The 576,716-nt window shown below is 44.8% G+C and overlaps 1 protein-coding gene and 1 long non-coding RNA gene across 3 annotated transcripts; one reads left to right on the top strand and one right to left on the bottom strand.

Moving 5' to 3' along the window:
- Positions 1 to 249,465: 249,465 nt before the first annotated feature.
- Positions 249,466 to 494,871, top strand: NMUR1 (neuromedin U receptor 1). 2 transcript variants are annotated; one of them, XM_073589317.1, is made up of 3 exons: positions 249,466 to 249,567; positions 323,634 to 324,572; positions 489,439 to 494,871. In XM_073589317.1, exons 2-3 carry the CDS (start codon positions 323,657 to 323,659, stop codon positions 489,834 to 489,836), a joined length of 1,314 nt encoding a protein of 437 aa, XP_073445418.1. In that variant the 5' UTR covers positions 249,466 to 249,567; positions 323,634 to 323,656; the 3' UTR covers positions 489,837 to 494,871. The 2 variants fall into 2 exon arrangements, with proteins under 2 accessions (XP_073445418.1, XP_073445419.1); XM_073589318.1 differs by lacking the exon at positions 249,466 to 249,567 and adding an exon at positions 319,733 to 319,915.
- Positions 327,296 to 350,675, bottom strand: LOC141100679 (uncharacterized). Its single transcript, XR_012234739.1, has 3 exons — positions 350,512 to 350,675; positions 329,136 to 329,272; positions 327,296 to 327,719 (listed from the first exon to the last, which is right to left on the bottom strand). It is a non-coding gene; the product is annotated as an uncharacterized lncRNA (long non-coding RNA).
- Positions 494,872 to 576,716: the final 81,845 nt, after the last annotated feature.

Raw genomic sequence — 576,716 nt, 5'->3', positions numbered from 1 at the left:
GCTAAAATACAACTATTTATTTCAATTCAATAAAACTTGCAATAAAGCACATGAAGTCGGGTGTATAGCACGTCAGTTAGATCAACGCGTTTCGACTGGGAGTCTTTGTCAAGTTCTAATCCTTTATCACACTATCAAAAAATATATAATGTGTGCTGAAAGAATCATTGGTGAGGCAATTAGCACAATATCCAAATGATTTCAGAACAAAAAAAACCCTATAAACAATTAAAAACAAATCAAAGAAAGAAAATATACAAATACACAGCTTGCAAACACAATATAACCATCAACGATAATATTTGATAAGGTCCTGTCTAGCATTTAAACCCAGGGGGATTCTGGTTTTTAATGAAAAAATCCAGTAGGATTCCCTACTTAACAATTTCCGTTTATGATCCCCACCTCTATAAGGTTTGTAGACTTTTTTAATAGCATTAAATTTAAAGGAATTAGTATTACCTTTATGAATGTTTGCAAAATGATTGGAAGCAACAGAGGGAGAAATCTGTTGGGTCACCGAGGAGGAGAGCAAGCCCAAGCTAAGCCACAGAAAACCAGAGAGATTGGTAACTAAGCCGATTGCAGACCCCTGATCCTATCCACACAACTAGCAGTAGCCGTGGAGCGTACCTACAATGATCCTAGATGCCTCGGCACAGCCAGAGAGCCAACTAAGCCTAAAACAAGAAAAGGGAAATCTAAACTGCCCCAGAGCAGACCCCAAAGGGATAGATAGCCCCCAAACATATATTGTCGGTGAGATAAGATGAAAACACAAACGCAGGCAGAAATATAGACTGAGCAAATGATGGGGCCCACACTGACTAGACAGGACAGGAAAGGAAAGACACTGTCTGCAATCATTCAAAAACCCTGCAAAAAAGTCCAACACGTCTGATGCAAAAAATACTGAAGTCGCATGACTTCGCCCACTATATCAGCACTCTGGTATATTCTGAAAGCAGAGCAAAAAGAGGCCAATCTAATAAGGGACAAAAACAAACTGGCTCAAGCAGTAACATATGGATGGTAATTCAGCACAGCCCCAGCCGAAGCTGGCTGACCACACAAAACTGAGATAGACAAAACCAGATCAAATGTAAACAGAATAGCAAATGAACACTTAGCTGAACATGAAGGGACTGAGCTAGAAACTAAGACCTCAGGAGGCAGGAAGAAAATCACCAGCAGGGATAGAGGGAGTCGGCTGTCTTAAATCCCAATCTGAAACTCCAGATCTCCAATCGTCATCCTCATTATCAAGTGGCAAGCCTCTGTTAATGTACTTTACATGTATTTTATATGGTTCTGACATACTCAAGTGAGTAAATTAAGCTTAGTTCATTTTTTTTTCTCTGAAACACACTAACAGGCTCACCCCTATTTAACCCTATATTATCTACTCAGCAGTTTTGGCATCCAAATGAAAGGCAATATACATCAATGACAAGGTGAATAGTCTCAGGATACGGCTATATATCCACCACCACGTGATTTTTTCATACATCAGCAAGTGAGTACTCAGTTAGGGTAGTTTCACATTTGCATTTAAGGCCGCAGCAACGGCCTGCGCGCGACCGCTGCTAAGCCCCGCCCCCTGCCGCGCCTCCTCCGGTAGCTCCGCCTACAGGCGCATGACGCTGCATGCGTCCTGCGTCCCCTATCTTTAGCACTGGGGATGCAGGCCATGCGCAGGTATGCGTTTGGCGGCGCATGCGTCCTTTTGACACTGCGCCGACCGCACCAAATTGCAACAGGTTGCGTTTGGCGCTAATCGGCGCAGCGTCAAAAGGACGCATGCGCCGCCAAACGAATACCTGCGCACAGCCTGCATCCCCAGTGCTAAAGATAGGGGAGGCATGCAGCATCATGCGCCCGTAGGCGGAGCTACCGGAGGAGGTGCGGCAGGGGTCGGGGCTTAGCGGCGGCCGTGCGCAGGCCGTCGCTGCGGCCTTAAACGCAAATGTGAAACTACCCATATATTATTTTTTCATTTCCCAGTATAGCGCAGTGTATTTCTTTTCTTATTAGCTTTAGCTCTTTTAAACAGGCACCAGCACAGAACCTGTTATTCACCAGCTGCATCTGGGAATAGTGGACCTTCCTTCTCTGTCCAAATGGACTGGCGCCAGTGTGTTAATCTTAAACTAAGGTATTTGTATTTTGATACCTTTGGAGCAGCATCTCTTCGAACCTGAATCTCCTCTCTCATATCTTTATTGAAGCGATCCTTCATCTAATGCCAAGAGACTTTTACTCTCTTCACTGTGAAGGGGGAAAAAAATAAAAATAAATTTTAAAACAATGCACCTACATTTACAGGTTCACTGCTGCGTCAGACCACATTGCAATACTTGCGAAAATCCTTTCTGACTTGTGTGGTGGAATGGTCCCAATTAGCCAAGAGTAGAGTTGAGCGACTTTTGGTTTTTTAGGGTCACGTTTCGTTTCGTGAAACCCGACTTTTCCAAAAGTCGGGTCGAGCAAGATCGTCCGATTATAGGGAAAAGTCGGGGTCGTCCCGAAACACGAAACCCAATGTAAGTCAATGGGGAATAAAAGTCGGCAGTGAGAGGAGGACAGGAAACACACCTACAGTGCCCATTTGAATGCCAAAAGCATCAATTCTTCTTACTTAAGCTTGTCAACATTAATTAACTTCATAATACAAGTTACGCACTGAAAAATGGGGGTTATTTGGCTAAAGTTGTGGGGGGGAGGGCTGGCTGCAGGTTTTCATGTGCCCTGGGCGAAAGAGCGCCCCTTTAACACATACCACAACTCATCAATGATCATGCTCCGATACGGCAGAGAAATAGCGGTATAGTACAATGAAAAATACTTCACTTTTTACATCTCATGACGAGGCCCATCTATTTCTCCATACAGAATCATTGGTCCCATATAATGTTTGAAACAGTATATGATGAGCTCCACATAATGCTACAGTATATGTTGGTCCCCATGGATGAAGCTCCACTGTCTTATGGGCCCAAATAATGCTCCAAACATAATGGGCCCCATTTCTAATGCTCTAGTGTATAATGGGCCCTGTAAATGCTGCTCCAGTGTCTGATGTCCACCTTTGGAATGTTCCAGTGTATGGTGGGCCCCATCTATCATTCTCCAGAGTATAGTGCTCCCCAAAAATTGCTGTCCCAACATTGAAAACAATCAAATAAGTCTCCTCGCTAGGGAATCCCTGTACTAGTCTGGACTCCTCGTCGTCCCCATCTTCCATCTCACTGCACAGTATTTCAACCTTGCAAGCGCTGTGATCCTGAGCAAGCAGGGGGAGCCCACTCGTTGGCGACGGCACTGGCACAGGGCCCCTGATAGTACGGTGGTGTGTCTGATGGCGGGTGGGCCGAACCTGCACTTTCATCTGCAGCTTCCTCTTTGTCACCGTGTAAGATGGAACTGTATATGGGAAGGGTAACCTGAGTTTCATCAGGGTCAGATTCAGGCCGTGTAGCGTGCGAGGGGAATGTAGTGGTCTGGGTCAATGTACCAGCAGATTCATCGAGCAGTGGCTGGGCATCAGTGCACTTGTGTCGCCCCCAGGAGTACGGTCGCCACAGTGGCATTACCTTCCTCCTAGGGAGTGTGATGTCATGCTTGGGAGCAACGAAGGATCTCTCTAGCAGGTTAACTGATTGGGCGGCAATATTCCCACGAGTCATGACCCTCCAAACAGCGTTCATGAAGGCAAAGTGTTTGTTTTACGTGGGCAGTATGGTTGCAAAGCTGAACCTTAAAGGAATGTCCAGAAGGGCACCACCAGGAGTGGAGCCTACGGTTAAATTCGACTCCACCTGGGAAACCTCAACCATGCCAGCTACAGAACAGATGCACACATTGCAAGCTTAATTCCGTTAACGAACGAGACTCCGTCATGCCCCGCGGTCCGAGTCCGGCTTACTAGAGGGACACGTGAGGCTCTGGCACATGAGATTGGCCAATAACTGGTGTGTCATGCCCTTACATGTCCGTGGCTGCATGTGCGCTACACTGAAAAGGCCAGCGTTTGTCGCTTACAGGTGCAGATAACCCGCTGAACAACGTTAGTGATGGGGATCACTGATTACAATTATTACCCGCGAACAATGATTTCCCAGTAAGTGCAGGTCAACTGCAGTTCCGGAATTAGGCCTAACCGTCATTCCTGAAAAAATGAAAAACTTACGTGTGCAAACCACAGGTGCTGTAGCTTGCTTAACAGCTCGCCAGCCGTTCTCACGCCCAGTATGGATTACACGTGATTGCACAAAGGTTAGAAAGGGTACCGTATCCCCAGATAACATGTATGGATAGCGTACACATTCAAAATATATGTCTCAGGAGGCAGGCTCAGACGGTGTTAGGCCCAGTATGGATTGCACGTCATTGCACAAAGGTTAGAAAGGGTACCGTATCCCCGGATAACATGTATGGATAGCGTACACATTCAAAATATATGTCTCAGGAGGCAGGCTCAGACGGTGTTAGGCCCAGTATGGATTGCACGTGATTGCACAAAGGTTAGAAAGGGTACCGTATCCCCGGATAACATGTATGGATAGCGTACACATTCAAAATATATGTCTCAGGAGGCAGGCTCAGACGGTGTTAGGCCCAGTATGGATTGCACGTGATTGCACAAAGGTTAGAAAGGGTACCGTATCCCCGGATAACATGTATGGATAGCGTACACATTCAAAATATATGTCTCAGGAGGCAGGCTCAGACGGTGTTAGGCCCAGTATGGATTGCACGTGATTGCACAAAGGTTAGAAAGGGTACCGTATCCCCGGATAACATGTATGGATAGCGTACACATTCAAAATATATGTCTCAGGAGGCAGGCTCAGACGGTGTTAGGCCCAGTATGGATTGCACGTGATTGCACAAAGGTTAGAAAGGGTACCGTATCCCCGGATAACATGTATGGATAGCGTACACATTCAAAATATATGTCTCAGGAGGCAGGCTCAGACGGTGTTAGGCCCAGTATGGATTGCACGTGATTGCACAAAGGTTAGAAAGGGTACCGTATCCCCGGATAACATGTATGGATAGCGTACACATTCAAAATATATGTCTCAGGAGGCAGGTTCAGACGGTGTTAGGCCCAGTATGGATTGCACGTGATTGCACAAAGGTTAGAAAGGGTACCGTATCCCCGGATAACATGTATGAATAGCGTACACATTCAAAATATATGTCTCAGGAGGCAGGCTCAGACGGTGTTAGGCCCAGTATGGATTGCACGTGATTGCACAAAGGTTAGAAAGGGTACCGTATCCCCAGATAACATGTATGGATAGCGTACACATTCAAAATATATGTCTCAGGAGGCAGGCTCAGACGGTGTTAGGCCCAGTATGGATTGCACGTGATTGCACAAAGGTTAGAAAGGATACCGTATCCCCGGATAACATGTATGGATAGCGTACACATTCAAAATATATGTCTCAGGAGGCAGGCTCAGACGTGTTAGGCCCAGTATGGATTGCACGTGATTGCACAAAGGTTAGAAAGGGTACCGTATCCCCAGATATCATGTATGGATAGCGTACACATTCAAAATATATGTCTCAGGAGGCAGGCTCAGACGGTGTTAGGCCCAGTATGGATTGCACGTGATTGCACAAAGGTTAGAAAGGGTACCGTATCCCCGGATAACATGTATGGATAGCGTACACATTCAAAATATATGTCTCAGGAGGCAGGCTCAGACGGTGTTAGGCCCAGTATGGATTGCACGTGATTGCACAAAGGTTAGAAAGGGTACCGTATCCCCGGATAACATGTATGGATAGCGTACACATTCAAAATATATGTCTCAGGAGGCAGGCTCAGACGGTGTTAGGCCCAGTATGAATTGCACGTGATTGCACAAAGGTTAGAAAGGATACCGTATCACCGGATAACATGTATGGATAGCGTACACATTCAAAATATATGTCTCAGGAGGCAGGCTCAGACTGTGTTAGGCCCAGTATGGATTGCACGTGATTGCACAAAGGTTAGAAAGGGTACCGTATCCCCGGATAACATGTATGGATAGAGTACACATTCAAAATATATGTCTCAGGAGGCAGGCTCAGACGGTGTTAGGCCCAGTATGGATTGCACGTGATTGCACAAAGGTTAGAAAGGGTACCGTATCCCCGGATAACATGTATGGATAGCGTACACATTCAAAATATATGTCTCAGGAGGCAGGCTCAGACGGTGTCAGGCACAGTATGGATTTGACGGCCCAGATTACACAGCGGAGGAGCAGGGAGAGGTAAAGATTGCAAATGCTGGGGCCCTGCCCAAGCAAGGGGGGCCCACTCGTGGGCGTCGGTACTGGCACTGGGCCCCTCATAGTACAGCGGTGTGTCTGACGGCGGGTGTGCACCACCACCGTCAGAGACACTTGATTGCACTATGAGGGACCCTGTGCCAGTGCCCGCGCCCAAGAGTCGGCCTACCCACCTGTCCAGGGCAACGGCACTCGCACGGTGTCGTGCGCTAGGTGGTGACCCCGGCCATGGGGGGGGAGGCAGCACAGTTAGGGAGTTTTAGAAAGTGGCATATGTTGATGTTGGACATTCAGCTGATGCAAAAGGCGAAATAGGTCAAGTCCCAGGAAGAGGTGGACCAAAGCAAGCCATTTTTCTGTCACCCTATGTGTCATCAGGGGAAGGTGGGACAAAATCCTTGGAAACCCATGCATGGTTCATTTTAATGAAGGTTAGATCATCCACATTTTGGGTTGACAGACGGGTCCTTTTTTCTGTCAGGATTGATCCAGCTGCACTGAAGACTCTTTCCGATAGCACACTTGCAGCTGGGCAAGCGAGCTCCTGTAAGGCATATTGTGCCAATTCAGGCCAGGTGTCCAGTTTAGCAGCCCAATAGTCAAAGGAGAATGACCTGTGTGGGAGAACATCGATATGGGAGGAAAAGTAGTTTGTAACCATGGTTGACAACTGCTGTCTCCTGTCACTTTCCATCGATGCAGTATTACCAGTTGTGTGAGCGGTATTTGAAAAATCAGTCCACAACATTGTCATGAAACTCCTGTCTCCAACGCCACTTCTGCTGTGTGCACCACGAACACCTCTGCCAAGCTGCCCCCAGCCCGTACGGCTCGTGTGAGAACCATCACCGCTGCTGTGTGCTGGGAATGCCTCAAGCAACCGATTTACCAGAGTTGCTTGTTTATTAGCCAATATTAGGTCAAGGTTCTCCTGTGGCATGATGTTTTGTAATTTGCCTTTATAGCGTGGATCCAGGATGCTGGCCAACCAGTAGTCGTCATCGTTCATCATTTTGGCAATGCGGGGGTCCCTTTTTAGGATCCGCAAGGCATAATCTGACATATGGGCCAATGTTCCCGGTGTCAATGATGCACTGCGAGTGCTGGTTGGAGGAGCACTTTCTGGCAAATCCACATCCCTCCAGTCACACACAAACCCTGTACCAGACCTTGCCACGCCAACATTTTCACTTGCCCCACGAGATGCATCCTCCTCCCCTAAGTAATCATCCCCATCATCATCCTCCTCCTCCTCTTCTTCCTCCACCTCGTCCAGGAGAGGTCCCTGAGCAGACAATGGCTGAATGTCATCAAGGATTCCCTCCTCCTCTTCCTCCTCATCAACATTGGCTGCAGACGCCTGCTCCTTAAGGTGCGTCAAAGTTTGCATGAGCAGACGCATAAGTGGGATGCTCATGCTTAGGATGGCGTCGTCTGCGCTTACCAGCCGTGTGCATTCCTCAAAACACTGAAGGACTTTACAGAGGTCTTTCAGCTTCGACCACTGCACACCTGTCAACTCCATGTCTGCTCTCAAAGTGCCTGGCCGTGTATCCTCCCACAAATGCATTATGGCCTGCCTCTGCTCGCACAGCCGCTCCACCATGTGCAGGGTGGAGTTCCACCTTGTTGCAATGTCGATAATGAGGCGGTGGTTGGGAAGGTGGAGCAATCGCTGCAGCTTCTGCATACGAACGGAGTGTACAGGCGACCGGCGGATGTGCGCGCACAGTCTTCGCACCTTCTGGAGCAGGGCTGTTAACTCCGGATAATTTTTAAGGAAGCACTGCACCACCAGGTTCAAGGTGTGAGCCAAGCAAGGTATGTGGCTGAGTTTTGAAAGGGCTATGGTTGCCACAAAATTACGGCCGTTATCACTAACTACCTTGCCTGCCTCAAGATGTACACTGCCCAGCCATGACTCAGTTTGTCGCTTCAAGTACTCGGCCAGCACCTCGGCGGTATGTCTGTCGCCCAAACACATCATCTGCAACACAGCCTGCTGACGCTTTCCACTAGCTGCTCGATAGGGGGACACATCGTGTGCAACAGTGGCAGCTGCAGATGGAGTGCTCGTACGACTGCGCTCTGTGGACGAGCTTTCGCTTCTGGAGGAGGAGGAGGAGGAGGAGGAGGGTGGAACGCCTACAGCCAACTGTTTCCTATACCTTGGGCTAGGCAGCACTGTCCCACCACCGCTGTCCCCTGTGGACCCTGCATCCACCACATTAACCCAGTGCGCAGTGATGGACACGTAACGGCCCTGGCCATGCCGACTGGACCATGCATCAGTTGTGAGGTGCACCTTTCCGCTCACTGACTGCTTGAGTGCATGGACAATGCGGTCTTTCACATGATGGTGGAGGGCTGGGATGGCTTTGCGAGAGAAGAAGTGGCGACTGGGTAGGTCATAGCGTGGTACTGCATAGGCCATGAGTTCGCGGAAAGCTGTGCTTTCCACCAACCGAAAGGGCATCATCTCAAACGAGATTAGTTTGGCAATGTGGGCGTTCAAACCCAGTGTACGCGGATGAGAGACTGATTACTTTCTTGACCTACTCATAGTGTCTGGGAGGGTGAGCTGGACTTGAGAGCTGCATATGGTGGAAGTAGCGGTGGACAGGGCGGACTGAGAGAGGGTTGATGATGGTGATGGAGTTGGTGTTCTTTCTGATGGCCTAGAATCAGTCTTTCGTTGATATAACAGTGGGATTACCTGACTGCTGTGGACTTGCAACGACACCTCAACATTTGCTGCTGTGCTAACCGGTGGGCTTACAGTGGGGGAAACAATGTAGCGTTGATGACTACCTTCGTTGTGATCAGTTGCACATGTGGCACTTGAGGTTTGGTGTTGTGTCCACGCTTGCAAGTGCATGCTGGTTAAATGTCTAAGCATGCAACTGGTATTCAAATTTTTCAGATTTTTCCCTCGGCTAAAGGTCTTTGCGCACTTCTTACAGATAACCTTGGCCTGATCATGAGGATTTTGTTCAAAAAAGTGCCACACTGCACTCTTCCTACTTTGGCAGACATTTTGCGGCCTAGCACGCTGTGATCTTTTGACCCTCTGGACAAGCTGTCCAGCAACTCTTTTGATGTTTGGAACCTGTCTTTGGAGTGCTCCGGGCCTGCCAGATAACAGCTGTTGCGATGTCGATGTCTGCTGTGGATGCTCCTCATCTGAGCTATTGGAAGCAGCACCCTCTTCCCCCAATGGATGCCAATCTGGGTCAACAACTGGGTCATCCATCACCTCCTCTTCTATGTCATGTGCACCTTCCTCTGTGTCACTGTGTATGGTGGTATAGTGTGCGGGAAGGGGCACCTGAGTCTCATCAGGGTCAGAATCTGGCTCTGTACACTGCGAGGACAATGTAGTGCTCTGAGTGAATGTACCAGCAGAATCATCCATCAGCGGCTGTGCATCAGTGCACTCCATGTCAGATTCATCTTGGCCTGGGTAATTCACCATTTCACTTGATAATCCAGGCATGGTATGTGAAAACAGCTCCATGGAGTAATCAGTAGTATGGCCTGCGTCATCCTTCAATCTTGGTTGGGGTGAAGGACACAAGGAAAGGTGTGGTTCATGAACATGAGCCTCCAATGACGACTCAGTGCTTTTACTTTTTACAACTGAAGAAGAGGAGGCGATAGAGCTGGAGGCTGAGTCAGCAATGTAAGACAAAACTTTTTCCAGATGCTCTGGCTTTAAAAGCGGTTTGCCAACTCCTAGAAAACTAAGCGTTCGAGGCCTTATGTAGCCAGACGATGACGCAGGCTCAACACCTCCTGCATTCGGTCCTATTTTGCTCTTGCCACTACCATCAGATCCACCACCAACACCATCATTACCAGCTGCCAACCCCCGCCAAATTCCACGGCCTCTTCCACCAGCCTTCCTCATTTTTGGTAGAAATGTAGACAAAATCCAACAAACTATATAGTATGTAAAACAAGGTACAAGGTGTCTATAGGACAGGGGAGATTTTGAATTTCTGCACACACTTTTGGACACTAGACACTTTTGGATTGTGTGAGGCCCACTGATATCTGAGCGCTATGTGACAGGCTCGATGGCACAGCTGTGACCTAAGTGACTAGAGGATAAGTGAGATTTTGAATCTCTGCACACACTTTGGACACTGGACACTTTTGGATTGTGTGAGGCCCACTGATATCTGAGCGCTATGTGACAGGCTTGATGGCACAGCTGTGACCTAAGTGACTAGAGGATAAGTGAGATTTTGAATCTCTGCACACACTTTTGGACACTGGACACTTTTGGATTGTGTGAGGCCCACTGATATCTGAGCGCTATGTGACAGGCTCGATGGCACAGCTGTGACCTAAGTGACTAGAGGATAAGTGAGATTTTGAATCTCTGCACACACTTTTGGACACTGGACACTTTTGGATTGTGTGAGGCCCACTGATATCTGAGCGCTATGTGACAGGCTCGATGGCACAGCTGTGACCTAAGTGACTAGAGGATAAGTGAGATTTTGAATCTCTGCACACACTTTTGGACACTGGACACTTTTGGATTGTGTGAGGCCCACTGATATCTGAGCGCTATGTGACAGGCTCGATGGCACAGCGGTGACCTAAGTGACTAGAGGATAAGTGAGATTTTGAATCTCTGCACACACTTTTGGACACTGGACACTTTTGGATTGTGTGAGGCCCAATGAATATCTGAGCGCTATGTGACAGGCTCGATGGCACAGCTGTGACCTAAGTGACTAGAGGATAAGTGAGATTTTGAATCTCTGCACACACTTTTGGACACTGGACACTTTTGGATTGTGTGAGGCCCACTGATATCTGAGCGCTATGTGACAGGCTCGATGGCACAGCTGTGACCTAAGTGACTAGAGGATAAGTGAGATTTTGAATCTCTGCACACACTTTTGGACACTGGACACTTTTGGATTGTGTGAGGCCCAATGAATATCTGAGCGCTATGTGACAGGCTCGATGGCACAGCTGTGACCTAAGTGACTAGAGGATAAGTGAGATTTTGAATCTCTGCACACACTTTTGGACACTGGACACTTTTGGATTGTGTGAGGCCCAATGAATATCTGAGCGCTATGTGACAGGCTCGATGGCACAGCTGTGACCTAAGTGACTAGAGGATAAGTGAGATTTTGAATCTCTGCACACACTTTTGGACACTGGACACTTTTGGATTATGTGAGGCCCAATGAATATCTGAGCGCTATGTGACAGGCTCGATGGCACAGCTGTGACCTAAGTGACTAGAGGATAAGTGAGATTTTGAATCTCTGCACACACTTTTGGACACTGGACACTTTTGGATTGTGTGAGGACCACTGATATCTGAGCGCTATGTGACAGGCTCGATGGCACAGCTGTGACCTAAGTGACTAGAGGATAAGTGAGATTTTGAATCTCTGCACACACTTTTGGACACTGGACACTTTTGGATTGTGTGAGGCCCACTGATATCTGAGCGCTATGTGACAGGCTCGATGGCACAGCGGTGACCTAAGTGACTAGAGGATAAGTGAGATTTTGAATCTCTGCACACACTTTTGGACACTGGACACTTTTGGATTGTGTGAGGCCCAATGAATATCTGAGCGCTATGTGACAGGCTCGATGGCACAGCTGTGACCTAAGTGACTAGAGGATAAGTGAGATTTTGAATCTCTGCACACACTTTTGGACACTGGACACTTTTGGATTGTGTGAGGCCCACTGATATCTGAGCGCTATGTGACAGGCTCGATGGCACAGCTGTGACCTAAGTGACTAGAGGATAAGTGAGATTTTGAATCTCTGCACACACTTTTGGACACTGGACACTTTTGGATTGTGTGAGGCCCACTGATATCTGAGCGCTATGTGACAGGCTCGATGGCACAGCGGTGACCTAAGTGACTAGAGGATAAGTGAGATTTTGAATCTCTGCACACACTTTTGGACACTGGACACTTTTGGATTGTGTGAGGCCCAATGAATATCTGAGAGCTATGTGACAGGCTCGATGGCACAGCTGTGACCTAAGTGACTAGAGGATAAGTGAGATTTTGAATCTCTGCACACACTTTTGGACACTGGACACTTTTGGATTGTGTGAGGCCCACTGATATCTGAGCGCTATGTGACAGGCTCGATGGCACAGCTGTGACCTAAGTGACTAGAGGATAAGTGAGATTTTGAATCTCTGCACACACTTTTGGACACTGGACACTTTTGGATTGTGTGAGGCCCACTGATATCTGAGCGCTAAGTGACAGGCTTGATGGCACAGCTGTGACCTAGATGACTAGAGGATAAGTGAGATTTTGAATCTCTGCACACACTTTTGGACACTGGACACTTTTGGATTGTGTGAGGCCCAATGAATATCTGAGCGCTATGTGACAGGCTCGATGGCACAGCTGTGACCTAAGTGACTAGAGGATAAGTGAGATTTTGAATCTCTGCACACACTTTTGGACACTGGACACTTTTGGATTGTGTGAGGCCCACTGATATCTGAGCGCTATGTGGCAGGCTTGATGGCACAGCTGTGACCTAAGTGACTAGAGGATAAGTGAGATTTTGAATCTATGCACACACTTTTGGACACTGGACACTTTTGGATTGTGTGAGGCCCACTGATATCTGAGCGCTATGTGACAGGCTCGATGGCACAGCTGTGACCTAAGTGACTAGAGGATAAGTGAGATTTTGAATCTCTGCACACACTTTTGGACACTGGACACTTTTGGATTGTGTGAGGCCCACTGATATCTGAGCGCTATGTGACAGGCTTGATGGCACAGCTGTGACCTAAGTGACTAGAGGATAAGTGAGATTTTGAATCTCTGCACACACTTTTGGACACTGGACACTTTTGGATTGTGTGAGGCCCAATGAATATCTGAGCGCTATGTGACAGGCTTGATGGCACAGCTGTGACCTAAGTGACTAGAGGATAAGTGAGATTTTGAATCTCTGCACACACACTTTTGGACACTGGACACTTTTGGATTGTGTGAGGCCCACTGATATCTGAGCGCTATGTGACAGGCTCGATGGCACAGCTGTGACCTAAGTGACTAGAGGATAAGGGAGATTGGATTGCTTTTAAAAAAGCAGTTTGCGGAGCAGTGGGTAAACAGCAATGCCAGCCTGTCAGGAAGCCTTAAAAGGCAGCCCAACAACCAACACCACTGATACACCACAATATAGCCTCCCCTTGCACTGCACACACAGTGACTGGTGTGTTGTGCAGGCCAAATTGCTATCAGCAGCAGAAGCAGTTTTTTTTTCTTCTCAGCAGGACAAAAAAAAAAATTGGGATTGCTTTTAAAAAAGCAGTTTGAGGCCCAATGAATATCTGAGCGCTATGTGACAGGCTCGATGGCACAGCTGTGACCAAAGTGACTAGAGGATAAGGGAGATTGGATTGCTTTTAAAAAAGCAGTTTGCGGAGCAGTGGGTAAACAGCAATGCCAGCCTGTCAGGAAGCCTTAGAAGGCAGCCCAACAACCAACACCACTGATACACCACTATATAGCCTCCCCTTGCACTGCACACACAGTGACTGGTGTGTTTTGCAGGCCAAATCGCTAGCAGCAGAAGCAGTTTTTTGGTCTTCTTCCCTGCCTAACGCTCTCCCTACAGAATCAGCAGCAACCTCTCCCTATACTGAGATCGGCAGAAGTAAGATGGCGGTCGGCGTGCACGCCCTTTTATACCCCCTGTGACGCCCACCAAAGCAAGCCAATCACTTGCATGCCCTTCTGAAAGATGGTGGTGACCCGTGCCTATGTCATCACGTTGCCCACAGTGTCCGTGGATCCTGATTGGCTGAAAAAGAGCGCAAAACAAACTTTTGAAACGCGACTTTGGCGCGTAAGTCGCCGACCTCGTGGCCGACCTCATCCTAGGGTCGGGTTTCGTTTCATGAAACCCGACTTTGCAAAAAGTCGGCGACTTTTGAATTTTTTCGACCCGTTTCGCTCAACTCTACTGCTAACTTATTCTTCTTCTTATTATTATTATTAAGTTGATTTCCGCAATTAATACAGCCCGAACCGCTACACGCACAGACTCCGTTGAGGTGTCGTTTCGAAGCCAGCGTCAATGAGAGGTGTGCTAAGTATTTTTCGTGTCGATTGGATTTGTAGTTTTTGCGCAATTTGCGTTTGAAAATTTTTTTTCCCGTCATTGGAATGCACTGTCTCCAATGCATTTGAATGGGGAAATGGCAAAACGTGCCCTGAGGCGATTGAAATGGCAGTTGAGCTCATTGATATGCGCAGGCAGACCCAGTTACTATGCCAACGCCTACGAACGTCACATGACCTCTCCAAGACAGAGCTTCTGCCTCATAATATCAGCTCTTAAAGCAAAACCCACAGCACAAAGGCAAATCTAGCTTCATCACATGACGTATGCCCCTGAGAGAGAATGTGCGCCAAAGTGGATTTAGAAGCCCAGTGAGCCACCCTGGCTCTTAAAGGGCCGACGCGCCAAAGTGATTCTTAAAGAGCCGGCGCACCAAAATGAGTCTTAAAGGGCCGGCGCGCCAAATCGAAAGCTGAGTGACCCAAGGCTCCAAATCGGAGGCTGATAGACCCTGGCCTACAAAAAGGAGGCTGAGCCACCCTGGCATCCAAATTGGACCCAGAGTGGCCCCGCCCACCAAATCGGACCCAGAGTGGCCCCACCCACCAAATCAGACCCAGAGTGGCCCCACCCACCAAATTGGACCCTGATGGCCCCACCCACAAAATCGGACCTTAAGGGGCCCCACCCACAAAATCTGACCCTGAGGGGATCCGGCCACAAAATCAGACCCTGAGGGGCCCCACCCACAACATCGGACCCTGAGGGGCCCCACTCACAAAATCGGACCCTGAGGGGCCCCACCCACAAAATCGGACCCTAACGGGCCCGAACCACAAAATCGGACTCTGAGGGGCCCCGGCCACAAAATCGGACCCAGAGTGGCCCCGCCCACCAAATCGGACCCTGAGGGGCCCCGCTCACCAAATCTGACCCTGAGGGGCCCTGCTCACAAAATTGAACTCTGAGGGGCCCTGCTCACCAAATCGGGCCCTGAGCGGCCCCGCCCACCAAATCGGATTCTGAAAGGCCCCAACCACAAAATCGGACCTTGAGGCGCCCCGGACACAAAATCGGACCCTGAGGGGCCCAGCCCACCAAATCGGACCCTGAGTGGCCCCACCCACAAAATCGGATTCAGAAAGGCCCCACCCACAAAATCGGATTCTGAAAGGCCCCACCCACAAAATCGGACCCTGAGGGGCCCCGCCCACCAAATCGGACCCTGAGGGGCCCCGCCCACCAAATCGGATTCTGAAAGGCCCCGCCCACCATATCGGACCCTGAGGGCCCCGCCCACCATATCGGACCCTGAGGGGCCCTGCTCACCAAATCGGACCCTGAGGGGCCCCACACACCAAATTGGACCCTGAGGGGCCCCGCGCACCAAATTGGACCCTGAGGGGCCCCGCCCACCAAATTGGACCCTGAGGGGCCCCGCCCACCAAATCAGACCCTGAAGGGGCCCGCCCACCAAATCGGACCCTGAGGGATCCCGGCCACCAATTCAAGCCCTGAGGAGCCCAGGCCACCGAATCGGATCCTGAGGCCAAAGTGGCCCCTGAGAGGCACCCACACTTAAAATGGATCCTGAGTTCAAAGTCTTGCAGGGGCAGCAGATAAGTCTCTCTTAAAGGGGCAGCCCGGGCACCATTTCAAACCACTATCTGTACTTCCTTCAGGAAATACACATCTAGTTATAGTGGTTTGAAAAAACCACTATATTGTAATCCGAACGCTGCTAACTTCTTCTTCTTCTTCTTCTTCTTATTATTAAGTTGATTTCCGCAATTAATGCGGCCCGAACCGCTACACGCACAGACTCCGTTGAGGTGTTGTTTCGAAGCCAGCGTCCATGAGAGGTGTGCTAAGTATTTTTCGTGTCGATCGGATTTGTAGTTTTTGCGCAATTTGCGTTTGAAAATTTTTTTTCCCGTCATTGGAATGCACTGTGTCAATGCTTTTCAATGGGAAGCTTGAAACGTGCCCTGAGGCGATTGAAATGGCAGTTGAGCTCATTGATATGCGCAGGCAGACCCAGTTACTATGCCAACGCCTACGAACGTCACATGACATCTCCAGAACAGAGCTTTTGCCACTTAATATCAGCTCTTAAAGCTAAACCCACGGCACAAATGCAAATCTAGCTTCATCACATGACGCATGCCCCTGAGAGAGAATGTGTGCGCCAAAGTGGATTTAGAAGCCCAGTGAGCCACCCTGGCTCTTAAAGGGCCGACGCGCCAAAGTGATTCTTAAAGAGCCGGCGCACCAAAATGAGTCTTAAAGGGCCGGCGTGCCAAATCGAAAGCTGAGTGACCCAAGGCTCCAAATCGGAGGCTGATAGACCCTGGCCTACAAAAAGGAGGCTGAGCAACCCTGGCATCCAAATCGGACCCAGAGTGGCCCCGCCCACGAAATCGGACCCAGAGTGGCCTCGCCCACCAAATCAGACCCAGAGTGGCCCCGCCCACCAAATTGGACCCTGAGGAGCCCCACCCACAAAATCGGACCGTGAAGGCCCCACCCACAAAATCGGACCCTGAGGGGCCCCACCCACAAAATCGGACCCTGAGGGGCCCCGGCCACAAAATCGGACCCTGAGAGACCCCGGCCACAAAATCGAACCCAGAGGGGCCCCACCCACAAAATTGGACCCTGAGCGCCCCCAACCACAAAATCGGACCCTGAGGGGCCCCAACCCCAAAATCGGACCCTGAGGGGCCCCGGCCACAAAATCGGACCCTCAGGGGCCCCGCCCTCAAAATCGGACCCTGAGCTGCCCCTCCCTCAAAAATCGGACCCTGAGAGGCCCCGCCCACCAAATCAGACCCTGAGGGGCTCCGCCAACCAAATCGGACTCTAAAGGGCCCCACCCACAAAATCAGACCCTGAGGGCCCCCAACTACAAAATAGGACCCTAAGGGGCCCCACCCTCAAAATCGGACCCTGAGTAGACCCGGCCACAAAATCGGACACTGAGGGGCCCCACCCACAAAATCGGACCCTGAGGGGTCCCAACCACAAAATCAAATCCTGAGGGGCCCCACCCTCAAAATCGGATCCTGAGGAGCCCAACCAACAAAATCGGACCCTGAGGGGCCCCGGCCACAAAATTGGAACCTGAGGGGCCCCAACCACAAAATCGGACCCTGAGAGACCCCGGCCACAAAATCGGACCCTGAGGGGCCCCGGCCACAAAATCGGACCTTGAGAGGCCCCGGCCACAAAATCGGACCCTGAGGGGCCCCGGCCACAAAATCGGACCCTGCGGGGTGCCGGCCACAAAATCAGACCCTGAGGGGTCCCAACCACAAAATCAGACCCTGAGGGGCCCCAGTCACAAAATCAGACCCTGAGCGACCCCAACCACAAAATCGGACCCTGAGGGGCCCCGGCCACAAAATCGGACACTGAGGGGCCCCAACCACAAAATCGGACCCTGAGGGGCCCCAGCCACGAAATCAGACCCTGAGGGGCGCCGGCCACAAAATCGGACCCTGAGGGCCCCCAACCACAAAATCAGACCCTGAGGGGCCCCGCCACAAAATCGGACCCTGAGGGCCCCCAACCACAAAACTGGACTCTGAGGGGCCCCAACCACAAAATCGGACCCTGAGGGGCCCCAACCACAAAATCGGACCCTGAGGGGCCCCGGCCACAATATCGGACCCTGAGAGACCCCGGCCACAAAATCGAACCCAGAGGGGCCCCACCCACAAAATTGGACCCTGAGTGGCCCCGCCCACCAAATCGGACCCTGAGGGGCACCGGCCACGAAATCAGACCCTGAGGGGCGCCGGCCACAAAATCGGACCCTGAGGGGCCCCAACCACAAAATCGGACCCTGAGGGGCCCCGGCCTCAAAATCGGACCATGAGGGGCCCCACCCTCAAAATCGGATCCTGAGGGGCCCAACCAACAAAATCGGACCCTGAGGGGCCCCAGCCACAAAATCGGACCCTGAGGGGCCCCACCCACAAAATCGGACCCTGAGGGGCACCGGCCACGAAATCGGACCCTGAGGGGCGCCGGCCACAAAATCGGACCCTGAGGGGCCCCAACCACAAAATCGGACCCTGAGGGGCCCCAACCACAAAATCGGACCCTGAGGGCCCCAACCACAAAATCGGACCCTGAGGGGCCCCAACCACAAAATCGGACCCTGAGGGGCCCCAACCACAAAATCGGACCCTGAGGGCCCCAACCACAAAATCGGACCCTGAGGGACCCCAACCACAAAATCGGACCCTGAGGGGCCCCAACCACAAAATCGGACCCTGAGGGGCCCCGCCCACAAAATCGGACCCTGAGGGGCCCCGCCCTCAAAATCGGACCCTGAGTAGACCCGGCCACAAAATCAGACCCTGAGGGGCCCCAACCGCAAAATCGGACCCTGAGTAGACCCGGCCACAAAATTAGACCCTGAGGGGCCCCAACCACAAAATCGGACCCTGTGGGGCCCCGGCCACAAAATCAGACCATGAGGGGCCCCGCCCTCAAAATCGGATCCTGAGGGGCCCAACCAACAAAATCGGACCCTGAGGGGTCCCGGCCACAAAATCGGACCCTGAGGGGCCCCGGCCACGAAATCGGACCCTGAGGGGCCCCGCCCTCAAAATCGGACCCTGAGAGGCCCCGCCCACCAAACTGGACCCTGAGGGGCCCCAACCACAAAATCGGACCCTGAGGGCCCCGCCCACCAAATCGGACCCTGAGGGGCCCCGCCCACAAAATCAGACCCTGAGGGGCCCCGCCCTCAAAATCGGACCCTGAGTAGACCCAGCCACAAAATCAGACCCTGAGGGGCCCCAACCGTAAAATCGGACCCTGAGGGGCCCCGGCCACAAAATCGGACCCTGAGGGGTCCCGGCCACAAAATCGGACCCTGAGGGGCCCCACCCACAAAATCAGACCCTGAGGGGTCCCGGCCATAAAATCAGACCCTGAGGGGCCCCGGCCACAAAATCGGACCCTGAGGGGCCCCGGCCACAAAATCGGACCCTGAGGGGCCCCACCCACAAAAACAGACCCTGAGGGGCCCCACCCATAAAATCGGACCCTGATGGGACCCACCCACAAAATCGGACCCTGAGGGGCCACACCCACAAAATCGGACGCTGAGAGGCCACACCCACAAAATCGTACCCTGAGGGGCCCCACCCACAAAATCGTACCCTGAGGGGCCCCACCCACAAAATCGTACCCTGAGGGGCCCCACCCATAAAATCGGACCCTGAGGGGACCCACCCACAAAATCGGACCCCGAGGGGCCACACCCACAAAATCGGACCCTGAGAGGCCACACCCACAAAATCAGACCCTGAGGGGCCCCACCCACAAAATTGGACCCTGAGGAATCCCGGCCACTAATTCAAATTTTGAGGAGCCCAGGCCACCGAATCGGATCCTGAGGGGCCCCACCCACCAAATCAGACCCTGAGGCCAAAGTGGCCCCTGAGAGGCACCCACATTTAAAACGGATCCTGAGTTGAAAGTCTTGCAGCAGCCAAGTCTCTCTTAAAGGGGCAGCCCAGGCACTATTTCAAACCACTATCTGTACTTCCTTCAGGAAATACACATCTAGTATTATTATTACTATTCAGTTGATTTCTGCAATTAATGCGGCACGAACCGCTACACGCACAGACTCCGTTGAGGTATCGTTTCGAAGCCAGCGTCCATGAGAGGTGTGCTAAGTATTTTTCGTGTCGATCGGATTTGTAGTTTTTGCACAATTTGCATTTGAAAAAACATTTTCCTGTCATTGGAATGCATTGTCTCAATGCATTTTAATGGGAAAATGTTGCCATAGGGAAAACATGGGGCAGTCGTGAGGTGGCAGTTATGCTTATTGATATGCGTAGGCCAGGGCCGGCGTCAGCACCCGGGCAATTGCCGGGGCCCTGGCGAGATGGGAGGGCCCACTCACGCTGTCTGGGATACCCGCCGGCCGCCGCCACGCCCCCCATATACTGACCCCATCCTGCGCCCTCCGCGAGGGACCCACGCAGTGATTCAGCCCCTTAGGCTGAGTGCAGACGACTTTTTAGCCCTGCGGATTTCTTCCATTTTTCCTGCGGTTTTATTGCGGTTTTTGTGCGGTTTTCCCCCTGCGGATTTTGCGAAAGGGGAGATGGAAAACCGCACAAAAGAAGTAACACGCTGCGGATTTTGTACCGCAGGAAAACCGCACGGAAAAATCCGCAGCGTCTGCACAGCGTTTTTTTTTCCCATTGATTTTAAGGCTACTGTACTTCACAATGTGGATATGCAACGTCTCTGCAAGGGGAAATCTGCTGCGGATCCGCTGCAAATCTGCATCGTGTGCACACAGCCTTAGGGCCAGCAATGATCATCGCTTCCTTCGGCTGTAATCTTGTGTGCGGTGCCGGCACAGGACCTGTGATGAGGTCACAGGAGGGGAGGAGTCAGGGGTCACACGATCAGGGTGGCTGCAGGACTCTGCTGTGCTGGTCGCTTGTCATTATGGTGCTAGTCTGGATGGATGAGGTAACGTTTATGTGTGGGACAGTGGGGTCAGGGAGGTGTTTTACAAGGTGGATGTAGCAGAGCCGTGTGTGTACTTGTGTGGGGTCAGGGAGGTGTTTTACAAGGTGGATGTAGCAGGACGTGTGTGTACTTTGTGTGGGGTTAGGAGGGGTTTACAAGGTGGATGTAGCAGAGCCGCGTGTGTACTTGTGTGGGGTCAGGGAGGTGTTTTACAAGGTGAATGTAGCAGAGCCGTGTGTGTACTTGTGTGGGGTCAGGGAGGTGTTTTACAAGGTGGATGTAGCAGAGCCGTGTGTACTTGTGTGGGGTCAGGAGGGGTTTTACAAGGTGGATGTAGCAGAGCCGTGTGTGTACTTGCGTGGGGTCAGGAGGGGTTTTACTGGGTGGATGTAGCAGAGCTGTGTATGTACTTGTGTGGGGTCAGGAGGGGTTTTACAAGGTGAATGTAGCAGAGCCGTGTGTGTACTTGTGTGGGGTCAGGAGGGGTTTACAAGGTGGATGTAGCAGAGCCGTGTGTGTACTTGTGTGGGGTCAGGAGGGGTTTACAAGGTGGATGTAGCAGAGCCGTGTGTGTACTTGTGTGGGTTCAGGAGGGGTTTACAAGGTGGATGTAGCAGAGCCGTGTGTGTACTTGTGTGGGGTCAGGAGGGGTTTAGAAGGTGGATGTAGCAGAGCCATGTGTGTACTTGTGTGGGGTCAGGAGGGGTTTACAAGGTGGATGAAGCAGAGCCGTGTGTGTACTTGTGTGGGGTCAGGAGGGGTTTTACAAGGTGGATGTAGCAGAGCCTTGTGTGTACTTGTGTGGGTCAGGAGGTGTTTTACAAGGTGGATGTAGCAGAGCCAAGTGTGTACTTGTGTGGGGTCAGGAGGGGTTTAACAAGGTGGATGTAGCAGAGCCGTGTGTGTACTTGTGTGGGGTCAGGAGGGGTTTTACAAGGTGGATGTAGCAGAGCCGTGTGTGTTCTTGGGTGGGGTCAGGAGGGGTTTACAAGGTGGATGTAGCAGAGCCGTGTGTGTACTTGTGTGGAGTCAGGAGGGGTTTTACAAGGTGGATGTAGCAGAGCCGTGTGTGTTCTTGGGTGGGGTCAGGAGGGGTTTACAAGGTGTACGGTGCAGAGCCGTGTGTGTACGAGGTGTACAGAGCGGAGCCGTGTGTTTATGGAGCAGAGCTGTGTGTTTATGGAGCAGAGCAGAGCCGGGGGTGTACGGAGTGAAGCTGCATGTGTACGAGGCATACAAAGCGGAGCTGTGTGTGTACGAGGTGTATGGTGGGGAGCATTTATAACTCCCGAGTTCCAACCGTCCCGGATCCAGCGAGACAGTCCCGATTTTGAGAGAGAGACTGCCCCAGCCGGGAGCATACTTTCCCCGCGGGACACAGGAGTACACAGCGGAGCACCAAGGAGCAATTTAATACTTGCACGTAACGTTCTGCCGGAAGTGATGTGCTGGAAGCTGACCAGAAATTAGGTAATTTCAGTAGGAGATTGTGACGGAACCATGGAGGCACTTCAGGGAATGCTTCAGATCCATCACCGTGTCCTCCTCCAACAGCACGGATAGCAGGATCGCCTTCTAATCGGGGATGTCGGCCATGTGAGCGGATCATGATATGTCCTGTACCAGGAGGCTCAGGTGGGCACTACAATGGGAGCTGGGGTGCTATAGTATCTTTATAGAATCTTTCTGTCTCTGTTCTTTCTCTCTCTCTCTCTCGCCCCGCCCACCAAATCGGCCCCCGAGTGGCCCCCACAGTTAAAGTTGATCCAGAGTTGAAAGTCTTGCAGGGGCAGCAGGCAAGTCTCTCTTAAAGGGGCAGCCCGGGCACCATTTCAAACCACTATCTGTACTTCCTTCAGGAAATACACATCTAGTTATTATTATTGATTTCCGCAATTAATACAGCACGAACCGCTGCACGCACAGACTCCGTTGAGGTGTCGTTTCGAAGCCAGCGTCCACGAGAGGTGTGCTAAGTATTTTTCGTGTCGATCGGATTTGTAGTTTTTGCGCAATTTGCGTTTGAAAATTTTTTTTCCCGTCATTGGAATGCACTGTCTCCAATGCTTTTCAATGGGAAATGGCAAAACGTGCCCTGAGGCGATTGAAATAGCAGTTAAGCTCATTGATATGCGCAGGCAGACCCAGTTACTATGCCAACGCCTACAAATGTCACATGACGCCCAAAGGACAGAGCTTCTGCCACATAATATCAGCTCTTAAAGCGAAACCCACAGCACTAATGCAAATCTAGCTTCATCACATGACGCATGCCCCTGAGAGAGAATGTCCGCTAAAGTTGATTTAGAAGAAGCCCAGCGAGCCAAACTAGCTCTTAAAGGGCCGACGCACCAAAGTGATTGTTAAAGGGCCGGCGCACCGAAATGAGTCTTAAAGGGCCGACACGCCAAATCGAAAGCTGAGTGACCCCGGCCAGAAAATCGGACCCTGAGGGGACCCGCCCACCAAATCGGACCCTGAGGGGACCCGCCCGCCAAATCGGACCCTGAGGGGCCCCTCCCACCAAATCAGACCCTGAGGGGCCCCGGCCAGAAAATCGGACCCTGAGGGGACCCGCCCACCAAATCGGACCCTGAGGGGACCCGCCCGCCAAATCGGACCCTGAGGGGCCCCTCCCACCAAATCGGACCCTGAGTAGCCCCACCCAACAAAACAGACTCAGAGTGGCCCCAACCACAAAATCAGACGCTGGGGGCCCCGGACACAAAATCAGACCCTGAGGGGCCCCGGCCAGAAAATCGGACCCTGAGGGGCCCAACCCACAAAATCGGACCCTGAGGGGCCCCGGCCAGAACATCGGACCCTGAGGGGCCCCGCCCACCAAATTGGACCCTGTGGGGCCCTGCCCACCAAATTGGACCCTGAGGGGCCCCGCCCACCAAATCGGACCCTGAGGGGACCCGCCTGTCAAATCGGACCCTGAGGGGCCCCGCCCACCAAATCGGACCCTGAATAGCCCCGCCCAAAAAACGGACCCAGAGTGGCTCCACCCACCAAATCGGACTCTGAGTGGCCCCACCCACAAAATCGGACCCTGAGGGGCCCCGGCCACAAAATCAGACCCTGTGGGGCCCCAGCCACAAAATCGGACCCTGAGGGGCCACACCCACACCAAAAAACGGACCCAGAGTGGCTCCACCCACCAAATCAGACCCTGAGAGGTCCCAACCACAAAATCGGACCCTGAGGGGCCCCGGACACAAAATCGGACCCTGTGGGGCCCCAGCCACAAAATCGGACCCTCAGGGGCCCAACCCACAAAATTGGACCCTGAGGGGCCCAACCCACAAAAACGGACCCTGAGTGGCCCCAACCACAAAATCGGACCCTGAGGGGCCCCACTCACAATATCGGACCCTGAGGGGCCACACCCACAATATGTGACCCTGAGGGGCCACACCCACAAAATCGGACCCTGGGGGGCCACACCCACAAAATAGGAGCCTGAGGGATCCCGGCCAACAATTCAAGCCCTGAGGAGCCCAGGCCAAGGAATCAGATCCTGAGGAGCCCCACCCACCAAATCAGACCCTGAGGCCAAAGTGGCCCCTGAGAGGCACTCACAGTTAAAACGGATCCTGAATTGAAAGTCTTGCAGGGGCAGCAGGCAAGTCTCTCTTAAAGGGGCAGCCGGGTACGATTTCAAACCACTATGTGTACTTCCTTCAGGAAATACACATCAAGTTCTTCTTATTATTCAGTTGATTTCCGCAATTAATGCGGCCCGAACCACTACACGCACAGACTCCGTTGAGGTGTCGTTTCGAAGCCAGCGTCCACGAGAGGTGTGCTAAGTATTTTTCGTGTCGATCGGATTTGTAGTTTTTGCGCAATTTGCGTGTGAAAATTTTTTTTCCCGTCATTGGAATGCACTGTCTCCAATGCTTTTCAATGGGAAATGGCAAAACGTGCCCTGAGGCGATTGAAATGGCAGTTGAGCTCATTGATATGCGCAGGCACACCCAGTTACTATGCCAACGCCTACGAACGTCACATGACGCCCCCAAGACAGAGCTTCTGCCACATAATATCAGCTCTTAAAGCGAAACCCACAGAACAAATGCAAATCTAGCTTCATCACATGATGCATGCCCCTGAGAGAGAATGTCCGCCAAAGTGGATTTAGAAGAAGCCCAGTGAGCCAAACTAGCTCTTAAAGGGCCGACGCGCCAAAGTGATTGTTAAAGGGCCGGCGCACCGAAATGAGTCTTAAAGGACTGACACGCCAAATCGAAAGCTGAGTGACCCCAGGCTCCAAATAGGAGGCTGAGCCACCCCGCGCTCCAAATCGGAGGCTGATCGACCCCGGCCTCCAAATCGGAGGCTGAGCCACCCCGGCCTCCAGATCGGAGGCTGATAGACCCCTGCCACAAAATCAGACCCTGAGGGGCCCCAACAAAATCGGACCCTGAGGGGCCTCGGCCACAAAATCGGACCCTGATGGGCCCCAGCCACAAAATCGGACCCTGAGGGGCCCCGGCCACAAAATCGGACCCTGAGGGGCCCCAACCACAAAATCGGACCCTGAGGGGCCCCAACCACAAAATCAGACCCTGAGGGGTCCCAACCACAAAATCGGACCCTGAGGGGCCCCGGCCAGAAAATCGGACCCTGAGGGGCCCAACCCACAAAATCGGACCCTGAGGGGCCCCGGCCAGAACATTGGACCCTGAGGGGCCCCGCCCACCAAATTGGACCCTGAGGGGGCCCCGCCCACCAAATCAGACCCTGAGTAGCCCTGCCCAAAAAACGGACCCAGAGTGGCTCCACCCACCAAATCGGACCCTGAGTGGCCCCACCCACAAAATCGGACCCTGATGGGCCCCAGTCACAAAATGGGACCCTGATGGGCCCCGGCCACAAAATCAGACCCTGAGAGGTCCCAACCACAAAATCGGACCCTGAGGGGCCCCGGACACAAAATCGGACCCTGTGGGGCCCCGGTCACAAAATCGGACCCTGATGGGCCCAACCCACAAAATCGGACCCTGAGGGGCCCAACCCACAAAAACAGACCCTGAGGGGCCCCAACCACAATATCGGACCCTGAGGGGCCCCACTCACAAAATCGGACACTGAGGGGCCCCACCCACAAAATCGGACCCTGAGGGGCCACACCCACAAAATCTGACCCTGAGGGGCCACACCCACAAAATCAGACCCTGAGGGGCCACACCCACAAAATAGGAGCCTGAGGGATCCCGGCCAACAATTCAAGCCCTGAGGAGCCCAGGCCAAGGAATCAGATCCTGAGGAGCCCCACCCACCAAATCAGATCCTGAGGCCAAAGTGGCCCCTGAGAGGCACTCACAGTTAAAACGGATTCTGAGTTGAAAGTCTTGCAGGGGCAGCAGGCAAGTCTCTCTTAAAGGGGCAGCCGGGTACGATTTCAAACCACTATCTGTACTTCCTTCAGGAAATACACATCTAGTTCTTCTTATTATTCAGTTGATTTCCGCAATTAATGCGGCCCGAACCGCTACACGCACAGACTCCGTTGAGGTGTCGTTTCGAAGCCAGCGTCCACGAGAGGTGTGCTAAGTATTTTTCGTGTCGATCGGATTTGTAGTTTTTGCGCAATTTGCGTTTGAAAATTTTTTTTCCCGTCATTGGAATGCACTGTCTCCAATGCTTTTCAATGGGAAATGGCAAAACATGCCCTGAGGCGATTGAAATGGCAGTTGAGCTCATTGATATGCGCAGGCACACCCAGTTACTATGCCAACACCTACGAACGTCACATGACGCCCCCAAGACAGAGCTTCTGCCACATAATATCAGCTCTTAAAGCGAAACCCACAGAACAAATGCAAATCTAGCTTCATCACATGACGCATGCCCCTGAGAGAGAATGTCCGCCAAAGTGGATTTAGAAGAAGCCCAGTGAGCCAAACTAGCTCTTAAAGGGCCGACGCGCCAAAGTGATTGTTAAAGGGCCGGCGCACCGAAATGAGTCTTAAAGGACTGACACGCCAAATCGAAAGCTGAGTGACCCCAGGCTCCAAATAGGAGGCTGAGCCACCCCGCGCTCCAAATCGGAGGCTGATCGACCCCGGCCTCCAAATCGGAGGCTGAGCCACCCCGGCCTCCAGATCGGAGGCTGATAGACCCCTGCCACAAAATCAGACCCTGAGGGGCCCCAACAAAATCGGACCCTGAGGGGCCTCGGCCACAAAATCGGACCCTGATGGGCCCCAGCCACAAAATCGGACCCTGAGGGGCCCCGGCCACAAAATCGGACCCTGAGGGGCCCCAACCACAAAATCGGACCCTGAGGGGCCCCAACCACAAAATCAGACCCTGAGGGGTCCCAACCACAAAATCGGACCCTGAGGGGCCCCGGCCAGAACATTGGACCCTGAGGGGCCCCGCCCACCAAATTGGACCCTGAGGGGTCCCGCCCACCAAATTGGACCCTGAGGGGCCCCGCCCACCAAATCGGACCCTGAGTAGCCCTGCCCAAAAAATGGACCCAGAGTGGCTCCACCCACCAAATCGGACCCTGAGTGGCCCCACCCACAAAATCGGACCCTGATGGGCCCCAGTCACAAAATCGGACCCTGATGGGCCCCGGCCACAAAATCAGACCCTGAGAGGTCCCAACCACAAAATCGGACCCTGAGGGGCCCCGGACACAAAATCGGACCCTGTGGGGCCCCGGCCACAAAATCGGACCCTGATGGGCCCAACCCACAAAATCGGACCCTGAGGGGCCCAACCCACAAAAACAGACCCTGAGGGGCCCCAACCACAAAATCGGACCCTGAGGGGCCCCACTCACAATATCGGACCCTGAGGGGCCCCACTCACAAAATCAGACACTGAGGGGCCCCACCCACAAAATCGGACCCTGAGGGGCCACACCCACAAAATCTGACCCTGAGGGGCCACACCCACAAAATCAGACCCTGAGGGGCCACACCCACAAAATAGGAGTCTGAGGGATCCCGGCCAACAATTCAAGCCCTGAGGAGCCCAGGCCAAGGAATCAGATCCTGAGGAGCCCCACCCACCAAATCAGACCCTGAGGCCAAAGTGGCCCCTGAGAGGCACTCACAGTTAAAACGGATCCTGAATTGAAAGTCTTGCAGGGGCAGCAGGCAAGTCTCTCTTAAAGGGGCAGCTGGGTACGATTTCAAACCACTATCTGTACTTCCTTCAGGAAATACACATCTAGTTATTAATTGATGTTAATGCTGATCTATCTATACAGATTTCAGATTCTGGTACATTATAATGTGCCCTGTGTTCTCCCCCCGCAGCACGAGTTTAGGGGAACACAGTCCCCACTACAGAAAACTAAACCCGGCTGTGCCACTCGCAGCAACCTCGGGTGTAAATGTAACTATGAGGGACATTTACATTGATCAACTGTGACATGTCTAAATATTGATGAGACGAACAGGAGTTTTATAACTGATCTTGAGATCATTACTATTGCTCAAAAATTAAGAAATCATGAGAAGTTTGTTTAGTTGTTTAGTGTTAATGTACTTTTTGCAGAGATATCCTTAGGCCTTGTGCCTAGCACAGCCTGAGCTGTAAATATGGCCTTGAATGGGGCAGAGACCAAGCATGTACACCTCTGCTCCATTCAACCCTGTTCTCGGGGTTCTAAAGCCCCTATCTCCAGGTCAGTGAGGGTCTCAACAGTAGGTCTCTCAGCCATCAGTGTTTTTTATGGAGAACCCTTAATTTCTACTTTTTCCCATAAAGAGTTAACGTTAACTTTATCATGTAGATCAGTACGATTATGGCAAAACTAAACTGACATAGTTTTATATATTTTATATCAATCCAAGGAAAGAAAGAAACATCCGGCACTGTCCCTGGATAAGAAATACCCGCAAGGCTGCTTGTAACTGCTATCAGTGTGACTCCTATAACCCTTATTGAACGGGTGCTCTATCCATATGAGAAAAACATGAAATATCATAGTAGAAAGAGACAGCAGGATGGCACTCACCGTTCTCTTGAAATGATTCACTTTATTTCATATTGACAAAGCATAGGCATCGGCACGGGAGAGATGTAAAAAGACGGACAACAGCCGTTTCGTGCACAATGCACAGATAGGACCTGTTGAAGTGCATTGTGCACGAAACGGCTGTTTTCCGTCTTTTTACATCTCTCCCATGCCGATGCCTATGCTTTGTCAATATGAAATAAAGTGAATCATTTCAAGAGAACGGTGAGTGCCATCCTGCTGTCTTTTTCTACTTTTATATATTTTAATTACTTTGTGTAATAAATATACTGTCATAAATTATGCCATAAGTTCAATATTTTTCCTTTACAGAACAGTATATATTTTCCATACCAAGATGTGCTGTAGTTTTCCTTGATGCCAATTTGGGGTACATTTTGACATTTTAGATTACTTTTTTTACACTTTTTGGAAGGTGGACTGAACAAGAAAACAGTAATTATGGTATATATTTTTTTAAAATTTTGAAGAACTATTCACCATTTAGTATAATTGTCATACTAATGTTTTTGAACCGGTTGATATAATAATGGCAGCATAAAATTTATTTAGTCTTTTGTATTTTTTACTTCCTTTAAAAAAAGAAAATTTCAGGGGGAGTTCCTATTTTATTTGCTAAATAATGAAGGAGAACAGCCTCTCATCCGGGTGAAAAACATGTAGACATTTATTATGCCATGACAAAATGCAACGTTTCGACCATCACATGGTCTTTTTCAAGCATCGAACTGGGTCTTTGGACTTTGAACGTGCCTCCCCTGGATCCAGGAGTTGCTGGCTGCCATTTTCTTCTTTTATGCTTGCCTATTTTATTTGCTGTCATTATTTTCTGAAACTTTTTATTCTTCAGTAGACAGGGTTATGTGAGAAATTAGTTTGTGCAAACATGTTGAAGTTTTTACGTGTGCTATTTTTGGGTGCGATTGACTTTTTGATCATTTTTATTCCATGGTTTGGTAAGACTGATGACTAAAAAAAACAATTCTGGCACAGTTTTATGATTGTAGTGATTTCCAATTAATCACTTTCATTTTTTCTACTTTTGCACAAGAAAATTAATTTATAGAAAGAATATTATTTATTGATTATCATATTTTGAGAGCCATAACTTTGTTTTCTTGTTGGCTGAGTTGTGTTTTTTTTTTTGTGTAACTAACTTTCGTTTTTATTAGTATCATTTTGGGATGCAATTTACAATTTTTTGCTAATTCTTTTTTCATTTTTTTGTGAGATGAGATGAACAGAAATGACAATTCTGCAAATTTTTTTAGACTTTTTTTGTTGTATTTACTGTGCAAGAAAATACATATATAGTTTTATAGTAAAGGGATGTTAACAATGCAGCGATACCAGATATGTGTTGTGAGGGGTTGACAGGTTTAGGTGCTCCTCGAGGTAGACTCAGGCACACAGATGGTTAAAGTCTCTCGTGGTTTATTGCCTCATAAACTGAAAAAACAAAATGGTAACAAAAAAAACAGCATGTCCAGCTCAAATGAAAATAAACAGTTCATTCACGGTCCTGCCCAGGTCTTCTGGGACAACAAAAAAGGCAGCTCTCACAGGAGCTAGCTATCCAGAGGCTTGCTTTCCTCGACACACATCAACAGAGAAAAAAACTGGCTGGACATTTAACTCCCCTCCAGTCACACCCTGGAGGTGGAGATGTGGTGGGTAGGTGTCCCGTTCATCTTTGACCTACCCACCATGAAAGCCATGCCCATAAAGCAACTGGATTGCTCTCAGCACATACCATGCTTGAGAAAACTCTTATGGCTTTCACATCACACAGGAAAGCAATCTTTGTGACACATATCTCCGCTCATGTACAATACCAGTGAGCCTGTCACAGTGTCTTTTGGATATTTGTTTTTATCACATTTAGGCTAGGGTCACACGAGAGTATATTCTGTCCTCTGAGAGAATCATATCGATTATGGTAATGAGACCCTGATCACACTCTAATCTCAGTTTGATCAGAGTGTAAGCTTAGTGTGATCCAATTCTCTCACATGAGAGAATTGTAGCCCAGGTGAGGAAAAGATGGAAAACATTTCTCAATCTTCTCCATTATGTGAGTTCACAGACATTGGACTGCACTAGGATGTTGTAAAAATGTAATATATTGCCTTCAGCATGGGTTCGTGAAAGACAAGTTGTGTTTAACCAGCATGCTGGGTTTCTATATGCAAATCTGGATGTTGATCATGTGGACAATGTGATTTATCTGGACTTTGCAAAAGCATAGTAACATAGTAACATAGTTTTGAAGGCTGAAGGAAGACCTTATGTCCATCTAGTTCAGCCTATTTTTAGTGCAGCTGTTCTGCATTGTTGATCCTGGGGAAGTCAAAACACCCACAGAGTAGAAGCCAATTTTCTCCATAGGGAAAAAAATTCCTTCCCCTAAGCTGGGTCAACCATCTACCTATAATATTCTGTTATTCGTAACCTTCCATACTGTTACTCATAAGAAAAGCATCCATTCCTTTCTTAAATTCATTCAGTGAGTTGGCCATCATCACTTCCTCAGGAAGAGAATTCCAGAGCCTCACTGCTCTTACCGTGAAGAACCCTCTTCTATGCTGGTGCAGAAATTGTCTTTCCTCCAAACGAAGAGAATGCCCCCTTGCTCTTGTCACAGTCCTTGGTAAAAACAGTTCATTGGAGAGATCTCTGTATTGCCCTCTGATATACTTGTACATATATATTAAGTCTCCCCTAAGTCTTCTCTTTTCTAGAGTAAATAGACATAATTTTGATAACCTTTCTGGGTATTGTAGTGAACCAACTCCATTTATCATTTTAGTAGCCCGCCTTTGAACCCTTTCAAGTTCAGTAATGTCTTTCTTGAGGCCCTGATGAAGTGGCTGGTTTAAGCCACGAAATGCGTAGGCTCATTAAAGGATTTTTTCTGTTACCTCTGCTGAGGAAGGTGTGTTTCTGGTCAGCGCGGTTTTAAGAAGTCCGGCTTTTTTTTTTTTTCCATTCCTTTGGATTTTTTCATTTATTGCCAGCTGGACACCAGCGACGACCGGATAACTAGGAGTGATTCCCAGTTTGTTGTGACTCACACAGCTATAGCAGGTGAGTCTAAGGCCGGAGTCACACTGGCGAGGAATACGGGAGAGTGAGAGGCGCAAAAAGCACGCATTAGACACGGACAAATGATTTTCTATGGGGTCACTCGCACCAGGCGTATATTTCTCCTCAGTATCCTACGCTCCGTGCCACTCGCAGCATGCTGCGATTGTCAGCGTACTACGCCCGTAGTACGCCAATGCAAGTCTATGGGTGCGCAAAAAATACGGATTACACACGGACCACACATGTGAGTTGTGAGAAATACGCACCAGGTGTCTTTTAGAAACCCTGTCATAGGGCTCCATTATATGTCCATTTTGCAAGCCTGCGAGAAAATCTCGCCATACGGATGCCATACGGATTACATACGGATGCTGACATGCGCAAAATACGCGACCACACCTTGATTACGGATGACATATGGAGCACTATTTAGGGGTCTGTCATCCGTATTACGCATGTAAAATACTGACCGTATTTTGCGTCGGTTAGTGTGACTCCAGCCTAACTGATTGGGGATTTCATTGCGGTTTCTTAATAGACAATACACCCTTTGTGCGCTTCCTATTTTTGTTTTTTCTTGAGCACCGGCATCCAAAATTGCACACAATACTCCAAGTGTGGTCTGACGAGTGATTTGTACAGAGGGATAATTATGTTTTCATCTCGTGTCCCCAGACCTCTTCTAATGCATGCCATGACCCTATTTGCTTTGGTGGCAGCTGCCTGACACTGGGCACTCCAATTTAGCTTCTTATTGACTAAGATGCCTAAGTCTTTTTCCATGTCTGATTTCCACAGCAGTTTCCCATTTAGTAAGTAATTATAGCATCTGTTTCTCCTTCCCATGTGCATAACCTTACACTTATCTGTGTTAAACCTTATTTGCCATTTTTCAGCCCAATTCTCCAATTTCCTCAAATCTGTCTGTAGTTGCAAACTGTCCTCCTTTATGTTAACTACCTTACATATTTTTGTATCATCTGAAAATACTGATATTTTACTGTGTAAGCCATCCACTAGATCATTAATAAATATACTAAATAGTAGGGGGCCCAATACAGAACCCTGTGGTACCCCACTAGTAACCCTGGCCCAATCTGAGTATGCCCCATTAATAACCACTCTTTGTTTTCTATCACTAAGCCAGTTACCCATCTACACACATTTTCCCCTAGCCCAAGCTTTCTCATCTTACTTACCAATCTTTTATGTGGGACAGTGTCAAATGCTTTAGAGAAGTCGAGATAAATGACATCCAATGATTCTCCTTGGTCCATTTGAGAGTTTACATCCTCATAGAAGCTGATCAGGTTAGTTTGACAGGAGTGATCCTTCATAAATCCATGTTGATATGGAGTTAAACATTTATTAACATTGAGATATTCCATAATGGTATCCTTTAGAAACCTTTCAAAAATTTTACCCACAACAGATGTTAAGCTTACCGGCCTATAGTTTCCAGGTTCCCTTTTACACCCCTTTTTGAATATTGGTACCACATTTGCTTGCCGCCAATCTTAAGGAACAGACCCTGTTTCTATAGAGTCTTTAAATATAAGGAATAGAGGCCTATCTATCACATTACTTAACTCCCTTAATACCCGAGGGTGAATGCCATCAGGGCCTGGTGATTTGTCAATTTTAATCTTACTAAGGCGGTTCAGCACTTCTTCCTGTGTTAGGCAGGTAATACTTAATGGGGAGTTTACATTATCACTCTGCATTTCCCCTCTGCATTTCCCCTGGCAAATCCTTTTCCTGTGTGAACACTGTTGAGAAAAAAGTATTTAAAACATTTGCTTTTCCCACATCGCTCTCTATGATTTCACCCTCATTGTTCTTTAAAGGGCCGACATCATCAATTTTAATCTTTTTACTGTTTATATAATTAAAGAATAGTTTGGGGTTTGTTTTACTTTCCTTAGCAATGAGTCTCTCAGTTTCCACTTTTGCTAAATGTATTTGATTTTTACACATTTTATTTTTTTCTCTATAACTTTTTAATGCTTCTTCATTGCCTTCTTGTTTTAGCTTCCTAAATGCCTTGTTCTTGTTATTTATTGCCCTTTTTACATCCTTATTTAGCCACATTGGTGTTCTCCTGTTCCTTGCCCTTTTATTTCTGTACGGTATGGCTAGCTCGCAGTGGGTGTGTAAAACTGATTTAAATATTTCCCATTTATTTTCTGTGCTCCTATTTTTGAGGACATTGTCCCAATCAATTTGGCGAAGGTCCTCTCTAAGCTGATCAAACTTTGCTTTCCTGAAATTCAGCGTTTTCGTAACCCCCTTCCAGGGCATTTGATACTGTACCACATAACAACCTTATACTGAAGCTCCAGAAGCAAGGACTGGGGGAAACTATATGCAGAAGGGTAAGGAATTGGCTAACAGACAGAAAACAAAGAATCATTGTAAATAGTGCATTCTCTAAATGGGATAAAGTCAGCAGCAGGGGCTACAAGGATCAGTTTCAGGACCAATTATTTTTATTCTCTTTATTAGTGACCTCTTGTTGATGGAATTGAGAGTGTAAAGTGTCAGTCTTTGCTGACAGCACCAAACTTTGTAGTATAAAAAAAACCTAACAGAGCAGTGTCCTGTGTCCTCATCTGTGGAAAGCAGCACCATCACTGCACTCCACAACACATCCACAGTGGTTATAGAGCTTCACATGTCCCCACATCACATCCACAGTGGTGATAGAGCTTTGTATGTCCCCACAACACATCCACAGTTGTGATAGACCTTTACATGTACCCACACCATATACACAGTGGTGATAGAGCTTCACATGTCTGCACGTCACAGCCAGAGTGGTGACAGAGCTTTACATGTCCCCACATCAAATCCACAGTGGTTAAAGAGTTTCACATGTCTCCACACATCCACAATGGTGACAGAGCTTCAAACTGTATGTCTCCACACCACATCCACAGCGATGATGTAGCTTCACATGTCCCCACATCACATCCAGAGTGGTGATAGAGCATCACATGTCTCCACATCACATCCACAGTGGTAATAGAGCGTCACATCTCCCCACAATATGTCTGATAAGGACTGTGAGGTGAAAAGTATATCTACATATATACCACATAATACACTTCAGCTGCTGCATAACCTCAGTCTATAGTGATGTGTTATGAGTTCATTTTCCCCTTCACCATTGAGGTCTGATGAACTCCCTCTTCTGGTGAAGGAAGGTAGTGAGGCTGATTACCAAGCACCTGAGCTGGGAGAGGATGACTGGGCGACGGGGATCTCTGACTGGATATAAGGCAGCCGACGCCCTTCCTCCTCGCTGGTGATTTCTCTGTGGAATTCTAGGAGACCAGTCTGATTCCTGCTCCTCAAAAGCTAAGTTTTCTGCTTTGCCTTTTTGCATTTGTGTTTTGGTTTTAGTTTGCCTTGCTTTTCTAGATTCTGCCATTCCCTGCTGGGGTGAGCTGAATTCCTTTTTTGCCGGTTGCTCTGTCTTCAGAAAATACCTGAGTACTGACATAGTCTTTTTGAAGCCTAGCGTCTTCAGGGCCTTTTTCCCTGTCAGTCTGTTGGCTCTTATTTTCATAGGGTTTTTCGCGGATTGCAGACAGCAGCTTTCCTATCCTGTCCTGTCTAGTTAGCTTGGGCCCCATCATTTGCTCAGTCTATCTTTCTATCTGTGTTAGTGTTTTTTCTTCTTGCTTCACCGTCATTATATGTTGGGGGCTGCCTATTGCTTTGGGGTATGCTCTGGGGCAGTTTAGATTTCCCTTTCTGTCTTTAGGCTAGGCAGTTCTCCGGCTGTGATCGAGGGGTCTAGGGCATCGTAGGAACCCCCCACGGCTACTGCTAGTTGTTGTTGATAGGTTCAGGGGTCTGCAATCCGATAGCTGCCAACTTCTCTGGTTTTCTGGACTTAGCTAGCATTTCTGTTTTTGCCTCCTATGGTGACTCATTCATAACAGTGATGTGTGTATGGATGGATGAAGGAGGAAGGGAGGGATGGATGGCTGAGGAAGGGAGGGATGGATGGATGTATGGATGAGGCAGGGATGGATGCACACAGTACATTATACTCACCTATGTACTCACCTGTGTACTGCATGGTGAGGCTGGAGCCATGGTGAGGCTGGCAGGTTATGACCAGTCTCTGCCATACAGGAAAACTGTAGTCTAGGAGTGAGCAGCTCCTCCAGAATCAGGAGTGAGCTACTCACATGACTAGGTGTGCTATCTAGGACACCATGCAGAATGCTGACAAGGAATATATTATAAACTGTCTGCATTCTAGGTTCACACAGAAAGTATACAGAAAGCCCAGACAACACTTTTAAGTTTTTATTTAGCCTATATAACTATCCAGTGGGAAGGGGTTAAATAACATTTTATTCTGAAAAACATGATTTATGATTTCTTTTACATTTTTAAAAATTTATAAACATTTGTTGGAGTGGCAGAGGGAGTGATCTCTATCAAACTTCTTACATGCTTTTACTATAACCTATGTGCCTTGTACGATGTTAACAGTGTAGCAGCACACACTCAAACTACTCATTCTGTATTCCTGTGTCTGTGCAAGCAGCAGGGAGTAAGAAGCACCAGAGAGCAGAAGCCAAAGATGCACTCCTTTTTGTGTCCTAATTGGGATGTTTTATAAGGACATGAAAAGTCAGTACTATTAGATGAATTGGTTAAGACTGGATTAGGATTCATTTTTAATAAATTAGTCTTTTTATGAAGTCAGCAGTGCTTTTTGTAATCTTTGCTATAGTACAAGGTGATTCACTGTCTACTTTACCCTGAAAAATTGTTGTAACTTCTAAAATAGTCGATCAATCGTACTGAATAGTGTTGAGCATTCCAATACTGCAAATATCGGGTATCAGCCGATATTCGCGGTATCGGAATTCCGATACTGAGGTCTGATACTTTTTGCATATCGAATACCGGAATCGGAGGTTCCCATAATGCAATGAGCCAGTTTGATTTTATTCAGCCAATGAGGAATCCTAAGAAGTGTGGGCACATCCTGTTATACATGTTAGGCATGTTAACTAATGGCATGGCTGTGATTGGCTGCGAGCAGACCACCCAGCTGCTCCTCTCCAAGACACACGCTGAACAGTGATCTATGGAAAGTGAAACTAGTGAGGGAGTAGGAAACGACCAGTTCTCATTTCAATGCCAGAACACTCCCCCCCGGACGTTTATCTTAGAAGCAAGAGATGATATCTTAGAAACCGTGCAGATTAGCCACAGAAGGTAAATTACTTATTGTCAGCATTCTGCAGCCTAGATAAGCACTGAGATTATGTGAAAAGCCTGGACAACCTGTTCTGCTATGTATTTCCGCCAAGTTGGATCGCCCGCCAGGGCTGGTGGGGTACTCGGCCTGTTGGTTTCAATGGGAGATGTCATGGTAGCTGTGACCCGGTCCGTGGCCCTGGGCGTCCATTGTAAAAGGGAAACGTTGAACATGTGGATGATGATTAAAGTATATGAGTGAATGATTCGTGACGCCACCTGTGGTGTTCGGCAATGAAGATGTTAAGCCGACGCTACAGACAGATCCTCTGGGACAGATGGTGTGGTGCAGCTTTGATGTTGTGGCCCTCCACAGGTAGGGCTGTAGTCCCAGGACAGTGTAGATGGAGAGGTAGTGAAGAGACGTATATGGTGCAGTGCCAGGCACAGAAATGTAGCAGTGCTGAGTGTGTTGGCGCAGGAATAACTGGAGGACACCAGGGCATGTAGTTCCAAAGCTTTACTCACAGTCTGTTGTGCATACAGGTGCCCGCATCCGTGTCGTGTCCCCCGGGTCAGGGGCTCAGTCAACCTCCAAGCTAGATGAAGCACTCCGTTCCAACACTCCGCCAACATGTGCCTTTTCTGAACGTCTCCCTCTATTGCTACAGAACCCCTTTAACATAGTCAATATCTTTGTAACTCCGAACGTCTTAAAAAAAAAAATAATTCCTGCTATTCCATTTGATTTGCCTAAACCTCTATGCCTTTAATGTCTCCTCCACCTCCCCCAATACATTCTACATTATTCTTAGTTGTTTTCCTTCATGTAGAATTAACCTACAAGGAAAGTAAGGGTTTATTTTCATTCCGATATTTGTGTCCCATTGACTTGCATTGGTTTCCGGTATCGGAATCGGCGATATCCGATATTTTTGGGGTATCGGTCCGATCCAATCCGATCCGATATTTCACAATATCGGAAGGTATCGCTCAACACTAGTACTGAAATTTGGGCAGTACATACCTTGGTTCATGAGAAACTGATGTTTTAAAGCATAAAAATATCTGGTTGTGCTAAATCAGGCGATCTTGGTGGCCACAGTCCTTTGTAGAGTACTAGATTACTCTGTCATCAAAGAAGGCTTCAATACTCAGTTTGGATGGCAAAATTTGACCTCCAAACTTCTTTGGCACCTCTTTAAGGACTCAGCTTTCAATAAGTTTTCAGAATGAAAACACACTACTCCAAGCTATATCTGCATTGTTAATAAACGAAGAAGGAATTCAGCAAGAGTGAAATGCAAGCACCACACTTAAACTGCCAATGCACAGAAAGGCGTGCATCAAGTCTATCTCATATTCGAGACAACCGGCGGGGATGAAAGGTTGGTTAGACCACTTCACACAAGCATGTTTCTCGTTGCTGAGGCTTACTGTACTCCAACTTCTTATGAAGTATTTATGTGACACTGAGTCCACTAATAAGCTATCCACGATAGGTCCCCTCCCCGACATTACCATCTTAGCCACCATGGACGTCGAATCCTTATATTCCAACATCCCACACGAAGATGGACTAACCGCCTGCTGAATGTTTCTTGAGGCCAATGGGATCCCCTCCGAGTCTGTAATAATACTTACCAGATTCATCCTCACACACAACTTCTTCTCTTTCGGTGAGGAGCTATACCTACAATGCATCGGCACCGCTATGAGAAGTAAAATGGCACCCCAGTACGCTAGCCTCTTCATGGCTAAACTGGAAAATGACTTTTTAACATCCTGCTCCATCAAACCCTTTGCCTATTTCCGTTACATCGATGACATCTTAATAATCTGGACTGAGCCTGAACAAGAACTTCTAAATTACCATGACAAATTCAACAAATTTCATCCAACCATAAACATGACATTGGACCACTCAAAAACAAAAATTAACTTCCTAGACACCACCAGAAAAATCCAAAATGGTTCATTCCAAACATCAGTGTATCGGAAACCAATTGACTGTCCCACATACCTCAAATGGGACAGCTTCCATCCTAAACACATTAAAAAGTCCTTTGTCTACAGTCAGGCCCTCAGATATAACCGTATCTGTTCCAATCCTAAGGACAGGGATGAACACCTAACCCAGCTTAAAATGTCATTTTTAAATCAAGGCTACCATCCCACCTTCATTGATGATCAGATCTTTAGGGCCACAAGGATCCCTAGAAGTCAAGTACTTCAATACAGAAAAAAAGAGGAAAATCATCGTGTACTTCTGGTAGTGACCTACAACCCACATCTTGAAATGCTGAGAAAAATGGCTAAAAAACTTTACCAGATCCTACACAAGGATCACCGGTTAAAAATACTTTTCAAAGACCCCCCTGGCTATGTTACAGGCAACCTCCCAATCTAAGAAGCATCATTATCCGAAGTTCAATGCCCTCAGATTCACCAAGAGGAACATATCCTTACAATGGGAGAAGGTGCAAAACCTACATTCATATAGAGACCAAAGACAAAATCTAAATCCCCAACACACAGCAGGACTATAAGATCCCTGGGACATTCACATGTTCCTCTTCCAATGTGGTGAATTTAATTCTATGCAATATATGTCCTGTGGGTGGCCTCTATGTTGGAGAAACAGGACAGAGATTGAGAGCAAGGATGAGGTCTCATCGTCATACAATTACAGACAAAAAACCCATTTACCTATGGCCAAACATTTCTGTGGTCCAGGACACAACATAGACAATATGAGAGTTGTCATCTTAAAAGGCAATTTTAAATCACAGAAACATCGCAGGGTGTGGGAACACAAATTCATTACATTCTTTGATTCTATTCACACAGGACTCAGGAGGTTTTATGTCCCATTACCATATCTGAGCTATTTCCTCCAAATAACTCTTTGATCTCACAGAACTTTCACACCACTTACATAATCTTACCTAATTAAGGATTCTCTCTTCAAGCTCAGTGTTTGTTTATTGAAATGTCCATGTATCACACCATGCATGTGCTCTCCAATGTATATAAATAAGGTTTCTTCAAATATTTTGTTAAATCAGCCTGATGAAGAGACGTAAGTTGCCTCAAAAGATTGCTTTGTAACATCATTCACTATTATTTGTTAGCCATTAGAAGGTATCATACCCACAAGATTCCTATTTTGTTTCTTTCAGTGAGAGCACTTTATATATTTGTTTCTACTGGCTAACACGGTACCAAACCACTTTTTTCGTTTTACTGAGTCACTACTCATGGACAAGCCTTGAGACAGGGTAGTCAGGAAGTCTGAGGTCAGATATCAGATGGGCTTGTGGTACAGAAGGGCAAAACAAAGAGCAGAAGGGTTAATATACTCGAGCCGTCACTCACATTGCCCCTACGACACAATAAAGATGAAGCCGTGACAGTACCCCATCTTCTAGGGGGGCCAACTGAACCCCATGCTTCCCAGAAAATCTCGAATGAAAGACACTGACCAGTCGATCACTGATTGGGCTCCCCCAGGATCTCTCCTTTATTCCATATCCCTTCCAATGGATGAGGTACTGGCGCAAATTATAGATCCTCCATGTATCCACATCTCTCAGTAACTCATAATCAAGACTGTTATCGACAGCAACCAGAGGAGGTGGGGACGAGGGCGACATCACGAGGGGATGAACTCCTTCAACAGGGATTTATGGAAGATGTTAGGTATGCGGAGAGATGGACGAAGCTTCAACTTCAGCTTCAGTACCTGTAGTTTAATGTTTCTTAACTTACAGCCAAATTCTATCATCCACTTTTAAAGTCTTTCGTTTTTGGTGAACTTGAGCCTCCCCAATATTCTTTTGAACCTCCTTCCAAACATCTCTAAGCTTTTGTATGGCGAATTTCATCCCAGGACACTCAGAACTTAGTCTGGAAAACTCATCAAAATTGGGATGAAAAGGATGAAACCCATAATTACAGAAAAATGGCAACGTTACAGTGGATTGATTGGCCGAATATTAAAAGCGAGCTTGGCTAGAGGTAGGAATGTGGAACATTCCTCCTGCTGAGAAGCAACAAAACACCTCACGTGAGCCACCCCAATATTCTTTTGAACCTCGTTAAAACATCTCTAAGCTTCTGTATGTCAAATTTCACCCCAGGACACTCAGAACTTATTCTGTAAAACTCACCAAAATTGGGATGAAAACCATAATTACAGAAAAATGGCAAAGTTCCAGTGTATTGATTGGCCCAAATATTAAAAGCGAGCTCGGCTAGAGGTAAAAAGGAGGACCAGTCCTCCTGCTGAGCCGCAACAAAGCACCTCAAAATTTGCACCAAAGATTGATTTGTCCTTTCTTTCTGACTGTTGCTTTCAGGGTGGTAGGCAGAGGAGAAAAACAAGTCAATCCCCAGTTTCTTACAGAAAACTCTCCAAATCTTGAAGACAAATTGTACTCCCCTATCAGACACAATGTTAAGAAAAATACCACGCAACCTCACCACATGACAAATAAACAACCTGGAGAGTGTTTCAGCATTAGATTACCTTGACAAAGGGACAAAATTACCGTATATACACGTGTATTAGCCGACCCAAGTATAAGCCGAGGCACCTAATTTTGCCACGAAAAACGTATTGACTCGAATATAAGTTGGGTATGCATTGTCCCCTCATTCCTATCCTGGTATGCATGGTTCCTCATCCTTATCCTTGTATGCATGGCCCCCTCATTCCTATCCTTGTATGCATGGTTCCTCATCCCCATCCTTGTGTGCTTGGCCCCCTCATCCCCATCCTTATGTGCATGGCCCCTTCATCCCCATCCTTGTATGCATGGCCCCCTTATCCCCATCCTTGTATCCATGGCCCCTTCATCCCCATCCTTGTATGCATGGCCCCCTTATCCCCATCCTTGTATGCATGGCCCCTTAATTCCCATCCTGTTATGCATGGCCATCTCATCTCCATCCTGGTATGCATGGCCATCTCATCTCCATCCTGGTATGCATGGCCAGCTCATCTCCATCCTGGTATGCATGGCCAGCTCATCTCCATCCTTGTATGCATGGCTATCTCATCCCCTTCCTGGTATGCATGGCCATCTCTTCTCCATCCTGGTATGCATGGTTCCTCATGCCTATCATTGTATGCATGGCCCCCATGTGAAAAGCATAAAAAAAATCACACTTATTGTCCCTGCACGCCCTCGCAACATCTTGTTCCAGTGAAAGCAATGGCTGGGCAATCACGCGTCCTCGCTGATCCAAGGAATGAATATTCACTTCACTCCACACCTATGGGAGTGGAGAGAGGTGAATATTCATGACTTGTAACTAGCATGCACCTGTGATCACCCGACCTCTGCTGGAAGCCTGCAGCTCCAGCTGACACAGTGTGCACTATAAGAGAAATGAATATTCATTGCCAGTGAAGCAAATATTCATTTCTCTTTAACAGTGGGCACAGGACTTAGCCGCAGCCACAGGCTCCTGCCTCAAGTGACCCGCTGCTCCGCCGCTCCCCCTCCCCCGCTATCTTCTGGGAAAATGACTTGAGTATATGAAGAGGGGGGGTGTTTTCAGCACAAAAAAATGTGCTGAAGAACTCTGCTTATACTGGAGTATAAACAGTAGCTTGTTTACTGAATTGGTCTACCATGTCAGTAGCTTGGAGGATTCCCATTCAAAATAAAACATAACCTTTAATAATTCATTAAAACCTGAGACATCACATAAACAACACATAAACAGACATAATAGTGCTCGTGCGTATCAGTGCTCATTTAAAAAATGGTTCGGTCTCACCATTACTCATGGACATAGACGCCCCGGCGTATTTTTCAGAGGTCCCCTGCCGGGTATTCGGGTCCATATAGCAGCACAAGATAACGTGTGGAAAAGGAAGTTAAAGGGTTACAGGTGTGCAGTTTTCCCTATCCTTCCTGTATTGCCCAGGTATTACTCCTGCCCTTACAAGGACAGGCCCCAAATGGACCCTATAGTGTCACCCCCAGTTGTCAGAAGGGGTATTTGCTACCTACGCGTTTCCTCCCCAGTAACGGGGATTCATCAGGGGAGTTATACAAATAGATATAAGGGGGTTTAAATCTATTTGTCCATAAAGAAAAAAGAAGGCCCTGCAATGGCTGGGTGCCTCAACTAGCAGAGTGACTGTCCATATCACTGCCAAAAAGTAAGTCCCATGGATAGATGGTGTGGTTTCCTTAAATAGACCATCCTACACACAAGTCCCACCCCCGGCGTTTAGCCTCACCCTAGGTAGTCAGATCAATGCCCGTAGGGAAAGTATATGCAAGAAGCCCATTCATTGGTATAATGATGAGAGGTCAGTGAACCCGCCCCTATGTTCTCTTATATTTACTAAGAATCCGCCCAAGCTCAAAAATTGACCAACACGGCAATCACTTTCAATTCAAAACATAAATTATCATGCCTCGATATATTTCTCAGAATAGGGCACCATTGTATAAGGCCAAAGTTATAAATTAATCCTGATATACAGATATGATGTCCCTCACAACGGGGTATTTGTGTCAGATTAATCCCCTGGGGCATAGACGCCACTTGCATGGCAGTATATTCACACAGTAAGATTTCCAGGGTGAAGGTGATCGCGGATACCGCGATATATCATCTCTATGAAGTAAGCGCCACCGCAGTCGCGTTAAACCAGCTTAGTAAAGTCACTCAGCAGTGGTCACACCAAGCTCACATGGTGAGGACTCCAAACGGAAGACAATCACTGATACTGCAAAGTGTCACTGTTCAGAGGTGAACGCCACTAAAATCGCGGCAAGTTCACACAGTGAGATCTCCAGCTGGAGGGTGATTGCAAAATACCGCGATATCTCATATCCGGGTAAATTAAGCATCTCCGCTGTGACCGCACTGTGGGGCAGACCAAGCATAATTAGGACGCCACAGTAGTGCCACGATTAAAAAGATATATAGCTTACAATTAGGTCATATGCCTTTTCTTTTTTTCTTCCTCTTTTCCTTTCCCTCCACCCAGTGGGGTAGATCAGGCCAAATCTAGTGATAAGTCACTTCGAATTAAGCCCTGTACCTCTGTTTGTCACCCTATGGGGCGGATCTAAAATGATCATGTAAATATAGCCACAGCCCACTTCCAGTCATATAGTGAGCTCATAGTACACAGCGCATGGGACAAAAGAAGGGGGGACATATATGATCAAAGAAAAATACAAGAGACTACGTATATTGCAATCTATATGCTCAGTACAGAAACAATCAATCCATTTGGCACTAGTGGTCCTGTAGCCGGCTCGGTCCCGTGTGGCCACTGCCTTGCCTGCCGGAATGAGTCGCGATGCTCTACATTTTAAAATTCTAATAGGTCTAGAGAATTTCGGATTACCGAACGTATATCATGTGGTAGCAGTAATGTTGTGTATTACGCTGTTTGTGGATGTCCCTTGATATACGTGGGTCTAACCTCAAGAGAACTCCGTGTGAGGGTTCGTGAGCATGTGCGCGACATCCTGGCGGCCAAGACAGTGACTGATCTCTCCACCTTAAAGACGATCCCTTGTCATTTTAAATTGGTGCACAATTGTGACCCACAGACGTTTATGGTGAGAGGGATAGACTTTGTTCATTTAGGGATCAGAGCCAGAAACTACAAGAAAATCTTGGCACAAAGAGAGACCAAGTGGATTGTTATGTTAGATACGGTCACCCCTAAAGGCCTCAACAAGTCTCTGAGCTTTGCCTCTTTCTTATAATTACTATTTTCTTTATTTCCACCACATCCACCACTACTTATAATCCCCCCTGGCTGTGGTTTTTATTTGTTTTTAATTGTCCTATGTTTTTCTTTTTTCCTTATGTTTAATTCTAGCTCTATGCTTGCTTTCCTGGACGTATGGATCCGTCACTGCCCCTCCTTTGGTTCCAGCTATGTAGCAGACATAGAAATCGGATTTATGAAGATTTGATTCTGTCTTTGGACTCATTGATGTGATTTATAATAATTCTTCCCTTCTTTCCCCTCCCTTATTTTTATTTATATTTATGAGATGGGTTGATAATCAGTATGGGGTACGAGGGGATTTTGAGTCTGAGTTATCCAAATGTATGATTTTCTTCATCTGTGTAACTACACTGCATGGGACACTGGGGGGATGCTTGCGTCTGATCTGTTTTTACATTTTTAATATTTGTACTTGTATTTACATGCACATAAACACCATGATCTCTATTTACATCTGCGTCTTCACACTGCAGCTGTGCGCATGCGGTATGTGCTCTCCATGTTCCTCCCCCTGGGGATCAGCGCCCTCTATACCTGTGACGCAGGTGCTGTGGTTTTCCATCCCTGCGCATGCGCTCAGGGTTGGGCGCTTGCTCTCATGTTAGAGGACTGGGTGGTGGCACGGCGCATGCGCAACTATGGCCGCTATGGATTGGTCTATTTATGTCACATGGGCGGACATGTTACCGTTACTATAGATATAAAAGGTCCTGTGCCAGTATAAGCTGTATCTCCTTGAGAAAGTGCTCTTGGTAAGCGCGAAACGCGCGTCGGAGATTTTTCCACAGCCTGGGGCATTTGTGCAATAGTAGGTAAGCTTTCCCACTGCCTGACCATTTGGCCATTATGGCATGATTATGCATTTGTGGGTTGTTTTTACCGCTACTATCCTCCGCTACCATCTCCCACTATGTGCAGTCTGCTGTGTATGCCTTCTGCCATTTTATACCTATTTTGGTTGTAATTGTATTTTGTATGTAATTGTATTTTATATAGGCAGTAGTAGTCTGTTTACAGACTACCAGAGCTTTTTTGCAGCGGAGAGGCGTAGTTTTGGGTGCACTTGGCTATTCCCATTTTCTCCTTTCAGTTTGGGTGTCATGTACTTATGTGCAACTTTGCTATGAATATTGTATGTTCATGTGTACATTTGTGATAATAAAGTTTGATATAAAAAACTTTTTTCATTTTTTGGTTTCAATCACTATGTTCCTCTGGTAATATATACATGCTTATGGAGTGGAACCACTCACTATTATGGCGGGCCATGATTTCAGGTTACCGCCACTTGTGTAAAGTTTTGGGCTCCTTTGTATTACTCTGTACATATAATAAATTCCTGTCAGTGATTGAATAGGTAATCTCATGCATAAAGGAGATCTTTTAACCAATTAATGCTCTGTATATATCCAATGTTCCCCTTCATGGCATAGGTCTTAAATAGTGTTAGTAATCCCACAGATGTAACACATTCATCCTACCTCGTAAGGAAAGAATAAAAAAAACTACAACCCATATTGCTGATTCCTCATAGGTATCAATGGTGCATATCATATACATTGCATGGAGAAAGTGGTGATCTCCAGATAAATGGTAGGATCAAATCAGGGGACAGACAGGAATGAATACCAGCATTGTTGAAGATAAGTAGGGGTCAGAAAACCATCAACGGACATTTAGGCACCGCATTTAATTAAAGGTACAGGTATATTCATAGTCATTCCTAGTTATTGCCTCCATTTCCACAAGGCTCGGAACGTTAATCATAGACACAGAATATACATAAGGGATGATATACATCCCATCTAAGGTCTCATTATAGATAAAGAGAATCCTGTTTTGTGGCTGGTCCCAAGGGTAAGGGTACCGGAAAAAATTCTTGAGGTCTAGGGGCTATTTCATACTATATTTATATTAAATTAATGTCAGTGAAGGTACACATAGCTGAAAGAAGGTACTCTTAAAATAGGCTGGATGTTATAACAAATAATCGAGTTTGAATATCGGAGGGTAAAGGGAGAGGTGGGAGGCAGGAGGGGGGGATTATAGAAAACAACCAAAATTGAGCTGCTCATTTAGTCCCCGAGGATGGCATGTGTCCAGGGAGAAGATCCACCTCGCTTCTCTCTGCAGTAGGATCCTATCAAAGTCTCCCCCTCGGTGAGGTACTTTTAATTTGTCAATACCCATAAAACGGATTACTCCCGTATTTCCCCCAAGTAGTCCATTGACGTGTCTCGATATTGGGGTATCCCTCCCATTACAGATATCTCCCAGATGCTCCCCAACCCGTCTCCTGAATTCTCTGATTGTTTTTCCAATGTAGGTCATCCCACAGTCACAGCGGGCCCTGCAAATGATACCCTTTGTTTTACAATTGATGAAGTCTTTTATCTGGTAGGTCTTCGGTGTATTACTGTTGTAAAACTCCTTACCCACCTCAATAGACTCACATGCAACAGTTCCCACATCTGTAGCAACCTGTCGGTTTAGTCGATAGCCATGTTTTAACCTTGGGTTGGACAAAATGACTATGCACTAGACGATCATTAAGGGTTCTGCACTTCCTGTATGTGATTTGGGGATTTACCCCGATCACATCATTTAAATCCTCATCCATTTTTAACACATCCCAGTGCCTCTTAATGAAATCTCTGATATATGAGGCCCCATTATCAAAGGAACAAATCAATCTCATGGGTTGACGTGTCTCTGTATCTCTCTCACGGGGTGTTAGTAATGTTGCTCTTTGTTGCTGACTAGCATGTTTGTAAGCCTCCCTTAGGACCTGGTCCGGGTATCCCCTGGATATAATCCTCTGTCTCAAATCATCTGCCTTTGTTTTATAATCAGCCTCATCCGAACAGTTCTGTCTTAATCTAAGGTATTGACCCTTAGGAATGCCCTTTTTGAGGGGGTAAGGATGGTGACTTTCCCACCTCAAAAGCGAGTTGGTAGTGGTTGGTTTTCTGTAGACCGTGGTCTCAAGGCCACCACCCTTTTGTGACTTCGTAATTAACACATCCAAAAATGACAATTGATTCTCATGTATTTCAGAGGTAAATTTTAATCCTACATTGTTATGGTTAAGAGACTAAATGAATTCATGGAAGGTTTCCACTGTACCACTCCACAAAATAAATACATCATCTATGAATCTTGAACATAGATCTATGTGGGTGGTGTATTCCTCATGGGCTTCCGTAAATACCAAATTATCCTCCCACCAGCCCAGGAACAGATTAGCATAACTGGGCGCACAAGGGCTGCCCATAGCGGTGCCCCTGAGCTGGTGGAAGATCTGCCCATATAAACAAAAATAGTTATTCTGAAGCACGAAGTCTAGGAGTGTCACTACCAACTCTTGGGCTTGGAACTGTCAGCCCCTAGTGCCGAGGAAGTGTTTAACCCCTCTCTTACCATATTCATGTGGAATGGAAGAATAGAGGGCTTCTACATCAATACTTGCCAACAAGACATGAGGCTCCAAGGTGATACCCTCTAGTCTCCTTAGCAGATCCATCGTGTCTCTGATGTAAGATGGAAGGGAGATAACAAAGGGCCTCAGTATTTTGTCAATATAGATCCCTATTTTCTGACAAAACCTCCCAATTCCAGACACAATGGGTCTGCCTTTCAGAGGATCCACCCCCTTATGGATCTTAGGTAGGGAGTAGAATGTTGACATTACCGGGTGCTGAGGGGAAAGAAAAGAGTACTCATCTTCACCTATTAGCCCATCATTTCTGGCTTTAGACAATATCGCCTTTAAATTAGTCATACATGTTACTGTTGGATTGGTGGCAACCCATGCATATGTAGCTCCATCATTGAGAAGAGAGACACATGTTTTTATATTTCTGAACATCCATCACAACCACGTTACCCCCCTTATCAGATGGTTTAATTACTATGGTTTCGTCCTTTTCAAGGTCACGGAGTACAGAAATTTGTTCCCTGGTGAGATTATGTCTACAGATGCCCTGTGTTGCTTGATGTCCTGGGTACTTAAATTTAGGAAGACCTCTATCGCTGATAAATCCCCACCAACCGGGGCCATTTTCTAACTTGGATTTTTTAATTGGGTGAATAGACCCATACCCCTATCTGTTGTAGGAACACTATCCAGGTCAGCCAAAGTTTGTACATCTGACAACATCTCTGGAGGAATCTCATGTTCAAGACATGTTTTCTTATCTCTTTGTTTAAAAAACTTATGCCATCGGAGTTTTCTGATAAAGAAATTTAGATCTTTGATTGCATCAAATACAGAGAAATCAGAAGTGGGTATAAAGGAGAGCCCCTTCGAGAGCACCGACATCTCAGTTGTATTCAGTTGCCTCCCTGACAGGTTGATGGGTCGCCCTCCCAGGGCTGTGGGGTACTCGGTACCGGGCCGTTGTCAGCGGAATGTGTCACAGCGGCGGTGACCCGGTCCGTGGCCCTGGGCGCCCAAGTAATGGGGGAATGGAAATGGTGGAATGTAATTGATTGAATGAATAGTTCATGACGCCACCTGTGGTGTTCGGCAAGTGAGATGTTAAGCCAACGCTGCATGCAGATCCTCTGGGACTGGTGGTGTGTTGCAGCCAAGATGGTGAAGCTCCCCACAGGTGGAGCTGTAGTCCCAGGGCAGTGTAGATGTAGGGGTAGAGGAGAGGCGCAGGCAGTGTAGAAGCTGGTACCCAGATGTAGCGGTACAGGGTGTGTTGGCGCAAGAATAAATGGAGGACACCAGGGCTTGTAGTTCCAAAGCTTTACTCAAAGTCTGTAGTACACACAGCTGCCTGCCTCCGTGCTGTGTCCTCCGGGTCAGGGACTCAGTCAACCTCCATGTCAGATGGAATGCTCCCTTCCAACACTCCGCCAACATGTGCTTTTCTGAACGTCTTCTCTTATAGTGCCTTTGGTGTGAAGTACTCCTAGTACTGAGTTACACTGGAGTTCCTCCTGACAGATGTTCCCATAAACCTTCCTTGTACGGCAGACAGCTGTAGCCTGCTTCGGGGACTCCTTGCTCCTGAGTCCCGGCTCACTCGCAATCTTGCTGTTGTGCTCCCAAGTCTTAGAGGGGAGTAGTGCATTTACAGCCCACTACTCCACCGGTGTCTGCTGTAGGACCCTTAGTATCCATACAACTTCGGGGACCGGGCCCTAGCCTTGCACTTAGAACTTCTAGGCAGGGTTCTCTTCTAACCCACGTCCTCTGTTCCCTTTTACTCCTACGTTCCGTACTAGTCTTTCCTTCCCATGGAAGATCAGGTCTCTGTTCAATGTCTTACTCTTTCTTTTCTTTCCTGTGCCAGCAGACCCAGGTCACTGAGATCTGCTGCAGCACCTCCTTCCTCCATCCCTCTCTCAGGGATCTTTACTCCTCACTCTCTCCACTCAACTGAACTCTACTTCTAAACCTTCCCTCTCTTTTATGTATTCTAACTCCACCCGCCTCCGAGCACGTTTCGTGTTCCAAGCAGGGAACCACCAAAGGTGCTCTGCTACACTCCAAGCAGTGAGCCGCAACTTGGCTTTGCTGAACTACCGTGTTGTGTGGTATGCAAGTGTTGGAGCGTGGTCAGGAGCCTCCAACTTACCTGGATGGTGGGGCACCACAACTCAGGAGGAGGTGCAGTACCTCTGTGGCGACTGAACCCTCAGGGGCGCCACATTGACAATTTGCGAATCTAATCCCTGTTGAAGGGATTCCGGTTTCTGAGTTGGTAAGGCCGGTCTAAAAATCCAGGCCTATTAGATGAGGGTTGATACCTCTCTCTATAATAGCCCCTACCCCTTCCTCGTTGTCGGCCCCTAGAGGTACTGCTTCTATTGTCTGTGTCAGACAGATCTGTTTCAGTTGATGACAGTTCCGTATCTCTCTCCGTTACCTCTTTCCTGTCTTTCCACCACTATCTGATATATTTTGTTATCCTTGAAGTCCTGCAGATCTCTGAGGTACTGTTTGTGTTTCCTTTCCTTTAAGTTGTACTGAAATTTTTCAATAGAGTTTTGTAATTGACTCTCTTTTCCAGTGAAGTCTCTTTCACTCTTGAACTTTTTTGTTATTTCAATCTGCTCATTGAGCTTTTCATTCAGTCTTTTCAAGTTCTCTTTCTCATCATTTACTAAGATCTACATGAACTTCAAGGAACTAGATGTGGCTTCTTTTTCCCACAAACTCATCAGTTGTGGAGATCTGCAGCATGCTGCCGGAAGCAGTGAAATCCGCAGACCCCTAGGTACAATCCCATTTTTTACATAATTCTCAAGGTTCTGTAACTCCCACCAGGAGACAATCTGTTATTTGTATACTCTATTTAAATCCTTAAAGGCTGCCACATAAGTAGGGGTATATTTTTTCTGGGAAAAGGCTTTTTCAGAAAAAATATCTTTAGCCTCAGTAAGCCACAAATTTGTATCCGAACCTGCCGCCAAAAAACAAGCCATTCCAGGATGTGAAAATTTAGACAGTATCAGCTGTGACAAAGAATGCTTAATACCACATGTACAACCCTCAGGGGTTAAATGTCAGTAGCTTGGAGGATTCCCATTCAAAATAAAACATAACCTTTAATAATTCATTAAAACCTGAGACATCACATAAACAACACATAAACAGACATAATAATGCTTGTGCGTATCAGTGTTCATTTAAAAAATGGTTCAGTCTCACCATTACTCATGGACATAGATGCCCCGGCGTATTTTTCAGAGGTCCCCTGCCGGGTATTCGGGTCCATATAGCAGCACAAGACAGAGTGTGGAAAAGGAGGTTAAAGGGTTACAGGTGTGCAGTTTTCCCTATCCTCCCTGTCGTGCCCAGGTATTACTCCTGCCCTTACAAGGACAGGCCCCAAATGGACCCTATAGTGTCACCCCCAGTCCTCAGAAGGGGTATTTGCTCCCTACGCGTTTCCTCCCCAATAACGGGGATTCATCAGGGGAGTTATACAAATAGATATAAGGGGGTTTAAATATATTTGTCCATAAAGAAAAAGAGAAGGCCCTGCAACGGCTGGATGCCTCAACTAGCAAAGTGACTGTCCATATCACTGCCGTCTCTGCATATTCACCCGGCCATCGCTCCCACGCCGCAGCCCCTCGCCGCCCAACAGCCACAGTGGTCACTTCTGACAGGCGCGCGGCCGACGGCGTCTTTGCATGCAATGCACATGCGCCATAGGCCACGGCCGCACCTCCCTTCTGCTTCTTGTGCTCCGGCTATGCCCTAACCTGGAAGCACCCCCTGACCAATGGCAGACCAGACAGGGGCATATCAGGCCGCTTCCCCCTGAGGGAGGCGCCTGATCGTTGTGTTTCCTAGCACACTGGGCCTCGCTTCTTCGCGTGCTCTCTGCAGTCTCACAGTCCCGTTCTCTTGTGCGCCCTGCAGCAGCCTCACAGTCCGGCTATCCGTGTCTCCTGGGGGTAACACTATAGGGTCCATTTGGGGCCTGTCCTTGTAAGGGCAGGAGTAATACCTGGGCACGACAGGGAGGATAGGGAAAACTGCACACCTGTATCCCTTTAACCTCCTTTTCCACACGCTGTCTTGTGCTGCTATATGGACCCGAATACCAGGCAGGGGACTTCTGAAAAATACGCCGGGGCGTTTATGTCCATGAGTAATGGTAAGACCGAACCATTTTTTAAATGAGCACTGATACGCACAAACACTATTATGTCTGTTTATGTGTTGTTTATGTGATGTCTCAGGTTTTAATGAATTATTAAAGGTTATGTTTTATTTTGAATGGGAATCCTCCAAGCTACTGACATTTAACCCCTGAGGGTTGTACATGTGGTATTAAGCATTCTTTGCCACAGCTGATCTTGTCTGAATTGGTCTACCACCATCCAAATAACAGTTTTCCCATCAGACAGTGGCAAATCTGAGATGAAATCCATGGACAGATGAGTCCATAGTCTTTCCAGAATTGGTAGTGGAACCAATTCCCCAGCAAGCCGGTTATGACAACCTTTAGTGCTTACGCAGACATCACAGGCGGATACAAAATCTTTAATATTACTACTCATAGATGTGACCAAAATACTAATACTCTGGAAATAGCTTTCTGCATAGCTATGACCCCAGAATGACCACTCAGGACGGAATCATGAAACTCCTGTAACATTTGCAATCTTAAATACTGGAGTGGCAACGACTGAGTTTTACGGATGTTCCCTTCCAACTCCGAGGATACCAAAGAAGCAATAATGCCCTTAGGAAGAATGGAGAATGGATTTTCTGGAGGCGAAACTGAATCAAGACTGCATGACAATGCGCCAGCCTTCACATTTTTAGACCGTAGCCTGAATGTGATAGAAAACTTGAATCTTTTCAGACTAACTCTCCCTAATCCTAATTTCTGAACTAGTCTGGAGTCAGTAAAGTTAGCTGCAGACCCACAGTCAATGAAAGCCAATGCTGGCAAAACCTGGTTCTTGAAAGACAAAACCATTTTAAAACAGTACTTTATCTGAGGAGAAAACGGGTTCCTGTAAGTCTGGGTGACCTCCTCGTCTATCACCAAAACTTAGATGTTCTACTGACGGCTTGCTTGCTTGAGAGTGAGTAGTGCAGTCTTTATAAAAATGTCCTGCGAGACCACAATAGAATTAGAGTTCAAGATCCTTTCTACATTTCTTCTTCATAGCACAAAAACTAGCAGCTCCAACGCCCATTGGCTCTACTGCTGGAAAACTGGCTTGCTTTAGGGAAGTATATAAGGCATCTTACTGTCCACCTTGACACTTATGAATTCTGTGGTCCATCCATATGGCATGAGTTATGGGCTCTGCCAAAGAATAAGGGGGATACAGGGATTCAGACAGGCTTCTATGACATTGGCACCTGAGTGTTTCATCATTACCCTGAACTTCAGTGGACCACTGTCAGAATTCAGTACAGCAATGCTGCTCTCCTGTGTCAAATTCATGATCCTAGCCTGAGCAACCTGGATTCTGTTGGGTTTGTCATAGATATCTAGTCGTCAAAATAGACATCAACTGAAGACCGTTCTGGGGATTGTGGTGACAAAGAAAGAGCCCAAATCTGAGGACCCCCTCACAACAGGGACATGACTAGTCTAAGGTAAAGCATAGACAACAGCTCCCCCTGAACAGCCTAAACTGGTTTCTCTCCCCCAAAAATTTATCAGGGATGGCAACTACTGGTTCCGAGGGACACCTAATCAATGTCATAAGGTGCAGACATCACTGTCTCTGCTAGCAGCAAAGTGCTCTGAGGAGTTTTCCTAAAGTTAGCCACCTGGTAATGCTACTGGGGATGAGAAGATTCAAGAATATGGTGTTTTTCAGCCAGATTTGAATCACAAGAGACAGAGAGACCGGTTCGCCACATGATCACCAAGTGTGTGAATGGAACGATGTTGGTGGAAAAAAAGGAAATGGTCAGCTGTAATATGATGCTGAGTCACTACTGAAGGATATGCTGAGAGAAAGGGTAGTCAGTTGCTCCTAGGTCAGATACCAGGAGGGTTTGTGGCACAAAGATGCCAAACAAAGGTGTAGTCAAGTAACAGTCTGGGGTCAAATACTAGGAGGTAGGCTAAGAAAAGGAGTAAGAAAAACATAAAGTCACAGAGTTTCAAGAGCAGAAGGGTTAATCTACATGAATGGTCACTAAAAAAACCTTGCTCTGGCAACAAGATCAAAGAATGACACAATCAGACACAGAGCTAAGCAAACACCAAAGGAAGGCTACAGCTGACACTTAACTGCTTACAGCTTGTCAGTTAAATAGCTAGCACATCACCAAGGAATGGAGACACCTGGGGAAATGCCCACAGACTAGAACAGATTGAACAGCAACATGTCAAAATGCTGACAGCCCAGCAACAGATTAGATGACTGGACTGTCACTCACAACACTTGTAAGGGGAAATCCCGGACAAGGCCTACCTACTCCGTGATGGATCCGGAACTGTCGGGGCTGTCACCCAGGTTTCATGGGGGAAAGCTTAGGGCTTTCCCTCCTTCAACTCCTCTGCACCTGGGAGTAGGGGGCATGGCTAAGATAAAAGGGTGACAGCGTGCAGAAAATCAGTTGGTTGCCACGGGAACTTGCAGCGCGCAGGAAGGCAGTGTCAGGGCTTCTGCGAATAAACCAACTGCCAGAGCAGCCCTAAACCAGCAGAGGCTAAAAGCTGCTAACAGAGACTGCTGACAACGACGTACCTGGTCCCCGCTGACATCGCTGACCATGAGTGACAGGATGCCAAGTCAGGACATCAGCGCGCGCATGCACGGACGGGAGAATTAGGACACCCGCTGTGAGGGGTTTCCCTTTGTACCTGAATCGAGTCGCTCATTGTCCCTGTACACTGACAGGTGGAAAGACTGTGCTCTGTCCAGCTCATTGTTTCCTGACACACCGATCACCAACCGGACCACGAGGAATCACTGTCGCCGCCAAGAGCCAAGACGTCATCTTTTCCAGAACTACACTGGCCATGAGGAATCACCACCACCAGGATCCAGGACGCTATCTTTTCCAGGAGCATGCCAGACCCCTTACGCGCCACTGCTTTGGCGCCAATGTCCACATACTGAACTAACCGCATTCTGACTGATAAGTTTGCTAATCTTGAACTTCCTTCCCTATTCTTCACACCCATTTCCCCTGAGTTACATACCCTGTATCCCTTTATACTGTTTTCCCTGTTATCTCCCTGCGAGGAGTATATATGTTAAATTAAATCCCACGTTAATGTGGCACCCCTGAGGCTCAGTTGCCACAGAGGTACTGCACCTTCTCCTAAGGTGTAGTGCCCCACCAACTAGGTAAGTTGGGAACTCCTTTCCACACTCCAACACCTGCATCCCACACACAGGATAGTTCAGTAGGTCCGCCTAGCAGCTTCAGGCTGGGGGTAGCAGAGCACCCTTTGTGGAACCCTGCTTCATAACACGAGATGTGCTGGGAGGTGGGTGGAGTTAGTATGAAAGAGGGGGAAAGTATAGAATTGTAGGTCAGTCTGACAGAAGGTCAGTCTGGGGTGAGTCCCAGAGAAGTTCAGGTCTGTAGTTAGTTTTGAGTTCAGTTTGAGTTCAGTTTAGAAAGAGTGCTGCAGCTGCCTCAGTGATCTGAGCCAGCTGGCATGGGAAAGAGAAGAGAAGGAGGACGTAGACCTGCAACCTCAGCTTCCATAAGAGAGAGAAGGAACAGCGTGGAATGAAGGAGTAGGACAACAGAGAGGAGTTGTGGGTTTGAAGAGGAACTCTGCCTATAGGTTCTCAGCGCAAGGCCGGGGCCCGGTCTCCGAGGTTGTATGGACACTTATGGTTCTGCTACAGACACCGGTGGAATAGTTGACTGTAAATGCACTACTCCCATCAAAGACTTAGGACACAACAGCAACTGGATAGAGAGCCAGGACTTCTGAGAAGGAAGTCCCCAATAGAGGCTACAGCTGTCTGTCATACAAGTAAGGTTCTAGGAACATCTGACAGGAGGAATTCCAGAGAACTATGGTACTAGAGTTCTTCACACTAAAAGGCGCAATAGAGGAGTCGTTCAGGAAAGGCACATATTGGCGGAGTGTTGGAGAGGAGAACCCTGACTTGCCCGGGAGGTTGATTGAGTCTCTACTCCAGAGGACATGGCATGGAGGCAGGCACCAGTGGGTACCACGAACTGTGAGTAAAGCTTTGAAACTGCAAGCCCTGGTTTCCTCCATTCATTCGCCATTAACACCTGCAGCACCGCTACATCTGGGTACCAGCATCTATACCATTCTGCGCCTCTCCTCATCCATTGTACTTACACTGCCCTGGGACTACAGCTCCACCTGTGGGGAGCTATACCATCTTTGCTGCACCACACCATCAGTCCCAGCGGATCTGTATGCAGCGTTGGCTTACCATCTCCCTTGCCAAACACCACGGGTGACGTCACGACCTATTCATATAAACTTTAACACCATTAACATCACCACCATTGATATTGGGCGCCCAGGGCCACGGACCGGGTCACTGCTGCTGTGACACATTGCCCCCTGACACCGGCCCGGTACCGGGTACCCCGCTGCCCTGGGTGTGAGGGCGACCCATTAACCCTTGCTCTGCCTCCGACCCGTTACTGCATCTTAGTACCTGTTCACACACTGATAGTCCAGCGCACTACAGATCCCATAGGGCGGTTAAGCTGTCACTCAGTGTCCCTAGACTACAGAAAGATGAAACTGAGGCAATGCACAGTCCAAATTTCAATTCGGTCAACAGTCTCTTTTAGAAATTACAGCACTTTTTCCTATAAAGTAACAAGAGAATCACACTGTACTTGAAAAAATGTCACAAAAATGAATGCTACTAATGCTTTTCAGTTGAAACTCGTTGATCCAATTGATGTGCTATATACCCAGCTGCATGTGCTCTTTTCCATGTTTTATTTTGACTGAAATAAAAGTTTTATTTTAACTGCCCCCTGAGGAAGGAGCCACGGCTCCGAAACGCGCGTTGGGGACTGGATCCACCACACCGCCTCCACTAGACCCGGGTAATGACGTCTTACAGCACTTATACTGTTATGTGTATTTTCAACACCCGCCGTATAGGGGTTTGTCCTCTAGGCATTTATGCAACTGATGTTGCTTTCACACTGATGATGCTGTCAGGGCGCTTCTTTTGAGCAGTTGCTCTGTAGATTTCTGTATTTTGCCCCGATGGGAATTTTGGGCAGCAGTGAGGGTTGAGCTATTTGCCTATATACTGATGTGTGTATGATAAATTGTTTAAACCCCTATTGGGGATAGGTATTAATTATTCATCAGTGTGCCCATGATAAACTGCCTCTGACTTCTCTATTGGGGATAGATATTGACTATCCTGGGATTGTGGACACAGTGTGTTGTGATCCTTTGCACCACTGTGCACGTTTGGATATTTCTCTTCCCCATTCCATGTACTGTTGTGTCCTTTTTATATGTGATTTCAATAAAATTGTGAATTTTATGTTTTTTTCGACTGCTTTCTTTTTGGTGCTATAGAAGGAGAACGTATATTTCTTCTTCCAGAAACCACTGGAGCCATAGGCGGAGGAGGACATGACTTGGGGATGGGTGGACCTTTACTCCTGCAGCTTTTTTGCTATAGTGGTATAGATTTTAAGCAAGAGTGATGTTGCTTTCAGAGTAAGAAGCACAGTATGTATGTGCCTGGGGGTTACTGTGAGGAGGGTGGGGCTTATATAGAGCAGGAAATCTGTGTCTCTCTCTCCCTCTTTCTTGCACAGGATGAACAGGAGGAAGCATGTCTGCAGTGTCAGGGAGTATAATACTGGGGTTATCACCTCACATTACAGATGATAGGAGCACATTCACCTCAGACATCATGTACCAGTGTAGTATCAGCTCCTACATTATGTATGGGATCAATATTACCTCAGAAATTCATGTAGCTGCCATGTCCCTCGTGTGCATGCTACATTTTCCTCACAGTCTGTGAGACAACTTCTGTGTGACCTCCCTGCAGACAAGTTTGATATACTACTCTGCATTCACCTCAGACATTGGGTAGTGTGTACTAGTGTACTATCAGCTCCTACATCATATCTGGGATCAAGATTACCTCAGAAATTCATGTAGCGGCCATGTTCCCTCACTTATTGCAGAGGCAGCTTTTGTGTGACCTCCCTGCAGACATTTCTGATATACCACATTACTGCTGTATTATACAGAGTCTTCATGAGTTCTGGGTATATGTATGATAGGACAGAGCAGGGACACATACAGTGTCTGCCATTACTATGGTGGAGCTGGGCAGTCCCATGTATTAGAGACACTGGTGAGAGAGGAGCAGTCGGGGGATGGTATATGTATGATGATGAGAGGCTGCACTTCATGTCAGTGCACTGTATACTGATCCTGCTGTGTGCGGATTATCCCCCCTTCCCAGTTATGGAGTCTGATGATCTGTATGTGACCTCCTCTCTGTTACATACTGTGAGGCTGGGTGTACAGATCCAGTGTAACCAGGTTACTCACTATATGTGTAAAGGCTCTATTCCTGTGCTGTATACTTAACCTGTACCACATGTCTGTATACATGATATCACTCCTCACTCTGCTATATACGGATCATGCTGGGTATAGACATCCTGTGTCTCCAGGTCATTTTCCTGGCTGTACATATAATCTGGACATGACTTCCAGCTTAGTGCTTAATTTCTGTAGCTATGGCTGTCTTTAGTCCTCTTATGTTACTTGCTGTCCTGCTGGATATATCCATCATGTCTCTGTATATTGTCCCCATCATGTGTTTGCAGGTTCAGTGTATACCCACCGGGAGCTTGTTTTATATTACCTAAGATGGTGGATAGTACAGGCCTGAATGGATTATGTTTTTATCATGTGGAAAATAAATAATCGGGGAGTAACTCGGCACATTTGAGTGTGCACTAATAACTCAGCACATGGCGGGCAGTGAGTGGGCACTCCTAGTGTGATGCTGCACATTGCTCTGGAAAACACATCATGGGCCCAGTTTTCAGCCCTGTCTCTCGTCTATTGTAATTGTATGTAGTAGAGTGACTGACTGGGATACCGAACTTGCAGTTTTCTGCTCACACACCTATGGCTGCAGGCAGCTTATATTAGGTCTACATATTTCTTATCATTTATGTGCAGCTGGTGATTAGAGTCTGTCTGTTTCTGTAGAGGAGCAGGCGGCTTCTCATTTATTGTTACAGCATATAACACAGCATTGCCCATCTCTATCTATTTCTGGACCTTACGATGGGATATTTTCCAATATTAACCTGTTGTATACCTTGGTTGTAAACCTGCATGGTTTTCACCCTCACTTATCCCACATCTTGTGCGGTTGGAGGGGTCCTTGAAGTTGGTTAAATATGGTCTTGGGGATCCAATGGGATATGGTTTCCTCCTTTTGGAATTTAATATGGTTCTGGATCTGGTGAAAGGTGGAGGGGAGTTTCGGCAAGAGTTTGTCAGATCCCCAGGAAATTCAAGTGAACATTGGAACCCTTGTGGCTATGGTGCTCCCGAGCTAGTGGGGAACAGCTCGGAGTAATTGTTGGTACATTTTATGTTTGGTAATCACCAGATTTGGGTGCTTCAAGGACTCCCCCCAGCGTGTTAATGTTATTTATGCTTTGATGTTTATTTTATGTTTATTTTAATAAGAACATGAATTGAAAATTTAAAAAACAAAAAACGAAAACAAAAAAAACAACAACAAAGTTATTTATTTTCTTTTTAGTGGGTCCTTGAAGTTATTTATAAATTGGTCAGAAGGGGTAACCATATTAAGTATGGACCTTTGGTTTGGGGGGGGTGTTCTTCACAGTATGACTGACCCCACTGGGTTTGGAAGGGTAACCATTTCAGGTATGGCACCCTGGTTTTGAGGGGTAATCATCTTAGGTATGACCCCCTGGTGTGGAGGGTAACCATCTCGGGTATGGCCCCCTGGTATGGAGGGGTGACCATCACGGTATGGCCCCCTGGTCTCCAGAAGCATTTGTATTTTATAGGACCCTGTTAGGGTAAAGCCCCTGGGGTCATGGCAATCATGTTTTGCATGCCTACAGAATAAATTGGCTCCTCTGAGCTAGGAACAGCGGCTGGAGGGGAGAAAAGAATAAGGTTGGCATGCTTTTCAGTACAATCTATAGCTTCAAGAACCCTCTCTCTTTTTTCATGTGACTTGAGAATGCCGAGGCACGGTTTTTGACTGTTTATATTGACCAAACCATGTTTCTTTCCATGTTTCTTTCAAGGTTGTCGTCTGGACAAGCAGTTATTTAGTGCATGAAACTGAAGAGCAATGTACCTAATCTGTGTGCCCTTGAGTCAGTGGGAGTGACTAAGGGTAAAGTAATCAGGTGCATTAACATGAAGGGCATTATGCCTGTTCCCGATGCCCTTGAGCTGGTGGGAGCGGCTAAGGTTATAATCTAGTGCATTAACACAAAGGGCAGTATGCCTATTCCTGATGCCCTTGAGCCAATGGGAGCGGCGAAGGGTATAACCAAGTGCATTAACACAAAGGGCAGTATGCCTACTCCTGGTGCCCTTGAGCCATTGGGAGCGGCTAAGGGTAAAGTAATCAAGTGCGTTAACATGAAGGGCAATATGCCTGTTCCCAGTGCCTTTGACCCAGTTGGAGAGGTCAACAGTAAATGTTATCAAGTGCATGAAAAACAATTAACAATGACTTGGCAGTGTTATTAATAATGCCTTTGTAGACTTTTTCTGCTTTAGGTTCATTTAAATTACTACTTCCAGATATTCTGAACGTTATTTTATGGTTGGTTATAATGTTGATGTTATATTGTGTATAGTTTTTAATTACTCCCTATTTATAATATCTTTCTATTGATATGTTCATCACTTTTCGGGTAGTGATAGTAAGTGGGTTTAAGAAATTTTACTGCACAGCTACTGTAAATAATGGTGGTTTCTAGAACTAAAATCTGTGAATTGGTGAATTATTAGAGCTGGCTACAATACATGCGGTATAATAGTTTTTGAGGCATGACAGATGTCATTATACAGGTATTCAGATTGTAGCTACGACCTTAATTATGGTTTACTTTCCACATTCCCCATTATGGGATCCTCATTGCAGGATGTTTAGCAACTGTTATTTTGCTGTAGTTACCGTACTATCGATCATAACTTGGTAGCATGGCATTGATAAAATTAATCTGTCGGAGCTCTGGAATTTTATTTTTTATTACTTGTGTGCACAGTCTTTCTTTTAGCATGTAGAAATGGTTGATGGCTTTATTAGGCATGGGTGATGGAGGTCGAGTCCATTTAAGGTGTCAAATGGCCTCTCTGGTGGCGGTTTAGGAGTCAGGTGGAAGTTGCAGACAAGTTAAGGTGGACTCATTTTAACTAATAGAGGATGTAAAACCTCATGGTGGTGAACAGGCACGGCTTTGGTGGCCAGCCTCAAGGACCTCAAGGACGTTGTAATGGTAACATCAATCAGGGGCGGGCACAGTGGTTAAGCACAGGAGTGAGGATAATAGGGTCATTGGTGCCCTGAAAGTTTACTGGCTCTGCTTGAATGGCAAGCCAGTGCATGCCGCCCCTTTATGGCTGTCTGTCCTGGTTCTGTATGTCAGACAGCTGGGGATATCACAGTACTTGTGAATCCCAATGTACTAGCAATTCACCTGACTCCTACTGTGATTGTTTTAATCCTGTGATTTAAATAAAGCTGTGGCCATTTTGACAACCAAAATAATGTGTTGTGTATTTATTCTAGTGCCTAGGTTTACTTTTAAGAAATGCCATGGGTGTAATCCTCGGGGTTTAAGGGTTAAGGCCATTGACCAAGTTGATTTGGGTACTAGAGGTGGTGATTTATTTCGGTCACTTTCACAGTTGGAATGTCGGTGGATCTACCGTTTAGGGGCACTCAATCCTCATGGATTAAATGAAAACATGGGTTATTCTGCTTTTCTGTGAATAGGCATCTGTCTTATGGGTTGGGGTTGGTGGTTTTTATACATGTTATCACTATAGTATTCTGATAATTTTATTTTTCTTGATTTTAATTTTTCTCTTTTCATTTTAGTATAATAGGGTCGTTTATTCCGTGGTTTGAGATCCATTCATTCGGAATCCTTTATCTGTTTTGAGGAGCCAGGAGAGATTATGTCTTCATTCCTGATTCTCATCTTCTTATCATTCATTCGGAATCCTTTATTTGTTTTGAGGAGCCAGGAGAGATTATGTCTTCATTCCTGATTCCCATCATTTTATTATTCATTATTTTCTTCATTTATTCTTTATTTTTTGTCTTTTTTGTATGCACTGTCAATTTAATTGAATTAGTGCAATAAATGGTTTAGAGTCTGGGCACGGCTATAATTAAGCACTGTCACTTTATTTAATACAATATTACTAAGAATGTACTCTTAGATATAGTATTATTATATTTTTTATTGATGTATAACCTTTAATATATGGTCACTTTATATATTGTCACTATAATACAATTTGCATCCGTAATTATTATTTCTATAATAATGTGCACAAATACGGTGTTCTGTATTAAACTTTTGATTGAGGCATTTATGTGGATAATAGTTAGGATATTGTCGCTTGTTTATTTGAGATACATACATTTATGCAGATATAAATTGGATTCCTTATTTATTCTTTTTTTCTATCGGACCATGTGGTAAGTGCGCGTGCGCTGTTCTCCCTGACTCCCGTCGCTTCCGATAGCCCTCACACACTGACACGCACGGCTTAGCTTGCGTGTCATTGAGGGTTGTGAGGAAGTACGACATAGGGGGCGGGTGTAAAGCGTCACGCGCCGATGTTTGCCAATTGGCTCCCACGGAGATCAGCGCCTTTTTTGATCTGTATAAAAACCTGGCCGCCTCTCACCCTGGACACACCCCCGGAAGAAGCAGGCGGCGAAACGCGCGTCGGGGTGAGAGGATGCTGTAAGCACGAGTCTCCATTCAGCGGTAATACTTTTTTTCATTTGCACATTTGCTATTATGGGCCTTATTGTGGAATTATAATGGGAATTAATCCATTTGAAACCTTGTAGTGTTATTATGCACGGGAGTTATGGTAGCTATTGTGTTACATCTCTTGGGGCCGTATCATAATAATATTTAGTGTTATGTTTACCGTGTTTTGAGTTATATATTTTGACTCTACATACTATTTTGGCTTTATTATATGTAATTTTTAAGCCATTGTTTATATTTTGTGCTCCAGCGTCCTTATACGGCATTTTGCTTTTTTACCTGTATGTTTTTTATTGCATAATTGAATAAAAACTGTGATTTTATTTTATGGGATCTCTTCATTTTTTCCATGTAGCTGAACTTGGGAAATTTGTGTTGTAATGTTGAGTGAAGTGCCCAGTTGCACTTAATAGGACCTTGTTGATTCTTTGCCTAGGTTTACTGTAGTTATGGTGGTTTTAAGATGGAGTAGGGGTCCGTCCCATATCCCTAAGTCATGCTGTATCCCCTTGTGGTTTTACCCTAAATAAGCACTTCCACTAACTTTTTTATTGAATAAATGTGTCTCTGTGCATGTAATGTAATGAGAGTGTGACGAGCGTCAGCTTACGCTGAGTCGTTTCTTCTTTGAATGAGTGGACCCTCTGGGCCGTGGCACCCACCCACCTAGGGCGAGCTAACCTAGTAAGAACCACCCCCTATACAGGGAGTGTCGGGGGCAAGACCAAGGGGGTGAGCCACCACGGCAGCTGGATCAGACGGCCGGCTCAGGGAAACAAGACGAGGCGAGACAAGACGTTAGTTCAAACAAACTTAATTTAAGGAAGGCTTCAGGGATAACATCAGGTACAAACATAACCAGAACAGGGACAACATAGCAAAGTGCGTGCAAGGGCACGCCAAAGTCCAAGCATGGTACGTGCAGATGGTAGGCGGAGGCACGATGACATCAGACTCCGGACAGCAAGCGAAGATCAACCGGGACATCAGGTTCTGAAGCTCTGTAGGCAATCATCAGGATCCGAACATCCAAAAGTCAGCCAGGGTTCCATGCAAGGAAACAAGACAGGGTTAACGACATGATGCGTGTCAACGGACACGCCAGGTTCGGGTTCACAGGACGGAGGCCTGCGCATGCCAAGGGGCATGCCAGGGACGGGAACAAGGACGGAGACCTGCGCATGCGAGGGCACGCCAGGGACGGGTTTAATGGCATCGGAATCTGGGGTGCTGGCATCGACCGACAGGGTCCAGGAAGCAGGCTACGGACATCAGCTCCGGACATCAGGCTGCAGTCATCTACGTCCGGACCTCTGGCAGCGGTCGGCAGGTTACGGAATCCGGCAGGAAAACTAGGGTTCAGAGCAGAGCAAAGAGAGCAAGAGACTTTATGCAAGAGTAGCACGAAAAGGCACAGTGCGAGAACCAGCGTGCGTGCAAGGGAGCACGGAGAGCACAGCTGGGGGCACCGGCAGGTGGTACCGACGATGGCATAAGCAGGCGGGCACGACTAGAGGTGGCACCGCTGCGGCCACACAGCCGATAACCACTATAGCACTGGACGGGGGCATGGCTGAGGCACACAGGCGAGCACGGCTAGAGGCGGCACGGGTGAGGCACACCAGGCAGGCACAGGCGACCAGGCACGTGCACGGAGGCACGGAGCCACAAGGCAGGGCTAGGCAAAGATACAGGACAGAGACGCATACAGACAGCACGGCAAAGCTTAGTACGAAAAGTGCAAGAGCGCACGAAGTATCAGAGACAAGGCATAGAGTAGTAGACAGGACCCTGCGCATGAAAAGGACATGCCAGGGGCAAGGTACAAGGTGAGGCCTGCGCGTACCAAGGGGCACACCAGGGACACAGCACAGAACGGAGGCCTGCACGTGTAGACAGACACATCAGGGACAGAGTCTAGCAGCGGAGCGTAGGCCGAAGCCCAGAGCCGGGCCAAGGGAGAACCTTGGGACTAGACAGGGTACAGAGCAGAGACCTGCACGTGTAGACAGACACACCAGGAACGGGGACAGAACGGAGGCCTGCACGTGTAGACAGACACGTCAGGGACAGGGACAGAGCAAACATAACAAGAAGACATAGCAAGGACAAACAGAGCACGGAGGACAACACTGCTCCAGGGGTTCTTGAGGTAAAACAGACATGGCGAGCATGACAGAGTGTGTTAGTATACTCACCTACTGCTCCTCTCTTCCGTGTCCAGCGACGGTCTTCTGCTCTTCTAAATGACATCACCGCTCTGCAGACTCCTCGATGTGATGCTGCGCTCTGTGTGATCCAGAAGTGACTTTAATAATGTAAGCCTATAAAGCAGTCTAACAAGGCTTCATAGGCTTTGTGAGTGAAATACACTCTTTTTTTGCCTTTTTAACTCCAAATGAATAAGATTTGCTTTACAAGCACTCAGAAAATCAATACAGCACAGCCATGTATGGTGTACTCTGGACTACTGCTTTATTAACACATATAGGACACATTTGAGACAGACAACAATAAGCTGGAAGTTGTAAAGGACTTCGGCATGCACAGATCACTGATCACTCAAGATGCAGCAACGACACTGGGAGTCAATAGAATACCTAAGAGCAATTCAACAAAGAAGTCACTGGAAAAGGTTTTCAAATCTAGGCACATTTCACTGGTGACAAATAACAAGTACATAGTCTGTTTTTTTCTGTAGTAAAACAAGAAGAATCGATGGCTTTGAAATGTGGTGCTAGAAAACAGTTGTAAGGTGTGCATGGTGGTTGTCATGGGTGAGGGGCTGATGTGTTCACACACCCTGGCACCCCACAAGGCACCCTGTGCGGCGTCGCTACTGTGGACGCCCACAGATGCTGCTGATTGCAGCGCGGCGACTGACTCAGCTGCTATACAACTGTGCCCAGAGGAGGCGCACTGTTGGACGCTAGTTAGGTGAAGATATGCACTGTGGCCTGTATCATGCCACTGACTGGTGCTGACTCGAATACTAAGTCTCTATCCACACACGTAATATCAGAGGGAGGGGAGTCTTAATGAGTCATTCGCAGGCACATGCGTCTGTCATCATTCACACAGGTAGCAAGTGGAGTCTATACTAGCGCATGGCCGAGCGGCCATGCAGGTCTTTTATAGCCGTGCACTTCCGGGACCTTCCAGATCTCTGAGATGGACCAATCAGATCAGGAGAAGGACCTGAGCACGTGACTCCCGATCTCCAGTGGGAGATCGTCTCGTGACCATGCCCAGTAGTGCGGTGAGAGGACTTAGCCTCTGGAGTGGCTTGCTGCAGAGCAGGCTGCACTACTATTGCTGGTCCAGAGGTGGCAGCAACAACCAGACCCAGAGAACTGGTCTGAACAGGGCATCTGGATCGCTGAGATTGCTGTGCAAGTCCCTGAGAGGTCGGAGGGGAGTGGGAAACCGCTGGCTGCATGGCTCTGGATTCCTGCTGTGCAGCTGAAGGAACCTGATGCCTAATATTACCCCCCCTCCTAGGGCTCCCCCTCTGAGCCTCGCTGCGATCAGGAGCGGAGCGTGGATGTTCTCCACTGGCTCCCAGGTCCGGGCCTCTGGACCATGACCCTTCCAGTCCACCAAATAAAATTTTTTGCCACTCATAATCCTGTGTCCCACAATGGCGTTAACCTCAAACTCATCCGAAGACAAGTCTGATGAGCCGGCAGATGACTCAGAGAAACGGGCCATGTGAACAGGTTTGAGAAGGGACACTTGGAAGACGTCAGAAATGGGCAAATGTGGTGGAAGAGCCAGGTGGTAGACCACCGAGCTGATTCGCTCGAGAACCTTAAAAGGTCCGATGTATCACGGCGCGAACTTGGTAGACTCGGCCCGCAGCTTGATATTTCGAGCAGAGAGCCACACCAAGTCGCCGGGGGAAAATGTTGGAGTGCGACGCCGATGTGTGTCGGCAGATGCCCTCATTCTTTCTTTAGAGGCTCGAATAGCATCCTGGGTGCGATCCCAAATGTCGCGAACCTCCACTGCCCAGTCTGCCACCCTGGAATCAGTGGAGGACACTGGCATCGGGACAGGGACGCGTGGATGCTGGCTGTAATTAAGAAGGAACGGCGTCTGACCAGTGGAATCAGCCACTGCATTATTCAGGGCAAATTCAGCCCATGGTAGCAAGGATGCCCAGTCATCCTGCCTGGCAGAGACAAAATGCTGCAGGTACGTGACCAAGGTTTGGTTGGCTCTCTCAACCAACCCGTTTGTCTTGGGGTGATAAGCGGAGGACAGGTTTAGCTCAATGCTGAGTAGGCTGCAGAGCTCCCTCCAAAACCAGGACGCAAATTGGTGACCTCGGTCACTGTCAATTTTGTCTGGCATGCCATGCAATTGGAATACATGTTTTAAGAACAGTGTGGCAAGACCACGAACGGAAGGCAACCGCGCGAGTGGCACCAGATGCAACATTTTAGAAAAATGGTCGGTGACTACCCAGATGACCATACTGCCACCAGACTTGGGCAGGCCAACCACAAAATCCATGCCAACCATCTCCCAAGGTCTGTCTACCACCGGCAGAGGATGCAATAACCCAGCCGGCCTCTGTCTAGAGGACCTGTTCCGCGCACACGAGACGCATGCCTGTATGTATTCCTTCGTATCTCGAGCCATGTGCGGCCAAAAATAAGACCTTGCCAGGAGTTTTGTGGTCCACTTATTGCCAAAGTGACCACCCACCCTGGACGCGTATGCATAGAACCTCAGGCCGTAGCTGAGGAAGGACAAAGGTCTTGCCCGGCGGCACTGACTCGAGAGCAACTGGAGAGCAACTGGAGCCACGGTCCTAAAACTCTCAGTAGGGAGAATTAGCAGAGGCTCAGCCTCCTCTTCCTCCGCTAAAACCACCGAGCGCGAGAGAGCATCCGCACGGATGTTCTTCTCTCCAGAGAGATAGTGCACGGTGAAGCGGAAGCGAGAAAAGAAGAGCGGCCACCTAGCTTGATGAGAGTTCAAGTGCTGGGCCGTTTGTAAATAGACCAGATTTTTATGGTCCGTATACACCTGGAAGGGAATCCGGGCTCCCTCCAGGAGATGTCTCCACTCGGAAAAGGCCAACGTCATTGCCAGCAGCTCCCTGTCCCCGATGGAGTAGTTCTTCTCCACCGGTAAGAAGGTCTTTGAGAAGAAAAAGCAGGGATGCTTCCGACCTCGAGCATCCTTCTGAAAAAGGACTTCTCCTGCACCGACGGAAGAAGCATCTACCTCTAGGATAAAAGGTTTATCCACATCGGGACGGTGTAAGATGGGAGCGCCAGCAAAATGGGATTTTAGAGACTAGAAGGCCTTGGAGACTTGTTCAGACCAAGCCTTAGGATTAGCTCCTTTCTTTGTGAGAGCAACCAGAGGAGCTACCAGTGTGGAGAAGTGGGGGATGAACTGGCGATAATAGTTGACGAACCCCAAAAAGCACTGCACCGCTTTGAGTGAATGTGGTTCCTGCCAGTCCATTACTGCTTGCAGTTTGGCCGGATCCATAGCCAACCCCTGGGCCGAGATGATGTAGCCCAGGAACGGCAAGGACTCCTGCTCAAACTGGCACTTCTCCAGCTTGGCGAAAAGAGTTTGTCCGCAGACGGTCGAAGACCCTGCAGACATCTCTCCGGTGGGAGGTCAAATCTGGTGAAAAGATGAGGATGTCATAGAGATAGACCACCACCGAGGTAGTGAGCATATCGTGGAAGACGTCGTTAACAAAATCCTGGAAGACAGCAGGCGCATTACAGAGGCGGACGGGCATGACCAGATATTCATAATGGCCGTCCCTGGTGTTAAATGCTGTCTTCCACTTGTCTCCTTCGTGAATGCGGATCAGGTTGTACGCCCCCCGTAGATCTAATTTTGTAAAGATCCGGGCCCCTCGCAACCTATCAAATAACTCAGAGATCAACGGAAGAGGGTACTTATTTTTAACCGTTATGGCGTTGAGACCTCTGTAGTCAATGCAGGGACGTAACTCTGTGCTCTTCTTCTGCACGAAGAAGAACCCTGCACCAGCCGACAACACCGACTTTCTGATAAAACCTCTTGCCAGGTTCTCCCGGATATATTGAGACATAGCCTCCGTCTCGGGGAGTGATAGTGGATACATGCAGCCTCTAGGAGGTTCCGTGCCTGGCAATAGGTCTATCGGACAATCGTAAGGACGGTGCGGCGGAAGCATCTCCGCAGATTTTTTAGATAAGACGTCCGCGTACTGATGGTACGGTTTGGGAAGCGCAGAGAGATCCGCGGGTACTTCAGTGGAAGCTACCTGAACACTGCCCCTCAAGCACCTTCCCTCACAGTCCTTGCTCCAACCCAGTTTATTCCCCGAAGCCCAATCAATATGAGGGGAATGGCAACGGAGCAAGGGAACTCCGAGAAGCACCTGCTCGATGCCATCAGGCAAAATGAACAAGGACAAAATCTCACGGTGGGACGGTGAGATTGAGAGACCGAGTGGTGCTGTCTGGTGGGTCACCTGAGATGGTAAAGGTGCACCGTTAACCACCCTGATGGTCAGGGGTTGGGGCAGTAACACCAGAGGAATAGCGTGCTTTAGGGCGAAGGTCGAGGACATAAAGTTCCCTTCTGCCCCAGAATCCACCGTGAACTCTACCTCCCAGGTGGAAGCCCCGCTATCTAACGTCCCTCAGAATGCTGATTTGGGAGAAAAGGGTTTCATATTAGTTAGACCACCACCTATGACCACTGGTCGTAATCGTTTTTTCGACCGCAGAGGACACGTGGTAACCGAGTGACCAAACTGCCGGCACTGGTAGCAACGTGCGGAGCTTCGCACCGGACGTGGCTTGGGGCCGGCACGAGACACCTCCATAGGTTCAGAAGGTGTAAGCTCCTGAGCGGGAAATCTTAGCGACTTGGAGAAGGTGGGAGCCAAGTTAACCCTTCGTCTGGATTGCGCACTTTCCAGCCCGCGCTCCTTAAACCGGAGATCAATGCGAGTGGAGATGGCAATCAATTCCTCCAGACTTGTGGGGACCTCTCTGGTTGCTAGAGCATCTTTGACATGCACCGCAAACCTCCAAAACACAGGGACGAGTGCTTTATCAGGCCACTCCAGTTCGGAAGTCAATGTCAGAAATCGGATGGCATAATGGCTGACTGAGAGAGACCCGTGTGTTAGGGCCAATAATTGGAGAGAGGTGTCGTGCGTGATCTGTGGTCCCAAAAAGACCTGCTACAGGGCCGTGAGGAACTGAGCAGCGCCCTAAACCACGGGGTCATCACACTCCCACAATGGCGTAGCCCACTCTAACGCCCTGCCTGATAGGAGAGAAACAATAAACCCCACCTTAGCCCGCTGTGTAGGAAATCGCGTGGCCAGTAACTCAAGCTGGATAGAGCACTGACTCACGAAACCCCTGCAGGCGGTGCTGTCACCGGAAAACTTATTGGGCAACGGGAGGCGGGTTATTGTCGGCATCGGCGTGGGTGTGGATACGCGTGACACAGCCTCTGCGACTGCCTGAGCAGCGGCCACTGTAGCATTCACAGCTGAGGTGGAGCTCTCAATAGCCGCCAATCTGCAATCCAGCTGCCGAATGTACCGCTGTAGCTGCTGCAGGTCCGCCATTACTAGCCAGACCCTGGCTTTAGCATAATGTTAGGGACGGCGGAACGCACTAATAAATAAATAAGTGCGTTCGCCGCCCGGGGTCCACCGTGCAGTAAGTGTTACACCGCTGCTAGATAATGGCAGGCGTACAATATGGCGGTATATCGGACACGGGTTGAACGTCACCGGGTGTGCACAGGGCGTACTCTGTTAACTCCATCGTTACGCTTGAAACATAAACGTAAGTACTGAGCCTGTTGGACTCATAGGTCTCAGAGAACTGCACGCATGGTATATGGTCACAGGAGCTGAACCCAAAGCAGAGGGTCAGGGTCCGTCTAGACCTACCGTGTGTGCGGCGTCACTACCGCAGACGCCCACAGATGCTGTTGATTGAAGCGCGGCGACTGACTCAGCCGCTATATGACTGTGCCCAGAGGAGGCGCACTGTCGGACGCTAGTTAGGTGAAGATATGCACTGCGGCCTGTATCATGCCACTGACTGGCGCTGACTCTAATACTAAGTCCCTATCCACACACGTAATATCAGAGGGAGGGGAGTCTTAATGAGTCATTCGCAGGCACATGCATCCGTCATCATACACACAGGTAGCAAGTAGAGTCTATACTAGCGCATGGCCGAGCTGCCATGCGGGCCTTTTATAGCCGTGCGCTTCCGGGACCTTCCCGATCTCTGAGATGGACCAATCAGATCAGGAGAAGGACCTGAGCATGTGACTCCCGATCTCCACTGGGAGATCGTCTCGTGAGCATGCCCAGTAGCGCGGCGAGAGAACTTAGCCTCTGGAGTGGCTTGCTGCAGAGCAGGCTGCGCTACTATTGCTGGTCAACAGGGGGCAGCAACAACCAGACCCAGAGAACTGGTCTGAGCAGGGCGTCTGGATCACCGAGATTGCTGTGCAGGTCCCTGAGAGGTCGGAGGGGAGTGGGAGACCGCTGGCTGCATGGCTCTGGATTCCTGCTGTGCAGCTGCAGGAACCTGACGCCCAACACTATCTAATACAGTAGCTACATCTTAAGCTATATACTAATCATTTCCCTATATATAATATATTTATTAGGACACATTGAGCCATCTACATATTATAGCAATACATTAACTGTGTACTTTGGTGCCTATAAGGTTCAATCTAATATATAAAGCTCAAAGTGTGTATGTATGTGTGTGTATGTATGTGTGTGTGTGTATGTCCGGGATAGGCATCCGCACCGTCGCAGCTACAGCCACAAAATTTGGCACAGTCACACGTCTGGACCCCGAGAGTGTCCTAAGCTATGTTGTGAGGCGAAATTTTAACCCTGCGCGTTTCAATTCACCAAACAATTTTGCCCCTATACATACTGGGGGAAAAGTGTGTGCGTGTCAAGCCCCGCCCCTCATTGTGATGTCATAATGCCCCTATTTGCATACTGGGGAAGCAGTGTGTGCGTATCAAGCCCTGCCCCTGATTATGATGTCACAACGGTTGCCATGGCGACGCTGATGTCATCATAGGTCGCAAGCCCCGCCGCCGCTCATTATGATGTCATAATGGTTGATTATGGGATGGAGGATGTGTGATGGGTATATGGGCACTGGACTATGGGATGGAGGATATGTATGACGGGTATATGGGCACGGGACTATGGGATGGCGGATATGTATATGGGCACGGGACTATGGGATGGAGGATGTGTGATGGGTATATTGGCACTTGACTATGGGATGGAGGATATGTTTGATGGGTATATGGGCAAGGGACTATGGGATGGCGGATATGTATATGGGCACGGGACTATGGGATGGAGGATGTGTGATGGGTATATGGGCATTGGACTATGGGATGGAGGATATGTATGACGGGTATATGGACACGGGACTATGAGATGGAGGATATGTATGATGGGTATATGGGCATGGGACTATGAGATGAAGGATGTGTGATGGGTATATGGGCACTCGACTATGGGATGGCAAATATGTATGATGGGTATATGGGCATGGGACTATGGGATGGCAGATATGTATGATGGGTATATGGGCATGGGAATATGGGATGGAGAATATGTATGATGGGTATATGGGCATGGGACTATGGGATGGAGGATGTGTGATGGGTAGTGTTGAGCATTCCGATACCGCAAGTATCGGGTATCGGCCGATACTTGCTGTATCGGAATTCCGATACCGACTTCCGATATTTTTTCAATATCGGAAGTCGGCATCGGAATCGGAAGTTCAAAGTTGATTGACAGCCTGACGTCATCATGATGCGCGGTGTGTGCGCATCATGATGCGCCGTCATTTTGGGCCTTCCGGGGGTCTCTGCCGGCCTGCCGGGGGGCTGTGCCGGCCTGCCGGGGGGCTGTGTGGACTGCCCGGGGTCTGTACCGGCCTGCCGGGGGGCTGTGCCGGCCTGCCGGTGGTCTGTGCACCCTGTGGGGGTCTGTACCGGCCTGCCGGGGGGCTGTGCCGGCCTGCCGGTGGTCTGTGCACCCTGTGGGGGTCTGTACCGGCCTGCCGGGGGGCTGTGCCGGCCTGCCGGGGGGCTGTGCTGATGTCCGGGGGTCTGTGCAAGCATCGTCCGATGGGACTACAAGTCCCATCGGGCGATGCCTGCTACCATGACAGTGATTGACACATTAGCCAATGATGGGACAGTAGTAGTCCCATCATCCGGCTAATGTGTTAAATGTTAAAAAAAAAAAAAAATACTACATACATACTACATACATACTACATACATACTACATACATACTACATGCTACATACATACTACATATATACTACATGCATGCTACATACATACTACATGCTACATACATACTACATATATACTACATGCATGCTACATACATACTACATGCATGCTACATACATACTACATGCTACATACATACCACATATATACTACATACATACTACATGCTACATACATACTACATATATACTACATGCATGCTACATACATACTGCATGCTACATACATACTACATGCTACATACATACTACATATATGCTACATACATACCACATATATACTACATACATACTACATGCTACATACATACTACATATATACTACATGCATGCTACATACATACTGCATGCTACATACATACTACATGCTACATACATACCACATATATACTACATACATACTACATGCATGCTACATGCTACATACATACCACATACATACTACATACATACTACATGCTACATACATACTACATATATACTACATGCATGCTACATACATACTACATGCTACATACATACTACATATATACTACATGCATGCTACATACATACTACATGCATGCTACATACATACTACATGCTACATACATACCACATATATACTACATACATACTACATGCTACATACATACTACATATATACTACATGCATGCTACATACATACTGCATGCTACATGCATGCTACATACATACTACATACATACTACATGCTACATACATACCACATATATACTACATACATACTACATACAATACATTCATGCAATACATACATAGACATACAGTACATATAACATAGAGTAACATACTTACCAATACTTGTCACATTGTTCCCCGAAGCCATTGTCTTTTACGGAATAAATATTAACATAACAAACCACAAAAATACTCACCCACGATCCGAAGCAGTCCACGAGTGTGTCCCACGACGATCTTGGGTAGAGAACTGCAGCATCAGCTGTTGCTGCCGTTCTCTACGGGCTGCAGGAATCCAATGACGGAAGGTAGGTATCCTTCCGCACTGTATTCCTCCGCCACTTAAAAAAAAAAAAGTCCCTAGTCTCACTTTATGCCATTGCTGCGTGGGAATTTCCCACACAGCAATGGCATAAAGTGAGACTAGGGACTTTTTTTTTTTAAGTGGCGGAGGAATACAGTGCGGAAGGATACCTACCTTCCGTCATTGGATTCCTGCAGCCCGTAGAGAACGGCAGCAACAGCTGATGCTGCAGTTCTCTACCCAAGATCGTCGTGGGACACACTCGTGGACTGCTTCGGATCGTGGGTGAGTATTTTTGTGGTTTGTTATGTTAATATTTATTCCGTAAAAGACAATGGCTTCGGGGAACAATGTGACAAGTATTGGTAAGTATGTTACTCTATGTTATATGTACTGTATGTCTATGTATGTATTGTATGAATGTATTGTATGTTGTATGTATGTAGTATATATGTGGTATGTATGTAGCATGTAGTATGTATGTAGTATGTATGTAGCATGCATGTAGCATGCAGTATGTATGTAGCATGCATGTAGTATATATGTAGTATGTATGTAGCATATATGTAGTATGTATGTAGCATGTAGTATGTATGTAGCATGCAGTATGTATGTAGCATGCATGTAGTATATATGTAGTATGTATGTAGCATATATGTAGTATGTATGTAGCATATAGTATATATGTAGTATGCATGTTGCATGCATGTAGTATATATGTAGTATGTATGTTGCATGTAGTATATATGTAGTATGTATGTAGCAGGTAGTATGTATGTAGTATGTATGTAGTATGTATGTAGTATGTATGTGGTATGTATGTAGCATGTAGCATGTATGTAGCATGCAGTATGTATGTAGCATGCATGTAGTATATATGTAGTATGTATGTAGCATATACACTCACTGGCCACTTTATTAGGTACACCTGTCCAACTGTGTGTTAAGACTTAATTTCTAATCAGCCAATCACATGGCGGCAACTCAGTGCATTTAGGCATGTAGACATGGTCAAGACAATCTCCTGCAGTTCAAACCGAGCATCAGTATGGGGAAGAAAGGTGATTTGAGTGCCTTTGAACGTGGCATGATTGTTGGTGCCAGAAGGGCTGGTCTGAGAATTTCAGAAACTACTGATCTACTGGGATTTTCACGCACAACCATCTCTAGGGTTTACAGAGAATGGTCCGAAAAAGTAAAAAAATCCAGTGAGCGGCAGTTCTGTGGCCGGAAATGCCATGTTGATGCCAGAGGTCAGAGGAGAATGGGCAGACTGGTTCGAGCTGATAGAAAGGCAACAGTGACTCAAATTGCCACCCGTTACAACCAAGGTAGGCAGAAGAGCATCTCTGAACGCACAGTGCGTCGAACTTTGAGGCAGATGGGCTACAGCAGCAGAAGACCACACTGGGTACCACTCCTCTCAGCTAAGAACAGGAAACTGAGGCTACAATTTGCACAAGCTCATCGAAATTGGACAGTAGAAGATTGGAAAAACGTTGCCTGGTCTGATGAGTCTCGATTTCTGCTGCGACATTCGGATGGTAGGGTCAGAATTTGGCGTAAACAACATGAAAGCATGGATCCATCCTGCCTTTTATCAACGGTTCAGGCTGGTGGTGGTGGTGTCATGGTGTGGGGAATTTTTTCTGGGCACTCTTTGGGCCCCTTGGTACCAATTGAGCATCGTTGCAACGCCACAGCCTACCTGAGTATTGTTGCTGACCATGTCCATCCCTTTATGACCACAATGTACCCAACATCTGATGGCTACTTTCAGCAGGATAATGCGCCATGTCATAAAGCTCGAATCATCTCAGATTGGTTTCTTGAACATGACAATGAGTTTACTGTACTCAAATGGCCTCCTCAGTCACCAGATCTCAATCCAATAGAGCATCTTTGGGATGTGGTGGAACGGGAGATTCGCATCAGGGATGTGCAGCCGACAAATCTGCGCCAACTGTGTGATGCCATCATGTCAATATGGTCCAAAATCTCTGAGGAATGCTTCCAGCACCTTGTTGAATCTCTGCCACGAAGAATTGAGGCAGTTCTGAAGGCAAAAGGGGGTCCAACCCCTTACTAGCATGGTGTACCTAATAAAGTGGCCAGTGAGTGTATGTAGTATGTATGTAGCATATATGTAGTATGTATGTAGCATATATGTAGTATGTATGTAGTATGTATGTAGCATGCATGTAGTATATATGTAGTATGTATGTAGCATGTAGTATATATGTAGTATGCATGTTGCATGCATGTAGTATATATGTAGTATGTATGTTGCATGTAGTATATATGTAGTATGTATGTAGCATGTAGTATGTATGTAGTATGTATGTAGTATGTATGTAGTATGTATGTGGTATGTATGTAGCATGTAGCATGTATGTAGCATGCAGTATGTATGTAGCATGCATGTAGTATATATGTATTATGTATGTAGCATATATGTAGTATGTATGTAGCATATATGTAGTATGTATGTAGTATGTATGTAGCATGCATGTAGTATATATGTAGTATGTATGTAGCATGTAGTATATATGTAGTATGCATGTTGCATGTAGTATATATGTAGTATGAATGTAGCATGTATGTAGTATATATGTAGTATGTATGTAGCATGTAGTATATATGTAGTATGTATGTTGCATGTAGTATATATGTAGTATGAATGTAGCATGTATGTAGTATGTAGTATGAATGTAGCATGTATGTAGTATGCATGTTGTATGTATGTAGTATGTATGTAGCATATATGTAGTATGTATGTAGCATATATGTAGTATGTATGTAGCATATATGTAGTATGTATGTAGTATGTATGTAGCATGCATGTAGTATATATGTAGTATGTATGTAGCATGTAGTATATATGTAGTATGCATGTTGCATGCATGTAGTATATATGTAGTATGTATGTTGCATGTAGTATATATGTAGTATGTATGTAGCATGTATGTAGTATGTATGTAGTATGTATGTGGTATGTATGTAGCATGTAGCATGTATGTAGCATGCAGTATGTATGTAGCATGCATGTAGTATATATGTAGTATGTATGTAGCATATATGTAGTATGTATGTAGCATATATGTAGTATGTATGTAGTATGTATGTAGCATGCATGTAGTATATATGTAGTATGTATGTAGCATGTAGTATATATGTAGTATGCATGTTGCATGTAGTATATATGTAGTATGAATGTAGCATGTATGTAGTATATATGTAGTATGTATGTAGCATGTAGTATATATGTAGTATGTATGTTGCATGTAGTATATATGTAGTATGAATGTAGCATGTATGTAGTATGTAGTATGAATGTAGCATGTATGTAGTATGCATGTTGTATGTATGTAGCATGTAATTTTTTTTTTTTTTTTTTTTACATTCAACACATTAGCCGGATGATGGGACTACTACTGTCCCATCATTGGCTAATGTGTCAATCACTGTCATGGTAGCAGGCATCGCCCGATGGGACTTGTAGTCCCATCGGACGATGCCTGCACAGACCCCCGAAGCCTGCACAGCCCCCCGGCAGGCCGGCACAGCCCCCTGGAGCCTGCACAGCCCCCCGGCAGGCCGGCACAGCCCACCGGAGCCTGCACAGCCCCCCGGCAGGCCGGCACAGCCCCCCGGCAGGCCGGCACAGCCCACCGGAGCCTGCACAGCCCCCCGGCAGGCCGGCACAGACCACCGGAGCCTGCACAGACCCCCTGGCAGGCCGGCACAGCCCCCCGAAAGGCCCGTACAGACCCCAGAGAGGCTGTACAAGGGAAAAACAGGATTTTTCTTATTCCGATACCGGAAGTCCCATAGACTTGAATGAGACTTCCGGTATCGGAATCGGCGATACCGATACTTTTTTTTAAGATCGGCCGATCCATTCCGATCCGATACTTTGAAGTATCGGACGGTATCGCTCAACTCTAGTGATGGGTATATGGGCATGGGACTCTGGGATGGAGGATAATTATAATTTGCTACAACTAGCCACAGTTAGTTACTATGCCCGGGCAGTGCCGGGCTCTTCAGCTAGTGCAATATAAAACACTTCATGGTGTACATCAGTTATGACTATTTTTCTAATCAAGGGAAAAGCACATGACTGTCTTTGTTACTTTTGTACATTGTAGAAAGATGTTTTCAATTCCGTGGATGGCAAAAAGAACAAACAAATCAATTTTGAAACAAACCAAGTCAGACATGTCACTGGAAGCAAAAATCAACTCGCTACAATTTGCTGCTTACTTCGGACACATCATGCGAAGAGAGCAATAAGTGGAGAAGGACATCATGGTAGGAAGACTAGAGGGAACAAGACGAAGAGGAAGACCAGCAACCCAATGCCTTGATACAATCAAGATAACATCCAAGAAGACCCTGATGGATCTACCTAGTCTTGCAAAAGATCGATGCTGCTACAGGTCATTCAACCATCAAGTCATCATGGCTTGAGACAGAGCTGAAGGCCATTAAGTAATAAATAATAATAAGGCACTTTAAAGAGCATCATGGACAAAGGAAAAATTTCAGCCAAACTATAAGCTAATAGGAACTTTAGGGGTGTGAATAGCGTGAATAGCAATAAGAAACTTCTCTGCACATCAGTGTTACTTGATCACCATTACATAGGGGTTATAAAACAAGGTGGGGATCACAGAAACAAAATGTAATCTGTTCTCTCACAGCTTTCATTCTAAAATAGACTTCTGGTTCCCACAGAGTGTAAAATTATAGTCTCGATTGTGGTAACGTCACTCAGAAGAGCAGAAGAACGGCACTGGACTCCGGAGAAAACTGCGCTAGGTGAGTATATCAACACACACTACATTACATGTACATATACACACATTTAATACATAAAAAGTTATTGGGAATGCTTCTTTAAATTTGCATCAATAATTGTACCACAAACTGCATATTTATTACCAGTTATAAGGAGACTTAGTCTGAGTTCAGACACATGTTTTCAGTCAGCGCAGATCAGTTTTGCCCAATAGTACAATTCAGATGTCCATTTTTTTACACATAGTAAAATAAATCTCACCATAAACTAGTTAAATCCTATTTGTGGGTGAGACCCTGCCATTAAACTAAATAGGTGACTTTACAGTCAGTATGACATCCATTTTTAATGGATCCATTAAAAAAAAGTAAGCAAGAAACTGAATTTTATTGGGAACATAAACAATACATGGCATACAGATGTAAAAAATAAAAAATGCACACCATGTAGAAATGTGATTTTAGCACATACATAACACCGTATAAGTGAAAACTCATTCTTTTTTCAGGATGATTTTCACGCTTATTTGAATTCAATTTGTCTACTTTTCACGTGGACATTTTCTTTACCTTTTGCTTTGATTCTATAATGAGAAGCCCTATTTTAATAGGTCTGTTAATGAGGCATCTTGCAATCACAACCCAACTGTGTGCTGATGATGTCCAACACACTGAACCAAATCTACCCACAGATGGGTACTTCTGGATAGCTAATATCAAAATCACAGTGCAGTTACTGAGGTGTCACTTGAAATATGGCTTCCCTTCTTTCCAGGGAGGACTTTTTCCATAACATTCCGAAAAATCTATTGTGCTTTTTCCCATCAAAACTTAGAGTTTTGCATTTTAACATTTCGCATTAAACATTTTCTGTTGCTATTTACCATGACACCAGCTTTTCTTACAATATGATTTATAGTTTTATTAATAATAAAGGTTAACATTTTACTTGCAAAACAGATTTTTTTTTTACCCAGATGAATCAATGATTTAATCAATGTGATTTAACACCTTTGATAATGTAACTTGCATTTTACAGATGTCCTTAAGCCACAACTGTGCATGTTTGTGCCAACTCCCTGAAATCAATTGAGATTAATTATATATACAGAGTTGGATGTATGCAACTATGTCAAATTTATGACAGTTTTTTTTTTAAACCTGAAAAATAACTTTTGAATAAAATTATTGTTCTTGAGAAAAATGTCTAGGTTACAAATGTACGTATATAAATATCAAACAATAGCAAATGCATAATATAAAAAGCCCTATAATATAACAAGTTGTAAGGGGTTATGCAGCTTGATGAAGATCCTTTCTTACCTTTAATCTAGCAAGCACATGCATTTTATTACACAGTCATCCGAAGGAGAAAGGACAAAATGGGGCACTCACCACAAGTTAAAATAAGCGGGGTTTTTTTCGGTTCCGAGTAGAGATTGTGGAGACAATGTGGCTGACAGTCTCTTCGCGTGTAAGTCACTCTTCTTCTGAGTGTGACTCATAGGAAGTGTGACTTACACGCGAAGAGACTGTGAGCCAAAATGTCTCCACAATCTGCTTAGAACCGAAAATAAAGCTTATTTTAACTTGCAGAGTTGAGTGTTCCATTTATTTGCTACATTACATGCATTTTATTATTGCACTTTGATTACCCCTAGTGTTCAGTTTCCCTAATCATCCAGAAATCACATGACAGCACTATTTGGATACTTTAGCATTCCCACTGATGTCTTGTTTGGATGCCATATGCATTGCTGTTGCATTTGTGGCGCCCCTGAGGCTTCAGTCGCCACAGAGGTACTGCACCTTCTCCTAAGGTGTGGTACCCCACCATCCAGGTAAGCTGGGAACTTCCTTCCACATTCCAGCACCTGCACCCCACACACAGGATAGTTCAGCAGGGACCCATCCATGCTTTATGCTGGAAAGGTCATAGGGTGCCTTTTGTGGTCCCTGGCTTCGAAACACGAGAGGTGCTGGGGAGGCGGGTGGAGTTAGATATAAAAGAGAGGGAAGGTGTAAGATTTCAGGTCAGTCCGCAGAAGAAGGCAGGCGGAGTAAGAGAGGACAGCCACTCGGTGAGGAGTGGGGATCCCTGGAAGAAGGGATGGAGGAAGGAGTGCTGCAGCTGCCCCAGTGAACTGGGTCAGCTGGCACGGGAAGGAAGAGAAGGAGACGTAGACCGGAGACTACAGATTCCATAAGAGAGATAGAACAGATCGGAACGAAGAAGAATAGAAGGACGGTGGGAAGCAGGTTGAGAAAGAGAGAGAACCCTTCCAGTCCAGAGCGCAAAGGCTGGGGCCCAGTCCCCGAGGTTGATTGGATCTTTATGTCCGGTAACAGACACTGGAGGAGTAGTGAGCCACTATCGCCTTACTCCCATCATAGACTTGGGACACAACAGCACTTGGATAGTGACCCGGGATGCAGAGAGGAGTCCCCGAAGCAGGCTACAGCTGTCTGTCATACAAGTAGAGACTAGGAACATCTAGAGAGAGGCATTCCAGGGTAACTAAGTACTGGAGTGCTTCACACCTAAAGGCGCATTGGAGGAGTCGTTCAGTAAGGTACATATTGGCGTAGTGTGGAGGGGAGAATCCTATCCTGCCTGGAGGTTGACTGGGGCCCTGATCTGAAGAACACAGTGCGGAGGCAGGCAGATGTATGAACTGCAAACAGTGAGTAAAGCTTTGGAACCGCATACTCTGGTGTCCTCCAGTTATTTCAGCACCGCTACACCTGGGTACCTGTACCTCCATCATCTATGCCTCCCCGCCATTACTTCATCTACACTGCCCTGGGACTACAGCTCCGCCTGTGGGGAGCTTTACCATCTAAGCTGCGCATACCATCAGTCCCAGAGGATCTGCCAGCAGCGTCGGCCTAACATCACACTTGCCGAGCACCACAGGTGGCGTCACGAACTTTCCATATAAACTATATTACAAACATCACCGCCATTGATATTGGGTGCCCAGGGCCACGGACCGGGTCACCACTGCTGTGACACATTCATCCCCCTGGCACCGGCCCGGTTCCGAGTACCCCGCTGCCCTGGGTGTGAGGGACGACCCACATTTGAAAGCAAGGACCAAAATATTGCTTGCTGTGTAGGCGGGGTCTGACTGGAGTGTCTGGGGCCCACAGGAGGAATTTATCAGTGGGGCCCACCCACCCTACAGCTATTTGAAAATAGCTGTTAGACGTGATCTCCGTTATAGTGGAGCATCGATTGTGAAACACAAGTGACTCCTGGACATCTACTGTGCATACACTATAATAGGAATGTACAATTATGGTGCTTAATGGTACATTAAAGTGCTTCTTTGGTTAAAATAATAACACCACTAACAAGGGAGAAATACCGCCACACCATGATTGGACTACATATTCCATCACATAGTGACCGAATACTACCACATACAGGGACAAATACTGCCTCACCATGACAAGTCTACATATTACTACAACATAGTGACTGAATAATACTACATACAAGGGAAAAATACCACCACACCGTGGCTAGACCACATGTTACCACCACATAGTGACCGAATTCTACAGTACTGATCATGAATAAACACCAAAATACTAACAACACTGTTATCACCACTGGTGGCATTATACACAGGAGTGTACACTGTACAGTATAGCATGTAATGTCAGTGTACAGGTAAAACAGTAATCAGTGACATTATAAACAGGAGCTCTATATATAGTGTCAGTGTACAGGGATCACCAATGAAATTATACGCAGGAGTTCTGTATATAGTGTCAGTGTACAGGTAATACAGGGATCACCAGTGACATCATACACAAGAGCTCTGTATATAGTGTGTAGCGTAAACGTAATAAGTTAACCACTAGTGGCAATATACACAAGAGCTTCTTTATATAGCCAATGTACAGGTAATGCAGTGATCACCAGTGACATTATACACAAGCGTTCTGTATATAATGTCAGTGTACAGGTAATACAGTGATCATCAGTGACATTATACACAGTAGCTCTGTATATACTATGTAGTGTATAGTGTCAGTATATAGATAATGCAGTGATCACCAGTGACATTATGCACAGGAGCTCTGTACATAGCATAAAGTGTGTGTAAATGTGATACACTGACTCACCTGTGACATCTCTAGGTGAAGTCCTTCATCTCTACTTTTCGTCTTCATCTTTTCACAGACCACCATCACTTCTAGCTAGGACTCGCTTCTGCAGAAAGGAAGACACAGTTATCTATAACGTATCTCTTCTAGAGAACATTCTTCACTTATTCACCGACTTCTACACTTTGCCAGATGAACAAAAACAGCAACATACTGCTGCCCTAAACAATAACAGGACCCCCTTTATCCCCCCCATGGATAATAGCTTCCTAAAAAGTAAATATTACAGCAGTAATAATGTCCCCCACTTGCCACCATAACCTAATAATGTTTGTTTTGGTTGCTATACAGTAATTAAGGGTAACCTGTCAGGTCCCCCATGCCCTTAACCCAGCAGCATTCACTTATTTACGAGTAAATTCCCTGCTTAAGGCCTCTTTCACACATCAGTTTTTTGCCGTCAGGCGCGATCCGGCTTTTTTTTGTAAAACCGGATCCGGCAAAATGCAATGCCGGATCCAGTTTTTCCCCATTGACTTGCATTAGCGCCGGATCGCACCGGATGGCATTGCGTTTCATCCGTTTTTTGCCGGATCCGGCTACTTGTCTTATTCCGGCGTCTGGAAAAAACGGCTACTGTAACGTTTTTTGTCTCCGGCAAAAAAGCCGGAAGCGCCGAATCCGGCGCTTCCAGCTTTTTGCTACAATGAAAGTCTATGGGCGCCGGAATGCGCCGGATCCAGAAAAAGACGGATCCAGCCACTGGATCCGTTTTTTTAAGTCTGCGCATGCTCAGATCCAATTGGCCAGCCCCCAGAAACAGATATAACCTGCTAGACGGATCCAGCAAAAAAACGGATCCGTTTCTACAGTTCTCCAAAATTTATGCCGGATCCGTTTTTTCTAAAAATAGCCGGATCCTGCCTGACGGCAAAAAACTGATGTGTGAAAGTAGCCTAACTATCCCTGTATAAAGTTTGCCTGTAAAAATGAGGTCTAAAAGAAGCATTTATGTTGTCTCCATTTCCTATGCTAATGAGGGCCTTGACTAGTTAATGGGGCGTTATTTACCCCTTATTAGTCAGCCCTCTTTCGATGTTACCAAGCCCCTGTGGGCATGATAACATAATTTGCAGGGGCTGCCATCACCGCCAGCCCCTGCAAATCTCATGCACACTCGCTGCACATTTTGGCAGCCATGCACATGCCGGGAGCCATCTTCTGAATTTCCGATCATACACAGTGCGCCTCTGAACCCCATGATAACATGGAAAGAGCTGACTGGTAAGGGGCAACTAACGCCCCATCGACTAGTCAAAGCCCTCATTAGCATAGGAAACAGGGAAAATATAAATGCTTTTTTAAACCTTATTTTTACAGACAAACGTTATACAGCACTGTTTAGGCATCAACTTACTCATAAACAAGTGAATCCTGCTGGGTTGGGGGGCATGTGGGAACTGGCAGGTTCCATTTAAGTCTGCCATTCTGGCCTCCTTTATTTAATATTTAATAATGTGCCCCATCCTGGCTTCCTAGATCCCTTGGCCCTGGCTGTATCACCTAGGTCCCTTGGCCCTATCTGTACCCCCTAAGTCCCCTATGACAGTGGGCACAGCCATGGCAGGGTCAAGGGACATAGGGGGCACAGCCGGGGAAAAGGAGCACAGTCAGGCCAAGGAACCTAAGGGGGAAATCCAGGACCAAGGGACCACAGCCAGGGCCAAGGGACCTAGGAGGCACAGCCAGGACCAACGGATCTTGGGGGGAACAGAAAGTGTCAAGGGACCTAGAGGCCACAGACAGGACCAAGGGCCCTAGGGGGCTCAGCCAGGACCAAGAGGGCTCAGCCATGGCCATGTAAACCTAGGTGACAAAGTCATGGCCAAGACCACTTCCAGGACAAAGTAACCTAGCGGGCACAACCAGGGGCAAAGGATCACAGCCAGGGACAAGAGACCACAGCCAATGACAAGGGACCTAGGGGACACAGCCAGGGCCAAGGAACCTATGGGGCACAGGCATGGCCAAAGGAACTAGATGGCACAGCCATAGTCAAAGGGCCTAGGGGCACAGCTATGGTCAAGAGAACTAGGGGATACAGCCATGACCAAGAGACATAGAGGCCCTATTTCCCTTGGCCATGGCTGTGCCCACTAGGTCCCTTGGCCCTGGCTGTGGCCATCATCTTGCCGCATCCACAATGACAGAAAGGGGGAGAAAAAAAGATCCCTCTTACCTGACTGCGCTCCCGGCGGCATCTTCTTATAGATCCGATGCGTTCATGTTAAAGTGGCCACCGACTTAGCAGAGGCCGTTGGCTGACGTGAGTGTGCCCATCACAGGCGCCACATGACAGTGACGTCATATGCCGGTTGATGTCACTGTCACGTGTTGCCTGCACACAGTCCCATCCATGTCAGCGGCCAGTCTCTGCTAGGACGGCAGCCTATTGCGATGGCAACTGAGCAATACACTTCAGTTGAAACAAGCGGGATCCCTCTATGTCCAGGTCAGGGGCCTGAATTTTCCAGTGTCCCAGGGGGCTAATCTACCCTGTGTGCAGGTTGGACCTTATTTTTAACAAATTGCCTAAAGCAAACAATCCTTAAATAAAGACCATGAAATATAACTTTTAATCATACTGCTAAAGGAAAAGCTTTAAAATCCGCTTATTATCATAACTGACTAACGCAGCCCATTATCATGACTGTCTAATGCAACTAACTATTTTATTTTCTTAAGTTAGGGATTATTTGCCTTAGGCAATTTGTTAAAAATAATATATTTACCCTACCTGACTATCGTGAACAGCATTAGTTGTAAATTATTGGAGTTGACAATTAACTCCATCTAGCCTGTTCTTATTAGTATGGCAGGTTTCCTCTCACAAAAACAAAATTTAGAGGGATTGTTATTGGATGCCACATAGGATTTTTCAGCTATGAGCACATCATTGACACAGAGTGATATTAATTTATAGTAGTTTATTAACCCCTTTCTGACATCTGACGTTTTATCCCATCCACAGGACCCGGGCCCCAGAATAATACGTCATCGCAATCAGCGGCGCCCCCGGGGCCCGGGGATTATCACAGCTGACACCCGGCACTATGTGTCAGGGGCAGTCCCGGACCGCCTCCGGTACGTTAACCCCTGGCACACTGCGATCAAACATGATCGCAGTGTACCAGGGGTTTAGAGAAGCATTGGCGGGGGGGCTTCCTCCGTGCTTCGCTGAGACCCACGTCGTGCTGCGCTGCTCTGGGGGCCTCCTTCCCTGCAGGCCTCCGGATCCAAGATGGAGGCGGGGCCTTCAGGGGCCTGCAGGGAGGCGGCTTCCTCAGTGCCTGCAGAGCACAGGCATGAGGAAGCCTGCTGCAGCACCTGTCAGATCGCTGATCTGACACAGCGCTGTGTGAAGTGTTACAGTGATGTCCCCCTCTGGGACAAAGTAATAAAGTAAAAAGAGAAAAAAATGTACAAATAATTTATAAAAAATCACTAAATAAAGTAAAAAAAAATAATCCCTTATAAATTCATTTTTTGGAAATAGAAAAAAACACTGAAAGTACACATATTTAGTATCGCCGCGTCCTTAATGACCGCCCTATAAAACTGTCCCACTAGTTAATCCCTTTAGTGAACCCTTTAAAAAATAAAGAGCAAAGCAAAAAATAATGCTTTATAATCATACCACTGAACAAAAAGTGCAATAACGCGCTATCAAAAAGACATATATAAATAACCATGGTACCGCTGAAAACGTCATCTTGTTCCGCAAAAAACGAGCATCATCAGCGAAAAAATAAAAAGCTATAGCTCGCAGAATAAAGCGATGAAAAATAATTATTTTTATATAAAATAGTTATCATTGCATAAAAGCGCCAAAACATAAAAAGGCATTGTTGTAATCATACTGAACCGAAGAATAAAACCGCTTTATCAATTTTACCACACGCAGAACAGTGTAAACGCCCCCCCCCCAAAGAAATTAATGAAATGCTGGTTTTTGTTCATTCTGAGTCCCAAAAATCGGAATAAAAAGCGATCAAACTGTCCTTACCCATAATAAGAGGAAGAGGAAGTGATCATTAGTAGTCGCACGAATAGTACGGTATTTGGGCTATTCGTTACTCGGCGACTAATTAGGCATTCGCCTCGGTATATCCGAGTGACCCGCCCAGCATGTTTGGCACTTTTTTTGCATTTAATGAACATGCTGGGCTGGCTTTCCAATCACAGTAATGCCTGCGTCATTTTTGGTGTGGCCTTACTGTGACTGGCTGGCCTTCCTGCGTCATAGGGGATATTTAAATGCTGCTGGCGCCATCTTGCACACATTGCAGCCAGAAACAGCATAGGAAGAGCGTAGTTTGAGCATATGGAGAGTGAAAGGAGCATAAGGATAGTGAAATATGCTTATAGTAAGCGTTATTCATTCCAAAAAGCTCTTTTAAGAGCTGAAGATTGTCAAGATTAGTTGCTTGTTAGATAGTGATTTACTTTAGTAGGGAGAGATATAATAGCACAGAAAGAGAAAGGCAGGCACCTGGGTGTTCTTATCATTGCTATTTTCCACTGAGTTGTATAGTAGTTAGTATTAGGAACAAACTGTGGGATTAGGGTGAAATAGGGAGGGTTTCATCCACTACCAAAATATAAAAATCACCTATCTATAGAGGAAAATAATATTAGGTAGTAACAGCATATACAAAACCATTGTCACTGGGTTACCGCAATGGAACGGAGCCAGAAGACCGCAGCGTTTGGTTGCTCATACTATGCTGAGAAGAAGCACTTCTCCAGTGTATTAATCATGTTTATTTCTTCCAGCAGAACAGGGGTTAATCGGCCATATTGAAAAACTCCTGCTTTCAGCTGTACTCATTTAACCACTCCTTTTCCCTAAAAAATATTGGGTTGATTACCATGTCCTCATCAGAGTTAGCACTTGCTGCATGACATTGGAGTTGAGAAGTTGGTTTTGAGAAGGAGAGTTGGAGGAGCTTACTAACTACTGTTGTCTGGTTTGTACGATTGGAAATTCCTTATTCTTCTATGTTTTGCTTTCTTCCCCTCCCTACACACCCTGGTGAATTCCTCTGTTATATATGAGCGTATATTTTGTGTGTGGAGTTTTCAGTTTACCCTTGTCTTTGTTACCCTGTCTGCCTGGGTGGGGGAAGGGGACAGACGAATGGCTGTTCTAGGAGATAAGGCAAGAGCGGAGGCCCCAGCATCTTTGCCATCTGAAATATCCCAGGGAACAGGGTGAACTAGGGCGCCCCCTAGTGTTAGGCCCACAAAAGGTGCCCCTGGTCCCAGGTCACTTGCCAGTCGAATCGTGACATTAACTCTGACTGCAATCAGTTTTTCTGATCCGTGATGGATCCTATCTCAACTCTGACAGGGCAGTTGCAGCAGCTCAGTATGGAGGTGGTGGACTTGCACACAGTGGTTTCACAGCACCCTATTACATCTGATGTGGGGATCTCGCCCTCCAGGCAAACCATTGTGAAGCCCAAGGTCGCATTACCGGACATGTTCTCTGGGGGGCATGACAAGTTTGTGGTGTACCATGAGGCTTGCAAACTTTATTTCAGGTTGTGTCCAGTATCTTCATGTACAGAGGGTGGGGATTATAATCTCGCTCCTACAGTGGGATCCACAAGCATGGGCTTTTTCTCTCCTGTCTGACTCACAGCCACTCTTGATGGTAGAGGGATTTTTTCAGGCTCTGGTCCTTGTGTATGATGACCCCCGATCACGTCTCCCTGGCTTAGTCCTCTCTATGTCAACTCCAGCAAGGGGGCCACCTGGTGGAGGAATATTGCTCTGAATTCAAGAGGTGGGCCACGGACGCTAGGTTGAATGACCAGCCCTCCGTAGTCAGTTTTGTGAGGGTCTCAGTGAGAGTAAGAGATGCTTTAGCACTCTATGAGATTCCTAACTCCCTTGAGGCAGCCATGTCTCTGGCAATCTGGATTGATTGCCGTCTTTGCCAGAGATATAGGGAGTCACCATTGGGGGTGGGGCATCCAGGGTTGAGAGTGGCCAGTGCTGAGCCAACTGTGGAACACATGCAGGTGGGTGTGACGTCTCAACCTGGCAAATTGACAGTTGTTTGGCGTAAGGGAGTTGATTTTTTCTACTGCGGCAAACCGCCAGAAAACTAATGGGCTGAGGTTGGCAACCTGGGTGTACTTATTACCTCCGTGGATAAGACTCATTCTTTTTACCAGCTACTTTACACATGGGTGGAAATAAGGTGGACGTTTCTTTCTTCCTGGACAAGTTGGGCGGGGATTAATTTTGTCGACGCTAAGTTCGTCCGGGACCAAGGCCTCATCCCACATACATTGTCCAGATTTATAACAATTATTGCTATAGACGCTGACCCCCTAAAACAGGGGCACTTTACATAGGTGGTCCGTGACTTGCAGCTACAGGGGGAGGCCATACACTCTGAGGTGTTAAACTGTTACGTGCCTAAGGGCTTTCCCTCACCTGTGGTACTGTGACTTCCTTGGCTCACTCTGTGCAATCCGGTAATTGATTGGCAGACACAGGAAGTGGCTAAGTAGAGTACTTACTGTCAAGGACACTCATTGGGTACCCAGATGGCAGAGGTGGATACCCAATCCGTACCCAATTACCTGTCAGACTTTTGGGATGTGTTTTCTGAGCAGGGGAGCAAAGAACTTCTCCCCCATCATCCTTATGATTGTGCCATCAATCTGGTTCCTGGTGCCAATCTGCCCAAGAGCAGACTCTATAACATCTCTGGTCCAGAGAGGCAGGCCATGAAAGACTATATTACATAAAGTCTGATTAAGAGTCATATCAGACCATACTCATCTCCCATTGCTGCAGGGTTCTTTTTCTTCAAGAAAAAAGATGGGGGGTTACGGCCTTGCCTGGATTTCCGGGAACTCAATGCAATCACTGTCCGTGATCCGAATCCACTTCCCCTGATCCCTGACATCTTTAATCAAATTGTTGGGGCAAAATGGTTCTCTAAGATGGACCTCAGGGGGCGTATAACTACATCTGCATTAAAGAGGGGGATGAGTGGAAGACTGCGTTCAATACGTCTGAAGGGCACTATGAGAATCTGGTGATGCCTTTTGTGCTGAAAAATGAGCCCACCGTCTTTTAGCACTTTATTAATAACATCTTTAGTCACATGGTAGGCAGGTTCATTGTGATCTACCTGGACAATATTCTTATCTATTAACCGGACATTGAGTCACAACAGGGACATGTTAGGCAGGTCTTTCACATACTACGCGCCAATAAATTGTATGTTAAACCTGTGAAGTGTATGTTCTCGGTTGAGGAGATCCCTTTCCATGGATATGTATTGTCTGTCACCAGTTTTTGCAGGGATCCAGCGAAAGTCTGGGTGGTATTGGAGTGGGATCATCCAGAGGATTTGAAGGCGATTCAAAGATTCTTGGGCTTCGCCAGCTACCACCATAAATTCATAAAGAACTTTTCGGTAGTAAACAAACCTCTCACAGATATGGCCGAGAAGAGGATGGACTTCTCCAAGTGGTCCAGTCCTGCCAGGGAGGCATTTGACACACTGAAAAGGTGTTATGCTTCTGTGCTGAATCTTGTTCAGCCTGACGTCTCTCAGACTTTCATTGTGGAGGTCGATGCGTCTGAGGTGGGAGTGGGGGCTGTATTATGTGTCTCCTGGTAAATGGCAACCGTGTGCTTATTTTTCCAAGAAACTGTCTCCAGCTGAGAGAAATTATGGTATTGGCAATAGCGAATGCATAGCTATCAAATGGGTATTTGAGGAGTGGCGTAATTTCTTTGAGGGAGTAGTTCACCCAGTGATGGTTATCACGGATCACAAAAATCTGGTATACTTGGAATCAGCTAAACATATTACACAACGACAGGCAAGATGGGCATTATTTTTTACCAGGTTTATCTTTTTTGCTACTTTTAGGCTGGGGAGCAAAAACGTTAAGGTAGATGCCTTGTCCTGTTGCTTTCCTGGGGGACGAGATAAGTGCAAACCAGTTCCTATTCTCCAAAAGGAGATAGTGATGGCATCGATATGCTCAAATTTTGAAAGAGAGGTTGCTGACACTCAGGGGACGCCCCTGCTACCTGTCCACTTGGCAAACTGTTCGTTATAATCAATCTCCGTGGTAAGGACCTCAGTGAACATCATGATATGGTGTTAGCTCGACATACTGGAAATAAGGCCACCGTGTATCTACTTACTCGGCATTTTTGGTGGCCAGGTGCTCATAAGGATGTTCGGGAGCATGTGGCCGCCTGCAATATCTAAGACCTCTCATACTCGTCCGTCGGGGCTCTCCAACCACTGAAGATTCTCAGCAGCCCTTGGACTAATTTGTAGGTCGATTTTATTACGGACCTACCTGTCTCTTCAGGGAACACTGTAATCCTGGTGGTGGTGGACAGATTCAGTAAGATGTCTCATTTTAGAACCATCTCAAGGAGAATCACAAGAAAATGGAAAGCATGTGACTTAAATATGAGTGTCTGAGCAAAGGGTCTGAATACTTATGTCTAGAGTTCAGCGAAACAGGTCGGTCATGAAATGAAACCCGACCATAGCGTGAGGTAGGCCACGAGGTCGGTGAACAGAGCGCCAAAGTCGTGTTTCAAATGATGCTTCCAGCGCCCTTTTTGAGCCAATGATGGAGGACGCACACAGTGGGCAACGCGATGACATGGGCATCAGTCACCACACTCTTTGAGAATGGCATGCAAGTGATTGGCTGGCTTTGTGTGGCGTCACAGGGGCTATAAAAAGGGCGTGCACGCTGACCGCCATCTTACTTCTGCCGATCTTAGCATTAGGGAGAGGTTGCTGCTGCTGATTCAGAATAAAGGAGAGCGTTAGGCAGGGAAGAAGAACCAAAAAACTGCTTCTGCTGTTGGCGATTTCCACTTACAACACAACAGTTTGTGTGCAGTGACAGGGGAGGCTATATTTTTGTGCATCAGCTCTGTTGGTTATTAGGCTGCCTTATAAGGCTCCCTGATAGCTGCATTGCTGTTTGCACACTGCTGTGCAAACTGCTTTTTTAAAAGCAAAAATACTTTTCTTCCTCTTTTCTGCACAGTTACCAAGCGTTCATTTTTCCACCCTTTTGTGTGCAGCAGTACTGCTTAATAGGCTGCCTGCGTCCATACTTGGACTGAGAGCATAGTTGTAGCCTCCTAAAATCTCTAGTGAGATCCAAATTCTCACCAATACTATATACACCCTCCACCGTGTCATACACCATCCAATTTCAGCCTGTACATTGAGGTGTAATCTCTACTGGGCCGGAGACAGTAGTTCAGCCTCCTAAAATCTCTACTGAGATTCAAATTCTCATCAATACTATATACACCCTCCACCTTGTCATACACCATCCAATTTCAGCCTGTTACATTGAGGTGTAATCGCTACTAGCCCTGAGATATTAGTTCAGCATCCTCAAATCTCTAGTGAGATTCAAATTATCACCAATACTATATACACCCTCCACCTTGTCATACATCATCCAATTTCAGCCTGTTACATTGAGGTGTAATCTCTACTGGCCATGAGATGCTAGTTCAGCGTCCTCAAATCTCTAGTGAGATTCAAATTCTCAACAGTACTATATACACCCTCCACCTTGTCATACACCATCCAATTTCAGCCTGTTACATTGAGGTGTAATCTCTACTGGCCCTGAGATACTAGTTCAGCGTCCTCAAATCTCTAGTGAGATTCAAATTCTCACCAATACTATATACACCCTCCACCTTGTCATACACCATCCAATTTCAGCCTGTTACATTGAGGTGTAATCTCTACTGGCCCTGAGATACTAGTTCAGCATCCTCAAATCTCTAGTGAGATTCAAATTCTCACCAATACTATATACACCCTCCAACTTGTCATACACCATCCAATTTCAGCCTGTTACATTGAGGTGTAATCTCTACTGGCCCTGAGATACTAGTTCAGCATCCTCAAATCTCTAGTGAGATTCTAATTCTCCACAATACTATATGCACCCTCCACCTTGTCATACACCATCCAATTTCAGCCTGTTACATTGAGGTGTAATCTCTACTGGCCCTGAGATACTAGTTCAGCGTCCTCAAATCTCTAGTGAGATTCAAATTCTCTCCAATACTATATACACCTTCTACCTTGTTTTACAGTACCATATAGCTGGTGGTATTTTGGGTACATTTTCACAAAAATGAGGAAGTATGGTGGAAGAGGCCGTGGAAGTGGGCGGGGGTTGCCAGCTGGTCCTGATGGTGGTGGTGTTGGTGGTGCATCTGTTGATAGTGGCAAAAGCACAATAGCACCTAAGGCAGGAGGTGTTGAGCCTGCATCATCGTCTGGCTCCACAAGGCCTCGAAGGCTCCCTTTTCTGGGAGTAGGTAGACCGCTTTTAAAGCCGGAGCTTCAGGAACAAGTTTTGGCTTACATTGCTGACACAGCCTCCAGCTCTCTCGCCTCCTCTTCTGAAGTTTCAAAAAAATAAAAGCACTGAGTCGTCAGTGGAGGCTCCTGGTCAGGAACAACACCTTTCCTTGTGTCCTTCACCCCCACCAAAAGTGAAGGATGCGGCAAGCCACACTACAGATTACTCCATGGAGCTCTTTTCACATACCATGCCTGGGTTATCAAGTCAAATCGTGAATTCTCCAGTCCAAGATGAATCTGACATGGAGTGCACTGATGCACAGCCACTGCTAGATTTTTCTGCTGGTATATTCACTCAGAGCACTACATTGTCCTCGCAGTGTACTGAGCCAGAATCTGACCCTGATGAAACTCAGGTGCCCCTTCCCGCATACTATACCACCTTACACGGTGACACAAAGGAGGGTGCACATGAAATTGAAGAGGAGGTGATGGATGACCCAGTTGTTGACCCAGATTGGCATCCATTGGGGGAAGAGGGTGCCGCTGCCAATAGCTCAGAAGAGGAGGAGGAGGATCCGCAGCAGGCATCGACATCACAACAGCTGTTATCTGACAGGCCTGTAGCAGTCGAAAAACGGTTTACAAAAACCCAGAGTTGCACAGGACAGCTTGGCCAGACGGTCAAATTAGCACAGCGTGCAAGGCCTCAAAATGTCTTCCATAGTAGGAAGAGTGCGGTGTGGCACTATTTTGAACAAAATCCTAATGATCAGGCAAAGGTTATCTGTAAGAAGTGCGCAAAGACCTTTAGCCGAGGGAAAAATCTGAGAAATTTGAATGCCAGTTGCGTGCTTAGACATTTAACCACCATGAACTTGCAAGCGTGGATGGACTACCAAACCTCACGTACCACATGTGCACCTGCTCCGAATGAAGGCAGTCAGCAACGCTACATCGCTTCCCCCACTGTAAGCCCACCGGTTAGCACACCACCAGCAGAAAATGTTGAGGTGTTGTCGCAAGGCCAAAGCAGTCAGGGAATCACAATGTTATTGCTACGAAAGACTGAATCTAGGCCATCAGCAAGACCACCAACACCATCACCATCACCAACCCTCTCTCAGTCCGCATTGTCCAACGCTAGTTCCACCATATGCAGCTCTCAAGTCCAGCTCACCCTTCCAGAGACTCTCAGTAGGACAAGAAAGTACTCATCCTCTCATCCTCGTACACAGTGTTTGAACGCCCACATTGCCAAACTAATCTCGTTAGAGATGATGCCCTACCGGTTGGTTGAAAGCGAAGGCTATCTGCAAGCTCATGGCCTATGCAGTGCCATGCTATGACCTACCCAGTCGGCACTTTTCTCGACAAGCCATCCCAGCCCTCCACCTGCATGTGAAAGACCGCATTGTCCATGCACTCAAGCAATCAGTGAGTGGAAAGGTGCACCTCACAACAGATGCATGGTCCAGTAGGCATGGCCAGGGCCGTTACGTGTCCATCACTGCGCACTGGGTTAATGTGGTGGATGCAGACTCCACAGGGGACAGCGGCGGTGGGACAGTGCTGCCTAGCCCACGGCATTGGAAACAGTTGGCTGTAGGCGTTCGACCCTCCTCCTCCTCCTCCAGAAGCAAAAGCTCTTCCACAGAGCACAGTCGCCCGAGCACTCCATCCGCATCTGCCAGTGTTGCACACGAGGTGTCCCACTATCGAAGAGCTAGTGGTAAGCATCAGCAGGCTGTGTTGAAGATGATGTGTTTGGGCGACAACAGACACATCGCGGAGGTACTGGCCGACTATTTGCAGTGACAAACTGAGTCATGTCTGGGCAGTCTGCATCTTGAGGCAGGCAAGGTAGTTAGTGATAACGGCCGGAATTTTGTGGCAGCCATAGCCCTTTCAAAACTCAGACACATACCTTCCCTGGCTCACACCTTGAACCTGGTGGTGCAGTGCTTCCTCAATAATTATCCAGAGTTAACAGCCCTGCTCCATAAGGTGTGAAAACTGTGCTCGCACATCCACCGGTCGCCCGTACACTCCAGTCGTATGCAGAAGCTGTAGTGATTGCTCCACCTTCCCAAGCACCGCCTAATTATCGACGATGCAACAAGGTGGAACTCCACCCTGCTCATGGTTCAGAGGTTGTGCGAACAGAGGCAGGCTGTAATGCATTTGTGGGAGGATACATGGGCAGGCAGTTTCAAGGCAGACATGGAGTTGTCTGGTGTGCAGTGGTCAAAGCAGAAAGACCTCTGTAAAGTCCTTCAGTGTTTTTAAGGAATGCACACGGCTGGTAAGCGCAGATGACGCCATCATAAGCATGAGCATCCCACTTATGCGTCTGCTCATGCAAACTTTGACGCACATTAAGGATCAGGCGTCTGCAGCTGAGGAGGAAGAGGAGGAGGGAAGTCTTGATGACAGCCATTGTCTGCTCAGGGAACTCTCCTGGATGAGGTGGAGGAAGAAGCGGAAGAGGAGGAGGATGATGGGGATGATTATTTAGGGGAGGAGGATGCTTCTCAGGGGGCAAGAGAAAATGTTGGCGTGGCAAGGTCAGGTACAGGGTTTGTGCGTGACTGGAGGGATGTTGATTTGCCAGAAAGTGCTCCTCCACTCAGCACTTGCAGTGCATCATTGACACCTGGAACATTGGCCCACATGTGTGATTATGCCTTGCAGATCCTAAAAAGGGACCCCCGCATTACCAAAATGATGAATGATGACGACTACTGGTTGGCCAGCATCCTGGATCCACGCTATAAAGGCAAATTCCAAAACATCATGCCACAGGAGAACCTAGAGCTAATATTGGCTAACAAACAAGTAACTCTGGTAAACTGTTTGTTTGAGGCATTCCCATCACACAGCGGCGGTGATAGTTCTCCCACGAGCCGAAGGGCGCAACATGGAAGAGGTGTATGTGGTGCACACAGCCGAAGTGGCTTTGGACACAGGGGTTTCATGACCATGTTGTGGACTGATCTTTCAAGTACCGCTCACACGACTGGTTATAATACTGCATCGATTGAAAGTGACAGGAGACAGCAGTTGTCAACTATGGTTACAAACTACTTCTCCTCCCATATCGATGTTCTCCCTCACAGGTCATTCCCCTTTGACTATTGGGCCTGTAAACTGGACACCTGGCCTGAATTGGCACAATGTGCCTTACAGGAGCTCGTTTGCCCTGCTGCTAGTGTGCTATCCGAAAGAGTCTTCAGTGCTGCTGGATCAATCCTGGCAGAAAAAAGGACCCGTCTGTCGACCCAAAATGTTGATGATCTAACCTTCATTAAAATGAACCATGTATGGGTTTCAAAGGATTTTGTCCCACCTTCCCCTGCTGATACATAGGTTGCCTGAAAAATAGATCGCTTTTGTCCTCCTCTTCCTCGGACTTTTCTAATTCCTCCATTTTCAGCTGCTGAATGTCCAACATCAACATATGCCATTTTTTTAACCTCCCTAACTGGGCTGCCTCCCCCCCCAGGGCCGGGGTCACCACCTGGCGCACGCACCCGTGCGAGTGCCATTGCCCTGGACCGGTGGGTGGGCCCACTCTTGGGCAACGGCACTGGCACAGGGTCCCTCATAGTACAATCAAGTGTCTGTGATGGTGGGGGTGCACACCCAAACTGTCAGACACACCGGCGTACTATGAGGGACCCTGTGCCAGTACCACCGCCCACGAGTGGGCCCCCCCTGCTTGCTCAGGGCACCAGAACTTGCAAAACTTACCTCTCCCTGCTCCACCGCTGTGTAGTCTGGGCTGTTAAATCCTTCAATGGGACTGCCAATACAAATTTGGTGAACTGATAGATGATGGTTAAGACGTAGCTATGCCCTGTCCTGCTGGGCTCTATCTTCAGATGATCAATAGCTTCCATTTGTTATGGACGTCAACTCACAATGAGATGCAGTGGTGGTTTATCATCAGCTTTCACGGTTTTCCGACTCACAGACGTGTGACATTCCTATCCACATTTTTAAATGTGTCCTCTCATGCCAATCCAATAGAATCACCTACGGCCTGTGGCTTGTGTCTTTTGCACTCCAAAGTTACCTGACAGATCATGATAGGCAGTGAGGACATTGTCTACACCTCTCCCTGTGATCACAATTTGATGGAGATGAGTAACGGTGATGGGGTCCACGGTACTGCGATACAGCAAACCTTTCTTCACAAGAACTGTTTTCGCTGTCTCCACAGACAAAGTAATTGAGGGTCAGCATCGCCTCTGAGAATTCTCCTGGGAGTTTTTCCTGTTGTGAGCTCATTTTCGGGTTTGCCTCTGGCTTCTGGTGAGGGTTATGGAGCTGGCTGTGCAGTCATACAGTTCCTTTACCTGTACTTGGTAAGTGCCGTACAGGACCCAGAATACAGATGGAGAAGGAGTTGGTCAGCCTGGAAGCAAATTAGGAATTCTCTCTCTGCAGATAGGTAGTGTGGCCTCCATTCTAGCTCTTATCTGAGGTACTCGCAGTACTGAGTTCACTGACGTTCCCCCCTGTTGACTCTCTTTTGAAACTTTTTTGTATGGCAGGCAGCCGTAGCCTTTTCCTTCTGGCTCACACAAGTCGCTGCTGGGGCCTCCGAGCCTGAGTTGGGAACAGAGCATTTACAGCTGCTACTTCCTCCGGTTTCTGCTGCAGGAGCGTCAGTGTCCCTACAAACTCGGAGACCGGAATCCGGACCATGCGCTCCAGCTAGTAGTGAGCCTTAACTCTGCTCATCCTCCAGCTCCCCTTCTCACATCTACACACTTTCCCTTCCCTTCACAGACTGCCCTAACTTCCCTCCTCCCGACCACAGAGAGCAGCTCCTCAGCAGTCAGGTTCAGAGCTATCCCTGTTGGCCTGTAGTGGTAACTGTGTTGTGTGTTGGTTTAACTGCTAGAGAGATCCTTCGTTGCTCCCAAGCATGACATCACACTCCCTAGGAGGAAGGTAATGCCACTGTGACGACTGTAATCCTGGGGGCGCCACAAGTGCACTGATGCCCAGCCACTGCTAGATGATTCTGCTGGTACATTGACCCAGACCACTACATTCACCTCGCACTCTACATAGCCAGAATCTGACCCTGATCAAACTCAGGTTCCCCTTCCCGCATACTATACCACCTTACATGGTGACAAAGAGGAAGATGCAGATGAAAGTGCAGGTTCCTTGAGCAGGTGGGGGGGCATACTCATGGGGGATGGCACTGGCACAGGGCCCCTCATAGTATGCAAAAGTGTCTCTGCCGGTGTGTCTCTGCCACCCACTGTCAGACACACCGCCGTACTATGAGGGGCCCTGTGCCAGTGCCATCGCCAACAAGTGGGCCCCCCTACTTGCTCAGGATCACAGCACTTGCAAAGTTGAAATAATTACGTCTCCCTGCTCCACCACCGTGACGTCTTCCGCGTTTCCTGACAGTGACATTCTGGTCAGAGAGCGCGATGACATCACGTCTGTACGCCCTCTGCCTAAACAGTCCAAGTGCAGAGAGATGGAAGATGGGGATGACGAGGAGTCCAGACTAGTACAGGGATTCCCTAGCGAGGAGACTTATTTAATTGTTTTAAAGGTTGGGAGCAATTTTTGGGGAGCACTATACTCTGGAGAATGATATATGGGGCCCAACATACACTGGAGCATTCCAAAGGTGGACATCAGACAATGGAGCAGCATTTACAGGGCCCATTATACACTGGAGCATTAGAAATGGGGCCCATTATATATGGAGCATTATATGGGCCCATAAGACAGTAAAGCTTCATCCATGGAGACCAACATATACTGTAGCATTATGTGGAGCTCATCATATACTGTATGGAACATTATATGGGACCAATGATTCTGTATGGAGAAATGTATGGGCCTCATTACTCTGTATAGCGCACTATGAGGTGGCCATAATACTGTATGGAGTAATATACTGTCCGTTTTTGGAGCTATTGGAGAATTTAAAATGGGTATCAGTCATGTGATGTAAGAAGTGAAGTATTTTTCATTGTACTACACCGCTATTTCTCTGCCATATCAGAGGATCATGAATTGTGGCATGTGTTAAAGGAGCCCATTGACACTCTTTGGCCCTGGGCCCACGAAAATCTGGAGCCAGCCCTACCCCCCCCCCCACAACTTTAGCCAAATAACCCCCAGTTTTCAATGCCTAACTAATATTATAAAGTAAATTAAGGTTGACAAGCTTAAGTAATAAGAATTGATGTTTTTGGCATTAAAATGGGCCCTGTAGGTGTGTTTCCTGTCCTCCACTCACTGCCGACTTTTCTTCCCCATTGACTTGCATTGGGTTTCGTGTTTCAGTCGGCCGTCGACTTTTCATGATAATCAGCCGATTTCGTTTGACCCGACTTTTGCGAAAATCGGGTTTTATGAAACCCGACTCCACCCGAAAAAAGGCAAAGTCACTCATCTCTATTCAGCTGCTTCTTTGGAAACACAATTTTTACAGTTATTAGATTATTCACATTATTATTTGGATATGCACCCCCTGTCATCCTGTTGTATTACTCTTGCACATCTATTGTTTGGTTAATAAAGTTTAGATATTCAATAACACGATCTGTATTTGTCCTTTACTTTGTTGTTTTTTTTTCTTGTAGTCTCTGCAGAATGAAAAGCACAATAAACAGACTGGTTAAAAAATAAAAAAACATACACTTATATCGCCAATCTCCTGTCTCTGCCCGGTCCTCCACTGGCTCGCTTACTCCCTTTCTCCCACCTGAATTCTCTACTCGCAGCCTCCTCACTAACAGCCCAGCACCTTGTAATTCAAGTGGCACAAACCTGAGAACACCAGAATTGGTCGGTCCTACGTTCTCTGCACAGATGAGAGCATGTTCACACTGAGCAAGTGACAGATGTGATAGTCTGGAGACGCCGTGGTGAATGTTATGCAGTCTGCACCATCACCTGGTAGGACGGGTACTATGTGATAGCCAATGTCTCCTGATGGCTATTAGGTACCAGGATGAAATTCTCAGAGCCATTGTCAGACCTTACCGTGGTGCAGTGGACCCTGGGCTCCTCCTAGTGCAGGACATTACTCGACCTCATGTGACCAGACTGGGTACGCAGTTACTGGATGATAAAGGTATTGATAAGTCCACAGGGCCGGTTTTAGGCAAAGTTTAAAATGGGGCCCTAAATGCAAACATATTGCACATCACAGAAGCATTTCGATTGTATTTACTGTACATGCGCTGAGTTCAGGCCGGTAATTGAGATCGACAAAATTGAAGAAGTCGTTCAACACTTGTTTCCCGGCCTCTTTCCACCATCTGAGAAAGAATGATGGGGACAGAACAATCACTAATGGATCACTAAGGGTGTGTGCACACGTTGCGGTTTTTGCTGCAGATCCGCAGCGGATTTGGTCCTGCGGATCCGCAGCAGTTTCCATGCGGTTTACAGTACCATGTAATCCTATGGAAAACCAAATCCACCGTGCACATGCTGCGGAAAATTCCGCGCAGATTTGCTGCGGTTTATTTTCCGCAGCATGTTACTTCTTTTTTGCGGAACCTCAGCTGCAGTGTATGTTCTGGGACATACAAATCAATCAATCTCTCTCTCTCATCCGCACTGCCAAAACGGAACTAGAACCTGCATCAAATCCGCTGTACACGTGCTAGGAATCCACAGGAAAAATGCATGTGTTTAACCCTGCGTTTTCTGCCAAGAGATATGGATTCTCTGCAGAAAAAGCCACAGACTAATCCGCAACGTGTTCACACACCCTAACGGATCACCATACAGTATCATGTTATCAGCAGCACATCTACAGTTTACACCCCATAGTCCTCCAAATAATATAATCTGCCCCATAGTCCTCCATATAGTATAATACACTCCTCAGTCCTCCATATAGTATAATGCACCACCATAGTCACCCATGAAATACAATTCACTTCCCATAGCATAATGCACCCCATAGTTCTTCATATAATGTATTCCCCATAGTCCTTGATACAGTATAATGCAGCCCACATATAGTATAATGCAGCCACCCCATAGAGCATAATGCAGCCACCCCACAGAGTATAATGCAGCCCTGCCATACAATATAATGTAACCCCCATAGAATATAATGCAGCCCCACTCTTATAGTATAATGCAGTCACCCCTTAGAGAATAATGCAGCTACCCCAAAGTATAATGCAACACTCCACAGAATATAATGTAACCCCCTCATAGAATATAATGCAGCCCCTTATATAGTATAATGCAGCCCCCATCGAATATAATAAATATAATACAGCCCCCCATAGAATATAATGTAGCCCCAAATAGAATATTATACAGCCCACCTCCCCATATTATATAACACAGCCTCCCCCTATAGAATATAATGTAAAATGTACCCCCCATGGTATATAACACAGCCGCATAGCATATAGCCCAGCACCACATGGTATATACCCCAGCACCACATGGTATACACCCCAGCCCACCATGGTATACAGCCCAGCCCACCAGGGTATACATGACATCATGGTATATAGCCCACCATGGTATAATACAGCCCACCATGGTATAATACAGCCAACCATGGTATAATACAGCCCACCATGGTATACAGGCTGTATACCATACTGGGCTGTATATGAAGGTGTGCTGTATAATACAGCCCAGCATGGTATAATACAGCCCACCATGGTATAATACAGCCCAGCATGGTATAATACAGCCCAGCATCGCATATAGCCCCCCCAGAATTGTATAATACAGCCCAGCATGGTTTAATACAGCCCAGCATTGTATATAGCCCCCTCAGAATGGTATAATACAGTCCATCATGGTATATAGCCCCCCAGAATGGTATAATACAGCCAAGCATGGTATATAGCCCCCAGAATGGTATAATACAGCCCAGCATGGTGTAATACAGCCCAGCATGGTATATAGCCCCCCCAGAATGTTATAATACAGCCCAGCATGGTATAATACAGCCCAGCATGTTATATAGCCCCAAAGAATGGAATAATACAGCCCAGCATGTTACACAGCCCCCCAGCATGGTATAATACAGCCCAGCATGGTATATAGCCCCCCAGAATGGTGTAATACAGCCCAGCATGGTATAATACAGCCCAGCATGGTATATAGCCCCCACAGAATGGTATAATACAGTCCAGCATGGTATAATACAGCCCAGCATGGTATAATACAGCCCAGCATGTTATATAGCCCCCCCAGAATGGTATAATACAGCCAAGCACGGTATAATACAGCCCAGCGTGGTATATGGCCCCCCCAGAAAGGTATAATACAGCCCAGCACGGAATAATACAGCCCAGCATGGTATATAGCCCCCCAGAAAGGTATAATACAGCCCAGCATGGTATAATACAGCCCAGCATGGTATATAGCCTCCCCTGAGAATGGTATAATACAGCCCAGCATGGTATATAGCCCCCCCTGAGAATGGTATAACACAGCCCAGCATGGTATATAGCCCCCCCAGAATGGTGTAATACAGCCCAGCATGGTATATAGCCCCCCAGCATGGTATAATACAACTCAGCATGGTATATAGCCCCCCAGAATGGTATAATATGGCCTAGCATGGTATATAGCCCCCCCAGCATGGTATAATGCAGCCCAGCATGATATATAGTCCCCCCAGAATGGCATAATTCAGCCCTGAATGGTATATAACCCCCCAGCATGGTATATAGTCCCCCCAGAGTGGCCCCACAGTCCAGTATTCACACTGATTTAAAAACAAAAAAATAAAATAAAACACTCCTCACCTCCTCGTGCCTGCGCTGCTGGCTGCTCCTGTCTCCTCCTGCTCTGTCTGGCACACAGGGAGAGTGTGATAATGTCATCGCGCCCCTGCTGTGTCTGAGGCAGAGCGGGGAATGATGGGAGAGGGAGCGTCAGCTGACACTCTCTCTTCCATCACTGCCTCCTTCAATGCGGCTTGAGTCGGCACTGGGGGCAGGCGGGCCACCCTGGCTCACAGGGGCCCCATAGCGGCTGTGTGATGTGCCGCTGGCTGGGGGCCCCTGGAGTAGTGGGAGCCCTAGGCACTTACCTGGTCTGCCTGCCCATAACGTCGGCCCTGTGAGTCCATGATCCCCAGACCCAGGCGCAGACCTGGTGCAACTTGTACAGCCACACAGGGGTCCAAGAGGTTAGGGGGCCAATACCACCTCCAAAACAGGCCCAGACCTGAATCCAGTTGGGAACCTCTAAAACATTATGTATCAATGCATCTAATACCGGCGTCTGGGAGGCTGTGGTTGGTGTTGCTCAAAAAGCTGATTGCAACAGAGTCGATGGATGAGCGGCTTATGTCTATTAAAGAACAGAAGGGCAGCTATATTGGGCACTGATATATATTTTTTAAATGTCAGAAATGTATTTTTTAACTTTTTGAGTTCCTTGATTATTATTCTCACTGTAAGAGGAAAATAAACACATGAGATGAGAAAATGTATGTTTTTCAATTAGTTGCATAATAATTCTGCACAATAATAGTTACTCAATACTTCTGCGCACAGAGATATTCTCCTAAGAAAGAAAAAACTTTATTTTTAATTTCCTAAATATTCAGGTTTCAGATTTATTTACATTTTGAATCAATCAGCAGCACAGTAGTTGTTCAATAATAAAATGAATCAAAAATACAAATTGTGCACACAGGGTATATATGTACATGCAAACATCTGCAAAAATTTGGTTCATCTTCCTTTAAATTTCTTTTCTATCTATTATCTATCTAGCTATCTGTCTATCTATCTCTATCGTCTCTCTTATGGTGACATCACAATAAAACCAATGTCACAAGTGATGTGATGACATCATCACATTCTATATTCCATTGTTGCGGCCTAAGGGAAATCACTGCCTTACAGACTCCCTAGGGTGAGGCAACCCCTTTTGTTTTTCATGACGAGCGAAGCAAAAATTGGGGATCAGGAACAGCAGAGACTGGGTTGTCCAATGTAGAAGACGTCTCATCTATGCTAAACCCATTATAAATGGGAATGGTGCATCACGGATGTCCAGGACATCAGCTGAAAACATCTCCATCCCAGAGAACAAACAGCTGAGTGATTCTCCACCACACACCTCACCGGATAAAGAGGAATCAGGTAAGATGGACACTGCTCAGTATAATACGACTGGGGTGAGTGGGATTATACTCCTAATATTATGTACTGGCCACAATTATCGAAAGTGCAGAAAAACTGTCCTTGTTGTCCATAGCAACCAATCACAATGCGCTTTCATTGTTCTATAGAATGTTAAGAAATAGAATCTGTGCTGTGATTCATTGCTATGGGCAACAGGAACTTTTGCTAATGGACAGTTTAGATGAATGGGAGCCCAAATATTAGACATTTTCTGCTCATTCGCATAATGCTGTATAAAATTGTAATATGTCTTCTGGAGCTATATGTTAACCCCTTCTTGAGCTGGTAACTGTCTGTTTTTTTTTCTTACTCCTTATAAAACCAATAACTATTTTTAATTTTTCTGCCAAAGTAGCCGTGTGTGGACTTTAGTTTTTTTAGTGGACCGAGCTGTAGTTTTGAACATTATATATTTTACCATTCAATGTTCTGGAAAATAAGGAAAAAGATTTAAAGTGTGGGTAAAAAAAAGTGGTAAAAATGACCTCACAAAATATTTCTCCACGTCAGTGGCAACTATGATAATGCTGAATATACATAGGGGTTTTCATTTTACTTGATGTTGAAAGAATATTGTGAATTTAAAAAAAAAAAATTTGGTTTGTATCCCCATATTTTGAGACATTGTATCTTTTTGATTTTGATAACTTGATGGAACTGTGTGAGGACCTATTTCTTGCATGTCGAGTTGTAGCTTTTATTGATACCTGTCTTGGGTAGACCGGACATTGTGATATCTCTTCATTACAATTGTTTAGGTGGATACGGCACTCTCAAAAAATCAATTTTCATTTTTTTTCTCATTTCAGTGTTTACGGTTTGCGTTAATAATAATAAATATTGCATTTTTGTGTATCGGACCAATATAGATGTGGTGATAATAGAGATGCAAATTATTATTATCATTATTATTGCTATTATTAATGGGAAAGTTTAAGTTTTTAGATTTATTTTCTGTTTTCTTCTGTAACAATTTTTTCAGTTACTTCTTTTCTTTAGTCTCCTTAGGGGACTTGAACCTGTGATTTTCTGATCGCTTGTACTATATACTGTGATAGAACTGTATATAGTTAAATTAATGTTCTCATATGAAATTAAGCCAGGTTGGTCTTCACAGGAGAAGGAAAGTGAGAGACAGGGGCTTTCAGCAGGCCCAGGTAGTCATTTCAAACAATCAACCCCCAGCAATTATGTCCTGCAATTGTGTGGACACAAATTGGAAGTCACTTAGTTTAAATACAATTGTCAGCATTGAAATGGATAAACTACAGTAATCGGAGAACGCTCTGGTCGCTGAAGTTATAGGCAGGTGGCAGCTATGTAATACAACAGGCATTGGTACGATGCATGCTCAGCTTCTGAGCCCATCCATACATTTACTACACAACCTGACAAACATTTCCATCATGTGTTCGCTAAGGGGCTAATCTTGTATCATCTCTTGTAGATGGAATGGATAAGATGTCCATCGACGGAGTGGAAATGATGTCCATCGACACATCATACATGCCGGCACGACGCCTTGGTGATGCCAGTGTACAGATTTCTCCACACAGAGGACTGGTCCACACAGACCAACCTATGGACCTTTACAGTCTTGAGTTCCTGAAAGATCTTGGAAAAGGAAGCTATGGAAAAGTAAGTGTCAATTTATATTTGTCCGTGACCCTCAATGTATCCTGCACAGATACACAGGAGGGATGGACTTATTCATTACAGGATGTTCATATATAATGATACTTGGAATAAACCAGTGACATATTACAGAGTAATATTTGGGAGTTTGGTCTGATCTGCTGTGATTTTTCTCCAGGTCAGCTTGGCATCAGATCCGGTCAGTGAAGGACTGCTGGCCATTAAGATCATGGACAAGAGATCTTGTGAGCACATAATCTCTACAGAGGTAGAAGTCCTGAGACTGGCTGCCGGGTGCCCCTACCTAATGTCTATGAGGGTGTTTATGGAGTCACCTACGGAGTATGCAATAGCCATGGACTATATGGCCAGAGGAGACCTGTCTCACCACATGAAAGATTCAATGATGTTTAACACAAAGACAACAAGGTAAATGTCTTATACTGAATCTTAGTAATCCACTGCCCGCACATTGTAGTCCTGGAGCAATGGAAAATGACAACAAGAGCAAATAATGAGGTGAAAAGGACACACGTGTGTGATCTCCTCATGTTCTCCGTATGATTGTGTATGTACCACTGATCCATCTTTTACTTTCTACTCCACAGACTCTTTGCAGCAGAGATGGTGTGTGGACTACAATTCCTGCATGAACACGGCGTCATACATAGGTAATCATTTCACCTCCATAAATCTGTCACCTGTGACTCTCTGTTCTCTCCTTACATATCTATTGTAGAAAGTTATTTTCATGAATAATCCTCACAATCAGTGTCTGTTCCTTCTCCCTGCAGTGACCTGAAGCCAGAGAACATCCTCCTTCAAGACACCGGACATATCAAAATCTCCGACTTTGGCTTATCAGTCATGAATGTGTCTGAGGGTGACATAGTGAGATACTTTGTTGGCACTAAGGGTTACGTAGCACCTGAGGTAAGGAACATCTCTGTGTGACTGGTGCCGATAGCAGGATTGAGGGATAATCTGATCCCAATGTATCCTGCTCACATCTAATCACAGACCGGTACTCATATTCTCTGTGTGTCATTCTTCCCGTTATATTCAGCTTCTCTCCAATCTCATGTTCCCACAGATAATGAATGAGGAAAGTTACAACCATCTGGCAGACTCCTTTTCCTTTGGAGTCATCCTATATATGATGAGCGTAGGGGACTGGCCATTTTACAGCAAAGGTTCACTGGACGAATACCACCAGTCTCTGCGTGAGCAAATCCCTTATTTTCCACCAGGGATATGCACTAATACCGTTGACATCATAAAAGGGGTGAGTAGTTTCAGATGGATAAAGATGACTGTGGACTACAAGAATAGATAGAATATAAGATGTGCACAGTACATAGACATTGTGTAATAACTTATCAGTAATAATACATAATCTTATGACTAATGGTCTCATTCATTTTCTAGCTTCTCTGCAAAACTCCATCTACCCGATTTGCCATAACAACATCCATCAGGTCCCACCCGTTCTTCCACTCCATAGACTGGAGCGATGTGGAGTGCGGCAGATCCGACCCACCATTCCCATATTGCTATGTAAGTATAACACATACGGACATCCAGAATGTTATCACTACCCAGTAACGCAATTACCCACTATAACCCTTATTGTTATATCCCCCAGTAAACTGTATATACTGAATGTGAGGAGCTCATTCTCAGACGTGTATATTTCTCTTCTTACAGCAAGACTATTAAGCTGATAACAATCAGCCCCATTCCAGTAACATCCAGGAATGAAGATTTACATTAATCGGATGAGACAACAAAACTGGATTTTCTCATTAATCAGACTGTGACAAACCTACCGAGCTTCCACCACATAACACCCACGTAGATTTGAGCACCAAACATCCAGGGATTTATTCCGATCGCCATATTTGGGATCAGGAAGGAATTTTTTTCCCTTGATAGGACAATCCATCAACGAGTCCTCAGGATTATTTTTCGCCTTCCTCTGGAGCAACATAGCAAGTAATTAAAGGCTGAAATTGAAGGACTTCTTTCAGCAATACTTGCTATGTCACCATTTGGACGACTCATCTACAATGTGGTGGCAAGGATAAGACTACCGAATATGGACAGACAGAAGGCAGCAGCTGCTCCTTCACCTACCGGATATTTACAGAAAGAAGGCAGTGGCTGCTCCTTCACCTACCGGATATTACAGAAAGAAGGAAGCGGCTGCTCCTTCTCCTACTTGGCCATGTACATACAGAAGGAAGTGGCTGCTCCTTCACCTAAAAGGCCATGGACAGATGGAAGGAAGCGGCTGCTCCTTCACCTTACTGCCCATGGTCAGACAGAAGGCCATATGGTTGATCGCAATGCTCTAGGAATCCAGGAAAACTTCAACTACACAGATCACATGTCACACATTCCAGCTCTTCTCATCTCTGTCATGTGTGATCTAGACCTGGATGCCCAAAATCAGCACAAGTGCAAACCAAGGCCCGAGGAGCGGAATCGTCATCATCTGCTCCTTTATAGAGAAAGTCACTGTATCTGCACACTTTCTTTTTCATATTTGCATAATATTAACAACTTTTATGCACAAATATATATATATATAACATCTATGTTGCTTTTGGTTAGATTCTTCTCATACACAGACCTGCTTTTTGGTATCTTTAGTAATATGATCAGGGTCAGGAAAAGGTATTTTGAAGCCTTAGGCAGATGAAGCCAATGCATCCTTCCAAGCAAAGAAATGGGTCAGACACTATGCTAGCAGGACTCCTTACGCAGCACCTCCACCCTCCGAACCGTCAGGAAATACGCTTTGATGACCACTTCCACTATAATTGTTTCCTTTTTCACCAAAAATACCAGCAAAAGTGAAAAAAGTGGCGTACTTTTAGGGGTGAGGCTTAACAGGGAGCACATTTTCAAAGTTTTATGTAGAACCAATCATTGTAGATCATTTACGCAATACAAAGGTCAAATAATAATATTCATCCCTGACATCTCATATTTTAGATGTCAAACCCAATAATGGTCATGGGAACTATCATAGCTTAACTATAATGAGGGCTGTTTGGTTTCAATTAATGTCATGCTGTAAGGGTTTGGACTGTATTGCATGTAGTGTGTCATGCATTATATTTATAATGTAAACGGAAATGTGTCCTTGTGACTGAAGACTTGACGGCTGCGCAGTGTGAAGTCAGGAGCAGCGCATGTGCACACTGCACTGCAGCACCATTTTATTGAAGAGTGCCTTCGATAAAATGACGCCGTAGTGCGGACGCCGCCGACGCCAGCCCCTTCATCAGCTGAACATGGGTAATCGGACGCACATCCGGCTGAAGTGTATTGCAGCTCAGGAACATGCCGGTCCATGCTCCGCAATATAAGTTGCCGGCCAATCAGAGGTCAGCAGCTGATGTCGGTGTGCACGTGACTGGGCGCATGGCAGCGATGTCATGCGGCTCCGTGACTTGGACACTGAAGCCAGGAACTGGCTTCAGAAGACAACGCTTTGCAAGGGAAAAATTAGTAGGAGTGCAGGCAGTGTGAGGGAACATATGTAGAAATCACAGGTACGTGGGATGCAGTGACAAGCAGAAGGCAGAGCAAGAGTTAAAGGGTTTATTACAGGGGTTACTCCACGCACGGAGAGAAAGAGTTATGAGGAGGACTAAACTGAGTAATATATCAGGGTAAGAACGAATGTTTATGAAATGGGTAAACTTATCAGTCTGATGGTTTCCAGGCAGGGGAAGCATGAAATCCCACGGTAGCACTGCAAGTAATGCATGAAGCCTCTCACCTGATCCTGAAGAAAGTAGATCCACTGTCTCCTGACAGAAGCGCATATCCTGGCTCTTCTAGGCGAGGTCCTACATTCCCAGAGCAACGAACGTGGTGTGACATAGTCTGTGGCACTGCCGGAATGTCACTCAGTTCAGTGGCGGAGACTGGGGGTGAAGCAACCCGGCTCTGTATGATTAACCTGGTCAGAATTAGGACACACGCCCGCGGCAGTCAGCGGAGCGGAGCGGGACTGATTCTCAATCACTGGAGTCAACGGACACACACGAATAAGTTGCTCACAGTCAGCGTGTGTATGGGCTGGGGAGCTGTAGGTCGGGCCTGAATTATCGAGTAGCTCCACGATGAGGGAATCAACCTTCTCCTGCTGTGCACTCTGACTTCCCTCCAAGTGTCTAGCTTTCTCGAGCACCATCTCTTTTATTTCTGTCACGACCCCTACAGTCGGATGCAAAGGTCTGTCCAGGTCAGAAAGCTTCCCATCCAGCAACAATGGTGACAGTCCCAATGATTTCGTAGCCGACGCGAGAGAGGTACCACCGGCCCGATCCATCTTCCTACACTCCCCCTCCTCTCCTTTTGCTCGCCATTTTACGGGCGAGTGTTCTTGTAAAATGCTTTGGCAGTCTTCTTTTCCATGGACAGTTTGCTGTCAAATAAATTGGTCCTGATTGTATTGATTGGTGGTATTCTGGCTGTTGTTCATTCGGAGCGCCGTAAGTCAGAAGGAGTAATAGTCTGTTGTGAATTCTCTTTCTGGGATCCCTCTGGTGGTTACTGAAGGTAGTGGAGCTGGTCAGATTGACAGAGGTGTTGCGAGTTCTCTTTCTGGGCTCCCTCTGGTGGTTACTGGAGGTAGTGGAGCTGGTCAGATTGACAGAGGCTTGCCACCTGATAATGATGATGACTAGAGTTGAGCGAAACGGGTCGGTCATATTCAAAAGTCAGCGACTTTCGCTGAAGTCGGGTTTCATGAAACGAAACCCGACCATAGCGTGAGGTCGGCCACGAGGTCAGCGACCAGAGCGCCAAAGTCGCGTTTCAAAAGATGCTTCCAGCGCCATTTTTCAGCCAATGATGGAGGACACACACTGTGGGCAACGCGATGACATAGGCATCGGTCACCAAAATCTTTGAGAAGGGCATGCAAGTGATTGGCTGGCTTTGTGTGGCGTCAGAGGGGCTATAAAAGGGTTGAACGCCGACCACCATCTTTCTTATGCCGATCTTAGCATAGGGAGAGCTGCTGCTGCTGAGCGTTAGGCAGGGAAGAAGAACAAAAAAACTGCTTCTGCTGTTAGCGATTTCCACTTACAACACAACACTTTGTGTGCAGTGAAAGGGGAGGCTCTATTTTTGTGAATCAGCTCTGTTGGTTATTAGGCTGCCTTATAAGGCTCCCTGATAGCTGCATTGGTGTTTGCACACTGCTGAGCAAACTGCTTTGTTAAAAGCAAAAATACTTTTCTTCCTCTTTTCTGCACAGTTACCAAGCGTTCATTTTTCCATCCTTTTGTGTGTGCAGCAGTCCTGCTTATTAGGCTGCCTGCATCCATACTCGGACTGAGAGCATCATTGTCAGCATCCTCAAATCTCTAGTGAGATCCAAATTCTCACCAATCCTATAGACACCCTCCACTTTGTCAAATGGGTCGCCCTCCCAGGGCTGTGTGGTACTCGGTACCGGGCCGGTCTCTCATAGGGGATTGTTACAGCTGCGGTGACCTGGTCCGTGGCCCTGGGCGCCCATGTAAAAGGGGTTGAGTTGGGAATAAAGTTTATAAGTGATTCGTGACGCCACTTGTGGTGTTCGGCAAGGGAGGTGTTAAGCCGACGCTGCAGACAGATCCTCTGGGACAGATGGTGTAGTGCAGCAATGATGTTGTTGCCCTCCACAGGTAGGGCTGTTGGTCCCAGGGCAGTGTAGCAGAATGTTTAGGAATAGGGTGCAGTGTTTGGCACATAGATGTAGCAGTGCTGAGGATGTTGCAGGAAGGAGGCAAGGACAAAACAGGGTGCAGTTTCTTTACCTTTACTTGGCAAAAGCAGTCCAGGGTCCTGGTTACAGATGGCACAGGAGCAGGCTAGCCTTGAAGCAACTCAGGGATCTCTCTATCAGATGGGTTGTGAGGTCTCCTTCCTAGCGCTGGCTTGAGGTACATGCAGTACAGTGTTACACTGAAGTTCCTCCTTCTTATCTTTTCTTAGAACTACCTCATATGGCAGACAGCTGTAGCCCTCTATCTCTCTTGGCTCACATGTCGCTGTTGTGCCTCCGAGTCTTAGTTGGGAATAGAGCATTTACAGCTTCCTATTCTTCAGGTTTCTGTTGCAGGACCTTCAGTATCCATACAACCGTGGAGACCAGGCTCCAGATCATGCGCTATCACTGGGAGGGAGCTCTCTATCCTCAGCTCAACCTCCAGCTTCTCTCCACATGTCTACACTCATTACCCTCCTCACACTCACTCCTCATTTCCCCTCCTGGCGCTTAGAGAGCACTCCCCCCAATTCTGGTTCAGAGCTCCCTCTGCTGGCCTGGAGTGGGAACTGTGCTGCATGACTTGACATTGCCTCCAAGCCTGACATCACCCTCCCTGGAGGAAGGCAATGCCACTGTGGCAACCATACTCCAGGGGGCGCCACATTCCCCCCTAGTGCAAGTCAGTACTCCTGGACTGATAAAAGAAAAACATGAAAAGCATATAAACATGTAAACAATATGAAGGTTACAAGATTTAAGAAAAATGAAAAATTTACAAAAACCAAAGGCTCCAAAAATAGTCCTATGATGATAAGTTCAAGCATCAATGTCCATGGTCCATTCCTGCGCAAATGGTGAACTATGTACAAGTTGGTTTTGACCACACAAGTCCTGTGGTCCAATGTCCATCAAAACATGAAACAAGAACTTCAAAGAACTTCAAGAACTTCTTACAGATTATCTGTAGGCACAAAACTTGAGAACAGTTACATATATACTCAATTTCAACATTCACATAAACGTATCTATTTTCCAAGAGAAAAAGGTCGCACTCTGCGGGATAATGATGAATGTTTATTGACAATGAATTACATGTCACGTCGGAGATGTGAAGGAGAGTGTGTCAAATGGCCATTCGACACACTCTCCTTCACATCTCCGACGTGACATGTAATTCAGTGTCAATAAACATTCATCATTATCCCGCAGAGTGTGACCTTTTTCTCTTGGAAACTACATTCGTCTTGCTACGAGGTCAAGCACCCGGGAGTCCTGGATGTGAGCTCTCCGCCTGCTGCCAGCCACGGACCTTAGTACGGTAACAGCGGTGCCGTCCGCTTTCTTGCATTGACTTCATAAACTTATCTATACACAATATCTGATGGGCGGTATACCTTGTGTAGTACGGGTAGAACTGCTTAAATCTGGTGTGCATTCCTCAAAACACTGAAGGACTTTACAGAGGTCTTTCAGCTTCGACCACTGCACACCTGTCAACTCCATGTCTGTCCTCAAAGTGCATGCCCGTGTATTCTCCCACAAATGTATTACGGCCTGCCTTTGTTCGCACAGCCGCTCAACCATGTGCAGGGTGGAGTTCCACCTTGTTGCATCGTTGATAATTAGGCAGTGCTTGGGAAGGTGGAGCAATCACTGCAGCTTCTGCATACGACTGGAGTGTACCGGCGACCGGTGGATGTGCGAGCACAGTCTTCGAACCTTAAGGAGCAGGCCTGTTAAATCCGGATAATTAGTGAGGAAGCACTGCACCACCAGGTTCAAGGTGTGAGCCAAGCAAGGTATGTGTCTGAGTTTTGAAAGGGCTATGGCTGCCACAAAATTCCGGCCGTTATCACTAACTACCTTGCCTGCCTCAAGATGTAGACTGCCCAGCCATGACTCAGTTTGTCGCTGAAAATAGTCGGCCAATACCTCTGCGGTGTGTCTGTCGCCCAAACACATCATCTGCAACACAGCCTGCTGACGCTTTCCACTAGCTGATCGATAGGGGGAACACCTCGTTTGCAACACTGTCAACTGTGGATGCAGTGCTCGTGCGACTGCGCTCTGTGGACCAGCTTTCGCTTCTGGAGGAGGAGGAGGAGGGTCGAATGCCTACAGCCAACTGTTTCCTATACCGTGGGCTAGGCAGCACTGTGCCACCACCGCTGTCCCCTGTGGACCCTGCATCCACCACATGAACCCAGTGCGCAGTGATGGACACGTAACGACCCTTGCCATGCCTACTGGACCATGCATCAGTTGTGAGGTGCACCTTTCCACTCACTGACAGCTTGAGTGCATGGACAATGCGGCCTTTCACATGAAGGTGGAGGGCTGGGATGGCTTTGCGAGAAAAGAAGTGGCGACTGGGTAGTTCATAGCGTGGAACTGCATAGGCCATTAGTTCGCGGAAAGCTGCACTTTCAACCAACCGATAGGGCATCATCTCTAACGAGATTAGTTTGGCAATGTGGGTGTTCAAAGCCAGTGTATACGGATGAGAGGATGACTACTTTTTTGTCTTACTCATAGTCTCTGGTAGGGTGAGCTGGACTTGAGAGCTGGATATGGTGGAAGTAGCGGTGGAAATGGCGGACTGAGAGAGGGTTGATGATGGTGATGGAGTTGATGTTCTTTCTGATGGCCTAGATTCAGTCTTTCGTTGCAATAGCAGTGTGATTCCCTGAGTGATTTGCCCTTGCGACGACAACTCAACATTTGCTGCTGGTGGTGTGCTAACCGGTGGACTTACAGTGGGGGAAACAATGTTGCGTTGCTGACTACCTTCTTTGGGAGCAGTAGCACATGTGGTACGTGAGTTTTGGTAATCCATCCACGCTTGCAAGTGCATGGTGGTTAAATGTCTTGGCATGCAACTGGTATTCAAATTTCTCAGATTTTTCCCTCGGCTAAAGGTCTTTGCGCACTTCTTACAGATTACCTTTGCCTGATCATTAGGATTTTGTTCAAAAAAGTGCCACACTGCACTCTTCCTACTAGGGAAGACAGTTTGAGGCCTTGCATGCTGTGCTTTTTTGACCATCTGGCCAAGCTGTCCTGCAATTTTTTGGGTTTTTGTAACCCGTTTTTGGACTGCTCCGGGCCTGCCAGATAGCAACTGTTGTGATGTCGATGCCCGCTGCGGATGCTCCTCCTCCTCTTCTGAGCTATTGGCAGCGGCACACTCTACCCCCAATGGATGCCAATCTGGGTCAACAACTGGGTCATCCATCACCTCCTCTTCAATGTCATGTGCACCTTCCTCTGTGTCACCGTGTATGGTGGTATAGTATGCGGGAGGGGGCAACTGAGTTTCATCAGGGTCACATTCTGGCTCAGTACACTGCGAGGACAATGTAGTGCTCTGAGTGAATTTACCAGCAGATAAATCTAGCAGTGGCTGTGCATCAGTGCACTCCATGTCACATTCATCTTGGCCTGGGTAATTCACGATTTGACTTGATAACCCAGGCATGGTATGTGAAAACAGCTCCATGGAGTAATCTGTAGTGTGGCCTACCGCATCCTTCAATTTTGGTAGGGGTGAAGGACACAAGGAAAGGTGTGGTTCATGACCATGAGCCTCCAATGACGACTCAGTGCTTTTGTTTTTTAAAACTTCAGAAGTGGAGGCAATAGAGCTGGAGGCTGAGTCAGCAGTGTAAGCCAAAACTTGTTCTTGAAGCTCCGGCTTTAGAAGCAGTTTACCTACTCCCAGAAAAGGGAGCCTTTGAGGCCTTGTGGAGCCAGTGTCACGCGGGGCTTAGTTCAACTAAGGCTGAAATACCCGGGGCCCCTGTGATGTCCCTTTAACTAGGGGAAACCCTGTCTGACCCTCAACCCAGGGTTTTTGCTGATGGTGCAAATGCCTGAGCCTCCAACCTTTCCTTATCTCCTGCTCAGCCCTGCACTTAACCCTCCACCCTCCACCCAGTGAGGAGACACACCACCAAAGCCCCCACACAAATTATGACAGACAGGGAGAACTTAAACTGCACTGCGCCGCACGCACACAGGAATATACAGTAATGTGAACAGGGCACAACTAAACACAAATATGGGAAGGAGAAAGGATAACAACGGATCATACGCCACCAGATACAAATCTCTCTCTCTTCAACACCTCCACTCCAGACCGGAACCACTTGGTATGAAACACAAGCTATAATCGGCGATGCCCATAGGCCAGCATGACTATTTAAAGACCGTGGGTGTGACTAAACATCCAACCTGGTCTCCAGCAAGATTAACCCCCGAGAGCCTGAAGATCAAGCCGGCGCCACTGAGGCTATAGTGGACGGAGGTGGAATTACCTCTGCCTGCCGGACGCTGTGGTGTGAACAGCGTCCGACATGACAGCCAGACGATGACGCAGCCTCAACACCTCCAGTATTAGGTGCTATTTTGCTTTTGCCACTACCAGCAGATCCACCACCAACACCATCATTACCAGCTGCCAACCCCCACCCACTTCCATGGACTCTTCCACCACACTTCCTCATATTGTGGAAAAATTTACCCAAATTTACACCAACTCTCTGGTACTGTAAAACAAGGTGCAAGGTGTAAGGCTGAGTTCACACGTTGCATTTTTTTCGCGTTTCCGCGGCGGTTTTAACCGTGCGATTTTGCCGCGAAAACGCGAAAAATAAGCATCCCATGCATTCCTATGGGATTCCGCAATGCTGTGCTAATGCTGCGGTTTTTACCGCGGCGGAATCGCTTCGCGGTAAAAACCGCAGCATGCTCATTAATTTGCGGAATCGCGGCGATCCCGCACCCATAGGAATGCATTGTTCCGCTTACTTCCCGCATGTGGCTGTGCACACCATGCGGAAAGTAAGCAGAACAATTGCGGATGGTACCCACGGTCCGGAGGAGAGGAGACTGTCCTCCGGGCTTTGGGTAACATATCCCTGTAAAAAATAGAATTTAAAATAAAAAATATTGTTATTCTCACCCTCCGACGTCCCGCGCAGTCTTCCCGCTTCTCTTCACGCTCCGTCCCAGTAGTCCTTTGCGAAAATGCTCGAGATGACGTCCGTTCTCGCGGGATCGCGAAGTCTCGCGGTCATTCGCGTGACGTCATCGCGAATAACCGCGAGACGTCGTGATCCCGCGAGAACTGACGTCATCGCGGGCATTTTCGCAAAGGATTACTGGGAACGGATGCGCGGGACGTCGGAGGGTGAGAATAACACCGTTTTTTATTTTTTTTTTAACATTCTATATTTTACTACTGATGCTGCATAGGCGGCCTCAGTAGTAAAAAGTTGGTCACACTCGTCAAACACTATGTTTGACGAGTGTGACCAACCTGTCAATCAGTTCTCCAAGCGATGCTACAGATCGCTTGGAAAACGCTAGCATTTTGCAAGCTAATTACGCTTGCAAAATGCTAGTTTTTCCGCGGGAAAATTGCGGGAATTTAAAATGCGATTTTCCCGCGGACTGGAATTCCAGAATTCTCGCTGTAATTTCCGTGAGAGTTCCGGTACGTGTGCACTTAGCCTAAATAGTAGTGGGGAGAATTGGAATGTCTCTACACTTCAGGACACTGTGGGATTCAGTCAGGCCCTGTATATTTAACACCACAATATGACAGGCAGATTCTCTATGCTGTTAGAAGGGTGTATAGCGGACTGTGTAGAATTGGATTGTCTCTACACTTTAGTACACTGTGGGATTCAGTCAGGCCCTGTTTATTTAACACCGCAATATGACAGGCAGATTCTCTAAGCTGTTAGAAGGGTGTATAGAGGACTGTGGAGAATTGGAATGTCTCTACACTTCACGACACTGTGGGATTCAGTCAGGCCCTGTTTATTTAACACCGCAATGTGACAGGCAGATTCTTTATGCTGTTAGAAGGGTGTATAAAGGACTGTGTAGAATTGGAATGTCTCTACACTTCAGGACACTGTGGGATTCAGTCAGGCCCTGTTTATTTAACACCGCAATATGACAGATAGATTCTCTATGCTGTTTGAAGGGTGTATAGAAGACTGTGGAGAATTGGAATGTCTCTACACTTCAGGAGACTGTGGGATTCAGTCAGGCCCTGTTTATTTAACACCGCAATGTGACAGGCAGATTCTCTATGCTGTTAGATGGGTGTATAGAGGACTGTGTAGAATTGGAATGTCTCTACACTTCAGGACACTGTGGGATTCAGTCAAGCCCCGTTTATTTAACACCACAATATGACAGGCAGAGTCTCTATGCTGTTAGAAGGTTGTATATAGAGGACTGTGGAGAATTGGAATGTCTCTACACTTCAGGACACTGTGGGATTCAGTCAGGCCCTGTTTATTTAACACCGCAATAAGACAGGCAGATTCTCTATGCTGTTAGAAGGGTGTGTTGAGGACTGTGGAGAATTGTAATGTCTCTACACTTCAGGACACTGTGGGATTCAGTCAGGCCCTGTTTATTTAACACCGCAATATGACAGGCAGATTCTCTATGCTGTTAGAAGGGTGTGTTGAGGACTGTGGAGAATTGTAATGTCTCTACACTTCAGGACACTGTGGGATTCAGTCAAGCCCTGCTTATTTAACACCGCAATATGACAGGCAGATTCTCTATGCTGTTAGAAGGGTGTATAGAGGACTGTGGAGAATTGGAATGTCTCTACACTTCAGGACACTGTGGGATTCAGTCCGGCCCTGTTTATTTAACACCGCAATATGACAGGCAGATTCTCTAAGCTGTTAGAAGAGTGTAAAGAGGACTGTGGAGAATTGGAATGTCTCTACACTTCACGACACTGTGGGATTCAGTCAGGCCCTGTTTATTTAACACCGCAATATGACAGGCAGATTCTCTATGCTGTTAGAAGGGTGTATAGAGGACTGCATAGAATTGGAATGTCTCTACACTTCAGGACACTGTGGGATTCAGTCAGGCCCTGTATATTTAACACCACAATATGACAGGCAGATTCTCTATGCTGTTAGATGGGTGTATAGAGGACTGTGGAGAATTGGAATGTCTCTAAACTTCACAACACTGTGGGATTCAGTCAGGCCCTGTTTATTTAACACCGCAATATGACAGGCAGATTCTCTATGCTGTTAGAAGGGTGTGTTGAGGACTGTGTAGAATTGGAATGTCTCTACACTTCAGGACACTGTGGGATTCAGTCAGGCCCTGTATATTTAACACCGCAATATGACAGGCAGATTCTCTATGCTGTTAGATGGGTGTATAGAGGACTGTGGAGGATTGGAATGTCTCTACACTTCACAACACTGTGGGATTCAGTCAGGCCCTGTTTATTTAACACCGCAATATGACAGGCAGATTCTCTATGCTGTTAGAAGGGTGTATAGAGGACTGTGTAGAATTGGAATGTCTCTACACTTCAGGACACTGTGGGATTCAGTCAAGCCCTGCTTATTTAACACCGCAATATGACAGGCAGATTCTCTATGCTGTTACAAGGGTGTATAGAGGACTGTGGAGAATTGGAATGTCTCTACACTTCAGGACACTGTGGGATTCAGTCCGGCCCTGTTTATTTAACACCGCAATATGACAGGCAGATTCTCTATGCTGTTAGAAGGGTGTAAAGAGGACTGTGGAGAATTGGAATGTCTCTACACTTCTCGACACTGTGGGATTCAGTCAGGACCTGTTTATTTAACACCGCAATATGACAGGCAGATTCTCTATGCTGTTAGAAGGGTGTATAGAGGACTGCGTAGAATTGGAATGTCTCTACACTTCAGGACACTGTGGGATTCAGTCAGGCCCTGCATATTTAACACCGCAATATGACAGGCAGATTCTCTATGCTGTTAGATGGGTGTATAGAGGACTGTGGAGAATTGGAATGTCTCTACACTTCACAACACTGTGGGATTCAGTCAGGCCCTGTTTATTTAACACCGCAATATGACAGGCAGATTGTCTATGCTGTTAGAAGGGTGTGTTGAGGACTGTGTAGAATTGGAATGTCTCTACACTTCAGGACACTGTGGGATTCAGTCAGGCCCTGTATATTTAACACCGCAATATGACAGGCAGATTCTCTATGCTGTTAGAAGGGTGTATAGAGGACTGCGTAGAATTGGAATGTCTCTACACTTCAGGACACTGTGGGATTCAGTCAGGCCCTGTATATTTAACACCGCAATATGACAGGCAGATTCTCTATGCTGTTAGATGGGTGTATAGAGGACTGTGGAGAATTGGAATGTCTCTACACTTCACAACACTGTGGGATTCAGTCAGGCCCTGTTTATTTAACACCGCAATATGACAGGCAGATTGTCTATGCTGTTAGAAGGGTGTGTTGAGGACTGTGTAGAATTGGAATGTCTCTACACTTCAGGACACTGTGGGATTCAGTCAGGCCCTGTATATTTAACACCGCAATATGACAGGCAGATTCTCTATGCTGTTAGATGGGTGTATAGAGGACTGTGGAGAATTGGAATGTCTCTACACTTCACAACACTGTGGGATTCAGTCAGGCCCTGTTTATTTAACACCGCAATATGACAGGCAGATTGTCTATGCTGTTAGAAGGGTGTGTTGAGGACTGTGTAGAATTGGAATGTCTCTACACTTCAGGACACTGTGGGATTCAGTCAAGCCCTGTTTATTTAACACTGCAATATGACAGGCAGATTCTCTATGCTGTTAGAAGGGTGTATAGAGGACTGTGTAGAATTGGAATGTCTCTACACTTCAGGACACTGTGGGATTCAGTCAAGCCCTGCTTATTTAACACCGCAATATGACAGGCAGATTCTCTATGCTGTTAGAAGGTTGTATATAGAGGACTGTGGAGAATTGGAATGTCTCTACACTTCAGGACACTGTGGGATTCAGTCAGGCCCTGTTTATTTAACACCGCAATAAGACAGGCAGATTCTCTATGCTGTTAGAAGGGTGTATAGAGGACTGAGGAGAATTGGAATGTCTCTACACTTCAGGACACTGTGGGATTCAGTCAGGCCCTGTTTATTTAACACCGCAATATGACAGGCAGATTCTCTAAGCTGTTAGAAGGGTGTAAAGAGGACTGTGGAGAATTGGAATGTATCTACACTTCACGACACTGTGGGATTCAGTCAGGCCCTGTTTATTTAACACCGCAATATGACAGGCAGATTCTCTATGCTGTTAGAAGGGTGTATAGAGGACTGCGTAGAATTGGAATGTCTCTACACTTCAGGACACTGTGGGATTCAGTCAGGCCCTGTATATTTAACACCGCAATATGACAGGCAGATTCTCTATGCTGTTAGAAGGGTGTATAGAGGACTGTGTAGAATTGGAATGTCTCTACACTTCACAACACTGTGGGATTCAGTCAGGCCCTGTTTATTTAACACCGCAATATGACAGGCAGATTCTCTATGCCGTTAGAAGGGTGTATAGAGGACTGTGTAGATTTGAAATGTCTCTACACTTCAGGACACTGTGGGATTCAGTCATGCCCTGTTTTTTTAGCACCGCAATATTACAGGCAGATTCTCTATGCTGTTATAAGGGTGTATATAGAGTACTGTGGAGCATTGGAATGTCTGTATACTTCAGGAGACTGTGGGATTCCGTCAGGCCCTGTTTATTTGACACCGCAAAATGACAGGCAGATTCTCTATGCTGTTAGAAGGGTGTATAGAGGACTGCGTAGAATTGGAATGTCTCTACACTTCAGGACACTGTGGGATTCAGTCAGGTCCTGTTTATTTAACACCGCAATATGACAGGCAGATTCTCTATGCTGTTACAAGGGTGTATAGAGGACTGTGGAGAATTGGAATGTCTCTACACTTCACGACACTGGGATTCAGTCAGGCTCTGTTTATTTAACACCGCAATATGACAGGCAGATTCTTTATGCTGTTAGAAGGGTGTATAGAGGACTGTGTAGATTTGGAATGTTTCTACACTTCAGGACACTGTGGGATTCAGTCAGGCCCTGTTTATTTAGCACCGCAATATTACAGGCAGATTCTCTATGCTGTTAGAAGGGTGTATAGAGGACTGTGGAGAATTGGAATGTCTCTATACTTGAGGACACTGTGGGATTCAGTCAGGCCCTGTTTATTTAACACCGCAATGTGACCGGCAGAAATTGCCTAGTGTATGACAAACTACAAGGTGTATATAGAATTGGGCAGAACTGGAATCTCCCTACAGTGTAGGTCTGTAAGAACGGAACAACTTCTCGACTTATCCTTACAGAGTCACACACAGATAGCTTCACTGTGGCCGTGATAACAGCCGTTACACGGCACTGAGAGAGGAGCATGCACATTCACCACTGTCCAGTGTATGTAAAATTGTCAAGCTCCGTGTTTTAGCATATGGACTGACACATGCTGTCTCTCTATAGTTTTGAATGTAATCAAACAGCAAATATACTAAACTGTTTGAAAGCCAGACAAAACTATAAGGTGGAGGTCTATAAGAACGGAACAACTCCTCGACTTATCCTTACAGAGTCACACACAGATAGCTTCACTGTGGCCGTGATAACAGCTGTTGCACGGTACTGAGAGAGGAGCGTGCACGTACACCGCTGTCCAGTGTATGTAAAATTGTCAAGCTCCGTGTTTTAGTATACTGACTGACACACTCTGTCTCTCTATAGTTTTGAATGTAATCAAACAGCAAATATACTAAACTGTTTGAAAACCAGACAAAACTATAAGGCGGAGGTCTGTAAGAACAGAACAACTCCTCGACTTATCCTTACAGAGTCACACACAGATAGCTTCACTGTGGCCGTGATAACAGCCGTTACACGGTACTGAGAGAGGAGTGTACACCGCTGTACGGTGTGTGAAAAATGAATGCTCAGTAACTCACAAGGACAAAACAATAAAATCTGGATTGCTTTGAAAAAAGCAGTTTGCTCAGCAGTGGGCACACAGCAATGCAGCTACCAGGTAGCCTTAAAAGGCAGCCTAATAACCAACAGAGCTGATGCACCAAAATATAGCCTCCCCTTGCACTGCACAGTGACTGGTGTGTTGTACAGGCAAAATCGCTAGCAGCAGAATCAGTTTTTGGTATCTTCTTCCCTGCCTAACACTCTCCCTACAGAATCAGCAGCAGCTCTCCCTATTCTGAGATCAGCATGAGTAACATGGCGGTCGGCGTCCCTGCCCTTTTATACCCCCTGTGACGCCCCACAAAGCAAGCCAATCACTTGAATGCCCTTCTCCAAGATGGTGGTGACCGCTGCCTATGTCATCACGTTGCCCAGTGTCCATTCTTCCTGATTGGCTGCAAAAAGGGCGCTTAAGCATCTTTTGAAACGCGACTTTGGCGCTAAAGTCGCCGACCTCATGGCCGACCTCACGCTAAGGTTGGGTTTCGTTTCATGAAACCCGACTTTGGCGAAAGTCGGCCACTTTTCAATTTTTTCGACCCGTTTCACTCAACTGTAGTGAATACATCATAACACACTGCGGGGCGGGATCTGGGGCCTCCAAAATGCGCAGGCGCAATAGCCTGATGTCAGTTCTCGGGCAGCGCGCACTGCATATGTCCGAGAACACTTGTTACAGCGCAGGCGCCGGGATTCAAATCAAGAGGAGGCAGCAACGCATGGGGGCATCATGATGGAAAGATGGTGGGCGACGCCGAGGCCTCAGACAGGCATGATTGATGGAAGGTAGGCGGCTAATAGAGGGGGACACAACATACCTGTGGGACACATTACAGGTATGAGGAGCTAATTATAAAAGTCAATATTTTGGCATTACTGGGGATCAGAAAAAGAAGAGCCACCTTCACAGAATGCAGCCTTAGTGCTGCTGAAGGTGGCTATTTAACTGAAAAACACCCTGGGGGGTGACAGGTTCCCTTTAAGCACTGTTCCCGTCGTTTTCTGCGATTTCTAGTCCCTCTAAAGACCGGGGGGGCGGTAAAGATGGTCTAGTTTGCCATAGACTTACATTGGGCTCTTTGCTCGGGTCAAGCACCTGAGCATTCCAATATGCTCGACCTGAGCAACGAGCACCCGAGCTTTTTAGTGCTCACCCATCACTAGTCCTTACAAAAAAATGATGGTGGGGTATTGGCCAGTTTCTGTACATTTTAAGCACGGGTTAATACGCTCCACAGACCAATTTAGACCGCAGCCTTACACATGTTGGAACATGGTCATTGGAGCATGATCATTGCCTCACTAAGGTCTTTACCTGAGCTCTGTAGCACTGCCTGTCACCTGAGTAATGCACTCCACAGACCTCAACACTCTCTGTGGCATCGAATGAAGAGTGAATCCAGCTCTTGGTTCCTTAGAAATTCATCTTTTATTGGAGTAAAATAATTTTTTAAAATCCAACTTCATAATTACAGCATTGTGTCACCAACATCCGCAGAAGTTATGATTGGGTCACAGAGGAGGAGAGCAAGACCAAGCCCAGCCACAGGAAACCAGAGAGGTTGGTAACTAAGTGGATTGCAGACCCCTGATCCTATCCACACAACTAGCAGTAGCCATGGAGCGTACCTACGATGATCCTAGATGCCTCGACACAGCCGGAGAGCTAACTAAGCCTAAAGTAAGAAAGGGGAAATCTAAACTGCCCCAGAGCAGACCCCAAAGGAATAGATAGCCCCCAAACATATATTGTCGGTGAGACAAGATGAAAACACAAACGCAGGTAGGAAAATAGACTGAGCAAACGATGGGGCCCACACTAACTAGACAGGACAGGAAAGGAAAGACACTGTCTGCAATCATGCAAAAAACCCTGCAAAAAATGTCCAACACGTCTGATAGAAAAATACTGAAGTCGCACGACTTCGCCCACTATAACAGCACTCTGGTATATTCTGAAAGCAGAGCAAAAAGAGGCCACTCTAATAAGGGACAAAAACAAACTGGCACAAGCAGTAACATATGGATGGAGATTCAGCACAGCCCCAGCCGGAGCTGGCTGACCACACAAAACTGAAATAGACAAAACCAGATCAAATGTGAACAATAGCAAAAGAACACTTAGCTGAGCATGCAGGGACTGAGCTGGAAACTAAGACCTCAGGAGGCAGGAAAAAATCACCAGCAGGGATAGAGGGAGTCAGCTATCTTAAATCCAGTCAGAAACTCCAGATCTCCAATCATCCTCCTCATTATCAGGTGGCAAGCCTCTGTTAATCAGATCAGCTCCATTACCTCCAGTAACCACTAGAGGGAGCCCAGAAAGAGAACTCGCGACCCCTCTGTCAATATAGCCAGCTCCACTATCTTCACTAGTAACCAGAGGTAGGCCAGAATGCGAATTCACAACAGTACCCCCCTTGAGGAGGGGTCACTGAACCCTCATCCACGCCACCAGGCCGATCAGGATGGGCCCGGTGAAAAGCACGAACCAATCTATTGGTATGAATGTCAGAAGCAGAGATCCAAGAATTATCCTCCTGGCCATAACCCTTCCATTTGACCAAGTACTGGAGTCTCCGTCTAGCCAAACGAGAATCCAATATTTTCTCTACCTCATATTCCACATTGCCTTTAACCAATAAAGGGTCAGGAGGCGCCGCCATAGGAACTACTGGCTCCACAAACCTCTTCAACAGAGATTTATGAGACACGTTATGGATCTTAAACGTAACTGGAAGAGCCAATCGAAAAGAAACAGGATTAAGAATCTCCAAAATCTTATAAGGTCCAATGAATCTTGGCTTGAACTTTGGAGACGCAACCTTCATAGGAATATTCTTTGATGAGAACCAAACCATATCACCCACTTTAAACCGGGGACCAATGGTCCTATGCCGGTTGGAAAACCGTTGAGCTTTTTCCTGAAAGTGGGACAACTTATCCACCACTTGGTCCCAAATCTGCTGCATTCTCTCTACCACAGTGTCCACACTTGGGCAGGTCGAAGATTCCACTTGCCCTGAAGAAAATTGAGGATGAAACCCAAAGTTACAGAAAAAGGGCGACATCAAAGTGGCAGAACTAGCTGTATTGTTTAGTGGGAATTCGGCCAAGGGCAAAAATGAGACCCAGTCATCCTGATCAGCAGATATAAAACATGTCAAATAGGACTCCAAAGTCTGGTTTGTTCTCTCAGTCTGCCCATTGGTCTGAGGATGAAATCCAGAGGAGAAAGATAACTGAATTCACAGTTTGGAACAAAAAGCTCTCCAAAATCTGGAAACAAACTGGACTACTCTGTCCAACACAATTTTCTCAGGAATCCCATGCAACCGAACCACCTCTTGTAAAAACAAGGGCACCAACTCTGAAGAAGATGGCAACTTTGGGAGTGGTACAAGATGGATCATCTTAGAAAATCTATCACAAATCACCCAGATAACAGTCATTCTCTGAGAGACAGGAAGATCGGAAATAAAATCCATTGAGATATGGGTCCATGGCCTCTTGGGCACCGGCAGGGGCATCAACAACCCACTAGAATGAGAACAGGGATTGGACCGAGAACAAGTCCCACAGGACTGCACAAAATTCCTGACATTACGAGATAAGACAGGCCACCAAAAAGACTGACTCACCAAATCTCTGGTACAAAAATACCTGGATGACCAGCCAACACTTAGCAATGAATTTCAGACATTACGCTCTTCCTCCACTGGTCAGGGACATACAATTTTTCCATAGGGCAACGTTCAGGTTTGTCCTCCTGAAATTCCTCCAGGGCATGTCTCAAATCGGGTGAGATGGCGGAAAGAACTACCCCCTCATTTAGAATGGGAGTAGGCTCGGTCACAATAAGAGAATCCGCAAAGAAACTCCTAGAAAGGGTGTCCGCCTTAACATTCTTAGTGCCCGGAAGAAAAGAGACCACAAAATTAAAATGCGTGAAAAACAAGGCCCACCTAGTCTGTCTAGGATTCAAGCATTTGGCTGATTCAAGATAAATCAAATTCTTGTGGTCGGTGAGGACCACAACTTGATGTCTAGCTCCCTCCAACCAATGTCTCCACTCTTCAAATGCCCATTTCGTGGCCAACAATTCCGGATTCCCCACATCATAGTTATGTTCAGATGGGGAGAATTTTCGAGAAAAGAAGGCACAGGAATTCATTTTAGAAGTCACCGGATCTTTTTGGGACAAAACGGATCCTGCACCAATCTCAGAAGCATTTACCTCCAGCTGAAATGGGAGTGAGTCATCAGGTTGCTGTAGAACCGGAGCAGAAGTGAATCTTCGCTTAAGCTCCTGAAATGCCGAGACTGCCTCTGGAGACCAATTCACCACATCAGCGCCCTTTTTGGTCAGATCAGTCAGTGGTTTGACAATACCAGAAAAATTACTTATAAAATTACGATAGAAATTAGCAAAACCCAAAAACTTCTGGAGAGCCTTCAAATAAGTGGGCTGAACCCAATCATAAATGGCCTGTACCTTGGCCGGGTCCATTTCAATAGCCAACGGGGACTAAATGAATCCCAAAAATGAAATCCTCTGTACACCAAAGAGGCACTTCGATCCCTTAACATACAGGGAATTTTCCCTCAGAATCCGGAACACAGTTCGGACATGTTCCACATGAGAATACCAATCACTGGAAAAGATCAAAATATCATCCAGATAAATTATCAAAAATTTATCCACAAAGTCCCGGAAAATATAATTCATAAAAGATTGGAAGACAGAAGGGGCATTAGTGAGCCCAAAAGGCATCACCAGGTACTCAAAATGTCCCTCCGGAGTATTAAACGCCGTCTTCCATTCATCCCCGTGCTTGATGTGAATAAGATTATACGCCCCCCTGAGGTCAAGCTTGGTAAACCAGCAGGCACTTTTAACACTGGAAAATAAATCAGAAATCAGGGGTAATGGGTACTGATATTTAACAGTGATTTTGTTAAGGGAACGATAGTCAATACAAGGCCTTAATGAACAATCTTTCTTCGCCACAAAAAAAAACCAAGCACCTAAAGGTGAAGAGGATGGTCTAATATGACCCTTCTCCAACGACTCCTTGATATAAGATCGCATAGCATCATGTTCGGGTACCGATAAGTTGAAAATCCTACCCTTGGGAAATTTACACCCGGGCATTAACTCAATTGCACAGTCATAACTCCTATGAGGAGGCAAAGATGCAGACTTACTCTCACTAAATACATCAGAAAAATCAGCCAAATAATCAGGAATATCATGAGACTGGGGAGAGGTGGAGAAAACAGGAGTGTAACTAAGAACACACTGACAATCCCAACTCATCACAGACACAGATTTCCAATCCAAAACAGGATTATGAGTTTGCAACCAGGGAAAACCCAGAACAATAGTATCATGCAAATTGTGCAACACCAAAATTTTACAATTTTCTTGGTGGTCCGGGGCGACCCGCATTATCACCTGGGTCCAAAACTGGGGTTTATTCTCCATCAAAGGAGTAGCATCAATACCCCTCAAAGGGATAGGAGTCCGCAGGGGTATCAAGGGAAAACCACAACGTTTAGCAAAGTCTAAATCCATCAAATTCAAAGCTGCTTCTGAATCTACAAAAGCCTTAGCGAAAAATGTAGACAAGGAGCAGATCAGGGTAATTGCCAAAAGGAACTTTGGCTGTACACTGCCCACGGCAAATGTGTGTGCAAAACATTTTTCTCGTTTAGGGCAGACAGAAATAGTATGAAAGGCGTCTCCACAGAAAAAGCACAGCTTATTACGCCTTCTAAACTCTTGACGTTGCTCCCTAGACAAAACCCTATCACATTGCATGGGTTCAGACGTTCGTTCAAAAGGTGGCAACGCCTCTTGTGTAGTTTTACGTTAACGTAAACGCTGATCAACTTGAATGGCTAATGACATAGAATCGTCAAGACCAGAGGGAACAGGAAATCCTACCATAACATCCTTTATGGTTTCTGCCAAAACCTTCCGAAAGAGAGCTGCTAGGGCATCGTCACTCCATTTAGTATGGACCGCCCACTTTCAGAATTTTTGACAGTATAACTCTGCGGAATCCTGACCCTGGTTCAATGCCAATAAGGTTTTCTCAGCTTGATCAATAACATTAGGTTTAGGTTGAGCAAACGATGGGGCCCACATTAACTAGACAGGACAGGAAAGGAAAGACACTGTCTGCAATCACGCAAAAAACCCTGCAAAAAATGTCCAACACGTCTGATAGAAAAATACTGAAGTCGCACGACTTCGCCCACTATTTCAGCACTTTGGTATATTCTGAAAGAAGAGCAAAAAGAAGCCAATCTAATAAGAGACAAAAACAAACTGGCACAAGCAGTAACATATGGATGGAGATTCAGCACAACCCCAGCTGGAGCTGGCTGACCACACAAAACTGAAATAGACAAAACTAGATCAAATGTGAACAATAGCAAAAGAACACTTAGCTGAGCATGCAGGGACTGAGCTGGAAACTAAGACCTCAGGAGGCAGGAAAAAATCACCAGCAGGGATAGAGGGAGTCGGCTATCTTATATCCAATCAGAAACTCCAGATCTCCAATCGTCCTCGTCATTATCAGGTGGCAAGCCTCTATTAATCAGATCAGCTCCATCACCTCCAGTAACCACCAGAGGGAGCCCAGAAAGGGAACTTGCGACCCCTCTGTCAATATAACCAACTCCACTACCTTCACTAGTAACCAGAGGTAGGCCAGAAAGCGAATTCACAACACCCAGGGGTACATAAGCAAACAAAGTTGGATTTTAAAAAATTATTTTACTTCAATAAAAGATGAATTTCTAATGAACCTAGAGCTGGATTCACTCTTCTTTCGATAACTAATCCTGTTGCACTGCTGATCTTCCATGCTCGGGCTCCTGGATGTCTGAGGGGTGAGCTGACCTTTTTTCTTTATTAGTCTCTGTGGCATATAGTGTAAGTTCTCCATTGTTGCTCAAAACCATGCAAAAGATACATTCTGCCTGGTTGGGTAGTTTCCAGAAGAAGTGGGTAGCCTTGTGCAGATTGGTCAATGGCACTCCTGTCTCTTTCCCTTGAGGAGGCTGCTTTCAACTAAAATGAAGCTTGTATATGTTACTGACATGGGTTTCAGGCCTGAAAGACTGACCACAATACAGGCCCTCGCTTGTATACACTGTATTCAGAATTTCAGAATTTAATTCTAATGCTTTTGGTGTCTGGTAGAATCCAATTTACTGACACTGAGCATACAGCTCCCCCAACTCATGTATTATATTCACCTTACAGCAGCTTCACCCGTTATGACAGTGGCTCCATTAGAATACGGTGGCGAAAATGAACTGTGGAGCTTACAAAAAGCAGGTTTCACAGCACCTGCTGGCCCTCTGAAAATTTGAATCAAGGGCTGCATAATGACATGCCGGTGGACATGGTGGTGGTGGCAGGAGAAGCCCAAAATTCAAATGGGCATGTTTCAAATGGCATTGTAAAGGGATGGGGAATATGTATTTCACTACCTTGCTATCTATTTGTCATGAGGAAGGGACCTCCCAAATGTAGGAGTGAGAGCCCACACAAATGTTAAAGGAAAAACTAAAGCCAAAACGTTCTGTGTGAACATATGTTAAAGGGGCAGTATAATTTTTTTATTTTTTAAACTTTTATTTAGAGATATGTAATACGTGTAATTATGAAGGAAAAATGTTTCTTAGCATTTTTCCCTTTAAAAAAATGTTGATTTGGGTTGGTAGGTCTTTTTAAAAATCCGTAAACCTGCCGCAATAGTCTGACAACATTATTCCCACATACCATATGTGAGTCAGAAAAACATGCAGACATCTCCATTCTGTTTCCCATTTAGTTTTAGCTCTTTTTCATCCTTTTCAGCTTTTTTATCAGGCCTCGAGACATGTTTGTTGGGTCCAAAATATTCAGCTTTCCCATTGACTTGCATATTTCACTATTCGATCTTCACTAATCATTAGGGTACTGAATATACTGTATATAGGACTCTAGTGAAACAGACAGTATAATTGTGTCCAAAAGACATTACTAGTAGAAAGAACACCGTGAGCACAGCTCAAGATGGTGCCAAGGCTAGGTTCCCAAACCGTTAAAGCAACAAATATAAACCTAGCACTCAACTTAAAAGTATTTGCAAGGCGGTTTATTGTAGTACACAAAAAAAGACGCTTCGGTCAATGTGACCTTCTTCAGTTACCGGTGGCCGGTGGACATCGCATCTGGAGGCACGTTTGCCCCTCTCCTATATACTGACAAGTTCATTACCTTTGAGAGATTATTCTCCTCAACGCTTAAAGTAATAATAATAATCTTTATTTTTATATAGCGCTAACATATTCTGCAGCGCTTTACAGTTTTGCACATATTTTCATCACTGTCCCTGATGTGGCTCACAGTCTAAATTCCCTATCAGTATGTTTTTTGGAGTGTGGGAGGAAACCGGCGTGCCTGATGTGGCTCACAGTCTAAATTCCCTATCAGTATGTTTTTTGGAGTGTGGGAGGAAACCGGCGTGCCCAGAGGAAACCCACGCAAACACGGGGAGAACATACAAACTCCTTGCAGATGTTGTCCTTGGTGGGATTCGAACCCATGACTCCAGCGCTGCAAGGCTGCAGCACTAACCACTGAGCCACTGTGCTGCCCTTTCTATCAGAAAGTACCATTGTCCTTTCTTATAGATGATATAAGCTCTACACAATCTATATACCACACGTAACTGAAGAAGGTCACATTGACCGAAACGTCTTTTTTCGTGTACTACAATAAACCGCCTTGCAAATACCTTTAAGTTGAGTGCTAGGTTTATATTTGTGGCAAAAGACATTACTGACTCATGCTGATTTGAAAGTTTTTCATTTAATAGTATAATTAAAAGTTATATTTTATGGTCTTTAGTTAGGGATTATTTGCCTTAGGCAATTTGTTAATAATAATATATTTAGCCTACGCTGACTATCATGAACAGCAGTAGTTGTAAATTCATTTGGACCTTTGCTCCAATTGAGAATGCATTCAGAAAGTTGCATGCTCAGTTGGTCAGGAGAGCAGACATTAATGCAATCTTAAAAGGATCATGACAGCTGATACGTGTTGCCTGATCCACTAGCAGCATGTATGAGGCTGGTTTCACATTAGCGCATTTTCAGCGCGCGCACGGCCGGGGGTAGCTCCGCCCCCGATCCGGCTCTCTGCCCGGCGTGCCCGCCCCTTCCTTGTAGCGCCGCCTCCTAGCGGACAGCGGCGCCTGCGATCGGCGCACCCTATCTTTAGCATAGGGTGCGCCGATCGTGCGCAGGCCGTGCGCTAGTTGCGCTTTGACCTGCGCTGCGCACTTTTGACGGTGCGCCGTGCGCGCCAAAATCCGAAAAGTTTGATTTTGGCGCGCACGGCGCACCGTCAAAAGTGCGCAGCGCAGGTCAAAGCGCAACTAGCGCACGGCCTGCGCACGATCGGCGCACCCTATGCTAAAGATAGGGTGCGCCGATCGCAGGCGCCGCTGTCCGCTAGGAGGCGGCGCTACAAGGAAGGGGCGGGCACGCCGGGCAGAGAGCCGGATCGGGGGCGGAGCTACCCCCGGCCGTGCGCGCGCAGAAAATGCGCTAATGTGAAACCGGCCTTAGACACTGGTAGTGTGATTGCAGCCATACAGTGGGGAAAATAAGTATTTGATATGCTGCCCACTTTGCAAGTTTTGCTACCAACAACGAATGGAGGTCTGTGATATTTTTATCATCAGCACACTTCAACTGTGAGAGACAGAATCTTAAAAAAAAATCCAGAAAATCGCATTGCCTGGTTTCCACAGAATTAATTTGCATTTTATTGCATGAAATGAGTATTTGATACAATAGAAAAATAGAACTTCATATTTGGTACAGATTGTTTGCAATTACAGAGGTCAGACATTTCCTGTAGTTCTTGACCAAGTTTGCACACACTGCAGCAAGGACTTTGGACCACTCCTCCATAAAGATATTCTAAAGAATTTTCAGGTTTCGGGGCTGACGCTGAGCAACATTGCGCTTCAGTTCCCTAAAGATTTTCTATTGGTTTCAGCTCTGGAGACTGGCTGGGCCACTCCATGACCTTGAAATGCTTCTTAAGGAGCCACTCCTTAGTTGCCCTGGCTGTATATTTCTGGTCTTTGTCATGCTGGAAGGCCCAGCCCCGACCCATCTTCAATTATAAAATGAGAGAAGGAGGTTGGTAACCAAAATCTCACGATACATGACCCCATCCATCCTCCCTTCAATATGGTGCAGTCGTCCTGTTCCCTTAGCAGAAAAGCATCCTCAAAGTATGATATTTCCCCCACCATGCTTTACAATTGGAATAGCGTTCTTGAGGTTGTACTCATCCTTCTTCTTCCTCCAAACACAGAGAGTGGAGTTGAAACCAAAAAGTTCTATTTTGGTCTCATCTGACCACATGACTTTCTCCCATGCCTCCTCTGGATCATGCAGATGGTCATTGGTGAACTTCAAAATGGCCTGCACATATGCTGGTGTGAGCAGGGGGACCTTGTATCTCCTGCAGGATTTGAATCCATGATGGCATAGTGTGTAACTAATGTTAATGCTTGAGACTGTGGTCCCAGCTCTCTTCAGGTCATTAACTATGTCCTTCAATGCAGTTCTGGGCTCACTACTGACCTTTCTCAGAATCATCCTTACCTCACGAGGCAAGATCTTGCGTGGAGCACCAGACTGATCAAGATTGACAGACATCTTGTGTTTCTTCCATTTTCTAATAATTGTGCCAACAGTTGTTACCTTCTCACCAAGCTGCTTGCCAATTGTCCTGTAGTCCATCTCAGCCTTGTGCAGGTCTACAATTTTGTCCCTGGTGTCTTTAGATAGCTATTTGGTCTTTGTCATAGCGGAGAGGTTGGAGTGTGATTTATTGAGTGTGTGGACAGGTGTCTTTTATACAGGTAATGAGTTCAAACAAGGACAGTTAATTCAGGTAATGAGTGCAGAGTAAGAGGGCCTCTTAAACACTGAGATCTCATCTCCTGAGATCTTGGCACCAAGATCTCCATCTGCGAATGCACCGTCCCCTGGCGGCCATTTTCCCGGTATCCACCACACAGGAAACCACGGAACTGCAGGGTCTGTAGCCTTTCACAAAATGTTGGCAGAGCCCCCTGCAGCACCGCCGGGCACAGTGCAGCAACAGCAGCACCGGACACAGCGCAGCACCTGGATTGGGCACCATGTATCAGCTGTCAGGCTCCCTTTAAGACTCCCATATATTTTAGAATAATGCTGACTGTAGTCGACAATAACAATCAGTCGACACCCTAATTTGTATGGGGGCATTGACCAGCTAATTGTGATGGAATATGTTGAACGTGCATGTCTTTTATCAGACTGCCAATCGCTTTGTCCTCCCAGTGATGATCTGCCACCAGATATGTCCGTTGCCGGGCTGAAAGAGTCTTCCAGTGTATTGGACTTCCTAAGCATCACTTGGTCGACAGCAATGTAATGTTTATTGGGTCCTTTAGTGTTCGGATTCTCCAAAATCTTATCTGACATCCAAAAGTGATGTCACTGGAAGTATCAAAGTATCCAAATTATTCTGTCCTCACTGAATAAGGCAGACTTTATTTGCAGCTAAACAGTGAGCTAAACTGCTATATTGGGGTCCAATAAGGAGACTGTAGGTTGAGTCTGTGCTTTTATTGAACTTGATATATTGATGTGATGAAACTACAAGTAAAACATAATATATTCAATCAGTCAGTACAGGGTACATCAGGAATACATATTATACATAAATAGCTGACCAAGGGCGGACTAATTAACCAGGGTAATATAGGACAGGAATTAGATACAGAAAGCATGAATGCATACCAGCGATGCAATCTCAAGGGGAGAAGAAAAGATGACATGCTTCCTGAATGCAGGCTGAAGGAAAATGGAGGGAAGTGAGGGAGATGGAGGCTGAACTAATCACAATGCTTTGCAAAGGCTACCAGAATGCACTGCAAAGCTTACTATAATGCATTGCAAAAGGAGGGAAAAGATTCAGACATAAGGAAATGAAAAACAATATAAGACTGCGAATATGACACTGGTCACTAGAGGGAGCCAAAAACACTGAAAACTAGAGTTGAGCGACTTTTGTTTTTTTAGGGTCGCGTTTCGTTTCGTGAAACCCGACTTTTCCAAAAGTCGGGTCGAGCAAGATCGTTCGATTATAGGGAAAAGTCGGGGTCGTCCCGAAACATGAAACCCAATGTAAGTCAATGGGGAATAAAAGTCGGCAGTGAGAGGAGGACAGGAAACACACCTACAGTGCCCATTTGAATGCCAAAAGCATCAATTCTTCTTACTTAAGCTTGTCAACCTTAATTAACTTCATAATACAAGTTACGCACTGAAAAATGGGGGTTATTTGGCTAAAGTTGTGGGGGGGAGGGCTGGCTGCAGGTTTTCATGTGCCCTGGGCGAAAGAGCGCCCCTTTAACACATACCACAACTCATCATGCTCCGATACGGCAGAGAAATAGCGGTATAGTACAATGAAAAATACCTCACTTTTTACATCTCATGACGAGGCCCATCTATTTCTCCATACAGAATCATTGGTCCCATATAATGTTTGAAACAGTATATGATGAGCTCCACATAATGCTACAGTATATGTTGGTCCCCATGGATGAAGCTCCACTGTCTTATGGGCCCAAATAATGCTCCAAACATAATGGGCCCCATTTCTAATGCTCTAGTGTATAATGGGCCCTGTAAATGCTGCTCCAGTGTCTGATGTCCACCTTTGGAATGTTCCAGTGTATGGTGGGCCCCATCTATCATTCTCCAGAGTATAGTGCTCCGGAAAAATTGCTGTCCCAACATTGAAAACAATCAAATAAGTCTCCTCGCTAGGGAATCCCTGTACTTCTCTGGATTCCTCGTCGTCCCCATCTTCCATCTCACTGCACAGTATTTCAACTTTGCAAGTGCTGTGATCCTGGGCAAGCAGGGGGGCCCACTCGTTGGCGACGGCACTGGCACAGGGCCCATGATAGTACGGTGGTGTGTCTGATGGCGGGTGGGCCGAACCTGCACTTTCATCTGCAGCTTCCTCTTTGTCACCGTGTAAGATGGAACTGTATATGGGAAGGGTAACCTGAGTTTCATCAGGGTCAGATTCAGGTCGTGTAGCGTGCGAGGGGAATGTAGTGGTCTGGGTCAATGTACCAGCAGATTCATCGAGCAGTGGTTGGGCATCAGTGCACTTGTGTCGCCCCCAGGAGTACGGTCGCCACAGTGGCATTACCTTCTTCCTAGGGAGTGTGATGTCATGCTTGGGAGCAACGAAGGATCTCTCTAGCAGGTTAACTGATTGGGCGGCGTTATTCCCACGAGTCATGACCCTCCAAACAGCGTTCATGTAGGCAAAGTGTTTGTTTTACGTGGGCAGTATGGTTGCAAAGCTGAACCTTAAAGGAATGTCCAGAAGGGCACCACCAGGAGTGGAGCCTACGGTTAAATTCGACTCCACCTGGGAAACCTCAACCATGCCAGCTACAGAACAGATGCACACATTGCAAGCTTAATTCCGTTAACGAACGAGACTCCGTCATGCCCCGCGGTCCGAGTCCGGCTTACTAGAGGGACACGTGAGGCTCTGGCACATGAGATTGGCCAATAACTGGTGTGTCATGCCATTACATGTTCGTGGCTGCATGTGCGCTACACTGAAAAGGCCAGCGTTTGTCGCTTACGGGTGCAGATAACCCGCTGAACAACGTTAGTGATGGGGATCACTGATTACAATAATAACCCGCGAACGATGATTTCCCAGTAAGTGCAGGTCAACCGCAGTTCCGGAATTAGGCCTAACCGTCATTCCTGAAAAAATTAAAAACTTACGTGTGCAAACCACAGGTGCTGTAGCTTGCTTAACAGCTCGCCAGCCGTTCTCACGCCCAGTATGGATTGCACGTGATTGCACAAAGGTGAGAAAGGGTACCGTATCCCCAGATAACATGTATGGATAGCGTACACATTCAAAATATATGTCTATACATCAGGAGGCAGGCTCAGACGGTGTTAGGCCCAGTATGGATTGCACGTGATTGCACAAAGGTTAGAAAGGGTACCGTATCCCCGGATAACATGTATGGATAGCGTACACATTCAAAATATATGTCTCAGGAGGCAGGCTCAGACGGTGTTAGGCCCAGTATGGATTGCACGTGATTGCACAAAGGTTAGAAAGGGTACCGTATCCCCAGATAACATGTATGGATAGCGTACACATTCAAAATATATGTCTATACATCAGGAGGCAGGCTCAGACGGTGTCAGGCCCAGTATGGATTGCACGTGATTGCACAAAGGTTAGAAAGGGTACCGTATCCCCAGATAACATGTATGGATAGCGTACACATTCAAAATATATGTCTCAGGAGGCAGGCTCAGACGGTGTTAGGCCCAGTATGGATTGCACGTGATTGCACAAAGGTTAGAAAGGGTACCGTATCCCCAGATAACATGTATGGATAGCGTACACATTCAAAATATATGTCTCAGGAGGCAGGCTCAGACGGTGTTAGGCCCAGTATGGATTGCACGTGATTGCACAAAGGTTAGAAAGGGTACCGTATCCCCAGATAACATGTATGGATAGCGTACACATTCAAAATATATGTCTATACATCAGGAGGCAGGCTCAGACGGTGTCAGGCCCAGTATGGATTGCACGTGATTGCACAAAGGTTAGAAAGGGTACCGTATCCCCGGATAACATGTATGGATAGCGTACACATTCAAAATATATGTCTCAGGAGGCAGGCTCAGACGGTGTTAGGCCCAGTATGGATTGCACGTGATTGCACAAAGGTTAGAAAGGGTACCGTATCCCCAGATAACATGTATGGATAGCGTACACATTCAAAATATATGTCTCAGGAGGCAGGCTCAGACGGTGTTAGGCCCAGTATGGATTGCACTTGATTGCACAAAGGTTAGAAAGGGTACCGTATCCCCAGATAACATGTATGGATAGCGTACACATTCAAAATATATGTCTCAGGAGGCAGGCTCAGACGGTGTTAGGCCCAGTATGGATTGCACGTGATTGCACAAAGGTTAGAAAGGGTACTGTATCCCCAGATAACATGTATTGATAGCGTACACATTCAAAATATATGTCTCAGGAGGCAGGCTCAGACGGTGTTAGGCCCAGTATGGATTGCACGTGATTGCACAAAGGTTAGAAAGGGTACCGTATCCCCAGATAACATGTATGGATAGCGTACACATTCAAAATATATGTCTATACATCAGGAGGCAGGCTCAGACGGTGTCAGGCCCAGTATGGATTGCACGTGATTGCACAAAGGTTAGAAAGGGTACCGTATCCCCGGATAACATGTATGGATAGCGTACACATTCAAAATATATGTCTCAGGAGGCAGGCTCAGACAGTGTTAGGCCCAGTATGGATTGCACGTGATTGCACAAAGGTTAGAAAGGGTACCGTATCCCCAGATAACATGTATGGATAGCGTACACATTCAAAATATATGTCTCAGGAGGCAGGCTCAGACGGTGTCAGGCCCAGTATGGATTGCACGTGATTGCACAAAGGTTAGAAAGGGTACCGTATCCCCAGATAACATGTATGGATAGCGTATACATTCAAAATATATGTCTATACATCAGGAGGCAGGCTCAGATGGTGTCAGGCCCAGTGTGGATTTCACCTGATTGCACAAAGGTTAGAAAGGGTACCGTATCCCCAGATAACATGTATGGATAGCGTACACATTCAAAATATATGTCTATACATCAGGAGGCAGGCTCAGACGGTGTCAGGCCCAGTATGGATTGCACGTGATTGCACAAAGGTTAGAAAGGGTACCGTATCCCCAGATAACATGTATGGATAGCGTACACATTCAAAATATATGTCTCAGGAGGCAGGCTCAGACGGTGTTAGGCCCAGTATGGATTGCACGTGATTGCACAAAGGTTAGAAAGGGTACCGTATCCCCAGATAACATGTATGGATAAGCGTACACATTCAAAATATATGTCTATACATCAGGAGGCAGGCTCAGACGGTGTTAGGCCCAGTATGGATTGCACGTGATTGCACAAAGGTTAGAAAGGGTACCGTATCCCGGGATAACATGTATGGATAGCGTACACATTCAAAATATATGTCTCAGGAGGCAGGCTCAGACGGTGTTAGGCCCAGTATGGATTGCACGTGATTGCACAAAGGTTAGAAAGGGTACCGTATCCCCAGATAACATGTATGGATAGCGTACACATTCAAAATATATGTCTCAGGAGGCAGGCTCAGACGGTGTCAGGCCCAGTATGGATTGCACGTGATTGCACAAAGGTTAGAAAGGGTACCGTATCCCCGGATAACATGTATGGATAGCGTACACATTCAAAATATATGTCTCAGGAGGCAGGCACAGACGGTGTTAGGCCCAGTATGGATTGCACGTGATTGCACAAAGGTTAGAAAGGGTACCGTATCCCCAGATAACATGTATGGATAGCGTACACATTCAAAATATATGTCTATACATCAGGAGGCAGGCTCAGACGGTGTCAGGCACAGTATGGATTGAACGTGATTGCACATAGAATCATAGAATCGTAGAGTTGGAAGGGACCTCCTGGGCCATCTGGTCCAACCCCCTGCTCAAAGCAGGATTCGCTAAATCATCCCAGTCAGATGTCTGTCCAGCCTCTGTTTGAAGACTTCCATTGAAGGAGAACTCACCACTTCTCGTGGCAGCCTGTTCCACTCATTGATCACTCTAACTGTCAAAAAGTTTTTTCTAATATCTAGTCTGTGTCTCTTCCCATTCAGTTTCATCCCATTGCTTCTAGTCTTTCCTTTTGCAAATGAGAATAAAGTTGATCCTTCTACAAAGTGACAGCCCTTTAGATATTTGTAGACAGCTATTAAGTCTCCTCTCAGTCTTCTCTTTTGCAAACTAAACATTCCCAAATCCTGCAACCTTTCCTCATAAGACAGGGTTTGCAGACCGGTCACCATTCTGGTCGCTCTTTTCTGAACTTGCTCCAGTTTGTTGATGTCTTTTTTAAAATGTGGTGCCCAAAACTGGACACAATATTCCAGATGAGGTCTGACCAAAGAGGAGTAGAGGGAAATAATGACTTCACGTGATCTAGACTGTATGCTTCTGTTAATACATCCTAGAATTGCATTTGCCTTTTTTGCTGCTGCATCACACTGTTGACTCATATTCAGTCTGTGATCTATTAGTATACCCAAGTCTTTTTCACATGTGCTGTCACTTAGCCCTATTCCTCCCATTCTATATATGTGTTTTCATTTTTATTGCCCAGATGTAGTACTTTGCATTTCTCCCTGTTAAAAACCATTCTGTTAGTTGCTGCCCACTTCTCCAGTTTATTTAAATCTTTTTGAATCCTCTCTCTCTCTTCTCTAGTATTAGCTATCCCTCCTAGCTTTGTGTCATCAGCAAATTTAATCAGTTTACCCTCAATTCCTTCATCTAAATCGTTGATAAAGATGTTGAACAATACAGGGCCCAGGACAGAGCCCTGTGGTACCCCACTTGAGACATTCTTCCAACTGGATGTGCAGCCATTTACGACCACTCTTTGGGTCCGATCACTAAGCCAGTTATGAATCCACCTAACAGTTGCCTTGTCCATTCCATACTTAGTCATTTTTTCAATAAGGATTGTATGAGAGACTTTGTCAAATGCTTTGCTGAAGTCAAGATATACTATATCTACAGCATTTCCTTGATCCACCCAATCAGTGATACCGTCATAGAAGGAAATTAAGTTAGTCTGACATGACTTATTAGTTAGAAACCCATGCTGACTCTGTTTAATCACTTCATTCTTATCCAGGTATTGACATACATGTTGTTTAATAATTTGTTCAAAGATCTTTCCTGGTATAGAAGTCAGACTCACCGGCCTATAGTTGCCTGGGTCCACCTTCTTCCCCTTTTTGAAGATAGGAACAACATTTGCTCTTCTCCAGTCTTCTGGCACTTCTCCTGTTCTCCAAGAATTTTCAAAGATTATGGAGAGGGGTTCAAAAATTTCTTCTGCTATCTCCTTCAGTACTCTGGGGTGTAATTCATCTGGACCTGGAGACTTGAATTCATTTAGGTTAGCTAAGTGTTTCCTCACTATCTTTCTGTTTATAGATATCCTGGATTCTTCTATTCCCTTAATAGGACAGTGAATAACAGTTGATGTTGCATTTCCTTTCTGAGAGAAAACAGATGCAAAATAGGAATTTAAAAGTTCAGCCTTCTCAACATCCTGTCTTACCATTTCATCATTTTCATCCTGTAAAAATCCTATAGCATCTTTGACTTTTCTTTTACTTTTGACATATCCCCAAAATCCTTTATTATTGCTTTTGACATCTCTTGCAAGCCTCAGTTCATTTTCAGCTTTAGATAATCTGATTTGTGCCCTGCAGGTTCTGCAGACAGCATTATATTCTTCTTTAGATATGCCTCCCTCTTTCCATTTTATAAACATTTTTTTCTTCCTTTTTAGCATGTGCTTAAGTTCTGTGTTCATCCATCCTGGTTTCCTTAAATGCTTCCTATTCTTCCCTCTTTTCGGAATTGTTAACAACTGTGCTTTGAGAATTTCATTTTTCAAGATTTCCCATCCTTCCTGGACATTTTTGTCTTTAAGGATATCCAGCCATTGGATCCCTCCAATTCTCTTTCTGAATCCCTTAAAATCTGCCTTTCTGAAATCTAACCTTGACGTCTGAGTCTTCACAGGTCTTCCACCTCTAGTTATCCAAAATTCTAAAATAGCATGGTCGCTACCTCCTAGGGTCCCAGCCACTTTTACCTCCTCAACCATTTCCTCCCTGTTTATAAGGATTAGATCCAAGGTAGCAGTTCCCCTTGTTTTCTCCCTTACCTTTTGGAAGATAAAGTTGTCAGCAAGAGAGGATAAGAATTTCCTTGACCTGTTAGTTTTGCCTGAGAGAGATTCCCAACAAATGTCTGGATAGTTGAAATCTCCCATGACAACTATGTCATATTTTTTGGAGAACTTGGCCATCTGATGCATAAAGAGTTCATCTATATCTTCGGCTGGCACAGGCGGCCTGTAGTAAATGCCTACAATGGTGTCCTTTCCATTGTTCTGTCCTTGTATTCTTACCCAAACAGTTTCCACAGAACTCCCAGTCTCTAACAAAGGTTAGAAAGGGTACCGTATCCCCGGATAACATGTATGGATAGCGTACACATTCAAAATATATGTCTCAGGAGGCAGGCTCAGACGGTGTCAGGCACAGTATGGATTTGACGGCCCAGATTACACAGCGGAGGAGCAGGGAGAGGTAAAGATTGCAAATGCTGGGGCCCTGCCCAAGCAAGGGGGGCCCACTCGTGGGCGTCGGTACTGGCACTGGGCCCCTCATAGTACAGCGGTGTGTCTGACGGCGGGTGTGCACCACCACCGTCAGAGACACTTGATTGCACTATGAGGGACCCTGTGCCAGTGCCCGCGCCCAAGAGTCGGCCTACCCACCTGTCCAGGGCAACGGCACTCGCACGGTGTCGTGCGCTAGGTGGTGACCCCGGCCATGGGGGGGGAGGCAGCACAGTTATGGAGTTTTAGAAAGTGGCATATGTTGATGTTGGACATTCAGCTGATGCAAAAGGCGAAATAGGTCAAGTCCCAGGAAGAGGTGGACCAAAGCAAGCCATTTTTCTGTCACCCTATGTGTCATCAGGGGAAGGTGGGACAAAATCCTTGGAAACCCATGCATGGTTCATTTTAATGAAGGTTAGATCATCCACATTTTGGGTTGACAGACGGGTCCTTTTTTCTGTCAGGATTGATCCAGCTGCACTGAAGACTCTTTCCGATAGCACACTTGCAGCTGGGCAAGCGAGCTCCTGTAAGGCATATTGGGCCAATTCAGGCCAGGTGTCCAGTTTAGCGGCCCAATAGTCAAAGGGGAATGACCTGTGTGGGAGAACATCGATATGGGAGGAAAAGTAGTTTGTAACCATAGTTGACAACTGCTGTCTCCTGTCACTTTCCATCGATGCAGTATTACCAGTTGTGTGAGCGGTATTTGAAAAATCAGTCCACAACATTGTCATGAAACCCCTGTCTCCAACGCCACTTCTGCTGTGTGCACCACGAACACCTCTGCCAAGCTGCCCCCGGCCCGTACGGCTCGTGTGAGAACTATCACCGCTGCTGTGTGCTGGGAATGCCTCAAGCAACCGATTTACCAGAGTTGCTTGTTTATTAGCCAATATTAGGTCAAGGTTCTCCTGTGGCATGATGTTTTGTAATTTGCCTTTATAGCGTGGATCCAGGATGCTGGCCAACCAGTAGTCGTCATCGTTCATCATTTTGGCAATGCGGGGGTCCCTTTTTAGGATCTGCAAGGCATAATCTGCCATGTGGGCCAATGTTCCAGGTGTCAATGATGCACTGCGAGTGCTGGGTGGAGGAGCACTTTCTGGCAAATCCACATCCCTCCAGTCACGCACAAACCCTGTACCAGACCTTGCCACGCCAACATTTTCACTTGCCCCACGAGATGCATCCTCCTCCCCTAAGTAATCATCCCCATCATCATCCTCCTCCTCCTCTTCTTCCTCCACCTCGTCCAGGAGAGGTCCCTGAGCAGACAATGGCTGAATGTCATCAAGGATTCCCTCCTCCTCTTCCTCCTCATCAACATTGGCTGCAGACGCCTGCTCCTTAAGGTGCGTCAAAGTTTGCATGAGCAGACGCATAAGTGGGATGCTCATGCTTAGGATGGCGTCGTCTGCGCTTACCAGCCGTGTGCATTCCTCAAAACACTGAAGGACTTTACAGAGGTCTTTCAGCTTCGACCACTGCACGCCTGTCAACTCCATGTCTGCTCTCAAAGTGCCTGGCCGTGTATCCTCCCACAAATGCATTATGACCTGCCTCTGCTCGCACAGCCGCTCCACCATGTGCAGGGTCGAGTTCCACCTTGTTGCAATGTCGATAATGAGGCGGTGGTTGGGAAGGTGGAGCAATCGCTGCAGCTTCTGCATACGAACGGAGTGTACAGGCGACCGGAGGATGTGCGCGCACAGTCTTCGCACCTTCTGGAGCAGGGCTGTTAACTCCGGATAATTTTTGAGGAAGCACTGCACCACCAGGTTCAAGGTGTGAGCCAAGCAAGGTATGTGGCTGAGTTTTGAAAGGGCTATGGCTGCCACAAAATTACGGCCGTTATCACTAACTACCTTGCCTGCCTCAAGATGTACACTGCCCAGCCATGACTCAGTTTGTCGCTTCAAGTACTCGGCCAGCACCTCGGCGGTGTGTCTGTTGCCCAAACACATCATCTGCAACACAGCCTGCTGATGCTTTCCACTAGCTGCTCGATAGGGGGACACATCGTGTGCAACAGTGGCAGCTGCAGATGGAGTGCTCGTACGACTGCGCTCTGTGGACGAGCTTTCGCTTCTGGAGGAGGAGGAGGGTCGAACGCCTACAGCCAACTGTTTCCTATACCGTGGGCTAGGCAGCACTGTCCCACCACCGCTGTCCCCTGTGGACCCTGCATCCACCACATTAACCCAGTGCGCAGTGATGGACACGTAACGGCCCTGGCCATGCCGACTGGACCATGCATCAGTTGTGAGGTGCACCTTTCCGCTCACTGACTGCTTGTGTGCATGGACAATGCGGTCTTTCACATGATGGTGGAGGGCTGGGATGGCTTTGCGAGAGAAGAAGTGGTGACTGGGTAGGTCATAGCGTGGTACTGCATAGGCCATGAGTTCGCGGAAAGCTGTGCTTTCCACCAACCGAAAGGGCATCATCTCAAACGAGATTAGTTTGGCAATGTGGGCGTTCAAACCCAGTGTACGCGGATGAGAGACTGAGTACTTTCTTGACCTACTCATAGTGTCTGGGAGGGTGAGCTGGACTTGAGAGCTGCATATGGTGGAAGTAGCGGTGGACAGGGCGGACTGAGAGAGGGTTGATGATGGTGATGGAGTTGGTGTTCTTTCTGATGGCCTAGAATCAGTCTTTCGTTGATATAACAGTGGGATTCCCTGACTGCTGTGGCCTTGCAACGACACCTCAACATTTGCTGCTGTGATAACCGGTGGGCTTACAGTGGGGGCAACAATGTAGCGTTGCTGACTACCTTCGTTGTGATCAGTTGCACATGTGGCACTTGAGGTTTGGTGTTGTGTCCACGCTTGCAAGAGCATGCTGGTTAAATGTCTAAGCATGCATCTGGTATTCAAATTTTTCAGATTTTTCCCTCGGCTAAAGGTCTTTGCACACTTCTTACAGATAACCTTGGCCTGATCATGAGGATTTTGTTCAAAAAAGTGCCACACTGCACTCTTCTTACTTTGGCAGACATTTTGCGGCCTAGCACGCTGTGATCTTTTGACCCTCTGGACAAGCTGTCCAGCAACTCTTTTGATGTTTGGAACCTGTCTTTGGAGTGCTACGGGCCTGCCAGATAACAGCTGTTGCGATGTCGATGTCTGCTGTGGATGCTTCTCATCTGAGCTATTGGAAGCAGCACCCTCTTCCCCCAATGGATGCCAATCTGGGTCAACAACTGGGTCATCCATCACCTCCTCTTCTATGTCATGTGCACCTTCCTCTGTGTCACCGTGTATGGTGGTATAGTGTGCGGGAAGGGGCACCTGAGTCTCATCAGGGTCAGAATCTGGCTCTGTACACTGCGAGGACAATGTAGTGCTCTGAGTGAATGTACCAGCAGAATCATCCATCAGCGGCTGTGCATCAGTGCACTCCATGTCAGATTCACCTTGGCCTGGGTAATTCACCATTTGACTTGATAATCCAGGCATGGTATGTGAAAACAGCTCCATGGAGTAATCAGTAGTATGGCCTGCGTCATCCTACAATCTTGGTTGGGGTGAAGGACACAAGGAAAGGTGTGGTTCATGAACATGAGCCTCCAGTGACGACTCAGTGCTTTTACTTTTTACAACTGAAGAAGAGGAGGCGATAGAGCTGGAGGCTGAGTCAGCAATGTAAGACAAAACTTTTTCCTGATGCTCTGGCTTTAAAAGCGGTTTGCCAACTCCTAGAAAACTAAGCGTTCGAGGCCTTATGTAGCCAGACAATGACGCGGGCTCAACACCTCCTGCATTCGGTCATATTTTGCTCTTGCCACTACCATCAGATCCACCACCAACACCATCATTACCAGCTGCCAACCCCCGCCCAATTCCATGGCCTCTTCCACCAGCCTTCCTCATTTTTGGTAGAAATGTAGACAAAATCCAACAAACTATATAGTAATGTAAAACAAGGTACAAGGTGTCTATAGGACAGGGGAGATTTTGAATTTCTGCAGACACTTGTGGACACTGGACACTTTTGGATTGTGTGAGGCCCAATGAATATCTGAGCGCTATGTGACAGGTTCGATGGCACAGCTGTGACCAAAGTGACGAGAGGATAAGGGAGATTTTGAATCTCTGCACACACTTTTGGACACTGGACACTTGTGGATTGTGTGAGGCCCAATGAATATCTGAGCGCTATGTGACAGGCTCGATGGCACAGCTGTGACCAAAGTGACGAGAGGATAAGGGAGATTTTGAATCTCTGCACACACTTTTGGACACTGGACACTTTTGGATTGTGTGAGGCCCAATGAATATCTGAGCGCTATGTGACAGGCTCGATGGCACAGCTGTGACCAAAGTGACAACAGGATAAGGGAGATTTTGAATCTCTGCACACACTTTTGGACACTGGACACTTGTGGATTGTGTGAGGCCCAATGAATATCTGAGCGCTATGTGACAGGCTCAATGGCACAGCTGTGACCAAACTGACTACAGGATAAGGGAGATTTTGAATCTCTGCACACACTTTTGGACACTGGACACTTGTGGATTGTGTGAGGCCCAATGAATATCTGAGCGCTAAGTGACAGGCTCGATGGCACAGCTGTGACCAAAGTGACGAGAGGATAAGGGAGATTTTGAATCTCTGCACACACTTTTGGACACTGGACACTTGTGGATTGTGTGAGGCCCAATGAATATCTGAGTGCTATGTGACAGGCTCGATGGCACAGCTGTGACCAAAGTGACTACAGGATAAGGGAGATTTTGAATCTCTGCACACACTTTTGGACACTGGACACTTTTGGATTGTGTGAGGCCCAATGAATATCTGAGCGCTATGTGACAGGCTCGATGGCACAGCTGTGACCAAAGTGACGAGAGGATAAGGGAGATTTTGAATCTCTGCACACACTTTTGGACACTGGACACTTGTGGATTGTGTGAGGCCCAATGAATATCTGAGCGCTATGTGACAGGCTCGATGGCACAGCTGTGACCAAAGTGACTACAGGATAAGGGAGATTTTGAATCTCTGCACACACTTTTGGACACTTGTGGATTGTGTGAGGCCCAATGAATATCTGAGCGCTATGTGACAGGCTCGATGGCACAGCTGTGACCAAAGTGACGAGAGGATAAGGGAGATTTTGAATCTCTGCACACACTTTTGGACATTGGACACTTGTGGATTGTGTGAGGCCCAATGAATATCTGAGCGCTATGTGACAGGCTCGATGGCACAGCTGTGACCAAAGTGACTAGAGGATAAGGGAGATTTTGAATCTCTGCACACACTTTTGGACAATGGACACTTGTGGATTGTGTGAGGCCCAATGAATATCTGAGCGCTATGTGACAGGCTCGATGGCACAGCTGTGACCAAAGTGACGAGAGGATAAGGGAGATTTTGAATCTCTGCACACACTTTTGGACACTGGACACTTGTGGATTGTGTGAGGCCCAATGAATATCTGAGCGCTATGTGACAGGCTCGATGGCACAGCTGTGACCAAAGTGACTACAGGATAAGGGAGATTTTGAATCTCTGCACACACTTTTGGACACTGGACACTTTTGGATTGTGTGAGGCCCAATGAATATCTGAGCGCTATGTGACAGGCTCGATGGCACAGCTGTGACCAAAGTGACGAGAGGATAAGGGAGATTTTGAATCTCTGCACACACTTTTGGACACTGGACACTTGTGGATTGTGTGAGGCCCAATGAATATCTGAGCGCTATGTGAAAGGCTCGATGGCACAGCTGTGACCAAAGTGACTACAGGATAAGGGAGATTTTGAATCTCTGCACACACTTTTGGACACTGGACACTTGTGGATTGTGTGAGGCCCAATGAATATCTGAGCGCTATGTGACAGGCTCGATGGCACAGCTGTGACCAAAGTGACTACAGGATAAGGGAGATTTTGAATCTCTGCACACACTTTTGGACACTGGACACTTGTGGATTGTGTGAGGCCCAATGAATATCTGAGCGCTATGTGACAGGCTCGATGGCACAGCTGTGACCAAAGTGACGAGAGGATAAGGGAGATTTTGAATCTCTGCACACACTTTTGGACACTGGACACTTTTGGATTGTGTGAGGCCCAATGAATATCTGAGCGCTATGTGACAGGCTCGATGGCACAGCTGTGACCAAAGTGACGAGAGGATAAGAGAGATTTTGAATCTCTGCACACATTTTTGGACACTGGACACTTGTGGATTGTGTGAAGCCCAATGAATATCTGAGCGCTATGTGACAGGCTCGATGGCACAGCTGTGACCAAACTGACTACAGGATAAGGGAGATTTTGAATCTCTGCACACACTTTTGGACACTGGACACTTGTGGATTGTGTGAGGCCCAATGAATATCTGAGCGCTAAGTGACAGGCTCGATGGCACAGCTGTGACCAAAGTGACGAGAGGATAAGGGAGATTTTGAATCTCTGCACACACTTTTGGACACTGGACACTTGTGGATTGTGTGAGGCCCAATGAATATCTGAGCGCTATGTGACAGGCTCGATGGCACAGCTGTGACCAAAGTGACTACAGGATAAGGGAGATTTTGAATCTCTGCACACACTTTTGGACACTGGACACTTTTGGATTGTGTGAGGCCCAATGAATATCTGAGCGCTATGTGACAGGCTCGATGGCACAGCTGTGACCAAAGTGACGAGAGGATAAGGGAGATTTTGAATCTCTGCACACACTTTTGGACACTGGACACTTGTGGATTGTGTGAGGCCCAATGAATATCTGAGCGCTATGTGACAGGCTCGATGGCACAGCTGTGACCAAAGTGACGAGAGGATAAGGGAGATTTTGAATCTCTGCACACACTTTTGGACACTGGACACTTGTGGATTGTGTGAGGCCCAATGAATATCTGAGCGCTATGTGACAGGCTCGATGGCACAGCTGTGACCAAAGTGACGAGAGGATAAGAGAGATTTTGAATCTCTGCACACACTTTTGGACACTGGACACTTGTGGATTGTGTGAGGCCCAATGAATATCTGAGCGCTATGTGACAGGCTCGATGGCACAGCTGTGACCAAAGTGACTACAGGATAAGGGAGATTTTGAATCTCTGCACACACTTTTGGACACTGGACACTTTTGGATTGTGTGAGGCCCAATGAATATCTGAGCGCTATGTGACAGGCTCGATGGCACAGCTGTGACCAAAGTGACGAGAGGATAAGGGAGATTTTGAATCTCTGCACACACTTTTGGACACTGGACACTTGTGGATTGTGTGAGGCCCAATGAATATCTGAGCGCTATGTGACAGGCTCGATGGCACAGCTGTGACCAAAGTGACTACAGGATAAGGGAGATTTTGAATCTCTGCACACACTTTTGGACACTGGACACTTTTGGATTGTGTGAGGCCCAATGAATATCTGAGCGCTATGTGACAGGCTCGATGGCACAGCTGTGACCAAAGTGACGAGAGGATAAGGGAGATTTTGAATCTCTGCACACACTTTTGGACACTGGACACTTGTGGATTGTGTGAGGCCCAATGAATATCTGAGCGCTATGTGACAGGCTCGATGGCACAGCTGTGACCAAAGTGACGAGAGGATAAGGGAGATTTTGAAACTCTGCACACACTTTTGGACACTGGACACTTTTGGATTGTGTGAGGCCCAATGAATATCTGAGCGCTATGTGACAGGCTCGATGGCACAGCTGTGACCAAAGTGACTACAGGATAAGGGAGATTTTGAATCTCTGCACACACTTTTGGACACTGGACACTTGTGGATTGTGTGAGGCCCAATGAATATCTGAGCGCTATGTGACAGGCTCGATGGCACAGCTGTGACCAAAGTGACGAGAGGATAAGGGAGATTTTGAATCTCTGCACACACTTTTGGACACTGGACACTTGTGGATTGTGTGAGGCCCAATGAATATCTGAGCGCTATGTGACAGGCTCGATGGCACAGCTGTGACCAAAGTGACTACAGGATAAGGGAGATTTTGAATCTCTGCACACACTTTTGGACACTGGACACTTGTGGATTGTGTGAGGCCCAATGAATATCTGAGCGCTATGTGACAGGCTCGATGGCACAGCTGTGACCAAAGTGACGAGAGGATAAGGGAGATTTTGAATCTCTGCACACACTTTTGGACACTGGACACTTGTGGATTGTGTGAGGCCCAATGAATGTCTGAGCGCTATGTGACAGGCTCCATGGCACAGCTGTGACCAAAGTGACTACAGGATAAGGGAGATTTTGAATCTCTGCACACACTTTTGGACACTGGACACTTGTGGATTGTGTGAGGCCCAATGAATATCTGAGCGCTATGTGACAGGCTCGATGGCACAGCTGTGACCAAAGTGACGACAGGATAAGGGAGATTTTGAATCTCTGCACACACTTTTGGACACTGGACACTTGTGGATTGTGTGAGGCCCAATGAATATCTGAGCGCTATGTGACAGGCTCGATGGCACAGCTGTGACCAAAGTGACGAGAGGATAAGGGAGATTTTGAATCTCTGCACACACTTTTGGACACTGGACACTTGTGGATTGTGTGAGGCCCAATGAATGTCTGAGCGCTATGTGACAGGCTCCATGGCACAGCTGTGACCAAAGTGACTACAGGATAAGGGAGATTTTGAATCTCTGCACACACTTTTGGACACTGGACACTTGTGGATTGTGTGAGGCCCAATGAATATCTGAGCGCTATGTGACAGGCTCGATGGCACAGCTGTGACCAAAGTGACGACAGGATAAGGGAGATTTTGAATCTCTGCACACACTTTTGGACACTGGACACTTGTGGATTGTGTGAGGCCCAATGAATATTTGAGCGCTATGTGACAGGCTCCATGGCACAGCTGTGACCAAAGTGACTACAGGATAAGGGAGATTTTGAATCTCTGCACACACTTTTGGACACTGGACACTTTTGGATTGTGTGAGGCCCAATGAATATCTGAGCGCTATGTGACAGGCTCGATGGCACAGCTGTGACCAAAGTGACTACAGGATAAGGGAGATTTTGAATCTCTGCACACACTTTTGGACACTGGACACTTGTGGATTGTGTGAGGCCCAATGAATATCTGAGCGCTATGTGACAGGCTCGATGGCACAGCTGTGACCAAAGTGACGAGAGGATAAGGGAGATTTTGAATCTCTGCACACACTTTTGGACACTGGACACTTGTGGATTGTGTGAGGCCCAATGAATATCTGAGCGCTATGTGACAGGCTCGATGGCACAGCTGTGACCAAAGTGACGAGAGGATAAGGGAGATTTTGAATCTCTGCACACACTTTTGGACACTGGACACTTGTGGATTGTGTGAGGCCCAATGAATATCTGAGCGCTATGTGACAGGCTCGATGGCACAGCTGTGACCAAAGTGACTACAGGATAAGGGAGATTTTGAATCTCTGCACACACTTTTGGACACTGGACACTTGTGGATTGTGTGAGGCCCAATGAATATCTGAGCGCTATGTGACAGGCTCGATGGCACAGCTGTGACCAAAGTGACGAGAGGATAAGGGAGATTTTGAATCTCTGCACACACTTTTGGACACTGGACACTTGTGGATTGTGTGAGGCCCAATGAATATCTGAGCACTATGTGACAGGCTCGATGTCACAGCTGTGACCAAAGTGACGAGAGGATAAGGGAGATTTTGAATCTCTGCACACACTTTTGGACACTGGACACTTGTGGATTGTGTGAGGCCCAATGAATATCTGAGCGCTATGTGACAGGCTCGATGGCACAGCTGTGACCAAAGTGACGAGAGGATAAGGGAGATTTTGAATCTCTGCACACACTTTTGGACACTGGACACTTTTGGATTGTGTGAGGCCCAATGAATATCTGAGCGCTATGTGACAGGCTCGATGGCACAGCTGTGACCAAAGTGTCGAGAGGATAAGGGAGATTTTGAATCTCTGCACACACTTTTGGACACTGGACACTTGTGGATTGTGTGAGGCCCAATGAATATCTGAGCGCTATGTGACAGGCTCGATGGCACAGCTGTGACCAAAGTGACGAGAGGATAAGGGAGATTTTGAATCTCTGCACACACTTTTGGACACTGGACACTTGTGGATTGTGTGAGGCCCAATGAATATCTGAGCGCTATGTGACAGGCTCGATGGCACAGCTGTGACCAAAGTGACTACAGGATAAGGGAGATTTTGAATCTCTGCACACACTTTTGGACACTGGACACTTGTGGATTGTGTGAGGCCCAATGAATATCTGAGCGCTATGTGACAGGCTCGATGGCACAGCTGTGACCAAAGTGACGAGAGGATAAGGGAGATTTTGAATCTCTGCACACACTTTTGGACACTGGACACTTGTGGATTGTGTGAGGCCCAATGAATATCTGAGCGCTATGTGACAGGCTCCATGGCACAGCTGTGACCAAAGTGACTACAGGATAAGGGAGATTTTGAATCTCTGCACACACTTTTGGACACTGGACACTTGTGGATTGTGTGAGGCCCAATGAATATCTGAGCGCTATGTGACAGGCTCGATGGCACAGCTGTGACCAAAGTGACTACAGGATAAGGGAGATTTTGAATCTCTGCACACACTTTTGGACACTGGACACTTGTGGATTGTGTGAGGCCCAATGAATATCTGAGCGCTATGTGACAGGCTCGATGGCACAGCTGTGACCAAAGTGACGAGAGGATAAGGGAGATTTTGAATCTCTGCACACACTTTTGGACACTGGACACTTGTGGATTGTGTGAGGCCCAATGAATATCTGAGTGCTATGTGACAGGCTCGATGGCACAGCTGTGACCAAAGTGACGAGAGGATAAGGGAGATTTTGAATCTCTGCACACACTTTTGGACACTGGACACTTGTGGATTGTGTGAGGCCCAATGAATATCTGAGCGCTATGTGACTGGCTCGATGGCACAGCTGTGACCAAAGTGACGAGAGGATAAGGGAGATTTTGAATCTCTGCACACACTTTTGGACACTGGACACTTGTGGATTGTGTGAGGCCCAATGAATATCTTATCTGAGCGCTATGTGACAGGCTCGATGGCACAGCTGTGACCAAAGTGACGAGAGGATGAGGGAGATTTTGAATCTCTGCACACACTTTTGGACACTGGACACTTGTGGATTGTGTGAGACCCAATGAATATCTGAGCGCTATGTGACAGGCTCCATGGCACAGCTGTGACCAAAGTGACTACAGGATAAGGGAGATTTTGAATCTCTGCACACACTTTTGGACACTGGACACTTTTGGATTGTGTGAGGCCCAATGAATATCTGAGCGCTATGTGACAGGCTCGATGGCACAGCTGTGACCAAAGTGACGAGAGGATAAGGGAGATTTTGAATCTCTGCACACACTTTTGGACACTGGACACTTGTGGATTGTGTGAGGCCCAATGAATATCTGAGCGCTATGTGACAGGCTCGATGGCACAGCTGTGACCAAAGTGACTACAGGATAAGGGAGATTTTGAATCTCTGCACACACTTTTGGACACTGGACACTTGTGGATTGTGTGAGGCCCAATGAATATCTGAGCGCTATGTGACAGGCTCGATGGCACAGCTGTGACCAAAGTGACGAGAGGATAAGGGAGATTTTGAATCTCTGCACACACTTTTGGACACTGGACACTTGTGGATTGTGTGAGGCCCAATGAATATCTGAGTACTATGTGACAGGCTCGATGTCACAGCTGTGACCAAAGTGACTACAGGATAAGGGAGATTTTGAATCTCTGCACACACTTTTGGACACTGGACACTTGTGGATTGTGTGAGGCCCAATGAATATCTGAGCGCTATGTGACAGGCTCGATGGCACAGCTGTGACCAAAGTGACGAGAGGATAAGGGAGATTTTGAATCTCTGCACACACTTTTGGACACTGGACACTTTTGGATTGTGTGAGGCCCAATGAATATCTGAGCGCTATGTGACAGGCTCGATGGCACAGCTGTGACCAAAGTGTCGAGAGGATAAGGGAGATTTTGAATCTCTGCACACACTTTTGGACACTGGACACTTGTGGATTGTGTGAGGCCCAATGAATATCTGAGCGCTATGTGACAGGCTCGATGGCACAGCTGTGACCAAAGTGACTACAGGATAAGGGAGATTTTGAATCTCTGCACACACTTTTGGACACTGGACACTTGTGGATTGTGTGAGGCCCAATGAATATCTGAGCGCTATATGACAGGCTCGATGGCACAGCTGTGACCAAAGTGACGAGAGGATAAGGGAGATTTTGAATCTCTGCACACACTTTTGGACACTGGACACTTGTGGATTGTGTGAGGCCCAATGAATATCTGAGCGCTATGTGACAGGCTCGATGGCACAGCTGTGACCAAAGTGACTACAGGATAAGGGAGATTTTGAATCTCTGCACACACTTTTGGACACTGGACACTTGTGGATTGTGTGAGGCCCAATGAATATCTGAGCGCTATGTGACAGGCTCGATGGCACAGCTGTGACCAAAGTGACGAGAGGATAAGGGAGATTTTGAATCTCTGCACACACTTTTGGACACTGGACACTTGTGGATTGTGTGAGGCCCAATGAATATCTGAGCGCTATGTGACAGGCTCGATGGCACAGCTGTGACCAAAGTGACTACAGGATAAGGGAGATTTTGAATCTCTGCACACACTTTTGGACACTGGACACTTGTGGATTGTGTGAGGCCCAATGAATATCTGAGCGCTATGTGACAGGCTCGATGGCACAGCTGTGACCAAAGTGACGAGAGGATAAGGGAGATTTTGAATCTCTGCACACACTTTTGGACACTGGACACTTTTGGATTGTGTGAGGCCCAATGAATATCTGAGCGCTATGTGACAGGCTCCATGGCACAGCTGTGACCAAAGTGACTACAGGATAAGGGAGATTTTGAATCTCTGCACACACTTTTGGACACTGGACACTTTTGGATTGTGTGAGGCCCAATGAATATCTGAGCGCTATGTGACAGGCTCGATGGCACAGCTGTGACCAAAGTGACTACAGGATAAGGGAGATTTTGAATCTCTGCACACACTTTTGGACACTGGACACTTGTGGATTGTGTGAGGCCCAATGAATATCTGAGCGCTATGTGACAGGCTCGATGGCACAGCTGTGACCAAAGTGACGAGAGGATAAGGGAGATTTTGAATCTCTGCACACACTTTTGGACACTGGACACTTGTGGATTGTGTGAGGCCCAATGAATATCTGAGCGCTATGTGACAGGCTCGATGGCACAGCTGTGACCAAAGTGACGAGAGGATAAGGGAGATTTTGAATCTCTGCACACACTTTTGGACACTGGACACTTGTGGATTGTGTGAGGCCCAATGAATATCTGAGCGCTATGTGACAGGCTCGATGGCACAGCTGTGACCAAAGTGACGAGAGGATAAGGGAGATTTTGAATCTCTGCACACACTTTTGGACACTGGACACTTGTGGATTGTGTGAGGCCCAATGAATATCTGAGCGCTATGTGACAGGCTCGATGGCACAGCTGTGACCAAAGTGACGAGAGGATGAGGGAGATTTTGAATCTCTGCACACACTTTTGGACACTGGACACTTGTGGATTGTGTGAGACCCAATGAATATCTGAGCGCTATGTGACAGGCTCCATGGCACAGCTGTGACCAAAGTGACTACAGGATAAGGGAGATTTTGAATCTCTGCACACACTTTTGGACACTGGACACTTTTGGATTGTGTGAGGCCCAATGAATATCTGAGCGCTATGTGACAGGCTCGATGGCACAGCTGTGACCAAAGTGACGAGAGGATAAGGGAGATTTTGAATCTCTGCACACACTTTTGGACACTGGACACTTGTGGATTGTGTGAGGCCCAATGAATATCTGAGCGCTATGTGACAGGCTCGATGGCACAGCTGTGACCAAAGTGACTACAGGATAAGGGAGATTTTGAATCTCTGCACACACTTTTGGACACTGGACACTTGTGGATTGTGTGAGGCCCAATGAATATCTGAGCGCTATGTGACAGGCTCGATGGCACAGCTGTGACCAAAGTGACGAGAGGATAAGGGAGATTTTGAATCTCTGCACACACTTTTGGACACTGGACACTTGTGGATTGTGTGAGGCCCAATGAATATCTGAGTACTATGTGACAGGCTCGATGTCACAGCTGTGACCAAAGTGACGAGAGGATAAGGGAGATTTTGAATCTCTGCACACACTTTTGGACACTGGACACTTGTGGATTGTGTGAGGCCCAATGAATATCTGAGCGCTATGTGACAGGCTCGATGGCACAGCTGTGACCAAAGTGACGAGAGGATAAGGGAGATTTTGAATCTCTGCACACACTTTTGGACACTGGACACTTTTGGATTGTGTGAGGCCCAATGAATATCTGAGCGCTATGTGACAGGCTCGATGGCACAGCTGTGCCCAAAGTGTCGAGAGGATAAGGGAGATTTTGAATCTCTGCACACACTTTTGGACACTGGACACTTGTGGATTGTGTGAGGCCCAATGAATATCTGAGCGCTATGTGACAGGCTCGATGGCACAGCTGTGACCAAAGTGACTACAGGATAAGGGAGATTTTGAATCTCTGCACACACTTTTGGACACTGGACACTTGTGGATTGTGTGAGGCCCAATGAATATCTGAGCGCTATATGACAGGCTCGATGGCACAGCTGTGACCAAAGTGACGAGAGGATAAGGGAGATTTTGAATCTCTGCACACACTTTTGGACACTGGACACTTGTGGATTGTGTGAGGCCCAATGAATATCTGAGCGCTATGTGACAGGCTCGATGGCACAGCTGTGACCAAAGTGACTACAGGATAAGGGAGATTTTGAATCTCTGCACACACTTTTGGACACTGGACACTTGTGGATTGTGTGAGGCCCAATGAATATCTGAGCGCTATGTGACAGGCTCGATGGCACAGCTGTGACCAAAGTGACGAGAGGATAAGGGAGATTTTGAATCTCTGCACACACTTTTGGACACTGGACACTTGTGGATTGTGTGAGGCCCAATGAATATCTGAGCGCTATGTGACAGGCTCGATGGCACAGCTGTGACCAAAGTGACTACAGGATAAGGGAGATTTTGAATCTCTGCACACACTTTTGGACACTGGACACTTGTGGATTGTGTGAGGCCCAATGAATATCTGAGCGCTATGTGACAGGCTCGATGGCACAGCTGTGACCAAAGTGACGAGAGGATAAGGGAGATTTTGAATCTCTGCACACACTTTTGGACACTGGACACTTGTGGATTGTGTGAGGCCCAATGAATATCTGAGCGCTATGTGACAGGCTCCATGGCACAGCTGTGACCAAAGTGACTACAGGATAAGGGAGATTTTGAATCTCTGCACACACTTTTGGACACTGGACACTTTTGGATTGTGTGAGGCCCAATGAATATCTGAGCGCTATGTGACAGGCTCGATGGCACAGCTGTGACCAAAGTGACTACAGGATAAGGGAGATTTTGAATCTCTGCACACACTTTTGGACACTGGACACTTGTGGATTGTGTGAGGCCCAATGAATATCTGAGCGCTATGTGACAGGCTCGATGGCACAGCTGTGACCAAAGTGACGAGAGGATAAGGGAGATTTTGATTCTCTGCACACACTTTTGGACACTGGACACTTGTGGATTGTGTGAGGCCCAATGAATATCTGAGCGCTATGTGACAGGCTCGATGGCACAGCTGTGACCAAAGTGACGAGAGGATAAGGGAGATTTTGAATCTCTGCACACACTTTTGGACACTGGACACTTGTGGATTGTGTGAGGCCCAATGAATATCTGAGCGCTATGTGACAGGCTCGATGGCACAGCTGTGACCAAAGTGACGAGAGGATAAGGGAGATTTTGAATCTCTGCACACACTTTTGGACACTGGACACTTGTGGATTGTGTGAGGCCCAATGAATATCTGAGCGCTATGTGACAGGCTCGATGGCACAGCTGTGACCAAAGTGACTAGATGATAAGGGAGATTTTGAATCTCTGCACACACTTTTGGACACTGGACACTTTTGGATTGTGTGAGGCCCAATGAATATCTGAGCGCTATGTGACAGGCTCGATGGCACAGCTGTGACCAAAGTGACGAGAGGATAAGGGAGATTTTGAATCTGCACACACTTTTGGACACTGGACAGTTGTGGATTGTGTGAGGCCCAATGAATATCTGAGCGCTATGTGACAGGCTCGATGGCACAGCTGTGACCAAAGTGACTAGAGGATAAGGGAGATTTTGAATCTCTGCACACACTTTTGGACACTGGACACTTTTGGATTGTGTGAGGCCCAATGAATATCTGAGCGCTATGTGACAGGCTCGATGGCACAGCTGTGACCAAAGTGACGAGAGGATAAGGGAGATTTTGAATCTCTGCACACACTTTTGGACACTGGACACTTGTGGATTGTGTGAGGCCCAATGAATATCTGAGCGCTATGTGACAGGCTCGATGGCACAGCTGTGACCAAAGTGACTACAGGATAAGGGAGATTGGATTGCTTTTAAAAAAGCAGTTTGCGGAGCAGTGGGTAAACAGCAATGCCAGCCTGTCAGGAAGCCTTAAAAGGCAGCCCAACAACCAACACCACTGATACACCACAATATAGCCTCCCCTTGCTCTGCACACACAGTGACTTGTGTGTTGTGCAGGCCAAATTGCTAGCAGCAGAAGCAGTTTTTTTTTCTTCTCAGCAGGACAAAAAAAAAATTGGGATTGCTTTTAAAAAAGTAGTTTGCGGAGCAGTGGGTAAACAGCAATGCCAGCCTGTCAGGAAGCCTTAAAAGGCAGCCCAACAACCAACACCACTGATACACCACAATATAGCCTCCCCTTGCACTGCACACACAGTGACTGGTGTGTTGTGCAGGCCAAATCGCTAGCAGCAGAAGCAGTTTTTTTGTCTTCTTCCCTGCCTAACGCTCTCCCTACAGAATCAGCAGCAACCTCTCCCTATACTGAGATCGGCAGAAGTAAGATGGCGGTCGGCGTGCACGCCCTTTTATACCCCCTGTGACGCCCACCAAAGCAAGCCAATCACTTGCAAGCCCTTCTGAAAGATGGTGGTGACCCCTGCCTATGTCATCACGTTGCCCACAGTGTCCGTGGATCCTGATTGGCTGTAAAAGAGCGCAAAACAAACTTTTGAAACGTGACTTTGGCGCGTAAGTTGCCGACCTCGTGGCCGACCTCATCCTAGGGTCGGGTTTCGTTTCATGAAACCCGACTTTGACAAAAGTCGGCGACTTGAAATTTTTCGACCCGTTTCGCTCAACTCTACTGAAAACATTACAGTCTATGTACATTAATATTTGTCCATATTCTCACCAGTAAATTATTGGAAATATAACCAAACAGATAATCAAAGATTATAAATTAGATGTCGGAGACAGAACACTCCCTGTCTGGCATTAACGGATGTCACTATCCTTTTTCTCGGAAGACAATAATAGGACCAGTTCAGTTACCGGTCTGAATAATGTCTTAAGTTCATTCCCTTTAGCCATCCTCAGTTCAACTTTGCGGACATTGCCATCCTTACTCGGGAATGTTGCGGTCACTAGACCAAGTGGCCACTGGTTTCGGTGGACTTGACAGTCTTTCAGAAGGACAAGGTCATCAATGCCCAGATTAGGCCTAGTAGATTGCCACTTTGTCCATGGCTGCAGGGTAGACAAATATTGTTTGCGCCACCTATCCCAGAAAGTATTTGCAAAACTTTGTACCTGTCTCCATTGGTGCTTGTAGAGGTCCTTAGCGTCGGATCCTCCTGGAGGGGCACTGGTTAGTCCTGTTTTCTGGTTGAGGAGAGTAGCTGGAGTCAATAACAAGGGCTCCTCGGAGTCATTAGAGACTGGAACCAAGGGTCTTGTATTGATTATAGCTGCGGCTTCTGCCATGAAGGTGGTTAGGCTTTCGTGGGTAAGTCTCACTGCTCCTACTTGAAGAAGAGTGGAGTCAAGAATTCTCCATACTAGACCAATCATTTGTTCCCAAGATCCACCCATGTGAGAAGAGTAAGGCGGATTGAATGACCATGTGCAACTTTGGTCACTGAGAAACCTCTCAAGAGTCTTATAGTCTATGTTTGAACGTATTCCCAATTCTTTTGCTACACCAATGAAGTTGGTACCTCCATCTGAACGTATATGTTTAATAGGACCACGGATAGCAATAAAACGTCTCAAAGCATTGATGAAGCTTGAAGTGTCAAGTGACTCAATGAGCTCTATGTGGACAGCTTTGATTGACAGACAGGTAAACATGACAGCCCAACATTTACTATTGGCTTGTCCACCTCTTGTATGACGTGTAACAACTGACCAAGGCCCAAACACATCCAGACCAATGCTGATAAAAGGAGGGTCTGGACTGAGTCTATCTGCTGGTAGGTCAGCCATCTTTTGGGTTTGAGTCGAACCACGAAGCTTACAGCAGGTAATGCATTTGTAGATAACACTACTGATGAGTTTCTTTTCACCGCCAGTCCACAGGCCAACAGTTCTGATGGCTCCTTCTGTAAATAGTCTTCCTTGGTGTTTGACCAGATTGTGGTAGTGTTGTATGATTAAGTAGGCAACATGACTTTTCTGGGAATGATAAGAGGGAATTTCTCCTCAAACTCCATTTTAGCTTCAAGTTGGCCTCCTACTCTCAGCAGGCCGTTGTTATCGATGAATGGGTCGAGTTTTCTCAATGCACTGCTTGCTGGTATTGGAGCTTTGTTGATAAGGCATTGGATTTCCACAGAGAAGGTTTCTCGTTGAACAGTGAAGATGATGTGGCTTCTGTAAAATTCTAAGTCGGAGATAACATAGGTATTTTTGCAGAGATGCCAACCTTTACATTTTTCTGTGTCACAAGCTCTGGTGGTCTTGAATGAGCGAGCTATATGAGTCAGGCAGGTAATGGCTCGAATGAGTGACTTCCAACTTGAAAATTTGTCAAATCTGTGAGATACAAGCTGGATAGCAGTAGTCACTAGAGATGAGCGACTTTGCCTTTTTTCGGGTCGAGTCGGGTTTCATGAAACCTGACTTTCTCAAAAGTCGGATCGAACGAAATCGGCCGATTATCGTGAAAAGTCGAAGGCCGACTGAAACACGAAACCCAATACAAGTCAATGGGGAAGAAAAGTCGGCAGTGAGTGGAGGACAGGAAACACACCTACAGTGCCCATTTTAATGCCCAAAACATCAATTCTTATTACTTAAGCTTGTCAACCTTAATTTACTTTATAATAATAGTTAGGCATTGAAAACTGGGGGTTATTTGGCTAAAGTTGTGGGGGGGGGTAGGGCTGGCTCCAGATTTTCATGGGCCCTGGGCCAAAGAGTGTCACTGGGCTCTTTTAACACATGCCACAATTCATGATCCTCTGATACAGCAGAGAAATAGCGGTATAGTACAATGAAAAATACTTCACTTCTTACATCTCATGACTGATATCCATTTTCAATTCTCCAATAGCTCCAAAAATGGACAGTATATTACTCCATACAGTATTATGGCCACCGCATAGTGCGCTATACAGAGTAATGAGGCCCATATATTTCTCCATACAGAATCATTGGTCCTATACAGTGGGGAAAAAAAGTATTTAGTCAGTCAGCAATAGTGCAAGTTCCACCACTTAAAAAGATGAGAGGCGTCTGTAATTTACATCATAGGTAGACCTCAACTATGGGAGACAAACTGAGAAAAAAAAATCCAGAAAATCACATTGTCTGTTTTTTTTCATTTTATTTGCATATTATGGTGGAAAATAAGTATTTGGTCAGAAACAAAATTTCATCTCAATACTTTGTGATATATCCTTTGTTGGCAATGACAGAGGTCAAACGTTTTCTGTAAGTCTTCACAAGGTTGCCACACACTGTTGTTGGTATGTTGGCCCATTCCTCCATGCAGATCTCCTCTAGAGCAGTGATGTTTTTGGCTTTTCGCTTGGCAACACGGACTTTCAACTCCCTCCAAAGGTTTTCTATAGGGTTGAGATCTGGAGACTGGCTAGGCCACTCCAGGACCTTGAAATGCTTCTTACGAAGCCACTCCTTCGTTGCCCTGGCGGTGTGCTTTGGATCATTGTCATGTTGAAAGACCCAGCCACGTTTCATCATCAATGCCCTTGCTGATGGAAGGAGGTTTGCACTCAAAATCTCACGATACATGGCCCCATTCATTCTTTCATGTACCCGGATCAGTCGTCCTGGCCCCTTTGCAGAGAAACAGCCCCAAAGCATGATGTTTCCACCACCATGCTTTACAGTAGGTATGGTGTTTGATGGATGCAACTCAGTATTCTTTTTCCTCCAAACACGACAAGTTGTGTTTCTACCAAACAGTTCCAGTTTGCTTTCATCAGACCATAGGACATTCTCCCAAAACTCCTCTGGATCATCAAAATGCTCTCTAGCAAACTTCAGACGGGCCCGGACATGTACAGGCTTAAGCAGTGGGACACATCTGGCACTGCAGAATCTGAGTCCATGGTGGCGTAGTGTGTTACTTATGGTAGGCCTTGTTACATTGGTCCCAGCTCTCTGCAGTTCATTCACTAGGTCCCCCCGCGTGGTTCTGGGATTTTTGCTCACCGTTCTTGTGATCATTCTGACCCCACGCGGTGGGATTTTGCGTGGAGCACCAGATCGAGGGAGATTATCAGTGGTCTTGTATGTCTTCCATTTTCTAATTATTGCTCCCACAGTTGATTTCTTCACTCCAAGCTGGTTGGCTATTGCAGATTCAGTCTTCACAGCCTGGTGCAGGGCTACAATGTTGTTTCTGGTGTCCTTTGACAGCTCTTTGGTCTTCACCATAGTGGAGTTTGGAGTCAGACTGTTTGAGGGTGTGCACAGGTGTCTTTTTATACTGATAACAAGTTTAAACAGGTGCCATTACTACAGGTAATGAGTGGAGGAAAGAGGAGACTCTTAAAGAAAAAGTTACAGGTCTGTGAGAGCCAGAAATCTTGATTGCTTGTTTCTGACCAAATACTTATTTTCCACCATAATATGCAAATAAAATGAAAAAAAAACAGACAATGTGATTTTCTGGATTTTTTTTTCTCAGTTTGTCTCCCATAGTTGAGGTCTACCTATGATGTAAATTACAGACGCCTCTCATCTTTTTAAGTGGTGGAACTTGCACTATTGCTGACTGACTAAATACTTTTTTGCCCCACTGTATAATGTTTGAAACAGTATATGATGAGCTCCACATAATGCTACAGTATATGTTGGTCCATGTGGATGAAGCTCCACTGTGTTATGGGCCCAAATAATGCTCCATATATAATGGACCCCATTTCTAATGCTCCAGTGCATAATGGGCCCTGTAAATGCTGCTTCAGTGTCTGATGTCCACCTTTGGAATGCTCCAGTGTATGGTGGGCCTCATATATCATTCTCCAGAGTATAGTGCTCCTCAAAAATAGCTGTCCCAACATTGAAAACAATTAATTAAGCCTCCTCGCTAGGGAATCCCTGTACTAGTCTGGACTTCTCGTCCCCATCTTCCATCTCACTGCACTTGGACTGTTTAGGGAGAGGGCGTACAGACGTGATGTAATCACGCTCTCTGACCAGAATGTCACTGTCAGGAAACGCGGAAGACGTCACGGCGGTGGAGCAAGGAGAGGTAAGTAATTCCACTTTGCAAGTGCTGTGATCCTGAGCAAGCGGGGGGGCACTCATCGGCGACGTCACTGGCACAGGGCCCCTCATAGTACGGCAGTGTGTCTGACATCAAGTGGGCCTCCCACCGGCAGAGACACTTTTGTGTACTATGAGGGGCCCTGTGACAGTGCCGTCGCCCATGAGTATACCCTCCCACCTGCTCAAGGAACCTGCACTTTCATCTGCACCTTCCTCTTTGTCACCATGTAAGGTGGTATAGTATGCGGGAAGGGGAACCTGAGTTTCATCAGGATCAGATTCTGGCTGTGTAGAGTGCGAGGGGAATGTAGTGGTCTGGGTCAATGTACCAGCAGAATCATCTAGCAGTGGCTGGGCATCAGTGCACTTGTGGAGCCCCCAGGAGTAAGGTCACCACAGTGGCATTACCTTCCTCCTAGGGAGTGTGATGTCATGCTTGGGAGCAACAAAGGATCTCTCTAGCAGTTAAACCAACACACAACACAGTTCCCACTCCAGGCCAGCAGGGAGACCTCTGAACCTGACTGCTGAGGAGCTGCTCTCTGTCGTTGGGAGGAGGTAAGTTAGGGCAGTCTGTGAAGGGAAGGGGAAGTGTGTGGACGTGAGAAGGGGAGCTGGAGGATGAGCAGAGTTAAGGCTCACTCCTAGCTGGAGCGCATGGTCGGGATTCCGGTCTCCGAGTTTGTAGGGACACTGACGGTCCTGCAGCAGAAACCAGAGGAAGTAGCAGCTGTAAATGCTCTGTTCCCAACTAAGGCTCGGAGGCCCCAGCAGTGATGTGTGTGAGCCAGAAGGAAAAGGCTATGGCTGCCTGCCATACGAGAAAGTTCCAAAAGACAGTCAACAGTGGGAACTTCAGTGAACTCAGTACTGCGAATACCTCAGATAAGCGCTAGAACTGAGGCCACACTACCTATCTGCAGAGAGAGAATTCCTAATTTGCTTCCAGGCTGACCAACTCCTTCTCCATCTGTACTCTGGGTCCTGGACGGCACTTACCGAGTACAGGTAAAGGAACTGCACGACTGTGGCTGACATCTTTCTCCTGCGCCTGGTGCACGGCTCTGCTACATCCTGCACTGCACACCATCTACCAACTCTTTCATCTGCCCTGCGACTACGGCCCTACCTGTGCAGGGCTTCTACATCTTAGCTGCACTACAACATCTGCCCCAGAGAAGCGACACTGCACCACAGGTGGCGTCACGTATCATTCACCTGTAAACGTTATTCACCTATGGACACCCAGGGTCACGGAACGGGTCATCACCACCAACGTGACACATCCCTCTGAGACACCGGCCCGGTACCGATTAACCCCACTGCCCTGGCTGGCCACCCACACTCCATGTCAGATTCATCTTGGACTGGGGAATTCACGATTTGACTTGATAACCAAGGCATGGTATGATAGAAAGAGCTATATGGATTAATGTGAAGTGTGGCCTGCAGCATCATTCACCTTTGGTGGGGGTGAAGGACACAAGAAAAGGGGTTCTTCCTGACCAGGAGCCAGCACTTGACAACTCAGTGCTTGCATTTTTTAAAACTTCAGATGAGGAGGGCATATTTGCTGGAGTCTGTTTCGGCAATGTAAGCCAAAACCAGTTCCTGATGCTACGGCTTTAAAAGCGGTTAACCTACTCCCAGAGAAGGTAGCCTTCCAGGCGTTCCAGAGCCAGACCATGATGCAGGTGTGGGGATGGTGACTTGACGGACAGAGGTGACTGGTAGAAGGAGGGTACGGTTTGTGCACTAGTGACAGAGATTGACAGGTTAGAAAGGTAACAGCAGGGAAAGACAGAAAAGGGAGTGCAGTACTGTGAAATGACCACAAGATGGCAGGGGAGAGTAGTACAGGACTTAACATCAGCTTAGGGCTTAGGAATCTGCTTAGTCATGGGGGGCGGGGAGATAGGAGCCCGGGTGGGAAATTCCCCTGTGAGAGAGGGGATAAATAGAAGAAGGCGGGGCTCCAGGAGAGTTTTAGTCCCGGGAGGAGCTCAGAAGAAGATTAGAAAGTGAGAAGAGCTCTGCCAGGGGGACGGACCAAGGAGAGACAGTCAGGGGGTGGTCCTGACCCGACGGACTGCAGGACAGGCAAGGAGAAGAGGCAGCCAGGGGGGAGACCCTGACTCGACGTACCGCAAGACAGACGAGGCCCCGGGGGTACCGATTGGAAGACGATCTCGGGCAGGTGAAGCGCTGGGGGTAGATTGGTCTAGGACAGCCCCCAGTGAAAGATCCGCGAAGTGCGTTACTGTGACTGGAGCTGAAGAATAGGTACCCGGGCCTGGCGAAACAGTGGTGTAAAGAAGCTGCGGTGCGTGTTTGGTGGTCATCAGGAGGACGACAAATAAATCCGGAACTGTTACAAGTGGAAGCTGTCTCCGTCTCATCTTTGCCTCGTCTGGTAAGCAGTGGTCCGCCCCCCTAGCCCGGCCCCCAACCACACAGGCTCAACACCTCCTGCCTTAGCTGCTATTGTGCTTTTGCCACTACCAGCTGATGCACCACCATCAGCACCAGCTGGCCCCCCCACGCCCACGTCCGTGGCCTCTTCCACCAAACTTCAAAATGTTGCAGAAAATGAACCCAAAATAACAACAGATATATGGTACTGTATCAGAAGCGTACAGCTCTATACAGTCAAAGGATGATTGTCAATCTCCCTATATATACCATCAGTCACACAGAGACGCTCACAGGCTCAGTATGGATTAGACAAGAATATAAAAAGTGGCAAAAAGTGTACAGTATCATCAGATAGCAGGTATATATAGAATAGTTTAAACATTCTAAATCTCTATAGATATTTCAGGAGGCAGACACGGACGCTCTCAGGCTCAGTATGGATTACAACACAATATATAAAGCTGTAAAACGGTAATGGATCTGAAGAGTACAGCTGTACACAGTGTAGGGGTCATTGTTGTCAATCTCAGTATTTACTTCCAGTCAGAAAATAACTTTCACTTGGTCAGTTTGGATTAGACCAGAATATAAAAAGCAGTAAATGGGTAATGTATCACAAGCGTAGAGCTGTATACACTAGTGTTGGGGTAATTTTTAAATGTACATCTAAATTGCAGGAGTAACCCACAGACTGTCACATGCTCAGGATGGATCACACCACAATATAAAAAGAAGATCCGCAAGAAATAATCACACATGTGGGACAATATTCCAGGTGTCAATGATACACTTAGAGTGGTGGGTGGAGGAGGACTTCCTGGCAGAAAGGGTACAGTATCACCAGATACCAGGTATATATAGCATAGTTTAAACATTAAAAATGTATGTCTATATATTCAGGAGTAGTGTTGAGCCACCCCGCTAGTGTTCCAGTTCGCTTTGGTACGTCGAACACGAGGCAAGTTCGTTGAATGTTTGTCGAACGTTCGACGAACAACGTCGAACACCATTGAAAACAATGGCAGGCAAACACAAACACATACAAATACATAGAAAACAATTACAAAACACCTTAAAACGTGTCCCAAAGCAGACAAAATGCTCAGAATACAAAAATAATATATGGAAAAGGGCAACTACATATAGAAAAGAGGTGGAGGAGTAAAAGGAGGAGGAGGAGACACAGATATAGGCATGTCATGCCCTTATGAAGTCAAGAAAGGCTGGAATAAAAATGTAAAATACCAAAAGCCCCGAAGCTGCTGAGACTCCAGGGGAGGGTACTCCTGGTGAACGGGCAGAGGCGCTGTATCTGCGATCAGAAGTCCGGACACAGGACCTGTGGGAGAGGAGGAGCAATGGAGAGACGCTCAGTGCCCGCAGGACCTTCCACCATGTGACTGCGTGTCAGAGGCGGGGGCGGGGCTTAGTCCCCGGGACGCAGCGGTGATAGTCAGGGGACTAAGCCACACAGGAGCTGAGAAGAGGCGATAGTCAAACAAAGCAGAGGTTCATACACAGATCTAGCAACGCTGTACAGAATCAGAATGATAGAGAGCAGTCAGGGGAAGCAGAGGGTCATACACGGGTTGAGCAGAAATGCACAGAATGTGGTACCACAGATCATAACACTGATCTACACCCTGGCCCAGCTCAATGGAGTGCACAAAACACGCCAGCTGACAGTGAGTATGACGGGGAGGAAAAGAACACTGATGAAGCTATGCCAGAGATCACTTCACAATGTAGCGAAGTCTGTAAAGGAACAATAGACAGTAGGCCCTGTTCAAAAATATGCCTCGTCAGAGTGTACCCAAAGGGTCATAGAGACAAAGCTGTAAAGCTGTAAAGCTGTGTAGATGGGTAGGTAGTTGGCTTAGTGATATAAAACAAAGAGTGGTTATTAATGGTGTATACTCAGATTGGGCCAGGGTTACTAGTGGGGTACCACAGGGTTCTGTATTGGGCCCCCTACTATTTAATATATTTATTAATGATTTAGTGGATGGCTTACACAGTAAAATATCAGTATTTGCAGATGATACAAAACTATGTAAGGTAGTTAACACAAAGGAGGACAGTTTGCAACTACAGACAGATTTGAGTAAATTGGAGAATTTGGCTGAAAAATGGCAAATGAGGTTTACTACAGATAAGTGTAAGGTTATGCACATGGGAAGGAGAAACAGATGCTACAATTACTTACTAAATGGGTAACTGCTGGGGAAATCAGGCATGGAAAAAGACTTAGGCATCTTAGTCAATAAGAAGCTAAATTGGAGTGCCCAGTGTCAGGCAGCTGCCACCAAAGCAAATAGGGTCAAGGGATGCATTAGAAGAGGTCTGGGGACACGAGATGAAAACATAATTCTCCCTCTGTACAAATCACTCGTCAGACCACACTTGGAGTATTGTGTGCAATTTTGGACGCCGGTGCTCAAGAAAGACATTACTGAACTTGAAAGGGTTCAAAGGCGGGCTACTAAAATGATAAATGGAGTTGGTTCACTACAATACCCAGAAAGGTTATCAAAATTAGGTCTATTTACTCTAGAAAAGAGAAGACTTAGGGGAGACCTAATATATATGTACAAGTATATCAGAGGGCAATACAGAGATCTCTCCAATGAACTGTTTGTACCAAGGACTGTGACAAGAACAAGGGGGTATTCTCTTCGTTTGGAGGAATGACAATTTCTCCACCAGCATAGAAGAGGGTTCTTCACGGTAAGAGCAGTGAGGCTCTGGAATTCTCTTCCTGAGGAAGTGGTGATGGCCAACTCACTGAATGAATTTAAGAAAGGAATGGATGCTTTTCTTGTGAGTAACAGTATAGAAGGTTACGAATAACATAATATTATAGGTAGATGATTGATCCAGCTTAGGGGAAGGAATTTTTTTCCCTATTGAGAAAATTGGCTTCTACTCTGTGGGTTTTTTGCCTTCCCCAGGATCAACAATGCAGAACAGCTGCACTAAAAATAGGCTGAACTAGATGGACATAAGGTCTTCCTTCAGCCTTCAAAACTATGTTACTATGTTACTTGCTTCACTGGAGATGTCGTGTTCTTGGTTATAGTTTGGATCAGGAAGCTCATTAACATACTGAGAAGTGCATTGTGGCGAGTCTTGCAGTAGAAACTTCAGACTTGATATACTCCTTTGGCTATGCAACTCAGTGTTTTGCGCAGCTTCTAGCGATTCTGCTTCAGCTAGGGCTGTGGCAGCTTCTCTTTTTGCTGCTAGGCTCTCTAAGGTGGCATACACACGTGCTTTCTCTATCTGCATCTTTCTCTCTTGCTCATCTCTTTCTAAGCATAACCTTCTCTCTTGGTCATCACTTTCTAAGCGTAACCTTCTCTCTTGATCTTCTCTCTCTATGCGTGACCTTCTCTCTTCATCTTCTAAGTGTGCTTTCTCTAATTTAAGTTCCATCTCTTCTACAGCAAAGCTTGCTCGCATTTTGGCAGCTTCAGCATTTGCGCGAATAATGGCGACTGCGCTGCTAATGGACACAGTCTTTGAGGAGACGGAAGTAACAGATTTTGTCCTGTGTGATTTGTGAGACATGGTGTCTTGGGGGGGATGCTTGGCTGTGCAGAGATTGCTGTAGATGTATTAAGTCTCTGTGCAGCCGGGGACTTGAATCTCACTAGGTGGATGGCTGCAGTTTCACTAGTTCCTGCAAGATGGAAGGCTGTCTTTTCCCTGAATTCCCACTAGCTGCATGGCTGCTGTTTCACTATTCTGTCCTCACTGAATAAGGCAGACTTTATTTGCAGCTAAACAATCAGCTAAACCGCTATACCGGGGTCCAGTAAGGAGACTGTAGGTTGAGTCTTTGCTTTTATTGAATTTGAAATATTGATGCAGTGAAACTGCAAGCAAAACATAATATATACAATCAGTCAGTACAGGGTACATCAGGAATACATATTACACATTAATAGCTGACCTGGGGCTGACTAAATAACCAGGCTAATATAGGACAGGAATTATATACAGAAAGCATGAATACATACCAGCGATGCAATTGCAAGGGGAGAAGAAAAGATGAGATGCTTCCTGAATGCAGGCTGAAGGAAAATGGAGGAAAGTGAGGGAGATGGAGGCTGAACTAACCACAATGCTTTGCAAAGTCTACCAGAATGCACTGCAAAGCTTACCATAATGCATTGCAAAAGGAGGGTAAAGATTCAGGCATAAGGAAATGAAAAACAATATAAGACTGCAAATATGACACTTGACACTAAAGGGAGCCAAAAACTATGAAAACAATACAGTCTATGCACATTTAGAATTGTCCATATTCTCACCAGTAAAGTATTGGAAACATAAACAAACAGATGATCAAAGATTATGAATTAGATGTCGGAGACAGAACACAAATAGTGCAGTCACATGTGGCTAATATAGATAAACAGGGGTAATCAAAGTTTTTTAGTAAGATACACATGCAGTATATTAACAGTTAAAAAGGCTCTTCATAGTGCTGGACAACCCCTTAATGCAATAAGTTATAAATACTGAACACATCAATTGCAGAACATTCAGCTACAGCATATGAATCTTTGTAATTTGTTATTAAAAAAAATCAGGCACTGGAGACTTGCAGAAAGAGAATTTATTTATTCAGAATACTTCCAGTAAATGAAACCTAATTTATATAGACAATGTTTCATTTTATTTCTGTGACGTGAGAGAACTCTTAAGCTGCTTTCTAAAGATGCACCAACTTGTTATTTGGCATAGCCAATAATAAGCCTAGTAACAAGTTATATGCATTATGAGTCAGGTGTTAACTCTCTGTCGAGAAACAATCAGCACGGGATCCTTTTTTCCATTAATCTTCTGACTACAATTCATTTCAATATACAGTATATTCACAGGATGGATATCAACACAATGATCAATGTACTGAGGGGTTGGAACACAGTGGGAATTGAAATGGGAGGAGAGGACAGTTATTAATGGAGAGGGAGAGAACAGTAATGAATTAAGAGAGGGAGGGATGCACAATGGGTAATGAATTGGAAGAGTGACCTATTAATATTTTCATTGAGGGGGCAAACTCGCTAATGAAGTTATAATTCTATTTGGTGGGGGAAAGAGATTAATTTATAGGCTCACAGTAATGGCTAAGTCATTCATATTTTCAATCGGAGAGTGGCTAATAATATTATTAACTGGGTGGTGCATATTTGTATTAAATCAGGGATCACACTGTTCTGACTGTATGTAGTGTGTGTCTGAGGTGCAACTGCTGAGCTACTGCTTCCTAAATGTCAGAGCAGCTTTTTGCGGCATCACTAATAGTTAATTGCTTGTTGTTAATGGCCTTACGACTTTGCAGAAACTGTGGAAATGTTAGGGACGGCGGAACGCACTAAATAATAAATATTAGTAAGTGCGTTCGCTGCCCGGAGCCACCGTGCAGAGATGTTACGTTGCTGCTACATAATGGCAGACGCTCAATATGGCGGTATAACGCACGCGGGTTGAACGTCACCCGGTGTGCACTGGGCGGACTCTGTTACTTCACAGAGGCGCCGAAGCGTTAAAAACAAATGCCGAGCCTGTTGAACTCACAGGTCTCAGCGGAATGCACGCACAGTATATGGTTACAGGACTCGGGCCCAAGACACAGGGTCAGTGTCCTTCTAGACTTACCGTGCATGCGGCATCGCAACCACGGACTCCAATAAGTACTGCTGACTGCAGCGCGGCGACAGACACTGCCGCTGTACGACAATGCCGGTAGCAGGCACACTGTTGGACGCTAGTACCGTAGATGATATGCACTGTGGCCTGTGGCTTGCCACTGACTGGCACTGACTCTATCACTAGTTCCCTATCCACACACGTAATATCAGAGTGAGGGGAATCTTAATGAGTCATTTGCAAGTCCATGCATCCATCATCATTCACACAGGTAGCAACTAGAGTCTATACTAGCGCATGCCCGAGCGGCCATGCGAACCTTTTATAGCCAGGACCATCCGGAAGCTTCCAGATCTCTGAGATGGACCAATCAGATCTGGAGAAGGACCTGTGCATGTGACTCCTGATCTCCAATGGGAGATCGTCTCGTGAGCATGCTCAGTGGAGCGACGGAAGGAAGTAGCCTCTGGAGTGACTTGCTGCTGAGCAGCCTGCATTGCTATTGCTGGCCCAGAGGTGGCTGCAACAGCCAGACCCACAGAGCTGGTCTGAGCAGAGCATCGGGAATGACGGGGCTTCTGAGCAAGCTCCTCTGCTGTCGATGGAGAATGGGAGACCACTGAATGCAAGGCTCTGGATTCCTGCTGTGCCGCTGCAGGAACCCGATGCCTAACAGTACCCCCCTCCTTGGGCCCCCTCCCCTCTGAGCCTCGCTATGCTCAAATGCCGCGATAAGGAGCGGGGCGTGGAAGTTCTCCACTGGTTCCCAGGTCCGGACCTCTGGACCATGACCCTTCCAATCCACCAAATGGCGTTAACCTCAAACTCATCCGAAGACAAGTCTGATGTCCCGGCAGAAAATCTGGACATGTGAACAGGTTTGAGAAGGGATACGTGGAAGGCGTCAGAGATGGCCAAGTGTGGTGGAAGAGCCAGACGACAGACCACCGAGCTGATCCGCTCGAGGATTTTGAAGGGACCAATGTATCGCAGCGCAAACTTGGTGGACTCGACCCGCAGCCTGATATTTCGGGCAGAGAGCCACACTAAGTCGCCAGGGGCATAAGTTGGAGCGGGGCGCCGATGTGTGTTGGCGGATGCAACCATTCTCTTCTTAGAGGCTAGAATGGCATGCTGGGTGCGATCCCAAATGTCGCGAACCTCCACTGCCTGGTCTGCCACCGGAAAGGGATACAGTAACCCAGCTGGCCTCTGCCTAGAGGACCTGTTCTGAGCACAAGAGGCGCATGCCTGAATGTATTCTTTCGTGTCCCGAGCCCTGTGCGGCCACCAGTAAGACCATGCCAGGAGTTCTGTGGTCCGCTTGTAGCCAAAGTGACCACCCACCCTGGATGCGTATGCCCACTCGAGAACCTTTGGCCGCAGGTGAGGAGGGACAAAGGTCTTGCCCGGCGGCACTGACTCGAGGGCAACCGGATCCACGGTCCTCAGATTCTCAGTGGGGGGCGCGGAAAGATCCGCGGGCACCTCCGCAGAGGCTACTTGGACGCTGCCCCCCATGCACCTTCCCTTACAGTCCTTTCTCCATCCCAGTATTCTCCCCGAGGACCACTCTTTATGAGGGGAATGGCAACGGAGCCAGGGAACTCCGAGGAGCACCTGGTCGATGCCCTCTGGCATAATGAGCAGGGACAGCGTCTCATGGTGAGATGGTGGGATTGAGAGCCTAAGGGGTGCTGTCTGGTGGGTAATCTGGGATGGTAAGGTCGAACCTTTGACCACCCTGATGGGCATGGGGTGAGGAAGTGGCACTAACGGAATTGCGTGCTGTTGGGCGAAGGCCAAGGACATAAAGTTCCCTTCTGCCCCGGAGTCCACGTGACCTCTACCTTCCAGGAGGAAGCACCGCTATCTAACGTCCCTTGGAATGCCGATTTGGGGGAGAAAATCTCCATATCAATTAGACCCCCACCAACTACCACTGGACGTGACCGGTCGATGAGAATGGGAGACCGCTGAATGCAAGGCTCTGGGTTCCTGCTGTGCCGCTGCAGGAACCCGAAGCCTAACAGGAAATTAACAATGAGCAATCCATTATTAATGGAATCAGGGTCATCGTTAGTGCCAAAGGTCTGGGATTTGAACTTCAGACATCTTGCTCAGTGCTTTGGATCTCCAGCGAGTGCAATTTGAACTTCATTGAATTTAATTTGGTACTGATACAGTTTGAACCTATGGCAGAGCGTGTAACCGCAGGCTTCCTGCCCTATTACTCTCTGTTTTCTAGACCACAGGCTACTCTGGGCCTGTGACCTACAAGATGTAAGTATGAAGAAGACTCAGTGACTGAGGATGTTATGGGGATCAGATTAGGAGAAGATAAGCGCTATTTTTTTGCAAATCATAGAGAATTATTAATGAAGGGGGCACTAATGGGGCATTATTACTTCCCTTGGAAATCAGGAAGCATCGTTACTGGAGGGGACAGTCAGATGCATTATTAGTAGAGGGGACACTCCAGAAGCATTATTGCTAGAAGGGCACTCTGGGGGAATTATTACTTGAAGGGGCACTCAAGGGACATTATTACGTGTTCACAGAATCATTTTTAATGGCAAGATGGAGAGTTCCTGTAGGTTTTGAAGAGAATGTGATGCTGCAGAAAATGTGGCAAATAAAGTGTATCTATCTTACAAACTCTTTGAAAAAGTATAAATGAAATGGTCAGAGCAGTCTGGGCTAAATTATTATTATTATTTATTTATATAGCACCATTGATTCCATGGTGCTGTACATGAGAAGGGGTTACATACAAAATACAGATATCACTTACAGTAAATAAACTAACAATCACAGACTGATACAGGGGGGAGAAGACCCTGCCCTTGCAGGCTTATATTCTACAGGATAGTGGGGAATGAGACAGTAGGTTGGGGGGTTGCAGCAGTTCCGGCATTGGTTGAGGCGATATCTCCGATAGTGGTGAGGAGGTAGCGGGGTCATTGCAATTAGAAAAAGTGACAACTCTAAATCACTATATATAAATGTACTGTAATCAATTATAAAGCATGCATAATAATAATAATAATTTGCATTTCTATTGCACCAATATATTCTGCAACAGTTTATAATTCAGAGAGAATTCATATAAAAAAAGATAAGACATTACAAAGTAAAGCTATTGTCACATGTCCAGTAATCATCCATAAGAATAGATCCAACAGCAATCCATTGAGAAAAAAGTTGTGAAGACACAACTATTTTGTCCGGCTAAAAATGACATCTGTGTGACATCCGTGTAACAAGTACCAGGATGAAATGTTCCGGCGCCTGCGAAAAGCAGTAAAGTTTGTGCTAGTTAGTTACTGCTTTTCCCAGTTGCTGGGTGCTGACTACAGCTTTCATCATCCTCACCTGGTCTACGATCAGTGAAAACAGGCGACGCTGATGACAGTTGTAGTCAGCACCCGGCGCCTGGCAAAAACAGTAGCTTTTGTGTTATTCCCTGGTGCCGGGTGCTGACTACATCTGTCATCAGCATTGTCTGGTCTCGCAGAGCGCAAGGAGACCAAGTGACGCTGGTGACAGCTGTAGTAAGCACCCGATGCCAAGGAATAGCACAAATTTTACTGCTTTTCCAAGGTGCTGACTACAGTGGTCATCAGCGTCGCCTGGTCTTGCTGATTGGATAAGATTCATTGATGACGTGCTGTTCATCTGGGAGGGACCAATTGAAAACTTGGAGACTACCATGAGATGTCTTAATGACAACTGCTATAACATTCATCTCACGTATAAGTTTGGACGTTCAATTGATTTTTTGGACCTTTCTATTGCAGCTTCCAAGGAGGGGGTTTTGTCCACTACTGTATTTCGCAAGGAAACAGCCACGAATTCTCTACTCCATGCCAATTCTTTTCATCCCAAGTCATTGATTCAAGGCATCCCAATTGGGCAATTATTGCGGGTCAAACGCATATGTTCCAATAACCAACAATTTGAGATACAATCTGAGGACTTGGTTCAGCGTTTTGAGGCCCGTGGCTAGAGTCAAAGAAGTATCCGCAAAGGCTACAACAGAGCCAAGAAGACTCCAAGGGATACATTATTATGCCAGACATGGAAGGGGCACTTGGGTGATAATAAGGTGAGGTTCATAACCCCATTTCATGATCAATGGAATGAATTTAGAGATGTTTTGAAAAAACATTGGAGCGTGTTACTCACTGACCCAATTTTGGGCAAATTACTTGATCCTTTTCCCTCCATGGTGGCTAAACGGGTACGCAATCTACGTGACCATTTGGTTCACAGCCATTTTGAGTCAGACAGAAGAGGACCCAGGGATGTTAATTTGGGCTTTTTTCCATGCGGGCTATGTAAGGCCTGTGCCAATTTGGTAAGGAGCAATAGCTTTGTAAATCACGATGGCTCACGGGTATTTGAAATTCGAAAATGCCTCACCTGCTCCTCAAGAAGGTGTACATTGGGCTGACTTCCCGTGAACTGAAGGTTCGTACAAGGGAGCATTGCCTGGACATTGAAAAGGCTAAGTTTGCGATTGATGATACTACGTCAAAAACGCTCCCAAGGCACTTTAAACAATTCCATGATTGCAAACCATATGGGTTGAAAATTAAGGGGATTGATATGATTTCTCTCAATTCAAGGGGTGGAGACATTGGCAAGCAATTGGGTAAACTTGAATGCAAATAGATCTATAGGCTGGGTATGCTCAGCCCTTCAGGTCTAAACGAAAATGCTGGCTTTGGTGCTTTTCTGCGAGGATTGATTTCTGCATTAATCTATTGGTGTTTTATTACACTCTTGTTGACTTTTTAGGTGTACATATTTGTAGTTTTATTCATTGTTTTTTTTGGTGGTACATTGTTCACTTATTGCTTGTTTTCTTTTACATATTCCTGGCATGGGTTTGGTGGAGTCTTTGGTCCCATTCAGATGTTTCCGGAAAAAAGCCCGGTCATATAGTCAACATGGAGGAAAGACGGCATTGGCAGTTCATGGTGCTGAATAATCCTGGATTGGAAGAAATAAAGCCACAATTTAATGGAGCTGCTTTTAACGTGGAACCGTCTTGTTCCATTGGATAGAGTAATGGACTTTAACCCCTTGGGATAATGTTTTGGGTATTGGTTGTCCAAGGGTGGGCTAGTCCACTGAGTCTAACATATTAGGGGCATAATCTTTGGGACCATAGTATTTTATCCCTCCATCTGTCTCATTTGTTGTTTTTTGTTTATTATTTTTGACATGTTTTAGTGTATTCGGGATATTTACATCTTATTATAATTATGTGGGGGTACTTTTTCATGTGCTTTAAGGCATTTTGCTAGTGATCCCTTTTATTTGATATCTTGGATTGTTTACAATGTTGGCACATTTCTGGGAGGATTTGAGAATCCCGTTTTATGTGGTTTGTGGCATAATGCACTTTATTCAACTTTGCCTACTAAGGTATTATTGTAGGAGGTCGGTGCTAGGCACCTTTGATTAGGGTGATTCTAGTGATAGCACTAAGTAGGTATGGATTAGCATGCTAATTAACCCCCCTGGTGGCGTATTACGTAGATGCAGGGTTTATCCAGGCCACCGTTTACTCAAGCCGGTTTGCTATTACAAAGCTAGCACCGCGCACGCGCGAATTCTCACGCAATTTTCCCGTTATACACATACATAAGCTATGGGGGACGCAGTGCGCATGCACAGACTTATGCGCGCCCGGGGCATCCAGGCAATGGCAGTACAAGGCGACTCCACTCCCCATCACTGCGTCATAGTTTGTGGGTGGGTGTGGCTTAGTCGTCATGTACGTGCCTTGATGGCCTTTTTTGACAGGAGCAAAGCTCCATCGGCGCATGCGCCAGTGACGTCCACGCAGGTGATGGTTACTGTCTTTGATTGTGACACTTCTACCTATTGGCTGGGGGCACATATTTAAGGTGAACACATGTAGAGTTTAGTCACGCCCCCCGAGGAAGCAGGGCGAAACGTGCGCGTCGGGGCTGGGTGACACTCATTCCTCTTCACTGTTTCTCATGCTGCACGGATCCAGGTAATGTGTATATGACGCTTTCTTTGTTGACTGGAATGTTTAGGGCAATTTGAATCAGGATGCACATTTCCCCCTCATATATTTGGAGAGCAGCTAACACTTTGGTAGGGAAGTTTATGATAGGGGTAGCAATGTGCAGTGACTCCTGGGTTTTTGAATTTCTGCTGTGGTATCCCTAAGAGGTCTCATTGGGCTGATGTTATTACACAGCAATGGGCTGTGGGGATTCCGTTTTCACAGGCAGGGTTATATTTTGCGCATAAACAAAAATATAAGCATTTCAGCGCCATGTCATGTGCTAGGCGGCAATATTAATTTATTTTGAGGAATCATTTGGGTCACCAATCTTTGTTCTTGTATTCTTTATTGTAATTATGCGAATAGTTTTGTTACTAATAAAATTTTGATATTTTTTGAATTGGTTGTTATGCTCATGTTTCGCTGTGGGCTCTCTGTTGGGCCACAGGTTGGTGGATATTGATTGCAGAGAGACCAGACGAGGATGACGACAGTTGTAGTCAGCACCAGGCGCCTGGGAATAGCGTGCATTAAAGAAATAATTACATTTAAAAAACAGTTTGAGGTTCCCCCTATATTTTAAAACCAGCACAGATAAAGAAGACTGTCTGACTCATGAGGTTTTACTATGAGGCTGAGAACTGTCCATGTTTATTGGCCCATCCCAGCATGAAAAGAGAAGCCCGCAGCCACCCTAGAATTGGTGCATCACATTAGATGTACCAATTCGGGCACTTTACCCAGTTCATCCCGATTGCCCTGGTACGCTAGCAATTGAGACAATGGTTTTGGGGTTGATATCCGCTGGGTAAAGTCCACTAACATCAAATCCAGTGGTTAGTAATGGAGAGGTGTCTATCAGACACCCCCATTACTAATCCTGTAGTCAAAAGAAATAAACACACACATAAAAAGTCCATTATTTGTAAAAAGCACTCCCCAACTATTGCCTTCTTTTACCCATTTATTATCAAAACAAAAATATTCCACTGGGTCTGTCGTAGTTCATATTATGGCGGTCCCACGATGATCCCCAACTCTGCTACATCCAGAAACTATGATGAGTGATGACATCAGTAATGTTACCTCTTACTACAGCCACTGGAACACACTGAGAGTAGCGTGAAAACCAGCAGCAGTCACGATATACTAATATATACTATGGTTAACATATACTAATGTGCCACAAACAGGAAGTTGATATCACCAACCATTCTCATTTTATTTAGGTGTATCCATATAAATGGCCCACCCTGTACTTCATGATAGTGGTAAAATTTCATCAATATGACTTGCATCTATTTATGAAAAAATATGGAAATTTGGCAAACATTTTGAAAATTTTGCAATTTTCAAACTTTTAATTTTTGTGCCCTTAAATCTGAGAGTCATATCACACAAAATACTTAATAAGTAACATTTCCCACATGTCTACTTTACATCAGCACAATTTTGGAAACGTTTTTTTTGTTAGGATGTTATAAGGGTTAAAAGTTGACCAGCGATTTCTAATTTTTCCAACAAGAATTACAAAACCATTTCTTTAGGGACCGCTTCACATTGGAAGTGAGTTTGGGGAGTCAATATAACAGAAAATGCCAAAAGTGACACCATTCTAAAAACTGCACCCCTCAATGTGCACAAAACCACATTCAAAGGTTTATTAACCCTTCAGGTGCTTCATGAGAACTAAAGCAATGTGGAAGGAAAAAATGAACATTTTACTTTTTTCACAAAAAAATTACTGTGGAACCAAACTTTATTTTCTCAAGGCTATCAGGAGAAAATGGGCCAAAAAATTTGCTGGGCAATTTCTCCTGAGTACGCCAATACCCCGTATGTGGGGGAAGGCCACTGTTTGGGTGCATGGCAGGGCTTAGAAGGGAGGGAGCACCATTAGACTTTTTGACCCCAAAATTGGCTGGAATCAATGAATGGCGCAATGTCATATTTGGAGACTCCCTGATGCACCGAAACAGTAGAAACCCCCCATTTCTAACTTCAACCCTAGTACAACCCTAACCCCATCCCTAACCCCATCACCTCCCTAACCCTAATCCCAACCCTAACTATAACCCTAACCCCAGCACCACTCTAACCCCAACACCACAACCCTAACCCCAACACAACTCTAACCCCAACACAACCCTAATCCTAGCCCCAACCATAACCCTAGTCCCAGTTCTAACCCTTGCCCAAGCCTAACCCTAGCTATAACCCCAACTATATCCTCAACTATAACTCTAACAATAGCCCGATCTTAACCCTAGCTATAACCCCAACACCACCTAAACCCCAAGACAACAAACCCTAAACCCAACAGATCCCTAGCCCAACACAACCCTAATCCTAGCACCAATCCCTAACCCTAGTCCCAACCCTAACTCTAACCCAACCCTAACCCTAGCTATAACCTCAACTATAACCCCAACCATAACCATAACCCTAGCCCAACCCTAACCCTAACTATAACCCAAAATATAAGCCCAACCATAACCCTAACCCTAATGGAAAAATGGAAATAAATATATATTTTTTTATTTTATTATTTTTATCTAACTAATGGGGTGATAAAGGGGTGGTTTGAGTTACTTTTTTTATTTTAATCACTGTGATAGGGTCACAATGATCAAAATGAACCAATAAGAGAAATCTCCTATTGTTGTCGGGTGCCAGCTGGTAGACCCCAGTGAGCGCACTGAACAAGACGCCGCCAGCCGGGGGACATTACGGGAGGTACCGGGGGGTTATCGGGAGACCTCATTTCTCTCTTCTGTAATGTGCGATCACATCAGAAGAGAGAGAAATTAAATGGGAAATCAGACTTTTTTGGGGGGGTCGCTGTTACTCCGTGAATAACGGTGATTGCAACACTGGGGTCGGTAAAAACCGACTCGAATCATGTTCTCCGGGGTCTCAGCTACGCCGGAGAATTTCCGATAATGGGGACGCTATACATTTATTTCTCAGCACCTTTAAAAAGCGGCCCTGAGGAATAAGTACCCTTAACTGCAGCCGTTAAAAGGCGTATCGGTGATTGTTAATGGGTTAAGGTTACCACGGGTCACAACTGGCAGTTCTCATGGTAACCTGTGTGTAAGCTGCAGAGGACAGTGTGTGAGCTGGCCAGCTGTGAAGTGCGGTAACCTTACTGACATCACCGCTATCTATCTAGACAAAAAAGAGCACAGCAGCACTGTACATGAATCTAGACCATGTGAAAACACAGAAAAGCATTAAAAACATTCAATTTAGATTATACTCCTCAAAAATAATTTTTTCAAAAAATTTTTTTTAACTTACAGTAATAGATGAAAATGAAGGTTCATAGCGCACAAATTGGCCAATTCATGTATGCCCATAATCCACGACAAGGTGACCTCCCTCTGATGGATCCCTGCTGTATATGCCTCTCTTGGGCTACCAGCCTATAATTATGGACACTCATGTCACTCCCAGGCTAAACCTACAATTTTTGGGCAGGTAGAGCTGATAACATATAAATTGTAAGCTCAGCCTGGGAGTGACATGAGTGTCCATAATTGTAGGCTGGTAGCCCAAGCGAGGCATATACAGTAGAGCAGGGACCCATCAGAGGGAGGTCACCTTGCCGTGGTTGATGGCAAGGTATGTTGTACTGTTTACCTTTCCTGGTCTGTGGACAAGAAAATTACAAATTGACACCTTCTGGTGTCTCTTAGCAATATCCTTATTGTCTTTGTGGCATACCAGTGCAGTGACACCTACTGGTTGCTGTTTTTTATGCACTTATATTGCACTGTATCTTTGAATACTGTTTCAATGCACTTTGTTTATTATTTTTTTTTTTAAATTTTCATGATTTGCACTTGCATATGACACATTATTTGCACATTTCACAGCATTGTATTTTTTGCCATTTAAGTAACAACATACTGTATATATTTTTAGCACTATTGTTCAGCACTATTGGCTGTACTGGTATGCCCCTATAAATTGGATAGTAAGTCCCTTTTTTCATATCAGCATATACAAATGGATTTTATGTATATACATTGATGTTTTACTTCATTATTTTTATTCCTGTCATATTAATAAAAATCATATTTAATCTTGGGATTTTTTGGTCAAGGTGTTTTCGGTTTTGAGGTTTAGTAAAGAGAGGAATCACAACCAGTTCAGTTTTTTTGACAGAGGGGGGACATAATGTTACAGACAGTAGACAATCATTAGTTTTTTGTAGTAATGTGGGAGTGATGTCAGGAGAAGAATTGCATAGTTTGGTGTTATTAACATAGTGATGGTACAGAAAATCAAATCTGCTCATAGTTTGTCCAATAGGGGCAGCATCTACTACTATATGGTCACAATATGTTGGTAATTTTTTTTTCTATTTAGTAATAGTTTGATGGTTCAATTCAGTCACTCTGTAGTGGTATATTTTATATAGAAGTGTAAAATGGTATTTTTCGCAATAATGGTCTTTTTGTAGTGTTTTTGTTCTGTGGAATTATTAGTTATTCACTATGCAGCAGTAAAGGTGGTGAGCATGGTGTTGGGTGTGTAGGGAAGGTGACCTGTCGGACGGACTTGTCAGCAAGTAGGAAAGAGGGTTTGCACATTTTAGACAGATAACAGTTATGACAGTGGGGAAACAGCTAGGAAAGTGTAGTTGACGTGCAGTACCTTGGGTTGACCATTAGATGGCAGGGAGGAGTGTAAGTTCAGGACTCAACAGCAGCTTAGGGCTTTAGAAACCGTTGGTCATGGGGGGCGGAGTTACAGGGAACCGGGAAAGTATAAATTTGACAGGAGGGTTCCAGAAAGTTCCAGTCCCCGGGAGGTGCTCAAGAGACAAGGAGTCTGTGACAGTGTGTGTGCTGTGAGGAGAGCCAAACCAGGGGACTGAGGAGAGAAAGTCAGGGGGGTGGTCCTGACATGAATTACCGCAGTACAGACGAGGCCCTGGGGAAAAGCATACCGTATTGAAAACGAAAACTGACCAGTAAAAGTGCTGATGGTGTACGGGCCTAACGCGGCCACAGTGACTGTGCTGACAGGATCGTCGCTCAGTGAACCAGGGACGGTACGTGTGTTTACGTCTGTGGTGGAAAAGTACGGTGTGGGTAGCGAGGCCTGGAAACGGAGGCCCGAGAAGGTATTACATGTACTGCTGACGCCGTCAGTCGGACGGTAAGAAATAAACTTGGACCTGTTGTACCCGAAACCTGCCTCCATCTTTTGTCTGTGTCGTCTCTGCGCGGTATATAGAGGGACCACCCCCCAGCCCGGCCCACGACCCTACAGGTGTATTATTTAAGTCTAGTAAATTGTCTTCCATCGGTTCCCCAAAACATAATTGGTATGTTACCATAGCTCCAAAATTGATCGCTGATGGGTTACTATTGCAGCTGGGGTCAGTGGCCATTTCTGTACTCCTCCATAGGAGTCCATGATTTTTCCTGCAATACTGTGATATTGCAGTATATAGAAAATGCAATCAAAGGATGACAGGATCAAGTTTCCTAAACGGAATAAGACATATAGTAAAAGATAAGAAAGGTTTTTAAAGTATAAAAAAAATCCAAAAATGTGAGTCACCTCCTCTTTCCATCCATAAGAAAAAAATAAATGTCCAGTTTATAAAAATTGAAAATTAAATAATTGTTGCAATAAACACTGCAAAGAGAGAATTAATCAAAACGCCAGAATTGTGTTTTTTTTTATCACGGCACCCGCCCCAAAAATACTGCAAAAAGCAATTAACAAGTCATATATAGCCCAAAAAGGTATTAATGAAAACGTCTTCTCACCATACGAAAAAACAAGACTTCAAACAGCTACATCAACAGAAAAGTAAAAATGTCTTGGAAAATTTGTGACACAACCAACATTTTTTTTTTGCAAATTTCTGAATTTGTACTGAGAGGAAACCTAATACAAACTGATGCATGCTGCCTGATCTAGTGGAAATACATGTCAGGCACTGGCTGTACGATTTCATTCAGGTATGCTTAAGGCCTCTTTCACACATCAGGTTTTCGCCGTCAGGCGCGATCCGGCACTTTTGACAGAAACCGGATCCGGCGAAATGCAATGCCGGATCCGGTTTCACCCCCATTGACTTGCATTTGCGCCGGATCGCGCCGGATGGCCATGCGTTTCATCCGGTTTTCGCCGGATCCGGCAATGTGTCGCAATGTGTCGCGATCCGGCGTCTGGAAAAAACGTCTACTGTAACGTTTTTTGTCTCCGGCGAAAAAGCCGGACACGCCGGATCCGGCGCGTCCGGCTTTTTCACACAATGAAAGCCTATGAGCGCCGCAATGCGCCGGATCCGGCGAAAGCCGGATCCGGTTTTTTGGTCTGAGCATGCTCAGTAGCTCTGCCCACAAGACATATATAAAAGCAAGACAGTGGGACCCACAGCCACACCCAACATGCCACCCAAGAAAGCAACCAAGCGAAGCAGGAGAAGGCAGGAGACCACTGCAGCACCATCAGCACCACCACCACCCCAAATGGAGCAGCAAATAGAACATGCTGAGGAGGGGAGGCCAGCAGCAGATGAGAGACGGTAATTAACAAATCCCCCATTCCTCCAAACTAGGGCCATGGAATATCAAGATATTCATTGGCCCTTTGTTTCTCTTTATTCAACAGCCGCCAAAGAGATGCAGCAGCAGCACCATCAGCACCACCCCAAATGGAGCAGCATGCTGAACGGGAGGGGAGTCCAGAAGCAGATGAGAGACGGTAATTATCAAATCCCCCATTCCTCCAAACTAGGGCCATGGAATATCAAGATATTCATTGGGCCTTTGTTTCTCTTTATTCAACAGCCGCCAAAGAGATGCAGCAGCAGCAGCAGCAGCAGAAATGGCATCACTGGCAGCAGCAATACCCACAGCCATGGAGTCTGGCCATCAACAGGACAGCACATCTTCTTCTGGGAGCCCTCCCTCGCATCGTCAGCGTTTGACGGTAAGTTTTTATTTCCAAAATCCATCATCTCTGTAATATATGTCTATTCATTGCCTTTTATTTCAAAACAGGAATCACAAGATGAAGAGGAGCTCCCAGAAGAAGAAGGAAGGGGTGGACAGACGCTTGGAGTGGGCTCACAATTCGTAAGTTTTTTGCATCAAACGCAGAAACACAACATCACACTACACACAACACATAGAAAACAATGTTCTGCAGACCACACACAGCAAACAAATGCCTACATCCAAACTCATAACATTTTTTGTTTTCTTCTCTAGTCTTCCCAATCTGGTGCTCGGCCAAGAGGTCCTCGCAGTGCCTCCCAGGGTCGTCGGCGACAGCAACGCGGCGGTCACCAGCGTGTAAGTATAAATATTTTTGCTTTGTTTTTTTGCACTTTTTATTTCATTTCTTTTGTGGAGGCTAATTATGTTATTTTTGTCTTTTTCTTTAACAGCCTTCACAGCGTGCTCCCGACTCTGACGGTGAGGATGGAGGGATTGATGTGGACCGCCTCATCGATCTCGTCAGAGAAAGGGAGCCGCTCTGGAATATGGCTGACCGCCGCCACGCTGACCTGATCATTACCCGACGACTCTGGGAGGAAATCTGTTCTCTCCTTGTGGGCCGCTGGGAGGACCTCGAAGCTCGGGACCAGATTAAAGAGGGTAAGTATATACAGTAACGGTTGCTTGATGTAAACCAGTGTTTCCCGAACTCCAGTCCTCGTGGTCCCCACGGATCATGTGTTCAGGATTTCTATTTACTATTGAAATCCTGAAAACATGACCCCTGGGGACCATGAGGACTGGAGTTTGTGAAACACTGATGTTGTATACTAACCACTCCTTTCTCGTTTCAGGGAACAGAATTGTGAATCGGTGGCGGTCTGTGAGGGATTGTTTCAAGAAGGAGTTCAATAAAGAGATGCGGGCCCCGAGTGGATCTGGAGGACGCAGGAGCAAGTACAAGTATGCACAAGCCCTGTCGTTCCTCCGGGAAACAATGCTCACCAAAAGGTAAATATTACACACCACATGTGAAAAAAATGTTAGATGTAACTTTTTTTTTTCAGCCAGGGCCATACCATGTCAGTATTTTAATTGTTTTTTTTTCTCTTTATTCCACAGCACGGTGAGCAGCACTCGGGAGCCTGCACGATTGGACCCTTCTGAGGCGATCCCTGAGGAGACCGGCACCGAGGGACACTTCGACCGCCCCGGTACATCTGCATCTTCCCTGCCTTCCCACACATTCGACCCATCTGTCCCATCCACCAGCACAGGAGCATCGTGGCCGCCTACATTACATGAAGCTGCTGGTGAGGAGATCGCTTTCCCTTTACCCCACCCTTCTGCCCCTGCCGCCTCTAGTACACCTGCGGGTACTGGGCGACAGCGGCAGAGGGGTCAGGAAAAGAGTTATGCGCAAGAGTTATTGCATCTGAATGCATCTTTCCAGAACTGTCTCAAAGTCTTGTCAGAGCAAATCTCCGCAGGCTTTCAGCAGATCAACTCCAGCATTCTGGAGGTGAAGACACTTCTGCAAACCATGCATTCAGAAGCAAGATCTTCGCCAAACCACACCTTTTTCTGGTCTGTTGTGGAGCGCATGGAAACGCTCTCTCCTGCCCAGCAGATGCATGTAATGCATTCGTGCCACGGTGCTCTACAGCAGGTTACCTCCCAACCTCCACCTCCCACCACTGTAGTTCCTCCACCTGCACCCCCTCCAGCCACTTTCCATCCTCCCCCTCCTATTACATCTGCACCCCCTCCAGCCACTTTTCATCCTCCCCCTCCTACTACATACCAGCAACCTCCCCAGTACCAGCAACCTCCCCAGTACTAGTCATCTCCCCACTTCCAGCAACCTGCCCCGTACCAAACTCCTTCCCTGTACCAAACTCCTTCCCCGTACCAAACTCCTTCCCCATACAACTTTCCATCAACATCATCTGCTCCTACAGTCCCTGCCCAACCCTCCACTCCACCACCCACCACCTCTTCTGCTTCCCACATGTCCACCCATTCTGTAGTTTTTTCCACACCTTCACCTCTAACTGTTCCTTCCCCACCAAGATCCCAGTCCTCTCTCCACACACCCAGTGTCGAAGTGTCCCGCAGCCCCTCCAGCAGTATTTCCACCCCACAGTACACAGAATTGTAATGTGTGTTTTTTGTAATAAAAATGCCCATTGGGTTTAAAACCTTTCTAAAAAAGTTTTTTTGCACTTTAAAAACATTTTACAAAAAAAAAAAAAATTTAAATAAAAGTTAAATTATCGTTTCACAATGGTTGTCTGTCATTTCTTTCTGCGGCGAACTATGTTTTAAAAAAAGGTTAAATACAGGGTATTTCAAAGGTAAAAAGGTATTCAAAACCAGGTATAACTGTGGGTAAATTTTAGCTTTTTGCCACAGTTGTGTTCCTGGTTGTGTTTGAAGCAAAGTATTTCACTTAAAAAGTTGTGTTTATTGTTGGTGATTTCCTACCAATGTACACAACTTTTGTTAAAAGGTGAAATACTTTGCATAAAACACAACCAGGTACACACCTGTGGCCTAAAGGTAAAAATAGTAAGACCATGACAAGATAGCCAACTTTGGTTGGCAAAGGTATATACTGTTGGTCCAGAAGGTACACAAGTTTAGGGCAAAAATCTCTCACACTCTGTCATCACAGTGTACTCTGCCTTGAGGTGACATAAAGTATAGTGGAAAATTGTCCCTGAAACCGTCACAGAACTTCTAGTGGTAATATTTCCAATGACAACATCCATCTTCGCCAGTAACTTGCTCTTCTCTCCAACCTGCACTTTCTTCTCTACAACCTGTCAAAGAAGGGCTGTAGGAACATGCTATATCTAGTTTTCCAGTAGCCAATCCCGTTCGGAAGGCCACAAGGGTCAATTTTAAAAACCGGATCCGGCGTAATCCGTCGAAAAACGGATAGAAAAACGGATGAACCGGATGAGACGGATCCGGTTTTGTCTGTCAAGAAAAAGACGGATCCGGCAGAAAACCGGATCCGTCACATCCGGTTTTACTAAACATTTGCCGGATCCGGCGTTCCGGCACGACGCCGGATCGCGCCTGACGCCGAAAGCCTGATGTGTGAAAGTAGCCTGACTCTGAAAAGCTGTGGTGTTTCAGAGGAACGTATACTCTAAAAGTGGACTGGGATAGAGCCACAAGGGTGACTAGTAGGACAGGTGCATCCCTGGTGGCTTCTCCTTGCTAATTCCCCTTGACTGACAGGTCTCTCCCTGTTTGTGTATATAGGGAGAGACCTGCCATTCCATGGGGGAGCAAGTAGGGAGAAGCTGCTCGGGACATGCCTGTCCGGCTAGTCTCCCGTGTAGCTTGGTCCAATGCAGTTTTCAAACTATGTTTTTCTCTTAAATGCTGTGGTGTTACAGGGTCACACATACATGGCTGAGACCATAGCACCCGTGCCTGTTACATGCCGCCCGCATGTATCAGCTCTCAGGTTCAATTTAAATACAAAAAATGCAAATTTTTTTTTCACCATTTCATCTCAATTTGATTATTTTTCTATTTTTCATTACATTTTTTGGCATTATGAACTTTTCCCGTAAAACAGCAAGCCCTTATATGGCTAAGCTGATGGAAAAATGAAAAAGTGATGACCCTAGGAAAAAGGTGAGGAAAAAGCAAAAGCTGAAAAATAAAAAATCACTCAGTCCTAAAGGGGTTCAAAGCATACCCTGCCTAAGCTGGAACATTTATTTACACTTCATTTAATATGTATTGTCTCCCAATTTTACTGCTTATATTGTAGACAACAAACACATTTTGCTGTTTATTTCACAGCAACAGTTTAGTTTACGTTAGTCAGCAGGGCTGCATGCAAATTCAGGTCACGAGTTATTATAGAACTGTAAACGTTATGCTCATGATATTTATAATTGGGATTAATAGATATCCTGCTCTACCAATATAAAATAATGGCGGCTGCATGGACAAGCACTGTTGAGTGATCGAGCTGTCAGCTCGCAGGTGGTTGCCAATTAAAGCAAAGTACCATGCTTCCTTCCTTCCCTCCATTCTCAGACATGTTTTGGCCTGCTAATAACTTCCTAATTATACAGAGCTTAACAGAAGTTATTCTATGGTGCTGCTGCCATCATGCGTTTTTTATCGGATCTGTTCCTCGGACCGAGACAATCGCAGCATGCCGCGATTGTCACCGATTTTCGGATCGGACTCGACAATGCAAGTTTATGGATGCAATTAAAAATCGCATTGAAAACGCACCACACGTGTGACTTGCGATTAAATCGCAAGACTTCTCCTGGTCAACAGGAAAGAGCATCAGGCATTGGATGTCAGTTTGATGCTTAGATGCGAATAAAATCGGTTCATCGCCGGAAAATCGGATGACAGACGGATCCCTGGACAAGAATTCTTTGTGCGATTTCGTACCGTTAAAATGGGACCGATTTTTTATTCGTTGTGTGTGACTCCAGCCTAAAGCAGGGTTCCCCAACTCCAGTCCTCAAGGCCCACCAACAGATCATGTTTTCAGGATTTCCTTTGTATTGCACAGTTGAAGCAATTATCACCTGAGGAATACTAAGGAAATCCTGAAAACATGATCTGTTGGTGGGCCTTGAGGACTGGAGTTGGGGAACCCTGCTTTAAAGGAAAACAAGAAAGAACAAAGAAAGGCAACGTAAAGAACTTTTGGAACCATCCATGTTGATCTGCTACTTGTTTGGTATTGCAGCTCCATTCTGTTCACGATAGTGAGACAAATACAAGTTACAGCCACTACTACAATTTTGAACGGGACATGACACTGGCCGGGGGACAATGGTCTCTTCAAACAGAGACTTCAGTTGCAGTAATATTGATGACCTTTAACGCACACTAATTACAAGTTACTATATTTTCGCAATATCTACATTAAAATATACACTAACAAGTTACATTTTTCCATTTTAATTTGACTGTCAGGTGGTAAGGTTTTTTGCTTGATGGTAGTTTTTACAATAACCATGTTTTTTTATATAAACAAATTTGCAAAAAAATGTACTACATTTGCTATTTCTTCTAAAACAGTTTTTTCCCCAAAACACTTTCAAAATCCACAAGTATTTGTGTTAAGGTGAACATCTCTGTTGTATTTATATAAAATTTGCCGGTTTAATTTTTAAAGGAGTGTTTAACATGAACTATATTCTACATTACAATGTTTGCTATATGCATAGCGAATGTGAGGAAGAGCGCTTTACTGCTGTTACGTTCAGCTGCACACTGTAAGACTATTTTATCTTTAAGGTACTAGTGAAGAATAACAGCAATTTTATTGCATGTTTGCAGAATGTTTTATGGATCACAAAATCTATGTATAGGTAAGTTAACAGGTGTGGATTTAACTGTATATTGCCATACGTGAGATGCAGAAAGAGTATTTAACAAATGTCATTTCTCTTGATCTACTGTATATCACATCTGTATGGCCACCGGACTGGTGCATTTATCGCTACTAGCTCCAAATTACACCTCTGGATGGTGTAAAAGTAATGATGACCATTTTGAAAATCGTATCAGACAGGAAAAGTTGGTGAAAGTTATTTGGTATAAAATTTAGCTGCAAAGTAACAAAGGGCGTGAATGTGGAGACCACAAAAATACGACAAAAAGATCCTTTATCATCATATTTATATTTCTTTATTAGAAAGGACACAAAAAGGACAAGAAGGGGACATGTGCAAATAGCAGACTAAAGTGCAGCAGTGCCTAAAGACACACTGGACCACCACCAGCCACAGAGGGGAGGTAGAAAAATATACAAATCTATTATTCAAGAGGCACTTAGTATATTGATGGAAAACAGAGGCCAAAGTCAGGGGTATATGACAGAGCTACACCAAAGAAGCCTATATCACCTCAAAAAGAGGTGCCAGATGCAAATAAATGTCTATAATTATACATATAGAAAGAGCCACCATGCCCTCATGTACTACCTATAACATATGGTGTGCTAAATAGAACTAGTACCAACTGTTGCCATAAGCCCACATAATGATTAACAGGGAAAGAAATCCTTCCCACCAGGGGGCTTAACTGTCACCCATCCAAAAGGGGTTAAAAACCCCAAACCAACATTACCTCAGCAAGATCCTCAAATGACCAGGTGGTCCAGGTGTCACCCCAACGCGCGTTTCGGAGCCGTATGCTCCTTCCTCAGGGGGCATGAGTGTAAAGCACTTATTGCCCGTATTTATATGCGCCTACCGGAAGTGGTGCGGGCGCGTCACTCGCATATCCCGTGGTGAGCGGAGCCACCCATCCATGACGCGTCCGGATCTACGCGGGCCCACGTGATCCGGCACCCGACATGGGCGGAGCCCCAACCCACACGGAGACAGCGAGCGCGCCTGCGCAACCAGGTGATCATGCGGCGGCCATTTTTATACAGGGCAAAACCAAGGGCAAACGTGCACAATATTATAAAAACAATAAAGAGCCAGGCATCGGACTAACGCTATACAGCATATAGCATACCTCTTTATACCTAACTACTCAAGGTGGTGTAACAAAGAGGGGGAGAAAATTAAGAAAGGCCAAAATAATAATTTAACCCATAACCATCATCATTTCTCGTGCTAATTTATATACTAGGAGAACAACCAATCCCACTTGCATTATGCTGTATCAAAACTCCAAAAAGAACTTTTTCATATATTCCCACTAAGGGGAGACAGGTAGAAGAGATATGTCACATCATAGAGAGTCAGGCCAAAATAATAATTTGACCCGTAACCATCATCATTTCTCGTGCCAATTTATATACTAAGAGAACAACCAATCCCACTTGCATTATGCTGTATCAAAACACCAAAAAGAACTTTTTCATATATTCCCACTAAGGGGAGACAGGTAGAAGAGATATATCACATCATAGAGAGTCAGCACAGCATCCAAAGATGACAGCTCCAAAATATCCATGTCCCTGATGGGATACAAAGGAGTATCCCTCCCGGGACAAATGTCAAGATATCCATCCACTATGCATTCCAAAAATAATCCCATTAAACTGGTAAACACCCGACACGCAGATATACATAATTGACTCCCCCCTATACAGCATCAATATATGGGGCAATATTACAGACTGGAATAGATCCATATCTCCAAATATCTGTAAATATATGCATATATCAGTAGCAAAAAACAAAAAATCCCATATATATATGGGTAGTCATAATATATCATGCCCAAAGGCAAAAAGTTCCATAAATACTGTATGCATTAGAGTCCAAATAACCGTTGTCTGTATCAGGTTCATTATATTGTTTCGAGGTGAAAACACCTCCATCGTCCAGGATATACGGCCTTCCTCATTTGGATACGCCCGACTCCACATCGCTCATCTTCCCAGACTCTCCCACAGATGATCCAAGATGACTTAACAACTTCAGTCACGTCACCGAGTGTAGTGTATATGAAAATCTGAAAATGGCTCCAAAGTGAAAACTAAAAAACAAACAATTGATTAAAAATTAAAATAAACAAGTAAAAATTAAAAACAACCACCGCTGCACCTCCATATGCATTGGCACCGTCCCAAAACGGGCAACCACCTCACAGGAATGGAATATAGGATAAACTCTCGTTCAATCCATTCGGATGTACCGTATTAAGGGTCCATATCCAACGTGTTTCTTTTTGGGCTAGCCTTTGGGATATTTTTCCTCCCCGAATCCCCACATCCACCATGTCAATACCTTTAAATCTCAGGCCACTACTATCGCAATTATGATATATTTTGAAATGCTTTGGTAGTGTTTTGAGCAGGTGGATATCTTCTTCGCTTGCCGCGGCTTGTATGCCCAGGACATGCTCCCTGATCCTAACTTTCAATTGTCGGGTGGTAAGCCCTATGTAGATCAGGGAGCAAGGGCATGTAGCATAATAGATGACATTCCGGGACAGACAATTAATATTTTTAACAATCTTATATTGTTTCTGTCCCGAAGAGTCTATAAAAATGTCATCTTTATTCATATTAACACATGCCACACAACGGCCACATGCCACACTACCCCCCTTCCGAGACCGACTAAACTCATCCAGAAACGTCCTGGGGGGATCCCCTATATAATTAATTCGGAACTAAGTGATCCCGTAAATTTTTAGACCACCTGAATGTAATTTGGGGTTTCTCGGGAATAATCCTAGCTAAAATCGGGTCTGTCTTCAAGATATTCCAGGATTTATCTATAATCCCCCTTACCTGTTCCGATCGTGCATTATAGTCAGTAATGAATCTCACTACCTCTGAATTTTTTGGCTCAACATTCATTTTATACAAAAGAGAGTTTCTATTACTATGTTTAGCCCGTAAATAGGCTCTTTTAATAGATCTATTACTATACCCTCTCTCTGCAAAGCGACCCTTCAAATCTCTTGCCTGATTTTCAAACTCTACCTCAGTTGAGCACAAGCGTCGAAGACGCAAAAACTGGCCGACTGGTACAGACCGCACCATATGTGTCGGATGTGAGGAGGACGCATGCAGAAGCATGTTAGTGGCAGTGGGCTTCCTATAGATGGTGCTTTGTATTGTCCCCTCTACTCCTCTACTCAATACAACATCCAAAAACTCGACCCTGTCCCTATTAAATATGGCAGTAAGATGAATATTGAGACTATTTCCATTTAGTTCCGAAATGAAACTCTCAAGCGATGTCGCATCCCCCTGCCAGATCACCAGGATGTCATCTATGTAGGGAGTCCACAAAGGGACGCGCTCCATAGATGACAGCCGATCTGACATCAGGAGGTCCCTCTCCCACAGCCCCAGGAACAGATTGGCATAGGACGGCGCAAATGCCGCCCCCATGGCTGTCCCCTGGAGCTGCAGGAAGAAGGACCCCCTAAACGTGAAAAAATTATGCGTGAGGGAAAACTCTAAGACCTCCAGAACCAAGGCCCTCAAGTCAGGGGAGAGATTGGATGTTGATAAAAAGAATTTAGTCGCTCGTAGCCCATCACTATGGCGAATATTAGTATATAACGATTCAACGTCCATAGTGGCTAGAAGCGTATCGTCATCCAAAGTGAGGCCATCCATTTTACGCAACAACTGGTTCGTGTCCTTAAGATATGAGGGTAACTCCTCAACCAGCCGGGGGGACAGCCATGGGGGCGGCATTTGCGCCGTCCTATGCCAATCTGTTCCTGGGGCTGTGGGAGAGGGACCTCCTGGTGATCTGGCAGGGGGATGCGACATCGCTTGAGAGTTTCATTTCGGAACTAAATGGAAATAGTCTCAATATTCATCTTACTGCCATATTTAATAGGGACAGGGTCGAGTTTTTGAATGTTGTATTGAGTAGAGGAGTAGAGGGGACAATACAAAGCACCATCTATAGGAAGCCCACTGCCACTAACATGCTTCTGCATGCGTCCTCCTCACATCCGACACATATGGTGCGGTCTGTACCAGTCGGCCAGTTTTTGCGTCTTCGACGCTTGTGCTCAACTGAGGTAGAGTTTGAAAATCAGGCAAGAGATTTGAAGGGTCGCTTTGCAGAGAGAGGGTATAGTAATAGATCTATTAAAAGAGCCTATTTACGGGCTAAACATAGTAATAGAAACTCTCTTTTGTATAAAACGAATGTTGAGCCAAAAAATTCAGAGGTAGTGAGATTCATTACTGACTATAATACACGATCGGAACAGGTAAGGGGGATTATAGATAAATCCTGGAATATCTTGAAGACAGACCCGATTTTAGCTAGGATTATTCCCGAGAAACCCCAAATTACATTCAGGCGGTCTAAAAATTTACGGGATCACTTAGTTTGGAGTCATTATATAGGGGATCCCCCCAGGACGTTTCTGGATGAGTTTAGTCGGTCTCGGAAGGGGGGTAGTGTGGCATGTGGCCGTTGTGTGGCATGTGTTAATATGATTAAAGATGACATTTTTATAGACTCTTCGGGACAGAAACAATATAAGATTGTTAAAAATATTAATTGTCTGTCCCGGAATGTCATCTATTATGCTACATGCCCTTGCTCCCTGATCTACATAGGGCTTACCACCCAACAATTGAAAGTTAGGATCAGGGAGCATGTCCTGGGCATACAAGCCGCGGCAAGCAAAGAAGATATCCACCTGCTCAAAACACTACCAAAGCATTTCAAAATATATCATAATTGCGATAGTAGTGGCCTGAGATTTAAAGGTATTGACATGGTGGATGTGGGGATTCGGGGAGGAAAAATATCCCAAAGGCTAGCCCAAAAAGAAACACGTTGGATATGGACCCTTAATACGGTACATCCGAATGGATTGAACGAGAGTTTATCCTATATTCCATTCCTGTGAGGTGGTTGCCCGTTTTGGGACGGTGCCAATGCATATGGAGGTGCAGCGGTGGTTGTTTTTAATTTTTACTTGTTTATTTTAATTTTTAATCAATTGTTTGTTTTTTAGTTTTCACTTTGGAGCCATTTTCGGATTTTCATATACACTACACTTGGTGACGTGACTGAAGTTGTTAAGTCATCTTGGATCATCTGTGGGAGAGTCTGGGAAGATGAGCGATGTGGAGTCGGGCGTATCCAAATGAGGAAGGCCGTATATCCTGGACGATGGAGGTGTTTTCACCTCGAAACAATATAATGAACCTGATACAGACAACGGTTATTTGGACTCTAATGCATACAGTATTTATGGAACTTTTTGCCTTTGGGCATGATATATTATGACTACCCATATATATATGGGATTTTTTGTTTTTTGCTACTGATATATGCATATATTTACAGATATTTGGAGATATGGATCTATTCCAGTCTTAATATTGCCCCATATATTGATGCTGTATAGGGGGGAGTCAATTATGTATATCTGCGTGTCGGGTGTTTACCAGTTTAATGGGATTATTTTTGGAATGCATAGTGGATGGATATCTTGACATTTGTCCCGGGTGGGATACTCCTTTGTATCCCATCAGGGACATGGATATTTTGGAGCTGTCATCTTTGGATGCTGTGCTGACTCTCTATGATGTGATATATCTCTTCTACCTGTCTCCCCTTAGTGGGAATATATGAAAAAGTTCTTTTTGGTCTGTTTGGTGTTTTGATACAGCATAATGCAAGTGGGATTGGTTGTTCTCTTAGTATATAAATTGGCACGAGAAATGATGATGGTTACGGGTTAAATTATTATTTTGGCCTGACTCTCTATGATGTGACATATCTCTTCTACCTGTCTCCCCTTAGTGGGAATATATGAAAAAGTTCTTTTTGGAGTTTTGATACAGCATAATGCAAGTGGGATTGGTTGTTCTCCTAGTATATAAATTAGCACGAGAAATGATGATGGTTATGGGTTAAATTATTATTTTGGCCTTTCTTAATTTTCTCCCCCTCTTTGTTACACCACCTTGAGTAGTTAGGTATAAAGAGGTATGCTATATGCTGTATAGCGTTAGTCCGATGCCTGGCTCTTTATTGTTTTTATAATATTGTGCACGTTTGCCCTTGGTTTTGCCCTGTATAAAAATGGCCGCCGCATGATCACCTGGTTGCGCAGGCGCGCTCGCTGTCTCCGTGTGGGTTGGGGCTCCGCCCATGTCGGGTGCCGGATCACGTGGGCCCGCGTAGATCCGGACGCGTCATGGATGGGTGGCTCCGCTCACCACGGGATATGCGAGTGACGCGCCCGCACCACTTCCGGTAGGCGCATATAAATACGGGCAATAAGTGCTTTACACTCATGCCCCCTGAGGAAGGAGCATACGGCTCCGAAACGCGCGTTGGGGTGACACCTGGACCACCTGGTCATTTGAGGATCTTGCTGAGGTAATGTTGGTTTGGGGTTTTTAACCCCTTTTGGATGGGTGACAGTTAAGCCCCCTGGTGGGAAGGATTTCTTTCCCTGTTAATCATTATGTGGGCTTATGGCAACAGTTGGTACTAGTTCTATTTAGCACACCATATGTTATAGGTAGTACATGAGGGCATGGTGGCTCTTTCTATATGTATAATTATAGACATTTATTTGCATCTGGCACCTCTTTTTGAGGTGATATAGGCTTCTTTGGTGTAGCTCTGTCATATACCCCTGACTTTGGCCTCTGTTTTCCATCAATATACTACGTGCCTCTTGAATAATAGATTTGTATATTTTTCTACCTCCCCTCTGTGGCTGGTGGTGGTCCAGTGTGTCTTTAGGCACTGCTGCACTTTAGTCTGCTATTTGCACATGTCCCCTTCTTGTCCTTTTTGTGTCCTTTCTAATAAAGAAATATAAATATGATGATAAAGGATCTTTTTGTCGTATTTTTGTGGTCTCCACATTCACGTCTAATGTATAGCAGCGACTGATCCATGATTGTTCTATACTTGAGCACCAGTGTGTTATGATTTTACAGATAAGATGCTCATATATACCTTGGTTATTGTATAAAGTAACAAAGGGGCAGCACACTGGCTCCTGGGGTCCTGGGTGAAAATTTCACCAAGGGCAACATCTCCAAGGACTTTGTATGCTCTCCATGCCTTTCCTACATACTCCAAAGATAAACTGCTAGATAATATAAATTGTGAGCCCCAAGGAGGACAGTCATGATGATGTCTGTAAAGCGCTGGTAAATATGATGGTGCCATATAAGTGAGTAAAATAAATAATGCAAGGTCCTAAAAACTACAGTGACTTATGAAAGTATTCACCCCCTTGGCATTTTTTGTGTGTTTTGCTACTTCACAAACCTGGAATTTCAGTTTTTTTATGAGGCTTTGCATCATTTCATGTAAAGAACATGCCTACAACTATCTCTGCAAGATAAATAGACATGCTGCAGTCTGCAAAGACACACCGCATATCCGGATACACAGGACCACCGGATGAGGCCCTGCACGCATAGTGGAGATGGGATTTCATAAAATCCCCTCCACTATGCTGTAACTTCTGGACGCTACGGATTGGACGCTGTGGCTGTACGCAGCGTCCAATCCGCAGCAAATCCTGATGTAATCCAGACAGTGGAAACATACCCTTACAACTGACGTCGGAAAGGGGTTAAACAACTTGAGTGTTACTTTACCCATCCTTGACTTGTATGTATCAACGACTTTGTCCCTGACATGTTTGGAGATCTTGTTGGTCTTCATGATGATGTTTGGTTAGTGGTACCTTTTGCTTAATGGTGTTGCAGCCTCTGTGGCCTTTCAGAAAAGGTAAAGTGTATATACTGACAGATGATGTGACACTTAGACCTATCCCTTGTTTCACAATTTTCATCCCCTTCTTCTCTTTTCTAACTTGCAATCATTTCCCCAGATTGCTGTTACAATAAACATTCCCTTTCTGACTCCTATTCAGTGGCTCGTCTTAAGTTCAAATCCTGTTTCTCCTGCACTACAAACGCCAATCATTTTACTCCTTTCTCTTTAACACTTTTTATCCTTTTCCACTCATTTATATGAATAGTTCCCTTTTTATGTATCACCTTTTCCTCATCTACCTAGGTGGCTCCTGTGTTTAATGGCCTCTCTCTGGTTCTCATCTAGGTTTCTAATCCCATTTCTCTAGCACTCTTATTATACTTTCTTTTCAACACTATTCATCTAATTATATTTAATTAGTCATATGTTTAGCTCCCTTTTCTGTATTACCTTTCCCTCGTCTACCAAGGTGGCTCTTATGTTAAATGTTTCCATTCTGACTTTATTCACTGGCCTATCCCAGGTTCTAATCCCATTTCTCCTACACTCCAATCAATTGTCCTCATCAATTTGTCCTTTTTTATGTGCTATCATTTATATGTTTAGTTCCCTTCTTTCCTTTGTCCCCTTTCCCTCATCTGCCTGGGTGGCTCCTCTGACTCTTGTTCACTGGCGCATCCTGGGTCCTTATTCCACTTCTACATTCCAATCATTTGTCCTCTATGCACCTGTTTACATTTAGTCAACAATAAGTATGATCTGTTTGTTTCCCTCTACCTTTAATGCAATTTGACATTCCCAGTTGAACTTCCCTCCCCTTCCTAATTTCCCTATTGGTTTGTGCTCCCGTGGGTGTTCCCTATGTAGTTGGCATCCATTTAGGGCCTTTAAAAAATCAACTGTCATATTTTCCACATTTGTTTTTTCACTTGAAAAAGATGCCGGTGCCGCGTTAAAACGCTTTATGAATAAAAAGACTTTTCCCTCATAATTTCTGAAGAATTGATTTACTCTAGCAGCACAGGCCACCTACTTGCTCATACAACTGGATCCAAAGTGTATATACTGACAGACCATGTGTCACTTACATTGCTCACAGGTGGACTTCCTGTAACTTACGAAGGGAATTGCTTGCACTAGAAATTTTCAGGGGCTTAAAAGCAAAAGGGGTGATTACATATGAACATACAAATGTTTAGTGTTTTGATCTCCCATACATTTAAGTTATGCCTCTTATTTTTCTCACTATATTTAAACACAAGTTTTAATGTAACAAAATAGGTAAAAAGCCAATTGAGGTGAATAGTTTTGCAAGCCACTGTAAATAATCAAAATTATTTGGATACCTCACCATCTTGTTTATATGAACATGATTGACATCCTACAATATTACAAAATCAGATTAAGACAAATGATTTTGTAATACTGTCTAATACTCCAGATGAGCAAAAATATCCGAGGTATCAAGTTCCAACATCTGGTCCAGTCCTCTATTGCAGCTGGACTTCACATTTGTGAATGGGATTTCTTTAGCACCTATGTTGACTGAATCATTTGGCATTACGCAACGTCATAACGCAAGTCATGACATCATCACATTGTGGGGCCAAGGAAGCAACAAAAGTGCTCAGGAGATGCTGGGCTGAGGATGTCAGCTGCCAAGGTGAATTCCAGCTGCCTAAGAGGGGCAGACTAGAATCATGAACTTTGAATCACATTCTTTTTGCTCATTTTTTGGAAAGCCTTTCTAGAAGAGTGTAGTCTAGAGTCTACACACTTCTAGAAAGGCTTTCCATAAGATTTTGGAATGTGCCTATAGTGTTGTAATTTATACAAAAGATGTCTGAGATAGAGGTCAGGGCTAGTGTTGAGCATTCCGATACAGCAAATATCGGGTATCGGCCGATATTCGCTGTATCGGAATTCCGATACCGAGTACCGATATTTTTACAATATTGAATACCGGAATCAGAAGTTCCCATAATGCAATGAGCCAGTGTTGCGGCTGTGATTGGCTGCTGAAAAGATGTCATCATGATGCGCGGTCTGTGCGCATCATGATGCGCGGTCTGTGCGGGCCTGCCGGGGGTCTGTGTGGGCCTGCCGGGGGTCTGTGTGGGCTGCTGGGGGTCTGTACGGGCCTGCCGGGGGTCTGTGCAGGCTGCCGGGGGTCTGTGCGGGCCTGCCGGGGGTCTGTGCGGGCCTGCCAGGGGTCAGTGTGGGCCTGCCGGGGGTCATTCATACAACATACATACATACTACATACATACTTCATATATACTACATTCATACAACATACATACATACTACATACATACTACATATATACTACATTCATACAACATACATACATACTACATATATACGACATATATACTACATTCATACAACATACATACATACTACATATATACTACATTCATACAACATACATACATACTACATACATACTACATATATACTACATTCATACAACATACATGCATACTACATACATACTACATATATACTACATTCATACAACATGCATACATACATACTACATACATACTATATATATACTACATTCATACAACATACATACTACATACTACATACATACTACATATATACTACATTCATACAACATACATACATACTACATACTACATACATTCTACATATATACTACATTCATACAACATACATACATACTACATACATACTACATATATACTACATACATACAACATGCATACTACATATAATACATTCATACATTCATACAATACATACATATAGACATACAGTACATATAACATAGAGTACATACTCACCATCACTTGTCACTTTGATCCCCGAAGCCAGTGTCATCTCACTGTAAAAAATATTAAAATAACAAACAACCGATATACTCCCTGATCTGCAGAAATCCACGAGTGTCCCACAATGATCTCCTGCAGTGCATCACTGAGAGGTTACTATACTTCACTGGTCTCACTTTATGGCAAAAGCTGTGTGGGAACTTTCTCACACAGCAATGCCAAAAGTGAGACTAGGGACTATTTTTTTTACAGTGGCGGAGGAATACAGTGCGGAAGGATACCTACCTCCCATCATTGTATTCCTGGGGCCCCTAGAGAGCAGTGGCATCAGCTGATGCTGCTGTTCTCCAAGGGAGATCGTCGTGGGACACTCGTGGATTTCTGCTGATCAGGGAGTATATCGGTTGTTTGTTATTTTAATATTTTTCACAGATGACACTGGCTTCGGGGATCAAAGTGTCAAGTGATGGTGAGTATGTACGCTATGTTATATGTACTGTATGTCTATATGTATGTATTGTATGAATGTATTGTATGTAGTATGTAGTATGTATGTAGTATGTATGTTGTATGTCTGTAGCATGTTTTATGTATGTTGTATGTATGGAGTACGTATGTAGTATGTACTATGTATGTATGTATGTTGTATGTCTGTAGCATGTTTTATGTATGTTGTATGTATGTAGTATATATGTAGTATGTATGTAGTATGTATGTTGTATGTCTGTAGCATGTTTTATGTATGTTGTATGTATGTAGTATGTATGTAGTATGTACTATGTACGTATGTATGTTGTATGAATGTAGTATATAAGTAGTATGTATGTTGTATGTCTGTAGCATGTTTTATGTATGTTGTATGTATGTAGTATATATGTAGTATGTACTATGTATGTATGTATGTTGTATGAATGTAGTATATATGTAGTATGTATGTAGTATGTATGTTGTATGTCTGTAGCATGTTTTATGCATGTTGTATGTAGTATGTATGTAGTATGTACTATGTATGTATGTTGTATGAATGTACTATATATGTAGTATGTATGTAGTATGTACTATGTATGAATGTAGTATATATGTAGTATGTATGTAGTATATATGTATGTATGTTGTATGCATGTAGTATATATGAAGTATGTATGTAGTATGTATGTATGTTGTATGAATGTAGTATATAAGAAGTATGTATGTAGTATGTATGTATGTTGTATGAATGTAGTATATATGTAGTATGCATGTTGTATGAATGTAGTATATATGAAGTATGTATGTAGTATGTATGTTGTATGAATGTAGTATATATGAAGTATGTATGTAGTATGTAGTATGTATGTATGTTGTATGAATGTAGTATATATGAAGCATGTATGTAGTATGTATGTATGTTGTATGAATGTAGTATATATGTAGCATGTATGTAGTATGTATGGTTTTTCTTTTTTTTGTACACTCAACCCATTAGCCGAATGATGGGACTACTACTGTCCCATCATTGGCTAATGTGTCAATCACTGTCATTGTAGCAGGCATAGCCCGATGGGACTTGTAGTCCCATCGGACGATGCCTGCACACACACACAACCCCCGGCAGGCCCACACAGACCCCTGATAGCCCGCACAGACCCCCGGCAGGCCCGCACAGACCCCCAGCAGGCCCGCACAGACCCCCGGCAGCCTGCACAGACCCCCGGCAGGCCCGCACAGACCCCCGGCAGGCCCGCACAGACCCCTGGCAGGCCCGCACAGACCCCCGAGAGGCCCGTACAGACCCTGCCCGCACACACAGACTCGCACAGTGTCCGCCCACACACCGCCCACACTCTTTCCCCCTCCCGAACTGGATGTGCAAGTAAAGAAAATTTTTTTTTTTAAATTCCGATATTTCTGTCCCATTAACTTGCATGGGTTTCCGGTATCAGAATCGGCGATGCCCGATACTTTTTGGGTATCGGTCCGATCCAATCCGATCCGATATTTCCCAATATCGGAAAATATCGCTCAACACTAGTCAGGGCCCTAATTTAACAGATTGACTGAGCTCTTCCACACCATACTCAAGATGAACCTTGTCTTGTTTTATGTACCGGGAAATTGTCATGCTGTAACGAGAAAGGGTCTTCTCCAAAAAGTTGGAATTATCCATTTGTTTCAAATCTTTTTGTATGCTGTATGCATTTCACTGTATATAAAAAGCCTACCTACACCATAAAAAACAAACCCACATCACTATACCAAATTTTACAGTAACACTATGCATTCCAATAGGTAGGCATTAATGAATGTGCTTGGATAACATCTTATCCAAACACATTCGGGTGTTATCCGAGCTTCTGGGAGTGCTCTTATATTATGTTCGAGTCTCTGTGGCTGCATGATTTGTGGCTGTTAGCCAGAACACGTGGAGATTCCTTAATAAACAGGCAATCCCCGCATGTGTTGCGGCTATCAAACAGCTGCAAATTATGCAGCCGCGGAGACTTGAACATATTATACGAGCATGCCCAAATAACACCCAAGTGTGCTCAATAAGATGTTATCTGAGCTTGTGCGCTCACTAGTAGGCATCCTACAAACCTAGATTTGTCAATTAAACTGTCATATTAAGAACTTGAGAACAAGTTTCCAGTGACAATGTGATTTAAACATGGTCATGCTTGGCATATCTCCAGATGCAGAGCTATTTTGCAGAAGATGCTTATAGAGCCAGTTTGTTACAGGATATGTGCTTTTTTTAAGTTCCACACCTCTGTTTTGGGCAATGTTACTTCTACTTTTTGACTGCATTGATGTTACTGTTGTTACTTTTGGATGCTTCCACTTCACAATAAAAACACTTAAGGCCCTGTCACACACAGCGAGATCGCTGATTTTGTGACGCATCAGCGATCTCTCCAGCGATATCGCTGTGTGACATGCATCAGCGACCGGCCCCCCCGCCAGGTATCGCTGATCATGCAGGATCGTCCTGGACAATTTTTTGATTGTTGATCTCCCGCTGGCCAGCACGCATTGCTGCATGTGGCAGCAGGAGACCATTGATTAGCGACACTGGGAGCTGGTATCTAGGGTAAACAGCGGGTATCCAAGAGCTGCGCGGCTCTTGGATTTCCGCTGTTTGCCCTAGATACCAGCTTGCTCGCTGGTCCTGATCGTTGGTGACTCTGTCTATGGGACAGGTCACCAGCGGTCAGCCTAATTATGTCTCAGCGATCCCATTCATGTTGGATTGTTGGTGGGATCGCAGGGACATCGTTATGTGTAATGGGCCCTTAAGGCTATTTTGACACATTGCGATTTTTATGCTAATTAAAGCTGCTTTCACACTACGAGCAAAAGCTATGAGACTCCAGAGATCTCATAAACATGCTTGTTTGTTTCTGACTGAATTGGAAAACTGCTGTTTTTTAAAAATCTGCAGCATATCAATTCTTTCAGCATTTTTTTCACCCATAGAAAGCAATGAGAAAGTGAAAAAAAGAAGCAAAAAAGCAGCAAAAAAAGTTGGTGTCAGTTTTTTGCAGAGCAACGTGTTAATATAGCTTAATTGGCCAAGGCAAATTTAAAACTGGTTTGCTATGAACTGGCTTGCTGCTTCATTATATATAGATAGAAAAATAGATACTGTATATATCTCTCCATTTTTAATTTATGCACAGATTCTTATTTTAGCATTTGGAATGGATGTCACAAAGAATGCATTCTACATGCAATGTGCATAATACTTTTATCTATGATGGCTTCAGCATGTGCACTCTCAGCAGATGTCATCTTTGATAAGTAAGTGTGGCACTGGAGTTCTGTACAAGTAGCCAAAAATAAACTAACTGATAAAGATAACAAGCATTCAGCTCCCACTCTTCAAGTCTTTCCTGTGATACTATTGTCACTTTAATCTCTACAAGCTTCTACCATCCTTTAATAATCTAAACTTTCCTCTACTTCTTCCTCCCAGAGTGACACATGCTATCACTACACCTGTTGTTAGACTAACGGCACTTACGCATTATGTGGACAAATGCTCGACCATGAGCATACATCAATATCTAGAATACAGCATTGTGCATCCACCAACAGTAATGTTCCTGCACATACCACATCTGCCTGTCTTTTGTATGTACGTATCAGTTTTTAAAGGGCTATTTAAATTATGAAAAAATAAAAAAGCACAAACCCCCACACACGACAAAATAAAACCAATAAACAATAAAAAAAAACACATTAGTGATAGTGGCAGTACGGATATTAGTGAAATATGGACAGTGGCTCAATTGTTACTGACTTGAAACATTAGGCCGGGATCACACACAGTGAGATACGGCCGAGTCTCGCAGGTTAAAACCAGGCTCTGGCGCCGGCACTCCGGAGCGGAGCGCGCAGCCGCACAGCAATACATGGAGCTGCACGTTGCGCTCCGGAGTGCCGGTGCCAGAGCTTGGTTTTAACCTGCGAGACTCGGCCGTATCTCGCTGTGTGTGATCCCGGCCTTAGAGACAACTTCTGCATGGATTTTAGTCCTGCCTAGTTTTCCATGAGATTCTTCTTGACACCCTTGTTTCCTCACTGAGTTCTAAAACCATTGTTATGTTATTTTCACAGAGGGGGTACACTCTGTAGCAGCCTGGAAAAATTGTGAAAATGAAAATCTGCATTTCTACGTAAAAACGACTTGCTGTATAAGTGTTCAGTCTTTTGAGCTTCTCTTAACCACTTAAGGTTTCTAATGACATGAAGTGGTAAAAAGAAGCGACCTGACCACTCTTCAGGTGGATTCCGCTTGGAAATCGCTCACTGTTTTATGCATGCTTGAAAAAAAAAATTCTAGCTGCTAAGTCGCCGCAAAACAAGTCTTAAAAAAATGCCAAAAAAGCCGCTTTAGAAGGAGCACCACTGGCATTTCCCCGAAGCGTCTTCTGCTTGAAAAACTAGAGAAAGTAGAAAAAAACAGGTCCATCTCCACTAGGTAGCACCATGTTTGGTTGAGCATAGACTGAAGTCATGGGGCTGACCCAAATGGGAACACTTTTCTAGCCTACCTCCTCTCCATTAGGGCTTGCTGACATAAGAGTATAACTTGGACAAATACAATCCGATAAAAAAGGGATTCCACTCCGATCAATGTTATTTAATGAGGCAGTGCAGATCAGTGTTTTTTTCCTCAGCTGTATTCGGCTTGAGAAAAAAATCATTGCAGCATGCTACGATTTCACTCCAAAATTGGATGGGTGGGAGAAAAAAAATTGGATGCAATACGGACCATCAAAGTGTCATCCGATTTTTACATACAGTATATACCACAGTTCTGTAGGATGGGAAACTCTAAATGGTCCTGTAAAAGATTAGCAGCTGCTGAGTAAAAAAAACGGATTGCACACTGACAGCACATGGAAGACAGATGAGAAAAAAATCATTAGTTTCTGGATGTTAATTGGATTGATTTTTTTTGGGGGGAGGGGTTTACGCTTGTGTGACCTCAGCATTAAAGAAAGCAATGGTGAATATTTCTTCGGGATCAAGCTGACAATCAGCAAGAGACAAAGCTGCCTGAAAGCACTAGCACTACATTGGGAGAGGAAAAGTAGAATATTTTTGGAAATCCTGTAAATGACTTTTTTCTTAATTTTTAATTTTGATACTAGACTGAAGTGATATTCGAGGAAACTGAGGAATGTTTGGCTAGCATGTAAATGTGTTTCCTGTTGCATTTGAAGGCACTTCTGTCTAACTTAACACCATCTGTTAGCTGGCTAACTCTCTGCCAGTAATTTTCTATATCATCCTTTCTTGTCAAAAGAGAAGAAATAGTTTCTAAAACACCAAATAAATGTGGTGCACAGGACGTATGACAGTTCCTTGATGCATACTAATGCATAATTATGTCTTATTTTATATTCAAAGGCACTGGTCACTACTTTTCAACCCCTTTTGAATCCCTGCAACTGCGCCGGCACCAGAAATTAATAAAGGTGTTTATTATTTTACTGAGAGGAAACGCAGAGATTCAGAAGGAGTTGTCTGAGTAGTGGACGACCCCTTTAAATCTATCGCATAAGAGAGGAAAGAAATAGGGCCGGGGTCACACTTGAGAGTGCAATGCGAGAAACTCGCGCGAGTCTCTCGCCTCATTACCCGGTCAAGCGTGTCACAACAAAGCTTCTTTATTAAGGAACAAACAGGAACAATATATGATAAGTTTAATAGATCAGGAATAAATTATTTGTATGTATCTGTGCAGCATCTACAGCAGGCTGCTTCTCTCATACACAGACACAGTAAAACAGGAAATACAGTCACATGCTCTCCCTGTGTGAACCTCTGGGAGTTTTTTTTTTACTTTAGAAACAGTATACAAATCTAAAATATATAATATACCAATGGCGCTAGTGTGCAGGGTCGATTCAGCAGCGAGTAAAAAAAACCCTACACCACCAGGGGTGAAAATAAACAATTTAAACAGAATGATACTCGCGCTGTGAATCAATAGGGAATAAAAATATATAAATATATATATATATATATAGTTACCTGTAGGGTTACGACAATAAACTCATAAGCATTAAATGCTGGAAGAAACTGAATAATGATGGATCAAACTGCAAAAAAAAAAAAAAAGAGAGAAAACACAACATAGGTTTTAAATCTAAAAATGCAAATGTGATTTATTTGGCTTTTTATCTACTGATTGAGAGACTTCCTAAACGATTAGCAACTATACGCCGCTGGCTTCTACTGCTTAAAAGTCCGCTTACAGCGGTGAATCTACTGCATAAAAGTCTTTTCACATTAGTGAACCACCTGGCGCTTTAAACTGCACTCCTATTCAGAGGTAATAGTCACAGTGGGGGTATGTGCAAGTTACATTTAGAGCACTTTATGCTTCCCCCAGTTTGTTTTTATTTATGTCTGCATAGTTATATGGTAGGTGTTTTTAATTAACTTTTAGAACATTGCACCGACCATGTTCTTATTCACTAGAGCCTAACCTGGACACTTGGCTTTGCATTTTTAGATTTAAAACCTATGTTGTGTTTTCTCTCTTTTTTTTTTTTTTTTTTGTAGTTTGATCCATCATTATTCAGTTTCTTCCAGCATTTAATGCTTATGAGTTTATTGTCTTAATCCTACAGGTAACTATCTATATATATATATATATATATATATATATATATATATATATATTTATATATTTTTATTCTCTATTGATTCACAGCGCGAGTATCATTTTGTTTAAATAGTATACAAATCTAGCAACTAAAAACCTATAGACAGGAATGCAGTTGTTGCACCAAACATATTCCAACACCCCAACTCAACAACTACTTATCCTGTTAGTCCCATTGCGGTTCTGAAGTCCACAGACTTGGCTATTGATAATGGCTTTGTCATACCATCAGCTATCATCTTGTCAGACTCGCAATAAACAAACTCGAGTACACCACGTTCCACTAAGTCACGTAAGTGGTGATGTTTTACATCATTATGCTTAGTCCCTTTACTAATCTCACTGCTGGCAAGTTTAATGCATAATTGGTTGTCTTCATAGATAACTGTTGGTTGAGCTGGTGGCTTGCTGAAATCTTCCAAAAGTTGTTTCATCCAAATTACTTCTTTACTTGCATAAACAGCAGACTTATATTCGGCTTCTGTAGAGGATAATGCGACTGACACTTGTTTTCTGCTGGACCAAGAAATTGAATTTTCTCCTATCTTGAACAAGTAACCACTTGTTGATTTTTGTTCACTTGAATCTCCAACCCAATCTGCATCCACATAACCTCTGAGAGTGAGATCTCCTGCTTCAGATATCTTAAGAGTTAGCCTTTGAGTTTCTTTAAGATATTGAATAATTCTCTTAAATGCATTCCGGTCCCTTTGGCGTGGCTTGCTTGCACGTCGGCAGAGAATTCCGACTGTGGCTGTGATATCTGGATGAGTTGTGGTAGCTATGTACAGAAGCACCTCCACTGCTTTTCTATAACTCTCATTGCTGGGTTGCTTTTTCTCCGTCCAACTTTAAGTAGGATGGATTCATTGGTGTTGACACACCTTTGGCTTCTAACATTCCAAACTGGTTTAGGATTGCTGAAATTTTAGAACTTTGGTTGAGAAGAAAACTCCCATCTTCTTCTCTCTGGATTTGGATTCCCAAATAATATGTCACATTTCCAAGGTCATTAGTCTCAAAGTGCTGGTTGAGAATTTCACTTTGCTTTGCAATTTCCTTTTCATCTTGATGACACATGAAGACATCGTCTACACATAGAACCTACATCCACTCCTTCGCTACATTTTTCGAATACAAATATGGATCAGCTTGAGATCTTCTAAATCCTTCATTCATCAAAACTTTGCTCATTTTTGAGTTCCATGCTCTTGCTGACTTCTTAAGTCCATAGAGAGATTTTTGCATTTTTCAAACAAGGTGCTCTTCACCCTTTTTAATATATCCCTCGGGTTGGCTCATGTACATGTCTTCTTGAATGTCACCATGTAGGAAGGCTGTTTTGATGTAAAAATATTTCACTGTCATCTGTTAAACTGCAGCTATAGACATTAAAGTTCTGAATGAGGTTTGCTTCGCAACTGGAGAAAATGTAACATCATAATCTTCACCATACTTTTGAGAGTACCCTTTTGCGACCAATCTTGCCTTAGACTGGTGAACTTTACATTCTGAGTCATATTTGTTTTTGAAGACCTACTTACATCCGGCAGCTCTTTTTCCTTGTGGTAGCTCAGTAAGCTCCCATGTCTGGAGTTGGTGAAACGACTCTATCTCCTCATTTATCCACTTCTGCTTCTCATGGACAGGCAGTTTTTTGCATCTATTGCCATGACTGTGGCTCTGGTTCAGGAAGTGTTCTGACCATGTAAGAAAGGCATCTAGCTGGGATACCTTTGTTTGGTCTTTCTGATCTTCTGACTGGAAATTGACTTGGTTCTTCTGGTGGCTTCAAAGCTTATCCACACTTTAGTGTTTTCTTTTCGGCATCTGGGTTTGGTGATTGAGATTCTTGTTCTTGTTTCTTAGGTTGAATAACTGGTGTTACATCATGGAATTTGAGTGATACAGAGTTTTCATCAATCACTACATCTCTGCTGATTGTTACTGTGTTGGTCTCTGGGTGCAGGATTCTGTATCCCTTTTGAGTTTGGCTATAGCCCACAAGGACTCTTTGCTTTGCATGTAATTCCCACTTGGAACGTTTTTCTTTGAGGACATACATAAACGTTTGCTTCCAAATATCCTGAGGTGCTCCAAAGTCTTGTCCATGTTGTAGAGGTTAGAGTCTGACTGAGTCTGTGGACAGGAGTCTTTTATGAAGGTGACTATGTAAGATAGCTGTCTTTAGTGCAGATAGCGAGTTGATTAGGAGCGTCTACTCTTAATGGTTGGTAGGAGATCAAATACTTATTTCTCTCTGCAAAATGCAAATAAATTTATACAATGTGATTTTCTGGATTTTATTTTTGATATTCTATCTCTCAATGTTAAAATTAACCTACCCTTAAAATTATAGACTGTTCATGTCTTTGTCAGTGGGCAAACTTACAAAATCAGCAAGGGATCAAATACTTATTTTCCCCACTGTACTTACTTTTACTTATTTCTGTGACATTCAGGAACTGTGATAGCATCTGAATCCATTTGGCTGAAATTATTTCATGTCCATGTTTGTAAATTGCAATTAAAAAACTCCTTGTACCCTCACATGACAAAGGGCATTGGCGAGTCATGCGTAATCCACCCTTTACATATCCTGCCTCCTCCTTCCATCCCAATCCCCTTTAATAACCAAACTACAGACCAGGATGGATTTTATTGGCCAAGGAAGCCTTTATTATAACAAACAATTATAACAGACTAAACTTGGAGGATGGTCCTCGAAGCCCCTGATCTGTGACAGGCAGTATGTACATAACCAACTGCTCAGGCTGAATATTTTACCTCTAGCCATTTAACATCAGCTCAGAGGCAGCTGTTAACCAACCTGGCATTATAAACTTAGTCCACCACTAATGAGCACTTCCACCCCCTTAACACAGGGGTTCCACTACCTGTCGCCACTTAATAGATTCCACTTGGAGGTCCAGAACCTTGTGCGTCCACCCTGGAACCGATCCGCCACTAACCACATCCACCAACTTTTGCCACACTACTGCACCATAATAAAATTACGAAATAAAAATTAAAAAGGAAACAAACCACAATACAATGCATTATTAATAAAATTGTAAGATTTTGCTAACCCCTTAGTCCCCTTTTCTGACTCTTGTAACTTCATATCAAAATATAACACTAAAGGGAGGGTAGGTGAGAGATTCCTAACTTGATCCAGTATGTGCCTAAGATAAACCGGATTATGGTGAGCACTCTCCCGCCCACTCTATGAGTGCTCATGTAGGGTCCTAGCAGGTTCGCAGGATGCAGTGACGAGACACGAGACTGAGAGTGGTTTGTGGAATAAACTTTTATAAAACTGTAGCCGCGGGGCTATATTGAGCTTACAACAAATGTAAACAACAATCAGTCCACGCAGGGACTCAACAACCCTAACAACACTTTTCTTATGGTGCATGAGACTAACCCGGTTTGCCCCATTGCTATAGGCCACGTATGACCAAACTGGGGGGTCCTTATCTCATATAGTACACTTATCTTTCCAGGGGTCTGTCCGGATCACAGGCGTGGGCACGTAGAGATCGCTGATGCGGCTGCCTTGACGCCTCGATATTCCGGGGTGAAACTGGGCTCGACAGACCCTTGAAAAAGCAATGCCGGTGGGGCACAACAGGCCCTGAAGAAACAATGAAGGTGGGGTGCAACGGGCCCTGAAGAAATGAGGGCGGTGGGGCGCAACAGGCCCTGAAGAAAACGATGACGGTGGGGCGCAGCAGGCCCTGAAGAAAACGATGACGGTGGGGTGCAACAGGCCCTGAAGAAACGATGACTGTGGGGCGCAACAGGCCCTGAAGAAAACGATGACGGTGGGGCACAACAGGCCCTGAAGAAAACGATGATGGTGGGGCGCAACAGACCCTGAAGAAACGATGACAGTGGGGCACAACAGGCCCTGAAGAAAACGATGACGGTGGGGCGCAACATGCCCTGAAGAAACAATGACGGTGGGGCGCAACAGGCCCTGAAGAAACTGTGCTGACGGGCGCAACAGGCGTCCCCTTGCGACTCTCGTCTCACAGCAGTGTCATGACGCAGTCTCTAAATATAACCGTTCACCAACCTCTGCTCAGGGTCCCTTAGCAAACCGGACGGGGGCCCCTACTGCCGCCTGTAGTGATGTGGCACCCCCTGGGCCGGTGATGACAGGGCCGCAGCTGTGGGAGAAGGCAGGGGGGCAGTGTCCTGAATGCTGTAAAGGAATGGTCTCTAGTCGCAGCGGTCAGTGGAGGTCGTGGACTTGTCACAGCAGGGTGGGAAACAAGGGGGGCGGCTGTATGCGTTTGTCTGAGGGGAGCGGCCGCCGGTGCAAGGCTCTCACGTGTCACTAGTCAGTAAGTCCGCAGCTTTCCTTTCACAGGGCCCTGTCGGTCTCTCCACAACACACCGTTCGCTCTCTCGGTCCTCTCTGTCTCACCCGACTTCTTGTCTGTTGTCTGGCTCTCTCTCAACTGCCACTTCAGCGTGCCCCCTGCTCCTGTTAAACTTGCCCCGCCCCCTGTTTCCCTGACAACTTCAGTCAAGTCTTTTCTTTTACTGTCCTCGCAGCATCGTTACCTCAGGAACCCTGATGGCGGTTCCCTGGGCACCTGCCCCTTCACTGTCTGGGAGTCCTCCTCCCCACACTCCCCCACCCTGTAAGCTCACCAGTCCTCGGGCAAGGGCTTTAGTCTATTGAGTTCGGTCTGTAGGGGTTTCAATGTTCGTTGTCATATGAATTGATCTTGCTCATATCGTTCAGGGGGTTTGCCGGCTGTTGACCGCTCGGAGCGTCTAAGTTCAACTGGGGTAGAGTCATCTGGGGTGGTGGACATCGGTGGGTTGGTTGGTGCAGGTGGGCTAATTGTGTCAGATGATTCATTACTGAGTGGAGGGCCTCCGAGTCCTGGGAGACAATCTTCATCGTCGTCCGGGTCCCAACATATGGAAGACAGTTCAGATGTCGGAGGGATAGACTCCGGTTGCTTCGGGTCAGAGGAAGTACATGGACGTAACATATTACGATGCACAACACGAGTGGGCAGTGTTTCATCCTCATCAGGTCGTATTTCGCACACCGGTCCGTCAGGATGGATACGGCGTAAGACCCGATAAGGACTTTCTTCCCAACGCGGCTCCAGTTTGTTCTGGGGGCGTTGATCTAGTACAAGCACCCGGTCCCTGCTTTGGAGGTGAGGAGGCGGGGTTGCATTCTTCCCTGGGTGCTCCCAGTCTTGGAGCTTGGTGTGTACAATCCGGTGAAGAGTTTGCAGCCGAAGGCGATGATTTCGGACCCAAGACAACACTCCAGTCCAGGGCTGAGGCTCTTCGGGGTCTAACTCCACCTCCGTGATCCCTTTACCTTCTCGCCCAAACAACAGGGAATAGGGGGTATAGCCAGTCACTCGATGTACCCTATTGTTATAGACCCAAACTAATTCGGAAACATATTCGGGCCAACGGGCCTTCTTGTCACTTTCCAGAGTGCGTAACATCTGAATCAATGTCCGATTAAATCGTTCACAAGCCCCATTCCCTTGCGGGTGATACGGTGTGGTCCGGGACTTGTCAGTTCCATAGAGGTGATGTAATTCTTCCATGACTTTTCCCAAAAAACATGCTCCCTGATCAGAATGTATTCGTTGAGGACAGCCGTATACTTGTATAAAGTTTCTACAAATTGCGGAGGCAGCTGACTCTGCGGTCTGATCCCGAGTGGGGGTGACCACAGCGAACTTGGTGAAATGATCCACCATGACGAGGCAGTGTTCGTATCCCTGGAATGCGGGACCAATGGTCATCCACCGTCAGGAGATCAAGGGGCGCTGAGGTCACAATAGTCTGTGTTGCAGCTCGCTGAGCGGGTGGTTTGGCTAGTTCACACAAGCGGCAGGTCCGGCAAATTTCATCCAAGTCTTTTCTTTTACTGTCCTCCCAGCATCGTTCCCTCAGGAACCCTGATGGCGGTCCCCTGGGCACCTGCCCCTTCACTGTCTGGGAGTCCTCCTCCCCACGCTCACATAAAACAAGCCCATGTATGCAGGTTACTTTAACCATCCCAACACTTAGTGTGTTGGAGGAAAAATATCATGGTTTCATACCACTGACGCCAACATGCGCAGTAACACATATCTCCCCTCGTACACTGTGCCAGTGACCCTGTCACAAAGGAAACAAGCCACAATACAATACATTATTAATAAAATTGTAAACTTTCGATAATCCCTTAGTCCCCTTTTCTGACTCTTGTAACTTCATACCAAAATATAAAATTAAAGGGAGAGTGGGTGAGAGATTCCTAACTTGATCCAATATGTGACTAAGATGGCTGCTTTCCTCCCGGACATCCCATTATATACCCCTTTTTCCTGCATTTCCCTCCCCTACAGTCCCTCATCCCACATTGGTGTTCATAATAGCCTCCTCTACTAGATTAACCCCTTCCGCACCTGTCAACCACCTTCTTACTCAGATTCCCTTTACTTCTCTGCAGTACACTATAATTATCATAGTTTAGCTAAGAAGACTCATAATTGATCCCTCAAACAAAATGAGCCAATATCTCCATGACATTGATAAAAAGGTTGAGGTTATCAGAATGAGCTAAAAAAAAAAAACACAGGACAGAGGGTACACATGTATACAGTTGTGCTAAGTATACTACTTGTATAATTCATACCCATGTGCAGCCATATGGAATCAATGAATAATGATGACAAAGATGGCAGACACAGACTGAACCTATAGTGAAAAATATGGTATCTTACCCATGTCCCACAATGTACACCCCCATGCCCCAGTGCACGTTTCGTAAAAAACCTTAGGAGGAGCAAAATAAATGGTCTAAGTCTGTTCATTGCTGCAAATGTACATGTGGATAACCTGAAACAGCATGAAGTCAGTGTTTAAAATACCAAGTAACCACTGTGAAAATTGAAAGATTTCAAGTTTTTATTTTTAATAAATATTGTAATATGGGGAAAAAAGCATAAAAAAAAAGAAAATTTAAAAACATTAAAGTAATGTGCATGTCTGGAAGAAAATCAGGTGAAGAAAACTAGTTGTAAGCGTCCTTTGTTAAGTATTGAGCAAAGTGTTCAGATCTGTGTTTCTAAAATTCCCCAAATTTCCAAAGAAGTAGCCTCTGTAGCCTGGTATTATTTTCTTGCTAGCCTCATTAGTCTGTCTTTTTTAAATAAAAGTAATTGAATGACACAATACATTGAGAATGAAGGAATTTAGCAAGTATGAAAAGAAAAATTCCACAGTGATCACTCAGTGCATTTTGACTTCATCTTTTATATTGGAAGAATGTAATATTTGGATCCCTATCAGTGTGAAACATCACTGATCTGTTAAATGGGAAGATTTAAAATTCATTTGAATTCCAGACACTTTTACCTTGAGAGCTATACCAGACAGTCTAGGCTGTTTATTACATTGACAGTGTTTTAGGCGTCAGGTTACAGCAGCACAATATACTTAGCTCCCTGCCTAAAAGAGTGGACCTAGGAGAGCTATTTGTCCTAGAGAAATCGGCTTGTTTATTTTGATTAAGGGTAATATATTGGCTACTATAATTATTTATTTTACTTTGACTTTATATTTTACTGTAGTGTACGATGTTGTACTTCCATATTTCATATTACATTTGTTTTACCATCAAAAGGAAATTTTGTATATACTGTATATATATATATATATATACAGTGTATATATACTGTATATATATATATATATATATATATACACAGTATACATATATTTGCACTTAATATTGAAATATTATCATCTACAGACACAACCAGGTGTTTAAAACAGGTAGTCTTGTAAATTTTGTTTTCTACTTACAGAATATCCTTTCCCATGTAGTTTTTCCCCTCCCCAGTGATTACCCTGTCCCAGTAAGGAAGGTGCCAATTCACGTTAGATAAAGTTTGGCCAAACTGAAAGAGTTGTGTCAAACCAGCCAACCACATAATGTGTGTGGGGATAGATATAAAAGAAAAAAATATTAATGCGCCAGATTATTTTGTTTCTACAAGAAATGAGCTACTGTCGGAACCATCTGCATATTGAAAATTCATTGACTAAGGTAAGACAGCCATTCCGCATCATCTTAAAAATTTTTGGTTAGAGATGAGCCAACTAATTCTCAATTTCTAGGGGATTGACATATTTCCTTTTTGGACACCGCAGACCCTTACACACTGCGCTTCCACACAGGTCTCCTCAATTCAGATGACTGATGAAGGTCAGGTATTGACTGAATTGTCTCTTATTTTTCTGGAATTTCTACCTTCAATGAATAAATTCTTGAATACACTCATATGCGTGCCAAGTATTTCTACACGAAAATATTGTAGCACCATACTGCAGAAAAGTAAAGGGAATCTGAGTAAGAAGGTGGTTAACAGGTAAGGAATGGGTTAATCTAGTAGGGGAGGCTGAATGCCAATGTAGGAGGAGGGACTGTAGGGGAGGGGATAGCAGGGAGAAGGGGTATATAATGGGATGTCCGGGAAGAAAGCAGCTTTTCTCTTCACCACAACAGCACCCAATGAGAGAGGGGATCCACCCCTAGGAACAGGAAACCTACAGTGATAAAAGGGGCGGTCCCCCTCGCTCCCTAAGTTGGCTTCCTGTTCCTAAGGGAACCTGTAGAGAAAAAGGTGAAGAAGATACCTAAAAGGTGAAGAGGATACCTAGGCTGTGATGCTGCCTGTGCGGTCTCTGCGGGAACGGCAGGGGCTCCAGTGCCAGATACAATGTCGGAGGAGGCCTGTTTGTCAGCACCCCCCTCATCTGGTAAGGACAGCGTGAGTCCAGGGTCCGGGTATGGCCACCCTGGCTCATGTGGGGAGCGCAAAGCGGCTGGCCAGGCCATAACTTGTCCGGGGGTGCAAGGTGCGGGCATTGACCACCCTGCTTCCCCTGTAGGCGTCATATGGTGGTGCGCAGCCGGTGGGAAGGAAATCTGGCATGCACGTTTGCAGGAGGCCTAAGGAGTGCTCTCGCCCAGAGGTGCTAGGATTTACTTCCGGGGATGCAGGGGCGGCGGTATCAGCGCAGGGAGAGCAGCTAGGGAGCCTTGCATGCGCCGAAGAGGTAGGACATCGGACTCGGAAGTGATGGCAGCACAAAAAAAAGCGCTGCATAAAAGCACCGGCTGGAGGCTCAGCAGCAATGTCATCCCCAAATGACCCCGCAGTGCACCCACATGAACAGGTGGAGGTGCTACAGCACAGCAGCAGAAGGAGTGGCAGTGGACGCTCCAGGGAAAGTGGTTTCATGGATAGAAGTAGTAAAGACAGGAAATAGTCAGACAACGTCTCAGGCTGTGCTTCCTCCTCCGCAACCGGTACCATGTTGACAAGCTTCACTGGCTGCGAGGATCTCATGTAAGAGTTCTATCGGACAACACCACCTCCATCGCATATTTAAATCATCAAGGACACACCGTCACGGGGAGGAGCGGTGCACATGCCGAAGATCTAGGCTTACCCTGCTCCCTGGAAGTGAAGCTCATCATAGCTGGACCCTCAGCATGCAGCTGGCAGCTACAGCATCCGACAGGTGTCCGTGAAGCAGCATGCAGGAGTTCACTCACTCTCCCTCCTGCTCTCTGAGGCTCCTCAGGCTGAACCAGCCCAAGCTGTATGCAGTGGGTAGTGCAGGGCGTGCGGACGATGGGGAAGCAGCGCAGCCTTCTCTGGGATTCAGCAGCACGCTGGTAGTAGTCCTTGGGGCACATGCGCAGTCTCATGTGCTGAGGTGTGCTTTTACAAGATACGCTGCTAGGCCTTGGGCCTCTAGGCTATAGTAAGGCCATATGTACAGGCTACATCTTTTCATTTGACTTCAGTTAGTTGCATGTCTTGTCTGCACAGAGCCTTATGAGGGGGTTTCAGAGTGACTTTGTGAAGCATGTGTTTCAATTTTAGGGTTCAGTAAGCAGGTGTTTACTTTTCTTTGCAACTTATCTACTCCACCCATAGAGGACACAGGTTGTTAGTCCAGCACACTGCCTCCATGAAAATTGCCCTCCAGTTGCGGCTCATTAATTGGCTCCTTCAGGTGGGACAATTGAAATGTACTATTCAGAGTGGAGGTTTATCTGGAACTCTGAGAGAAGCTCTCTTGTAACTGTGGGCCTGGTCTCTTGTTTGGCAACTTCAAGCATGGGCATAAGTCTGTCTGTGCCTCATGGGGCCTATGTACATCATATGGTATCATAGTGCCTGTATGCATCATATTACATCATAGTGCCTCTATGCAGCATATGTTATCATAGTACTTCTGTGCATCATATTGCTTCATAGTACTTCATATTGCATCATAGTGCATCATAGTACTTCATATTGCATCAAATTGCTTCATAGTACTTCATATTGCTTCATAGTACTTCATATTGCATCATATTGCTTAATAGTACTTCATAGTGCTTCATATTGCATCATAGTACTTCATAGTACTTCATATTGCATCATATTGCTTCATGGTACTTCACAGTGCTTCATATTGCATCATAGTACTTCATATTGCATCATATTGCTTCATGGTACTTTATAGTATTTCATAGTGCTTCATATTGCATCATAATACTTCATGTTACTTCATTGTACTTTATTGTACTTCATAGTACAAGGAGAAACATGGTCAAGAACTCTGATGTCTACCGCGGAGAGAATCTTACAGATGGCCGAAACACACCTGTTGTCCCTATCGGCCCTCCACATCAGGGGAATAGACAACTTCAGAGCAGACTTCCTCAGTCCCCATACCCTGCGTCAGGGGGAGTGAATGCTCAGCAACCGCATCTTCAAGAAAATAACAGCCTTATGGGGTCTTCCGGAAATAGACCTGGTTGCTACAAGGGCCAACAGACAGGTCAAAAAGTTCGCTTCGCTACACAGAGCGGACCGACCGGATACACTCGACCCTCTTCAATCCCCGTGGCCTTTCCGTCTGGCGTATGCCTTTCCCCCAATGATAATTCTCCCATTGGTAATCAGAAAGATAAGGGAGGAGAGGGCGAGAGTAATCCTGATTGCTCCACTTTGGCTCGAGAGGCCTTGGTTTTCATGGCTCAGAGCCATGTCCTTTTCCGAACCCTGGATCCTCCCGTGGGATTGGTATCTGCTCTCTCAGGGACCCTTCCTTCATCCTCGGGTGAAGGGTTTACACCTGACGGCGTGGAACTTGAGAGTTTCTGAGACTAAGGTGATTCTCAGAGAATTTTATTAATACTCTTCTGCACAGTAGAAAGCAGGCCACGACCAAGATATACACCAAGGTGTGGAGGAAATTTCTTAGCTTTTATACAGGGGTCTTCTCTAGTGAGGTACCTATCCCTGCTATCTTGGAATTCCTGCAGAGGGGTCGAGAATTGGGGTTGTCAGTAAATACCTTGAAGGTTCAGATATCGAGCTTAGGTGCCCTGTATAGCTACAATATCGCTGGGGACAGATGGGTAGCTCGGTTTATTTCAGCTTGTCAGCGAGCAGATCCAGTACACATTGCTCTTGTACCACCCTGGGATCTGAACCTAGTTCTCGATGCGTTGACAGGGGCCCCGTTTGAACTCTTACACTTAGCTTCAATAAAGTGTGTCTTATTAAAGACAGCTGTGTTAGTGGCCTTGGTATCAGCGAGAAGAGTGACTGATAACCAAACTCTGTCAGTTGATCCCCCTTCCTGTTAATATTCCAGGATAGGATAGTGTTAAAACCAGACCCTTCCTACCTCCCTAAAGTTGCTACCAAATTCCATAGATCCCAGGAGATTTTTCTGCCATCCTTTTATGATAACCCTACAACACCTGAAGAGGAAAAATTTCACACCTTAGATGTGAGGAAAGCTGTCCTAAACTATATAGACAGAACTCATTCCTGGAGGCAGAGCAGGTCTCTTTTTGTCCTTTCAGGTCCACAGGAAGGGGATGCAATTGGTCTGGCCTACTTGGCAAAAAGTGAAAGCCCTCCGGATGGAATTAAAGCACATTCCGCATGGGCTATGGCATCCTCCTGTGCTGAAAAGATGGACATTCCTATTGACCTCATATGTAAGGCCGCAACTTGGACCTCAACCATCTACCTTCTACAGTCACTACAGGCTTGACTTGTCTTCTTCCTCTGACTTAGTCTTCGGTAGACCGGTTCTTAGCACGGTGGCCCTCCCAGGTGATCGTCTCTGAAAATCTCTCAGTGGGTGCTGTCGTGGCGAAGAGAAAAAGGTGGATTACTTACCGGTAATGCTCTTTTATAGAGTCCACGATGGCACCCACTCACTTCCCTCCCTTAGGTTATGGTTGCACGTGGTTCACTCCAAGTGGTGACGGGTTAACTTATTTATGAAGATATAATAGGTTGAGATGTAAATATGAAAATAAGTTAAACGGCTTGCAGAGCAATTAACTAAAGCTTGTTTGGCAGTTCCTCTCATTCTCTGTAATCCAACTGAGGGAGCAAGGGGGACCACCCTTTTATCTCTTTAGGTTTCATGTTCCTAGGGGCGGATCACCTCTCTCAGTGGGTGCTGTCGTGGACTCTATAAAAGAGCATTATCGGTAAGTAATCCGGTTTATCTTAGGCACATGCTGGATAAAATTAGGAATCTCTCACCTACCCTCCCTTTAGTTTTAGATTTTGATATGAAGTTACAAGAGTCATAAAAGGGGACTAAGGGGTTATCGAAAGTTTACAATTTTATTAATAATGTATTGTTTTGTGGCTTATTTCCTTTGTGACAGGGTCACTGGCACAGTGTACGAGGGAAGATATGTGTCACTGCGCATGTTGGCCTCAGTGGTATGAAACCATGATATTTTTCCTCCAACACACTAAGTGTTGGGATGGTTAAAGTAAGCTGCATACATGGGCTTGTTTTATGTGAGCACTCATAGAGTGGGCGGGAGAGTGCTCACCATATCTCTTCCTGTAGCTGACATTGGCAGGTGTACTAGCAGGACCTGCGATGATGTCACAATCATGTGATCATCACATGGTCCTGGTTATTTACCTGGACATGTGAGACACTGGATGTGGTGTCTTGGGAGAAGAAATACTCCCACGTAGCTCCAAGGAGGAGCGGAAGACATTGCCTGGTGCTGGCAGGTTGAGACCTGCAGAGGAAAGGACTCTGTTACCCTTTATTTGTTTTGGTGTTTTTTTTCCCTTAAGCCAGAAAGGCTCTGTTTTGTGAATCTTGCCTTGGTATGCTGACTGCAATAAGCCAGCAGGTGTTTCAACACCAAAGTGTTCCATGTATACCTGAAGAAGCAGCTAAATGTGTCACCCCCTCACACCTTTTACATTTTTATATGGTAATTTTATTATGTCGCAGCAGTGTGGCATAAGGCAGGGAGGATCCTCGAAGTTTGTGGATGTGGTTAGTGGTGGATCGGTGTGGGGTGGACCCACAAGGTTCTGAACCCCCAAGTGAAATCTATTTAGGAGATAATAGTGTAGGAGCTTCCACGGGATCCAGAATGAAACCACATAGGTTTGAGCCAAATCAGCAGAGCAGGTGGGTGCACACAAAGGCTGGAAAGCACAGCATTGCATAGGAGCAAAAAAGAGGATGTAGCACACCAAAATTAAGACAAAAAAAAACTTTATTCGGCACTCAAGCCATAATTAAAAACCATGCTTAGGTTTTTGCATGGTTTTTAATTATGGCTTGAGTGCCGAATAAAGTTTTTTTTATCTTCATTTTGGTGTGCCAGATCCTCCTTTTTGCTCCTATGAAATCTATTTAGTGGCAGCAGGTTGTGGAACCCCTGTGTTAAGGGGGTGGAAGGGTGTGCTGGTGGTGGAAGAATTTTATAATGCCAGGTTGGTTAACAGCTGCCTCTGAGCTGATGTTTAATGGCTAGTAGTGTTGAGCATTCCGATACCGCAAGTATCGGGTATCGGCCGATATTAGCTGTATCGGAATTCCAATACTTAGTTCCGATACTTTTTTCATATCGAATACCGGAATCGGAAGTTCCCATAATGCTAGGAGCCCGCTCGATTTGATTCAGCCAATGGGGATCCTCAGAAGTGTGGGCACATCCTGTTAGGCATGTAGGCATGTTAACTACTGGCATGGCTGTGATTGGCTGCTGAAATGATGTCATGATGCACTATAAAAACCGCAGCAGCCGCCATTTCGGGTTCACTCTGCTGTGAATTCAGTTAGGGACAGGCTGCTGTTGAAGACTCTGAGGGACAGTTAGAAATAGCGATCATCAAACATATCTATTGCTCTACCCAGGCTACATAATCCACCACTGTAGCATTTTTGTAGCCCAGCAGCGCTGTTTTAATAGCTGTCTGCAAGGCCTGTGTGAGTGCAGACCCACGCTGTGTAGTGTGTCCTGCAGGCACGTCTGCTTGTAGGCCGCCCAGCGTGTGTCTCTGCCTCATACACATTTTTCTTTTATTGCTGCTTTTTTTTTCTCCTGTATAGTGTGCTTCCATACGTAGCCATATACGTTGGTTGCAAACACTAAAGGAGTGGACAGTGGAGCCTTTCAGCAGCCTTTCAGTGCTATAGCCCATTTCTCTGCACTGTTTTTGGCTGTCTGATAGGTCTCTCTGTGTGTGAGTGCAGCTCACGTTGCAGTGTGTTCTACAGCCACCGCTGGTTGTAGTCCGCTCAGCGTGCGTCACTGCCTCATACATAGTCCTTTTTTTGCAGCAAATTTATCCAGATCTTTGCTCCTATATTAGTGTGCTTCCATCCACATCCATTGTCATTGGTTGGTTGCAAACACTATATAGGATTAGATAGAGGAGCCTTTTTGCTGGCTTGTGCCCTTCAGGGCCAGCCAGACTAGTATCACCCTATTTTTTGGAGCCTCATCAATTGCATTGTAGGTTAGCTTCCTGCATTGTAATCGCGCCAAAAAGTTTGTGATACTATAGCTTTCAAACTTTGGTCACATCCTTTTCTTTTTCCCCCCCCAAAAAAAAAAGGAAATAAAGTTCACCAAACACTCCACTTTACAGTTGTGTAGGCCACATTAGATCATATTAAAGTGTAGTACACACACTCTTAGCCAAACTAGTGTTTCTTATACTGGTTAGCAGGTGTTCAGGAATAAGAACACTAAGCCACCCCTTTTTTACTTTTCTGCCTATCTTTATCAGTCTACCAAGATGAAGAAGGCAGGGAGTAAGGCACGTGGTTGTGGCCGTGGAGTTTCAGCAGGGAGAGGACGGGGGGATTCAGCAGGGAGAGGACATGGGGATTCGGTGTCTGCTGCGGCCACCAGTGACCCGGCATCCCCCACTTTTACCAGGCAACAGTCCTTCATGCGCAGCTTTGTAGGACCTCGCCGTACCCCACTGCTGTGTGACGAACAAATTGAAGCCGTTGTCGGATGGATGGCAGCTAACGCATCCACTTCAATGACTTTCGCATCCTCCCAGGGCCAGAGCACTGAAGAGCAACCACCTGTCTCTTCACCACCTGCCAAATTGCCAGGGCAGTCTGAGAGCCCTGGACAGGAGCCATCTCAATCTTTACTTCTGTTCTCAGAATCTGTTGGCTTGGAAAGAGGTGGCCAGACAAGCAGCATTCTAGAGCGTGAAGAAGAGGGAGTATGCAGTGATGCGCAACTGCTTTGTCCCTCTGAATCTGAAGAGGCGGGTGGGCCAGTGCCTATTGTCAGCACACCTCAGTGCTCATCTGATGATGATGAGACTCAGTTGCCAATTTCTGGTGCGTACGGTGCTGGCGAGACAACCCAGGACCAGCCGGTGCTTGAAGAGGGGAGTGGAGATGATGAGGTCCTTGACCCATCATGGTGTCAGCCACAGGAAGGTGGTGGGAGCAGCTCTGAGGAAGAGATTTCCCGAATGGCCAAAAGATGAGGGAGAGGGCGGGGGCAGACTTGGTTGCCTGTAGCCTCCACTTTGGCACCCGTGACGAGCAATCCTCTTCCAAAACAGAAAACGGGGGCTCCCAGGACTTGCAGTGCGTGGTCTTTTTTTGACACAGTTGCAGATGACATTTGCTTTGTCAAATGCAAGCTGTGTCATCAGAAAGATAAACGAGGGAAAAATGTGAGCAACCTCAATACCACAAATATGTGGAAACATGTGCGTACCAAGCATGAGGTGGAGTTACACAGGCACACTGAAGATGTAGGCCAACCTTCAGCAGCACCTACCACCTCTTCAGCTCGTGTTAGGGCCTCTTCCTCCAGCTCACACACAGCTGGTTCGGCTTCCTCACTGGAATGCCATGGAAGAACCACTGCCACTGTTGTCCAGAGACCCAGTGAAATTCCACTCACTGAACCACGTTCTCAGTCATCAGCACACTCCCAGGCCACTCACCAGCAATCGGTAGCACAGGCATGGGAGAAAAAGCGGCCATACTCGGCAAACCATCCCCGAGCACTGGCTCTGAATGCCGGCATTGCCAAACTACTGGCCCTTGAGATGCTGTCATTCAGGCTGGTGGAGACTGACACCTTCCGGAACTTGATGTCATTGGCAGTTCCACAATACAATGTGCCCAGCCGCTTTTATTTCAGCAGGCAAGCCGTCCCTGCCCTGCAAAAGCATGTGGAGGGAAAAATTAAAAATGTGCTACTAAACGCCGTCAGTAGTAAGGTCCACTTGACCACCGATGCGTGGACCAGTAGCCATGGACAGGGACGATACCTTTCCCTCACTGCCCATTGGGTCAATGTTGTGGAGCCGGGTACAGATCTGGAGATTGGCTCTGTACGTATTCGGCCAACTCCAAGGATTGCAGGAATGCAGTCTGTACATATTGAGTCCTCCTCCTACTCTAGTTCCTCGGAATCAGCACTGCGTGAGCCTGTTAGGCCAGATATGAGCACAGGTGTGGCCAAACGTCAACAGGCCGTCCTTAAATTAATTTCTTTGGGGAATCGGAGCCACACAGCACAGGAGCTCTGGAATGCCATCAAGCAGGAGAGCGATGTGTGGTTTGTGCCAGCGAATCTCCAGCCAGGTTTGGTAGTGAGTGACAATGGCCGAAATCTAGTGGCAGCTCTGGGCCTAGGCAACCTCACTCACATACCATGTCTGGCACACGTGCTCAATTTGGTCGTGCAGAGCTTTCTGAGGGACTATCCGGATCTTGATGCACTGCTGCACAAGGTTCGCCTAGAGTGTGCTCACTTGCGGCGTTCCAGCATGGCAAGATCGCGCATTGCATCTCTGCAACGCCGATTCCGCCTGCCAGAACATCGCATCATATGTGACCTCCCCACCAGGTGGAATTCAACGTTACATATGTTGGAGCGGTTGTGTGAGCAGCAGGCAGCAGTAATGGAGTACCAGCTGCATCAGGCGCAAACAAGTCGCACTGTGCGCTGGACACACTTCACCACCACTGAGTGGGCCACTATGAGGGACATCTGCCAAGTTTTGCGTGCCTTCGATGACTCCACGCGGATGGCCAGTGCAGATGATGCACTAGTCAGCATGACTGTCCCCCTTATCTGTCTGCTTCAAAAAACCTTACAAGCACTAAGTGAGGAGGTTTTTGAAGAGGTCGAGGATGAGGAGTCAGAAATGCCATCTGCTTCTGGCAAGTCTGCGCAACGTGCTTCCACACAAAGGCCCAGGCAGGGGACACTTAGTGAGGAGGATGACGAGGAGTCAATGGAGGAGGAGGAACACATCTCTCCAGAGGAGGGAGGTACACAAGGCTCTAGTAGTCAGTGTGTACAGCGAGGGTGGGGTGATGCTGAGATTCTGCCTCAAGCTGGGGACAGCGTTTTCGGTCCAGTTGGCAGTCTGCAGCACATGGTTGATTTCATGCTGCAGTGCTTGTTAAATGACCGCCGCATCGCCAACATTCTCCACACGGCTGATTATTGGGTGTACACCCTCCTAGATCCTCGCTACCGGGACAACTTACAAAGCCTCATACCACAGTTGAACCGGGAGCGAAAAATGCGGGAGTACCAAGAAACACTTGTGCAGGCCATCATGTTCTCCATTCCCCCCGCAAGTGTTGCTGGTAGTGCTTTTCAAAGCAGCCATGTGGGTAGAGGCAGTGGAGGAAGCTCTGCACAAAGAGGTAGCAGAGGCAGTGCCGCAGGACAAGGCAAGGCCAGTGTGGCCCAAATGTGGAAAAGTTTTGTGGGACCGCCACAAACGGCTACACCATCACAGACAGCTCCAGTCAGCAGGAGGCAACGTTTCCGTCAGATGGTGACAGACTACTTGTCTTGCCCTGTTAGTGTACTCCCAGACGGCTCTTCCCCGTTCAAGTATTGGGTCTCTAAGCTGGATACATGGCCAGAGCTTATCCAGTATGCATTGGAGGTGCTGGCTTGCCCTGCTGCCAGTGTATTATCGGAACGTGTCTTTAGTGCTGCAGGTGGTGTGGTAACAGACCGTCGCACGCGACTATCCGCCGATAATGTTGACCAGCTTACTTTTCTGAAAATGAACAAGGCCTGGATCTCACCTGAATTTGCCAGTCCTCTTCCAGAATAAATAATTGGCTGGCAACAGGATCCAGGTCTCCTGTTGTGTTCATGTTTCTATGACTTGAACTTTATTTCCTGGGCTACAGCAACGCCCGTTGTTGCTCAGAAGTGCTGTCCACACAGACAAAACACTTGCTCATGTGTAAGTGGGGTTCGGTAACGTCAGCTGATCCCCTGCTGTGTGTATGGCAAAGTGTCCTACTCCCTCCACAGTCAAACAATCTCAGATTTACACCTGGCTCCAAGTAGGCCTCGGCCTACTACCTGATTTTCCCTGGGCTCCGACACCACCAGTTGTTGCTCAGAAGTGCTGTCCGCACAGACAAAACACTCGCTCATGTGTAAGTGGGGTTCGGTAACATCAGCTGATCCCCTGCTGTGTGTACGGCAAACTCTCCTGCTGCCTACAGCTTCTGACTACCTCTGATTTAATATGTTCTCTGATTTGCCCTCTGTCTCCACTCTGTTTTGAGTATTTCCTCCTGCCTACAACACCGCCTGTTTCTGCTCTCAAGTGCCGTCTGCACAATCCACACTTGTTCCTGTGTTACCTGGGTCCTGTAACATCTGCTCATCTCCAGAGGTGAGTCCGGCAATGTCTCCTGCTTTGTCTACATTCCCACTACTTGTAGTGGAAAAGTGGACAGAGCAGGAGACATTGCCTGACTCACCTCTAGGGAGAAGCTGCTGTTACAGAACCCCAGTAACACAGTAACAAGTGTGGGTTGTGCAGACGGCATTTCAGAGCAGCAACTGGCGTGGTTGGAAGCCAGAGGAAATACTCGAAACAAAGTGAAGACAGAGGACTAATTGGAGTACGTTGACAGTTAGTAGTAGTCTAGAAACAATCAAAAACTGCCACCAAGTAGGCCTACTACCTGATTTTCCCTGGGCTCCGACACCGCCAGTTGGTGCTCAGAAGTGCTGTCCGCACAGACAAAACACTCGCTCATGTGTAAGTGGGGTTCGGTAACGTCAGCTCATCCCCTGCTGTGTGTATGGCAAAGTGTCCTGCTCCCTCCACAGTCAAACAACCTCAAATTTACACCTGGCTCCAAGTAGGCCTCAGCCTGCACCATGATTGTCCCTGGGCTCTGACACCGCCAGTTGGTGCTCGGAAGTGCTGTCCACACAGAAAAAAACACTCGTTCATGTGAAAGTGGGGTTCGGTAATGTCAGCTGATCCCCTGCTGTGTGGAGGGCAAACTGCTGCTGCCTCCAAATTGTAACTACTTCAGATTTAAACATTCTCTGATTTGGCCTCTGTCTCCACTCTGTCTCTAGTATTTCCCCTGACCTCCAACACCGCCAGTTCCTGCTCACAGTTGCCGTCCATGCATTCCAGACTTGTTCCTGTGTTCCTGGTGGTGGAAATGTGGACAGAGCAGGAGACAGTTGCAGACACACATCAGGGGATCTGCTGACATTACAGAACCCCAGTAACACAGGAACACGTGTGGATTGGGCAGACGGCTACTGTACGCATAAACTGGCGGTGTTGGTGGTCACGTGAAATCCTGGAAACAGAGTGGAGACAGATGCCTAATTGGAGCACGTTGACAGTCTGTTGTAGCCTACAAACAATCTAAAACTACCACCAAGTGGGCCTCGGCCTTCACCATGATTGTCCCTGGGTTCCAACAACGCCAGTTGGTGCTCGGCAGTGTCTTTGGCACGGGTACTCCCTGTTGCCCAGCCTGGTTCCAGCACGCCAGCTGTTTCCGGGTAGTGTCAAGGTCACTATGCCACCAATCCGTTGTCCAGTCGTCTTGCGGCCGGGTTAGCCGACTCTAGGGTGCCTGCGGTTTAGGTGACTCCTATGTGGGCTGCGGGAACTGGCACTGAAGGCTGGATCCGTAGTGCCAATGGGACATGGACCCCCGTAGGACTGTGGGTTTCGGTAACTGCGGCCGGCTTGCGGCCTGGCTACTTTGCTTTGGATGGGTACCTTCTGCTACCCACCCGGGTTCCAGCACTGTCAGCTGGTTCTCGCCAGAGCCTTTGGCCTAGGTGCCTCCATCTCGGTATCCGAAGGTCCAGCACCGTCAGCTGGTCCTTGGTAGTGCTTTCTAGCACAGGTACCTCCTGCCTAGTAACCGTGGTCCAGCAACGTCAGCTGTTCCTCGGTAGTGCCATTGGCTCTTGTAGCTTTTGCTACTCATCTGGGTTCCAGCACTGTCAGCTGGTTCTCGGCAGTGTCTTTGGCATGGGTACTCCCTGTTGCCCAGCCTGGTTCCAGCACACCAGCTGTTTCCGAGTAGTGTCAAGGTCACTATGCCACCAATCCGTTGTCCTGTCTTCTTGCGGCCGGGTTAGCCGACTCTAGGGTGCCTGCAGTTTAGGTGACTCCTATGTGGGCTGCGGGGACTGGCACTGAAGGCTGGATCCATAGTGCCAATGGGACATGGACCCCCTGTAGGACTGTGGGTTTCGGTAACTGCGGCCGGCTTGCGGCCTGGCTACTTTGCTTTGGATGGGTACCTTCTGCTACCCACCCGGGTTCCAGCACTGTCAGCTGGTTCTCGCCAGAGCCTTTGGCCTAGGTGCCTCCATCTTGGTATCCGAGGTCCAGCACCGTCAGCTGGTCCTTGGTAGTGCTTTTTAGCACAGGTACCTTCTGCTTAGTAACTGTGGTCCAGCACCGTCAGTTGGTCCTTGGTAGTGCCATTGGCTCTTGTTCCTTCTGCTACCCATACGGGTTCCAGCACTGTCTGCTGGTTCTCGCCAGAGTCTTTGGCCTAGGTGCCTCCATCTCGGTATCCGAGGTCCAGCAACGTCAGCTGGTCCTTGGTAGTGGTTTCTAGCACAGGTACCTCCTGCATAGTAACCGGGGTCCAGCACCGTCAGCTGTTCCTCAGTAGTGCCATTGGCTATTGTTCATTCTGCTGCCACTACGGGTTCCAGTACTGTCAGCTGGTTCTCGCCAGTTTCTCAGCCTTCTTGTACCTTCTGCTACATTTTACATTTTTGAAATTGTCTTTGGTAATCCTTATTGATCTCCATGACGACAACCCTGATGACGACGACCCTGAAGACCACACCAAAGAAGACCAGAAATATGCCCCTAAATAATAAGACCAAGAGGACAAAGAACATGAAGACAACCACCAAGATACAGAACAAAAGACAGAAGAAGAAGAAGCAGAAGAAGCAAAAGCAGAAGAACAGAAAGCAGAAGAACATTAAGCATAAGACTAAAAATCAGCATAGAAGAAATCAAAATTATAAGCAGAAGAAGACTAAGCAGTAAATGGTCATGAGTCCATTCCTCCTCGTGGTGCCCCTGGAAAATGCCTGCTGCTGCAGGCCAAACTGAACGCGGACAAATCCTGTTGTAAATCTTTTGTGACAGGCAGAACGTAAGGTGTAATCTTATAACTTTTATAGATAAGTACTACAGGAATGCCTGTCACCATAAGAAAATGAAGAAAAAGAAGAATAGGAAGAAGATGAAGAAATAGCATATGAAAATTAATAATAGCTGAATAAGAAGAATATGAAGAATGGAAAAAAAAAATTAATGGGAAGAAGGTGAAGAAGATGAATAAGGTGAAGAAAAAGTTGATGAAAAAAATGCTACTGCTGCGGATCATGAAGGAGAAAGTGTGAGAGAAGTACAAAAGAAGGTGAAGCACATGGAAGTTTTGAAACATACATACGGTATCTGACAAAATATAAAAAAGTTAACATAGTCAATATCTTTTTAACTCCTAAAGTCTTGAAAAAAAAAATTGGAATTAATGCTATGCCATGTGATTTGAATAAACCACTATGCCTTTAATGTCTCCTCCACCTCCCACAATACATTCTACATGACTCTTATTTGTTTTCAATTACGTAGAATTAGCCAAGAAGGAAATAAAGGGCTTTTTTTAAATTCCGATACCGGAAGTCCCATTGACTTGAATGGAACTTCCGGTATCGGAATCGGCGATACACAATATTTTTTCGTATCAGGCGATACCATCAGATACGATATTTTTGGGTATCGAACGGTATCGCTCAACACTAATGGCTAGAAGTAAAATATTCAGCCTGAGCAGTTGGTTATGTACATACTGCCTGTCACAGATCAGGGGCTTCGAGGACCATTCTCCAAGTTTAATCTGTTATAATTGTTTGTTATAATAAATTGTTGTAATAAAGGCTTCGGTGGCCATTAAAATCCATCCTGGTCTGTAGTTTGGTTATTTAATGAGATTGCGATGGTAGGAGGGGGCAGGATATGTAAAGGGCGGATCAAGCATGACTTGCCAATACCTTTTGTCACGTAAGGGTACAAGAAGTTTTTTTTTAGCAATGTGCAAACATGGACATGAAATAATTTCAGCCAAATGGATTCAGATGCTATCACAGTTCCTGAATGTCACAGAAATAAGTAAAAGTAAGTATAATTAAAAATTCTGTGGAAGATTGAAAATGATGTGGATGGAAATGACGCAAGAAACACAATATTTCTATATTTGATGGTGTGTTATTCAAGAAAAGGAATCATTGAGTTTCTTAAAGAGAATGTGTCATCAGAAAATGACATACTGATTACCGTAATTAGGAGTTTATGTTAAAAATATGCTTTAAATATTTTTGGGGTTTTTTTTTCATTTTTTATTTTTCATATGACTATCTGTATTAAAAAAAAAAGAAATCTTTCAATTTTTACAATGACCACGGGGGCTATTGGGTCGCACTCCCAGGGCTGTGGGGTACTCGGTACCGGGCCGGTGTCTGGGGGATGTGTCACAGCAGCAGTGACCCGGTCCGTGGCCCTGGGCGCCCAAGTAATGGGGGAATGTAGTTAATGGAATAGTTCGTGACGCCACCTGTGGTGCTTGGCAAGTAAGATGGTAAGCCAACGCTGCATGCAGATCCACTGGGACTGGTGGTAGGGTGCAGCAAAGATGGTGTAGCTCCCCACAGGTGGAGCTGTAGTCCCAGGGCAGTGTAGATGTGGGATTAGCGGAGAGGCATGGGCAGTGTGGATGCTGATGCCCAGATGTAGTGGTGCGGAAGATGTTTGTGTGCAAATGAATGGAGGACACCAGGGCTTGCAGTTTCAAAGCTTTACTCACAGTTTGTAGTGCACACAGGTGCCTACCTCAGTACTATGTCCTCCGGGGCAGAGACTCAGCCAACCCCCAGGCAAGTTAGGACTCTCCCTGCCAACACTCTGCCAACATGTGCCTTTCTGAACGACTCCGCCAATGCGCCTTTAATGGTGAAGCACCATGGTACTCTGGAGTTCCTCCTGTCAAATGTTCCTAACAACTCTACTTGCACGGCAGACAGCTGTAGCCTGCTTTGGGGATGCCTCACTCCCGGCTCTCTATCCGTTTTGCTGTTGTGCCTCAAGTCTTAAATGGGAGTAATTCATTTACAGCCAACTACTCCACCTGTGTCTGCTGCAGAACCAAAAGTGTCCATACAACCTCGGGGACCGGGCCCCGGCCTTGAGCTGAGAACCTAAAGGCAGGGTTCCCCTTCCAACCCACAACTCCTCTCTGATGAGCAGCACGGGCCCTCTCCTTGTGGTCCAGATCTGGGCCCAGTATCGCTAGCCGGCGCTACTCCCTCTCCCGGTTTTCAGCTGCCAGCTGCCGGATAGTGGCCCGACATCCTGCCCAGTTCTCTTTTTTCTCCCGCTCTTCCCGGGACCGCTACAAGCTTGTCTTACACCGCGGCGCCACCATCAAGGGTTCCGAAGTTTCCCCCTGGGGACAGTCATCCCGGTCCCAGACCAGGTCTAGCACGACCTGGCCAGCCGCTGCAGCCGTGGTGCACCCCAGGGCCTTCCCAGGTGGAGGAACATCTGACGTACCTGAGGCCTCCTGGCGGTGCGGTCTCTGCTCCGGTGCAGGCTCGTGACGGTGGGCAGCTGCAGGGATATCCACCAGAATGGTTGGTTCGGGCGTCGGTGGTGGTGAGGCCGATGGCAGCTCCGGGTCCACGGGGGTTTTGGTCGGGACCTGTGCAGCCACAACAGGTCCGGGAGGGAGCATGGTATCAGCCATCGGGTCCTCCGGTACACGCAGCCGCACAGACAGCGTGGAGGTGAAAATCAGCGCTGCCGGAGGACAGTCCGGTGCAGCAGCAGCAGGTACCAGTGGAGCGGGTACCGCAGGCATAGGCCCCTCCTGGGCCTGCTGCCATCTCAGCTGTTCCAAGGCCTCCTGCCTCAGCTGCAGATGGGTGGTCAGTTCAGCAATTTCGTCTTCTAGCTGCTGGCGGTTCATTCCGGAGATCGGGTTGGAGCCTTCAGCCATGGCACCAGAGAGATCCGTTTCCCCACGCTCCGCAGGCCTCCTTCCCTCTCTTTCCAAAATGGCATTCTCGCGTACTCCTTCCTGCCTTGGCCCCTTTCCCGCCACTGGCTTCTTCTGCCCCTCCTTCCGGGGGCGGCGTCTTTATCCAGCGCCTCCATTCCAAGCCAGTATACGAACCCCTCGGGGGGTGGGCCATGTCGCTGTCACATAGTAATTCAGACAGGGGAGGCCCAATACTCTTCACGGTCTTTTCCTAGGACCTCCCATATCTTCACGCCCTTCTTCTCCACGCCAGCGGCCATTTCTAATGTCCATTTTACAGTCTATCAAATCAGGTCTTCTGCACATTTTCAAAGGTGTAAAGTCCAATAAATTTCAGGCGCACAGAACCCGATGGTATCGGGTCTCGTCATCCTGTTCGTGACGCCAAGTTGGGTCGCCCTCCCAGGGCTGTGGGGTACTCGGTACCGGGCCGGTGTCAGGGGGATATGTCACAGCAGCGGTGACCCAGTCCGTGGCCCTGGGCGCCCAAGTAATGTGGGAATGTAGTTAATGGAATAGTTTGTGATGCCACCTGTGGTGCTTGGCAAGTAAGATGGTAAGCCAACGCTGCATGCAGATCCACTGGGACTGGTGGTAGGGTGCAGCAAAGATGGTGTAGCTCCCCACAGGTGGAGCTGTAGTCCCAGGGCAGTGTAGATGTGGGATTAGCAGAGAGGCATGGGCAGTGTGGATGTTGATGTCCAGATGTAGCGGTGCGGAAGATATTAGTGTGCAAATGAATGGAGGACACCAGGGCTTGCAGTTTCAAAGCTTTACTCACAGTTCGTAGTGCACACAGGTGCCTGCCTCAGTACTATGGGGCAGAGACTCAGCCAACCTCCAGGCAAGATAGGACTCTCCCTGCCAACACTCCGCCAACATATGCCTTTCTGAACGACTCCGCCAATGCGCCTTTAATGGTGAAGCTCTCCAGCACCGTGGTACTCTGCAGTTCCTCCTGTCAGATGTTCCTAACAACTCAACTTGCACGGCAGACAGCTGTAGCCTGCTTCGGGGATGCCTCACTCCCGGCTCTCTATCCGTTTTGCTGTTGTGCCTCAAGTCTTAGATGGGAGTAATGCATTTATGGCCAACTACTCCACCGGTGTCTGCTGCAGAGCCATAAGTGTCCATACAACCTCGGGGACCGGGCCCCGGCCTTGCGCTGAGAACCTATAGGCAGGGTTCCTCTTCCAACCCACAACTCCTCTCTGTTCTCACTTCTTCGTTCCGTACTTGTCTCTCTCTCTCTTATGGAAGTACAGGTTACAGTTCTACGTCTCTCTCCTTCTATTCTCTTTCCTGTGCAAGCTGGCTCAGGTCACTGAGGCAGCTGCAGCACTCCTTCTTCACTCTCCCTCTTCTAGGGATCTCCTTCTCTTGGACCCGTCCTCAGACTCTCCTGACTGACTGTCCTCTCCGACTGACCTTCTGTCAGACTGAACTCAGACTGAACCCAGACTGAACCCAGACTGAACTCCAATTTTACGCTTTCCCACTCTTTTATATCTAACTCCACCCACCTCCCAGCACATCTCGTGTTACGAAGCAAGGACCCACGAAAGGTGCTCTGCTACCCTCTAAGCATGGAGCCGCAATGTGGTCCTGCTGAACTATTCTGTATGTGGGGTGCAGGTGTTGGAGTGTGGCAAGGAATTCCCACCTTACCTGAATTTGGTGGGGCACTACACCTTAGGAGAAGGTGCAGTACCTCTGTGGCGACTGAGCCTCAGGGGCGCCACACTATACTTCCTGTCTTTTCAGGAAATCCAGGTATATATTAAAGGGAATCTTTCACCCATTTTTTGTGATATCATGTAAAGATATCACCCAATTGTGCGTCCCATAAGGATTCTATTAGGATTTTTTATTCCCCCTGACCCCGCACCTTTGATGCATAAATACCTTTGTTATCTTGTTGGAGATGTATGCAAATCGCCGTGGTCCGGTCCGATTGGCATGGCTTAGTCGCCTTCTCCCCCTCCTCCTTGGCTTTTCCAGCACGGTCCATGCCCAGGAAGTGTATCCTGCATGTGAAGACTTCCGGGGCATAGACCGCGCTGGAAAATATCGGCACATGCGCAGTACCGATTATATGCTTCGCCCACAGTTGGGCAAAGCAATACTGCGCAGGCGCCAGAGGCCATTTAAATGCGCAAGCGCGGAAAACAACATTATCTGTGATATTCACAGATGAAGATTATGTTCAGCAAGCTGAGGAGGGGGGGAAGAAGGCGACTAAGCCACGCCCATCAGACATGATCGCGGTGATTTGCATACATCTCCAACAAGGTAACAAACGTCAAAACAACCATATCCTAAACGGATATCAAGAATGTGTGACAAATTATCATATCATTAAAAATCAATTTATTAGCCAAAATTAAAGCAATACATATTATGAGTGCTCACAGATCAAAACAGAAACGGTTGGGAACTGACGCAATCACCCAGAAAAAAATAGCTGGTTAATATATAAAGCACTAGGTGGTATGAAAAGAGCTCATATATATCTCAAATAAATGCTCATAATTATCCTTTGCTAGATATTGCACTGATACGAGCAAAATCAATTTAAACAGCAAGAAAAGAAGACCCCTGACCACTGCTAATGACTAGAGTGTCTATGTGCAGTAAAATTAAATCATGGTGCCTAAAGGGGCCTTTACACATAGCGATATCGCTAGCAATATCGCTAAAGCGTCACCGATTTTGTGACGCAGCAGCGATATCGCTAGCGATATCGCTATGTGTGATACTTACCTCTGACCGGCTCCCCCGCTGTCTGTCGCTGATCGTGCGAGATCATGCAGCTCCATTTCTCGTCGGGCGCTTCCTGCTGGGCTTCCTGCTGGCGCTGACGAGCGACGTGTGGACGCGGGCGGGAGGACGTCAGGATCGCCGCATCTGAAAGGTAAGTAACGACTGCTGCTGCGTCGCTACATCGCTGTGAGATCTGCCTGTGTGGCAGCTCACTAGTGACCATTTAGCGATGCACCAGCGATCCTGACCGGGTCTTATCATTGTCGGGATCGCTGGTGCATCGCTAAATGTAAAGGGGCCTTAATTGCCGCATATGAGAAAGTGTCTATGTGCAAGCCTAGAGCAACTTGTGTTACTACAAGGACCTGAGTAAGTGGTATAAAAAGAGATAATCTCCCACCATAAATATGCTGAACGTACTAAACGTAAGGCATTACCTGATATGCTGTGTCCAGACCAACACCGCGTCCCCTGACACGCGTTTTGGCGTTCCTTTCTCAAAAGGGGCGTGTTTTAAGACCGGGGAATTTACCTATTTATAGATGCCCTCCATTCAATCACTTTCAACTACTGAATCACGTGGTATCATCACTAAGTGACCGCTGTGTCAGTGAAACCAGGATATAACGGCGCATGCGGCTATGTCGTCAGCTCCTGTGAAAAGACCGCCCACCTCCGGCTGACAGAGCGCTCCGCGTATCACTTCGGATTGACCGATCGGAAGACAGGCACCCACGTCACTGTGCCAGACATGGGAGGTCTGGAGAGACTCCAAAGGGCGCATGCGCACATCCAGGATATATAAAGTGTAGTGATGTGATGTAAAGATATAGATCTACCGCGATGCAGCAAAGATCATAATACGTGAATAATAATAATTACAATAATACTAATGAATATATAGTAATAAAGTGCCATGTGTAAAGCAATGTTGTATGTTTTTTACCCTTAATATAATTCTGAATATATACTGTGCTAGAAATCCGCCGCAATACAGCAAAAATCACATAGAAAATAAGTGAATATGGTGAATCAATGATGTGATATAATAATTATATAACAATGACACCAATATTAATATAAATATATTATACAACCACATACTATATCAAAAGGATATAAAAATTACAAAGTAACATCAAGACATACCAAGAAATTTCATACTACATTATTAGGACAGTAAGCTTTATGGATTATTAGGCAGACTAGACACAGTCCCAATTTAATCAAACCAGAGTCCTATATCAGCCACTAGGGCCATAAAAAAGTCTGACCAATGTCAGCAAAAAAATGCTTTACTTGAAACTGATTGGATGGAGGGCATCTATAAATAGGTAAATCCACCGGCCTTAAAACACGCCCCTTTTGAAAAAGGAACACGAAACACGCATCAGGGGACACGGTGTGGGTCTGGGCACAGCATCTCAGGTAATGCCTTACATTTAGTACGTTCAGTATATTTATGGTGGGAGATTATCTCTTTTTATACCACTTACTCAGGTCCTTGTAGTAACACAAGTTGCTCTAGGTTTGCACATAGACACTTTCTCATAAGCGGCAGTTAGGCGCCATGATTTAATTTTACTGCACATAGACACTCTAGTCATTAGCAGTGGTCAGGATTCTACTTTTCTTACTGCTTTAAATTGATTTTGCTTGTATCAGTGCAATATCTAGCAAAGGATAATTATGAGCATTTATTTGAGATATATATGAGCTCTTTTCATACCACCTAGTGCTTTATATATATACTAGCTATTTTTTTTCTGGGTGATTGTGTCGGTTGCCAACCGTTTCTGTTTTGATCTGTGAGCACTCATAATATGTATTGTTTTAATTTTGGCTAATAAATTGATTTTTAATGATATGATAATTTGTCACACATTCTTGATATCCGTTTAGGATATGGTTGTTTTGACATTAATGTGGGATGTGACCCTTTGATGAGGTCAAGGACTATTATATTTAAAGGTAACAAAGGTATTTATGCATCAAAGGTGCGGGGTCAGGGGGAATCAAAAGTCCTAATAAAATCCTTATGGGACGCACAATTGGGTGATATCTTTACATGATATCACTAAAAATGGGTGACAGATTCCCTTTAAAAAAGACGTCACCAGGTCAAAAGTGGTCAGTTTCTTCAGTTAATTTAATCGTGATGCTTCCCTGAGTATTTAGTTTTTCTTTTTTTTGTCATCTGTCATATAGTTCTATAGATACTGGCCTTAATATTCAGTCCTAAATTTTATGCTATTTTGAAAGGGGAGATGGCTTAACAGGGTAATAACACAGAGTAGCCAAAATAAATGCCTTCAGAGAATCCTGTGAGCAATGCCTCCTTGGTAAAGACTTTAAAAGTTAGTATTAAATTAAAAAACAGCTCATATCTCTGGAACTATATATCAAATTAAAAAAAAAACAATACTTAGGGAACTAGCTGGAAAAAATAAGATAAAGTCCACTGCTGACCTGGTGATAGGTCTACGTTCATGGCAATAGACCTATTCTGACTCTATGTGTTATAGAATCTAATGAGCATATGTAAAGGTCATTATAAAGGGACAGGGAGCAAGGGGCACAGTCATATCACCCATTTTGAATGGTGGATCCTGTATTATCAGCAGTGCATACAGATTTATTTATTAACGGCCTTCAACTCGATCTCGAGCCTTGGCGACGCTATGGATGAACAATCTGTAAGACGATAATTCTTGTTTAAGCCTAGAGAGGTCCAGCAGGGTCTTCTCCAACATTAACGTGATTGTAACAAGCCATTCTTTTATTATAATCCACTCTGTAATAATAATGAGACTTCTGAAAACTCTTCCTGAAAGAGCAGGGAATATGAAATAACCCCAGTGGCCAGTGTGAAAATTGCAAGATTATTATTTTCTTTTTACTAAAGATCGTGATATGAAAAACTCTGCAAAAAATTTAATAAAGTACATTTAACATAAAAAACCTAATTTTATCAGTAGGTCATTCTCTGACAAAACATTCTCTTTAAGGCTTGTATATGATAAGATTATAGGTTATACTAAAAAGCATTGAAAAGTTTTTCTGTACTATCTTTTCTAGAACTTACATCTCATCAATATACCCCACCAAATTTTCATTTGTATTTCATAAATCAATAGTACACATGAAAATAAGCAACTTAGTAATGTATCTTATCAGAGAAATCTGCTTCTTTCTGTTCTTTTTAAGACGTCAACATTAGGTTTTCATTTTCCAAAAGTCTAGTTCTCCTGTGTTACCTAAATATGCTAAGTTACCATACTCCAGCATTTAATGTGTTGCATTAAAGTGAACCTGTCATCAGGTTTGGCCGATTTAAGATACGGCCACTGCCTTTCAAGGCTTATCTTCAACATTCTAGATAGATAAACCCCCCGATCTGACCTGAAAGATAAGAAAAATAAGTTTTATTATACTCACCCGGGGGGCGGTCCGGTCCGATGGGTTTCGCGGGTCCGTTGCCTCCCATCTTCTTGCGATGATGCCCTCCTGCTTGCTTCATGGCTCCTTGGCATCACGCTCCTGTGCAGGCGTACTTCTCTGCCCTGTTGAGTGCAGAGCAAAGTACTGCAGCGCGCAGGCGCCGGGAAAGGCCAGAGAGGCCCAGTGCCTGCGCACTGCAGGAAATTGCTCTGCTGGTTGTTTGTTCATGTTTGAATGCTGTATTTATTCTGTAAAAAAAAATAAAAAATGAAATAAATATATACAGTACAGAACAAAATTTTTAGGCTAGTGAGAAAAAATATCGGCAAATTAAGAATTCTTTGAGAAATAGAAGCGTTAATAGTTTAATTTTTTTTTATCAATTATCAAAATGCAAAGTGAATTTACAAAAGAAAAAATTGGATCAAATCAATATTTGGGGTTACCATCCTTTGCCTTCAAAATAACATCATATTTTCTGGTTACAAGTCAAGAATTTTGCAGGATTATAGTTGGGTGTATGAGCAACCAATTTTGCAAAACAGATGTTAATAATCACCATTTTCATATGTAGGTTGTACTCATTAACTGAAACTGAAACAGTTGTGTAGGTTGTGTAGGAGACTTAGAGCTAGGTGAGGGACAACTAAACTCTGCTACAAAGGTGAGATTGAGGAAAACAACCAATGTCATTAACCCCTTCACTCCCAAGGGTGGTTTGCACGTTCATGACCGGGCCAATTTTTACAATTCTGACCACTGTACCTTTATGAGGTCATAACTCTGGAACGCTTCCATGGATCCCGGTGATTCTGACATTGTTTTCTCGTGACATATTGTACTTCATGTTAGTGGTAAAATTTCATTCAAATAACTTGCGTTTATTTGTGAAAAAAACGGAAATTTGGCAAAAATTTTGAAAATTTCGCAATTTTCCAACTTTGAATTTTTATGCCCTTAAATCACAGAGATACGGCACACAAAAAACTTGATAACTAACATTTCCCACATGTTTACTTTATATCAGCACAATTTTGGAGCCAAAATTTTTTTTTGTTAGGAAGTTATAAGGGTTAAAAGTTGACCAGCGATCTCTCATTTTTACAACACCATTTTATTTTTAGGACCACATCACATTTGAAGCCACTTTGAGGGGTCTATATGATAGAAAATACCCAAAAGTGACACCATTCTAAAAACTGCACCCCTTAAGGTGCTCAAAACCACATTCAAGAAGTTTATTAACCCTTTAGGTGCGTCACAGGAATTTTTTTGAATATTTAAAAAAAATGAACATCTAACTTTTTTCACAAAAAAAATACTTCAGGTTCAATTTTTTTTATTTTACCAAGGTTAACAAGAGAAATTGGACTGCAAAAGTTATTGTGCAATTTGTCCTGAGTACGCTGATACCTGATTTGTGGGGGGGAACGACTGTTTCGACGCATGGCAGAGCTCAGAATGGAAGGAGCGCCGTTTGACTTTTTCAATGCAAAATTGGCTGGAATTCAGATCGGACACCATGTCACATTTGGAGAGTCCCTGATGTACCTAAACAGTGGAAACCCCCCCAAGTGACCCCATTTTGGAAACTAGACCCCCCAAGGAACTTATCTAGATATGTGGTGAGAACTTTGAACCCACAAGGGCTTTACAGAAGTTTATAACGTACAGCGGTACAATTAAAAAATCATATTTTTTCCACAAAAATGATCTTTTCACCCCAATTTTTATTTTCCCAAGGGTAACAGGACCCTAAAAGTTATTGTGCAATTTGTCCTGAGTATGCTGATACCCCACATGTGGGGGTAAACCACTATTTGGGCGCATGGCAGAGCTCAGAAGGGAAGCAGCGCCATTTGACGTTTTTGGCTGGAATTGAGATCGGACATCATGTCGCGATTGGAAAACCCCTGATGTACCAAAACAGTGGAAACCCCCCACAAATGACACCATTTTGGAAACTAGACCCCTAAGGAACTTATCTAGATGTGTGGTGAGAACTTTGAACCCCCAAGGGCTTCACAGAAGTTTATAACATAAAGCCGTACAATTAAAAAATCATATTTTTTCCACAAAAATGATCTTTTCACCCTCAATTCTTATTTTTCCAAGGGTAACAGCACCCTAAAAGTTATTGTGCAATTTGTCCTGAGTACACTGATACCCCACATGTGGGGGTAAACCACTATTTGGGCGCATGGCAGAGCTCGGAAGGGAAGCAGCGCATTTGACGTTTTTGGCTGGAATTGAGATCGGACACCATGTCACGATTGGAAAACCCCTGATGTACCTAAACAGTGGAAACCCCCCACAAATGACACCATTTTGGAAACTAGACCCCCTAAGGAACTTATCTAGATGTGTGGTGAGAACTTTGAACACCCAAGGGCTTCACAGAAGTTTATAACATAAAGCCGTACAATTAAAAAATCATATTTTTTCCACAAAAATGATCTTTTCACCCTCAATTCTTATTTTTCCAAGGGTAACAGCACCCTAAAAGTTATTGTGCAATTTGTCCTGAGTACGCTGATACCCCACATGTGGGGGTAAACCACTATTTGGGCGCATGGCAGAGCTCGGAAGGGAAGCAGCGCCATTTGACGTTTTTGGCTGGAATTGAGATCGGACACCATGTCGCGATTGGAAAACCCCTGATGTACCTAAACAGTGGAAACCCCCCACAAATGACACCATTTTGTAAACTAGACCCCCCAAGGAACTTATCTAGATGTGTGGTGAGCACTTTGAACCCCCCAGTGCTTTACAGAAGTTTATAACGCCCGGGCGTGAAAATAAAAAATTCGTATTTTTTCCACAAACATGATCTTTTAGTCACCATTTTTTTTATTTTCCCAAGGGTAACAGGAGAAATTGGACCCCAAAAGTTGTTGTCCAATTTGTCCTGAGTATGCTGATACCCCATATGTGGGAGAAAACTACTGTATGGGCACACGTCGGGGATCGGAAGGGAAGTAGTGACATTTTGGAATGCAGACATTGATGGAATGGTCTGCGGGTGTCATGTTGCCTTTGGAGAGCCCCTAATGTACCTAAACAGTGGAAACCCCCCACAAATGACCCCATTTTGAAAACTAGACCCCCTAAGGAACTTATCTAGATGTGAGGTGAGCACTTTGAACCCCCAAGGGGTTCACAGAAGTTTATAATGCCAGGGCATGAAAATAAAAAAATCGTATTTTTTCCACAAACATGATCAATTATTCCCCAATTTTTTTATTTTCCCAAGGGTAACAGGAGAAATTGAACCCCAAAAGTTGTTGTCCAATTTGTCCTGAGTAAGCTGACACCCCATATGTGGGAGAAAACTACTGTATAGACACACGTCAGGGCTCGGAAGGGAAGTAGTGACGTTTTGGAATGCAGACATTGATGGAATGGTCCGCGGGTGTCATGTTGCCTTTGGAGAGCCCCTAATGTACCTAAACAGTGGAAACCCCCCACAAATGACCCCATTTTGAAAACTAGACCCCCTAAGGAACTTATCTAGATGTGAGGTGAGCACTTTGAACCCCAAGGGCTTCACAGAAGTTTATAATGCCAGGGCATGAAAATAAAAAAATCGTATTTTTTCCAAAGACATGATCAATTAGTCCCCAATTTTTTTATTTTCCCAAGGGTAACAGGAGAAATTGAACCCCAAAAGTTGTTGTCCAATTTGTCCTGAGTACGCTGACACCCCATATGTGGGAGAAAACTACTGTATGGACACACGTCAGGGCTCGGAAGGGAAGTAGTGATATTTTAGAATGCAGACTTTGATGGAATAGTCTGCTGGTGTCATGTTGCCTTTGGAGAGCCCCTAATGTACCTAAACAGTGGAAACACCCACAAATGACCCCATTTTGGAAACAAGAACCCCTAAGGAACTTATCTAGATGTGTGGTGAGCACTTTGAACCCCCAAGGGCTTCACAGAAGTTTATAATGCCCGGGCATGAAAATAAAAAAATCGTATTTTTTCCACAAACATGATCAATTAGTCCCCAATTTTTTCATTTTCCCAAGGGTAACAGGAGAAATTGGACCGCAAAAGTTGTTGTCCAATTTGTCATGAGTACGCTGACACCCCATATGTGGGAGAAAACTACTGTATGGACACACGTCGGGGCTCGGAAGGGAAGCAGTGCCATTTTGGAAAGCAGACTTTGATGGAATGGTCTGCGGGTGTCATGTGCGTTTGGAGAGCCCCTGATGTACCTAAACTATTGAAACTCCCCACAAGTGACCCCATTTTGGACACTAGACCCCCCCATGGAACTTATCTAGATATGTGGTGAGCACTTTGAACCCCCAAGTGCTTCACAGAAGTTTATAACGCTCGGACGTGAAAATAAAAAAATCATTTTTTTCCACAAAAATGATATTTTTGCCCCCAATTTTTTATTTTCCTAAGGGTAACAGGAGAAATTGGACCCCAAAAATTGTTTTTCAATTTGTCCTGAGTAGGCTGATACCCTACATGTGGGGGTAAAACACTGTTTGGGCGCATGGCAGAGCTTGGAAGGGAAGGAGCACCATATGACTTTTTCAACTCAGAATTGGCTGGAATTGAGATCAGACGCAATGTTGCATTTGGAGAGCCCCTGATGTGCCCAAACAGTGGAAACCCCCAATTCTAACTCCAACCCGAACCCCAACACACCCCTAACCCTAATCTCAGCCCTAACCCTAGCCCTAACCCAAGCCCTAACCCTAGCCCTAACCCTAGCCCTAACCCTAACGCTAGCCCTAACCCTAACCCTAGCCCTAACCCTAATGGAAAAATGGAAATAAATACATTTTTTTAATTTTATTATTTTTCCCTAACTAAGGGGGTGATAACGGGGGGTTTGATTTACTATTTATGGCTGTTTTTATGTTTGGCAGCTGTCGCACGCTAAAAGACGCTTTTTATTGTAAAAATAGTTTTTGCATCACCACATATTGAGAGCTATAATTTTTCCGTATTTTGACCCACCGAGTCATGTGAGGTCTTATTTTTTGCGGGATGAGTTGACGTTTTTATTGGTACCATTTTCAGGCATGTGACATTTTTTGATCGCTTTTTATTCCGATTTTTCGGATGCAGAATGAACAAAAACCAGCGTTTCATGAATTTCTTTTGGGGGAGTGCGTTTACACCGTTCCGCGTGTGGTAAAATTGATAAAGCGGTTTTATTCTTCGGGTCAGTACGGTTACAGCGATACCTCATTTAGGTCGTTTTTTTATGTTTTGTCAGTTTTATGCAATGAAAACTATTTTATATAAAAAATAATTATTTTTGCATCGCTTTATTCTGCGAGCTATAACTTTTTTATTTTTTCGCTGATGATGCGGTGTCATGGCTCTTTTTTGCGGGACAAGATGACATTTTCAGCTGTACCATGGATATTTATATGTGTCTTTTTGATCGCGCGTTATTACACTTTTTGTTTGGCGGTATGATAATAAATCATTATTTTTTGCTTCGTTTTTTATTTTTATTTTTTAAGGGGTTCGCTAAAGGGGTTAACTAATGGGACAGTTTTATAGGGCGGGTCGTTACAGACGCGGCGATACCTAATATGTGTACTTTTATTGTTTTGGGTTTTTTTTATTTTCAAAAAATGAATTTATTGGGGAATATTTTTTTTTTTTTTACTAATTTATTTGGCGATTTTTTTTAAATTATTTTTACACTTTTTTTTATTTTTTTCACTTTATTACATAGTCCCAGGTGGGACATCACTGTCCTGTGACAGATCGCTGATCTGTCACATCACAGATCACTGTGACAGATCAGCAATCTGTCACAGGCATTGAAGAAGACTTCCTCTTGCCTGCACTTTGCAGGCACTGAGGAAGCCAGCTTCCTCCAGGACCCCGAAGGCCCCCCGTCGCCATCTTGGATTCGGGGGCCTGGAGGAAAGGAGCCCCCCGCAGCAGCGCTGCACATTGCGCTGCCGTGGGGGGTTCAGGGAAGCACGCAGGGAGCCCCCTCCCTGCCGATGCTTCCCTTTAACTCCCGATACACCGCGATCATGTTTGATCACGGTGTGCAAGGGGTTAACGTGTCGGGGCGGTCCGTGACCGCCCCTGACACATTGTGCCGGGTGTCAGCTGTGATAATCAGCTGACACCCGGCCGCGATCAGCGGCGCTCACCACGTGGGCGCCGCTGATCTCGGTAGACGTACTATCTCGTCCATGGGCATAGGGGCCCTGGTCCCATGGATGGGATAGTACGTCGGATGTCAGGAAGGGGTTAAAACCTATCTTGAGCAGAGAGGAGTAAATAGCTCTGTAAGTGATGTCATAGCTCCCATGGAGCTGGGATTTTGATATCGAGTCTATCTGGGATTTTTGAAGAGACAGAATGATTTGCACAAGCCTATTTACACAGAAAATCTGAGGATAGTTTTTTTAATAAACGGTAATAGTTATGTTTTTCAGGGAATGCATACTGTATTAATGGTTGTGTCCACACAAGTTTTGGTCTATTTGAAGTCACAGCTGATGATGTTTTGGTAACTTCGTCCTTGGTGTTTTGCTACCAACGCAATAAAGTACCAGTAGTCATAGGTGTTTTATTTACTTGGGATTTTGAATTACTGGAATGGGGTGCATGTGTTTTGTTTAACATTCATTCACTGAAAGCAGTCATAGCACTCATACAGAAGCAGAGGTATGGAGGACATTAGATAGCACTATTGAGCAGCAGGGTAAATGTGAATCCATCCTGTGAGTGAGGTAAAAGACTTGTTAGAAAGCTCAACACTATCTATCTGTCTTCTTCTGCATGTTTTCTCAATCCTCTCCTCACTCCTCCTCCCTGGTTTGCTATCATTAAGTTTAATAGGCTTTGCAATCTAACTCCTCTCTGCTGGCAGTCCATCTTGGGCTTAATTCACTTGTCTGTGTTTAAACATGTACGTGAAGTAATGGTGCCGGTGTCATCTGTGTTGTGAATCGGTGTGTCTGTTTTTGACATCGGTGTGTCATCAGTGTTTTTCAAATTACAAAGCATCTCCTATACTTTGCAATGTTAAACAATGATTGTGCACATATGGCACAGGGATGCCATCCATATGCTGTACGTATTTTTCATGGACCCATAGACTTATATTGACCCTTGTCATCTGTGCTGCCAGAGAAAAAAACAAAACGAGCATGTGTCCGTGTGTTTTGCACAACAGCATAGATTATAATGGGTACATTTTGTATCCCTGAAAAAACAACCAAGCAACTTGCATATGTAACAAGGACGTGTGAATGAGACCTCAGACGGAGTGGAGCTGTTTTATTTCAAAGTGAATAATGAATTTAGGAGGCATATAGGAATGGAAGAAATGGCACATAAGTACTGAAGGAAGTAGAATTGTCTGATAAGATCTAATACAAAGATTCTTATTCACCTGACTGCACATTTATGCTATTGTATTTGTCCTGTGATAGTAAATATGTGGTTTTCACTATTAGTGAGGACATCTTCCACAGCATAGGTGTGCAAGTAAAAGGTACAGTATGTGTGTGTATAGATGGTAAGATACATGTATAAATGTGTGCACTTATGTTAGTTGTATTAGACAAATTTTATTCACTGAGAGTTAACAATGAAGATTCTTATTAAATCCCTTATCCTGAGAAAAGAAAAAACTGTCAATCATATGTTAATTATAAAAAACTTTGCCCCAGGGATTAGCTGATAGCCACAGTTTTGGCTTCTGAAATCCAGGTGATCAGTTAGAGAAGCCCCAAATGGGCATCTTTTTTGTTTGCAGGGCAAATGTGGCTTTATATGATGGCCATTGAAATGACTGATTGTATAATAAATGTAACAGGCAAGTTCACCAGAGAAGGATCTGCTTCTGTGTAGCTTTTCCCTGCGCTCACTTATAAAGGTGACCAGAGAACGTCTTCTATAACGTCTATAAGTCATGGAGAGAAAGCCCCTTTAACATGTCGTAGAGCATAGTGGAATATGGTTACACTGTACTGTATAAGCAGCAGTATAAGCAAAATATGCTTTTATTCTTTTTGATCAACACAGTGATAACTAAGTACCATATGTTATTTACATGGAGTAGTATTATTTATTCATTTAATCTTAGGTTTGGTCAGTTACATGGCCACACCATGCATTGCATTCGTACCAACATATGATCCGGCTCAATTTTTTTGGTTTTGTTTTATTTTTTTTGTACTTTGTAAAAATAGGCTTGTGGCTATCTCTTTTTTGGGCTGTTCGTTTGGTTTATATAGTTTTCTCGGCAGGTGTCTGAACAGTAGGGACCAGGTATGGAGTGGGGCTGATATTCAGCCCTGGCATTTGAAATTACACAGGCCTGTGCTGTTTCCATCGCCAAGCACCAGATGGGATATATTACTACTAATATTACTCTGGATGGAGGAAAGCAAGATTTAGTACCAGACCAATGTTTCTAATGATTCCTGTGGCCTGCTGGGGTAAGTGATGGAGTCAGCGACTTTGTGTTCCACCACAACTCTTAACAGTCTGGGTGTCTTGAGGACACTGATTCTGTAAACAATGTAGCAGATAAGGCAGCCCACGACTAGACAGGCCCTTCTGGCATTTGCCAGAATTTCCAGATGGCCAGTCTGGCCCTACTTTGCCCTTATCTACTTTGACATCAGTGAGGTGAACTACAAGAGTTAAGCCCGCCCCGATTAGGGTACACCTTGTCGGGGTGGAATGGCTTTTACACCTTTTCGGTAAAAATAGCCTTATCTAACTACCCTATGTTATTTAAATGCACTATTAGGATTTAGTTATTATAGGGTATTTGCGAATATTGTTTTATCTTAGGTTCTATAAGCAAAATAAGCAAAGTAATATGGAAATTCTAGTGTTAGGTTTCTTACATGTAAATGTTCCTGTAAAATAAAAAATATGATTTGTTGCTTGCTTTGCAAACATGAACAGCACTGAACAGAATAAGACCAGGAAGTAGCAACATTGTGACGTTTATATCATTTTATTAATAATCTACAAGTCTGACCACGTAGGTTTCACTAGATGTACAGTGCTACAATGAAGGTAAGAGTGCTATACATAATACAATGGAGCTTACCTTTTTTTTCCTTTCACACTTATGAATGAAGTAATAGATTATATTGTAAACCTATTCTAATATTTTACAAAATGAAATGTCTGCAAACAGTACATAACATCCAAGCAGCTCAGAGACGTGTAACGTTCCCACGATATATAATTGAATAAAGACTGAAAAAAAGACAACCTTATGGAGATTAATGAGTAACATAAGGAAATATAAGAACAGACGTAACCCATCAAAGCTGTATAGCTGTGTAAGTAGCAGAGCAGTGAATGGATGTGTAGGGCTGTCCTGTCAGCTCAGCACCGCCCTCTAGTGGAGCTTTAATAAAAGGTGTAAGGCTGAGAGAAGAGCTCAGTCAGGTCTGTGTAGGATGTGAAGACACTCATCCGGTGGTGAATGTCCTGGGGATTCATCAAACTGCTTGCAGCATGTGAAAAACTCAAGGAGTAGTCTACATCTATAAAACCAGGTAAGTGTCTTCAATTTGTCACACTCATTTACCCTACACATCAGTATTTGTGGATCCTGCATTTATCTACATTTTAAATTATGCAAGAAGTGCAGCTTGAGACACATGAATATGTGGTGTACTGATCCGGAAGTCTGAGATATTAGTTATAGCATAGCACTGATAATTCTGTTAGTAAATGTCATCTGAAATATGACTGTGTGATCCAGTTTTCCTTTTGCAAACTATTTTTTCTATCTGCTGGTGTATATAAATATGTATGTTTAATAATTCCGGTACTGATGGTGTACATGTGACAGGTTTTATATACATATTAGCCTACAAAGGTAAAGACACTTAATAAAAAGGCTACAAAGTGTCATGAATGATGAAGCAGCATATTAAACCTCTGTTGGTGGCTGAACTGCTTTAAGGAACATCTTCTAACAACTTTAAACAACCAATAATGGAGAGTAATAGAGTCCCTACAGGCATAGCGAAAGAATTTCATTCGATCAGATGAAGAAAAACTGTGAAACAATTGAAAATAAAGGAAGGGACATAAATCTGTCCATAAACTTCCCCGTATAACATATAAAATCAATACATGAATCACATAAACTTACTTTGTGCTCCATAGATATTAATTTACCTTAAACCACTGTATAAATATACACATAAACTCCACATGCCTTTTTTTCTGCCCATGTATGTACATGTACTGTATATTTAAATTTTCCTCCAAAAAATAAATATTTTTTTTGGACATCTATGTAAACTTACAATTTAATCAGTCTGAAAAATTGGCAAATGTTCCTCGGTCTCTAAAGAGAGATCACCTATCGTAAGACAATATCAGTCTTTGCTTCTTGAAGTCTATGATGAGTGATCCAGAAAGCTTGTCCTGCTGTAGCACATAGGAATATGGCTGCTTCAGAATAAATGCACATTTTAGGTTCATACTTGGTTGAAAAAAGGAAGATATAAAGATAGAGCATTGCACAGTTCGGTTGGCCAGAAGACTTTCTAGCACTGCTCCCTCTACGGAAATGCTGTATTTTTTCCACTGTGTTCTTTCTGCAGGTGTCTGAACCAAAACACAATTCGTAGTTTTGCTGTTTTTTGGGGGTGTTTTTAACCTTTTTTAACCTACTTTATGTATTTTTGTTTCAGATTTTATGCAAAGTTTATTTAAATACATTTTTTCAGAGCATAATTGCTAGGATTCAGCACTTAAACGGCTTGTTCGGTCTTCAGTTATTCTATGTGACTGCAGACATCCTTACAACTAGAGTTGAGTGACTTTGGTCGGATCGGGTTTCGTGACACCCGAATGAAACAAAATTTGGTTCGGATGAAACTGGTCCGACTAGGGCAAAAAAAAGTCTGAGTTTCGTCCGAAACCCGACCCCAATGCAAGTGAATGGGGAATAAAAGTCGGCATTGAGTGGATGAATGTCATCCGCTCAATGCCGACTTTTATTTCCTATTGACTTGCATTGGGGTCGGAATTCGGACGAAACTCAGACTTTTTTTTGCCCTAGTCGGACCAGTTTCATCCGTATCAAATTTTGTTTCATTCGGGTTTCACGAAACCCGATCCGACCAAAGTATCTCAACTCTACTTACAACCTGTACACCGCTCACTGTCAGGATTCTTTGTTGCTGTTGAGGGTGCATAACCGCAAGTGTGCAATTTACATGCTCCCTTCCACATTCTGACTAGATTTGCTCATTCAATTCCCTTGTACTGAGCGAGGCTGAGCAAGACTAGTTGGCACGTTACCCCATGTATGAACGTCGTACACTCTCACTGGTAACACGGAGAATCTTGACAACATGAAGTGAACACACAATTCAGACGTATGTAGTCATGTAGAAAGACTTCAGACTTTCGCAAGAAGAACAGACAACCGATATAAGGACACAGGATCTTTAGATATACAATGCACATGAGTTTTTATGAAGTCACATCCATTTTGCTTGAACTGTTAAAACCTAGTGTAAAAAACAGCATTTACGCTGGCCTATAATTACCCACAATATCTTTATTACCATACCGGATGATTTGGATGTTTTTTTACATGAAAAGTTTAAAAATGTCTCTATTATAATTGCAAAAAATGTGAGAGAAATGAAGGCAATCACGTATGCTATGAGGAAGTAATGTGCAGAAAATATTTCTATTATATAAATGGTACTGCAGAAAGAGAACATGATGATATTCCAGCACTAATATAACTGGATGAGATTCAGTGTCTGATCACCCCAAATCCCTAAAAGTAGGACGCAACTGCGGCGTCAGCATTTTCTGCGACCAGCTAGGCTTTGTGCAGACCAGAAGAACGAAGCAGATTTATTACACCTGTAAAGCATCAGGTCACCGATGCAAGAGGAAAATCAGAAGGGGCTGCAATGCCTAGAGAGCACTGCCCATAGTTTCCTCTAGAGATTGGTGAAGCTTTCTGAATCCAGGAGACATGTCATCTTATTGTGATACCATGAAAACTCTCGGGCCACAATTCATCATTGTTTTTGCGCCTGTTTTTTTTTGTCTAGTTTTGTGTTTGCTGCGCCTTTTTGTCGCTCACATCATTATTATATTTGTGCTTTTTTTTAAGTCCATTTTATATGTGCTCACCCATTTTCCTTTTTTTCGTTTTCCACTTTTTAGGCAGAGGTTTGCGACTCCAGATGTTTTTGATTCTTTTTTTTTTTTACATAGATTGGATTCCAAGTGTTCAAATCTTGTTTTATATTACTTGCCTAAGGTTCTAAATATAAAAGGGGAAAGACCTATGAAAGAAAGGAACAAATAAAAAGGCTCTTGTTCAGTAACTAACTGCCATTTATTTGGTTATGACCCTATACTATGACATTTCTAGTACCAATAGTGCACAACACTATCTGCATCCACTAAGACATAAGTGACAAAAGAGAAATGTGGTTCCCTAGTACCTGGTTGGGGAAAATACCTTTGCACAGTAGTGAGTAGGAATCGAGCTTCTTGGTCTAGAAGAAATTTGCATACAGCACCTGCATGAAAGCATTGATGCCCAATACACTCCCGTATGTTTGCGTTCATATGCTTTTGGAGGAAAACAACACATGTAATCATGGATGTAACTACAATAGGTGCAGGGGATGCAATTGCACTCTGGCTCTAGCTAGGGGCCCAAAACTTCCAATAATTGGCGGCCCCGTTGGAGCTTTTGCATAGGAGTCCATGAGCTTCAAGTTATGTCACTGCTTGTAATGGTAACATTTTTACATATTTGCTTTGAAGCTTTTTTTAGTATTTTGAGGGCTTTTTTAATGTGTACTAGTAGCTGTAGTTTTTGGATGTGTTTCTTTAGTTGTGTTTTAAACTTTACAAAACAAAGCGTTTAAAAGGGTGGCATATTTTATGTATGTTTTCCTGCTTATTTTCTAGTAGTTCCTGTAGGTTATGGATGTGTGTCTGTAGCTGTGTTTGTTAACATTACTAGTCATGTGATTTATATATCATGTAATTCCAAGTTTCTTCTAAAAATCAGAAAATTAGGAATGTCATAACACAAGAAACCCATGAAATTTTTACACCCGTTCAGGCCACTTTCATGAACTTTTTGAAAAGTGGACGGAGGGGTAGCTGGGGATGAGGCCAATCAAGGCTGACAAATTCATCATAATTAATTTACAATACTTTTGTGCCATTATGACCAAAATCTAGTCCAGTGCTCTACTGGAGTACATTTGTTATGCTGGAACAAACCAAATAAAAGATTTTTTATATTCAGTAAGAGTCAAATGTTTCTTCTTAGTGAACTTGGCACATCTTACTCAGTGCACCCTTCATTAAGACTGATGTGCAAAACGCCAACCTTGATGAATGTAAACCGAAAAAATCAGGTAATAGGCAAAAAAATTAATAGCTTTGTTTAACCCCTTACCTACATTGGACGTACTATTCCGTCCATGTGACCTGGGACCTAAGTCCCAAGGACGGAATAGTACATCTATTGACATCGGCGGCGCTCACATGGTGAGCGCCGCTGATCGCGGCCAGGTGTCAGCTGGTTATCACAGCTGACACCCGGCACAATGTGTCAGGGGCGGTCACGGACCGCCCCCGACAAGTTAACCCCTTGCACACCGCGATCAAACATGATCGCGGTGTACCGGAGGTTAAAGGGAAGCATCGGCAGGGAGGGGGCTCCCTCCGTGCTTCCCTGAGCCCCCCACCGCAGCGCAATGTTCAGCACTGCTGCAGGGATTTCTTTCCCTACAGGTCCCCGGACCCAATATGGTGACAGGGACCTTCGGGGACCTGCAGGGAGCTGACTTCCTCAGTGCCTGCAAAGCGCAGGCATGAGGAAGTCTGCGTCTATGCCTGTGACAGATCGCTGATCTGTCACAGTGATCTGTGATGTGACAGATCAGCATTCTGTCACAGGACAGTGATGCCCCACCTGGGACAACCTAATAAAGTTTAAAAAAAAAGTGTAAAAATAATTTTTTAAAAATCGGTAAATAAATAAAAAAAAATAAAAATATTCCCTAATATATTCATTTTATTCATTTACAACAAAAGTGTACATATTTGGTATCGCCGCGTCCATAACGACCCGCCCTATAAAACTGTCCCATTAGTTAACCCCTTTAGCAAACCCCTTAAAAAATAAAAATAAAAAATGAAGCAGAAAATAATGATTTATTATCATACTGCCGAAAAAAAGTGCAACAACGCACAATCAAAAAGACGCATATAAATATCCATGGTACCGCTGAAAACGTCATCTTGTCCCGCAAAAAATGAGCTGCCACACAGCATCATCAGCAAAAAAATTAAAAAGTTACAGCTCGCAGAATAAAGCGATGCAAAAATAATTATTTTTTATATAAAATTTTTTCATTGCATAAAAGCGCCAAAACATAAAAAATGACATAAATGAGGTATCGCTGTAACCGTACTGACCTGAGGAATAAAAGGGCTTTATCAATTTTACTGCACGCGGAACGGTGTAAACGCACCCCCCAAAAGAAATTCATGAAGCGCTGGTTTTTGTTCATTCTGCGTCCCAAAAATCGGAATAAAAAGCGATCAAAAGATATCACATGCCCGAAAATGATACCAATAAAAACGTCTACTCGTCCCGCAAAAAATAAGACCTCACATGACTCGGTGGGTCAAAATACGGAATAATTTTCCCATTATGGTTAGGGTTAGGGCTAGGGTTAAGGTTAGGGCTAGGGTTAGGGCTAGGGTTAGGGCTGAGATTAGGGTTAGGGGTGTGTTGTGTTAGGGTTGGAGTTAGAATTGGGGGGTTTCCACTGTTTGGGCACATCAGGTGCTCTCCAAACGCAACTTGGCATCTGATCTCAATTCCAGCCAATTCTGCGCTGAAAAAGTCAAATGGTGCTCCTTCCCCTCCAAGCTCTACCATGCACCCAAACAGTGTTTTACCCCCACATATGGGGTATCAGCCTACTCAGGACAAATTGCAAAACAACTTTTGGGGTCCAATTTCTCCTGTTGCCCTTAGGAAAATAAAAAATTGGGGGCAAAAATATAATTTTTGTGGAAAAAAAATTATTTTTTTATTTTCACACCTGGGCGTTATAAACTTCTGTGAAGAACTTGGGGGTTCCAAGTGTTCACCACACATCTACATAAGTTCCGTGGGAGGTCTAGTTTCCAAAATGTGGTCACTTGTTGGGAGTTTGAATAGTTAGGCACATCAGAGGCTCTCCAAACGCACATGACACCCGCAGACCATTCCATCAAAGTCTGCATTCCAAAACGTCACTCCTTCCCTTCCAAGCCCCGACGTGTGCCCATACAGTAGTTTTCTCCCACATATGAGGTATCAGCGTACTCAGGACAAATTGGACAACAACTTTTGGGGTCCAATTTCTCCTGGTACCCTTGGAAAAATAAAAAAATTGGGGACTAAATGATCATGTTTGTGGAAAAAATATGATTTTTTTATTTTCACGCTCGGGCATTATAAACTTCTGTGAAGCCCTTGGGGGTTCAAAGTGTTCACCACACATCTAGATAAGTTCGTTATGGGGTCTAGTTTCCAAAATGGTGTCATTTGTGGGGGGTTTCCACTGTTTTGGTACATCAGGGGCTTTCCAAACGCAACATGGTGTCCGATCTCAATTCAAGCCAAAAACGTCAAATGGTGCTGCTTCCCTTCCGAGCTCTGCCATGCGCCCAAATAATCGTTTACACCTACATTTGGGGTATCAGCGTACTCAGGACAAATTGCACAATAACTTTTAGGGTCCTGTTACCCTTGGAAAAATAAGAATTGAGGGTGAAAAGATCATTTTTGTGGAAAAAATATGATTTTTTAATTGTACGGCTGTACGTTATAAACTTCTGTGAAGCCCCTGGGGGTTCAAAGTTCTCACCACACAGCTAGATAAGTTCCTTGGGGGGTCTACTTTCCAAAATGGTGTCACTTGTGGGGGGTTTCCACTGTTTAGGTACATCAGGGGGCTCTCCAAACGTGACATGGCGTCCGATCTGAATTCCAGCCAATTTTGCATTGAAAAAGTCAAACGGCGCTCCTTCCCTTCTGAGCTCTGCCATGCACCGAAACAGTGGTTCCCCCCCACATATCAGGTATCAGCATACTCAGGACAAATTGCACAATAACTTTTGCAGTCCAATTTCTCCTGTTACCCTTGGTAAAATAAAAAAATTGAACTTGAAGTATTTTTTTGTAAAAAAAAGTTAAATGTTCATTTTTTTTAAATATTCAAAAAATTCCTGTGAAGCACCTGAAGGGTTAATAAACTTCTTGAATGCGGTTTTGAGCACCTTAAGGGGTGCAGTTTTTAAAATGATGTCACTTTTGGGTACTTTCTATCATATAGACCCCTCAAAGTGGCTTCAAATGTGATGTGGTCCGTAAAAATAAAATGGTGTTGCAAAAATGAGAAATCGCTGGTCAAATTTTAACCCTTATAACTTCCTAACAAAAAAAAAAAGTTTTGGTTCCATAATTGTGCTGATGTAAAGTAAATATGTGGGAAATGTTACTTATTAAGTTTTTTGTGTGCCGTATCTCTGTGATTTAAGAGCATAAAAATTCAAAGTTGGAAAATTGCAAAATTTTCAAAATTTTCGCCAAATTTCTGTTTTTTTCACAAATATACACAAGTTATTTGAATGAAATTTTACTACTAACATGAAGTACAATATGTCACAAGAAAACAATGTCAGAATCACCAGGACCCATGGAAGCGTTCCAGAGTTATTACCTCATAAAGGGACAGTGGTCAGAATTGTAAAAATTGGCCCAGGAGTTAACATGCAAACCACCTTTGGTAGTGAAGGGGTTTAATACTACTTACTTGCCTATAGAGTACCTACCTAGTTCATAACTTGAAAAGAACTCTTTCAGGTTTTATAGGTACTGTGTGGCCATTGACAATAGGCAGGCTATGCCCATTTATTTTTATTTATATAGCGGAAAGTCGATGCGATATTTTGGAAGGGACTTCTCAAAAGCTTGCTACACGCTGAGCGCTATCTGTGACCCACAGCCTGATTGGGAAAAAAAGCCAAAAGTAATTAAAGCAGAAAAAGGACACATACAAATTCAGGGTGTTTGTTGCAATTACAGTGGGGAAAAAAGTATTTAGTCAGTCAGCAATAGTGCAAGTTCCACCACTTAAAAAGATGAGAGGCGTCTGTAATTTACATCATAGGTAGACCTCAACTATGGGAGACAAACTGAGAAAAAAAAATCCAGAAAATCACATTGTCTGTTTTTTTTTTCATTTTATTTGCATATTATGGTGGAAAATAAGTATTTGGTCAGAAACAAGCAATCAAGATTTCAGGCTCTCACAGACCTGTAACTTCTTCTTTAAGAGTCTCCTCTTTCCTTCACTCATTACCTGTAGTAATGGCACCTGTTTAAACTTGTTATCAGTATAAAAAGACACCTGTGCACACCCTCAAACAGTCTGACTCCAAACTCCACTATGGTGAAGACCAAAGAGCTGTCAAAGGACACCAGAAACAAAATTGTAGCCCTGCACCAGGCTGGGAAGACTGAATCTGCAATAACCAACCAGCTTGGAGTGAAGAAATCAACTGTGGGAGCAATAATTAGAAAATGGAAGACATACAAGACCACTGATAATCTCCCTCGATCTGGTGCTCCACGCAAAATCCCACCCCGTGGGGTCAGAATGATCACAAGAACGGTGAGCAAAAATCCCAGAACCACGCGGGGGGACCTAGTGAATGAACTGCAGAGAGCTGGGACCAATGTAACAAGGCCTACCATAAGTAACACACTACGCCACCATGGACTCAGATCCTGCAGTGCCAGACGTGTCCCACTGCTTAAGCCTGTACATGTCCGGGCCCGTCTGAAGTTTGCTAGAGAGCATTTGGATGATCCAGAGGAGTTTTGGGAGAATGTCCTATGGTCTGATGAAACCAAACTGGAACTGTTTGGTAGAAACACAACTTGTCGTGTTTGGAGGAAAAAGAATACTGAGTTGCATCCATCAAACACCATACCTACTGTAAAGCATGGTGGTGGAAACATCATGCTTTGGGGCTGTTTCTCTGCAAAGGGGCCAGGACGACTGATCCGGGTACATGAAAGAATGAATGGGGCCATGTATCGTGAGATTTTGAGTGCAAACCTCCTTCCATCAGCAAGGGCATTGAAGATGAAACGTGGCTGGGTCTTTCAACATGACAATGATCCAAAGCACACCGCCAGGGCAACGAAGGAGTGGCTTCGTAAGAAGCATTTCAAGGTCCTGGAGTGGCCTAGCCAGTCTCCAGATCTCAACCCTATAGAAAACCTTTGGAGCGAGTTGAAAGTCCGTGTTGCCAAGCGAAAAGCCAAAAACATCACTGCTCTAGAGGAGATCTGCATGGAGGAATGGGCCAACATACCAACAACAGTGTGTGGCAACCTTGTGAAGATTTACAGAAAACGTTTGACCTCTGTCATTGCCAACAAAGGATATATCACAAAGTATTGAGATGAAATTTTGTTTCTGACCAAATACTTATTTTCCACCATAATATGCAAATAAAATGAAAAAAAAAACAGACAATGTGATTTTCTGGATTTTTTTTTCTCAGTTTGTCTCCCATAGTTGAGGTCTACCTATGATGTAAATTACAGACGCCTCTCATCTTTTTAAGTGGTGGAACTTGCACTATTGCTGACTGACTAAATACTTTTTTTCCCCACTGTAAATATTTTCCCATTCACTCCCAGCAAATATTTAGCTGGACAGAAAAAAAACACACAAAAAGCAAGATATTCAGATAGTCAGTTCACATTTCTTAGTTGTTGATGATACACTTGAGATAAAAGTTAGTAAAAGCTTAAATGTATTGGATCTCCCAACTGTCTTTGAATATGGTGGTTGTTCTCTCATGGAGGTAAATGGATCAGAATGTTCTCTGTCAACATGCCCGATTCTTTGTGAGCTAAACCAGAGATGTCCAATAGAGACTTGCTTCCCTCTCCCTATCCAAGTATCCATCTACACTGCAAGTTTATAGTGGAATTCAAAGTAATAGTTTGTCGGACAAACGAGCATATGACAACTGTCTACAGTGTTTGGCCGGCTCATTAGAATATTATACAGCTTGCTCTCCAATATTTGGATTCGGTGAGTTAAGATAATTTTACCAGAGTTCTTTAGGCATTGTTCAGAAATGCAAAGCTTCTGAAGGTTGCGCTGACCCTTTTATCAAACTAGGCATGCAATATGAGTGACAGAATGACAGGCATATGAAATACTAGCGTTTTTACTACTGAGCATGAACAGAAAATTAGTTTTTGAGTGGATAGAGAAAATATAGAGCACTATATAATTAACCTTGATCATCTTTTTACTGATATACAGGTTTTTTTTTAACCTGCGCAACGCAAGATAATTTAAACGAATCAGCTATATCATTAAAAGCACTAACAGGCAACGTGAATTGCAAAGATTATCTGATGACAATGACGCCTGTTAAGAAGGAGATATACACTGCTCAAAAAAATAAAGCGAACACTCAAATAACACATCCTAGATCTGAATGAATGACATATTCTCATTGAATACTTTGTTCTGTACAAAGTTGAATGTGGTGGCACCAAAATCACACAAAAATCATCAATGGAAATCAATTTTATTAACCAATGGAGGCCTGGATTTGGAGTCACACACAAAATTAAAGTGGAATGTAATGTCCTTAAAACAAGTCAAAATGAGGCTCAGTATTGTGTGTGGCCTCCACGTGCCTGTATGACCTCCCTACTGTACAACGCCTGGGCATGCTCCTGATGAGGCTGCGGATGGTCTCCTGAGGGAGACCATCTCCTCCCAGACCTGGACTAAAGCATCTGTCAACTCCTGGACAGTCTGTGGTGCAATAGGACATTGGTGGATGGAGCGAGACATGATGTCCCAGATGTACTCAATCGGATTCAGGTCTGGGGAACGAGCGGGCCAGTCCATAGCTTCAATGCCTTCATCTTGCAGGAACTGCTGACACACCCCAGCCACATGAGGTCTGGCATTGTCCTGCATTAGGAGGAAGCCAGGGCAAACCACACCAGCATATGGTCTCACAAGGGGTCTGAGGATCTCATCTAGGTACCTACTGGCAGTCAGGCTACCTCTAGCGAGCACATGGACGGCTGTGCGGCCCTCCAAAGAAATGCAACCCCACACCATTACTGACCCATTGCCAAACCGGTCATGCTGAAGGATGTTGCAGGCAGCAGATCGCTCTCCACAGTGTCTCCAGATTCTGTCCTGTCTGTCACATGTGCTCAGTGTGAACCTGCTTTCATCCTTGAAGAGCACAGGGCGGCAGTGGCGAATATGCCAATCCTAGTGTTCTGTGGCAATTGCCAAGCATCCTGCACTGTGTTGGGTTGTGAGCACAACCCCCATCTGTGGACGTCGGGCCCTCAGACCATTCTCATGGAGTTCATTTCTAACCATTTGTGCAGACACATGCACCTTTGTGGCCTACTGGAGGTCATTTTGCAGGGCTCTGGCAGTGCTCCTACTGTTCCTCCTTGCACAAAGGCAGAGATAGCGGTCCTGCTGCTGGGTTGTTGGCCTCCTAGACCCCCTCCACATCTCTTGGTGTACTGGCCTTTCTCCTGGTAGCGCCTCAAGCCTCTGGACGCTATGCTGACAGACACAGCAAACTTTCTAGCCACAGCTCACATTGATGTGCCATCCTGGATGAGCTGCACTACCTGAGCCACTTTTGTGGTTGTAGAGTGTGTGTGAAAGCACAACCAACATTCAAAAGTGACCAAAACATCAACCAGAAAGCATTGGTACTGAGATGTGGTCTGTGGTTCCCACCTGGAGAACCACACCCTTATTGAGTGTGTCTTGATAATTGCCAATAATTTCCATCTGTTGTCTATTCCATTTGCACAACAGCATGTGAAATTGATTGTCAATCAGTGTTGCGTCCTAAGTGGACAGTTTTCACAGAAGTTTGATTTACTTGGAGTTATATTCTGTTGTTTAAGTGTTCCCTTTATTTTTGTGAGCAGTGTATGTCAGTCAGTGAAGTTGTTATGTTGGAAGCAGGAAAAATCCGCATGGATATGAGCAAATTTGATAAAGGGTAAATTGTGCTTTCTAGGCAACTTGCTCATGGAGTCTCCAAAGGCTGGGTCTATTCCCAGCAGCCAGTGGTTAGAACTTACCAAATATGGTACAAATAAGAATCTGGAACATGTGTCACAAGCAAAAGCTCATTGATGGCTAAATAAATGCTCATTGCTCTCTTAACGAGGAGATGACAAGCCAACAGAGGAAGTGTCATGCTCTGGTCAATGTTCTGCTAGAAAACCTTGGATTCAGTCATTCATGGGAATGCTACTTTGACATGTACCGTCTACATAAACATTTTTAAAGACTAAGCATGTGCAATTCATGCAATTGACCTCTTTTAACAGGATAATGCATCATGCAACAAATAAGGGTTAAAGTGGACTTGGTCTTCAAATTCCCAGTTCTCAATCTTAGATCTATAAAGGTCCCACTTTGCAAATTAGTGAACTGAGACTTCAGCTTTAAAAACATAATCATTAGTGATGCGCAAATCTGCCAATATTCGATTTCGACAACAGTTCCATTGAGTTTGGCAAAAATTTTCAACTCACATTGACATTATCTGATGCCAATCAAATGCTGATTTTTATACTTTGAATTATTTAGACTAAAGAGAATAATAAATGTATGCTGTTAAAATGCAAAAATAATACATCCCTTGCTACACACATTCTCTGGTAGAGCTTATCTATGGTCTCCCACTCTTTCCAGTCTTCTTCTTCATCTGAATTTATTAAATATGAATAAAATGCAGTTTATTATATTCTGAGATCTGTGTAGACTGCAAAGTGCAGTCATGGCCAAAAGTGATGAAGTATTTCTCCCTGAAAATTACTGTAATTACGCATGTTTTGCTATACACATGTTTATTTCCTTTGTGTGTATTGGAACAACACAGAAAACCATAAAAAAGGGGAAATTGGACATAATTTCACACAAAAGCCCCAAAATGGCCTGGACAAAATTGTTGGCACCTTTCCAAAATTGTGGATAAACTACTTTGTTTCCAGCATGTTTATGTTTGGTCAAATTCACAAGTGGCAAGTAACAGGTGTGGGCAATATTGAAATCACACCTGAAACCAGATTAAAAAGGATAAGTTAATTCAATATTTGCATTGCGTGTCTGTGTGTGCCACACTAAGCATGTAGAACAGAAAGAGGAGAAGAGAACTGTTTGATGATATGAACCAAAAGTGTTTAAAAAGAACAAAAATCTCATGGTGACAAGTCCATCTTCAGAGATATTGATATTCCTTTATCCACGGTGCATAACATAATAAAGAAGTTTACAACCCATGGCACTGTAGATAATCTCCATGGACGGCAAAGAAAAATTGATGAAAATTTGCAACACAGAATAGTCTAGATGGTGGATAAGCAGCCCCAATCATGTTCCAATGAAATTCGAGCTGTCTTGCAGGCTCAGGGTACAGCAGTGTCTGCGCGAACTATCCGTCGGCATTTTAATGAAATTAAATGCTATGGCAGGAGACTTAGGAGGAACTCACTGAATACACAAGGCATAAAAAAGCTAGATGGCAGTTTGCCAAAATGTACATCAGTTAACCAAAATATTTCTGGGAAAACGTCTTGTCGACAGATAAGACCAAGATAGAGCTTTTTGGTAAAGAGCATCATTCTACTGTTTACCGAAAATGGAATGAGGTCTGCAAAGAGAAGAACACGGTACCTGCATTCAACTATGTTGGAGGTTTCAAAGATGATTTGTGGTTGTTTTCCTGCCTCTGACAGTGGGTGGTTTGACTATGTGCAAGCATTATGAAATCTGAAGGTCACCAAAGGATTTTGGGTGGAAATGTACTGCTCAGTATCAGAACTCTGGATTTGTGTTCTAGGTCATGGGTCTTCCAGCAGGACAACGACCCCAAACATACCTCAAGAAGCAACCATAAATGGATGGAAACAAGGTGCTGGAATGTTCTGAAGTGGTCCAAATCTAAATCCATTGAACACCTGTGGAGAGATCTTAAAATTGCTGTAGGGAGAATGCACCCTTCAAGTTAGAGTGGAGTACTCTGCAAAGGAAGAGTGGTCCAAAATTCCAGTTGAGTGGTGTTAGAAGCTTGTTGATGGTTATAGGAAGTGATTGATTGCACCTATTTATTCCAAAGTTGAGGGTGCCAAAAAATTTTTCAAGCCCATTTTTGGGGTTTTGTTTGAAATTATGTCCAATTTGCCTTTTTTTCCTTTTTCTTTTGTTGTTCCAGTACACACAGAAGAAATAAAAATGGGAGAATTTGCTTCATTTTCTGAAGCAATTTCAAGGGCATCAACACTTTCAGCCATGACTACATAATTAGTATTGTGTGTCATAAAAATAATAAATTGATTCTAACATCATTGCTCACCTGTTTGGTGCCACAGCCCATCGGACAACCCTCCTCCTTGTGGCATGCAAATTTCTCTTTAGACATCCTACCTCTGCACCTGACTTCTGGCACTGAGTAGGCCTTTGTCATCTCAATGCACATTTTGACTTCATGATGTGTAGGCCTCAGGAGACGGTGGGTTTCAGTGAGGCAAGCAAAAAGCGAGGTGAGTATCAACTTTTATTTTAACCTTTTTTCTTACCCTCAACAATTTAGCAAAATGGTTTCTGGCATTTTGTTGAATTTGCAAGAAGCAACTGTCAATAAATTCAAATTGTAAATTCGAGGCAAAAAAATAAACTCATCTCTAAGAATCATAGTCATTAACTTCCTCTAGTGTTAGGGTCGTGACCGACCCGTTTTAGGTTTTAAATACATACAAATTCTACATACATTTGTTTATTGCATCAAGACTTTTTGACTTTTTCAGGAACTTATTTTTAACCAAAATACAATAAAATAAAACTATTTTACTAAATTGTAAAATGCTCTTATTAAAATTATAACATTTGTGTTGTTGGGGTCAATTTCGACCCAGGTCTAATATAAGAGTAAAAAAAAACAATAATAAGTCCCAAAACTGAACTCATAAACACAATATAAACCAACAGCCCACAGCCATCTCTACCTCCAACAACTTGAGTTAGGGACATGTCCAGGCATGTATGGCCAAATCAGCTTAGAGTTGGTACTTTGCAGAGTATACATCTCCAGTTTACACATGCCACAATGAGGAGAGGATTTGATGTAAGCCAAATTCTGGATTTTATCTTATATGATAATGAATCAGAAGACACACAGCAGCAAACTGATACAGATGAACAGGTTTCTGAGGAGGAAGATGATGTGGAGTATCAACCGGAAGACACAGACAGTTCTGATCAGTCTGATGAGGAGGTCACTGGTGCTGAAGCTGCTCCCGCTGAAAGATTCAAATCCAAAAGTGGCAATATCAGTTGGAGCTCAGTACCTCCAGATGTACATGGCAGGGCAGATGCTGCAAATGTCATAAAAATGACCCCTGGGATCACAAGGTTTGCTGTGACAAGAGTAAGTGACATCAAGACATGTTTTGATCTGTTTATGCCATTGTCAATAAAAAAAGTCATTATTGCTATGACAAACCTTGAAGGAAAAAAGTCCACGGCAACATGTGGAATGACCTTCATGATGATGTCCTGGATGCCTACATTGGTGTTCTTCTCCTTGCTGGAGTGTACAAATCCTGCAATGAGGCCACTGATAGTCTCTGGGACGCATCGACAGGCAGGAATATTTTCCGGGCAACAATGTCACTTCAAAAGTTTCAAATGATATCAAGAGTCCTCAGATTTGACAACAGAGACACCAGAACAAAATCTGACAAACTTGCTCCCATCAGGGATGTTTGAGAGAAATGGGTGCAGCTCCTTCCACTGATGTTCAACCCAGGGCCAGAGGTGACAGTAGACGAATGTTTTCTCCCTTCCCACGGAAAATGCCCCTTCCGGCAATACATGCCAACTAAGCCAGGCAAATATGGCATAAAAATCTGGGCAGCCTGTGATGCAAAAACTAGCTATGCATGGAATCTACAGATTTACACAGGCAAGTCTGCAAGCGGCATCCCTTAAAAAAAACAAGGAAAACGTGTAGTCCTCGATATGACTAGTGGACTGCAGGGGATTGGATGCCAGTTCAAAGGTTCATGGACCCAAATGAACAATAGTCCAAAATAAGGAAGAGGAACAGCATCCGGTCTGGGTGAAAAATTGTATCAAAAATTTATTCTGCCAGTATAAAATACAACATTTCGGCCATATTGTGGCCTTTTTCAAGTATAACATAACAGTACATATGGTGGCCTTTTATAGTGTGGCACAGTCAATCACCATCTAGGTAACACCCATCACAAAGAATCTATATATAAAATACATATAAATACATCCATCAGTTACATGTATATTCAATGACACAGCTTATCCAATCGTTAACAATGATAATCATAATCATATTAAAGATATTACAAAAACATCTCATATATAAACATCAATCCCCAAATCAGCCCACCAATGTTCGTAATGCATCAAAGGTATCCATAGAAATAACACACCAATTCCTTGCAGTAATACATATCCATATATGAACCGCCAATCCCTAGTCACATAATAGTGGCGCCAACTCCAATGGACCAATCCTGAGTGGACTCACAAATCCCTATATCGGCAGAGTTCCCTCTCCCCATATGACAGCATCAGCTAGAGCCAGGTCACATCAGGAGCGCAGCCTGATGATGCGCGCTACAAGGCCACAGCGAGCGCGCCGCCCATCCCCGCCCATGCCCGGTCACGTGAAGACTCCATCACCGAACACCGCGCATGCGCGGTGCTACGTGAGGAATCAGCCACGCGACCCGCCCACCGGGGAGGACCGCGCACGCGCCGAGGCCCAGAGCACGCGATCACATACAACACTCCTCCGTAAACCCGCACATGCGCTGGTAGATAAGAGCAAATGTAAAGCCACATTTAAATTAATGAGTCCACACGAATAGACCAAAGATGCTCCCAAAAAAAGACATTTAGAATCAAAAAACCACATCCATGGTAAATTTAATAATATTCCGTACTTCATGAGATTCATAAATGTTGTATATTATATAAGGAGCAAAACTGGGATATTTACAAAAAAGAAAAAAAGAAAAAGAAAAAAAGGAAAAGAAGAGAAAAGAGGGCACGGGGAATGGCAGGCAAGAAACAACGACAAAATTCAAAAAGGACAACATCCTCTTCATGATTTCAGGACTGTTCAGTCCCCGTGTCCTCCACTCTTTCAAATGTATCACCTATAGACACTAAATAATAAAAAATATTTAATTAAAAAACCATAATAGCCACATAAGTAAATATATATCCTAACAAAGAATAATGGCACAAAAATCAGGAAAAAATCATAGCAGTATCCAGTTCACCCACCTCTGGATTAGTAGTTTCCATATTCAATCCGGTGCAAGCCCGCCAGACTCCAAACAGTAAACAGCAAAAAGCAGCCGACAGCACAACGGAAGATTGGATGCCAGTTCAAAGGTTCATGGACCCAAATGAACAATAGTCCAAAATAAGGAAGAGGAACAGCATCCGGTCTGGGTGAAAAATTGTATCAAAAATTTATTCTGCCAGTATAAAATACAACGTTTCGGCCATATTGTGGCCTTTTTCAAGTATAACATAACAGTACATATGGTGGCCTTTTATAGTGTGGCACAGCCAATCACCATCTAGGTAACACCCATCACAAAGAATCTATATATAAAATACATATAAATACATCCATCAGTTACATGTATATTCAATAACACAGCTTATCCAATCGTTAACAATGATAATCATAATCATATTAAAGATATTACAAAAACATCTCATATATAAACATCAATCCCTAAATCAGCCCACCAATGGTCGTAATGCATCAAAGGTATCCATAGAAATAACACACCAATCCCTTGCAGTAATACATATCCATATATGAACTGCCAATCCCTAGTCACATAATAGTGGCGCCAACCCCAATGGACCAATCCTGAGTGGACTCACAAATCCCTATATCGGCAGAGTTCCCTCTCCCCATATGACAGCATCAGCTAGAGCCAGGTCTCATCAGGAGCGCAGCCTGATGATGCGCGCTACAAGGCCACAGCGAGCGCGCCGCCCATCCCCGCCCAGGCCCGGTCACGTGAAGACTCCATCACCGAACACCGCGCATGCGCGGTGCTATGTGAGGAATCAGCCACCCGACCCGCCCACCGGGGAGGACCGCGCACGCGCCGAGGCCCAGAGCACGCGATCACATACAACACTCCTCCGTAAACCCGCACATGCGCTGGTAGATAAGAGCAAATGTAAAGCCACATTTAAATCCTGTATTAAGACGTGGGGGTGATAGGGTTAAGATGCTGAAAAAAAAGGAGTTGAGATGGATATCGATTCTTGATACGTTGCAACCAAGGGGTTTGAACTTGGATTACAATTTGCATACTTGTGTCACCTAATCCCTTATCTTGTGCCATTATTCTTTGTTAGGATATATATTTACTTATGTGGCTATTATGGTTTTTTAATTAAATATTTTTTATTTTTTAGTGTCTATAGGTGATACATTTGAAAGAGTGGAGGACACGGGGACTGAACAGTCCTGAAATCATGAAGAGGATGTTGTCCTTTTTGAATTTTGTCGTTGTTTCTTGCCTGCCATTCCCTGTGCCCTCTTTTCTCTTCTTTTCCTTTTTTTCTTTTTCTTTTTTTCTTTTTTGTAAATATCCCAGTTTTGCTCCTTATATAATATACAACATTTATGAATCTCATGAAGTACGGAATATTATTAAATTTACCATGGATGTGGTTTTTTGATTCTAAATGTCTTTTTTTGGGAGCATCTTTGGTCTATTCGTGTGGACTCATTAATTTAAATGTGGCTTTACATTTGCTCTTATCTACCAGCGCATGTGCGGGTTTACGGAGGAGTGTTGTATGTGATCGCGTGCTCTGGGCCTCGGCGCGTGCGCGGTCCTCCCCGGTGGGCGGGTCGCGTGGCTGATTCCTCACATAGCACCGCGCATGCGCGGTGTTTGGTGATGGAGTCTTCACGTGACCGGGCCTGGGCGGGGATGGGCGGCGCGCTCGCTGTGGCCTTGTAGCGCGCATCATCAGGCTGCGCTCCTGATGTGACCTGGCTCTAGCTGATGCTGTCATATGGGGAGAGGGAACTCTGCCGATATAGGGATTTGTGAGTCCACTCAGGATTGGTCCATTGGGGTTGGCGCCACTATTATGTGACTAGGGATTGGCGGTTCATATATGGATATGTATTACTGCAAGGGATTGGTGTGTTATTTCTATGGATACCTTTGATGCATTACGACCATTGGTGGGCTGATTTGGGGATTGATGTTTATATATGAGATGTTTTTGTAATATCTTTAATATGATTATGATTATCATTGTTAATGATTGGATAAGCTGTGTTATTGAATATACATGTAACTGATGGATGTATTTATATGTATTTTATATATAGATTCTTTGTGATGGGTGTTACCTAGATGGTGATTGGCTGTGCCACACTATAAAAGGCCACCATATGTACTGTTATGTTATACTTGAAAAAGGCCACAATATGGCCGAAACGTTGTATTTTATACTGGCAGAATAAATTTTTGATACAATTTTTCACCCAGACCGGATGCTGTTCCTCTTCCTTATAGTGGACTGCAGGGTCACAACATTACTTGTGACAATTTTTTTACCAGCTATGACCTTGGACAATAACTTCTCTGGAGGAAAATCACCATGGTGGGCACAGTGAAAAAAAACAAACCTGAGCTGCCCGCTGAATTGTTGCAGATGAAGGACAGGGGTCCACTTTCTTCAAAGTTTGTTTTTACAGACACCACCACTGCTGTTTCACACTGCCAAGGAAGACACCAAGATAGCAACAAAAAAATTGATCCTAAAAATTAACTTTTATTCCAATATTTAAAACCTGGATGATACCAGTATAGGGAACAGGGTACAGGATATTTTTAACATACAAAATATGCAATGTATCAGGGCACTACACTCGCCCTAATAGGCCCTAGTGTGTCCCTTCCTTGCCGCGGAGGTTGGCACCCTAATATATGCGATGTGGCGCCCCCGCTCAACGTCGGTGACCCTAATAACACCCTAAAAAACCCTAATCCATGACGAGGATACACAAAAAAAAAAAACGCGTTGGATTTTCTGGCTGGAATCACAAAGCCCTAAAGGCCTCAATGAAAATTTGAATTTTACTAGTTTCTTGTAGTTAGTGTACCTGATGGATCCACCATGCTATTTTTTCATGCTCTTCCTGAGCAAAGAGATTGTTCTTGGATATCTATCATTTTATTATTGGATCATTTGATTAGCTTGGATACATAGAGGTGTCTCCTGTAGGGGTTAATAACAACATTTTTCATCATGTCTTATTGATGCGGTTTATGATTAAGTAACGTTATTATGGCACACTGACATATCTAAAATGAGGTATAATCCGGATATATAATTTTCTTCAGGTTCTACTAGCCCTGAATAATGCTGCCTTAGGGTATATGAATATATTAGCCCCCTTTGCTCTAATACACGCCCGTGGTTAATCCCACTAATTTTGGTGGGTTGTGACCTGTTGTGGTTTTTTCCCCCACTGTGGTTCTAGTGTGGACAACGGCTGTGTAGTCACGTGGGGAGAGGATTTGATATGCGCCGAGAGAGACACACGTATTTCACTGGAAGTGACGATTAGGGTCACATGATGTGGCGGTGGGACTACACCCCAGTGTATTGATCACTAGCAGTGCGCGTAATCATGATGCGCCACTGGAAGTGATGATTGTTGTCACATGGTATGGGGGCGCGCCCCACGGCAATGATTGCAAGTATGACACATAATCACGGCGTGGTACCGGAAGTGACGTCGCAGTCTGAAGGCAGTAAATATGAGCCGGCGGGAGACAGAAAACATGCCGCACACTGCATTGATCATTCGGCTGGGGTGATGAGACCCCTTGTGCTCTTTTGCCCCTGATGAACCCTCAGCATCTAAGAGGGGGAAACGCGTCGGGCTGGGCTCGATATCATCTGATGGCTGATAAGTATCTTTTTGAATTTTTATGCTGACAGACTGATGGATGGCAATTTGTATATTGGGTCACTGGGTTACCCCATGAATGAATTTAATGGTGTTCTTTGCCATCCTTGCTTATAAAAGAGACTATTGTGTTTATTGTGTATTTTGAGGACTATTATGTCCTTTGGATATGTTAGATCAGCAAATATTTTTTCCTGATGAACTCCTTTTGGACTTGATCTATGCATTGCTGTTATGTGTAAACGTTTTTTATAGAAAGCTACAGTCTGTCATCTATGCAGCATTTAGCATTTTTTCTACGAGATAAGTTTCTATTTGAGCTGCAACCATAAGCATTTTTTACTACGAGATATTAGGGTGGACATATACCCACCACTCTGTTTTAGAATAGGTGCACTCCTAGAGACAGTATATAGTCTCTCCACCAGGGGTCATTTTTTCGGGAATTCTGTGTGTTTGTGTTTTTTTTGTGTATCCTCGTCGTGGATTAGGGTTTTTTAGGGTGTTATTAGGGTCACCGACGTTGAGCGGGGGCGCCACATCGCATATATTAGGGTGCCAACCTCCGCGGCAAGGAAGGGACGCACTAGGGCCTATTAGGGCGAGTGTAGTGCCCTGATACATTGCATATTTTGTATGTTAAAAATATCCTGTACCCTGTTCCCTATACTGGTATCATCCAGGTTTTAAATATTGGAATAAAAGTTAATTTTTAGGATCAATTTTTTTGTTGCTATCTTGGTGTCTTCCTAGAGTATTTGATCCATTATTTTTTGAGGTTTTTTCTGGACTAGCATGGCTGGATTTCTGTCGGGTTCATTTGACACAAGAAAATGGCTGAATGATGCAAAAGAGGTATTTTCTGATATTGAAACTGATTCCCTGTCTACTACGGGTCCATCCCTTAGGGCATTGTTTTCTGATTTACTTGAGGCATTTAAGGATAATATCAAATCTTGGTGGGAGGTACAGTCATTAGAGAACTATATCAAACAAAAAATTGTCCCACGTGGGTTGCGGATACATTTGATGCCTGCTCCTCGATGTAGAACCCAGCTATTGTTAACCAAGTGGGAGGAAGAATTAACATCTTCATCCCTACGCCTGATGCAGGTTCTGTTGGATGAAGAAAAAACTACCCTTGAAAAAACGTCTCAGAAAGTAAAAGAATTGACAGAGAGTGTATTGAAATTTAAGACAGTTACTGATTTTACTACCAAGGAGGAGAATCTCAAAACTGCGGTTGAAAAATATCAACTGTATATGAAGGAGAGGAAACATAAAAGGTTCCTTAGAGACATAGCTGAATTCAAGGAAAAGAGAGCATATCCAGCTCTCACGGATAATAGTTATTGTCCCACAGACAGATCATCCTCGGAGGTTGAATCATCTGACACTGAGGGAAATTCGGGGTACAACAGTAGGAAAACTCATTTTAGGTACAGGGGACATAGCCATAGAAGTGGCTTTAAGAGATGGCAAGGAACAGACAGGTACTATACAAGAACATCGGGGAGAGCATCAGTGAATACTACTGTAGGGAATCTAAATCAGCCCTCCACCACAGTTGGGGGAGTATCATCGTCTTCCTCCTCTTCCTCTTTTTTAGAGACCAAAGGTTTGGTCCCCTACAAATTGAGGGAACGTACCAACCAAACAAGGTGAGGGCAGAGGAGGAATATAAGAATCAGATAATTAATTTGTCATCATATGCTCTCTCCAATGAGGAGATTGTTGTACTAAGGAGAGGACTCTCCTTTGTACCAACCACCAAATTTGATCCCTTTGAATGGATAAAGGATATTAATTTATTTACACGAAAATTGAAATGGAAAAAATTTTTTTCCTTGAGTGATAAGGCTAAATGTCAGCAACTTGGTATAACATTGGACGAACTCCCTGATGTGCTCCTTTTAACAGAGATGGCGGAGGAGGGACAGCGGGGAGTGGGAACTGGACCATTTTCAGATTTGAAATTAAAAAGTAAAAAAACACCTCCGATAGGAGAGATTGGCTGTATTGATATTTTTCTACAGTTAGTCTCGGATGAGATACGGAATATAAATCCCAAAGTAGAACAGACCCTACCCAATCTCTCGTATCATGAGAGAAAAGCATTGGAGGGGCTGATGAATAACAAGGAGATTGTACTTAAACCCTCAGATAAGGGTGGCAATACGGTTATCTTGAATAGGGACAAATATATTGAGATGTGTCTTGCCATCCTATCTGATGAAGCAACCTATGAGATTTTGAGAAAGGATCCAACTAAGGATTTTAGTCTGGGATTGTCAAAAATCTTGAAAATGGCTCTAGAAACCAAGCTGATTTCCAAGAAGGAATTCGATTTTCTATTGCCAAAATGGCCGGTAATTGCAACATTTTATGCATTACCAAAAATTCATAAGGGCACAGACCCTATTAAAGGGAGACCAATTGTCTCTGGGATCGATGCCTTGTGTCAGAACTCCAGTGTTTATCTTGACAAAATGTTGAGATCATTTGTGGTGACCCTCCCTTCCTACCTCAGGGATACTATGGATCTTCTTAATAAAATAGAGGGGATTATAGTTGACCCAGGTACCATCCTAGCATCTATCGATGTTGAGGCATTGTATAGCAGCATTAGACATGTGGAGGGCCTGAAGGCGGTCAACTATTTCCTGAGAGGTAGGGGGGTACATCTGGGTGCGCATAATAAATTTTTGTTGCAGTTGTTGGAGTTTGTACTCTGCCATAATTACTTTTTGTTTGATGGCAGGTACTACCACCAGCTCAGGGGCACCGCGATGGGGAGCCCTTGTGCCCCCACGTATGCAAATTTGCTCCTGGGCTGGTGGGAGGACACTGTGGTCTTCAGTGACGAGGATGTCGTCTGGTCCCCAAATATTTTATTTTGGGGACGTTATATTGACGACATCCTCGTCCTGTGGACGGGTAATGGAGAATCGTTTAAATCCTTTGTGGATCATCTGAATACTAACGAGATGGGCCTGTTTTTCACGTATGAGATTGGTGGAGAAAGTATCACTTTCTTGGACACCACCATATCAATTGCAAAAGATGGATCTTTGACAACATCTCTGTACCGGAAGCCCACATCAACAAATAGTCTTCTTAGGTGGGAGAGTCATCATCCTCTCCCCCTGAAGCGTGGTATCCCCAGGGGGCAGTTTCTCAGACTGAGGAGGAACTGCTCCGATTGGGGCGATTTTCAGGCCCAGTCAAGGGACCTGTGTGTTAGGTTTAAGGATAGGGGCTATCCCACCAATGTCATTCAACCTGCCTTTAAATTGGCCAGACAGACTAGGAGATCTCCACTATTAAACCCGAGAGAGAAGAAAGATACGGAAAATTTGACTAGACTAATAGGTACCTTTGATGACCAGTCAAAAAGAGTAATGGAGATTCTGAGGAAACATTGGGATATACTCAGGACTCATCAAGATATTAGGGGGATAATTTCTCCCAAACCCTCAGTGACCTATAGGAAGGGAAAATCCATAAGAGATTTAGTGGTTAAGAGTCACCTGGAACCACATAAGAAGGAGGGGACTTGACTACAAAATAGGCAGGCTGGGACGTTTAGATGTGGACACTGTAGTTTTTGCAAGCATGTGGTACCATCAAAAACGTTTAGTAGTGCATACATGAAAAGAACGTATAAAATGAACTCATTTGCTAACTGCAAAACTACAGGAGTTGTCTACCTGTGCACATGCTCCTGTCCGTTGGATTATGTGGGTAAAACTAAGCGGGAATTCCGGATATGGATTGGGGAACATCTGGGAGACATTAGACATAAAAGAGAGACTCCACTAGCACGTCATGTTAATCTTGTTCATGGAAGTGATGAGAAACAGATTGGATTTCGTGTTATTGAAAGGGTTCAACCCGTAGTGAGGCAGGGGGATTGGGATAAGAAGATCCTACAACGGGAAACGCGTTGGATTTTCTGGCTGGAATCACAAAGCCCTAAAGGCCTCAATGAAAATTTGAATTTTACTAGTTTCTTGTAGTTAGTGTACCTGATGGATCCACCATGCTATTTTTTCATGCTCTTCCTGAGCAAAGAGATTGTTCTTGGATATCTATCATTTTATTATTGGATCATTTGATTAGCTTGGATACATAGAGGTATCTCCTGTAGGGGTTAATAACAACATTTTTCATCATGTCTTATTGATGCGGTTTATGATTAAGTAACGTTATTATGGCATACTGACATATCTAAAATGAGGTATAATCCGGATATATAATTTTCTTCAGGTTCTACTAGCCCTGAATAATGCTGCCTTAGGGTATATGAATATATTAGCCCCCTTTGCTCTAATACACGCCCGTGGTTAATCCCACTAATTTTGGTGGGTTGTGACCTGTTGTGGTTTTTTCCCCCACTGTGGTTCTAGTGTGGACAACGGCTGTGTAGTCACGTGGGGAGAGGATTTGATATGCGCCGAGAGAGACACACGTATTTCACCGGAAGTGACGATTAGGGTCACATGATGTGGCGGTGGGACTACACCCCAGTGTATTGATCACTAGCAGTGCACGTAATCATGATGCGCCACCGGAAGTGATGATTGTTGTCACATGGTATGGGGGCGTGCCCCACGGCAATGATTGCAAGTATGACACATAATCACGGCGTGGTACCAGAAGTGACGTCGCAGTCTGAAGGCGGTAAATATGAGCCGGCGGGAGACAGAAAACATGCCGCACACTGCATTGATCATTCGGCTGGGGTGATGAGACCCCTTGTGCTCTTTTGCCCCTGATGAACCCTCAGCATCTAAGAGGGGGAAACGCGTCGGGCTGGGCTCGATATCATCTGATGGCTGATAAGTATCTTTTTGAATTTTTATGCTGACAGACTGATGGATGGCAATTTGTATATTGGGTCACTGGGTTACCCCATGAATGAATTTAATGGTGTTCTTTGCCATCCTTGCTTATAAAAGAGACTATTGTGTTTATTGTGTATTTTGAGGACTATTATGTCCTTTGGATATGTTAGATCAGCAAATATTTTTTCCTGATGAACTCCTTTTGGACTTGATCTATGCATTGCTGTTATGTGTAAACGTTTTTTATAGAAAGCTACAGTCTGTCATCTATGCAGCATTTAGCATTTTTTCTACGAGATAAGTTTCTATTTGAGCTGCAACCATAAGCATTTTTTACTACGAGATATTAGGGTGGACATATACCCACCACTCTGTTTTAGAATAGGTGCACTCCTAGAGACAGTATATAGTCTCTCCACCAGGGGTCATTTTTTCGGGAATTCTGTGTGTTTGTGTTTTTTTTGTGTATCCTCGTCGTGGATTAGGGTTTTTTAGGGTGTTTTTAGGGTCACCGACGTTGAGCGGGGGCGCCACATCGCATATATTAGGGTGCCAACCTCCGCGGCAAGGAAGGGACGCACTAGGGCCTATTAGGGCGAGTGTAGTGCCCTGATACATTGCATATTTTGTATGTTAAAAATATCCTGTACCCTGTTCCCTATACTGTATCATCCAGGTTTTAAATATTGGAATAAAAGTTAATTTTTAGGATCAATTTTTTTGTTGCTATCTTGGTGTCTTCCTAGAGTATTTGATCCATTATTTTTTGAGGTTTTTTCTGTTTCACACTGCCCCAAAAAACGACGGAATGTGGTACTGATGTCCACACTTCACAAAGATGCAGCTGTGTCATCAGGAAGTGACAAAAAGCCCGGAATCATCCTGGATTATAACAAAAACAAAGGAGGAGTGGACAACCTGGACAAGCTGATTGCCACCTACACTTGCCAGCGAATGACTAGGAGATGGCCAATGGTTGTATTTTACAACATCCTTGATGTGTCAGCATGCAATTCATTTGTGTTGTGGACCCACAGTCACCAAGGATGGAATTCAAAGAAAAAAAACAAGCGGAGGATGATTCTTGAGGAACTAGGAAGATCCCTTGTCAAGGCTCACATTGACCAAAGGGAACGAGTGCCCCGAGACCCAGCCGCTGCAGCCTTGGTCCGACAACTCCAGAGCTCAACAAGTGCTTCGTCCACACCCACAGCAACACAAAGAGCATCATCACCAGCATCATCCTCAACCAGACCTGCCTCAACATCAACCACAACAGCCACAACCCCAGTGAGACCACCTGATTCTAAAAGAAAGAGGTGTCAGGTCTGCCCTAGCAATAAGGACAGAAAGACAAACACATCGTGCTTCGCCTGCAAAAACTACCTCTGCAAAGAACACACAAAAAGTGTCACTTGTTGCCACATATGCATCTAAATACTAATGCATCTAAAAACTAGTACTTGATTTCTGTTGATTTGATTTGCTTGATTGATTGTTGTTTGTTTGTTTGACCTAGAAAAGCTACTTTTTATTATTATTGCTATTAATGTTAATATAATTTTCATCTTTTATTTGTATTAAAGTTCTATAAAAAAAAAAAATCTGTTTTATGCCTTTTTCATAAAGTAGTTAGATATGGGTCAAAATTGACCCGTAACACCATAGATGTTATTAGAGTTAATAATATAAAATATATATAGGTATATTTTTTTTTACATTTAAGAAATGTGTTCTAAAACCCTTCAGTAATAGTCAGGTAATATAACAAACTTTTTTAAGTTTATATTATTCTCTTGAGGTTCATTTGACAATATTTTTATATTGAAAATGAAGGGTATGCTCTCAAATGAAAGGCCCAGGGGGCCACAATAAAAATATTAAAATCAATCCTTCCATGGATGAGAAGCCCTAAAAAGGTAACTAAGAGGTAAGAAACAAACTGGATCATAAATAACTGTTTTTAGGGTATCCTAGGGGTGATTTAAGACACGGATCAAAACCGACCCGTTAGCATAAGAAAGAGTAACAGAAAGCTAACACTAGAGGAAGGCTAATCCACTTAGAACAGTTTAGGAAAGCAAAGATAAACTGACTGATGGATTTCACTGTCAACTTATTCTGTAACCTGTTATGTATTTATTATGTATGCTATGTACAGTGATGCATAAAAACTGTAGACGACAACATTTCCAAAATAATTAATGTAGCTCTATTGCTAAATGTTTGACGGCAGTAAATGCACACCCTGCGAGGTGTGATGTCAGTTCATCGGCTGTGAACTGCACTAGCCTTACTAACCTCGCCAGTCGTTACTGCAGCCGCGTTTTCACGCTACTCTCAGAGTGTTCTGGCTGCCATGGTGAGTGGTCACCTTACTGATGTCACCGCTCATCAAAGCATCCAGATGTAGCAAAATCGGGAATCGTCTTGTGACATTAAATATTTAGAGGACATCTATCCTATTTATTCTGTCTATTCTTTCTATATGTGTATGTAAGATTGCTTTATTAGTTTGCAAACTAGCTTAAAATGACAGAATCACTGTATGTAAAACCTAATGTTAAAAACTCATTGCATACGGATTGCATACGCATTTCATACAAATGCTAGGTGAGGAAAATTGCATTTTAATTAGAGAAGAGCAAATATGTTCGGAAAACGATCGCCAAACTGGGCACGAATATGGCACATTCGGAACACGAGCATTTTTCTTAAAATCGGAAAAAGTCGGTAAAATTCGGTAAAAGTGCAGGAAAATAATTGTGCTGCCACTAAAATATTTTAAAGTAGATGATAGGTAAAAGGCCGGCAATTGATCTGCGGCGCACAGTAAACTCACTGTGTGCAGATTAGAATAGAATAGATATATACACATAGAATATATAGATATATAGATGTCAGTGATACACACGATACACACACATACTGTATATACAGTGGGGGAAATAAGTATTTGATCCCTTGCAGATTTTGTAAGTTTGCCCATTGACAAAGACATGAACACAGTCTATAATTTTAAGGGTAGGTTAATTTTAACATTGAGAGATAGAATATCAAAAATAAAATCCAGAAAATCACATTGTATACATTATATATATATATTTATCTGCATTTTGCAGTGAGAAATAAGTATTTGATCTCCTTCGAACCATTAAGAGTTCTGGCTCCTGCAGACCATTTAGATGCCCCTAACTAACTCGTTACCTTTAATAAAGACAGCTGTCTTACATAGTAACCTTTATAAAAGACTCCTGTCCATAGTCTCAACCAGTCAGACTCTAACCTTTACAACATGGGCAAGACCAAAGAGCTTTCTAATGATGTCAGGGACAAGATCATAGAACTGCACAAAGCTGGAATGGTCAAAGCCACAAAAAAGGAGTACAAAAAACCTGTATATAGTGTCAGAAACATACCAAATTTTATTAATATTACATTATAAAAATGTTATTAGGACAACACATAGTTCAAAATAACACATCATTCAAAAATTAAGAATGTGAAGGACATGAACAGTAACAATGTGGTAGACAATTTAATACATATAAGGACTAGGTATAGAAAAATCCAGATAAAATTATCTATAAAATTCACATAAAATCTTGTCCCCTTTGTTTATGGCCAGTTGGAAATAGGAGACTAGCCTAAATACATGTGCATTAATTGTAAATCAATTAAAACTAAATTAGCTCCACATATTTCAAGGTGCCATATAGCAATCATACAGGAAAATTCTTACCAATTGAGTCCAAGTATACCACATGCAAAGTGGCCCCAACGTGCTGGAAGCTGGAATGGGCAACAAAACCATAAGTAACACACTGGGTGAGAAAAAGACAACTGTTGATGCAATAGAAAGAAATTGGAAGAAATACAAAATGACTCTCAATCGACATCAATCTGGGGCACCATGCAATATCTCACCTCGTGGGGTATCGTTGATCATGAAGAAGGTGAGAGATCAGCCTAAAACTACATAGGGGAACTTGTAATGACCTCAAGGCAGCTGGGACCACAGTCACCAAGAAAAGCATTGTTAACACATTACGCCGTAAAGGTTTAAAATACTGCAGTGCCCGCAAGGTCCCCCTGCTCAAGAAGGCACATGTGCAGGCCCATCTGAAGTTTGCCAATGAACACCTGGATGATTCTGAGAGTGATTGGCAGAATGTCCTGCGGTCAGATGAGACAAAAAATTGAGGTCTTTGGAATTAATTCAACTCACCGTGTTTGGAGGAAAAGAAATGCTGCCTAGGACCCAAAGAACACCATCCCCACTGTCAAGCATAGAGGTGCAAACATTATGTTTTGGGGGGTGTTTCTGTGCTAAGGGAACAGGACTACTTCACCACATCAATGGGAGAATGGATGGAGCCATGTACTGTAAAATCCTATACACACAGAATGTACACGTAGTAGAGATAGTTATACAGATCTCAGTGACATATACAATTAGTACAGTGTGTGTGGAGATTTTTGTACATGTATTACTAAAAGATTATTTTTCTAAGAAAAAATGGTGTGGGCTCCCGTGTAATTTTCTTATTATAAAAATGCATGACACTTGCATTATACTAGCCTGAACTTTCCAGGAGCAAAATTGGACCGATTTTAAAATTGCTTGTGTGACTCCAACCTTAGGGTATGTGGGCACGTATAATATGTGCTAGCAGAAATTTCTGCAAGGTTTCTCCATCTCTTGGCAGCAAAAACACTGCGGCAAAACCGCATGTTTTGTTGCATTTTTGGCACTTTTTTGCTGCAGTTTTGCATGCGTTTTTGTACAGCAATGAAGGCTTTGTGGAGCTAAATAAAGATATTAAAAAAAGTTTTGTGATGTAATTTCTTGGTTCAACACCTTTGTTTTCATTCTGATATAGCAGCATCAGGGTAATGGGATTAGAGCTTGGTGTCAGCTGCTGTCATTGACACCAAGCCCTAGGTTTATTAATGAAAAAGTGTCAGCCAGACACCCTTAGACTATGTGCACACGTTGCAGATTTTGATGCATTTCCACAGCGTTTTTGGACTCACGGAATTGCATCAAATCCGCAGTGTAGAACAGTACCATTGATAGTCAAGGGGAATTTGAGAATTGGTGTGCACATGCTGTGAAAAAATCCATGCGGATTCGCAGCATTTTATTTTCCACAGCATGTCAATTCTTTGTGCGGATCTGCAGCGATCCAACACCCATTGACTATATATTGAGTAAGGCAAATCCCCAAAACAAAAAAAATGACAATCCGCAAGAAATCCGCATCAATTCTGCATGAAATCCGCAAGTATTTTGGCCTGCGTTTTCTGTAAAGAAGTGCAGATTCTGTTCAGAAAATTCCGCAAACAAATCCGCAACATGTGCACATACCCTTATTACTAAATCGGTAAGGAAACAGACACACTCGCAGACACCCACACATGCGCAAGCACGCAGCCTATGTAGAAGCATTAACAGAATGAACCTACAAAGGCTGTAACCAAACAGCAGCTGTTAATTTTTATCAAAAATAAAAAAAATTTAAAAAATATTGCGTGAGCTCCCGCATAATTTTCATAACCAGCAGAGGGAAAGTCGACAGCTGAAGGATGATGTTAATATTCTGGGAAGGAGCCAATATCCCTAAAGGTTCCCAGGCTATTAATATCAGCTCTCAGCTATTTGCTTAGCCTTTGCTGGCTAGTTTACAGGGGGACCCCAGAAAAAAATTGACATAGGGTCCACCTATGAAATCTAACTAGCAAAGAAAGTTGGGGGCTGATATTAATAGCCTAGGAATGTTCGACAGATATTGGTCGCCTCCAAAACTGAAAACATCAGCACTTAACATCCCCAGGCTTAGCCTTGCTCTTCCCACTTGCCCTGTAGCAAGTGAGGTAATGGATGGGGGAGTTGATGTCACCTTTGTATTGTCAGGTGACATCAAGCCCACAGGTTAATAATGGAGGGGTGTCTATAAGATGCCCTCATTAATAACCCCAGAGTGATATTATGAGAAAACAAACACCCAGAAGAAAGTCCTTTATTTGAAATAATGACACAGACTCCTTTATTAAATCTAAATTGCATCATACTAAACAAACGCCTAATCCACCAAAGCCAACATCTCTTGGAGCAAAAATAAAATAATAAACCACAATATTCCTCACCTGAGAGATAATAATCCATAATGTCCCATGATGATCTTGATGACTTTGAGAGCAGTCATTGATGTGACTGCTCTCAAAGATAGCCGGCTATACACTGACACAGGAAGTAATCGCTCCTGCAGTGTATAGCCCTGAGCTGCTGTGAGAGAGGTCACATGAGTTCATCAGCTGATAAGCTCCGTTCATCTCACGGCACCACTGCTGCGTGAGAAAGTTCACTGAAGTTCATCATGAACTCGTGTGACCTCTTTCATGGCAGCTCAGTGATACACTGTGGGAGTGATTACCTCCTGTGAGTGTATCGTGGGAAGCTGGGTAGAGTGGGTAGAGCAGTCACATCTGCTGATGTGACTGATCTACAAGTGAGATTGCCATGGGACACTCGGGATTACGTGGACTACGGCGGACAGGTGAGTATATGGTGGTTTATTAGTTTTTCAAGGAGACATGGGCATTGAGGATTGGGTGTTAAGGTGACTATATGTTGTTTTTTATTTTACATTTTTTATAGGAAGGTGTCAGGGAATTGGTGTTAGGTGAATATAATGTGTTTCTTTTTGTTTTTCTTTTTAACTTTGAGCACAGGCAGTGGCTGACGAGAGATTACTTCTCCCATCAGCGGCTTCTGCTATCACTGTTATTAGTGACAGCAGACATAGCCTGATGGGAGGAGTAGTCTCTCATCAGCGGGTGCCTGCTGACGTGCGGTAAGCTTTTTACCGTGGGTCATCGCTGCGGGTCACAGTAACTCTGAGGGGTCATGCTGACATCTGACAGTGTGACCCCGCAGCGATCTGACGGCGGTAAGTTTTTTTTAACTTTGACCACAGGTGCCAGCTGCCGAGAAACTACTCCCATCAGCAGCCCCTGCTGTCACTGTTATCAGTGACAGCAGATGCAGGCTGATGGGAAAAGTAGTCTCTCATCAGCCGGCACCTGCTGACCTGCGGTAAGCTTTTCACCATGGGTCACTGCATCTCTGTGGGGTCAAACCAACATCTGACAGCGTGACCCTGCAGGGCTCTGATGGCGGTGACAATCTAACGACGATAACGTTACTGTCGATCAGAAGCACTATGCCAGTATTTCCCATGCTGTCACACAGTGTGTGAAACACTGGCTTTTGTGCTGTGTACTGTGTATGTCTGGCTATATTTGATGATTAAAATGGTGAATATTGTAAATTTGGCAATCGTGAGCCAAGTCGAATATTGAAATATTCGCTCAGCTCTAATTGTAATCGCATGACACTCGCATAACACTCGGCCTACTTTTCAGGATCAACATCAGACCAATTTTTGTATACGCTAGTTTGACTCCAGCCTAACGTTCTATGTAACATGAGTGTATATGTTCTTGAGTACTCACAACATCATGCTTTACTTCATTGTAACTTTAAGCAGATGTCAAGGATCTAGAAGCTTTTTACATTAGTATCTATGTAGCAGTTATACCTGAATATCTCCATTTACTCTACATCAGTTTAGATACTTGCACTTTATAATCTTCCTATTGTGCTGTAATGAAAATCACCTCTCTAGGACACAGCTTGCCACTGAGCTTGTGTCTATATGTGGCAGCTAACAGGCGCAAATAGAAATGCAGCATAAAGCATAATCCATAGGTAAGGTAGCCTATATTTGGCGTAACAATTTACATCCATGAACTAATAATGCATAGACAACGCATGCGCTAATATTGAGACGCTACAATGTAATACTGAATGCCTAATGGTATTGATTTAAATATAATTTATATAAGACCACATCTGAACTATCATTTAACTATGACAAATGCAAATTAATCTCTTTTTTTACAGTTAGTATTATGTAATTTTGATTTAATGCATTATACAAGATTCTATAGGAAAGAAACCCCTTTTAATGTAATAGTTGCATTGCTTTGATTTGATTCACTTGTCTACCATGCAATTTGTAAAATGCGAGGGTAAGAATAAAATGTCAAGGTGAAAATTGCAAAATATGTATGGATTCTTGAAATGGAAAATAACATATGCACTTTTATTATTACCATTTTATCCTTGGAATATTCTGTACATATTGTATATAACATATCATAGCACAACAAATAATATAAGCATATATGAGTCTAGGGCAATTGTAATATTTATCTACCCTTGAATATTTTGGCTAATAAAGAAGGATATAATTTTTTTTACTCCTCCTACACCTGCTATTAGTAATATAAACCTTCTAGTGTTATAGAAGCAGTCGTCCTCCCATCAAAATTTGTATCCTCTTATATTGCAATCATAATATTATATGGCACTATGTGCTTATAATTGCTCATTTTTCCCTTCTACCCAGCTAATGCTTCTCTCTTCCATTAGATCTATGACATCACGTGATTAAAAAAAGACTACCAATTTCCTTCCAAGCTCTATGTATAAACAGGAAGTACATTTTCCCAGTATGTCATAAGTCACTGCAAAAGTCCCTTGCAGGGGGGAAGGAATGGCGCAACTGGGTCAGGTGTTAAAGAGGGAAGTGATTCATGTAGGGAAAAGAGACTTCCTGTTTTTATACAACACAGAGAAAAGAGAAGAATTAACTAGGTAGAAAGGAAGAATGAGCAATTTTAAGCACACAGTGCTATATAATAGGTTGACTGCAATATATTAAGAGGATAAAAACTTTGAAGGAAGTGCTTCTTTTAGGCTGTGTGCCCACGTTGCCTTTTTTATGCGTTTCCGCTGCGTTTTTGCCACAGCGGAAACATTTAAAAAATGCTAATAAAACGCATCCCCATACAATCCTAAGGGATTCCGCAGTTGCTGTGCCCATGCTGCGGATTTTACAGCTGCAGAATTGCATAGCCGGTAAAATCAGCAGCATGTTCATTATTTCTGCCGAATCGCGGTGATTCTGCAACCATAGGATTGCATTGAAACGCTCACTTTACGCATGTCGCTATGACCACCATGCGTAAAGTGAGCACTTCATGTGCGGATGGTACCCAGGGTCTAGAGGAGAGGAGACTCTCCTCCATGCCTTGGGTACCATATCCCTGTAAAAAATAGAAGTAAAATAAAAAATAGGGATATACTTACCCTCCGTAGGCCCCCAGAGTCTTCCCGCCTTTCAGCCATGTTGCCAGCATCTTCCGTTCCCAGGGATGCCTTGCGCGAAAGACCTCTGATGATGTAGCAGTTTCGCATGATGCTATGTCATCAGAGGTCATTGTCGCAAAGCATCCCTGGGAACGGAAGTTGCTGGCAGTGTCGCTGAGGGGCGGGACAACTCCGGGGGCCGCCAAATATCTCTTTTTTTTAAATTATTTTAACATCCTATCTTTTTCTACTGATGCTGCATAGGCAGCATCAATAGTAAATAGTTGGTCACACTTGTCAAGCACTGTGCTTGACAAATGTGACCAACCTGTCAATCACCTTTCCAAGCGATGCTTCAAATCACTTGGAAAGCTTGCAAAACGCTTGTGTTTGCGGGAAAACGCATGCGAATTCTGCATGCGTTTTACCAGCGTCAGGGCACATAGCCTTAGAGTAGCTGAAAAAGGACCAGGATAAGCTTTGTTTTGGCAGATCTGACTCATGACCTTGTGATTTTTGCACTAGGTATGGTTTGGTTAAATTGGGCATGATTAACTTTTGTAGAATAAATATATCACAGTTAATAACAGTGTGAGATCAATGTTAAAATAATAGCTGATAATAGCTAGGAATACTCAATTAACCTTCTTGGGTCGCAAAGGAGACCAACTATATTGACAACATTTCTGTGTACATTGTAGACAGGAGATACTAGTGTGTATATCAGTACAGGAAGAAGAGAGATAGCAGTGTGCATTAACAAGAAGTGACAGAACTGTGTACATTACAGGGAGAGTGAAACTGAGATTTTAACAATATAAATCAATGAAGGACTCCTATAGTTTTTGTATTTAACTAACTGTGAGTCAATCCATTAGTGGATAAGAAGGCAAATACTTCTCTTCGAGTAATAGCCACAACCAAAATTAGATAAAAGCTTTGCAAATATGAAATAAACGAAGAACCAGAAATTTTATCCAAATATATAAAGTGTTTAAGAAACCCCAAAGTGCACCACATATCCCAAAGAGAACATAGTAGGTCATGGAGCCTGGTCATATAGAGTTGTAGGATATGGAACATTGAATATGTGCTTTCATTTCTTATACTGGTGTTTTCTAAGTAAAAAGCACTTTTTTAAATCCCATAAGAAAAAAACAATGAATGGAGCATAGGAAAGATAAGCCCTTGAGATGAGGTTGCAAATGAACAGTACACACTAATCCCCAAGTCATGATTATACTGTTACAATTCCTAGTTCAATAAACATCAATTGTAGGTTTGGGATTTTCGTGGCTCTACTCCATGAGCGCAAATCATCTCTTTCCACTTTAATTCTCGGTTTCTGGAATTTCTCACAAGTAAGAAGATGATTTAAAGTGTAAGTGATAAAGAAAGATGTTACAGGCTTCTCAGTGGCAGTACTCATTTCAGGCAGTTCATATAGCTGGAAAGGAGGCATTCACACTGTAGGTTTTAGTTGGATGTAATTATAAACAGCCTTCTGCCATTTTGGTTTACAAGCTGAAGTACCTTCAAAAATCTTCGCATATTAGTAAGAATGAATATAAGTATGAATATATTATAATATTCATTTAACCTAGCATTTCTTGGTGCTATACCATAAAATAAAAAATCCAAGATATTTCATAATATACTACCATTAGGTCATGTTAGAGTAATTTTCTTGCTTGTACGGGTAAAGAATGATCCAAAACACAACCTTTAATTAAACTTCTTATCCCCTTTTTAATAAACAAAAAGAAAAAGTGTGGATAATTGGTATTGTCATGTTAAGAAGAACCTGATCTATAAAACTGTCCTGTAAAATACCGTTAAAAATAGATAAAATACATGTAAAAAATATGTCTTTCATTCATTCTGATGCAAAAAATGGAATAAATCACAATCAAAAAGATGTATGTCTCGCCCAAAACAAGCTCTGCTTACCTCTATTGGCAAATTAAAAAGTCACAGCCCTCAGAATGTTAATGCAAAAATAAAATATACTTTGTATAATATTGTTTTTAGTGTGCAAAAGTAGCAAATCATAAAAAACCTATAGAAATCTGGAATCACTATAATTATACTGAGTTAAAGAACAATGCTATATTATTTTATATATTGCAAGGTGAACGGTTTTAAAAGCAAATTTCAGCATTGATTTTTTTTGTTAATTCAACATCCTCAAAAATCTAAATAAGGCCACCTTTACACATCCTGTTGTTTACTGTACTGGAAAAATCAGTACTGATGAGATCCATAGTCTGTGTCCGTGTGCCCCTTCCCAGACTAATAACACCAGCCTTCAGTCGCCCCAGAAATGGAGCATCCCTTAGATGTGCCAATTTTGGTGCTTAGTATCGGTTTTTCCCGCATGCCCTGGTGTATTGGCAAGTGGGGTAATAATTCAGAGGTTGATGTATTGTAAGGGTTCCAATGGATTGTAATGAATAAGAAAATGCTCACACAAGAATTGAATTTACTAAATTGATTTACTTAATAAATGATAAGATTAAATAATAATCAATATAAAACTATAAATACAAATGCATTAATCAGAAACAAGCATTATTCATACGTTACATTATTCAGATAGACGTCGACCAGTCATCCTCCATGAGCCAAGAGAGAGTGAGTACATGTGTCCTAGTTCTTTTAAAATGTCCAGCTAAAAGGTGTGTCCAGCCCCACCATGTGGGGAATGATGTCACAAGTCTATTGTCCATTGGCTATAAATACATCCCCTCAATACCTGTTTTAACCAGTATATAATACAGGAAGCTAGAGGAGGGGGCCTCATGTGTGCCACATGGCAGAAATACAGCAAGCTGGAGGAGGGGCTTCGGAGCACAAGATAACATCCATGGGGAAAGTTAACACACCCAATCTAATTAAGGTAATTGCCTTGAATATCAATGGTCCTTTGTTGATGGATAAACAAATGACCAGTAATTTACATTCCTTTATCTTAAGTAAGTTTCAGTGACCTTTTGCCTACCTCATCTCAGTGTATATTATATTAAACTGATTGAAACCATATAAAAATAACTTGTACTATACATTCCACCCCTGGTTTCAATCACTTTAATTAATTAACCTGCCACTAAACTATTCCATTTATCATAATTTGCTTTGCTCATTTATATATATATTTATTTGCTACCAATAGAAAACTGCTTGGTAAAAAAATAACATCCTGGGCTTTATAAGGAACAAAAACAACATTGGACCAACAGGTAATGAAATATCAAATGTCTGTAGAAATCTTCTTTCTTCGGATCTTCTTGACCGCAATTTTTAAATGGGTCTCTGTTGCAGGGAAAGCACGGGGATTATTATGCCCTCATCACTTTGGGGTGACTTCACTGCTTTCCCTGGTTAGCAAAAGAACAGACTCTAAAGAGCAATCTGTCCCTGCCCTTCATGACATTAACCCCTCGTTTCTCCAAAGCAATGGGTGAGGGAAGTGCAGGTGTCCATGGCTGAGCATAAGAGTACGTTTCATCTTCTATTGCTGCAGCTGTTCAGGGCCTCACTTTATATGCCATTTGCATCAGCTGGCAGTCATGAGGATTCACCCTGGTTGACGGTTCAGCATCATCTGGGCTTAGTCTCAGCGCTCAATTGGACATCTTCAGTCTACACAAAAGACACAGCCTGCACTGGGGGAAAGTGAAGTTCACAATCATACTTGAAAGTTCCAAAGTCTTGGCAGAGCTAACTCAGTCCAAAGCAACAGTCCAAAATAACTCAGTCCTGGTGGCTTGTTTTCCACCCCTTGATCAAATGAATCAAACAAAATTACCATAGGTTTGTTGGTCCAAATTGTGCCCAGAATGACCTTTGAAATTTTCTACTGTAGCAAATATTTCTACTCTAGATAATACTACATAAAATATATATCATATTTGTATGGACTTATACACTGATCAAACACATCAAATTCATGTCAATCACATTTGCATAAGAACGATTATCATAATTAGCAGTACAATCATGTTCATGGAGATCACAAAATAATGTTACTACTAATCAGAATCAGTACAATTACATGTTAAGGAAAACCGAACCAAAACCAATTTGTGATTAACCCAATTCTAGCAAATTATTATTTTTACATAATATACACATTACATCAACACACACACTCTGGCTTAACCTATTGCACTCATTCAGTAAGCAGGAGAGATTCTCATTTATATATAGACAAACACACACTTTAGGTACCCACACATTTGCATTGCATGACTCAGGTGTAGGTGAACAAAGCTATATCAAGACATTAACAAACTAGCATTCATTGAAATCATTTAACATATATATTCTTCAAAACCCAATTTGCACGGGAGCTCCCCAAAAAAATAAAAAATGTTAAAACTCAAAAATAAGTCATAAAATATAATCTTATATTAGGTAGATGGACTCCTTTTTCACTACTGCAGAAATGAACTATTTTACTGTGCACTGTATTTACATGTTAATTAAATGGCCAAGGTTTCTTCTTTCACTCCTGCAAACAAAAGGTTAATTACACACCCCACCCCGCAATCCAACATGTAGTGGACTGAATAGAGAGAAAACAATTCCTTTAAAAACCAAGAATGCTAAACACAGTACAATTAAAATTCAGGAAATGAGCTCATAAAAAATAAAAAAATATACCAAAATAAAAATAAAAATACCACGTGGATTTTTTCTTTGGCTGTGAACCAATTTTAATCAAGGGATATCCATGACAAATACACAAAGCACATACAATGACAATACAACACTTAGTACAAATAAGTCATCTATTTATCTTGTCAACCCCCCAGTATATTATCAGTCATCTAACTTTAGGTCAGTCTTAAATTCATTGTCTGTACTGTTACTCCCTCTTTTCCTTGTATGTTTCTCTCATGGCTCCCACATACAGAATCATCTTATATCTGCTGTGGTCTTTTGCCCTTTAAAACATCAAGGTCTATTACAAACCCTCAGGTGAGGAATGCACATTTATGCATCACCAAGACCAAACCCAATTCATCATATATCAGCCAGCGCATACTTCACAGTATCCTCACAGGAGTATTTATCATCATATATCAGCCAGCACATACTTCACAGTATGCTCACAGGAGTATTTCTCATCATATATCAGCCAGCGCATACTTCACAGTATGCTCACAGGAGTATTTCTCATCATATATCAGCCAGCGCATACTTCATAGTATGCTCACAGGAGTATTTCTCTATAAACTCTAGAATGAAAACAAACATCATTAGACATCAAAAAATGGCAAAACTGTTCAAACAACAATTTTCAGGGATGTTCCACAACTTTTATCTAAAATCTACATTTAAAATTAGTCCATGAGGGAATCTTGGCAGGGGGTGTAGTATACCATTGTATTGGAAGAGTGCAAGGGGCGGTTACAGTGGGGGCTTTGCATGCCTCCATCAGGTGTCCCACCTCTATCTTTCCAACCCCCTATCTCATTTGTCGCCACCCTCTTGGGCCTGGCGAGTTGCAATTTACCTTTTCTCCTCAGATCTTGCCATCTCCTCAACAGGTCACTTGTAGAAATCCCATCTCTCTCCTAGAATGGAACTCCACTAGCTATCAGGTCACAAAACAACTCCTTCCTGCTCTTTCTAATTTGGGCATCATCCTCTTTTCTCCATTCTTGATCTACTCTCTACTGTACTATTTTTTGATACTTTTGCTCTCTCTAGAGCAGATAGCTGGGAGATTAAATTGCATGCTGTGTAGACAGTAGTGGAATTTCCTATAAGTGCACTGAACATAGTGAACAATGGGGCTTTGTAAGATGCTGGGGCACCTTCTATGAACTTATTCTTCATCAATACTGTCAATATTGCAGCATCTGGTCCCTTCCAATCCTCAAAAACAGCAAAATGATCATTCAGATCTGGCAAAGGATTGCGAGTTATACCTCCTATGCATGCGATTTCTCTCAATCTCTGAACTCCATCTGCAAGAGTCTCCCATCGTGTCTGTGGTATTAATTCCATGGGAGAGTCATACACTTGTGCCACAGAATCCCTCACCAAATGCAGCAAAGAGAAAGTCTCTGTAGTGTCCCTTGCACGTCTCATTTTTAGACGCACCATAGGATCAATACAAATACTAAAAAGTCCTACTGCCTCAAGACGGTTCAAGATTATAGTATTGGCTCCCTGATCCCATAATCTGAGAATCCATGCTAACAAAGGTTCTCCTGCTTGCTGCCTGTACCTGCTAGCTAATTCTGATAATTCTCCTGCTGTATAATTCCTAGTTTCTTCGGTCATTGAAGCTTCTGCTCCTGTAGCTGCGTTTCCTGCATCCATCCTATCTCCACTACGCTGTGTGACTTCTCTCCTAGTTTTAGTAGTCACAATCGGTCTGGCTTGCTTTTCTTCCCCATTTGTCACGCTGTCAGAGCCTTCCCATTCTAGCAAATCTGACCATTTCTCACGTGCAGTCATGGTTCTAATCTGTGCAGTATGAATATCTGACACTGGCAGCTGTCTCCTCCTGCGCCTATTCTTATTCACATTTTTCATTACATAGGCTTCAAAATTCCTTTGCATATTGTCATGCTGTTTCATTTGGTCTCTCAAGGCTGATTGCAAGCTAATCCTTTGCTCTATAGCTGTATGCAGCTCTAAACGCAAATGATCTATCTCCTCCTGTAATCTTTGGGACACTTGCACAAGAATCCATCCAATGGCCGCTGCAGCTTTCTGCTCTTTTGCATCATACCTTGAGAGATCAAATTTTGCAGCCTCTTCCTGGGGATTTGATAACCGCTGTCCCTCCATATACTTGTTACATTCCTGTGCCATTGGGGTCCACTTTCCTGGTAACACCCATTCTGGCAAAGATCTGACACTACTCTCAATTCAATTTTGCAAACATTTTTATTCAAAACAATCCCACTTCTGACACCAATTTGTGTTCCAATGGATTGTAATGAATAAGAAAATGCTCACACAAGAATTGAATTTACTAAATTGATTTACTTAATAAATGATAAGATTAAATAATAATCAATATAAAACTATAAATACAAATGCATTAATCAGAAACAAGCATTATTCATACGTTACATTATTCAGATAGACGTCGACCAGTCATCCTCCATGAGCCAAGAGAGAGTGAGTACATGTGTCCTAGTTCTTTTAAAATGTCCAGCTAAAAGGTGTGTCCAGCCCCACCATGTGGGGAATGATGTCACAAGTCTATTGTCCATTGGCTATAAATATATCCCCTCAATACCTGTTTTAACCAGTATATAATACAGCAAGCTGGAGGAGGGGCTTCGGAGCACAAGATAACATCCATGGGGAAAGTTAACACACCCAATCTAATTAAGGTAGTTGCCTTGAATATCAATGGTCCTTTGTTGATGGATAAACAAATGACCAGTAATTTACATTCCTTTATCTTATGTAAGTTTCAGTGACCTTTTGCCTACCTCATCTCAGTGTATATTATATTAAACTGATTGAAACCATATAAAAATAACTTGTACTATACAGTTGATATCAGCTGTGCAATGCCTGCTGACTTCAAGCCCAGGGGTTAGTAATGAAGCGTCGTCTAATCCCTTTGTCAAAAGAAAGAAACATACACACAGAAAAAAGTCCTTTAATTGTAAAAAGCACTGACCTGCTTTTACCCATTTATTACTAATAATCCAAAGGGGTCCACCGTAAATCCATCCCACGGCCCACGACGATCCCCAACTCTGCTACTTCTGGAATCTGTGTTGAGCAGTGACATCAGTAATGTGACCGCTCAGCAAGGCAGCCGGAACACACTGGCAGTAGCATGAGAACATGGCTACAGTGATGAGCGCTGACGTAATTAAGGTTACCGCAGGTCACAGGCGGCGCTTCTCACGGTAACCTCAGTGTGAGCCAGCCAGCTGCCAACTGCTTTAACCTTACTGACATCACTGCTCGCAGCAGTAATTATTGAAATATGTTCAATTTGCTTCCAAAAAAATCACTATGAGGCTCGGTTCACATTTATCTTGTGGTCTATGCTGAGCACTCATGATTTCTATCTAAGTCCTGAAAGAATGCAATTTAGACAAAACCCCTGATTAAACCATTCACTGTAATGAAACAGATAAAGTCATTTTAGACTCCGTTTAGCCTCTATTCTGGCAGTTTCAGTCTTTTGTGTGTCTTTTTAGCGCACAAAAATGTGTCCCACCATAGTTTTGTGCATCCCTGCGACAAATCACATTGCTGGAACAGAGTACAAATGGAATCCAAAGTGACTTCATCCGCCTCATTATAGTGAATGGTCCCACTATAAAATCTAATTTTGGGGGAATTTAGAAGAAAACCGCTATGTCAGTGCTCAGCGTAGAGCACAGGTAAAATGTAAACCTAGCCTTAAAACTATCATAAAATGTACTACAAAATAGTATGAATAAAATCTTCAGTTCATCCCTCAAGAAACCCCCAATCCAGTCCATCATCTGTTAATAGAAAAAAATAGTGTGTTTCCTTATTTCTTATTCTTAGAGACTTTTCGTAAAGTCTTCGATGAGCCCGGCCGCCTGGTTTCAACCACCGAGTCCTTATTCAACCTCCGCCAGGGTACTCTCTCTGTGGGACAGTACGCCATCCAGTTCCGCATGCTGTCCTCCGAGCTTGGATGGAACAACGAGGCCCTGGTAAGGGCTTTTTGGCGCGGTTTGTCGGCTCGAATTAAAGACGAGTTGGCTGGGAGAAACACACCTACGTCTTTGGATGACCTCATCTCTCTGGCAACGTGAATCGATCTGCATTTCCAGGAGCGCTCCCGCGAAGCCGCCAGGGAGAGAAGACCTTCTAGTTTTTCTCCCTCTACACGCAGCCCTCCTCGTCCGCGACCTTCCACCGCGGCGTCTGCACAAGAGCCAATGCAAGTGGACCGACTCAGACCAGCGGAACAGCGTCGCCAGGAAAGATTTACACATAGTCTTTGCCTCTATTGTGGCAGCGCCTCCCATCTCCTGCGTTCCTGTCCGGTGAGACCTCCGCCTAGGACAGGTAAGAGAGGCCTCCCTAGGTGTCAGTGATATCTCTCTACCCTTGACCCTCTCTGTTTTGTTTGTTCTGGGTTCTAAACGTTTTTCTGAGGTAGCCTACATTGATTCTGGGGCTGCCGGGAACTTTATCCAACTCGAGGCGGTGAAAAGATTGTGGATACCTGTCAGGTCCTTGGAGTCTCCCCAGCAGTTAGCTTCAGTCGACGGTGTTCCCCTGCATGAGACCGTTACTTTGGTCACCGAAGAGGTGGAGTTACAGGTCGGGATCTTGCACCGAGAGAAGATAGCCTTCTTCGTATTGCCTTCGTTATCACACACCTTGCTTTTAGGTCTTCCTTGGTTAAGAATACACGAACCTACCCTGGATTGGCGATCTGGAGACATTCTTCGCTGGGGTCTGTCCTGCCAGACTAAGTGCCTTCTTCCGGTACAGCTTCTCAAAACTACGCTACCTGCCTCGGGTCCAGCGGGTCTGCCCTCGGCCTACTGGGCTTTCGCCGACGTCCTCAACAAAAAGGAGGCAGAGACTCTCCCACCGCATCGGCCATATGATTGCCCGATCGATCTGGTCTCGGGTTTTACTCCGCCCCGGGGACGAATTTATCCTCTGAATCCTCTCGAATCCCAAGCCATGACAGAGTACGTTCAGGAGAACTTGGCCAGAGGCTTTATCCGGAAGTCATCTTCACCCGCTGGAGCAGGTTTCTTTTTTGTCAAGAAAAAAGATGGGTCTCTTCGTCCTTGTATCGACTATCGGGGTCTTAATGAAATCACTATCAAGAACAAGTACCCACTTCCTCTCATCCCTGAGTTATTTGATCGGCTGCGAGGGGCGCGAATCTTTACCAAAAAAGAAAAAATGCCAGCTTACCCGGTTGGTTCAAAAGATAAGCTGCTATACTGTATAGGCTCTCAGAAATGGATAAATGAGAGGAGCTCTTGTCAACAATAAATGCGAAAAGGAGATGAATCCAGCGAGCCAAGTTTGAAGTACATAAAAAACCTTGTTCTTTATTTCAAACGTAGATTAAAAATATTATCCATAGCAGCATATTATAAGAATAGGCAGAGATAGGAAAAATTACTGCTGTAAAGAATAAAAAATCTGGAATATAAAATGAGCAAGGAAATAAAAACTTGGTGGAATCATAACTCTCTAAATGTATATCTTGAAAAGGAGATGATTCCCCGCGGACTAAGATTACGGAAAAAAGCTACAGCTCATTTCAGTGAGGAATTCCAGAGAAAATGGGAGGACATTCTCAGCACATGTTCCTTGAAGCTTATTCAACTGATTATCAAGGAGGAGGAAGTTCACCTAGCTTCCATACAGACAGATATCAAAGATCTTAAAAATGATCTGGCTAAATTTTCACAACATGTGGACTTTTAAAAATTACAAGACAAAATGAAATCAAACTTGGTTAAATTGGAAAATTCTATTACAGATATTAAGAAAAGAAAGTTTGAAAGAGATCTGAAAGACTACAAAGAAAATAAAGTCTATAATTGGCAATCCTATCCACGCCCTACACTAAAGAAAAATCTGTATACACAGAATAGAAACAAAGTGACTTTCTCAGATGGGAATAAAAGTTCAGATTCCTCTTCATACAATTCTACATAGGACACTTTGGATTCTTCATCTTTATTCACTTCTATTGAAGAAAATGACGGCGTATACAATCCTGGAATACAACAAAGGACTTTTTATTCTAGAATGGTTTCAAAAAACGGAGGAAAAGAGGCGGGCGGAAACACCATAGTGCCAGCAAGAAGAAATCCGCAAAGGAACAAAATTCGGAGGTATTAGAGGTTCCTATATGGAACCTCTCTAGTTATATACTAACGGAAGATCAAATTTCCCTGTTATCTAGAGGACTAGGCTATTGTCCGACATATAACTTTGATTTATATAAAACCTTGTTAGATGTTAACAAATTGGCACGCAATTTTACTATTAAATGTCATTTTTCTGATGATAATGCTACTAAGTTATATGGTGATATGCCTATTATATATGAAGATATTATGTTATCCTATGAAGAACAAAAAACACTTTTGTCTGCAAAAAAACTACAATGTGAAAGCACAGATAGTTATATAGATCTGAATTCAACCTTTCATACAAAAAATCCTCAATTTTATCCCCTGAAGTCACGACCACCAGTCCTGGATTCTTTGCAGGAGCTGGTGGAAAGTGAACTTATAGAGCTGGATAAAGAAATTAGAAATAACCCTATAAATAGAAATAATTTATCTACAAAAGAAAGAATGGCTTTAAAGATTTAATTAGTAATAAAGATCTGTTAGTACGTGAGGCTGACAAAGGGGGAGGAGTAGTTATTCTTAATGCAGGATTGTATGAAAAGTTGAACTTATTAGACCTTGAGAATTCTCATGCCTATCAAGAAATATTCTATGATCCTACTATTGAATTTAATGGGGAGCTTAAAGCATTGTTAGAGGAGGGCTTATTCAATGGGGCTCTAACACAGAGGTTATTTGACTATTTACAAGTCACCTGTCCAAAAAACCAGGGGAAGAGTCTTGAGGAGATCATTTGCATATTCCCAGTGCCTTCTGGGATAAGTGAAGAGTCTCCGCGAGCTCAACGATCACTGGGTTTTGGCCGTTGCAGCTGAAAAGAGGAAATCGGAAAACCAGGGGAAGAGTCTTGAGGAGATCATTTGCATATTCCCAGTGCCTTCTGGGATAAGTGAAGAGTCTCCGCGAGCTCAACGATCACTGGGTTTTGGCTGTTGCAGCTGAAAAGAGGAAATCGGAAAAACCGCGCGCCTATCGACGCGCGAATTTTGGCTCATCTTTCATCGTTTTTAAGAAATCTCAAGATGGAAGAGGCCAGGAGCCATTTGGTGAGCTGCATTTCTTGCTACATGTTCACAGATTTACCAGTGGAAAAGCCAAACTTCACATGCCACAAATGCAAGCTTGTGTCCCTGTTGGAGGAAAAGTTGCAAAATCTCGAAGAGAGGTTAGCTACGTTGAAGATCATTAAGGAAGGTGAAGAGTTCTTTGACAGAGCAGAATTATCTCTTCATGTTACAGAAAGAGAAGAAATTCGAAGTGCACCTGAAGAAACAGAGGAATGGAGACATGTGACCCAGAGAAGCAGGAGGATCAGGAGGCAGTCAGCACCCATACTGCTCAGAAACCAGTACCAGGCTCTCACGCAGGAAAACGATGAAGATATACATCAGGATAAGACTTTGCCAACAAACAGCAACCTTGTACGCCTTCAGAGTCCTCCTGGATGGAGAAAGAAAAATGTTGTGAAGAAGAAACGGAGAGTGGTGGTCATGGGGGATTCCCTGTTGAGAGGAACAGAGGCCGCTATCTGCAGACCGGATATAACTTCAAGAGAAATGTGCTGTCTTCCAGGTGCAAAAATTAAAGATGTGTCTGACAGGATATCAGGACTCTTCAGACCTACAGATGACTACCCATTCCTGCTACTACATGTGGGGACAAATGACACCGCAAGAAACGACCTGGAAACCATCTGCAGAGACTTTGAAGACTTAGGCAAGAAAGTGAAAGAACTGGGAGCGCAGGTGGTCTTCTCTTCCATCCTCCCAGTATATGGCCATGGAACAAGGAGGTGGAATAAGATTCTGCAGGTGAACAACTGGCTACATCGATGGTGCCGTCAGCAACGATTTGGATTTCTGGATCACGGAGTGAACTACTTATACGATGGACTACTTGCTAGAGATGGGGTGCACCTTACGAAGACTGGAAAGCATGTATTTGGAAGTTGCCTTGCTACACTTGTAAGGAGAGCTTTAAACTAGAACAACATGGGAAGGGAAGCAAAAGACCAGAAAAAGCCATACACCTGACAAATGCTATTGAGAACTCTGCTATTAGAAGTGGAAAGGAAGAACAAAGACGAAAGAATCTAATTAATAAAAATATTGGAGAAAGAGAAACCAATCACAAACTAAAATGTTTCTATACTAATGCACAAAGCATGGGCAACAAACAAGGAGAATTGGAACTACTAACACAGGAAAAGAAATATGATGTCATTGGAATCACTGAAACTTGGTGGGACAATACACATGATTGGAATACAAGGATAGAAGGATACAACTTATTTGCAAGAAACAGACTTGATAAACGAGGAGGGGGTGTCGCATTGTATGTTAGAAACGCGTATATCTGCACAGAGATTGAAGCTTCAGAGACTGGGAGTTCTGTGGAAACTGTTTGGGTAAGAATACAAGGACAGAACAATGGAAAGGACACCATTGTAGGCATTTACTACAGGCCGCTTGTGCAAGCTGAAGATATGGATGAACTCTTTATGCATCAAATGGCCAAGTTCTCCAAAAAATATGACATAGTTGTCATGGGAGATTTCAACTATCCAGACATTTGTTGGGAATCTCTCTCAGGCAAAACTAACAGGTCAAGGAAATTCTTATCCTCTCTTGCTGACAACTTTATCTTCCAAAAGGTAAGGGAGAAAACAAGGGGAACTGCTACCTTGGATCTAATCCTTATAAACAGGGAGGAAATGGTTGAGGAGGTAAAAGTGGCTGGGACCCTAGGAGGTAGCGACCATGCTATTTTAGAATTTTGGATAACTAGAGGCGGAAGACCTGTGAAGACTCAGACGTCAAGGTTAGATTTCAGAAAGGCAGATTTTAAGGGATTCAGAAAGAGAATTGGAGGGATCCAATGGCTGGATATCCTTAAAGACAAAAATGTCCAGGAAGGATGGGAAATCTTGAAAAATGAAATTCTCAAAGCACAGTTGTTATCAATTCCGAAAAGAGGGAAGAATAGGAAGTATTTAAGGAAACCAGGATGGATGAACACAGAACTTAAGCACATGCTAAAAAGGAAGAAAAAAATGTTTATAAAATGGAAAGAGGGAGGCATATCTAAAGAAGAATATAATGCTGTCTGCAGAACCTGCAGGGCACAAATCAGATTAACTAAAGCTGAAAATGAATTGAGGCTTGCAAGAGATGTCAAAAGCAATAATAAAGGATTTTGGGGATATGTCAAAAGTAAAAGAAAAGTCAAAGATGCTATAGGATTTTTACAGGATGAAAATGATGAAATGGTAAGACAGGATGTTGAGAAGGCTGAACTTTTAAATTCCTATTTTGCATCTGTTTTCTCTCAGAAAGGAAATGTAACATCAACTGTTATTCACTGTCCTATTAAGGGAATAGAAGAATCCAGGATATCTATAAACAGAAAGATAGTGAGGAAACACTTAGCTAACCTAAATGAATTCAAGTCTCCAGGTCCAGATGAATTACACCCCAGAATACTGAAGGAGATAGCAGAAGAAATTTTTGAACCCCTCTCCATAATCTTTGAAAATTCTTGGAGGACAGGAGAAGTGCCAGAAGACTGGAGAAGAGCAAATGTTGTTCCTATCTTCAAAAAGGGGAAGAAGGTGGACCCAGGCAACTATAGGCCGGTGAGTCTGACTTCTATACCAGGAAAGATCTTTGAACAAATTATTAAACAACATGTATGTCAATACCTGGATAAGAATGAAGTGATTAAACAGAGTCAGCATGGGTTTGTAACTAATAAGTCATGTCAGACTAACTTAATTTCCTTCTATGACGGTATCACTGATTGGGTGGATCAAGGAAATGCTGTAGATATAGTATATCTTGACTTCAGCAAAGCATTTGACAAAGTCTCTCATACAATCCTTATTGAAAAAATGACTAAGTATGGAATGGACAAGGCAACTGTTAGGTGGATTCATAACTGGCTTAGTGATCGGACCCAAAGAGTGGTCGTAAATGGCTGCACATCCAGTTGGAAGAATGTCTCAAGTGGGGAACCACAGGGCTCTGTCCTGGGCCCTGTATTGTTCAACATCTTTATCAACGATTTAGATGAAGGAATTGAGGGTAAACTGATTAAATTTGCTGATGACACAAAGCTAGGAGGGATAGCTAATACTAGAGAAGAGAGAGAGAGGATTCAAAATGATTTAAATAAACTGGAGAAGTGGGCAGCAACTAATAGAATGGTTTTTAACAGGGAGAAATGCAAAGTACTACATCTGGGCAATAAAAATGAAAAAAGCATATATAGAATGGGAGGAATAGGGCTAAGTGACAGCACATGTGAAAAAGACTTGGGTATACTAATAGATCACAGACTGAATATGAGTCAACAGTGTGATGCAGCAGCAAAAAAGGCAAATGCAATTCTAGGATGTATTAACAGAAGCATACAGTCTAGATCACGTGAAGTCATTATTTCCCTCTACTCCTCTTTGGTCAGACCTCATCTGGAATATTGTGTCCAGTTTTGGGCACCACATTTTAAAAAAGACATCAACAAACTGGAGCAAGTTCAGAAAAGAGCGACCAGAATGGTGACCGGTCTGCAAACCCTGTCTTATGAGGAAAGGTTGCAGGATTTGGGAATGTTTAGTTTGCAAAAGAGAAGACTGAGAGGAGACTTAATAGCTGTCTACAAGTATCTAAAGGGCTGTCACATTGTAGAAGGATCAACTTTATTCTCATTTGCACAATGAAAGACTAGAAGCAATGGGATGAAACTGAATGGGAGGAGACACAGATTAGATATTAGAAAAAACTTTTTGACAGTTAGAGTGATCAATGAGTGGAACAGGCTGCCACGAGAAGTGGTGAGTTCTCCTTCAATGGAAGTCTTCAAACAGAGGCTGGACAGACATCTGACTGGGATGATTTAGCAAATCCTGCTTTGAGCATGGGGTTGGACCAGATGGCCCAGGAGGTCCCTTCCAACTCTACGATTCTATGATTCTATGATTCAATTGTTCCTATTTACCATTCCCTCCCTAAGGTCCATAAGGATGTATTTCCACCTCCACTACGCCCTATAGTGGCAGGTATTGGATCTTTGGGAGAGAGATTAGGAGAATGGGTGGATCATTACTTACAGCCTCTGGTGAAAGAAATCCCTAGTTACATAAGAGATACCAAAGCTTTAGTTACAATGAAGGAAAATTTTGTATGGGATGATCAATACTCCTGGATTACAAGTGATGTAGTTTCATTATACCCATCGATCCCTCATGGGGTGGCCATAGATTCCTTAATTTATCACTTAGAAACATTTAGTAATTATGCTATAGAAATCAAGGATTTTTTGGTAATGGTAGTAAGATTTTTACTCAGTCACAACTATTTTTCTTTCAACAGCAGATTTTTTCTGCAGAAGACTGGAGTCAGCATGGGGCCAAGTTCTCCCCGTCTCTGGCAAATCTAGTTATGGCCAGATGGGATGAATTGGTCCTATATGCTGACTCCAACCTTTTTTCTAAAAGCCTGGTGTGGACAGGGCGTTATATAGATGACTTATTCATTATATGGAAAGGAACACAGGAGGAAGCCTCCAGTTTTATAAACAGCATTAATGTGAATGATTTCAATTTAGCCTTTACACATTTTTGGAATAAAAACTCAGTGAATTTTCTAGATGTCACATTAACAGCAGGTCTAGATGAAAATGACAACAAAAAAATCTTTATTAGCCCCTATCGCAAAAGCACTGCCAAAAATACCTTACTGGCAGCTGATTCTTGCCATCCTCAACATGTGATAAAAAATATCCCCATAGGAGAGCTTATAAGGTATAAACGAAATTCGACTGATCCAAAAACATATAAAAATGCACAGGAATTAGTTAATATGAGACTAAAAAATAGAGAATATCCAAATTGGATGTTACAGAGAGCAACCAAAATAGTCAAGTATATTGATAGAAAGGATTTAATAACAAATAAAAAAACAATAAAAAAATCACAATTTCCAAATAATAAAAAAATTTTTTTTCTCTACTCCATATAGTCTTCAGTATAGCAACATAGTTTCTATTATAAAGAAATATATTCCAGTGTTAAGCCAGGATCCAAAACTAAAACAAATTATTGCAGAAAACCAAATTACTTATGTAGCAAAAAAAGCACCTACTTTGCAGGATAAACTATCGCCTAGTCTGTATTTGAATTCCTTGCGGGAAACCAGTGACACCTGGCTGAATTTAAAGGGGTTTTTTAAATGTGGAAATAAGAGATGTACTTGTTGTCAATATGCACATAAAATCAACAAATTTTCCTCATTCCATAGTAACAAAGAATATCCTATTAACAGTTTGTTGAACTGTAATTCCACCTACGTAGTATATTTGATTGACTGTACATCATGTTGTAAACAGTATATAGGTTGTACAACGGGAAAATTGAGGAAAAGAATTAGAAGACACATTTCTGATGCTATTAACCCCTCCAGCTTCAATCCATCAGCGGTCTCCAGGCATTTTTCACATTATCATTCTGGCAATTTTGATAGCTTCAGGTTTAAAGCAATAGAGTTAGTAACACGGTCTACCAGAGGGGGCGATAGAAAACGCAAACTACTTAACAGAGAATCTGCTTGGATTTTTACTTTGGAAACTAGCATGCCAATTGGCTTAAACAATAGACAAGATTTAATTAGAATTTATTAAAAATCCTAAAATTATGATTCTTATGTTAATAATTATAACCTGCTCTGTCTTAAGTTCATAAATATATATATTTTTTTGAGTAAAAATTATATTATGGAAGTATTGTGGAGGATAACATGAGAAGAAAATCTCTGTATATATATTCTGTTATATCATGTATTGCAAAATATTTGTAAAATATAGGGAAAAATTACTGCTAGCGTATTAGCTTTTGTTAGGGTTAACACTTGTTTTTAAATAGTTAATCTTATAGGTGGATGCCCACAAGTGTGATCTATTAACGCTTAATCAACTATAGCACCACCTATCTTAGGATCTTTTCCTTCTTATATCCCAGAAAAATAGCAATGTGTATTATGGCAATGATAAAGGTTTAGCCGAAACGCGTCTTGCTGTGCGCTTTACAGCAGTAATTTTTCCTATCTCTGCCTATTCTTATAATATGCTGCTATGGATAATATTTTTAATTTACGTTTGAAATAAAGAACAAGATTTTTTATGTACTTCAAACTTGGCTCTCTGGATTCATCTCCTTTTCGCAATCTTTACCAAACTGGACCTCCGTGGAGCCTACAACCTCGTCCGTATTCGCTCCGGAGATGAATGGAAGACCGCTTTCAACACCAGGGATAGGCACTACGAATATCTCGTCATGCCCTTCGGTTTGTGCAACGTTCCCGCAGTATTCCAGGAATTTGTAAACAACATTTTCCGAGACCTTTTGTACTCCTGTGTGGTAGTATATCTGGACGATATCCTCGTCTTCTCTCCTGACCTGTCCACCCACAGGAGAAATGTCCGTCAAGTTCTGTTGTGCCTGAGGGAGAATCGACTATGCTAAGTTGTAGAAATGTGCCTTCGAACAGTCCTCCCTTCCGTTCTTGAGCTACATCATGTCCGACTCAGGCTTGTGCATGGACCCGGAGAAAGTATCTGCCGTGCTCGACTGGCTACGTCCCCATGGCGTGAAGGCCATTCAGCGATTTCTTGGCTTCCCAAATTACTACCGGCAGTTCATTCCTCATTTTTCCTCTTTGACTTGCCCTATTTCCTCTTTGATCCGTAAGGGAGCTAATCCTCACGTCTGGTCCTCCGAAGCCGAGAACGCCTTCTTGTCTCTGAAACAAGCCTTCACCATGGCACCCGTGCTCCATCGCCCAGAGGCCAAAAAACCTTTCATCCTCGAGGTCGATGCTTCCGCGACTGGGGCCAGTGCAGTCCTATCTCTGAATTCTCCCTCCGGTAGTCTTGTTACGTGCGGTTTCTTTTCCAAGACCTTCTCCACTTCGGAACGGAACTATTCCATTGGAGACAGGGAACTGCTCGCCATTAAGTTAGCCCTGGAGGAATGGAGGTATTTGTTGGAGGGAGCTGTACATCTGTTTACAATCTACATGGACCATAAGAACCTGGCATACATTCGATCGGCACAGAGACTCAACCCTCGGCAGGCCCGTGGTCCCTGTTCTTCGGCCAATTCGATTTTGATCTGCACTTTCGTCCCGGCAACAAGAACCTTAAAGCCGACGCTTTGTCCAGGTCCTTTCTCTCGGCAGATATGGAGGAGGAACCCACGCACATCTTGGATCCATCCAGGCTCATCACGGTGGCACCGCTCTCCTTAGTTTCGTCACCTCCTGGTAAGATTTTGGTGCCCGAGAGGGATCGAAGACGGGTCTTGCGCTGGGGGCATGCTTCCAAACTTGCTGGTCATGTCGGTCTTAAGAAGACACATGCCCTTGTGTCCCGCTACTACTGGTGGCAGACTCTTCTCCAGGATGTCCGAGGTTTTGTCGCCTCCTGTCCGTCCTGTGCCAAGAACAAGGTGCCTAGGCAGCTGCCTTCCGGTCTCCTTCATCCGCTTTCAGTTCCCTCGGCTCCTTAGCAACACATTGCCATGGATTTTATTACCAATCTACCCAAATCTGCAGACTGTACTGTCATCCTTGTGGTGGTAGACAGATTCACTAAGATGGCACATTTCATCTCTCTCCCAGGGTTACCTTCAGCACCTGACCTGACGAAAGTTTTCATTCATCACATCTTCCGTCTTCACGGATTGCCCCAACATATCGTTTCGGACAGAGGAGTCCAATTCACCTCTCGATTTTGGAGAGCCCTATGCCGGTCTATGGACGTCACACTCGACTTCTCCTCATCTTACCATCCACAGTCCAATGGTCAAGTGGAGCGGACTAACCAGAATTTGGTAAACTATCTCCGGCACTTTTCTAATGCCCACCAGAACGACTGGTCTGACTTACTCCCATGGGCTGAGTTCGCCTACAACAATCATCAGCGAATCGTCTGGCAAGTCTCCTTTTTTTGTCATCCACGGGCAACACCCGGGTGTACCTCTACCGGTTTCTCCTGCCTCGGGTGTACCGGCGGCTGATCTTCTGTCCTGGGATTTCTTCAGGATCTGGCAGGAGACCAAGGCCGTCCTTGAGTTAGCACGTGACAAGGTAAAGAGACACGCTGGCAAAAGGCGCTTGGATGCCCCGCCATATCATCTGGGTGATAGGGTTTGGCTATCCTCCAAGTTCATTCGTCTAAAGGTCCCTTCACATAAACTAGGGCCCCGCTACATTGGACGCCTTGAGGTCTTGGCTCGTATTAATGATGTCTCCTACAAACTGCGGCTTCCCGCCTCAATCCGCATCTCTAATTCATTCCATGTGTCCCTTCTAAAACCGGTCATCATCAACCGCTTCCATGCCTCTGCTACTCAGTCGCCCCCGCCTATCTCCGCTGACGACGAGTTCGAGATTAAAGACATTCTGGCTATGAAAAAGCAATGAGGAAGGACCTTTTTTCTGGTCCATTGGAAGGGCTTTGGTCCTGAGGAGAGATCCTGGGAGCCTCGGGAGAATATCCAGGCTCCTCGAATTTTTGCTAAGTTTTTTTCCAGTCTGCGGAGGGGGGCGCGTAGGGGGGGTACTGTCACGCTGCGGCCGCAGTCTCCGCCGCGGCCCCCGCTGGTTCCTGCACCCCTGCTGCTGCCGTCCCGGCCTCTGGTGGCTTCCACGCCACGGTCTCGCCTGCCTCGGCCCTCACCGCGGCTCCCCCGTTCCCGTCACTCTTACCCTGCACTCGCTCCTGCCCGATCTCCTGTGCTCCAACAGGCGCGCGCCTCCGCCTGGCTTCCTGCTCCTTGACGGGTGCGCGCCCACACTGAAGTCAGGAGCACGCGCACCCTCCATTCCCCCTGATGGCACGCACTCTCCTCAGCCTGCGCCAGCAGGGGTCGTGACCCGGAAGTCCCTGACTAGATTCCCTATATCAGGCCGCCTCTTCCTCCTGACGGTGCCTGATGATCGCTTGAGCCCTGCTAGTGATCCTGGCCCCCTTGTCTCTGTGCGCACCCCTGCTCCCAGATTGTCCTCAGCTAATATTTCCTCTGCGCTGTTCTCTCTCTTAGGATCCAGAATCCTGAGGTCCTGTTCCGCCCTGTCCTGGTCTCTCAGCTGTGTTCTCCAGTCCGTGTCTGCTTCTTGCCGTCCCATCCGTGTTCCTGATCTGTCCGCCAGCCATGTCCCTCTCCTAGGGAGATTATCTGCCAGTATCTCCTGTGTCCTGCCGGGTTTCCTGAGTTCTTTCCCTGGGTACCAGCTGCCGTGGTGATAGTTACTCGCGGGCCTGCCCCAAGCACTCCCTGTATAGGGGGTGGTCCACCTGGTCAGCTCGCCCGTGGGAGGTTCGTTGCCACAGTCTAGCGGGTCCACTCCCGGAGTACTACCAAAGTCTCACAACAGGTTTTCTAAATTTTCTTAAAGTGAAAAATTACCAATAAATTTTAGGCTTTCTAATAGCCTAACAAACTAAAAGAATGTTTGAAAAATGATGCTTATAAAGAACACCGTGACCACAACTCAAGATGGTGCTGAGGTTAGGTTCCCAAACCGTTAAAGCATCAAATATGAGCATCTGGAGGCACGTTTGCCCCTCTCCTATATACTGACAAGCTCATTACCTTAGAGAGATCATTCTCCTCAATGCCTAAAGCACCATCGTCCTTTCTGATAGATGCCTATAAGCTCTACACAATCTATATACCACACGTAACTGAAGAAGGTCACATTGACCGAAACGTCTTTTTTCGTGTACTACAATAAACCGCCTTACAAATACCTTTAAGTTGAGTGCTAGGTTCATATTTGTTCAAAAATGATGCTGACATAAAGTAGAGAAATAGGAAATGTTCATAAACTAGTTTGCTATTCTTATCTAGTATAACCCCTTCACAACATGCGCTGTACTAATACTCCGCATGTCGTGTCCTTCCCTTTGATGTGGGCTCCGGTGCTGAGCCCATGTCTTTCCCAGCACATGTCAGCTGTTTTGAACAGCTGACATTTGCCTCTAACTGCCGTGGGTGGAATCACGATCCACCCGCAACTGTTAACTGTTAAATGCCACTATCAATCTCTGACAGCAGCATTTATTGTGATTGCACCAGAAGAGCGTCACTAATCCTGCCCATCGGAGCCCATGTCACATGACCGTGGGTCGTCAATGGGTTGGCATGACAACCCGGGGTCTGCAGGAGACCCTTGTGGTAGTCATTGTAAGATTGCTATAAGCACCACCCAGTTGTTGGCTCTTATAGCAAGTGAGCATTTCTGCTATACACAGGCAATCTGATCATTTCTTGTGTGTGGCAGAGGCAATCTGACAACTGCAGCTGTTAGTCTCCCTCCATTCGCCCCATTCAAGTTAAAACAATTAACAAAAAAATAAATATACACATATTTGGTATCTGTCATGATCCAGGATGGGGTTTGTCTTTGGCCCGTCCTGGTCAGACAGGGGTTAATTGTTTCTGCCTCTCTCTGGCAGAGGGCGGCTATTTAGTGCTCACTCGACCTGGGTCCGGTGTCAGTTATACTCCTGCCCTTGGCTGAGTTAGTTGACCTCGTGCGTACGTGTGCCTTGTGCCTGATAACTTGTTGCTTGTTTGGTTTTGATCCGGTTCTGTCCCTGTTACGAGTTCTGCCTGTCCCTCTTGTACTGTGCTACCTCTCTGTGTATGACCCTCTGCCTGTGACTTGACTATTCTCTGCTCGTCCCTCTGGTACCGCACAGTCCTCTCCGTGTGCGACCTTCGCTTGTCTGACATGCGTTTTCCTCTCCTCTACTACAGTTGCCCTGCAGTAGGTACATTACATCATCTGCAGCAGTAGGACGCTAAGCCCCGCCCCCTGCAGTCACATGATCGTAGGTCCTGGGACTCCTTACTATTTTCAGTGCCGCAGGTCCTGTCTGCTTGAACGATCATTACAGTATTGGATCCCATGCTCTCCCATAGTGTGGGTAAGTCACCCTGCTCTGCGTGGCAGTTTGCCGACGCTGACAGGGTCCTGACATCAGAGTCCTGACATTATAACTAATTGTTACCATTTTTTTTTTTCCTCTTCCCTTCTCCTGTCTGTGTGATGGATCCTATGCATGCTCTTTCTGAGCGGGTAAAGCACCTCACTCAGATGTCTCAGAAACTCCTGGGGGAACAACTAGCCCTGCCTCAGTCTCAGCAGCTGATCGCTGACACTGTGCAGGGGGTTTTATTATCGGGGGATCGGGATGTTACATTAGTTTCCCCTGAGTCTCCAGTTAAGTTACCAGATACCTTTTCTGGAGATAAAAAGGAATTCAAAGTTTTCAAGGAGGGCTGTAAGCTTTTTTTTCATTGAGACCACACTCTTCTGGGGATGAAAGTCAGAGAGTGGGGGTCATTATGTCTCTTTTATGCCCCTGAGCGTATGACTGTGGATGCATTGTTTGAGGCCCTGGGGCATATTTATGATGAGCCTGATTGGATGCGTATGGCTGAGGACATGGTGATGAGTGTGTGCCAGGGGAAGCACTCAGCCGAGTGGTTTTGCTCAGAGTTCAGACGCTGGGCTGCTGAAGTCTGCTGGGATGATGCCGCCCTCCGGGGTTTGTTCCGTAGAGGCCTGTCTGAACATCTGAAAGATGCCTTGGTTCTCCACCCTCCACCTGATTCCCTGGAGGAGGCTATGACACAGGCCGTCCGAATGGATCGCAGGCTACGGGCGAGGGGAGTGATGCAGATTGAGACCCCGTTATTCTCCCAAGGAAGGGGAGCCAGTCCTACATTGGAAACCATGGAGATGGGAACCATCGACCTCAAGGAGAAAGAGAGGAGACAACGGCGCTTGGGAAAATTCTGTTTTCACTGTGGCGATTCTGGACATTGGACAAAGGATTGCCCCTCCTGTCCACTGACCAACAAGCGGCTGAGCCCGGGTGATTGTCGTGGAGGTCACCCAGGCTCTCAGGTACCTTTTTCTCCATTTTCAAAAATGTTGTTGCAAGTGGAACTTTGTTGTGGGAGTGTCTCCACTTCTGCCTTCGTGGATTGCGGATCGTCGTTGAACTTTATTGACTCTGACTTGGTGTCCAGGTGTAAGTTAGGGACAGTTAGGCTGGAGACTCCTATCCATGTTGTTGCCATTGACAAAACACCACTGGTTAAGAATGACATCATATTTCTTACAGATGAGTTTCTCCTTAAAGTGAGTTCCTTGCACCAGGAATGTATTTCATGCTTTGTTATGGGGACCATCAGGCCCTGCGGGTTCCCCTGGTTACAATTACATAATCCTGTGATTAATTGGGAATCTCGGGACATTGTTAAATGGGGTTCCCATTGTTCTGAAAGATGTCTTGCTACTGTGTCTGTGTCGTCCGTTGGTCTGGAAGGTATTCCAGAGTACCTAAAGGACTATGCGGATGTTTTTTCCGAAAAAGAGGCTGAAGTTTTACCACCATTGTTGATTGGGTTCAACCTTGTGATTTGAAGGCTCTGCAGTGTTTCCTAGGATTTGACAATTATTATCGCAAATTTATAAGGGGGTTCTCACAGGTGGTTAAACCCCTCACAGACATGACTCAAAAGGGGGCCGATATCAAGAATTGGTCAGCCACAGCGATAGAGGCGTTTCAGTTTTTAAAAAAATGTTTCATGTCTGCTCCGGTTCTTATTCTACCGGACCCGTCTGAACCATTTATTGTTGAGGTGGACACCTTAGAGGTGGGGGTGGGGGCAGTGTTGTCCCAGGGACCCGCCACTTTGACTAATTTGAGACACTGTGTCTTTTTCTCGAAGAAATTCTCCCCTGCAGAGAGAAACTATGATGTTGGGAATCGAGAACTTCTGGCCGTGAAGTTAGTCTTTGAAGAATGGAGGCATTTTTTGGAGGGAGCTGTCCATCCTATAACCATAATTATGGACCACAAGAACCTAGCTTACATTGAGTCAGCTAAAAGCTTGACTCCTAGACAGGCTAGATGGTCACTTTTTTCCCGATTTCACTTCTCTATCACTTTTCGGCTAGGGTCCAAAAATGTCAGAGCTGATGCCTTGTCATGCAGTCTAGATCCGGTGTCCCCCCTGAACCTCCATCCTCCATTCTTCAGCCCGGGGTGGTGGTGGCAGGTATTTCAAATATGTTGGAACGGGAGATTCGGGAAGCCCAGTCTCTTGCACCTCCGGCTAAGCCGGTGGATAAACTTTTCGTACCAGCTCGATTTCGTCTCAAGGTCCTCCGGGTGTTCCATGACTCAGTTCTGGGTGGACATCCAGGGATCTCGGCTACCCAGAAGGCCATCGCTAGAATATTCTGGTGGTCTTCTTTAGCCTCTGATGTTGGGGAATATGTGTCTGCTTGTGATGTTTGTGCCCGTGCGAAAACCCCCCATAACCGGCCGGGGAATTGGTACCACTGCCAATTCCTGAGAGACCATGGACCCATTTGTCCATGGATTTCATCACCAACCTTCCCCCCTCCAAGGCTAATACCGTTGTTTGGGTTGTGGTGGACAGGTTTAGTAAGCAGGCACATTTTGTACCCTTGGCGGCTCTACCTAATGTGGAAACATTGTCCAGATTGTTTGTTGAGCATGTGGTACGGTTGCATGGGGTACCCTTGAATGTGGTGTCTGATAGAGGAGTACAATTTGTTTCCAGATTTTGGAGGGCATTTTGTAAGAGGTTGGGTATTGGTCTGTCCTTTTCATCCGCTTACCATCCAGAGTCTAATGGGCAGACTGAGCGGACCAATCAGTCTCTGGAGCAAATTCTGCGTTGCTTGACCTCAGCTCGACAGGATGATTTGTGTACTGTGCTACCTTTGGCCGAGTTTGCGTTTAACAACCGCATTAACCAGTCTACGGGTACATCTCCCTTTTTCTGCAACTATGGGTTTCATCCACATTTTGGAGAGTTTTCCCATTTGGACTCTGGGTGTCCAGGGGCTGATGAGACTATCCAGTGGTTGGGGGAGGTAAGGTGGGAGGTCCAGAGTAACATTACAAAGGCCCAGGATAAATATAAGTTTTTTGCAGACAAAAAATGGTCCATGGGGCCGGTGTTCCAGGTTGGGGATAAGGTATGGTTGTCTACCAAGAATATAAGGCTCAAGGTCCCCTCTGCGAAGCTTGGACCTAAATTTATTGGTCCCTATGAAATTACCGAAGCGGTTAACCCGGTGGATTTTCGGTTGCATCTCCCGCCATCTCTACGGATCCCCAATGTTTTCCATAGGGCCCTTTTGAAACCTGTGGGGTCCTGTGGGGAGGGATCATTGTCTTCCCCACCACTGGTTTTGGTAGACGGGCAGTCTGAGTATGAGGTGGAATGAATTGTTGACTCTAGGTTGGTCCATCGTGCCCTTCAATATCTTGTACATTGGAAAGGCTACTGTCCTGAAGACCAGTCGTGGGTTCCTGCTCGATCGGTTCATGCGGATCGGTTGGTCTGGGCCTTTCATGCCAAGTATCCTGAGAGACCCGGGGGTCCAGTGGCCCCCCGTTGAGAGGGGGGTACTGTCATGATCCAGGATGGGGTTTGTCTTTGGCCCGTCCTGGTCAGACAGGGGTTAATTGTTTCTGCCTCTCTCTGGCAGAGGGCGGCTATTTAGTGCTCACTCGACCTGGGTCCGGTGTCAGTTATACTCCTGCCCTCAGCTGAGTTAGTTGACCTCGTGCGTACGTGTGCCTTGTGCCTGATAACTTGTTGCTTGTTTGGTTTTGATCCGGTTCTGTCCCTGTTATGAGTTCTGCCTGTCCCTCTTGTACGCTACCTCTCTGTGTATGACCCTCTGCCTGTGACTTGACTATTCTCTGCTCATCCCTCTGGTACCGCACAGTCCTCTCCGTGTACGACCCTCGCTTGTCTGACCTGCGTTTTCCTCTCCTCTACTACAGTTGCTTTGCAGTAGGTACATTACATCATCTGCAGCAGTAGGACGCTAAGCCCCACCCCCTGCAGTCACATGATCGTAGGTCCTGGGACTCCTTACTATTTTCAGTGCCGCAGGTCCTGTCTGCTTGAACCATCATTACAGTATTGGATCCCATGCTCTCCCATAGTGTGGGTAAGTCACCCTGCTCTGTGTGGCAGTTTGCCGATGCTGACAGGGTCCTGACATCAGAGTCCTGTCAGTATCACTGCATTCAGAATTGCTTGATCCATCAAGTTATAAAAAGAATTAATCTGATCGGTAAACGGCATAGTGGAAAAAAGTCAAAAAGCCAGAATTACATTATTTTGGTCACCACAACATTGCATTAAAATGCAATAACTGACAATCTAAAGATAGTATCCGCACTAAAATGGTATCATTAAAAACATCAGCTTGGCTCAAAAAAATAAGCCCTCACCCAGCCCCATATCATGAAAATTGGCGATGCTACTGTTCTCGGAAAATGACACATTTATTTTCTTTTAACAAACTTTTGATTTTTATTTCATCATTTAAATAAAAAGCAACCTAGATATGTTTAATGTCTACAAACTCATAATGACCTGGAGAATCATAATGGCAGGTCAGTTTTAGCATTTGGTGAACATGGTAAAAAAAATCCAAAAAACAATTGTGGAATTGCACTTTTTTTGCATTTTCACCGAACTTGGAATTTTTATTCCTGTTTTCGAGTGCATGATATGGTAAAACCAATGGTGACGTTAAAGAGTACAACTCATCCCACAAGAACAAGCCCTCATACAGCCATATTTATGGAAAAATAAAAAAATAAAAAATAATAGATTAGTTTAAGATTAACACACTGGGGCCAGTCCACTTGGACAGAGAAGGAAGGTCCACTATTCCCAGATGCAGCTGGTGAATAACAGGTTCTGTGCTGGTGCCTGTTTAAAAGAGCTAAAGCTGATAAGAAAAGAAATACACTGCGCTATACTGGGAACTGAAAAAATAATATAACTGAGTACTTACTTGCTGGTGTGTGAAAAAATCACGTGGTGGTGGATGTATAGCAGTATTCTGAGACTATTCACCTTGTCATAGATGTATATTGCCATGTCTACTTTACATCTGCACAATTTTGGAAACAAAAAAATTTTTTTGTTAGGAAGTTATGAGGGTTAAAAGTTGACCAGCGATTTCTCATTTTTACAAAAAAAATTTTAGGGACCACCTCACATTTGAAGTGAGTTTGGGGGGTCAATATGACAGTAAATACCCAAAAGTGACACCATTCTAAAAACTGCAGCCCTCAAGGTACTCAAAACCACATTCAAGAAGTTTATTAACCCTTCAGGTGCTTGACATGAATGAATGGAATGTGGAAGGAAAAAATAAACATTTAACTTTTTTTTCACAAATATTTTACTTCAGGACCAATTTTTTTCATTTTCACAAGTATAAAGAGAAAATAAATCACTATTTTTTTGTGCAATTTCTCCCATATATGCCGATACCCCATATGTGGGGGTAAACCACTGTTTGGGCGCACAGCAGAGCTCGAATAGGAAGGAGCGCGGTTGACCTTTTCAATACAGAATTGGCTGGAATTGAGATTGGATGCCATGTCGCGTTCAGAGAGCCCCTGATGTGCTTAAACAGTGGAAATCCACCACAAGTGACACCATTTTGGAAACTAGACCACTCAAGGACCTTATCTAGATGTGTGGTGAGCACTTTGAGCCCCCAAGTGCTTCACAGAAGTTTATAATGTAGAGCTGTGAAAATAAAAAATCATTTTTTTTCACAAAAATGATCTTTAAGCCCCCAATTTTTTATTTTCACAAGGGTAAAAGGAAAAAACTGGACCCCAAAAGTTGTTTTTCAATTTTTCCTGAGTATGCTGGTACCCCATATGTGGGGGGACCACTGTATGGGCTCACGGTGGGGCTTGGGAGGGAAGTAGTGACGTTTTGAAATTCAGACTTTGATGGAATGGTCTGCGGGTGTCATGCTGCGTTTGCAGAGCCCCTGATGTGCCTAAACAGTCGAAATCCCCCAATTCTAATTCCAACCCTAACCTCAACACACCTCTAGCCCTAATCCAAGCCCTAACCATAACGGTAACCACAAACCTAACACCAACACACCCTTAACCCTAATCCCAACCCCAACCCAAGCCCCAACTCTAACCCTAATTTTATCCTCAATCCTCACAAAAGCTTTAGCCCCCAACCCTAACCCTAACTTTAGCTTAACACTGGCCCTCACGCTAGCCTAACCCTAACTTTACCTTATCCCTAACTTTAGCCCAACCCTAACTCTAACTTTAGCTTAACCCTAAACCTAACTTTAACCTAACAATAACCGTAACTTTAGCCTAACAGTAACTCTAACTCTAATCCTAACTCTAACCCTAGCAGTACCCTAACCCTAACAGTAACCCTAACCCTAACAGTAGCCCTAACTTTAGCCTAACCCTAACAGTAACCCTAACTGTAGCACTAAACCTAATAGTAACCCTAATTATAGCACTAACCCTAACAGTAACCCTAACTATAGCAGTAACCCTAACTATAGCACTAACCCTAACAGTAACCCTAACTATAGCAGTAACCCTAACCCCTAACAGTAATCCTAACCCCTAACAGTAACCCTAACCCTAACAGTAACCCTAACTCTAACAGTAACCCTAATCTTAACCCTAGCAGTAACCCTAACCCTAACAGTAACCCTAACTATAGCACTAACCCTAACCCCTAACAGTAATCCTAACCCCTAACAGTAATCCTAACCCCTAACAGTAACCCTAACCCTAACAGTAACCCTAACTCTAGCAGTAACCCTAATCTTAACCCTAACAGTAACCCTAACTATAGCAGTAACCCTAACCCCTAACAGTAATCCTAACCCCTAACAGTAATCCTAACCCCTAACAGTAACTCTAACAGTAACCCTAACTCTAACAGTAACCCTAACAGTAACCCTAACAGTAACCCTAACTATAGCAGTAACCCTAGCCCCTAACAGTAATCCTAACCCCTAACACTAACCCTAACCCTAACAGTAACCCTAATCTTAACCCTAGCAGTAACCCTAACCCTAACAGTAACCCTAACTATAGCAGTAACCCTAACCCCTAACAGTAATCCTATCCCCTAACAGTAACCCTAACAGTAACCCTAACAGTAACCCTAACTATAGCAGTAACCTTAACCCCTAACAGTAATCCTAACCCCTAACAGTAACCCTAACAGTAACCCTAACTCTAATAGTTACCCTAATCTTAACCCTAGCAGTAACCCTAACCCTAACAGTAACCATAACTATAGCACTAACCCTAACTAGAGCACTAACCCTAACAATAGCACTAACCCTAACAGTAACCCTAACTATAGCAGTAACCCTAACCCCAAACAGTAATTCTAACCCCTAACAGTAACCCTAACCCTAACAGTAACCCTAACTCTAACAGTAACCCTAATCTTAACCCTAGCAGTAACCCTAACCCTAACAGTAACCCTAACTATAGCAGTAACCCTAACCCCAAACAGTAATCCTAACCCCTAACAGCAACCGTAACAGTAACCCTAACTATAGCAGTAACCCTAACCCCTAACAGTAATCCTAACCCCTAACAGTAACCCTAACCCTAACAGTAACCCTAATCTTAACCCTAGCAGTAACCCTAACAGTAACCCTAACTATAGCAGTAACCATAACCCCTAACAGTAATCCTATCCCCTAACAGTAACCCTAACAGTAACCCTAACTATAGCAGTAACCCTAACCCCTAACAGTAATCCTAACCTCTAACAGTAACCCTAACCCCTAACAATAACCCTAACCCTAACAGTAACCCTAATCTTAACCCTAGCAGTAACCCTAACAGTAACCCTAACTATAGCAGTAACCCTAACCCCTAACAGTAATCCTATCCCCTAACAGTAACCCTAACAGTAACCCTAACAGTAACCCTAACTATAGCAGTAACCCTAACCTCTAACAGTAATCCTAACCCCTAACAGTATTCCTAACCCCTAACAGTAACCCTAACTCTAACAGTAACCCTAATCTTAACCCTAGCAATAACCCTAACCCTAACAGTAACCCTAACTATAGCAGTAACCTTAACCCCTAACAGTAATCCTAACCCCTAACAGTAACCCTAACAGTAACCCTAACCCCTAACAGTAATCCTAACCCTAGCAGTAACCCTAACCCTAACAGTAACCCTAACTAGAGCACTAACCCTAACTAGAGCACTAACCCTAACAGTAACCCTAACAGTAACCCTAACTATAGCACTAACCCTAACACTAACAGTAATCCTAACCCTAACAGTAGCCCTAACACTAACAGTAAACCTAACCCTAACAGTAACCCTAACTATAGCACTAACTTTAACCCTAACAGTAATCCTAACTCTAACAGTAACCCTAACAGTAATCCAAACAGAAACCATAACCCTAACTATATCACTAGCCCTAACCTGCAGTATCTGCTTTTTTATATTGAGGCAAGATCACTGCCTGGCACATCTGTTGGCAGCAGCAGTTGTCACACTGCTTCTCCTCTGATCTCTCACTGACAGGAGATCAGAGACGAAACAGCGCTACTGTGAGGTAGATCGCCAGGAAAGTTTGTTGCTACAACAAACTTTCCCAGTGTTCTTTCTCATTGGCTGCTGTAACGCTGGTGTCATCAGGACCTGAACCAATCAGGTCTCGATGAGATCAGGGGTCACAGGAAGCATTGTGTGCACCAGGATCCCCTCGTTATAAGGTACGTGGGGGCCTCGAGGGGGGCACAAAACTGCCGACCGTAGACAAACGTTTATCTACCGTCGGCGGTCAAGAAGCAGTTAACTTAACTTTACCACTAAGCACAATATGTCATGAAAACGGCCTTGGTTATTAAGCTCAAAATTGTCTCTCATTAAAGGGTTAAAGAAATTTAACACCATCAATGCAAAAAATATCATATCAAAACAGCTTCATTATGATCCTTTTAGAAAAATATCTAATTGTAAATCTATTAAACTTATAGCGAAAGTACATTTAAGATCAAATTCTTTACAGCCCTTTGCTTAAGAAACCTATTAGTTACTAGAGAAGAGCTGTTGGCATCCAAACTAACATGTATTCTCAGTGATATCCCAAGGTTATACAAGGCCTAGTGAAGATCAATATTTATAGAAATGACCCTACGGCAATGTAACACTTAGAGATAAATCTATATTTATGGAATCACTGAGAAATGTTAGATCTCTATCTTTTACAGAATAACATATGTGCAGGTTGTTTTAGTTGAAGGAAAATAGATATTGTTTTGGAATGTTAAACAAATTTGCACAAATGTATTCAAAATATCAGTTCCAAAAGACAATTATTTTTAAGTGTACCTGATAAATGGTGTATGAAACCTAAATGCCCCCATATACATTAGCTGTATGTCGTCCAAACCCACTTGATGTAACCAGGCTCAACCGACAGACTAGTGTCTATGAGGGCTTTCCGGCTTTCCCCCAACAGATGACCTTGGGAGAGATAATAATCTGTAATGTACCATAGTAATTGAGAAAAACCAGCACTAAACAATGTGTAGCATACCTTGTGAAGCTTAGTCAGCAGACCAGCAGTATGTGGGCTTTCATGATCACAGGAGCAGCACCGGGAATGAACAGCATTGTGAAAAATCTAAGCCAGAGAGTAATGAATAGGTGGCACTCCATGAGCAGGTACAGAAGTGGACAACGGCCATTTTGCATTGATCAGACGCTTCAATGGGTCCATGTGTGGTATTTGGACCAGTTGAAGCATCTAATCGACGCAAAATGGAAAAGAAGAATGCTTTATTGGATCACGGAGTGCCACCTATTTTTTCTCTGTGGCTTGGAGATAATAATCTGGCATGTCCGATTTTGGACTGCTGATCCGTTTATTGTCTTAACAGGATAAGCTGCTGTCAGAGAAGCCTGATAGCGGCTCTCTCGTGGAAAACACAGGATTACTAGGCAGATCGCGCTCTCCTGCATATGGAGGAGTTTGGAGACATAGCTACCGGCAGAACCGTCGGCTTTCATACAGTATATTATGCATAACATACAAGAGCAACTCTAGGACAGAGCTATATAACCTCACATGTCACTTGTTTTTAGGCCTCTGTTATGCACTAAATGTTCCAATATGAGCCATGAATGCCATTACGCTGAATAATTTAATGTTCTAGTAGAAGTCCAGATTTTTTTTCTATTTTGCTTGCTACCTTTCAGCATGTATTCTTCACAGCTGAGATTCGATGTTCATGATACAGTTTACAGAATATAATAAAATCACACTGTATTAAATATATTGCTCTGTTTGCCAATTGCTTTACATACGTCCAATGCATATAAAGTTGATTGGTCATAAAGAGATATCAAACTTTATTTCTTCAATCATCTCTCTTTTCATTAGCCACTAGCCAGAAATAGCACTCCCTCCTGTGTACACTCCATTATGGCAGGAGGACTATTCTATCAATAGCTTGTTATTGTCATGTAGTATGCAGGTATGAAATGAGGAACAGACAAAAATATATAATGCAGTTACACACCTGTTACAATGAGTGCACTCCATTAAACATCTACTGCCTTTGTCGTGCAACACATGCAAAGGTTGTTAAATAAAAACATAGAATTATGATGTATGAAAACGGGTCATTAGGTGTGTACACTTCATGTGATTTGTATCTTTTTAGTATTATTTTATTTTGTTAATTTGGATTCTTTTTATCATGTTCTTTATCCTACGATGAAATGTTATCCTTCCTGGACTTGTCTAATATGTACAGTTGTGGCCAAAAGTATTGACACCCCTGCAATTCTGTCAGATAATACTCAGTTTCTTCCTGAAAATAATTGCAAACACAAATTCTTTGGTATTATTATCTTCATTTAATTTGTCTTAAATGAAAAAACACAAAAGAGAATGAAGCAAAAAGCAAAACATTGATCATTTCACACAAAACTCCAAAATGGGCCAGACAAAAGTATTGGCACCCTCAGCCTAATACTTGGTTGCACAACCTTTAGCCAAAATAACTGCGACCAACCGCTTCCGGTAACCATCAATGAGTTTCTTACAATGCTCTGCTGGAATTTTAGACCATTCTTCTTTGGCAAACTGCTCCAGGTCCCTGATATTTTAAGGGTGCCTTCTCCAAACTGCCATTTTTAGATCTCTCCACAGGTGTTCTATGGGATTCAGGTCTGGACTCATTGCTGGCCACCTTAGAAGTCTCCAGTGCTTTCTCTCAAATCATTTTCTTGTGCTTTTTGAAGTGTGTTTTGGGTCATTGTCCTGCTGGAAGACCCATGACCTCTGAGGGAGACCCAGCTTTCTCACACTGGGCCCTACATTATGCTGCAAAATTTGTTGGTAGTCTTCAGACTTCATAATGCCATGCACACGGTCAAGCAGTCCAGTGCCAGAGGCAGCAAAGCAACCCCAAAACATCAGGGAACCTCCACCATGTTTGACTGTAGGGACCGTGTTCTTTTCTTTGAATGCCTCTTTCTTTCTCCTGTAAACTCTATGTTGATGCCTTTGCCCAAAAAGCTCTACTTTTGTCTCATCTGACCAGAGAACATTCTTCCAAAACGTTTTAGGCTTTTTCAGGTAAGTTTTGGCAAACTCCAGCCAGGCTTTTTTATATCTCGGGGTAAGAAGGTGGGTCTTCCTGGGTCTCCTACCATACAGTCCCTTTTCATTCAGACGCCGACGGATAGTGCGGGTTGACACTGTTGTACCCTCGGACTGCAGGGCAGCTTGAACTTGTTTGGATGTTAGTCGAGGTTCTTTATCCAACATCCGCACAATCTTGCATTGAAATCTCTTGTCAATTTTTCTTTTCCGTCCACATCTAGGGAGGTTAGCCACAGTGCCATGGGCTTTAACCTTCTTGATGACACTGCGCACGGTAGACACAGGAACATTCTGGTCTTTGGAGAAGGACTTGTAGCCTTGAGATTGCTCATGCTTCCTCACAATTTGGTTTCGCAAGTCCTCAGACAGTTGTTTGGTCTTCTTTCTTTTCTCCATGCTCAATGTGGTACACACAAGGACACAGGACAGAGGTTGAGTCAACTTTAATCCATGTCAACTGGCTGCAAGTGTGATTTAGTTATTGCCAACACCTGTTAGGTGCAACAGGTAAGTTACAGGTGCTGTTAATTACACAAATTAGAGAAGCATCAAATGATTTTTTGAACAGTGCCAACACTTTTGTCCACCCTCTTTTTTTATGTTTGGTGTGGAATTATATCCAATTTGGCTTTAGGACAATTCTTTTTGTGTTTTTTCATTTAAAACAAATTAAATGAAGATAATAATACCAAAGAATTTGTGTTTACAATCATTTCAGGAAGAAACTGAGTATTATCTGATAGAATTGCAGGGGTGTCAATACTTTTGGCCACAACTGTAGATGTTGAATTTTCCCTCTACATCAGGATCAAACATGTTTCAGGCTACTACTCTGTTGGTAAATGGGACTTAGTAAAAATATGAAAAAAAAACAATCTATCGTGGAGCTGCTAAATGCATGACAATGCCATAGTCAACCCATATGTCCTGCAATAATAACAAATAAGAAGTCATAAAAATGGTACATTAATGAAAAAGGAATAATGATTAGTTTAATGTTTGCATGTTTTTAAATTAATACTTGCAATAATGTGTTGTTTTTCTCTTACAGACATATTTATATACAGTATATGAGGTAATATCATGATCTCAGCCATTATTTAAAAGGACTTCAGGACACCACTGGGATTGTACTTTATTACACACATCATAAAATATATAGAGAGACGTCAACTGTTCTGCATGATTTAAGTTAAAGTAAGTGGATCTGTCATGATCCAGTGTTGGATCTGGCGGTATTAAAAGCACAAAGTGAACTTTTTTTACTTTGGTTGAGTTCAAAGGTGTTTTGACTGTCCCCGGTGGTGGTTAGCGGTATCGCACCATAGGTTTAGGTTAATGTTCACTTAATTAGGGATCAGGTGTGACTCCCTATAAAGGTGTGCTTAGGGGGTTCACTCACCGCTGGTGATATTTCTTTCTGAGTTGTTGGAGAGCCTGGTGGAAGGATGGAGCGGGATAGGAGTCCTGCGCAGTCAGCCAGAGAGGATGAGTGCCAGCTAATGGTGTCTGCAGGAAGGACTGGCATGGCTTGGTGGAGTCGCAGTTTGTGGTGTCGGCGGGAAGTGCGGGCATGGCTTGGAGGAGTGGCGATTTGGAAGAGAGTTGCACTCAGCATGCTCTACTTGGTTGCTGAGAACTGGACTCGAGCATGCTTGGATTCTTGGCAGAGGCTGGACTCATCTTGGGACTCTGTGTACTGGACTGCTGCAAGTGGTGATGGACTCTGCTCCCAGGCTGCACGATGGTGACGGATCCAGTTATGTGATGGATCAGGGTGGAGGAGAAGATGCACACAGGTGGTGGGCTCTGTTGCTAGGAGCGCACGCAACAGAGCAAAGATAAGTGGTGGTTTCCCTGTATTGTCTCTTTCCTCATGTGTGTTGTTAGTGCAGTGGTGGGATTAGTCTCCGCACCGACCTATTCCCTAGTGAGGGTTTAGGCTCAGGGCGAGCAAGGGCGTTAAGGTACGCGTGCGGCGACAGGTGCGGAGCCTGTTTAGGGAATGTGAGGAGTGTAGGGACACTGGCTCAGGGGAGTGCAGGAGGTCTCCATTTCTCCATTCCCTATCGCAGGGCCCACCATTGTTAAAGTTACCCAGGTTCCCCCCTTATTATTTAAATGCGCCTTACAGGAGGCGGTGTTTCCAGATATGTATGCATGGCGTGTAATACCTAAATCCGCCAGGTGGAGGCGGCGTATCCACCTGCACGCTTTATTATTTAAATTCGCCCCACTGGAGGCGGTGTATCCAGGGTCACGTGTGTTATGGGTTCGCCTTGCGACATCATCTGCGTCCTGACATACGTGACCATGACATTATCACCAGCCCTACTTTTTTTTTCTGGTGAGCTTTGGCCATGTGGAGACCTGTGGTAATTGCTGCCGGTCCTCACTGAAGTGCTGTGGGGAGCGGCAAGGTCTGTTTAAGCCGCTGCAGCAGCAGTTATCAGGGTCTGGGGCCTCTACTCAGATAACCAGAGAATCAAAAATGGCGGCTGCGGTCTGGCAAAAGCCCCTAGAGTCGCTGCTGGGGAGCAGGACTGGTTCATGCAGGCGGGCGCACCCAGGCAGGTGGGAGGAATGGTGCCCCACGGAGCTGCCTGGTATTCCCCGAGGTGAAGGGGTACGCCCCTGTGGTGAACTGACTGGTGTGAGAGTCCGCGGGGTTTTACGCCAAATCTTCATACCATCGTAGAAGCCGCCCCTCCTGGTCGTGTGGAGGCGACCAGTGAGAGTATATTTCCTCCATTTCCCGGTCCCCTTCTCCTCCTGGTGTGTGCAGCAGATGTGCTGCGGGGGAGTAGGGACAAATTTCTACCCTCGCCATTAACCAACCCTAAGAGGCGCAGTCCTCATGGTGAAAGGGTTGGAGGGTGGTGTCCCTTGGTGAATAGTGGGGGTGTGAGTGTGGTGACACAGGGGGACGCCTCGGTCAAGTCCAGAGTGAGTTCACCAAAAAATGACAAATGTATGTGTGCAATAAACGTTCAGGTCCGGACCTGTGTGTGAACGAGCATGTATGGGTGCCACCAAAAAACATCTTGTGGAAATATGTTGTGGAGTCTGATCAGCTCTGAGCAAACCTACACATACATTAACTCGTTCCCCAGGTCGGCGCTGTGGAGATGAGTGGTGCCTCCAAAAGGAACATATATTGCCAATATCAGCGGTGTTTGTCATAAACCTGAAGTGTCAGGGAATGGTGGGGTGAACTCAGGGTCTGGGCATCCCCGCTGTAGGTGTTTCCCTAATGAGGGGTGGTCTTGAGGGTCCAGAGGCCCCTCATTAAGGAGGGGGTACTGTCATGATCCAGTGTTGGATCTGGCGGTATTAAAAGCACAAAGTGAACTTTTTTTACTTTGGTTGAGTTCAAAGGTGTTTTGACTGTCCCCGGTGGTGGTTAGCGGTATCGCACCATAGGTTTAGGTTAATGTTCACTTAATTAGGGATCAGGTGTGACTCCCTATAAAGGTGTGCTTAGGGGGTTCACTCACCGCTGGTGATATTTCTTTCTGAGTTGTTGGAGAGCCTGGTGGAAGGATGGAGCGGGATAGGAGTCCTGCGCAGTCAGCCAGAGAGGATGAGTGCCAGCTAATGGTGTCTGCAGGAAGGACTGGCATGGCTTGGTGGAGTCGCAGTTTGTGGTGTCGGCGGGAAGTGCGGGCATGGCTTGGAGGAGTGGGGACTTGGAAGAGAGTTGCACTCAGCATGCTCTACTTGGTTGCTGAGAACTGGACTCGAGCATGCTTGGATTCTTGGCAGAGGCTGGACTCATCTTGGGACTCTGTGTACTGGACTGCTGCAAGTGGTGATGGACTCTGCTCCCAGGCTGCACGATGGTGACGGATCCAGTTATGTGATGGATCAGGGTGGAGGAGAAGATGCACACAGGTGGTGGGCTCTGTTGCTAGGAGCGCACGCAACAGAGCAAAGATAAGTGGTGGTTTCCCTGTATTGTCTCTTTCCTCATGTGTGTTGTTAGTGCAGTGGTGGGATTAGTCTCCGCACCGACCTATTCCCTAGTGAGGGTTTAGGCTCAGGGCAAGCAAGGGCGTTAAGGTACGCGTGCGGCGACAGGTGCGGAGCCTGTTTAGGGAATGTGAGGAGTGTAGGGACACTGGCTCAGGGGAGTGCAGGAGGTCTCCATTTCTCCATTCCCTATCGCAGGGCCCACCATTGTTAAAGTTACCCAGGTTCCCCCCTTATTATTTAAATGCGCCTTACAGGAGGCGGTGTTTCCAGATATGTATGCATGGCGTGTAATACCTAAATCCGCCAGGTGGAGGCGGCGTATCCACCTGCACGCTTTATTATTTAAATTCGCCCCACTGGAGGCGGTGTATCCAGGGTCACGTGTGTTATGGGTTCGCCTTGCGACATCATCTGCGTCCTGACATACGTGACCATGACAGGATCTTTCTTTACAGATTTGTTCTGAATCTGATACAGATTGGTTGCAACATGAGGGCACAATGCCAATAAAAAATATTTCAGAGATCTGTTCCTGAAAACCACAGACAAATTGATGCTGTCTGTCTATCTAGAGTTATGTGAAAAAGTGATTGCCCCCTTCCTGATTTCCTTTTGCATGTTTGTCATACTTAAATGTTTCAGATCACCAAACAAATTTAAATATTAGACAAAGATAACACAAGTAAACACAAAATGGAGTTTTTAAATGAAGATCTTTATTTTTAAGGGAAAAGGAAATCCAAACCTACAGGGCCCTGTATAATTGTGTGACTTTTTCACCCAACTGTATCTTTCTATCTGGCCATTGATTAGAACACAGCATTGCGTTTAATATTTTTACGTTCATGTTATTTTATACACTGTACATATACTAATTTTGTAAATATACTTTTTGGCTTCTGTCATAAAACTATTATTATTTTTATTATTTTCTTTATAGGTTGTTCCGTAATAAAGTGAGAAATGACTTACAACTTAAGAAACTTTACAGACCTGGAACTTTCACAGCATCACAAAGATATTCCTCATAGTTTTAACCAAGTTGAATCTAATCAAAGTACAATAAACCACAGCATGGAGTTCTGTGGGATAAACCCTGCGGAGCGTAACTTCACAGTAGAAGAACTGCTTTTGAGATGTCTGGGACCCCGTCGATCCAACTACTTTACCCCAATTTGCGTGATATACCTTCTTATTTTCACAGTTGGTGCTGTGGGGAATACTTTAACATGTATTGTTATTATCAAACACAAGATCATGAGGACTCCTACAAATTATTACCTATTCAGTCTTGCAATTTCTGATTTGCTGGTCCTCTTGTTAGGTATGCCTCTAGAGCTTTATGAGCTGTGGAGTAATTACCCTTTTCTTTTTGGAAGAAGTGGATGCACATTTAAAACTCTTTTGTTTGAGACAGTATGTTTTGCCTCAATATTAAATGTAACTGCACTGAGTGTGGAGAGATACATTGCAGTGGTTCATCCTCTTCGGGCCAAGTATGTAGTAACCAGGAACCACGCTAGGAAAGTCATTATTACCGTTTGGGTTATGTCTATTATTTGCTCTATTCCCAACACCAGCCTAATTGGAATCTATGACCTGAATATTCCCGGTCTTGGAGAAATACCTGGCTCCACTACATGTATTTTGGTAAAACCAAGATGGATTTACAACCTTGTTATTCAAATTACCACCATATTTTTTTTCTTCTTACCAATGTGTACAATTAGTATTCTATACTTACTAATTGGCCTCCAACTTAAAAAGGAGAAAATGCTGCAAGTTCTAGAAGCTAAGTCTGGTGGAGATGGAGACAGTTATCAAAATGTTAGACTTCAACAAGAGAAAAGCCGAAGAAGGCAGGTGACTAAGATGCTATGTAAGTAATTTCTTGTTTTTCTACTTAAATTATTTAGTGGTAGAAATTTAAATATGTTAAAATATTATCAATTTCATGTATTCCTCTTCATTTGGGTGATATTTTGAAGCCTGTACTTGGAGTCTGACACCTGTCAATAGGACTCCCACGGACAGTCTTTGCAGTCTTCTCCACTTAGTAGATAACACTTTGGTGTTCACCTTTTTACAGTAATCTGGTCTTTGCTGCAAAGACTACCAGTTTGCATCTTTAGAGTATTGCTGGCCAGTGGATCAAGTTGGCAGTGGTATATTTGTCAAGCCAGACTGAATGAGAGGGATGGAGCCAAAATCAGCAGACAAAGCTAAGGCAGCCAGTGTAAAGTCCAAGTATCAATCCAAATGTCAGACAACAGAGAAATGGTAAACTACCGAGTACAAGAATTAGGCATCAGGACAAAAAGGGGGGAGACAACAGGCGCAATAGGCGGATGATTTAGCGAATCCTGCTTTGAGCAGGGGGTTGGACCAGATGGCCCAGGAGGCCCCTTCCAACTCTACGATTCTATGATTCAATAGGATATTATCCATTAGGCAAGTACAACTGAAGGAACAGGTCACTGGATACCTTTTACTGTTGTGAAACCCACAAGTGAGGAATAGAAACAAGAAACAGCCGCTGCAACACCATCAGGGCAGGAAACCTGTCCTGTTAGCATTTGTTTTGAAGATAGGAGTGGTGATTTGCGCTCCCTAAAGATATTCCCAGTAAGGATCCAGAGGACATGGTGTAGATAAAGCGGTTTATTTTTAACGTGTTAAAAACACAGGTTGTACTGAATCTTTTCCCACAAAACTGTAAAATCCATCTGCTCAGCTCCCCCGACTCTATAGCATGGTGCGTGCAATTTTGACTGCATTTTGATGGTGACAGGTTATCTTTAAGTATGTAACATTTAATGTGTTAAAATACATAAATAATTTTGTGCTGTTTAAATGTCTACCAATCTTTGTATTTATATTGAATCTATGATTGTCTATGAACTTTCATGTGTAAAAACTATAGACCTGAGTTTTACACAGTTAAATATTTAGAGGAGATACAATTTTGTTTTACAATGGACTCAGAAGAAACCAAGTACAGACCATTCTGGGTTAATTCTCTAGAAAACAAGGAGTGGTTGTCCTCAGCAAACATAGTGAGTTACTATTCCCATATTATATTTCCTCAGTTATGTTTCCTCATGTGGTGAGTATCTGAGAGAGCAAACACTATTGCTGGAGGCAAACTCACATATATCTAGAGTATGTGTGTCAATCTGTCTTCTGTAAACAAGTGTGCAGTCTCGACCCTGAATTCAGACATTTTTCATTCAAAGCAAAACTGTGCCCAGGAGTCAAATGTAATAGAATATGAAGTCATAACGAGGCATCAAGAATTTCATTAGAGCAATAAGACCTTTCTAAGCATAAAATTATTAAGCATGTTTTGTTTTTATCATTAAATTCTAATTAGTAATTACTTTAGTTGATTTTGCTTTGCAGTTTTTTTATAGAATAAATTAAAAACCTATCTGTAGTACAATTCTAGTTTAATTAAAGCATAGGATCAAACTTGAACAGTTTTTGTAATGAGGCTTACTGTGTCACTAACAGAATTGGCTTTGGGCTAAACCATGGAGTTTAAAGGCCTGTACACATTAGACTAATTTTGAGCGAACCCACAGATATCGAGAAGTTGGGCTGGTGGTCTAATGTTTGTGGTGGCGAAGGACGACTGATGGTCATGGAAGATGTTGATCGAGCATGTCTGATTTTGGACTGCTGATTGCATTATTCTCCCAAAGATGAGTCATCAACCAATGTGTCTGCTGGCAGCTTTCTCATAGAAAACACAAAAGTGCTCAGACAAAAAAACACTATTGTGTATAGGAGAGTTGACCTAGATGGCAGTTTGCCGAATGATTGGCCAAAGCAGCATTTGGATAACAAGTTAACAAACAACTAATGTGCATAGCCAGCTTAAAAGGAACACAACATTTGACCTATCTAAGCTATTAATACGGGTATACAGGATATATGCTGCTGAGAAGTCCTACCTGTATGCCTCATATCAGATGCCTTGTTGTGGATAAATCATCTTTTAGCACTTTATGTAAATTACCTCTTCCAGGCTCTGGGAAGATGCTGCCTGGAAGATTACTCTGCCTCCAGAGATGATTATACATGAAGGGGAGTTACCAGTGTAATGTGTAATGGTCGTTCCCAGCGCTCCTGATATCACTGCAGAGCTGTGTGTGCTTATACCTGACACATCTGCAGGTCCCTCTCAACTTCATCTTCCAGCTCACAGGCAGACAAGGTTGCAATATTGTTGCAATACAGCAGAGCTCAGAGAGAAGAAAAAAATGTGTTTGCAAGAAGAAAAATTAAATTTCTCTTGTCCTGTGTTAGTTACTTGTCTCATACTGGTAACTCTCCTTTTATTTAAAATGATCCCTGGAGGCAGAGTTATCTTCCAGACAGTGTCCTTCCAATAGCCTAGAAGAAGTAATTGATATAAAATGATAAACGATGATTTCTCAACGACAAGGCATCTGATATGAGGCATACAGGTCAGATTGTTTTCAGCAGTCTATAACCTGCATGTCCCTATTATTAGTTTACTTCAAATGTGGTAACTGATTCCTTTTAATAGATTGTGAATTCCTCACCCTTATCCCCGACAAGGGGATGCATTAAGAGGACTTTTCATCAATTTTTTTTTATCTTCTACTACTAGACACACAATGTAATAACGGCTGCAAAGCAGAATAAAACATTTTTTGTTTTTTTATTTTGCCTCTTCATTGTGGAGATATTAGCAATCAAAGTATTTGGCACCTAAAGCGTTAACTTTATTTAATCTCAAGTGGGTGTTATTAGATGGCTTCCAGTGTGAGCATCTACCATCATTCACAATAATCTTGTACTGTAAATGTACCTTAACACATTTTAACAAATTCTGCTTTTGTTCAGTTAGCAGGCCTCATTTAAGGCGTTTTTGCTGCCAGTTCTTGGTTCCCATGGGACATAAGCAATTAATATGAATAAATGTAGCAGCTGAGAACAGGAAACTTGAATGGAGCGGTGCTGTGGTTCCTTGGACAAGGGTTGGCCGGAAGTACTGCTGTGCAGGGAATAAAAATGTAAAGGATCATTAGAGTCCCAGCAGTCAGATCACCATAAATCACAAAAACATTGGCGCATCCTAGCAATATATTGCTACAGGTGTTAGATTTCAACTAGTCTTGATATTTTGTAGTTATTATGGCTACATGCGGCCACTAGAGCTTTTAAAATATTATATAGTAACTTTTATTGCATTCTCCTGTATAGAATCTTATGAGGTTTTTTAATGTATTTTCATTAGCATTATTGGTTTTCTTAGCTTGCTGAATTTAAAAGACAGCTCAAAGTATTATTTATTTAAAATGCCTCTGGCACAGCTGGCAATGAGGAGATAAGGTATAAGCAGGTATGTACATTTTTCAGTTATAGTATATAGTCAGGCATATATGCCCTAATTCATGCACTATATTCATTCAAATGCAAATTCTATAGCCCAAAGGATACATTTTCAAAACTGTGCTTCAAAAGCCATAGCTAGTGATTATCAATATCCTTAAAATGATCCATATCATATTTTCCTTCAGTAATATGCAGAGCAAAGTTCACACATATAAGAATTTGTGATGTTTGACATTATATTCTGAGTATAAGTATTCTTGTTGTACCTCTGTCATCAAGTGTCTTGCCAATAAAATGTTTAGCATGCATCTCTATGGATATTCTAATGAAAGGACTTGAAGGCCATACAAAGATTATCTTATGGTGCTCCCAAAATATAACACTTTTTTAATTTTAAGATTTCTAATCTTTTCAGTTCAATTCTTAGAGAGCATATCTATTAGCCACAGAACTACTATTAGCTCCCAAAACTCCACTCCTGACTTGTGGCATATCATCAGTGCTTTGTGTAAAGGGGGCTGTCTGTCTGGCTTATTTCAATAGCTAAGCCAGCCCCTTCTATTTCACAGCCCATGCATAGACACAGGCAAGATGTAGAGCCGCTGGAATCTGGAAACGGTGCTGCTATCTTTAGAACAGGACACGTTTGATAATACAAGTATATTAGTCAGTTCTGTATATTTATGTTAGAAACACATTGAAACCATTTTGTTTATGGTGGACAACCATTTCAACTTTAGCTCTCATCCATAGGAAATAAATAAAACATGCATCAACTTTAAGTGTCAATATATTTAGACACCCATTTCATAATGATTAAAAAACCAGGAACTATGGGATGAGTCTGGATGTGAGATATCCAGAACAGTCATAAACAAAGGTTTATTTAGCCTTAAGCCTCAAGATAGATAAATATTATTCAATAGTTAAGATTTTTTATAATGGAGTCTGTCTTTGGTAACATTGGACAGTATTGTCACTGTAGCTTAAAAAATCTGTATAAAATGCATTATACAGGGTGATTCACTCACTTCTAAAATAGATAATCTATCATACTGAAACATCTTGTACATACCTTGGTTCATGAGAAACTGATGGTTTAAAGCAGGTGTTTAAAATGTCACTGTTTGCATCCAAGCTCTCCTGCAGGTGTCCTTCGATATTGTTGAATGTATTCCACAGGAAGTCCGGGGTCATAGCCTAAATTTCTCTCTGTATGACAAAAATCAGATGGTGTTAAATTAGGCGATCTTGGTGGCCATAGTCCCTTGTAGATTACTCTGTCATCAAATAAGGCTTCAATACACAATTTGGACTGCTGATTTTGACCTCCAAGCTTGTTTAGAAACTCACTTTGGCACCTCTATAAGGACTCAGTTTTCAAATAAGTTTTCACAGTGAAACAAGCTACTCCAAACTGTATCTGTTAATTGTTAAAAAAGAAGGAAATCAGCAGGAGTGAAATGCAAGCACCACATATAAACTACCGATGCGCAGAAGTGCAGAGTCTGAACTCTTTTATATGAACCTTTTTCCTCTCTGGCCTCTGGGGTTAATATGGAGTTTTGCCCCCAGTGGCCGCTGGTGTTACTACAACTGTAGTTGGTCGGCTGCTGGGTTTTTGCCCCCGGTGGCTGCTGGTCCTACTACATATTTAATTAGTCAGAAGGTGGTGACTTCCCCCCCTCCTTCCTATAAAAGGTCGTCAGCTGCTGCTGCTTCCTGTTGGTAATACTGGTCATTCACTAACCAACCTTGGAGAAGAGAGGAGCTATTTGGAGCAGTGCTGTTGCAGCTTATCTGGAGCCTTGGTGTTTCAGCTGGAAACTGTGTCCGGCAGAGAAAGCTAAGTTGTGTGTTATTCCCTGTCTGTTATTTTCCCTGGTGTGTTTATTAGTACAGTGGTGAGGACCAGTGCCCGCACTTGCCAGTTCCCTAATAAGGGATAGGTGCAGGGCAAGTGAGGGACTGAGGTATCCTGGTCGGCGACAGGTTGAACGAACCTGTATAGGGAGCCTGAGGAGAGTTCAGGGCTCTTCCTTAGGAGAGTGCAGGAGATGTCCACTTCCCCATTCCCTATTATAGGGCCCACCATTGTAATTGTTTCCCCGGTGTCCCCTTGTCTGTCTTGTTGTTTTGTGACCGACCGATTGTCGGGTCACGTCACGCAGAGCCAGACATATCGTGACAGGTTCAGTGCAGAGTATAGGATAGGTTGGAAGGGTGCAAGACTGTTAGAAGAGAGGCCACAAAGCTGGAGGTTGCAGTAGTTTAGCTGGGAGATCATGAGTGCATGGACTAGAGTTTTTGCAGATTCTTGATTAAGGAATGTACAGATCCGGGTAATATTTTTGAGTTGTAGTTTTCAGTATGTGGAAAGGGCATGGATATGTGTTTTGAAGTAGGGATCAGAGTCCAGGGTTACCTGAGGCAGTGAGTTTGAGGGACGCCCTCATCTATGCCTTGTAGATGAGGGCCAGAAAGAGCATGTGCTCCAGTGGATGGCAAGCGCTGCATCAAGTGGCCTCTCCTTCTCTTCCTCCACCTTAATATCACACACAGCAAAGTCCTCAGGGGTGGCATCCCAATTACCCTTGTTTCCCCCCATGTCACAACTCTCCAACCGCCCAAGTGATTGTGAGGAACCACAGATTGGCGAGTCTGCAGAGCTGTTCACACATTCTATTCCATGGGCATCAGAGGTCTACTCCAAAGATTCACAAGAGGAGGAAAGCATCTGCCCCGATGCCCCAAATATTTTCAGGTGGATTTGGGGTCGGACAAAGTAGGGTCCTAGAAGAATCCAGACCCTCATCACCAGACGTTTACCCCGAGGGTGGAGCTGATCCTGATGAGACACCGATACCTGCGGTAAATGTGGACTGTATTGTCAGGGCAGAAAGAGAAGGGGGTGACTCTTAGGGCGAGGAGTGTGAGAACAGAGAGGATGATGAAGAGGTTGTAGATCCCAGAGGTACACAACTGAGTAGCTCAGCAGAGGAGGTGGAGGAAGAAGACAAGGAGATTACCTTGAGGCTTCCTGCACAGACAAGGAGAGACCATGACAAGCACTGCATCCTCAGCCACAACTCTGGCTGTGACCAGCAATGATCATGGGTCTGCAGTTTGCGATCAACAAATCTCACTGCACTAAAATGAGGCCTAGCGGGCCTCGTCAACGACCGGCTGCCCCATCAACCACATCTGTTACTGTTTCCTCAGTTATTGTGGCAAGTGTTCTCTCACAGGTCTCACCTCCCCTTGAGAAAGGACAGCTAATAAGCAGCGAAATGCACATTGGGGTGTGTCCAACAGTGAGCCTCAGTACCGGGTAAGACTATCTTTTGCCCCACATTTAGCAGGCCTATATGATGGCCTTACTTGCGTTACGTTGGTTGGATTTTTTATGCTGACCTTGTCCACATGAGTTATGGCAAGATTACATAGGAGTGGAGCTTACCATTTTTTGAGTGACAGTTGGAGGCATGTTCAGGCTTAAATAATCCTTATGGTAGTTTCTTACCTTTAAGCCATTTGTATTGCAATTGGTGTTATAACTCTACAATGTACAACCTCACTTTTGGTGTCCTTTTTTGCACATTTTTTATTCTTTTCTGTTTATATTAACTTGGATTGTGTCAATAAAGATATTTGATATTTTTATAAAAACTCCTATACCCCCTTTTTGAGCATGGAAGTGGACAAGCCTCCTGTTTTTGACCGATCTCAGACTCCAAGCACATCACATCTTTCTCAAGCCATCATAACATCTACACCTGCACCTCATTCACAGTCCAGCAGTTTGTCATGTTCACCCTATTATACCATCTCTCAGAACAGCAGCCAGTCCTTGGTCCTGCACTTGTGATCCCGTAAAGATTGTTAGCTTCTACACATGCCAAAGCTAAGAGCTTGAACTTCATTATCTCCAATCTGTTGGCCACGGAAATGCTGCATTTCTGCCTGGTGTATACAGACGATTTCCAAAAGCTGATGGCCTTCGCAGTCCCTCTTTACTAGTTGCCCAGTTGCCATTACATCTCAAAGAAAGCTGTGCCTGAGCTACGCCAGCATGTCACAGACAACATCACCCTTTCAATGAAAAAAATTTATGTCTGCTAGGGTGCATTTCACCACTGACACCTGGACACGCAAGCATGACCATAGGCGTTATATCTCGGTGACTGACCACTGGGAGAATCTGGTGGTTGTGGGGGCAGGCGGAGAAGGGTGTGATCCACAAGTCTTAGAATCCCCGAGGCTTGTAGGGCACTTGGGGTGGAGAACTAAACCAATAAACACCAGAGGATGGAGAACTAAACTGCTAGGCAACAGGGGTTGGAGAACTAAACTACTAAACACCTAGTGTTAGAAAATGTAACCACTACACACCAGGGGATGGGGAACTAAACCACTACACAACAAAGGATGGTGAACTTAACCACTATTCACCAAAGTGTCACTAGACACCAAGTCTTGGAATCCCCAAAGCTTGAGGGACAAACTTTGTATATAACACTTCCTCCACTGCTTCTGCCCTCCTCCACCTCCTCTGGGGCCTCAACCTGTACCCTCAACCTCTCCCTTAATGAGACAGGCGTTCCAACAATGCAAAGAGAATCCACCAAACATCCGTACTGCGCAGCCAGGGCTCACTTCAATCAAGCAATGTTTAAATGAATATGCCTTGGAGTACGCAGTCACGCAGCTCAAGAGCTGTGAACAGCTATACAGGATGAGTTTGAGCGTTTGAGCAATGGTTGTATTCACTTAACCTGGTGTCAGCTCTATGTTGGGGCAAATTCACACACTCATGCATTATTGCATGGATCACATCCTCAACCTGGTGGTACAGCAATTTTTCTGCCAGAATCCCAGCCTGGATGCGGTGCTGCATTTCTGCCATCTGCACATGTGGGTCATTGACTTGCAACACTACAGAGGTCTTTTGCGCTACCGGCTGGTATGCGATGTGCCAAAACGGTGGAATTCTACTCTCCACATGTTGCAGCGACAGTGGCAGCAGCGATGAGTCCGGGTGCAGTATGTAATTTTGCAAATCACACTTGAGAAGTGGGTACAGATGAATGACCTTTGCACTCTCCTGCACAGTTTCAAAATTAGTAAAACAAATATTAACACTTTGACAAATGCCCATGATCTGTGTATATGTATTTAGGGTATCTAGTTATGTAAACCCTGGCATCTATAACAACACTGCTGTAATACTATAGTTCAGCACCATAAGGGATATAAACATATGAGGGAAAGGCACACACAGAACTTAAATGTAACAAAAAAAACACTTTATTAAGACACAATGACAATCATAAAAGCATAGAAAACATGTGGCCCGGTATTCTCAATAGTGAGCTGAAAATAATTGTAGCACCACAGCATAACATGAAATTACATCACAGATGCAGCAAGACAGATTATAAATTCATGATAAGTAATAGCACCAATATACAATGAACCAAGTGTTAGCCTATTTGTTATGTCAAATTTTAAAGTGCATAGTGCATATGACTCACAAGCAAGTTACATAATGAGAGATGCTAACAATATGTGCATATACTATGCTGCAAAGAGTATAATAGCTGCTTAACTTCAGTCAGCGATTGTGCCACAACCTCTACACGCATTTTGGCAACATGCCTTTGTCAGGGAGAGTTTTAAAATAGCTACTAAGATGGTTAGCGCTGACAATGCTGTCATTTGCATCACTATTTCGGTGATCTACATGCTGGCGCACACTTTGAATAATCTGCGAGAGGAGGTGGTGGTCCCAGAGAAAGAGGAGGAAGCAAAGGAGGATGCGGAATGGTTAACAATATCTCTGAATTCTGGACTATCATCGCACAGGCGGGTGCCATGGTAAGGTGTATTATTGCGATCGAGGGGGGCTCATGGTACCAGACAAACTGTAGTGAAGGTGCAGGAGCCAAGGAACAAACGGAAGAGGAAGAGGAGGAAGAGGTGATGGGCGCGTAACAATCAGGAGATTATGATCCCCTCTATGTTGTCCATGGTTGGCGGATGGGGACAGAGGCAGCAAGCTTGAATGTTACCATGCTACCAACACACCATGGACTTGGACCTCAAGCACCCAACACATGAGCGTCTTCTTGCTACACTATTTGCAACTTGATGCCCATATTGGTAAGATGAGAAATAGTGCTGACTACTGGGTTGCCTCTCTGTTAGATCCAAGACACAAGAGTATATCTTGCCAGATGCTTCCTCCCCTGAAAAGGGATGCTCGCATGCTGGAGTATCATAACATGCTTGTTCTTAAGAGTTGTCTTTCCCAAGACAACAGTGATACACACAGTCTGCTTCGCAGTTATAGACTTCCAACCCTGGGAACTTCAAGTCATCAATGTAAAAACAATAGCAGCAACAGCATTGTAAGTGGCAGAAGCAATTTCTGTGAGTTGTTTCACACATTTTTTAGGCCAGCCCGTGTACCGGCAGAGCAGAGTACAAGTATGATACATAGTGAACGATTGGAGAGGATGGTGAAGGAGAGCAATATCAATGCCATCAGGGGGATTTGAACCCTTTTGCATTTTGGTCTTCAAAAATAGAATAGTGGCCTGAGCTTGGCTGTCACGCCTTGGAGGTTTTGTCACGCCCGGCAGACAGCACTCTGTCAGAACCCATCTTCATCGCTGCTGGTGGTGTCCTGATAGATAAGCACATCCAGCTGTCCCCTGAAAGTGTAGACTGCCTAACTTTCATCAAAATGAACAAGTCATGGATCTCCAATGACTTTTGCACCCCACTCGCTGACTGGGCAGACTAGGCAATGGTGTCATTTTTAGTGTGCTGCATTGATCTCGCATTATTGCAGTCTGTGACACTTTTGTCATGGTTTTTGAGCCTGCCATTGCTACCGCTGAATTGTGGAGACTCCAAGTTGTATCTCCATCTGGTGGCTTGCTTGCAGTGGAAGGGGTGTCAGATCCCCATTATACTATTTCTAATCTGGGAAAATCAATGCAACTTTAGATGCTAATTTTGAGAAATGTTTGGACTCCAAGTCGGGTTTCCATCATATGTATTGTCTATAGCACTAGGGCTCCCAGACCGGCAGACGTGCACTTACTTTTAGTTAAGTTCTTGTGTTATTATCCTTAAAATTTCTAAATAATAGTAGTCTACAAAGCTGATTTGCCACCTGAGGGTGGCTGAGCAGAAAAGCAGTTAGAGCTCATAAATGGCCCATGCCTGACTGTTGCTGTGACATTATAACATTTCTACTGTTGGTCAATTGATGCCATTTTTCCTGGTGTCTGCCCCTAACTTTTGGAAATGTTTGGACTCCAAGTTCGGTCTCCTTCATGTGTGTTGGCTTAATTTGGCAGGGCTCTCAGAGCACCAGCACTAGACCTGTCACTCATTCACCTCTTAATGATCAACGTTTAACCTAGAATTGCTGGTTCAAGCCCTGTCCCATGTATCCATGCTGCATAATTATAGTATTTGTACTCTGGGTCAGTTGGGCAGTTGGAGAGTTGTGATGTGGGGGGAAACAAGGGTAATTGGGGTGCCACCTCTGAGGACTATACTGTATGTGATATTAAGATAGAGGAAGAGAAGAAAAGGCCACTTGATGCAGCGCTTGCTATCTACTGGAGCACATTATTATTTTATTATTATTATTATACATTTTTATAGCGCCATTTATTCAATGGCGCTTTACATGTGAAAAGGGGCAAATATAGACAAGTACAATAAACATGAGCAATACAAGACACACAAGTGCAGATGGAGAGAGAGGACCCTGCCCGCAAGGGCTCAGAGTCTACAGGGGATGGATGAGGATACACTAGGAGAGAGTAAAGCTGGTCATGCGGTGGTTCAGTAGACTGAGGATCACTGCAGGTTATAGACTTGTCGGAAGAGGTGGGTCTTCAGGTTCTTTTTGAAGGTTTCCATGGTAGGCGAAAGTCTGATGTGTTGGGGTAGAGAATTACAGAGTATGGGGGAAGCACGGGAGAAGTCTTGTATGCGGTAGTGGGAAGAAGAGATAAGAGGAGAGTAGAGAAGTAGATCTTGAGAGGATCGAAGGTTGCATGTTTGTAAGTACAGGGAGACCATGTCACAGATGTATGGAGGAGACAGGTTGTGGATGGCTTTGTATGTCAGTTAGGGTTTTGAACTGGAGCCTCTGGACGATAGGAAGCCAATGAAGGGCTTGGCATAGGGGAGAGCTCTTTGTGACCTCCTACAAGGAGTACCGCTGTGCGGCTGCCAATGAAAGGGAGCCAAACTGCAAGTCCGGTAACAGAGGTTGTCAGTTGTCTCTGGAAAAGATGAGTCGTAGAGATGAGCGACTTTGCCTTTTTTCGCGTCGAGTCGGGTTTCATGAAACCCGACTCTCACAAGAGTCGGGTTGAACGAAATCAGCCGACTATAGGGAAAAGTCGGAGGCTGACTGAAACACAAAACCCAATGCAAGTCAAAGGGGAAGCAAAGTCGGCAGGGAGTGGAAGACAGTAAACACAACTACAGTGCCCATTTCAATGCCAAAAACATCAATTCTTATAACTGAAGCTTGTCAACCTTAATTTTCATCCTAATAATAGTTACGCATTGAAAACTGGGGGTTATTTGGCTAAAGTTGTGGGGGGGTTGGGCTGACTCCAGGTTTTCGTGTGCCCTGGGCCAAAGAGTGTCAGTGCGTCCCTTTAACACATACCACAACTCATGATGCTCCGATACGGCACAGAAATATAGTTATAGTACAATGACAAATACTTCACTGGTTACATGACATGACTGATGTACAGTATTTTAAATTGTACAATAGCTCAAAAACAGGACAGTATATTACTCCATACAGTGTTATGGCCACCACATTGTGCGCCATACAGAATAATGAGCCCCATATATTTCTCCATACCAAATAATTAGTCACATTATATAATGTTCCATACAGTATATGATGAGCTCCACATAATGCTCCATATATAATGGGCCCCATTTATAATGCTCCAGTGTATAATGGGCCCCTTAGATGCTGCTCCAGTGTCTGATCTGCCCCATTTACAATGCTCCAGTACATGATGGGCCTCATGGATGATGCTCCAGTGTATGATGGGCCCTAATAATGCTCCATATATAATGGGCCCCATTTGTAATGCTCTAGTGTATAATGTGCCCCTTAGATGCTGCTCCAGTGTCTGATCTGCCCCATTTACATTGCTCCAGTACATGATGGGCCTCATGGATGATGCTCCAGAGTATGATGGGCTCCAATAATGCTCCATATATAATGGGACCCATTTGTAATGCTCCAGTGTATAATGTGCCCCTTAGATGCTGCTCCAGTGCCTGATAATAATAATAATAATAAATTTTATTTCTATAGCGCCGACATATTCCACTGCACTTTACATTTCGGAGGGGATTTGTCCAGACAATAGACATTACAGCATAAAAATAATCTCATAGATTATAACAAATACCAAGAGGAATGAGGGCCCTGCTCGCAAGCTTACAATCTATGAGGAAAAAAAAAAAAAGGGAGACACGAAAGGTGGGTGGTAACAGTTGCCCTGATTGTATGGACCAGCCATAATGTTAAGTGTGTATCAGTACAGACACAGAGGGCTAATGGATGCATAAAGCATGTGGGAACATGATGCGGGGAACCTGGTTATGGTAAAACTTTTGGCTGTGCCACACAGGGATAGATTAGGTTAATATGTTGAGGCGATAGGCCAGTCTGAATAAATGCGTTTTCAGGGCATGCTTAAAATTGTGGGGATTGGGGACTAATCATATTGACCTGGGAAGTGCATTCCAATGAATTGGCGCAGCACGTGTAAAGTCTTTGAGATGAGAGTGGGAGGTTCTGATTATTGAGGATGCTAACCTCAGGTCATCAGCAGAATGGAGGGCGCGGGTAGGGTGGTATACTGAAACAAGGGAGGAGATGTAGGGTGGTGCTGAGCCATGGAGTGCTTTGTGGGTGAGGGTAATAAGTTTATACTGAGTTCTGGAGTGGATGGGTAGCCAGTGTAATGACTGGCACAAGGTAGAGGCATCGGTGTAAAGATTGGTGAGGAATATGATCCTGGCTGCAGCATTTAAGACAGATTGGAGAGGGGAGAGTTTGGTAAGAGGGATACCGATTAGAAGAGAGTTACAATAGTCGAGACGAGAATGAATAAGAGAAACAGTAAGAGATTTTGCAGTCTGATCTGCCCCATTTACAATGCTCCAGTACATGATGGGCCTCATGGATGATGCTCCTGTGTATCATGGGCCCTAATAATGCTATATAATGGGCCCCATTTGTAATGCTCTAGTGTATAATGTGCCCCTTAGATGCTGCTCCAGTATCTGATCTGCCCCATTTACATTGCTCCCGTACATGATGGGCCTCATGGATGATGCTCCAGTGTATGATGGGCTCTAATAATGCTCCATATATAATGGGCCCCATTTGTAATGCTCCAGTGTATAATGTGCCCCTTAGATCCTGCTCCAGTGTCTGATCTGCCCCATTTACAATGCTCCAGTACATGATGGGCCTCATGGATGATGCTCCAGTGTATCATGGGCCCTAATAATGCTCCATATATAATGGGCCCCATTTGTAATGCTCCAGTGTATAATGGGCCCCTTAGACGCTGCTCCAGTGTCTGATCTGCCCCATTTACATTGCTCCAGTACATGATGGGCCCTATTTTTAATTAACCTAGGCATGATATGTGAAAAGAGCTCCATGGAGTAATCTGAGGTGTGTGCTTCCACATCCTTCACTTTTGGGGTGTGTGAAGGACACAAGGAAAGGGGTTGCTCCTGACCAGAAGCCTGCAGTTATGACTCAGTGCTTGCATTTTTTACAACTTCAGAAGAGGAGGCGATAGAGCTGGAGGCTGTTTCAGCAATGTAAGCCACAAACAGTTCCTGATACTACGGCTTTTAAAGCAGTCTACCTACACTCATAAAAGGGAGCCTTCCAGGCCTTCCAGAGCTACACCATGACGCTGGCTCAACACCTCCTGCCTTAGCTGCTATTGTGTTTTTGGCACTACCAGCAGATGCACCACCACCACCATCAGTACCTAGTGGCCCTCCACGCCCACATCCGCATTCTCTTCCACCATACTTCATCATGTTTTGGAAAATGACCCAAAATACCAGCAGATATATGGTACTGTATCAGAAGCGTACAGCTCTACACAGTCTATGGATAACAGTAAATCTCCGTATATATTTCATGAGGCATACACAGACGCTCACAGGCTCAGTATGGATTACCCAATAAAATAACAAGTTGAAAAAGGGTACAGTATCTTCAGATACAAGGTATATATAGTATAGTGTAAACATTCTGATTCTCCGTATACATTTCAGGAGGCAGACACAAACGCTCTCAGGCCCAGTATGGATTACACAAGAATATGAAAAGCTGTAAATGGGTTATGTAACACAAGTGTACAGCTGTATAAAGTGTTGGGGTAATCTTAAAGTTCCAAATATATTGCCGGAGTAACAGACAGACGTTTACAGGCTCATTATTGATTACACCAGAATCTAAATAGCTAAAAAGGTTACTGTATCAGAAGTATTCTGCTGTATACAGTGTTGGCCAAATTGAAAATATCGGTATATATTTCCGTAGTCACCCTCAGACGCTCACTCAGTTTGGTTTTGACCATAATTAAAAATGTCGTAAAAAAGGTCCTGGATAACAAGATAGCAAGTATATATTTTTTATGGTACAATTGAAATCTCCGTATAAATAGTCCTGTAGTCACTCACAGACGCTTATACAGTATGGATTTGACCGTTATGCTAAATGTCAAACAAAGGTACTGTATAACAAGATACAAGCTGTATCGAATATAGTGTAAAAATAATTTGTTTCTCCGATTCACAGTATATATAGAAAGCGTAACCCACACACGCTCACTCACTATGGATGATGTAGGGAAGGTGGACTGACAGACAAACCAGCCTGTTGTGAGAAGCAGAGGTGTAGCGCAGTGTAGGTGTGAAACCGCTAAGATAAAGAGAAAGGGTGCAGTGTTTTAGCTTGCCCATTGGAGGGCAGTGGAGAGTGTAGGAGTGGGACTGAATAATTGCCATTGGTCAGAGAAACTGTTAGGTGATGGTGGGTGGAGTTACCAGAACTGGAAGTATAAAAGGCTGAGGGAAGGTTCTGGAAGAGTCAGTCAGTGAAGGGAGCACAGTAAAGAGGAAGTTCTGCTGAGGAAATAGAGACAATGGAAAGGCTCCAGAGAGGACTGACAGTTGAGGCGGTCACAGGGGGGTGGCCCAGAGGACGGTAGCCACAGACGAAGATGGCCTGGGGCTATGATATGGACAGTGTGCTCAGACTGGTGCAGCGCTGCGGTGGTTGGGCCTAGGTCAGCCACAGTGGAAGAACCACAGAGGACTCCACGATTATAGATACAAAGGAATTAAAGGTCCTGGGGCCTGTGTAAAGAGAAATGTGAAATGGCTGTGGTGAATTGCTGCTGTCGACAGAAGGATGGGCACTAAAAACGGACCTGTTGAATACAAACTCTGTCTCAGTCTCGTGTTTGTCTGTGGCAAGAAGATGGTCCCCACCCCACAGTTGGTTATCCTACAGATGATACCTTAATACAAATTTTTGAAACAAGGTGCTGTATCAGCACAGGCCATGTGTGTCCAGTCTAGGGTTAAATTTCCATCTATACTTCCAGAGTCAGACACAGACACTCACAGGCTCACTATGTATTACACCAGAATTAAAAAAGTAGAAAAAGGGAAAGGTATTCTGTTATGATTGAGTCACCGTAGGAGGCAGACACAAAAATAGAAGCTACGTCCAGAAAACCAGAGAAGTTGGCAACTATCAGATTGCAGACCCCTGAACCTATCAACACAACTAGCAGTAGCCGTGGGGGGGGTTCCTACGATGCCCTAGACCCCTCGATCACAGCCGGAGCGCTAAATAGCCTAAAGACAGAAAAGGAAATCTAAACTGCCCCAGAGCAGACCCCAAAGTAAAAGGCAGCCCCCAACATATAATGACGGTGAAGCAAGATGAAAAAACACTAACACAGATAGAAAGATAGGCTGAGCAAACGATGGGGCCCAAGCTAGCTAAACAGAACAGGAAAGGAAGGTTGCTGTCTGCAATCTGCCAAAACCCTATCAAAGACATAAGCCAACAAGCTGATATGAAAAAGACCCTGAAGCAGCTAGGCTTCAAAAACTAAATCAGCACTCGGGTATTTTCAGAAGACAGAGCTAAAGGAATTCAGCACACCCCAGCAGGGAATGGCAGAAATCCAGAAAAACAAAGCAAAACAAAGTCTAAGCACAAATGCAAAAGGCCGAGCAGAAAACTTAGCTTTAGAGGAGCAGGAATTCAGACTGGTCTCCAAGGATCCCACAGAGAAATCACCCGCAGGGCAGAAGGGCGTCGGCAGCCTTATATCCAGTCAGTAACTCCATTCAGCCAGTCATCATCATCAGACTCAGGTGTTTGATAATCAGGCTCACTACCTTTCTTTACCAGAAGAGGGAGTTCCTCGGGCCTCAGTAGTGAAGGGGAAAATGAACTCACAACAGTATTCATAGCATACACCAGTATACAGTGTTGTGGTACTTTTAAATCTTCGTATACCGTATATTTCAATCTCAGTAAGCCAGTCCAGAATCTCCACTACTGGAAACTACTTGGATACAAGTATAGACGCAAAGTCGAGTGTTAGCAGAAATTTTGGAATTACTCATCATGGGAAAACCTCCTGGTAGATGTTGCAGAGGCGATGCAGACCCTCAATTACTGTGTCTGTGGAGAAAGCGAAAAAGGTTCTTTGTGAAGAAAGGATTGCTTTATCGCAGTAGCGTGGATCACATCACCGTTACTCATCTCCATCAAATTGTGATCACAGGGAGAGATGTACCCATGGTCCACACTGCTTATCATGATGCGTCTGGTCATTTTGGAGTATAAAAGACAGAAGCTACAGGCCGTATGCGATTCTATTGGATTGGCATGAGAGGAGACATTGAAAAATGGTGGCAGGAATGTCACATGTCTGTGACTATCACAGCTGTGAAAGGTGATCATAAACCACACTGCATCCGCTTGTAAGTTGACGTCCATTTCAAATGGTAGCCATTGACCATCTGAAGGTAGAGGCCAGCAGGACAGGCCATAGCTACATCTTAATCATCATTGATCAATACACCAAATTTCTAGTGGCCGTCCCTGTGAAGGATTTAACTGCCCAGACTACACAGTGGTGGAGCAGGGAGAGGTAAGTATTGCAAGTGCTGTGGCCATGACCAAGGGGCACAATCGTGGTCGACGGTACTGGCACAGGGCCCCTCATAGTATGCTGGTGTGTCTGACGGCGAGTGGGCCCTCCCACTGTCTAAGAGTCAGTGAAAAGCGGTCATAGAGGAGCACTTAGGAAGCAACCCAGGGGCAGACAAAGATGTCAGGTCTCCACCGCAGCTCCAGCCGAAAACCTCCAATGGAGGATAGGAGCAATGAGAAAATGGAAATGGTCTTAGGAGCGCAGGAAAGAGACTCAGACAAGAGATAGGTTTTAACCACAACACATTTCGACGGAGGATCCATCTTCCACCTGATGAAGACAGATCCTCCGTCAAAACGCATTGTGGTTTAAACCCATCTCTTGTCTGAGTCCCTTTCCTGCTCTCCTAAGACCCTTTCCATTTTCTCATTGCTCCCACCGTCTGAAACACTGTATTGTACTATGAGGGGCCCTGTGCCATTGCCGTCGGCCATCAGTGGTCCCATCCACTTGTTCAGAGCAACGGCACTTGCCCGGGTGCGCCAGGTCTTGACCCCAGCCGTTTGGGGAGGGGTGGGCAACCCAGTTAGGGAGGTTTAAAAATTGGATATGTTGATGTGTTGGCTGGACATTCAGCTGCTGCAAAGGGCGTAATTGGGCAAGTCCGAGGAAGAGGAGGAAAAAACCGAGGCACTTTTCTGGTAACCTATGTGTCATCAGGGGAAGGTGGGACAAAATCCTTTGAAACCCATGCATGGTTCATTTTAATGAAGGTTAGATCATCAACATTTTGAGTCAACAGACAGGTCATTTTTTCTGTCAGGATTGATCCAGCAGCACTGAAGACTCTTTCAGATAACACACTAGCAGCAGGGCAAGCAAGCTCCTGTAAGGCATATTGTGCCAATTCAGGCCAGGCGTCCAGTTTAGAGGCCCAATAGTCAAAGGGGAATGACCTGTGAGGGAGAACATCGATATGGGAGGAAAAGTAGTTTGTAACCATAGTTGACAACTGCTGCCTCCTGTCACTTTTAATCGATGCAGTATTAGCAGTCGTGTGAGCGGTACTTGAGAAATCATTCCACAACATGGTCATTAAACCCCTGTCTCCAACGCCACTTCTGCTGTGTGCACCATGAACACCTCTTCCATTGTGCCTACTACGTCTCGTGGGAGAACTAGCACCACTGCTGTGTGCTGGGAAAGCCTCCAACGCTTTACCAGAGTTGCTTGTTTGTTTGCCAATATTATCTCAAGGTTCTCTTGTGGCATTATGTTGTGTAATTTGCCTTTGTAGCGTGGATCGAGGATGCTGGCCAGCCAGTAGTCGTCATCCCTCATCATTTTGGCAATGCGGGGGTCCCTTTTTAGGATCCGCAAGGCATAATCGCACATGTGGGCCAATGTTCCAGGTGTCAATGATGCACTGCCCGTGGTGGGTGGAGGAGCAGTTTCTGGCAAACCCACATTCCTACAGTCACGCACAAACACTGTACCTGACCTTGGAACGCCAACATTTTCTCTTGCCCCCTGAGAAACATCCTCCTGCCCAAAATAATCATCCCCCTCATCCTCATCCTCCTCTTCTTCCTCCACCTCGTCCAGGACAGTTCCCTGACCAGACAATGGCTGACTGTCATCAAGGCTTCCCTCCTCCTCCTCCTCCACTGCAGACACCTGCTCCTTAATGTGCGTCAAAGTTTGCATGAGCAGACACATAAGTGGGATGCTCATGCTTATGATGTCGTCGTCTGCGCTTACCAGCCATGTGCATTCCTCAAAACACTGAAGGACTTTACAGAGGTCTTTCAGCTTTGACCACTGCACACCAGACAACTCCATGTCTGCCTTGAAACTGCCTGCCCATGTATCCTCCCACAAATGCATTACAGCCTGCCTCTGTTCGCACAGCCTCTCAACCATGTGTAGGGTGGAGTTCCACCTTGTTGCAACGTCTATGATTAGGCGGTGCTTGGGGAGGTGGAGCAATCGCTGCAGCTTCTGCATACGACTGAAGTGTTTGGCCGAGCGACAGATGTGCGAGCACAGTCTTTGCACCTTACGGAGCAGGGATGTTAACTCCGGATAATTATTAAGGAAGCACTGCACCACCAGGTTCAAAGTGTGAGCCAGGCAAGGTTTGTGTGTGAATTTTGCACGGGCTATGGCTGCCACAAAATTACAGCCATTATCACTGACTACCTTGCCTGCCTCAAGGTGTAGACTGCCCAGCCATGACTCTGTTGCTGCAAGTAGTCGGCCACTACCTCCGCGGTGAGTCTGTTGTCGCCCAAAGACATCATCTTTAACACAGCCTGCTGATGCTTACCACTAGCTGTTCGATAGTGGGACACCTCGTGTGCAACACTGCCAGCTGTGGATGTAGAGCTCGTGCGACTGCGCTCTATGGACGAGCTTTCGCTGATAGACGAGGAGGAGGAGGAGGAGCGAAAGCCTACAGCCAACTGTTGCCTATACCGTGGGCTAGGCAGCACTGTTCCACCGCCGATGTCCCCAGTGGAGCCTACATCCACCACATTTACCCAGTGCGCAGTGATGGACACGTAACAGCCCTGGCCATGCCTACTGGTCCATGCATCTGTTGTGAGGTGCACCTTTCCGCTCATTTACTGTTTTAGTGCATGGACAATGCGGTCTTTCACATGGCGGTGGAGGGCAGGGATGGCTTTTCGAGAAAAGAAGTGCCAACTGGGTAGGTCATAGCGTGGGACAGCATAGGCCATGAGGTCACAGAAAGCTGTGCTTTCAATCAAACGGTAAGGCATCATCTCTAATGAGATTAGTTTGGCAATGTAGGCGTTCAAACACAGTGTACTGTACGCGGATGAGAGGATGCGTACTTTCTTGTCCTACTCAGAGTGTCTGGTAGGGTGAGCAGGACTGGAGAGCTGCATATGGGGGAAATAGCGGTGGACCGGATGGAGTGAGAGGGGGTTGGTGATGATATTGGTGGTGATGGCCTAAAATCAGTGTTGGGATGCAAAACCATTGTGATTCCCTGAGTGCTTTGGCCTTGCGACAACACCTCCACATTTAATGCTGGTGGTGTGCTTAATGGTGGCGGTGGTCTTACAGTGGGGGTAGCGATGGAGCGTTGTTGGCTACCTTCAGTCGGAGCAAGTGCACATGTGCTACCTGAGGTTTTGTAGTCCATCCACGCTTGCAAGTGCATGTTGATTAAATGTCTAAGCATGCAACTGGTATTCAAATTTCTGAGTTGTTTACCTCGACTAAAGGTCCTTCCGCACTTCTTACAGGTAACCTTTGCCTCATCAGTAGGATTTTGGACAAAGAAGTGCCACACTGCACTCTTCCTACTATGGTAAACATTTTCTGGCCTTGCATGCTGTGCTAAGTTGACCATCTGGTCAAGCTGTCCTGCAACTCTTTTAGTTTTTGTTCCACATTTTAGGACAGCTACAGGCCTGGTAGATAACCGCTGCTGCGATGTCAATGCCTGCTGTGGATCCTTCTCCTTATCTGAACTATTGCCAGCGCCACCCTCCTCCCCCAATGGATGCCAATCTGGATCCAGAACTGGGTCATCCATCACCTCCTCTTCAAAGTCATCTGCACCTTCCTCTTTACCTTCCTCTGTGTCACCGTGTAAGGTGGTATAGTATGCGGGAAGGGGCACCTGGGTTTCATCAGGGTCAGATTCTGGCTCAATAGACTGCGAGGGCAATGTAGTGCTGTGGGTTAATGTACCCGCAGAATCATCTAGCAGTGGCTGTGCATCAGTGCACTCCATGTAAGATTCATCTTGGACTGGGGAATTCAGGATATGACTGGATAACCCAGGCATGGTATGTGAAAAGAGCTCCATAGAGTAATCTGGGGGTGAAGGACACAAGGAAAGGGGTTTTTTATGACCAGAACCCTGCACTGATGACTCCGTGCTTGCAGGTTTCGACTGTTCAGAAGAGGAGGCAATAGAGCTGGTGGCTGTTTCGGCAATGTACGCCAAAACCTGTTCCTGATGCTCTGGCTTTAAAAGCGGTTTTCCTACTCCAAGAAAAGGCAACCTTACAGGCCTTCTTGGGCCAGAGGATGACGCAGGCTCAACATCTCCTGCCTTAGCTGCTATTGTGCTTTTGCCAGAACCAGCCGATACACCACCACCATCAGTACCAGCTGCGCCCCCCTGCCCACGTCCGCGGCCTCTTCCACCATACTTCCTCATGTTTGGGAAAATGTACCAAAAATACCAGCAGAGAGATGGTACTGTATGAAGAGCGTCCATTTGTGTGAGGTGTATTAAACAAATTAAATCAACGTATATATTATGTTAGTCACAGACGCTCTCACAGTATGTATTGGACTGTAATCCAACAAGCAGATATACGGAACTGTATCAGAAGTGTACAGCTGTATACGATCTTTGTGCAACTAACAATCTCCGTATATGTATTTACGGAGTGTCACACACACGCTGACTAGGTATAAAAGTGACTGTAATGTGAATGGCAGATTTACAATACTGTTCGAGAATCAGACAGCTCTATACGATGTGTGTATGTAAAATTGTCCAGCTCCGTGAATTTGTATACAGACTGACACACGCTGTCTCTGTCTAGTTTTGACCGTCATCAAACAGCAGATGTACGAAACGGTTTGAAAAACGGACAGGACTCTAAGGTGTAGGTCTGGAAAAACGGAAAAACTCCTCGGCTTTTTTTTCCAGAGTTACACAAAAGTAGCGTCTATTTGTCCGTGCTAGAACGCGGTACACGGTAGTGTGTGAGGAGCGTACACCGCTGTACGGTGTGTGTATGGAAAATTGTCAAGCTCCGTGTATTTGTATACGGACTGACTCACGATGTCTCTGTCTAGTGTTGACCATAATCAAACAGCAGATCTACGAAACTGTTTGAAAAACGGACAGGACTCTAAGGTGTAGGTCTGGAAAAACGGAAAAACTCCTCGGCTTTTTTTTCCAGAGTCATACACAGGTAGCTTCTATTTGTCCGTGCTAGAAGGCGGTACACAGTAGTGTGTGAGGAGCGTACAATTCTGTACGGTGTGTGTATGGAAAATTGTCAAGCTCTGTGTATTTGTATACGGACTGACACACGCTGTCTCTGTCTAGTTTTGACTGTCATCAAACAGCAGATATATGAAACTGTTGGAAAAACGGACAGGACTCTAAGATGTAGGACTGGAAAAATGGAAAAACTCCATGTATTTGTATGCGAACTGACACACGCTGTCTCTGTCTAGTTTTGACCGTTATCAAACAGCAGATATACGAAACTGTTTGAAAAATGGACACGACTCTAAGGTGTATGTCTGGAAAAACGGACAAACTCCTCGGCTTTTTCTTCCAGAGTCACACCCAGATAGCTTCTATTTGTCCGTGATCCCAGCCGGTACATGGTAGTGTGTGAGGAGCGTACACTGCTAGACGGTGTGTAAAAAAAATGAACGCTCAGTAACTCACCAGGACAAAATAATAAAATTTGGAGTGCTTTGAAAAGAGCAGTTTGAACAGCAGTGTGCACACAGCAATGCAGCTAGCAGGTAGCCTTAAAAGGCAGCCTAATCACCACCAGCGCTGCTGCACACAACAAAAATCCTCCCCTTTCACTGCACACTAACTGTACAGTGAAAAGCGCTATCAGCAGAAGCAGTTTTTTTTCTTCTTCCCTGCCTAACGCTCTCCCTGTTTAGATTCAGCAGCAGCACCTCTCCCTATTGTAAGATCGGCAGAAGTAAGATGGCGGTCGGCGTTCACAGCCTTTCATACCCACTGTGACGCCACACAAAGCCAGCCAATCACTTCAATGCCCTTCTCTAAGATGGTGCTGGTCGCTGCGCATGTCATCACGTTGCCCACAGTGTGCGTCCTCCATCATTGGGTGAGAAAAGGCGCTGAAAGCGTCATTTGAAACGCGACTTTGGCGCGCTGATCGGCAACCTCATGGCCGACCTCACGCTAGGGTCGGGTTTCAATCGGCGAAACTCGACTTTGGTGAAAGTCGGCGATTTTTTAATCTGACCGACCTGTTTCGCTCAACTCTAATGAGTTGGTGTTTGTTCAGTAGATCTTTCAATAACATTACCACCTACCCCACGTACACCTCGAGCACCAAGCCAATTCCCCCTTCAACCATGACCTCGCTTTTTCCCACTCATGTTGGATGTACCTTTCCACCCTTTTAACCAGCTATTTCACAACCCTAGACCCACACCTGTCAGTAAATTAACAATCTGTATTTATTTGCTGAGATAGTGTGGCTGGATCACAGAATTAGCACAAAAGATTTAAAGAATGAAGTGTGGACTGATGTCTGGACCACTCAATTGGCACAAAGGATTTAGATGCTGAAATGTAGACCTTTTCCCCCTTTTAACCAGCTGTTTCGCAACCCTAGACCCACACCTGTCAGTAAATTAACAATCTGTATTTATTTGCTGAGATAGTGTGGCTGGATCATATAATTAGCACAAAAGATTTAAATGATGAAATGTGGACTGATGTCTGCACCACTCAATTGGCACAAAGGATTTACATGCTGAAATGTAGACTCCTGGATGGACAACACAGCACAAAGGATTTAGATGCTGAAATGTATACTGCTGGCTGGACCACGCAATTTGCACAAATAATTTAGATTCTGAAATGTGGACTCCTGGCTGGATCACACAGAAAAGATTTAGATTCTGAAATGTGGCCTGGTGTCTGGACCACACTATTAGCAGAAAGGATTTAGATTCAGCAATGTGGCCTAATGTCTGGCCCACACTATTAGCAGAAAGGATTTATATTTTGAAATGTGGCCTGGTGTCTGGACCACACTATTAGCAAAAAGGATTTAGATTCAGAAATGTGGGACTCCTAGCTGGGCCACACTATTAGCACAAACTATTTAGATTCTGAAGTGTGGTCTCTTAGCTGGACCACACTATTAGCACAAACTATTTAGATTCTGAAGTGTGGTCTCTTAGCTGGACCACACTATTAGCACAAACTATTTAGATTCTGAAATGTTGACTCTTGGCTGCACCACACTGTTAGCACAAATGATTTAGATGCTGTAATGTCGATTTGATACAGAATGCTATCTAGCTGAACTAGTTAACAATAAACATGATTGTCAGTTGTCCTGTAAGCTCCACATTATCTCGCAATGATCACAGACTCCAGTTTCATTTTTCAGTAGTCATGCAGCATGAGTTCATGTAATTGGTTTTCCGTACAATTTCTTTATCCTCTAGATGTTATTTTAACATTTATTCAATTCATTGATTTGTAGAACTGCAAATTTTTGCCAAAACAATTTCAAAATTTCAAGCTGAGTGGCTAAGGATCCCTAAAGATTATTTATATCATTGACAGCAATATTGTTATTTTTTTTAATTCTGTGTTGTTGGTCTTCTATTTTCAGGTGGGTCCGCTCTGAAACCTGCCTGCAAATCACAAACTAAATGTTCAAAAAAATTAACATATGCATTTCTATAAAAAAAAAAAAAAAAAAAAAAACTTGATGTGCATAACATCATTCTGTTAAATATTTTTTGAGTACCTCATATTTCCAAAGATGCCAATCTGTAAAAAAAAGAAGCAACCTGATAATTCTTTTAGCATTTTCATCTCTGAAAGCGCTCTCTACTTTAACATTCAAGACAAAAGCTTAAAAGACAATCGGAAGGCAACCAGGTATCTTTTTGAGTGTTTGGCCAAAAACAGCTTCAAAAGCTGCCATCGCCATTTTCAATGTTGCATGGAATTTAAAAAAAAGGCTGGAAGGCACCTGTAAAAATAAAAGGCTGCTCCAAACACACTGGAAAAATGCTAAAAAAATCAGCAGGTAGTCACAAATGTCACTAAAGCACTCGGAAAAATAATCAAAAATGCTAAAAAAAATGTCACAGTGGGATTGCCCACCTAAAAATAAGTCAGAGGTTTGCTGTTATTGCATTAACAAAATATCCTGTATGTTAGGCCCAATTCATCAATTGCAATTTTTTCAAAGCCCCTTTTATTTTTGATCTTGTATTTGATGACATTTTTTGCAACAAAGTCATCAAAATGGTGCTCACAATTCAAGAATTTTGACAAAAATTAAAGATGCTCTGTGAACTTGATTTATTTGCAACACCCCTTTAAGCCACATTAGTGAGCAAAGTGTCCGGTATTCTCACCTCATTATGGCACAGTTCCTCCTACCGAATCTTGCTGGGAGCTGTAGGGGAATGCAGGAGGGTCTTCCTCTTCCAGGGGTTGACTGGAGAAAACCCTGTCCGCGGTCTGTACACACTCACAAGAGAGGAAATTGAAACACTTAACAGGTTTATTTATAGGGGGATAAATGGTAGAAAATGCAGGTGGCATATCAAGAAACTGCAAAACAAATAGTATTAAACAATCTGAAATACAGGTACAAGCTGTGATTTGCAGCAGGCCTGAATGTTAAGAGCAACACGCTCCCTTTAAGCAACAGCAGACTCACTCCTAGCTAATCAAACCTAACATATGGCTGCAAGGTTGGCGACTGGTTTCTGTGGATGTTGGCGCACTTACGGGAACCGTTGGTGTGCTGTATGGTCCCAATCAAAGCAAAATCATTTCAATAACATTTCTCCCAGGAACGTCTTAACAGTAGAACTATGAGTTCCAGTAATATCATCTCAGCAACAGTTCTCTTACAGATTCCGTAATGGAACAAGTCCAAGCAGGATGTACTCACTCCTTTATGCAGCTCTTTAGTCACCTTGTCTCCAGCTTGGGGAAGCAGTGTTCAGACCCCTGGGTACACATGTAGAGCGGGCAGGAATTTCCTTTGTGGTAATCTAGGTGACGATTGATATCTCCTGGTAACCTGGCAGGTCTGTATGCAGGTTTCAGCTCCAGGATTGTTTTCTCCTGTCAGCACTCACTCTGTGCATCTGTTCTCTACTTTCCAATATCAGACTCTCCCCAGTCTGTAAGGGTGAGTGCACACCGTGCGGATTGACCTACGGATTTTTCCACATGGATTTGCAGGTAAAACCGCAGGTAAAGTAACCTGCGGTTTTCCTGCGGATTTGCCAGCGGTTTTCCCCTGCGGTTTGACACCTGGACAATGGAATCTGCAGAAAGAATTGACATGCTGCGGATTTAAAATCGCAGCAAATCCGCAGCATGTGTACTGCGGTTTTGAAAACCCATTGAATTGCATTGTACTGTACAATGCCTGCGGGTCTGCAGCAGATCATCAGAGGCAAATCCGCTGCGGATCCGCAGTAAAATCCCCGCCGTGTGCACATACCCTAATGAAGGAACATACACATCACTCTGTGTTTAGCTAGCTCTACCCTTCTTCACCAATCTGCTCAACCAATCAGTCCTTTCCTCTGCATGTCCACTAGAAGTTGTAGTTTCGGGCAGAGAAGCAAAAGAAGCATTAATGTCTGTGTAATACCAGTAGTAGTAGTTTCTGTGCACATAGCTCTCACTGCAGATGTTACATATTATTGCATTCTCACCATTTTGTTTCGCTTTTAGTGTTTTGTGCTTTTTTAAATTTTCATTTTTATCTTTTGTGCATTTTTAAGACTGGCTTTTGTATGTATCTATCCGTTTTGTTTTCCACTGTAGGCAAAGTTTAAGATTTACATATGTTTTTGCCTGATTTATCATTTGCAACTTTTGAAATATTCGAAAACACATGATCAATCAGGCAAAAACATCCAGAAAACCTAAACATAGTGCTGAATTTATAAAAAACAACAGACAAACACATAAAAAGATAACCTTAGAAAAAGGGGAAAAGGGATAGTTCCACTTTGTGCATACCTTTTTTAGTTTTTTGAAATCAGGAAAGGATGCAAGAAAACTGTAAAGATAATCTTTGTACACATCTTTTGCTGATGCATCTAAAAAATGTATAAGAAAAAAAGTCCATCTTAATAGGTAAACCAAAGACATGGAAAGTGGCATTTTTCTTTTTATTTCGCAGCCTGTACTTCCTCTTTACTGTAACCTCATTCACTCTACTAAATCAGAAACTCATATTCATCACAAAATCAACCTAGTGTAAAACAGTAAACACACAGCTCTGGCAAAAATTAAGAAACTACTTCCAAATGTTCAGTTAGTCTGATTTTTCTCTTTATAGGTATGTTTTTGAAAATGTAAAGTGTTCTTTTAGTCTACAAACTTCTGACATGTCTCAGAATTTTCAATTAATAAATTATATTTTTTTTTTCTGAAAACGAGAAATTGTCAAAATTAAAAAAACAGTGCTTTCAGACCTCAAATAATGCAATAAAACAAGTCCATAGCCATTTAGAACCAACAATACTAATGTTTTAACTCAGGAAGATTTCAGAAATCAATATTTTGTGGAATAACCATGATTTTTAAAAACAGCTTTCATGTGTCTTGGCATGCTTGCTACCAGACTTTCTCACTACTTCAGGCGCAAAACTTTAACCAGATCTTCTTTGCTTGATGGCTTGTGACTATTCATCATCCTCTTGGTTACATTCCAGAGGTTTTCAATGGAGTTCAGGTCTGGAAAATGAGCTGCCTATGACAGGGTTTTGATGTGGTGGTCTCTTAATTTTTTCCAACAATTGGGGAGGAGGAAGATGCAGCTGAAGATTTCAGGAAAAGAGAGTGAAGGAAGGAGACCTGGGGGAGACTTCTGATTAGTTACTATATCACAAAGATCTAAGGGGTAACATTTCCCCTTGTGGAGAGTGACATACCAACTCTGGCATGCCAAGGTATGGAGGCTCATTTGCCGTGCGATGCTCCTCTGGCAAATAAGCCCCTTTAACTTGGTGTGCCAGAGCCGGTATGTCACTCTCTACAAGGAGAAACATTATCCCTTAGACCTCAGTCCAGAGTCTCTCAACTAGCCAAATCAGTTCTCATACTTTGCACTGATGAGGGCCAATAGCCCAAAACACCATGTCTACAAATTGTCATTCTGATTTGGCTTTTATCCTGTCATTTTGTAATACTCATTAAAGGGTCAATAGTGATTTGTAGGATCGCTGTTTCCAACAAGTGGTGCTATAGAGTTCAAGTCCTCTTCCTTTCTGAAGAGGCAATTTGCATGTATCACAAAGAGTCACAAAGATTCTGTAATATGCCAAGTGTCTCTTCAGAGAGGAAGAGTACTTGAACTCTAATGCCATCCTAAAAGTCAATATAAAGCAGGGGTCTCAAACTCGGCAGAGTAAATGCGCCGCACATAAAAAAAAAATTTGAGCTGGGGGCCGCATTCCTTTCAAACTTAATACACCTCGTACACACACGGCTCCGCTCCGTACACCTCGTACACACACGGCTCCGCTCCATACACCTCGTACACACACGGTTCCACTCCGTACACCTCGTACACACACGGCTGCGCTCCGCACACCTCGTACACATGTGGCTCCGCACTCCTTGTACACAGACGGCTCCGCTCCGTACACCTCGTACACACACGGCTCCGCTCCGTACACCTCGCACACACACGGCTCTGCTCTGCACACCTTGTACACACACGGCTCCGCTCTGTACACCTCGTACACACACGGCTCCGCTCCGTACACCTCATACACACAGGGCTCCGCTCTGTACACCTTGTACACACATGGCTCTGCTTCATTCTGTACACACATGGCTCCACTCCGTACACCTCGCACTAACAAGGTTCCGCTTCGTACACCTTATACAAACACAGCTCTGCTGCGTACACATTGTACACACGCGGCTTCACACACCTCATACACAAGCGGCTCCGCTCCGTACACCTCGTACACACACGACTCCACTCTGCACACCTCGTACACACACGGCTCTGCTCCATACACCTGGTTCACATGCGGCTCTATACACACGCGGCATGGCTCTGCTCCATACTCCTTGTACACACGGCTCTGCTCCGTACACACATGGCTCCATACACCTCATGCACACCCAGCTCCGCTCCGTACACACACAGCTCTGCTACATCCACCCAGAAAACCCCTCCTGACCCCACACAGAAACTTTACCACATCCAGCACCATGACAACTGTGACAAACAGCGCGGCCAGTGCCACCAATACGTCACGATCCCACCACTGACACGGGTTTGTCAGCGGACGGAGGGACGCGACACACTGCCAGCACACGGCTATCACAGGCACAGTAGGGGCTTATCTTAGTTATCCCACCACTGGCACCATGTGACCAAAACACAGCAAGCTAATCTTGCTCTAACAATTTACCGCAGGGGGGTATTTTGGATGCCCCACCACTGCTAACAACCTTCCAAGAACTGTGGGGATTTATGTATATCACACTTTCTCAGTTCCACTTTGGAACTCGCAGCTCTCCGGCGCCCCCCCTTACCCTCAGGTCAGTCAGGGAACTGCACCTAGGATAATTAGTCACCGGACGGGCTGCTTGTTGTGCACAGCCAATTAGACTACTGCAGTAAGGGAATTATCAATGCTGTGGCCTCAACCACTCATCCAGCAATATAAGACCCTTCCGGACTGCCAACCAGCCTAACCAACTGCACATACCATGCTGCCACCAGCCACGCTTTACTTAATCAAAGAGTTAATTAAGAGGGTCCGTGGCAAACCTCCAAATTAGTAGCGATTAGCTAACAAAAGGCACATAGTTCGTTTCTTAGAGCATGGAGACAGAGCTAATAGATTTTATCATTTATACCCAAAATGTGGCCAGTAATTACATAGATAAAAGTTGCTATAAAGTTGAGACATTAAATATGTACAGTACAAGTATATGAAAACAACAAGGATTAAAAGGCAGAAAGTAACACTTACATGTACTTAGGTGGTATTAGGTAGACCATGTGGCTGGGGGATGGGCCGCTTAGCCAAACGTCTCCACTCATCTGGGGTTCTTTTCAGCATGGACTCTGCAGCTCCAACTGACTGGAATTTGGTAGGGAATACCTTATAGCCTAGGGTCTGTGACCTCAAGAAATGGGCGGTCTGGTGAGGTCCAACCCCCCTTCCTCTAAGTTATGATTTGGCTACAAAACTTAGAATAACTATATCTAAATGAGAAAAGCCCGTACCAACACACATAGGGCATCATTGTTTGTGATTTACAGAATAGAATACAACAACACCAAGCATGCCATAATTAAGACTCTCCATTTGGGAGCAATCCATATCTCAGTTTCTGGAGGGATTAGGATCATGAAAATTAGGGATTGGTAAGCTGGTTTCGTTGCCTACGCACTGATATGGTTATTATATCTCTGAGATGTATGGTTTTTGCAATATGACTTGTTTTAATACTTACCATATACTGGCATCCAGTGTCGTGGCCAGAACAAAGGGATCTTTTCCCTTTAGCTGTGCAGGGGAGTAGGAGGAGAAGAAGGCTTTGAGAGGAAATGCCCGGTATCAGGTTTCAGATGCAGGCAGAGAGCTGTACACACACAGCTGCTAAGGGGGGCAGAAGGAGGGGGCTGCAAAAGCTGACAGGCTACTTTCTCATAGAATGGAGGATTCTAGAAGATTACAGAAAACATCATACTTTATAGACATTTTACATTACATCAACCAGCACAGACAGCAGTGTCTTGCATACACGGAGGCCCCTGATCAAATGACCCCTGACTCCTCCCCCTCCTGTGACCTCATCCCAGGTCCTGTGCAGAGTGTGCACACAGAACAGCCATCACAGCTCACACGCTTCTGAATGCGTGCCTTACCCCTGCCTCAGGGAGAGAGACATGTGGTGCACCGCAGGCCACAGATGCCTGCCTCAGGGGCCGCATGTGGCCCGCGGACCGCGTGTTTGAGACCTCCGATATAAAGCATGGAGAAACTGCAAAAAAATAACAGGGAAAGCAAATAAAAAAAATTACACTATAAACTATATTTAAAGGTTGTTCTCAAAATTTCAGTTCAGGAGCACCTTGCTCCCCTGCCTCCAAGCTTCCTGCTACATAGTTACATAGGTTGAAAAAAGACCCCATCAAGTTCAATCTTTCTCCACGAATTGTTCATTTTATTACTAAATTATCTATAACCCACAATGTTATATGTATTGAGGAAATCATCCAGCCCTTTTTTCAAAACTCTTAGAGTGTTTGCCATTACTACCTCTTGCGGTAGGGCATTCCACAGTCTGACTGCGCTGACAGTAAAGAAACCTTTCCTATTTAGCTGCCAGAATCGCCTTTCTTCCAGCCATAATGAGTGCCCTCTGATCCTTAGTATGGTCTTTGGAAGGAATAAGTAATGCGCCAGTCCTTTGTACTGACTACACAAATATTTATGCATGTACTGTAAAAGAGATCCCCTCTGAGGCATCTTTTCACTAAGTTAAGGCCCCGTCACACATAAAGATGCACCAGCGATCCTGACAAAGATATGACCTTGTCAGGATCGCTGGTGCATCGCTACATGATCACTGGTGAGCTGCCAAACAAGCAGCTTCACCAGCGATCAGCACCAGTGAGGACGCTGGTCTCTAAGGTAAATATCGGGTTACTAAGCGGCGCGCGTCACTTAGTTACCCGATGTGTACCTTAGAAACCTGCTTTACCTTAGAGACCAGCTCCCAGCGCCTGCTTAGAGTGCTAGGAGCCTTGCTGATCATTGGCTCCCGCTGCCACACGCAGCGATGCACGCTGGCCAGCGGGAGAGCAACGATGAAAAAATGGCCCAGGACGATGCTGCACGATCAGCGATACCAGGCAGGGGGGCCGGTCGCTGATCCCCGTCACACACAGCGTTCTCGCTGGCGAGATCGCTGTGGCGTCACAAAATCAGCGATCTCGCTAGTGAGATCGCTGTGTGACGGGGCCTTTAAACAAGCCCAACTTTTCCAATCTATCATCATATGAGGCCTTCCATCCCTTGTAACAATATAGTTGCCCATCTTTGAACTGACTCTAATATCTGAATGTCCTTTTTAAAATGTGGACCCCAACATTGGATCCCATATTCTAGATGTGGTCTCACCAGTGATTTATAAAGAGGTAACAATACATTTGGATCGCTGCATTTTAGCTCTCTTTTTATGCACCGTAAAATCTTGTTTGCTTTTGCGGCTGCTGCTTGACATTTAGTACTGCTGCTAATCTTACTTGTAAACCGGAATACCCAAGTCTTTCTCCTGTTCTGTAGTCCTGAGTATGCTCACGTTTAATGTATATACAGCAAAAGGATTACTCCATCCTAGGTGCATTACTCATTATCTACATTAAACCTCATTTGCAAAGTGTTTGCATATTCAGTCATCTTATCCAGATCGTTTTGCAATATTTTGATGTCAAGGTCAGATTTTAGTTTCCTACATAGTTTGGTGTTGTCAAAATGACACTTTACTCTCAATCCCATCCACAAGGTCATTAATAAAGTTATTAAAAAGAATTGGTACTAGCATAGCTCCCTGCGGTCCCCACTGCTTACTATATCTCATTTAGAGAACGTACCATTTATGACAACTCTTTGTTTCCTGTCATTTAGCCAGTTGCTTACCCATCTGCATACAGATACAATCCCATCCACAAGGTCATTAATAAAGTTCTTAAAAAGAATTGGTACTAGCATAGATCCCTGCGGTCCCCACTGCTTACTATATCTCATTTAGAGAACGTACCATTTATGACAACTCTTTGTTTCCTGTCATTTAGCCAGTTGCTTACCCATCTGCATACAGTTTCCCCCAATCCTTGCTTCTGGATCTTCAATATAAGGGTATGTTCCCACGGTCAGTATTAGGTAGCGCTTTGGGCGCAGCACATGTCCGCTCCGTCCAAAGTGCTGCCGGCTTTTGAACACAGGTGATTCCGCATGTGTTCATTGAACCGTGCGGAATCACCACGTCCTATACATTGTACGAGTGACTTTATCTTGCAGAGACTGAGCGTCTCTGCAAGATAAATAGACATGCTTCAGTCTGGAAAAACGTGCCACATGTGCGTGTACAAGGGGATGCTGGAGGCGTCCCAGCATTCATAGTGGACATGGGATTTCATGAAATCCCATCCACTATGCTGTAACATCTGGCCGCTGCGTGTTGGACACTGTAGATGTACGCAGTGTCCAACATGCAGCGTTTACTGACCGTGGGAACATACCCTTAGGCTGTTATGTGGTACAGTATCAAATGCCTTTGCAAAGTCCAGATGAATCACATGAGATGCATTACTAATATCTAGATTTGCACTTACCTCTTCATGGAAACCCAACATGTTAATTAGACATGACTTATTCTTCATGAATCCATGCTGGTTGTGAGTTATATTATCTACAGTATATTTCTGCAGGTCATCTCTTATAATGCCTTCAAAAACTTTGCATACTACTGATGTCAGGCTTACCAGTAGTTGCCTGGATCCTCCTTCTTACTTTTCTTAAATGTATGTACCACATCAGCCTTCCTCCAATCCTGTGGCACCACCCCTGTTACAAAAGAAACTAAGAATATGAGATGCAGTGGTCTGTCAATTACTGAGCTCAATTCCCTCAGTATCTGTGGATGAATGCCATCTGAGTCAGGGGATTTGTCAATGTTTAACCCCTTTCAGACATCTGACGTACTATTCCGTCCACGGTACCCGGGCCCGTATGACTGGAGACAGGATAGTATGTCAGCACAATCAGGGGGGAGCACTGCTGATCGCAGCCGGGTGTCAGCTGATTATCACAGCTGACACCCGGCACTATGTGCCAGGGGCGGTCACGGACCGCCCCCGACACATTAACCGGGGGCACAGGGAAGAATCGCGCAGGGAGGGGGCTCCCTGCGTGCTTCCCTAAGACCCTTGGAGCAGTGCGATGTGCTCGCGCTGCTCTGAGGGTCTCCTCCTGCAGACCCCTGGATCCAATATGGCCACAGGGGCCTTCAGGGACCTGCAGTGAGGCGACTTCCTCAGTGCCTGCTCCAGTGCCTGTTAGATCGCTGATCTGACAGTGCACTGCAAAGTGTCAACTCAGCGATCTGACACTTTTATTATGTTGTCCCACACTGGGACAATATAATAAAGTAAAAAAAAAAAAAAAAAAAAAAAAAAAAAACAAGTGTGAAAATAATGTTTAAAAAATGCCTAAATAAATTAAAAAAAAATATTCCCTAATAAATTCTTTTTTTTTGTAAATGAAAAAAACAATATAAGTACACATATTTAGTATCGCCGCATCCGTAACGAGCCGCCCTATAAAACTGTTCCACTAGTTAACCCCTTTAGTGAACCCCTTAAAAAAATAAAAAACAAAGCAAAAAACAATGCTTTTTCATCATACCGCCGAACAAAAAGTGCAATAACGCGATCAAAAAGACGCATATAAATTACCATGGTACCGCTGAAAACATCATTTTGTCCTGCAAAAAACGAGCGGCCATACAGCATCATCAGTGAAAAAATAAAAAAGTTATAGTTCGCAGAATAAAGCAATGCAAAAATAATTATTTTTTATATAAAATTGATTTTATTGCATAAAAGCGCCAAAACATAAAAAAAAATAAATAAGGTATAACTGTAATCGTACTGACCCGAAGAATAAAACTGCTTTATCAATTTTACCACACGTGGAACGGTGTAAACGCCCCCCCCAAAAGAAATTCATGAAATGCTGGTTTTTGTTCATTCTGCGTCACAAAAATCGGAATAAAAAGCGACAAAAAAGTCACGTGCCCAAAAATGGTACCAATAAAAATGTCAACTCGTCCAGCAAAAAATAAGAGCACACATGACTCTGTGGGTCAAAATACGGAAAATTTATAGCTCTCAAAGTGTGGTGATGCAAAAGCTATTTTTACAATAAAAAGCATCTTTTAGGCTGGTTTCACATTAGCGCTTTTTAAGCGCACGCACGGCCGGGGGTAGCTCTGCCCCCGAGCCGGCTTTCTGCCCAGCGTGCCCGCCCCTTGCTTGTAGCGCCGCCTCCTAGCGGACAGCGGCGCCTGCGATCGGCGCACCCTATCTTTAGCATAGGGTGCGCAGATCGTGCGCAGGCCGTGCGCTAGTTGCGCTTTGACCTGCGCTGCGCACTTTTGACGGTGCGCCGTGCGCGCCAAAATCCGAAAAGTTCGATTTTGGCACGCACGGCGCACCGTCAAAAGTGCGCAGCGCAGGTCAAAGCGCAACTAGCGCACGGCCTGCGCACGATCTGCGCACCCTATGCTAAAGATAGGGTGCGCCGATCGCAGGCGCCGCTGTCCGCTAGGAAGCGGCGCTACAAGCAAGGGGCGGGCATGCCGGGCAGAGAGCTGGCTCGGGGGGCGGAGCTACCCCCGGCCGCGCGTGCGCTTAAAAAGCGCTAATGTGAAACCACCCTTAGCATGTGACAGCTGCCAAACATAAAAATCCACTATGAATAGTAAATCAAAGCCCCCTTTATCACCCCCTTAGTGAAAAATAATAAAATTAAAAAAATGTATTTATTTCCATTTTCCCGTTAGGGCTAGGGCTGAGATTAGGGTTAGGGGTGTGTTGGGGCTAGGGTTGGAGTTAGAATTGGGGGGTTTCTAATATTTAGGCACATTAGGGGCTCTCCAATTGCAATATGGAGTCTGATCTCAATTCCAGCCAAATTTGCGCTGAAAAAGTCAAACAGTGCAAATTCCCTTCCAAGCTCTGCCATGCACCAAAACAGTGGGTTATCCCCACATATGGGGTATCTGCCTACTCAGGACACATTGCACAATAACTTTTGGGGTCCAATTTCTCCTGTTACCCTTGGGAAAATAAAAAATTGGGGGCAAATATATCATTTTTGTGGAAAGCATGATTTTTTTATTTTTGTGGCTCTACATTATAAACTTCTGTGAAGCACTTGGAGGTTCAAAGTGCTCACCACACATCTAGATAAGTTTGTTTGGGGGTCTAGTTTCCATAATGGGGTCACTTGTGGGGGTTTCCACAGTTTAGGCGCATCAGGGGCTCTCCAAACGTGACATGACTCCTGCAGACCATTCCATCAAAGTCTGCATTCCAAAACGTCACTTGTTCCCTTCCGAGCCACGACGTGTGCCCATACAGTAGTTTTGTCCCACACATGGGGTATCAGCGAACTCAGGACAAATTGGACAACAAATTTTGAGGTCTAATTTCTCCTGTTACCTTTGGCAAAATAAAAACATTGGGGACTTAAAGATCATGTTTGTGGAAAAATATGATTTTTTTATTTTCATGCCCGTGCGTTATAAACTTCTGTGAAGCACTTGGGGGTTCAAAGTGGTCACCACACATCTAGATAAGTTTCTTTGGGGGTCTAGTTTCCAAAATGGGGACACTTGTGGGGGGTTTCCACATTTTAGGCACATCAGGGGCTCTCCAAACGTGACATGACTCCTGCAGACCATCCAATCAAAGTCTGCATTCCAAAACGTCACTACTTCCCTTCCAAGCCCAGACGTGTGCCCATACAGTAGTTTTCTCCCACATATGGGGTATCAGCGTACTCAGGACAAATTGGACAACTTTTGAGGTCTAATTTCTCCTGTTACCCTTGGGAAAATAAAAAAATTGGGGACTAAAAGATCATGTTTGTGGAAAAAATATGATTTTTTTATTTTCACGCCCGGGCGTTATAAACATCTGTGAAGCACTTGGGGGTTCAAAGTGCTCACCACACATGTCACTTGTGGGGGGTTTCCGCATTTTAGGCACATCAGGGGCTCTCCAAATGTGACATGACTTCTGCAGACCAATCCATCAAAGTTTGCATTCCAAAACATCACTACTTCCCTTCTGAACCCCGATATGTGCCCATACAGTAGTTTTCTCCCACATATGGGGTATCAGCATACTCAGGACAAATTGGACAACAACTTTTGAGGTCTAATTTCTCCTGTTACCCTTGGGAAATTAAAAAAATTGGGGACTAAAAGATCATGTTTTTGGAAAAAATATTATTTTTTTATTTTCACACCCGGGCATTATAAACGTCTGTGAAGCACTTGGAGGTTCAAAGTGCTCACCACACATCTAGATAAGTTCCTTGGGGGTCTAGTTTCCAAAATGGGGTCACTTATAAGGGGTTTCCACTGTTCAGGCACATCAGGGGCTCTCCAAATGTGACATGGCGCTTGATATTCCAGCCAATTTTGCGTCAAATGGTGCTTCTTCCCTTCTGAGCTCTGCCATGCACCCAAACAGTGGTTTACCCCCACGTATGGGGTATCAGCATACTCAGGACAAATTGCACAATAACTTTTGGGGTCCTGTTTCCTTTAGGAAAATAACAATTAGGGGTGAAAAGATCATTTTTGTGGAAAAAATATGATTTTTCAATTTAACGGCTGTGCGTTATAAACTTATCTGAAGCCCATGGGGGGTCAAAGTTATCACCACACATCTAGATAAGTTCCTTGGGGGGTTTAGTTTCCAAAATGGTGTAATTTGTGGGGGGTTTTCACTGTTTAGGCACATCAGGGACCCTCCAAACATGACATGGTGTCCGATCTTAATTCCAACCAATTTTGCGCTGAAAAAGTCAAACGGCGCTCCTTCCCTTTCGAGCTCTGCCATGTGCCGAAATAGCGGTTCCCCCCACATATCAGGTATTAGCATACTCAGGACAAATTTCACAATACCTTTTGCAGTCTTATTTCTCCTGTTACCCCTGGTAAAATAAAAAAAATTGGAAGTAATTTTTTTGTGAAAAAAAGTTAAATGTTCATTTTTTTTTAAACATTCAAAAAATTCCTGTGAAGCACCTGAAGGGTTAATGAACTTCTTGAATGGGGTTTTGAGTACCGTCAGGGGTGCAGTTTTTAGAATGGTGTCACTTTTGGGTATTTTCTATCATATAGACCCCTCAAAGTAACTTCAAATGTGATGTGGTCCCTAAAAAAAAATGGTGTTGTAAAAATGAGAAATCGCTGGTCAACTTTTAACCCTTATAACTTCCTAACAAAAAAAAATGTTGGTTCCAAAATTGTGCTGATATAAAATAGACATGTGGGAAATGTTACTTATTAAGTTTTTTGTATGCCATATCTCTGTGATTTAAGGGCATACAAATTCAAATTTAGAAAATTGCAAAATTTTAAAAATTTTCGCCAAAATTTAAATTTTTTTTAACAAATAAACGCAAGTCATATCCAGAGTTATGTCCTCGTAAAGGGACAGTGGTCAGAATTGTAAAAATTGGCCTGGTCATTAACGTGCAAACCACCCTTGGGGATAAAGGGGTTAATTTGCTTAGACGCGGGCGTGCTTCTTCTTCTGTTAAACTAATTATATCAGGTGGTAAACTTTGATTTTTGCCTTGTTGAATGATCCCTGGAACAGTTATTTCATTGGTGAATATGGATGAAAAGTGACTGTTTAATATCTTAGCCTTGTCTTTGTCTTCTATCATTATTTTGATATTATCATCTTTTAAGGGGCCTATACCATCTTTTTTTTGGCATTGATGTATTTATTAAATTGTTTGGGATTTACCCTATTTTTCGGTCTATAAGACGCACCTGACTATAAGACGCACCCAGGTTTTAACAGTGGAAAATAGGGAAAAAAATATTTGAAGCTAAAAATGTGGTAAAATATTTAATAACATACTATTATATGTGGTGTTAATAGTATGTTATTATGTTGGAAGGTACGGGTAGAAGATGGTGCTGCGGGACCAGTGTGGTGTCTGTAAAGTACTATATGAAGACACTGGAGGGTGAGTATAAGAATGGGGGCACAGGGCTTATATTTAAAATACCACTCCTGCACTAAAAAATAATACTGCATTGCTTTAAGATCCCATGGGAGAACTATAACTCCCAGCATGTCCTGCTGATCCTATGGCAAGCTGGGAGTTATAGTTCACCACAGGAGTGGCACAGTGCTTTTTTATTTGTTGTAATTACTAAACTTTTAATTAATTCTTACTTGTACAGGCAGTGCTAGCATCAGTGCAGATCCTGCAACCACACTAGAAAACCAAAAGTATCTCTCTCTACAGCTTACAGGACCAGTGGTGAGGTAATGAAGGGCTGGAGGATCACATGACTGCACAGAGCCCTCCCTCTGCATTGTTTCTAGTGCGGCGTCTGCAGCACCTGTGGTGACATATTTTAGAGGGAGGGCTCTTTGTTGTCATGTAATTCTCCAGCCCGCCCTCTTCATTACCTTACCACAGGTCCGATATTGACGTGTGTACTCAGCATCAGCACAGCCCGAGCTGTGCTGTCAGGTATGCTACTGCGGCGATCTCTCCTGTGACACCCTGCTTCTGCCACCTCCTTCTCCACCAGACACATGATCTCCCCAGCCGCTGCAGGAATCCAGCGCTGGGGAAACCATGTGGGTCTGCTGTTTAAATGAAGGAGTATTCATTTGCTGCTCCCCGCCCATTGCTCGGCACTGACAGGTGGGCACGGAAGCGGCTAATGAATAATCCTTCACTTTAAGCATCAGGACCACGTGGTTACCCCAGTGCCGGATTCCTCCAGCAGCGACATTTTCCTGTCTCCTGCAAGTGCGATCTCACTCCGCCACTGCCCCCTCCCCACATGTTCCATTCGGACCATAAGACACACTCCACACTTTCCTCCCAAATTTGAAGGAAAAAAAAGTGCGTCTTATGGTTCGAAAAATACAGTATTTTAATGTCACTGGCAATTTGTTTCTCTATGGATAACTTTGCCAGCTTGATTTCTTTTTTACATTTCTTATTTAGATCTTTATACTCCTGAAATGCTATTTCAGTATTCTAGGTCTTCAAGATTTTGAATGCCCCTTGTTTTAGTCGTACTAAACTTTGTACTGTTTTATTTATCCATAATGGTTTCTTTTTATTCCTGGACATTTTATAGCCAGAGGGTATAAGTTTTCTATAGGATTCTAGTAGTATAACCTTAAACGTGCTGCATTTATGGTCGTTATTCCAAGTTACCATGAGATGGTCCCAGTCTGCACAATTAAGCTCTTTCCTTAGTTTGTTGAAATCAGCTTTACTAAAGTTCCAGGTTTTTGCATTTACCCTTTTAACTGTTTGATTGAAAATTACTTTGAAACTTACCATGTTATAGTCACTGCATCCAAATGCTCTTGGACCTGTAGATCTGAAATTGTATCTGGTTTATTTGACAGAACCAGATCCAGCAGATTACCTCCCCTCCCCAGCTGAGATAGGTAATTGTCCTGAATTGTGGATAAGAACTTGAAGCTTTCAGCACAACAAGAAGATTTTGTGTCCCATTGAATGTCTGGATAGTTAAAATCTCCCATAATAAGGACCCTATTATTATTTGCAGCCTTTTTAATTTGCTGCAGCATTTCCTCCTCTACCTGTTCAGCTATAGTAGGAGGCTTGTAGCAAACTCCAACTAGCAGCTTTCCATTATTGCTATCCCCATGTACTTTTATCCATACTGACTCTACATTGTCACAGCTCCCCCCAATGTCATCATTGAGCAGTGTTCTTAAGTTAGATTTAACAAAAATACACACGCCTCCACCTTTTCTGCACCTCCATCCCTCTGACCATTTTTTCCTCAAGCACAGCTGTACCCTCCCCATTGAGGTGCAACCTGTCCCTACCGTAGAGCCTGTAGCCGACAGAGCAGTCGGCCAAGTTCTCCATCCCAAACCCTTCCTTCCGGCACCAATTTCTAAGCCACTTATTTATCTCCCTAAGTTCCCGCTGTCTTTCTAGTGACACTCGAGGCACGGCAGCATTTCTGAAGCCTTCAGCTTCTCTTCTAGTTCCATGCAATCATTTTTAAGGATCTTCCAACTCCCTCTAACTTTGTCATTGGTGCTGATGTGTACCATGACCACTGGGTTTTTCCCAGCCCCTGCCATCGATCTGCCTATCCGATCCACAATATGCCGAATGCGAGCACCCGGGAGACGAGACACTGTTCGGCATTCACGGTCTCGGCGGCAGATATGACCCTGTCTGTCTGTTTAATTATAGAGTTCCCTAACACTAACATCTGTCTGGCCTTTGCTGCACTCCTGTTTTCTTCCTTCTTACAGTAATCATGTTCCTGGTTTGTAGGAGCAACATCCTGCTGTAGTGATCCCAGTCCTGAGCTTGCATTCCTAATATCAGCCAAACAGGCATATTTACTAGGTTGTGCCAGATCAGGACTGGGATCCCTTGCACTTTTCCCCCTACTGCTTCTTGTAACCTTTACCTAGCTAGGTACTTCTCTGTCCTAAACTTCCCCACCTCCATCCTCCTTCATATCACTGGCCCCAGCCAGCGCATGCTCAGTGAGCTCTAAACACCTCTCCAGGTTTGCAATACTCCTGAGTGTTGCCAGCTGTACATTTTAGATCCATTATCTGGGCTTCCAAACATGTAACTCACTGACATCGACTGCAGATATATAGATATATTCTCCCTCAAACACCTGTTCAAGACATACATACATGTCACAAGATGCACCCCTGGTAGCATAGAGAAGGCCGGAGCAGAGCTGTCCTCCCCCTCCCACGGCGTGGGCGGAGGCCGGCATGACGGGGATTTGGAGGAGTGAGGGGGATATTTTAATTAAGGGGTGGACTTTCTGGGGTCTTATACAGTCATATGTAAAAGTTTGGGCACCCCTATTAATGTTAACCTTTTTTCTTTATAACAATTTTGGTTTTTGCAACAGGTATTTCAGTTTCATATATCTAATAACTGATGGACTCAGTTATATTTCTGGATTCAAATGAGGTTTATTGTACTAACAGAAAATGTGCAATCTGCATTTAAACAAAATTTGACCGGTGCAAAAGTATGGGCACCCTTATCATTTTCTTGATTTGAACACTCCTAACTACTTTTTACTGACTTCCTGAAGCACTAAATTGGTTTTGTAACCTCATTGAGCTTTGAACTTCATAGCCAGGTGTATCAAATCATGAGAAAAGATATTTAAGGTGGCCACTTGCAAGCAGTTCTCCTTTTTGATTCTCCTATGAAGAGTGGCATCATGGGCTCCTCAAAACAACTCTCAAATGATCTGAAAACAAAGATTATTCAACATAGCTTTTCAGGGGAAGGATACAAAAAGTTGTCTCAGAGATTTAACCAGTCAGTTTCCACTGTGAGGAACATAGTAAGGAAATGGAAGAACACAGGTACAGTTCTTGTTAAGCCCAGAAGTGGCAGGCCAAGAAAAATATCAGAAAGGCAGAGAAGAAGAATGGTGAGAACAGTTAAGGACAATCCACAGACCACCTCCAAAGACCTGCAGCATCATCTTGCTGCAGATGGTGTCACTGTGCATCGGTCAACAATACAGCGCACTTTGCACAAGGAGACGCTGTATGGGAGAGTGATGCGAAATAAGCCGTTTCTGCAAGCACGCCACAAACAGTCGCCTGAGGTATGCAAAAGCACATTTGGACAAGCCAGTTACATTTTGGAAGAAGGTCCTGTGAACTGATGAAACAAAGATTGAGTTGTTTGGTCATACAAAAAGGCGTTATGCATGCGCTGTATTGTTGACCGATGCACAGTGACACCATGTGCAGCAAGATGATGCTGCAGGTCTTTGGAGGTGGTCTGTGGATTGTCCTTGACTGTTCTCACCATTCTTCTTCTCTGCCTTTCTGATATTTTTCTTGGCCTGCCACTTCTGGGCTTAACAAGAACTGTACCTGTGTTCTTCCATTTCCTTACTATGTTCCTCACAGTGGAAACTGACTGGTTAAATCTCTGAGACAACTTTTTGTATCCTTCCCCTGAAAAGCTATGTTGAATAATCTTTGTTTTCAGATCATTTGAGAGTTGTTTTGAGGAGCCCATGATGCCACTCTTCATAGGAGAATCAAATAGGAGAACTGCTTGCAAGTGGCCACTTTAAATACCTTTTCTCATGATTTGATACACCTGGCTATGAAGTTCAAAGCTCAATGAGGTTACAAAACCAATTTAGTGCTTCAGGAAGTCAGTAAAAAGTAGTTAGGAGTGTTCAAATCAAGAAAATGATAAGGGTGCCCATACTTTTGCACCGGTCAAATTTTGTTTAAATGCAGATTGCACATTTTCTGTTAGTACAATAAACCTCATTTGAATCCAGAAATATAACTGAGTCCATCAGTTATTAGATATATGAAACTGAAATACCTGTTGCAAAAACCAAAATTGTTATAAAGAAAAAAGGTTAACATTAATAGGGGTGCCCAAACTTTTACATATGACTGTATATGGGTAGGTTGGGGGTGGCTCCCCTTTAGTTCCGTTCTTCGGGGTAAAAATTAGTTGGACCATTAAACTCCACTCACCATGTCGGGCGTGGAGCTAATCCTGGAGAGATTGAGGGCTGGAGTGTTGTCCCAGCCCCAGGGCTGGCTTGAAAGACAGGTGGCCGGGCTAATCGGTGGGAGCGCAGGGCCGACTGATCAATCTTCTCTGCGGGAGTGGCGTCCCCGGCGGGTGAGGCCTCCAGAACGGCTCTCTCCTGATTCAGCTCCCTGGGCTTTGCGAAGGTGCAGGAGCCCCTGTTGGGACCCTCCAGGCCGGGCACCATTACGATCTTGGGCCAGCAGGCCCCGGTCTGGGAGGAATCCGCATGCCAAGTGAGGATTGGCGGCAGTGTCTAGGCCGTCGCCTCGCTCTGATACAGGGGCAGAGCCAGCATGCACCAGGCAGCTACAGAGGCCGAACAGCATGAGGGGTTGCCTTGGCCATGTTCCAGCCAGGCGGTCTGCCCTCAACTTGGAACGGGACTTCAGAGAGCACAGTGACGGTGGACGGTACACAATCGGGGCAGGGTGGCCTGGCCCCTGCATTTGCTACTGGGGGGTACTCCCCTGCTCCTGGTGAATCTGCTAGGGCGGCCTTATCTTCTGGGCAGCAGACCTTGGATGTGGGCACGTGTGCTGCAGAGTTTTCAGCCCATGCACCTTTTGCAACTGTAGTCCGGCGTTCACGATCCCCTTTTGCCTCCTTGGACCAACCCCCTGAGACACCGTCAACCACTGGGATACCTGGACCTCAGCTACAGGCGTACGAGGATGTATCAAGCAGAGGCAGTGCAAGGGACACGAGTCTGGACCCAGGTTTTCCGGCTGACGGGACCACAGCTCCCTCGCACCTTGGTAAGTATGCCTCTATGTCTTGTCCATGTCAACATATTTTGTCTTCTTCTGTCTTGAGTGGCAGTCAGGTTGGGGAGGTCAACAGTAACGTTGGGATGGGGGTTTTTGGGGATTCAGTTAACGTGGGTGTTAGGGACGTGCTGGCTGATGTGTGGGACTTACTTTTGCATTTGGAACGTGGGGCAGTTGCTCCGGGACATCTGGCGGCGTGGGTAGGTCCACAGGTTAGTGGGTATGTTTGGCCAAGCAGGTCGCTGGAGGTTCGGGGAGGTTAGCGGAACCTGTGTTGGTGTCGGTGCAGACAGAGAAAGAAAAGGAATGTCGAGTTCATTTGGATGATAGGGCGCACGGAGAAGTGTTACGTGAGTTTTAAAGGTCCATTAGGGGCGCATTTGAAAAAGGAGGTCAGGGAATGGATTTGGAAGGACGAGTATGTTGAGATTTTTTCCCTGCTTCCTCTAGAAAAATTTAATTTGGATAAGAACAAAAATGTCGACAGTAAGAAAAAGGAAGAAGAGAAGCATTGGTGGCGCTTGATCCCTCAGACGTTTGTCAATTTGCTACAAGCCTTTGCCATTTTGGCAAGCGTCATAGGTGAGAAGGCGCCTGAAAATTACTCTGCTTTATTTTGTTATATGGACTCTATCGGGGAGGCTCATAGGGTTTATGTGGGGCAGGCGTGGCTCAGATACGATGAGCAATTTCGGCAGAGGAAGGCCATTCGGCCAGAGATTCGTTGGGACCAGAAGGATATAGGTCTCTGGTTGCGAGTCATAGCACAAAATAAGTTTGGTCATTACTTTCATGGGGGGGCTGGGAGTACCAGCCAGGTTAATAGTCACCCCAGCTCATATGGGGCGGGAGGACAGGCTGATCAGTCAGGGGGACACAAATTGGGCATGTGCTGGCATTTCAACGATGGCCAGTGCAAGTTTGGAGCCAATTGCAAATTAAAGCACCTCTGCTCAAATTGTTGTGGCGCCTCCCACGGGGTCATTAAGTGTTTAAAAAAAGGCAATCCCAAAATGGGAGGTGGTAATACCCAAGGGAGAGACACAAGTGAAGCTGGAAAACATGGTCCTTTATCTAAATAGATAATGAGACAGGGAAAAAGCGGACTTGCTGTTTTCAGGTTTTAAATAAGGTTTTGTAATCCCTTCCCCCATTGCCATACAACGGGTTTTAAAGAATCTGCGGTCGGCTGTGTTGCATAGAGATGTTGTTTCGGAAAAATTGGGCAATGAGGTGGCTTTGGGCCGCATGGCGGGACCTTTTGTTGATCCTCCTTTTGAGGATTTGGTAGTTTCCCCTCTGGGCTTTGTGCCCAAAAAAGAACTGATCACGTTTAGGTTGATTCATCATTTGTCTTATCCTTGTGGGATGTTGGTGAATGACGGGATTGACCCGGTGCCCCACGTTCAACGAAGAGGCACAATAAGTTAGGAAGGGTTGTCGGGGGACTCTCATGGCTAAGACAGATATTGAATCCGCGTTTCAGTTATTGCCGGTTCACCCCACAGCGTTAAACTTTTGGGATGCTATTGGGAAGGTGGGTTTTTTGTGGATAGGTGTTTGCCTATGGGGTGTTCTCTATCCTGTGCCTTTTTTAGGACTTCAGTTCTTTTTTGGAATGGGATGTTCGAGATGTTTCGGGTTTTGAGTCGATCATTCATAATTTGGATGATTTTTTGTGTGTTGGTCCGGCTGATTCGGCGTGTTGTCAAAGGATTTTGAGAGCAATTGAGTGGGTGGCTGAGTGTTTTGGTGTGCCGCTGGCCCCTGGCAAAACAGAAGGTCCGCATACGTGCTTACGTTTTCTGGGCATCGTTATCGACACTGTCAATTGGAAATTCAGACTGCCTGAGGAGAAAGTGTTGGCATTAAGAAAGGAGGTGTCTAGGGCGCGCCGTTTAAAAAAGTTGTCCCTGCGGGATCTCCAGTTGCTGTTAGGGAAGCTGAATTTTGGGTGCCGGATTATGCTGATGGAGAGAGTTTTTTCATGTAGGTTAGCAAGCGCTAATGCCGGAGTTCGAGCCCCTCATCATTTCATCTGGCTTTCGGCTGAGCTCAGGGCGGATTTGGCAGTTTGGCATTCTTGTTTGGAGGAATACAATGGCCGGTCGTTGGCAATGGAAGAGGCAGTTGACAATAGTACTTTGGATTTGTACATGGATGCGGCTGGAGGCGTTGGCTTCAGTGCATATTTCAAGGGTCAGTGGTGTGCGGCACATTGGCCGGAGGATTGGGTTTCTTCAGGTCTGGCTAGAAATATTGCTTTGTTGGAAATTTTTCCTATTCTACTGGCCGTGCATTTGTGGAAACAAGAATTTCGGAACAAGCGGGTGCATTTTAATTGTGACAACATGGGGGTGGGTTGCGCAGTTAACAGTCTTACCGCATTGTCACCCCAGTTGTTCGAGCGCTGCAACAGCTGGTTTGGGCTTGCTTGGCTTTGAATTCACATGTAACGGCGTCTCATGTTCCAGGCATTCTGAACGATATTGCTGACTCTCTTTCTCGTTCACAGTTGGACCATTTTCAGTTGCTGGCTCCAGAGGCAGAGGTCAAGGGCTTAGAGTGTCCAGAGGAGTTATGGAACGTGGTCTCGGACTGCAGTCATTGATTAGATCCTCGTTGACTCCTAAAACATGGGATGCATACCAGGCGGTATGGTATATCTGGGAAGTTTTGTTGCCAGAAGACCCTGGTCTGTTGGCATGGGAAGATAAAGTGTGAATTTTGCTGTCATGGTTAAGTCAGGGAGCAGTGGAGGGTTGGTCATCCGTGAAGGTTTCACGCATTATGGCTGCTCTGGCTTTTGGTTTTCAGCTTCAGGGTCAAAAAGATTTGATGAAGACCTTTTTAGTGAAACAGGCAGTGAAGGGATTTTGCAGGGGCAATAGTTGGGGGGACACGAGGCATCCGGTATCTTTCAGTCTGTTGGAAAGATTGAGGAGGCATTGGAGTCGCTGTGTTCGTTGGTTTTTGAAGTTCGCCTTTTTTAGGTTGGCTTTTTCCTCTGCATTTTTTGGAGCTTTGCTGGTGGGGGAATTGGTTTCACCAAATAAGAGAGAATTGGGGGGCTTTTGGCCAGAGACATTGTGATTACATCCTGGGGGGTTGAGTTTTGGTTACGGAGGTCTAAGATGGATCAGGAGGACAGGAGCAGGCGGGCCCCGTAAAAGATTCTTTGATGTGCCCAGTCCAGTGTTTACAGGGGTTCTGGGAAATACAGGGAGGCAGTTTTGTCGAGGTATCAGTTTACAGCGATATTTAAGAGGGCTGTTCAATTTTTGGGTTTGTACGAGTCTCGTTTTGCTCCTCAATCTCTTCGCATTGGGGCTGTTACGGAGGCGGCGGTGTGTGGGCTGAGGGCGGAAACGATTCAGCGTATTGGGTTGAAGTCAAAACGTTACCGCAGTTACATCAGGCCTTAAGTAGTGTTTGTGGTTTTTTGGGGGTGTGGTATGTTTGCTTTGCTGTGTTTTTCATTTGTGGTGTGTGTTAAGAGCCTTGTTTTTCGCTTTTTTCAGATACCGTTTCTTTACTTGTGTGGATTTTCGGCCATTCGTTTGTTCACTGGGGAGCTTTGCGTGCTGACGTCAGGAAGGAGGGTAGACAGCTTGGCTTTCCCAGAAGCACGGCGGTGATCCGGTGGCTAGGCTTTAGGGGCATGGTGTGGAACAGTGTCCTACAGGAGATACATGGTAGTGCCTGTTTGGACCGAGCTCCGGACATCATGGTTTTACACGTGGGGGGTGACAATTTGGGAGTTCGGCCGTTCAGGGAGCTTGTAAAGGATATCAAGCACAATTTATTGTGGTTGTGGTTATTATACTCGGAGGTTATCTGTCAGGAGCACCGCACTGCACTTGCTCACTGAGCCAGTGCGCATGTCCTGAGTACAAACCTGTGCCCAAAGATACCTGTAGAGCGGGGCAGCAGTGGTGACGATGCATGCTCCAGGTTCACAGGACCTGTGTCACTGAAGGTAGAAAGCAGTGAAAGACCTATGATCATGTGGCTGCAGGGGGCGGGGCTTAGCATCCTGCTGCTGGAGATAAATGCAGGATTCTAATACAGGGATCCTCAAATCAGACAAACGGGGGTCATACACAGAGAGGGCAGTGCGGTACCAGAGGGACAAGCAGAGAGTAGTCAGAACATAAGCAATGAGTCATACATGGAGATAGCAGAACAGTACAAGAGGGGCAATCAGAGACTTGTCAGAACATAGGCAATGAGTCAGAAACCAGAGAAGCAGATAAACAGTACAGAATCAAGAGACAAGCTCACAACAGGGGACAGAACCGGGTCAGAACCATATAAGCAAGCTAGAATACAATCAGAAGGCACAGGCACACAGGGGTCACCACACTCGGCCAAAGGCAAAAGTATAACTGACAGGGACAGGAGTCTCCCAGGGCTATAAGAAGCTCTCCTTGAGCCAAAGAGAGGCTACAATAATTAACCCCGGCATGCAGGTCAAGCCTGCACTGAGCTCAAGACATTAACCCCTGATGTGCAGGTCAAAAACTGCACTGGGATCATGACAGTACCCCCCTCTCAACGGGGGGCCTCTGAACCCCCAGGTTTCCCTGGGTATTTGGCCTGGAAAGCCCCAACCAGGTGATCTGCATGTACAGAGTGAGCAGGAACCCACGAGCGATCCTCCGGCCATATCCCTTCCAGTGGACCAGGTACTGCAAGGAGCGGCGCACCCGCCGAGAGTCCACAATATGTCCGACATCATACTCCAAGTGACCCTCCACCAACACTGGAGGAACAACAAACTCGGAGTCCTCCTTGACAGACCTCATGGGTTTCAACAGCGATTCATGGAACACATTGGATATTTTTAAAGAGGCGGGTAGACGCAGCCTATATGCCACTGGGTTGAGTATCTCCACAATCTCATACGGACCAATGAACATTGATCCCAATTTAGCTGATGGTACCTTCAAGTTGATGTTACGTGTGGAAAGCCAAACCTTCTCCCCTACCTGAAACATGTGTCCCGGGGCTCTCTTTTTGTCAGCAAAATATTTATACCTCCCCTGGGCCTGAGAGATATTACGCCGAACTTCAGCCCAGAGGTTTTTTAACCATTGAACGGATTCATCCGCCCCTGGACAACCGGAATCCACCTGTGAAAACTCCCCAAAATGAGGATTAAACCCATAATTGACCAGGAATGGGGACATGTTGGTGGATTGATTCACCCGGTTGTTAAAAGCAAACTCCACCAACAGTAGTGCATCACACAAATCCTCCTGTCTGGTCGAGGTCAGACACCTGAGAATCTGTTCCAGGGATTGATTGGTGCGTTCCGTCTGACCATTACTCTCCGGGTGATATGCCAAGGAGAAGGAGAGTGAGATGCCCAATTTCTTACAGAATTCCCTCCAAAATTTGGCCACAAACTGCACACCTCTGTCGGACATGACATTCAGGGGTACCCCATGCAATCGGACCACATGCAGCACAAACAACCTTGACAATGTTGCTGCTGAGGGTAATGCTGCCAAGGGAATGAAATGGGCTTGTTTAGAAAACCTGTCCACCACCACTCAGATCCTGGATGGTGGAAGACCAGTAATAAAGTCCATGGAGAGATGAGTCCATGGCCTATCAGGAACCGGTAACGGTATGAGTTCCCCAGCCGGCCGGTTAAGCGAGCTTTTGGAATGGGCACAAACTTCACAAGCAGAAATGAATTTCTTGACATCGGACCCAAGTGAAGGCCACCAAAAAACCCTGGCTACTGCCTCTCTAGTGGCTGTGATACCGGGATGAGTACGCAGCCTAGACTCATGAAACTCCTGCAGAAGTCTAGGCCGCAATAAATCTGGAACAAACAAATTCTCTCCTGGCCTGGCCGCCGGAGCTAGGGAATGGGCCCTCATAATTTCTTGTTCCAATTCTGACGAGACCCCCACCACTACCACCCCCTTGCGAAGAATGGAGGACGGCGGCTCGGGGGGAGACACCGGGTCAAAACTTCTGGACAGCGCATCCGCTTTAACATTTTTGGACCATGGTCGAAAAGTAATTGAGAATTGAAAGCGTGAAAAAAAGTGATCAACGGGCTTGTCTAGGAGTAAGCCTCTTAGCAGATTCAAGGTATGCCAAATTTTTGTGATCAGTGATAACCGTGATCGGGTAAGCCGCCCCTTCCAAAAAGTGCCTCCATTCTTCGAATGCCAGCTTGACTGCAAGAAGTTCTCTGTTGCCTACATCATAGTTTCTCTCAGCGGATGAGAACTTCTTGGAGAAGAAGGCACAGGGTTTGAGATTAGTAAGGGTGGCCGGACCCTGGGACAACACTGCCCCCACCCCTACTTCTGAAGCATCCACCTCTACAATAAATGGTTTGGACGTGTCTGGCTGAACCAACACCGGGGTGGACATGAAACATTTCTTAAGAGCTGAGAAGGACTCCTTAGAGAGTTCTGACCAATTTTTTACATCAGCCCCCTTCCGGGTAAGATCCGTGAGTGGTTTAACCACTTGAGAGAAACCTTTAATGAATCTCTGGTAATAGTTCGCAAATCCCAAGAAGCGCTGGAGCCCCTTGAGATCACGAGGCTGAACCCAGTCTGTGATCGCCATCACCTTCTTAGGGTCCATACGAAACCCCTCACAAGATACAATCAGCCCCAAAAAAGACAGTTCCTGTACGAAAAATGAACATTTTTCCAATTTACCAAACAAGTGGTTCTCCCTGAGTCTCTGGAGAACTGTCTGTAGATGTTGCAAGTGAGACTGACTGTCCGAGGAATACACCAAAATGTCATCCAAATAAATCACAACAAAACGGCCTATCAGGTCAGAAAACACAACATTGATAAAGTTTTGGAAAATAGCGGGGGGCATTAGTTAACCCAAATGGCATAACCATGTTTTCTAAGAGTCCCTCAGATGTGAGGAATGCAGTTTTCCACTCGTCCCCTTCCCGAACCCTTATCAGGTTGTAGGCCCTCCGAAGATGTAATTTGGAGAACCATTGGTTCCCAGATAGCTGGATACATAAGTCTGGGATTGTCAGGAACACCGCACTGAACTTGCTCACTGAGCAAGTGCGCGTGTCCTGAGAAAGCGAAAGCGTGCTCAAAGCTACCTGTGGAGCGGGCAGCAACCGAATAGATGCGTACTTCAGAGCCGCAGGACCTGAAGCACGTGACTGCTAGAGTCGTGGCCTAAACTCCACAGAGCTAGGAGCTGCAAGACAATTCCTAACAGAGTAACTGCGAGACAAAGTTACCCAGGGGCATGACAGTGAGAATAGTCAGGACGTAGCCAATGAGTCACACACAGAGATAGCTGCAAGGTACCAAAGGGGGCGAGCAGAGAGTAGTCAGGTCACAGGCAATGAGTCATACACAGATAATAACGCAGTACAAAATCAACAGGCAAACTCACAACGGGAAACAGAGCCGGGTCAGAACCATATAAACAAGCAATAGCAACAAACAGGCACACGGGGGTCAGCACACTAGGCCAAAGGCAAAAGTATAACTGGCAGGGATTGAAGCTACCCAGGGGTTTATGAAGCTCTCCCAGAACCAGAAAGAGGCTACAATCATTAACCCCAAGTGTGCAGGTCAAAACCTGCACAGAGCACCAGACATTAACCCCCGGTGTGCAGCTCAAAAACCTGCACTGGGATCATGACAGGGATGAGGGGAAGTGGAAAAGTGTTCCTAACTGTTATCTTGTTAAGTTCCTGAAAGTCGAGGCACAGCCGTAAACCACCATCTTTCTTCTTCACAAAGAAGAATCCTGCTGCCACGGGTGACACAGAAGGCCTGATATGCCCTTTGCGGAGACTCTCAGCTATGTTCTCCTTCATGGCTTGGCGCTCAGGCCCAGACAAATAGAACAATCGAGCCTTAGGTAACTTGGCTCCGGGTACTAAATCAATGGCACAATCGTAGGTTCTATGTGGTGGCAGCACCTCAGCCTCGCTTTTAGAAAATACGTCTTCGAAATCCTTCAGGTACTCCGGAATACCTTCCAGACCGACAGACGACACAGATACGGTTTTAACAGAGTTAACAAGAGGCCCCAGGTTACAACATTTATCTTTGCATCCCCATTGAGTGATCTCCCCTGTCACCCAATCAATGGTAGGATTATGGCTTTGTAGTCAAGGCATCCCCAGTACCAGTCCTGCAGGCAAGTTATCTAACACAAGACAAGTTAATTTTTCTACATGAGTAGAACCCACTTTCAGAGAAAAAAGTTCAGACCTAAAATAGATACCGTTCCGGGTAAGAGAGGACGAGTTAATTGCCACAAGTTTAACAGGGTCTTGAAGCCTGATTGGCCCTATCTTATTAAGAGCTATAATCCGGGCATCAATCAGGTTAACAGCAGAGCCACAGTCAACAAAGATGGTAGTCTGAACAGGACCATCAGCAAGATCCAGTTTCACATGAAGCACAATTTTTGCAAGTGAGGAAAAAGGTACCTGAAGGTCTGGGTAGCCTCCTCGATTACTACCCAGACCTAGTCGTTTTCCCGCCACCTTGGAGGATGACGGACAGGAGGGGCAGTCCTTCTTCCAATGTCCAGATTCCCCACGATAAAAGCACAACTGCTTCTCCCGGCAGCGTCTTCTTTCCTTCGCCTCCCAGGTGACAGCGCTCACTTCCATAGACTCAGGAGGAGTTCGGGCCTCACCTCCACTGGAGAATAAAGAGGTTTCGAGTTGTATCACCCCTCTTGCCCGCAGTCTGCGATCCATACGAACTGCTTGGGTCATGGCCTCCTCCAGGGAGTCAGGTGGGGGATGAAGTGCCAGGGCATCCTTCAGATGTTCACACAGGCCTCTACGGAACAACCCCCGATGGGCGGCATCACTCCAAGAAATCTCAGCTGCACCCAACGTCTAAATTCAGAACAAAACCACTCGGCCGAGTGCTTCCCCTGACAGACACTCATCACCTTGTCCTCAGCCAAATGCACTCTATCGGGCTCATCGTAAATAAGCCCTAAGGCCTCAATAAACACATCCACAGTCATTCTCTCTGGGGCAGAAGAGGAAAGAGAAAATGCCCAGGCTTGCGGGGCCCCTCTAAGCAGGGAAATAATCACCCCCACCCTCTGTTTCTCATCCCCAGAGGAGTGGGGTCTCAAGGAGAAAAAGAGCTTACAGCCCTCCTTAAATGCTCTAAATTCATTTTTGTTACCAGCAAACGTATCTGGTAACTTAACCGGAGATTCGGGTGAAACTAAAATGACATCTCTGAAACCCAACATCTCTGAAATGACCTGCTGGAACCCAGCAGAAAACATCCCCTGAGCTGGGTCTGTAACCTGCCGTTGAGACTGGGTCAGAGTTTGGTGTTCCAAACTTAGCTTTTGCTGCGACTGAGTCAAGCATTTCACCTGCTCAGATAAAGCATGCATTGGGTCCATGCTGCAGAAGTGAGAGAAAAAAAAGTTCACGGTCAGTTATAATGTCAGGAACACCGCACTGCACTTGCTCACTGAGCCAGTACGCCTGTCCTGAGTACAAACCTATGCCCAAAGATACCTGTGGAGTGGGGCAGCAGTGGTGACGATGCGTGCTCCAGGCTCACAGGACCTGTGTCACTGCAGGTAGAAAGCAGTGAAGGACCTTCGATCATGTGACTGCAGGGGGCAGGGCTTAGTGTCCTGCTGCTGGAGATAAATGCAGGATTCTACTGCAAGGATCCTCAAATCAGACAAACGGGGGTCATACAGAGAGAGGGCAGCGCGGTACCAGAGGGACAAGCAGAGAGTTGTCAGAATGTAAGCAATGAGTCATACACGGAGATAGCAGAACAGTACAAGAGGGGCAATCAGAGACTAATCAGGACATAGGCAATGAGTCAGAAACCAGAGAAGCAGATAAACAGTACAGAATCAAGAGACAAACTCACAACAGGGGACAGAACCGGGTCAGAACCATATAAGCAAGCTAGAAGACAATCAGAAGGCACAGGCACACAGGGGTCACCGCACTTGGCAAAAGGCAACAGTATAACTGACATGGACAGGAGTCTCCCAGATCTATACGAAGTTCTCCTTGAGCCAAAGAGAGGCTACAATAATTAACCCCAGGCGTGCAGGTCAAGACTTCACTGAGCTCAAGACATTAACCCTTGACGTGCAGGTCAAAACCTGCACTGGGATCATGACATTACTAGAGTTGAGCGACTTTTGGTTTTTTAGGGTCGCGTTTCGTTTCGTGAAACCCGACTTTTCCAAAAGTCGGGTCGAGCAAGATCGTCCGATTATAGGGAAAAGTCGGGGTCGTCCCGAAACACGAAACCCAATGTAAGTCAATGAGGAATAAAAGTCGGCAGTGAGAGGAGGACAGGAAACACACCTACAGTGCCCATTTGAATGCCAAAAGCATCAATTCTTCTTACTTAAGCTTGTCAACCTTAATTAACTTCATAATACAAGTTACGCACTGAAAAATGGGGGTTATTTGGCTAAAGTTGTGGGGGGGGAGGGCTGGCTGCAGGTTTTCATGTGCCCTGGGTGAAAGAGCGCCCCTTTAACACATACCACAACTCATCATGCTCCGATACGGCAGAGAAATAGCGGTATAGTACAATGAAAAATACCTCACTTTTTACATCTCATGACGAGGCCCATCTATTTCTCCATACAAAATCATTGGTCCCATATACTGTTTGAAACAGTATATGATGAGCTCCACATAATGCTACAGTATATGTTGGTCCCCATGGATGAAGCTCCACTGTCTTATGGGCCCAAATAATGCTCCAAACATAATGGGCCCCATTTCTAATGCTCTAGTGTATAATGGGCCCTGTAAATGCTGCTCCAGTGTCTGATGTCCACCTTTGGAATGTTCCAGTGTATGGTGGGCCCCATCTATCATTCTCCAGAGTATAGTGCTCCCCAAAAATTGCTGTCCCAACATTGAAAACAATCAAATAAGTCTCCTCGCTAGGGAATCCCTGTACTTGTCTGGACTCCTCGTCGTCCCCATCTTCCATCTCACTGCACAGTATTTCAACTTTGCAAGTGCTGTGATCCTGAGCAAGCAGGGGGGGCCCACTCGTTGGCGACGGCACTGGCACAGGGCCCCTGATAGTACGGTGGTGTGTCTGATGGCGGGTGGGCCGAACCTGCACTTTCATCTGCAGCTTCCTCTTTGTCACCGTGTAAGATGGAACTGTATATGGGAAGGGTAACCTGAGTTTCATCAGGGTCAGATTCAGGTCGTGTAGCGTGCGAGGGGAATGTAGTGGTCTGGGTCAATGTACCAGCAGATTCATCGAGCAGTGGCTGGGCATCAGTGCACTTGTGTCGCCCCCAGGAGTACGGTCGCCACAGTGGCATTACCTTCTTCCTAGGGAGTGTGATGTCATGCTTGGGAGCAACGAAGGATCTCTCTAGCAGGTTAACTGATTGGGCGGCGTTATTCCCACGAGTCATGACCCTCCAAACAGTGTTCATGAAGGCAAAGTGTTTGTTTTACGTGGGCAGTATGGTTGCAAAGCTGAACTTTAAAGGAATGTCCAGAAGGGCACCACCAGGAGTGGAGCCTACGGTTAAATTCGACTCCACCTGGGAAACCTCAACCATGCCAGCTACAGAACAGATGCACACATTGCAAGCTTAATTCCGTTAACGAACGAGACTCCGTCATGCCCCGCGGTCCGAGTCCGGCTTACTAGAGGGACACGTGAGGCTCTGGCACATGAGATTGGCCAATAACTGGTGTGTCATGCCCTTACATGTCCGTGGCTGCATGTGCGCTACACTGAAAAGGCCAGCATTTGTCGCTTACAGGTGCAGATAACCCGCTGAACAACGTTAGTGATGGGGATCACTGATTACAATTATTACCCGCGAACAATGATTTCCCAGTAAGTGCAGGTCAACCGCAGTTCCGGAATTAGGCCTAACCGTCATTCCTGAAAAAATGAAAAACTTACGTGTACAAACCACAGGTGCTGTAGCTTGCTTAACAGCTCGCCAGCTTTTCTCATGCCCAGTATGGATTACACGTGATTGCACAAAGGTGAGAAAGGGTACCGTATCCCCAGATAACATGTATGGATAGCGTACACATTCAAAATATATGTCTATACATCAGGAGGCAGGCTCAGACGGTGTTAGGCCCAGTATGGATTGCACGTGATTGCACAAAGGTTAGAAAGGGTACCGTTTCCCCGGATAACATGTATGGATAGCGTACACATTCAAAATATATGTCTATACATCAGGAGGCAGGCTCAGACGGTGTAAGGTCCAGTATGGCTTGCAAGTGATTGCACAAAGGTTAGAAAGGGTACCGTATCCCCAGATAACATGTATGTGCACCACGAATATATTCAAAATATATGTCTATACATCAGGAGGCAGGCTCAGACGGTGTTAGGCCCAGTATGGATTGCACGTGATTGCACAAAGGTTAGAAAGGGTACCGTTTCCCCGGATAACATGTATGGATAGCGTACACATTCAAAATATATGTCTATACATCAGGAGGCAGGCTCAGACGGTGTAAGGTCCAGTATGGCTTGCAAGTGATTGCACAAAGGTTAGAAAGGGTACCGTATCCCCAGATAACATGTATGTGCACCACGAATATATTCAAAATATATGTCTATACATCAGGAGGCAGGCTCAGACGGTGTTAGGCCCAGTATGGATTGCACGTGATTGCACAAAGGTTAGAAAGGGTACCGTTTCCCCGGATAACATGTATGGATAGCGTACACATTCAAAATATATGTCTATACATCAGGAGGCAGGCTCAGACGGTGTTAGGCCCAGTATGGATTGCACGTGATTGCACAAAGGTTAGAAAGGGTACCGTATCCCCAGATAACATGTATGGATAGCATACACATTCAAAATATATGTCTATACATCAGGAGGCAGGCTCAGACGGTGTTAGGCCCAATATGGATTGCACGTGATTGCACAAAGGTTAGAAAGGGTAATGTTTCCCCGGATAACATGTATGGATAGCGTACACATTCAAAATATATGTCTATACATCAGGAGGCAGGCTCAGACGGTGTTAGGCCCAGTATGGATTGCACGTGATTGCCCAAAGGTTAGAAAGGGTACCGTATCCCCAGATAACATGTATGGATAGCGTACACATTCAAAATATATGTCTATACATCAGGAGGCAGGCTCAGACGGTGTCAGGCAAAGTATGGATTTGACGGCCCAGACTACACAGCGGAGGAGCAGGGAGAGGTAAAGATTGCAAATGCTGCGGCCCTGCCCAAGCAAGGGGGGCCCACTCGTGGGCGTCAGTACTGGCACTGGGCCCCTCATAGTACGGCGGTGTGTCTGACGGCGGGTGTGCACCACCACCGTCAGAGACACTTGATTGCACTATGAAGGACCCTGTGCCCGCGCCCAAGAGTCGGCCTACCCACCTGTCCAGGGCAACGGCACTCGCACGGTGTCGTGCGCTAGGTGGTGACCCTGGCCATGGGGGGGGAGGCAGCACAGTTAGGGAGTTTTAGAAAGTGGCATATGTTGATGTTGGACATTCAGCTGATGCAAAAGGTGAAATAGGTCAAGTCCCAGGAAGAGGTGGACCAAAGCAAGCCATTTTTCTGTCACCCTATGTGTCATCAGGGGAAGGTGGGACAAAATCCTTGGAAACCCATGCGTGGTTCATTTTAATGAAGGTTAGATCATCCACATTTTGGGTTGACAGACGGGTCCTTTTTTCTGTCAGGATTGATCCAGCTGCACTGAAGACTCTTTCCGATAGCACACTTGCAGCTGGGCAAGCGAGCTCCTGTAAGGCATATTGTGCCAATTCAGGCCAGGTGTCCAGTTTAGCGGCCCAATAGTCAAAGGGGAATGACCTGTGTGGGAGAACATCGATATGGGATGAAAAGTAGTTTGTAACCATAGTTGACAACTGCTGTCTCCTGTCACTTTCCATCGATGCAGTATTACCAGTTGTGTGAGCGGTACTTGAAAAATCAGTCCACAACATTGTCATGAAACCCCTGTCTCCAACGCCACTTCTGCTGTGTGCACCACAAACACCTCTGCCAAGCTGCCCCCGGCCCGTACGGCTCGTGTGAGAACCATCACCACTGCTGTGTGCTGGGAATGCCTCAAGCAACCGATTTACCAGAGTTGCTTGTTTATTAGCCAATATTAGGTCAAGGATCTCCTGTGGCATGATGTTTTGTAATTTGCCTTTATAGCGTGGATCCAGGATGCTGGCCAACCAGTAGTCGTCATCGTTCATCATTTTGGCAATGCGTGGGTCCCTTTTTAGGATCTGCAAGGCAAAATCTGACATGTGGGCCAATGTTCCCGGTGTCAATGATGCACTGCGAGTGCTGGTTGGAGGAGCACTTTCTGGCAAATCCACATCCCTCCAGTCACGCACAAACCCTGTACCAGACCTTGCCACGCCAACCTTTTCACTTGCCCCCCGAGATGCATCCTCCTCCCCTAAGTAATCATCCCCATCATCCTCCTCCTCCTCTTCTTCTTCCTCCACCTCGTCCAGGAGAGGTCCCTAAGCAGACAATGGCTGAATGTCATCAAGGATTCCCTCCTCCTCTTCCTCCTCATCAACATTGGCTGCAGACGCCTGCTCCTTAAGGTGCGTCAAAGTTTGCATGAGCAGACGCATAAGTGGGATGCTCATGCTTAGGATGGCGTCGTCTGCGCTTACCAGCCGTGTGCATTCCTCAAAACACTGAAGGACTTTACAGAGGTCTTTCAGCTTCGACCACTGCACACCTGTCAACTCCATGTCTGCTCTCAAAGTGCCTGGACGTGTATCCTCCCACAAATGCATTATGGCCTGCCTCTGCTCGCACAGCCGCTCCACCATGTGCAGGGTGGAGTTCCACCTTGTTGCAATGTCGATAATGAGGCGGTGGTTGGGAAGGTGGAGCAATCGCTGCAGCTTCTGCATACGAACGGAGTGTACAGGCGACCGGCGGATGTGCGCTCACAGTCTTCGCACCTTCTGGAGCAGGGCTGTTAACTCCGGATAATTTTTGAGGAAGCACTGCACCACCAGGTTCAAGGTGTGAGCCAAGCAAGGTATATGGCTGAGTTTTGAAAGGGCTATGGCTGCCACAAAATTACGGCCGTTATCACTAACTACCTTGCCTGCCTCAAGATGTACACTGCCCAGCCATGACTCAGTTTGTCGCTTTAAGTACTCGGCCAGCACCTCGGCGGTGTGTCTGTTGCCCAAACACATCATCTGCAACACAGCCTGCTGACGTTTTCCACTAGCTGCTCGATAGGGGGACACATCGTGTGCAACAGTGGCAGCTGCAGATGGAGTGCTCGTACGACTGCGCTCTGTGGACGAGCTTTCACTTCTGGAGGAGGAGGGTCGAACGCCTACAGCCAACTGTTTCCTATACCGTGGGCTAGGCAGCACTGTCCCACCACCGCTGTCCCCTGTGGACCCTGCATCCACCACATTAACCCAGTGCGCAGTGATGGACACGTAACGGCCCTGGCCATGCCGACTGGACCATGCATCAGTTGTGAGGTGCACCTTTCCGCTCACTGACTGCTTGAGTGCATGGACAATGCGGTCTTTCACATGATGGTGGAGGGCTGGGATGGCTTTGCGAGAGAAGAAGTGGCGACTGGGTAGGTCATAGCGTGGTACTGCATAGGCCATGAGTTTGCGGAAAGCTGTGCTTTCCACCAACCGAAAGGGCATCATCTCAAACGAGATTAGTTTGGCAATGTGGGCGTTCAAACCCAGTGTACGCGGATGAGAGACTGAGTACTTTCTTGACCTACTCATAGTGTCTGGGAGGGTGAGCTGGACTTGAGAGCTGCATATGGTGGAAGTAGCGGTGGACAGGGCGGACTGAGAGAGGGTTGATGATGGTGATGAGTTGGTGTTCTTTCTGATGGCCTAGAATCAGTCTTTCGTTGATATAACAGTGGGATTCCCTGACTGCTGTGGCCTTGCAACGACACCTCAACATTTGCTGCTGTGCTAACCGGTGGGCTTACAGTGGGGGAAACAATGTAGCGTTGCTGACTACCTTCGTTGTGATCAGTTGCACATGTGGCACTTGAGGTTTGGTGTTGTGTCCACGCTTGCAAGTGCATGCTGGTTAAATGTCTAAGCATGCAACTGGTATTCAAATTTTTCAGATTTTTCCCTCGGCTAAAGGTCTTTGCGCACTTCTTACAGATAACCTTGGCCTGATCATGAGGATTTTGGTCAAAAAAGTGCCACACTGCACTCTTCCTACTTTGGCAGACATTTTGCGGCCTAGCACGCTGTGATCTTTTGACCCTCTGGACAAGCTGTCCAGCAACTCTTTTGATGTTTGGAACCTGTCTTTGGAGTGCTCCGGGCCTGCCAGATAACAGCTGTTGCGATGTCGATGTCTGCTGTGGATGCTCCTCATCTGAGCTATTGGAAGCAGCACCCTCTTCCCCCAATGGATGCCAATCTGGGTCAACAACTGGGTCATCCATCACCTCCTCTTCTATGTCATGTGCACCTTCCTCTGTGTCACCATTAGAGTTGAGCGATACCGTCCGATACTTCAAAGTATCGTATCGGATGGTATCGGCCGATCTTTAAAAAAAGTATCGGTATCGCCGATTCCGATACCGGAAGTCCCATTCAAGTCTATGGGACTTCCGGTATCGGAATAAGAAAAACCCTTTCCTGCCCTTGTACAGCCTCTCTGGGGTCTGTACGGGCCTTTCGGGGGGCTGTGCCGGCCTGCCAGGGGGTCTGTGCAGGCTCCGGTGGTCTGTGCCGGCCTGCCGGGGGGCTGTGCCGGCCTGCCGGTGGTCTGTGCAGGCTCCGGTGGGCAGTGCCGGCCTGCCGGGGGGCTGTGCCGGCCTGCTGGGGGGGCTGTGCAGGCTCCGGGGGGCTGTGCCGGCCTGCCGGGGGGCTGTGCCGGCCTGCCGGTGGTCTGTGCAGGCTCCGGGGGGCTGTGCCGGCCTGCCGGGGGGCTGTGCCGGCCTGCCGGTGGTCTGTGCAGGCTTCGGGGGTCTGTGCAGGCATCGTCCGATGGGACTACAAGTCCCATCGGGCGATGCCTGCTACCATGACAGTGATTGACACATTAGCCAATGATGGGACAGTAATAGTCCTATCATCCGGCTAATGTGTTGAATGTAAAAAAAAAAAAAAAAAATTACATGCTACATACATACAACATGCATACTACATACATGCTACATTCATACTACATACTACATACATGCTACATACATGCTACATTCATACTACATAAATACTACATGCAACATACATACTACATATATACTACATACATACTACATATATACCACATGCATGCTACATACATACTGCATGCTACATACATACTACATGCTACATACATACTACATGCTACATACATACCACATATATACTACATACATACTACATGCATGCTACATGCATGCTACATGCTACATACATAACACATATATACTACATGCATGCTACATACATAGTACATGCTACATGCATGCTACATACATACTACATGCTACATACTACATATATACTACATGCATGCTACATACATACTACATGCTACATACTACATATATACTACATGCATGCTACATACATACTACATGCTACATACATACTACATATATACTACATGCATGCTACATACATACTACATGCTACATACATACTACATATATACTACATGCATGCTACATACATACTACATGCTACATACATACTACGTATATACTACATGCATGCTACATACATACTACATGCTACATACATACCACATACATACTACATACATGCTACATGCTACATATATACTACATATATACTACATGCATGCTACATACATACTACATATATACTACATGCATGCTACATACATACTGCATGCTGCATGCATGCTACATACATACTACATACATACTACATGCTACATACATACCACATATATACTACATACATACAATACATTCATACAATACATACATAGACATACAGTACATATAACATAGAGTAACATACTTACCAATACTTGTCACACTGTTCCCCGAAGCCATTGTCTTTTCCGGAATAAATATTAACATAACAAACCACAAAAATACTCACCCACGATCCGAAGCAGTCCACGAGTGTGTCCCACGACGATCTTGGGTAGAGAACTGCAGCATCAGCTGATGCTGCCGTTCTCTACGGGCTGCAGGAATCCAATGACGGAAGGTAGGTATCCTTCCGCACTGTATTCCTCCGCCACTTAAAAAAAAAAAAAGTCCCTAGTCTCACTTTATGCCATTGCTGTGTGGGAAATTCCCACACAGCAATGGCATAAAGTGAGACTAGGGACTTTTTTTTTTTAAGTGGCGGAGGAATACAGTGCGGAAGGATACCTACCTTCCGTCATTGGATTCCTGCAGCCCGTAGAGAACGGCAGCATCATCTGATGCTGCAGTTTTCTACCCAAGATCGTCGTGGGACACACTCGTGGACTGCTTCGGATCGTGGGTGAGTATTTTTGTGGTTTGTTATGTTAATATTTATTCCGGAAAAGACAATGGCTTCGGGGAACAATGTGACAAGTATTGGTAAGTATGTTACTCTATGTTATATGTACTGTATGTCTATGTATGTATTGTATGAATGTATTGTATGTATGTAGTATATATGTGGTATGTATGTAGCATGTAGTATGTATGTAGTATGTATGTAGCATGCATGTAGCATGCAGTATGTATGTAGCATGCATGTAGTATATATGTAGTATGTATGTAGCATGCATGTAGTATATATGTAGTATGTATGTAGCATGTATGTAGTATGTATGTGGTATGTATGTAGCATGTAGTATGTATGTAGCATGCATGTAGTATATATGTAGTATGTATGTAGCATGTAGTATGTATGTAGCATGCATGTAGTATATATGTAGTATGTATGTAGCATGTAGTATGTATGTAGCATGTATGTAGTATGTATGTAGTATGTATGTAGCATGTAGTATGTATGTAGCATGCATGTAGTATGTATGTAGTATGCATGTAGTATGCATGTAGTATGTATGTAGCATGTATGTGGTATGTATGTGGTATGTATGTAGCATGTAGCATGTATGTAGCATGCATGTAGTATATATGTAGTATGTATGTAGCATGTAGTATGTATGTAGTATGTATGTAGTATGTATGTGGTATGTATGTAGCATGTAGTATGTATGTAGCATGTAGTATGTATGTAGCATGCATGTAGTATATATGTAGTATGTAGTATGTATGTAGTATGTATGTGGTATGTATGTAGCATGTAGTATGTATGTAGCATGCATGTAGTATGTATGTAGCATGCATGTAGTATGTATGTAGTATGCATGTAGTATGCATGTAGTATGTATGTAGTATGTATGTAGTATGTATGTAGTATATATGTAGTATGTATGTAGCATGTATGTGGTATGTATGTAGCATGTAGTATGTATGTAGCATGCATGTAGTATATATGTAGTATGTAGTATGTATGTAGTATGTATGTGGTATGTATGTAGCATGTAGTATGTATGTAGCATGCATGTAGTATGTATGTAGCATGCATGTATGTATGTAGCATGCATGTAGCATGCATGTAGTATGTATGTAGTATGTATGTAGTATGTATGTAGCATGCAGCATGTATGTAGCATGTATGTAGCATGTATGTAGTATGTACAGTGGGGCAAAAAAGTATTTAGTCAGTCAGCAATAGTGCAAGTTCCACCACTTAAAAAGATGAGAGGCGTCTGTAATTTACATCATAGGTAGACCTCAACTATGGGAGACAAACTGAGAAAAAAAAATCCAGAAAATCACATTGTCTGTTTTTTTTTCATTTTATTTGCATATTATGGTGGAAAATAAGTATTTGGTCAGAAACAAGCAATCAAGATTTCTGGCTCTCACAGAACTGGAACTTCTTCTTTAAGAGTCTCCTCTTTCCTCCACTCATTACCTGTAGTAATGGCACCTGTTTAAACTTGTTATCAGTATAAAAAGACACCTGTGCACACCCTCAAACAGTCTGACTCCAAACTCCACTATGGTGAAGACCAAAGAGCTGTCAAAGGACACCAGAAACAAAATTGTAGCCCTGCACCAGGCTGGGAAGACTGAATCTGCAATAGCCAACCAGCTTGGAGTGAAGAAATCAACTGTGGGAGCAATAATTAGAAAATGGAAGACATACAAGACCACTGATAATCTCCCTCGATCTGGTGCTCCACGCAAAATCCCACCCCGTGGGGTCAGAATGATCACAAGAACGGTGAGCAAAAATCCCAGAACCATGCGGGGGGACCTAGTGAATGAACTGCAGAGAGCTGGGACCAATGTAACAAGGCCTACCATAAGTAACACACTACGCCACCATGGACTCAGATCCTGCAGTGCCAGACGTGTCCCACTGCTTAAGCCTGTACATGTCCGGGCCCGTCTGAAGTTTGCTAGAGAGCATTTGGATGATCCAGAGGAGTTTTGGGAGAATGTCCTATGGTCTGATGAAACCAAACTGGAACTGTTTGGTAGAAACACAACTTGTCGTGTTTGGAGGAAAAAGAATACTGAGTTGCATCCATCAAACACCATACCTACTGTAAAGCATGGTGGTGGAAACATCATGCTTTGGGGCTGATTCTCTGCAAAGGGGCCAGGACGACTGATCCGGGTACATGAAAGAATGAATGGGGCCATGTATTGTGAGATTTTGAGTGCAAACCTCCTTCCATCAGCAAGGGCATTGAATATGAAACGTGGCTGGGTCTTTCAACATGACAGTGATCCAAAGCACACCACCAGGGCAACGAAGGAGTGGCTTCGTAAGAAGCATTTCAAGGTCCTGGAGTGGCCTAGCCAGTCTCCAGATCTCAACCCTATAGAAAACCTTTGGAGGGAGTTGAAAGTCCGTGTTGCCAAGCGAAAAGCCAAAACATCACTGCTCTAGAGGAGATCTGCATGGAGGAATGGGCCAACATACCAACAACAGTGTGTGGCAACCTTGTGAAGACTTACAGAAAACGTTTGACCTCTGTCATTGCCAACAAAGAATATATCACAAAGTATTGAGATGAAATTTTGTTTCTGACCAAATACTTATTTTCCACCATAATATGCAAATAAAATGAAAAAAAAACAGACAATGTGATTTTCTGGATTTTTTTTTCTCAGTTTGTCTCCCATAGTGGAGGTCTACCTATGATGTAAATTACAGACGCCTCTCATCTTTTTAAGTGGTGGAACTTGCACTATTGCTGACTGACTAAATACTTTTTTGCCCCACTGTATGTAGTATATATGTAGTATGTATGTAGCATGTAGTATGTATGTAGCATGTAGTATGTATGTAGTATTTATTTTTTTTAACATTTAACACATTAGCCGGATGATGGGACTACTACTGTCCCATCATTGGCTAATGTGTCAATCACTGTCATGGTAGCAGGCATCGCCAGATGGGACTTGTAGTCCCATCGGACGATGCTTGCACAGACCCCCGGACATCAGCACAGCCCCCCGGCAGGCCGGCACAGCCCCCCGGCAGGCCGGTACAGACCCCCATAGGGTGCACAGACCACCGGCAGGCCGGCACAGCCCCCCGGCAGGCCGGTACAGACCCCCACAGGGTGCACAGACCACCGGCAGGCCGGCACAGCCCCCCGGCAGGCCGGTACAGACCCCCACAGGGTGCACAGACCACCGGCAGGCCGGCACAGCCCCCCGGCAGGCCGGTACAGACCCCGGGCAGTCCACACAGCCCCCCGGCAGGCCGGCACAGCCCCCCGGCAGGCCGGCAGAGACCCCCGGAAGGCCCGAAATGACGGCGCATCATGATGCGCACACACCGCGCATCATGATGACGTCAGGCTGTCAATCAACTGAACTTCCGATTCCGATGCCGAATTCCGATATTGAAAAAATATCGGAAGTCGGTATCGGAATTCCGATACAGCAAGTATCGGCCGATACCCGATACTTGCGGTATCGGAATGCTCAACACTAGTCACCGTGTATGGTGGTACAGTGTGCGGGAAGGGGCACCTGAGTCTCATCAGGGTCAGAATCTGGCTCTGTACACTGCGAGGACAATGTAGTGCTCTGAGTGAATGTACCAGCAGAATCATCCATCAGCGGCTGTGCATCAGTGCACTCCATGTCAGATTCATCTTGGCCTGGGTAATTCACCATTTGACTTGATAATCCAGGCATGGTATGTGAAAACAGCTCTATGGAGTAATCAGTAGTATGGCCTGCGTCATCCTTCAATCTTGGTTGGGGTGAAGGACACAAGGAAAGGTGTGGTTCATGAACATGAGCCTCCAATGACGACTCAGTGCTTTTACTTTTTACAACTGAAGAAGAGGAGGCGATAGAGCTGGAGGCTGAGTCAGCAATGTAAGACAAAACTTTTTCCTGATGCTCTGGCTTTAAAAGCGGTTTGCCAACTCCTAGAAAACTAAGCGTTCGAGGCCTTATGTAGCCAGACGATGACGCAGGCTCAACACCTCCTGCATTCGGTCCTATTTTGCTCTTGCCACTACCATCAGATCCACCACCAACACCATCATTACCAGCTGCCAACCCCCGCCCAATTCCACGGCCTCTTCCACCAGCCTTCCTCATTTTTGGTAGAAATGTAGACAAAATCCAACAAACTATATAGTAATGTAAAACAAGGTACAAGGTGTCTATAGGACAGGGGAGATTTTGAATTTCTGCAGACACTTGTGGACACTGGACACTTTTGGATTGTGTGAGGCCCACTAATATCTGAGCGCTATGTCACAGGCTCGATGGCACAGCTGTGACAAAAGTGACGAGAGGATAAGGGAGATTTTGAATTTCTGCAGACACTTGTGGACACTGGACACTTTTGGATTGTGTGAGGGCCACTGATATCTGAGCGCTATGTCACAGGCTCGATGGCACAGCTGTGACAAAAGTGACGAGAGGATAAGGGAGATTTTGAATTTCTGCAGACACTTGTGGACACTGGACACTTTTGGATTGTGTGAGGCACACTGATATCTGAGCGCTATGTCGCAGGCTCGATGGCACAGCTGTGACAAAAGTGACGAGAGGATAAGGGAGATTTTGAATTTCTGCAGACACTTGTGGACACTGGACACTTTTGGATTGTGTGAGGGCCACTGATATCTGAGCGCTATGTCACAGGCTCGATGGCACAGCTGTGACAAAAGTGACGAGAGGATAAGGGAGATTTTGAATTTCTGCACACACTTGTGGACACTGGACACTTTTGGATTGTGTGAGACCCAATGAATATCTGAGCGCTATGTGACAGGCTCGATGGCACATCTGTGACCAAAGTGACTAGAGGATAAGGGAGATTTTGAATTTCTGCACACACTTGTGGACACTGGACACTTTTGGATTGTGTGAGGCCCAATGAATATCTGAGCGCTATGTGACAGGCTCGATGGCACAGCTGTGACCAAAGTGACTAGAGGATAAGGGAGATTTTGAATTTCTGCACATACTTGTGGACACTGGACACTTTTGGATTGTGTGAGGCCCAATGAATATCTGAGCGCTATGTGACAGGCTCGATGGCACAGCTGTGACCAAAGTGACTAGAGGATAAGGGAGATTTTGAATTTCTGCAGACACTTGTGGACACTGGACACTTTTGGATTGTGTGAGGGCCAATGATATCTGAGCGCTATGTCACAGGCTCAATGGCACAGCTGTGACAAAAGTGACGAGAGGATAAGGGAGATTTTGAATTTCTGCAGACACTTGTGGACACTGGACACTTTTGGATTGTGTGAGTCCCACTGATATCTGAGCGCTATGTCACAGGCTCGATGGCACAGCTGTGACAAAAGTGACTAGAGGATAAGGGAGATTGGATTGCTTTTAAAAAAGCAGTTTGCAGAGCAGTGGGTAAACAGCAATGCCAGCCTGTCAGGAAGCCTTAAAAGGCAGCCCAACAACCAACACAACTGATACACCACAATATAGCCTCCCCTTGCACTGCACACACAGTGACTGGTGTGTTGTGCAGGCCAAATCGCTAGCAGCAGAAGCAGGTTTTTTTTCTTCTCAGCAGGACAAAAAAAAAAAATTGGGATTGCTTTTAAAAAAGCAGTTTGCGGAGCAGTGGGTAAACAGCAATGCAGGAATGTCAGGAAGCCTTAGAAGACAGCCCAACAACCAACACCACTGATACACCACTATATAGCCTCCCCTTGCACTGCACACACAGTGACTGGTGTGTTGTGCAGGCCAAATCGCTAGCAGCAGAAGCAGTTTTTTTTTCTTCTCAGCAGGACGAAAAAAAAAATTGGGATTGCTTTTAAAAAAGCAGTTTGCGGAGCAGTGGGTAAACAGCAATGCAGGAATGTCAGGAAGCCTTAGAAGGCAGCCCAACAACCAACACCACTGATACACCACTATATAGCCTCCCCTTGCACTGCACACACAGTGACTGGTATGTTGTACAGGCCAAATCGCTAGCAGCAGAAGCAGTTTTTTTTTCTTCTCAGCAGGACAAAAAAAAAAAATTGGGATTGCTTTTAAAAAAGCAGTTTGCGGAGCAGTGGGTATACAGCAATGCAGGAATGTCAGGAAGCCTTAGAAGGCAGCCCAACAACCAACACCACTGATACACCACTATATAGCCTCCCCTTGCACTGCACACACAGTGACTGGTGTGTTGTGCAGGCCAAATCGCTAGCAGCAGAAGCAGTTTTTTTTTCTTCTCAGCAGGACGAAAAAAAAAATTGGGATTGCTTTTAAAAAAGCAGTTTGCGGAGCAGTGGGTAAACAGCAATGCAGGAATGTCAGGAAGCCTTAGAAGGCAGCCCAACAACCAACACCACTGATACACCACTATATAGCCTCCCCTTGCACTGCACACACAGTGACTGGTATGTTGTACAGGCCAAATCGCTAGCAGCAGAAGCAGTTTTTTTTTCTTCTCAGCAGGACAAAAAAAAAAATTGGGATTGCTTTTAAAAAAGCAGTTTGCGGAGCAGTGGGTATACAGCAATGCAGGAATGTCAGGAAGCCTTAGAAGGCAGCCCAACAACCAACACCACTGATACACCACTATATAGCCTCCCCTTGCACTGCACACACAGTGACTGGTGTGTTGTGCAGGCCAAATCGCTAGCAGCAGAAGCAGTTTTTTTGTCTTCTTCCCTGCCTAATGCTCTCCCTACAGAATCAGCAGCAACCTCTCCCTATACTGAGATCGTCAGAAGTAAGATGGCAGTCGGCGTGCACACCCTTTTATACCCCCTGTGACGCCCACCAAAGCAAGCCAATCACTTGCATGCCTTTCTGAAAGATGGTGGTGACCCCTGCCTATGTCATCACGTTGCCCACAGTGTCCGTGGATCCTGATTGGCTGAAAAAGAGCGCAAAACAAACTTTTGAAACGCGACTTTGGCGCGTACGTCGCCGACCTCGTGGCCGACCTCATCCTAGGGTCAGGTTTCGTTTCATGAAACCCGACTTTGCCAAAAGTCGGCGACTTTTGAAATTTTTCGACCCATTTCGCTCAACTCTGAGGCATTTTGAACTGGAGAAAGGGGAGGAAGATTTTTGGCTAGCCGATGGGGTTTATTTGAACGCTGTGGGTTGCGACATTTAGGCACTCGGTCTTCAGGAAGACATTGAGAGGGCCATAGCTTTGCGGTCTGGGGGGGTCTCGAGCCTTGAGGCAGTTGGGGGGAGTCCTTGAAGTTGTTTGGAAATTGGTCTGGGGGACCCATTTGTATATGGTTTCCTCTTCTTGGATTTAAGTTGGTGTGGATCTGGTGAAATGTGGATGGTGAGTTTTCGACAAGGGTGGTCGGATCCCCAGGTAATTTTAGCGAACAGTCTATCCTTGTGTGCTTAGTGCTCCTGAGCCAGTGTGTTAACGGCTGGGAGTAAATTGCTGGTATTTTTTGTCACTGCATCGTTTGGTAATCACCAGATCTTGGGGCTTCAAGGACTCCTTCCAGCGTTTAAGAAGTTATTTAAAATGTTATTTATACTGCAATGTTTATCATTACTTGTTTAAATAAAGGCTGCTGTGGCCATAAAATTCCAAAGAAAAACTGTCTCTATCTTTCTGGGGCGCGACTCAAGGGGTAGAACTAAATGGGTCGGGAGCCTATGGCTGGGTCTTTCCCCCCTTACATGACTTTGACAATACCAATGTCAAGAGAAGGCCGGAGCAGAGCCGTCCTCCTCCTCCCACGGTGTGGGCGGAGGACGGCATGACGGGGGTTTGGAGGAGTGAGGGGGATATTTTAATTAAGGGGCGGACTTTGTGGGGTCTTATATATGGGCAGGTTGGGGGTGGATCCCCTTTACTTCCCGCTCTCTGGGGAAAAAATTAGTCCTACCCTCTCTCCCTGTTATTTGGTTGCTTTGTGTTTTCAGCTTTTTTATAATTTTCGCTCAGGTCATGGTGGCTGGGGCGGTTGGGGGGAGTACTTGAAGTTGTTTGGAAATTGGATTGGGGGACCCATTGGTATATGGTGTCCTCTTCTTTGATTTAAGTTGGTGTGGATCTGGTGAAATGTGGATGGGGAGTTTTCGACAAGGGTGGTCGGATCCCCAGGTAATTTTAGTGAACAGTCTACCGTTGTGTTCTTGGTGCTTCCGAGCCAGTGGGGTAATGGTTGGGAGTAAATTGTTGGCATTTTTTGTTCACTGCATGGTCTGGTAATCACCAGATCTTGGGGCTTCAAGGACTCCTCCCAGCGTTTAAGATGTTATTTAAAATGTTATTTATACTGCAATGTTTATCATTGTTTGTTTGTTTAAATAAAGGCTGCTGTGGCCATAAAATTCCAAACAAAAACGGTCTCTGTCTTTCTGGGGCGCGACTCAAGGGGTAAACCTAAATGGGTGGGGAGACTATGGCTGGGTCTTTTCCTCCCCTTACATGACTTTGACAATACCAACGTCATGTCCATGGAGTACATTATAATGGGATAAACTTTAAAGATAAAAGTAGAAAACCACCAAACTATGATCTTGAGTCAAGGAGTCAGGTGCTTCAAGTTCTGCTGATTGACATCTAGGTCCGCTTGCATAGCAGAGTCACTGGACAAAACTGTGTGCACTCCCAAGCTGCAATCAGAGGCATCTTTGCCTCTGCAACATCAAAGGAGAGCAGAAATACTGATGCTGGCTGGGTCCAGCGATCCAGCCAAACTATGGAAAAGTGCTTGCAAGCTCTATTGGAAAGAAATTGTAAGCACATGCTCCATGCCTAAAAACCTTTCCACCTCTAATAGACTGCAGAGGAGGCTGTTAACCTAGGCAATCAACAAAATAAAGTTAAAAAAAAAAACCTCCATTCTTGAGTACAGAAAGAAGAAAAAGGTGCTTGTTTTTCCATGCACTTTTCAGTTTTGCCAATTTATGTTGATGAGAAAGCCCCTTTAATATACATCTACAACTTTCAAAGGATTGTTATTTTTAGTATAATAAAAAACATAGCTTCATTCTGAAATATGTCATCATTGTCATGTTCTATTATAGCGTAAAATTGACTTTTGCAGATAAAAGCTTAAAAAAAATCTTTGCTCCCAAGGCGATGCCTAGCCCTGAATCTATTATAATTTGGCTATAAATTTGAAAACACTATTTCCGTAGACACTCTCAGCTAGTGAAGCAGGATCTATATTATGTACATTACTGAAGTTATGGGACACAGAGATGTGCGTGAGGGGAAAGATGTAATGCCTTTCTCTACAATGTCCTGATAACAGTGTATATTGATGTGGTTTTACTATGAAAAAGATCAAATTTAGAAAGTCCATAATCCATTTCAAGGAACCAGCTGATGATAAAATTCACTATGGTGTGAAAGTAAAGTTGGAGAGAAGAGAAAGCTACTGGCAGACACCTCTGTTATCTTATCTTATTACCACCATATGGTGACAAACAGTAGTAGATGTCAGTCCTGCAGAGCATACAAGTGATTACACTACAGTTATAGTAGTCTTTTCCACTTGGCCCAGACCAACATGGCAACTTCTTCCAGCCACAACTATTCTACAGAGATTACAACAAAGACACATTTGACTTCTCATATTTCCTGCACCGTCCCCAACTATTTCCAACATGTACAAATGTCTCATCCTACTGATATACCAATGCTGAGCCACTGTTGCCATACATGTCCTTATTACTGCACCTGCTGTTTGGCAGGGTAACAGTACTCCTTTCTGCCCCACATAATAATGCCCAACACTGTGCCTCTTACATAGTAATAATGCCTCCTTTGTGCCCTCAAGATGGTAAAATTGTGCCCTAAAAATTTTTAATACCATGTACAAATGTCCTAGAAAACAGGGTCCACATTTTACCCCTTTGTCGGCCACAATACTTGAGTGCCCCTATAATAATTATGCTACTTAAGTACCCACTTAACATTTAAAAATGTCCATTGAGTCCCCCATTGTACAGCTTCTCTACACTGGTGGGCCCACAGTTCATTTATGCAAAATATGATGTCCCCACAACTCCCCTATACACAGTATGATACCCCCATAGTTCCTCTATATGTAGTATGACGTCCCCACTGCTCCCCAAAAACACAGTATAATGACCCCCACAGAAGCCCTCACACTGCATAATTATTGACCCCCACAATAGAATCCACATTGTATAATGGCCCCCACACTGTATAATGTCCTCCACATTATTCCACACACTAGCCCTCAAACTGTATAGTGGTCCCTTCATTAAGCCCCAAACTGTACAATGGCCCCTACATTAGCCTCTAAACTGTATAATGGCCCTCACATTAGCCTCCAAACTGTATAATGGCCCTCACATTAGCTCCCAAAATGTATAATGGACCCCATAGTAAGCAACAAACTGTATAATGGCCCCTGTATTAGCTCCCAAACTGTATAATGGGCACCATAGTAGATCCCAAACTGTATAATAGCCCCCATATTAGCTCTCACTGTATAATGGGTCCCACATTAGCTCCCACACTGTATAAAGGCCCCCACAGTATGCCCCAAACTGTATCCTTGCCACATATTAGCCCCCACACTGTTCCCAAATTAATTTCCACGTTGTATAATGGCCCCACATTAGCCCCCAAACTGTATAATGGCCCTCACATTAGCCACCAAAATGTATAATGGCCCCCACAGTAAACCCCAAATGGTATAATTGGCCCAACATTAGCTCCTATACTGTATAATGTGTTCCACATTAGCTTCTATACTCAATAATGGGCCTCACATTAGCTCCTACACTTTATAATGGGCCCCACAATAGCTCCCAAACTATATAATGGGCCCTGAATTTTATAAGGGCCCCCACAGTAGTCCCTATAATATATGAGGGCCCTCCACTGTTTCAGGGTCCACAATTGTTTATAATGCCCCCACAAGCTTTAATTAAAATAAAAAAATCATATGCACACCTAATCTAATCCAGGATACTGACGAGTCCACCACTAAGGCTCATATGGACCAATGCGCTGGCCATAGCGTCGATGCACGCACATTACGTCAGAGTTCCGGGGTTACACATGAGTCAACGCCACGGCTGTTCTGTAGACCACAGGCTCAAAGCAATCGGTCTACAGAACAGAAAGCATTTGTGCATGCCATTACAGTTAAGTTTAGCATAGGTTCAGGTGGGCCTTTCTGTGCGAGGGGCCCTGGGCAACCGAACACTCTGCCCCCCTGGTAGCTACGCTGCTGGATCAGGCATTGAAATTCCAACTGCTTTATCTTTCTCTCCCCTGACATCTTCTGTTGCCAAAGGTTTGGGAAACTGTTATGAATGGGTCACTGAGGAGGATAGCAGGCCCAGGCTAAGCCACAGAAAACCAGAGAGTTTGGTAACTAAGCGGATTGCAGACCCCTGATCCTATCCACACAACTAGCAGTAGCCGTGGAGCATACCTACGATGATCCTAGATGCCTCGACACAGCAGGAGAGCTAACTAAGCCTAAAGCAAGAAAGGGGAATCTAAACTGCCCCAGAGCAGACCCCAAAGGAATAGATAGCCCCCAAACATATATTGTTGGTAAGTAGAGTTGAGCGATACCGTCCGATACTTCAAAGTATCGTATCGGAGGGTATCGGCCGATCTTTAAAAAAGTATCGGTATCGCCGATTCCGATACCGGAAGTCCCATTCAAGTCTATGGGACTTCCGGTATCGGAATAAGAAAAACCCTTTCCTGCCCTTGTACAGCCTCTCTGGGGTCTGTACGGGCCTTTCGGGGGGCTGTGCCGGCCTGCCAGGGGGTCTGTGCAGGCTCCGGTGGTCTGTGCCGGCCTGCCGGTGGTCTGTGCAGGCTCCGGGGGGCTGTGCCGGCCTGCCGGGGGGCTGTGCCGGCCTGCCGGGGGGCTGTGCAGGCTCCGGGGGGCTGTGCCGGCCTGCCGGGGGGCTGTGCCGGCCTGCCGGGGGGCTGTGCAGGCTCCGGGGGGCTGTGCCGGCCTGCCGGGGGGCTGTGCCGGCCTGCCGGTGGTCTGTGCAGGCTCCGGGGGTCTGTGCAGGCATCGTCCGATGGGACTACAAGTCCCATCGGGCGATGCCTGCTACCATGACAGTGATTGACACATTAGCCAATGATGGGACAGTAGTAGTCCCATCATCCGGCTAATGTGTTAAATGTAAAAAAAAAAAAAAAAAAAAAAAAATTACATGCTACATACATACAACATGCATACTACATACATGCTACATTCATACTACATACTACATACATGCTACATTCATACTACATAAATACTACATGCAACATACATACTACATATATACTACATGCATGCTACATACATACTGCATGCTACATACATACCACATATATACTACATACATACTACATGCATGCTACATGCTACATACATAACACATATATACTACATGCATGCTACATACATACTACATGCTACATACTACATATATACTACATGCATGCTACATACTACATGCTACATACATACTACATGCATGCTACATACATACTACATACATGCTACATTCATACTACATAAATACTACATGCAACATACATACTACATATATACTACATGCATGCTACATACATACTGCATGCTACATACATACCACATATATACTACATACATACTACATGCATGCTACATGCTACATACATAACACATATATACTACATGCATGCTACATACATACTACATGCTACATACTACATATATACTACATGCATGCTACATACTACATGCTACATACATACTACATGCATGCTACATACATACTACATACATACTACATATATACTACATGCATGCTACATACATACTACATGCTACATACTACATGCATGCTACATACATACTACATGCTACATACTACATATATACTACATGCATGCTACATACATACTACATATATACTACATGCATGCTACATACTACATGCTACATACATACTACATATATACTACATTCATACTACATACTACATATATACTACATACATACTACATACATACTACATACATACTACATGCATGCTACATACATACTACATGCATGCTACATACATACCACATACATACTACATGCTACATACATACCACATATATACTACATACATACAATACATTCATACAATACATACATAGACATACAGTATATATAACATAGAGTAACATACTTACCAATACTTGTCACATTGTTCCCCGAAGCCATTGTCTATTCCGGGATAAATATTAACATAACAAACCACAAAAATACTCACCCACGATCCGAAGCAGTCCACGAGTGTGTCCCACGACGATCTTGGGTAGAGAACTGCAGCATCAGATGATGCTGCCGTTCTCTACGGGCTGCAGGAATCCAATGACGGAAGGTAGGTATCCTTCCGCACTGTATTCCTCCGCCACTTAAAAAAAAAAAAGTCCCTAGTCTCACTTTATGCCATTGCTGTGTGGGAAATTCCCACACAGCAATGGCATAAAGTGAGACTAGGGACTTTTTTTTTTTAAGTGGCGGAGGAATACAGTGCGGAAGGATACCTACCTTCCGTCATTGGATTCCTACAGCCCGTAGAGAACGGCAGCATCATCTGATGCTGCAGTTCTCTACCCAAGATCGTCGTGGGACACACTCGTGGACTGCTTCGGATCGTGGGTGAGTATTTTTGTGGTTTGTTATGTTAATATTTATCCCGGAATAGACAATGGCTTCGGGGAACAATGTGACAAGTATTGGTAAGTATGTTACTCTATGTTATATGTACTGTATGTCTATGTATGTATTGTATGAATGTATTGTATGTATGTAGTATATATGTGGTATGTATGTAGCATGTAGTATGTATGTGGTATGTATGTAGCATGCATGTAGTATGTATGTAGCATGCATGTAGCATGCATGTAGCATGCATGTAGTATGTATGTAGTATGTATGTAGTATGTATGTAGCATGTATGTAGCATGCAGTATGTATGTAGTATATATGTAGTATGTATGTAGTATATATGTAGTATGTAGTATGTATGTAGCATGCATGTAGTATATATGTAGTATGTATGTAGCATGCATGTAGTATGTATGTAGCATGTAGTATATATGTAGCATGCAGCATGTATGTAGTATGTATGTAGTATATATGTAGTATGCATGTAGTATGTATGTAGTATGTATGTAGCATGCAGTATGTATGTAGCATGTATGTAGTATGTATGTAGTATATATGTAGTATGTATGTAGCATGCATGTAGTATGTATGTAGTATGTATGTAGAATGCAGTATGTAGCATGTATGTAGTATGTATGTAGTATGTATGTATGTAGTATGTATGTAGCATGCAGTATGTATGTAGCATGTATGTAGTATGTATGTAGTATATATGTAGTATGTATGTAGTATGTATGTAGTATGTATGTAGCATGCAGTATGTATGTAGCATGTATGTAGTATGTATGTAGTATATATGTAGCATGCATGTAGTATGTATGTAGCATGCATGTAGTATTTTTTTTTTTTTTTTTTTTTTTTTAACATTTAACACATTAGCCGGATGATGGGACTACTACTGTCCCATCATTGGCTAATGTGTCAATCACTGTCATGGTAGCAGGCATCGCCCGATGGGACTTGTAGTCCCATCGGACGATGCTTGCACAGACCCCCGGACATCAGCACAGCCCCCCGGCAGGCCGGCACAGCCCCCCGGCAGGCCGGTACAGACCCCCACAGGGTGCACAGACCACCGGCAGGCCGGCACAGCCCCCCGGCAGGCCGGTACAGACCCCGGGCAGTCCACACAGCCCCCCGGCAGGCCGGCACAGCCCCCCGGCAGGCCGGCAGAGACCCCCGGAAGGCCCGAAATGACGGCGCATCATGATGCGCACACACCGCGCATCATGATGACGTCAGGCCGTCAATCAACTGAACTTCCGATTCCGATGCCGAATTCCGATATTGAAAAAATATCGGAAGTCGGTATCGGAATTCCGATACAGCAAGTATCGGCCGATACCCGATACTTGCGGTATCGGAATGCTCAACACTATTGGTAAGACAAGATGAAAACACAAACGCAGGTAGAAAAATAGACTGAGCAAATGATGGGACCCACACTGACTAGACAGGACAGGAAAGGAAAGACACTGTCTGCAATCACGCAAAAAACCCTGCAAAAAGTCCAACACGTCTGATGCACAAAAAACACTGAAGTCGCACGACTTCTCCCCCACTATATCAGCACTCTGGTATATTCTGAAAGCAAAGCAAAAAGAGACCAATACAACAGGGGACAAAACAAACTGGCACATGCAGTAACATGTGGGTGATGGTTCAGCACAGCCCCAGCCGGACCTGGCTGACCCGCACAAAGCAGAGATAGACAAAACCAGATCAAATGCAAACAGAATAGCAAATGAACCACTTAGCTGAACCATGCAGGGACAGAGCAGGAGACATCAGACCTCTGAAGGCACAGGAAGAAAATCACCAGCAGAGATAGAGGGAGTCGGCTGTATTAAATCCCAATCTGAAACACCTGATCTCCAATCGTCATCCTCATTATCAGGTGGCAAGCCTCTATCAATCAGATCAGCTCCACTACCTCCAGTAACCACCAGAGGGAGCCCAGAAAGAGAACTCGCAACCCCTCTGTCAATCTGACCAGCTCCACTGCCTTCAGTAATGACCAGAAGGATGCCAGAAAGAGAATTCACAACAGGAAACCCCATTTACATATCAGATTGTCAGCTGGTACAGCCAAAATCAATGGGTTAAGCCGACTTTGGGTAAAATAGCAAGGTTTCTATGTCCTCACTAAATGAGGTAGGCTCACGTAGCTATACAGGCAGATAAACTGCTATACCGGAGTCCAATAAGGAGACTGTGGTTGAGTCTGTGCTTTTATTGAACGTTATAGTATATCAATGCGGTGAAACTGTAAACAATCATATACATACACTCAGTGCATGGTACAACAGAAATACATATTATACATGTTATACATTGTGCATGAATATTTACAAAGCTGGTAACTGACCTAGGGGTGCAACTGACTAAGCTAGGCTAACATTAGAGCAGAAATTAACTATGCAATGCATAAATACATACCGGCAATGCAATCGCAAGGGCGATGTAATGGAGGAGTCTTTCCTTGAATGTAGAGTGAAGGAAAATGGAGGGAAATAGAAGGAAATGGAGGCTGAACTACCATAATGCACTGCAAAAAATGGGAGGAGATTCAGACATAAGAAATTGGAAAAACTGAAAATAGGACCGTGAACAAGACTCTGGCCGCTAGAGGGAGTCAAAACACTACAAACAATAATATGAATATACAATTTTTCCTATATTCTTACTAATGAATAACTGCAAATTATGCAAACAGATAATAAGAGATAACAAATTAAATGTCGGAGGCAGAACAAAAGTATTTGTAAAGACTATCAAGTGTGAAATTTACCTCTGATTAAAATCCTTTCTGCTGTCAAGAACAGATGTATTTTTAATTTTATGGTTTATCTTTTTGTTGCCTAGGTTACTGGCTAATTCTGTAATCTATCAGAGGTGGCTGATTTCATAACCAAGGAGCATGTGCAAGCTCTTTGTTATATGCTGCAGCTTGCGAGCGCTGTTTTGAAGCTGATTGGATTGCTGGATCTGGATAGCAAAGAGCCTCTGCATTCATTCAGTGCTGCAGAAGCAAAGCTGCTTTTGCTAGCAGTATCTGAGAGAGCACAATTAGAACCTACAGTGCAGACCTGGTGTTGCTGAGCTGTCAATTATGTGGTGCAAACAATCCATCGCCCACCCAGCATGAAGGAAACTGGGAGGCATTGGAACGGTATGATCTTGAAAACAGAAGAAAGAATGACCCTTTAAGTCTTGCATAGGGAAGTTGTAGTCCTGGGTAATTGACCAGATACGGTAATTCTAGAATTATTTTCATTGTGATCATTCAGGAAAGTAGTGAAAATCATTATCAATTATTAGACTACCAAGCAGTATTGACATGGATCTTAAGATGATGTGTTGAATACAGTGCTGGACTGTCTATCTGGCAATTCCAGCCAGTACAGCAGTGGCCCACTTGGGTTTGCATCATTTATAATTGTTAAAAACTGTGTCCGAGCAGATAGCTATCAGACCTGTGCTCTGCCCGCACTCTGGTAGACCACTTCAGGCCTGTAACCTGCTAGGGTTTGAGGTCATACAGGTTGTTCTGCCCATTCTGTGTAGCAAGATATTTTTAAGTGCTGTTCCAGCTATCTCCAGTAGGTGTCATTGCCCTTCTCTTTCTTATTCATATGTTTGGAATCTTCTGTTTTCCTACACGGTTAAGTGTTCAGTACCACCTTTCTTCCTTCCCAGGTCAACAACATGTAACCTATTTCAGCCAGTCTTCTGAGTAGCTCACATGTGCTTAGCTCAGCTCTCCGCAAAACCATTGCTTATAACAAGTGGATTCCGTTTTTACCTGAATAATCCATAACTGTGTTCAACAATCTCTGAATCATCCATAACTGTGTTCAACAATCTCTGATATCATCTATAACTTTCTACAACAACCCCTGATCTCATCCACTACTGTGTTCTACTATACCATCTGTTATCATCTCCCATTGTTGTCCCAACATCATCCCAATAAATATAGAATTAAGCACCCATACAGTCTTATTTCTGGGCGTGAATGAAAGGCTAAGCTGTATGCTGGAATCCACACAGCGTCATACGTAGAAGAAAGCAGAACACTGGTGATGTCAAGCAACACAATGCTATCACTTCATCATGTGCCAGACTGTAGTGGAGAAGGGAGAGGACATGCCTGTTCAACCTGGAAGCAGGATAAGGTGAGTTTAAGTTTATTTTTCTATTGATAAAACATCGAAGGATTGGGACGCATTATTACTATATGGGGATACAAGGGTTTTTTATATAATGGCACAAAGAGGAGCATGATAAATAAATGGAGGCACAACATGGGCAGTAATATTATATAGAAGCTACATGGAAGCACTAAAAGGCACAAAAGCAATGGAGGTGCATTTGAGGGAATATTGCTACATTAATTCACATAGAGAGCCACTAAAAATATATGGAGGTTCAAAGCAGTCACTATTACTATTTGGAGGCACAGATGGGTCAATATTATGATATGGATACACAGTGGTGTCAATATTACTATATGGAGGAATGATGGGAGCAATATTACTATATGAAGCACAAGGGAAGCACTATTACGATATGGGAAATTATTACCATGTGGAGGCACAGAGCAGATAGGGACACTAATACTATAGGGAGGCAGAATAGGGGTGCAACTATCATGTGAAGGCACAGAGAGGGGGCATTATTACTGACCTATTACTGTCTAGGTCACTATGGATCATTATGGCAGAATGAAGTTTGTATAAAGGTAGAGAATGTGGGAAGTATGCTAGGAATCGATGAGCCAAAGATGTCTACCGTGTATACTCACGTATAAGCTGAGATTTTCAGCCCATTTTTGGGGGCTGAAAGTCCCCCTCTCGGCTTTTACGCGAGTCATATAGCCAGGGGGTAGGTGGGGGAGGGGGAGAGGGGGAGTCACATCATACTGACCCCCCGGTGCATCTCTGCAGCCCCCCTGCTTGTCTCACAGTATCCTTTCCTTCCTACAGCGGTCACATGGTACCGGTCATTAAACTTATGAATATGCGCATATTCATGAGTTTAATGAGTGGTACCACATGACCGCCGAAGGAAGGGAGACAGTGGGAGAACAGGGCTGCAGAGACCGCGCCAGGGGGAGGTAAGTATATGCTATATTCACCTGTCCCGGTTCCAACGCTGCTCGCCGCTGTCTGCCCACTGGATCCCTCTGTCAGTGATGTTCAGGCAGCCGAGGGCACGATGACATAGTCCTGTCCCCCTGTCCGCCTGCTTAGCACACCGGCACCTTGCCCCCAGGGACAAGAGGTGAGTATGTATTTTTTTTAAATACCTACAGTAGCGGCAGCAGCAATATATGGGGGCATAATCTATGGGACATCTTATGGGGGCAGCATATGGGGGCATATTCAATGGAGCATCTTATGGGGGCAGCATATGGGGCATATTCAATGGAGCATCTTATGGGGCCATTATTAACCTTTGTGCAGCATTATATGGGGCGTATTTTGTATGGAGCATCTTATGGGGCCATCATGAACTGTATGGAGCATTATATGGGGCTCCTGATTCAATATCGCTATTCAAAAACATTTAACCTACTGATGTCTCAATTAATTTTACTTTTATTGGTATCTATTTTTATTTTTAAAATTTACCAGTAGCTGCTGCATTTTCCACCCAAGGCTTATATGCGAGTCAATAAATTTTCCCAGTTTTTTGTGGCAAAATTAAGGGGGTCGGCTTATACACGGGTCTGCTTATACACGAGTATATACGATATATTACATTCTGCACAGATGAGTCTTGAATGGAAAAAGTTGTCATGGCAGTTTGGGCAGAATAGAGAAGAAAATGCAAATGAACAACTGCAATCAAATAGAACTTCACTGGTGAAATACTTATTTGGATTTGTAGAGCAGCTGTGTAGAACTCATATCTAACATTACATGGCAACTGTTTAGTGGAAATATTGGTCTTAGTACAGTGATGTGTATTGATCAGCATGATGGTATTATCGTTACTGTATATGCTGGTAGTATGTGGTTATGGTTTGGTGGTATTGTTTGTCACTTATTTTGCAGTATATGATAATACTTGTTTTGATGCAGTGGTTTTTGCTAGTGATCAATATGACAGTATTATTGATGGCTAATTATTGTAAAAATGGAGGCATAATTTGGTCACTAGGTGGTGGTAAAATGTAGTCATGGTGTGGTGGTATTATTTGTGGTATTATTTGGTGGTATTATTATAGTGGTAAGAATCGTCTTGTTTTTCTGGATTTTGGTTAGTAACCGAATGGTGTTTATCTTTGTATAGTGTAATTATTTGGTGATTAAATGTTTGTGTTCTGTAAATGTGATATACACCGCAATCAGCAATAAGCCACAAGAGCACAAATACATTTTGCATTCTCTGCAGAGTAAGAGGGCTTGTGGCAGGGCTGAATTTTAGTCACAGTCCTGCCCTGGTTGAATACAATTGAATCCATTATAATACTTTTATTATGGAATGATATGTCAATAGCATAATGTATTCAGAATGGCAGGTCCCATTATCTCCCTTATTTCAATGCATATTAAGGCTATCATATACAGTTGTGGCCAAAAGTATTGACACCCCTGCCATTCTGTCAGATACAGTAATACTCAGTTTCTTCCTGAAAATGATTGCAAACTCAAATTCTTTGGTATTATTATCTTCATTTAATTTGTCTTAAATGAAAAAACACAAAAAGAATTGTCCTAAAGCCAAATTGGATATAATTCCACACCAAACATAAAAAAGAGGGTGGACTAAAGTATTGGCACTGTTTGAAAAATCATCTGATGCTTCTCTATTTTGTGTAATTAACAGCACCTGTAACTTACCTGTGGCACCTAACAGGTGTTGGCAGTAACTAAATCACACTTGCAGCCAGTTGACATGGATTAAAGTTGACTCATCCTCTGTCCTGTGTCCTTGTGTGTACCACATTGAGCATGGAGAAAAGCAAGAAGACCAAATAACTGAGGACTTAAGAAACCAAATTGTGAGGAAGCATGAGCAATCTCAAGGCTACAAGTCCATCTCCAAAGACCTGAATGTTCCTGTGTCTACCGTGCGCAGTGTCATCAAGAAGTTTAAAGCCCATGGCACTGTGGCTAACCTCCCTAGATGTGGACGGAAAAGAAAAATTGACAAGAGATTTCAACGCAAGATTGTGCGGATGTTGGATAAAGAACCTCAACTAACATCCAAACAAGTTCAAGCTGCCCTGCAGTCCGAGGGTACAACAGTGTCAACCCGTACTATCCATCGGCATCTGAATGAAAAGGGACTGTATGGTAGTAGACCCAGGAAGACCTAACTTCTTACCCCGAGACATAAAAAAGCCAGGCTGGAGTTTTCCAAAACTTACCTGAAAAAGCCTAAAACGTTTTGGAAGAATGTTCTCTGGTCAGATGAGACCAAAGTAGAGCTTTTTGGGCAAAGGCATCAACATAGAGTTTACAGGAGAAAAAAAGAGGCATTCAAAGAAAAGAACACGGTCCCTACAGTCAAAAAAGGCGGAGGTTCCCTGATGTTTTGGGGTTGCTTTGCTGCCTCTGGCACTAGACTGCTTGACCGTGTGCATGGCATTATGAAGTCTGAAGACTACCAACAAATTTTGCAGCATAATGTAGGGCCCAGTGTGAGAAAGCTGGGTCTCCCTCAGAGGTCATGGGTCTTCCAGCAGGAAAATGACCCAAAACACACTTCAAAAAGCACTAGAAAATGGTTTGAGAGAAAGCACTGGAGACTTCTAAGGTGGCCAGCAATGAGTCCAGACCTGAATCCCATAGAACACCTGTGGAGAGATCTAAAAATGGCAGTTTGGAGAAGGCACCCTTCAAATATCAGGGACCTGGAGCAGTTTGCCAAAGAAGAATGGTCTAAAATTCCAGCAGAGCATTGTAAGAAACTCATTGATGGTTACCGGAAGCGGTTGGTCGCAGTTATTTTGGCTAAAGGTTGTGCAACCAAGTATTAGGCTGAGGGTGCCAATACTTTTGTATTTCCCATTTTTGGAGTTTTGTGTGAAATGATCAATGTTTTGCTTTTTGCTTCATTCTCCTTTGTGTTTTTTCAATTAAGACAAATTAAATGAAGATAATAGTACCAAAGAATTTGTGTTTGCAATCATTTTCAGGAAGAAACTGAGTATTATCTGACAGAATTGCAGGGGTGTCAATACTTTTGGCCACAACTGTACACTGTTTCCAATTGAAGTGTTCATTATCTGTAAGAGCAGTCGGCTATCCAATAAATGCACACTTACGTTACGGTATTTTCCTACAGGAGTATAGAGAGAATCTGTCTGCCGTGTCTTTCTGTCATTCTTGCCTTCTGAAGAATAGAATTATTATTACATTATTATGTATAGCTTTCCCACAGTGTATGTCAATAAAATAATCCAATGTCATACCAGGAGTGTATGACAGTTGGGTGGCAGTTATACATCAGCAATATAAACTGTATATACAAATGATCAGGAACTGCATATTTCATATTTCCAAGTTAAGTGGAATAAATATACATACATCTGAGTTTATTTATCCATTTTCAGGAGAGGGGAGGGGATTTTCCATTTCCTCTTAGGTTGATTCATGTGCATCTTTTGAAAGGATTTTTTTTTAAAGCAGATTTCTTTTTTTTGCAGATGAACATGAATTGTATATCATTTAAATGCAAAATACTCATTCCATCTTCCCATTACAAGTAAATACCCTTGCTTCGAACATCAGTAGATACAAATTGTGCCCTTGTGTCACACCTTCTAAGTTATATTAATTAGAGCCCAATAAACCCGCTAAGTTATGCTCCTTGGAGAAACGTAACTTTTATTTCAATGATACTCGCTATAGCGGCAATTTGAAGTGGTCTATGGCATAGCCTATTTCCATTGTCCTATACAGATGTTGGCCAAATCAGCAAGTCTAAGCTATGAGCTTTATCCTGGGCTATAGAGTCGCTTGGGCAACATCCTTGATAGAGAACTTCATGATGTCAAAGCTGGAGTCTGTAAGAGTAGAGAGACCCATGATCACATTGCCTTAATCTTATGTTACTATTTTCGATAACAACTCAAAGACTATGCAAACACTTCGCTAGCATTTTAGCATTCAGCTTCCAGTCATAGGGTGGCACTATCACGCTTTCAGTCACCACTCTGTGTATACAGCGCATTGGCTGTAAACACGCTTCTGGCACTGACTGACAGCTCCAGTGCTGAGCCTACTGTTAGTCAGTGCTGGGGGTGCGATTAAAGCCTTGCTCTCTATCCAATGAGAGCTGACTGAAGCTGTGCAAGCACCACCCCAATGACCGGAAGTCGAACACTGCCAGGAGAAATAGAGTTAATTTCCTCCTGGCACCGGGGCTCTCAATGTTGGCACCGCACGGTGTCAGAAAGTTATTAACCTGTTGATTTACCCCTTATCTGCAGGTAAACAGCATTATTTTACATGACAGGTTCCCTTTAAATAAAACACAGTCTACTCTAGGGATTAATGTTACCTGATAAACCTATATCATGTAAGAAAATGCAATACATGTTTCCAGACGCTATGCAGATGGCTTAGGACCACACACAAGCATATCACATGCTGCATGTGCCCCGAGGCCACAGGTTTGCACTTCTGATTTACAGCCACCTGCAGAGTCAGCGGTTTACCATTAAGCCCAGATCAGTCACTTTATGTTCAATCCCAACTTGCACCCGCACTAACAACATTTACTTCTGTTGCTAGGCGCAATTGTATTTATTCTTGGGCATTGCTGGTGATGAAGGAGATGTTGTAGCCCATAACTCTGGGAGGTGCAGGTACTTTTCAGCCAATGTTACTGGTGTGGCTGTGACCTGAGGTGCCAGCTATTCAGGCAAGATCCATGAGTATTTACTCTGAGTGGCCTATTCTACAGAAGTATACCTTACTTAGGCTCCAGCATGCTGCTGGGAGTCCTCATTGTCCTTGGCAAAACTTCAGATGTTGATTTTGTCTAGTACCTACCCTCTCAGGTTTTGATCTCGCTAGTCAACTTTCCGCTGCCAGGTTGCTCCACTAGTCAGCAGCTATTCCATGAATGCAACCGAATGGTCATTATTGTAAGTCCAGATCCATATAGAGAAGTTAAAGGGTGAAAGCTAGGTTACCTCTGGAACCTGCTAAGTGGAGTAGCTTGCAAAAAGCCTGCCAGTGGAAATTCTGTTAATAGTTGTCAGGCTCCTATGAACAGTTCACCTTTACACTAACCATGAGTAAAACTACTCCAAAAAATCCTGGCGATAAGTGTACGAAGGGCTTCTCTGTTTGTTTTTAATAGCATGGTTACTGTTGTTAGATGTATTTTAAATGACTAAGTATGCTAATTATGCAAATTGTCTCCAGAGAGGAAGAGGACTAGAACTCTAGTGCCACCTATTGGAAGTAACAATCCTAAAAGTCAATGTTGACCCTTTAACGAGCCTTGTTACATGACTTAGGATAAAAGCCAAGCCAGAATCTCAATTTGCAGACACTGGGTTTCGGGGTACTGCCCCTCGTCAGTGCAAAGTGTGAGATCTGGTTTGGCTGTGAGAGAAGCGTCTGACTGATATCCAAGAAGTATCATTTCTCCTTGCAGAGAATGACACGCTAAGCATGTCGAGGTGAGGAGACTTAAAGCCGCAATGCTCCTCTGGGAAATATGCTAATTATGCAAATTGTCTCTTCAGAGAGGAAGAGGACTAGAACTCTAGTGCCACCTATTGGAAGTAGCAATCCTAGATGTCAATGTTTACCCTTTAACGAGCCTTGTTACATGACTTCTTGAAAATGACTAAGTAAAAATTGGGTTTCAACTAGAGATTTGGAGGTATGCAAAAATTGGGTAAACTACATGGTAACATCACATAAAGTGCAAATGCATATTGCACAGAAGATAATGTTGTGCTCAATTGTATTACATTTATTTCCCTGTATATTTGTAATATAGACTAGCAGGGAAGGAATTGTATCTGGAATACATCAAAGGTGTGGTGGGTTCAGCTAAGTCATCCAGTGAAGCGTGCTGTTGAAATCAATACATACTTCTCAGCTGAAATCACGTGTTAATGAAAGAAAACATAGGACAGCGATGCGATAAGCACAAAGGTCTGTGTAGAAATAATGGGTATCCTAGTAGTTTTAATTAAAAGCAGACTGAATCATGAATATGTCCAATTCCTGTAAGAAGCACACTTTTCTAGAGCCAGACTTTGATGTAAAGATTTGCACAATGTGGGAATTGGAAGTCTTCTGTAGGTTCTGAAAACTCAACATACAACTAAACTATATAATATTTACCATGAGAATTTTAGAAGCACAGATGATGAGTGTGTTGACCATCACAGTATATTTCCATTAGTACGTCACATTTTTAATACAACAGACATATGAATTTTCACTAACAATAGGAAAATTATTCCATATGTACACAATGATAAGGTCCCATCATCTTCTAAAAATTGTGTTTAGCCGCAAGTTGAAGACTAGGGATGGGTGAACCGGAAAGGTAAAGTTTGGGGTCCGTGCCAAACACCTACCATCCGTGCACAGACTTCTCCCTGAAGTCCTTGTTAGGTTGGTGTCACACTACCATAGAATATGACAACACTATAATGTCCCAAAAAAGTACAATTGGCACTTCAACCACAGTATTTATCACTTATGGGCAAGAAGATATAGCTAATTAACCCAAAACGAAGTGAACCAAACAATGTATGTAAAAAAATCACATAATTTTATTGGGTACGCAAGAAAAAATACAAGACTACATATCCATATTATCATAACATACCCCAAGGGGGTGAATGCATGGATAAGGATAATGACAGGGAAACAATATCCACGATATTCCTATTTAGGTACATCTATCAGTCATGCCAATGGTATATACCGGATCACACAATATATATATATGTGGACCTATTATAATTCAATTCCCAACACCACCGTTAGAACGAGCTCACCATATCCAAGTAACCTTAAGGCTGTACTACTATGGATTACCAATTTGTAGTGTTCAATGGCATAGCCTATTTCCATTGTCCTATACAGATGTTGGCCAAATCAGCAAGTCATTTAAAATACATCAAACTGCCATGGTGATCCTGATCCAATGTAAAGACTCCCAGGTGCCCCAGGGAGTCATTACATTGGATCAGGATCACCACGGCGGTTTGGCTCAGGTATAATATTATTATGTTGCCCTATTTTTTTGGCAGTAACTAGCTTTATGGATATTTGTTAACAATCCGGTTCTGGGGTTACTAAGCACAGGCACTTTATATGTTAATACACAACCAGAAAACAAATTTGTAAAAATACTCTGTAGTAAAATATATGACAGTAATCAGCAAGTGCTGGATAACAAATACAGGGTATTTAGTCGATACGTTTTTGCAAAAAAAGTATACCAAGCTGCTTCACCGCGTCAAGGTAACCCGTATTGAAGCAGTCCCTATCTAATGTATTTAAAACCTGAACATCTGAACAGTGTCTAAAATGAACAGGATTCGGACAGACGCTTCTTAGTATGGGCTTGTGGTGCAAGACAGCTCTCTTGTGCATGCCACACAAGAGAGGGGTGGGGTCTCTCAAACCATGCTAGGCAAGGAAAAAACGAATTAAAAACACATGTGACATGCACAAGTGTGAACAAGTCAGTAAGACAACGTTCACACCACCCACTAACTGAGACACAACAAGAAAACAGATTTGCAAAAATACTCTGCAGTAAAATATATGACAGTAATCAGCAAGTGCTGGATAACAAATACAGGGTATTTAGTCGATTCTTTTTTTGCAAAAAAAGTATACCAAGCTGCTTCACTGCGTCAAGGTAACCCATATTGAAGCAGTCCCTATCTAATGTATTTAAAACCTGAACATCTGAACAGTGTGTAAAATGAACAAGATTCGGACAGGTGCTTCTTAGTATGGGCTTGTGGTGCAAGACAGCTCTTTTGTGCATGCCACACAAGAGAGGGGTGGGGTCTCTTAAACCATGCTAGGCAAGGAAAAAACGAATTAAAAACACATGTGACATGCACAAGTGTGAACAAGTTGGTAAGACAACGTTCACACCACCCACTAACTGAGACACAACAAGAAAACAGATTTGCAAAAATACTCTGCAGTAAAATATATGACAGTAATCAGCAAGTGCTGGATAACAAACACAGGGTATTTAGTCGATACTTCTTTTGCAAAAAAAATGTATACCAAGCTGCTTCACCGCGTCAAGGTAACCCGTATTGAAACAGTCCTGATCTAATGTATTTAAAACCTGAACATCTGAGCAGTGTCTAAAATGAACAGGATTCGGACAGGCGCTTCTTAGTATGGGCTTGTGGTGCAAGACAGCTCTTTTGTGCATGCCACACAAGAGAGGGGTGGGGTCTCTCAAACCATGCTAGGCAAGGAAAAATGGATTAAAAACACATGTGACATGCACAAGTGTGAACAAGTCGGTAAGACAACGTTCACACCACCCACTAACTGAGACACAACAAGAAAACAGATTTGCAAAAATACTCTGCAGTAAAATATATGACAGTAATCAGCAAGTGCTGAATAACAAATACAGGGTATTTAGTCGATACTTTTTTTTGCAAAAAAATGTATACCAAGCTGCTTCACCGCGTCAAGGTAACCCGTATTGAAGCAGTCCCTATCTAATGTATTTAAAACCTGAACATCTGAACAGTGTCTAAAATGAACAGGATTCGGACAGGCGCTTCTTAGTATGGGCTTGTGGTACAAGACAGCTCTTTTGTGCATGCCACACATATGTTAATGCAGATCTGGTAATCCATAGTAGTACAGCCTTAAGGTTACTTAGATATGGTGAGCTCGTTCTAACGCTGGTGTGGGGAATTGAATAATAATAGGTCGATGTATATATATATTGTGTGATCCGGTATATACCATTGGCATGACTGATAGATCATAAGTGATAAATACCATAGAATATGGCCAAGTGCTATGAGAGAAAACATTGCATAGCACTCGGCCCAGTGTTAATCTATGAGGCAGCTCACGACACCGCTTATTTTCTCAGGCGTATTCAGCGTGCCTGTAAAATCGCAGCATGCTGCGATTGTCACCGAGACTCGGCAGAGACTTGCCAATGCAAGCTTATGGGTGCAAGAAAAAAATCTCACAGCACTCGGACCATGCGAGTGCTCTCCTATTTTTATGCACCGATGTCGTGTCCTTTGAAAAAACAGCAATTCTTGTGCCGTGTACAGTAAAATCACACTGACAGTTTAGAAGAGATAGAATAGATATATACACATAGAATACAGTAAGCATTCAGACCCATTGCTCAGTATTGAGTAGAAGCACCCTTTTTAGCTAGTACAGTCATGAGTTTTCTTGGAAATGATGAAACAAGTTTTTCACACCTGGATTTGGGGATCCTCTGCCATTCTTCCTTGCAGATCCTCTCCAGTTCCGTCAGGTTGGATGGTGAACATTGGAGGATAGCCATTTTCAAGTCTCTCCAGAGATGTTCAATTGGATTTAGGTCAGGCTGCCGTGTGCCCATTGTCTCCCTGTGAACTAGTACTCCCTGTCTGACGTCACCCCAAGCGTGAGAAAGACCGCCACAAAGACACTTCAGGACAGAAAATGAACCAGTGTCTACCATTATTGACCCTGTATGGACCTCACCCTCAGAAGATTATGCGCCACAGATTCGTGATTTTGTAAAATTCATTGTGGACGAGAAAAATTTGTATTCCCAGCAACTTATAGCCAAAATGCTGCTACTTTATTTTTTAGCTGGACCCCTGTAGCCGCAGAAGAAATGAAGACATTGTTCTTCAGATGGGGTTAGTGAAGAAGCCAGAACTTCGGCAATATTGTGTTGAAGTTTTATACAACACTCCACTGTTCTGCATGGCGATGACGCAAATTTTTACTTTACAACGATAATGATAATGCTTGGTGTCCTTCCCCGAGATGACTCCAACTTTGATCCACTTTTCAAAGTTCAGGCTAGTTTCACACTTGCTTTTTTTTGCAGCGCGTTTTTCCCGCAAAAAAACGCATTGAAAAAACGCATACAAAAGCATACAACTGCTGCGTTTTTTTCAAGCATTTTTATGAGCATGCATGAAAAAAACGCAGCGTTTTTATGCGTTTGTATGCGTTTTTAGTGCGTTTTTACCGCGTTTGCGTTTTTTTCCAACATTAGGTGGCCCCTCACACTAACCCAAACCATGACTTTACTAACCCTAACCCTGACCCTAACCCTAACCCTAACCCTGACCCTAACCCTAAACCTGACCCTAACCCTTAACCAAATCATACTTAACCCTAACCCAAACCCTAAACCCTAACTAACCCTAACCCTAACCCTAACCCTAACCCTGACCCTAACCCTAACCCTAACCCTAACCCTGACCCTAACCCTAACCCTAACCCTGACCCTAACCCTTAACAAAACCATACTTAACCCTAACCCTGACCCTAACCCTAACCCTAACCCTAACCCTGACCCTAACCCTAACCCTAACCCTGACCCTAACCCTTAACCAAACCATACTTAACCCTAATCCTGACCCTAACCCTGACCCTAACCCTTAACCAAACCATACTTAACCCTAACCCTGACCCAAACCCCAACCCTAACCCTGACCCTGACCCTAACCCTAACCCTAAACCCCCTTAACTAACCCTAACTCTAACCCAAACCCCTAAATTCCATGGTTAAAAAAAAAAACGCATATGCAAAAAAACGCATACATGAGCATGCCAGTGCGCACATATGCGCATCCATAGGCTATAATGGCCATTTTTAGCGCAAAACGTGCGCATATGTGCGCATGCGCTTTTTTGCAGGGCCAAAAAATGCAACATGCTGCATCTGGAAAATACAAACGCACACCCCAAAAAAACGCAGCGCATGAAAATCGCATACATGCGCTTACAAGCGCGCAGGTATGCGCACCCAAGTTAAATATAGGGGAAAAAACGCATGCGCACATATGCGTTTTTTTCCAGCGCTAAAAAACGCAAATGTGAAACCAGCCTCAGCAGGTCATTGAGCACTTCAGCAACAAGTTTGCTGAGATGTACTGTACTGTCTGCAAAAATCATAAAGTACTCCTAAAGATGCTAATTGGGCAACTGGTCAGAAAAGGTGAAAGCAGAGCACAGTGTAGTGACAACATGTTGGTGGTAGAGTACAAGGACAAGAGGGATGTCCTTTTATTGATCATCATACATGGTGATGGCAGCAAACTCACCTCTGTACGAAGTACCTCTACACAGGTTCACAAACCAAACTGTGTACTGGCGTACAACAAGGACATGGGGGGAGTTGATCTCTCTAATAATGTCCTCCAGCAGTACAGTGCCATAAAAATAGCCAAAGTGTGGTACAAGAAGCTGCTTGTGCACATCGTACAGATGGCAATATATAATATATAATTGCTATCACAATGTGCATGTCAGACCCATATGTCATACCTTCAGTTCCAGGACTTAGGGATCAATCCCTAATATTTGGCAGGCAGGTGCAGGCCCCAGTACTTCCAGAACTGAAGGTACTCGTATCATACCAGGCCAATATGTCCCTGGTGAGGTCCCTCAAACCTCAAAGAAAGGAAGGTCACAAAAAAGGTATGTTACAGAAGGGGGATAAGATAGGACACCTACCATGACAAACCTGGCCTGTGTATAAAAGAATGCTTCAAACTGTACTACACATCCATGGACAACTAAATTAATTTCTGACTTACACAACTCATGTAAGCCAACTTGACGTACACTACACAACTCATATATGTCAACCTGACATTAAACTACACAACTCACGTATGCCAACCTGATGCACTCTACAAAACTCACATATGCAATCCTGATGCACTCTACACTACTCACATAAGCAACCCTGATGTGTAATAACGTGCAGGAGATATATATGTCACCACGGAACAGGCAGACCAATAGTAAAAGGGGAGGTTTATTTACAGGGGATAATACTGGTAAAGCATACAGTATAATAGAGAAAATAATGTGATCGGGTTATAATGACAGCAGGAGAAATATGCGGGGTTCAAACAGTAGAAAAGTTTTTCTCTTATGATGCAAACTTATCAGTTCTCAGGGATCTTGATTGGAAGGATCACTCTTGTCCCACGTTTGCACTGAGGCACCAGCTGTGCTTGATGTCCTCTGTCTCTGGGGTCCTTGATATAGTCCAGCTGTAGTATGGGGGGTTTACACAGGAGCCCAAGGGGTATGAGGATGGTGCTATCCCCCTGTGCTTAAGGTCCTTGCCTCTGCTGCGACAGCGGTGTTCTCCCACCGGGGTCAGAGGCTCTGCCTCACACAGTCTCTCTCTGCAGGTCAGTGTCTCATTACTGAATGCCCCTTGGTCACAGGGGAGCGTCTCAGCATATGTTCCGGTCTCTCTGCAAGGGAGCATCTTGTCGAGGTACGCGGTCTGTCTGTGGGACAAGGTCTCCTCAAGGAGGGGAGTCGACAGCCTTCCTGCCAGTGCGGTGACAGGCTTCACGTACCCACTGCCCACCGCCAGTGTCCGCGGTCTCTCAGTCTCCAGCCGCTGCTCCCGTCTCCTCTCCCCTCCTGCGTCAGCGTCCTCCTGCTTCTCCTCTCTGCGCGGCTCTGCTGAAAGCGCGCGCTGTTCTCCTGCTCCCTGTCCTGATCTCTTCCTGTTCCTGGTTACAGTCCAGTCCCCTAAAGCATCCCCCGGGGAACCTAACACCCTGCTCGATGGTTCTGGGCACGGAGCTAAAAAAGGCAACTCCCCCTCGGCTCCTTCGGTGCTTCACCCCGTTACAGATGCACTCTACACTACTCACGTATGCCAACCTGATGCATGCTATGCTGCTCACATATGCCGACCTGATGCACTCTCCACAACTCACATATGCAATCCTGATGCACTCTACACTACTCACATAAGCCAACCTGATGCACTCTACACTACTCACATAAGCCAACCTGATGCACTCTTCACTACTCACATAAGCCAACCTGATGCACTCTACAATACTCACGTATGCCAACCTGATGCACTCTACGCTGCAAATATATGCCGACCTGATGCACTCTACACAACTCACATATGCCAACCTGATGCACGCCACACAACTCAGGTATGCCAAATGCTCATTGGCTTGTGAAAGTATTCATCCCCTTGCCATGCTTCGTGGTTTAGCTGCCTTACAACCTGAAATTTCACTGTTTTTTTTCAGGATTCGCATTAGTTCATATAAACAGGGCCGCAATCAGGGCTTTACTGCCCTTACTGTATGGGGCTTGGTGATCAGATACAAAAAGGGGGTCCCCGGTCTGCTCAGGCCCCCCTATCTTTGCTTCTGCTCATCGGGCCCATGGACATTTTCATCAAGGCAAGCTGCCGAACGTCCGATGCATAACAACACTGTGGTGATTTAAATATATACCTACAGTGTTGTTAATGTGGGCTGCCCTCCCAGGGCTGTGGGGTACCCGGTACCGGGCCAGTCCTTCAGAGGGGAATGTCACAGCAGCGGTGACCTGGTCCGTGGCCCTGGGCGCCCATGTAAAAGGGGGTTGAGTGATGAAATAAAGTTTATGAGTGATTTGTGATGCCACCTGTGGTGTTCGGCAATGAAGATGTTAAGCCAACACTGCAGACGGATCCTCTGGGACAGATGGTGGGGTGCAGCAGTGATGTTATAGCCCTCCACAGGCAGGGCTGAAGTCCCAGGGCAGTGTAGATAGGTGTTGGGGAAGAGGGTGCAGTGTCTGGAACAGAGATGTAGCAGTGTTAAAGAAGTTGCAGGAAGAAGGCAAGGACACAGCCGAATATAGTTTCTTTACCTTTACTTGTAAGTGCAGTCCAGGGTCCAGATTACAGATGGCACAGGAGATGATTAGCCTGGAAGCAACTTAGGAATCTCTCTCTCAGATGGGTTGTGTAGTCTCCTCTCTAGCGCTTACATGAGGTACATGCAGTACTGTGTTACCCTGAATTTCCTCCTTCTTCTTCCCTTTTGGATCTACCTCGTTTGCCAGACAGCTGTAGCCCTCTATCTCTCTTGGCTCACCCGTCGCTGTTGTGCCTCCGAGTCCTAGGTGGGAATAGAGCATTTACAGCTTCCTATTCCTCTGGTTTCTGTTGCAGGACCTTCAGTATCCATACAACCGTGGAGACCAGGTTCCAGATCATGCGCTATCACTGGGAGGGAGCTCTCTATCCTCAGCTCAACCTCCAGCTTCTCTCCACATGTCTACACTCTTTGCCCTCCTCACACTAACTCCTCATTTCCCTTCCTGGCCCTCAGAGAGCACTCCTCCCCCAATCCTGGTTCAGAGCTCCCTCTGCTGGCCTGGAGTGGGAACTGTGTTGCATGACATGGTTAACTGCTAGAGAGACCCTTCATTGCTTCCAAGCCTGACATCACCCTCCCAGGAGGAAGGCAATGCCAGTGTAGCGACCATACTCCTGGGGGCACCACATTCCACCCTAGTGCAATTCAGCACTCCTGAGCTGATGAAAAACATATGAACATAATAAACAAATAAACAAATACAAATGTACAAGATTTAGAAAAATGGAAAATTACAAAAATCAAAGGCTCCAAAAATAGTCCTGTGATGATAAGTCCATGCATCAACATCCATGGTCTATTCCTGGGCAAATGGTGAACTATGTACAAAGTTAGTGACCACACCTAGTCCAGTGGCCAAAATGTCCATAACACAAATGGGAAAACTCAAAAAGGAAATTTTTTACAGAATATCTGTGGGCACAAAATTTGAACAGTTACATATATACATGTGAACACTTACATTACTTTAACTTATTCATATGCGGAATCTGAGGGGTGGTATACCTTGAGTAGTACGGGTAGATCTACATAACACTGGCGTGGTTGAGGATCTTACTGGTTGCCTGATGCTAACTACTGGTGTAGTGTGTGATGTACTGAATACACTACTGGTGGTTCTGCGTAGCACAGGGATACTAGATTTCCTAGGACCACTTCTACTCACTGTGGGCATGACAGATTCACCACTGGCAGGGCGAGGGTTCTCTGGCTCCACTGCTGGTGTGGCATCTGCTGCCTGATTTTCCAGGATTTTCTTGAGTCACTTCTTCTTGTACTACCAGTTGGGGAAATGTCAACACTGGCACCACTATGGCATCATTTACTTTAGTCCAATTCGCAGGGAATTCTCCAAGTATAGTCCTGACCTTTTCTTCTTCTATGGGTTGGATGTTATTTTGTTCTTCCATTCTTTCCTTTAGCTGGTTAGGGCATAATTTCAAATGATCCCTTGATATTGCTGCTGAGGTTTCTCCTCCATCTTTACTAATAAGGCGCGCCTTGGTATTGTCAAAGTTTGAGGGTAGAATGGTGTAGGGTTCAGCTTCCCATTGGTCATCCAATTTATGCATCCTTCTTTTCCTCTTAAGGACTTGTTCTCCTGGTGACAAGGGAACTGCAGGTGCATGTTGATTGTAGTTCTTCTCCTGTTTTTGTCTCGCCTGAGCTAGACTCTTTTCTACACACTCTTGTACTCTACGGTACTGTTGCTGCCGTTCTGTATCCCAGTCAGCATCTGGGGATGTCACTTCAGGTTTCAGGACTCCCATATCCAAATCAATAGGCAGCTTACCAGGCCTCTCATTAGGTAAGCTGGAGTGCAGTTGGTGGAATTCACAGGAATGTGGTTGTAGAGGTCTACCAGATATGGCAACTTTTCTGGCCACAGATTCCTCTCTTCCAAAGGCAAGGTCTTCAGTAGGTCAATCACCACCTGGTTCATCTTTTCACACATGCCATTGGTCTGTGGATGGTACAGTGTTGTCCTGATCTTCTTGCAACCATACAAGTTACAGAATTCCTGGAACACTTCTGCCTCAAAAGCTGGACCTTGATCTGTAAGCACTCGCTCGGGGTATCCGTGTGGTCGACAAAAGTGCTGTTGGAATGCTCTGGCTGCTGCTCTGGCTGTTTGATCCTTGACAGGCAAAACCACCAAGAATCTTGAGTAGTGGTCCACGATGGTAAGAGCATAAACGTAGCCTGAACGGCTTGGAACCAGCTTCACATGGTCCAGGGCTACCAACTCGAGTGGCTGTTTGGTTATTATTGGCTGCAAAGGAGCTCGTTGGCTGTTACGGTCCTTTCTGCGCTGGTTGTATTGTCCACACCCCCAGCACCAATTTTCAATGGCTTTCCTCATACCAGCCCCGTAAAATCTCTCCCGGAGCAAAGCTTCCAACTTCTTCCATCCGAAGTGTCCAGCTCCACTGTGGTATGCTCCCAAGACCATTGTTGTCTCTCTCTTCGGGACTACCACCTGCCAGACCAACTCATGAGTGCGGGCATTGATACTCCTCCGACACAGCTTTCCTTCATAAATGAACAGCCGACCTCTTTCTTTCCACAACTGCTGGGTTTCTTCAGGAGCATCCGACTCTGGGCGTGAGTCAGCTTGTGACAGTAGCTCCTTCACCAGGCGCACTGCGGGGTCGCTATCCTGCATTTCTGCCCAGTCATGATGAGGCAATGGATTTAGGGTAGCCTCTTTCAAACCAGACCGTCTGTTTCTCACTCCTTTGGCACGTTGGGCCGCAATTGGTCGCTGGAAGGCAGGTAACTCAATTTCTTCAAGTGCCTCAGGGTCTTCTCCTGCATCTGGCAGATTAGGGATTCTGGACAGTGCATCAGCATTGGCGTTCTTGTGACCCGCTCGGTACTTGATGGTGAATTCATAGTTAGACAGCCGAGCCATCCATCGCTGCTCCAGTGCACCCAGCTTGGCAGTTTCCAAGTGAGTTAACTGGTTGTTGTCTGTGAAGATGGTAAACTTGGCTGAAGCTAGGTAATGCTTCAATCGTTCAGTCACAGACCAGACTATGGCAAGGAACTCCAGCTTGAAGGAACTGTAGTTGTCAGGGTTCCTTTCAGTGGGACGAAGCTTCCTGCTGGCGTAGGAGATCACTCTTTCTTTGCCATTCTGTACCTGAGACAGTACTGCTCCCAGTCCCACATTGCTGGCATCAGTATACAACACAAAGGGTTGGTCATAATCGGGGTAGGTCAGAACTTCATCTCCTGTGAGAGCCATCTTCAGTCGAGTGAAGAACCTCTCCAACTCCTCACTCGATTCAAATGTGGAACTTTTCTGTTTGGCTTTCTTGGACTGCACCACCAGAAGATTTTGCATAGGAGTGGCTATTTCAGTGAAGCCTTTGATGAACCTTCGGTAGTAGCCTACCAACCCGAGGAATTGACGTACTCCATAGAGGTTGCTGGGCTTCGGCCAGTCCCGGATGACTGTGACTTTGTCAGGATCTGGTGTCACACCTTCTGCACTCACCACATGACCGAGGTACTGTACCTTGGGCTTCAGGAGGTGGCATTTGGAAGGCTTCACCTTTAGGCCAAAGTTGGACAAGGCTTCAAACACCTAAGCCAGGTGCTTCAGATGGTCTTCATAAGATTTGGAGAAAACAATGACATCATCCAGGTATAACAGGACTGTCTCGAAGTTTTTGTGTCCCAGGCAGCATTCAATCAGCCGTTGAAATGTTCCTGGGGCGGTGCAGAGCCCGAATGGCATATAGTTGAACTCACAGAGTCCCATTGGGGTGGTGAAGGCCGTTTTCTCCTTGTCTGCCTCTGCCACGGGAACCTGCCAATACCCACTAGTGAGATCCAGGGTGGAAAAATAGTTAGCAGCTTTAAGTGCAGCTAATGACTCCTCAATTCTGGGTAATGGGTAGGCATCCTTATGTGTAATGCTGTTAATTTTCCTGTAATCAACACACATTCTCATGGTACCATCCTTTTTCTTTACAAAAACTATTGGAGCTTCCCAGGGGCTACAACTGTCTCTGATCACTCCAGCCTCCTTCATTTCTCTCAACATACTTTTGGCACATTGGTTTTGTGTTGGAGGTATAGGCCAGTACCTTTCTTTAATGGGTGGATGATCTCCAGTGGGGATATGATGTTGAACCCCTTTTGCCTTCCCAAAATCTAGAGGGTGTTTACTGAATACCCGCTCATACTCCTGGGTCACCCGGTAAACCCCATTCTTTTGGTATGAAGGGGTGGAGTCAGTCCCCACCTGCAGTTGCTGGCACCACTCCTCCAGCTGCTTTACAGAGCCATTGTCCTCCACCTGGTCGGTTGAGACCAAGGGCTCTGTTGCCTGCATTGCGTTATTACTGAAAGTGAGCAGCTTATCAACTGAGGCATACCGAGGTGTTGTGGCCTCCTCCTCCCCACAATTCAAGAGGCGTACAGGTACTCTCCCTTTACGTACATCAGCTACCTCTCTGGCTGTCAGGAGAGTGGGGCTGCTATCAGAGTACACTGGTTCTACCAATGCCTGGTAATCTTTTCCTCGGAGGCCTAAGGCTGCCCGACACCAAATCAACATTTCACATCTGGGGGGTATTGCAATGGGGAAAGCATCACTCACTCTGATGCTGCCAATTTATTTGCCAGAGAGTTCTACCTGCTGTCTTTGCATCAGGGCCTTGATCTCCTTCTGCAGGACTCGTTGTTCACTGGAACCAGCAGTCTCAGCCACCTGTTGCAACAAGACAATAACCTCGGAAAGACAATTTTCAATTACATTTGTACCAAGAGTCATCATGGGATTACATTCTCGTCGATCAATATCCACAACTATCAGACCTTGAGATTTTAACTCTACCCAACCCAATTTAACAGTAATTTCTTTACATCCTACTTGTGGTAAAGACTGACCATTACTGGCAACCACTGTGAGTTCATCACTTGAGCCACGGGTGAGTTCAGAGTCAGCCCAATACCGCTTTTAGAGGATATAGGGCATAGTGGTCACCTGGGAGCCAGTGTCCAGCAATGTGTTCATGGGGATGCCGTCAATCACCACAGGGAGGATCGGTCTCCCTCCAACATACTTGGCTTGCCAGTTCTTTGGGCCTTGTGGTCCTACTCCTGGGGGTTGGCCCACTGCCCCAGGGGTTGCTCGTTTAAATAACAGAATCTTGCAAGATGGCCTGCCTTGTGGCAGTGACGACAGATGGTACGTCCGTCCTGGTCATAGCGATCGTTGTTCCTCCTTCGGAGTGGCGGGGTACTCCTCTTCCGGAGCCACGGGACATACTCTGGACTGGAAGCAAGCTGGATCTTCTTCTTGGAGGACACCTGCAGGGACTGCACGGTTTTAGTAAGTGCAGCCATACCTTTGGTCAACTCCTGGAACTGAAGACGCAGTTCTTCAGTTGGATCTTTATCCAGAGTCTGTGCATCAGCCTCCACAGGGATGGAAGGGAAAGATGTTGCTTCCTGGTGGTAGGTGATCACTTGGCGCCTAGGGGTCGCTGGACGGTTGACAGTCGATTCCTGCAGCACCCGGATAGCCCTGTCCTTGAAATCAGCAAAGTCTAGGTCAGGGTTTTGTAGGGCTATGATGCGCAGCTGTGCTCGGTGGGTACTGGATAGGAGTCCTTCAATAAATTGCTCCTTTAGCAGTCCGTCTCCATCTTTCACACTGTCAGGGTCAATCTGCTTGATGGCTCGCAGCACCTCCTGCAGGTTAAGAGCATAGTCCCTTATATTGTCCTGCGCTTTCTGTTTACATCCAAAGAACCTCATCTTGATTTCAGCTGCATTGCGGGTGTCAAAGGTGCTTCTTAGCCAAAATCTTTTTCACAGTCTCTTTGTCACTGTCCTGCCAGGCTTTTACTTCCCTCTGTGCTGCACCTGTTAGCTTCCCAATAAGGATGTTCACCTTCTGGCTTTCAGACAGAGGATACCCTCAAACAAACTGCACAGTCTCTCTTCAAATTCACTCAGGGTATGGGACTCCCCTGAATACTGCGGTAGCCAGGCTGCTCCCGGTATGTAAGGCATAGACAGCGGCATTTTGTGGACCACTGCGGTGGGCGCTGTTTCTTGCGGTTCCCTGGAGGCAACACTAGCTGCTGGATTTAGTGGCGCTATGGGAGCCGCAGCCGCATTGAGCCCTGCATCTTGTGGCGCTGAGGGGTTTGCGGGGGCGTCCACCGCTGCATCGGCGCTTGCCTCAGACATTCTCCTTCCCCCCTAGTTAACAATTGCCAGGCCCCGGGGTTGAGCGGCTTACCGGCTGTAGGCCTCAGCTCCTCCATTCTTGCGCGCTGTCCTCTCTTCTCACGTGGCATTTCACTTCCTTGCGCTCTTTGGCAGGCTCTGCCCACGACGGACCACCTCTTTGGTTTCCCGCGCGCGCCAAGCAGTGGGATAATGGCGGCAATGGTGCCAACAGTCCACAGCACACAAAACAGTCTCTGGCACACAGGACCCGGGGACACCGGGCTCCGTAATCCTGTTCGTGATGCCAAAATGGGCCGCCCTCCCAGGGCTGTGGGGTACTAGGTACCGGGCCGGGCCTTCAGAGGGGAATGTCACAGTAGCGGTGACCCAGTCCGTGGCCCTGGGCGCCCATGTAAAAGGGGGTTGAGTGATGAAATAAAGTTTATGAGTGATTCATGACGCCACCTGTGGTGTTCGGCAATGAAGATGTTAAGCCAACGCTGCAGACGGATCCTCTGGGACAGATGGTGGGGTGCAGCAGTGATGTTATAGGGCTGAAGTCCCAGGGCAGTGTAGATAGGTGTTGGGGAAGAAGGTGCAGTGTCTGGCACAGAGATGTAGCAGTGTTGAAGAAGTTGCAGGAAGAAGGCAAGGACACAGCCGAATATAGTTTCTTTACCTTTACTAGTAAGTGCAGTCCAGGGTCCATATTACAGATGGCACAGGAGATGATTAGCCTGGAAGCAACTTAGGAATCTCTCTCTCAGATGGGTTGTGTAGTCTCCTCTCTAGCGCTTACTTGAGGTACATGCAGTACTGTGTTACACTGAAGTTCCTCCTTCTTCTTCCCTTTTGGATCTACCTCGTATGGCAGACAGCTGTAGCCCTCTATCTCTCTTGGCTCACCCGTCGCTGTTGTGCCTCCGAGTCCTAGGTGGGAATAGAGCATTTACAGCTTCCTATTCCTCTGGTTTCTGTTGCAGGACCTTCAGTATCCATACAACCGTGGAGACCAGGCTCCAGATCATGCGCTATCACTGGGAGGGAGCTTTCTATCCTCAGCTCAACCTCCAGCTTCTCTCCACACATCTACACTCTTTGCCCTCCTCTCACTAACTCCTCATTTCTCTTCCTGGCCCTCAGAGAGCACTCCTCCCCCAATTCTGGTTCAGAGCTCCCTCTGCTGGCCTGGAGTGGGAACTGTGTTGCATGACATGGTTAACTGCTAGAGAGACACTTCATTGCTTCCAAGCTTGACATCACCCTCCCAGGAGGAAGGCAATGCCAGTGTGGCGACCATACTCCTGGGGGCACCACAAATGCATCCGGCGAACAGAAATGGGCACTGTACTTTTAAGGTGCAGCCCGGGTGCATCATGATCCTGATGTGTGACGTCACATGCACATGCTGCTCGAACTTCCTCATTCCGGAGAGCATAGTGCGGTGTGCCATGTGTGGGCAGACAGCGGAAGAGGAGGTGGCAGGCGGACCAGGCATGGAGGTGGCAGGCGGACACAGACCGGACAAGCAGGTGGAGGCGGCGAGCAGACCGTAGGCGTAGGCAGCTGGCTGCGGGCAGGTGAGCAGGGTGAGTCTCTCCAGCGAGAAGAGGCTTCAGATGGCTCACCGTGGCTGGCAGGCTGCGTCTGGTAGCAATAGCATGTGTGTGTCTGATGAGGGAAGCGAGGGCTCCTGGGCCCTGTTGAAAGTGGGTCCCTAGTCACCACTAGCTTCCCCCTGGGCTAGGGGGAGGCTAGTCATGACTGAGGGCCCAGGGGGAAGCTAGTGGGGACTGGGGGCCTGCTTCCAACAGGGCCCAGGGGAAGACGAGTGGTGACTGGGGGCCTGCGTGGTGGAGGTGGAGCTAGGGTGGAGGCAAAACTGGGGGTAGAGCCTGGGCAGAGTCTCAAGGGGGCCCCAAAAAGTTTTTGCCAGTATGGGGCCCCAAAATTCCTAGTGGCAGCCCTGCATATAAAGAACATGCCTACAACTGTTAACATTTGATTTTCTTTCTATTGTGAAGCAAACAACAAATCGGACTAAATAACTGAAAACTTCAGAATGCATAACTATTCACTTCCTAAAGTCAATACTTTTTACAGTCTTCTTTTGTGGCAATTACAGCTCCAAGTTGCTTTGGATAAGTATCTATGAGCTTTCCACATCTTGCTAGTGGGATTTTTACCCATTTCTCAATGCAAAAGTTCTCCAGCTTCTACATATTAGATGGTTTGCTCTGGTGAACAGCAATCTTCAAGTCTGACCACAGATGCTCAATTGGATTGAAGTTTGGATTTTGACTAGGTCACTCCAAAACATTTACAAATTTCCCCTGAAGCCAAATGAGTGTTGCTTTAGCAGGATGCTTTTCATAGAATCATAGAATCATAGAATCGTAGAGTTGGAAGGGACCTCCTGGGCCATCTGGTACAACCCCCTGCTCAAAGCAGGATTCACTAAATCATCCCAGACAGATGTCTGTTCAACCTCTGTTTGAAGACTTCCATTGAAGGAGAACTCAAAACTTCTCGTTGCAGCCTGTTCCACTCATTGATCACTCTGTCAAAAAGTTTTTTCTAATATCTAATCTGTGTCTCCTCCCATTCAGTTTCATCCCATTGCTTCTAGTCTTTCCTTGTGCAAATGAGAATAAAGATGATCCTTCTACAAAGTGACAGCCCTTGAGATATTTGTAGACAGCTATTAAGTCTCCTTTCAGTCTTCTCTTTTGCAAGCTAAACATTCCCAAATCAAGCAACCTTTCCTCATAAGACAGGGATTGCAGACCGGTCACCATTCTGGTCGCTCTTTTCTGAACTTGCTCCAGTTTGTTGATGTCTTTTTTAAAATGTGGCGCCCAAAACTGGACACCATATTCCAGATGAGGTCTGACCAAAGAGGAGTAGAGTGCAATAATGACTTCACATGATCTAGACTGTATGCTTCTGTTAATACTTACTAGAATTGCATTTGCCTTTTTTGCTGCTGCATCACACTGTTGACTCATATTCAGTCTGTGATCTATTAGTATACCCAAGTCTTTTTAACATGTGCTGTTGCTTAGCCCTATTCCTCCCACTCTGTATATGCTTTTTTCATTTTTATTGCCCAGATGTAGTACTTTGCATTTTTCCCTGTTAAAAACCATTCTGTTAGTTGCTGCCCACTGCTCCAGTTTATTTATATCTTTTTCAATCCTCTCTTCTCTAGGATTAGCTATCCCTCCTAGCTTTGTGTCATCAGCAAATTTAATCAGTTTACCCTCAATTCCTTCATCTAAATTGTTGATAACGATGTTGAACAATACAGGGCCCAGAACAGAGCCATTGGTCATTGTCTTGCTGGAAGGTGAACCTCTATCCCAGTCTCAAATCACTGATAGACTGAAACAGATTTGCTCAAGCATATCCCTGTATTTCGCACCATCCATCTTCCAATCGACTCGGACCATTTTCCCTGTCCCCCACAGCATTATGCTGCCACCACCATGTTTCACTGTGGCCGATTTTTCTTGGGGTGATGAGCTGTGTTGGTTAGGTGCCAGACATAGCGTATATCTTGGTGGCCAAAAAGTTCAATTTTGGTGTCATCTGACCACAGCACCTTCCTCCATACATTTGGGAAGTCTCCCACATGTTTTTCGGCAAACTCAAAACATGCCTTACAATTTTTGTATGTAAGTAAAGGCTATTTTTGCCCAATCTTCCATAAAGGCCATCTTTATGGAGTGTACAGCTTATTGTGGTCATATGGACACATGGGCATATACTCCTGTCTTTGCATGGGAACTCTGCAGGTCTTCAGGGTTACCTTTGGACTGTGTGCTGCCTCTTTGATTAATGCCATCCTCGCCCGGGCTGAGAGTTTTGGTGTATGGCCCTCTTGTAAGGAGGTGGCAGAGAACCTCGTTTTCCCTTCACCCACACGGAGCCCATGCGGACCTGTATGCACATTGTATATTTTATCCTACTGTGTACTACTGTGTATTACCTTGCAAATATGGTAAAATTATTTCATATTGGGAAATTCTCCTTTAAATTTGTCTATGTTATACAGTATATATATATATATATATATATATATATATATATACAGCTCAAAAAAAATAAAGGGAACACTAAATAATACTTTGTATATACTAGCTGAAGAGCCTGGCGCTGCCCAGGCATAGTAACTAACTGTGCTGTGGTTAGTTATAGCAAATTATAATTATCCTCCATCCCATAGTCCCGTGCCCATATACCCATCATACATATCCTCCATCCCATAGGCCCATGCCCAAATACCCATCATACATATCCTCCATCCCATAGTCCCGTGCCCATATACCCATCATACATATCCGCCATCCCATAGTCCCGTGCCCATATACCCATCATACATATCCTCCATCCCATAGTCCAGTGCCCATATACCCATCACACATCCTCCATCCCATAGTCCCGTGCCCATATACCCGTCATACATATCCTCCATCCCATAGTCCAGTGCCCATATACCGATCACACATCCTCCATCCCATGGTCTACCATTATGACATCATAATGAGCGGCAGGGCTTGCAACCTATGATGACATCAGCGTCACCATGGCAACCATTATGACATCATAATGAAGGGCGGGGCTTGATACACACACTTTTTCCCCATTACGTAGATAGGGGCAAAATTGTTTGGTGAATTGGAACGCGCGGGGTTAAAATTTCGCCTCACAACATAGCTTAGGACACTCTCGGGTTCCAGACGTGTGACTGTGCCAAATTTTGTGGCTGTAGCTGCGACGGACATACACACACACACATACACACACATACATACATACACACACTTGAGCTTGGGATCTGCTGCCCCGGACTAAGAACTTAAGAACCATAACACGGGCCCCCAGGACTTTGGTATGGCCCCTCGCTGAAGGGACAATAAGCATCCAGACCCCAGCGAGTGGACTACTGCATAACTTCGGCTACTTCAGATATTGTGGGTACGGCTGTGGATAGTGTCAGGGAGAGAGCAGGAAGCCAGTGCTGTATTCTTTTCTTCCTCATCAACGTTCAAAAAAGTTATTCCCTGTGGGACCGCAGCCATGTTCTTGGACTTTACTTGCCCGGAATACTGTGGCCGGAGGGAAGAAAGGTAACCCGTGGGAAGAAGCTGGATCAGTCCTGTCTATTTATGTACAAGGGGTCGGGGGGTGCTCGCTGACCATTTGCTCAGTGGACTCTGTCTCTGGACTTTGCCTTTAAGTTATTCGGCCATAATAACCCACCTGTGCCACCTTGTTACACTCTCTTGGCAGATTTGTTGTGGTACCATGTTCTTTCCATCTGATGATAATAGATTTGATGGTGCTCTGGGGGATCATCAGATATTGGGATATATTTTTTTTATAACCCAACCCTGACTTGTACTTCTCAACAACTTTGACTCTGACTTGTCTGGAGATCTCTCTGGTCTCCATGGTGCTGTTTGGTTAGTGGTGCCTCTTGCTTAATGGTGTTGCAGCCTGTGTGGCCTTTCAGAAAATGTGTGTATATACTGTCAGACCATGTGATGCTTAGATTGCACACAGGTGGATTTTCTTTCATTAAGTATGCGACTTATGAAGGTAATTGTTGGCACCAGAAATTTTTAGGGACTTTATGTCAAAATGGGTGAATGCATATGCACATGTCAAGTTTTAGTTATGTGATCCCAAAAATGCAATTTATTCCTATATTTTTCTAACTTCACATCACCAATTTGGATTATTTAGTGATAATGCATCACACACAAATCGGATTAAAAAAAATGTAAGTACATGTTGTAATGTAACACAAAATAGGTATACAGCCAAGGGAATGAATACCTTCTCCAGTCATTGTATGCCCACTTGATGTACTCTCCTATACTCATGTAAGCCAACCTGATGCACTCTGCCCTACTCACATATGCCAACCTGATGAACGCTAAATAATTTACATATGCCACCACGTTATAAAATTCACATACAAAGAAAACACTAGATCAATTCCAATATAGGGTTACTTATGTTTTTTTTTTACTATTTAGGCAATTAAGTGCTCACCACACATTTACATAAGTTCCTTGAGGGGTCTAGTTTTCCAAATGGGGTCACTTAGGGTGATGTCCGCTGTTTAGAAACATCAGGATTCCTCCAAACGTGACATGGCATCCGCTCTCAATTCCAGTCAATTTTGTGTTTAAATAGTCAAACACTCCTTCCCTTCCGAGTCCTGCCGTGAGACCAAACAGTAGTTTTCTCCTACATATAGGGTATCGGCATACTCAGGAGAAATTGTACAACAATTTTTTATGTCCATTTTCTCCTGATATTCTTGTGAAAATAAAAGATTTGGGCTACAAGAACATTTTTGTAGAAAAAAAGATCATTATTTCTTTCAGCTCAACGCTATACATTTCTGTGAAGGACCTGGGTGTTCAAGGTGCTCACTGCACAGTTAGATAAGTTCCTTGAAGGGTTTAGTTTCCAAAATGGGGTCACTTGTGGGGGTTTTCACTTTTTAGGCACATCGGGCGCTCTACAAACACGACATGGCGTCCACTTTCGATTTCAGCCAATTTTGCATTCAAAAGTCTAACTGGGCTCCTTCCCCTACAAGCCCTGCCCAAACTGTAGTTTTCTCCCACATATGGGGTATCAATGTACTTACTGAGAAATTACACAACAATTTTTTAGGTCTATTGGGGTTTAAAACAAAATTTTTGTGAGAAAAATTAAAATGTTTATTTTTTTCCTTCCTTATTGCTTCAGTTCCTGTGAAGCAATTGAAGAATTAATAAACTTATTCAATGTGTTTTTGAGCACTTTGATGGGTGCCGTTTTTAGAATGGTGTCACTTTTGTTTATTTTATGTCATATGGGCCCCTCAAAGTCACTTCAAATGTGATGTGGTCCCTAAAAAATGGTTTTGTAAATTTTGCTGGAAAAATGATCAAATTTTAACCCTTCTAACATCCTAACAAAAAAAAAAGTTGTTTTAAAAATTGTGCTTAACTACTTATATAAAGTAAACGTGTGGAAAATGTTACTTTTTAAGCATTTTGTGTGACATAACTCTCTGGTTTAATGGCAGAAAAATTAAATGTTTGAAAATTGTGGAATTTTCACAAAATTTCACATTTTTTCACAAATAAATGAAAGTCATATCGAATAAATTTTACCACTATCATAAAGTACAGTATGTCACGAAAAAACATTCTCAGGCTATGTGCACACGTAGCGATTTTTAAGCGTTTTTGCCGCGATTCTCGGCGCGAAAACGCTTAAAAATCGTGTACAGAACGCACCCCATGTATTCCTATGGCATTCCGCACATGCTGTGCTAATGCTGCGCTTTTTTCCGCGGCGGAATCGCATTGCGGAAAAAAGCGCAGCATGCTCATTCTTTTGTGCGGAATCGCAAAGAATTGCCGCGATTCCGCACCCATAGGAATGCATGAGAATCGCTTACTTCCCGCATGTGGCTATGCCCACCATGCGGGAAGTTAAGCGTCTCATGTGCGGTTGGTACCCACGGTGTGGAGGAGAGGAGACTGTCCTCCAGGCCCTGGGTACCATACCCCTGTAAAAAAAAGGATAAAAAATAAAAAATCGGGGTATATTTACCTTCCGATGTCCCGCGCTGCATTCCCGGCCTAGCGTTCCCAGTAATGCCTTGCGGCAAGGCCCTGTAATGATGTAGTCTCGCGTGACTCTAGCGGTCTCGCGAGATCGCTATAGCAACGCGAGACTACGTCATCACAGGTCTCGCAAGGCATTACTGGGAACGCTGAGGCCTGGGAATGCAGCGCGGGACGCCGGAAGGTAAATATACCCCGATTTTTTTAAATTTTTTTAGCATTTTAACATCCTATCTTTTACTATTGATGCTGCATAGGCGGCCTCAATAGTAAAAACCTGGTCACACTTGTCAAACACTATGTTTGACGAGTGTGACCAACCTGTCAATCACTTTCCAAGGGATGCTTCAAATCGCTTGGAAAGTGCTTGAATATCGCACGCGAAAATCGCGGCAAAATCGCGATCATAATCACGGTAAAATCGCGGTGAAATTTCTGGGAAGGAGTGCGGTTTTTAGTGAGCGTTTTAAAACGCTACGTGTGCCCACAGCCTCATAATCAGTGGGATCCATTGAAGCATTCCTGAGTTATTTCCACATTTATTGACACTGGTCAGAATTGTAATATTTGGCCTGGCCATGAAGGTGAAGACAGGCTTAGGGGCTAAAGGTGTTAAGGAAAGCGCGAAATACTGGTTCTTACTAATGATACCTAAGATAATACAACCGCCAGCCATACCTGAAATAGACATTTCTTGACCTAAAATATTTTCCTCATTGAATTAATAGGAATCCAAGACTCGTAGCATGTTCAGATGCCATACCAAATGCTGTATTACAAAAGTATTATTCCAGAAGAGCACAAGATAAGAACTGTACAGCTCCATAATGCAGGGAAATAAGATAAAATAGTCTTTTTTCTAGAATTCTCCGATTAGTGATATTCGCTCATGTATTAATGAATTTTATCATCTCCCTCATGACTGGTTTATACAGCTATTTGTGTTGTATGCAGCTTACAGTATTATTTTTTGTATTAGTGTAGGTTTTGCCATGAAATAATAAGGCTTCTTAAAATATTGATGACTTTTACGTTGTGGTTCTTTGTATGGAGATTATTGTGGTTTGCCACAGATATTAATGTTATCTCACAGTCGTTAGGATCAGTGTTCTGAAACCTGAGCATTATAATATTAAGAGATCTAGGAGTTTGCTCTGAGCTTCCTAGAATAAGATGCATTACAGTGTCCCACACTGAACAATGCTTCCAGAAAAAATTTCTGACATATGGCTCATGCACTTAGATTTGTAATGTGTCTACATGGAAAATCCATCTTCTAATGAATGGTTCCTGAGATACAGCAAGTAATTTCAGGGCACATCTGACTTTGCTAATGGAAGCATCAATATATCAATGGGCTTGCTTCCTGTTGCATCTGATCTACTGTATATATATCGAATCGGAGCTACTTCATTATATAGCTAGCTGTGTATTCACGCTGAGAAAGCCATACAAAAGAAAAGCTATTCACTGAGCATGATAAACAGTATTCAAAGATCTTTTCTCCTGTAGAATCTTGTGTGGTTTCACCACTGCTGTACAGGAGAGTATATGTTCTTTTTTAGCTTAAACGCTGTATCTCCATATATATTAGGCTGCTGAAAGGTTAAAGAGGCATTCCAGTTTGCAAATAAATATTATGCATTGTACTAGGAAATCATTTTTCACCTTATTAGTTCCATGTAATTTTTAACATCTCCGCCTGTAGTTATATAATTTCGGTTAAATTCACAGACGAAAATCTTGGCTTGGTCATAAAATAGACACTAAAGTGCAAGTCTTATAGTAGACACAATGCAGTTATTATAGCTGAGTCTTATAAGGAGCCGAACACATACGTAGGATACCTTTATTTATTCATTAGAGAAAAATGATTTTGCTCCCTATATACAGTATGATGTCCCCACAGCTACCCTTTATAAAGTATGATGTCACTATAGCTCCCTATACACAGTATGATAGCCTTCAAAGCCTCTCTATATACAGTATGATGGTCCATAACCTCCCTATATACAGTATAAATCCCTCACAGCTCTATATACACAATATGATGGACTGAGGGACTCACAGCTCCCCTATACACAGTATGATGGATCCACCGCTTCCCTATACACAGAATGAAGGCCCTCAAAGCAACAGTGTAATACCCCATAGCACCCTATAGACAATATAATGCCCCCCACACTGTATTATGCCCCCTCATTATCCTATACACAGTATAAAGCTCCCAATACAGAGTATAATGCCCTCACAGTGTATGATACCCTCACGCTTTATGATGGTCACACAGTTGTCCCCACACTTGCCCAGTACAATAAAGAATTCCTATGTACCATTGAAAAAAATATGCTACTCGGCAGGTCCTGACACTATGTCCAAAAGCAGTAAAAATCCAAGGAAGCCTGAGGCACCATAAAAGAGCCTTACAAAACTCAGGTCTTTATTCCTAAATAGTTAAACATATCACAACAATCAGGAGACAAAATAAGGCAATATGGCATTTCTCAAGCCGAAGGCCTCTTTCAGACATCAGTGTGTCCGGTACGTGTGGTAAGTTTTCACCTGTGCCAGAGACACTTACACATGTAGACCCATGCAAGTGATAGGGTCTGTGCACGTCAGTGTGCTTCCACGGACTGTGTGTCCGTGTGACCCATACGTAGACATGTCCATTTTTACCTGCAGCACAGACTGCAAAATGTCCCACACACGTGCACACGGATGACACAGTGTGACACGTCCTGAGAAGCAGCGGTAGAGTAAGCGCTGTTCCCCAGCACCGGGTGCTGAAGACGGCTCTCATCATTCTACCCTGCTCTGCCAGTGATCGCAAGCAGGGGAGAATGATGAGAGTTATATTCAAGTGATAACAATGAGAGCAGGCGGCGGCTGATGGGACTATTACACCTGCTGCATGCTAATAACAGTGAGAGCAGAAGCGGCTGGTGGGAGTATTCATCAGCCACCGCCTACGCTATAAATAAATAAAAAATCTGGCGTGGGTTCATCTGCATTTTCTATAACCAGCCAGGCAAAACTGACAGCTGGGGACTTACTGGGGTCTCAGTAATGGAGAAGCGTCTATAAGACACCTATCCATTTCTAATCCTATAGTTATATGGTAAATAAAAACACAGCCAGAATAAAGTCCTTTATTTGAAATAAAACAAAACTCGCTTTTCCATTTTTATTTAAAAGTAACATACACAGTTATACTCACCTAATGCTTAATTCCACTGATTCCCTCGTCTCTTGTAATAAAACAAAAATAAAAAAAAAATACTATCCCTCATCTGTCCGTCATTCTGTCCCACGCCGTAATTCATGTCTAAAGGATAGTTTTCAACCTGGAAAGTGCCAAGATGCGACCGTCCAGGCTGAGAACCACTGTTGAATGAGCTGCTGCGAGTGCAGCATAATTGACCAACGGTAACATCGATGTCATTGCCGGTCACTGAGACTGATTTCGCAGCCAGTCTGAATTGCAGTGACTTCAGAACGATGGGAAAAAGTCACTGCAGTTGAGATCAGTGAGTTCCCCACAGATCATTGTGAGAATATCTCACCGTGATTAGTCACTGAGCTTGAACTACAGTGACCTCATCACTGACTTTTTCCCACAGTGCTGAGGTCACTGCAATTCAGCCCGGCTGGGAATGCAGCCTCAATGACTGGCGGTAACCTCTGACATCACCGCTGGTCACTGATGTTGCACTCGCATCAGCTCATTCTCCCAGTGGTTCTCAGCCTGAACGGTCGCATCTTGACACAGTCCAGGTTGAAAACTATTTAGCCCCCAGACATGGATTTCACTGTGGGACAGAACGATGGATAGGTGAGGGATATTGTTGTTTTTTTGCTTTTGTTATATTACTGGAGAATGAGGGCTTGGGTGGAATTAGGCATTACGTAAGTATAACTGTGTTTGTTATTTTTAAATAAAAATTGAAAAGCGAGTTTTGTCTTATTTCAAATAAAAGACTATTCTGGCTGTCTCTTTATTTACCATATAACTATAGGATTAGTAATGGAGAAGTGTCTTATAGACACCAATGGGAGTAATAGTCTCATCAGCTGCCGCCTGATGTCGCTGTGATCAGTTGAATATAATATTCATCATTCTCCCCTTCTCACTCTTATCACCGACAGAGCAGGGGAGAATGATGAGAGCGATCTTCAGCACCCGCTTACTGTACCGCTGCTTCCCTGGCGTCGGTGTGTGGTACTGATGTGGCACACGGTTGCCACATATGTGACGCAAGTATTACACACAGACACACGGACACTGACATCTCCGCTACAGTTTTCTCCGGTACCGGAAATATCAGGATGTGTGAAACCAACCCAATATACAGGCACTGTGCCTTGAATTTATGGGATTTTAGTTGTCCTCAAAATAGACCACACAAAGTATAATTTCTCACCACAGTGCAACTACAAATACTGACTGTTAAAATAAAAAATGAACATAATATACAGTGGGTACGGAAAGTATTCAGACCCCTTTAAAGTTTTAACTCTTTGTTTCATTGCAGCCATTTGGTAAATTCAAAAAAGTTCATTTTTTTTCTCATTAATGTACATTCTGCACCCCATCTTGACGGAAAAAAAACAGAAAGGTAGAAATTTTTGCAAATTTATTAAGAAAGAAAAACTGAAACATCACATGGTCATAAGTATTCAGACCCTTTGGTCAGTATTGAGTAGAAGCACCCTTTTGAGCGAGCACAGCCATGAGTCTTCTTGGGAATGATGCAACAAGTTTTTCACACCTGAATTTGGGGATCCTCGGCCATTCTTCCTTGAAGATCCTCTCCAGTTCTGTCAGGATGGATGGTGAACAGCCATTTTGATCTCTATAGAGATGCTCAATTGAGTTTAGGTCAGGGCTATGACTGGGCCAATCAAGAATGGTCACAGAGTTGTTCCAAAGCCACTCCTTTCTTATTTTAGCTGTGTGCTTAGGGTCATTGTCATTGTCTTGTTGGAAGATGAACCTTCGACCAGATCTGTGGTCAGGAGCACTTGGGAAGAGGTTTTCATCCAGGATATCTCTTTACTTGGCCACATTCATGTTTCCGTCAATGGCAACCAGTCGTTCTGTCCCTGCAGCTGATGATGAGCAGTGCCTGGTTTTCTCCACACATACCACTTAGAATTATAACCAAAAATGTCTATCTTGTCTCATCAGACCAGAGAATCTTATTTCTCATAGCCTGGGAGTCCTTCATGTGTTTCTTAGCAAACTCTATGCGAGCTTTCATATGCAGTGATAGTTGACTTTTTTGGAACTTTCCCCCATCTCCCTACTGCATCTGTGGAGCTCAGTCACAGTTATCTTGGGGTTATTCTTTACTGCTCTCACCAAGGCTCTTCTCCCACCATTGCTCAGTTTGGCTGGATGGCCAGGTCTAGGAAGACTTCTGGTGGTCCCAAACTTCTTCCATTTAAGGATTATGGAGGCCACTGTGCTTTTAGAAACCTTGAGTACTGCAGAAATTCTTTTTTAACCTTGGCCAGATGTGTGCCTTGCCACAGTTCAGTGTTATGATTGGGTCACCGAGGAGGAGAGCAAGCCCAAGCTAAGCCACAGAAAACCAGAGAGGTTGGTAACTAAGCGGATTGCAGACCCCTGATCCTATCCATACAACTAGCAGTAGCTGTGGAGCGTGCCTACGATGATCCTAGATGCCTCGGCACAGCAGGAGAGCTAATTAAGCCTAAAGCAAGAAAGGGGAAATCTAAACTGCCCCAGAGCAGACCCCAAAGGAATAGATAGCCCCCAAGCATATATTGTCGGTGAGACAAGATGAAAACACAAATGCAGGTAGGAAAATAGACTGAGCAAACGATGGGGCCCACACTAACTATAACTAGACAGGACAGGAAAGGAAAGACACTGTCTGCAATCATGCAAAAAACCCTGCAAAAAATGTCCAACATGTCTGACAGAAAAATACTGAAGTCGCACGACTTCGCCCACTATATCAGCACTCTGGTATATTCTGAAAGCAGAGCAAAAAGAGGCCAATCTAATAAGGGACAAAAGCAAACTGGCACAAGCAGTAACATATGGATGGTGATTCAGCACAGTCCCAGCCGGAGCTGGCTGACCCACACAAAACTGAAATAGACAAAACCAGATCACATGTGGCAGGAAAAAATCACCAGCAGGGATAGAGGGAGTCGGCTGTCTTAACTCCAGTCTGAAACCCCAGATCTCCAATCGTCGTCCTCAATATCAGGTGGCAAGCCTCTGTTAATCAGATCAGCTCCATTACCTCCAGTAACCACCAGAGAGAGCCCAGAAAGAGAACTTGCAACCCCTCCGTCAACCTGACCACCTGCACCACCTTCAGCAGTAACCAGAGGTAGGCCAGAAAGCGAATTCACAACAGTTCTGTCTCTGAGCTCCTAGGTCAGTTCCTTGACCTCATGATTCTCATTTGGTCTGACATGCACTGTGAGCTGTGAGGTCTTATATAGTCAGGCGTGTGCCTTTCCAAACCAAGTCCTATCAGTTTAATTAAACACAACTGGACTCCAATGAAGGGGTAGAACCATCTCAAGGAGGATCACAAGGAAATGGACAGCATGACTTAAATATGAGTGTCTGAGCAAAGGGTCTGAATACTTCTGACCATGGGATATTTCAGATTTGCTATTTTAATAAATTTTCAAACATTTCTATCTTTCTAAAATAAACAGGAAGACCTGCGCTAAAAGGGTTAAATCGAGGCTACAAAGGTAAACAAATGATAGTCAAAGGCACCCCCCAAGTAAACAAACACCAGTTCAACAAAAGTGCAAGCTCCAAATGCAATGGATAGTTGCACATAAAACAGTAATCATTAAATACTCGTCCTCAAGGGAACAGGCATGCACTCACCAGAGAAACGATGATGATGATGATAATGAAAGCAAAGGCTAAGCATGTCCCGGAATGAACAGGGACATAAATTACAAAAACAGCAGGAGTTGCATACCAGCAAAGGTGACGGGAGCACAATGCAGGGTGATAATGTGCTAGGAAGTCCGTGCACAAACGGCGTGCTGCCAAGATAAGAAGCGTTTGCAAAAGGGTTGTCTTTATATAAATCATTGGCTGGGGATTTTGGCAATCCTTCCATACAAAGGGAATGGGATACCATGTTCCATGGGTTCTCCTGTAAGATTTTACAATTTATTATAGACAAACGGCAGGTTAATATTACTTCTACCAGCAGGAAAATTGAAGCTAATTTTGATCAATTATGGTCTTGCATTATCAATCAGGATGTGCAACATCTGGTGGATAACATCTTGTTTAAACTAAAACAAAAAGAGAAGGAAATTATAAATAAAAAAATCAACAAATTCCAAAGAGATTATGTACCTGAACAATTATATCTTAATAACCTGGAACCAGCATTGACTGATGATACATCCACCAGCCCCATGGATCAATTGGTGACTCTGGATGAATATAATCTTACCCCAGACTGTGATGTGGCTGATGTCACTAATGAGTTTACAATTTATGCTGAGTCCAAAGGTACTGTCACACTTAGTGATGTACCAGCGATCCCGACCAGCGATATGACGCGGTCAGGATCGCTGGTACATCGGTAAGTGGTCGCTAGTGAGCTGCCACACAGGCAGATCTCACTAGCGACATCGCTGGGGACGGGGGTCGCTACTTACCTGTCACACCAGGCGATCCTGCGTCCTCCCGCCCGGCTACACACGTCGCTCGTCCTCACAGCAGGAAGCGCCGCAGGAAGCTGACGACGAGAAACAGTCCTGAACGTTCTCGCGCGATCAGCGATAACCAGCGGGGGAGCCGGTCGTAGGTAAGTATCAGACATAGCGATATCGCTAGCAATATCGCTATAACGTCACTAGTTATAGCGATATTGCTAGTGATATCTCTTAGTGTGACATGCCCTCAATTCTACCCAGTATACGCCTGTTCTAACACGCACTAGGGAGCTCCCCAGGCCACCTGATGTGAATCACGAGCTTCCACTGGATATCTCCATCTATTCAAATGTTTCTTCAACTAATGATTTAAGCTCTCATTTAGACACAAGTCCTGCCAGTTCTCCTATTGTTTCCACCTCTAATAGATTTGCAGTGCTTTCCACTCATGTTAGCAATCTTCCTGAGGTACCGGATAAAGCAATTTTAACAGTACCGCAACCAGGCACATCAACCCTAAACAAATCCATGAAGCAAACAGCAACAAAAAAATTTTTACAACCACAACCACGGATCAAGCAAGTTAACATTAATAAGGGTGGTGGTAATAAGAAAAATATTTCAAGGTCAGGCAAGGCGTTATTTAAAACAGGTAGTAAGAGTTCATTTGGATCACGCCCATCAATTCACTCGCATTTTTTTCGGGCAGGACCTCTAAAACCAAGAGAGGGAGGAGGGGAAGGAACCTCTCCAAAATTAAAAACACAACAGAAACTAAAGTAAATTATACTTGTATTGATGCCCAAAAAATCTATAATCTCAGCTCTTACACACTAACTGCTAGTGAAAACACTCTACTTCAAAAGGGTTTGAAATTTGCTCCCACCGTTAGGGCAAAACCGTTTGATCTGTATATTTGTCTCAAGAAATTTCTGAGGAATTTAGCCGTTAAAAAGTATTTTTTGAAAAAAGGAAAATTCCAAGGTACTAGTACCCCCCACTCACCAAGTGAACATATTCATACTTCACTGTCTAATCCTTCCCATTTTAATCCCATCAATGAGCATTCAGATGCTTTTATTGTTTTTGATGAATTAGTCACAAAGGACATTAGGAGACTACAAAAAAGAGATACCAGGTTTATACCTGGTAACCTCAATTTGCAAGAAAAGAAAGCCATTAAAGATCTTCAGCTGAATAACGATATTATCATTCGCCCCACGGATAAGGGGGGTGGTATTGTTATTTTAAACCGTTCTATGTATGAAGCGGAGTCGCAAAAGCTTTTGAGTGATCCAGTAACCTATAAAAAGTTGAGTAGTGACCCTACCTCCTATTACATTAACCAATTGAGGATTTTATGTACTAAGGGTAGATCTTTGGGTATACTAAACTTGAAGGAGTATCAATTTATTTTGAACACCAACCCAAGCCTGGCTATTTTTTATCATATTCCCAAGATCCACAAGTGTCTATCCAGTCCACCGGGCAGACCAATAATTTCAGGCATCAACAGCCTCACTTCCAACTTATCTAAATATGTGGACGTTCATCTTCAAAAGTGTATGCCACTTATTCCTGCTTATCTTGACACTAGTCATGTATTGCAGATTTTAGAAGAGGTGGAGTGGAATTCTCAATTTATTCTTGGTACACTGGACATTAAATCTTTATATACAGTAATAGACCAGGATTTAAGATGTCAAATAGCAGGTGGCTTCCTTCAAAAATTAGGAGTTTACTCAAGCATTCAAGTTTCGTTCATTGAACAATGTATTCATTTTATTCTTCATCATAACTATTTTGCTTATGAAAGCTATTTTTATCTACAAACGCGTGGGACCACGATGGGTACTCGTTTTGCCCCTGCGTATGCTAATCTGTATGTAGCCAAGTGGGAGGAGTCTTCCATTTATCCAGGGGGCCATTTACATACTGGTCTGGCCCTGTGGCGTCGATTTATTGACAATATTTTCTTTATTTGGAAGGGCTCTAGAGATCAGTTGGATGTTTTTATTTCAGAGCTCAACTCAAATTCATTTGGCCTTGAATTTACACCAACGGTAAGCACTAATTTTCTGGATTTAACCATCTATACACAAGGGGACCGATTATGTACTAAATGCTACCGGAAGGAGGTTGACTCTAATGGTTTTATTCATATGTCTAGTTGTCACCTCCCGGTCTGGTTGACCAATATTCCCAAGGGGCAATATACCCGGATTAAGCGTAATTGCACGAACCCTGAGGATTATAATGAGGCATCCAATCTTTTAACCCATCAGTTTATTGAAAAAGGTTACCCCATTCCGTTATTGGAACAAGCTAAACAGGACGTAGACGCAATACCCCGAAATAATTTATTATACAAAGCAAATTCCGATAGTACCTTATGTGTAGATATCAAGCAACAAATTCAGCAGCTTCCGTTTGTTACTCAGTTCCATGAAGGTCACCAAGGCTTTAAAAGAATTATTCAAAAACATTGGTCTGTGCTTCAGAGGGATAAAATTCTAGGAGATATATTGCCTAATTGTCCCAGATTTGTTTATCGTAGGGCTCAGTCACTGGGGAACCTTGTGGCTCCTACTATTCAATACAAATCAAAGACATATGGATCTTCAGCTCTAGTAAACCAGAGGTTAGGATTTACACCATGTGGTACATGTTTTTGTTGCACCACTACAAGCTTTAAGAAACTGTGTAGGTCCGCATTTACGGACCCAAGGACCAATAGGGTATACTCTATTAAGGAGAATCTCTCTTGTTATACAGCAGGGGTCATTTATATTATTGAGTGCCCTTGTGGCAAGCTATATGTAGGTCGCACAAAAAGGAAGTTAATGACTCGCATTAAGGAACATTTCACTAACATCCAAAAGGGTTATGATGGTCATCCATTATCGCGTCATTTTAATGAATTTCATAACAAATCGGCGAAGGGTGCAATTTTCTGTGCCATCCAGAAGGTACTACAGAACCCTAGAGGTGGTGATTTCATCAAAGCCATGTCTAGGGCCGAGTCAAAATGGATCTATACTCTTGATTGTTTGGCCCCAAAGGGCCTCAATCAGGAATTGGAAATCTATGCCTTCCAGTAAGATATTATAGTCAATTTTTATATATATAAAAAAAAAAAAAAAAATCTTTAAAAAAATCTTCAAAAATTTTTTTTCAGGCAGTTGAATTTTAAAGTATTCATTTGCCTGCTGGAGGATCTAATTAAATTTAATATTGTTTTAACTATGAGCCAGCAGCTTACTTAGCTCTATATTTTTGTATGCTTTAGTGATGTGCTTCTGAGGGTTATTATATGTACTTTTTTCACCATTATTTGGGACTCTATTTGAGTCAATAGGCGTGTGTTACACGCGGATAAATTGGTATTCTAGGCCTGGTTTAAGGGCCTAGTTTTTACATTTATTATATATTTTTTATATATTTATAAAATAAAATTTCTTTTTAGTTTTTAATAATAAATAAACATGTTTTTGATTTTAGATGCCATGAATGTCTGATTATTAAGATAAGGAGGACTACCCCACTAGTTTTGTATTTCTTCCCTTTATTTCATTTTTTATTTTTATTTTTTATTATTATTTTTTTCCAATTCCCCCCCTCCTTTTTTTCCGTTTGTGTTTCCTCCGTTTTTTGTTGTTTTTTAGGTATTATGTGCAGATTTATTTTTACTGCACTAATAAATTCACTGTTCTTTAGAGATATGTCTTTTTATTTTTTATTCTGTTTTTTAATTATGTTTAGAGAACGATACTAGGTATATTCCAGTCCTTTCCATCAGGACGCAGGAGGAGGGTTACTTTGCTAGCTACCGAGGGTATTTATAGGCGCTGCCTTGGCAGCTTAGGCACCCTGATGAAGAAGGCAGTTTGCACCTTCGAAACGAGTTGGTTTGCTTTTTGGCCTGCACACTGCCCTGTACAGGCTTAAGTCGGTTTCTAGGGACACCACCGGCCGGGGCTTTCCCTTTCCGCTTCTTTCATCTCCTGCCCTCCCCTGTGCCTGTGCAAACGCTTCCTATCTTGGCAGCACGCCGTTTGTGCACGGACTTCCTAGCACATTATCACCCTGCATTGTGCTCCCGTCACCTTTGCTGGTATGCAACTCCTGCTGTTTTTGTAATTTATGTCCCTGTACATTCCGGGACATGCTCAGCCTTTGCTTTCATTATCATCATCGTTTCTCTGGTGAGTGCATGCCTGTTCCCTTGAGGACGAGTACTTAATGATTACTGTTTTATGTGCAACTATCCATTGCATTTGGAGCTTGCACTTTTGTTGAACTGGTGTTTGTTTACTTGGGGGGTGCCTTTGACTATCATTTGTTTACCTTTGTAGCCTCGATTTAACCCTTTTAGCGCAGGTCTTCCTGTTTATTTTGCATTTGTTTTCTAACTGTGGGCTGACACTGACCTGCACTAGACCTAGCAGCTGGGGAATCACTAGTGTTGATTGCTTGGTAAGCGCTTGTGTGATTTGTTGTTTATTTCTATCTTTCTGATTTTTTTCCATCAAGATGGGGTGCAGAGTGCACATTAATGAGAAAAAAAAATGAACTTTTTTGAGTTTACCAAAAGGCTGCAATGAAACAAAGAGTGAAAAATTTAAAGGGATCTGAATACATTCCGTACCCACTGTACTCACCTAACCCTGGATCATGGCAAATCCGCAGCCAGACAGTAGCAAGATGTGGGTCGACCAACAAGAGTCTCAGCATGATGATGTAATCACGTTGCGTCTCCCCCATCTGGGACTTGTCCAGTGTGTCGCAATGCTTTTTTGTAAGCCGCAAGCTGCGGCCTACAGAATGGAGATAGGTAGTGCAGGAAAATAATCATGTCTTCTTGCTCTAATATAGAGTATAACTGTATTGGTGTGTTGTACACATAGATGCAAATAAGAGTGGCAATCGCTGTGAGTGGACAGCAAAGGATAAGTGTCTAAAAACCCAGATCTGTATTTCAATTGCCATTGTGTCAAGTTCTCTTACTGCAGTTGTGCTCCCTGCCACTGAAGGTTCCTTCTACCCTGTCTATGACCTCCAATTTATATTTGGCTTGTGCTGGAGCAGTTTAAAACAACTGATCAATGAAGTGACAGCTGACGTATCCCCATTGGTCTAATGTTGATAGTTGATCTATATCATAAGGTTGAAAAACCTCTTTAAGATGATGATGTTTGATCTACAAATGTAATGTTTTGCTAACAGATTGTCTGACCTCCATTTGTGGATAAAATTATTTATAGACGTCTTCTGAAGAGTACAATCACTTATAACCAGTAGTTGAATATTAGAGACCTTTACTGTAACATTTCACAGTATAGGTGTTTCTTGATTAAAAAAAACACAGAAAAAATCTCTATGTATTACAAAATTAGAAAGCTATTGAACACAAATGAATCCCAGCTTCTGGTAAATTCTCTCATTTCATTAAAGAATATTAATGATATACAGATTAGATATAAATTGCTGACTGTTGGTAATCCCACCATTGGGCATACACAGTGCCCATGTTCTCAAAATCGGTGCGAGTCTCAGCTGAAAACCCCCTAGCAATCAGCAATTTATAAACTCTCCAGTATTTAGGTGATACATTATAATTGTAAAACGCCTTAAATATTTTAAAATGGGTAACATAGTTAAATGTAGAAATTAGGATATCCCTTTTCTGTATTACAGTGTTATCAACTCTTTATTTTGCTGTTCAACAGTGTTATCAGTTCTTTATTTTGCTTTTTATATGTGTGCATGCAACGCCAATTGTAGCCTGCATTAAACAAATACAATTCCATTATGGCTCTTTAGATTTTACTTTTACAGCATTCATTTAGTCATTCCTTATTCCTGTTAGGGGACTTGAACCTGCGATCAGTCTATCGCTTATGCTATATACAGCAATACCACAGAATTGCAGTATATAGAACACATTGATATCTCCTATGAAGGAATACAACCTAACTACCACCAGTAGTGCAGGGATACATCACAAGAACCACCATTACTGCAGGGATACATCACCAGAACCACCATTAGTACAGGAGTACATGAATACATCATCAGAACCTTCATCAGTTCATGAATATATTACCTAAACCACCATCAGAACAAGAAAACAAAACCATCAATATATGACCACACCACCAAAAGCACCATCGATATATCAATATAGCTCCAGAGCCATCATCAGTACAGAAATACATCACCAGAACCACTACAATATACATTTGTATCACATGAGCGACAACTCTCAGTATGCTTTTAACAATAGAAAGTATATGTTGGATCATACAGGAATATAGTAACATAGTTTTGAAGGCTGAAGGAAGACCTTATGTCCATCTAGTTCAGCCTATTTTTAGTGCAGCTGTTCTGCTTTGTTGATCCTGGGGAAGGCAAAAAACCCACAGAGTAGAAGCCAATTTTCTCCATAGGGAAAAAAATTCCTTCCCCTAAGCTGGGTCAACCATCTACCTATAATATTCTGTTATTCGTAACCTTCTATACTGTTACTCACAAGAAAAGCATCCATTCCTTTCTTAAATTCATTCAGTGAGTTGGCCATCACCACTTCCTCAGGAAGAGAATTCCAGAGCCTCACTGCTCTTACCATGAAGAACCCTCTTCTATGCTGGTGCAGAAATTGTCTTTCCTCCAAACGAAGAGAATGTCCCCTTGTTCTTGTCACAGTCCTTGGTACAAACAGTTCATTGGAGAGATCTCTGTATTGCCCTCTGATATACTTGTACATATATATTAGGTCTCCCCTAAGTCTTCTCTTTTCTAGAGTAAATAGACCTAATTTTGATAACCTTTCTTGGTTTGTAGTGAACCAACTCCATTTATCTTTTTAGTAGCTCGCCTTTGAACCCTTTCAAGTTCAGTAATGTCTTTCTTGAGCACCGGCGTCCAAAATTTCACACAATACTCCAAGTGTGGCCTGACGAGTAATTTGTACAGAGGGAGAATTATGTTTTCATCTCGTGTCCCGAGACCTCTTCTAATGCATCCCATGACCCTATTTGCTTTGGTGGCAGCTGCCTGACACTGGGCACTCCAATTTAGCTTCTTATTGACTAAGATGCCTAAGTCTTTTTCCATGTCTGATTTCCCCAGCAGTTTCCCATTTAGTAAGTAATTGTAGCATCTGTTTCTCCTTCCCATGTGCATAACCTTACACTTATCTGTGTTAAACCTCATTTGCCATTTTTCAGCCCAATTCTCCAATTTACTCAAATCTGTCTGTAGTTGCAAACTGTCCTCCTTTGTGTTAACTACCTTACATAGTTTTGTATCATCTGCAAATACTGATATTTTACTGTGTAAGCCATCCACTAGATCACTAATAAATATATTAAATAGTAGGGGGCCCAATAAAGAACCCTGTGGTACCCCACTAGTAACCCTGGCCCAATCTGAGTATGCACCATTAATAACCACGCTTTGTTTTCTATCACTAAGCCAGCTACCTACCCATCTACACACATTTTCCCCTAGCCCAATCTTTCTCATCTTACTTACCAATCGTTTATGTGGGACAGTGTCAAATGCTTTAGAGAAGTCGAGATAAATGACATCCAATGATTCTCCTTGGTCCATTTGAGAGTTTACATCCTCATAGAAGCTGATCAGGTTAGTTTGACAGGAGCGATCCTTCATAAATCCATGATGATATGGAGTTAAACATTTACTAACATTGAGATATTCCATAATGGTATCCCTTAGAAACCCTTCAAAAATGTTACCCACAACAGATGTTAAGCTTACCGGCCTATAGTTTCCAGGTTCCCTTTTACACCCCTTTTTGAATATTGGTACCACATTTGCTTGCCACCAATCAAAAGGAACAGACCCTGTTTCTATAGAGTCTTTAAATATAAACCATAGTACTGATTTGATGCAGACACTATCACAAATAAACATTTACACTCAGGTACCTTATAGGTAACATTTTTCTTATTGGAGTACATCCTTTTGTGTTTTCATCTGGTTCAGATGCCATAACGACTTTGGACATCCACAGCTTGTCTGCAAGCTTCTTTCTTTTCCAATTTTCTGCTACATATCGGTTTACTGTTGCACACTGGTCCTACTCCTGGATTATAGTGTGTGGTGGCATAATATATGGCGGCTTTACCCCTCTCGTTTATATTCCAGGTGCACTAACAGCTCAACGCTACATTGAGTTGGTCTTTGAACCAGAGGTATGACCTTTTCCTCCAAAGTATCCCTGGAGCTGTTTTTTAACACTACATTGCCTGGCCACAAGTTCTTATGCTATTGTAAACAGTCTGCATAACTGAAACATGATACCATGGCCAGCAGTGTCTCCTGCATGTCTCCCATCAAGCACATCTGGGACATCATTGGTCGGCAATGGGAAAGGAATCTGCCAATAATGAATCTTTATGATTTGTGAGTGCATTCATCATGACCAGATAGTCCTCAGACAGCCATTAATAGCCTCATTAATTGCATGCCTGTCGTGTGCGTGTATTTCTGAACATGGTACTCATATTCGACACTGAATCAATCGAAATGCTTTGAAAATTTTGTTTACAATTTTTCAGCATTTGCACATCATTAGTATGTTTATTGATCCTGTGATTTCCATAATTCCCAGACTTTTTCTTCTTGCTGTTGTAATTTCCATAGTGTGTGTGTGTGTGTGTGTGTGTGTGTGTGTGTGTGTATGAGAATATTGTGCTGCCAAAGGTTGGGATGATAGATTTATTTCTGTGATAGACGGTCTGCCTTTCGAAAGTGTCAATGCGAGCTGATACTATGCCCTCCAGCGTCAATGACGATGGAATGCAACATCCCCAAAATTTTCCTCAGATCTCAAGACTCAAGATGAGGGAAGGCATAGGTGGAGTACTTTGTCCATGTAATAATAGACTCTCTAAGGTCAGGAGAGGATCCAACCTGTTGAGAGAATAAAATTGATTGAGCTTGCATTCTCTCCTCACCAACTCATACAGATCTGGCTGACCATCTGATTGAGATCCCACACACTTGGGTAAATAACAACATGACTGAGAATATCTGCAGTAGCATTCAGAGCTCTCATATGAGAGAGATATTCTGTTGTTCTCTGCCTACTGCATGAACGGTCTTGTACTACTTTGCTAATGAAGAACATCTTGTGCCACCCTGAGGCCGGGGTCACACTGGCGAGGAATACGGCCGAGTGAGAGGCACAAAAAGCACGCATTACACACGGACCAATGAGTCTCTATGGGGTCCCTCGCACCAACCATATATTTCTCATCCGTATTCTACGCTCCGTGCCAATCGCAGCATGCTGCGATTGTCAGCGTACTACACCCGTAATACGCCAATGCAAGTGTATGGGTGCGCAAAAAATACAGATTACACACGGACCACACATGTGACTTGCGAGAAATACGCGCCAGGTGTCTTTTAGCAAAGCTGGCAATTCAGTGCGCGATATAGTAAACTCACACTGACAGTTTTAAGAAAGAAACAAAAGAATAGATATAGATACATAGAATACACACATATATATATATATATCTATATATGCATTCTATGAGTCTATATCTATTCTTTGGTTTCTGGTATAAAACCTGTCATAGGGCTCCATTATATGTCCATTTCGCAAGGTGACGAGAAAATCTCGCCATACGGATGCCATACGGATTACATACGGATGCTTACATGCGCAAAATACGCGACCACACCTTGATTACGGATGACATACGGAGCACTGTTTAGGGGCCATTCATCCGTATTACGCATGTAAAATACTGACGGTATTTTGCGTTGGTTAGTGCGACCCCGGCCTAAGGCTATGTGCACACGCTGCGGATTGTCCTGCGGATTTTTCAGCGCGGATTTGTCAAAAACCGCAGGTAAATCCACAGGTCAAAAGACCTGCGGTTTATCTGCGGTTTACCCTGTGGGTTTCCCCTGCGGTTTGACACCTGCCATGGAGCAGGTGCCAAACCGCAGCGGAGTCCGCACAAAGAATTTACATGCTGCGGTTTTGAAACAGCAGAAAATCCGCACAGAAAAATCTGCACTGTCTGCACAGCGGTTTTCATTTTGCATTGATTTTAATGGTACTGTACACCACAGGACCAAAACCGCTGCGGATTCGCAGCAGAATCCACAGCATGTGCACACAGCCTAATGCTTTAGGTAATAAACAGCTGACAAGTCTGACTGGACTTGAACTTCCCAATATCATAGCTCTCAACCTTTCAGCGAGACGTTCGCGATTTGAGAGCTTAGGCCTCTTTCACACCAGTCTTTTTGCATCAGTCACAATCCGTCGTTTTTAGAAAAAAACGGTTCCAGCAAATTATTTTGCTGGATCCGTTTTTTTCTCATTCACTTGTATTAGCGACGGATTGTCGACGGCCTTCCGTTTCGTCCATCCTGCGACGGAAAATCGGTGTCCATCGCCGGAAAAAATGTCCATAGGAAAGTTTTTTGTCTCCATCAAAAAGTCAGACAGCGACGGATCCGTTGCCGTCCGTCGTCTGCTAGAATGGACGCGCAGTCATATGACAGATTCCGGTGACAGATTCCGTTTTTTTCAACTGCGCATGCCAGGAAGAATTTCCATTCCTTTAATTTGATGATTCTGTCACACTAAGGTGCGACCCGTCTTAATTGTCTGTGGCCGAATTGTAGCTTTGGCACAAGGTATACGTATACTCGAGAAAAGAATACACAAGACAAGAGGGTATCGTGTCAGTATGATTCTTCTCTGTCTTTAATCAAACGTGTACAGCTTTTATAACAGAATTTGAGCTACATCATCAGTTACATCATGGGCATGTTTCCAGTTACTATTTGCTTTTCCCAGGTCGCTACACAATTATTATGTACATTTCTGGGCTACCGTTGACTGCTCCCACATTGCTAGCTAATACTTATATACACAAGTATTGTCTTCTAGCTTGACTCACCCTGGTCCACCCAGTTTATTCAATATTTGATGAAGCTTAGGTGAGTGATACCATACAGAAACAACCCTAAGAGAATATAAGAAAATATAAGAAAATCAGAAGTATCTTAAAGCAACATGATCCCAATATCCAGCAAAGCGTCCATATAGTGATACAGTTTTGATTCTTGTATATATTCATGTGCCATATATTCTTCCCTTAACAGTCCCTCCTTTGGAGATATGCAAAATCAAAACCCTAATCTCGTCGAACCTATCGATCTGTCCTCCCGGCCTACCTATCTCAACAATGCTGGAACCTAACTAACTAATCTTCACCGTATATACGAGACGACCCATCTCTAGTAGATGGACCCCCTCCTAACGGACTTTGCACAGGAGGAAGTCAGATCCTGGACTTTCCCTCGTTGGCTTGCTTCAGGCAGGCATATTCCGGAGGTGGTGCTTGCATGTTTTCATTGGGACATTTTTCATACAGGGGATCTTCAAAATCGGCATGCATGGTCATCACTGTGGTTTCCATAGTTTTCATCATCATTTTCTTAAGACATGGCACTATGCAGCATAGAATTAAAGAAAATATGATCAAACGACATAAAATAACTTTTGCAAACTTAATGGGTCAATAATTGCCTTTATGGCATCCCCAGTGTATTTTATAAACCGTTGTTGATTATTGTATAAATAGTTTATCCGCTTTGCATTCTTATTTGCGGGGATGGTGGGTTTAAACACAACTATTGTCTCGTTCTCGACTTTGAATTTGTCAGGTGCTCCCTGTGTGCCCCCACTGGTATCTATGCTTCTTAGCCAAAATTTACCTTTTGTGTCACCATTTTCCCTCCCAAGTTTAGTACTTGAGCCTAGTACATATAACCCTTGCTCATACTCTGAAGGGTTGTCAATAGTAAGGTACAGAACTATGCATCCCTCCTTGGGGCAGTGAGTGGCAGTGACAGGGAGTATTGAATCTGGAAGGCCACTCTGACCCTTAAAATGGGCTTTGGACAGGGTCATGCGACTTAATAGGCTTATTCCCCATTTGTCCCTTCGCTGTAGGGCCTGGGCTGGTTGATGTCTCCAGTCACTTTCACCAGTGTGCCACCCAACAAGAGACTAATCCTCCCAGTTTGAACCTTCCCCTATTTCAGCAGTAGTGACACAGATGAATTGTGTATTAAACCTGATATGAAACTGTGCCATGGGGCCTGGACATTCTTATTGTGATACAGTTTTGATTCTTGTATATATTCATGTGCCATATATTCTTCCCTTAACAAATTTAACCCCAAAAGCCGTTCTGGCACAGAAAAGTCTCCCTCCCTCTCACTCTCCAGAATCCTATTCCTTTAAATTTCCTGCAGTGGCTTCTGCTACGGATCGATTGAAAAAATGGATCCAGTGCATCAGTTTTTTACAATCTACACTTGATCCGTTTTTTCACACTTTGACGGATTGGGACTGATGGCAAAAAGACTGAAGTGTGAAAGAGGCCTTAGTCACACATCAAAGCTCTAGTTTAGGCTTCTATACTCACCTTTCTCCGACATCTTGCATTGCTCTTTCCCCATGGAGGGTCGGGCTACTCTCATTATATTTTTTCACTCATCCTGTGTGAAGGTCTCCCAGGACTCAAACACACATCCCTAAGTTCCCAGGCAGCAGCCCTGTGGGTTGCACATGTACATAGGATACCAGAGTTTATGTCTTTGTACTTGTATACTGAGATGAAGAAACAGTCTGATTTTGTTGTTCCTATAAAAATATTAAAAATAATAAAAAGCAATTATGCTGAGGTCATGTTCACAAGTAGCTGCATTTTTTTCTATTGTTTTTTTCTTGCACATTTTTCTGCAGGTGTCAGTTCCAGAAGATGCATTAACTATCTTCTCTGGTTATTGTGTGTTTCCTGCGTTTCTTTTATGCGTGTTCCCCCATATTTGATGCGTCTTTGGTACAAATGCAAATCTGCGTTTTTTTACTCTTTTTTAATAGTAGAGAAAAGCTTTGATTCTGTGCTCAAAAATGCAGTGGCATTTTTTTCCTTGTGTTTTTTCCAGGCTCCACATAGGGTAAATGCTGAATATTTTCTGTTGCTTTTTTTTGCATAGAAATTCTGCTATTTAACTGCCCAAGATAAGTGGAAGTGATTTCATGAAAACAATGCCCCCTTTACGTCTAAAAATGCTGATGACCTGTGCTGTTTTGGTGCTTTTTTCTCTCTAGAGGTTTCTATGTGGATCCTTAAAAAATGCATGTAAAAATACTATTGTTGCCTTTTTAAGTGGACGAATTAAACAAGAGGAGGCAAAAACCCTTAGTAGTATAATGTATGAGACCAATATATGTAGAATTAATTATAAAATGCTTGGTAAATTGGATGGCAGATAATAAATTAAAAAGAAAAAACACTGGTTTAGGGGGACTGCAAGCCCAGTAGAGTTAGGTAAAAGAATACTACTGAATAAAATATAAGGTTTAAAAATTACATATTTTATTGAAACATAACACATAAAATTATTTTACATGTGCATAATGACAGGCAAGAAAAAACACGAAAAATTAATGAATGAGACACCTTAAGGAATTGATTTATAATATAAAATTCAATATTAATAAATATAAGGTGACCCAAAGTTAATAGAGGCTAATTTAATAAAACCAGATAATACACTTCCACAGTACACCTCATGAAAAAGGTGTATATGTACTAAGGTACATATGTTCAAAAATATTGTATGTGCTTCACAGTGATAAAATGTGCCAGCTATACGGCCTGGTGGCTCTTTGTTAGATATATAGCCATAAAGTACAAAAACATAATCACTATGTGACCTGGTGGCTCAATATTGAATATACACAGATGTCATATAGGGAAGCTACATAAAAATGAGAAAGTTAGGGTTGCTCCATCTGTGAATGAATGAGCAAGGAATGATACACAGTTCCCAACTAGAGATGAGCAGGACGCACAGATGACATTGCGCTGCTCTGTCTATTCAAAAGCCATGCTGGGAATGCCAAATGATGATGCTCTCTTATAACATGATACCTCCTCACTGTAATGTACCCCCAAACAGTATACTGACTCCTTAGTAGCTCCCAAACTGCTTGATGGCTCCTTCACTGTATTCCTCACATTGTATGATGGCCCACAAGATAGCCTCCATATAGTATAATGTGCCAGATAGTCCTCAATATAGTATAATGCATTTCCTATAGGCCTGTATAGTATAATGCACACCCCATAGGCCTGTATAATATAATACACCCCCATAAACAGCCTTTATAGTATATTGCACCCCCATAGGCAGCCTGTATAGTATAATGCACCCCCATAGGCAGCCTGTATAATATAATGCACCTCCATAGGCCTGTATAGTATAATGCTTTCCACATAGGCAGGCTGTATAGTATAATGCATTTCCCATAGGCAGCCTGTATAGTATAATGCATTCCCCATAGGCAGCCTGCATAGTATAATGCAATCCTCATAGGGAGCTTGTATTGTATAATGCATTTCCCATAGGCAGCCTGTATAATATAATGCATGCCCGATAGGCAGCCAGTATAGTACAATGCACCACCATAGGCAGCCTATATAGTATAATGCACCCCCATAGGCACCCTGTATAGTATCATACACCCCCATAGGCCTGAATAGTATAATGCACCCCCAAAGACAGCTTGTATAGTATCGTATAGAATCATGCACTCTGATAGGCAGCCTGTATAGTATCATGCACCCCCATAGGCAGCCTGTATAGTATCATGCACCCCCATAGACAGCCAGTACAGTATAATGCACCCCCATAGGCAGCCTGTATAGTATAATGACACCCCCATAGGCAGACAGTATAATATAATGCACCCCCCATAGGCAGACAGTATAATATAATGCACCCCCCATAGGCATCCAGTAAAATATAATGCACCCCCTAGGCAACCAGTATGGTATAATGCATCTCTATAGGCAGCCAGTACAGTATAATGCACCCTCTAGGTAACCAGTACAGTATAATGCACCCCAATAGGCATTCAGTATAGTATAATGCACCACCATAGACAGCCTATATTGTATAATGCACCCCCATAGGCAGCCTGTATAGTTTAATGCACCTGTATAGTATAATGCACCCCCATTGGCAGCCTGTATAGTATAATGCACCCTCATAGGCAGCCTGTATGGTATAATGCACCCAGATAAAAAAAATAAATCCAATACTCACCTGTTATGATTCGGTCACCGAGGAGGATTACCGGGGAATTAGCTAAGCAGCCAGGAAGCCAGAAAGGTTGGCAACTTAGCAGACTGCAGACCCCTAAGCCTTACAACACAACTAGCATTAGCTGTGGGACGTGCCTACGATGCCTTCGACTCCTCGGTACAGCCAAAGAGTTAACTAAGCCTAAAGCAAGAAAGGGGAAAGCTAAACTGCCCCAGAGTAGAACCCCAAAGGAATAGATAGCCCCCAAACATATATTGTCGGTGAGACAAGATGAGGCACAAACGCAGGCAGAAAATAGAGTGAGCAAATGATGGGGCCCAAACTGTCTAGATAGAACAGGACAGAAAAGATACTGTCTGCAATCACACAAAAACCCTAAAAAATCCAACACGTCTGATATACAAAAACACTGAGGCCACACGACCTCTCCCCCACTAGATCAGCATTCTGGTGTGAACTGGAAGCAAAGCAAAAGATACTAATATAACAGGGAATTAGCAATACTGAACAGAATGACATAAGCTGTGACATATGAGCGGGGTGCAGCACAAATCCCAGCAGGGAATAATGCTGAACCCACATAGCAAAGCAGAAAGAAGAGAAAGGCAAAAACTATATCAAATGCAAAAGATTCCAGCAAACAAATAACTTATCTGAATGATGCAAGACCAAGGAGGGGAAAAAGCAGACTTCACAATGCACAGGAAGAGAAACCAAATCACCAGCAGCAACTGAAGGAAGCTTGCTCAATTAAATCCTCTAAGTCTGTAACCCCTGACTTCCAATCATCGTCTTCAGGTGATAGACTTCTGTCAACACGACCAGCTACACTACCCACAGCAACCACCAGAGGGAGCCCCAACTCAGAAGTCAGATCAAGAGAGTTCACAACAGTACCCCCCATTGAAGAGGGGTCACCGAACCCTCATCCATGCCACCAGGCCGATCAGGATGGGCCCGGTGAAAAGCACAAACCAATCTCTCGGCATGAATGTCAGAAGCAGAGACCCAAGAATTATCCTCCTGGCCATAACCTTTTCACTTGAACAAGTACTGGAGTCTCCATCTAGCCATACAAGAATCCAATATCTTCTCTACCTCATACTCCAGATTACCCTTAACCAATACAGGAACAGGGGGCGCAGCCATGGGAACCACTGGCTCCACAAACCTTTTCAACAAAGATTTATGAAAAATGTTGTGAATGTTAAACGTTCCTGGAAGAGCCAAATGGTAAGAAATGGGATTAAAGACTTCCAAAATCTTATAAGGTCCAATGAACCTTGGCTTGAATTTTGGAGAAGCAACATTCATAGGAATATTTTTTGAGGACAACCAAACCATGTCACCCACTTTAAACCGGGGACCAGTAGTCCTATGCCGGTTAGCAAACCATTGGGCCTTCTCATGAGAATGAGACAACTTATCCACTACTTGATCCCAAATCTGCTGCATTCTCTCTACCACAGAATCCACACCTGGGCAGGCTGAAGCCTCCACCTGCCCTGAAGAAAAGCGAAGATGAAACCAAATGTTACAGAAAAAAAGAGACATCAGAGTGGCAGAACTAGCCCTATTATTTAGAGCAAATTCGGCCAAGGGCAAAAATGAGACCCAGTCATCCTGATCAGCAGATATAAAACATCTCAAATAGGTTTCCAAAGTCTGGTTTGTTCTCTCAGTTTGCCCATTGGTCTGAGGATGAAATGCAGAGAAGAAAGACAACTGAATTTCCAGTTTAGAACAAAAAGCTCTCCAAAATCTGGAAACAAACTGAACTCCTCTGTCTGACACAATGTTCTCAGGAATACTGTGCAAATGAACCACCTGTTGTAAAAACAAGTTCACCAACTTTGAAGAAGTTGGCAACTTTGGGAGTGGTACGAGATGGACCATCTTAGAAAATCTATCACAGATGACCCAGATAACCGTCATTCTCTGAGAAACAGGGAGATCAGAAATAAAATCCATTGAAATATGGGTCCATGGCCTCCTGGGCACCGGCAGGGGCATTTACAACCCACTAGAACGAGAACAGGGTTTGGACCGAGAACAAGTCCCACAGGACTGCACAAAATTCCTGACATCATGAGATAAAGCAGGCCACCAAAAAGACCGACTCACCAAGTCTTTGGTACCAAAAATACCAGGATGACCAGCTAACACGAATTTCATGACATGAATTTCAGACATTACTCTTCTCTTCCACTGGTAAGGGACATACAATTTCCCCATAGGGCATCGTTCAGGTTTGTCCTCCTGAAATTCCTCCAGGGCAAGTCTCAAATCTGGTAAAATGGCGGAAAGAACCACACCCTCATTTAGAATGGTAGTAGGTTTGGTCACATTAAGAGAATCAGCAAAGAAACTCCTAGAGAGGGCGTCCGCCTTAACATTCTTAGTGCCCGGAAGAAAGGAGACCACAAAATTAAAACGCGTAAAAAACAAGGCCCACCTAGCCTGTCTAGGGTTCAATTGCTTGGCTGATTCGAGATAGATCAGGTTCTTGTGGTCGGTAAGGACCACAACTTGATGTCTGGCTCCCTCCAACCAATGTCTCCACTTCATGGCCAACAATTTCCGATTCCTCACATCATAATTACGTTCAGATGGGGAAAATTTTCGAGAAAAGAAGGCACAAGGATTCATTTTAGAGGTTACCGGATCTCTTTGAGACAAAACGGCTCCTGCACCAATCTCAGAAGCATCTATCTCCACATGAAATGGGAGTGAAACATCAGGTTGCCGTAAGACCGGAGCAGCAGTGAATCTCCGCTTAAGCTCCTGGAACGCCGACACTGCCTCTGGAGACCAATTCACCACAACAGTGCCCTTTTTGGTCAACTCCGTCAGTGGTTTTACAATACCAGAAAAATTACTTATGAATTTACGGTAGAAATTAGCAAAACCCAAAATCTTCTGCAGGGCCTTCAAGGAAGTGGGCTAAACCCAATCATAAATGGCCTGGACCTTGGCCTGGTCCATTTCAATAGCAGACGGGGACAAAATGAATCCCAAAAACAAAATCTTTAGTACGCCAAAGAGACATTTCAATTCCTTAACATACAGGTCGCTTTCTCTCAAAATCTGGAACACAGTCCATACATGTTCCACATGAGAATCCCAATCACTGGAAAAAATCAAAATAACGTCCAAATAAATGATCAAAAACTTATCCACAAAGTCCCGGAAAATATCATTCATGAAAGATTGGAAGAAGGAATGGGCATTAGTGAGCCCAAAAGGCATCACTAGGTACTCAAAATGTCCCTCAGGTGTATTAAACGTTGTCTTCCATTCATCACCGTGCTTGATGCGAATAAGATTATACGCCCTCCTAAGGTCAAGCTTGGTAAACCAACTAGCACCTTTAACTCTGGAAAATAAATCAGAAATCAGGGGTAACGGATACTGATATTTAACAGTGATTTTATTAAGAGAGCGATAATCAATATATGGCCTGAATGAACCATCTTTCTTGGCCACAAAAAAACAACCAGCACCCCTCAAAGGAATTGGGGTCCGCAGGGGTATCATGGGAAACCCACAACGTTTGACAAAGTCAAAATCCATCAGATTCAGAGCTGCTCCTGAATCAACAAAAGCTTTAACAGAAAATGAAGGCAAGGAGCAGATCAAGGACCAGAGGGGACCGTAAATCCCACCATAACATCTTTTACGGTTTCTGTCAAACCTTTCCGAAAGAGAGCTGCTAGAGCGTCATCATTTCATTTAGTAAGAACCGCCCACTTTTGGAATTGTTGACAATATAACTCTGCTGCATCCTGACCTTGGTTCAATGCCAATAAGGTTTTCTCAGCTTGATCAATAACATTAGGTTCATCATACAACAACCCCAAAGCTTGGAAAAATGCATCCACATCATCCAAAATAGGATTCCCAGGTGTCAGAGAGAAACCCCAGTCCTGGGGATCGCTGACAGACAGGGAGATGACAATTTTAACTTGCTGTACCGAGTTCTCTGAGGGGTGAGGTTTCAAGGCAAAAAACAGTTTATAATTATTCTTAAAGTTCAAAAATTTAGATTGATCCCCAGTAAATACATCAGGAATAGGAATTTTTGGTACTACAGCAGACGATTGCGCGAGATAGGCAGAAATTCCCAGAACTTCAGCAGTGAGCTGCTCAACACGATCGGACAATTGACTAGTCTTCATTAAAGAAAAAATCCTCCTACGGTCCCCAGAGAAAAAGAGGAAAAAATACATAAAAAATCTGACACCTTTTTTTTAACAATTTTTTTCTTCTTTAGAGTACCCTAGAGTCAACAGTTTTGGCTGGTGATTCTGTTATGATTCGGTCACCGAGGAGGATTACCGGGGAATTAGCTAAGCAACCAGGAAGCCAGAAAGATTGGCAACTTAGCGGATTGCAGACCCCTAAGCCTAACAACACAACTAGCATTAGCCGTGGGACGTGCCTACGATGCCCTAGACGCCTCGGCACAGCCAAAGAGTTAAATAAGCCTAAAGCAAGAAAGGGGAAAGCTAAACTGATCCGGAGTAGAACCCCAAATGAATAGATAGCCCCCAAACATATATTGTCGGTGAGACAAGATGAGGCACAAACGCAGGCAGAAAATAGAGTGAGCAATTGATGGGGCCCAAACTGTCTAGATAGGACAGGACAGAAAAGATACTGTCTGCAATCACGCAAAAACCCTAAAAAATCCAATACGTCTGATATACAAAAACGCTGAGGCCACACGACCTCTCCCCCACTAGATCAGCATTCTGGTGTGAACTGGAAGCAAAGCAAAAGATACTAATATAACAGGGAATTAGCAATACTGAACAGAATGACATAAGCTGTGACATTTGAGCGGGTCCAGCACAAATCCCAGCAGGTAATAATGCTGAACCCACACTGCAAAGCAGAAAGCAGAAAAGGCAAAAACTATATCAAATGCAAAAGATTCCAGCAAACAAATAACTTATCTGAATGATGCAAGACCAAGGAGGGGAAAAAGCAGACTTCACAATGCACAGGAAGAGAAACCAGCAGCAACTGAAGGAAGCTTGCTCACTTAAATCCTCCTAGTCTGTAACCCCTGACTTCCAATCATTTGTCTTCAGGTGATTGACTTCTGTCAACAAGACCAGCTCCACTACCCACAGCAACCACCAGAGGGAGCCCCGACTCAGAAGTCAGATCAAGAGAGTTCACAACACTCACCTCTCTTCCTCCTTGTTGTTCCCATGGTGCTCTGAGCGCCCGCACATCCCTGGACCGCGGGCGCCGAGGACTGACATCATCGCTACCCACTGTCAGTGCCTGCATCTGTTACGTCAGATGCTGAGAGGGGGATGATGGGAGAGGGAGCGTAACGCTCCTTCTCTCATCAATGTGGTCAGCTGTATCGGCATCTAGCCGATACAGTTGACTCTGCGATGACGAGCGTGGGGCCCACTGCTGGCACAGGGCCCCCCGCTGCCTCCTCTGGGGTCCCATAGCTGCCAGGTGGCAGAGCAGGGAGATCGATTCCACCTGCTCTGCTACAGAATGTAACTGTATCGGTGAGAAGTGCCCGCCGATATAGTTACATAGCGTACCTCTGGGTAGGCCATCTCAGAGCACGGGACCCTGGGCCATCGCCCCTTCTGCCCCTTCTGCCCCCGGTAGCTACGCTACTGTTCTATGCCCTGCAGTCTCATGGGTCTTCCAAATTTCCCTAGCTGCCATCACCCCTCTGACATTTCCTTCTGCCAGGGGAGAAAGAAATTGTAAATGGGCTTGGCCAAAATTTGCCCCTCTTTCTGTTTATCAAAACTTGGGAGATATGTAATATTGTCTCATAATTTTGCCTCAGGAGCATCTGACTCCAGCACACCTCCTCATCACTGCTGGCATAATAAATGGATGACAATTCTTGCTGTATTGAGGCCTTTTCAGTCTTTTGCCACTGGCCTTTCTTTGTTGTATTGCTCATTATCAGACTGAATGTTTGTAGTTTCTTTTACACTAATACTAGAGATGAGCGACTTTTCCTTTTTTTGGGTCGAGTCGGGTTTCATGAAACCCGACTTTCTAAAAAGTCGGGTCGAACGAAATTGACCGACTATAGGGAAAAGTCAGGGTCCGACTGAAACACGAAACCCAATGCAAGTCAATGGGGAAGCAAAGTCGGCAGGGAGTGGAGGACAGTAAACACACCTACAGTGCCCATCTCAATGCCAACGACATCAATTATTATTACTTAAGCTTGTCAACCTTAATTTAATTTATAATAATAGTTACGCATTGAAAACTGGGGGTTATTTGGCTAAAGTTGTGGGGGGTAGGGCTGGCGCCAGGTTTTCGTGTGCCCTGGGCCAAAGAGTGTCAGTGCGCCCTTTTAACACATACCACAATTCGTAATGCTCCGATATGGCACAGAAATATAGGTATAGTACAATGAAAAATACTTCACTGCTTATATGACATGACTGATATCTATATTAAATTTTACAATAGCTCAAAAAACGGACAGTATATTACTCCATACAGTATTATGGCCACCACCTAGTGCGCTATGCAGAATAATGAGCCCCATATATTTCTCCATACAGAATAATTGGTCCCATATAATGTTCCATACAGTATATGATGAGCTCCACATAATACTACAGTATATGATGGTCCCCATGGACGATGCTCCAGTGTGTTAAGGGCCCAAATAATGCTCCACATATAATGGGCTCCTTTTCTAATGCTCCAGTATATAATGTGCCCCGTAAATGCTGCTCCAGTGTCTGATGTCCCCCATTTGGAATGCTCCAGTATATGATGGGCCAAATGGATGATGCTCCAGTGTTTGATGGGCCCCATATATCATTCTCCGGTGTATATTGCTCCCCAAAAAATGCTCCCAACATTTAAAAAAAATTAAATACCTCTCCTCGCTGGGCTCTGCTCTACTCTGGACTCCTCAGCATTGCCATTTTAAAGCTCTCTGCACTTGTACTGTTTCGGTAGAGGGTAGAGATGAGCGACTTTGCCTTTTTTAGGGTCGAGTCGGGTTTCATGAAACCCGACTTTCGCAAAAGTCTGGTCGAACGAAATCAGCCGACTATAGTGAAAAGTCGGAGGCCGACTGAAACACGAAACCCAATGCAAGTCAATGGGGAAGCAAAGTTGGCAGGGAGTGGAGGACAGTAAACACACCTACAGTGCCCATTTCAATGCCAAAAACATCAATTCTTATTACTGAAGTTTGTCAACCTTAATTTACTTCATAATAATAGTTACGCATTGAAAACTGGGGGTTATTTGACTAAAGTTGTGGGGGGGTTGAGCTGGCTCCATGTTTTTGTGTGCCCTGGGCCAAAGAGTGTCAGTGCGCCCCTTTAACACATACCACAACTCATGATGCACTGATATGGCACAGAAATATAAGTATAGTACAATGACAAATACTTCACTGCTTACATGACATGACTGATCTATTTTAAATTGTACAATAGCTCGAAAAAAAGGACAGTATATTACTCAATACAGTATTATGGCCACAACATTGTACGCCATACAGAATAACGAGCCCCATATATTTCTCCATACAGACTAATTAGTCACATATAATGTTCCATACAGTATATGATGAGCTCCACATAATACTACAATATATGATGGTCCCCATGGACGATGCTGCAGTGTGTTATGGGCCCAAATAATGCTCCATATATAATGGGCCCCATTTGTAATGCTCCAGTGTATAATATGCCCCATAGATGCTGCTCCAGTGTCTGATTTGCCCCATTTAGAATGCTCCAATATATGATGGGCCCCATGGATGATGCTCCATTCTCTTATGGGCCCAAATAATGCTCCATATATAATGGGCACCATTTGTAATGCTCCAGTGTATAATGTGCCCCATAGATGCTGCTCCAGTGTCTGATCTGCCCCATTTAGAATGCTCCAGTATATGATGGGCCCCATGGATGATGCTCCAGTGTCTTATGGGCCCAAAAAATGCTCCATATATAATGGGCCCCATTTGTAATGCTCCAGTGTATAATGTGCCCCATAGATGCTGCTCCAGTGTCTGATCTGCCCCATTTAGAATGCTCCAGTATATGATGGGCCCCATGGATGATGACCCAGTGTCTAGGGGCCAAATAATGCTCCTTATATAATGGGCCCCATTTGTAATGCTCCAGTGTATAATGTGCCCCATAGATGCTGCTCCAGTGTCTGATCTGCCCCATTTAGAATGCTCCAGTATATGATGGGCCCCATGGGTGATGCTCGAGTGTCTTATGGGCCCAAATAATGCTCCATATATAATGGGCTCCATTTCTAATGCTCCAGTGTATAATGGGCCCTGTAAATGCTGCTCCAGTGTCTGATGTCCCCCATCTGGAATGCTCCAGTATATGATGGGCCTCATGGATGATGGTCCAGTGTATGATGGGCCCTAATAATGCTCCATATATGATGGGCTCCATTTCTAAAGCTCCAGTGTATAATGAGCCCCGTAAACGCTGCTCCAGTGTCTGATGTCCCCCATTTGGAATGCTCCAGTATATGATGGGCCCCATTTTTAATTAACCCAGGCATGGTATGTGAAAAGAGCTCCATGGAGTAATCTGAAGTGTGTGCAGCCGCATCCTTCACTTTTGGTGTGGGTGAAGGACACATGGAAAGGGGTTGCTCCTGACCAGAAGCCGGCACTGACGACTCAGTGCTTGCATTTTTTTAAACTTCAGAAGAGGAGGCGATAGAGCTGGAAGCTGTTTCAGCAATGTAAGGAAAAAACAGATCCTGATGCTCTGGCTTTAAAAGCAGTCTACCTACTCCCAGAAAAGGGAGCCTTACAGGCCTTCCAGAGCTACACCATGACGCAGGCTCAACACCTCCTGCCTTAGCTGCTATTGTGTTTTTGGCACTACCAGCAGATGCACCAACACCACCATCAGTACCAGGTGGCCCCCCATGCCCACGTCCGCATCTTCTTCCACCATACTTATGTTTGGGAAAATGCACCAAAAATACCAGCAGAGAGATGGTACTGTATGAGGAGCGTGCAGCTGTGTAAGGTGTATTAAAAAAAATAAATCTACGTATATATTTTGTAAGTCACAGACGCTCTCCCAGTATGTCTTTGACCGTAATCCAACAAGCAGATATACAGAACTGTATCAGAAGTGTACAGCTGTATGCGTTTTTTGTGTAACTAACAATCTCCGTATATGTATTTACGGAGTGTCACACACACACGCTGACTCTGTATAGATGTGACTGTAATGCGAACGGCAGATATACAATACTGTTTGAGAATCGGACAGCTCTATACGGTGTCTATATGGAAAATTGTCAATCTCCGTCTATTTGTATACGTAGTGACACACGCTGTCTCTGTCTAGTTTTGACCGTCATCAAACAGAAAATATACAAAACTGTTTGAAAAGCAGACAGCTCTCTAAGGTGTAGGTCTGGAAAAATGGAAAATCTCCTCGGCTTGTTTTTCTAGAGTCACACACAGATAGCTTGTATTTGTCCGTGATACCAGCCGGTACACGGTAGTGTGTGAGGAGCGTACACCGCTATACGGTGTCTGTATGGAAATTTGTCAATCTCCGTCTATTTGTATACGGAGTGACACATGCTGTCTCTGTCTAGTTTTGACCGTTATCAAACAGCAGATATACAAAACTGTTTGAAAAGCGGACAGCTCTATAAGGTGTAGGTCTGGAAAAATGGAAAATCTCATCGGCTTGTTTTCCAGAGTCACACCCAGATAGCTGCTATTTGTCCGTCATACCAGCAGGTACACGGTAGTGTGTGAGGCGCATACACCACTATACAGTGTGTGAAAAAAAGAACGCTCGGTAACTCACCAGAACAAAATAATAAAAGTTGGAGTGCTTTGAAAAAAGCAGTTTGAACAGCAGTGTGCACACCGCAATGCAGCTATCAGGTAGCCTTAAAAGGCAGCCTAATCACCACCAGCGATGCTGCACACAATAAAAATCCTCCCCTTTTACTGCACACTAACTGTACAGTGAAAAGCGCTATCAGCAGAAGCAATTTTTTTTCTTCTTCCCCGCTTAATGCTCTCCCTATTCAGAATCAGCAGCAGCAACTCTCCCTATTCTAAGATCGGCAGAAGTAAGATGGCGGTCGGCAGTCATGGCCTTTTATGCCCACTGTGATGCCACTCAAGGCCAGCCAATCACTTCAGTGCCCTTCTCTAAGATGGTGGTGGCCGCTGCCCATGTCATCTCGTTGCCCACAGTGTGCATCCTCCTTCATTGTCTGAGAAAAGGCGCTGGAAGCATTATTTGAAACGCAACTTTGGCGCTCGGCTCGGCGACCTCATGGCCGACCTCACGCTATGGTCGGGTTTCGATTGGCGAAACCCGACTTTAGCTAAAGTTGGCTTTTTTTAATTTGACCAACCCGTTTCACTCAAGTCTAGTAGAGGGCATACAGATGTGATGTCATCACGCTTTGTAACCTGAATGTCACTGTCAGGAAAGGCGGAAGACGTCACGGCGGTGGAGAAGGGAGAGGTAAGTATTGCAAGTGCTGTGGCCCTGAGCAAGCATGGGGGCCCACTCGTGGGCGAAGGCACTGGCACAGGACCCCTCATAGTACGATGGTATGTCTGACGGCGAGTGGGCCCTCACACCGGCAGAGACACTTTTGTGCCACAGCCGTCGCCCACGAGTAGGAACCCCCACCTGCTCAGCGAGCCAGCACTTTCATCTGCACCTTCCTCTGTGTCATCGTGTAAGGTGGTATAGTATGCGGGAAGGGGCACCTGAGTTTCATCAGTGTCACATTCTGGCTCTGCAGAGTGCGAGGGGATTGTAGTGCTGTGGGTCAATGTACCAGCAGAATCATCTAGCAGTGGCTGTGCATCAGTGCACTCAATCTCCAATTCATGTGGGACTGGGGAATTCAGAATTTCACTTGATAACACAGGCATAGCCTGTGAAAAGAGCTCCATGGAGTAATCTGAAGTGTGGGCTGCCGCATCCTTCACTTTTAGTGGGGGTGAAGGAGAAAAGGAAAGGGGTGGTTCCTGACCAGAAGCCTGGACTGACGACTCAGTGCTTGCATTTTTTTAAACTTCAGAAGAGGCTTTTTCGGCAATGTAAGGCAAAACCAGTTCCTGATGCTCCGGCTTTAAAAGCAGTTTACCTACTCCCAGAAAAGGGAGCCTTAAAGGCCTCCTTGTGCCACACGATGACGCAGGCTCAACACCTCCTGCCTTAGCTGCTATTGTGTTTTTGGCAATACCAGCAGATGCACCACCATCACCATCAGTACCAACTGGCCCCCCCACACCCACGTCCGCAGCCTCTTCCACCATATGTAATAATTTTTGTGAAAATGGACTAAAAATACCAGCAGATATATGGTACTGTTTCAGAAGCGGACAGCTTTATACAGTCTAGAGATAATTGTAAATCTCCGTATATATTTCAGGAGTCAGACACAGATGGTCACAGGCTCAGTATGGATTACACAATAATATAAAAATTTGCAAAAGGATACAGTATCACTAGATTCAAGATATATATATAGTATAGTTTAAACATACTGAATCTCCGTATACATTTCAGGAGGCAAACACAGATACTCTCAGGCCCAGTATGGATCCGACAACAATCTAGAAAGTTGAGAAAGGGTTCTATGGCGCCCCTGAGGGTACGGTCGCCACAGAGGTACTGCACCTCATCCAAAGGTGTGGTATCCCACCCTCAGGTAAGGAGGGATCACCACTCAGGACTCCTAACCCTGCACTCAACACACACACATGTTAGTCAGTGCTTTCTGGGTGTACCCGGCGGGAGGATGGCCTCATCCCAGACTGACAAGGAAAGGTTGTTGGGGGTTAGTGTGGAAGGTAGGTATAGTGGGAGGAACTTAGGTAGGGAAGTGATTGTGGGCAACCAATCAGAGAGAGCAAGCTGACAGTTGAAGGGTGGAACTAGTCTGAGGTAAATGGATCTTTCTTAGAGAGTTGTCAGTCGGTGACAGGACAGAGTAAGAGCAGGATTGCTGTGAGAGGGCTGAGGGTCAGAGAAGAGAGAAAAATCTTGTCCAAGCTCCTAGACTGGAAGGAAGGGGTCCTTGGAGCACAGGAAGTGCAATAAGCCACCTGTGAAGCCCGTTTCTGGAGAAGGAAGGACCAGGCCTCATTGGGGAAGGTGGCTCCTGAAGGTAGTGGAGAAATACAGGGCTCAGCTCAAAAGACGGAGGCTGTGGTAACTTTAAGTGCCTCAGTCGAAGCCGCATTCAATACTCAAAAAGGCAGCAGTTAGAATAAAGGACCCCGAAGCCTGACCCACGTCGCCCGGTGTGATCCGTGGCTGCCGGCTTGGGACACTGTTTGCGAAGGTCCACAGCAGGAAGGAAGGGAGAGATCAGCACAGAGACACAGCCTAGAAAGGATACACAAGGAGGAGTCTTGAACAGGTGTTCCTGATCTACCTCTGAGTTTGCCGGACCCCTCCCTCAGATGACACAGTACCAATCGGGTCATCTTGTGCACAAAACTTTTGAGGTAAAACTCAGAAACTGCACCCAACTGCGTCCTTGGTGGCTTTTACAACTCGCCTGCTACACACGCTACACTCACCATCACCTTTAATGGCTCACAAACACCATCTCAACTGCCCTGGGATACAGCTCTGCCCATGGAGAGCTTCATCATCTTGTCTGCTTTAACACCAGCACAGAGGATCTGCAATGCAGCATCGGCTACCCTTGCCGAGTACTACGGGTGGCATCATGATTCCTTTTCCAAATTAATTATCATACCATCTTTCCCCTCATCTGAACTGTCATCTTCTTTATTGGACACCCAGGGCCACGGACCGGGTCCCAATCACTACCGTGACATACTTCCCCCTTAAAAGAGCCTGAAAGGCCCGGTACTGAGTAACCCCCGGCCCTGCGTGGCGTTTCATTTTAACACCAGATAACAGGGATATATTGTATAGTTTCAACATTATAAATCTACATATATATTTGAGGAGGCAGACACAGACGCTGTCATGGCCAGTATGGATTCGACAACAATCTAAAAAGTTGAAAAAGGGTACAGTATCACCAGATCCAAGGTATATATAGTATAGTTTCAAACGTTCAAAATCTCCGTATTTATTTCAGGAGGCAGACACAGACACTTTGAGGCCCAGTATGGATTACACAACAATATAAAAAGCAGTAAAAGGGGAATGGATCCCAAGCGTACTGCTGCATACAGTGTTGGGGTCATTTGGCGATCTACTTATGTATTTCAAGAGTAATACACAGCCTCTCACAGGCTCAGTATGGATTACATCCGAATATAAAAATGAGAAAAAGGGAAATGTATTCGAAACGTACACCAGTGTACAGTTTTGGAGTACTTTGAAATCTTCGTTTATACTTCAGTGTCAGTCTGCCAGTCCAGACTCTCTGCTAGAGGAAGGTAGATGGATAAAAGTACAGACGTAAAGTCGAGTGAGTTTAGATGTTTTTGAACTTGTAATCACGGGAAAACCACCCGGGAGAATTCGCAGAGGCGATGCTGACCCTCAATAACTTTAACTGTGGATACAGCTAAAACTAGTGTTGAGCATTCCGATACCGCAAGTATCGGGTATCGGCCGATACTTGCTGTATCGGAATTCCGATACCGACTTCCGATATTTTTTCAATATCGGAATTCGGCATCGGAATCGGAAGTTCAGTTGATTGACGGCCTGACGTCATCATGATGCGCGGTGTGTGCGCATCATGATGCGCCGTCATTTCGGGCCTTCCGGGGGTCTCTGCCGGCCTGCCGGGGGGCTGTGCCGGCCTGCCGGGGGGCTGTGTGGACTGCCCGGGGTCTGTACCGGCCTGCCGGGGGGCTGTGCCGGCCTGCCGGTGGTCTGTGCACCCTGTGGGGGTCTGTACCGGCCTGCCGGGGGGCTGTGCCGGCCTGCCGGGGGGCTGTGCTGATGTCCGGGGGTCTGTGCAAGCATCGTCCGATGGGACTACAAGTCCCATCGGGCGATGCCTGCTACCATGACAGTGATTGACACATTAGCCAATGATGGGACAGTAGTAGTCCCATCATCCGGCTAATGTGTTAAATGTTAAAAAAAAAAAAAAAAAAAAAAAAAAAAAATACTACATACATACTACATGCATGCTACATACATGCTACATGCATGCTACATACATGCTACATACATACTACATACATGCTACATACATACTGCATGCTACATACATACTACATACATACTACATGCATGCTACATACATACTACATATATACTACATACATACTACATACATGCTACATACATACTGCATGCTACATACATACTACATACATACTACATGCATGCTACATACATACTACATGCATGCTACATACATACTACATACATACTACATACATACTGCATGCTACATACATACTACATACATACTACATACATACTACATGCATGCTACATACATACTACATATATACTACATGCATGCTACATACATACTACATGCTACATACATACTACATATATACTACATACATACTACATACATGCTACATACATACTGCATGCTACATACATACTACATACATACTACATACATACTACATGCATGCTACATACATACTACATATATACTACATGCATGCTACATACATGCTACATACATACTGCATGCTACATACATACTACATACATACTACATGCATGCTACATACATACTACATGCATGCTACATACATACTACATACATACTACATACATACTGCATGCTACATACATACTACATACATACTACATACATACTACATGCATGCTACATACATACTACATATATACTACATGCATGCTACATACATACTACATGCTACATACATACTACATATATACTACATACATACTACATACATGCTACATACATACTGCATGCTACATACATACTACATACATACTACATACATACTACATGCATGCTACATACATACTACATGCATGCTACATACATACTACATGCATGCTACATGCATGCTACATACATACTACATGCTACATACATACCACATATATACTACATACATACAATACATTCATACAATACATACATAGACATACAGTACATATAACATAGAGTAACATACTTACCAATACTTGTCACATTGTTCCCCGAAGCCATTGTCTTTTCCGGGATAAATATTAACATAACAAACCACAAAAATACTCACCCACGATCCGAAGCAGTCCACGAGTGTGTCCCACGACGATCTTGGGTAGAGAACTGCAGCATCAGATGATGCTGCCGTTCTCTACGGGCTGCAGGAATCCAATGACGGAAGGTAGGTATCCTTCCGCACTGTATTCCTCCGCCACTTAAAAAAAAAAAAGTCCCTAGTCTCACTTTATGCCATTGCTGTGTGGGAATTTCCCACACAGCAATGGCATAAAGTGAGACTAGGGACTTTTTTTTTTTTAAGTGGCGGAGGAATACAGTGCGGAAGGATACCTACCTTCCGTCATTGGATTCCTGCAGCCCGTAGAGAACGGCAGCATCATCTGATGCTGCAGTTCTCTACCCAAGATCGTCGTGGGACACACTCGTGGACTGCTTCGGATCGTGGGTGAGTATTTTTGTGGTTTGTTATGTTAATATTTATCCCGGAAAAGACAATGGCTTCGGGGAGCAATGTGACAAGTATTGGTAAGTATGTTACTCTATGTTATATGTACTGTATGTCTATGTATGTATTGTATGAATGTATTGTATGTATGTAGTATATATGTGGTATGTATGTAGCATGTAGTATGTATGTAGCATGCATGTAGTATGTATGTAGCATGCATGTAGTATATATGTAGTATGTATGTAGCATGCATGTAGCATGCATGTAGTATGTATGTAGTATGTATGTAGTATATATGTAGTATGTATGTAGCATGTATGTAGTATGTATGTAGCATGCATGTAGCATGCAGTGTGTATGTAGCATGCATGTAGTATATATGTAGTATGTATGTAGCATGTAGTATGTAGCATGCATGTAGTATATATGTAGTATGTAGCATGTAGTATGTATGTAGCATGCATGTAGTATATATGTGTTATGTATGTAGCATGTAGCATGCATGTAGCATGCATGTAGTATGTATGTAGTATATATGTGGTATGTATGTAGCATGCAGTATGTATGTAGCATGCATGTAGTATATATGTAGTATGTATGTTGCATGTAGTATTTATGTAGTATGAATGTAGCATGTATGTAGTATGTAGTATGAATGTAGCATGTATGTAGTATGCATGTTGTATGTATGTAGCATGTAATTTTTTTTTTTTTTTTTACATTTAACACATTAGCCGGATGATGGGACTACTACTGTCCCATCATTGGCTAATGTGTCAATCACTGTCATGGTAGCAGGCATCGCCCGATGGGACTTGTAGTCCCATCGGACGATGCCTGCACAGACCCCCGGAGCCTGCACAGACCACCGGCAGGCCGGCACAGACCACCGGAGCCTGCACAGACCCCCTGGCAGGCCGGCACAGCCCCCCGAAAGGCCCGTACAGACCCCAGAGAGGCTGTACAAGGGCAGGAAAGGGTTTTTCTTATTCCGATACCGGAAGTCCCATAGACTTGAATGGGACTTCCGGTATCGGAATCGGCGATACCGATACTTTTTTTAAAGATCGGCCGATACCATCCGATACGATACTTTGAAGTATCGGACGGTATCGCTCAACTCTAGCTAAAACGCAAATTAGTGAAGAAAGGGTTGCTGTATCGCAGTTGCGTTGATCCCATCACCATAACTCGTTTCCATCAAATTGTGATCACAGGGAGAGCTGTAGACATGGTCCTTACTGCCTATCATGATCTGTCTGGTCACTTTGGAGTGCAAAACACAAAAGCCACAGGCCGTAGGGGATTCTATTGGATTGCCATGAGAGGACACATTGAAAAATGGTGGCAGGAATGTCACACGTCTGTGACTATGAAAAATGTGAAAGGTGATCATAAAGCACCATTGCATCCGATTGGGAGTTGACGTCCATTACAAATGGTAGCCTTTGGTAATCTGAAGGTAGAGGCCAGCAGGACAGGACATAGCTACATCTTAACCATCATTGATCAGTACACCAAATTTGTAGTGGCCGTCCCTGTGACGGATTTAACTGGGCAGACTACACAGCGGTGGAGCAGGGAGAGGTAAGTATTGCAAGTGCTGTGTCCCTGAGCAAGCAAGGGGGACCCACTCGTGGGCGCCGGTACTGGCACAGGGCCCCTCATAGTATGCCAGTGTGTCTGACGGCGAGTGGGCCCCCCCACCATCAGAGACAGTTTATTGTACTATGAGAGGCCTTGTGCCAGTGCCGTCGCCCAAGGGTTGGGCCACACACCTGTTCAGGGCAAAAGCACTTGCCCGGGTGCGGCAGGTGTTGACCCCGGGCCTGGGGTGGGCGGGCAGCCCATTTCGAGTGGTTTAAAAAATAGCATATGTTGATGTGTAGGCTGGACTTTCAGCTGCTGCAAATGGAGGAATTGGAGAAGTCAGAGGAAGAGGAGGACAAAAACGAGCCTTTTTTCTGGCAACCTATGTGTTATCAGGGGAGGGTGGGACAAAATCTTTTGAAATCCATGCATGGTTCATTTTAATGAAGGTTAGATCATCAACATTTTGGGTCGACAGACGGTCCTTTTTTCTGTCAGGATTGATCCAGCAGCACTGAAGACTCTTTCAGATAGCACACTACCAGCAGGGCAAGCGAGCTCCTGTAAGGCATATTGTGCCAATTCAGGCCATGTGTCCAGTTTTGAGGCCCAGTAATCAAAGGGGAGTGACCTGTGAGGGAAAGCCTCAATATGGGAGAAGTAGTTTGTAACCATTGTTGACAACTGCTGTCTCCTGTCACTTGCAATCAATTCTGTATTAGCTGTCGTGTGCGCGGTACTTGAGAAATTAGACCACAACATGGTCAGGAAACCCCTGTCTCTAACACCAGTTCGGCTGTGTGCACCATGAACACCTCTTCCATTTTGCCCACTACGGCTCGTGGGAGAACCAGCTCCGCTGCTGTGTGCTGGGAATGCCTCAAACAACCTGTTGACCAGAGTTGCTTGTTTGTTAGCCAATATTAGCTCTAGGTTCTCCTGTGGGCATGATGTTGTGTAATTTGCCTTTATAGCGTGGATTGAAGATGCTGGCCAACCAGTAGTCAACTCATCATCCCTCATCATTTTGGCAATGCGAGAGTCCCTTTATAGGATCCACAAGGCATAGTCACATATGTGGGCCAATGTTCCAGGTGTCAATGCTGCACTGCCAGTGGTGGGTGGAGGAGCACTTTCTGGCAAATCCACATTGCTCCAGTCACGCACAAACCCTGTACCTAACCTTGGCATGCCGACATAATCTGTTGCCCCCTGAGAAGCATCCTCCTCCCCAAAATAATCATCCCCCTCATCCTCCTCCTTATCTTCCTCTTCTTCCTCCACCTCGTCCACGACACTTCCCTGACCAGACAATGGCTGACTGTCATCAAGGTTTCCCTCCTCCTCCTCCTGTTGCTCCTCAGCTGCAGACGCCTGATCCTTGATGTGCGTCAAAGTTTGCATGAGCAGACGCATAAGTGGTATGCTCATGCTTATGATGGCGTTGTCTGCGCTTACTGCTGTGTGCATTCCTCAAAACACTGAAGGACTTTACAGAGGTCTTTCAGTTTTGACCACTGCACACCCGACAATTCCATGTCTGCCCTCAAACTGCCTGCCTGTGTATCCTCCCACAAATGCATTACAGCCTGCCTCTGTTCGCACAGCCTCTCAACCATGTGCATGGTGGAGTTCCATCTTGTAGCAACATCTATGATTAGGCGGTGCTTGGGGAGGTTGAGTGATCGCTGCAGCTTCTGCGTACGACTGGAGTGGACGGTTGAACGGCGGATGTGTGAGCACAGTCTTCGCACCTTATGGAGCAGGGCTGTTAACTCCGGATAATTATTTAGGAAGCACTGCACCATCAGGTTCAAGGTGTGAGCCAGGTAAGGTATGTGTGTGAGTTTTGAAAGGGCTATGGATGCCACAAAATTCCACCCATTATCACTGACTACCTTGCCTGGCTCAAGATGTAGACTGCCCAGCCATGACTCAGTTTGTCAATGCAAGTAGTCGGCCAGTACCTCCGCGGTGTGTCTACTGTTGCCCAAAGACATCATTTTTAAAACAGCCTGCTGCCGCTTACCACTAGCTGTTCGATAGTGGGACACCTCGTGTGCAACACTGACAAATGTGGATGGAGTGCTCGTGCAACTGCGCTCTGTCGACGAGCTTTTGCTTCTGGAGGAGGAGGAGGAGGGTCGAACACCTACACCCAACTGTTTCCTATATTGTGGGCTAGGCAGCACTGTTCCACCGCCGCTGTCCCCTGTGGAGCCTGCATCCACCACATTAACCCAGTGCGCAGTGATGGACACGTAACGGCTCTGGCCATGCCTACTGGTCCATGCATCTGTTGTGACATGCACCTTTCCACTCACTGATTGTTTTAGTGCATGGACAATGCAGTCTTTCACATGCCGGTGGAGGGTAGGGATGCCTTTTCGAGAAAAGTGCCGACTGGGTAGGTCATAGCGTGGGACAGCAAATGGCAATGAGCTCGGAAAGCTTCGCTTTCTACCAAACGGAAGGGCATCATCTCTAATGAGATCAGTTTGGCAATGTAGGCGTTCAAAGCCAATGAGAGGATGAGTGCTTTCTTGTCCTACTCAGAGTGTCTGGTAGGGTGAGCTGGACTTGAGAGCTGCTTATGGGGGAACTAGCACTGGACATGACGGACTGAGAAGGGGTTGGTGATGGTGAGGGTGTTGATGGCCTAGATTCAGTGTTTCCCCGCGAAAATATTGTCTTTGCATGACTGGTTTGGCCTAGCGACAACACCTCAACATTTCTTGATGGTGGTGTGCTTAGCAGTGGCCTTACAGTGGGGGAAGCGATGGAGCGTTGCCGGCTTACTTGAGTCGGAACAGGTGCACATGTGCTACCTGAGCTTTTGTAGTCCGTCCATGCTTGCAAGTGCATGTTGGTTAAATGTCTAATCATGCAACTGATATTCAAATTTCTTAGATTTTTCCCTCTGCTAAAGGTCCTTCGGCACTTCTTACAGATAACCTTTGCATCATCAGTAGGATTTTGTTAAAAAAAGTGCCACACTGCACTCTTCCTACTATGGTACAAATTTTCAGGGCTTGCACGCTGTGCTAACTTTACCATCTGGCCAAGCTGTCCTCCAACTCTTAGTTGGCCAAGTTTTTTGACAGCTACGGGCCTGCCGGATAACCACTGCTGCGATGACGATGCCTGCTGCGGATCCTTCTCCTGTTCTGACCTATTGTCACCAGCACTCTCTGCCCCCATGGATGCCAATCCGGGTCAACAACTGGGTCATCCATGACCTCATCTTCAATGTCATCTTCAATGTCATCTGCACCTTCCTCTGTACCTTCCTCTGTGTCACCGTGTAAGGTGGTATAGTATGCGGGAAGAGGCACCTGAGTTTCATCAGGGTCTGATTCGGGCTCAGTAGACTGCGAGGGCAATGTAGTGCTGTGGGTGAATGTACCAGCAGATTCGTCTAGCAGTGGTTGTGCATCAGTGCACTCCATGTCAAATTCATCTTGGACTGGGGAATTCAGGATTTGACTTGATAACCCAGGAATGGTATGTGAAAAGAGCTCCATGGAGTAATCTGAAGTGTGTGCTGCAGCATCCTTCACTTTTGGTGTGGGTGAAGGACACAACGAAAGGTGTTGTTCCTGACCAGAAGCCTGCACTGATGACTCTGTGCTTGCAGTTTTTGTAACTTTAGAAGAGGAGGCAATAGAGTTGGAGGCTGTTTTGTCAATGTAAGCCAAAACCTGTTCCTGATGCTCCGGCTTTAAAAGCGGTTTACCTACTCCCAGAAAAGGGAACCTTAAAGGTCTTCTTGTGCCAGACGATGACACAGGCTCAACACCTCCTGCCTTAGCTGCTATTGTGCTTTTGCCAGAACCAGTCAATGCACCACCACCACTATCAGTACCAGCTGCGCCCCCCGCCCATGTCCGCGGCCTCTTCCACCAGACTTCCTCATGTTTGGGAAAATGTACCAAAAATACCAGCAGAGAAATGGTACTGTATGAGTAGCGTACAGCTGTGTAAGGTGTATGTAAGAAGTGAAATCTCCGTATATATTTTGTGAGTCACAGACGCTCACCCAGTATGTATTTCACCGTAATCCAACAAGCAGATATACGGTACTATATCAGAGGTGTACAGCTGTATACGTTGTAGTGAAACTGTCAATTTCCATATATGTATTTACAAAATGTCACACACACTGACTCTGTGTAGATGCGACAGTAAGAAGAACACCAGATATCCGATACTGTTTGACAATTGGACTGTTCAATATGATGTATAAAGAAATGGAAATGTTCGTATATGTATTTAGGAAGTGTCATACACACACGCTGACTCTGTGTAGATGTGACAGTAAGAAGAACACCAGATATCCAATAGTGTTTGACAATCGGACTGCTCAATACGGTGTATAAAGAAATGGAAATGTCCGTATATGTATTTATGGAGTGTCACACACACACACACACACACACTGACTCTGTGTAGTTGTGACAGTAATAAGAACACCAGATATCCGATACTGTTTGACAATCGGACTGCACAATGCAGTGTATAAAGAAATGTAAATGTCCGTATATGTATTTTTGGAGTGTCACACACACATGCTGACTCTGTGTAGATGTGACAGTAATAAGAACACCAGATATCCGATACTGTTTGACAATCGGACTGCTCAATACGGTGTATAAAGCAATGGAAATGTCCGTATATGTATTTATGGAGTGTCACACACACACGCTGACTCTATGTAGATGTGACAGTAATAAGAACACCAGATATCCGATATTGTTTGACAATCGGACTGCTCAATACGGTGTATAAAGAAATCGAAATGTCCAAATATGTATTTATGGAATGTCACACACACACGCTGACTCTGTGGAGATGTGACCATAATAAAAACACCAGCTATCCGATACTGTTTGAGAATCGGACACCTCTATACATTGTATGTATGGAAAAATGTTAATCTCCGTGTATTTTTTTATGGAGTCACACATATATAGCATGTATTTGTCCGTGATACCAGCTGGTACACGGTAGTGTGTGAGGAGCGTACACCTCTATACGGTGTGTGAAAAAATTTACGCTCAGTATCTACTGTGCAGAAAAAAAGGAATAAAAAAATTTTTGCTTTTAAAAAAGCACTCTGCACAGCAGTGTGCAAACAGCAATGCAGCTATCAGGGAGCCTTATAAGGCAGCCTAATAACCAACAGAGCTGCTGCACACAAATATATCTTCCCCTGTCACTGCACACTATACAGTTGTGTTTGGCAGTGACATTTGCTATCAGCACAAGCAATTTTTTTTACTTTTTCCCTGCCTAAACACTCTCCCTATTGAGAACGATCAGCAGCAACCTCTCCCTATGCTAAGATCGGCAGAAGTAAGATGGCGGTCGGCGGTCACGGCCTTTTATAGGCACTGTGACGCCACATAAAGCCAGCCAATGATTTGCATGCCCTTCTCTAACATGGTGGGGGCCGCTGCCAACGTAATCGCGTTGCCCACAGTGTGCGTCCTTCATGACTGGCTGAAAATAGGCGCTGGAAGGATTGTGGGAAACGTGACTTTGGCGCTCAAGTCGGCGACTTCATGGCCGACCTCACGCTATGCTCGGGTTTCGATCGGCGAAACCCTGACTTTAGCAAAAGTCGGCGGATTCTTAATTTGGCCGACCCATTTTGCTCAACTCTACTAATAATAATAAGCTCAGAACTTTTTCTTAACTCTACATTTCGTCATCATCTCTGTTATGGCTCATGCAGAATACCGAGAAAATTAGATGAATGCGATCCGTCATTTTGACAGATAGCACTCCTCCCTATGTTCTTCAATGACACTGTGCACATGTCCGAATTTTTCCTCGAACCAAAGGGTCCAAGGAAAGAATTCCGGCATGTGTGATTTGCCTCCTATAAAGCCCACTCAGCCACACTCAAGTCTTCGGGTCTGTGAAAAAACAGTCCGCACTTGGATGATATCTTAGTGCAGTCCAAATTTCACGGACAGACTGAATGGAGAAGATGGAAAAATATTCAGAATTGAGAGTCCTCAGTGGTTGTTACCTTTTAATGGCTAACTGAAAAGATGGTAACAAATTTCATATATATCTTTCCTGGAGAAGATGGAGAAACTTTTTTCTTCTATTTTCCACAGCTGAAAACATTGGATCACACTCTAATCAAACTCTGATCAGAGTGTGATTAGCATAATCGGACCAATTTTATAGGATGAGAGAAAAACAGTCTTGTGACTCTAGTCTAAGATTTATTCAAGACAATTTCTACATCTCTATTCCTGGTAGAAAAAACAGAAGCAGGAGAGGAGGTTCCTCTACTCCTTTAAACTGAGTGGTCATTAATTGAAGGGGAAGTGATGACATCTTCGCTTTGCTTGCTGGGACACATGCTGTGTTGCCACACTTTCCAGGACCTGGAATTAGATGAAGTGTTTATTATTTTTTATTTTGTGAATCAGTACCTGTAGGTGAAACAGGGACATTCTACTGGGTGGTGGGGACTACTGTGGGGTTATCATACCGTCTAGAATCAAACTGCGTGTAGGGCTTTGGGGGTATCTAACTTTGTGTGGAGGGCTGTGGGGGGTATCCTTCTTTGGGTGGAAGGCTAATTGGGGGAATCATCCTGTATGTCCGGCAGTGGGGGTTATTCTACTTTGTGCAGAGAGCAGGGAGGGCATCATATTGTGCTTGAGAGGGCTGTGAGGGCATCATAATGTGTGTGGAGAATGGTGCTGGCCATCACACTATGTATATGAAGCAGTGGGGGGATCATACTATGTGTGAGGGGCTTTCAGGGTATCATACTGTGTATTATAGGCTGTAGTGACATCATAATGTCTGAGAGGGGATGTGAGGACCATTATACTTATTGGGGAGCAATCATACTGTATAGGGGATTCTGGAGGCATCATAATGCGTGTAGGGTAAAGTGGGGGCATTATATCATGTGTGTGGATCATTATACTGTGTGGGAGTCTGTGGGGTCATCATAAGGTTTAGGAGAACTGTGGAGAATCTTACTGCCTAAGGTTTGTGAGGGGCAACATACTATGTGGGGGGTCATCAATTATGTGTGTGGAAGGCATCAGACTGTGGGGGGGGCTGTCGGGGCCATCAGACTGTGAGGAGTCATTATATTGTGGGTGATAGGAATTTGAGAGCAACAAGGGGATATTACACTATCACCCCTGTAGTCTACTAAAAGACTAAGGCCGGGGTTACACTTGTGAGAAACTCACATGAGTCTCGCATCTCAATACCCGGTACTGCCGCCGGCACTTGGACCGGAGTGTGCAGCTCCATGTATTTCTATGCAGCTGAGCGCTCCGGTCCCGACTGCCAGCGGCAGTGCCGGGTATTGAGATGTGAGACTCGTGCAAGTTTCGCTCAATTGTAATCCCTGCCTAAGAGTGGGGAATAAAAACTCACTCTCTTTGTTGTAGTTTATTCCATCACCCTATATTGACTTTCCATCCCTACTGTTTTCTTGTCTATGGAGAGCATGGCAAAAAGTATTCCAAGACTTTCGAAGCTAATTTCATATTTTTTAATGCATCCCATACAGTATAGATGTTTATAGAAACTGATATGTATTAGTTTGCAAAGGGATCATCTTTTTTTCTGACAGTTTGACTTTGTCATATGGAAAGCAGTGTACCGTCGCTGTCCTTGATTGATAGAACTTCCAGGGATTATGTGACCCTGCAGCATGTCCAGGTGATGTTTGTATCCCTCTGGATGCGGCTCTGGACTGTCTCACATTGACAGCTTATGGCTGTTGTCCCCTTTTAACTGTAGGTTTTTTTTTTGTCTGATAATACCCTTATTAGGAAGTTTGCTCTGTGCTTGTGCGTTTTGATGTATACCTCCTATATACTTGCAATAACCTGTAGACAAACATCTGAGGGGGGGGGAATGAACCCTTCTTTCTTCAAGAGGACAGGCTATTATTGGGATTTTATGAGCTGTGATAATTTAGAGAATTGGTAACCGCGTACAGAACAAAATTCTGCACACAACAGGCGAGAGGGAAATAATATTTATCTTTTCATGGCAGGGCCAGGATATTTTAGCAGACAATGTAGCTTTTTATATGTGCAGCCTGCTTATATTAGCAGCTTCTTTAAAAACACTTAGAATTAAACAAAAATAATGTCATTCTCTTTCGGTTTTTGTTTTCCAATACATTAAACGATACACGGCAATAAATGTGCTCCACTGTATAGCAACAGAATAATAAACCCTTTATTATCTTTATTATTCAGTGCTGGACCGCAGCCAGAACACAGAATGCCATTCATTACGTATAAATAGCATTTGCCCCTTAAAAAGTATACAATGTATAATGTTTCTATATGCTATTAAGATATTTCTTTGGTACTATATTTTGGTTTAATAGATCCTGGATTTCTAAAAGCAGAAAATGACTAATGGCAGCCATGACAATAACGATAGCCATTGTCATACTCTGAATGACGTAAATCTGTGTTGTTATACTGAGTCCATCATAAAGAAGCAATCGTAAGAAATTTTTTTATTCCTTAAACCTGTTAAAATGTGTAAGTGCAATAAAATACTTTCCGATCGCCATATTCCATTGGTTCCCGGCTCTACTCCGGTCCTCGTCTCACTCACGTGACTTCTATTTTGACTTGCTGGATCACACTAGGTTCTTTGTGTGAATCAGAAGTCGCTTTTACAATGGAGCATCACAAGGCTCAATAGACTTACATTATAAGGGTTTGCTCACATCTGCGTGTAAATCCAGTGAATATAATGCGAGAAAAAAAATCACATTGCACTTGCACCAATGTTATTCAATGAGGCAGTGTTCATCTACAAAAACTCAGAATGTTGCTTATGGCTGCGTAAAATGGTCGAGACTCACAGATAGATACATAGATAGCAGCATGGTGGCTCAGTAGTACTTTATTATATATTGTAGTCCATTTTCTAGCCTCCTACTATAATTGTAACACCACTAAAAATCTAGTTACCTCTACCAGGATTCAACATCATATTTAATGGTGTTCAAGACTGTAATACCTGTTTCATCGTTTCCTTGCCAACGTATGGTGCCTGCTGTTCTTTGGCTTTCAGCCACTTCTCACCTTTATATCCCCTTGAGGCTATGGGCCCACGTAGCGTTTTAAAACGCACAATGAAAACCGGACTCCTTCCCAGAAATTGCGCTGTTTTTTCCGTGCGATTTCACCACACTGGAATACAGAGGACCCTGTGGATTATTTATTTTTGGTAATAAATGGTTAAAAGAGGGTTATTGTCAGGGAGTGCTTTTCAGAATTAATGGACTTTTCTGTGTGTGTTCTTATTTCTTTTGACTACAGTGTTAGTAATGGGGGTGTCTAACAGATGCCTCTCCGTTACTAACCCCTAGGCTTGATGTCAGCAAACATTACACAGCTGACATCATACCCCAAACCTTTACCCCAATTTCCTCTGCACCAGGGCAAGCGGGAAGATCCGAGGCTAGGTGTCAGAATTGGCGCTATTTCTGGGGCAGCTAAGGGCTAGTATTACAAGAATGAGAACAGGACTGAAGCGGTGCTGGAAATTGGGGAAGATGGCGATCCGTGAGTATATTACAGTACTTACACTACATTACATACACAGTTAGACTGGCTTTAGGGAATGAAAAATGTCTTGGGGTTACAACTTGAAGGCTATCTAATGCAGTACTGAATGTGAAGAGAATGTGCATATTCAATACTTGAGCTACTACAATGAGCTTTGACATCTTAGTTGCTTGTCAGTGCAGAGCACAGCAAATTACAAAGTCATCTTCTGTGTTCTGCATAGGCACTGGCATCAGCAACTAAGATGACAAAGTAACCATTGCCACACTTGTAACGGGGTCTACCCAAGCTGGGGTACCTCTTGCAGTACCACCCCGTGTTTTCGGAGGTTCGCTCTGCGTTGGCTGGAGTCTGAATGAATGACGCAGGCTGGAATTCCTTGGTTACATGCGCGCATATAAAAGATCACTGCTTCTCCACGTAGTTCCAGTCTGACAACACTTTACTCACAGGACACAGAATATATCACACAGATACAGAGGGCAGGCCAATAGAAAAGCGGCAGGCCAGACATGCATTACAAAAGCCACAGGTGGCCGGAGCCTGCCGATGTTTACTGTGGGAATTACAAAGGTGGGGGGAGGGCGGACACTGATGTATTAGGGACATGCATCTCACATAGAACCTATTATACATACATATAACTGCACAACATATTCTGGGTGCTGAGTGTTCTGTAACACATAACACGGCTCCCCTTTTCAGCGACGCGATCGGCATACACAGTCTGATCCTCAACGGATCGGTTTGGGGATGACCGAAGTTTATGAGGTTGGTACAAGTTCCGTTTGTCGACTTAGTCCATCGGCGTTACCGTTTTGCTTGCCGGGTCTGTGGTGGATGGTGAAGTCCAGAGGTTGTAGGGCTAAACTCCAACGCAGCAATCTGGCGTTGTCTCCAGAGACCCAATTAAGCCAGACTAGGGGATTATGGTCCTTTAGGAGGGAAAACTGTCGTCCATACAAATATGGTTGCAGCTTCTTGAGTGCCCATACTACCGCCAGGCACTCCTTCTCGATGGCCGCATAGCTTACTTCACGGGGCAGTAGTTTCCGACTCAGGTAAGCTACTGGGTGTTCTTGGCCGTCCGGCCCGACTTGGCTCAGTACTGCCCCCAATCCAAACATAGAAGCGTCTGTGTGAACCTGGAAACTGTACCCCGCAGTCAGACACGATTCGCTGAGGAAGCCTGTGTAATCTGAAAATCTGTTGAATGAAGATTCTGGCCAATTCGGAGGCTGTGGGCAAGCCGGGTAACGGGACAAAATGGGCCATTTTGGAAAACCGATCGACTACTACCAGAACAGTCGTGCATCCAGAAGAGCGGGGTAAGTCGGTAACAAAATCCATGGCGATGTGTTGACAGGGAGCTTCGGGAACAGGCAATGGCTGAAGGAGACCGGAGGACAAACTTCTAGGTACCTTGTTCCTGGCGAAAATTGAGCAGGAGGCCACAAAGTCTAACACATCCTGGCATAGAGAAGGCCACCAGTAATAATGGGAAACCAGCGCAAGGGTCTTCTTGATGCCAACATGCCCAGCGATCTTGGAGGAGTGGCCCCAGCATAGTACTTCTTCCCTTTTGTCTTGCGGAACGAGGGTCTTGCCAGGCGGCACGGAACAAAGATTCAAAGGAGCTACCGTGATAAACCGGGCAGGATCGATCACATGCGACGGAGCCTCCTCCACTTCGGGTGACTGCAGGGACCGGGAAAGAGCATCTGCTTTGGTATTCTTGTCACCGGGTCGGAAGTGGAGCTCGAAGTCGAAGCGAGAGAAAAACAATGACCACCTGGCTTGTCTGGAGTTGAGTCTTTGAACTGACTGGAGGTAGGCCAAGTTTTTGTGGTCAGTGAAGATAACACCACTCTTCCAGCACCATCTTTATGGCCAGCAACTCTCGATCCCCTATCATGTAGTCACATTCTGCGGGTGAGAATGACTTGGAGAAGAACCCGCAAGGGAGCCAAGCGCCCGGTGGACATCTTTTGGGAAAGAATCACCCCAGCCCCAGTAGAAGATGCGTCTACCTCCAAGACGAAGGGCTTGCCGACCTCTGGACGATGCAAAACCGGAGCCGTGGCAAAGGCCCACTTCAGGGCGAGGAATGCGTCTTCAGCTTCCGAGGGCCAGATTTTCAGTCTTGCTTCCTTCCGCGTAAGAGCAAAAATAGGCTTGGTTAAAGCAGAGAAATGCAGAACGAATTGCCTATAGTAATTTGCGAAGCCCAAGAACCGTTGAATGGTTTTTACTCCAACAGATCGTGGCCATTTGAGCACTGCGGACAATTTCTCTGGGTCCATTCGCAACCCCGAGTCCGTGATAATATACCCCAAGAAGGGTAGGGAGGTCTGCTCAAACAGGCATTTTTCTAACTTGGCATAAAGTTAATTCTCCCACAGGCGTTGCTAAACCAGGCGAACACTCCTCCTGTGAGAGGACAGGTCTGGTGAAAAGATGAGGATGTCATCTAAATACACCACGAGGCACGAGTAAAGAAGATCCTGGAAGACGTCGTTAACAAATTCTTGGAAGACCACTGAGGCGCTACAAAGTCCAAAGGGCATGCAAAATATTCATAATGGCCATCCCGCGTGTTGAAGTCGGTCTTCCACTCATCACCGGCACGTATTCAGACCAAATTGTAGGCCCCCCATAGATCCAGTTGGGTAAAGATCCGGGCAGAGTGACTGTGGTGACGCGGACAGGTAATGGCTTGCCATCCACTGAGGTAATCACACGCGGCTCTTCAAGGGTGAAGACAGGAATCCAAAACTTGTCCACCTCTTCCATCCGAATGAAGTTGCCTGCCACACCCGAGTCCACGCACATACGCCTCCACAGATCTACGCTCCTGACCTAGGAGAATTAAAGCTGAGATAGTAAGGGGTAGAGAGGGAACAGAGTCACCAAGTGAGGCCTCTCTTACCTGGCCTAGGCGGAGGAGTTTCCCGGCCTCTCAGGACAGAAACGCAGGAAGTGGTTGGTTCCACCACAATAGAGGCATAATCCTTGCTCCATCCTTTCCCTGCGCCGCCGCTCCAATAGCATAACGTGATCCACCTGCATGGGCTCCGAGGCAGAACTACTGGCAGGCTTGAACGAACGAGGACTGGGGGCTGGGTGGAACCTAGACGGGCCTCTCTCCCTCACTGTCTCGTGGGAGCGTTCCTGGAACCGCAAGTCAATACGAGTAGCCAGGGATATAAGATCTTCTGGTGTCCCGACCAGCAAGCTCGTCCTTGATTTTCCCCGAAAGCCCCCTCCAAAAAGCCCCTACCAAATCATTATTCCACCCCAGCTATGAGGCCAGGGTCCGGAAGTGAATAGCGTACTGTCCCACGGTAAGAGTTCCCTGTCGGAGATTGAAAAGGGACTCTGTGGTACTGTCCCCCACAGGGGGTTCACCCATGCCAAGGCCTCCCCCTTCGAGATGGGACACGATAAATGCCACCTTAGCCCTATTAGACGGGTATTGCTGGGGAAACAGCTCGAAATGTTGGCGGCACTGGTTAAGAAACCCCCGGCACAAAAGCCATAATCCGGGTTTGGTTCTCCCGCAAAAAGAGTAGTTCTTTTTGGGTGGCTGCCGAGGCAACAGCGGGGTCCATGGCCTGATTATGCTGTAAGGAGTAGCAAGAGTGGACCCTCTGGGTCACGGTACCGGGATCCCTGGGGCGAGCTGGCCAGGTGGTGCCGACCCTAATACAGGGACCGTTAGGAGCAGGCCCGAAGGAGTCGAATACCGTGACAGCTGATACCAAGAGGGGCGGCTCAGGTGCGGGTGAGACAAACAAGGCAGAGGGTCAGGAGCGACTGGAGTCAGGAGTGACTGGAGTCAGGAGTGACCGGAGTCAGGAGTGACCGGAGTCAGGAGTGACCGGAGTCAGGAGTGACCGGAGTCAGGAGCGACAGGAGTCAGGAGGAACCGGAGTCAGGAGCGACAGGAGTCAGGAACGACAGGAGTCAGGAGCGACTGGAGTCAGGAGTGACCGGAGTCAGGAGCGACTGGAGACAGGAGAGACCAGACGGGGCCAGAGTACCGTACGGAAGGCACACAATAGTCAGGCGCCTCCATGAGGGAGGAGCCGCCTGATATACCCAGTGCTGGAGCTTGATTGGTAACCGCTCCACAGGGAAGGTGCAGAAGGGGATAAGAGAGGAGAAGAGCGCGCGCCCGTGGCCTAAGGCGCATGCCCGGGACACGAGCAGAGGAGGAGGAGGAAGCCCCATGCAGCGCTGCAGGACGGGAGACTGGGAGCGCCACGCGCCGGCTGGAGTGGTGAGTGGGGAGTCAGGGGGGAGACCCAGGGAGCAAGCAGAGCGGGACCCAGCAAGACAGGTGACACCGGCCCCTACCTGACAGGCGGCGCTGGTACCGACCTGACAGGCGGCGCTGGCGTGACACTAATGAACACTCCTAATCTATTCTATTGCTTATCTCTATGGTGCCCCCCTCTATTCTAATTCCCCTATGGTGCTATACCATCTATGATCCTATCCAAGCCCTAATCTTATGCACAATACATAACAAATGCATCACATTACAGTACACACGCAATATTAAAACATTAATGGACGACAAGGTGCCACATGTAATATGTGAACAGATTGCAGGGGAGAGGAGGTATGTGAGGGTCTCCGCCACCTCCTTACAGATGATCGTGTACTTACTTTGAAAATCCATATCAATATTTTTTTAGGTTTTCCCACCTGTTATTGGTTCCAATTTATTAAGACTCATGTTTCTTAGAATAGGCATGTTGGAATACGAGGCATCAAAATCATTAAGAGGTTTATACCAGCTCTACATTGCGCCCGATTTTTGTGACTATTCAGTGTTTTACGCCACGCAAATACTTTGCTGGGTCAGCCTGTTTAAGCCCAGAACTAGCTTATAAAATGTCAATTTTAATATTAAAACTAGCTTATAAAATGTCAATTTTATTATTAAAGATTAATTGTACAGCCATTTTAACATGGATTTATTTGCAAAGTAAGTACATCAGCCGGAGCAGGCGTCAGGCATCTATTTAATCATGTTTTTATTTTAAGCTACTCAATTATTCACTAGTTGTGAACATTGAACTTTTACACTGTAAAACATTTAAAAGGATTGTCCAGTGAAAATAAGTAATCACTTATCCATAGGATAGTTGACAACTTATGGTTTGGCACCAATTGGCAGAACAGAGCATTTTGATCACTGTTTGAATGTAGCGGCAGTGTGCATGCCAGACTACCACTCCAGTCATTCATTTTCTAAGGGATGACAGAAAAAGCCAAATGCAGCACTCAGCAGCTCAATAGGAAATGAATGGAGCTTTACAGGCATGCGCACTGCGGCTGCACTCTAATAGAGAAAAAAAAGTGTCCCACTTTGCCTATTGATGTTGATCCCAAAGGTCAGACCTCCATGGATGTATAAGTTACGAGTATCACCTATCATGTGGAAAGCTGATAACTTATCCTCACTGGACAACCCCTTTAACAATCCATAGATTTCAGAAGTTAGCAGTAAATACTTTCAGGACTGACATGCCACGGCACGTGCACATATATGACTGTTCTGTACATTATTATTCTGCTCAATTAAAACCTGACTGTTTTCATATCATGTCTTTTTGTCCCTACAGTCATCCTTGTGGTGGTGTTTGGAATTTGTTGGGCGCCTTTCCACACTGAGCGACTGATGTGGAGCTTCATTCAAGATTGGTCAGATGAAATGCACCAGATGTACATCTTTGCCCATGTCATCTCCGGAGTCTTATTTTACCTCAGTTCGGCTGTTAACCCAGTCTTATATAATCTACTTTCCACGCGTTTCCGTGAGATGTTCAAGGAAGTCATGTGTCATGGCAGAAAGAAGAGATTAGGCTCTCGAAGATCATCCCCTAGTGTTACAAGGGTCACCACACGAAGCACAGTTTGTGAGCATGTCCCAGGAAATGGACTCCCTTTGTCTGAGGTTGACGAATTTGACGCATATGTGGAGTGTGAAAATGTGGTCAAAAATCAGTCATCTTTCTCATAAACCATTTCCTTGCAGTTTCTTCAGTGGTCAGTGGGTCTTCATACAGCTTTTACGCCAATGTCTATCCACAGCAAGTTCTTAGCCCAGTTGAGTTTTCAGAATTTCAAATATGAATTAAACTTTTTTTGGTCAGTTCAATACCCAGGTGATAAATGAGTCAAGAAAACAGCAGATTTCCTCAGGCCGAATAAATATTGTCAGTGTGGCAACTGCACTGAGCAAATAATCCTCCATAGTCCTCCGAGTATCACAAGACAACTTATTCCTGATTCTTGGTGTTATATATAGCAATAGGTGGAAAAGAGATGCGGAATTTACTACCTATTCTTTTAGCTGCGTTCCTCTCAGTCCTGCGCTCCTTCTCACTATAAGATGTCAGCACCAGTAGAAGAAGCCCGAGCTACACATTCCACAAGGAAAAGCCGGAGGAGTTACTGATCTGTTCACTGCAGTCTTTCAGGCAGACAATAATTTTCGAGGGGCCTATGCCCTATGACTAACTTACTATCATATGTAAATCAGGAGCACTCGGTGTGCGAGATAAATTCAATTTCCCTTTATTACGAACATGGCAGGTTTACCACTCACTAATGTTGCCATGTTCCTGTCTGGTCTGAGATAGTATTAATTAAACCTGCAATGAGTTCCATGTTGTAAATGGCACAGTGATCTGTAGGACTGCACAGAAGTGAATATAACAACTTGGCCTGTGTTCTTCCTTCATATTTAAACTTCAAGAAACATTCTCATCAAAATATTTACCCTCTTAATATATTGCAGTCATCATATTATACAACACTGTGTACTTACAATTGCTCATTTTGCCTTTCTACCCACATAATTCTCAATTCTTTTCTATTATGGCTATGACATCACGTGATTTAAAAGAGACTAGCTGAATCCTTCTAAGCTCTATGTAGGAACATGAAGCCTCTTTTCCCTGCATGAGTCATCACTCCAGGGAGAAGGAGCAGAGCACCTGGGTAAGCACTTGAAGAGGGGGATGTCTCATGCAGAGAAAACAGACTTCCTGTTTCTACATAGAGCAGAAAAACCAGAAGAATTAGCTGGACAGAAAGGCAAATGAGCAATCATAAGTACACAGTGCTATAAAATATGATAACTGCAATATATTAAGAGGATAAAAATTTTGAAGGGAGGAGTGCTTCTAATGTGATAATTTCATGTGATTGTTTATCACTGTACATGGAATTTTGTTGTAAATTTAGAACTACTAGTTGCTTATTTTTACATTGAATGTAAGGGATACAGCAATTAAAAACCCACAAAAAGGAAACAGTCACCAGTTTTTGGCATCTAACCTGAGCACAGCATATTGTAGAGACAGAAACCCTGATTCCAGTGATGTGTCAGTTACTTAGCTGATTGCTGTAGTTTTGATAAAGTTACTGTTTTAGCAGCCTCAGATTATCACTAGAACACTTGCAAACTTGCCTCTATAGCGTCTGCTGGCACCTCCACATGGTTCCTCTCCTCCCACCATGCTGGGACACCGACTTACTCACTGCCCCAACCGCAGCAGCCTCCCCTGAAGCTGTCTCCTCCTCTTTGCACGATGTACTGTGGACTGGCGGTGCACCTAGTACACATGTGCATGCCCTTCTGTGCTCTTAAAGGGTCAGCGCACGCACATAGTAAAATGCTCATAGCTGTCAACATTCCCTATCGTACAGTTTTAGTGTTGTTGTTCTGAGCAACTATATGTTGCCAGGTCTCCTATCCTTAGTCTGTTAAACTTTATCCCTTATCCTGTGTTCCTGTTAGCCTAGTATAGTTTCTCTGTGTTCCTGTGTTGGCTTCAGTGGCATCCTAATCCTGAAACCATGTCTGCAGAACCTATTCTCAATTTCCTGGTCCTACTACGACCAGCTCCCAAACAGTGTCCTGATATCTTTGATTGTGAACAAGAACCTATCTTCAACATTCAAGCTGTCCATACAGTCCGTTCATTTCTGCTAGTCAGTGACCACGGTCACGGCTCCCCGTGTCAGCGAACCCAACCTCTGGGATTGGGATCTGCAGTACCGGCGCCTGCCTGCACTCCAGTCTGTCTCCACCATCAGGAGCTCCAGTGAGCACCAGGTAGCCGTTTAGCTAGGCCACTCCAGCGTTGTGGCACAATAGGCCCACGAACCACGTGTGCCACCTGCGTGCGTGACATCATCCATATTCATGAGCTTTGTATAACCTCATCCCCACCACAGATTTGCAGCTTTTTTCCTATACATAGTGTACATAGAAAGCTGCCAATCAGTGGTGTGGGTGGGGTTTATGTAGCTCAGCATTCAGAGAACTGGTAGGTCTGCAGCAGATAAAACACTGATCATATCAAAACAGCCGCAAACAGCTCAGTAAAGCCCCCGTTACACACTGCGATATCGCTAGCAATATCGCTGTAAAGTCACCGATTTTGTGACGTTACAGCGATATTGCTAGCGATACCGCTGCATGTGATACTTACCTCCGACCGGCTCTCCCGCTGGTTATCGCTGATCGCGCGAGAAGCTCCTGGTCCATTCCTCGTCGTCCACTTCCTGCGGCTCTTCCTGCTGTGACGATGAGCGACGCGTGGAGCCGGGCGGGAGGACGCAGGATCGCCGCGTCTGACAGGTAAGTAGCGACCCCCGTCCCCAGCGATGTCGCTGGTGAGATCTGCCTATGTGGCAGCTCACTAGCGACCACCTAGCGATGTACCAGCGATCCTGACAGCGTCATATCGCTGGTCGGGATCGCTGGTGAGTCGCTAGGTGTAACGGTACCCTTAGTGATATATTGCTGGAATCAAGGTTTCTTCCCCTACATCATACTGCTCTCAGATTAAGTAAATCCAAAACCAGACTCATAATCAATTGCACCGGGTGTGTAAAACACCCTGTAACTGCACCAAAATACTCAACTGCCTAGATCATGGCAAACCAGAGAAACGCAGGAGTTTTAAATAAAAATACAAAATCTTTATTACCATGTACAAATAGTTAAAAACATTAACATATTAGAGAATGCATTACAATAGACACCAAAAAAGCCGAGAAATGTGACACCAAGCATTTGGTCAATAGTCAACAACTGTAATTACCATAATAGGTTTTCCCTATATAGTGATCCTCTATATAATCATAAATCACCCCACTAATGTCCAGGAAATAGCCCATAATCATTTACTGGGATCTGTATAACCATTTCCATGCCATCATGACCAATATCCCATGCAGTGCAGTATCATAGGACAAATCCTGAAATTGAGGGGAAGGAGAGGGAAATACTCACACCCAAAGGCTTGGCAGCCACGTCCCGGGACACCCCGACGCACGTTTCGCTACTCTCCATTTCGCTTTATCGAGGGGAAGTCCACAGCGTTGTGGCACCTGCGTGCATGACATCATCCATATTCATGAGCTTTGTATAACCTCATCCCCACCACAGATTTGCAGCTTTTTTCCTATACATAGTGTACATAGAAAGCTGCCAATCAGTGGTGTGGATGGGGTTTATGTAGCTCAGCATTCAGAGAACTGGTAGATCTGCAGCAGATAAAACACTGATCATATCAAAACTGCCGCAAACAGCTCAGTAAGTGATATATTGCTGGAATCAAGGTTTCTTCCCCTACATCATACTGCTCTCAGATGAAGTAGTAAAAACCTGGTGACTTAGTCCCTTTGAAGAAATAGTCCAGTCAAAAGTAAGAAGTCTCCTATCACACAGAAGTCTCCCTTAGGCCGGTTTCACATTTGCATATGGAGGAGCTGCGGAAGCTCCGCCCACTGACACACCTCCTCTGGTCAGCTCCACCTACGTCCGTATACTTCTGTTGGAATTTGATGCGGTCGCCGCATCGTCAAAACGACGCATGCGGAGGCATCCGCATACATCCGCATACATCCGCAGGACCTGCGTACCCAATGTTAAAGATAGGGTACGCAGGCCGCATGCAGAAGTATACAGACATAGGCGGAGCTGACTGGAGGAGGTGCAGCAGTGGGCGAAGCTTCATGGAGAGGAAGTCCGCAGCTCCTCCATATGCAAATGTGAAACTAGCCTTATCTGCACATTGTAAAATCCTTTGTTGCTTTCATGTTTGATATTACTGTAAGGTTACTACATTATTGCAGTTAGTAGGAGTTGTCATTACATCATATTTTCCTACTAGTGTCAGATTCCACTCCCTTACGTAATTGCCTTTAGCTCTACCATACAGAAAAAGGTATTTGGAAACGGTTCTCTTGGGAAAACACTAAAATAAGATATCATTACGAGCCGTGATAAAATTTCCAGGCGCTATGTTCAGTGACGTCATAGAGATACGATTATTGGAGCTATAGAAAAGTCCCAGTTTGGACATTAAACAATTGTGCATGAAACTCAGCGATGACAACGAGCTAATATGAAATGAGAATTATGACTGTCACTATTCCCCGCGGAGTAGAAGAAACACATGTAATGAACATGCTTGTATTTATTCTTCTGTGTCTGTGATGACATTGTGTACACAAGTGAGAATTGTTTCCAATGTGATCTTACAGTATGCTTTTAAACAACCACTAATTGCCATCTACAGTAGTAAGCTGCATTTTTCACATATCTGGTATCCCATAGAAAACATCCAAAATTCATGGAGCCAAATGGCTCACAATGGAACTTGAGTGCAAATTATGCCAGTTACCAGGGACCTTGTCAAGCTAGAGATTTACTGCAGGACATGGCATCTTTTCTCATAATTATTGGAGACACTTTTATCTGAGCACAATGACTTAAGAGTAGGTGATTTATAGCCAATTGCATTTTACTCTGGGTGTAATGTAAGGTGATAAATTAAAATACTCCACCTTTCTGTCAGACCACAGACTCTCAAAGAAATAATATTAAAATGTGTGTATTTCTGTGTAATGTATGTATATAATGTCAACATTAAGTCCTGTATTTGTACATATAAATATATAAAGGTGATTCTTTAATTCATGTTGAAAAAAAAACCCTACAGATTATTCAAATAAACATAGAACACTACAAACTACTTTCCAACGTTTATCCTTTTTCGTTCTTACAAATATTGCTTTTGGTAATTAAAGGGAAAGTAGTATTAACTCTCAAGTATATCTTTTGAAAGTTACTCATACTAAGTGGCTAGTAGTTCTGAACTGTCTCATCTTTTGCTATCCTCATGATTTAGCAATTTGCCCTCATGAAATGTATGGTCCAGATGTATGCAAAGAATATATATATATACATCTATATAGATACAGATACACTGTAGCACCATATATCTATCTATCTATCTATCTATCTATCTATCTATATATATATAATTTTGTAAGTTTGCCCACTGACTAAGACATGAACAGTGTATAATTTTAAGGGTAGGTTAATTTTAACATTGACAGATAGAATATCAAGAATATAATCTAGAAAATCACACTGTATAAATTATAGAAATTTATTTGCATTTTGCAGTGAGAAATACGTATTTGATCCCCTACCAACCATTAAGTGTTCTGGTTCCTACAGACCAAATAGACGCTCCTAATCAACTTGTTACCTGCATTCAAGACAGCAGTCTTACATAGTCACCTTTATAAAAGACTCCTGTCCACAGACTGAATTAATCAGTCAGACTCTAACCTCTACAACATGGGCAATACCAAAGAGCTTTATAAGAATGTCAGGGATAAGATCAGAGACCTGCACAAAGCTGGAATGGGCTACAAAATCATAAGTAAGATGCTGGGTGAGGAGACAACTGTTGGTGCAATAGTAAGAAAATGGAAGAAATACAAAATGACTATCAATCGACATTGATTAGGGGCACCATGCAAAATCTCACCTCATGGGGTATCCTTGATCATGAGGAAGGTGCAAAAATCAGCCTAAAACTACACTGGGGGTAGTTGTTAATGATCTCAAGGCAGCTTGGACCAGAGTCACCAAGAAAACCATTGGTAACACATTATGCCGTAATGGTTTAAAATCCTGCAGCGCCCGCAAGGTTCACATGCTCAAGAAGGCACATGTACAGGCCCATCTGAAGTTTGCCAATGAACACCTGGATGATTCTGTGAGTGATTGGGAGAAGGTGCTGTGGTCAGATGAGACAAAAATTGAGTTCTTTGGCATTAACTCAACTCACCGTGTTTGGAGGAAGAGAAATGCTGCCTATGACCCAAAGAACACCATCCCCACTGTCAAGAATGGATGTGGAAACATGTTTTGGGTGTGCTTCTCTGCTATGGGCACAGGACTACTTCACCACATCAATGGGAGAATGGATGGAGCCATGTACTCTAAAATCCTGAGTGACAACCTCCTTCTCTCCGCCAGGACATTAAAAATGGGTCGTGGCTGGCTCTTCCAGCAAGACAATGACCCAAAACATACAGCCAAGGCAACAAAGGAGTGGTTCAAAAAGAAGCACATTAAGGTCATGGAGTGGCCTAGTCAGTCTCCAGACCTTAATCCCGTAGAAAACTTGTGAAGGGAGTTGAAGCTTCGTGTTGCCAAGCGACAACCTCAAAATCTTAATGATTTAGAGATGACGTGCAAAGAGGAGAGGACCAAAATTCCTCCTGACATGTGTGCAAAACCCATCATCAACTACAAAAAACCTTTGACTGCTTTGCTTGCCAACAAGGGTTTTGCCACCAAGTATTAAGTCTTGTTTCGTCAGAGGGATCAAATACTTATTACTCACTGCAAAATGCAAACAAATTTATATAATTTATACAATGTGATTTTCTGGATTTTATTTTTGTCATTCTATCTCTCAATATTAAAATTAACCTACCCTTAAAATTATAGAGACTGTTCATGTCTTTGTCAGTGGGCAAATGTACAAATTCAGCAAGGGATTAAATAATTATTAAAATATGCACCAAATCTGCATCTGAGGTCACTGGCAGGTCACCTCCATTTTTTATGCGTTTTTTTTTACTGTACATGCGTTTTTGATGCATTTTTACTGCATGAGTTTTTGATGCGTTTTTTCATTGCATGCGTTTTTTTGTTACTTGAAAAAAAGTTAATTGAAAGTTGGCTTCTGGGAAGGAAAAAAAGTGATTTCCTGTTTGCAGATATATTGGGGTATGTTCCCACGGTCAGTAAATGCTGCTGGTTGGACGCTGCATGCATCCGCATCGTCAAACCTGCAGCGGTCAGATATTACAGCATAGTGGATGGGATTTCAAGACATCCTATGCCCACTATGTGTGTATCAGTGCCCGTGGCTCACCTGCAGAGACGGACATGTGGTACGTCTTTCCAGACCACAGCATGTCAATTTATGTAGTGGTGACGCTCAGTCTCCGCTGCGTAAATTACCCATACACTTTCATTAGATGCAGTAAAACCGCATTATGTTCCTAGTCACTTGCGTAGTAAGTGTGGCATCGAAAGATGCGCCAATTGTGGCACATTAACCGGCTCTTCCCACTTGCCCTGTTGCAGTGGCAAGTGGGGTAATATTTGTGGGGTTGATGTCACCTCAGACTCAGTCAGAATAAAAGTCCTTTATTTGAAATAATGAGTCCTTTAATAGATCTTAAGTAAACCATACTTACTGTGTTGCCTAATTCCACCAAAGCCCTCGCTCTCCTGTAAGAGAATTGAAATAAAAAAGCAACAATATACCATACCTGTCTGCCGAGAAGATATGCATTCTGTCAGACAACGAGTCCAGCTCTGCTACATCTGGATGCCTTTGGCTGAACGTTGGCATTATACCACCACTCAGCCTGACATTCAGACACAGCGGAGCTTGAAGCTGATCAATGGAGATGTCCCCTGCAGTTCTCGCGGTCAGCTGATCGTGAGAACTTGGCTAGTGACCGGAGATAGCTCCATCCCTGGCGGTCACATGCATGGCAGTTCTCGCGGTCAGCTCAGCTCATCACGAGAACTGCAGTGTACGTGAACTTCCAGCTGTGGCCCAAGGTACACCTTTATTTAAATTAGTACACATGCGTAGTAAGCTGTGTTCCCTCACTTAATACGAATGTGACTAGAAAGATAATGCTGTCTTACAGCATCTAATTAAATCCTATGTCTCCACAACTTAAGTAGACATGCTGTGGTCTGGAACGACTTTTCACATGTCCATTTACGCAGGAAAGCCGGAGGCGTCTCTGAACGCATAGTGGAGATGGGATTTCTTGAAATCCCATCCACTATGCTGTAACATCTGTAACAACGGATGTACGCAGCGTCCAACCCGCAGCGCTTACTGACCGTGGGAACATACCCTCACGGGTGAGAGCAGGTTCACACTGAGTACATGTGACAGAGTCGGGAGACTCCATGGAGAATGTTCTGCTGCCTGCAACATCCTCCCGCATGATCGTTTGGCTGTGGGTCAGTAACGGTGTGGGGAGGCATTTCTTTGGCAGCACAGTCCTATGTGTGCTAGCCAGAGGTACTCGGACTGCCTTTAGGTACTGGGCTCTCTAGTTGTAGATATTCATCTTCACTTTTCTTCTTCATCCAGCGCAGACCTCCATCACTTCTTCTAGCCAGGACTCGTCTCGGCAGAAAATAACACACAGCTATCCAGAGCACTGCTTCCAGAGCACATTTCCTAACTTCTGCACTATGCCAGATGAAAAGAAAAGCAACACAGTGTAGCCCTGCAAAGTAACAGGGTCCCCCCACCCCACTGAAAACTGTATTCTCAAAAATAAAATACATCACAGCAGTAATAACATCCATTAATTAGGCCATACAGTAATAATGTCCCAGATCCTGCCCCCTTCCTGAAATAACATCCGCAATCCTGGCCGCATGTGTCTCATTCCAGGCTCCATGTCTTTTCATCCTACCCTCATATGTTCTCCCATCCTAACCCCATATGTCTCTATTGTGCCCCTTTATGCTCTCCCATCCTGGCCTCGTGTCACCATCCTGCCCCCATATAATCTCCCATCCTGGCCCCATCTGATTTTCCATCATGCCCCCATCTGATCTCCCATCCTGCTCGCATATGTTCTCCTATCCTGTCCCCCTATGTTCTCCCATCCTGGTCCCATATGTCTCCATCCTGCTCCATATGATCTACCATCCTGCCCCCTTGTGTCTCCATCCTGCCCTCATATATTCTCTCATTGTGGTCCCGATATGTTTTCCCACACTAGCCATCTACAAGCTCTGGCAAAAATTAAGAGACCACTGCAAAATGTTTAGTTTGTCTGATTTTTCTCTTTATAGGTATATTTTTGAGTAAAATATAAATTGTTCTTTTAGTCTACAAACTTCTGACAACATGTCTCTGAATTTCCAAGCAATAAATGTTGTTGTTTTTTTCTGAAAAGGAGAAATGGTCAAAATTTTAAAAAAACAGTGCTTTCAGACCACAAATAATGCAAAGAAAACAAGTTCATAATCATTTAGAAACAACAATACTAATGTTTTAACTCAATAAGAGTTCTGAAATCAATATTTTGTGGAATAACCATGATTTTTAAAAACAGCTTTCGAGCGTCTTTTCATGCTTACCACCAGTTTTTCACACTGCTAATGGCGCAAAAATGTAAGCAGTTCTTCGTTGATGGCTTGTGACTATCCATCATCCTCTTGATTACATTCCAGAGGTTTTCAAAAGGGTTCAGGTCTGGAGAATGGGCTGCCCATGACAGAGTTTGGATGTGGTGGTCTCTTAATTTTTGCCTGAGCTGTATGTTCTCCCATACTGGCCCCTTGTGTCTCCATCCTGCCCCTATATATTTTCCCATCCTGGCCCCATATGTCTCTATCCTGCCACGCAAATTCTCCTATCCTTGCCGCATGTATCTCCATCTTGCCCCATATGTTCTCCCATCCTAGCCCCATATGTCTCCATCCTGCCACATATGATCTACCATCCTGCCTCTATATGATCTCCCATCTGGCCCCATATGTCTCCATCCTGCCCCCATATGTTCTCCCATTCTGCCTCATATATCCTCCCATCCTGACCCCATGTGTCTCCGTCTTGTTCCCATATATCCTCCAATCTTTGCCCCATATGATCTCCCATCCTGTCCCCATATGTTCTCCCATCCTGACCCCATGTGTCTACATTATGCCCCCATATGTTCTACCATCCTGGCCTCATATATCCGCCCATTCTGGAACCATATGTTTTTCCATCCTGGTCCCATGTGTCTTTATCCTGCCATCATATGTTCTCCCATCCTGTCCCCATATGTTCTTACATACTTACCCATGCGTTCTCCCACCTTGGCTTCATGTGTCTCCATATTGCACCAATATGATCTCCGATTGTTGCCCCATGTTTCTTCATCCTGCCCTCATAGGTCCTCCTGTCCTGGCACATATGCGCTCCCATCCTGGCCCCATATAGTGACCAGTACAAAAAAAAAATTCTCCTTTTATGGCCGTGGTCCAGCGGCTCCCATTTTCTTATCCATTTGAGCCACAGACGTGCTGGCGCATGGCAGTGACATCTATGCTGGCGACATGCACGCCGACATCGGCCTCTAATTGTCTTGCTGCTGTTAACTACTGGCTCTCTGCACATGCGCCACCGTTGGGTGTAACAGTTTTCTTGGAGCCACACCTTGGCTGCAACATGTAAGACAGCAAAAATACATTTAAGGAAAGTAATGAGTCATATAAAAGGATCGTGCTGGTGAGCATACAGTGTATGTAGTTGGATGCTGCCATCTAGTGTCCATAGACAATAGTAATTGTAACTGAAATAGACTTAGGAATCGCAGAGAGGAGGACTGCAGGACTGCATATATGGGAGGATGAATGAAGCCAGTTACACAGGGACCTGTGATCTGCTGTGACGCAGAAAGAAAATATAAAAGTCACAGGGGCCAGGCCAAGTGGTCAGTTATTGCCCAGATTTGTATCAAGTTACAAGTGGAGCAAGGCCTACACTAGCTTACAGCCAAACCTTAGGGAAGTGTGACTAGTAATGCAAGGTTGCTATTATTATTTTACTCATTTATATAACGCCATTAATTCCAGAGCGCTTTACCGACATTATTGGCACTGTCCCCAATGGGAATCACAATCAAAATTCCCTATCAGTATGTCTTTGGAATGTGGGAGGAAACCCATGCAAACACAGGGAGAACATGCAAACTGCCTGCAGATGTTGTCCTTGGTGGGATTTGAACCTAGGACCCCAGCGCTGCAAGGCTGCAGTGCTAATCACTGAGCCACCGTGCCGCCCTCATTATTGGTAGACAACCAGATGAGGTGTGCAGAGTCTTTCTGAAAAATGAAGAAATTCTGGTTGGCCAGTTTATCTGACCCCTCCGATCGAGTGAGCAGTAGGCACGGAGGCCTGATCAATGGTACGAAACCCCCAAGAGAGGGAACAACAGGCAAGGAGACCTTATCAATGTTATGGAACTCTCTAGTCGAGTGAACAGCAGATACAGAGACCTGATGTCACGTGTACCTGCCCTGTGTGACACGACCTGCAGGTCGGTAACTGAAACAAGACAAAAGGGGAACACCGGGGAAACAGTTACAATGGTGGGCCCTGCAATAGGGAATGGGGACGTGGAGACCTCCTGCACTCCCCTGAGGCAGTGTCCCTGAACACTCCTAATGTTCCCTATACAGGCTCTTCACCTGTCGCCGACCAGGATACCTGAATCCCTCACTAGCCCTGCACCTATCCCATACTGGGGAACTAGTTAGTGCGGACACTGGTCCCTCCGCTGCACTAATACACACGAAGGAAAATACACCAAACAGGGGAAAACAGCAAAACACTTAACTTTCTCTTCTGCAGTCACCGGGCAGCAGAGTTCATCACCGGATTAGCTTTCAGCAGTGGCTCGACACCTCAGAGCCAGCTGTTACCTTCACATTTCTCTCTGCTGCAGTCACCGGGCAGCAGAGTTCATCACCGAATTAGCTTTCAGCAGTGGCTCAACACCTCAGAGCCAGCTGCTACCTTCACTATCTTTCTCTGCAGCAAACACCGGGCAGCAGAGTGCAGAACCAGATCAGCTTTCAGCAGTGGCTAAACACCTCAGATCCAGATGCTCAGTTCACCGTGGTTGGAATCCACCAAGGACCTGCTATAACCCACCCCAGCTGATACACCAGGTGACCTTATATAGCAAAGGAGGAGTGGTCACCATCAGCAGAGAAACCAAAGACATGTAATAACCCCAGTGACCACCAGGGCAAAAGGTAAAGCAAAGAAAACTATCAGACATGTAATAACACTTGTGGCCACCGGGGGCAAAAAACCTTATTAAGGCTCCAAAGGCTTGAAAGGAAAAAAATAAAAGGATTTAAATGAGGGAATCCCGAATCTGACCCAGATCCAAGAATTGGACTGTGACAGTACCCCTCTCTCAAAGAGGGGCCTCCGGGCCCTTAACACCGTACTACACTGGAGACCACCTACAGTGAGGACGCCCTATTCCACCAGAGTTCACTTCAGCAATCATCTGACACTCCAGGTCATGCCAAGAGAGGGCAGATGGAGGTGACGACATATACTCCAGAGGTACCACAAATCTCCAGTGCGCCGACTTGGGGAATGAGCTAGGCCTGGGTATAACAAAGGGTAACTCCAGATGATAACTCGCTGGCCCGAACATGGCAGACACTCATACAAACACGTACACACCCAGGTCCGGACCTGAGCATTTATTGTCATTCACTCTCTTGCTACTAGATGGTGAACTCCTCACAGAACCAATAACAGAGGCGTCCCCCAAGTCGTAGCACTCACACCCCCACAAGGCTCAGAGGTAACCACTCCTCTCTGGCCCCCCCTCCTAAGAGGACTCCGACTCTGAGGGACAACTTGTGGTGAGGGTTGCGACTTGCCCCTTCTCCCTGGCAGCACCCCTGCTGCCACTACTGCAGGAGAAGGGTACGGGAATATGGAGGAAATATACACTCCCTGCTCGTCTTCCTCCACACGACCAGGAGGGGGTAGCTTCTTCGAAGGTATAGAAGCTTCGGCGTGAGCCCTGTGGACTAAATGATCAGTCTGCTCACTACAGGGACGTGCCCCCTCACCACGGGGAACATCAGGCAGCACCTCCGGGACACCAACTCCTTCCACCTGCCTGGGTGCGTCCGCGTGTATGAGCAAGTCCTGCTCCTTAGCAGGGACTACAGGGGGCATATTTGCCAGAGCTGCAATTGGGGAGGGAAAGATGAAGGAAATACAGTCTCCCTGCTCGTCTTCCCCCACATGACCAAGGGAAGGCGGCTTCTTCGGTAGTATAGAAGTTTTGGCGTGAGCCCCGCGGACCAAATTATCAGTCTGCTCACAACAGTGACATGCCCCCTCACCACGGGGAACATCAGGCAGCACCTCGGGGACACCAACTCTGCCCACCTGCCTGGGTGCGTCTGCGTGTATGAGCAAGTCCTGCTGCCTAGCAGGGACTACAGGGAGCATATTAGCCAAAGCCACACATTGGGGTTCTGGTTGAGCCAGAAGGGAGGCCCCAGACCTCTACAACTGCTGCTGCTGCTCCAACACACCATGCAGCTCCTCATTCTCCTCAGTGAGGACCAGAAGTAATTGATCACAGGTCTGTACTTGGCCCATGGCTCACCAGGGAAAATGAGTGGTTGGTTATAAACTGTCATGTGTACCTGTCCTGTGTGACATGACCCGCAGGTCGGTAACTGAAGCAACAAGACAAAAGGGGAAAACCGGGGAAATAGTTACAATGGTGGGCCCTGCAATAGGGAGTGGGGACGTGGAGACCTCCTGCACTCCCCTGAGGCAGTGTCCCTGAACACTCCTAATGTTCCCTATACAGGCTCTTCACCTGTCGCCGACCAGGATGCCTGAATCCTTCACTAGCCCTGCACCTATCCCTTACTAGGGAATTGGTTAGTGCAGACACTGGTCCCACTGCTGCACTAATACACACAAAGGAAAATACACCAAACGGGGGAAAACAAAACACTTATCTTTCTCTGCTGCAATTACCGGGCAGCAGAGTCCATCACCGGATTAGCTATCAGCAGTGGCTCGACACCTCAGAGCCAGCTGCTACCTTCACATCTTTCTCTGCTGCAGTCACCGGGCAGCAGAGTTCATCACCGAATTAGCTTTCAGCAGTGGCTCGACACCTCAGATCCAGCTGCTACCTTCATCATCTTTCTCTGTGGCAAACACCGGGCAGCAGACTTCAGCACAAGATCAGCTTTCAGCAGTGGCTAAACACCTCAGAGCCAGCTAATCAGTTCACCGTGGTTGGAATCCACCAAAGACCTGCTATAACCAACCCCAGCTGATACACCAGATGACCTTATATAGCAAAGGAGGAGTGGTCACCATCAGCAGAGAAACCAAAGACATGTAATAACCCCAGTGACCACCGGGGCAAAAGGTAAAGCAAAGAAAACTATCAGACATGTAATAACACCTGTGGCCACTGGGGGCAAAAAAAACCATATTAAGGCCCCAAAGGCTTGAAAGGAAAGAAAAAACGATTTAAATGAGGGAATCCCGAATCTGACACAGATCCAAGAATTGGACTGTGACACCTGATAAACTTCTGCATGATGTGTATGTATATATGTGCAATTAGGTTATAGCATTTATTAGTGGAATATGTTTCTATTGCTGTACCTTCTAGATTTTTTTCTACTTAGTGAATTGATTTTTAGGTGACAATCTACATCCTCAATGCATCTAGGTGTGGTTTACCTCCCTTATTTTTAGGGCCCACCCATCACTTTGGCATTTTGTATGCATTTTATTTCACATTTCGGTGATATATGTTAGTAGTTTCTTAATTGACGGATTAAAGCTTATGTTTTATTTTTTCACCTATTGCTTTATATTATGTTTAATTATTTTGGGTGAGATTCTAATTGTCAATTTTCAACAGAAATTGTCTCATGCTTTATTGAATCAATATATTTTGTTTAAAGAGATACAGTTGTGGCCAAAAGTATTGACACCCCTGCAATTCTGTCAGATAATACTCAGTTTCTTCCTGAAAATGATTGCAAACACAAATTCTTTGGTATTATTAGCTTCATTTGATTTGTCTTAAATGAAAAAACACAAAAGAGAATGAAGCAAAAAGCAAAACATTGATCATTTCACACAAAACTCCAAAAATGGGCCAGACAAAAGTATTGGCACCCTCAGCCTAATACTTGGTTGCACAACCTTTAGCCAAAATAACTGCGACCATCCGCTTCCGGTAACCATCAATGAGTTTCTTACAATGCTCTGCTGGAGTTTTAGACCATTCTTCTTTGGCAAACTAGAATCATAGAATCATAGAATCGTAGAGTTGGAAGGGACCTCCTGGGCTATCTGGTCCAACCCCCTGCTCAAAGCAGGATTCGCTAAATCATCCCAGTCAGATGTCTGTCCAGCCTCTGTTTGAAGACTTCCATTGAAGGAGAACTCACCACTTCTCGTGGCAGCCTGTTCCACTCATTGATCACTCTAACTGTCAAAAAGTTTTTTCTAATATCTAATCTGTGTCTCCTCCCATTCAGTTTCATCCCATTGCTTCTAGTCTTTCCTTGTGCAAATGAGAATAAAGTTGATCCTTCTACAATGTGACAGCCCTTTAGATATTTGTAGATAGCTATTAAGTCTCCTCTCAGTCTTCTCTTTTGCAAACTAAACAATCCCAAATCCTGCAACCTTTCCTCATAAGACAGGGTTTGCAGACTGGTCACCATTCTGGTTGCTCTTTTCTGAACTTGCTCCAGTTTGTTGATGTCTTTTTTAAAATGCGGTGCCTAAAACTGGACACAATATTTCAGATGAGGTCTGACCAAAGAGGAGTAGAGGGAAATAATGACTTCACGTGATCTAGACTGTATGCTTCTGTTAATACATCCTAGAATTGCATTTGCCTTTTTTGCTGCTGCATCACACTGTTGACTCATAGTCAGTCTGTGATCTATTAGTATACCCAAGTCTTTTTCACATGTGCTGTTGCTTAGGCCTATTCCTTCCATTCTGTATATGCTTTTTTCATTTTTATTGCCCAGATGTAGTACTTTGCATTTTTCCCTGTTAAAAACCATTTTGTTAGTTGCTGCCCACTTCTCCAGTTTATTTATATCTTTTTGAATCCTCTCTCTCTCTTCTCTAGTATTAGCTATCCCTCCTAGCTTTGTGTCATCAGCAAATTTAATCAGTTTACCCTCAATTCCTTCATCTAAATCGTTGATAAAGATGTTGAACAATACAGGGCCCAGGACAGAGCCCTGTGGTACCCCGCTTGAGACATTCTTCCAACTGGATGTGCAGCCATTTACGACCACTCTTTGGGTCCGATCACTAAGCCAGTTATGAATCCACCTAACAGTTGCCTTGTCCATTCCATACTTAGTCATTTTTTCAATAAGGATTGTATGAGATACTTTGTCAAATGCTTTGCTGAAGTCAAGATATACTATATCTACAGCATTTCCTTGATCCACCCAATCAGTGATTCCGTCATAGAAGGAAATTAAGTTAGGAAACTGCTCCAGATCCCTGATATTTGAAGGGTGCCTTCTCCTAACTGCCATTTTTAGATCTCTCCACAGGTGTTCTATGGGATTCAGGTCTGGACTCACTGCTGACCACCTTAGAAGTCTCCAGTGCTTTCTCTCAAACCATTTTCTAGTGCTTTTTGAAGTGTGTTTTGGGTCATTGTCCTGCTGGAAGACCCATGACTAGAGTTGAGCGATACCGTCCGATACTTCAAAGTATCGTATCGGATGGTATCGGCCGATCTTTAAAAAAAGTATCGGTATCGCCGATTCCGATACCGGAAGTCCCATTCAAGTCTATGGGACTTCCGGTATCGGAATAAGAAAAACCCTTTCCTGCCCTTGTACAGCCTCTCTGGGGTCTGTACGGGCCTTTCGGGGGGCTGTGCCGGCCTGCCAGGGGGTCTGTGCAGGCTCCGGTGGTCTGTGCCGGCCTGCCGGTGGTCTGTGCAGGCTCCGGGGGGCTGTGCCGGCCTGCCGGGGGGCTGTGCCGGCCTGCCGGGGGGCTGTGCAGGCTCCGGGGGGCTGTGCCGGCCTGCCGGGGGGCTGTGCCGGCCTGCCGGTGGTCTGTGCAGGCTCCGGGGGTCTGTGCAGGCTCCGGGGGTCTGTGCAGGCATCGTCCGATGGGACTACAAGTCCCATCGGGCGATGCCTGCTACCATGACAGTGATTGACACATTAGCCAATGATGGGACAGTAGTAGTCCCATCATCCGGCTAATGTGTTAAATGTAAAAAAAAAAAAAAATAAAAAAAAAAATAAATTACATGCTACATACATACAACATGCATACTACATACATGCTACATTCATACTACATACTACATACATGCTACATACATACTACATATATACTACATGCATGCTACATACATACTGCATGCTACATACATACCACATACATACTACATACATACTACATGCTACATACATACCACATACATGCTACATATATACTACATGCATGCTACATACATACTACATATATACTACATGCATGCTACATACATACTGCATGCTACATGCATGCTACATACATACTACATATATACTACATGCATGCTACATACATACTGCATGCTACATACATACCACATACATACTACATACATACTACATGCTACATACATACCACATACATGCTACATACATACCACATATATACTACATACATGCTACATACATACTACATGCATGCTACATACATACTGCATGCTACATACATACCACATACATACTACATACATACTACATGCTACATACATACCACATACATGCTACATATATACCACATATATACTACATACATACTACATATATACTACATGCATGCTACATACATACTGCATGCTACATGCATGCTACATACATACTACATACATACTACATGCTACATACATACCACATATATACTACATACATACAATACATTCATACAATACATACATAGACATACAGTACATATAACATAGAGTAACATACTTACCAATACTTGTCACATTGTTCCCCGAAGCCATTGTCGTCTACGGAATAAATATTAACATAACAAACCACAAAAATACTCACCCACGATCCGAAGCAGTCCACGAGTGTGTCCCACGACGATCTTGGGTAGAGAACGGCAGCATCAGCTGTTGCTGCCGTTCTCTACGGGCTGCAGGAATCCAATGACGGAAGGTAGGTATCCTTCCGCACTGTATTCCTCCGCCACTTAAAAAAAAAAAGTCCCTAGTCTCACTTTATGCCATTGCTGTGTGGGAAATTCCCACGCAGCAATGGCATAAAGTGAGACTAGGGACTTTTTTTTTTTAAGTGGCGGAGGAATACAGTGCGGAAGGATACCTACCTTCCGTCATTGGATTCCTGCAGCCCGTAGAGAACGGCAGCATCATCTGATGCTGCCGTTCTCTACCCAAGATCGTCGTGGGACACACTCGTGGACTGCTTCGGATCGTGGGTGAGTATTTTTGTGGTTTGTTATGTTAATATTTATTCCGTAGACGACAATGGCTTCGGGGAACAATGTGACAAGTATTGGTAAGTATGTTACTCTATGTTATATGTACTGTATGTCTATGTATGTATTGTATGAATGTATTGTATGTATGTAGTATATATGTGGTATGTATGTAGCATGTAGTATGTATGTAGTATGTATGTAGCATGCATGTAGCATGCAGTATGTATGTAGCATGCATGTAGTATATATGTAGTATGTATGTAGCATGTAGCATGTATGTAGTATGTATGTGGTATGTATGTAGCATGTAGTATGTATGTAGCATGCATGTAGTATATATGTAGTATGTATGTAGCATGTAGCATGTATGTAGTATGTATGTGGTATGTATGTAGTATGTATGTAGCATGCATGTAGTATATATGTAGTATGTATGTAGTATGTATGTAGTATGTATGTAGCATGCAGTATGTATGTAGTATGTATGTAGTATATATGTAGTATGTATGTAGCATGCATGTAGTATATATGTAGTATGTATGTAGTATATATGTAGTATGTATGTAGCATGCAGTATGTATGTAGTATGTATGTAGTATATATGTAGTATGTATGTAGCATGCATGTAGTATATATGTAGTATGTATGTAGTATGTATGTAGTATGTATGTAGCATGCAGTATGTATGTAGTATGTATGTAGTATATATGTAGTATGTATGTAGCATGCATGTAGTATATATGTAGTATGTATGTAGTATATATGTAGTATGTATGTAGCATGTAGTATGTATGTAGCATGCATGTAGTATGTATGTAGTATTTTTTTTTTTTTTTTAACATTTAACACATTAGCCGGATGATGGGACTACTACTGTCCCATCATTGGCTAATGTGTCAATCACTGTCATGGTAGCAGGCATCGCCAGATGGGACTTGTAGTCCCATCGGACGATGCTTGCACAGACCCCCGGACATCAGCACAGCCCCCCGGCAGGCCGGCACAGCCCCCCGGCAGGCCGGTACAGACCCCCACAGGGTGCACAGACCACCGGCAGGCCGGCACAGCCCCCCGGCAGGCCGGTACAGACCCCGGGCAGTCCACACAGCCCCCCGGCAGGCCGGCACAGCCCCCCGGCAGGCCGGCAGAGACCCCCGGAAGACCCGAAATGACGGCGCATCATGATGCGCACACACCGCGCATCATGATGACGTCAGGCCGTCAATCAACTGAACTTCCGATTCCGATGCCGAATTCCGATATTGAAAAAATATCGGAAGTCGGTATCGGAATTCCGATACAGCAAGTATCGGCCGATACCCGATACTTGCGGTATCGGAATGCTCAACACTACCCATGACCTCTGAGGGAGACCCAGCTTTCTCACACTGGGCCCTACATTATGCTGCAAAATTTGTTGGTAATCTTCAGACTTCATATGCCATGCACACGGTCAAGCAGTCCAGTGCCAGAGGCAGAAAAGCAACCCCAAAACATCAGGGAACCTTCGCCATGTTTGACTGTAGGGACCGTGTTCTTTTCTTTGAATGACTTTTTTCTCCTGTAAACTCTATGTTGATACCTTTGCCCAAAAAGCTCTACTTTTGTCTCATCTGACCAGAGAACATTGTTCCAAAACGTTTTAGGCTTTTTCAGGTAAGTTTTGGCAAACTCCAGCCTGGCTTTTTTATGTCTCGGGGTAAGAAGTGGGGTCTTCCTAGGTCTCCTACCATATAGTCCCTTTTCATTCAGACGCCGACGGATAGTACGGGTTGACACTGTTGTACCCTCGGACTGCAGGGCAGCAGGAACTTGTTTGGATGTTAGTCGAGGTTCTTTATCCAACATCCGCACAATCTTGCGTTGAAATCTCTTGTCAATTTTTCTTTTCCGTCCACATCTAGGGAGGTTAGCCACAGTGCCATGGGCTTTAAACTTCTTGATGACACTGTGCACGGTAGACACAGGAACATTCAGGAAAAAATAAAAGGATTTAAATGAGGGAATCCCGAATCTGACCCAGATCCAAGAATTGGACTGTGACAGTACCCCTCTCTCAAAGAGGGGCCTCCGGGCCCTCAACACCGTACTACACTGGAGACCACCTACAGTGAGGACGCCCTATTCCACCAGAGTTCACTTCAGCAATCATCTGACACTCCAGGTCATGCCAAGAGAGGGCAGATGGAGGTGACGACATATACTCCAGAGGTACCACAAATCTCCAGTGCGCCGACTTGGGGAATGAGCTAGGCCTGGGTATAACAAAGGGTAACTCCAGATGATAACTCGCTGGCCCGAACATGGCAGACACTCATACAAACACGTACACACCCAGGTCCGGACCTGAGCATTTATTGTCATTCACTCTCTTGCTACTAGATGGTGAACTCCTCACAGAACCAATAACAGAGGCGTCCCCCATGTCGTAGCACTCACACCTCCACAAGGCTCAGAGGTAACCACTCCTCTCTGGCCCCCCCTCCTAAGAGGACTCCGACTCTGAGGGACAACTTGTGGTGAGGGTTGCGACTTGCCCCTTCTCCCTGGCAGCACCCCTGCTGCCACTACTGCAGGAGAAGGGTACGGGAATATGGAGGAAATATACACTCCCTGCTCGTCTTCCTCCACACGACCAGGAGGGGGTAGCTTCTTCGAAGGTATAGAAGCTTCGGCGTGAGCCCTGTGGACTAAATGATCAGTCTGCTCACTACAGGGACGTGCCCCCTCACCACGGGGAACATCAGGCAGCACCTCCGGGACACCAACTCCTTCCACCTGCCTGGGTGCGTCCGCGTGTATGAGCAAGTCCTGCTCCTTAGCAGGGACTACAGGGGGCATATTTGCCAGAGCTGCAATTGGGGAGGGAAAGATGAAGGAAATACAGTCTCCCTGCTCGTCTTCCCCCACATGACCAAGGGAAGGCGGCTTCTTCGGTAGTATAGAAGTTTTGGCGTGAGCCCCGCGGACCAAATTATCAGTCTGCTCACAACAGTGACATGCCCCCTCACCACGGGGAACATCAGGCAGCACCTCGGGGACACCAACTCTGCCCACCTGCCTGGGTGCGTCTGCGTGTATGAGCAAGTCCTGCTGCCTAGCAGGGACTACAGGGAGCATATTAGCCAAAGCCACACATTGGGGTTCTGGTTGAGCCAGAGGGGAGGCCCCAGACCTCTACAACTGCTGCTGCTGCTCCAACACACCATGCAGCTCCTCATTCTCCTCAGTGAGGACCAGAAGTAATTGATCACAGGTCTGTACTTGGCCCATGGCTCACCAGGGAAAATGAGTGGTTGGTTATAAACTGTCATGTGTACCTGTCCTGTGTGACATGACCCGCAGGTCGGTAACTGAAGCAACAAGACAAAAGGGGAAAACCGGGGAAATAGTTACAATGGTGGGCCCTGCAATAGGGAGTGGGGACGTGGAGACCTCCTGCACTCCCCTGAGGCAGTGTCCCTGAACACTCCTAATGTTCCCTATACAGGCTCTTCACCTGTCGCCGACCAGGATACCTGAATCCTTCACTAGCCCTGCACCTATCCCTTACTAGGGAATTGGTTAGTGCAGACACTGGTCCCACTGCTGCACTAATACACACAAAGGAAAATACACCAAACGGGGGAAAACAAAACACTTATCTTTCTCTGCTGCAATTACCGGGCAGCAGAGTCCATCACCGGATTAGCTATCAGCAGTGGCTCGACACCTCAGAGCCAGCTGCTACCTTCACATCTTTCTCTGCTGCAGTCACCGGGCAGCAGAGTTCATCACCGAATTAGCTTTCAGCAGTGGCTCGACACCTCAGATCCAGCTGCTACCTTCATCATCTTTCTCTGTGGCAAACACCGGGCAGCAGACTTCAGCACAAGATCAGCTTTCAGCAGTGGCTAAACACCTCAGAGCCAGCTAATCAGTTCACCGTGGTTGGAATCCACCAAAGACCTGCTATAACCAACCCCAGCTGATACACCAGATGACCTTATATAGCAAAGGAGGAGTGGTCACCATCAGCAGAGAAACCAAAGACATGTAATAATCCCAGTGACCACCGGGGCAAAAGGTAAAGCAAAGAAAACTATCAGACATGTAATAACACCTGTGGCCACTGGGGGCAAAAAAACCCATATTAAGGCCCCAAAGGCTTGAAAGGAAAGAAAAAACGATTTAAATGAGGGAATCCCGAATCTGACACAGATCCAAGAATTGGACTGTGACACCTGATAAACTTCTGCATGATGTGTATGTATATATGTGCAATTAGGTTATAGCATTTATTAGTGGAATATGTTTCTATTGCTGTACCTTCTAGATTTTTTTCTACTTAGTGAATTGATTTTTAGGTGACAATCTACATCCTCAATGCATCTAGGTGTGGTTTACCTCCCTTATTTTTAGGGCCCACCCATCACTTTGGCATTTTGTATGCATTTTATTTCACATTTCGGTGATATATGTTAGTAGTTTCTTAATTGACGGATTAAAGCTTATGTTTTATTTTTTCACCTATTGCTTTATATTATGTTTAATTATTTTGGGTGAGATTCTAATTGTCAATTTTCAACAGAAATTGTCTCATGCTTTATTGAATCAATATATTTTGTTTAAAGAGATACAGTTGTGGCCAAAAGTATTGACACCCCTGCAATTCTGTCAGATAATACTCAGTTTCTTCCTGAAAATGATTGCAAACACAAATTCTTTGGTATTATTAGCTTCATTTGATTTGTCTTAAATGAAAAAACACAAAAGAGAATGAAGCAAAAAGCAAAACATTGATCATTTCACACAAAACTCCAAAAATGGGCCAGACAAAAGTATTGGCACCCTCAGCCTAATACTTGGTTGCACAACCTTTAGCCAAAATAACTGCGACCATCCGCTTCCGGTAACCATCAATGAGTTTCTTACAATGCTCTGCTGGAGTTTTAGACCATTCTTCTTTGGCAAACTAGAATCATAGAATCATAGAATCGTAGAGTTGGAAGGGACCTCCTGGGCTATCTGGTCCAACCCCCTGCTCAAAGCAGGATTCGCTAAATCATCCCAGTCAGATGTCTGTCCAGCCTCTGTTTGAAGACTTCCATTGAAGGAGAACTCACCACTTCTCGTGGCAGCCTGTTCCACTCATTGATCACTCTAACTGTCAAAAAGTTTTTTCTAATATCTAATCTGTGTCTCCTCCCATTCAGTTTCATCCCATTGCTTCTAGTCTTTCCTTGTGCAAATGAGAATAAAGTTGATCCTTCTACAATGTGACAGCCCTTTAGATATTTGTAGATAGCTATTAAGTCTCCTCTCAGTCTTCTCTTTTGCAAACTAAACAATCCCAAATCCTGCAACCTTTCCTCATAAGACAGGGTTTGCAGACTGGTCACCATTCTGGTTGCTCTTTTCTGAACTTGCTCCAGTTTGTTGATGTCTTTTTTAAAATGCGGTGCCTAAAACTGGACACAATATTTCAGATGAGGTCTGACCAAAGAGGAGTAGAGGGAAATAATGACTTCACGTGATCTAGACTGTATGCTTCTGTTAATACATCCTAGAATTGCATTTGCCTTTTTTGCTGCTGCATCACACTGTTGACTCATAGTCAGTCTGTGATCTATTAGTATACCCAAGTCTTTTTCACATGTGCTGTTGCTTAGGCCTATTCCTTCCATTCTGTATATGCTTTTTTCATTTTTATTGCCCAGATGTAGTACTTTGCATTTTTCCCTGTTAAAAACCATTTTGTTAGTTGCTGCCCACTTCTCCAGTTTATTTATATCTTTTTGAATCCTCTCTCTCTCTTCTCTAGTATTAGCTATCCCTCCTAGCTTTGTGTCATCAGCAAATTTAATCAGTTTACCCTCAATTCCTTCATCTAAATCGTTGATAAAGATGTTGAACAATACAGGGCCCAGGACAGAGCCCTGTGGTACCCCGCTTGAGACATTCTTCCAACTGGATGTGCAGCCATTTACGACCACTCTTTGGGTCCGATCACTAAGCCAGTTATGAATCCACCTAACAGTTGCCTTGTCCATTCCATACTTAGTCATTTTTTCAATAAGGATTGTATGAGATACTTTGTCAAATGCTTTGCTGAAGTCAAGATATACTATATCTACAGCATTTCCTTGATCCACCCAATCAGTGATTCCGTCATAGAAGGAAATTAAGTTAGGAAACTGCTCCAGATCCCTGATATTTGAAGGGTGCCTTCTCCTAACTGCCATTTTTAGATCTCTCCACAGGTGTTCTATGGGATTCAGGTCTGGACTCACTGCTGACCACCTTAGAAGTCTCCAGTGCTTTCTCTCAAACCATTTTCTAGTGCTTTTTGAAGTGTGTTTTGGGTCATTGTCCTGCTGGAAGACCCATGACCTCTGAGGGAGACCCAGCTTTCTCACACTGGGCCCTACATTATGCTGCAAAATTTGTTGGTAATCTTCAGACTTCATATGCCATGCACACGGTCAAGCAGTCCAGTGCCAGAGGCAGAAAAGCAACCCCAAAACATCAGGGAACCTTCGCCATGTTTGACTGTAGGGACCGTGTTCTTTTCTTTGAATGACTTTTTTCTCCTGTAAACTCTATGTTGATACCTTTGCCCAAAAAGCTCTACTTTTGTCTCATCTGACCAGAGAACATTGTTCCAAAACGTTTTAGGCTTTTTCAGGTAAGTTTTGGCAAACTCCAGCCTGGCTTTTTTATGTCTCGGGGTAAGAAGTGGGGTCTTCCTAGGTCTCCTACCATATAGTCCCTTTTCATTCAGACGCCGACGGATAGTACGGGTTGACACTGTTGTACCCTCGGACTGCAGGGCAGCAGGAACTTGTTTGGATGTTAGTCGAGGTTCTTTATCCAACATCCGCACAATCTTGCGTTGAAATCTCTTGTCAATTTTTCTTTTCCGTCCACATCTAGGGAGGTTAGCCACAGTGCCATGGGCTTTAAACTTCTTGATGACACTGTGCACGGTAGACACAGGAACATTCAGGTCTTTGGAGATGGACTTGTAGCCTTGAGATTGCTCATGCTTCCTCACAATTTGGTTTCTCAAGTCCTCAGACAGTTCTTTGGTCTTCTTTCTTTTCTCCATGCTCAATGTGGTACACACAAGGACACAGGACAGAGGTTGAGTCAACTTTAATCCATGTCAACTGGCTACAAGTGTGATTTAGTTATTGCCAACACCTGTTAGGTGCCACAGGTAAGTTACAGGTGCTGTTAATTACACAAATTAGAGAAGCATCACATGATTTTTCGAACAGTGCCAATACTTTTGTCCACCCTCTTTTTTATGTTTGGTGTGGAATTATATCCAATTTGGCTTTAGGACAATTCTTTTTGTGGTTTTTTATTTAAGACAAATTAAATGAAGATAATAATACCAAAGAATTTGTCTTTGCAATCATTTTCAGGAACTAACTGAGTATTATCTGACAGAATTGCAGGGATGTCAATACTTTTGGCCACAACTGTATGGCAGGTTTCTTATCTGTAGGTTTGAATACTGATAATTTGCTTTCAGAGGCCAAGGAGGTTTTCTCTGAGAACACATTCACACAAAAGAAATATTTGCCTACGTTTAATGTGGCCTTTAAAGAACTTCAGCAAGTACATAGGGATCAGATTACTTCTTGGTGGGAAGTCCAACGTTTGGAAAACTACCTTAAGGCCAAAATTGTCCCATGTGGTTTAAGAATTAATCTAACAGTGGGTAATAGACAAAAAAAAACAGCATTTATACATAAGTGGGAACGGGAGGCTACCAAGAGTTCCTTACGCTTTATGCAGCTTTTATTAGATGAGGAAAAGGTGACCCTTAACCTATTGAATGAGAAATTGAAGGAGCATATTGAAATTACTAAAACATTCTCTACCAAAACTGATTTCGGAGTTAAGCAGGGGTGGGATTCAGCGGGTTCTCCCCGGTTCGGTGTAACCGGTTGTTAAAAAAGCAGCCGGTTCCCCGAACCGGGGAGATTCAGAGCCGCGTTCCGGTTCTGAGGACTATACAGGGGCCGGAGCTGCAGCCAGCACAGTGCGGGGATCACCACATCACATCCACAGGGAGCACAGAGCTCACCTCCAGCCCAGCCCCAGGAAGCAAGAACCCGGAACTACAGCTACTGTATATCACCAAGGAGACGCGCCCCCGTTCTGCAGCAAGTGCCCAGAGAGCGTGTGGTGCTGTGAGGACGCGGTCAGGCACTCAGGTACACACGCTGAGTCTGGGGGGGGACAGTGGAGTCTCGGGGACAGAGAGATCTGGGGGGAGAGAGAGAAGTCCGGAGGGGACAAAAGGGACAGAGGACTAGAGGGGTCAGATGAGTCCAGAGGGGACTGAGGAGTCTGAGGGAGACAAAGGAGTCCAGAGAGGACTAGAGGGGACAAAGGAGTCTGGGGTGGACAGAGGAGTACAGAGGGGACACAGGAGTCTGGGGTGGACAGAGGAGTACAGAGGGGACACAGAAGTCTGGGGTGGACAGAGGAGAACAGAGGAGTCTGGAGTAGACACAGGAGTTTGGGGTGGACAGAGGAGTACAGAGGGGACACAGGAGTTTGGGGTGGACAGAGGACACAGGAGTCTGGGTGGACAGAGGAGTACAAAGGGGAAAGAGGAGTAAAGAGGGGACACAGGAGTTTGGGGTGGACAGAGGACACAGGAGTCTCGGGTGGACAGAGGAGTACAAAGGGGACAGAGAAGTACAGAGGGGACACAGGAGTTTGGGGTGGACAGGGGACAGAGGAGTCTGGGGTGGACAGAGGGGACAGAGGAGTCTGGGGTGGACAGAAGGGACAGAGGACCTGTGCCTGCCTATTGGGGACCTGTGCAGCACTGTGCTGCCTATTGGGGACCTGTGCTGCCTATAGGGACCTGTGCTGTCCATTAGGGACCTGTGCTGTGTATTGGGGCCTGTGCTGTGTATTGGGGACCTGTGCTGCCTATTGGGGACCTGTGCTGCCTATTGGGGACCTGTGCTGCCTATTAGGAAACAATGCTGCCTATTAGGGAACAATGCTGCCTATTGGGGACCTGTGCTGCCTATTAGGGAACAATGCTGCCTATTGGGGACCTGTGCCTGCCTATTGGGGACCAATGCTGCCTATTGGGGACCTGTGCTGCCTATTAGGGAACAATGCTGCCTTTTGGGGACCTGTGCTGCCTATTGGTGATCTGTGCTGCCTATAGGGGACCCGTGCTGCCTATTGGTGAACAATACTGCCTATTGGGGACCTCTGCTGCCTATTGGGGATCCGTGCTGCCTATAGGGGACAATGCTGCCTATTGTGAACCTGTGCTGCCTATTGGGGACCTGTGCTGCTTATTGGGGACCTGTGCTGCCTATTAGGGAACGATGCTACCTATTGGGGACCTGTGCCTGCCTATTGGGGATCTGTGCTGCCTATAGGGGACAATGCTGCCTATTTGGGACTTTTGCCTGCCTATTGGGGAACAATACTGCCTATTGGGGACCTGTGCTGCCTATAGGGAACAGTTCCGTGACTGCGCCCCTACTTGTATATGTTTGAGGAAAAGGTGCGTGTAAATGGGTGTGGCTTAATAATGGTTGTGTCTTAAAATGGGTGTGGTTTTCCTACAAACACAGAACCTGTTGTTAAAAATTTGAATCCCACCACTGGAGTTAAGGAAACCAAACTCCAAACACATATTGAACGTTTTCAGTTCCATCTCAAGGAGAGAAATCATAAACAGTATTTATGTGACGTTCAAGACTTTAAAGACAATAAGGCATATTTAGTATTAGCTGCACGCACTGGTGCCCCTGAGAGAGAGACGGAACTTTCATCCACTGATACCGATTTTTCGGAATCAGAGGGTAGGAATCGTCCCAACAGAGGGAGAAATAGAGGCCGGGGTAGAGGTCAGGGCTCACGGTGACCATTAGATAGGTCTGACAATACTCCTAGTGGACATTTTTTAGATCAAGTTTATGCCCTCAGGAACAGGCCACCTCAAACCAAGAATTAACTAACTCTATAGTTAATGAGCTGTCTTCTGCTCAGAACATTCAAATAATTAATCTATCAGAAAGAGCCGTTGATGGTTTTGAAAGATCTGTGTTGAGCAAAGGTCTCTCATTCGTTCCAAATACAGATTTTGATCTTTTTAGGACAATCAAGGATCTTAATTTATTTTTAAGAAAAGTCAGGTGGAAAAAGTTCTTTCAAAAACAGGAATCTAGGACTAGTTTGGAATTGGGCATACCGGAAGACATGTTGCCTGATGTTAGACTATTGAATTCCATTGGGGAAGTTGATCCTAATACTATGGGCCTTGGTCCTTTTACAGAATTGAAATGTAAAAGCACTAGAATGCCTCCACCGACTGGTGATTTATCGGCAGTTGATGTTTTCTGCAATTTAGTGACTCAGGACCTAATTGAACTTTCACATTCTCAGTTCCACTGTAACTTTAATTGTTCGAGAGACGAAATGGAGGCCATCAAACGGCTTGAACGGGATGACAGCATTGTAATCAAACCCTCGGATAAGGGTGGCAATGTTGTCATCCTGGCAGTCGATCATTACCAACAGTTATGTGACTCGATTCTTGCTGATGGAGACATCTATGAGATTTTGTCATCTAATCCCATAAATATATATCGTGAGGATTTACGACAAATATTATTAGAGGCATTATCAAATAAAATCATTAGTAAGACGGAATTTGATTTTATTTTTCCAAGTCATCCAGTTGTTGCCACATTTTATTGCCTGCCAAAGGTTCATAAGGGGCTTAGTCCTCTTAAAGGCAGGTCAATTGTATCAGGAATAGGCAGTCTTTGTCAGAATGCCGGAATTTATCTGGATCGGATTTTGTCCCCTTTTGTTTCTTCTCTTCAATCTTTTGTTAAAGATACACCTGATCTTCTCCGCCAGTTGGAAGGACTTACTGTTGATCCTCAGTCATATTTGGCAAGTATAGATGTTGAGGCTTTGTATTCACAGGAGTTTGGGGTGGACAGAGGACACAGGAGTCTGGGGTGGACAGAGGAGTACAAAGGGGATAGAGGAGTACAGAGGGGACACAGGAGTTTGGGGTGGACAGGGGACAGAGGAGTCTGGGGTGGACAGAAGGGACAGAGGACCTGTGCCTGCCTATTGGGTACCTGTGCAGCACTGTGCTGCCTATTGGGGACCTGTGCAGCACTGTGCTGCCTATTGGGGACCTGTGCCTGCCTTTTGGGGACCTGTGCTGCCTATTGGGGACGTGTGCTGCCTATAGGGAACAATGCTGCCTATTGGGGACCTGTGCTGCCTATTGGGGACCTGTGCTGCCTATTGGAGACCTGTGCTGCCTATAGGGATCTGTGCTGTCTATTAGGGACCTGTGCTGTCTATTAGGGACTTGTGCTGTGTATTGGGGACCTGTGCTGCCTATTGGGGACCTGTGCTGCCTATTGGGGACCTGTGCTGCCTATAGGGACCTGTGCTGCCTATTAGGGACCTGTGCTATCTATTAGGGAACAATGCTGCCTATTGGGGACCTGTGCTGCCTATTGGGGACCTGTGCTGCCTATAGGGACCTGTGCTGTCTATTAGGGACCTGTGCTGTGTATTGGGGACCTGTGCTGCCTATTGGGGACCTGTGCTGCCTATTGGGGACCTGTGCTGCCTATTAGAGAACAATGCTGCCTATTAGGGAACAATGCTGCCTATTGGGGACCTGTGCTGCCTATTAGGGAACAATGCTGCCTATTGGGGACCTGTGCCTGCCTATTGGGGACCAATGCTGCCTATTGGGGACCTGTGCTGCTTATTAGGGAACAATGCTGCCTTTTGGGGACCTGTGCTGCCTATTGGGGATCCGTGCTGTCTATAGGGGACCCGTGCTGCCTATTGGGGAACAATACTGCCTATTGGGGACCTGTGCTGCCTATTGGGGACCTGTGCTGCCTATTAGGGAACAATGCTGCCTATTGGGGACCTGTGCCTGCCTATTGGGGATCCGTGCTGCCTATAGGGGACAATGCTGCCTATTGGGGACCTTTGCCTGCCTATTGGGGAACAATACTGCCTTTTGGGGACCTGTGCTGCCTATAGGGAACAGCTCCTTGACTGCACCCCTACTTGTATATGTTTGAGGAAAAGGTGCGTGTAAATGGGTGTGGCTTAATAATGGATGTGTCTTAAAATGGGTGTGGTCTTCCTACAAACAAACACAGAACCTGTTGTTAAAAATTTGAATCCCACCACTGGAGTTAAGGAAACCAAACTCCAAACACATATTGAACGTTTTCAGTTCCATCTCAAAGAGAGGAATCATAAACAGTATTTATGTGATGTTCAAGACTTTAAAGACAATAAGGCATATTTAGTATTAGCTGCATGCACTGGTGCCCCTGAGAGAGAGACGGAACTTTCATCCACTGATGAAAGTGGATGAAAGTGGATGACAAAGTCTCTCATACAATCCTTATTGAAAAAATGACTAAGTATGGAATGGACAAGGCAACTGTTAGGTGGATTCATAACTGGCTCAGTGATCGGACCCAAAGAGTGGTCGTAAATGGCTGCACATCCAGTTGGAAGAATGTCTCAAGCGGGGTACCACAGGGCTCTGTCCTGGGCCCTGTATTGTTCAACATCTTTATCAACGATTTTGACGAAGGAATTGAGGGTAAACTGATTAAATTTGCTGATGACACAAAGCTAGGAGGGATAGCTAATACTAGAGAAGAGAGAGAGAGGATTCAAAAAGATATAAATAAACTGGAGAAGTGGGCAGCAACTAACAGAATGGTTTTTAACAGGGAGAAATGCAAAGTACTACATCTGGGCAATAAAAATGAAAAAGGCATATACAGAATGGGAGGAATAGGGCTAAGCAACAGCACATGTGAAAAAGACTTGGGTATACTAATAGATCACAGACTGACTATGAGTCAACAGTGTGATGCAGCAGCAAAAAAAAGGCAAATGCAATTCTAGGATGTATTAACAGAAGCATACAGTCTAGATCACGTGAAGTCATTATTTCCCTCTACTCCTCTTTGGTCAGACCTCATCTGGAATATTGTATCCAGTTTTGGGCACCATATTTTAAAAAAGACATCAACAAACTGGAGCAAGTTCAGAAAAGAGCGACCAGAATGGTGACCAGTCTGCAAACCCTGTCTTATGAGGAAAGGTTGCAGGATTTGGGATTGTTTAGTTTGCAAAAGAGAAGACTGAGAGGAGACTTAATAGCTGTCTACAAATATCTAAAGGGCTGTCACATTGTAGAAGGATCAACTTTATTCTCATTTGCACAAGGAAAGACTAGAAGCAATGGGATGAAACTGAATGGGAGGAGACACAGATTAGATATTAGAAAAAACTTTTTGACAGTTAGAGTGATCAATGAGTGGAACAGGCTGCCACGAGAAGTGGTGAGTTCTCCTTCAATGGAAGTCTTCAAACAGAGGCTGGACAGACATCTGACTGGGATGATTTAGCGAATCCTGCTTTGAGCAGGGGGTTGGACCAGATGGCCCAGGAGGTCCCTTCCAACTCTACGATTCTATGATTCTATGATTCTATGATACCGATTTTTTGGAATCGGAGGTTAGGAATCGTCCCAACAGAGGGAGAAATAGAGGCCGGGGTAGAGGTCGGGGCTCACGGTGACCACTAGATAGGTCTGACAATACTCCTAGTGGACATTTTTTAGACCAAGCTTATGCCCTCATGAACAGGCCACCTCAAACCAAGAATTAACTAACTCTATAGTTAATGAGCTGTCTTCTGCTCAGAACATTCAAATAATTAATCTATCAGAAAGAGCCGTTGATGGTTTTGAAAGATCTGTGTTGAGCAAAGGTCTCTCGTTCGTTCCAAATACAGATTTTGATCTTTTTAGGACAATCAAGGATCTTAATTTATTTTTAAGAAAAGTCAAGTGGAAAAAGTTCTTTCAAAAACAGGAATATAGGACTAGTTTGGAATTGGGCATACCGGAAGACATGTTGCCTGATGTTAGACTATTGAATTCCATTGGGGAAGTTGATCCTAATACTATGGGCCTTGGTCCTTTTACAGAATTGAAATTTAAAGCACCAGAATGCCTCCACCGACTGGTGATTTATCGGCAGTTGATGTTTTCTGCAATTTAGTGACTCAGGACCTAATTGAACTTTCACATTCTCAGTTCCACTGTAACTTTAATTGTTCGAGAGACGAAATGGAGGCCATCAAACGGCTTGAACGGGATGACAGCATTGTAATCAAACCCTCGGATAAGGGTGGCAATGTTGTCATCCTGGCAGTCGATCATTACCAACAGTTATGTGACTCGATTCTTGCTGATGGAGACACCTATGAGATTTTGTCATCTAATCCCATAAATATATATCGTGAGGATTTACGACAAATATTATTAGAGGCATTATCAAATAAAATCATTAGTAAGACGGAATTTGATTTTATTTTTCCAAGTCATCCAGTTGTTGCCACATTTTATTGCCTGCCAAAGGTTCATAAGGGGCTTAGTCCTCTTAAAGGCAGGTCAATTGTATCAGGAATAGGCAGTCTTTGTCAGTAGAGTTGAGCGAAACGGGTCGAAAAATTTCAAAAGTCGCCGACTTTTGGCAAAGTCGGGTTTCATGAAACGAAACCCGACCCTAGGATGAGGTCGGCCACGAGGTCAGCGACTTACGCGCCAAAGTCGCATTTCAAAAGTTTGTTTTGCGCTCTTTTTCAGCCAATCAGGATCCACGGACACTGTGGGCAACGTGATGACATAGGCATGGGTCACCACCATCTTTCAGAAGGGAATGCAAGTGATTGGCTTGCTTTGGTGGGCGTCACAGGGGGTATAAAAGGGCGTGCACGCCGACCACCATCTTACTTCTGCCGATCTTAGCATAGGGAGAGGTTGCTGCTGATTCTGTAGGGAGAGCGTTAGGCAGGGAAGAAGAAAAAAAAACTGCTTCTGCTGCTAGCGATTTTGCCTGTACAACACACCAGTCACTGTGTGTGCAGTGCAAGGGGAGGCTATATTGTGGTGTATCAGTGGTGTTGGTTGTTGGGCTGCCTTCTAAGGCTTCCTGACAGCTGCATTGCTGTTTACCCACTGCTCTGCAAACTGCTTTTTTAAAAGCAATCCCAATTTTTTTTTTTTGTCCTGCTGAGGTACTGAACGTGCATTTTTTCACACCATACAGCGGTGTACGCTACTCACACAGTACCGTGTAACGGCTGTTATCACAGTCACAGTGAAGCTATCTGTGTCATTCTGTGAGAATAAGTCGAGGACATGTTCTGTTCTTACAGACCTGCACTCTAGGGAGATTCCTATTCTGCCCAATTCTACATACACCTTGTAGTTTGTGATACACTAGCCAATTTCTGCCTGTGACATAGCGCTGTGATATTCAGTGGGCCTCACACAATCCAAAAGTGTCCAGTGTCCACAAGTGTCTGCAGAAATTCAAAATCTCTCTTATCCTCTAGTCACTTTGGTCACAGCTGTGCCATCGAGCCTGTGACATAGCGCTCAGATATTCAGTGGGCCTCACACAATCCAAAAGTGTCCATTGTCCACTAGTGTGAGCAGAAATTCAAAATCTCCCTTATCCTCTAGTCACTTTGGTCACAGCTGTGCCATCGAGCCTGTGACATAGCGCTCAGATTTTCAGTGGGCCTCACACAATCCAAAAGTGTCCATTGTCCACTAGTGTAAGCAGAAATTCAAAATATCCCTTATCCTCTAGTCACTTTGGTCACAGCTGTGCCATCGATCCTGTGACATAGCGCTCAGATATTCAGTGGGCCTCACACAATCCAAAAGTGTCCATTGTCCACTAGTGTGAGCAGAAATTCAAAATCTCCCTTATCCTCTAGTCACTTTTGTCACAGCTGTGCCATCGAGCCTGTGACATAGCGCTCAGATATTCAGTGGGCCTCACACAATCCAAAAGTGTCCATTGTCCACTAGTGTGAGCAGAAATTCAAAATCTCCCTTATCCTCTAGTCACTTTGGTCACAGCTGTGCCATCGAGCCTGTGACATAGCGCTCAGATATTCAGTGGGCCTCACACAATCCAAAAGTGTCCATTGTCCACTAGTGTGAGCAGAAATTCAAAATCTCCCTTATCCTCTAGTCTCTTTGGTCACAGCTGTGCCATCGAGCCTGTGACATAGCACTCAGATATTCAGTGGGCCTCACACAATCCAAAAGTGTCCATTGTGCACTAGTGTGAGCAGAAATTCGAAATCTCCCTTATCCTCTAGTCACTTTGGTCACAGCTGTGCCATCGAGCCTGTGACATAGCGCTCAGATATTCAGTGGGCCTCACACAATCCAAAAGTGTCCATTTTCCACTAGTGTGAGCAGAAATTCAAAATCTCCCTTATCCTCTAGTCACTTTGGTCACAGCTGTGCCATCGAGCCTGTGACATAGCGCTCAGATATTCAGTGGGCCTCACACAATCCAAAAGTGTCCATTGTCCACTAGTGTGAGCAGAAATTCAAAATCTCCCTTATCCTCTAGTCTCTTTGGTCACAGCTGTGCCATCGAGCCTGTGACATAGCACTCAGATATTCAGTGGGCCTCACACAATCCAAAAGTGTCCATTGTGCACTAGTGTGAGCAGAAATTCGAAATCTCCCTTATCCTCTAGTCACTTTGGTCACAGCTGTGCCATCGAGCCTGTGACATAGCGCTCAGATATTCAGTGGGCCTCACACAATCCAAAAGTGTCCAGTGTCCACAAGTGTCTGCAGAAATTCAAAATCTCCCTTATCCTCTAGTCACTTTGGTCACAGCTGTGCCATCGAGCCTGTGACATAGCACTCAGATATTCAGTGGGCCTCACACAATCCAAAAGTGTCCAGTGTCCACAAGTGTCTGCAGAAATTCAAAATCTCCCCTGTCCTATAGACACCTTGTACCTTGTTTTACATTACTATATAGTTTGTTGGATTTTGTCTACATTTCCACCAAAAATGAGGAAGGCTGGTGGAAGAGGCCGTGGAATTGGGCGGGGGTTGGCAGCTGGTAATGATGGTGTTGGTGGTGGATCTGATGGTAGTGGCAAGAGCAAAATAGGACCGAATGCAGGAGGTGTTGAGCCTGCGTCATCGTCTGGCTCCATAAGGCTTCGAAGGCTTAGTTTTCTAGGAGTTGGCAAACCGCTTTTAAAGCCAGAGCATCAGGAAAAAGTTTTGTCATACATTGCTGACTCAGCCTCCAGCTCTATCGCCTCCTCTTCTTCAGTTGTAAAAAGCAAAAGCACTGAGTCGTCATTGGAGGCTCATGTTCATGAACCACACCTTTCCTTGTGTCCTTCACCCCAACCAAGATTGAAGGATGACGCAGGCCATACTACTGATTACTCCATGGAGCTGTTTTCACATACCATGCCTGGATTATCAAGTGAAATGGTGAATTACCCAGGCCAAGATGAATCTGACATGGAGTGCACTGATGCACAGCCGCTGATGGATGATTCTGCTGGTACATTCACTCAGAGCACTACATTGTCCTCGCAGTGTACAGAGCCAGATTCTGACCCTGATGAGACTCAGGTGCCCCTTCCCGCACACTATACCACCATACACGGTGACACAGAGGAAGGTGCACATGACATTGAAGAGGAGGTGATGGATGACCCAGTTGTTGACCCAGATTGGCATCCATTGGGGGAAGAGGGTGCTGCTTCCAATAGCTCATATGAGGAGCATCCACAGCAGACATCGACATCGCAACAGCTGTTATCTGGCAGGCCCGGAGCACTCCAAAGACAGGTTCCAAAAATCAAAAGAGTTGCAGGACAGCTTGTCCAGAGGGTCAAAAGATCACAGCGTGCTAGGCCTTTAGCCGAGGGAAAAATCTGAAAAATTTGAATACCAGTTGCATGCTTAGACATTTAACCACCATGCACTTGCAAGCGTGGACACAACACCAAACCTCAAGTGCCACATGTGCAACTGATCACAAAGAAGGTAGTCAGCAACGCTACATTGTTTCCCCCACTGTAAGCCCACCGGTTAGCACAGCAGCAAATGTTGAGGTGTTGTTGCAAGGCCACAGCAGTCAGGGAATCCCACTGTTATATCAACGAAAGACTGATTCTAGGCCATCAGAAAGAACAACAACTCCATCACCATCATCAACCCTCTCTCAGTCCGCCCTGTCCACCGCTACTTCCACCATATGCAGCTCTCAAGTCCAGCTCACCCTCCCAGACACTATGAGTAGGTCAAGAAAGTACTCAGTCTCTCATCCGCGTACACTGGGTTTGAACGCCCACATTGCCAAACTAATCTCGTTTGAGATGATGCCCTTTCGGTTGGTGGAAAGCGCAGCTTTCCGCGAACTCATGGCCTATGCAGTACCACGCTATGACCTACCCAGTCGCCACTTCTTCTCTCGCAAAGCCATCCCAGCCCTCCACCATCATGTCAAAGACCGCATTGTCCATGCACTCAAGCAGTCATTGAGCGGAAAGGTGCACCTCACAACTGATGCATGGTCCAGTTGGCATGGCCAGGGCCGTTACGTGTCCATCACTGCGCACTGGGTTAATGTGGTGGATGCAGGGTCCACAGGGGACAGCGGTGGTGGGACAGTGCTGCCTAGCCCACGGTATAGGAAACAGTTGGCTGTAGGCGTTCGACCCTCCTCCTCCTCCTCCTCCAGAAGCGAAAGCTCGTCCACAGAGCGCAGTCGTATGAGCACTCCATCTGCAGCTGCCACTGTTGCACACGAGGTGTCCCCCTATCGAGCAGCTAGTGGAAAGCGTCAGCAGGCTGTGTTGCAGATGATGTGTTTGGGCGACAGACACACCGCCGAGGTGCTGGCCGAGTACTTGAAGCGACAAACTGAGTCATGGCTGGGCAGTGTACATCTTGAGGCAGGCAAGGTAGTTAGTGATAACGGCCGTAATTTTGTGGCAGCCATAGCCCTTTCAAAACTCAGCCACATACCTTGCTTGGCTCACACCTTGAACCTGGTGGTGCAGTGCTTCCTCAAAAATTATCCGGAGTTAACAGCCCTGCTCCAGAAGGTGCGAAGACTGTGCGCGCACATCCGCCGGTCGCCTGTACACTCCGTTCGTATGCAGAAGCTGCAGCGATTGCTCCACCTTCCCAACCACCGCCTCATTATCGACATTGCAACAAGGTGGAACTCCACCCTGCACATGGTGGAGCGGCTGTGCGAGCAGAGGCAGGCCATAATGCATTTGTGGGAGGATACACGGCCAGGCACTTTGAGAGCAGACATGGAGTTGACAGGTGTGCAGTGGTCGAAGCTGAAAGACCTCTGTAAAGTCCTTCAGTGTTTTGAGGAATGCACACGGCTGGTAAGCGCAGACGACGCCATCCTATGCATGAGCATCCCACTTATGCGTCTGCTCATGCAAACTTTGACGCACCTTAAGGAGCAGGCTTCTGCAACCAATGTTGAGGAGGAGGGAATCCTTGATGACATTCAGCCATTGTCTGCTCAGGGACCTCTCCTGGACGAGGTGGAGGAAGAAGAGGAGGAGGAGGAGGATGATGGGGATGATTACTTAGGGGAGGAGGATGCATCTCGTGGGGCAAGTGAAAATGTTGGCGTGGCAAGGTCTGATACAGGGTTTGTGCGTGACTGGAGGGATGTGGATTTGCCAGAAAGTGCTCCTCCAACCAGCACTCGCAGTGCATCATTGACACGGGGAACATTGGCCCACATGTCAGATTATGCCTTGCAGATCCTAAAAAGGGACCCCCGCATTGCCAAAATGATGAACGATGACGACTACTGGTTGGCCAGCATCCTGGATCCATGCTATAAAGGCAAATTACAAAACATCATGCCACAGGAGAACCTTGACCTAATATTGGCTAATAAACAAGCAACTCTGGTAAATCGGTTGCTTGAGGCATTCCCAGCACACAGCAGCGGTGATGGTTCTCACACGAGCCGTACGGGCCGGGGTCAGCTTGGCAGAGGTGTTCGTGGTGCACACAGCAGAAGTGGCGTTGGAGACAGGGGTTTCATGACAATGTTGTGGACTGATTTTTCAAGTACCGCTCACACAACTGGTAATACTGCATCGATGGAAAGTGACAGGAGACAGCAGTTGTCAACTATGGTTACAAACTACTTTTCCTCCCATATCGATGTTCTCCCACACAGGTCATTCCCCTTTGACTATTGGGCCGCTAAACTGGACACCTGGCCTGAATTGGCCCAATATGCCTTACAGGAGCTCGCTTGCCCAGCTGCAAGTGTGCTATCGGAAAGAGTCTTCAGTGCAGCTGGATCAATCCTGACAGAAAAAAGGACCCATCTGTCAACCCAAAATGTGGATGATCTAACCTTCATTAAAATGAACCACGCATGGGTTTCCAAGGATTTTGTCCCACCTTCCCCTGATGACACATAGGGTGACAGAAAAATGGCTTGCTTTGGTCCACCTCTTCCTGGAACTTGACCTATTTCACCTTTTGCATCAGCTGAATGTCCAACATCAACATATGCCACTTTCTAAAACTCCCTAACTGTGCTGCCTCCCCCCCATGGCCTGGGTCACCACCTAGCGCATGACACCGTGCGAGTGCCGTTGCCCTGGACAGGTGGGTAGGCCGACTCTTGGGCGCGGGCACTGGCACAGGGTCCCTCATAGTGCAATCAAGTGTCTCTGACGGTGGTGGTGCACACCCGCCGTCAGACACACCGCCGTACTATGAGGGGCCCAGTGCCAGTACCGACGCCCACGAGTGGGCCCCCCTTGCTTGGGCAGGGCCCCAGCATTTGCAATCTTTACCTCTCCCTGCTCCTCCGCTGTGTAGTCTGGGCCGTCAAATCCATACTGTGCCTGACACCGTCTGAGCCTGCCTCCTGATGTATAGACATATATTTTGAATGTGTACACTATGCTATCCATACATGTTATCCGGGGATACGGTACCCTTTCTAACCTTTGTGCAATCACGTGCAATCCATACTGGGCCTAACACCGTCTGAGCCTGCCTCCTGATGTATAGACATATATTTTGAATGTGTACGCTATAAATACATGTTATCTGGGGATACGGTACCCTTTCTAACCTTTGTGCAATCACGTGCAATCCATACTGGGCCTAACACCGTCTGAGCCTGCCTCCTGATGTATAGACATATATTTTGAATGTGTACGCTATCCATACATGTTATCTGGGGATACGGTACCCTTTCTCACCTTTGTGCAATCACGTGTAATCCATACTGGGCGTGAGAACGGCTGGCGAGCTGTTAAGCAAGCTACATCACCTGTGGTTTGCACACGTAAGTTTTTCATTTTTTCAGGAATGACGGTTAGGCCTAATTCCAGAACTGCGGTTGACCTGCACTTACTGGGAAATCATTGTTCGCTGGTAATAATTGTAATCAGTGATCCCCATCACTAATGTTGTTCAGCGGGTTATCTGCACCTGTAAGCGACAAACGCTGGCCTTTTCAGTGTAGCGCACATGCAGCCACGGACATGTAAGGGCATGACACACCAGTTATTGGCCAATCTCATGTGCCAGAGCCTCACGTGTCCCTCTAGTAAGCCGGACTCGGACCGCGGGGCATGACGGAGTCTCGTTCGTTAACGGAATTAAGCTTGCAATGTGTGCATCTGTTCTGTAGCTGGCATGGTTGAGGTTTCCCAGGTGGAGTCGAATTTAACCGTAGGCTCCACTCCTGGTGGTGCCCTTCTGGACATTCCTTTAAGGTTCAGCTTTGCAACCATTCTGCCAACGTAAAACAAACACTTTGCCTTCATGAACGCTGTTTGGAGGGTCATGACTCGTGGGAATAACGCCGCCCAATCAGTTAACCTGCTAGAGAGATCGTTCGTTGCTCCCAAGCATGACATCACACTCCCTAGGAAGAAGGTAATGCCACTGTGGCGACCGTACTCCTGGGGGCGACACAAGTGCACTGATGCCCAGCCACTGCTTGATGAATCTGCTGGTACATTGACCCAGACCACTACATTCCCCTCGCACGCTACACGGCCTGAATCTGACCCTGATGAAACTCAGGTTACCCTTCCCATATACAGTTCCATCTTACACGGTGACAAAGAGGAAGCTGCAGATGAAAGTGCAGGTTCGGCCCACCCGCCATCAGACACACCACCGTACTATCAGGGGCCCTGTGCCAGTGCCGTTTCCAACGAGTGGGCCCCCCCTGCTTGCTCAGGATCACAGCACTTGCAAAGTTGAAATACTGTGCAGTGAGATGGAAGATGGGGACGACGAGGAGTCCAGACAAGTACAGGGATTCCCTAGCGAGGAGACTTATTTGATTGTTTTCAATGTTGGGACAGCAATTTTTGGGGAGCACTATACTCTGGAGAATGATAGATGGGGCCCACCATACACTGGAACATTCCAAAGGTGGACATCAGACACTGGAGCAGCATTTACAGGGCCCATTATACACTAGAGCATTAGAAATGGGGCCCATTATGTTTGGAGTATTATTTGGGCCCATAAGACAGTGGAGCTTCATCCATGGGGACCAACATATACTGTAGCATTATGTGGAGCTCATCATATACTGTTTCAAACATTATATGGGACCAATGATTCTGTATGGAGAAATAGATGGGCCTCGTCATGAGATGTAAAAAGTGAAGTATTTTTCATTGTACTATACCGCTATTTCTCTGCCGTATCGGAGCATGATGAGTTGTGGTATGTGTTAAAGGGGCGCTCTTTCGCCCAGGGCACATGAAAACCTGGAGCCAGCCCTCCCCCCCCACAACTGTAGCCAAATAACCCCCATTTTTCAGTGCGTAACTTGTATTATGAAGTTAATTAAGGTTGACAAGCTTAAGTAAGAAGAATTGATGCTTTTGGCATTCAAATGGGCACTGTAGGTGTGTTTCCTGTCCTCCTCTCACTGCCGACTTTTATTCCCCATTGACTTACATTGGGTTTCGTTTTTCGGGATGACCCCGACTTTTCCCTATAATCGGACGATCTTGCTCGACCCGACTTTTGGAAAAGTCGGGTTTCACGAAACGAAATGCGACCCTAAAAAACAAAAGTCGCTCAACTCTATTTGTCAGAATTCCGGAATTTATCTGGATCGGATTTTGTCCCCTTTTGTTTCTTCTCTTCATTCTTTTGTTAAAGATACACCTGATCTTCTCTGCCAGTTGGAAGGACTTACTGTTGATCCTCAGTCATATTAGGCAAGTATAGATGTTCAGGCTTTGTATTCGTCTATACCCCATGTACATGTTCTGGAAACTGTCAAATATTTTTTGAACATGAGAGGATGTCAGTACTGTGAACATAATCATTTTGTATTAAAGTTCCTTCGATTTTGTCTAACACACAATTTTTTTACATTTAACCATAAGTTCTACCACCAGCTGAGGGGGACCGCCATGGGAAGTCCCTGTGCGCCGGCTTATGCAAATCTCCTTCTCGGCTGGTGGGAGGAAACGGTGGTATTCGGGATTGACCAGTTGGATGGTTCATCCATGTGCCGTGCCCTTGAGATATGAACACGATACATAGATGATATATTCATCGTCTGGAAAAATTCAGTTGAAGAATTTAGTGAATTTGTGACTAAGCTCAATTGCAATGATATAGGCTTATTTTTTACATCAGTAATTGAGACCTCGAGATTGCCCTTTCTTGACATTCTTATTGAGAAAAATGAAAAAGGAGACTTGGTGACTTCCACATACAGGAAGCCAACGTCCACAAACTCCTTATTACATTGGGGTAACCACCACCTGCAACATCTGAAGAGAGCCATCCCTAAGGGACAGTACCTGAGGATCCGAAGGAACTGTTCCGACACTTTGACCTTTGAAACCCAGGCCAGGGATCTGAGGGAGAGATTTCTAGATAGGGGTTATCCCTCGAATGTACTAAAAGAGGCCTATCAGAAAGCTAAGGGCTGTGAGCGGGCTGAATTATTGAACCCTAACAAGAGTAAAAAAGGTTTGGAGAACGACACTCTAAGGTTCATCACAACATATGATAATGGGGCGATCCCAGTGAGGAACATTTTTAGAAAACACTGATCTATCCTTCAAATGGACAATGATGTTTCTCCTCACTTAAGTAACCATCCTCAAATCACCTACAGGAAAGCTAGGTCCCTCAAGATAGACTCGTGCATAGTCATTTTTCCACATCAAACTACTAAAACATGGCTGGACAGTGACGTTGTGGGTTGCTATAAATGTGGCCATTGTGTGGCGTGTCAACATGTTGGAGTGGGTAGGAGCTTTGTGAGTAACGTAACTGGGAAAAGTCATCCTATTAAACATTTCATGAATTGTACTACAAAAGGCATTATATACAAAGCGACTTGCACTTGTGGACTGGAATATATGGGTAAAACCATTCGTGAATTTAGGAGGAGAATTGGTGAGCATGTGGGTGATGTGTTACAAAAGAGGGACACCTCGATTTCTCGACACATCCATAGTGTACATGATGGACAAATTGGATTTCTCAAGTTTATGGCCATTGACAAGGTCTTTAAACCAAAGAGGGGGGCAACTGGGATCAGTTGCTTCTACGACGAGAGGCAAAGTGGATTTTTTATTTGGGTACAGTTACACCCAAAGGCCTCAACGATCAGATTAATTTCGGATGTTTTATTTGAATTTTTCTTTGGTCTCTTCACCTACAGTATTTAAGTAACAATCATGCCATAATCTCTTGTTTTGTCACCCTATGTTAGGATTTGTGTATATATATGTAATTACTTAGAACACAATTTTGTCGCTTCTCTTCCTCTTCCCCCCTCCTTCTCCCCGCCTCCTAAAATATGTCTTTATAAATGACCCTGTCATGATCCAGGATGGGGTTTCGCTTTGGCCCGACCTGGTCAGACTGGGGGTTAATTGTCCTGCCTCTCTCTGGCAGAGGGCGGCTATTTAATGTTCACTGGACCTAGGTCTGGTGTCAGTTATACTCCTGCCCTCGGCTGAGTTAGTTGACCTCTTGTATACGTGTGCCTTGTGCCAGATAACTTGTTGCTTGTTTGGTTGTGATCCGGTTCTGTCCCTGTTACAAGTTCTGCCTGCCCCTCTTGTACCGCACCGCTCTCTTTTGTATGACTCTCTGCTTGTGACTCGACTGCTCTCTGCTCGTCCCTTTGGTACCGCAACGCCCCCTGTTGTGAGTTCATTTTCCCCTTCACCATTGAGGTCTGATGAACTCCCTCTTCTGGTGAAGGAAGGTAGTGAGGCTGATTACAAAGCACCTGAGCAGAATGATGATGACTGGGTGACTGGAATTGCTGACTGGATGTAAGGCAGCCAACGCACTTCTGCCTTGCGGTTGATTTCTCTGAGGGATTCTAGGAGACCAGTCTGATTCCTGCTCCTCAAAAGCTAAGTTTTCTGCTCTGCTTTTTGCATTTGTGTTTTGGTTTTGTTTTGCCTTGTTTTTCTGGATTTCTGCCTTCCCCTGCTGGGTGAGCTGAATTCCTTTTTGCTTTTTCTTCAGAAAATACATGAGTACTGATATAGTCTTTTTGAAGCCTAGCGTCTTCAGGGCTTTTTTCTCTATCAGTCTGTTGGCTCTTGTTTTGAGAGGGTTTTGGCGGATTGCAGACAGCAGCTTTTCTATTCTGTCCTATTTAGTTAGCTTGGGCCCCATCATTTGCTCAGCCTATCTTTCTATCTGTGTGAGTGTTTTTTCATCTTGCTTTACTGTCATTATATGTTGGGGGCTGCCTATTGCTTTGGGGTCTGCTCTGGGGCAGTTTAGATTTCCCTTTCTGTCTTTAGGCTATGTAGTTCTCCGGCTGTGATCGAGGGGTCTAGGGCACCGTAGGAACCCCCCACGGCTACTGCTAGTTGTTGTTGTTAGGTTCAGGGGTCTGCAATCCGATAGCTGCCAACTTCTCTGGTTTTCTGGACTTAGCTAGTATTTCTGTTTTTGCCTCCTACGGTGACTCATTCATAACAGCCCCCTTGTGTATGACCTTTGTCTTTGTCTGACCTCCCATCTGTTTACCCCTCCTGTACCTCATTTGCCCGTACTGTGTATGACCTCCGTTTTGCCCGACTCTGAGTTTGCTACCTTCTTTGAAATCAGGACGCTAAGCCCTGCCCCCTTGCAGTCACATGACCGTAGGTGCTGTGCCGGCTTGCTAAACTTCAGCGTTCAGGTCCTGTGCATCTGTAAATACTGGCTGTTCTTGTCCCCAGGGGTCCCTACAGTGCGAGTGAGTCCCTGCTCAGCGGAGGCTGTATGCTGGCGCTGTCAGGATAATGATAGACCCCTTTTCTGACATCAGCAGTGGTGTGTAACAGTAATTAGCATTCCTATAGGTGATTTTCTATATATCATATGAAAGGGATTATGCTCCGGTTAGTAGCATGTAATCAGCGGCCCTGATCATGATGCTTTCACTTTAATGCGCTGCATAGGGCGGATTATTGTTTACTGCTTGATGTTGTGGTCAATGGCATAATTGTAATATGTTATATGGGGTGGAACAATTGTTGCCGCCTGGTGTTTCATTTGGGGCTAGTGCCCCTATTGCTGCTGCACCGTATGTGCGGGGCTGACTTTACTCTGGACCGGAGGTGGGTTGTATTTGACCGGTGCACACATCTGACTGATGTCACCGTAAGTGAGGATGATCGGCTTTTCCCCGCTGACCGGAAGTAGGTCATGCTAGCATGTACGTGTGCGCTCTGGAGGTGGGGTTGGATTTTCCAGACAGGGAGGCAGGCGCATGTTGCGCCACCCCTAGATATTCCCCGCGGACCGGAAGTCGGCCGCTTCTCCAGGGTGCACACTGCGCATTGGCGGTGTTGGAGGCGGAGTTGCGCCTCTGATGGTTTCCCTCTGGCGTGCGTTCCACGGCCGGAAGTGGCGTGACTAATGGCGCCTGCTTGGGATGCCGGTAACAAGTGGCCCTTGTATGGGGAAAACATATGTGACAAATGAGGTAATTAAGTGTGGCGACCGGTGTTACCAACTATGTGTAATCTCACATGAAGTGATGTTGTCTATAAATATGCCCTTTTTCCTCCACCGCTTGCAGACAGCATAGTGAGTGGAAGGTTTTTGTTCCTCTCATTAATAGCACTATGGCACTTTACAAGTTAAGTCCCCTGAAGATTTTACTTGGATGAAACGCGTTGGGACACCCCCTTAGGGAAAGTGCAGGGCATGTGCAATTTAGGGCTAGCTGTGGACTGCCCTTGTTAGGGCGGGAGTTTGGGGATTAGCTGATTGTTAGCCCCTTAGGGATGTGACAGGGTATTGTCTTCCCCTATCGATCCTCCATTCGGACTGAACAGAGAATCCTTTGAGACTCCCGACCCATCATTGTTCCTTTTACATTACCATCTCACTTGATTGTCTGTTTATGCGGTCCTGAGAGACCCTTTTGGCAACTCCTGCATGATGTGGAATATGTTTCTATTGCTGTACCTTCTAGATTTTTGTCTACCTAGTTAATTGATTTTTAGGTGACAATCTACAGTTCTGGCCAAAAGTATTGACACCCCTGCAATTCTGTCAGATAATACTCAGTTTCTTCCTGAAAATGATTGCAAACACAAATTCTTTGGTATTATTATCTTCATTTACTTTGTCTTAAATGAAAAAACACAAAAGAGAATGATGCAAAAAGCAAAACATTGATCATTTCACACAAAACTCCAAAAATGGGCCAGACAAAAGTATTGGCACCCTCAGCCTAATACTTGGTTGCACAACCTTTAGCCAAAATAACTGCGACCATCCGCTTCCGGTAACCATCAATGAGTTTCTTACAATGCTCTGCTGGAATTTTAGACCATTCTTCTTTGGCAAACTGCTCCAGGTCCCTGATATTTGAAGGGTGCCTTCTCCTAACTGCCATTTTTAGATCTCTCCACAGGTGTTCTATGGGATTCAGGTCTGGACTCATTGCTGACCACCTTAGAAGTCTCCAGTGCTTTCTCTCAAACCATTTTCTAGTGCTTTTTGAAGTGTGTTTTGGGTCATTGTCTTGCTGGAAGGCCCATGACCTCTGAGGGAGACCCAGCTTTCTCACACTGGGCCCTACATTATGCTGCAAAATTTGTAGGTAGTCTTCAGACTTCATAATGCCATGCACACGGTCAAGCAGTCTGGTGCCAGAGGCAGCAAAGCAACCCCAAAACATCAGGGAACCTGCGCCATGTTTGACTGTAGGGACCGTGTTCTTTTCTTTGAATGCCTCTTTTTTTCTCCTGTAAACTCTATGTTGATGCCTTTGCCCAAAAAGCTCTACTTTTGTCTCATCTGACCAGAGAACATTCTTCCAAAACGTTATAGGCTTTTTCAGTTAAGTTTTGGAAAACTCCAGCCTGGCTTTTTTATGTCTCGGGGTAAGAAGTGGGGTCTTCCTAGGTCTCCTACCATACAGTCCCTTTTCATTCAGACGCCGACGGATAGTACGGGTTGACACTGTTGTACCCTCGGACTGCAGGGCAACTTGAACTTGTTTGGATGTTAGTCGAGGTTCTTTATCCAACATCCGCACAATCTTGCGTTGAAATCTCTTGTCAATTTTTCTTTTCCGTCCACATCTAGGGAGGTTAGCCACAGTGCCATGGGCTTTAAACTTCTTGATGACACTGCGCACGGTAGACACAGGAACATTCAGGTCTTTGGAGATGGACTTGTAGCCTTGAGATTGCTCATGCTTCCTCATAATTTGGTTTCTCAAGTCCTCAGACAGTTCTTTGGTCTTCTTTCTTTTCTCCATGCTCAATGTGGTACACACAAGGACACAGGACAGAGGTTGAGTCAACTTTAATCCATGTCAACTGGCTGCAAGTGTGATTTAGTTATTGCCAACATCTGTTAGGTGCTACAGGTAAGTTACAGGTGCTGTTAATTACACAAATTAGAGAAGCATCAAATGATTTTTCGAACAGTGCCAATACTTTTGTCCACCCTCTTTTTTATGTTTGGTGTGGAATTATATCCAATATGGCTTTAGGACAATTTTTTTTGTGTTTTTTCATTTAAGACAAATTAAATGAAGATAATAATACCAAAGAATTTATTTGCAATCATTTTCAGGAAGAAACTGAGTATTATCTGACAGAATTGCAGGGGTGTCAATACTTTTGGCCACAACTGTACATCCTCAATGCATCTAGGTGTGGTTTTCCTCCCTTATTTTTAGGGCCCACCTATCAGATTGGCATTTTGTATGCGTTTTATTTCACATTTGGGTGATATATGTTAGTAGTTTCTTAATTGACGGATTAAAGGTTATGTTTTATTTTTTCACCTATTGCTTTATATTATGTTTAATTATTTTGGGTGAGATTCTAATTGTCAATTTTTAACAGAAATTGTCTCATGCTTTATTGGATCCATCCTGACAGAAAGAAGGACCCGGCTGTCGACCCAAAATGTAGGTGATCTCACCTTCATTAAAATGAAACATGCCTGGGTTTTAAAGGATTTTGTACCACCTTCCCCTGATGACATATAGGTTGCCAGCAAAATGGCTCACTTTGTTCTCTTCTTCCTCCGACTTCTCCAATTCCTCCATTTGCAGCTGCTGAACGTCCAGCCTACACCTCAACATATGCCAGTTTTTCCACCTCCCTAACTGGGCTGTACCCCCCCCACAACTTTAGCCAAATAACCCCCAGTTTTCAATGCGTTACCATTATTATAATGTAAATTAAGGTTGACAAGCTTAAGTAATAAGAATTGATGTCGTTGCCATTGAAATGGGCACTGTAGGTGTGTTTACTGTCCTCCACTCACTGCCGACTTTTATTCCCCATTGACTTGCATTGTGGTCGGGTTTCAGTCGGAACTCTGACTTTTGCCGATAGTCGGACGATTTCGCTCGACTCGACTTTTGGTAAAGTCAGGTGGTCCGAAACTCGACTCGACCCTCCAGGAGGCAAAGTCGCTCATCTCTAGAGGGCATCATGAAAAATTGTTCCCTTTATTAGGAAGTGGGTCTCATGTACTGTTTGTCTGTAATGAATGCAAGGGCTGCCAAAAATTTGGAGGCACTCCAATGCCCCTTTGAAGAGATGTAGAGGTGAGCCTCATTAAAAAAATATTCCCATTAATAGGAAGTGGGTCTCATATACTGGTTGCATATGCAGTGAATGCAAGGGCTGCCAAAAATTTGGAGGCACTCCAATGCCCCTTTGAAGAGACAAAGAGGAGGGCCTCATGAAAAAATGTTCCCATTTTTAGGAAGTGGGTCTCATATACTGTTTGCATATGCAGTGAATGCAAGGGCTGAAATTTGGAGGCACTCCAGTGCCCCTTTGAAGAGATGTAGAGAAGGGCCTCATGAAAAAATGTTCCCTTTATTAGTAAGTGGGTCTCCCATAGTGTTTGCCTATGCTGTGAATGCAAGTGCTGCCAAAAATTTTGAGGCACTCCAGTGCCCCTTTGAAGAGATGTAGAGGAGGGCCTCATGAAAAAATGTTCCCATTATTAGGAAGTGGGTCTCATATACTGTTTGAATATGTGGTGAATGCAAGAGCTGCCCAAAATTTGGAGGCACTCCAATGCCCCTTTGAAGAGACATAGAAGAGGGCGTCATGAAAAAATGTTCCATTATTAATAAGTTAATAAGTGGGTCTCCCATAGTGTTTGTCTATGTAGTGAATGGAAGGGATGCCAAAAATTTGGAGGCAGTCCAATGCCCCTTTCAAGAGACGAAGAGGAGGGCCTCATGAAAAAATGTTCCCATTATTAGGAAGTGGGTCTGATATACTGTTTGCCTATGTAGTAAATGCAAGGGCTGCCAAAATTTTGGAGGCACTCCAATGCCCCTTTGAAGAGACATAGAGGAGGGCCTCATGAAAATTATTTCCCATTATTAGGAAGTGGGTCTCCAATAGTGTTTGCCTATGCAGTGAATGCAAGGGCTGTCAAAAATTTGGAAGCACTCCAATGCCCCTTGAAAGATATGTGGTGGAGGGCCTCATAAAAAAAATATTCCCATTAGGAAGGAGTGGGTCTCCTATACTTGTAATGCCCATGCACTAAGTTTAAGGGCTCACAAACATTTACCCCTGAGGAGTATTCATGAACATACTGTATACCATTTTTTTAATGGGCATCATAAACATCCTTTAAAAAATTATGTGAGTGTTGTATCACAGACCACGGTCACCCTGGTGATATGGTGGTGGAGGATGAGAATGAGGAGAAGGAGGAAGACAACAGTAAATAGCCCAAATCAGGAAGTGTATAGCCATGTCTGGGTGTGAAGAGGTGCATGGGAATAGACCTCCCAAAAAAAGACACTGGTTTTGAGTTTGTTACGCTGCTATCATTCGGTGGTTTTGAGAAGTCTGGCACAACCAGCTGTTGTTAATTTTTATAACAGTCAGCCTGTCGGCATTTTCAGTTGACAGGCAGATGCGCTTATCAGATATATTTTCACCAGTGGCATTAAAAACCCGCTCTGACAAAACGCTAGCGGCAGGCCAGGACCTCCAAGGCGTAGAGAGACAGTTCATGCCACGTGTCCAGCTTGGGTACCAAATGATTATAAGGCACAGAGGAATCACAGAGGACATTGGTATGGTCAGAAAGGTACTCCCTCAGCATCTTCCCAAACTTTGCACTCCTTGTGAGAGTACCCCATGCCTCAGTGCCTGTGCGATGAGAAGGTTTGACAACTTTGACAGTGTTCCCCTGCCTCTTCTGGATTGGAGCTGTATATCTCTCACCTGTACCCCTTTGTTGTCCAACGAACTGTGACCTCTGCCGCCAGTGTTTTCAGATGGGAATTTTTTAAATAATTCCGCAACAAGGGCCTTCTGGAATTGCCCCATTTTAGTAGATCTGTCCGCCTCAGGAATAAGAGATAGAAAGTTCTCCTTGCAGCATGGGTCTAGAAGTGCCACCAATCAGTAATGACTGTCACCCAAACTTTTGAGAACACGAGAGTCACGAGAAAGGTAGCGTAACATAAACTCAGCCATGCGTGCCAGACTGCTAACAGGCAAGACTTCCGTGTCCTCACCAAGAGGATGACTGGCCATGCTCTCGTCCTCCTCCTCCCTGTCCTCAGGCCATCCATGCTAATCAGACAGCATGACAGTTGTGCAGGTAGTACCGTCTACAGCGCATGAAACTAGCTCCTGTTATTCTTCTTCCTCTTCCTCCTCTTCCTCATTGCTAATGCTAATTATGGCGTCATCACCGCTCACCATCTTGGTGGAGTGATCAAAGTTTTGGAGGATGGTACATATGTCTGACATCCATGTCCACTCCTGAAGTCTTATGTGTGGAGTCTCAGCCTTCTTCTCTGCTCGCTTTCACAAGCTGAACATGGACAAAACAGAATTCATCATCTTTCCCCCATCTCACTCTACTCCTCCACCAGATCTATCCATCAATGTCAACAGCTGCTCTCTTTCCCCAGTCCCGCACGCTCGGTGCCTTGGGGTGATCCTCGACTCTGCGCTCTCTTTCAAACCACATATCCAAGCCCTCGCCTCCTCCTGCCGCCTCACACTCAAAAATATTTCCCGGATCCGCTCATTCCTCAACCATGAAACCACAAAAACACTAGTGCATGCTCTTATCATCTCCCGCCTCGACTACTGCAACCTCCTACTCTCTGGTCTCCCCTCTAGCACTCTGGCTCCGCTCCAGTCCATCCTACACTCTGCTGCCCGACTAATCCACCTGTCTCCCCGCTATTCCCCAGCCTCCCCCCTATGCCAGGCCCTTCACTGTCTTCCTATCGCCCAGAGGCTCCAATTCAAAACCCTAACCATGACATACAAAGCGATCCACAACCTGTCTCCTCCATACATCTGTGACATGGTCTCTAGATACCTACCCACACGCAACCTTCGATCATCTCAGGATCTCCTTCTCTACTCCCCCTTATCTCTTCTTCCCACAACCGCATTCAAAACTTCTCCCGTGCTTCCCCCATACTCTGGAACTCCCTGCCGCAACACATCAGACTCTCACCATCAAAGGAAACCTTCAAGAAGAACCTGAAGACCCACCTGTTCTGACAAGCCTACAGCCTGCAATGATCCTCGGTCTACTGAACCACAGCATGACTTGCTCTACCCTCTCCTACTGTATCCTTACCCATCCCTGTAGACTGTGAGCCCTCGCGGACAGGGTCCCCTCTCCTTATGTACTTGTGTGTCCCTTGTCTTACACATGTTTACTATACTTGTCTATATTTCCCCTTTTCACGTGTAAAGCGCCATGGAATAAAAGGCGTTATATAAATGCATAATAATAATAATAATAATAATAATAATAATAATAATAATAACTGAATACCAACGGCCTTGCTGATGCTGGTAGTCAACAACTGCCCCATTCTGCTCACAATCCTTTCCTACATCTGCAGTGTAGAGTTCCAGTGCATGGGGATGTATGGAGGTGGCAGGGACCCTCACGAACCTCCTCTCTCCAGAACCTTATGTGTGTTTTCCATGGGGCACCCTGGAGTTTATTACTGTTATGTGTGGTTCTTCAATTTTCTTATACTGTCGTGTAATGTGTTACGTCATTTTATAAAGTTAGCTCAGGAATAGAAGGGGTTAATAAGGTGGACGTTCCTGCAGGCTGACAGAGCAGAAATTTCCTGTTCCTGGAGCAGAGCCCGGGTAGGTTTGCCTGAGGCAGGACATGCTTCACTGCCAGGAGCAGAGGGTACCCCAGTCCAGGGGGACACTAGCTGCCAAGGAATTCCGGGCAGTGTGGACGGGCCCTAGTGTTGCGGGACCATCCCTAAAAGGACTTTTTGTGGCTCCCAAATCCAGTTGGGAGCTGATGACCCTGGGCCAGCTCACGAAGCTTCAGGGGCAGAACAGGAAGCATTATTTGATATGCAGTAAAGTTTTGCCGTTGGAACAGAACTGTGCCTGTGGTGTGCTCCTGATTGCTCGTCCCCAGCGGCTGAAGCGAGTGTGATAAGAAAGTAACTGACCATACCAAGGGAATGGGACTTCACTTGTTTGTGTGCAAGGGGCTGGGGTGCTTACTGACTGTGTGTTAGTAAACTTGGCCATGACTACCACCCCATGCCTCCTTGTTTCAGGGACATCACACAGCAGTCGGTGAGCCGGAAGCTGCAAATGCTGCTGAAGCACGGCAGGGGCGGCAGAATCTGTAGCTGACTTTATAAAATGGGCACATAGGCGGCATACTTTGACAAGCAGATGTGGCAGCTCCGGGTAGGTTTTGAGAAACCGCTGAACCACAAGGTTAAGCACATGGGCCAGGCATGGCACTTGTGTGAGCTCGCCTTACCTCAGAGCCACAACCAGGTTCCGGGCATTGTCACACACAACTATGCCTGGCTGTAGGTTCAGTGGTGTCAGCCACAGATCTGCCTGCTCTTTCAGAGCTGTCCACAACTCTTCAGCATTGTGCGGTTCGTCACCTAAGCATACTAGATTCAGCACAGCCTGTTGCCGCTTGGCTGAGGCAGTGCTGCAGTGCTTTCAGCATGTGACTGATGTGGTCATTTTGGAGATGGAGGCTGAAGAGGAGGAGGATGAGGTGCAGGAGCTGTAGACCGTGGGGGCAACCCTGATTGACATAGGTCCCGCAATCCTCGGATTTAGTAGGACGATTTCCATCCCAAGGTCCAACTGGGTCCCGGCTTCCACTATGTTAACCCAATATGCCGTCAGCGAGATGTACCATCCCTGCCCACAAGCACTTGTTCACGTGTCCGTGGTTAGGTGGACTTTCCCAGTAACTGCATTGTTGAAGGCACGGCTAATGTTGAACAAGTGCTTGTGTAATGCGGAGACGGCACATCGGGAGAAATAGTGGTAGCTGGGGACTAAGTACCAAGGGAAGGCCCCCGCAATCTGGTTACAGAAAGCTTCCATCTCCTCGAGCTTAAAAGGCAACATTTCGAACGCAAGCAGTCACAAAATGTGGGAATTTAGTAGTGTGGACAGTGGGGCATTGGCTACATATTTGCGCTTGTGTTCCAAGAACTGGGGTATGGACAACTGAATGCTGAACTGGGACAAGGACGTGGATGTGCTTGCTGATGGTGCTAGTTGAGTGTGTGCAATGACAGGGGCAGGGCAGGAATCATTTTCACATGCACCATGGACAGGGGATTGACTTGCACGCGGAAGAAGCAGTGGTGTCACCCGTAGACACTGTTCCTGGACCCTGGGGTTCAGCCCACAAAGTCGGTGCTTTGTTGCCATGTGCCTGATCATGCTGGTGGTGGTCAGGCTGGTAGTTTTACTACCCCTGCTGATGCTGGCCTGGCAGGTGGTGCAAATGGCTTTTTTGGGGTTGTTGGCAGCGTCTTTAAAAAACATGCAAAATCGGGAAGACCTAACAGTTGGACTGGCAACTTCTGTCGTGTTGGTGTTACGGGAAACAGTTGCCTGCCTTCTGTCTCTGGCCACCACACTGCTTCTTCCTGCCTTTTGTGGTGCTACACCTCTCTCCCCTGTGTGCTGCTGTCCTTACTCTGCATGTCCTCCTTCCAGGTTGGGTTAGTTACTATATCATCCACCACCTCGTCTTCCACTTCTGCACCCTGACCCACCTCCTGACTTTCTGGTAATTGTGTCTCATTATCGTCCACCTCTTGTGAGAATTTCCCACCGTTGTCTTGTGACCGTGGATGCTCAAATATTAGGGCATTGCTACTTACAATCTCCTCTTGCACCACTTCAGGAGGACCAGGTGAGAGGCCTGAATCTATAAATGGAAAAGTGAACAGCTCTTCAGAGTGTCCAGGTGTGTCCAAGTTGTCTCCAGGCACTTGGCATGGTGGGAGGAAGGAGGATCAAGGTGAGGAATATGCGGTCCAGACTCATGGCTACTGAGACGACGTGTGGAAAACAGGGTAGTGGTGGTGGTGGCAAAGTGTCTGGAAGCATTACCTGCTATCCAACCAACAACCTTTTGACACTACTCTGATTCAATAGTGGTGTGCTGCAATCCCCTAGTAATTGGGACAGGAAGATCAGGCGAGAAGATATGGGTGTTTGCTGTGGCACAATTTCAGCTTTCCCACGGCCTCTGCATGCACCATCACCATCACGTCCAGTTACCCATCTCTTGCCACGCACCTTGCCCATTTTAAATGGAGGACAATATTTTCCACATTCACTAGAAATGGCTGAATTTGGAGCGAGCTTATATGTGAACCGTGTGATGGAAACAGTAGACCACAGTTTTAAATACTTGGTCTTTTAGTAACCATTTTTACAAGCAAAATGGTGTCAATAACTTCGTTAACACACTGCAGCAAAATTTAAATGGAGGCCAGAAATGGCAGAATTTTTAGCAAACATTTTATATGTGATCCGTGTGACAAACAAACCACAGTTTTAAATAGCTGGACTGTAGGTAACTATTTTTATCAGAAAACTGGTGTCAATAACTTCGCTAACACACTGCAACAAAATTTAAATGGAGGCCAGAAAAGGCGGAATTTTGAGTGCACTTTTTATCTGTGATCCGTGTGACGGACAAACCACAGTTTTAAATAGCTGGCCTGTAGGTAACTATTTTTACCAGCAAACTGGTGTCAATAATTTCGCTAATACACTGCAACAAAACTTAAATCAAGGACAGAAATGGCAGAATTTTGAGTGCTCTTTTTATATGTGATCAGTGTGATAGACAAACCACAGTTTTAAATGGATGGATTTTTAGCGCTATAATATGAACAGGTTCTGGTTGTATTCTACAGTGCCAACAAGCAAATGGAGCAGAAAAATGGTGTTCTCTGGATTGCTTTTTAAGCAAGTAATCAGGATTAAGATCCAAACTAAAATTATTCCTGGCCCCTGATACCTGGGGCTATGTCTAGAAATATCTGTAAAAGCAGCAGCAACAGACCGAACTGGAATGGACTCTCTTGCTATATGCACTGCAGTCTGCCACATACACTGCCTGCCTGCCTAGCACTGTTATCTGTGCAGCTGGATTAGTCCTCAGAAGGACTGTTAGTTAAGATGGATATGTGTCTAATATATTGTGGTATACCTACACTAACTAAGACACAAGCAAATCTCTCCCAAGCTCAACAGCACCTCTCTCTATACTGCCGGATTCCTGAGTAGACTGTGACGAGCATGGCGGTGCCAGGTCTGATATAGACCTGATGACGCTGTGCGACCAGCCAATCACTGTAATGCCACAACCAACATGGCTGCAACATTACAGTGTGTGGCAGACAATCCCTGCATGTTCATTGGCTCTCTAAAAAGCGCCAAACATGCAGGGCAGGGACCCGAGCTCCCGCCGAGCAACCCCGGAGATACTCGGCAAGCTCCAAGCATCTCAAGCAGTGAAATGCTTGGGCAAGTACCGAGTAGTGGCGAGCATGCTCGCTCAACACTAGTTATTTGTATTAGGGAAAACTAGGGAATTCTTATTTTACGACTGGCCTATCAGTGTCGCACTTCTAAGGGCAGTAGAGCCGAGTTTATTACTTTATAGGGCAGTGGCTATGGCTAGAGGGACAGAGTTAGGGATAGATAATAGCTGCATAATGATAAAGGGAAATCTTAAGAATCGTATTGTACTTCAATGCCAGTGATTGTCTAATTGTATTCCATTTCATATTGTATCTAACCTGCTGAGATACAGTGGGGCAAAAAAGTATTTAGTCAGTCAGCAATAGTGCAAGTTCCACCACTTAAAAAGATGAGAGGCGTCTGTAATTTACATCATAGGTAGACCTCAACTATGGGAGACAAACTGAGAAAAAAAAATCCAGAAAATCACATTGTCTGTTTTTTTTCATTTTATTTGCATATTATGGTGGAAAATAAGTATTTGGTCAGAAACAAAATTTCATCTCAATACTTTGTGATATATCCTTTGTTGGCAATGACAGAGGTCAAACGTTTTCTGTAAGTCTTCACAAGGTTGCCACACACTGTTGTTGGTATGTTGGCCCATTCCTCCATGCAGATCTCCTCTAGAGCAGTGATGTTTTTGGCTTTTCGCTTGGCAACACGGACTTTCAACTCCCTCCAAAGGTTTTCTATAGGGTTGAGATCTGGAGACTGGCTAGGCCACTCCAGGACCTTGAAATGCTTCTTACGAAGCCACTCCTTTGTTGCCATGGCGGTGTGCTTTGGATCATTGTCATGTTGAAAGACCCAGCCACGTTTCATCTTCAATGCCCTTGCTGATGGAAGGAGGTTTGCACTCAAAATCTCACGATACATGGCCCCATTCATTCTTTCATGTACCCGGATCAGTCGTCCTGGCCCCTTTGCAGAGAAACAGCCCCAAAGCATGATGTTTCCACCACCATGCTTTACAGTAGGTATGGTGTTTGATGGATGCAACTCAGTATTCTTTTTCCTCCAAACACGACAAGTTGTGTTTCTACCAAACAGTTCCAGTTTGGTTTCATCAGACCATAGGACATTCCCCCAAAACTCCTCTGGATCATCCAAATGCTCTCTAGCAAACTTCAGACGGGCCCGGACATGTACAGGCTTAAGCAGTGGGACACGTCTGGCACTGCAGGATCTGAGTCCATGGTGGCGTAGTGTGTTACTTATGGTAGGCCTTGTTACATTGGTCCCAGCTCTCTGCAGTTCATTCACTAGGTCCCCCCGCGTGGTTCTGGGATTTTTGCTCACCGTTCTTGTGATCATTCTGACCCCACGGGGTGGGATTTTGCATGGAGCACCAGATCAAGGGAGATTATCAGTGGTCTTGTATGTCTTCCATTTTCTAATTATTGATCCCACAGTTGATTTCTTCACTCCAAGCTGGTTGGCTATTGCAGATTCAGTCTTCCCAGCCTGGTGCAGGGCTACAATTTTGTTTCTGGTGTCCTTTGACAGCTCTTTGGTCTTCACCATAGTGGAGTTTGGAGTCAGACTGTTTGAGGGTGTGCACAGGTGTCTTTTTATACTGATAACAAGTTTAAACAGGTGCCATTACTACTGGTAATGAGTGGAGGAAAGAGGAGACTCTTAAAGAAGAAGTTACAGGTCTGTGAGAGCCAGAAATCTTGATTGCTTGTTTCTGACCAAATACTTATTTTCCACCATAATATGCAAATAAAATGAAAAAAAAAACAGACAATGTGATTTTCTGGATTTTTTTTTCTCAGTTTGTCTCCCATAGTTGAGGTCTACCTATGATGTAAATTACAGACGCCTCTCATCTTTTTAAGTGGTGGAACTTGCACTATTGCTGACTGACTAAATACTTTTTTGCCCCACTGTATACAGTCATGGACCAAAGTGTTAGCACCCTTGAAATTGTTTAGTGCTTAGTGTGGCACGCAAAGACACATAATACAAAGATTGAGTCAACTTCTCCCCTTTTAATCTGGTTTTAGGTGTGATTTTCATATTGCCCACACCTGTTACTCGCCACAGGTGAACAAGCACGGCAGCCGCCATTTTGCTGGAGAAAAAAAATTGGATCCATCAAAATGGCGCCTGCGGTGCCTGCGCAGTAGCATATATCGCTAATAGATAAAACGCCATGGATGTTACTGTGCAGGTTCCATTTTGATGAAGATATTTTTCCCTCCACAATACTATAGGACTAAAGCATAAATGCAAATATGCATATTAGGCATTGTATCATGCTACAGTGCAGGTGCTGCCAACGCCATTTTGATGAATGTTAATGTATTTTTTGTAAACACACAATATGATAACCAGTATGTAAAATAGGGGGCAGGTTACTGAATGATCTGTGACCTGTCATAAGCCCATACAGATGAATATGTAAGCAGAGCACCACATAAAGCCCCCACCACAGGCCGCTCCGAAGCACGAATACCTCATTAACTGAAAACTTCTTATACAAATTAAACAACCACTACAAGACGGATTTCATCAACCAAGGTGTAATTTTATTCAGTACAACAGCGCCAACCTGACACTGTCTGTAGTTTACTTAGCAAAATTCTGATAACAGGTTCGCTATAAACATTGGGGTACTAACATCGCAATATTTATGTTTAAACAAAAACATCTGAAAATTAAAAAATGGCAGCTACAGATCACAGATCAAAGACTGCAAAAATACGAATATATAATTGAAAGAAAAGATAACACAAATGGAGTATAATAGCATGTTGAATTTCTTTTTCAGTAATAAATGAACACAAAAGCAACAGCTTGAAAAACTATCCCTATAAGGTTATTATAATACAGTATAATTGAAAATCCTTTAATAGATGTGAACGGGGGACATTACTAGAAAGTGCTAGCTGGTTCAGTAATTCCATTTCATTCATTAAAGCAGAAATATCCAGCAGAGCATAGTTTAATTAAATGCTAATAACAGTAGTGACTATTTTCAAGAACTGGCATAGTAAAGGGGATAAAATTGTAGACATATCAATAATATGCATGCAGAGAGAGAAAGAGTAACATGTATCAAGTCATAAACAAGGTTTAACGCTGTTTGTATGGCAGTATTTTTATGCCTAAAGTACAACAAAGACCTGCACACAAGATTCAGACACATTTGTATGAAATGTTTTCCATATATACAAACTAACATCCTGCTGATAATTCTGTACTACAATGCATGGCGAGCGATAAAGGCTAGAGATGGGTGGACACCTGAATGTTCGGGACCCTCAGGTTTGGACGAACAGTTACAAAAAGTTTGGGTTATGGTACCAGAACTGTACCTGGACCCCATTCACTTGACTGGGGGGCTTGAACATTCAGTGTTTGCTGCGCTGTCATGTGCATGACAGCGCGGCAAACACCGCTTCTGATCGGCGGTGAAATCATCCCCGCCAGTCAGAGAGCTGCGCTTCCCATGCTGTCAAAAGACAGGGTGAGCGCTCAGATGTGATTGGAGGTATAAAGTTTACCTGCAGTACTGACGTCAGCTGATAGGACTACAGCTCCCATCATCCGACACATGCTGCCGCTAATAACAGCGAGAGCATGAGTGGCTGATGGGTGTATTCATTAGCCGGCTCCTGCACTGTAAATAAATAATTAAAAAAGCGGCATGGGTTCCCCCTGAGTTTTTGGTAACCAGCCAGGAAAAACTCACAGCTGGGGGCTGCAACCCTTAGCTGTCAGCTTCTGCAAGGCTGTTATCAAGAATAGAGGGGTCCCCACACTGTATTTTTTAATTATTTGAATAAATAATTTTACAAAACGATGTTCCCCCATTTTTGACAACCAGTCTTACTAAAGCAGACAGCTGGGGGCTGGTATTCTCAGGCTTTAAAGGGGCCATGCATATTGCTCCCCCAGCCTAAAAATAGCAGCCCACAGCTGCCTATAAAAGGTACATCTATTAGATGCACCAATTCTAGTGCTTTGTCAGGCTTTTGCCACTTGCCCTGTAGCGGTGGCAAGTGGGGTTAATATTTGTGGGATTGATGTCATCTTTGTATTGTCCAGTGACATCAAGCCCACGGCTTAGTAATGGAGAAAGAAAGAAATTTTCTCAGGATGATTCCACCAGCTGGCTAGTAACTTTACCCTTTCATCCTCCAAGAACAAAGTTGCCAAACAATCTGCAGCAAGTATTTGCAAGGTTTTTATCTTTAAAATGCACCCTAAAGAAGAAACCAGAGATGGAGAAACATTTCAGCGGCTTCATGCAGCCTATCGTTGACAAAGAAAATGCAGAGCCAGCATTATCAATAAGGGAAAGAAAATAATTCTGGTACCTCCCATTCTTTGGAGTCTATCACCCTCAAAAGTCTAACCAAAGCAGAGTGATGTTTGACTCCACTTCACCGTGTGAAGGCATTTCTCTAAATCACCTGCTCCTCACTGAATTTATCCTAAACAACAGCACAAACTGTTGCAGTAATGACCGACATCCATCAAATGCTTTATCGTTTTGTTGTAAGGGAAGGCAATAGAAACTACCTCAGGTTCCTATGGAACAAGGACAATGACATCCACAGAGGTAATGGATTACTGGATGAAGGTTCATGTCTTCAGCAACAGCCCCTCACCTGCTGTGGCAATCTGTGGACAGAAACAGACAGCCCAGGAAAGTGAGAGGGAGTACAGATCTGATATGATAGCTTGTCTATTTGTGATGAACACCTTCTATGTATGTGATGGACTTAAATCTTTTCCCACAAGTGAAGAGGCAATTGATCTGTTGTCTACGACACAAGAATTTTTTTCTGCAACAAACCTCAGACTTCATAAGATTATCTCCAATAGCCAGGAGTTAATTAAATCATTCTCGTCATTCTAGTCTGAGGACCATGCCATGAGCTTAAAGAACATCTGTCTGGGCTCTGGTAGTCCTCACAGAAATTGTCCTGGTAGAATTCACATTCCAAATTTCCACCTGTGATAAACCCTTCACCAATGAGGAGTCTTATTTGTTTTGAACAGCACCTATGATCCTCTTGGGTTTATAGCACCCATCACCTTTTAAGATAAGATACTGCTAAAACAGTTTACTACTAATCACACTTATTGGGACACAAGAAAGGTGATGGAAGAAGTCTCTGATGATCTTCAAACATCTGCATGTTGCTATGCCTTAATGTCCATTTCAGCTGCAATCAAGAAGGAAGTCCAAATTTATTTACCATATATACTCGTGCATAAGCTGAGATTTTCAGCCCATTAATTTGGGCTGAAAGTCCCCCTCTCGGCTTATACGCGGGTCATATACCGGGGGTTGGCCGGGGAGGGGGAGCGGGGGTGTCAGAGATCATACTCACCCACTCCTCGTGCGGTCTCTGCAGCTCCCCTGCTTGTTCCATGCTCTCGGCGCCCCTGCTCTTCCTGATTTCAGCGGTCACGTGGTACCGCTCATTAAACTCATGAATATGCCCATATACATGAGTTTAATGAGCGGTACCACGTCACTGCTGAAAGCAGGAAGAGCAGCAGCGCCGAGAACATGGAACAAGCAGGGGGGCTGCAGAGACTGCGTAAGGTGGGGTGAGTATGATGGGGGAGCCATATTCACCTGTCCCTGTGCCACCGCTGTGTGTCGTTCTGCTGTATTGCATCCTCTGGCAGTGACATTCAGGTCAGAGGGCGCGATGGCGTAGTTAGTACGCGCCATCTTCCTGAACAGTCACTGCAGAGCCAGCAACGCTGATGAGCAGCGGCAGCGACGGAAGTGAGTATGTAGTTTTTTTTTTTGTTTTTTTTTTAATTGAGGCAGCAGCAGCAGCAAAATAAGTGGATTACCTTATAAGGGGCCACTCACTGTGCAGCGTTATAAGGGGCCACTCACTATAAATATTCAAAAACATTTAACCTACTGATGTCTCAATTAATTTTACTTTTATTGGTATCTATTTTTATTTTTGAAATTTACCAGTAGTTTCGGCATTTTCCACCCTAGGCTTATACGCGAATCAATACGTTTTCCCAGTTTTTTGTGCCAAATTTAGGGGGGGTCGGCTTATACAAGTATAAACGGTATATATTTTACTCATTTATATTGCACTATTAATTCCACAGCACTTTACAGACTTTATTTATAGTCCAATGGGGCTCACAATCTAAATTCCCTATTAGTATGTCTTTGAAATGTGGGAGAAAACTGTAGCACCTGGAGGAAACCCACACAAACCCAGGGAGAACGTAAAAACTCCTTGCAGATGTTGTGCCTGGTGGGATTTGAACCCAGGACCCCAGCGCTACAAGGCTGCAGGGCTAACCACTGAGCCACCATGCTGCCCTCTCCTCTGATGCACATGGCTGCAGTGGCTTGTCTGAAGCAAGGTATATTTTGGATTTGTCTTGTGTGAGGCCAAGTTGACCCCAGCACTCGCTCACTCTATGCTGAGACTTGAACTCTGTGCTTCTCTTCTGGCAATGGACATTGCTGAAGTCACTCATGAGAAGTGGCATCACATCTCCACTGGCATGGGCCCATTTGTTTGTGAATCAGGACTCTTGGCTGCACCTAGCCCTAGCGACAACACGTGGCTGTCACCTCCAAGCTTGTTCTCTTGATGCCACCAGAGCATATGAGCTTGAGGGACCAGACACTGACTGAGAGATGTCATGCAGGCATTGTTTGTCTGACTCTCATTGCTTGGCAGGCTTGGACTGGCCCACCGGAGAACCGGAGGATTCTCCGGTGGGCCCAGGCACTGACACCTGCTGGCATACTGGCCAGCAGGTGCCTAGGGCCCCCCACTGCTCCAAGGGCCCCCACTGCTTGAGGGGCCCCCAAGTCAGTGGGTATGGGGCCCCTGAGTCAAGGGGGCCGCCCTGTGCCAGCTAGCAGCAGCGGGAGACAGGATCCTGTCCCCGCTGCTAAAGAGAAATTAATATTCACACTTCTCCATGCCCCTATGGGCGTGGAGAGGCATGTATACCATTCCTCTTTAATAACGGGCAGCCCATCCCCACCACCGCACCACACACACAGCACCGCATCACTCTCTCACACTCACACACACACCGCACCACATATACACGCAGACACACAGCGCAGCTCACCTCCCCGCAGTTGCAGCACATCCCAGCTTTCTCGGTGGTTCCTGTCTGAGACAGCCCAGCTGGATGATGTCATCGTCTAGCGTGCTGTCTCAGAGAGAAAGCTGCCGGAGAGAAAAAGGCTTCCGGGATGTGCTGCTGCTGCGGAGAGGTAAGCTATGCTGTGTGTCTGCATGTGTATGTGGTGCGGTGTGTGTGTGAGAGTGATGCGGTGCTGTGTGTGTGTGTGAGAGTGATGCGGTGCTGTGTGTGTGTGAGATGTGGTGCTGTGTGAGTGTGAGTGAGTGATGGGGACCGGTGCTGTGTGTGTGTGGGTGGGGTGGTGAGGAAGGACAATGATATTGGTGGGGGGAGGCAATGATGGAGGTGATGGGCAATGATGGCAGTGGGGGAGACAATGATGGAGGTGATGGGCAATGATATTGGTGGGGGAGGCAATAATGGAGGTGATGGGCAATAATGGAGGTGATGGGCAATGATGGAGGTGATGGGCAATGATGGAGGTGATGGGTAATGATGGAGGTGGGGAGGCAATGATGGAGGTGATGGGCAATGATGGAGGTGATGAGCAATGATGGAGGTGATGGGAGGCAATGATGGAGGTGGGGGAGGCAATAATGGAAGTGATGGGCATTGATGGTGGTGGGGAGAGGCAATAATGGAGGTGATGGAAAATGATTGCGGTGGGGGAGGCAATGATGGAGGTGATGGACAATGATGGTGGTGGGGGAGGCAATGATGGAGGTAATGAAATGGACAATGATTGAGGTAGTGGAATGGGCAGTGATGGGGTGGTGGGGGAGAAGGCAATGAAGGAGGTGGTGATGAGGACCATGATGGGGGTGGAGAGGGGCTGCATTATACTTTATGAGGGGGCTACATTATATTCTGTGGGGGACTGCATTATTCTCAGGGGACTACGTTATATTCTGGGGGGCTACATCATACTATATGAGGGGGCTACAGTATACTCTATGGGGGGGCTGCATTATTCTCTCAGGGGACTACATTATATTCTGGGGGCAGCATTATGCCCTATTAGGGGGCTACAGTATACTTTATGGGGGGCTGCATTATATTCTGTGGTGGGGCTGCATTATATTATATGAGGGGGGCTGCATTATACCCTATGAGGGTGCTACATTATATTCTATGGTGGGGACTGTGTTATACCTTATGAGGGGGTTGCATTATATTTTGTGGGGTGCTGCATTATACCCTATGAGGTGGGCTGCATTATATTTTATGAGGGAGGCTACATTATATTCTATGAGGGGGCTACCCCTCTATGATTCTATCCCAACCCCTGCTACATAATTAAGATGTGTACTACCTTATATTCTACCCTGATATTAGCGTGTTTTACCACACAATTGTTGGTCTTGCATTTATTTTTATGTAGCTACATAGTGGGCCCCAAGAATGATTTTCTCTGGTGGGCCCAAGGTGCTCCAGTCCAACGCTGTTGCTTGGCACTATATATTAGAAGGCAACACATGAAGTAAGGACACTACTACCGGCCACAGCTCACAGCATACCTGCATATACCTCAAGCTGTGTCAGAACTTCAAAATTTCGAAAGTTGAATTGATGGAAGAGTTTGCATGTTGCGGCTTCCTCAAACCAAATAAGGATTTACAGTTCGTCTTGGATTATCCAAGTGTTGTGGAGTATAGGCCATGAACTGTAAATTGGACTTTACAGTTTCATTGTTTTTGCTTGTTTCTTCTTTCTTTTTCAGGTTCCTAGAAGGGTGGCGGACGTCGTTGGAAGACATTGCGTCAAAATGCCGGGAGTGTCATGTCCCATGATTTAGGAATCACACAGACAGTACTGTATTATCATTGTGTTAATGTTATGCTGCCTTGCTATAGGGTTTGCCTTTTTTTAGAAATTGCCTGCACTCTCTTCATGTGACTGTGATGTAGCTCTATTGTCCTTTCTTCTTCCTCATTGTGTATGTCAGCCATGTTAAAAAGCACATGTGTCTGCATCTATAATTCAGAATAATTTCTTTTTACCTACTGTAATTGTGCACAACTACAAGAATTTAGATGGAAAATAAACCTTGTTCTGAAATCTTTACACATGCCTTCTGCAGCCGAGATCAAGCTATCTGATGAAATCACTTTGTGAGTAACGGTACAGAGAGAGACACGGAAGTGGTCTTTCAAATGCCCCATATACTCAGCCTAGTTATGGAGTTAGAAGGTGCCAGAACAGCATAACCCCCCATAACAGACTATATTTACAAACTACATCTCTCAATGATTGAATCTAAGAGTGCAGTGATCTATTTATCCCCACGCATGTGTCACAGATTTTCATACATAGCTTATATGGAAAGAGGGAGGCATATCTAAAGAAGAATATAACGCTGTCTGCAGAACTTGCAGGGCACAAATCAGATTATCTAAAACTGACAATGAATTGAGACTTGCAAGAGACGTCAAAAGCAATAATAAAGGATTTTGGGGATATGTCAAAAGTAAAAGAAAAGTCAAAGATGCTATATGGATTTTAACAGGATGAAAATGATGAAATGGTAAGACAGGATGTTGAGAAGGCAGAACTTTTAAATTCCTATTTTGCATCTGTTTTCTCTCAGAAAGGAAATGTAACATCAACTGTTCTTCACTGTCCTATTAAGGAAATAGAAGAATCCAGGATATCTATAAACAGAAATATAGTGAGGAAACACTTAGCTAACCTAAATGGATTCAAGTCTCCAGGTCCAGATGAATTGCACCCCAGAGTACTGAAGGAGATAGCAGAAGAAATTTTTGAACCCCTCTCCATAATCTTTGAGATTCTGGGAGAACAGGAGAAGCCCCAGAAGACTCGAGAAGAGCAAATGTTGTTCCTATCTTCAAAAAGGGGAAGAAGGTGGACCCAGGCAACTATAGGCGGTGAGTCTGACTTCTATACCAGGAAAGATCTTTGAACAAATTATTAAACAACATGTTTGTAAGTACCTGGATAAGAATGAAGTGATTAAACAGAGTCAGCATGGGTTTGTAACTAATAAGTCATGTCAGACTAACTTAATTTCCTTCTATGACAGAATCACTTATTGGGTGAATCAGAGAAATGCTGTAGATATAGTATATCTTGACTTCAGCAAAGCATTTGACAAAGTATCTCACACAATCCTTATTGAAAAAATGGATAAGTATGGAATGGACAAGGCAACTGTTAGGTGGATTCATAAATTGCTTAGTGATCAGACCCAAAGAGTGGTCATAAATGGCTTCACATCCAGTTGGAAGAATGTCTCAAGTGGGGTACCACAGGGCTCTGTCGTGGGCCCTGTATTGTTCAACATCTTTATCAATGATTTAGATGAAGGAATTGAGGGTAAACTGATTAAATTTGCTGATGACACAAAGCTAGGAGGGATAGCTAATACTAGAGAAGAGAGAGAGAAGATTCAAAAAGATATAAAGTGGGCAGCAACTAACAGAATGTTTTTTAACATGGAAAAATGCAAAGTACTACATCTGGGCAATAAAAATGAAAAAGGCATATACAGAATGGGAGAAATAGGGCTAGCAACAGCACATGTGAAAAAGACTTGGGTATACTAATAGATCACAGACTGAATATAAGTCAACAGTGTGATGCAGCAGCAAAAAAGGCAGATGCAATTCTAGGATGTATTAACAGAAGCATAAAGTCTAGATCATGTGAAGTATTATTGCCCTCTACTCCTCTTTGGTCAGACCTCATCTGGAATACTGTGTCCAGTTTTGGGCGCCACATTTTAAAAAAGACATCAACAAACTGGAGCAAGTTCAGAAAAGAGCGACCAGAATGGTGACCGGTCTGCAAACCTTGTCTTATGAGGAAAGGTTGCAGGATTTGGGAATGTTTAGCTTGCAGAAGAGAAGACTGAGAGGAGACTTAATAGCTGTCTACAAATATCTCAAGGGCTGTCACACTGTAGAAGGATCATCTTTATTCTCATTTGGACAAGGAAAGACTAGAAGCAATGGGATGAAACTGAATGGGAGGAGACACAGATTAGATATTAGAAAAAACTTTTTGACAGTTAGAGTGATCAATGAGTGGAACAGGCTGCCATGAGGTGTGGTGAGTTCTCCTTCAATGGAAGTCTTCAAGCAGAGGCTGGACAGACATCTGTCTGGGATGATTTAGCGAATCCTGCTTTGAGCAGGGGGTTGGACCAGATGGCCCAGGAGCTCCCTTCCAACTCTACGATTCTATGATTTCTATAATTTCTATATATACACTCACTGGCCACTTTATTAGGTACACCATGCTAGTAACGGGTTGGACCCCCTTTTGCCTTCAGAACTGCCTCAATTCTTCATGGCAGAGATTCAACAAGGTGCTGGAAGCATTCCTCAGAGATTTTGGACCATATTGACATGATGGCATCACACAGTTGGCGCAGATTTGTCGGCTGCACATCCCTGATGCGAATCTCCCGTTCCACCACATCCCAAAGATGCTCTATTGGATTGAGATCTGGTGACTGAGGAGGCCATTTGAGTACAGTGAACTCATTGTCATGTTCAAGAAACCTATCTGAGATGATTCGAGCTTTATGACATGGCGCATTATCCTGCTGAAAGTAGCCATCAGATGCCTGTTCTTAGCTGAGAGGAGTGGTACCCAGTGTGGTCCTCTGCTGCTGTAGCCCATCTGCCTCAAAGTTCGACGCACTGTGCGTTCAGAGATGCTCTTCTGCCTACCTTGGTTGTAACGGGTGGCAATTTGAGTCACTGTTGCCTTTCTATCAGCTCGAACCAGTATGCCCATTCTCCTCTGACCTCTGGCATCAACAAGGCATTTCCGGCCACAGAACTGCCGCTCACTGGATTTTTTTTCTTTTTCGGCCCATTCTCTGTAAACCCTAGAGATGGTTGTGCGTGAAAATCCCAGTAGATCAGCAGTTTCTGAAATACTCAGACCAGCCCTTCTGGCACCAACAATCTTGCCACGTTCAAAGGCACTCAAATCACCTTTCTTCCCCATACTGATGCTCGGTTTGAACTGCAGGAGATTGTCTTGACCATGTCTACATGCCTAAATGCACTGAGTTGCCGCCATGTGATTGGCTGATTAGAAATTAAGTCTTAACACACAGTTGGACAGGTGTACCTAATAAAGTGGCCAGTGAGTGTATATACAGCTCTGGCAAAAATTAAGAGACCACTGCAAAATTTTCAGTTTGTCTGATTTTTCTCTTTATAGGTATATTTTTGAGTAAAATGTAAATTGCTCTCATAATCTATAAACTACTAACAACATGTCTTTGAATTTCCAAGCACTAAATTTTGTGTTTATTTTCAGAAAATGAGAAATGGTCCAAATAACAAAAAAATGCAGTGCTTGCAGACCTCAAATAATGCTAAGAAAACAAGATCATAATCATTTAGAAACAACAATACCAATGTTTTAACTCGGGAAGAGTTCAGAAATCAATATTTTGTGGAATAACCATGATTTTTAATCACAGCTTTTATGCATCTTGGCATGCTTTCCACCAGTCTTTCACACTGCTTTTGGGTGAGTCACAAGCCATCAAACAAAGAACTGCTTAAATTTTTGTACCAGGAGTGGCATAATGATGCCACTCCTGGTACAAAAATTTAAGCAGTTCTTCTTTGTTTGATGGCTTGTGACTAGCTATCTTCCTCTTGATTACATTCCAGAGGTTTTCAATGGGGTTCAGGTCTGGAGAGTGAGCTGGCCATGACAGGGATTTGATGTGGTAGTCCTTCATCCACACATTGATTGACCTAGCTGTGTGGCAAGATGCATTGTCCTGCTGGAAAAACCAGTCCTCAGAGTTGTGGAACATTGCCTAAGCAGAAGGAATCAACTGGTTTTCCAGGATAACCTTGTATGCGGCTTGATTCATACGTCCTTCGCAAAGATTAACCTGCCCAATTCCAGCCATTCTGAAGCATCCTCAGATCATCACCAATCCTCCACCAAATTTCACAGTGGGTGCAAGACACTGTGGCTTGTACTCCTCTCCAGGTCTCCGTCTAACCATTAGACGACCAGGTGTTGGGCAAAGCAGAAAATTACACTCATCAGAGAAGATTACCTTAATCCAATCCTCTATTGTCCAATCTTTATGGTCTTTGCAAACTTCAGCCTGGCTCTCCTTTGCTTCTCATTGAATAAAGGCTTTTTTTCTAGCACTACATGACTTGAACCCTGCCTCTAGGAGCCTGTTATGAACTGTTTTTGCTGTGCATTTCACCCCAGCTGCCATTTACCATTCCTTTTGTAGGTCACTTGATGTTATCTTGTGGTTGCTGAGTGATATACGAATAAGATGACCATCATCCCAGTCAGTGGAGAGTCGTTTTCGCCCTCTGCAGGTGTGTAGCTTTGTTGTCCCCAATGTCTGCTGCTTGACCTTGTTGTAATGGACTGCCATCTTAGAAATTTTAAGGATGGAGGCAACATGACACTCACTGTATCCTTCTGCTAGTAAAGCCAGAATTGAGCCCTTCTTTTCCTCACTCAAGACTTTTCAACTCCTTTGGCATGGTTAAAAGTTATTTTTTCATTCCTATTACTTTTGGGCTATTACTAGCACTTATTTTGCCATCCAGCTTGTCCTATTGCAAGAGGATTGTGAACACCAAAGCAGGGTTTTTTATACTTTCCTTCGATAAATAAAATTTGGTTCAGGTGATCACCTAATCAGTAGCATATTAAGTAGAATCATACCCCGGGTTCCACGGGTCACTTCCGTGTCAGCCCAGGCTTGCTCCACAACGTCCCTCTAGCAGACTGATCAGTGCGCTCTTCAGCAAATGCTTCCAGTCGCGCATACACAATCCGCGACACTAGACATATGCACGTAAAACTTAACGTACGTACCACTAACACCCCCAATGACCCAAACTCAACTAACCACCGCCCGTACAAACATGATCCATAATACAATTAGTTGCAGCGTAATGTCATCCCCCATGCTACACAGCATTATACCAACAGTTATGGCCCATAACCCGCATAATAACCCACTAAATACCCGAGGCAACGGCCCCCAGCCCACCCCTTAGTCACAGTGTACACAGGCATATACGCCACCAGTATGCCTCATCCTCCTCTGATGACGCACGCCATCATTCTGGCTGTCCCTCGAAATATCATCTTTCCCGCTACCGCCACCGATACAGCTCACATAGGAGCCACCACAGATCTCGATCCTCTAGATGGCATTCCCCTTCCACATCCGAATAGTCCAATGCATCTGAGAGTCACGATAGACAGGCTCGAGCACACGGCAGAAGACAGCGGTCACGTGATCAATCTATTGCTGTCGGCCGGGGCAAACCATACTCACCCTCCAGAGTATCCATTCAGATCATCACCCACGCAGGGGCCGGAGTTCCACTACTAACAGTAGCCACTCAGCCCCAGGCACATGACAGAGGTCATCTGTCACGTACTCCATCATTGGCTGCCAGTCAGGGAGTCCCATCCCCATCTCCCTGTGCTTCCAGCCAACATCCAACCATCGCTACGGCGTGAGCCTGAGTTCCTCCATCTCCGGGAGACATCCAGTCTGATTCTGACAGTGGAGAGTGTTTTGAAACCAATGAACATTATGCCATACGTGACACAGGGGACAATGAATTAGCCTCAGCCATCAAGGCGCTAGTTCAACACGTAACGAGACCATGCGGGACAACCAACAACAAAACAACACCGCAGTCAGCTAGTTTACATAAAGACATATTTTTCTGTGGAATCAGTCTGCTTGGTGCACACATAGACTAAGGCTACTTTCACACTTGCTTTTTTCTGCAGCGCGTTTTTCCCGCAAAAAAACGCATGGAAAAAACGCATACAAACGCATACAAATGCTGCGTTTTTTTCAAGCATTTTTATGAGCATGCATGAAAAAAACGCAGCGTTTTTATGCGTTTGTATGCGTTTTTAGTGCATTTTTACCGCGTTTGCGTTTTTTTTCCAACATTAGTTGGCCCCTCACACTAACCCAAACCATGACTTTACTAACCCTAACCCTAACCCTGACCCTAACCCTGACCCTAACCCTAACCCTTAACCAAACCATACTCTAACCCTAACCCTGACCCTAACCCTAACCCTGATCCTAACCCTAACCCTTAACCAAACCATACTAACCCTAACCCTAACCCTTAACCAAACCCTACCCAAACCCTAACCCTAAACCCTAACTAACCCTAAACCCTAACCCTTAACCAAACCATACTAACCCTAACCCAAACCCTAACCCTAACCCTAAACCCTAACTAACCCTAAACCCTAACCCTTAACCAAACCATACTAACCCTAACCCAAACCCTAACCCTAACCCTAAACCCCCTTAACTAACCCTAACTATAACCCAAACCCCTAAATTCCATTGTCTAACTAATGGTCAACAAAAAAACGCATGCGTAAAAAAACGCATACATGAGCATGGCAATGCGTACATAAGCGCATCCCATGCAAAATATAGGAAAAAAAAACGCATGTGTTTTTTAGCGCTAAAATCCAGCGCAAAAAAACGCAAGTGTGAAACCAGCCTTAGAGACTAGACAGAGAATATGGAATAATAATTACGTAGACATATGGTCGTTATCATCTTCCAACCAACAGGCCGTAGATAGGCAAAGGAGGACAAGCGAGCAGTTTTACGACAGAAATAGAGCAAAAATTACACAAACTATGAATAACTGGCTACAGGCTTTTGCAGTATTAGGCTGTATTATGGGTCAAAAACATCTGGAACGCTGTTCCAAATTGTTTACTTATCAGGATCTAATATAAAACTCTTATAAATCGCACAGCGGTTCAGGCTGGAGGCGGTATGACGAGGAGTTCCGCAGGAGGCTGGCACTCCAGTCTGATCTAGACTGGGGAGTAAAAGCGATGGATGTATGGATACAACTGATGATGTCACAGAAACAGCCCCCCTTTTCTTCCACGACCACTAATTACTCTACAGCCACAGGTCAGCACTCATTGGACATACGAAAACCTGGGGGCTGTTGGCTATTTAACGAGGGAAACTGCAGTTTCCATGCGTCATGCAGATTTAGACACGACTGCTTGGCTTGCAGGGGGGACACCCAGATTCAAGGTGTACCCATCAAGCAAACAGAGTGTCTGCAAGGCAAAACCCCAGTGAACAAAACCGCGATGGTCCCTTGGCTTAACCTTTATCCCAAAAAAGAAGAGGCACGGCAACTTTACTCCGGCTTTAAAGACAGTTTTTTCATCCCCTTCAAATTCAGCCAAACACCAATATTGGCGAGGAACCTAAAATCCGCACGCGAATTCTCCCTAAATTTTACATCAAAAGGGACAAAAAGAGGTAGAGCTAGGTAGAATGGCTGGCCCGTTTCAATCGTTGCCGTTCAAAAATATCAGAATATCGCCATTAAGCATTGTTCCTAAAAAAGAACCCGGAAAATATCGGTTAATCCATCATCTGTCTCTCCCAAAAGGCAAATCGGTTAATGACGCTATCCTCCCAGAGGAAGCCTCTGTAACATATGCGTCGTTTGACAAGGTGGTCGAACTAGTCCGCAAAGCCGGGCACGGCGCTCTGCTGGCGAAATCGGACATCAAGTCGGCGTTCTGCCTATTACCCGTGCACCCCGAATGCTTCCACTTGTTAGGTTGCAAGGTGGACGAGCACTATTATTTTGATATGTGCCTGCTGATGGGATGTTCCATTTCTTTTCACTATTTCAAGCTATTCAGTACTTTCCTCAACTGGGTGGTCTGTTAGGAAACAGGCAGTAATTTGCTAATTCACTACATCGATGATTTTTTGTTTGTTGGGCCAAAAAACTCTAAACTAAGCTCCTTCCTTCTCGAAAAATTAAAATTTAGATCTCAGCATTTCAGCATACCGCTATCACCTGAAAAAACAGTTGGCCCATGTAATGTATTAACTTTCCTTGGCATCGAAATAGACACTAATGCAATGGTTTTTCACTTACAGCAGAAAAAATACAGAAAACATTGCTGATGGTGGAAAGTTTCTGCAAGGTTAAAAAAGTCACCCTCCAACAGATGCAATCCTTACTGGGTTTGCTGACATTTGCCTGCCAAGTAAGGCCGGTCGGCAGAGCCTTCTTGCGCCGATTATCGTTGGCAACAAAGTGTATTGCTCAGCCGGGCCATAGAATTAGGATCACTCGCTCCTTGAAAGCAGGCTTGCTGGTCGGGAAAACATGCCTAACATCTTACAATGGCCACACCTGTGTCATGGCACAAGAGACGTCAAGCAAGGACTTAGGGCTAGTGGTAGGTGGAAGTATCACCGACGGTTTTGAAGCAATTTACAAAAATCAATGGTGCAAAGGCAGCTGGACGGAGTTATGGAAAACGTCAAGCTGGGGCCGCGATCCAGCCCTGTTAGAGATTTTTGCAATAGTATCATCAATTGAGCTATGGGGTACTTTGTTGGAAAACAAGAACATCCGATTTTTTTACTAAATATCCGGCAACCTCTAAAAGCTTAAGCAATATGCCATTAGCATCCCCGCCCTTGCTCTTTTACACCGGCAAGCACTACTATACCTAAAACACATCTGTTGTCGGGCAAGACTTACGTTGGCTGTGGATAATAATCTAGTTAACTCTCTGTTATCTTCCGATTGGCAGTTCTTCAGAGTCCTTCTCCCCAATGCTCAACCATCGGACGTCCAGTGTCCTCCATCCCTATGGGACACAGTGGCCAATCACTGATGCCCTTAATTCACACTTCGGTCACACCTGCTACCTGGCAGGTCTATGGTAAGGCGTGGAAAGAGTGGTGCTCCTTTATTCAGGGTAGGCCGATCGATAAGTGCGATCGCGTGAGATGTGAGGTGTCGGTAGAAGTTTTGAATCAGCTCAGGGAAAGAGTCACGTTAGGTACATCAGCGCATCGGCATTTATCTGGAATAGCCTTTTTCTTTCAGCTAATGGGGTGGGCGAACGTTACTAAGTCCTTTTTCATCAAACAAGCCGTGTGTGTGTATGTGAGTACGTGTGTGTGTATGTGTGTGTGTGAGTACATGTACGTGTGTGTGTATATGTGAGTACGTGTGTGTATGTGAGTACGTGTGTGTGTATGAGTATGTGTGTGTATGTGAGTACGTGTGTATGTGAGTACGTGTGTGTGTGAGTACGTATGTGCGTGTGTATGTGAGTACGTGTGTATGTGAGTATGTGTATGTGTGTGTATGTGAGTACGTGTGTGTGTATGTGAGTACGTGTGTATGTATATGTGAGTACATGTGTGTGTATGTGAGTACGTGTGTGTGTATGTGAGTAAGTGTGTGTGTGTATGTGAGTACGTGTGTGTGTGTGTGTGTGTATGTGAGTACGTGTGTGTGTATGTGAGTACGTGTGTGTGTATGTGAGTACATATGTGTATGTGAGTACGTGTGTGTGTATGTGAGTACATATGTGTATGTGAGTACGTGTGTGTGTGTATGTGAGTACATGTGTGTGTATGTGAGTACATATGTGTATGTGAGTACGTGTGTGTGTGTATGTGAGTACATGTGTGTGTATGTGAGTACATATGTGTATGTGAGTACGTGTGTGTGTATGTGAGTACATATGTGCATGTGAGTACGTGTGTGAGTACATGTACATGTGTGTATATGTGAGTGTGTGTGTGTATGTGAGTACGTGTGTGTATGTGAGTACTTGTGTGTGTATGTGAGTACGTGTGTGTGTGTGTGTGTATGTGAGTGTGTGTATGTGAGTGTGTGTGTATGTGAGTGTGTGTATGTGTATGTGAGTACGTGTGTGTGCATGTCAGTACATGAGTGTATGTCAGTACATGTGTGTCTGTATGTGAGTACGTGTGAGTGTGTGTGTGTATGTGGGTACATGTGTATATTTGAGTATGTGTGTGTGAGTATGTGTGTGTGTACATACGTGTGTGAACTTACGTGTGTGTGTATGTACATGGTGGGCAGGCAGCGGCGGGTCCAGAGGGGGGCCACAAGAGGGCACCCGCATCCCATCTCCAGCACAGGCCAAAAGCCGCGGTCTTTCCTGCCGGCTGTGCCAGAGGTGGGTGGGCAGGCAGCGGCGGGTCCAGCTGCTGCGGCGGCGGGGGGTCCCAGCGGTGTCCCACTGGTGGTACTCTAGAAGGGCCTGGTACCACCAGCAGGTGCCATATTGGAATACCCATCACTTGGATGATTCAATATGGTGGTTGGCGTACTTCCGGTGCGACGCGGTGGATTGCGGGATTTGGGGACATCCAGACGGAAATGGATGACGGACAATTTAAGGCAATTATATATATAGATTTGCTAAAGTAACACATCTTGTCTCTTACAGATGGTGGTAAGCCCGCAGTTTGGGTACCAGGACATTCATATGTCTACTGGGTGAATAAGAGGGCCGAACAGTGGCCAGGTGGAAAAAATCTTGGCTTCCCGAGACTAGAGGTAAACTGGAGAGGTATCAGGGCCTCCAATCGCAACAGATTTTCCCAGAAATAGTCAACATCGCTAAGAGGGCCAGAGGGCCGGTGATATTAGTGTTACATGCCGGTGGTAATGATTTGGGTAAGAAAAAAAGTGATGAGCTCTGTACAGTGATGTCATTGGAGATAGAGCTTTTTAGATGTCTTTCACCGGATATGGTGGTGGTGTGGTCGGAGACAATGCCAAGAGCCGTCTGGCACAGTGCAAGAGACGCAAAAGCAATTGAGAGAGCAAGACATAAGATCAATGTGCGGATGGCGAGATTTATAAAAGGAAGATATGGCATCGTGGTTCGCCACCACCAACTGGAAGGGGATAACTCGGCACTATTGAGACCGGACGGTATTCACCTCAATGTCATTGGGCTCGACATATTTTTGTCCGGCTTGCAGGACGAAGTGGAACAGGCCCTAATGCTGATGGGTGGGGGTTGGATCCTGTGTAGGTCATACACAGGATTCTCCGTGGTGGAAGTGTAGAGAGGGGCAGAGGTTTGTAACGGCACATTGGCCGGCTTGCTTGTCGCTAGCGGACAGGGCCTACTGCGATGAGCCCATTGCAAGATGTAATTGCCCTTCTCTGCGCATGTATTTAATAAACTGTGACAGACCTGTTTCAAACCATCTAGGCCTGTCGGTGTTTCATTACGGGTTTGGCGGGAGGAGGGAAGGCACTGTTTAAGACAAACGTGTCTTCGCAGTCTGGCAGGCATGGTACAAATTAAGGAACGTGCCTCTGACTGCGAAGCCCCTATAACCAAAGCTGGAGGAAGTTACCATTCAGTGCCCAATTCCCCCCTCCCAACCACTCCCCCCAGGTGAAGCATTAAGGTGAAGCATTAATTAGAATGCCCAACTGACCAATAGAGGTGAAAAGGAAGGGGCATCCGGCCACACCTACACGGGTTAAAATCAGGTGCCAGGGGTCAGTCCTTTCTCTTTCTCCCCGGCTGACCCCTGGAAGTTGTTGTCCCACCTCTCCCTCCCTTATATATTCACCAATGTTTTGTGCTGCCAGAAAATTTTATTTGTTAAAAAAATCCTGTTATTAAGTCACAACGGAAGTGTAGAGAGGAGCAAAGTTCTGTAGCGGCTCATTGGCCAGCTTGCTAGTCGCTCACGGACAGTGCCAGCGGCGATGAGCCCATTGCGAGATGCAATTGCCCTTCTCTGCGAATATATTTAATAAACTGTGACCGACCTGAATCAACCCATCTAGGCCTGTCTGAGTTTCATTACGGGTTTGACGGGAGAGGGGAAGGCACTGTTTAAGACACATGGGTCTTCGCAGTCATGGCAACAAACTTTGTTACACAATTTCTGCTGAACGTAGTAATACCCCACATATGTCTGTACAGCACGGCGAGACTCCGGAGGGAAAGCACTATTTCATTATTAGGGAACACATTTTTGTAGAATAGTTTGCAGACTCCTTATACAGAGCCCCTAAATGCCAGAAGAGCAGAATTCCAGCTCACGGAAATGTATCTATAGGTGTAGTGATGACTCCATGGGTGTTTTTCAGGAATGAGCAGCAATGGATGTTGCCAAGTAAAACTTGCAAATCTGCCATTGTAGTGCCCAGTACGTTCTACTGCCCATACATTACAATGCCAAATACGTTGTAGTGCTCAGTACATTATGTCCAGCTTGTGCTTCTGGAGACATGCACCTGTAAATTAAGCGGGCGCTCATTACTACAGAAATCCTAAATGTGCAAAATCTGATTTAGATGCACTAGGAACAAGATGGGAAGAATTTCGACTTGGGAGGACAAAATTCACTGGATTTTTTTTGGCATGCCATAGCGCTTTTCAAGAGCCTTTGTGCAACTAATAAAATGTGTTTTTTTTGTGGATTGAGTTAAAGCTTTTATTGGTAACAGTTTACATCAAATTTCCATTCACATTTATCATGGGCTCTGCGCTGAGCACTTACATTGGGGATTCCATCTAAATCTCTTAATGATGTGATTCAGATGAAAATTCTAAGAGATCCATTCACTATAATGAGATAGCAGTGTTACTCTGTACTCCATTTGGCCTCTTGTTCAGCGTTTTCTTTCTTTTCAGAGGTGCAAAAAACTGTGGCCAACAGCGCTGTTATACACACTTAAAAAGATGGACACCACCGGATAATAAGGCAGACAGAGTCCAGAGAGTCCCAATTTTCCTCAGAATAGGAAATCTTTTGTCGGGGGTTTCCGTCTTATTTGCGTATTTCAGAGATTTACACTGGAACCCCAGTGTATGTGCTAAGTGTAGAGAGCAGGATAAATGTGAGCCAAGCATTACTGCGATATTTGGGAGGCAGAATGAACAAATCACGTAAAGAATTGGTTTTATTTATTTTTTACCCCGTTCCTCGTACTGTATAAGTGATTAGGCTGCTTTATTCTTTGGGTTGGTGCGATTACAGCGATACCAGATTTGTATTGTTTTTTTTTCTTAATGTCAGCTGCTATCACACCCTAAAAGACGCTTTCCTCTTGCAAAGAAAAGTTCCTTCTTCGCCATATTTTGAGAGCTATAATTTTTCTATATTTCTACCAACACAGTCATGTAAGGGTTTGGTTTTTCCGGGACAAGTTGATGTTTTTAATTATGCCATTTTCAGGCACGTAACTTTTTTGATCACTTTCTATTCCAATATTTGGGAGGCAAAATTAACAAGAACCAGCAGTTCAGGAATTGTTTTCTTTTTTTAAATGCTGTTCACCACATCATGAAAGTAATGATTTGTTTTTCAGGTCAGTATGATTACAGCAATAACACATATATAAATAATTTTCTATATGTTTTGGAGCTTTTACACAATAAAAACTATTTCATAGAAAATAGAATTGTTTTTGCATTGCTGTATTCTGAGAGCTATAATTTTAGTACTTCTCTGCTAATAGAGCTGTATGGTGGCTTGTTTTTTTAACAAGATGATGTTTTCAGCAATACAATTTTTACTTACATTCGACTTTTTGATTGTGTTTTATTCTACTTTTTTATCATGAAAAAAGCATAGTTTTGCCATATTTTTATCTATTTTTATGGTGCTCACTGAAGGGGTTAAATAGTGTGACAGTGTAATGTGTACTTTTTGTTTTTTTTTACATAAATGAGCATTTGTTGGTTTATTTTATTTTTTTCATTTTTTACATTTATTTTGTGATATTTTTTAAAATAGTTTTACATTTTTTTTCCACGTTTTGTTAATTTTTTACACAAATATAAGTATTTGTTGGTTTATTATAATTTTTCATTTTTTTCCATTTATTTTGTGATATTTAAAAAAAAAAAAATTTCATTTTTTTCACTTTTTACTTTGTCCCTCTATGAGACTTTAACTTTTATCACTTTGATCGATGGTATGATGCATTGCAATGCTACTGGCATGGTCTAAGCAGGTCACCATCACTGGCAAACCCAGAGGTCGTGATGATGACCTTGGTTTGCCATACCAACAATCGGTCTCTCGTGATGATATCACAGGGTCCCCAATCAGAAGGGAGAGGGAGTCTTCCAAATGCTGCAATTGCTATTACCTGCTGCATTTAGTGGGTTAAGTGGCCGAGGGTGGTGCGAGTCCCGAACCTGGCAATGATAGCCAGGGTTCGACTTTCGCTTAAGCTGAGCTCGAGGCAGCGATCATGCAGGCACTGCTCCTGTGTCCACGATTGCCCTGACATAAGTTTATTTCACTTTGCAGGAATCCTTTCTCGACCATAACGTAAACTTGCTTCAAATGTCATAAAAGGGATAATCAAGCCTAATGATCATATCACTCGATAAACAAGCTTTTAGTTCATTCGTTAAGCAATTGGCATCCTTTTTACAATGCTAAATTATCGGATAATGAGTATTAATTGTAACGCTTATTCATGACAAACATGTAGTGTCAGTGCATCTTAACGGTAAAAACGCGGCGGAAACGCATAAAAAACGCAATGTGGGCACACAGCCTAAAGCTTCCACGTGTATTACAGGAGTTTGTCTCCCTATCTACTTCTTTCATTTGTTGAATAATCTCTTCATTATATTCCAGAGTGATATTTAGCTATCTGCAACTACTTTCTAGCTCATATCTGTTAATCCTGTTGTTGATCCTCAACTCTGCCGCAACAGGTAACTAATAAACTAATGTCTAATGATACTAGTACAATTCTGCTACAACAAGTACCTGATACAAACTGTTCCCTGTTAATATTAGTGCCAATCACACTTAAACTCAGCTTAACAGTATGTAATCTTCACTGTGTAATGTAGGGCCAGGACTGTAGTCATGACTTGTATTCCGGTGGCAGCTGTGTCCAGTCCTTCCCCTACATGAAACAATACTATGCTCCTCGACAAACCTGCATCTCCAGATCCATCTTCACTCGGGCGCTTCCCCGGCCATAAGGGTCCCTCTTCTAGGCGACCTCCATCAATGGAGACACAGTCTGAGACAACTTTAACACTTTCTTTACTTAATTTACTTAGGATTTCACATGTTACATCCACAGTTAATCATAACATTTGCTTGCTTCCTGATCTTTCCCTTGCTTGTTGTCACTTCTGTGCAATACACACCCGGACCATACCGTTCAAGACTGATCCCCAGTTCCTTACAGGTCTGACCTCACTACTATGACATTTCCTTCAGCCTGTTTCACCCCTGATGTGAATTCATCAATCACTACGTTTGATGACCCCTGGTGAAGCATCCTTAGTCTAGCCAACTTGTGCCCTAAAAGCATTGGCCCAGGTGGTAAGATGCCACATTTTCCTTTTTCTGTTCTGACCCACTGCTTAGACCTGCAGTGGCTGTGGATAACGTGGGCAATAATGACTTAACGTTACGTGACTGCCAAGCTGTCCGGGCCTATAGCCCATGTGGACTCTTGGGTGCCCTGGCCCATCTGACTCAACCACTCTTCAGCACTAACTTTAACTCTCAGCAGACCCTCCTACAATTAACCCTCTAAGAACCTACTATCAGGCCCCACTAGTATTCCCCTACCTAGTGGCCCACAACATAATTACAACTACCCAGTCTATCGGGAAACTATAAACTAAGAGTGCCCTCCTCTAATGTCCCAATAAAGGATGCACTAACTTTCCCTGACTGTACATATACAAATGACACATAATATACTTGCAATATTATCATACGGGAACATGAGGCTATCATTATCATACGGGAACATGAACTGGGGATCAGTCTTGTACGGTCTGGTCCGGGTGTGTATTGCACAGAAGTGACAACAATATATATATATTTAGCTCTGGCTGGGATGGCACGCGTGCAGCAGATATTGGGTGCAACGGGATGGGGTGCTTTGCAGTTAGACAGTGCATTGAAGCTGATGTTCCTCTCTTCTCTTCTTCACACAGGTATTTCATTCCATCATCCATGTGTGCTGTCTGACAAGTTTGAACTGTATCATATATTGCCAGATATTTTTATGGTATTTCATTCCATCACTCCTGTGGTATTTCATTCCATCATCCATGTGTGCTGTCTGACAAGTGTGAACTGCATCATATATTGCCAGATATTTTTATGGTATTTCATTCCATCATCCATGTGTGCTGTCTGACAAGTGTGAACTGCATCATATATTGCCAGATATTTTTATGGTATTTCATTCCATCATCCATGTGTGCTGTCTGACAAGTGTGAACTGCATCATATATTGCCAGATATTTTTATGGTATTTCATTCCATCACTCCTGTGGTATTTCATTCCATCATCCATGTGTGCTGTCTGACAAGTGTGAACTGCATCATATATTGCCAGATATTTTTATGGTATTTCATTCCATCACTCCTGTGGTGGGTCTTTCTTTTTTTATCTATTTGGTTTCTGCTTTGAAGTGTAGAAAGGTTTTTTTTTAATTTTTTTCCCTTTCTCTGTTTGATGGCCTTGTCCAGCGTTAGTTATTTACCCTGCATAGTAATGCCTGCTCTGGCCTTGTGCTAATTGGTTAATTACTGATTGTGGCCTTTTGGTGGCTGAAGCTAGCAGACATTTCATTTCATATATATTTAGCTCTGGCTGGGATAGCACGCGTGCGGGCTCACGCGTGCAACAGGATAAAGTGCTTTGCAGTTAGACAATGCAGTTGGACAGGGCAGGAGACAGGTAAGGTGCATAAGCTTTTCATGCACGCATGCTTCTTGGTCAGTCGTACTACATTTGCATTGATCATATCAACCTGCTGCTTTTTTGTCTTCACCTCTGCTTTCTAACAACTCGCCTGCCCTTTTACACATTCTGTGCACTCTCTGCATATCCACCCCTCCCTTTTCCCCTCTCCCATGTATAACTCTGAGGCTCTATTGACATTTCTTACCCACACCAAACCATCCAAAACCACTATGCAGCACTCAAAACGTTCATACAAATCATCCCACCACCTGCTTTTTCTGTTTTTTCTCCTTTTAATAGTTGCAGGTGACATCTCCCCCAACCCTGGGCCTCCCTCCACCAGCATACGTTACTCTCCTCCAGCTGCATATAGAAACCCTGCTAATCTTATTAACATTCAGTGCATGCCTTCTCCTCTCACTTTCCAATGTGCTCTCTGGAAAGCACGGTCTGTGTGTAACAAACTGACTTACATTCACGATCTTTTTCTCTCTAATTCCCTTAACCTTCTGGCTATTACAGAAACCTGGATCCAGCATTCAGACACCACCGCTGCTGCCGCTCTCTTGTTTGGTGGGCTGAAATTTTCACATACCCCCAGACCTGAGAACAGACAGGGTGGAGGTGTTGGTTTGCTCCTTTCATCACAATGTGCGTTCCAGGTCATCCCCCCGGTTCCCTCACTTACATTTCCTTCCTTTGAAGTCCACGCCGTCAGACTCTTTAAGCCTTTCTCCTTACGAGTGGCGGTTGTTTATCGCCCTCCAGGCTCCTCCCGCCAGTTTCTAGACCACTTCACCACCTGGCTTACTCACTTTCTATCCTGTGACATCCCCACCCTCATCATGGGAGACTTTAACATCCCCATCAATGATCCGCTCTCCCAGTCTGCCTCTCATCTTCTTTCTCTAACTTCTTCATTCGGCCTCTCACAGTTTACTAATTCTCCTACACATGAGGACGGGAATACTCTGGACCTGGTTTTCTCCCATCCCGGCTCGCTGCACGACTTTACTAACTCGCCTCTCCCGCTCTCGGACCACAACCTTCTTTCCTTCTCTGTCAAGAATTGTCTCCTCACCCAGGACACCCCCACTTACCACACTTATCGGAATACACGTACCATTAATACCCAACAGCTTAGGGACAATCTCCACACATCTTTAGCCCCCATCTCCACCCTCTCCTGTCCAGACATAGCATTGTCACACTTCAATAATACACTGAAGAATGCCCTAGATGAAGCAGCACCTTCTATACGCAGAAAGACCAGACACAGACAACGGCAGCCCTGGCACACAACGCAAACACGCTTTCTTCAGCGCTGCTAGAGGTGTGCAGAGCGGCAGTGGAGAAAATCTCTCTTAGCAGAAGACTTCATCCACTATAAGTTCATGCTCAAAACCTATAACTCTGCCCTTCATCTGGCCAAACAATCCTACTTCACCACCCTCATCACCTCACTATCCAACAACCCAAGACGACTTTTTGAAACCTTAAACTCCCTCCTGAAACCTAAAGTACAGGCCCCCATCACCAACCTCAGCGGTGAGGATCTGGCCACTTATTTCCTAGAAAAAATCAACCACATCCATCAGTATATCTCAGCCCTATCTCCTCAGTGCCTGGATCCCCTTCCCTGCCGCACCTCAAGCTCACTAGACATCTTTGAGCCTGTTTCAGAAGAAGAAGTTTCCAAGCTCCTCGCTTCTGCTCGGCCTACAACCTGCAACAGTGACCCTATTCCTTCACAGCTCCTGCAGTCTCTCTCACCAGTGGTCACCACTCACCTGACTAAAATATTTAACCTCTCTCTTTCTTCAGGTATATTTCCCTCCTCATTTAAACATGCCATCATAACCCCTTTACTTAAAAAGCCATCCCTGGACCAGAACTGCACTGCTAACTACAGACCAGTCTCTAACCTTCCCTTCATCTCTAAACTTCTGGAACGCCTGGTCCACTCCCGTCTAATCCGCTATCTCTCGGATAACTCTCTTCTCGACCCCTTACAATCTGGTTTCCACTCTTTACACTCTACTGAAACTGCCCTCACTAAAGTCTCTAATGATTTAATAACAGCTAAATCGAAAGGTCATTGCTCCCTGCTGATTCTCCTGGATCTCTCTGCCGCATTTGACACTGTGGATCACCAGCTCCTCCTCACTATGCTCCGCTCTATAGGCCTCAAGGACACAGCACTCTCCTGGTTCTCCTACTACCTCTCTGACCGCTCCTTCACTGTATCTTTTTCCGGCTCCTCTTCCTCTTCTCGTCCCCTTACTATCGGGGTCCCGCAGGGCTCAGTCCTAGGCCCCCTCCTCTTCTCTTTATACACTGCCCCTATTGGACAAACAATCAGCAGATTTGGGTTCCAGTATCATCTCTATGCTGATGACACCCAATTATACACTTCTTCCACTGACATCACCCCTACCCTAATTCAAAATACCAAGGATTGTCTGTCTGCTGTCTCTAGCATCATGTCCTCCCTCTATCTGAAACTAAATCTCTCTAAAACTGAACTTCTTGTGTTTCTCCCCTCTACTAACCTCACTCTACCTAACATCGAAATAACCCTGGAGGGTTCAACCATAACTCCCAAGCAGCATGCCCGCTGTCTTGGGGTCATATTCGACACTGAACTTTCCTTTACTCCGTACATCCGATCACTCAGTTGCTCTTGTCACCTGCATCTTAAAAACATCTCCAGAATCCGACCTTTTCTCACCTTTGAAACTGCTAAGACTCTTACTGTCGCTCTTATTCATTCTCGTCTGGACTACTGCAACTCTCTTCTGATCGGTCTCCCTCTTACCAAACGTTCTCCTCTCCAATCCATCTTGAATGCGGCAGCCAGGGTCATATTTCTGTCCAGCCGCTTCACCGATGCCTCCATCTTGTGCCAGTCATTACACTGGCTACCTATTCGCTACAGGGTCCAGTATAAACTCATCTCTCTCACCCACAAAGCTCTCCACTGTTCTGCACCGCCTTATATCTCCTCTCTCGTCTCTGTCTATCGCCCTACACGTGCCCTCCGTTCTACAAATGACCTAAGACTAACATCCCCCGTAATCCGAACCTCGCACCTCCGTCTCCAAGACTTCTCTCGTGCTGCTCCAGCTCTCTGGAATGCACTTCCCCAGACGATCAGACCGATACCTAGCCCTGACCTATTCAAGCGCGCTTTGAAAACCCATCTCTTCAAACAAGCCTACCACATCAACTACTCAGCAAGCTAACTTTGCCCTGTTCCCTCCTTCCAAATATTATTCTGAATCTGCACCCTACCATTCATCTGTCTCCACACCCTTCATGCACATGATAACTGCACTTGATACTTGTCTATTGCACTTAAACACACGGGCTGATGACCGGATCATGCAGCTTTATATGAAAATCCCTATTATAATTGCCAGACCTGAATTAACAAGCATTTCTCACCTACTGTGTCCCCCCATTTCCTTGTAGATTGTAAGCTTGCGAGCAGGGACCTCACTCCTAATGTCACTGTTTGAATTGTCTTAACTTGTATTGAATTTATTGTCTGTACATGTCCCCGCTTAATTGTAAAGTGCTGCGGAATATGTTGGCGCTATATAAAGAAAAATTATTATTATTATTATTATTATGAGGCAATATATACAGTTATCGATACAATGGTAACACATTCAAGTGGCAATACCATTAGGGATAAGTGGTAATACATAATTATACATGTAGCAGTACCGCACATCTGTAAATCTTAAGAACTGGAAGACAATCAGAGGGAAGGGAAGCATAAGAGACATCATATTGTACCCCCTTACATTCTCTCTTTCCTTTAACATGGTCATCCTCAACCAAGGCATGATACAAAAAAAAACATCAATAATAATAAAAACCGCAAGTCATTTGGCTTAACATTATTCGTGTCCAGCACGCACCACAGTCCATGGTGCACAAATAACACTCCAGGCTCCAGTCTTGCAATGATAGGCAGTCCTAGGAGAGATGCTCCACCTTTCCTTGAGGGGAGAACAGGCTTTCCAGAGGCCTCCAATTGAAGAAACAGTCTCTCCTATTTCCAGCAGAATGGGCGCAACAAGTGCAACAAAAAAACAAAAAGAGTCCATAGGCTCCAGGTATAATGCCTAGCTCGCAGTCCTCTATGCCATAACTATGTACCGCATACAATGCTTACCTTCAGCGCTGTTAAAGGCCACAATGGCCATGTGGCTCTTCACTCCGGAGAGCATGACAGGACTTCCCAGTGTGACACCCCCAGGGGTATGGTCGCCACAGTGGCTTTGCCTTCCTCCAGGGGAGGGTAATGCCAGGCTTGGAGGCAATGATGGGTCTCTCTCGCAGTCAATCTATGCATGCAACACAGTTCCACTCCAGTCCAGCAGGGGGAACTCTGAACCGGGATTAAGGGGAGGAGTGCTCTCTGAGGGCTAAGAGGAAGGGGTGGTTAGTGAGTTAGTCTGCGGAGGGTGAAGTGTGCAGATGTGTGGAAGGAGTGCTGAGATAGAGCGGAGAGGACGAGCTCATCTCTGGAGAGAGTGCATGAACTGGAGCCTGGTCTCCACGGTTGTACGGATACTAACGGTCCTGCAACAGACACCAGAGGAGTAGGAGGCTGTAAATGCCTTGCTCCCATCTAAGACTTGAGGGCACAACAGCAGCTTGGATAGTGAGCTGGGACTCAGGAGAGAGGAGTCCCCGAGATAGGCTACAGCTGTCTGCCGTGCAAGTGAGGTTCTTGAGAACATCCGACAGGAGGAACTTCAGTGTAACTCGGTACTGGAGATCCCGCAAACAAGCGCTAGTAAGGAGACTGCAGAGAGAGAATCCCTGAAATGCTTCCAGGCTAGCCTGCTCCAATACCATCTGTAATCAGGACCCTGGACTGCAGTTATCAAGTAAAGGTACAGAAATTGCACCCCGCTGTGTCTTGTCTGCTTCCTACCTCTCCGGCACCACTACATCCCCGTGCCAACCACATCTACACTGCCCTGGGACTATAGCTTCACCTGTGGGGAGCTTTTACATCTTTGCTGCACCATACCATCAGTCCCAGCGGATCTGCATGCAGCATCGACTTGACACTTCCCTTGCCGAGCACCACAGGTGGCGTCACAAACTATTCGTCTAACTACATTCCACCATTTACATCTTCCTATTACTTGGGTGCCCAGGGCCACGGTCCGGGTCACCACTGCTGTGACACATCCCACTGATACTGGCCCGGTACCGAGTATCCCACAGCCCTGGAAGGGCGACCCACCTGCCCTATGGGGACACAGAACAGTCCCACCGTGAACACAGTTCAACGTGCACAACTTTTCTTTCCAAACTTTTCAGCATACTAAACAACATTCAACGGCACGCACCGTGTACCACTTTGTCAGTCGGTATCTCTGCAGCCGCAGAGGATGTGGAGGGTGCCACCGCAGCACCATCAGGTGTCCAGGTACTGACTGATGTTGAGGCCTGTACTGATTCTGGGAAGAGACCCATGTCATC

The sequence above is a fragment of the Dendrobates tinctorius genome, unplaced genomic scaffold, assembly GCF_039654945.1.
Source record: "Dendrobates tinctorius isolate UK_male_01 unplaced genomic scaffold, ASM3965494v1 ptg000107l, whole genome shotgun sequence".
NCBI lineage: Eukaryota > Metazoa > Chordata > Amphibia > Anura > Dendrobatidae > Dendrobates > Dendrobates tinctorius.
This window is presented reverse-complemented; position numbering and strand designations above follow the sequence as displayed.

Coding starts and splice junctions, on each gene's coding strand:
- NMUR1 (XM_073589317.1), top strand. CDS start 323,657: ATGACTTACAACTTAAGAAACTTTACAGACCTGGAACTTTCACAGCAT. Junction 324,573..489,438: donor GCAGGTGACTAAGATGCTAT/GTAAGTAATTTC, acceptor TTGTCCCTACAG/TCATCCTTGTGGTGGTGTTT.